This window comes from Tachyglossus aculeatus, chromosome 2 (assembly GCF_015852505.1).
Source record: "Tachyglossus aculeatus isolate mTacAcu1 chromosome 2, mTacAcu1.pri, whole genome shotgun sequence".
Classification (NCBI taxonomy): domain Eukaryota; kingdom Metazoa; phylum Chordata; class Mammalia; order Monotremata; family Tachyglossidae; genus Tachyglossus; species Tachyglossus aculeatus.
Genome location: NC_052067.1, coordinates 67601553 through 68178268, shown reverse-complemented (window position 1 = coordinate 68178268; position 576716 = coordinate 67601553). Strand labels below are relative to the sequence as shown.

General features: G+C 41.3%; 2 protein-coding genes and 1 non-coding gene across 3 annotated transcripts; 2 read left to right on the top strand and 1 right to left on the bottom strand.

The window, feature by feature from the left end:
* Window positions 1–38210: 38210 nt before the first annotated feature.
* On the bottom strand, window positions 38211–38348 carry LOC119924717. Its single transcript, XR_005449413.1, has one exon. It is a non-coding gene; the product is annotated as a small nucleolar RNA SNORA7 (small nucleolar RNA).
* A 55073-nt stretch (window positions 38349–93421) lies between these two features.
* On the top strand, window positions 93422–354967 carry PLEKHG1 (pleckstrin homology and RhoGEF domain containing G1). Its single transcript, XM_038766904.1, has 17 exons — window positions 93422–93518; window positions 147692–147790; window positions 250897–251432; window positions 285764–285864; window positions 298446–298515; window positions 307115–307161; window positions 312880–313030; window positions 320793–320924; window positions 322737–322919; window positions 323021–323116; window positions 323314–323400; window positions 328626–328659; window positions 330501–330596; window positions 334959–334997; window positions 335681–335703; window positions 338328–339999; window positions 349902–354967. Exons 3-17 carry the CDS (start codon window positions 251010–251012, stop codon window positions 351002–351004), a joined length of 4257 nt encoding a protein of 1418 aa, XP_038622832.1. The 5' UTR covers window positions 93422–93518; window positions 147692–147790; window positions 250897–251009; the 3' UTR covers window positions 351005–354967.
* Window positions 354968–376699: 21732 nt separating this feature from the next.
* Window positions 376700–564888, top strand: MTHFD1L (methylenetetrahydrofolate dehydrogenase (NADP+ dependent) 1 like). Its single transcript, XM_038766913.1, has 28 exons — window positions 376700–376832; window positions 389831–389915; window positions 391559–391609; window positions 391698–391751; window positions 394850–394974; window positions 399843–399943; window positions 400566–400702; window positions 415192–415303; window positions 425497–425588; window positions 426753–426850; window positions 431547–431720; window positions 442955–443091; window positions 444146–444192; window positions 445299–445406; window positions 446254–446328; window positions 447488–447590; window positions 452165–452241; window positions 460158–460298; window positions 466317–466385; window positions 469612–469723; window positions 494767–494906; window positions 497956–497997; window positions 499773–499873; window positions 500751–500928; window positions 521618–521725; window positions 527631–527783; window positions 560712–560832; window positions 564511–564888. The coding sequence occupies exons 1-27, from the start codon at window positions 376711–376713 to the stop codon at window positions 560799–560801; spliced, it is 2832 nt and encodes a 943-aa protein (XP_038622841.1). The 5' UTR covers window positions 376700–376710; the 3' UTR covers window positions 560802–560832; window positions 564511–564888.
* The last annotated feature ends 11828 nt before the right edge of the window (window positions 564889–576716 follow it).

Below are 576716 nucleotides of genomic sequence, written 5' to 3'. Positions count from 1 at the left end.
TTTTTTAATGAACTCTTCATATTAGAGATTTTTTGTAGTAACAAAATAAAGAATAGTTTTATGTGTAGCAGAAATAATTGTGTTGATAAGAATGTCACCAATTAGGACACAAGCAGCTAGAAAGTGTGAGCAGTCAGTATTAATAATGATGGTATGCATTAAGTGATTAATGTGCCAAGCACTGTACTAAGCACTACGATAGATAAAAGACAATCACATTGGACCTAGTCTGCATTCTACAAAATGTTTGCAGTCTAACGAGGATGGAGCATTGTGAAATTTCTCCTTTTTGGTAAGTCACAAGTCTTTATACTGGGCTTTATACTTTATACATCATTTATACTGATGCCCTCAAATTTCCATTTACAATTAAAAAATCAGCTTCTGTGCTCATTTGTATAAGTCCAAATAATGTAAATTGGGAACTATAAAAAATTATTAAAATCATCAAAAAATCATGATCTAGTGGAAAGAGGACAGGCCTGGGAATCAGAGGAGCTGGGTTCTAATCCCAGCTCAACCACTTACCTGATGAGTGAGTTGGAGCAATACACTTCCCTTCCCTGTGTCTCAGTTCCCTCATCTGCAAAATGGGGATTTAATACCTGTTCTCCCTTCTACTTACTCTGTGAGCCCCATGTGGGGCCTTATTATTCCGTATTTACCCCAGTGCTTAGTACAGTGCTTGGCATATAGAAAACCCTTAACAAAAATACCATTATTATTATTAGTAGTAGTAATAATGATAATAAAAAGGCCTAAGTAAAAACAAAGAACCCAAACTATTTTTTTAAGCATTGCCCATCTGATTAACTTTTATCTACCCCAGCACTTAGAACAGTGTTTGACAAATAATAAACACTTAAATACCATCATGATTATCTGTCCTTTCTTTTCCTGGCCTGGCAATGAGTCAGTGGGCCAAGAGGTGAAATCATAAGTCCTCAGGATGATTTGCCAAAACGCTGCTTTGTCCTTTCATGTTCTGCCTCTCTTCCAATTGTATTTCCCTCTGGCAAGTCATATCTGTCTAGGAACATTCCAGGGAATGGCCTCCAGGGCCTGATCCACTTTACCTCTCTGTTGTTCAATCCCCACAAGGCCATGCATAATAATAATTATGGTGTATTCTTTAAAACATTTAAAATGCAGGCAAGATACTTTCTTCTGACCTTCTTAACCTGAACAATTTCCAATTGGATCGATTATGTTTTATTTCAGAATTGTTGTATAAAAATAGGTGAAAACACAACAAAAAGTCACCCAGGCCCCACAACCCCTGTGTACATATGTTTATACTCTTCCACTGCTATCTGTAATTATGATTGTCTTCTCTTCTAGACTGTAACCTCCTTCAGAAATTAGGTCTTTCAACTCTACTATATTCTATTCTCCCAAGCACTTAGAGTGTTGATTGATTGCTCACCAAAGCCCTTTGGATAGATCACCTACTTTTTTCCTCTGCTCCTCAAGATGTTGGATTTCCCTACAGAAGCAGCATGGCATAGCGGATACAGCACGGGCCTGGGAGTTGGAAGTTCATGGATTCTAATCCCAAATCCACCACTTTTCTGCTCAGTGACCTTGGGCAAGCCACTTCACTTCTCTGTGCCTCAGTTACCTCAACTGTAAAATGGGGATTGAGACAGAATCCCACATGAGACAGGGGCTGTGTCCAGCCTGATTTGCTTGTATCCACCCCAACACTTAGTACAGTACATTACCTCAGCACCTAGAACAGTGCCTGGCACATAGTAAACACTTAAATATCATTTTTAAAAAAAGGAGTTTGTGATTCTGTAAGCTCATTGTGGACAACCAACTCTTTTGTATTGTACTTTCCCAAGTGCTTAAGACATTGCTCTGCTCACAGTAAAGAATCAAATTCAATTGATTTATTGATTTGTGTCAGAGACTAGATATGGGAAGTCTTCTTTCTGTAGCAGAACACCAAGCCAGTATTCTGGCACCTTGACAACTGGGGAAGATGAAACACATGGTAGTGCCTCAATAAAGGTTAACAGTCACCCTTTAGATTAGAATGAATAAATTCAGGGAGGTTTTCAGAAAGCCATCCTGAAAGTTTCCCAACCCAAATTCAGAGGTCTCCATCTCTGGGACCAACTTTATTGAGAAATCTTAAACTCCTGCCTCAGCCCAGAGACAACAATGCTTATGAATTTATCAGCCTCAGCTAAGGAAGTCAACACTTCTGGGGCCTTTCCTTGTGGGATTAAAGATCTGCTCTCTAGTCATACATTTTTGTTGTTCAAATGTTTTCTCTTAATCTCCCACTTGGCCTGGGTGGGTGGGGGGATAGGGAGGGGAGAAAGAAAGCTTGGAGGGAGACGTGGCCTTCTGTCCCTGCTCTACTCCACAACTGGCCTGTGCCAATCAATGACCTCCATGTAGAGCCCCAGCTGCAACCCATAAGGCAGATAAAAGGCAGTTGCTTTGAATCATGAGGTAGCACATGCAGCAAAAGAAGAAAGGAGGGATGCTGAAGCAGGCAGAGGGAAGCACCCAAGAGAGTAAAGAGTAACAAAAGCAGCAGCATTTGGAAGCTGAAAGAAGAAGCATTGGCAAGATGGGCTCCCTTGACCAGCAGACTGATATTGGACCTTGGTGGAGTGAGTGTGTATGAGTCACTCCCTTGCATGTTAATAAAATTAAGTTAAAATCTTTCCACAATAATTCTAGTGGTTGGTGGTGTGGTTTGACTCTACTAGGTGTCACTGAGGTTGCCCTGGTCCAGGCAGGTCCTGGTTTGTATAAGTGGGGGAAGCTTGCAACACTACTCATTTGTCATCTTTTTAATATCCTACTGGTTTTTTTTAAAAAAATTCTTATTCTTTTCCTTTTGAAGTCTACTACCTCTCATCATAATCTCAAGGAAAGGAGATTAAGCTTCCCATATTTTAATTAAAATTACCACACAAATCACCCCCCAAAACATCTCCATTCATTCAATCATATTTATTGAGTGCTTACTGTGTGCAGAACAATGTACTAAGCTCTTGGAAGGTACAATTCAGCAATAAAGAGACAATCCCTGCCTACACTGAACTTACGGTCTAGAGAGGAGGAGACAGACATCAAGTAAACAGGTACCAGTTTTATCATTTCCTGTGTTCTTAGTGGGAGAAGAATTTGATAAAGCCCTTTAATCATTTTGGTTTTATGTTCCTTAAGGCAATAAAAAATGATCTAATAAGTGACCCTCCCTGTCGGTAGTCAAAGTAGATAAAGTAGATCTAATTTATAGTCCAAATATTAAAGCAGAACTAAACTGCTTAAGACAGTTTCTATTGCCTAGGATTATTAGCATTAAATATTGCCCAAGGGATAGAACTTGGCTTTATTCTCCTCTTACCCTTTGGGGATCACTCCTTCCAACTATCACTTCTTTTTTGTTCTTCGTTTTCTTTCCTCCCCAAAAATTCCACCAAGTATTTTTAGTCTTGATTTCTTGACACTTGATTGCAGCGGTTCCCCTCCTACTGTCATCAGTACCGTATTCTCCCTCTCACCCTGCCCTTGGGTTTAAAGTACCATGTCTTTCCTCTTGCCCTCTGTACAATGTGGAGTCCACCATTCTGCTTATGTTTTTTTTTCATAGAGTCAGTAAGCAGTGCATTCAGCGAGGGCCTGAATGGACATTCTAAATATGACCTGTGGTCTGATTTCCAATCCACCCACCACTGGAATGATGGTCATATAGAGCTCTCAATTTCAACTGAGGGAATTCTGTTCTTCTGTCAGTATTGCTCTGGCTTCTCCTCACGAATTTTTTCTTTTCCCTAAGTTGCTTTGTATTGCTCCTTATTAAAGAAACAGTGTGGCTTATCCTGGGAAGAGCATGGGTCCAGAAGCCAAGGCACCTGAGATAGGAATTGGGTCTAACCTGATTTACCTTGTATTTACCCCAGCACTTAGTGCAGTGCTTGACATATAAAAATAATAATTATGGTATTAAGTGCTCACTATGTGCCAAGCACTGTTAATTGTGGTATTTGTTAAGCACTTACTATATATCAGGCACTGTACTCAGCACTGGGGTGGATACAAGCAAATGGATTTGGACACAGGGCCACGTGGGGCTCATGATCTCAATCCCCATTTTACAGATGAAGAAACTGAGGCACAGAGTTAAGTGACTTGCCCAGGGTCACACAGAAGAAAAGTGGCAGAGGTGGGATTAGAACCCATGTCCTTCTGAATCCCAGGCCCATGTTCTGTCCACTAGACCATGCTGCTTCTCACAGAAAGCACATTGGTTAAGTACATAGAAAGTGCTTAGCCATATTTCACATGCCTTTGTATGGTGTTGGACTTATTAATCTAAACACAAACTACTCAGTCTCCATTCTCTTTTCCCAGATTTTGATACCCTCCAAGGTGATACTGAAAGTTAATTGCCACCATAAGCAGAGAAGTTAAGTAAACTGCCCATTTGACTGGGCCTTTCTGAGGTCAGCATGTTGACAAACTGTGCAAAATAGTTTTTCCTTTGCAGGGGCAGTGGGTAGGGGGCAAGGGGCATTGATCAGTGAATACTTTACTTCAGGCACTTTTGGATCTTTTTCCCTTTATCTCTTTTCTGGACTGGCCTAGCTCAGACCGCCACCAAAGGTATTCTCCATCATCAGTTGAATGGCTGATTATGTCCCGCTATTGTTCCTGAGGAAAGAGCCCTGCTTTGATTATCAGGGGATGAGGGTCCTAGTCCCAGTTTCGGCTATCACGGATGAAATCGCGGCCCCCTACCCATCTACTCACTGATATAGTGTTGGTATTAAGTACTTACTGTGTGCAGAGCACTGTACTAAGCACTGGGCAAGAATATGCAGATGGTAGACATGGTCACTGTCTCTTGGAGGGCTCACAGTATAACTTGAGAGATTAGGGAAGGCTTCTTGGAGGAAATTTAACTTTGACGGGGCTTGGAGGATGGGGAGAGTGGTAGCCAATCAGATATGCAAGGGGAAGGAGTTCCAAGCAGTGGAGAGACGAGGTGGGAAGTGGGAGAGATAAAAACAAGACAGTGGGGAGGTCAGCTGGAGAACGATGAGCATATTATAATAATAATAATAATGGCATTTATTAAGTGCTTACTATGTGCAAAGCACTGTTCTAAGCACTGGGAAGGTTACAAGGTGATCAGGTTGTCCCACGTGGGGCTCAGTCTTAATCCCCATTTTACAGATGAGGTAACTGAGGCACAGAGAAGTTAAGTGACTTGCCCAAAGTCACACAGTAAACAAGTGGCAGAGCAGGGATTTGAACCCATGACCTGACTCCAAAGCCCCTGCTCTTTCCACTGACCCACACTGCTTCTCTATATGCTGGACATCTATCCTTGGGCAGGACACAGTGCTTTGGCCAAAGGTATGCTCTTAAAAAACCCTATTATCGCTATCATTCTCAACTCCCTGTCATGCAGACCAAGAGGTTCCACTAGTGGCTTGTGCAGTACTACTTGCACAATCTTGTTCCTACCAGTGCTTTCCCTCTGTAGTAAGTGCTTTGAAGAGTACAATACAACATTAAACAGTCGTATTCCCTGCCCACAGTGAGTTTACAGGTAGAAGATATGTCCTTTCATGTTCTTTGAAAGCTTCTCCTTGCTCTAAAGACCTTGAAAATTCAGATATGATATAAAGCTCCAGTTACTCTTCAGCCCCCATTCAAATAAAATAAAATATTCACTACATGGAGTTGCCAGATTTCTATCCTACCTATCTGTCTGTTTCTGTTTGCAAAGGGCCTAGCGCTAGAATCCGGACATATACTGTTATAAATCCCTTTGTCTGAGAAGAAGTCTATGGTTTACAGCCTTACAAAGGGATTTAAGGAATCCATACTACAGGAAGGACAACTACTGTTACTAGATGGGTGGGTGTTATCAGGTTCATCAACCTAAAATGGGTCATATTAATTTCTGACCTTTCCCTTCCAATCCCAGCATCCTCTGATTGCTTGGCCTCTTTTCCTCCAGTGCTGCAGACTACGGGGAGCTAGTGTTGATTTGGGTAGTTTTATAACAGGAGCTGAACTAAACAGTAGTATAGGCCATAACTGCTTTTGCTGAGGACACCAAACTAGTCCTGTGTGGGCCCAAAGATGAGTTTCTGAATTGGCACTGGTCAACAGTCCGAGGAGACAGAACAGGAAAAGAATTACGAAGGTGGAAGTTTAAACCCAAAGTGTTTTCAGATCTTGTGTTCCTGGAAATGGAGTATACTCACTGGGATCTTTAGAAAAACTCAGTGAATGTATTCCACACCCCAATTCATTATTTTTACCATCTTACTCCCTCAGATACTCAAACTCCAAAACTTAGTGCCATGGAGGGTGACCAGCTACAACACTTAAACATAGGCACTGAAGTTTCCATGCATTGCGTCAAGTAAAATGATGATGCTATAAGGCATCATTGTGCATAAGTATACCAAATACATGTGAATGTAGGTGTTTATTGGGGAGGACCCTAGCCATCCCTTTGGCTCCTGAGTCTTTGCATTCCTTCCCAGACTCATAGGAACACAGGTTCTTTTTCTGGTCACAGAATTTGGCAGAAGGAACAACTAACAGCAAAGATAACTTGGGCACTGAAAATAAGACTAACAGACATATGAGAAGCAGCTGTATGACCTAGTGGAAAGAACACAGTCCTGGGAGTCAGAGGACCTGGGTTCTAATCCTGGATCCACCACTTACCTGCTGTGTGACCTTAGGCAAGCCACTTAACTTTTGAGCCTCAATTCCCTCATCTGTAAACTGGGGATTCACTACCTGCTCCCAGTGAGCCCCATTGTGAGCCCTGTGTGGTACATGATTATCTTATTACTTTGTACAGTGTCTGGCACAAAACAAATGCTTAAATACTACAATTATTAAAAGAATCTAGTGCTGCATCTGCACTGGACACAGACAGACCAGCTAGAAATTAAACCATCTTATGGTCACTGAGTCAGATGCTTTGAAATTAGAAGCTCATGGTAAGGGAATAAGAGCTGCCCCTAGGTAAGTGCAGTAAGGAAATGATTCTGCTTTCAACAGCAGGAAGATTTAGTGAGTACAGGTCAAAGCTGAAATAATGGTGAAAAGGAGCATTTGTGAACCTGGAGAAATAGTTTCTATAGATATAGGAAGTATGTAACAAATACCATGATTATTAATATAATCATTTGCCTTGTAGCATTTTCAACTGTCAGATTAATCTGGTCTCTACATGTTTCAATAACTTGGCCACTAAGACATTACAATTGTGTTGAAAGCTTTCTGGACTTTTTTTGCAATATCTAGTTTCACCACATTTTGAACTGAGACCACAATATAACTTTGTAGTTCCTTTAAAATTTTTCACTAGTGTTCACAGAACCATTCAAGTCCGTGGTGGTTTGCCTCAGCTTGGCTGTACTTCAATCTCCGTATTCATTTCAACTCTTCTACTAGTCCATTGAACATATTTATCTTTTCTAAATGAGTTATTGAACCATTTCTCTTAAGAATAGCAGTATCAGTAGGCTCCCACTGTTTGTTTAACAAACAGAGAAATGTCTGGCCTTTCATGACTTTGCCCCATTACTCTGCTTCATTATAGAAATAATAAAGCTAGACTTTCAGTTTGTGAAAGTTAAGGATGTTATTGCTGATTGGCACTAAAATTGTCATCTCCAGTGTGCTGAAGGAAAACTATCTGTGGGGCAAGTGGCCCTTGAGAAAACTGAAGATGAAGTGAGAGCATGCAATACTTTCATCAATTATCTCAGGCATAAAATGGTTGCTAAATCACAAGTTAGTGAATAGTTTAATAGTATGTTATGAATCAGAACCCATGAATAATTTAGAACAGCTGCTGTAAATTGTACAGGAACAGAGTCACAGTAATCAACTGGCAAAGCCTGATCTTTGGACTCTTCCCCCTGCTGCTTGGTAAATTAAAAAAACAACAACTCAGCAGCCTTTCCTGATACAGCCATCAGTCCTCAAGGAAAATGTGTAAGTACCTGGCTCTGATAGGGAAGCTGAAACTAATGAGGAGACCAAAGCCCAGCAGACAAAGCCAGTTACCATTTTGGCAAAATAAAGGATTCCACAGCCACTAAGACCTTCAGTAAATGTGAATCCATTAACCACATGCTGGTCACAATTCAGATGGCAGTATTTCTGGAGATCAGTCATAAAATCTCTCATCCTATCCTGACTGGATTACTGCATCAGCCTCCTCTCTGATCTCCCATACTCCTGTCTCTCCCCACTTCAGTCTATCCGCTGCTGCCCAGATCATCTTTGTGCAGAAATGCTCTGGGCATGTTACTCCACTTCTCAAAAATCTCCAGTGGCTACCAGTCAACCTACACATCAGGCAAAAAACTCCTCAGTCTCGGCTTCAAGGCTCTCCATCACCTTGCCCCCCGCCACCTCACCTCCCTTCTTTCCTTCTGCAGCCCAGCCTGCACCCTCCACTCCTCTGCCACTAACCTCCTCACTGTGCCTTGTTCTCGCCTGTCCCACCATCGACCCCCCGGTCCACATCCTCCCCCTGGCCTGGAATGCCCTCCCTCGGCACATCCGCCAAGCTAGCTCTCTTCCTCCCTTCAAAGCCCTACTGAGAGGTCACCTCCTCCATGAGGCCTTCCCAGACTGAGCCCCCTCCTTCCTCTTCCCCTCCCCATCCCCCCGCCCTACCTCCTTCCCCTCCCCACAGCACCTGTATGCATGTTTGTACAGATTTATTGCTCTATTTATTTTACTTGTACAAATTTACTGTTCTATTTATTTTATTTTGTTAATGTGTTTTGTTGTGTTGTCCGTCTTCCCCTTCTAGACTATGAACCCATTGTTGGGTAGGGACTGTCTCTATATGTTGCCAATTTGTACTTCCCAAGTGCTTAGTACAGTGCTCTGCACACAGAACCTTGTAACATGCTTAAGGAACTCACAGTGGGTTAAGGTTTAGGAGCTGTGGATTCTAGACTAAGGTCTTCCATTGACTTGTTGGGTGCCTTTGAAAAGAGAGGTTGTGCATGTATGTATATTTATCTTTCCTATTCAAAAGGTGGTGCTGCTAACACTCATTTAATTATCCTTTCCAAAACAAAACACGATTGAATGAATGAAAATCAGTATTTTGGGAATCTCTACTATAGATTATAATATTTTGCTAATCCCTATTATGTTATATGAAGACTAAATTAAGCTGAAGAGACAGTAAGAGAATAACATTGAGTCCAACTCTCCTGTGTGAGGCTCTTGGGAGAGCAGTCGTGCATTCTTGGAGCTGTGGAGAGAGAGCAGTCTCCCTCCTAGTTCTCCACTTTGAAGCACTAAATCATGGGATTTAGTGCTCTGTACACCACACCCTGCTGCTTCTCAGCATGGACCTGGGAATCAGCAGATAAAGTTTCTAAGACCTAACTCTATCCCTGAACTATGTTGGGACCTAGGAAAATCTCTCTCTGGGCCTCAGTTTCTTCATCTTTAAAGTAGTAAGAAAACAAATTGTGAGTCCCTTGTGGGAGGAGATTTTGTCCACTCTGGTTACCTTGAATCTATTCCTGTAAAAAGCACATAGTAAGTGCTGAAGGTTATAGTAATAATATAAAATTAATGTAATAGTGATCTATTACTTTATGCTATTTGTTAAGTACTTACTATGTACCAGGCACTGAACTAAGCACTGGGGTGGATACAAGCTAATAAAAATAATAATTATGGTATTTGTTAAGCACTTACTATGTGCCAAGCACTGTAATAAGCTCTGAGATGGTTACCAGCAAATCAGGCTGGACACAGTTCCTGTCCCAACTGGGGGCTCAAAGTCTTGATCCCCATTTTACAGATCAGGTAACAGGCACAGAGAAGTTAAGTGACTTGCCCAAAGTCACACAGTAGACAAGTGGAAGAGACAGGATTAGAATCCATGACCTTCTGACTTCCTGGACCATGCTCTATCCATTATGCCATGCTGCTTCTCCTCTTCTCAAATTAGACACAGTTTCTGTCCACATAAGGCTCCCAATCTTAATCCCCATTTTACAGATGTGATAACCGAAGCACAGAGAAGTGACTTGCCCAAGATCACACAGCAGACACATGCCAGAGCCAGAATGAGAACTCAGGTCCTTCTGACTCTCAGGCTCATGCTCTACTAAGCCAAGCTGCTTTTCTAGTCAGCAAAGGGGTGTCTAGAGTTGGATATTAGAGACTTACATATCCATCAAAATGATTACACACTGGATCATAACCTGATGGGAACCTTGTAACAAGCTTAAGGAACTCAGAGTGGGTTAAGGTTGATGGGAACCTTGTAACATGCTTAAGGAACTCACAGTGGGTTAAGGTTTAGGAGCTGTGGATTCTAGGCATAGGTCTTCCATTGACTTGTTGGGTGCCTTTGAAAAGAGAGGTTGTGCATGTATGTATATTTATCTTTCCTATTCAAAAGGTGGTGCTGCCAACACCCATTTAATTATCCTTTCCAAAACAAAAATGTGGGGCAGCTTTCTTACATGTCTATTAAACTTTCCAGAACACTTAGTACAGCACAATATGCTATTCTTCACAAGTCTTCCAAGTCATCAAAAATCTTAAATAGTTACCCAATCAATTTCTCATCAAGTTGAAACTCCTATTAGCATAAAATAACTTCATCAACTATTTCTCTCTCTTCTACTCCTCTCCCTTTAAATCTGAGCTCATTCTTTGTTCCTTTTAAGCTAACCTACTCACTGTGCCTCACTCTGGTCTTTCCTGCCTCTGACCCCTTGCTCAAGTCCTTCCTCCTGCTGGGAGCGCCTTCCCTCTTCAAATCCCCTAGACCACAGCTCTCCCCACCTTCAAAACCCTCTGAATTTTTTTAATTTTTTTTTATGGCATTTATTAATTACTATGTGCAAAACCCTAAGTGCTGGGGAGGTTACAAGGTGATCAGGTTGTCCCATGGGGGGCTCACAATCTTAATCCCCATTTTACAGACAAGGTAACTGAGGCCCAGAGAAGTTAAGTGACTTGCCCAAAGTCTCACAGCTGACAATTGGTGGAGCTGAGATTTGAACCTATAACCTCTGACTCCAAAGCCCGTGCTCTTTCCACTGAGCCACCCTACTTCTCTATTTTCTCCCCCCTTCAGAAGACCTTCCGCACAAACTTAGTCCTCTCAGCTCCCACCTCAGCGCTTTTGTACTTTCTCCAAACTTATGCATCCATGACCATCTGTAGTACTTCTGACCATTATTTTTAAGCACTTTTCATATACATATGCATCTTTTCATTCTCTTCTCTCTACCTGAAATTAATTTTACTGTCTTTGCCTCTAGATTGTAAGCTCCTTGAAGGTAGGGAACATGTCATAACTCTATTGCACTCAAGTGCTTTGTACAGTGCTCTGCACAATTTGTGCTCTGTAAGCACTATTGGTGGCACTGCACTGTGGCCTAAATAATGCGATGGGAAACAGTGTGGCCTAGTGGAAAGAGCACAGGCCTGAAAGCCAGAGGACCTGGATTCTAATACCAGATCCACCACTTGCTTGCTGTTTGACCTTAGGCAAGTCACAACTTCTATGGGCATCTGTTTCCTCAGCTGTAAAATGGGGATTCAATACCTGCTCTGCCTCCTCCTTGACTATGAGCTCCATGTGGGACCCTGATTGTGTCACACCTGATAACTTGTAGTTACCCCAGTGTTTAAGCAAGTACCTAAATACCATAAAAAAAATTCTGTCATGACAGCTCTGTATGAGTGAGCACTCCTTCTCAGACTGGAAACTATTCTCAGCATCCTTAGTTTCCGAACAGCCTTAATAACTTATCTCAAAGTAGATCTTGTCAGAAAAAGGATAAAGATGCTTTGAAGTCTTGTTCAGAACAGTGCAGTAAAAAGATAACTTGCCCTACATAGTAAATAATACAAAGTCAAATCACAGTAGAGTAAATTTACCCTAAAATAATAGGGGAAACTAGTTTCACAATATAGTAGTCTCTTTAGAAATGGATTATGTATCCACGTCACATTACTTTCCTTTCCCATGCTTTTTGTTTCAAACCTAAGTAAACAGCCTTTTTTTAAAAAAAAAAAGTAAGTTTGTTTTATGAGTTTGGTTATTTAAGTTATGTTACATTTCTGGAAAAGGAAGTGGCAGTACAGCTTTCCAATGGAGCCTAAGCTTTTCAGGAAAATAAATTGCTTCCACTAATAATTGTCAGACAGGCATCCTCTCCACAACACCTTCACAGGCTGAGTGACCTCAGGAATGAATGTGCTGCTAGCCTTGTTTTCACACAAAACTAAAAAAAAAAAGCCACAGGTCAAAAAAATAATCAGGAAAGTAAAAAAAACTACACCTTATCCACAAAATTTATTTTTAGACATCTGCTTTTCCTGTACAGCTGCTTGGCTTTATCATAAGAAACAAAGCATCTCTCATTGCACCTTGCCAATTCTGTTATTTTCAATTTTGAAAGCAGCAACAGAGGAAAAGCTACAGTGTTTTATTTCCACTTGTCCCTCTAGAGCAACCAACATCTCCATTGTTTGTCAACCAAAGCATTCTTCTTAAAACTGTGTTCCCATAAATGATTTGACTGGCTTAAGCTGGATTTAAAACTGATTTTTAAGTAGTTTAGACATGACCTAAGGACATGTCTACACAGGTACTCTCTTCCCACTACAAGCTGAAAACCAAAAGATAATGTCTTTTTTAAAAAGCTTACTACAGTTTCTATCAGGCTGAAGCCTCAGGGAAACAGCACACTAAAACATGACCACAGCATTTGGTAAATTAGGGCAGGGCAAGGGTCCCTTTTTCATAATATTTTATCTGCAGTTAGAGGATTTTCCTGGAAACAGCTCAAACGCTTGCTTTGACTGTAAATTTAACACATTTCAGAATACACTTTTACTTTTTTGCCTTTCAAGAGTCAATCACACAATAGTTAGCTAAGACATTTTAGTACAAATATTTGACCCTGAATATACTTCATCTTAGAAGTTGCCAAAACTTATGCTTATTTTACTGAGAGTTTAGTGCAGAATAATGTGGTTCTATAGTCTCAAATTTATTTTCAGTAGTATTAGGAATTTGGGGATCGAGGGGATTCAGTGTCTGAAATGAAACACATCAAAAAGCAGAGGTTTTATGGATGTGAATAGAACCCTAAACAGAGTGATCAAGTGTTCTGTCTGCTAATCACACTGCTTTTGTAGTCGTGAGGATTATTTACTCTTTCATTCATTTCATTTAATCTAATCATATTTATTGAGCGCTTACTGTGGGCAGAGCAGTGTATTAAGTGCTTGGAAAGTACAATTCAGCAACAGATAGAAACAATCCCTACCCAGCTATGGGTTCTCAGTCTAGAAGCAGGGAGAAAGACAACAAAACAAGTAGACAGGCATCAATAACATCAAAACATAGAATTAGATATATACACATCATTAATATACACAATATACACATTAATATACATATACACAAGTGCTGTGGGGTGGGAAGGGGGGTAGAGCAGAGAGAAGCAGTAGGGGTGATGGGGAGGGGAGGAAGAGCAAGGAGAAGGGGGGCTCAGTCTGGGAAGGCATCCTGGAGGAGGTGAGCTTTCAGTAGGGGTTTGAATGGGGGAAGTGAGCTAGTTTGGTGGATGTGAGGAGGAAGGGCATTCCAGGCCAGAGGTAGGACTTGGGCCAGGGCTGGACAGGCAAGAAGGAGGTATAGTGAGGAGGTTAGCAGCAGAGTGTGTGGGCTGGGCTGTAGAAGGAGAGAAGGGAGGTGAGGTAAGAAGGGGCAAGGTGGTGGAGAGCTTTGACGCCAATAGTGAAGTTTTTGCTTCATAAGGTTGATAGGCAACGACTGGAGATTTTTGAGGAGGGGGTTGACATGCCCAGAGCATTTCTGTAGAAAGATAATCCAGGCAGCAGAGTGAAGTATAGACTGAAGTGGGGAGAGACAGGAGGTTGGAAGATCAGGAAGGATGCTGATGCAGCAATCCAGTCAGGATATTATGAGTGATTGTATTAACAAGGTAGCGGTTTGGATGGAGAGGAAAGGGCGGATCTTGGTGATGTTTTGAAGGTGAGACTGGCAGGTTTTGGTGACAGATTGGGTGTGCGGGGTGAATGAGAGAGCAGAGTCAAGGATGACACCAAGGAGTGCAGTGTCAAGGATGACACCAAGGTTACAGACTTCTGTCTCCTAGCCATTTCTATTGCAAGGTAAGATAGGTGATAGGGTTTGGTAGTAAAATACCTTATTGGTCTTAAACTATCCCAAACAAATACCTCCTAAAGAAGGAAAAAAAACCCCACCCTTTAAAATGAAAGAAGTAGTTTTTTCTTAGGTAAAAAGAGAAATGTAAGTGGCATCCTCAATCCTGATCCAGGCTCTAGTTTTCATAGTCAGCAGTGATAACTTTTAAACACAAAGGAACCAAACCCTTATGTAGTTTGAGAAAAATGAATAGTTAATCATGCCCCTACTTCAGCTTTATTCTGGGTTTCAAAAATCAAACATTTGGTTCAAGAGGGGCTCTTCTATTACTGTATCCACATGAGCAGGAATCCTACTTTCAGAAGATGGGCCTCCTTTTTAGTCATGTCAATTTTCTTTTAAACAGTTGCAGGTATCCTCCTTGTAAGCAAAATGGAACTTGTGCACTGGGCATATTTTACTTTAATCTTGAGAAGCCTAATAGAAAAGAAATTTGATCCACCTTAATCCTGCAACATTAATGACCATCATAGTATACACAGAACAGAATACTAAAATTCTTATCAGAGCCTCTTTTTAAAAAAATAAGGGATTGCCACTGTTTTTGGAAAGAGCACTACCACCTACCCCTTGGGAGGCTTCCAAACAGGTATCTTACTTCAACCCTTCATTAGACAAGTACTTTAGGTTTTGCTTTTATGATATTTAAGTGCTTACTATGTGTCATGCACTGTATTAAACAGGGGGTAGATGCAAGGGTGTCAGAGTACACACGGTCCCTGTTTCTCACGGGGCTCACACTCTTAATCTCCATTTTGCAGATGAGGTAACTAAGTCCCAGAGAAGTGGAAAGACTTCCGTCTCTAGACTGTGAATATAATCAACTAGCTTGCCCAAGATTATAAAGCAGACAAGTGGCAGAGCTGGGGTTAAAAGCCAGCTCCTTCTGATTCCCAGAGCTATGATGGATACACTAGGCTATGGTGCTTCACTACACTTTTACTTTCTTCAACACTCACCCACTGATTGTGCCTCCTTGTACTTGCTAGGCAAACACCTCACTCTCTCCAGTTCAAGTTAGATTCTCTGTTAAAATACATCACAGCCGGCCCTTTCTGCTGCTTCTTAGTGGCAGACATTCACAGCTGGTAGATTGGATCTTTGTCTAAATGAGCCCCAGCTGGGAGTTCTATGCATCTTTCTCTCAAAGGGGTAGTAAGCGGCACGGCCTAGAGGAAAGAGTGCAAGATGGGGCAGTTAGGAGACCTGGCTTCTAATCACCACTCTTCGGCCTGCTATATTAACATGGGCAAATTACTTAACTTTTTTGTGCCTCACTGTCCATATATTCATTCATTTATTCAATCGTATTTATTGAGTGCTGACTGTGTGCAGAGCACTGTACTAAGTGCTTGGGAAGTACAAGTTGGTAACATATAGAGACAGTCCCTACCCAACGGTGGGCTCACAGTCTAGAAGGGGGAGACAGAGAGCAAAACAAAACATATTAACAAAATAAAATAAGTAGAATAAAAATGTACAATAAATAGAGTAATAAATATGTACAAACATATATACAGGTGCTGTGGGGAAGGGAAGGAGGTAAGGTGGGGGGATGGAGAGGGGGAGGAGGGGGAGAGGAAGGAGGGGGCTCAGTTTGGGAAGGCCTCCGGGAGGAGGTGAGCTCTCAGTAGGGCCTTGAAGGGAGAAAGAGAGCTAGCTTGGGGGATGTGTGGAGGGAGCGCATTCCGGGCCAGGGGGAATGTGTAAAATGTGTGTATATGTAAAATGGGGATTTAAAAACCTATTCTCCTGAATCCCATATGGGACAGGGACTGTGCCTGAGCCTGATGTGATCATATTGTAGCTACCGAGTACTTAACACAGTGTTTGGCACATAGTAAATGTTTAGGAAATACCACAGTTGTATTATAGTGCCTGGCACATAGTAAGAACTTGACAAATACCATAGTTATTATTAATAATAATTATGGTATTTGTTAAGTACTTACTATGTGCCAAGCACTGTTCTAAGCACTAGGGTAAATACAAGGTAATCAGGTTGTCCCATGTAGGGCTCATGGTCTTAATCCCCATTTTACAGATGAGGTAACTGAGGCACAGAGAAGTGAAGTGGCTTGCGCAAGGTCACACAGCAGACAGTGGTGGAGCGGGAATTAGAACCCACATCCTCTGACTCCCAAGGCTGTGGTCTTTCCACTAAGCCATGCTGCTTCCCTGTTATTAGGGGTATGAGCAAACCTATTCAGCCACACTAAGAATTTGCTTGACTGACTAGGAAGAGCTTGGCATCTCAGCTTTGTATTATGGTTAATCAAGCGAAAAGACTGTGAATCCCATGTGGGACGGGGACTTTGTCCAACCTAATTGCCTTCTATCTGCCCCAACACTTAAAACAGTACTTGATGCATAGTTAAGTGCTTAATAAATACCATAAAAAAGAGCATGAATTCAATTTTTCTGTAAACTGTTGGAAACTTGAAGGAAAAAAATTTTTCTATTAAATTTATACAGGTGTGATTCCCATTGTATTAAGCTAGAAACACATTTAAAATATGTCTTTACTTTCTTTGTTAGGCCTAGTTTGAGGAGTCTTTTTTACCTCATGGTCTATTTCCCAACTCTATGATTTTATTTTCTGTTTTGATTTATTTGTTGTATCTTCTAAGTTCTCTATATATTCCTTCAATAGTGGTGCCTGTCTAACAGCCCCTAATGATAGCTCACACACTGACCCAGTTAACATTAGGACAACTTGATAGCACTTTTATTTTTCAATTCAAACTATTGGAGTTGTCTCTGATTTCATTGCACTATTCACATTGTTGATGTTTTGCCCAACATTAGATTTTCACCATGCATATTTAGCCCGGTAATGGATTTCTACAGAAAAAAGATTTCAAAATAATATGCCTGTCCCAGGCAGGCAGCCCATCAGCCAGACAACAAACATTTATTGTTCAAGCCTGTAATAAAGGCCTGATTAAAACTCTAGAATAGAGAGTTTCTATTAAGAAGTTGAAACTCAGGGATTGAGATGATTCCACCCTCAGAAATGAGAGCATGAATTCAATGGGTTCTAAGAAAAGTAGAGTGGCAGCCTCCTTTGAATGATAAAGAAAGATCTGTTGGATGGCATATAAAGCAAAATAATTAGATATCATGTTCTGAGATATTGTGGGTGAGCCTTGAACTGATGTCAGAAATTCTGGATCGTAGTCCCAACTACAGAATTAATTACTTATATAACTACCTTCCTTTTACTGAATTAAAATACCCAGTACCCCAAAATATGCTGAATAATAAATGGAAAAGATTGACACTCCAAGTAGCTATTAAAAAAGTATTGGCCAGCTCACCAAATACTTGTTTTTAACCTGCCTTTTCTTCAAGCAGTAGAAAATATATCCTAGTATGAATTTTTCAGGGGCAAGCAGGCACACAGTTAATGTGCCTATTAAGAAGACTAATATTCTTGTTAATAAAAGGGAAGGGAAAGGGCTGTTTAATATTCCATATAACCTAAGTATTTACTCTTTTCTGTCCTGTATAGGCTTTTCCAGGGAGGTGGTTCCATGTCACTGATTAAAAAATATTCTAGGTATCTATATTATTGCCTGCTAAAAAAAAAGCCTTATTATTTTACAGTCTTGGGCCTCTGCACAATTCCGCAGCACTTGACTTTTCTTATTTTATCCTATGAAGAACTAGATCTGCTCTGAGGGTCAAATAATATATAATCAGACAGGTTGGAAAGTGTCCAGTTTGAAATAAAATCAGACCAAGTTTCAGAAAAGGAGTGACAGACTAGAATACTGTATACACAAAGTGCTTGGAAAGTGCTGAGGCGTCTTTGACGTGGCTAATCTGAAAGGAATCTAAAGAAATGAAATACAGCTGCTCCTAGTTCCTCATTAAACTGAAAATCCTAGGATCAAATGCTATTTGCCTGAGCTGGGCTTCCTGTTAGGAAAGGAAACTTCTGAAGGCTAAATAAAGAAACATGAACACATGTGGGAGTTCCTGATGAATTTAAACTCCATTCAAAATATCATCCAATCTCCAAATAATATTTTAGCCAATGAGTTTAGTTGAAGTGCTCACCTAATATTCATGGCTAAAAGGTAAACCTTAAATAGGGCAAAGGGGAAATCATGACCCTTTGAATAAAATACATTTTTGTTGTCAAAGTACTTTTGTTAATGTATTAGACATTTCCTTGACCCACAGAAAAATTTCTGTGAACAGTTTGTTACACTAAACGCAATAGAGTGGTTTGACTTTCTAAATGCTCAGTTTTCAATTAAAAGTGTAACTTATTTTTAAAATAACAGAATAATGTCCCCTAAAGCAACGTGTTTGATTCAATTAAGTTTTAAACTCAGGATAAGGCTCAAGTAGGGATTATTTAACTAAGTAATTTTTTTTCCCAAATGCTATGGTACTTGGCTCAGTTGTGTTTTGAAAATGATTGCTCCTTGCACTATGAAAAATAGGAGACTAATGTCTGGGTCGAGGTTGCAAGGAAAACCATTCTGTTGCTTGACTCTTTTAGTGCAAATTGCTTCCTCCATTTTAATGTTTCATTTTCTTTTGTTAAATTTCTTCTTTAGATATTCCTCAGGGCCGGGCTTGTCATTCTCAAGACTTTTTACTGCAAAACCCCGGCACACATAGTAGGGGTAATTTTCAGTAGATGTGCCCAGGAGACAAAATATGAAATACTTTCTGGTGCAGCATCAGGTAATTATGTACACAACAGGAAAATTATAATTAATAATAATAATAATGTATTTAAGTGCTTACTATGTGCCAGGCACTGTACTAAACACCGGGGTATTTCCAAGGTAATTGGATACAGTCCCTCTCCCATGTTGGGCTCAGTCTTAATCCCCATTTTGCAGATGAGGTAACTGAGGCACAGAGAAATCAAGTGATTTGCCCTAGGTCACACAGTAGACTCTTGGCGGAGCCAGGATTAGAACCCAGGTCCTTCTGACTCCCAAGTCCATGCTCTAGCCACTAGACTTCACTGCAAACAGAAGACCTGGCTGTCTAGCTTGCCACACTATAGGCATCAACACATGCTAAAATGTCCTTTCATCCATAAGGATGGCTCAGTGCTTGGCTGATTTTTACCTCTGGACAGCAAACCTTCTAGACTGTGAGCCCGTGGTTGGGTAAGGACCGTCTCTATGTGTTGCCTACTTGTACTTCCCAAGGGCTTAATTAGTACAGTCTCTGCACACAGTAAGCACTCAATAAATGATTGAATGAATGGACCCCTCAAAATCCTCCAACTTATTGTACTAGTGGAAAGAAAAGCTATTTCAGTCACATCAATGTTAGCAAGGCCACAGGTGAGAAGTAGCATGGGCTAATAAGAGTACAGGATTGGGAGTCAAGAAACCTGGGTTCTTAATCCCAGCTCTGCCACTTGCCTGTTCTGTGACCTTGGACTAATCACTTAACTTCTCTGTATCTCAGCAGTTTCCTGTAAAAGGGGATTAAACACCTACTTTTCCTTGCTTTAAATGTTGAGCTCCATAGAGGAGAGGATCTGTGTCTGCTTTGGTTGTATTGGATCTCCCCAGGACTTAGAACAGTGGTTTGCACAGGGAAAGTGCTTAACAAATGCCTCAGTTGCTATTGTCATAGGTCTGACAAGAAGACCACAATCCCTCTCAGCAAGGCTCATTTGAAACATTTTGGGAGGGGAGTGGTTATTTGGCCAGTAATGGATAAAGGCCAGCCCTCTGGGGGTAGAGCCAAGTTCCCCTGTGGACAATGTGAAGGGAAGTGAGGTAATTGAAGTTGACAGTTACCTCTATTGCTGCTTTCAGCCCTTTGAGATCCAGCCTGAAGAAACCTTCAGGACGTATGGGATTTTGCTCCAAACAAGCTAGAATGGGTAAGTGTGGTCAATTACTTGATGGGTGGGTAATTTAGATTGTCTTATTTCCTGATTTTTCTCTAAACAAGACTCCCAAGGGCACACATGACATCCATTTGCCTTTTTGTTTAACCAAATCCTCAGCTAAGCATTGGCATCTTTAATGTCAATGGCTGTAAAAGTTATCTTGCAAACCTTGTCTTGAGTGTTCTTTGTGATCTCTTCCCATTTTGTGGTGCTAATTTAAATCCCAACTTATCTTGACTGGTTTAGGTGTTTGTTTCACTAATGGTCACTACACAGACCTCTTAATTGGATCCTGGATGGGGTTCTGAATTCCATAGCTGTAGCCTCACACTTTCTCCTGCCTTCAAGACATTTGTAGTTGCATGTCCTGCTAACACTTAACATGTCTAAAGCAGAACTCCTATGTTCCCACCCAAACCCTGTCCTTTCCCTGCTATTCCTATCACTGTAGACAGTAGCACCATCCTTCCTGCCTCATAAGCCTGTAACCTTGGCATTATCCTTGACTCCTCTCTCATTCAGTCCCTCACTAAATCCTGTCAGTTCAACCTTCACAACTTTGATAAAATCTACCCTTTCCATTCTATCCAAAGTACTTCCATGTTAATCCAAGCATTTATCCTATACCACAGTGATTACTTTTGACCTCCCTGCCTTCTGTCTCTCCCCAGCCCATTCCATACTTCACTCTGCTGTGCGAGACAGGGACGCTGTCCAAACTGATTTGCTTGTATCCACCACAGTCCTTAGGACAGTGCCTGGCATATAGTAAGTGCTTAACAAATACCATTATCATTATTGTTCTTCTTCTTCTTCTTCTTATTATTATTATTACAGTACTCTGTGCTCAATAGATGTGACTGACTAAATTTCCTTTAGTAGTTCTAAATACAGGATGACTGATTTGGATCTTCATTTATGGTTAAATAGTGAAGTGGCCCTGATTTCAATCCAGTGAAGGAGGATTAGACTCTCTAGAGTCTAATAATTAGTTATCCTGTATTTACAGTCTGTTTAGAATAAAATGTAGAACACAGAGAGATTTGTAGTATGGTCCCTATTTACAGCAAGCCATAGAAAGCCTAACCACTGTTGGTTTCAAATTCCAAAAGATGAAGATATCCTGTCAGTGAATTTTCTGTGGATCAATATGAAAGAATCAGAGTCAAAGTATGAAAACTAATTGGTTCTTTAGATAAAGCAATTTCTGGCCCTGATAAAACCTATGGTCAATGGTACTGTGTGCAGAGCACCATACTAAACACTTGGGAAAGTAAAGTACAATAGAATTGGTAGAAACAAAGGCCTTTCAGACTAGAGAAAGAGACAGATATTGAAACAAATTACAGATGGAGAGCAGCAGAGTGAAGATAGATATATTAGCGCTCTGGGGTATCAAATCTTTCATTCAGTTGTATTTATTGAGCACTTACTGTGTGCAGAGCACTGTACTAAGCATTTGGGAGAGTACAATATAACAATAAATGGATACATTCCCTGCCCACAACAAGCTTACAGTCTAGGGCTACATTCATTCATTCATTCAATCATATTTATTGAGCACTTACTGTGTGCAGAGCACTGTACTAAGGATTTGGGAGAGTACAATATAACAATAAATGGATACATTCCCTGCCCACAACAAGCTTACAGTCTAGGGCTACATTCATTAATTAATTCATTCAATCATATTTATTGAGCACTTACTGTGTGCAGAGCACTGTACTAAGCACTTGGGAAGTACAAGTTGGCAATATATAGAAACAGTCCCTACCCAACAATGGGCTCACATGCCCAAATAATTAAACAATGAAGAAGGGAGGGTGAATAGAGTGGTGATATGAAAGGTTAGTGATGGAAGGCTTCTTGTAGGAGATAACAATCAACTAATCAATGGTATTTGAGCACTTACTGGTATCAAGAGCATAGTACTAAGCACTTGGGAGAGTACAAAGAGTTGGTAGACACATTCCTTGCTCCCGACAAGCTTACAGTGTAGAAATGGTCTTACAGTCTATAGAGATATGACTTTAGAAAGGCTTTGAACATGGAGGGATTGGTGGTCAGCCAGGTTTGAAGGATGAAGGAGTTACAGATAGGAGTGGTCTATAATGAAAGAGACTAGATTGAGTACAGTGGCATTAGGGAAGCAGAGTGTGCAGTCTGGGTTGTAGTGGGTGATTAGGTTAATTAGGAAGGGGAAGAGCTCGAGTGCCTTAAAGCCAGTAGTAAGGACTTTCTGTTTAATACAGATGGGTAATCACAGAAGGTTTTGGAGGAATGGTGAGATGTGGACTGTATGTTTTATTTAAAAATAAATTTGGGCAACAGTGTGAAGTATGACCTGGGGAGGTGGGGAGACTTTTTCTTTTTCTATGTTCAAAGAGGAAGAAAACAGTATAGATAATAGCTAATTATCCATGGATACTTTTACTTCTGGACAGTGCAAATGCTGAGGAGATTCATTCATTCAATCATATTTATTGAGCACTTACTGTGTGCAGAGTACTGCACTAAGCACTTGGGAAGTACAAGTTGGCAACATATAGAGACAGTCCCTACTCAATGATGGGCTCCCAGTCTAGAAAGGGGAGACAGACAACAAAACAAAACATGTAGACTGGTGTCAAAATCGTCAGAACAAATAGAATTAAAGCTATATGCACATCATTAACAAAATAAATAGAATAGTAAATATGTACAAGTAAAATAAATAGAGTAATAAATCTGTACAAATATATACAAGTGCTGTGGGGAGGGGAAGGAGGTGGGATGGGGAGGTGGAGAGGAAAAACGGGGCTCAGTCTGGGAAGGCCTCCTGGAGGAGGTGAGCTCTCAGTAGAGCTTTGAAGGGAGGAAGAGAGCTAGCTTGGTGGATGTGTGGAGGGAGGGCATTCCAGGCCAGGGGAAGGACGTGGGCTGGGAGTCGGTGGTGGGACAGGCAAGAACGAGGCACAGTGAGGAGGTTAGCAGTGGAGGGTGCGGGCTGGGCTGTAGAAAGAGAGAAAGGAGGTGTGGTAGGAGGGGGTGGGGTGATGGAGAGCTTTGAAGCCAAGAGTGAGGAGTTTTTGCTTGATATGTAGGTTGACAGGAAGCCATTGGAGATTTTTGAGGAGGGAAGTAACATGCCCAGAGTGTTTCTGCACAAAGATAATCCAGGCAGCAGAGTGAAGTATAGACTGAATGTGGTCCAAACCCTTTATCGTAAAACACAAGATTTCTTTCCTGCTTCCCTTTCCCCTTGAACTGTGAGCCCTGTTTAGGGATAGGGACTGGGTCAAATCTGCTTATTTTGTATCCATCCCAGAGATCAGTGCAGTATTTTAGCCCATAGGAAATACCATAAATTAGGGATACTTAGAGGACCAGCATACTCGTGCCTTCTTAATTCTGCCTTTCTATTTGGTTCCACCCAGTTAAGAGCAAAGGGGTGAGGGAGAAGCAGGTGTGTGTGAAAGTGGGAGGGGAGAGATGAGAATACTTCACCTAATAATTATGGTATTTTCTACATGTCAAGCACAGTTCTAAGCACTGGGATCGAGTTAAGATAATCCGGTTTTAAGAAGTCCTTGTCCCACATGGGACTCACAGTCTAAGTAGGTGGGAAAACGGGTATTTCATCCCCACTTTATGTTTGAGGAGCTAGTATTAGAGCCTAGGTCCTCTGATTCCCAGGCATGTACTTCTTCTAATTAGGCCACTCTTCCTGGCAGAGAGCCGGCAATAACATGGAGGGGGAGGAATGAGGAGGAAAAAAAAGGAAGGAAGCCTGAAGGAACAGCTTCTCTGTGTGATTGTCAGCAGAGTTAAAAAATTATTAGCTATTTCTCTTTCCCACCAGCAAAGCAAACTATAATGGATTAGGCTCAATCAGAATGAGTGACATAGCAGGTTGGATATGATTAATTTAACTTCATATAATGTGAATAAATGGGAAGAGATTACCCATCTGGGTAAAAGGTAAATGATACTGACAGGCTCTTCACTGAGTCCGTATCTAAGAGTTGGAATCTGGCCCAGAAAAATAATCAAGAATGGCTGATGACACAAACTCTTAGACATATAGTAGGTGAAAATATTGTAACTCTTGAAACTGGAAGGGAAAAAGTAGGGCTGAGGATATCAAAACCCAAGGGTCAATATTGTAATGTCTCCCTACATCGATACAGAAAATGGGAAAATTCCATCTTTGCCTAAGGAAATGTTGCTTAAAGTTGCTTTAGAACAAGGAGATTCTAAAGCTGAAAGGTAACGACCAAGATATTGCAGTAGACAAATTAGTCAAGAGAAACAAAACATTCATTGAATTTCCTATTCCATCTTTCTACCCTCCCTAATTCAGTAAGTCATGTAGGGATTCCTGAACCTTCCTTCTCAGGAAAAAACACTGATGGAAAAACTGGAATAGATAGTCATTCATGGAAGCACTTGTGTCTAGCAGAATAAATTAAAATTTTCCATCCTTTTTTAGTAATCAAAAAGTACTCTGCCAAATTGAAACTCTCTAAGCCCACATTAAATTATGACCCTTGTCTTCAATGTTCAGAAAGAACTGGAAAAAGTCTTTGGATTAAAGTGCCTTGCTTGTATAGGTTTTTTTTTTTTAAATGATTTGGAAAAGCTGTTTACTAAAAAATTTACTTCACTCCCACTTAAAATCCCCAGTCTCTAATCTCTTCTCCAGTCAAGGCCTCAACTCATGCATTCATTCATTCATTCAATCGTATTTATTGAGGACTTACTGTGTGCAGAACACTGTACTAAATCGCTCCACTAAGCGATGCACATTTTACACAGTGAGTGCAGTGGCAGCAGCAAGTTTCTGTTCTATTCTCATTTGCGTCTGCTGCTCTCTGCCTCCCACTGGACTCTAGAAAATTTTCTCTTCTGGAAGGCATCAATAAATACCTTTTTTTTCCTTATGGTATTTAACTGTTTAATATATACTAAGCACTGTTCTAAACACAGGGATAGATACAAGCTGATTAGGTTGGACACAGCCTGTGTCCTACATTGGGCTCACAGTCTTAATCCCATTTTACAGATGAAGTAACTGAGGTCCAGAGAAGTTAAGTGATTTGCCCAAGGTCACATAGCAGGCAGGTGGCAGAGCCAGGATTAGAACCCAGGTCCTTCTGACTCCCAAGCCTGTATTCCATCCACTAGGCCATGCTGTCTCCAGTTCTAGACATGAGCTCATTGTGTAGCTCTGTTGTTATAGTGTACTCTCCCAAGTGCTTAATACAGTGCTCTGCACACAGTAAGTGCTCAGTAAATACAATTAATTGATTGAATTAAAGGCTCTGATCAGACCTCTTTGTGCTCTGATGTTGTTAGTGGGCAGGTGGCCAGCCAGCGCCTGACGAAGAAACCACACATGCAGTACAGGGCCTCATGGGGAATAAAATAATAATAATAATGATGATGATGGTATTTGTTAAGCGCTTACTATGTGCAGAGCACTGTTCTAAGCGCTGGGGGGAGGTACAAGGTGATCAAATTGTCCCACGTGGGGCTCACAGTCTTAATCCCCATTTTACAGATGAGGTAACTGAGGCTCAGAGAAGTTAAGTGACTTGCCCAAGGTCACACAGCAGACATGTGGCGGAGCTTGAATTCGAACCCATTCAAATAAAATGGGAGAGGTGGGATGTGGCCCAGCCCCACATGGGTGTCGGCGCTGCTCTTTAGGTTCTGGACCTTTTCCATCTACCGGAACTGAGTGCCAGCCAGATTTGGCTTATTTCCTGCACTGACTCAAATAGAATTTGCTCAGAAAGCTAGTAATTTTGCTGGAAAAGGTCAGCAGCCTGACCTAATGGAAAGAGTGCAGATCTGGGAGTTAGAACCTGGATTATAATCCTGGCTTTGCCACTTTCCTGCTGTGACCTTGGACAAATCAATTAACTTCCCTGTGCCTCAGTTTCCTCATCTTGTAAAATGGAAGAATAAATCCTACTCCCTCCTACTTAGACTGTGAACCCCATGTGGGGCATGGACTTTTTCCAACCTCATTACAGCAGTGCTTAGTACAGTGCTTGGCACATAGTAAATGCTTAGCAGATACCATAACTATAATTAAAGCTTATACTTAAGGATTCAATAGATGCTAAACATGCACTCTTCAATTTCCAGCAAAGCAAGGTCACAGAGATCCTAGCCCCAGCTAAATAAGGCCCTCAGGCCTGCTACAGGAACTGGGAGGGTCCAGTCCCAAACCTTGCCTACTCTCTTGGGCAAAGTCTAGTCCGCTTCTTTGGCCTAGCTCTCTTGATGGCAAACCCAAGACCTATAAAACCTGTTACCCTCTTCACTCCCCTTGCTTAAATCTGTAATTTACTTTAATGTCTGTCTCCCCTACTAGATTGTAAGCTCCTTGAGGACAGGGATCATGCCTATCAACTCTATTGTATTGTGCTTAGTACATTCTCTGCACATGGTAAGGACTCAATAAACACTGTTGTTGATGATAAATACCATTGATTAGTTTATGGACTTGTCCCTTTCCACTCTCCTAGATAAAGGGCCACCCCTTTTACTGGTCTAGTTTAAAAACTATTCCTTTCCAGCCCACTTTTATTAAGGGCTCTTTCTCTCCCTTCCACTTCCGCACCTTCCCATGGGCCCAGCTTAACACGCTTGTTCTGCAAGCTCCATGGTGTCATGATTCCTTTCCTTCCACTACCGCTTTTCCAACAGTCACTGACTTTAAAAAGTCACTAAAGCAGGCCAGCCAAGGTACTGATAATGTCACCTGAGGAAGAGTGAATTGTGGGAGCAATAGGGTGGCCATTGTCAACTTAGTACTAGTAGTAGAAATGATAGCATTTTTTTAAGTGCTGTATGAAAAGGTCTTTGCTGAGTACTGAGAATATATGGGTGAGCATTGGGCATGATCCCCAACTCTCAAGGGACTCACAGTCTAACAGTAAGGGAGCTAAAATCCACCCCTTTCCTCTCCATCCAAACTGCTACCATGTTGATCCAAGCACTTATCTTATCCCGCCTTGACTATTGCAACTGCCTCCTCACTGACCTCCCACCCTCCTGTCTCTCCCCATTCCAGTCTTTACTTTACACTGCTGCACAGATCATCTATCAACAGAAACGTTCAGTCCATGTCTCACCACTCCAAGAATCTCCGATGGCTGTCCATCCACCTCCTCATCAAACAGAAACTCCTTACCATTAACTTTAAAGCACTCAATCACTGGCCCCACCCTAACTCACCTCATTAATCTCCTATTACAGCCTAGCCCACACACTCTGCTCCTCTGGCACCAGTTTACTCACTGTGCCCTGTTCTTTTCTATCTCACTGAGGACCACTTTACCATGCCCTCCTTTTAACCTGGAACTTCCTCCCCCTCCATAAATGACGGACCACCACTCTCTGCACCTTCAAGGCAAAACTAAGTTCACATCTTCTCCATGAAGCCTTCCCTGATTAAGTCCCCTCCCTTCTGTATCCTCTCTGCACTTGGATCTGTTACCTTTGGACATTTGATATTCACCCCAAACCCTCAGCACTAAAGTATATATCTTTAAATTATTCATTATAAATTACTTATAGCCCACTGTTGGGTAGGGACCGTCTCTATATGTTGCCAATTTGTACTTCCCAAGCGCTTAGTACAGTGCTCTGCACATAGTAAGCGCTCAATAAATACGATTGATGATGATGATATGTATATATGTTTGTACATATTTATTACTCTATTTATTTTACTTGTACATATCTATTCTATTTATTTTATTTTGTTAGTATGTTTGGTTTTGTTCTCTGTCTCCCCCTTTTAGACTGTGAGCCCACTGTTGGGTAGGGACCGTCTCTAGATGTTGCCAATTTGTACTTCCCAAGCGCTTAGTACAGTGCTCTGCACATAGTAAGCGCTCAATAAATACGATTGATGATGATGATGATGATGTCTGTCTCCCCCTCTAGACTGTAAATTCATTGTGGTCAGGGAACATGTCTGTTTATTCTCTTGTAATGTATTCTCCCTAGCGCTTAGAACAGTGCTCTGCACATAGTAAGCACTCAATAAGTTCCACTGACTTAGAGAAAGAGGCTAGTGACAAATACATGGGAGAAAATAAAACAATTTAAACACAACATGAACATTTAAAAGACCAAGGCCAGGATAAATGAGTAAGTGAAGCAATAAGGTACAGTGATTGAAAGAGCAGACTTTCAGGCTCCTCGTGACTGTAACTTCAGTAGTCTTAGCCACACTGACCGCAAGACCGTGGCCTTTTTAGTGCTCTACATTAGGCAGAGGCGCCATGCTGTCGCTGCTTCTGTCCCTCCCCTGGGGAAGGAGCAAAGATGGTTGGGAAGGAGATCCTGGGATGGCAATTACGTTGTGCGAGGTTTCAGGTGAAGGGGCAGTTTGGGAGGCAGGGATGCTCCCAGTCCCAACACTGAGGGTCCTCTGCTTCTTCCCTCAGCCACGTGCTCACCACTTTAGTTCCGTGTTTACTGGCAGGTCCATATCAACCCAGGGGTGTTCCAGCTATTTGATTTTGTGGGGTGCCCCACGTTGACTCCATGTGGTGATGTTGTCAGGAGCCGGGAGGACTCCACTATGCTGAAGGAGAAGAGGGCAGGCTTAACTTGCTTTGTCCCCAGGACTGAGTGGTGTTTCTGGCCAGGTCCTGGTCAGCCCCAATGGTGGGAATTTTTAAATGGCCAGGAGCAACTAATAGCTCCTCAGAAAAAGGCAAAAGGAAAGGAGGCTGTCACCCACTTCTGACGGTGCTTGCACTGAGGTTGAATCTGAGATCCACAACAAGCCAACCCAATCAACACCTAGCTGATAGATATGTGCTAATAGAGGGAATCAGCACCTGGCAGAGCTTAATTTGACGACTGAACAGTTCAGTGACAGCGGATCAGTGAGTTCAGAGGCTCAAGCTGAACTTCAGTGGCTGAAGATTTATAGTGCTGTGGCTGCACTGCCTTGTCCTTAGCTGGGACTAGGTGTTTTGAGGCTGAAAGGAGGTGTGTGGAAGAGCAACAGTGGTGATGGGAAAGGATACTGGTTTAGATTTTTCAGAAACATTTACTCTGCCTCTCAGTCTCTGTGTCCCATTGTGATGTAATTGTGTCAGATGATTGGCAGGTCTTCCAATGAATCAGATTATGTCTGCAAGAATGGATCAGAGGACACATAGTTACTTTCCCTCGCCTTTGAAGTTTATTAAAGGCACACCTCCTCCAAGAGGCCTTCCCTGACTAAGCACTCCTTTCCTCTTCTCCCACTCCCTTCTACGTTGCCCTGACTTGCTGTCTTTATTCACCCCCTCATCCCAGAACACTTATGTACATATCTGTAATTTTGTTTCTTTATATTAACATCTGTCTCCCCCCCCCCAGACTGTAAACTCGTTTTGGGTAATTGTACTTTCCAAGCGCTTAGTACAGTGCCCTGCACAAAGTAAGCACTCAGTAAAGATGATTGAATAATAATAATGATAATGTTGGTATTTAAGTACTTACTATGTGCAAAGCACTGTTCTAAGCGCTGGGGAGGATACAAGGTGATCAGGTTGTCTCACGTGGGGCTCATAGTCTTAATCCCCATTTTACAGATTAGGTAACTGAGGCACAGAAAAGTGGCTTGCCCAAGGTCACACGGCTGACAAGTCATGGGACTCAAACCCATGACCTCTGACTCCCAAGCCCATGCTCTTTACACTGAGACACACTGAATGAATAATATATCTGTTATATTGCATAGTACTTTGCACAAAGTAAATACTCAATAAATATCATTTATTTCCAACCCTGTACTATCAGTCCCATTTACCTCTAAGGCAAATCTCCAATTACCCTTCTTAAACCTGCTTTCTCTGTATTGATCGTCGTAAGCCCAATGAATGATTCAGAAAGCATATAGCTTGTTTTTGTATTCTCAAATAATCTGAGACACATTTGTCATTTATAATTTGCTTTTGTTCCGTTTTTATAATACATTGGTAGTATATTTGTTTTTTGTTGTTTTTTTTTAAAGTCCCTTGTGTCTTGAGAGCTTTTTTCACTGTGCTTTTTTTTTTTCTGGGGCATAAACATAAATCAACTTTATTTTCTCCTTTTACTGTGTCATGACCTCTCTTCTTCTCACCCCTTCTCATGATCCACTCAGCCACCACTCTGCTCCTTTTCTGTCTTCCATTATCTTTTTTTTTCTGGATTAATCTTTTTTGTTCTTGACTGAATCACAGAATTTATTTTTCTTTAATATACACTTGAAAGTGCTCAGTAAATATTAATGAATTTGAAAAAAGGAAGCCTGAACCTCCAGTGTCAATCGCCTCTGACACTTCTGACCAGAAAAAGTGATAACTTTTCATTGGCAAATAATAATGATGGTGGCATTTGTTAGATGCTTTAGTATGGGACAAGCACTGTACAAAACTGTGGGGTAGAAATGATATAAGCAGGTCATAGTCCCTGTGCCACAGCATAAGAGGGAGGGAGAACAGGTATCTTGCCCCCAGTTTTACAGATAAGGAAACTGAGGTCACACAGCAAGCAAGGGGTAGAGCAGGAATTAGAACCTAGTTCTCCTAGTTCTCCTAGTTCTCGCAGGCTTGGGCTCCTTCTCCTAGGGTATGCTGCTTCTCAAACTCTGCATTTATTCCCCATGGTAGTGTCCTGGATTCCACTGCAAAACTTTCTGATGACTCCTGCAACGCCTACTGATGAAAGCAAAGATGATCTATTCCAAACTCCCTTGCTGACTTAACTCAGCCAGAAAAAACTGCTCATGATCCCAACAGATGTTGTTGCTTTTTCTGGCCAACAAAAGCCTTTCTGTCTCCTTTTCCTTCCATTAATGAGGATATTCTGTCCCTTACCACCAGGAACACTACTGATTTCATCAGCCAGGTCAGGATGTAGGTTTATGAGTGACCTACATACTTTGGTATAAGCAAGTATTAAAAACAAATTTTGTACACATTAGATAAGAACCTAAGTGTTGAAATTTAGGCAATTACATTGGCTAAATTTCAAATTGTTTGTATTTGCTTCTGATGAGCTGATGTGGGTGATTTTTGTAAAGGGAAATGTAAAGCAATATTCTCAAGGGTAATTACTGCTCCAGAAAATGTAATTAAAGTTCAACACCTGGGTGGGCACACTGTTTTGGGATTATCCACAAGAGCTGTAAATATCAACGTTTTACTACAAGGGATGGTTTATCTAGTGTGGGAAAAGTGGCTGTTCATTATAATAATAGATACAATCTCACCATCAGCAGCTTCTCCTGAAACTGAAAGATAACTTTCATCTTTATAGGAACAATTTTTCCCAGGTAAAGTGCTGAGAGTGGGCAAGGATTCAGAACTGCTTTATGTAGTCCCTTAGGAAAAACAGGAAGAAGCACAGGACTGAATCAGGAGTTGTGTGCTTTAATCCAAGCTTTGCTGCTGGCCTGCCATATGAACTTGGAAAAGTCACTGAACTTTTTTGTGCCTCAGTTTCCTCATCCGTAAAATGGGGAGTTAAATACTGTTCTCGCTTCCTATTAGGCTGTGAGTCCCAAGTGTGACAGACAGTATAGTTAAGACTCTAAGCTTGTCTCTAGACCGTAAGCTTGCTGTGGCAGAGAATATGTCTACCAACTCTGCTGTATTGTACTCTCCCAAGTGCTTAGTACAGTACGCTGTGCAAAGTAAGCACTCAAATACCATTGATTAACAGGGACTGTGTCCCATCTGATTATCTTGAATCTATTCCAGTGCTTGGTACATAAAAAGAGCTCAACAAATATTGTAGCAGCATGGCTTAGTGGAAAGAGCAAGGGTTTGGGAGTCAGAGGTTGTGGGTTCTAATCCCACCTTTGCCACTTGTCAGCTGTGTGATTTTGAGCAAGTCACTTAACTTCTCTGTGCTTCAGTTACCTCACCTGCAAAATGGGGATGAAGACTGTGAGCCCCACCTGGATCAACTTGATTATCTCATACCTTCCCAGTGCTTGGCACATAGTAAGCACTTAGCAAATACCATTATTATTATTATTATGACTATTATGATTGACTCCTGGTCCAGAAAGACCAAAATACAGCTGTTGAAGGTATGGAAATTAGCTGAATGGCTCACTCCCAACGGGGGTAATCCTGAGGTTTGAGTGCTAACAGAGGTGAGGGCAGTTTGGAAAAACATCTACAATTCCAAAACAAAGGTGTGCATTTGGTGTTTTGAAGTCTGCCTGTATGCCCTGGGAGCAATGGTAACAAAAGAGCTTCTTGGAAGGAGTTAAACTGCAGATAGTGAAGAAGTGGGTGTGGTAGCGTTAGAGCAACACACAGAGCAATAGACTTGGGAGTGAGGAAAAGTGCAATGTGGAGGAGGTTGTTAGAAACTGTTTCCTGTGGAAAGAGGTTTCAGGGAGGGGGAGATTTACAATAGAAGGTTAAAACGACAATTGTTCTAGTATTTCTAATCCCTTCATACCAAGGCAATAAGGTACAGTAAGAAAATAAGGGGCATCAGCTTGACAAGCAGCATGGTATAGTGGATAGAGCATGGGCCTGAGTCAGAAGGTCATGGGTTCTAATCCTGGCTATGCCACTTATCTGCTATGTGACCATGAGCAAGTCGCTTTGCTTCTCTGAGCCTCATTATCTCATCTGTAAAATGGAGATTGAGACTGTGTCCAATTGATTTGCCTGTATCCACACTAGTACAGTGCCTGGCACATAGTGCTTAACAAATACTATATTGTTATTATTATTATTGAGACTTTGTTGTTTTCATTGTCCAGAGGACCCAAAATGGGTAGGCAATTGTATTTTTGAATGAGGGTCTTGCTATCTGTGGAAAAACCCTAGGGGTTAATAGCATTCTGGCTTCCAGAAATGGCTCTGTTTTGGATGATAGTGGCACCTCTCCCCAGCCACGTTGGCAAGTAGCCCGAGGCCTGACATTACTCTCAGTTGGGAAAGGAAGAAACCCAAAATACATATTACTACTGCTTCAAGAGCAGTGCCTGTGCCATCTGATCCCACTCACCCTAATCAACAAAGAGGGCTATGCCCCCTCCACCCACACAACCCTCAGAAACAACCCGCTTCTGGTAGAGAGCCCACCTTGCATTACCCCCAGCCACCTCCAATTTCATTCAATTGTATTTATTGAGTGCTTAAAGTATGTAAAGCACTTTATTAAGACTTTGGGAAAGTACAATACAACAATAAATGGACACATTCCCTGCCCATAAAGAGCTTACAGTCTAGAGGGGGAGACAGACAATATAACTATAAATAAATTACAGCTATGTACACAAGTACTATGGGGCTGGAAGAGGGGATGAATAAAGGGTGATGTAGAAGGGAGTGGAAGAAGAGGAAACCTGTTGGATGGTGACTTCCAGAGGAAAAACTGATTCAAACTTTTCACTTTCCAGTGTCATCCCAGTGGGAGCACCTGAGAGAGAGATGGAGGCAATTTGAAGAGTAGATGCTCCTCTACTTTTGTCCACCATTCTTCTAACTCCGAGCTATAATGATAATAAATAATGATGGCATTTGTTGAGCGCTTACTTTGTGCAAAGCACTGTTCTAAGCGCTGGGGTGGATACAAGGTGATCAGGTTGTCCCATGTGGGGCTCACAGTCTTAATCCCCATTTTACAGATGAGGTAACCGAGGCTCAGAGAAGTTGTGACTTGCCCAAGAGCTATGCTTTTTGTCCTCTGAGCCAGGCATGAGCTCTGGCCAAACAGGATTTCCACACTGGCCTAGTGCATCCCTGACAGGCTCCTCTCCTCTTCTTGTTCTACCTGGCACTGGCCCACAACTGAATTAATTAGTGGAAGACCCTCTGAACATGGAGGTATGGGAGGGAGAAGAGGGTTGGAGGAAAGGCAATATGAGGGAAAGAGATGTGGTCTGAGAATAAGGGGAGGCCAGAAAAAGTATAACCCCAATAGTTGGTGCCAACAACAGGGACTGAAGCTGGGGATAATGAGAAAGATTGACTCTTACTGTTTTTCTTTCCTAGTTTTATTTTTTTTCCCCTCTTTCTCTTCCCTGTCCTCCCTGCCAGACTCCCTGAATCATTGACTTACTGCTTTGGAAGCCTCCAGGAAAGGTGGGTGGGAGGGGAGGAGAAAAGTGTCTCATTTAGACCTCTCAAACCTGCCTACTCCAATCCTGTTTCCTGAATAAACAAATTGCCAAATGATTTGGGGGAATAGTTGGGGGAATAATTCAGGATTGATTCATTGCATTGGATTCGATTCAGAAAAGCTTTGTGTACAGAGCTGAGTCAATCAGTGGTATTTGTGTGCTTACCATGTGCAGAGCACTCTACTATGCACTTGAGAGAGTACAACAGAATTAGACACATTCCCTGCCCATAATGAGCTTACAGTCTTATGTACTGACTCTAAGGCCTGGCTGTGAAAGTGAGCTTAATTTTTTTTAATGATATTAAGTGCTTACTCTGTCAAGTACTGGTTTAAGGGCTATGGTAGATACAAGTTAGGTTGGATATAGTCTGAATGATAGGAAAAGACTTCTCCCCTTTCTTGTTCTTCCTCCTTCTGCACCATGCCCGACAGCCTCAAATCAAGAAATCTGCAAATGAAATTGCCCTGAATCAAATATTTTTCAAAAGTGGCTAGGTGCTTATTGTCCCATCCAAATTTTTTTGTTGCCTTGGGGGATGGCCCCTTCTGCTAGAGAGACACAATCCTTCCTTAACGTCCCACCTCCCAGAAAACCCTTTTTCTGCTGTCACAAGTTCCATCCACATGGCCCTCTAGTTTACACCTTCCCCTGTCGATCTAAACACGCTCATGTTTCCATTCTTCAATGCAGTTTTTCTTTCACTAGATTGTAAATTCCTGATAACTGGTACAGTCTTTAATTTCCAACTTCATTTTTCTCTAATCCACCTACGCCTTGTGCCTTGTTCTAGTTTCTCCCTCCTCTGACCTATTGCTCCTGCCTGGCATTCTCTCCCCCTTCATATTCTGTTTTTTCCCCACTCTCAAAGCTGTTCTGAAATCCTATCTCCTCTAGGAGGCCTTTACTTATAAGTTTTTGGTTGGTTTTTTTTCATTTCCTAACCTTTTACCCCTCCACTTATCATTTAGCCCTTTTGCCCCACTTGGGTGATCACACCCCCTCCGCTGCACTTAAGAACGTATCTTTTACTCTACTATTTCTTCTTATCTGTAATTCATTTTAGTGTCTGCCTCCCCTGCCAGATTGTGAGATCCTTGAAAACAAGAATCATTTCTATTAATTCTACTGCACTGTTCAAAGCACTTAATACAGTACTTTGCCCATGGAAGCTGCCTGTTAAATATTGTTTGATATATTCCTCAAATGCTTAATGCAATGTTCTGCACAGAGTAAATACTGTTTTTATCTAAGCTGCATTTTCTCTCTACCTACTTCATTCCTAATTTGCATTTCATCCTCATCACCATTGATCTTGACCATGTTAAGCATACCTGCTCGCCTTTGTCAAATTTGGAAACCAAGCTTTCTTTCTTTTGGGAAAGTTGTGTGACCTTGGATAAGTCACTTCACTTCTCTGTGCCTCAGTTTCCTCATATGTAAAATGGGGATTCAAAACCTGTACTCCCTTCTACTTAAATTGCAAGCTCTGTGTGGGACCTAATTAATTTGTATCTACCCCAGCATTTAGAACAGTGCTTGGCACATAGTAAGCCCTTAACAAATGCCATAATAAAAATAATAACAATGAAATACTAAGTAGAGATCATTGTTCCTTATAGGATACTAATCTATTGCAGTCATACAATAACATGAGAGCAATAATGGCCAAACTCACAAGTCAGAGGATTTTGATTCTCCCCTCAACTGTAACTAATGAAGGAGAGTATAGGCAAGATCAGGGTTTCCTATTGACTGCACTACTATTACAGATAGATCTGTCATCAGGGCTAATAAGTTCTAAAAGCTAGGACCAGTACAACTTCCTGGGGTAAAACAATGTATGTTGTCACACTGTAACCTGTGCTTTTCATCGAGAAGTTTATTTGCAATTTAAATTCTGAATGCAGGTCTGTGTAAAAAAAAAAAAAAAAAAAAAAGGCAGAAAAATTGCACAATGCCAGGAGACCTTGGGCAGATGTCCCCTTTAATTGGTTTGTTCTGACCTAAGGAAAGCTGGTAAACCAGCTTGGTTTTGATCAGGAATGAGTGTGTCAATTTTGTGCTCCTCTGGTGCTAGTGAGCCCATTGTTGAGTAGGGACCATCTCTATATGTTGCCGACTTGTACTTCCCAAGCGCTTAGTACAGTGCTCTGCACACAGTAAGCGGTCAATAAATATCAATGAATGAATGAATGACCTCTATATGACTTCTCCAGGAGCAGAGACTGGTGGTGGGAAGAAAGTGAGGCATCCGGAGAGCCAAGACACAGAGCATTTTATGATCAGCTTGACTTTTATCTCTTCCCTTCCTCACAGAAGTGGGGATGGAAAAACAGACTCCAATCTCACAAGATGGCTCAATTCCTCAACTGCAAAATGGGGATTCAATACCGTTCTCCCTCCCCAGTCCAATGGAACTCTTCTTCTTGTGCTTCTTCTTCAAACTAAAAGACAACTATGTGTATTGTGTGTTTTATCATTGTTTAAGATTCTTATATTTTTTGTGGTCCATATTAGGAAAGCATTACTACCCTAAACATCTTTTTCTCTGAAACATTATGCTGCATTAAAAAGGCAACGTGACCCAGTGAAAAAAGTTCAGACCTAGGAGTCAGAGGATCTGGGTTCTAATCCTGGCTCTGACAGTTGTTGGTTATGTGACCTTGGGCAAATCATGTAACTTCTCTGTGCCTCAGTTTCCTCAGCTGTAGGATAGGGATTAAGTGTGTTCTCTGCTACTTAGACTTAGTAGCTCCATGAGAGATAGGGACTGGGTCCAGCCTGATTATATATTCTGTGCAGTGCTTGGCACAGAATAATCGCTTAGCCAGTACTTAGCACTGTTATTTAATGCTCTCATGCTAAACACTTAATTTTCTGAAACTGATTGAGTGCTAATTTGAATATGGCAACAGTTCTAAACTCTATTTTCTCTTTGTTTCCGTGTCTTAGATGATAAGCACTTCAAGGGCAGGAGCTATGTCTTAGTTCTGTTGTACTTGCTTAAGTATGTAGTTGAGTGCCCTGCATACTGTAGGCATTCACATACTGTTGATAACTCAATACTCTATATGTACTATTGCACTTGGTTTTGTACCCTTTATTCACCCCACCCTCAGCCCCACAGCATTTATGTACATATCTTGCTGTGTGACCTTGGGCAAGTCACTTAACTTCTCTGAGCCTCAGTTACCTCATCTGTAAAATGGGGATTAAGACTGTGAGCCCCACATGGGATAACGTGATCACCTTGTATTCTCCCCAGTGCTTAGAACAGTGCCTCGCACATAGTAAGTGCTTAACAAATGCCATCGTTACTATTATTATTATTACATCTGTAATTTATTTATATTAAGTGTTTGTCTCCCTTTCTACACTATAAGCCCCTTGTGGCCAGGGAATTTGTTAAACTCTTTTATATTGTATTATCCTAAATACTTTGTTCAGTGCTCTGCACACTTTTACTCACCCAAGTGCTTAGTACATTGTTTTGCACACAGGAAGTACTCCAAAAATACGATTGAATGAATGAAATGCAATTGATTGGTTAGTGTCTTGTCTTGATCAATGTCCATTCAGTCTTCCAAAGGAATAATACAATGCTTTGAACATTATTTAAGAGTTAGCAAATCATCATGATTAATTTTATACACATTTTTATATGGAAATTTATGTAGCATTTACCGTACATGTAGTGTGCTTCCAGTCTCTTATGCTGTCGAGTCGTCTCCGACCCATAGCGACGCCATGGACAAATCTCTCCCTGAATGCCCCACCTCCATCTGCAATCATTCCTGTATCATGTCCATAGAGTTTTCTGGGTAAAAATATGGAAATGGTTTACCATTCTGCGCAATAAACTTGAATCTCCGCCCTCGACTCTCTCCCACGCCGCTGCTACCCAGCACAAGTGAGTTTTGACTTGTAGCAGATTGCCTTCCACCCGCTAGCCACTGGCCAAGCTAGGAATGGAATGGGTAGGCCTCTGCTTGACTCTCCCTCCCATAGTCGAGACTGGTAGAGTACTGGAAATTCTCCAGGTGCGACCCTGAGAGGGGAGTAAATACTGCTGCCAGTCAGGTCGTGCTATATATGCCTTGCTTTACCTGCGAATCAGCATTTCAGATTACTTGGATCAAAAACTACCGAATGCCTGGAGAGAGCCTAGGGCTTGAAAACTTGACAACCAGGTATCGGTTTCAGCCCCAGAGGGTTCACACCTGAGCTCAAAAAGTATAACTGCCTTTGCCAGCAGCTGGGATCCAGACACAAGTGGAATTTGCCATAGGATTACAATGAATTGAAACCATCATGCTTAAACAGATCTAAGTTTCACTTCTGTTCTCCATATGTCCCTGAAGTTTGGGGTCATCTCCATGGAATGAGTGACTGGTGCAATGTGAGATTTCATTTAAAAACAGCTTGATCATTTGTATGGAATTCACTGGGAAACCAAAAGCAGTGAAAGAGGAAATGTTTTTAGGACAGGGTAAAACAAAGCTTCAGGCAATGCTTCATCCCAGCTAAAAACCGGGATGTCAAGTGCTGAGGAGAGACTGGCAGGTTTCACTTCTATTGAGGAAGGAGTGGCACTCTTTGAACCAAAAAACTTCATCAGGAGCAAGAGGCAAGGAGGCAAAAGAAAAAAAAAACATTAAGCATAACAACAAAACAAGGTGCAGCCTTGTTTCTGTCCTACACATACACTTAGATGTGAATTTCACCATCAAGTGGGTTCTCCTTTGAATATGAAGGATGACTTTATACATTCAAAAACAGGTAGAACTCCTGCTCCCAGCTGGATTTTTGGTGTTCCCTGGGTTTGGTATTCAGTGCTGCTCAGGGAGTGGTGAACTGCAGCCTGTTGGCCCTGGAAGTGACAAACAGGGAGCCAGACTGTCTCCTATACTAATAATAATGATGGCATTTATTAAGTGCTTACTATGTGCATAGCACTGTTCTAAGTGCTGGGGAGGTTACAAGGTGATCGAGTTGTCCAATGTGGGGCTCACAGTCTTCATCCCCATTTTACAGATGAGGTAAATGAGGCACAGAGAAGTTAAGTGACTTGCCCAAGGTCACACAGCTGACAATTGGTGGAGCTGAGATTTGAACCCATGACCTCTGACTACAAAGCCAGTGCTCTTTCCACTGAGCCACGCCCTTATACTACTGTACTATACTGCTATAGCTCCTATACTACTGATATAAACAGTATTCCCTCCTCTCCCTGACAAAATTTTGAAATAGATTCTTGGGGAAAGTTGCTTCTGAAGAATTCAGTCTGATTTCACTTTTTAAAATTTAGGAATTCATGCCTCTCCCCAAGTGCACCTGAGTAATGACATTTTGTTAGGGATCTGCATTGTGATAGTAAAGTGTTAGCACTGTTATATGGAAATTTACCAAACAGAATCTCTAGAGCACCCTGCCTCCAGCCCCCCTTCCCCAAATGTTGATTATTTTATGGGAAACAGCTCCACACAGCAGCATGGTTAACAGTAGTTAGATGTCAGCCCCTTCCCCTTTCTCTGTCAAGTTCTAATCAGTTGCCCTGGACAATTTGCTTGAACTCTCCCCTGGGAAGTTTTGTGCCTCAGTTACCTCATCTGTAAAATGGGAATTGAGATGGTGAGCTCCACTTCCCCTCCCCACAGCACTTGTATATATTTGTACAGATTTATTACTCTATTTATTTTACCTGTACATATTTACTATTCTATTCATTTTGTTAATGATGTGCATATAGCCATAATTCTACATGTTCTGATGATTTTGACACCTGTCTACATGTTTTGTTATCTGTCTCCCCCTTCTAGACTGTAAGCCCGTTGTTGGGTAGGGACCGTGTCTATATGTTGCCAACTTGTACTTCCCAAGCGCTTAGTACAGTGCTCTGCACAAAGTAAGTGCTCAATAAAATGCGATTGAATGAATGAATGTGGGACAAGGACAGTGTCCAACCTGATTAACTTGTACTTACCCCAGTGTATAGTATAGTGTCTCGCACGTAGTAGGATTTAACAAATTCAAATAAAAAAAAGTTTTAGTCAAAAGTTGCAATTTCAATTTTTTCCTTAAGATCCTCCTTTTACAGTTCCCTCTATAACCTGCGTCGGGGGTACCTTCCCTTCTTGCCCCCTGCTTCTGCTGTTGCCTGATGGTGAGCTATAATTAGCCAATTTCCAGGTGACCATTTGAATGGAACCAAATGTTATGGCTAACTTTAAAGTTGACATATTAAGCCAATTCAACATGTTAAGCACATAGTTAACTAAATCTGTTTTAGCAGTATTTCACTGCTCCCTCAAGATGTTTTCTTCAAAGTTAATGAAGTAATTCTGCTTTTTATCCTTGGCTGCTGCCTAAAAACATATGCAAAATGGTTCACCTAGCTTAATATTTGGTCTCCATCGTCGACAATAGGATGCTTGGAGAACGCATGTGATGGATGCACTCCTGGACATCTATCCTCATGCTTCTTGGTGGTTGTGCTTTATTGTTGTTCATAATTTGCTCTTATTGTTCTATGAATCTGTCTACTCCAACTGAAACTGAGTCCCTTGTGAGACAGGGAGTACTTATTCCAGGGCTTAAAGCACATAGTCATCGCTTGATAAATATAATAACAAACTCGCCTCCTTTAGTCACTATTTTCTGCCTTCTCTGGTCCCTATTTCCATGCAATCTTACCTCCTAAGTATTTCTCTCTAGCTGCATTATTGTGTGGAAATTGCTTTTATTGCTTCATCAAGTTATCATGCTCCTTGCAAATGACATTGCATTGTTAGTGTGCCGCCTTCACTGGAAAATGAGTGTGTGGGGGAAAAGGAGGGTCTTTCTTCCTCCACATTAGGGAGGGAATATGGCTGTTGTCCTCCCAAGCAAGCAGGAGAGAGTAGAGCTGAATGGTGAGTATAATGCTTACATTATAGCATGGATTGACTAGGGAAGTCCAACTCTAGAGCTGAATCAGTCTTCTGCGGTCTCAGAGCCAACCCTGGCATTTGGAAGGGAAAAGAAGTGTTTGCCAGTAGGAAATATGACAATACTGTACAGCCATGTATGTGGAACCTTTATTCTCCCAAGTTCCCTGAAATGTATCTTCCAGCCACTTCTTCTTTCAGGAAAGATGGAAAAAGAGTCAGCTCAAATTATTTCATTTGTCCATCTTGGGTCTGTGGAATGTGTACTTCTGTGGCAACCCTGAGATTGTGATTTACGGTTGAAGTTTGAAGTGAAGAGCTGAGCAGATTTTAGAAGGGCTAAGTGGCTCTTTCACTGTAAGCCCAGCCACAAAGCCACTCTCATAGGTGCAGGCTGAACTGGTGGGCTCTTGAAGCTAAAAAAACTACCATTTGGTCACCATCCCCATAAATATAACCATGGTAGGATTTTGGGAGGGCGGGGGGGGGAGGTTTATGGCATTTAAGGTCCTGCTATATGTCAGGCACAGTACTAAACACTGAGTTAGATACAAGATCATCAGAATAGATACAGTCCTTGTCCTACATGGGGCTCTCTGTCTCTATGCCACATGGGCAAAGAGGTTTTTAGCAACTTGCCCACGGTCACATGGTGTCTACATGTTTTGTCACCTGTCTACATGTTTTGTTGTCTGTCTGCCCCTTCTAGACTGTGAGCCCATTGTTGGGTACGGACCATCTCTATATGTTGCCAACTTGTACTTCCCAAATGCTTAGTACAGTGCTCTGCACACAATTATAATAATAATGATGATGGCATTTATTAAGCGCTTACTATGTGCGAAGCACTGTCTTAAGTGCCGGGGGGGGGGGGTGGGGGGTGTTACAAGGTGATCAGGTTGTCCCATGTGGAGCTCACAGTCTTAATCCCCATTTTACAGATGAGGTAACTGAGGCCCAGAGAAGTTAAGTGACTTGCCCAAAGTCACACAGCTGACAATGGGCAGAGCTGGGATTTGAACCCCTGACCCCTGACTCCAAAGCCCACGCTGTTTCCACTGAGCCATGCAGTAAGCGCTCAATAAATACCATTGAATGAATGAAGTGGAAGAGCTAGAATCCAGGTCCTCTGGTATGCCCTGTGCTCTTTCCACTAGGCCACACTACTTCTTAATTCAGAAATTCTTTGGCTTGTTATTGACAGGTAAACCTTCATGGACTAGGCAGCTGAAGGGGTAGGATTCTTCCTGCATAAGTATGGGTCAGACTCTTTTTTCTCTCTCCTTTCTCTCCTCTCTCTCTCTCTCTCTTTTCTCTCTCTCTCTCTCTCTCTCTCTCTCTCTCACACACACACACACACACACACACACACACACGCACGCACGCACGCACTGGCAGGTGCCTTTTGGAAAGCTGACCTGTAAGCCTTGCCACTGACCACAGGTGCATGGTGCCTCTTGCCACCCACCTGTCCACTAGAGAACTCTGCTCTGGCCCTCCCAGCATGTTACTCCTCAGAAGGCAAACCAGCCCACTGAGTCTGGAACCACTCACTGACTGGCCAGGTGCCAGACACAATGAAGGAGAATTCATGCCTAGCACCATTTTATGGGACAACCTCCCGTAATGTTCCAAGTCTAAAGGAGCAATCTCCTTGTTCCCCGCTGCCTTACCTCACTGCTTTCCTACTACAACCCAATCTGTGAACTTCACTCCTTTAATAATAATAATGGCATTTATTAAGCACTTACTATGTGCCAAACACTGTTCTAAGCACTGGGGAGGTACAGGGTGATCAGGTTGTCCCACGGAAGGCTCACAGTCTTAATCTCCATTTTACAGATGGGGTAACAGGCACAGAGAAGTTGTGACTTGCCCAAAGTCACACAGCTGACAATTGGCAGAGCCGGGATTTGAACCCATGACCTCCGACTCCAAAGCCCGGGCTGTTTCCATTGAGCCATGCTGCTTCACAACCTGCTTTAATTCCAACCTACTCACTATACCTCAGTCTCACCGCAGACCTATCACCCACATCCTGCCTCTGGCCTGGAATTCCCTCCTCATAGCTGTCAGATGATCACTCTCCCCACCTTTAAAGTCTTATTAAAAGCACATCTGATCTAAAAGGCTTTCCTTGAACAAGACCTCATTTCCTTTTATCCCATTCCCTTCTGCATCACCCTTGCACTTGGACTTGCATCCTTTATCCACCCTCAGCCCCACAGCACTTATTCATTCATTCATTCATTCAACTGTATTTATTGAGCAGTTACTGTGTGCACAGCACTGTACTAAGTGCTTGGGAGGTACAACAGTAAACAGATTCCTTGCCCACAACAAGTGTACAGTGTAGAGGAGACAGACATTAATATAAATGAATTACAGATATGTATGTAAATGTTGGGCTGGGAGGGAAGAAGAACAAAAGGAGCAAGTCAGGGTGAGGCAGAAGGGAGTGGGAGAAGAGGAAAGGGGTGGTGGATGGGGGAGCCCGCTGGAGGAGATGTGCCTTCAATAAGGCCTTGAAGTTGGGGAGAGTAATTGTCAGTAGGATTTGAGAAGGTAAGGCATGGGAGGCTGTTCCGCATAGCCATAATTTATTTGTATTATTCATTCATTCAGTAGTATTTATTGAGCGCTTACTGTGTGCAGAGCAGTGTACTAAGCGCTTGGGAAGTATAAGTTGGCAACATATAAAGATGGTCCCTACCCAACATGTCTGTCTCCCCTCTAGACTGTAAGCGTGGTGTGAACAGGGGACGAGTCTACCGACTCTATTATATTGTACTCTCCCAAGCACTTAACAGTGATCTGCACATATTAAGCATATAACAAGTATGATTGTTTAAGGTTTATGCAAAAGAGTGTTGGCTCCAATGATGGTAATGTGTGGCTGGTCTGTGGCCCCTAGATGCTGCCCACTGATCAAACAACTATTTTTATCCTTTGCCCAGCCATGCATCTACTCAGTGTTCACCCAGGATTAGCCTGGCAACCACAATTTCAGACTGTCAAGGCACTATGCAAACACATTGAGATTGGGGGAAATCTGGTTGCCACTTTATCTTCTAAACTTTTTATTTCCATCTCCTGCTCACACAGTTCTTCGAACAATCCAACCCCCATGTTCTCCAAGTAAGAGTAGCATTCATATCTCTTTTAGTAAAACAAATTGTCTTCTCAGATCAACAAGCTTAATTTAGATTGGTGATAATGGCTACTTCTTTCTTAGCTAAAATCATCACGTGGAAACGGATCAACAGTGTAGTTCAGCCAGGAAATGCAGCAGATTGAGTGTTAAATAATGCCAGACAAAACAAAAGAATGTTATGAAAGATCAGTGCTGGAGTTTAGACTCAAAGGCTTCTATTTAATTCAAACCGCATAACAAATGGTGATGATATCATTAAAATAAATATCCCACATGAGCCATCCCTTTCCCTTCCATATCAAAGCACTGACATCATTTCTGCATATTTTATCAATGGTATTTTCCATATTCTGCTAAAAGGTCACAACTGTGTCAGTAACGAAACTTAGCTTCTAAATAAGCTGTGTTTCAAAGCCTCATAGCAAGCCCTAATGGATTGAGGGAGAAAGTCTCAGAAAAGAGGGAATGCTGTGAAGCAAGTATTGCATCATTTGGACTCAGCCCCAGGATACATGTCCAGACTGAGTTGTTTCTCCATGGGGAGGAGGTGGGACATCTTCCCTAGTCCAGAGCAACTTGGAGAGATCTGGCTCTTTCCTGGGTGTGGATTGTCTTTAGGTCAGAGGACCCTGGAGGCCTGCCCGTTTCTGGAGTTGATTGAAGACTTCAGACCCACCACAAAATTGGCCCCGGGAGGCCCATACCGAACCGACCTCTCTGCCCTGGGTCAGATCTCTTGCAAACCTCCGGGCTGGTTATGAGCTGAGGGCTGGCCAAAGGCCACCGCTCCATCCCATCCTGGACCCTCGCCCCGGGCTGTGGCCAGAGCTGGCGCAGCTTCTGACGGACAGTGGTGAAGAGCCTGTTATCCGGACACTGACTTGGGCACCTTATTGAGCCACATATTTTTAAAATCCTCAGAACATAGTAACAGAAGGAAACATTGGCAGGGATCAGTTTGTGGTTTTAGGGCAATTTCCCTCACTCATTTTGAGGAAAGTTTTCTTTATTCTGTACAAAATTGTGGTACGGCTGCTGACTTCCCCTATTCAATCAATCAGTTGTAATTATTGAAAGCTTACTGTGTGCAGAGTACTGTATTGAGCACTTGGGAGAGTACGGTGTAATAGAGTTGGTAGACCCTTGCCTTCCTACAATGAGTTTTTCATAACTTGTATCCGCTCTTTCAACAGTATGAATTTAGATTTTTCTCCTGGTTCACCACCCGTGACCTAATCACCAATCAGTAAAAAAAAAATATTTATTGCCCAACTATGTGTGCAGAGGGCTGTACTAAGCACTTGGGAGAGTTCAATAGAATGAGCACACACGAGTTTTAACCTCGATGACCTTACAATATAAAGGGAGAGTCAGACACTACAGGTAAGCTATAGACACTAGACATTACAGGTAGGAGGAAGCACAGTACATAAATGCTGTGGGGAGATTTGAGTGCCCAAGTAATGTAAAAGTGTTGAAGTGGCAGCAGTGAGAAATATAGAAAAGCAGTGTGGCCTAGTGGATAGAGCAAAGGCCTGGGATTCAGAAGGACCTGCATTCTCATTTTGACTCTTCCACTTGTCTGCTGTGTGGCCTTGGACAAATCACTTAATTTCTCTGGGCCTCAGTTACCTCATCTGTAAAATGGGATTGACTATGAACCCCATGTGGGACATTAACTGTGTCCTACCTAATTAGTGTGCATCTACCCCAGCACTTAGTAAAGCGCCTGACACATTTTAAGTGCTTAAGAAATACCTTTACCTCAGTTTAAACTTCTTGCTACAGTCATAGAAAATGAGGTATATTTTGATTAAGGTGATGATCTGGGGAACTGCAAGCCCGCTCAAAGACTCTTGGCTGAGGGAAAGACAAAAGTAACTTGATTACCGTGCATAAGTGACTTCTTGGCTGGCACAGGCCAGAGATGACTTAGTACTGTAACATCCCCAAGATGAAGAATAACCAGAAGGATGGTCAGCCAGCACAATTGTTTTCCAGGTGGCTGAGCACTGAGATAAAGACCAGATCTTCAAGGAAGGATGCCAAAAATAGGAAGTGTTATTATACAGAGGAAAAGAGGAAACAAAATGCTGTTTTTTCCTGAAATGGATCCTCTGACATGGGCCACAAGGAGATAAGTGATCACTGGAATGATTACTTTTCCTGAGGAAAATAAAATGACGTTTGTAGACCACCTACAAGGATTCTATATTTCTGCAACATTCTGGAAGCCCAGACCCTATCAGAGATGGTCAAAATATAAAGCCTTTGTAAACCAACGTTTCACCTAAAGATTGTGACTCAAATAATATTTGGTATAAACTAAGTTGGCATTCTCAGTGATTGAGATTCCATAATACCATTCATCTTTGATTGTAAATGGGGAGGTGATTTAAAATCACATATTTAAGAAGCACAACATCGTGCTCATGTGCGCAGGGAATGTGTCTGTTTAGTGTAATATTGTACTCTTCCAAGTGATTAGTACAGCGCTTTGCACACAGTAAGCACTCAATAAATACAATTGAATGAATGAATGATCATCTTTTGCAGTTAAGGGCAGTGCCTTTAAGGGGTGGGACCAGAGATTCAAACCTAGTGGAGGAGAAAAAAGATAAGAAAGAGAGACAGAGATAGAAATGGGGGCATGACATTCAATTTAGAATCCTACTGAGATTTCTAGTTAGCCTGTTATATTGGTTGTTTTCAGGAATTGTTGCCTGATTTGAGAAGTGCTGATAATGAGAAGTTAGTTTGTAGTGGGTAAAAAAAATATTAGTATGAGCATGACTGGAAGGAATACTATCAGTCTATGAAATGGGATTATGTCAAAGCAGCATAACAGAGAATATGAAAAGCAACAGACTTAGGCAAGATTAGGGTTCCTTCATGCCTTTCTGTTTCAGTTCAGTGGGAAAAGAATATGTTTAAAGCATAAAGATTTCCTTATGTCACCCCACTTTATAGAGCCAAATTTGAACAATATAATGTTCCTCAAAATATATGAAACAAGAATTGATACCAATACTGTAAGATGAATGCCAAAAGAAATTGTCCAAAAAACTCATAATTTTATCATCTGGTTTAGGCCACAGCATCCAATTCAGATGCTTTTGAGTGGCAGGATTTGGGGAGGTAAATAATTCTGTGATAAACTCCATTTATGATTGTTTACAGGCTTTGACGTTTACATTGCTGCAGCTAAGTCAGTAAACAGGATATGTTGTAAGAGGAGATATACCACCATTTCCCTTCACCTTTGGAACTAAAATTATTATGTCTCTTCTGTGATGTATTATATTTCTGGTTTCTGCCTAGTCCAGTAGTATAGAATTAAGGTGCTAGCCTGAACTTGCCCAAAGAGAAGAATATGAAAGAATGCTGTGCTCATTTCAGGAAAAAAATACTAGATATGTCCTAGTCAATCTTTCCTTATGAGAAGTGCTTCAGGAGAGGTGTTCAAGTAGAAAAATACTGGCACAGTGATGAGTTGTATTTCTTTTGACGTGTTGTCTGATCCACGAATCTGTGATTGTATTTCTTTTGACATGCTGTCTGATCCAGGAATCTGTGACATGCTTTGGACTTTGCAAATGGAGGAAGCTGGTTTACAAAAATGAAGTACTTCATGCTTTTCTTGCTCCTTCTCCCTTTCCACCTCCCTTTTTCAGATGAGGGGTTTTCCTAAAACTTCCGTGTTTCTAAGATGTTTCAAAGATCATCTTGTACCATACAGTTTAGGTCTCTCAGGCATGGAAGAACAATACTCATTAAATCCTAGGTCCTTTGTCTTTTCTTGCATCTCTGCCTGCTTCCACTCATAGACAAATACAAGTCAGGTGAAGATCACCAGGGTGAGGAAGGGAGATTTACCCTCCTTACCTTTGCCAAATCATTTTTTTACAAGCTAGCTAACCAGCCAAGGGAAAAACTCAACTGGAGACTCCATCAGGCTTTTGGTGGTCTTTCTCATGCATCTGTGCCCTAGCAGGAAAGGTACTGGATTGTAACTTCTAACTCCTGGTTGCAGAGGGGTGAATTGTGTAAGAATGGAGAAAGAGCTGATGACATGGAGCCTGTAGTCTGTAGCCTGTTCTAAAGCATTTGATGGATTCTCCTCTTGGTTTTTGTATGTGTGACTTAGCCACTGATCAAGCTTTCTGATTTTTTATTTGCATGATGAAGAAAGTTGGCAGTAATAAATGCCTATGACACTATGAAAAATAAAAAGCATCTTGGTGGACGCTAATGAAACCATGGTTGGCTTTTCCTGCATATTTCCAGGGAGTTTTAAATAGCTGCCCAGCTTCACTAAGATTTAATTTCTATGATAACTGTATTAATTTCAGTTTCGTAATTCAGTCTGTCTCAACTTGTAACTCTTTAATTTGCGGTGCATCAAAAGTACTTGTTTAAGAACCAGGTTAACCCAGGAGCCTGGAAACATTCCAGCTCTTAGGTAATAATGGTCTGCCTGCCTAAGCATTCCACCTGCCATTTGAACCAGAGAAATAATTCTCAACTTCCCTTAAAAGGTATTAAGTGGTAGGGCTGATGCAAAATGGCACTGCTTCAGTAATGGGCTAGCATCTATATATGTTTTATATATATAGATAGTTGTATAGATATATACAACTCTGTGTGTGTGTGTGTGTGTGTGTGTGTGTGTGTGTGTCTTGTGTTCTTAAGGGATTCATAGCTCTTAGAAGTTGTGGGGAGACCTAAAACAAAAACAGAACTTGTAATGGGGGTGTTCTTTAAAACAAAGTATATTTAAAGAATTGGGGTATTCAAATAATAATGATGGTATTTGTTAAGTGCTTACTATGTGCAAAGCACTGTTCTCAGCACTGGGGGGAGGGATATAAGGTGATCAGGTTGTCCCACGTGGGGCTCACAGACTTAATTCCCATTTTACAGATGAAGTAACTGAGGCCCAGAGAAGTGAAGTGACTTGCCCAAAGTCATACAGCTGACAATTGGCGGAGCCAGGATTAAAACTTATGACTCCCAAGCCCGGGCTCTTTCCACTGAGCCATTCTTCTTCTCTTCAGTTCAACCTATCTTATGCTTTTGGTGGGTGGGCATACAGTCCTGGAAGCAGAAATGGAGACAGATTCAAAACCAGAATCATGAAAGAAAATGTAATTTACCTTTTGCTGCAGCTCCACTCAGCATTGGAGTCACCAAAACTTCTGAAATCATATGTCCTCCGGGAGGCTTTCCCTGATTAAGCTCTCATCTCCTCATTTTATAATCCACACTACTGCTACTTAATGTTTGGATATTCACACTCCTCTATTGCATTTACATCTTTACATTCTATTATTTTCTCCTATTTATTTTAGTAACTGTCACTCCCACTAGATGTTAAACTCCTTGAGGATAGGAATAATGTCTACAGATTCTATGGAATGCTCCCAAGCACTTAGTACAATGTTTTGAACGCAGTAAGTGCTCGATAAACACTACTGATTAATTGACTGATGGATCATCTCCCCAGAGACCCTGTTCTTGGGCGCTGTTCCAGGTCTTTTCCTGGGAGAAAGGAAACTAAGGCTGTAGTAGTGGTGGTGAGTGGGGAGGAGGTGGAGGCAAAGGAAGATGAGGGGTGGGAAAAATGAACTGTTAATGTCTTCCCAGGTATATGGCTATGACAAATGGGAGGTAGGGTGTTGGGGCACAAGGGATGAAGTGTACACCTTGTGTATCCCAACTCTTCCAACCACTTGTCACCTTGGACCAGCTCTGAGCCAATCAGAATACTCAGAGTTGGCAACCCATACAGCATTAATGACTGCATGCCAATTTATGCATGTGTAACATCTATCATCCAGAGAGTCTGTACACAAATACACTGAATATAAGGCATCTTGGAGTCCTTCAAGTTAACAAATGCTCTGAATTATGAGCAAACATTAGTTTAAATAGATTTTAGGCAGATGAATTTTAATTTTGTTCTTTTTCCATGTCTCAGTAACACTAACATCTGCCCTATGAGACAATTTTTACCCACTGGGCAAAAATATTTTGGCATCTCTTTCCAGTGATTTCCAATTTAAATTACTACATTGCTAAAACCTTAACAACTGCAAAATTTTGTCATTTTAAAATGAGCATTTCAGGAATATTTCTTTCTCTAGACTGCGAGCTCATTGTGGGCAGGGAACATGTCTACCCAATTCTGTTGTATTGAACTCTTCCAAGCATTTAGTACAGTGCTCTGCACCTAGTAAGTGCCCAATAAATACCATTGATTGATTGGGAAGGCTAATATCATCATCCTCCCTTTTCAGATTTCAGACTTTTTTAAGGTTCCTGTGTACCTTCTGCAAGTGCTGATATTATGTAGTTAAGTGTCCATGGTGTCACTATGGGTCAGAGATGACAACATAAGACAAGGAAACACCCTCTCATCTGCTCAGCCAGGGCAAGCAACAATTTATGGCAAGTAGAGGAAAAAAATTCTTATTTTTTTATTATTATTTTTATTACACCTCTGGGCAGAAAGAAGACTGGGGAAATTGTGTATGTACACCAACTTTCAAACTTGCTTATTAGGCTATGTTAAACTATTCTGTAGCTCTAATTCTGATATACTTTTCAGACTAAGCATTCTTATTAGAAAGTATTTGTATTTATGATAAAGCGATCTATTTCTAGGAATGTGAGTCAGAGGGGATTACATTCCTTTGCTTTGCAAATTAAAAACATGAATGCTGGCTTCTAAATTGCCGTACAAGTTTTAGAGGAAGCCATTTTGGTGTTTCCTCCAGGAAAGCTTTACACAAATTCAAGTTACCATGAGAATGCCAGAAGTATAATGAAATGTAGGCTGAGGAGTTTATATTGATAGTAAACCCCAAACACTTAATACAGTGCTCTGTGCACAGTAAGTTACCAGTAAAATGATTGATTAAACAAGAAGTGGGTAATGCTACAATAGCAATATTTAAAGGGGAAATATACTACTATTTCTTATGTTGAAGTGGTAGGTACTTATTTCTGTGGAGTCAGGGGAAACTGTAATGGACAAGGTTTTTTCAAAACTGTAGATCTAGCAAAATAGTGGACCTATTTGACTTCTATGCTGTGCAGTGCTGATAGTGTGGGTCTAACTTTTTGAGACTGCCACGCTTGACTACAGGACAGTATTTGACACATCGTAGTACCCGCAATAAAGACTTTTGTGACAATGATAATGGACTCTGAGCAGATGTCCTTTGGACTATTAATTTCTTTTTCCTCCCCTTCTCCAACAGAGTTTTATTTTAAGTAGTGACATTTATTTCTCTTCTGTTATTAACAATAGGGTGCCTTTTTTTAAGGATTTTTATTTGGCAACTGAAACGAGGGTGGAGATTGAAGTAAGGTTAAGGAAACCAGATGATTTTGTGTGCCCAGCAACTTTCAAACAAGTTATACTGAGAACCAAGGGGCCTACAAGGTGATTTCTTAAACCCCCATAGACCCCAAAACTTTGGGACCTGTCAGAGCTTTGGGGAGTCACTAAAGCCCTACTCCGTGGGTATCTATGCAAACCAGGGTAGCTCTGTTAGGTAGCAAGGTCATGGGCCTAGCCAAGGGTGCTTTGCACATAGTAAGTGCTTAACAAATACGCCCCCCCCCAAAAAAAAAAAACCCAAAAAACTGCCCATCTCCGCAGAACCATCTGGAGCATTCTGGGAGGAGATAGGCTCCTGGACTGATAACTGGAAAACCCCACACACCTTGAGGTGGAGCCAAGTTCCCCTGAGGGCAAAACAAAGGAAATAAAGGGAGTTCGAGCTTCCTGTTGGCTGTGAGCTGTTGTCTGCCAAGTCTCCTTGAGACCCAGCATGAAGAGAGCTTCGTATAGTAATTTACTTCTGTCTTCCTAAGCTTATACCTTAGTCTCTAAAGGAAGCTAGAGCAAGTTAATTTGGTCATTAACCCAATTTGGGGGTATTTTGAGCTAAACCTTTCTCCCTAATCTTTCCCCAAGCAAGGCTTAGTCAGGCTGCATGGCCACAATACATGGTGGCTATTAATCAAAACCTCAGGTTGGTCCTAGCTGTCTTGAACCTCAGTGGCTTTAAATATTACCTTGCAAACCTTGACATGAGTATTTTCTCTTGTGATCTTTCTCAATCTGTGGTACTACTTAAATCCTGATTTTGATCTGGCATTGTTTAGGATTCTGGTGGAGTCATGGTCTCTAAACTGCATCCTTATGGAAAATTTTAATTCCATATTTTTCTTGGTTAACACTGAATGTAGAGTGGTCGATACTTTCAGCCTTAGTTTGGTATTGTTCGGTTGAGTGGTCTGAACATCAATCACATGAGGAAAAAGCCTCATTGAAGTCAAAAATGATTCCAAGTTAGGTAAATCAGCCTCCAGCCCCACTGGAATCAACTGGGGCTCCCATGGGGTTTCCGTTTACTGAGATCTGGCTTAGATCCTACCTGTAGCAGGTTAACTGAGTTAATATCACCCTGTGATAGTCCTGGGGCATCCCAAGATGCCATAGAGTTACTGTAGACATTGCCCAGAGGCTGGCCAAGTCCAGGCCTACACTGACATAGAAGCCTGATGAATTGCTGGTTTCAGCATATTGTCACGCTGCCAAGAAAGGGGCTGACTGAAAAAGTAGCTGATAGAAGTGGAGGGCAAGTGGAGAAATCAACCCTGGAATCCAAACGCAGGGAAGCAAGAAGACCAGATTGAAATGAGAGAATTGAAAATGGCACCAAAGGAGGATGAGAATAAAATGGTGACCTAAAAGCAGGCTACAGGTCGGGAGAGTGGACAAATGAAAGATTTGGGTGTTCCCAAGACAGTAGGAATCATGCACGGAGGTGGGAGAAGATCCTCAGGAATAAACACCCCTGATTTTAGAAGAATTACCAACTGCAGACTCCGGTTTCAGGATCTCTAACCATTCATAGGAGTGCTTAAAAAAAGTGAGACTAAGCTCAAAGCAGACTTTTTGTGAAATCTGAGAAGCTTATATGATTTCATTGTAGATACACTCTAGCCCAGTTGGAACACAATGTTCACTGTGTAGCCAGCTTCCTCTTTTAGTTATCAAAGATTTAGACTAGTATTCCAAATCCTAGACTACTCGAGGTCCTCACAAGAGAGGAAATTTTGCACACAGACTTGTCACTGAATGTATTGCTTTCCCACAGGACCCAGGAAAGAGCCTGGCATGAGCTGCATGAAATCTCAACCTTCCCACGCTTCAATGTGAGAGACTAACCCTAGAAACGTGGTACAATATCCTTAAGACAAATCTGAATTTGACTTCCCTGACACCAGACTGGTTTGTTAACAATGACACTGACACAGTTCCATTGTCTCCAGCTTCTGTTCTCTAATATTAAGTTTGGTTTCACAGAAGCTGAGGTTGCAGTTCTGGTAACACTATGCACTTTACTGGATTCTCAGGCTCCACTGGAATGGGATTTCCACCTTCCTTTTTAAAAAACCCAGTCAGTTACAGGGGATGTCTGTTCAGAACACTCATTTAGTGTAGCTTCAGAAAGTACCCAAATGCACCATAACATCTGAAAGCAGAGCTATTTATTTCATACGATTAAATATGGGCCCAGACAGAATGCAGTCAAAATCAATTAATGATATTCATCGAGGGCTTACTGTGTGCAGAACCCTGTACTGAACGCTTGGGAGAGTACAATATAAAAGTGTGTGTAGATGCATTCCCTGCCAACAATGAACATTAATATAAATAAATAAGTTTTATGCATGAACATAAATGCTGTGAGACTGAGGGTGAGGTGATAATCAAGTGCTTAAAGGGTACAGAACCAAGTGCCTAGGTGATGCAGAAGGGAGAGGGAATTGGGGAAAAGAGGCCTTAATGGAAGAATGCCTCTTGGAGGAGATGTGACCTAAATAAGTTCCTGGAGGTGGAAAGAGTGGGGTTTGGCATATATGGAGGGGGAGTGAGTTCAAGGCCAGAGAAAGGATGTGGGAAAGGGGTTGGGGGCAAGATAGATGAGATTGAGCAAGCCGATGCTAGAGGAGCGAATTTTGTGGATTGGGATGTAGTGAGAGGATGAAGGAGGGGACAAGCTGATTGAGTGCTTTAAAGTTGATGGTATAGAGTTTCTGTTTAATGTGGAGGTGGATGGGCCACTGCTGGAGGTTTTGAGGAGTGGGGAAACATGGACTGAACTCTTTTTTTAGACAAGTGATCTGGGCAAGAGAGTGAAGTATGGACTGGAATGGGGAGAGACAGAAGGCAGGGAGGTCAATGAGGAGACAGATGCACTAATCCGGGGAGGATAGGATAAGTGCTTGAATTAGTTTGGTTGGAGAGGAGATGGCAGATTTTAGAGATGTAGTGAAGGTAGAAGTGACATGTTTTGGTGACGTATGGACTGGAGTGGGGAGAGACAGAAGGCAGGGAGGTCAATGAGGAGACAGATGCACTAATCCGGGGAGGATAGGATAAGTGCTTGAATTAGTTGGGATGGAGAGGAGAGGGCAGATTTTATTCATTCATTCATTCATTCGTATTTATTGAGTGCTTACTGTGTGCAGAGCACTGTGCTAAGCGCTTGGGAAGTACAAGTCGGCAACATATAGAGACGGTCCCTACCCGACAACGGGCTCACAGTCTAGAAGGAGGAGACAGACAACAAAACAAAACATGTAGACAGGTGTCAAAATCGTCAGAATAAATAGAATTACAGCTAGTTCCAAGGCTCTAAACTCATACATATTCATTCAATCGAATTTATTGAGCACTTACTGTGTGCAGAGACTGTACTAAGCGCTTGCAAAGTACATAAGATGCATGATGTACAACATATAAAAACGGGGAGAGGTGCAAAATGGTTATAACTTGTAAGTTATGATCAAAAGCAGCACTTACTAAACAGTTTGCCAAAGGATTCCCTTTTTGACTTTTCAGTTTCATATAAATGTTTTCCATCTTTGATTAAAGCACCAGCCCACTAGAACAACACAACACAGTTAGTGTGGGCCAGCAATTTATTGTTTCTCTGAAAAAAGAACATTTTAGAGATGTTGTGAAGGTAGAAGAGACATGTTTTGGTGACAGATTGAATATGTGGGTGGTACGAGAGAGATGAGTCAAGAGTAATGCCAAAGTTATGGGTTTGTTAGAGAGGAAGGATAGTGGTATTTTCTGTAGTGATGGGAAAAACAGAAGAAGGACAAGGTTTTAGTGGAAAGATAAGGACTTCTGTTTTGGACATGTTTAGTTTGAAGTGTTGATAGGACATCTAGTTAGAGATGTCCTGAAGGCAGGAAAAAAGGCAAGACTGTAGAGAAGGAGGGAAGACAGGGCTGGAGAAGTAAATTTGGGAGTCATGTAAGTAAAGATAGTAGTTGACGCTATGGGAGCAATAAGGGAGTGAGTGTAGATGGAGAATAGAAGACCCAAAACTGAGCATTGAGGGAAACTCACTGTCAGAGCGTGGGAGGCAGAGGAGCCTGCAAAAAAGACTAGGAAGTAGCAGCAGAAAGATAGGAGCAGAACCGGGAAAGGACAATGCCAGTGAAGCCAAGGTTGGATATTGTTTCATGGGGATGGGTGTAGTCTACAGTGTTGAAGACAGCCGAGACATCTAGGAGCGTTAGAATGGGGGTAAAAAAGCTGTTCATAGTTCAAAAAGAACTGAAATTCTGTGAGCTATTGATTATGCCAATATTTTGGTGGTTTTAGGCAGTGTAATGATAGGATTACAATGTTACCTGCTCCAATCAATCTGAAAACTTGTTCCTATTCAGCAGTTACAGAGCTGCTTCTCAAAATAAGCAGTGTGTTGTATGCACATGCATGGAAGTGCACAGCTGTATGTTTTGATGAAAATCCAAATCTCTTCTGATATCAGCTGATCAGAAATGTTCCCTAATGCACACAAGGTAGAAAAGATGTTTGGTTTGCAGGGTAGAGGTGACTGCAAAAACCAGTCACTTAGGAACTCAGGAAGCCTTTATTTCTGAGGGTTTTAATCCATTCTGTCAATCAATCCAAAGGATTTGTTAAGCTCCTCCTGTTGGGAAAGAAAGTCAAAAATATGAGATGGCTGGAATAGTTCAGTGGCAGTAGCTGGATTCAAGGTACTAATTTAATTTACTGACTCATGTAAATTACCAGTTCCTGTTGTTGCCATTTAAATGAGGAGAAGGCTGCTTATGTTCCATGAAAATTTTGGGTAAGTCAAATTCAAGGTTTGGTTTTAATCACTGTATATGTTTTCATCTCCTTGTTCTCTCTTCAAGCAACAGTTTTATTGCTTGATTGGAGTATTCATTCATTCATTCAATCACATTTATTGAGCGCTTACTGCGTTCAGAGCACTGAACTAAGCACTTGGGAAGTACAAATCGGCAACATACAGAGACGGTCCCTACCCAACAACTGGCTCACAGTCTAGAAGGGGGAGAAAGACAACAAAACAAAACATGTAGACAGGTGTCAATACCATCAGAATAAGAAGAATTATAGCTATATACACATCATTGTTAAACTAGAGTAATAAATATGAACAAATATACACAAGTGCTGTGGGGAGGGGAAGGGGGTAGGGCAGAGGGATGGCGGGGGGTCGATGGGGAGGAGGAAGAGAGGAAAGGGGCTCATTCTGGGAAGGCCTCCTGGAGGAGGTGAGCTCTCAGTAAGGCTTTGAAAGGAGGAAGAGAGCTAGTTTGGTGGATGTGTGGAGGGAGAGCATTCCATTATTATATTGAGAATCATAGGAAGCTGTTTAGGCTCATGACTTAAAAAAGACATTGATGAAATCATGGCTGACAGCTCATAAAGGGTAATTAGAGGGAAAACTAGGAGACATGTCCTTACCAATGACAACAAGGAGGGCAACTATCATACTCTCCCTCTAAATATTTTTGATACTCCCCTGCCAGAAGCCTAATGCTGTGTTGAATGGACTGTTTCCAACTAAGCAGCGTGGCTCAGTGGAAAGGGCCTGGGCTTTGGAGTCAGAGGTCATGGGTTCAAACCCCTGCTCCGCCAATTGTCAGCTGTGTGACTTTGGGCAAGTCACTTCACTTCTCTGTGCCTCAGTTACCTCATCTGTAAGATGGGGATGAAGACTGTGAGCCCCCATGTGACAACCTGATCACCTTGTAACCTCCCCAGCGCTTAGAACAGTGCTTTGCACATAGTAAGTGCTTAATAAATGCCATTATTATTATTATTATTAAACATTGTTCTTCTCCTGAATTTCCTATCACTGTACACAACATATCCCCATCCTCCCCACCTTACCTCCTTCCCCTCCCCACAGCACCTATATGCATGTATATATGTTTGTACATATTTATTACTCTATTTATTTTACATGTACATATTTATTCTATTTATTTTATTTTGTTAATATGTTTTGTTTTGTTGTCTGTCTCCCCCTTCTAGACTGTGAACCCGCTGTTGGGTAGGGACCGTCTCTATATGTTGCCAACTTGTACTTCCCAAGCGCTTAGTACAGTGCTCTGTACACAGTAAGTGCTCAATAAATACGACTGAATGAATGAATTCCAGGCCACAGGCAGGATGTGGGTCAGGGGTCGACGGCGGGACAGGCGAAAACGAGGCACAGTGAGGAGGTTAGCGGCAGAGGAGCGGAGGGTGCAGTCTGGGCTATTAGAAAATCATGGGAATATGTGCAGAGCACCCTTCTAAGTGGTTAGAAAAATGCAGTAGAATCAGAGAACGTGATCCACAAATAATCAGAGCTTAATAAAATGCTGTTACTTCCACTCATGTAGTTTACAATCTAGCTTTGCTGGGTGGAGGTAGAGAATGGATTACAAATCATAAACAGTATAATCATTGTTGTCCCAGACTTAGAAATTCCAAAATCTAGTTTTGCTCTTGGCTACTGCAACCACTCATTTGGTGGCCTTGGGTGAGAGAAGATGCGTGGTCAGGTGGATAAGACCATGGGCTTGCGAGTCAGAGGACCTGGGTTCTAATCCTGGCTCTGCCACATGTCTGCTATGTGACCTTGGGCAAGTCACTCAGCTTCTCTGTGCCTCTGTTACCTTAGCTGTAAAAGGGGATTAAGACTGATAGGTCCAACCTGATTTTCTTATATCCCCCCAGTGCTGAGGACAGTGCCAGGCACCTAGTAAGTGCTTAATACATACCACAATTATTATTATTAAACTGTTCTCTTGGGTTCCCTTGTCTCAGAAATAGTTGACTTGGAGGAACGTAAACCTAAGAGCTGAGTACCCTATCATCATCATCAATCGTATTTATTGAGCGCTTACTGTGTGCAGAGCACTGTACTAAGTGCTTGGGAAATACAAGTTGGCAACATATAGAGACAGTCCCTACCCAACAGTGGGCTCACAGTCTAGAAGGGGGAGACAGAGAACAAAACCAAACATATTAACAAAATAAAATAAATAGAATAGATATGTACAGGTAAAATAAATAAATAAATGGAGTAATAAATATGTACAAACATATATACATATATACAGGTGCTATGGGGAAGGGAAGGAGGTAAGATGGGGGAATGGAGAAGGGGAGGAGGGGGAGAGGAAGGAGGGGGCTCAGTCTGGGAAGGCCTATCAGATTTTTGACCCTCCTTCTATAATGTGAAGGGCTGTCCACATTAGCAGAGCCTTGGATTTGGGTCCCTCACTAAATTGAAAGCCCATTCCCACGCTTTTCAGTGTGTGTGTGCACTCATGCCTCCCTTTTTATGGACTGTTTGTGTCCTCACAGTTCCATTCCTCTGCAGAGTTCAAAGCTCATGCCTGGGGCCTTTACCAACTACGTTTTTGCTGTTTCTGCTGCTGCAGATAACTTCAAAGAGAAGAGTGACTGATGAATGTACTGTGTGTGAGGGATTTGTGCATAAGAGACAGAGTGGCTTGTCATTTAAATGACTTTTCCAGTCAGAATCATCACACTGGAGTTGCAGGTGAAGGGATGCGAGAGATGGGGCGGGGGATTTAATCTTAAAGTGAGGGTTTATTCCTAAGAGAAGCAGTGTGGCCTAGTGGAAACAGCATGGGCCCAGGGATCAGAGGACATGGGTTCTAATCCTGCCTCTGCCACTTGCTGTGACTTTGGACATGTCACTTAATTTATCTGTTAGCTTCCTCATCTGTAAAATGGGGAATCAATATTTGTTCCTGCTCCTACTTAGACTGGGAGCCCCCAGAACAGGGATTATGTCCAACCCGATTATCTTGTTTCTACCTCAGAGTTTAGTATAGAGCTTTCCACATAGTAGTTATTAGTAGTAGTAGTAATAATAGTCAAGCATTTACTATGTGCCAAACACTGTACTAATTGCTGGGGTAGATGCACATTTATCAGGTTGGACACAGCTCCTGCCCCAAAATGGGTTCACAGTCTGAGAGGGCAACAGGTATTTAGTCCCCATTTTACAGATGATGAAACTGAGGTACAAAGAAGTTAAAGTGACTTGCTCAAGGTAACACAGCAGGGAAATAACAGAACTGGGATTAGGAACCTGGTTCTTTAACTGCCAGGCCCGGGCTCTTTCCATTAAGACATACTACTACTAATTGACTGCCCAAAGCCATGCACTTCATCCTGCCTTATTCTTCCACCTGCTCCCACTATTCATACATAATGTCATTGATATTATTACCGTTATTGGATTCAGTAAGTGCTGTGTGCTCTTCACACAGTAAGTGCTCAATAAATGTGATTGATTGATTGAATGGTAGCAACTGTGACATGTAAGATGATTATGTCCAATACAAGCTTGCCAACTCGGAATCCTTCATCTCCTACTTTGGGAATGTACACTGCACCTACTGGTAGTTTGTTTAGAATGAATGTAGATGCATGTATATGATTAATTAACTTGGAACCTTTCGAAGGGTAGTTTCAAAACATAGTAATTGCAAATAAGCAATTACCATGTCATTACACTCAGCACTCTGCTGCTTCATTGAGCCAGAGAAACAGCATGGCTCAGTAGAAAGAGCACAGGCTTTGGAGTCAGAGGTTGTGGGTTCAAATCCTGGCTCTGCCAACTGTCAGCTGTGTGACTTTGGGCAAGTCACTTAACTTCTCTGTGCCTCAGTTACCTCATCTGTAAAATGGGGACTAAGACTGTAAGCCCCCTGTGGGACAACCTGATCACATTGTAACCTCCCCAGCGCTTAGAACAGTGCTTTGCACATAGTAAGTGCTTAATAAATGTCATTATTATTATTATTATTATTAATCCTATCTCTTGGTTAAGGAAGCATAAGAGCTATGCCAATGGTTTCAAGGTAGAGTTGTACCAAGAAGATTCATGAGTCAGTTGAAGACTAGAGGGTCTGGAAAACACAGGTTAGTTAAGATAGTGATAGATTAGATCAATGTGCATTGCCTTCATAGAATTAGTGTGACCTAGTGGATACAGCAGGGTCCTGGGAGTCAGAAGGACCCAGGTTCTAATCCCAGCTCCTCCACTTTTCTATTGTGTGACCAAGGGTAAGTCACTTCAATTCTCTTGGCCTCAGTTCCCTCATCTGTAAAATGGGGATTAAGACTGTGAACCCTGTTTGGGACAGAGACTGTGTCCAACCCAATTTGCTTGTATCCACCCCAGTGCTTAGTACAGTGCCTGGCACAGAGTAAGCACTTAACAAATACCACAATTATTATTATTATTATACTTAGGTAGTCCCTCCAAGCCATTATGGGAAGCCACCATAGCCATTCCACATGTGCACTTACCTCCACGTCTGTGCTCTTCTCCCTGGGTTTACTGAAAGCTATTTTTAGCTTATTAGGGGACAAAGAGAGCAAAGGGAGTGGGTTGTGTTTGACCCCTGGCAGGCTAAAGAAAATCCCAGTAGTATCAGGGAGGGAAGCACAATATAGAAATATAGAATGATAATATAGAAATAGATGCTTGTGCTAGGGAGGGAGTACCAGGAAAACTTTGGCCTGGGAGATTTCCCCTTGTTTTCCCATTACCGGATTCTGCACACCTTAATCTGATCCTGCCAGACAATTGCTGAAAACACCAGCGTGTGTCTCAGAATTGGAAAGAAGCGCAAACAAGGGTTCAGTACCAGAACATCTTGTCTGGCTTTTAATGGACTCTAATCTCTCCTTTGTAGTATTCGCTGAGGAATCGGAACTACAAAGCATATTACAAATTCTAATTATTTTATTTTGTTAATATGTTTTGTTCTCTGTCTCCCCCCTTCTAGACTGTGAGCCCACTGTTGGGTAGGGACCGTCTCTATATGTTGCCAACTTGTACTTCCCAAGCACTTAGTACAGTGCTCTGCACACAGTAAGCACTCAATAAATACGATTGCATGAATGAATGAATGAATGAAATGTTTCTTTTTTTATTTTAAAGCAAAACATATGGGAATTGAAGGTTGGGAAACAATAAGTAAAAATCAATCCATAGTATTTATATAACACCTGCTATATATAGAGCACTGTAAACTCCTTACAAGCAGGGAGCATGTCTGCTAATTCCACTGTATTGTACTCACTTGAGCAAATAGAAAGCACTCGATAAATACCATTGATTGATTGATTACTAATCACTTAGAAAAGTGCAGTAGTGTTGTAAGACACAGTCCTTGCCCTGAAGGAGTTTACAATCTAGCAGAGGAGACGGACACTAAAATCATAGAAAGATAAGAAAATGGAGTGAGTGTTCAAGTGAATTTTTTATGTGAATGCCTAAGTAAAAGGGCACCTTCAAAAGTGGACCTTGGGCAAGTCACTTCACTTTTCTGTGCCACACTCTCATCTGTAAAATGGGGATTCAATGCCTGTTCTTTCTTCTACTTAGAGTGTAAGTAGTTGTTAGAAAATAAGTGTTTGTTGGCTTTACATGCTAGAGTGCTGGTTGGGGAGGTAAAACCGAGGGAGATGAGAGTTTAATCGGGGAAGGCCTCATGGAGGAAGTGTGGTTTCAGAAGGGCTGGGAAGACAGGGAGAACTGTGGTCTGGTGGACATGAAGAGGGAGTGAGTTCCAGGCAGGAAGAAAAGCATGAACTAAGGGGTCAGAGGTGGGAGATACAAAAGTGATTGAACCTGCTTACACTGAAATCCTTCAGAATACATCCACAGTTGTCAGCACTTTTCATTGATTTTTAGTAACTGATAGTGTTTTCAGAAAACCGCATTCCCAGTTCACTGACCCTAACATGCCTGGGTCATGAGACTGGTTCCCTACAGCATCAGAGCTCAGTCTGATTTGAGAACCAAGTCAGCTCAGTTTGTCAGTAATGTCCATCAGCACGAGCAGTGACCCCAGTGGTCCGGGAGCAGCGATTTGATTTTCCTCTATTGCAAGGAGAACCAGGCCCTTTTGTCTTCTGTATGGTGTGGGCACGGGCACAATACGGTGAAAAATGGAACAAGAGAGATCTTGGCCGGGACTGTGTGTCCAACTACATTCCCCACTCTCTATTCAAAGGATCATTGGGGGCATTGCAGCAGTGCTGCTTTCCTGGTGAGGAGGTCAGACCAACTGAAGCAGAACTGAAACAATCTGACAGAGGATTCAGTGGAACTCCAGCTAGAATGACTGGAGAGGCCCTCCTCTCCCTCCACCCAGTGGATGTTTTGCCCTTATTTTGATCCTTCCTTTGCGCTCATCACCCTTCTCAATCTTATCTCCACTCCTTTCTTTTCCTCCCCTTGTCCTCTCATCTTTTTTGCTTCTTCCCAGCTCCCTTTCTCCATTCAGAGAAGTACTGTGGCCTAGTGGGAAGAGTTTGGGCCTGGGAGCCAGAGGACCTGAGTTCCAACTCAGACTCTGTCTCTTTTGTGATCTTGGGCAAGTCATTTAACTTTTCTGTGCCTCACTCTCATCTGTAAAATGGGGATTCAATACCTGTTCTTTCTTCTACTTAGAGTGTAAGCCCCATGTGGGACAGGGACTGTGTCCAACCTGATTATCTTGTAAAGTGTTTAATCCCATGCTTAGCACATAGTAAGTGCTCAACACACAATTCAAATATTATTTCTCACCTCTAGTCCTATCTGGCCTAAAGGTTATTAATTTATTTATTCATATTAATTTCTACCTCCCCCTCTAGACTGTAAGCTTGTTGTGGGCAGGGAATGTGTCTGTTTATTGCTATATATTACTCTTCCAAGTGCTTAGTACAGTGCACTCAATGAATACGATTGAATGAAGGTCAGGAGCCTGGCTAGTATAAGCCAGGCCCTGGTTGATGGGACTGAGCATCCCAGCTCTGCCACTTGTCTGCTGTGTGACCTTGGTCAAGTCACTTCACTTCTCTGTGCTTATTACCTCTTCTGTAAAATGGGGATGAGACTGTGAGTCCCACGTAGGACAAGGACAAGCCCCAACCCAATTTGCTTGGATCCTTCTCAGCACTTAGTACTTAACAAATACTTAACAATTATTATTCTTATTACTGCCAATTTTTCACATGTGCATGTTTGCCCCAGGGCATATTTGTCCTTAGGGGTGGACAGAGACATCTGCACATATGACACCATCTTCATCAATGGTATTTATTGAGCACTTACTACTTTCAGAACACTGAACCAAGTTCTCAGGAGAGTTGGCAGACCAGCTCCCTGCCCACAATGAGCTTACCATCTCGAGGGGGACACAAACAATAATATAAATATAAATTTATACATGGTGGAGCTAAGCAGAGTCCTAGCCACCACACCTGTCAGGGGACATTGGCCCTGGGCCATAGGAGGCCCCAAATGAGGAGTTAGGGAATGAGGGTCAGCTCTGCCTAAGCCTAGCCCAAAGTCCACACATCAGCCCCGGGGGTAGAGTTGTATTTTTTGCTCTTCCTCTTCCATCCTCCCATCTATTCAAATACAAATAAAATAGAGTTTGGGTTTGTGTGCCCATGGACCAACTCTGTGGGCCAATGAGAGCAATCATCCCTATGGGTTGTTAGCTGTGGGAACAGAGCTGTTGTGTTCACTCTCCCAGCATTTTAAGGTGTCTTCCCAGTCCTTGATCCTGAATCCTTTGAAGCGTCTCAGATATTCTCAAACCTCATTCCACTTGCTTCTCCCTTACCCTAAAAATCTCTAGTCCCCTGTAAAACTCTCACTTAAATTTCAAAGTTGGCACATTGTGGATATATGAAAAGCACGCCTAAAACAACCTGAATAAAATAAACAATCCTGAGATAGTTTACAGGATCTAAAAAATAAAATCCTTAACATAGGCTTTAAAACACTCAATTACCTTGCCACTCACTGCACACACCCCTTCCTTCCCTGATTTCCAACTACTACCCAGCCTGCCCTCTTCACTCTTCTAATGCCATCCTACTCATTGTACCTTTATCTCATTTATCTTACTGACAACCCCTTGCCCATATCCTGCCCCTGGCCTGGAATACCCTCCCTCTTCATATCCGATAATCACTCTCCCCACCTTCAAAAGCTTACTAAAAACACATCTCCTCCAAGAAGCCTTCCCCAACTAAGCCCTCATTTCCTCTTATCCCACTTTCTTCTGCATCACCCTGGCACTTGGATTTGCACCCTTTATTCACACCTCCCTCAGCCCCACAGCAGTTATGTACATATCCGTAATTTATTTATTTATAATGTCTGTCTCCCCTTCTAGACTGCAAGCTCATTGTGGGCAGGGAACATGTCTACCAGCTCCTGAGCACTTAATACAGTGCTCTACACACAGTAGACACTCAAGAAACATGATTGATTGATTGAGATCAAGAAATGTTTATTTAAAATCAGCCCATGGCATTAATACTACTGTCATTAATAATACTCTACTACCCTACTATCACATCTCTGGCAACATACTTTTCTGACTAACCTCTTATTTCCCCAACCTATTTACCCTCCTTTCTACATCCCCTATGCACTTGGGTTTGTACCTTTCAAGCACTTTAATACTCACCTTACCTCCAGCCCCAAAGCAATATCCTAATACTCTGCCATTTCCCCTAGCTGTAATTTATTTTAATGTCTGACTCCCCTACTAGGTTGTATGCTCCTTAATAAAGGCAAGGATCATGTCTACCAACTCTCTTAAATTGTACTCTCCGAAATATTTAGTACATTGTTCCACTAACAGTAAACACTCAATAACACCCATTGATTGATGGATTAATACTATGTTTCTTTAGGCTGTCAATGCTCATGTGCATTAGTTGCATTATTTCTGACAGTGGATGGGAGGATTGTTTAACATTTTGGTGGGCCTGAATATTTTGAGGACCTAAGCTGCAAATCATGACACTTGCCTTTTGGGTAAACACTTATCTGCCATTTATCTACTGTGTGACCTTGGGCAAGTCACTGAATGTGTCTGTGCCTCACTTACCTCATCCGTAAAATGGGTATTAGCACTGTGAGTCCGATGTGGAACAGGGAATATGTCCAAACTGATTAATGTGTATCTGCCCTGGCACTTAATACACTGCTTGGCAAAGCACTTAACAAATACCATTAAAAAAAGGCACTTATGTTGAGTATACCTCATCTATGCTAATCCACTGCAGAATAAGCAGGAGAGCTGACAGCTATTTAGTTTGTTTCCTATATAAAAGCAGCACAACCCTAAATTTCAAAACAAAATAAAATCAATCAATCGTATTTATTGAGCGCTTACTGTGTGCAGAGCACTGTACTAAGCGCTGTACATAAAATACAATAAAATAAAATCATTTAGGGTCTGAATTTTCTAGATTGGTTAGGAAAGGAGCAAATAAATCAGATAATTGGCAAATCTTTACTTCATTTTGTAGTTTATCTAGCTAGCACTTGTTTGGCTCTGCTCTTGGAGGCCATGGATCGATGAAGCCCAAAGATAATCCGTCAATTTTAAAACTATAGGTTCCAACCCCATTCCCTGAAATGCCTTTCCAAAGATTCACATACTCTCCAACTTTCATACTCACTAGCACTTACCTGTAGGAGTGGTAGTGGTCATCGTGATATTTACTGAGAATCTACTGAGTGTAAGGCACTGTACTAAGTGCTTGGGAAGCACAACAGAAATACATCACATTAACTGCCCACAATGATCTTACACTCATGAGGATATATAGGCATAGAAATATTTCTAAGCTTGGCATTAGAATGAATAAAAATGAATGTTCAATTGGATATGCATACACAACAGCCATAAGCGATTGGAGGATAAACATAAATACTAAATACAGAAGGCAGGTTGCTAAGATTTAGTTGATTCATTCATTCATTCAATCATATTTATTGAGCGCTTACTGTGTGCAGAGCACTGTACTAAGCGCTTGGGAAGTACAAGTTGGCAACATATAGAGATGGTCCCTACCCAACAATGAGCTCACAGTCTAGAAGGCAATGATCCTAACATCCCACTGTGGGATATGTGGATTCCTTGGCATATAAATGTACAGAAATATAATTTTACCACAGGCATGGAACTCCTCTCTCTTTTAGAAGTTTTTTCTCCCCTGCAATGATCCTAACATCCCACTGTGGGATATGTGGATTCCTTGGCATATAAATGTACAGAAATATAATTTTACCACAGGCATGGAACTCCTCTCTCTTTTACAAGTTTTTTCTCCCCTGCTATCCCCTTGCATGTCAAACTATTTGCCCTATTTCTGTTGGGCAGGCAGGGTACTGTAATGAATTTGGCAAAATTTGGTTACTTTAGTTATGTGAGAAACAGCTAGGCCTAGTGGAAAGAGCACGGGCTGGGAGTCAGAGAACCTGGGTTCTAATCACAGCTCTTCCACTTGTCTGCTTTGTGAGCTTGGGCAAATCACTTAACTTCCGTGTGCCTCAATTATCGCATCTGTAAAATGGTGATCAAATTCCTCTCAGTCTGATTTAAACTGTGAGCCCCATGTGGGACAGTGACTGTGTCCAACCTGATTATCTTATATCTCCCCAGTGTTTAGAACAGTGCTTGGAACATAGTATGCACTTAATACAATATGATTTACATGATTTCAGCATAAGTTTGACTCATCAAACCCTCTTAGCAATCTCCTTCACATATGGGGCTTTCTTGGTATCTTCTTGAGAATCTAGAGGATTCTTGTACTTCCCAAGCGCTTAGTACAGTGCTCTGCACACAGTAAGCGCTCAATAAATACAATTGAATGAATGAATGGAGGAAAATGAGAATTGGAATGCAGATTTATAATTTTAGTTGCCATATGATTATTCTGTGGCTACACTAAATAAAATCTCAAAACTGACCCTTTTAAACAATCCAGCAATCCTAGCGTAATGTGAAAATAATACAGCACTCCCTGCTTCAAAGTCAGCACAAGTAAGAGGATTTTCTGAAGAATTACTTTGATAGTTCTGAAAAATCTCTCTCCAGAGCCAGAGTTTCTTTATTTTCTTAATGGTATTTGTAAGTACTTACTATGTGCCAGACACTGCACTAAGCACTGGGGTAGATACAAGCTAAGCAGTTTTGACTCAGTTCATGTCCCACATAGGGCTCAGTCTAAATCTCCATTTTACAGATGAGATCACCAAGGCACAGAGAAGTTTAGTGACTTGTCCAAGATCACACAGCAGAGAAGTGGCGGAGCTGGGATTAGGATCCTGGCCTGTGCTCTATCCACTGTGTCAAACTGCTGTTGACTTTCTTTGGTTTCTGCCCCAGAGGCTACAGGTATTATCAGATTTTTTTTTTTACATTGTAATAGTGCTGAGTTTGGTTTGGGGAAGCAGGAAGGCCAGGGTGAAGATGATCGGCCTTCAGTTTTTTTCAGGCTTTAATATCTGCCCTTGATACTAGACATAGTGGAGCCCAAAACAATAGTTTGCTAAATAATCCCAGAAATAAACTCTGAGCCTGTCTCTCTACGTAGAGGAAGAGAGCATATTGTTATCAATTTGGGGGAAGACTATACAGAGATTGTTATGTATCCTAACTCTGTTTGACTGATACACAATTTTGGGGAGTTGTAAAAATAATACCATGTAGTACAGAAAAAGTATTCTGTAATCCCCAAATCTGTGAATTCAGCAGTCCTGAATAGCAGAGGGGAAGGGTAAAGATTTGTAGGTGAAACTGCTGAGATCTTTGCAATAAAGTGGAATGTGATAAAACAGTTTTGATTTGAGATTCGGTTCAATTGGCATATAAAAAGCAGTATTTGGCAAAACATTACGAATATAATTTATTATTATTGTTTTTGCTGTGGCTTTTTATTCATTCATTCATTCATTCACTCATTCATATTTATTGAGCGCTTACTGTGTGCAGAGCACTGTACTAAGCACTTGGGAAGTACAAGTTGGCAACATATAGAGATGTTCCCTACCCAACAGTGGGCTCATAGTCTAGAAGGGGGAGACAGAGAACAAAACAAAACATATTAACAGAATAAAATAAATAGAATAAATATGTACAAGTAAAATAAATAGAGTAATAAATACGTACAAACATATATACAGGTGCTGTGGGGAAGGGAAGGAGGTAAGGAGGGGGGGTGGAGAAGGGGAGGAGGGGGAGAGGAAGGAGGGGGCTCAGTCTGGGAAGGCCTCCTGGAGGAGGTGAGCTCTCAGTAGGGCCTTGAAGGGAGGAAGAGAGCTAGCTTGGCAGATGTGGGGAGGGAGGGCATTCCAGGCCAGGGGGATGACATGGGCCAGGGGTCGACGGCGGGACATTTATTTATTTATTTATTCTGTAGGAAAGCACCATGAAGGGGTTCCATTACCTAATTAATGGATAAGATACAAAAAGCAAAATAAAATATAGGCAGGATACATTATAAATGCTGAAATTAACTGTTAATGATAATTGGAGGGCGAGGGAGTTGACCTATCCCGACCACCACCAAAGACACTTGGAGACTAGAACGTTGAGGAATTGTAATTCCTCCTTCCAATATATCTCTTTTTCTCCTGGATTTTACAAATGGAGTCATGCTATCAGTTAACAATTCTGCAATTATTTTGCAGCCTAAATTCAGCTTCAAAGGACAGACCCCTATTAATGCAAAAATATTCAGTTGGCCAAAGTACCTTGCCAACTTTATTATTGGTGCATGTTCTCCCTGCATTAATGGGGGATAGGGGTAAGATTTCTTATAATTTATAACAATGATATCCGTTGTATTTGTTAGGCACTTACTATGTACTAAGCACTTGGGGAAGAGACAGTCAGATCAGAAACAGCTTCTCAGTAATTATCATAATCAGGAATATATATTGAGCTCTGATCTTAAAGTGCTTGGAAGAGTGCAAAAAAAAAAAAGCAAGATACTCTATCAAATTCCCAGTTCTGAATAACAAGGAACTGGCTGGAATATAGGTGAGCCAAAGATACTTTATTAGTTCAAGAAGCAGCGAGGCCTAGTGGATAGAGCATGGGCCTGGGAATCAGAAGACCTGGGCTCTAATCCTTGCTTACTACTTGTCTGCTATGTGAACTTGGGCATGTCACTCAATTTTTCTGAGACTCAGTTACCTCATCAGTAAAATGGGGATTAAGACTGTGGGATATGGGTTGTGTCCAACCCCATTAGCTTGTGCTTAGTACAGTGCCTATTTATTCTATTTATCTTATTTTGTTAATATGTTTTGTCTTGTTGTCTGCCTCCCCCTTCTAGACTGTGAGCCCACTGTTGGGTAGGGACCATCTCTATATGTTGCCAACTTGTACTTCCCAAGCGCTAAGTACAGTACTCTGCACACAGTAAGTGCTCAATAAATACAATTGAATGAAAGTGCCTGGTATATAGTAAATGCTTAACAAATACCATAAAAAAGTTCCTCATCTCTATTTCAGTGCTAGTGCAATATCTTTGTCTGAGGACCTAGGAATGATACTGATATAATATCAAGAGGAGCACTAAAAATGATGTGGTCTACGGGCCTTTCAATTATAGAGAATGGAGGAGAGGAAATGGGGAGTGATTGTGACACAACTGGTTGCAGCTGAGTTGGAGGCCACGTGAGTGGCAGGAAGGCAGAAAGGGAGACCTGACCCACGTTCGTCTCAGGAGGAGAAGCAGCGGAATCAGTGATCCCCACAGCACCTGTATATATGTATATATGTTTGTACATATTTATTACTCTATATATTTATTTATTTTACTTGTACATATCTATTCTATTTATTTTATTTTGTTAGTATGTTTGGTTTTGTTCTCTGTCTCCCCCTTTTAGGCTGTGAGCCCACTGTTGGATAGGGACTGTCTCTATATGTTTCCAATTTGTACTTCCCAAGCGCTTAGTACAGTGCTCTGCACATAGTAAGCACTCAATAAATACGATTGATGATGATGATGATAGAGTGAAGCCTGTTGTGGTGAGCAACCAGACCCTCTTGTCTGACTTTCCACCTGCTGGCTCTTCTCGGCCCTGTGACTGCTGTCTCCAAATCTTCTTGGACTATCAGTCAGTCAATCAATCAATCAATGGTATTTATTAAGCACTTAGAGTGTACAGAGCACTGTATTAAGCACTTGAGAGAGTACAGTATAGAGGAGCTGGTAAACACAATCCCTGCCCACAAAGAGCTTACTGTGCTTCTGTCTGTTATCAGGGGGAATACAGGGCAGATGTTGTTTGGTCAGAAGCTTGTCTTGCTTTTACCAGACTGTGACAATTAACCACCATGTCCTAGTGGATAGAGCGTGGGTCTGAGTGTCAGAAGGGTATGGGTTCTAGTTCTGGCTCTGCCACCTGTCTGAGGTGTGACTTTGGGCAGTCACTTAAGTTCTCTGTGCCTCAGTTACCTCATCTGTAAAATGAGGATTAAGATTGTTTTTGTTCTCTGTCTCCCCCTTTTAGACTGTGAGCCCACTGTTGGGTAGGGACTGTCTCTATATGTTGCTAATTTGTACTTCCCAAGCGCTTAGTACAGTGCTCTGCACACAGTAAGCGCTCAATAAATACGATTGATGATGATGATGATGATTGTGAGCCCTACATGGGACATGTGTCCAACCTGATTATTTTTTATCTACCCCAGCACATGGTACGGTGCCTGACAGTAAGCACTTAAATATCATAAAAAAAATCAATGCTCCATTAATAAAATAAACAAATGGTTTTAAGATTATATAAGATTGGGACTAGAATACAAACCATTTTGAATGTTACAAAGTGTTACTTTGTGTGATACAACTCAATAAAGCAGGATTTTTCTTCTGAGATGCAACATATAAGTGCATAGTTTTTATTAAAGATTTCTGTATTAGATTTAAATGACAAGGATGCTGATGTTCTCAAGATGTAATTAGAAGAAGGAATAATTATACCTACTGTTTCTCCTGATTACTTCAGCAGAAAAAAGGTTAAGAAAGCTGTTTGAGGTCACTATGCTAGTTATCTAAGAACAACCTGACATCAGTCAATCAACTGAACGTTTCCTCTGTGCAGAGCACTGTACTAAATACTTGGGAGAGCTGCTTGGAGAAGCAACATGGTCTAGTGCAAAGACCCCAGGTCTCTGCCACTTGTCTGCTGTGTGATTTTGGGCAAGTCACTCGACTTCTCTGTGCCTCAGTTCCCTCATGTCTCCTGTAAAGTTAAGATTAAATCCTAATCCTTCCTACTTGCGAGTCCCATGTGGGACAGGGATGTTTCCTGTAAAGTTAAGATTACATCCTAATCCTTCCTACTTGCCAGTCCCACGTGGGACAGGGACTGTGTCCAGCTTGATTATCTTCTTTTTACCCTAGGGTTTAACAGAGTGCTTGGCACATAGTAAATGCCTAACAAGTACCATTAAAAAAAAGGAGATTACAGTGTAGAGGGAGAGACACACAATATAAATACATTTTGGATAGGTTGAAGGAAGGTTAAGGTATCTGCGTGTTTCTCAACAGCCCTAATGACATAAAAACAAATGACAGACTAGTCAATCAACCAAAGGGGAATCTGCCATTAATACTTTTTTTCACAATTCAACCCAAAATGTTCATCTTGTCTACGTGGCACAATCCCTTTAGTCTTAGGCATAGACTTAAGTGAGACTTTCAGGGAAAAACATGAACTTGTCTTCCAAATAATTTCTAAAAGCATAAATGCCCAGTCTCTAACCTAAATCTACTGGGTCTTTTCCCCTCTATTCACTGTTACACTGCCTTTGACCATGTCACAGTGATTCAGTTTTCCACACACACCATCTCTGGGACTGATTTAGGAGAGAAAACGGGGATTTGAAGGAGAGTGTGTTAAATCCTCTGAGTGCAACTACAGTAGCCTATTCAACGAGTTGATCCTGGGATGACTCACAGGGCAGCTGTTCAGATTTATATGCAGTTGATGGATATAAGTGGCTGGTGGTTCTTTTGTTGAAATTCATGTTCATGAAGAGGGGCACTCTACTGAACATTTCAGCAACAGAGAAGGAATCAGTAAAGCATCGCAGCACAAGGAGTATTTGGATCTCATAGTGAAGAATTAGTGCAGAACTTGCTTTCATTAGTCACCTCTTGTAATTTTAAAGGCACCTCAGGCTTTGAGAAACTAGAATCGGCAATTTCATGGGACTCTTACACTAGTGTAGTATGTACTTGCGTAGTATGCCCGCACCCTCCACTCCTCTGCCGCTAACCTCCTCACTGTACCTCGTTCTCGCCTGTCCCGCCGTCGACCCCCAGCCCATGTCCTCCCCCTGGCCTGGAATGCTCTCCCTCCACACATCTGACAAGCTAGCTCTCTTCCTCCCTTCAAAGCCCTACTGAGAGCTCACCTCCTCCAAGAGGCCTTCCCAGACTGAGCCACCTTTCTCCTTTGCTGCTGCCCATTCCCCCTGCCCTACCTCATTCCCCTCCCCACAGCACCTGTATATATATTTGTACAGATTTATTACTCTATTTATTTTACCTTTTCATATTTACCATTCTATTTATTGTGTTAATGATGTGCATCTAGCTTTAGTTCTATTTGTTCTGACGACTTGACACCTGTCCACATGTTTTGTTTTGTTGTCTGTCTCTCCCTTCTAGACTGTGAGCCCGTTGTTGGGTAGGGACCATCTCTATATGTTGCCAACTTGTACTTCCCAAGTGCTTAGTACAGTGCTCTGCACACAGTAAGCGCTCAATAAATACGATTGAATGAATGAATGAATGTCAGTAAAAATCAGCTACCTTCACTGCCAAAATGTGGTATTCATTCATTCAATCACATTTATTGAGAGCTTACTGTGTGCATAGCACAGTACTAAGCGCTTGGGAAGTACAAGTCCTTTTGGATATAAACATAATCTCCCTGGGGATGAATTCTTGAAAGTTATTTTGTTAGGTGATCATCTTCTTTAAGTACACAGATGCTACACACATCAATTTACAGTTACTCTTAATTAGTATAATTTAGATTCCTAGACTTGCTAATGAGAGAATTTGAGGGAAAATTCGCACAGTCTCATTTTTTATAAAGAAGTTTTTCTGTTGTTAAGCCATTACGGACACACATTTAGCATTTGCGTAAGAAAAAGTGTTAAAAAAAAAGCAAGTTTTGTTTTACTATTATATAAAGCATTATATGAAAATTCTACATGCAATTCCAGTTTCCAGTCTTTGGAAGGATATAACAGAACAAAGAAGCATAACTGAAATAAGTAGAAATTTGAGTCGGTCTCAGATGTAGACCCAAAAGCTTTAAGGTTCTTCATATATGAAGGTTGAGAGAGATCATAATTAAAACTCACAAAATCAATGAAAGATGTGGACAAACAGAAAACCAAACTACTTTTTCCAAATCCCTATATTCCAGAACAAGGAGGTTTCCATTGAAGCTTGAAAGAAAAGGGTTCAAAACAAACAAAAAGGAATGCTTTTTTTCACTCAGCAAATGGTAAAAAAATATAATTCATTGCCTTGGGAAGTTGTGCAGATCAAAAGTATGAGTTCAGAAGACTTTGGGCAGTTTAATGCTTTAAAGGGCCATAGTGACAGGGAGGCTCTGAAATTAAAAGCTCCATCTCAATGCCTAGTTTAGGTTTTTTGCATACAATTGTGTCTCAAAAAATAAGTAGCTACTGACACACCAACACTTAAAAAAAAAGACCAACTGGAAACGTGCTCATTTCTGCCTGTGAGAGGAAGGCAAGGATCATGTCTAGCAGCTCTATTGCCTTCTCCCAAGTGCTTAGTATAGTAAGAACTCAAATGCCATTTATTAATAGGCTGAATGCATTTTCATGCCTGCAAACTCTCCCTGAATCTTCTTGCAGTTTTCCTCAGCCCACCAGTTGGAGAGGATATACCACTCAGCGCTTAGAACAGTGCTTTGCACATAGTAAGCGCTTAATAAATGCCATCATCATCATCACTCAGGGCTTTGAAGAAGATTAACCCGGTGGAGGTGGCAGAGCAGGCGGGAGTTGAGGCTGGAGCCCAAAAATGGCAGTGGGAGGGAATAATTTTCTTGAAGATGGGTCAGGAGGTTCTGAGGTGGAGAAGCTGGGGGAAAGGAAACATGCTATTTCCACCATAAGCACCTCAAAAGGGTTCAGACCAAGTGTGGTGGTGATGGTGGTTGTGGTGATGATGATGATGGGGGTTGTGGTGCATAAAGACCGAGGCCAATTCGGAGCCATCTCAGCCCCAACCTAGAGGAGAAGGGAGGGATTCCAGAGTGAAGTGAGATGAAGGGAGGAATGCCCACCACTGTTACCTCTGCACACACCCTTTTCCTTACTTATGGCCCCAGAGGGAGTTAGTTGGGTCCCTCAGGTAGGCAGACGCAGACCAGAACCTAGACTGTATGCTTGCTGTGGTCAGGGAATGTGTCTGTTATTATTTTGTACTCTACCAAGGGCTTAGTATGGTACTTTGTGCTTAGTAAGTGATCAATAGGTATGACTGGATGGATGGATGGATGAATGAATGAATGGGAGGGATGCTGGCTGTTGTTGCTGAGATTTGGCCCAGGACTTGGTCCACCATTCATTCATTCATTCAATCATATTTATTGAGCGCTTACTGTGTGCAGAGCACTGTACTAAGTGCTTGGGAAGTACAAGTTGGCAACATGTAGAGACGGTCCCTACCCAACAACGGGCTCACAGTCTAGAAGGGGGAGACAGAAAAGAAAACAAAACATGTGGACAGGTGTCAAGTCATCAGAACAAATAGAATTAAAGCTAAATGCACCAGCTGAAAAGAGAACAAAACATGTGGACAGGTGTCAAGTCATCAGAACAAATAGAATTAAAGCTAAATGCACCAGCTGAAGTTAATGACTTGAGGAAAACAGAATGCCCTGCCTGAAATCCACATGTCCACAGGAATACGAAATCCTTCTATGTGGAGGAAAATGTTAGGAGCCTTAGATACATGGATTATAGTCTGATTGGTGACTAGAAGGAAAAGTTAAGGATTTTAGATGGCTTATGTATAAGGATTAGACTGGTTGTGAAGAAGAGCAACCATCCCACTGTTCCTTCAATAACCAATCAATCAGTGGAATGTATTTAGAGCTGCCTGTGTGCAGAACACTGTACTAACCACTTAGGTGAGTGCAATACAACATTGTTGATAGACACACTCCCTGCCCACAAAGAGCTTCAAGCTTTTTTGTTCCCTCTGTCAGACATCAAAGTCTGGTATTTCTTCCATTGTTTCGATGGGTGAGGAAATGGGAACCTCCAAACATTCTGAAAATAGCAATGCATTCCTGAATACAAAATCTACTTGCTCTGTTAAATTGCATTATGAAGCACTGAACAAAAGAAAATTATTCAATTTTTAACATGGAGTAATGAAAGGAATGCTTTCATTCCATTGTAATGAATTACTTATGTCACAAGCTATAAATATCAATTTGAGATCGTACTGGAAAAACTAGCGTTCGTGCCTAGTTTAAATGTGCTGTGGAATAAGACAAATTTTATAGTCTTTGGGGATCTCCTCTGCCTAGTTATATTCTGGGAAATCAGTTGAATAATTGAGATTGAAATAATATGATATTTTTAATCTGCATATTTTAGGTAGAAGTTTTATTTTTGAAAATTTTGGAGGTGACACATTTCACAGGGAAAATCTACCTTCAATTAATATTTTTTTTACCAGTTTATTCCCTGTCAAAACCATGATTGCCAGAATAAATAGGGACTGCTAGTTGTCAGTAGTTAATTGAGCACCTAGAAGGGCAGAATTGCATAGTGGATAGAGCATGGGCATGGGAGTCAAACGGACCTGGGTTCTAATCCTGCCTCCACCACTCGTCACTGTGTGACCTCGGGCAAGTTACTTAACCTCTGTGCCTCAGTTACCACAACTGTAAGGTGGGGATTAAGACTGTTAGCCCCATGTGGGACATGGACTGTGTCCAACCTTATTAACTTATACATACTCTAGTGCTCAGTGCAGTACTTGGCACACAGTAAGCACTTAATAAATGCCATAAAAAAAAGGCACATTAAGATCTTCCCGGCCTGTTTCAGTTGAATACACTGGTTTTGGCTAGTACCTTCTTGGGTTGCACTGTACAGGCAAAGTTGCACTCCTGAGTATGAAACTAACCTGTGTACATGTTTCCATGTGCATTAAAATATAAGATTAAAGGATATGCCATAATTTTAGCACACACACTGTAGACATATTTCCATATTCAAGAATGCACTGCAACCCCCACATCATTATCTATATATCTTTAGTCCTGGTCTCTTCCCCTACTAGATTGTAAACCCCTTGAGGGCAGGGAATGTGCCTACTTGATTTACGGTACTCTCCCAAATGCTTGGTCCAATGTTCTGCACTGACTTAGTGTTCATTAAATACCAATAATTGGATTGATATTCTTGGGGTACATCTGGAATTTGCAGATGTTCCATGGCACACTGATTGGAACTGATTCTGTTAGGGAATGCTCTTTTGTACCATTATTAACTTGAAATAATCCAAGCATATTTAAACCCAAATAGGAGCCTCAATTATTTCCCATGTGCCAATGATATGGGAAACACATTGTAATGTAATATCAATCAATTGATCAATCATATTTATTGAGCACTTACTGTGTGCAGAGCACTGTACTAAGCACTTGGGAGAGTTCAATATAACAGAATGGACATATTCCCTGTTCACAATGAGCTTACAGACTAGAGCAAAGAAAAACATTAATATAAATACTAAATTATGGGTATGTACATAAGTGTTTTACGGATGAGGAAGGGGCAAATAAAGGGCACATATCCAAGTGCAAGGGAGATGCAGAGGGAATAAGAGAAGAGGAAATGTGGGCATAGTCGGGGAAGGCCTCTTGGAGATGTGCCTTCAATAAGTCTTTGAAGGTAAGAGATTGATCATCTGTCAGATATGAAGAGGGAGTGTGTTCCAGGTCAGAGGCAGGATGTGGGCGAGAGGTCGGTGGCGAGGTAAATGAGATCACGGTACAGTCAGTTGGTTGGCATTAGAGGAGCAAAGTGTGCGGGCTGGGTTGTAGTAGAAATATGAGTGCTGATTTCACTAACCCACCTTGAAAACAATGGAATTGTTTTATTAACTAATAATGTCACTACTGAATAGCACACAGATTTTTTTTTTTCCTGGCGCCAAAGTAATATGAAAGGATCCTTATAAGGAATTCTGACTGGAGGGCAAAAATCTCAAGAGAAACCATACTTATATGTTTTCAATTGGAAAGGGCTCTGGCAATGACTTTGGGTTTTTTTGGCTTAAAACTGTGTCTAGTGAATAATTATCTAGAGATCACCACTCTGATATGAGAAAAGGAGGCAGCAAGGGAAATTCCACAAATGTTCCCTAGTTCAAGTTATTTATCTTCAGCCCCAAAGCACTTATGTACATATCCACAATTTATTTTACTGTCTCCCTCTAGGCTGTAAGTACCTTATAGTCAGGCAATGTGTCTACCAACTCTGTTGTACTTTCCCAAGTGCTTAATACAGTGCTACACACAGTAAGCATTCAATAAATACCACTGATTGATCTTGTTTTTAAGGTTCTGTGTTACTAGCACACTCCTAGATATGAAGGGGGAGATTGAGCCCATCTGTTTTAAATGTGTGAATGGATGTAAGCTCTTGAGGAAGCATGACTTAAAAAATATTCTCCTGATTATTCAAATGTCTTCCAGAATATATAGGAGTCAGTTATGCACTAAGGAATTGGACATCATAAAAGCTAATATGTTGCATTCTGAGCTTCAGATTCAAGTCTTACAAAATCATAGTACATATAAGAGTACCAGATGATGAAAGACTCTGGCCTGGAACTCTTCTCTTCTCCATATCCAACATAAGATCACTTTTATTAAAAGCACATCTCCTCCAAGAGCTCTCATTTCCTCTTCTCCCACTCCCTCTGAGTCACTCTTGCACTTGCATCTTTTATTCATTCCTCCTTCAGCGCCCGCCCAGTACTTATGTACATGTCCATAATTTATTTGTTTATATTTATTACTCTATTTTATTTGTGCGTATTTATTCTATTTATTTTATTTTGTTAATTTGTTTTGTTGTCTGTCTCCCCCTTCTAGACAAGTCAGACATGAGTCCCACATGGGGCTCAAAATCTTAATCCCCATTTTACAGATGAAGTAACTGATGCACGGAGAAGCTAATAATAATAATGATGATGACATTTGTTAAGCGCTTACCATATGCAAAGCACTGTTCTAAGCCCCTTGGGGGGGGGGGGGGGGCGAATACAAGGTGATCAGGTTGTCCCACGTGGGGCTCACAATCTTAATCCCCATTTTACAGATGAGGTAACTGAGGCTCAGAGAAGTAAAGTGACTTGCCCAAGGTCACACAGCAGACATACGGCAGAGCTGGGATTAGAACCCATGACCTCTGGCTCCCAAGCCCGTGCTCTTTCCACTGAGCCACACTGCTTCTCTAAGTGGCTTGCCCAAGGTTACACAGCAGATAATAATAATAATGATAGCATTTATTAAGCGCTTACTATGTGCAAAGCACTGTTCTAAGCACTGAGGGAGATACAAGGTGATCAGATTGTCCCACGGGGGGCTCACAGTCTTAATCCCCATTTTATAGATGAGGGAACTGAGGTACAGAGAATAATAATAATATAATGGCATTTATTAAGCGCTTACTATAATAATAATAATAATAATAATAATGGCATTTGTTAAGTGCTTACTATGTGCAAAGCACTGTTCTAAGCGCTGGGGGGATACAAGGTCATAAATTTGTCCTACGTGGGGCTCACAGTCTTAATCCTCATTTTACAGATGGGGTAACTGAGGCTCAGAGAAGTGAAGTGACTTGCCCAAGGTCACACAGCAGACATGTGGTGGAGCTGGGATTTGAACCCATGACCTCTGACTCCAAAGCCCGGGCTCTTTCCACTGAGCCACGCTGCTTCTCTAACTATGTGCAAAGCACTGTTCTAAGCGCTGGGGAGGATACAGGGTGATCAGATTGTCCCACGGGGGGGCTCACAGTCTTAATCCCCATTTTACAGATGAGGGAACTGAGGCCCAGAGAAGTTAAGTGACTTGCCCAAAGTCACACAGCTGACAAGTGGCAGAGCTGGGATTTGAACCCACGGCCTCTGACTCCAAAGCCCAGACTTTTTCCACTGAGCCACGCTGCTTCTCTAGGTGACTTGCCCAAGGTTACACAGCAGATGAGTGGTGGAGCTGGGATTAGAACCCAGATCTTCTGACTCCCGGGCCAGTGTTTAATCTACTAGGCGGGGCTGCTTCTCTGCTATTGCTGTCTCTCCTGCCATTTTCCTGGCCTCACCCCAGTTTCTACCACTGACACTTCTCTCCATTCCCACTACCTACGATCATGGTTGTACATATTTATTACTCTATTTATTTATTTATTTATTTTACTTGTACATATCTATCCTATTTATTTTATTTTGTTAGTATGTTTGGTTTTGTTCTCTGTCTCCCCCTTTTAGACTGTGAGCCCACTGTTGGGTAGGGACTGTCTCTATATGTTGCCAATTTGTACTTCCCAAGCGCTTAGTACAGTGCTCTGCACACAGTAAGCACTCAATAAATGCGATTGATGATGACACTTCTCTCCATTCCCACTACCTACGATCACCAATCATTCATTCATTCATTCATTCATTCAATCCAATTTATTAAGTGCTTACTTTGTGCAGAGCAATGCACTAAGCGCTTACAAAAGAACAATAGAACAGTAAATGTGATAATACCTGCCCACAAGGAGCTCACAGTCTAGAGAGGGGGAGACAGACATCACTACAAATAAATAAAATTATAGCTATATACATAAGTGCTGTGCAGCTGGGATGAGGGGATGGAGAGCAAAGGGAGCAAGTCAGGGTGACGCAAAAGGGAGTGGGAGATGAGGAAACGTGAGGCTTAATCTGAGAAGGCCTCTTGGAGGAGACGTGCCTTAAGTAAGGCTTTGAAGTAGGGGAGAGTAATTGTCAGATTTGAGGAGGGAGGGCATTCTAGGCCAGAGGCAGGGTGTGGGCCAGGGGTTGGCAGCAAAACAGGAAAGATAGCAGCACAGTGAGAAGATTAGCATCGAAGGAGTGACGTATGTGGGCTGGGTTGTAGAAGAAGAGAAGCCAGGTGAGGTAAGAGAGGGCAAGGTGGAGTGCTTTAAAGCCAATGGTGAGGAGTTTTTGTTGATATGGAGGTGGATAGGCAACCACTGGAGATTTTTGAGGAGCGGAGGGGAGAGACATGTCCTGAATGTTTTTGTAGAAAGATGATCTGGACAGAGGCATGAAGTATGGACTGGAGTGGGGAAAGACAGGAGGTTGAGAGGTCAGCAAGGGGGCTGATGCAGTAATCTAGGCAGGATAGGATGAGTAATTGTATTAATGTGATAACTGGATGGAGAGGAAATGGTGGATTTTAGTGGTGTTTAGCGGTTATTTGGCAGAGACCTTCCACCATCCTTTAAGTCATACATGAACCATTTTAACCAACCAAACTTTAGGATGAAAGAACAATATATGGTTTTCTTGAGTGATATTTTAAGGGAGGTGGAATGCAGTCTCACTGTAAATGTTTTGTGCCACAGACATTTTTTGCTGTGAGGATTTTGCAAGTAATCAGTGAAGAGTAGAAATGAAGAAAAGACGGCAGACACAATGAATCCACAAAAGGACAAACAGAAAGGCAAAACCCATTGAAACAGACAGTCCACACAGCAGTTTTTCACTATAGTATTAAAGTTTCATATGGGGAAAATGTTAGCACTTATTATGGTCCTATGAGTAATATAATCTGGTTCTGAAACTTTCAAAGATTATCTATAAACTTGCTCAAACACAGAAATCCCAATATTACGAATGATTACTTCACTCATTTTGAAGAATCTCAAAATATAATCCTACTGTTTAATTTTAAGTATTTAATATTTGACTATTAAATTTTAATAAAACTACAATACCAGAGCAAAGGTAAAATGTTCTCTCACACTTTGGACTTTACAAATAGATTGTTTAAAATTATTTGGTGTAAAATGAAGGAGTTATACATTTTAATGTTTTTGCTGTATGTTTTCAAACTGTGAAACCTAAAATTGAAATTTAGTTCCTTAAAGTGAAAATCTAGCTTTCACCCACTTCCAACAACTGTATTTTGTATCTGTTCTTGGTAAAAATTCTGACATGGTCACACTGAATCCAAAGGGACACCACAAACCTAATGGAGTTAGAATTTCTCTCTTCTTTTGGAGTGTCAGATTGGAATGAGGCATTGTTCATTCTTGACATAGCCTGTCACAGTTTTTAACTGGCATTGAATATGGAATAGTATTCTATTGAATACACTTGGGTTTTTCAAAGCATCCAGCAGGCACCAGTTGAAGACCCTTATGATGACCTTGACAGTGGTTTCTATGATGATGCAGTGTCTGAGCTAGAAAGCAGTCTGCCAATTTATAAACTCAAAGACTTCTTAAAAAGATTTTTGAATAATTATAATTATTGGGCATTTGCCTCTTTCAGTTGATCACTGTATGTGTTTCAGTAATTTAGCTTAGTTGTATTTCTTTCTGAGGTTTTCTCATTCTTATCTTGAAATTTAACCTTCTATGGTCATTATAGAGGATGGACTAAAAGTCCAGATGGTTGTAGCAGAAAGTTGCAGAAAGAATAACACAATAGAAAATAGCAAGAATGGATCTGTGGCTAAAGGAGAGAAGATTTTATACAAAGATATTTTAAGGAAGAAGAGATACCATGTTGAGTGGGAAGGATGCACACATGAGGAAATTAATGAAATTTGTTAATTTAAAAAATTATGAACCTGGGAGGGAATTATAGAGAGAGTCCTTGACTTGCAATTTCTGGGAAACCGAGATCATAAAACTATTTAAGAATGCTAATAATTCTCACATTCTTATTCCCATTCTGACAGTTGCTTTTTGACCACTATGTTTCACCTGCTGCTTGCTCTCTCTACTTTGTTTCATTTTCCATTTGCCTTAATTTTTACCTGATTAACTCACCTGCACTACCTATATCCCGCCCAGCTTTTCTCAAGCTGGCTATTTGGGCTGTACTAGTACCACCACCATTTTCAGGGGTTATTATCTGGAAAGTACCACAGGTAAGCTTATGGTGCAAACTATAAAGCCAGGGGCAAAGAGGTCAATGCAAATTAGAGCCCGGACCTTGTCCCTAGAGGTTCAGATTTATCAAATCCATCTGATCTGTTTCCACCATTCTCCTGTTCACTCATAAGATAATGATATGTGGACGTTATCCTCCCATTGTCATGAGAAGTTTATGACTTTAGAATAATAAAAGAGTCTGTAAAAATATGTTGCTATTCAGTACAGCTGAGTTCAAGTTATGTCCAGGTAAGAATTACAGAATAAAATTTTGGCAAGGTTCAGAGTCACTGATGATTGTCTTAGAAAAAAAAGTGTGCTATTTGGAAAAATGCAGTCTTTTATCTCTCTTCTTGAAAAACCTATAAAAAGTGTTATAGCAGGAATTGGGTGCTTATTAGTAGAAAAAAATCCTTATACCATAAATCTGGAATGATGGAGATTTCCGCTGTAAATGACAGAGGGGCCTCAGTCTGGTCACGGAGGCTTCAGGACTGAAAACCTTTGTGAAGGAATTAATTTTAGTGGTAGCGGTTTGCTCAGCACTGTCTGCTCTCTCTCATCCCTGCCAGTCCTATCCTCCTGAGGTTAAGGGCGGCAGGGAATAGCAGAGAGATAACAGGATAGCAGATCCTTCAATCCGCCAGAATGACAAGAAGGAGAGCGACTGCGTGATGGTAGAGGGAAAGAAAAGACAAATGGATGAAGCGAGCAAGAGGTTGACAACAAAAATGACCTGTTTCTAGGACTGGAACAATTTCCCAGAGTATCGGAAGCATATTCTAACACCAGTATTCAGATTCCTTGTTGTCTCTGCTTAAAATAAGTCAAATACAACCAGATCATCAGTACCCAAGGGATTATCCTGGTTTCTAATCCCAGCCACTCACTTGCTTGCCATGTGACCTTGGACAAGTCACTTCACTTCTCAGTGCCTCAGTTTCCTCATGGGAATTAAATACCTGTCCTCCCTCCCCTCTAGACTGTGAGCCCCATGTGGGGCAGGAATCATGACCAGCAGGACTGTCTAGTGTCAATCCCTGGACTTGGCATATAGTAAACGCTTAAGAAATTCCACAATTATCATTATTATAATAGGGACAGTGAGAGGCTGGGAGGGATATGAGAGACTGGGAAGATAAAAAGTCCCATGATAGCTTTGTGGTTAGCATCTAATTATAAAACACTTTTCATACTTTTTGATAATTTATAAATTGAGCTGCATAGCTGGGTCATAATTATCCTCACTCTTCTCCCCAAGGAGAGGGGAGCACAGTTCCTCTGCTGGTCTGCCACCTCATAGTGCCAGCAGTTATCTTTGGTAAAACCCAGCATCTGGAAGTGACTTCAGGCTGACTTGATGAAATACAGTCCTACAGGGCTCATTTTACTGCTGCACCAATAAAAAATCTTGAATCCTAAGTTATAACTTCCAGGACAAGTTCAAACTTGCTGATGCTTTCAGCAGCTAAGACTTAGTGCTGTGTGAAAGTTTTGCAATTTCCCTTCGAGCCATCTGACATTTACATTTGAAAAATGGTTGAATTATAGGAATTAAGTGAGGGCAGGATGTCTGCTTTCTGCTCCACTTCTCTATCCTGGAAGTGGAAGAGATAAGTGGCTCCGTCCCTCACTAACCTCCCCTCCGCTGGACTCCACTAAGTTTCCATCTTCTCATTCTGCTGAAAGAAGTGAGCTAATAAGAGACCAGAAACATGACCCTTTGTCTTGTTTTTAATGGTATTTGTTAAGCACTTACTATGTCCTGGGCACTATATTCTATGTTGGGGTAGTTACAAAGCTAATCAGGTTAGAAACAGTCTAAGTCCCACATGGGGCCCACGGTCTTAATCACCATTTTACAGATGAGGTAAGTGAGGCTCAGAGAAATTAAGTGACTTGCCCAAGGTCACACAGCAGACACATGGCAGAGCCGGGATTTGAGTCCTCTCATCTCTCCTCCTCCCACAGCTCCTCTGCTTTTTAAGGATTTGCCCAACTTCCATTACAAGTTCCTGCAAATCAAGGGTCACATCAATCAGTGTGCATTTAAGGTGACGTTTATGCTAATAGGGATACGACATAGTGACTGCTGTAGTTATTTTAGCGGACTCCTGGAGTCTATTCTGTCAAGAGCAGAGCTAGCGCCAAAGTCTACTGAGCTCCTCTGTATGCAGAGAACTTTGATGGGGTGATCATAAAAATGAATAAGCACCTACTGTTGCTAAGAGCTTGGGTGGCCCTGACCAAAAACAAAGAGTTAGTGAAAAACTAAAAAGGACTAGTGTTAGAAGAATTTGGCTGAAAATGTACTTATGCTATAGCTAGATAAGATAGACACTTTACTAAATTGTGACGTGGCTAATATTTTACATTAAAGATGGAACGTACTATAGTTGAGGCTTCTGTTAAAGACCATAACTTTTTGATGTTGCGTTGGTCAGTCAGTACTATATATATATTATCAGGCAGAAACTCCTCACCCTTGGCTTCAAGGCTCTCCATCACCTTGCCCCCTTCTACCTCACCTCCTTTCTTTCCTTCTACAGCCCAGCCCACACCCTCCGCTCCTCTGCCGTTAATCTCCTCACCATGCCTTGTTCTCACCTGTCCCGCTGTCTGCCCCCGGCCCACCTCATCCCCCTGGCCTGGAATGCCCTCCCTCCACACATCTGCCAAGCTAGCTCTCTTCCTCCCTTCAAGGCCCTACCGAGAGCTCACCTCCTCCAGGAGGCCTTCCCAGACTGAGCCCCCTCCTTCCTCTCCGCCTCGTCCCACTCTCCATTCCCCGCCTTACCTCCTTCCCCTCCCCACAGCACCTGTATATATGTTTGTATGTAAGTATTACTCTATTTTATTTGTACATATTTATTCTATTTATTTTATTTTGTTAATAGGTTTTGTTTTATTCTCTGTCTCCCCCTTCTAGACTGTGAGCCCACTGTTGGGTAGGGACCGTCTCTATATGTTGCCAACTTGTACTTCCCAAGCGCTTAGTACAGTGCTCTACACACAGTAAGTGCTCAATAAATACGATTGAATGAATGAATGAATATATTGAGTGCTTACTGTGTGCAGAACACTGTACTAGGTATTTTTCAAGACTCAATTTCATCTCTTCAATCAGTCAGTCAAGTATTAATCAAGCATTTACTCTGTGCAGTGCACAGAGAAGCACCGTGGCTCAGTGGAAAGAGCATGGGCTTTGGAGTCAGAGGTCATGGGTTCAAATCCCAGCTCCACCAATTGTCAGCTGTGTGACTTTGGGCAAGTCACTTAACATCCCTGGGCCTCAGTTCCCTCATCTGTAAAATGGGGATGCTCCCTACCCAACAATCGGCTCACAAGTCTAGAAATTCATTCATTCATTCAATCATATTTATTGAGCGCTTACTGTGTGGAGAGCACTGTACTAAGCGCTTGGGAAGTACAAGTTGGAAACATATAGAGATGGTCCCTACCCAACAACGGGCTCACAGTCTAGAAATCTAGGACATCAGGAAGGGGCTTAGGCATGACAGCCAGGCGTGGCAGAGGGACAGTGCACTAGTAGTGTAAGACCTTTAACTTTTATCAGTCAATCAATCAATCGATCAATTGTATTTACTGAGAGTTCTTAGAATGTTGGGAACCCTGTGATTGTGGTAACACTCTCCCCAAGTGCTGCAGGACACCAGAAGCTCCATTCTCAAAAGGCAGGGGATAGATCGGGAATGACTGAGTCAGTCATATGTGGCTCCCCAGAGAAAGAGTATTTTTGACACTTTTAAAGTCCTGGGCAGGCTGAAGTGATTTGTAACTAAGGAATATTTGCCTGAGCCCTGGGGCAGTCTGAGGACTCTCATCTCCAAGATCCATTCTTTTACTTGTTTTGACAGTGTCATCTTGACTTGTTGACTTCATGTTTGTTGTTGTTACAAACAATTGTTTCCCTTGCCTTTCTCTGGCTATCTCCATCTAGATTGGGAGTCCCCTGTAGCACAAAGACTGTCTTTTGTTTATATTTACTTCTGGGCTTAGGAAAGTGTTTGGAACATAGTGAGTGTTTAATAAATGCCATAATAAAAGTAAAATAAGCCAAAGATAGAGTTACGGTGATTAGGTTGGTGTTAGAGGAGCAAAGTGTGTGGGCTGAAAAGATCCAAAATTTGACCTACTACAACCCAGTACTTTACTACTCTAAAAACCTACTCATTCCACTTCAGTCTTGCCTATCTCACCACCTTGCTCACATCCTCCCTCTAAGCCAGAACTTCCTCCCCTTTTATATCCAAAAGACCACCACCCTCCCCACATTCACAGCCCCCCTAAATAACATCTCCTCCAAGAGGTCTTCCTCGGCTAAGCCGTCATTTCCCCTCTTCTCCCTTCCTTCTGCATCACCTATGCACTTGGATTTGTACCCCCTAAGAACTTTCCCCTTGAGAACTTGATATTCACCCCATCCTCAGTCCCACAGCACTTATGTACATATCATAATGCTCTGCCATTTCCTCTGTCTGTAATTTATTTGAATGCCCATCTTCCCCTCTATATTGTAAGCTTCTGTGAACAGGGATCATTTCTACCAATCCTATCATAATTTACTCTCTCAAGTACTTTGTATAGCAGTACAGTAAATGCTATTGATTGATTGATTGATTTCAGCCTTGTTTGGAAACCTTTATGTTGGCCTTCTAAGGAAAGTGAAACCCAAAGAACAGTGGGAGCAAAAACATTGCCTTCACCACCTCAGCTGGAATCCCACTGATGGATATGTCAACCACTGCCCCAAGCAACTGTGTACATTTTGGATAAGACTGAACAGTGACTTCCACCATTACCCTCTTCTTTTCACAGTAGAACATATTTCTCAAAAAGAAAAATGGGTTCTAAAATTTCTGTCCAAAGGTAGTGTTTATTTTTTGATAGCATGTCCTAACTGGATTGCTCTAGCAAATAAAATTTTAGGGGATAAAAATGAGGGGAGGATGGGGTGCAGGAAATTGGCCCTCACTTTTTTCACATCTACACAGTAACTTCAAAATGACTGATGCTGTAAAATTTCAGATTTTCCACCAGCTCTTTTTCCTCACTATTAACTTTGCAATGAATCCAAATTATAGTAGGTCAGATATGTGTTCAATTTAAAATGAAATTTAGTTTCTGCTCAACTTTCAATTACCCTTATCAGTGAGCAGAAAAGCACATGGATAAAACATCCTGGCACTCTTCACTAAATGGATATGCAAATACAGGGGATGTAATTCCAGAATCTGTCCCAGTTCCAGGCAAGTGAAGCTTGGAGATTGTCACTGTTTTGGGGACCTGAGGGCTTGCAATAGAAATAATACTATAGCAACAAGTTGATATGAAACAAAAATTGACAATTATAGTATCAACTATCCGGTACTTGGAGAGGATAGCCCGTGCAATAGGCAACACAAACCATGAAACTTGATTTTCAGTGCCTGAGATAGTAACAGCTACTCAATTTTCTTGTCCATCATCATCAATCGTATTTATTGAGCACTTACTATGTGCAGAGCACTGTACTAAGCGCTTGGGAAGTACAAATTGGCAACATATAGAGACAGTCCCTACCCAACAGTGGGCTCACAGTCTAAAAGGACTGGACATCACTTGTCCAGTAACTAGGTTACTTAGAGATTCTGGAGAAAGGTCAGTGGGTTTTCTCCCTCTCTTTGTCTGGCTCTGTCTCTCTCTCAGTCATAGTTATATAGTATTTACTGTGTGCAGAACACTGTACTAAGCACTTAGGAGAGTACACAATGGCAGAGTTGGTAGACACAATCACTGTGCACACCTTCCCTGCCCTCAATGAGCTTGTAGTCTCTCTCTCCTTTTCTTTATCTTCTGTTTTTCTTTCTCCTTTTCTGCCTCTCTCTTGTCTCCTGCTATCCATTTTTCTGCCTCCCACCCCCACGCGCCACTGCATGCTGCATCCACACCCACTTCAGTAATTCATAGGCCAGTGGTAGACATATGGTGGGCAGATCACTTGGCCTTGTGGCCTTGCCTCTGGGTTGAGAATAGGACTGCTTTTGATTCTGTGTGTCTGTGTATGAGGTGGGCAGGAGTGGGGGTGGAGGTGAGGTTAGGAAAAGGCTGTAAGGATGGATGGGAGGACAGTAAGGAAAGTGGACCAGATGGGAACTGTTAAAGAGGAGGAACTGACCAGATTGAGTAGTACCTCTTTCTTCCAGGTATATTACACCTAATTGTTCCCCAGATTCCCTAGTTTGCCCACCCCAAACCAGGTCTATTCGTGCAACAAAGATAAAGTCCTCCATTGTAATTTTTCCTAACTTTCAGAATGAAGTAGAGCAAAAGCTTTCCATAATCCCCACAAATTAAAACTCAAGAAGTGTAAGCATTTTTTTAACCAATTAACATTGGTTTGATGAGTTCAGTCCAAGCAATCTTCCCCAGAAATACTTTGTGATTTTTATGAGGGCTAAAATGTCACATAAACTAAATGTCAGTTCTCTGTTATCATTGTAGAAAACAAGATAACTCCTAAAATGATGTGAGACTAATACAGTCTTTTAAATATTAAAACTTTGCCAGTTCTAACTCTCACATACTGTACTGAAACTGGCCCTTAAAGGTGGTCTTTATAGTCAGCAAATTAGAGACCCCAACTTTTTTAGAAAGGTAGAGGTACTTTGCTCAACAGCAGAACCCAGAAACTGCTTTTTTATAAAGCAAGAACAATAATGTAGTAGATCTAGGTTACTTACTATTATTACTATTGTTCTTCTTCTTATTATTATTACAAATGACATAATAATAATAATGGCATTTATTAAGCACTTACTATGTGCAAAGCACTGTTCTAAGCACTGGGGTGGTTACAAAGTGATCAGGTTGTCCCACGGGGGGCTCACAGTCTTAATCCCCATTTTATAGATGAGGGAACTGAGGCCCAGAGAAGTTAAATGACTTGCCCAAAGTCACACAGCTGACAATTGGCGGAGCTGGGATTTGAACTCATGACCTCTGACTCCAAAGCCTGTGCTCTTTCCACTGAGCCATGCTGCTTCTCATTACAACATTACAACATTTAAGGCAAAAATATCAGATTATGATACTCTTCCTTGTTCACAAATGAATGAATGAATCCATCAATCAATCAATGGTACTTATTAAGCACTTACTAAATTCAGAGCACTGTACTAAGTGCTTGGGAGAACATAATACAACAAAATTAACAGACACATCATTCCCTGTCCATTAAGAGTTTACAGTCTAGAGGGGGAGACAGACATTATATGAAAAAATCAGTAATTTATAATATGTAATTTAAAGACATGTACGTAGCGCTGTGGGGTTAGGGGAAGGGCAATTATCAAATGTCCAAAGTTCACAGATACAAGTGCATAGATGACGCAGAAGGGAGAGAGCCAGGGAAAAGAGGGCTTAACTGGGCAAGTTTTCTTAGAGGATATGTGACCTTAATAATGCTTAAAAGTGGGGAAGAGTGGTGGTCTGGAGTATATGGAGTGGGAGAGAGTTCCAGGCCAGAGGGAAGACATGGGAAAGGGGTCAATGGCAAGATAATGGAGATTGGGACACAGTGAGTAAACTGACATTACAGGAACGGAGTGTGCACACTGGGCTACAGCAGGAAATCAGTGAATAATAATACTAATTATGGTATTTGTTAAGCACTTACTATGTGCCAAACACTGTTCCAAATGCTGGGGTAGTTACAAGGTAATCAGGTTGTCCCATGTGGAGTCTTTATCCAGATTTTACAGATGAGGTAACTGAGGCACAGAGAAGTTAATGGCTTCCCCAAGGTCACACAGCAGACTAGTGGAGGACCCAGGATTAGAATCCATGTCCTCTAACCCCCAAGCCCGCGCTCTTGCCACTAAGCCACCATGCGTTGGCCAGGCTGAATGAGTGCTTTAAAGCTGATAAGGAGTTTCTGTCTGATGCAGATGTAGACAGGCAGCCTTTGGAGGTTCTTGAGGAGTGAGTAAAATGGGCTGGACGTTTTTATTGAAAAAGGATTTGGGCAGCAGAGTGAAGTGGAGTGGAGAGAGACAGGAGGCCAGGAGATCAGTGAGGTGGCAGATGCAGTAATCAAGGTTGGATAGGATAAGTGCTTGGATCCCAGTGGTAGCAGTTCAGGTAGGGAGGAAGGGGCAGATTTTAGCAATATTGTGAAGGTAGAACCGATGGGATTTGGTGACAGATTGAATGTGTGGGGAGAATGAGAAAGATGAGTCGAGGACAACGCCAGTGTTCTTAGAAAGCACACGCAGTCTAAACAGGTGAAGACAAGGCATATAAGAGAAGAATTCCATGTGAACCCAATGATACCAAGTTAAGATTAAACCATAAAAATATCAACTGCCATTAATAAATCAGCCAAACAGTATTTGGAGTAAAAAGTTTCCCTTTGCATGGATCTACCAAGTGTTTAAGTGCAACTGTCTGGCTACTGACCAGGAGTAATGCTTAGATAAATGGCATAATGTTGTAGCTATGGAATGAATAATTATTTTTTACCTGGCAAATTATATATCCTTTGAAACTTGTTCAGTGCCAATTTGGTTTTGAAACTCAAAGCCAATTTGGAGCTATACTAGTTGAACAAGTTCTTTAAACAAATTCTTAACTGATTTGAAGTGTGTTTTTGGCATGTTTGAGTAATCTAATAGAGACGTTTAGTTTCGAAAAGAATTGCTCTGACTCACTTTTATTTGCTTTAAAAAATAACTGTTCATTGTGTAGTGTTGAATATTAACATTTTTCCACTTGAGACTGGTAAGGTTTTATAGCATTTCCTGAAGAAAATAACTGAACGAGACTATTGTGGGATTGTCTTTTCAAGACTATAGGATAAATTCCAGATTACTGTAGAATTGGAGAAGGAAAATTACTCTTCACCTACCCTTATGATAAATGTTAATATTTACACTGCATATATGTTGGATGAGCATTAGGAGTAATCAAGGTACTTTGAAGTTGAAAACCCACCTCCCTGTTGTGTTATTCAGAGTCTGGAATTCCACTTTTTTAAGTAAGTAGTATGTATAGGAAGTGGCACCAAACTATGCCAATAGAAATGCTTTAGGATTCTAAATATGTACAGTGGAGTTAATTTTTAAACACACACATTGTATAATGACCCCTGATTAAAAAAAAAGAAAAGAATGGAAAAGTTTGGGAACTTGATTAGTGTTTTACCTTCTTGGGCACAGCTGCTTGCAACATTCACCAAAATAAAAGGAGACGAAAGACAGGAAACTATGTAAACAAATAAACAGTGAGCACACTTGTATATCGGAGCTCCTAATGAAGCACGTGGGATGCGTTAAGTAAATCTGTGACTATAGCCTAGACATTTTTGGTGTGCTTGTTGTAGGACTCCATATGCGAAGAAATAACTCCATGTTTAAATTCCTGTATTTCATCCATCCCTTTTGTTACCCTTGTCATATAATATTGCTAGATAGCCCTTGAGGTGTGCTGCATTTAGTTTACATGAGGCCTTCCCTGCCTGAGCCCCTTCCTTCCTCTACCCCTCGTCCCCCTCTCCATCCCCCACATCTTACCTCCTTCTCTTCCCCACAGCACCTGTATATATGTATACATGTTTGTACATACTTATTACTCTATTTATTTATTCATTTTACTTGTACATATCTATTCTATTTCCTTTATTTTGTTAGTATGTTTGGTTTTGTTCTGTCTCCCACTTTTAGACTGTGAGCCCACTGTTGGGTAGGGACTGTCTCTATATGTTGCCAACTTGGACTTCCCAAGCGCTTAATACAGTGCTCTGCACACAGTAAGCACTCAATAAATACAATTGATTGATTGATTTACTCATTGTTGAGTACTCCATTTCCTTCCCCGAATCTGACTAGTATAGTTTTGTCTACACTAAAGGGTATAAGCCAACAGTTTTTTTTTTTCCACTGACGTCCCAAAGTATAAACAGTCATTTTTCTGCTCTCCTACACTGCAGACTCAGCTTCCTCACGATCTAAAAACTTCCCTATGCTGCTGGACTCATATATACGACCACACACACACACACATACATATCTAGAGGGTATTTAGAAGTCTAATGAAAGCAGAAATCGAAGTTCCCAGAAAAATGAAAGAGTAGTGCTGTATGTGAGAAAACAGTAGCTCTGTTTTGTTTTTCCTTTTTTTTTTTCCAGGGACTGGTAATTTGACTGCTCTCTTTGGCAGCGTCCAAGAGCTTAATCTCTTCTCTCCCTTTTCTCTGTCCACATTTTCCCCTTGTTGCCCCTCCTCTGTCCCCTCTCCCCTTCCTCGCTCTGCCTTTTCCCTCCCCTTCTCCCCTCTGTCCCTTTCTGGGCTCCAACTCCCACCTTTTTTTCCCACCCACGGGGCGGGGAAAGGAGAGGAGGGGAGGGAAATGCACAATTAGTTGCAGCCGTGGGCTGAGCCCGTATCTCCCTTCCCTGGGGAGGGCCTGGGATGGGCTGGGACTGCTGGAGGAAGAGGGAAAAAGGAGGGAGGCGTTTTCCCAGTAGTAACCTGGAGGAGGAGGAGGAGGAGGGAAGGGAGAAAGTTTGGAGCAGGACCTGCCTGTGGATTTAGAGTCCTCCTTGTTCCAGCTGGGGCCAGTCACAGCCCCCGGAGGGTGAAGGATTTAGTGACAAGTGAAGGAACCCAGCCGGAGCCGCCTCCCCCTGGTAAGACCCCCCACCTTTGCTTTGTCTTTCCCTCTAGTCTGCTGTGTGACCTTGGGTAAGTCACTTCACTTCTCTGGGCCTCGGTTCCCTCATCTGTAAAGTGGGGATGAAGACTGGGAGCCCCCACATGGGACAACCTGATTACCTTGTATCTATCCCAGCGCTTAGAGCAGTGTTTGGCACATAGTAAACGCCTAACAAATGTTATTATTATTATTATTGTTATTATTATTATCGCGGGGGTCATTTGTCCGTGGGGGTGAGTGCTGGCTCTGCCGGAGTCCGACCCCCGGACACCCCCTTACTCCCAGGCTGGGTGGGAGGTCCATTCAATCATTTATTGAGCGCTTACTGTGTGCACAGCACTATACTAAGCGCTTGGAAAGTATAATTCATTCATTCAATCGTTGTGAGCGCTTACTGTGTGCACAGCACTGTACTAAGCGCTTCGAAAATGTAATTCATTCATTCAATCGTATTGAGCGCTTACTGTGTGCAGAGCACTGTACTAAGCGCTTGGAAAGTACTATTCATTCATTCCATCGTATTAAGTGCTTACTGTGTGCAGAGCACTGTACTAAGCGCTTGGAAAGTACTACTCACTCATTCCATCGTATTGAGCGCTTACTGTGTGCAGAGCACTGTACTAAGCGCTTGGAAAGTACTATTCACTCATTCCATCGTATTGAGCGCTTACTGTGTGCAGAGCACTGTGCTAAGCGCTTGGAAAGTACTATTCATTCATTACATCGCATTGAGCGCTTACTTAGAGAAGCAGCGTGGCTCAGTGGAAAGAGCCCGGGCTTTGGAGTCAAAGGTCATGGGTTCAAATCCCGAGACCGCCAATTGTCTGCTGTGTGACTTTGGGCAAGTCACTTCACATCCCTGTGCCTCAGTTACCTCATCTGTAAAATGGGGATGAAGACTGTGAGCCCCCCCCCCCCCCCCCCCCCCCCACCGCCATGGGACAAGCTGATCACCTTGTATCCTCCCCAGCGCTTAGAACAGTGCTTTGCACATAGTGCTTAATAAATGCCGTTATTATTATTATTATTATTACTGTGTGCAGAGCACTGTACTAAGCGCTTGGAGAGTACAATTCATTCATTCAATCGTACTGAGCGCTGACTGCAGAGCACTGTATTAAGCGCTTGGAAAGTGCCATTCATTCATTGTCGTATTGAGCGCGTACTATGTGCAGAGCACTGTACTAAGCTCTTGGAAAGTACAGTTAATTCATTCGTTCATTCAGTAGTATTTATTGAGCGCGTACTATATGCAGAGCACTGTACTAAGCTCTTGGAAAGTACACTTCATTCATTCCATCGTATTTATTGAGCGCTTACTGTGTGCAGAGCACTGCCCTAAGCGCTTGGGAAGTACAAATCGGTGACATATAGAGGTGGTCCCTACCCAACAACGGGCTCATAGTCTAGAAGGGGGGAAGCAGCCACCAAAACAAAACTAGTAGATGGGTATCAATAACATCAGTATAAATAAATGGAATTATAGATTTCTATACACATCATCAATCCACCCCCCCCCCCCCAGATCCCCCAAATCCGCAAGAGTGGAAGTTGGGCCCCCTCGCCCCCCAACTTTCTCCCTTCTGGGGTTGGGGGAGGTTGGTGGTCGTGGGGGGTGAATTGGGGGGACCAACCCTTTGGGGGGGTGCAATAAACGAGGAGGGTGAAATAAAGAGTCTAGAACAGTGCTTGGCACATAATAAGCGCTTAACAAATGCCATTAGTATTGTTATTAAAGGGGTCCACGGGCGGCCCATCTCTCCCCCCATCTTCCAGGGGCCCCAAAGGCGGAGGCCCCAGCCCCCTCCCCTTTGGGCCTAGCAGGAGAAACGCCTTTCCTTTCCTAAGAGAACTGTTATCTCCTTGAAGCCCGTAATCTTCAAAATAAACAAAATTCCCTAATCTCAACCTCCCAACATCCTTTCTCTGTCCTGCTCTCCTTCCTTCCCTTCCTGCCCCGGCTGCACCCCTGGCCCAGTTCGGGTCTCTCCGAGTCACAGAAACCTGGTTTGTCTGGAGGGGAGGAGTTTGCCCGCATCGTTGTATTCTGATTTAATAATAATAATAATAGAATAATAGTATTTAAGTGCTTACTATGTGCCAGGCACTGTGCCAAGCGCTGGGGTGGAGACTTTCTCCACGAATTGTCTGGAGGAGTGGAGTTTGCCCGCATCGTTGTATTCTGCTTTAATAATAATAATGGTATTTGTTAAGTGCTTACTGTGTGCCAGGCAGCCTTCTAAGCACAGGGGTGGATACTTTCTCCACTAATTGTCTGGAGGAGTGGAATTGGCCCGCATCGTTGTATTCTGCTTTAATAATAATAATGGTATTTGTTAAGTGCTTACTATGTGCCAGGCAGCCTTCTTAAGCGCAGGGGTGGATACTTTCTCCACCAATTGTCTGGAATTGTCCGCATCGTTGTATTCTGCTTTAATAATAATAATGGTATTTGTTAAGTGCTTACTATGTGCCAGGCAGTGTACTATGCGCTGGGGTGGATACTTTCTCCGCAAACCCCCAGAGTCCGGATTAGCAGAATTTTGAGGGCACCCTGATTGGCAAAACCGAGTCTTCTTGGCTCGACTGTTTCATTGGTAACTTACACTTTAGAAATGGACATTCGTTTTGACTGACCTTTGTTTAACTTTCTGACACTCGAGAAGGCATAGAAGGTAGTCACTTTGAAAAAGGAGTACTTATTTCAGATGATATACTTGAATCAATCAGTGGCGTTTATTGAGTGCTTGAAGGTACTTAGAGCACTGGACTAAGCTCTTGGGAGAGTACTTATAACGGAGCTGGCAGACATTCTCTACCCACAAGGAGCCTTTCTTTTTATTTCTTTGAAAAAAAGATTCCTGTTGAAAGACACCATGCCTACTGTCTGTTGGACCCTAAGCCAGTTGTGGGCAGGAAATGTTTATTGTTATTATGTTTATTGTGTCTTTTTATTGTTTTGTAGTGTACTCTCCTAATCCATTAGTACAGTACTTTGCACACAGTAAATGCTCAATAAATACAATTGAAATGAATTCAAATGAAATTAGATTTCCCCCATTATGGACTGTGAGCCCGTTGTTGGGTAGGGATTGTCTCTTTGTTGCCGAATTGAACTTTCCAAGCGCTTAGTACGGTGCCTTGCACACGGTAAGCACTCAATAAATACAATTGAATGAATTAGATTCATCTATTCTTAACTCTTGATTTAAAGAGAATGTGCTATCTTTGTTGTTTGGGTTGTAAAATCTTTATTTCCTTGAAAGCCTTTAGATGGCCATGACTTTTTTTAGTCTTTCACTTTCGGGATTAATAAATCTAGAAGTAAACTGTCTTTAAGGGCCTGCGGTCACCAACCTTTTAGATTCCACAAGGATAATATCTAACTTAGTCTTGGTGAGAACAATCTCAACATCAAGTTGAAAGGGAAAGTTATCTAGTGCTTGTGAAATCCTAAGAAGCTTCTGTTACCAGGCCAGTATGATAAAAAGAAATGTGCCTGAGGAGACTGAATTAAAGTTGAGACTTTACTTTTTTTCAGTGTTCTTAAGCAGGTGTCAATTTAGGACAAATTGGGGTGGAGGGATTTATTGGGGTGGAGGGATTTAGGTACTCAGATTTTAGAACAAACCAAAAAGCCTCTTGTCCACCAGAGTGTTTCATTCACTAATCAGTGGACAGTGCTGGCCTGGGAGTCAGAAGGACCTGGGTTCTAATTCTGACTCCACCACTTGTCTACTGTGTGACCTTGGGCCAGTCACTTAACTTCTCTGTGCCTCAGTGACCTCATCTGTACAATGGGGATTAAGATTATGAGCCCCATGTGGGACAGGGACTATGTCCAACCCAATTACCTTGTGTCTACCCCAGTGCCTAAACAGTGCCTGGCCAATATACCAACACATACCATTATTATTATTATTTATTTTTTGAGAGTTCCTCTCAATTCCTAGCTTCCCCATCTTTTGTCTAGATTTAACATAATAATAATAGCATTTGTTAAGCACTTACTATGTGCAAAGCACTGTTCTAAGCGCTGGGGAGGATACAAGGTGATCAGCTTGTCCCATGGGAGGGGGGGCTCACAGTCTTCATCCCCATTTTACAGATGAGGTAACTGAGGCGCAGAGAAGTGAAGTGACTTGCCCAAAGTCACAGGGCTGACAAGCGGTGGAGCCGGAATTTGAACCCATGAGCATAGCAGGATCCACAGCCCACCCACGTCACTCATTTCATCACCTAAATAGGTCACTATTGGGTAATGAATCACTTCACTTCCTTCTGGCCCAGCTGAGATAGGAAGGGATGTAGAAAAGAACTAACTGTCCATGACTATGGTAACAAAGGCAAATCGTGGAGGGAAGAGGTGAGCAATTGTTTACATTCTAATTCACCAGCATGGAGACATGTGACCTCTTTCCCCCCACCCCCCCAAAAAAAAGTCATCAATGTTTTTGTTTTGAAACCTACATGGACTGCAGCTTCCATTCTGCTTCTCTTGGTGTAGTGACACTTGTAAACATGAGAGTCCATTATAGAAATGGAAATAAATTTGCAAATATTTTTGTGTCTCATCCCTCCATTAGAGTCTAAGCTCCTCTTGGGTAGGAAACAGGTCTCTTAATTCTGTTTTACGTTCCCAAGCACTTGGTGCATTGTTGCATCAAACAGGTGCTCAAATACTGTGACTACTACTAATGCAACACTTCTCATGAAGACCAGATATAAAACTTGTGGGGTTTTTGTACTTTTATAGTAACCAACAACTTATTTTTTTCTTTGTGGAAATTTTCCCAAGGAAGTACACAAGAAAAAAAAATCATTTTAGGAAATCTATTTCCCTCTTAACCAAATGATTTTTGATGCTCAGAATCTTGTGATCCTAAACTATGTATGTGTGCTGCTCACAAATCTAAGTTGATTAGCGAATCATATCAATGGAATTAGGCAAAATTTCAATCTAATTTCTTGCAGAAATATTACAACTACAAACTGTTTAAAATGTGTTCCAAGATCTACTTTTCAAATTCTGAGAACTTTACACATCTTAAAAATCTTCATAACATTCCAGAAGTTCTCTGTAAAATATAGTCTGTTTTCATGTATTCATATGGGCATATTCTAATGTAAGAGAATTTATTTTCTAATATATAATCATTTATAATGATCAATTTCACTTTTTTGCCAGTAGTAGAGCTGAGAAATTTGCTTTAAGCCTAGATAAATAACAGAGGTGACTGCATATAGTAAACATCTTTGATAGTAGTATTTTATTGGTGCTTCCTTTATGCCTAGTCTTTAAAATTAAGAGCTGGATTAAGAACCATTCATGCATTCAGAGCCAGGGGAGCTTGGGCCAAGAAACACCCACTGACTGCAATTCCTTGTGACACTTTGAAAATCTTTTCAAGCACAGGTCCATCTCACTAGTGCGCCTTTTGTTCAGAAAAAGCTTTGTTTGAAGAAGAGACTTTAAAAATGCTACTTGAAAAGGTTCATTTTGGTTCCTTTCCAAGAAAGAAACTCTGAAATTGTTGCCCCTCCCCTCCCTGAAATTCTGTGTCTTACTAAAACTATGGTATTTAAAGGAAATTGAAGGTCATTTAATCAATCCTCCTACTGATAGCTTAAATCACAATCAGTACCATTTAGTGAGCACAAATTGGGTGCAGAGCACTGTAAGTGCTTCATTCATTCATTCAATCATTGAGCGCTTACTGTGTGCAGAGCTTGTGAGAGTACAGTATAGTTAGGAGACAAGACCCCTGGCCTTAAGTAGCGTATGATGTAATGGAGGAAAATGACACTGAAAAAACATATATAGGATAAAAAAGGTGAATATGTATGAGTTAGTGCTTAAATAGCAGGCTATGAATCTTATGTATCAACATGCTAAGGATGGTTGTGAATGACTGTGAGCCCCACATGGGACAACCTGATTTCCTTGTACCTACCCCAGCACTTAGAACAGTTCTTGGCACATAGTAAGCGCTTAACAAATACCATCATTATTATTACTATTATTACCCAAGTGCCTAGTTGGTGTGGAAGTGCTGAAGGAGTAACAGGGAGGATATAACCTGTGGGGAAGGCTTCCTGGGAAGGTATGATTTGAGAAGGAGTTTTGAAGATGGGGAACCTGTGGTCTGTCAGATTTGAAGTGGGAGGGTGTTCCAGGCTGGGGCATATTATGAAGGAGAGGTTAGAGCAATGAGAGATGAGAATGAGGCACATGAATACATAAGTTTGAGAGGAATGAGAAGTGCGAGGTGGGGTGTTGTAGGAGAAGAGATTGGATGGCTAGGAGAGAGTTGGTTGAGTAGCTCAAAGTGACTGCTTAGCATCTTCTCTGAGAAGGGGAATGAGTAGCAACTGTAGGTTTCTGAGACAAGGGAAAAGTTGTGTAGAATGACATTTTAGAAAGATGTTCTGGGCAGCAGGGGAAAATATGGACTGGAGAGAGGAGATTCTATTATACTTTTTTTAAAGTCCTGTCTGCCTCACTCTCTCCTCCACCATTCTATCAATGATATTTATTGAGCCCTTATCCTGTGCAGAGCACTGAACTAAGCGAGTGGGAGAGTGCAATAGAATTAGTAGACATAATCTTACCATCTAGCATGGGAGACAGATGCTAAAATAAATTACAGGTGGGGGAAACGGAGTTTTTAGATGTGGACATAAGGGCTATGAGAGGAGGGGTTGGGGTGAGTATCACACATAGAGATTTCTCAACCTCCTTTGATATTTTATTCCACTCCAACAAATTGTCACATCAACTGTGATACTTATTGTAAATCTCTTATGCTGCCAGTCCTTTCCATTTGGTCTGTTCTTTCTCAGTGAATATGAGAAACTGGAAATCCTTCTCTATGTAATAGCCAAGTACTACTAAGTCTTGTCTCAGCCTTTTCCTGGGAAATGGAGACATTTCTTATGCTGCAAGTCCTTTCCCTTTGGCCTGTTCTTTCTCAGTGAATATGAGAAACTGGAAATCCTTCTCTATGTAATAGCCAAGTACTACTAAGTCTTCTCTCAGCCTTTTCCTGGGAAATGGAGACAAATCTTGCCAGAGAAGAAACTATACGGAGACAAAAGCAAAAACATCAGAATGTGGTGTCAGAAGACTTGGGCAGGCTTTGGCCAAGGGACTTTGGGACTCAAAGCTGGGTGCCTTAATATATAAGGAAAGAGTTCATGGTGTTTTAAGCTTCTTGAGGGCAGGGATTATGGCTATTTATTCTATTGTACTCAGCCAAGCACTTTGTGCAGTGTTGCACATGGAAAGTGTTCCATAAATAACATTGATTGTTTTTCAAACTAAGAACCAGAGCTACAGGTAAAGCTTGCTCTGGGTAATACTATTTTTTGAAGAACAGGAATGGAGAATTGTGTAGAGCAGAGCCAAAGATGGTTAAGAAGTGAAGAGGGCAATGGTGAATTAGAAAAGAAGGCAGGAAAAATGAGGGGAGCATTTGTCTTTGTAAAAGTCTTTAATGCAGTTTTGTTTTTAGGAAGTGTTTTTTAGGATGGGATATTTAATATCAAAAGAAAACAAAACAAAAAACGTATCCAGGCTAATCCCTAACCTTTCCTCAGAGATTTAAATTTTTCCACCCTTTAATCAAATCAGAGTTATTTGACTTAGTTTACTGAGAATGATGTTCTAGTAAATATAGGACATGCCTGATACAATGGGTGGATTACCTTCCATCCCACTTATATGTGTTTTTTCCCAGTATTGTGATTAAAAAAAAAAATCACTTTACATTGCTTCACCACAGTCAGATTATTACCCACTGTGACCCCTAGTTCAGTCAGTCATTCAGTTGTATTTATTGAGCACTTGTGTGTGAGCACTGTACTAAGTGCTTTAGAAAGTACAATATAGCAGAGTTGGTAGAAATATTCCCTGCACAAAAAGACCTTGCAGTAAAAGGGATGATTCCGTATTAATATGATAAAGTACATATATGTACTTAAGTGCTGTGGGGCTGAGAGAGGGGTGAATAAAGGGTGCAAGTCCAAATGAAAGGATGAGCCCTTTGTAGAGTGTTCTGCACAGAGTAGCGCTCAATAAACACTACTGAATAAATGATGACACAAGGGAGTGGGAGAAGAGGAAATGAGGGCTTAGTCCAGTCAACCTCTTGGAGGAGATGTGCTTTAAACAAGCCTTTGCAGGTGGGGAGAGTGTTTAGTACTCATATGTTTGTCCTTGCAAAGATTGCTATCTTGACATAAGCAGTGTCATAACTGGGTCAGTTAAGTGACCCATCCCTTTCAATGTTCTGTCGCTCATAGTGGCAACAGGAAGCCTTGAGGAACACTCCAGTAACTATCTTCTAGACAACCTTTCTAGTTCTTTTTTTATATTTCTGCATTTCCTCTGGTAATCACTAACTGTCCTTTTAGTAGCAGTATGAACCTCATTGGCAAATGGGAACCCTTGAACTGTATGAGCAAAACTTTCCAGGTGTGTAATTAATAAAATGACAGAGAACACATTCTGACAACCATCAGTTTAGCGACTGAACTACTGAACCTGGAAATGCAATCAAATGTAGTTCAAGTTAGTGCCAGTGAATGCGAGTCCAGCTGGGATGGTTTAGTCACACCATGCAGCTGGCTCAGTGACTAAAACGTGCCTCCTATGGTGGATAAACATGCACACTGCTATGTGTTACCACTAGTTTAAACCTCACCATTTAAAGAAACTGATTAAAGGGGGAAGAAAATGTAGGTGCACAAGGTAGTGGAATTTTTGTTTTAGCAGCATGTTACTAGTAAATCCTGAACATTCTCCACAGATTCTCTGTTCACTGAATTTATCCAAACCCTTCTTTGACTTACTGATATTTTCAGTCTCCCAAGTTGTAGACACAGATTCCAAATGCTCTGTGAAGAAGTGTTCCAACTCTTTATTTTGAACATACTACCTTCAACCTTCCCATCCCATAGTCCAGATGCTGTGGGATTTGGACCTATTGCACATAACTCCTATTACATGTACATTTAAGATGTATAAGAGAAACAGCATTGCCTAGTGGATAGAGCACAGGCTTGGGAGTCAGAAGGACCCGGATTCTAATCCTGCCTCTGCCACTTGTCTGCTGTGTGATCTTGGGCAAGTCACTTAATTTCTCTGTGTCTGTTACCCTATCTGTAAAATGGGAATTAAGACTGTGAGCCCAATGTGGAACAGGGAGTGTGTCCAGCCTGATTCGTTTGTATCCACCCCAGTGCTTAGAACAGTGCTTGACTCATAGTAAGCACTTAACAAATACCATCATCATCATGTATCACAATAGTACATATAATGTAGTTATAAAATGTTCATGTTCTTATATACAGCTACGTGAATCCAAGATGGATGGTTTATCACTTTGTAAGTTTGGGAAATGAAGGACGGAAAGGGACATTCCCCCCTACTCCCACTCCTTGGTAAATGAGTAAATGAGATGGGTAGAATTAATGGTTTAGCCAACTGAAATTGAACTTGGTTTGTCTGTATGGTTTATTACCTGAAAGGATGTTATAGGTATGATCTCCCTATTTCTAAACCAGGCAGAGGGCATTGCCGTCATCCCATTTTAGGGGATTCCTGAAATGAGGCCTGTACAGTGTGATTGTATCTACATTATGAGATGCAGGCTGTGATTGGAAACGACAGGCCAACTTCGGTCCCGAGACAGCAGGAATTGACTGTAGTGGTTGTGATGTTTATAGTGGCACTCCCCCTCTCTCGTCCTTCCAGTCGTATTCCCCTTGGGTTGCAGAGGGAGTAGGCGGATGGCGATGCTACACTTTGTTGAAGGGTTTATGTGGATAGAGCACAGGCCTGGGAGTCCAAAGGTTATGGATCCTAATCTCAGCTATGCCACTTGTCTGCTGTGTGGCCTTGGGCAAGTGGCTTCACTTCCCTGTGCCCCAGTTCCTTCATCTGTAAAATGGGGATTAAGACTGTGAGCCCCATGTGGGACAGGGGTTATGTCCAACCTGATTTCCTTGTACCACACTAGCACTTAGTACAGTTCCTGGCACATAGCACTTAACAAATCCCATAATTACAATTATTATTAATTAAAATTAGTTTTCTGGAATTTTTTTGGTGGTTGTTTTATAAGCCTGGCCCATTTAAAGCCTGAGTGTAGCCCATTGTTGGGTAGGGACAGTCTCTATATGTTGCCGATTTGTACTTCACAAGTGCTTAGTACAGTGCTCTGCACACGGTAAGAGCTCAATAAATATGATTGAATGAATGAGTGTAGCATATTGCTAATGCTGGCCGTGGCCCCATGACGTGACAGGGTAGCAGCTGTTGTCTTGCCACTCATTTTTATCTGGTTCTCCTTCAGAATTCCAGTTAGGCTTGCCCAACTTGCAGCATGCTCTAGGTAGTTCTTCCTTGAGAAACCTTCACCACTGGCAGCGCTTAGTACAGTGCTCTGCCCATAGTAAGTGCTCAATAAATATGATTGAATGAATGAATGAATAACCCTAGGAAGCAAAACCTGAACTAGAACCCAGGTCTTCTGATTCTCAGAGCAGGGCTTTTATTGTAGATCTGTAGCAGGGCTGCATGCAGCAAGCACAGTAGCTGTCAAATGCCGAAAATAGGCGATTTTGGTCCCTTCAATACTCTCACCTGAATTATCTGGCTATTTCAAGCAGTCAAAGGGGCTTCTGAAGCTCACCAGAAAATTCAGAGGTAATTCAAACCAATGTGCTTTTTGACCTAAATGACCCATGTGCAGATATATGGAGTGATTAAGATTCTGTTGACTGATGAGAATGTAAACTAGTAGTTTTCCAAATCACATCTTCCATTACCTGAGTGAAAACTATCCCTCCAAATTCTGACTCACCGCATATGTACCTATGGGGTGATGTGTTAAAGTCTAGAAAGGATCCAGGTGCCGGCATTAGAAGCAATGGAATTAGTTCCAAAGCTCCAAAACAGTGATTATTCGCAGTAAGCCTTAAGTGAAAATTAACCTGTATTGATTGGCCAAGAATGATGTTATAGGAAAAAATGTCTAGCGTTTACCCTTGGTTCACATACATTCGTATCAAGAGGAAAATTTCTTCCACTCATAGGAAAACTACCATTATAATAATTCCATATTGGCAATTATCTGCAGAGATATGTGAATACTCAATGTATTTAAATGTTTGTGTAGGGCGGTACAGATATTAAAATAGAGTATACTTCCTCTTTTTTCATAACTTAATTGAACACACATGCTTTTTCTCACTCCTCCCTTACCCCAAGGGGCTCATCTCCCAACTAACCAAACATACCCTTTCTGACACTGAGAAAAAAGTCACTCCAGTCTGATCCAACCCTTTGGCCAGACCCCAAAATCTCCCAAGAGTCTAAATAGAGCAGGTTTCCAAATTCTCTCCAGCCCATCTCTTTTTTAATAAGGTAATATCCTCACCCTGGGCTTCAAGGCTGTCCATCACCTCGCCCCCTCCTACCTCACCTCCCTTCTCTCCTTCTACTGCCCAGCCCGCACCCTCCGCTCCTCCACCACTGATCTCCTCACTGTACCTCGCTCTCGCCTGTCCCGCCATCGACCCCCGGCCCAAGTCATCCCCCGGGCCTGGAATGCCCTCCCTCTGCCCATCCGCCAAGCTAGCTCTCTTCCTCCCTTCAAGGCCCTGCTGAGAGCTCACCTCCTCCAGGAGGCCTTCCCAGACTGAGCCCCTTCTTTCCTCTCCCCCTCGTCCCCCTCTCCATCCCCCCGTCTTACCTCCTTCCCTTCCCCACAGCACCTGTATATATGTATATATGGTTGTACATATTTATTACTCTATTTATTTATTTATTTATTTTACTTGTACATTTCTATTTTGTTGGTATGTTTGGTTCTGTTCTCTGTCTCCCCCTTTTAGACTGTGAGCCCACTGTTGGGTAGGGACTGTCTCTATGTGATGCCAATTTGTACTTCCCAAGCGCTTAGTACAGTGCTCTGCACATAGTAAGCGCTCAATAAATATGATTGATTGATTGATAATATAGATATAAGAAACTCCCCGTCCTATCCACCCATCATCTCCCACACCCTATTCTCCTGACCTTCCCCTATTTTAGAATACTAATCAAAGGCTTCATTTATTTCAGGTTTTCAGGCAGCCTTTCTTTCTTTCCCCTCCTTATCTCTCAGCCCCCCAGGGCAGGCTGAGCTATTAGAGACCTTGATTGAATGGTTAATCTTCCCAAAATGTTTCTCATTTAAGGTCTCTGCCTTAATAAAACCATAATGACAGTTTTTACTTGTGGCCTATTTATTTGAGGCTCCCCTCATTAAAGAGCAATATCTCTCTTTCCTTTGAAATTATTTCTTTTCACTCAATGTAGTTTCTTTTCTGACACTCTTCAAGTTTTCATACCAGCCCACCCTCCTGACTTTTGCTCATTTCAGCCTGAGCAAAGTCCTTTATTCTCCTTCTCACTTGGTTTATCCAAACGTTGAAATTCCTTTGGTGCTGTAACTGCCCTCCTTCTGACAATGGGCAAAGAGAAAAACTCACTTTTTCTTGCCTACCTGCCCCCTCCCTGTATTTTTATCTTTTGATCAGAGGCCCTGTTGTGTTGATCAGAGCTACTTGGAGCAAACTGTTCTGGTACCCGAATGGAGTTTTGGGGGCCTGCTGGTAGAACTGAAATTCATTTGAGGCAGCGGCTGGTGAAATGTTCACCCGTTTGCTGCTAAAAATGTGCTTTTGAAAGAAACCCACAACTGAATCAAAAGGTGGATCTAGGAAAGGAATTTAGGATAAGGCAGTGGTTGGGGAGGGACATCTACTACCAGGGGACCTTGATAAAGGAATAGGAAAGGATAGACTTTCCATGCAAGAAAGGTAGCATTTAGCATCTAGTAGGTACCTGATTTCAAGCACTAGATTGGCTTTTTGGCTCTGGTACTCCTACCTAGTCATAATCATCGACCCTTTCTTTTCTAAATTGTTTAAGCATTAATATTGCTAGAGAATTATCACTACCAGGAGTTATTATTTTGTGGATATGGAGATACTACTAATGGTGAAATTTCATTTGTATTGGTTTTTCAGTCATTCTCCATCAATATGCATTTGACAGTCCCTCACATATTATACATACATTTTTTTATGGTATGTTAAGCACTTACTATGTGTCAGCCACTGAACTTAGTGCTGGGGTAGATATAAGTTTATCAGGTTGAACACAGTCCCTGTCCAAAAAGGGGCTCACTCTCTTAATGCCCATTTTAAAGATGAGGTAACTGAGGAACAGAGAAGTTAAGTGACTTGCCCAAGGTCACACAGCACAGAAGTAATGGAGCTGGGATTAGAACCCAGGTCCTTCTGACTCCTAGGCCTGTGCTGTATCCACTAGGGCACACTGCTTCTCAGCTTATCTGCCTTTTCTGGGTTGTTGTGTCTGCTATTTTAACGCTACTGGTTATCGCTGTCTTTTCATAGCCACTAGACAAGTTTTGAACGTCTGAGACCAGTGATTGTGAAATTGATGGCTCTAAGCCATTATTCAGAATATGGACATTCGCTGCCCAAAAAAAAAAAAAAATCTTTTTACTTGAGTGGTCTTTTTTTAGGATTCATCGTTCTGGACGGCAGATGACTTGTTTCACTCCAAACTGTAATATCACTCTGTATCTCCCAACTCAGATGCCAACTGTGCCTTCCTAGGGACAGTATTGTTCTCTTGTATCATTTTGATATTTCATGAAACTAGAGTTATTTTCTCTGAACTGTTAATGATAATTTTTAACTTCAATTTAAAACACATCTGGTGCAGGCCCTCTGGGAAGCCTGATTTAAATGTAGCAGGTCAATTATTTAGATTTCCTTATCTAGCCTCTTCTCCACTTGGAGTGAGCAAGTTTAATCTCTAATAGATCATCCTCAGTAGCATTTACTGAGTGCTTACTATATGCAGAGCACTTTACTAAGTGCTTAGGAAAGCACAATGCAACCAAGTTGGCAGAAACGTAACCTGCCCACAACAAGCTTACAATCTAGACTCAACCTGCTGCTGCTTCAGTGTTAAAATGATCTTTTTTAGAAACTATTGTTTACTTCATAATTGTAAGACACCACTGGATATTATTTTCTACTCATGATGAGTCATACACACAACCAAAGCCATTCAATTCAATCACTGTGTTACCCCAGGAAACAATAGTGCACATTAAATGACTGCCTGGGCTAATAGTTGCTATCCGTGGCCATGAAGTATCTCTGTTTATGGTTCTGTTTATGATGTTGAATGTGGTTCTTCCAATGCACAAATCATTAGAATCTTCATTATTTTACTCATTAGCTGAAAGCTATCTGGAAGTTCCTAGTGAAGAAGGATACAGAATCTATTTGCAATGAGGCTCCCTTCAAGTGTAAAATGTAAGCGCTCAACAAAAATCATAAAAAAAGAATGGACTCCTGTATATTCATAAAGAAAACACCCTCTTCACTCCCACTCCACCCTAGCCTCTTTTCCAAATACCTTTGCAAGGGATGTATCAAATAGGATTGAAAGTATGATGGTAGTTACACAGGCATGTATTTTGTATTGTGTTCCATTGAAACTCTGAGGAATTTAAACGTACCTAAGGTGGAGTTGACAGCATGGCATGTTTTAGGAAGAGTTGAAAGTTTAGGTTGGTAGATTGGTGGATTATACCATTTTCTTCCACCAGTGGGAATGCTTTCAGATCTAATACATGGAGATTTTGGAATATAGTTATACTAAGACACAGGGGAAAGCAGTTTGGTGATCTTACTCATTTTCCTTGTTTGCCAGAGCAGTGAAATGCTATTTTTTCTTTCTCCCTTTAAATTCTTATGCACAGTTAAGGCCTCTAAGGTAGTACAGAACAGTATATATTATTATATTTGATCTTAAAACTAAACTACCATGAGAGAATGTAATAATAATAATAGTGGCATCTATTAAGTGCTTACTATGTGCAAAGCACTGTTCTAAGCATTGGGGAGATTACAAGGTGATCAGGTTGTCCCTCATGGGGCTCACAGTCTTAATCCCCATTTTAGAGATGAGGTAACTGAGGCACAGAGGAGTTAAGTGACTTGCCCAAAGTCACACAGCTGACAATTGGCAGAGCCGGAATTTGAACCCATGACCTCTGACTCCAAAGCCTGTGCTCTTTCCACTGAGCCACGCTGCTTCTCTACTGGATTGATTATTAATAATAATAATATAAAGTGTTTACTATATGCCAAGCACTGTACTAAGCACTAGGGTAGATTCCTGGTATTCAGGTTGGACACAGTTCCTGCCCCAAACTGGGCTCACATTCTAAGTATGAGGGAGAACAGGTATTTCGTCCCCCTTTTACAAATGAGGAAACTGGGGCACAGAGAAGTTATGTGAATTGTCCAAGGGTGCACAGCAGACGCACAAACAAGTGACAGTGTCAGGATTAGAACCTAGGTCCTCTGACTCTCAGGCTCACACTCTTTCCGCTAGGCCATGTTGCTGTAGCTGTATAGTGTTATTTGAAGATCGTTGTAGGCAGAGAATGTGTCTCCCAGCCCTGTTCTATTGTCCTCTCCCAAGGAATTAGTACAGAGCTTGGCACACATTAAGTGCTCGATAAATAGGATTAATTGATCTTAATGATGATTGTTGCCATCCATGGGTTGAGTGAATTTGATCGAACTGATGGTTTTGGCAGCTTTCATAATGTAGATGATTTCAAAGAGTAATCTTTGCTAATGTGAAGCACCTGTTTTCCCATTGGTAGGAAAGTGTTTTGATCATTCCTGCCCGGAGCATATCATTAGAAAGAAAATCGCTTCATTACATAATGATAAAATAATTAGTAATGATCTCTTAATGCCAAAATGGTTTAAAAATCAATTTTTCTCCCCAGATTCATTCAATCGTATTTATTGAGTGCTTACTGTGTGCAGATAAACCAAGAGTAAAGATATAGCAATGCCTGGGGAGAAAATGGTAGGCTGAATTGTAGTTTTGCCCTCTACATTTTTGGTTCAATAGAATGGAATAGTGCCTTCTCTTCCTTCCTCGTTTAGTTTTTCTGGTAAACATTCAGTTTATATGTTATATATGAAATAGACATTTAAATGGGAGTTAGAAGGGATAGTGGTGTCAATTTATTGTATTCACTGATGTCGGTGTAGAGTATGGCATCAAGTGAGTGGGGGAGTACAGTTAGTAGTAGCAGACTAGTGGCGGAGGCAGACAAGTAAATTAGAGATAGAGAGGAGTAATGGAGTAACAATATGTGCTCAAGTGCTATTAGGGCTGAGTACCCAAATGTGTCTTTTAATTGTATTGTACTCTCCCAAGTGCTTAGCATAGTGCTCTGCACACAGTAAGTGCTCAATAAATATGATTGAATGAATGAAGTGTGTAGGTGATTCTGAAATGGCAGGTGAAGAGGCTGTAGGGTGGGTAGATGAGATGTAATTGCAGAAGGTCTTCAAATAATAATAATAATGGCATTTGTTAAGTGCTTTCTGTGTACCAAGCACTGTTCTAAATACTGGGGTAGGTACAATCAGGTTGTACCACATGGGGCTTGCGGTCTTAATCCCCATTTTACAGATGAGGTAACTGAGGTGCAGAGAAGTGAAGCGACTTGCTTAAGGTCACACAGCAGACAAATGGCAGAGTCAGGATTAGAACCCACGTCCTCTGACTCCCAAGCCCGGGCTCTGTCCATTAAGCCACACTGTGTCCCTTAAAGAAATTTTTGGATATGAAGGGAGTTCCAGGTATGAGGAAAGGTGTGAGCAAGAGGACTATGAGAGATGGAAATGAGGTGCAGTGACAGGTTGACTTGAGAACAACAAAGTGGAAAAAGAGAGTGGATAAATAGGAGGGACAGAGCTTATTGAATGCTTTAAAGCTGATGGGAAGATGTTTCTGCTTGGTGTAGAGAAGATTGGAAAACCATTGGAGGTTTTAGAAGCATGGAGAGAAATGCATTAAGCAATGTTTTAGAAAAATGAACCAGGCAATAGAGTGAAGTTTGGACCAGAGGAGTGACAGGAAGTGGATACAGTTTGTCAATATATGACGTGTACCTGGAATACTGTGGTGGCAGTTTGGGTGGAGAAGAAGGTGGGGATTCTGGTGTGTGGAAAGGCAATAACCTTTCTAAAATATTAGAATAAAGAACATTTCTGAGGTATGTGAGTGCAATGGAACTTTGTAATATTTCTGCCAGGCTCCACTGACACTTGCATTGTAGTGTACAAAACGAAGTCAGAAATGTGCACTTGATTCTGGTTTATGTTTCTCCTTTTGAAGATTTTAATGAGTCTTCTGATGAATCTCGGACATACGATTTTAAAGAGTAGGTTTTTGTTGATGAATTGTACATATGTACTAGAAGCAGCATGGCTCAGTGGAAAGAGCACGGGCTTGGGAGTCAGAGGTCGTGGGTTCTAATCCCAGCTCCGCTGCTTGTCAGCTGTGTGACTTTGGGCAAGTCAGTTAACTTCTCTGTGCCTGTTACCTCATCTGTAAAATGGGGATTAAGACTGTGAGCCCCGAGTAGGACAACCTGATCACCTTGTATCCACCTCAGCGCTTAGAGTGCTTAACAAATGCCATTATTATTATTATTATTATCATCATTATTATTATAGTGTTCTAGAATCCCTTTGAAGAAAACCTCAAACCTCAGTGCGGCTTCCTGAAATCTAGGTGCAGTTCCTAATATTCCCTTCAACACCAGAGGTTATTTGCCACTGGCATTTTGCAACACATTATCTTTTCATAATATGTTTACCTAAAAATGTTTGTGGGCATCTAGTAGCCACTTTGATTAAGAGCACATCATTAAAAAGTGGTCCTGGTGTCACTGTGTGAATTGCATCCCAACTGGTCTGGTGTAGCCAAAGCACCTTGGAAGCTCAGCAAGGGGTCCATTTATTCTGCACAGAAACAACCAGGCAGTGCTTCCTGGGCCCAAGAACTAGTAGAAATGGCAAAAGGCATTTGAAGCATTCCCATCCAGCTGAATATGTGCTTTACCATACAAGAAATCAATTGCAGCTGACTGGGCAGTTTTTATGTAAGCACCTCTGCATATTCATTCATTCATTTGTATTTATTGAGCGCTAACTGTGTGCAGAGCACTGTACTAAGCACGTGGGAAGTACAAGTCGGCAACATATAGAGACGGTCCCTATCCAACAAGGGGCTCACGGTCTAGAAGGGGGAGGCAGACAACAAAACAAAACATGTAGACAGGTGTCAAAATCGTCAGAACAAATAGAATTAAAGCTATATGCACATCATTAACAAAATAAATAGGATAGTAAATATGTACAAGTAAAATAGAGTAATAAATCTGTACAAATAAATACAAGTGCTGTGGGGAGGGAAAGGAGGTAGGGCCGGGGGTGATGGGGAGGAGGAGAGGAAAAAGGGGGCTCAGTCTGGAAAGGCATCCTGGAGGAGGTGAGCTCTCAGTAGGGCTTTGAAGGGAGGAAGAGAGCTATGGTGTTTGGACAGAACACCGTTAGGGAATAAGGAAATATTCTTCCCAAAAAGGAATGTTGGCTAGATCAGTGTTGGAAGAAATGGCTCTGTGTGTGTGTGCGCGCGTGCGTGTTTGCATGTTATCAGTTAAGGCATGGGTAGTATTAATCAGATTTGTTGAGCATTAACTATGTGCAGAGCACTTAACTAAGTGCTTGGGAGGGTACATACAACTGAATTAGGCATGTTCCCTCCCCATACCAAGCATACAGCCTAGAAGGAGAGACAGACATTAATATGAATAAATAACTTATAAAAATTTATATTACTCTAGAGAAAAAATAACCCAGCATCCAGAGCCTTTTCAATGTCCTAAACGTTGTGAAGGTAGGAGGGTTCTCTTCCCACACATTTAGGGAAAGTTGGGGCTGACTCCACTGGTTGTCTAGGTGGTGGTTCCTCTGACTGGGGGTCGCAACGCTGAAGCCCAGATCCAGATAGACTGGGCTGGCAACCACAGGCCCCATGCATCTTCTGGTCATAAATAATAATGATAATAATAATTCAGTCATATTTATTGAGCACTTACTGTACTAAGCGCTTGGGAAGTACAAGTTGGCAACATATAGAGATGGTCCCTACCCAACAGCGGGCTCACAGTCGAATAATGATAATAGTAATAGTTAAGCACTTCCTATGTGCCCAACTGTTCTGAGCACTGGGGTAGATACAAGTTAATCAGGTTGGATACAACCCCTGTCCCACATTGGGCTCACAGTCTTAAGCCCCATTTTAAAGATGAGGTAACTGAGGCCCAGAGAGGTTAAATGACACCCAAAGTCACAGCAGATGTGGTGGAGCTGGGATTAGAACCCAGGTTCTTCTGACACATCCTTGAAATGATGCATTTAGGTTCTGGGGAAATTACTGAGACGAGTCAGGGTAAAGAATGTGTACCTAAGAGCCTTGTGCAACCATAAGTGTGCCCTGAGGTTTTGATTTCGTTGCATATTATGTGTGGAAATTCTATACCCTTTATCTTTCATTGGATTTGGAGACACAATGATTTTAGTCAAGCATTGTTTTTATGGTGATCCAGGAAGAATTAGACTTTCAATTTTAAAGTGTTTGCAAAGAGCAAAATTTAATCCTATGGACCCTGATCTTAGGTTAGGAAGTGGTTTGGCCTGCAGAAGAATTGCAAAATAAGGTTCGTGGTGTACATTCACATAATTGAAAAGCAAAAGCTTCACATTTAACTTAAATCAAGACCTGATTTAATAATGTAGACTATAACCTATTTAAAAGCACATATGAGGGGGAAAAAGTCATATAGATAACTAGTTAGGTAACTGTTCTGGAAAATATCCTATTTGTTATTAGCCTGAAGATTTGCCCTTCATGCTATTTACTGACACTTTGGGTTCTGTCTCTGCATGCTTCACGACTATTCATGTACACCTCTGAGATGCTATTTGTCTCTTTTTTAACTGTTCATGAAGTTTGACTGAAAATGATAATAAACAAGAATAAATCTGCCTTGGGCTCGTGCCTGAGTCTCTTAATCTTATTTCTTTAGCAGTCTAGTAAAGGAAAACCACTTTTAACCACATCTATGGATAAAAAGGCTTCTCTGCAGTTCTTTGGAGGTGTCTGACAGACAAACCTCTTGCCATTTGCTGGAGAATGTCAGTCAACACTGTTTTGGTGGAGTGCCTGTGGTGTGGGGATATGCTAAAACAGCCTAGAGAATCAGTCAATCAATCATATTTATTGAGTGCTTACTGTGTGCAGAGCATTGTACTAAGTGCGTGCTGAGGAGAGTATGACACAATGGACATAACAGACACGTTCCCTGCCCACAACAAGCTTACAGTCCAGAGAAGCCTTCCAATTGAGGGTGAGGTAAAGAGACAAAGTAGCAGAAAGGACAGAAAGGGCTGTTTCTTAAGGGTTTTTCTTTAATTTGTCCTAGAAACTGGGAAAGGGAACTTCTAATTGACAACCCCAGCAGAGAGATGTTTAAATAGAGTGTAACTCGGAGATTGATCATTAGGTGGTTTTTACGTATAATGTGGAGACACATTCCTTGGAAAAATGTTTGTTTTCCCCAATCATTACTAAACTTAAATACTGACCAGGCTAGATTTTGTAAGTGGAGTGCTGTCACCCCCAGCTGTCTCCTGAAATTTTGAACACTTTTTTATTTTGTATTTGTATGGAGAGCCCATTTGAAGGAGGAGTTGAGGGATCCCCCTGACCACTCCAGTCAACTACCCATCTCTGGCAAAATTGTGGTGCACTGAAAGATTGGTCTTTTCCCAGTAGGCCCCATAAAGAACCCAAGCCCTCATGGTGGAACATGTCTTTGTGTTTATTAAAATATGTCACCAGATCATCCAGCAGTATCAGGAATCATCATCATCATCATCAATCGTATTTATTGAGCGCATACTATGTGCAGAGCACTGTACTAAGCGCTTGGGAAGTACAAATTGGCAACATATAGAGACAGTCCCTACCCAACAGTGGGCTCACAGTCTAAAAGGGGGAGATAGAGAACAAAACCAAGCATACTAACAGAATAAAATAAATGGAATAGATATGTACAAGTAAAATAAATAAATAAATGAATAGAGTAATAAATATGTACAAACATACATATATACAGGTGCTGTGGGGAAGGGAAGGATGTAAGATGGGGGGATGGAGAGGGGGACGAGGGGGAGAGGAAGGAAGGGGCTCAGTCTGGGAAGGCCTCCTGGAGGAGGTGAGCTCTCAGTAGGGCCTTGAAGGGAGGAAGAGAGCTAGCTTGGCGGATGGGCAGAGGGAGGGCATTTCAGGCCCGGGGGATGACGTGGGCCGGGGGTCAATGGCGGGACAGGCGAGAACGAGGTACGGTGAGGAGATTAGCGGCAGAGGAGCGGAGGGTGCGGGCTGGGCTGTAGAAGGAGAGAAGGGAGGTGAGGTAGGAGGGGGCGAGGTGATGGACAGCCTTGAAGCCCCGGGTGAGGAGTTTCTGCCTGATGCGCAGATGGATTGGTAGCCACTGGAGATTTTTGAGGAGGGGAGTAATATGCCCAGAGCGTTTCTGGACAAAGATAATCCGGGCAGCAGCATGAAGTATGGATTGAAGTGGAGAGAGACACGAGGATGGGAGATCAGAGAGAAGGCTGATGCAGTAGTCCAGACGGGATAGGATGAGAGCTTGAATGAGCAGGGTAGCGGTATGGATGGATAGGAAAGGGCGGATCTTGGCAATGTTGCGGAGGATTGGGTTCATCTACTTGATGGTTTAATTACATCTGTAGTTTTTCAACTAACTTTGAGTTGTGTGGATTTCTGAATAGCTTTTAAAAGAAAACTTAAGGTTTATGAACATTTCATAACTTACCCTACTTTTTAAAATCAGTTTGTAGATTTTGTGGGCATGGAGGAAGATGTGAATAGATTCTAGCAATGGAAGTCAGTTTTGACATTTGGAGTAAATTATCTAGTAGAAAATGCATAGTAAAATAGTTGAACAAAAACTTTTTAAATCAGGCTGTATGTTAAAGTTCCATAAGTGATTTTTTTTTTTACATCTGTAGAAATGTGGTATCAAAAATATCCAGAGGTAGTTTGACTTATTTTCAACAGGGCAGTATTAAGTGCCTAGAAGTCTCATCATTTGAGTGATAGAATTATATTTTGTCCTTGAAAACAAAATACTCTTCATTTAAATAAATATATGGTATTTTAAAGTTTCAGCAATGACCACTCCTCACTCTTCGTTTGCTGGCTTCTCTTCTGTCTCTCATCTTTTTACCATGACCATTCCTTGAGCTAGGTCCTCTACTGTTTTTCTGTTTCTACCCACTCACATGGCTTTAGCAACTACCTCTATAATGATGACTCCCAAATGTCTCTCTCTAACCTAGCCTCTCATCATACCTGCCTAGTCTAGCCTCTTGTCATACCTGCAGTCCTACATGTCGTTGTCCCTCAAGGACAACTCCACTTGGATATTCTATCAGCACCTCAATGTCAATTATATTTACTGAGCACTGCTTACTGTGTGAGAGCACTATACTACGCACTTGGGAGAATACATTACAACAGAGTTGGTAGATACATTCCCTGCCCACAAGCTTACAGTCTAGGGATTTAGGCAGTCTGGTTGTCAAAACCAACTCATTATCTCCCTAAATCCACTCCCCTCATCCCCCCTTCTTTCCTATTTCAGATGACACCACCACCCTTCTTCCCTCCCAGAAGCCTGCAACTTTGGTGTCATCTTGGACTCTTGACTATCATTAAACTTCACGTCCAATTCTTCCTGCATAACATTTTCAGGATGCTACTACCCTGGCACAAGCTCTCATCTCAGTATGGCTAGAATACAGCAGTAGCCATCTCCAAATCTCCAGCCTCTTCCTTCTCCAATCTATGCTTACCTGCTGCTGCACAAATAATCTTCCTGGAGCATTGCTTGACCCATATCTCTCTTCTCTTCAAAACCTTCACTGGCTCATCATATCTCTTTGCATCAAACAAAAACTTGTTGGAAGCAGCTTCAAGACTCTACCATCTGGCCCTTCTTACAGTCTGTTTTCTTTTCCTGCTATTATCCAACTCATCATTTATTTTATTTTTCTCCAGGTCTTCTGACTGTACATTGCTCTTGATGCTCCTGTTTCCATCCCTTTCTCAAGCTGTCCACCTGGCTTGGAATTCCCTTTCTTCCCACAGATGACAGCCTAAATCTCTCCCCATAGCCAAATTCCTTCAGATCCCATTCCATCAACCTTTCTCTGATTAATTTGCCAGCATTCTGAGCCCTAACAACACTTTAGCCAACTCTAGTCTTTATGAATTTATTTAAATCATCCTTAGCACTCATTTATATAATAACTGTGGTTTTTGTGAAGTGCTCACTGTACTAAGCACTGGGGTAGGTGGTAATAATGATGGTATTTAAGTGCTTACTATGTGCCAAGCAAAGTTCTACAAGCAAATCAGGTTGGACACAGTCCATGTTCCACGTGGGGTTCACAGTCTTAATCCCCATTTTGCAGATGAGGGAACTGAGGCACAGAGAAGTTGTGACTTGACCACTTAGTGAAGTTAAGTGATTGCAGCCAAGTGGCAGATTAGGATTAGGATTAGAACCCAGGTCCTCTGACTCCCAGCCCCTTGTTTTTTTTCACTAGGCTAATTAACATTAATATAACAGACACATTCCCTGCCCACAATGAGCTTACAGTCTAAAGGGGGAGACAGACATTAATATAAATAAATACATAATGGATATGTGCATAAGTATTGTGGGGTTGGGGAGTGGATGGTAATAAAGGGAGCAAGGCAGGATGATGCAGAAGGGAATGGGAGAAGAGGAAACGAGGCATTAGTCAGGGAAGGCCTCTTGTAGATGTGCCTTCAATAAAACTTTGAAGATGGGAACGCTAATTGTCTGTTGGATATGAAAAGGGAGGACTTCCAGGCCAGAAGCAGGATGTGAGTGAGAGATGGGTGGCAAGATAAAGTGAGTAATTTAGCATTAGAGGAGGAGGAGTAGCAAGGTGAGGTAGGAGAGAGCAAGGCGATTTAGTTCTTTGAAGTCAATGGTAAGGAGTTTCTGTTTGATGTGGAGGTGGATGGGGTTGACACTGGAGGTTCTTGAGGAGTGGGAAAACTTGTTGGAAAATGATCTGGGCAGCAGAGGCAAGTATGGACTGGAGTGGGGAGAGACAAGAGGCAGGGAGATCAGCAAGGAGGCTGATACATTAATCAAGGTGGGATGGGATAAATACTTGGATTAATGTGATAGCAGTTTGGATGGAGAGAGGACAGATTTTAGCAATGTGAAGATTGACAGGATTGAATGATAGATTGAATATGTGGGTTGCATGAGAGAGGTGAATCAAGGATAACGCCAAAGTTACAGGCTTGTGAATCAGGAAGAATCAATCAATCAATCAATCGTATTTATTGAGCGCTTACTGTGTGCAGAGCACTGTACTAAGCGCTTGGGAAGTACAAGTTGGCAACATATAGAGACAGTCCCTACCCAACAGTGGGCTCACAGTCTAATAGGGGGAGACAGAGAACAAAACCAAACATACTAACAAAATAAAATAAATAGAATAGATATCTGCTGTGATGGAAAAGTCAAAGGGAGGACAGGAGGACAAAGCCGTGGTATAATGTCAATCATTCTGAGGGGGAATAGGAAGGCGAGGAAGGGAGGAATATCCTCAGTCTACATCCAAGTCCCTATATATGAACGAACACAACTTGCTCTTCCCTGATAGAGTGATAGAATTCACCTCAATTTTTGTCAGAATGTGCAGGGCAGTTCATTAATATTAAATATTCTTTATGGTACTTTATTAAAATAAATATTTGTAAAAATAATTAAATGATTAATTAAAAAGCCATTTTTTACTTTAAACATGAAATCAAACATTCTTTATGCTTTTTAGCAAAGAGAATTGAGCAACTGATTTTCTGGCTTTTCTATTGTTTGTTTACAGTTTTTCTTGTATCCAGTAGATGTGGATTTGTAACTCATGACCACTTTTTCATATGAAGGAAACAAGTGACCGAGCTTGATTATGCTGCATCTGTTGTTTTGTTTTAAGCATCCTGTATAGCAATGACACATTCTTTGGAAGGTTTTTTTTTTAAAAAATTTGTATTTTAGTAATATTTATCAGGAGAAATAGAGATTATGTACAATGACATTATTTCCTTAGACCTCTCAGGTGCAGGCAACATACCGGAAAACAAAAGTCAAGATGGGAAGTATGTATCCAAGTATATCTACTTGAGGAAAGTCCCATTTTTGTGGACTTAGAGGTTGTGTTTAAACATCACTTGGTTGGTCACATGTAGTGAGTCATATTCTATGGTTATGGACATTGTAAACATCACTTATTTGGTCACGTGTAGTGAGTCATTCTATGGCAGTGGATATTGTGTGATGGAATTATGAATCAAATTGAGTATGGATTATAAAGGAGAAAATATTTGTGTGTTAAATTCTATAGTGTTAGGATCATATTTTGACCATTTTTAATCATATTTAATCCACTTTTGATAGGGTAGGGTCAGGATTTTTTATTTTGTAAAAGTGGAAACCTGGGTGTTTGCTATAATACATTAAAAAAATTGTTCTGGAATGTCATCCAGAATATCATCTTTGTTCCTTGGTGGATTAACTGAAAAATATAATCTGGATATAGGTGTTTAGCAAGACATTAGTTTGTTATGGGTAGGGAACATGTCTCCTAGATGTTGTATTGAACTCTCTCAAGTGCTTAGTACAGTCCTGTGACTGTTACCTCTTCTGTAAAATGGGGCTCGAGATTGCGAGCCTCATGTGGGACAGACACCATGTCCAATCCTATTTGCTTGTATCCACCCCAGCTTTTAGTACAGTGCCTGACACATAACTGCTTAATAAATACCACTATTATTATTATTATTATTATCTGACCCTCCAGTGGGTCTTTTGTGGGCGGTGTGGGGAGGGCATTATTATTATTGTGTGTGTGTGTGCCCTGCTGGATTCTGGGCCAGGGACTTTTCTCCAACTGTAAGCTCGTTGTGGGCAGGGAAAGTGTCTGTTCATTGTTCCATTGTATTCTCCCAAGTGCTTAGAACAGTGCTCTGCACAAAGTAACCACTCAATAAAAGCAATTGACTGACTGACTTTTTTCTCTTCTATCAAATGGTGAGCAGCTGAGAGCTTTTAGAGCCTCCACTGAAGGCCAGGGATGGTTTATATCTTTGGAAATTATTCCTTTTGGGTACCACACTCCCTCTGAGTTCCACTGTCTCAGTGGAAGTCCATCCAGAGCTCAAAATGAAAGGTTGACATTCTTGAGCTGTTCAGTTAATTGCTTAATCAAAGGTTTTTACTGAGTGCTTACTGTGTGCAGAGCACTGTATTAAGTAATTAGGAGAGCATAATAGAGTTTTAATCAAGATCCTTGCCCAAAGGACTTACACTGTAACTGTGAAGACAAACATGAAAACCTTTAAAACTTGAGAGGTCAAAAACAAAGCAGACATATATACATGAGTGCTAAGGATGGTTTAAGTAAGTTCATAAGGGCTAGAGTTGTTTCAAGTGATTACATGGCTCAGAATATTGGGAAATTCATCAGGGAAAAGTGGTTGAAGTGGTATTGGAGGGAATTTGAATGTGGGGAGACACATATTAAAATATATTAGAGTTAGAGGAAGCAACAGAGTGAAAGGATATGCATGTTCAAAAGAAAACTCCTAATCTTCCTACCTAAATCCTGCCCTTCCTCTGACTTTCCCATCTCTGTAGACAGAAACACCAGCCTCCGTGTCTCATAAGCCCATTACCTTGGCATTATCTTCAACTCCTCTCTCTCACTCAACCCACATATTCAATCTGTCAACAATTCATGCTGGTTCTACCCTCACAACATTGTTAAAATCTGCCCTTTCTTCTTCCCCCAAAGGGCTACCATGTTAATAAATGGGTATTTATTGAGCACTTATTATGAGCATAGCACTGTACTAAGCACTTAGGGGAGTACAATACAACAAAGCTAATAGACACACTTCCTGACCACAATTAGCTTGAAGTCTAGATTTGATTCAAGCACTTTTCCTGCTTTGACTACAGCATCAGCCTCCTTGCTGAATTCCCTACCTCCTGTCTTTCCCCACTCCAGTCTATACTTCACTCTGCTGCCTGGATGATTTTTCTAAAAACATAATTCAGTCTGTTTTCCCACTCTTCAAGAACCTCCAGTGGTTGCCTATCAACAGCAAACAGAAATTCCTTCCCATTGGCATTAAAACACTGTCACCTTATCCTGTCCTAGCTTACTTTTCTGATTTCCTATTCCAATTCAGAATGCTCACTTTGCTCCTCAAAAACCAACCTACTCACTGTACCTTGATCTTGTCTATCTCACCATGTCACCCACGTCCTGCCTCAGGCCTGAAACTCCCTTGCCCTTCATATCTTACGGAACTTCACTCTCTCAACCTTCAGAGTCTTACTGCAATCACATCTCCTCCAAGAGGTCTTCCCTGGCACAGCCCTCATTTCTCCAAGTCCTTCTCCCTTCTGCATCACCCATGTACTTGGATTTGTACCCCTTGTTTGCCCCACAGCACTTTTATTCATATCCATAGTTTATTTAAATCAGTGTCTATCACCCCCCTCTAGATTGTAACCTCCTTATGGGCAGGGTATATTCCTCCCTGTTATATTGTACTCTCCCAAGTGCTTAGCATAGTGCTGTGCACATAGTAAGTGCTCAATAAATGTAAGTGCTGTGATGTGGCGTGAATATCAAAATAATTAGAGACCCAAATGCATATTGACGCAGAAGAGAGGGAAAAGAAAGTAGGAGATAAGTTAGTCAGGCTATGGGTAAGGAAGGCTTCTATCGTAATCCAAAGCATTTATTGAGCACTTATTGTAGATGGAGCTCTCCCCCTTTTAGACTGTGAGCCCACTGTTGGGTAGGGACCGTCTCTGTTGCCAACTTGTATTTCCCAAGTGCTTAGTACAGTGCTCTGCACACGGTAAGCGCTCAATAAATATGATTGAATGAATAGAGAATTTTTCAATCTAATGGGGGGAGCAACTAGAAACTTCTGATACTGAGATTAAGAGGTTGGACAGTGGGTTCTCCTCTCAGCCAGAAGAAGGGAATTCCATAAATAGTATAGAATTGTGTGAAAGTTTATATGTTAGATCCTAGCAGACCATTGCTTTTGACTGTCCTGATCCTGTCATATGCATCCCTTTCCCCTCCCACTCTTCCTACTTCACCAAATTACAACTCTCCCCTCCTTCAAATTCCTCCTATAAAGCAACCCCCTGCCCTAAAACATTCCTTGATTAATCCTCTCCCTCCTACTTAGACTGTTAGCCCCATGTGGGACAGGGACGGTGTCTGACCTAATTAATTTGTACCTGCCCCACTGCTTAGAACAGTGTTTGATACATGGTGAGCATTAACCAATACCATAAAAAACCCAACACTATAATAATAATAATAGCATTTATTCAGTGCTTACTATGTGCAAAGCACTGTTCTAAGTGCTGGGGAGGTTACAAGGTGATCAGGTTGTCCCACAGGGAGCTCACGGTCTTAATCCCCATTTTACAGATGAGGGAACTGAGGCACAAAGAAGTTAAGTGACTTGCCCAAAGTCATTCAGCTGGCAATTGGCAGAGCCTGGATTTAAACCCATGACCCTTGACTCCAAAGCCCGGGCTCTTTCCACTGAACCACGCTGCTTCTCACTACGTCAGTCATGCCATCAGCCTCCTTAACAACTCACATATTTATTCACTTGTGTCGGTTATTTTCACACTGTGTGGTAAAGCCATCAAATCAATAATATTAATCAAGCACTTACTGTGTGAAAAGCACTGTACCAGTCCCTTGAGAGAGTACAATAGAAGGCATGATCTCTGCCCTCATCTATCAGAGAATCAGATGCTATAATTATAGGTAGGAGAAAATACTAGAATATGTAAGAAGGTATGTATGTAAATACTGTAGTAGGATATGAGTACTTAAGTGCCTTGGTAGTGTGGAAGTGCTTAAGTGATTTGGGGGCAATTAGAAATTAATTTGAGATGGCCTTTTGGAGAGGAAATTATTTCAGAAGGGCTTTGGAGAGGTGAACTGTGGTCTGATGGATGTGAGGGGGAAAATATGAGTAAGAAAGAGGTCAGGGAGGGAAGATGAGAATAATAATTATGGTATTTAAGCACTTAGCATGTGCCAAGCACTGTTCTAAGTGCTGTTTGAAGCTTAATTAATAGATTAGCTTGAGGGGAATGAAGAGTGTGAGCTGTGGTGAAGCGGGAGAAGAGTGGATAAGTTGGAGGGACAGAGTTGGTTAAGTAAAGGACTGGGCAAACATTTGAGGTTTTGCAATTTTGAGCTTACCTTTCTAGTTCCCTGAATGCTGATGGTTCTGTTTCATTCTTAAGAATAAATACATAAATAGTGTCTTTTATGGTATTTCTTATGCAGTCTGCCGTGTGTCAGGCACTGTTCTAGGTGCCAGGGTATATATTTCATGTATCACATGGGGCTCACAATCTTAATCTCCATTTTACAGATGAGGTAACTGAAGCGCAGAGAAGCTAAGTGACTTGCCCAAGGTCACACAGCAGACAAGTGGCAGAGCTGGGATTAGAATCCAGGTCCTTCTGCCTCCCAGCCCCATGGGCTATCCTCTGAATTACACTGCTTCTTTTGAATGTAAGACAAGTTGTATAAGTTCTAATATTTGGATTTTTAAAAATCAGTTTCAAATCTAACAAATTTGTGATGGAAAGGTAATTCCCAATAGTGGTGGGGAATTTCTGGGAAAGGAAGGAGAAGAAGAGACAATGTCTAGACTTTGTGGTGTGTTGTGATCTCTTGTTATAGATCAAGAAAAATGATCTAAGAAACCCTCTTACTGCTGCTGTGAATCTAGAGTTTAAGGAAGTAAATGAAGTAGACATATTTGTTTATGCCATGTCAGCAATTCTTGCCAAAGCATTTGTTTGGAAAACATAAAATATTTACACTTTTTAAACATGTTTTTGAAGATATGAGAGATTAAAACAAAACAAAGGCCACATTTAAATATTTTTAGTCTCCCAATTGAGGAACTTGATTACGTTTCTTGTGTATGTTTTCAGTGTTTGGATAAGACATCCAACTGAAATAGGAATAGGAAAGAAATCCCTTTCATGTACGATATTGAATTTCAATAAAATTGTAATAAAACATAGCTCTTGATTTGACCTCATAGGCATTCAATTCCCTATAGTTTTAGGCAAATAAATGCTCCTATTAAAAGGCATTATCCACCAAACAGAAAGTGTTAGCAGACTGGGTATTTCCAAAATACTTTTGTAGTAGAACTCTCAAGGGATGAGGAGAAAGATACTTGAGCTTACTAATAACAGCAGTTGATCTTTTTATCAGTAGGGGTATCATTTTGACAGAAAATGTAAACATCTGGTTCCCTCAAATTATAATTTATTCTTTTGAATTTGTTTTTAAAAAGTTTTTATTGATCAACAATAAAGAAACCTGTGTACTACCTGAAAAATCTGGCATGGCCTCGTAAAGTGTAAGTGATTGCAAACTATACTTAAAGGGGAATATTTTTTGTTTCACGAATCTTTTCTAACATAGGACTCGACATAAAAAACAGTCCTTTCTGCAGTTATTTCCCAAAGGAGGAGAGGTTTTAAAAGTTGAGACAAGCTCAAAGCGATGTGTGCTGCAAGGAGCATTAGAAAATGTAATTCAAGACAGTTTATATAATAAACATCTCAAGATGTGCAGCTGCCTATTAAGAGACCCTAATCTTCTTTTGTTAAACTCCAAGCATATTTCTGTCTAAGTACACCCTACAAGTTTTATGGAAAATAGGTTTTCACCCCCAAGTTTTAAGAGAGCATGTAAGGCTGCTTTAACTTGTTCTCTTGATTTAAAAAAAAATCATTTTAATGTTGTTAAGTGTAAAATACTACTTCATGTGGGATCGGCAGTCATTGTTGAAACAGCAACAAAAATGTTTCCATACATATGGAGGACAGATTTAAAACAAAGTGTTTGAGTTTATAGGCTTGGTAGAGTTGAAATGATCATGAAAGTAAATGCTGTTGCCATAGTAAAGCGTAGCAGGAAGGGAACAGTTTAAACACTTGGACGCCAAATTTGAAAGCATTTGAAATGCAATGTGGTTCCTGGAAACTTTTTTCTTAGGATTTTAGTGTGTGTGTGTGTGTGTGTGTGTGTGTGTGTGTGTGTGTGTGTGTGTATGCTGAAAATTACTTCTGAGGTGTTTCTGCGTCGGTGGAAACTCTTTAGTCCTTTGGTAGTAATTTTCAAGCCAGACATTTTCCAAGTAGGAAATCCCTGATCTGTGAACAGAGCAAAAGGAAGAAACTTTTAAACTTGAGTCCTTGTTTCCCTTGAGAGACTTTTTCAAAAATGTTCTGAATAATGTTTACAAGAGAATATGTTTATGCTGGAATTTTTAAGGAAGTTTTACTGCTTATCTTTCTTCTTTAGTGCTCTGCCCCTCAGCAGTCCAGGTTGTGTGGGATACAGATCCAGTCTGGATATTGTGGTTAGTTTAGGGTAAAGGTGTGGACTGCTTCCATTTCTGCAGCATTATGACTTTTTCTGTGGATAGTGAAGTTAATAAAGGACTAATTTTGTCGATTGGTTTGGAAATCTTAGGAGACTTGGTTTCAGCTGGCTAAAGTGGCAAGCCTGACTTCTAACAGGAGTCTTGATGTTCAGACAGGGCTTCTCCTCTGCCTTCCTGGGAATCTCTCAAGGCTCAGTTCCATGTCCCTTTTTATTTTCTATCTACACCCACTCCCTTGGGGAACTCATTTGCTTCCATAGCTTCAACATCTTATCTATGTGATTGTCCCAAATTTCCAGCCCTGATCACCTTCTCCGTCTCTGTAGTCTTACATTTCTTCCTGGCTTCAGGACATTTCTACATGAATACGATGCCGACTCCTCATATTGCCACCCACACTCTGTCCTCCCACCGACTCTCCTAACACTGTAGACAGCACCACGATGCTCCTTGTCTCACAAGCCTGTAACCTTGGCGTTGTCCTTGACTTATCTCTCTCATTCAAACAGCATATTCAATCTGTCATCAAATTATATAAGTTCAACTTTCACAATTTAGCTAAAATCTGCTCTTTCCTCTCCATCCAAACTACCAGGTTAACCCAAGTACTTATCCTATTCTGCCTTGATTACTGCATCAGCCTCCTTGCTGACCTCCCTGCCTCCTGTCTCTCCCCACTCCAGTCTGCTCACCCTACTTCACTCTGCTGCCCACAATGTTATTCTGCAAAAACATTCAGCCCATGATTCCTCAGTCCTCAAGAATTTGCAGTAGTTGCCCGATCACCTCTACATCAAACAGAAAACTCCTTTCCTTTGGCTTTAAAGGACCCAGTCACCTTCTCCCTGCATCTTACTTCCATGACTTTCTATGACAACCCAGCCCGCAAACTTCGCTCCTCTAACACCAGCCTACTCACTATTCTTCAGTCTCATCTATCTCACTGCTAGCCCCTCACCCACATTCTGTCTATGGCCTGAAATGCACTCCTTCTTCATATCTGACAGATGAACACCCTCTCAACCTTCAGAGCCTTATTAAAATCGTATCTCCAAAAGTCTTTCCTCATTTCCGCTTATCCAACTTCTTCTGCATTACCCTGGCACTTGGATTTGCACCCTTTATTCACCCCTCCCTAAGCCCTATAGCAGTTTTATTTTTAAAATCATATTTGTTAGCACTAGCTACATGCTAGGCACAGTACAAGGTTCTGGGGTAGATACAAGATATTTAAGTTGGGCACAGTCCATGTCTCACATAGGGCTTACAGTTTTCATCCTCATTTTATTCATTCATTCTATCGTATTTATTGAGTGCTTACTGTGTGCAGAGCACTGTACTAAGTGCTTGGGAAGTACAAGTTGGCAACATATAGAGACGGTCCCTCTATATGGGCTCACAGTCTAGAAGGGGGATACAGACAACAAAACAAAACATGTGGACAGGTGTCGTCAGAATAATTAGAAGTAAAGCTAGATGCACATCATTAACAAAATAAATAGAATAGTAAATATGTACAAGTAAAATAGAGTAATAAATCCATACAAACATATATACAGGTGCTGTGGGGAGGGGAAGGAGGTAGGCCGGGGGATGGGGAGGGCGAGAGGAAAGAGGGGGCTCAGTCTGGGAAGGCCTCCTGGAGGAAGTGAGCTCTCAGTAGGGCTTTGAAGGGAGGAAGAGAGCTAGCTTGGCGGATGTGCAGAGGGAGGGCATTCCAGGCCAGGGGGAGGACATGGGCCAGGGGTCGATGGTGGGACAGGCGAGAATGAGGCACAGTGAGGAGGTTAGCGGCAGAGGAGCAGAGGGTGTGGGCTAGGCTGTAGAAGGAAAGAAGGGAGGTGAGGTAGGAGAGGGTGAGGTGATGATGAGCCTTGAAGCCAAGAGTGAGGTAAGTGAGGTACAGAGAAGTGCCCAAGATCACACAGCAGACAAGTGGTGAAGCAGGGATTAGAACCCAGGTCCTTCTGACTCCAGGTCCATGCTCTGTCCACTTATGTACATCTCTGGAATTTATATATGTATGCTGATACCTGTCTCCTCAGACCATAAGCATATTGTGGACAGGGAATGTCTACCAACTCCCAAGCACCAAGTATAGTACTCTGCACACAGTAAACACTCTATAAATATGATTGATAGAATTATCAGAACCCTAAATTCTGATCCTTATTCATATAACTTGGTTGTATTGTCCACAAATCAAATCTCGTGTTTGTTTTTCCTTTGGTAAATTGACAATCCTTCTATACACCAGGCTGTGAGGTTCATGTGATAGTGCATACATAATGCTGGGCATGCAGTGTGATTTGATATCATCACAGGTTCCATCAGAAGTAAATGGCCCTTGTAGGGTCATAGGGGATTTTTCCAGGGGGGATCCTGATTCCGCACTCCCTCCACCGCACTTGTTCCAGAGTCTTTACGTCCCGTCTCCCAGGTCATTGTAAAACCTGATGCAGTCTGAGCTATGGACAAAAGCTGTTGGGGAGGGAGGCTAAGCAAACAAAATAATAATATGCTTATAAAAAAAATTCACCCGGGGCTATACCAGAACTGGACAGAGGTCAAGCCAGCTGTAAATTGAGCCATCTAGGATAAAACCCAATGACTGCACTCTACACTCAGTTAGCACTCAGTAAATATGATTGATTCATTGATTGACTGTCCACCCAATTTGGGGATGACATTTCCTTGGTCACTCCTTTATAATCTAAGCTCCTCCCTCTAGACTGTAAACTCCTTGAGTTCAGAAATGTGCCTACCAATTCTGTTCTACTGTCCCCATGGACTTAGTACAGGATGTTGTACACAATAAGTGCTCAGTAAGTGTCGTTTGTTGTGAGGGAATGAGTTGTGAATGCTTAAAAGAACTTGGTGATCATAGGTTAGAAAACACAGTGTTCATCCAAAAAGAACTTGTGGTTTTTGATTATAGCTTGAATTTTGGAATTGAAGACAGAGGTGTTTATGGATTGCTAGGATATTTGATATTTTAGGGATGATTGTATAGTCCAAAGCACATCTGTTCACCTAAAATTTAAGTGGCTAATTTTGATAGTACAATAACTTATCATGTGGGGGGTTTTTGTTGGTTTTTATTTTCTGGTATTTGGTAAGCACTTACTATGTGCCAAGTTCTGTACTAAATGCTGGGCAGATACAAGCTTATCAGGTTGGACTCAATCCATATCTCACATAAGGCTCACAGTATTAGTCCCTATTTTACAGATGAGGTAACTGAGGCACAGGGAAGTTGTGAATTGCCCCAAGTCACACTTTAGAAAAGTGGAGAGTCAGGATTAGAACCCAGGTCCTTCTGACTGCTAGGCTTTATCCACTAGGCCATGCTGCTTCTCAGCAGCATGTTAGGGAGAATTAGCCTCATATTTGTTTTGGTACTGCTTAATGGTAAGTAGACAGGGTTACAGTTTTATTTTTTGGTTTTTTTTTCTTCTTTTGTGGCCATCTGTTGTGTACTTAGACATTTACCATATTTCAAGGGAAGTAAAGCTGTCAACTCAGTAAAAGCCAGTTTTGAACTTCCATATAAACAGTTGTCAATCCAGTGAATTGGTGAGAAACCCAAAGCAGAGGAAAAATTGATGGAGATTTTTGAGGTTGGTTATTTCAAGTAAACAGTAGCTTCCCCTCCTTCCCTTCCTCCACCCTTTAAATGAAGAATAGCCCTAACCCTATTCCTATTATTTGTTCTCACTTATTTTCAAGTGTTGAATTTCCAAAGTTAAAGAGGGGACTGTTAGTTTTAGTGCTCTCTTTTATTCATTCATTTATTCAATTGTATTTATTGAGCTCTTACTGTGTGCAGAGCACTGTACTAAGCAGTTGGGAAGTATAAATTGGCAATGTGTAGAGACGGTCCCTACCCAACAACGGGCTCACAGTCTAGAAGGGGGAGATAGACAACAAAACAAGTAGACAGGTGTCAATACCATCAGAATGAATAGAATTATAGCTATGTACACATCATTAATAAAATAGAATAATAAATATGTACAAATAAAATAAATGGAGTAATAAATATGTACAAATATATACAAGTGCTGTGGGGAGAGGACGGGTGTAGGGCAGAGGGGGGTAGGGAGGCAATGTGGAGGAGGAGGAGGAGAGGAAAAGTGGCAGATCAGTCTGGGAAGGCCTCCTGGAGGAGGTGAGCACTCAGTACGGCTTTGAAGGGAGGAAGAGAGCTAGTTTGGCGGATGTGTGGAGGGAGGGAATTCCAGGCCAGGGGAAGGACGTGGGCTGGGTGGTTGATGGTGGGACAGGCGAAAACGAGGTACAGTGAGGTGGTTAGTGGCAGAGGAGTGGAGTGTGTGGGCTGGGCTGTAGAAGGAGAGAAGGGAGGTGAGGTATCAGGGGGCGAGGTGATGGACAGCCTTGAAACCAAGAGTGAGGAGTTTTTGCTTGATTCGAAGGTTGATAAGCAACCACTGGAGATTTAGATTCATGAACAATACAGTTGGAATGTCTAGGTGGGCCTTCTCCATTCCCAAGAGATTGGGTCGTGATAGTGCTCTAAACTCTGTCTTAACGTGCCATAATTAGAACTTTTTGAACTTTTCCATCTAAACTATTATTTCCCAAAGGATGATTTTTTTTTAAGTGCAGGATTGCATTGCTCTCTCTATGTGTTTTATACCTTTGGCTGTGCATCAGTTGGAATGTTGAGTTCAAGGCCTTTTAAGTAAAATAAAGTGAATCAGTGAAAACTACTGCCATATTCAAAAATACTCAGTATTCATGGCATGACACATAAGAGAAAAACCAGATTTCTGAACCTATTTCATTCACATCCTGTAATAAAATAGAACACACACTGGGCAAAGAAAGCAGCGCACTATTTCCTTTGCACACTCTTTTTCCTCTTTTCTGTCTGTCTTCCCATAGATGTGACTAAAGGACAGTCACTGGACAAAGAGGTACAGTTGTGGTACTACAGTTGTGGTACACTGTAAATTCTCCTTTGGAATGGACCCTAAGAGCCCCCAAATTAAAAACCGCTTTGGGAGCTCAGACATTGGCTAAGACCAGAGGAATAAAAAGGGTCTTTGGACCCCTTCTCCTCCTAGGTCTAATGTTATCCATCTCCCAAGATCCCCTTAGATCGGAAATATTTCAGAGAAATTGGGAGCGGGTTGGAAATGCTTTTTTCTTGAAAAATAAAATATTCAGCCTTGGAATATAGTGAGAATTGTCTGACTCCAGGAAGGCTGCACAACAGTTGACTAACTTGGGGTCTCTGGATCTTTGCTGGTTTGCCTTCAGTGCCCTATTTGTTTCACAAAATGTTCAGTTTAACACTTCTGATGACTGTCCTCCTTCCTCTTTCTCTGATTTATAGTGAATCCTCTGAAGGACTGGCACCATTCCCACCTGTATATTCTTTCCCAGTGCTTAGTACAGGTGTTCTGCACAGAGTAAGCATTTAATGGACACTTTTCCTACTTTACAAAGAAAGTGGAGCTTAAACAGGGCATGGCCTCAAAATGGGCAAGGAGCAGAAGGGATCTGATAGAGAAAGAGAAGGGGAAAGGGAAGAGGTGGATAGGGAAGAATGGTACTCTCCCTCTGCTCCTGTGATGGGCAGGGAATGTGTCCTTTATATTGTTGTATTGTACTCACCCAAGTGCTTAGTACAGTGCTCTGCACAGAGTAAATAATCAGTATCATTGACTGATTTCCCAAGTGGCCATAGATAGAGTGGTCCAGCCTAGGTCAGCTAGCCAATATTTAATAAATGAAGAGGGTATCGAATGCCACAGAATGGAGGCACTCTAATCTTGAAGTGAATATATCTGAACCTTTTGAAAAGTGAGAGCAAGAAGAAAAAAATTAAAATTTGAAATGTACACTTTCCCAACAGGAGTCACCAGTTGATGGACCACCATGTGGCTGGATATAATTAATAGGTTTCCAAGCATATGTAGGAATATTTTACAAGGTTTTTTGGGTTTTTGTTTTTTTTTGGTTTGGGTTTTTTTTTTTTGTTTGGTCTTTACCCTTACATTGGTGTGAGAATTAAATTTAAAAGTGAGACAAACCATATGTTATCTCTGCATGGTAACTTTTTTTTGGAAAAATAATCTCTTTAACATTTGGTATTTAGGAAGTGTGTTGGGTCATGTAACCATTGGACAAATAAAGAGCTGTGTAGGCAAATTGCTGTATAGACATTGCCTGAATGTCAGAGCTGAATAAAAGTTCAAAGGTCCCTGATGTTAAATCCAGTACTTGATTAATTAGATCCTGCTCATATCTCTTACAAATAGACTAAGATTTTAAATCCTGTTCTCACTTCCTCGTAACCTTGAAGAGGGGAGGGTGGAGATAAGCATATTTTTATTGGAAAAAAAAAAGGAAATAGGCACTTTTGCATAAGTTACTTGACTGCTCCTACATTCCAAGCAACTGTTCTGAAAAACTGTAAACTCAGACTAATGGAAAATTTCTGTTTAAAAAATATTCAAAGATGCTAATAATGGAAAAACATTAAAATTAATGAATTTTTAAAAAGCAATAAATCTTTAGCTTGGAGAGAAAATATTAAGCAAACCTTATGAAGGCTTTGCTCACTACCATGGTTTTATAAACACACAATATCATTGCCTGAGAGTTGGAAGCCAGTTATGTAACTTTCTTCCATGTGGGGGTGGAATGGTATTTACAGGCTTTTATTTTTCCATGAAAAAGAGGCAATTTTTATGCAGAGCCAATGACAGCCCACCAAAAAGTATTTGATTTGAAGAACAGCAGATTCCCTAGGGGATACTTTAGTCAGTCAGCAAGCATTTGAATGCCTTTATTGATTATCCTCCCTCTTCTTGGCCCTGTTTTAGCAGTGGTAGATATTTACTGAGGCTGGCCTCAACAGGCTTGCAATTCAGAATAACTTTCTAGACAAGTTAGAGTGTTGGGCAATCAATTTTATAATCTTTTCAAACACTGGCATTCTACAGCTTCCAAGACTGAGTTGTTTCATAGAGTTCATGGTTTGAGCCAAGCTGTGACTGACAAGTTACTTTGCCGTTGAGTAGTAGCGTAATCCTTCCAAAGCAGTCCGTGCTTAAACAAAGCAGAAAGTTGAAAATTGTAGTGGGTATAATGGTTGCTCAGCCCACATTATAAATTTGGGTCCTGAGAAGCAGCACGGCCTAGTGACAAGAGCATGGGTTTGGGGGTCGGAGGTCGTGGGTTTTAATCCCAGCTCCACCACTTGTCTGCTTGTGACCTTGAGCAAGTCATTTAACTTCTCTGGCCCTCAGTTTACATCATCTGTAAAATGGTGATTGAGACTATGAGCCCCATGTGTGACAGGAACTGGGTCCAATATGATTACCGTGCATCTACCCCAGTGCTTAGAACAGTTCTTGGCACATAGTAAGCCCTTAACAAATAGCATTGTTATTATTATTATTGTTATTATTAATAATAAATAATATTTGTTCACAGTCTTCGAAAAACAAAAAAGTTCTGACAGTAAAGCAATTCTAAAGGGCAGGGATTTTAATATACAAATTAATAGTTTTAGATATTTTTCATTTTCAAACATCACTCTGCCTGTTCATCATGTAGCCATGCTATTACTTGTTAGGTGAAAAGCTGAAGTTTATTGGGAATGTGTCTACCAACATTGTATCATACCTTCCCCGAGTGCTGAGTATAATGTGCTGCCCACAGTAAGCACTCAATAAATGCCATTGATTGATTAATAGTGATTTAGCATAGTGGCAGTTCTTGGTTCCAGTAGAGGCCGGGCAGTAAAATATACGGTGGCCCCTTCCTCGTCTCATCTTCACTCTGTCACCAAATTTACAATCCAGTATGGAAACTGGAAAAAGGAGTGGTGCCCATGCAAGTCCCCAATTTTTCAAGGAATCTTGATCAAGAAGTTATACTGTTTTTTTCCTGTTTCACAAGACATTTCCAGGAGCCTGACAGGCAGCAGTGGATGTGCCAAGGAATAGGATAAGGAGGTGTGCTTCCATGACAGAAGGACTTTTTTATGGTATTTAAGTGCGTACTATGTTCCAGACACTGTACTGAGGTAGATACAAGTTAATCAGTTTGGACAGAATCCATGTCCCACATGGGGCTCACTCACAGTCTTAATCCACATTTTACAGTTGAGGTAACAGGCACAGAGAAGTGAAGTGACTTGTATTGTACTCTCCCAAGCACTTAGTATAGTGCTTACTCTGCACACAGTAAGCTCTTAACTAATATGATTGAATGAATGAATGAATACCTAAGGTTGCACAGCAAAGTAACGGAGCTGGGATTAGAACCAGGTCCTTTGATTTCCAGGTCTCTGCTCATCCCACTTTTTACCATGCCGCATGGGACACCTTCATTTTAGCACTTCGAGCAGTTGTTTCTGCTTTGTCTGTCCCTGGTGTCAGAACTGTTTCGCTATTTTTGTATGTGATTTGAGTGGAAAGCACACTGGAGCAGGTTTTTGACAGGGACTGTAAAAGAAATTTAAAAGTTGTCATAAGAAACAGGCTGAGGGAGATTAATACTGGTATGGTCAGAAGTGTTGAACCTTGGTTAGCATCAGTAAAACATTTTTGAGATTAAATAATAATAATAATAATGGCATTTGTTAAGCGCTTACTATGTGCAAAGCACTGTTCTAAGTGCTGGGGGGGATACAGTGTGATCAAGTTGTCCCACGTGGGGCTCACAGTCTTAATCCCCATTTTTACAGATGAGGGAACTGAGGCTCAGAGAAGTTAAGTGACTTGCCCAAGGTTACACAGCAGACTTGTGGCGGAGCCGGGATTCGAACCCATGATGTCTGACTCCAAAGCCCAGGCTCTTTCCACTGAGCCCCGCTGCTTCTCTAGAAGCAGAAATAGAAAGGACCATGGAAGCATCAAATGTCATCTTCAACTGTCACATCCTTCTGTCCTATTAAATATATGGACCTAGGTAATATTTAGGTTTTTGAAATCTTGAAGGGTCAAAAGAGCTTCTGGGGACTTTCTAGAAACTCAAGATTTGTTAGAGTATTTGAGGCCCGCTGCAGATTACTTCTGCAAATTTTAAAATTTTTTGGTCGTAGGCCAGATTTACATGAAACGTCTGCTGTTCCAAAGGAGAGGATGTTCCTATAAAATGAATAATTTAGGGTTATATAGCAGTATATTATTTTTACGAGATTGCTCCCTAGTGTTTTCGGAAAAAAATTAACTGGTGTTTCAGAAACAGGGATGGGTTTATATTAAGTTGGTAGAACTTTTTCTGCTCATTGGGGGTTGGGGGTGGTGGTGGTAGCATCTAAGTTATCGCAATACATCTGGTTGCTGAGGCAGAAGAAACTCTGTAATAACACCAAAGTGCATCTTCAATAAATATGGTGTAGCTGGGAAGAAACAATTCAGTGATAGCTGAAACCATCAGTGAAATAGTCATTTACATGAAAAGCTTAGGATCCCCATGTGGGACAGGGACTGTGTTGGACCTGATTTACCTTGTATCTATCCCAGTGGGAACAGGAAGGGGAGGGTGAAGTGGGTAAAGAAAAAACAAATATATGTTTTACCTTGGCAACAGATGGCAGTGCCAGTGTTCTTTTACATCATTCTTGCCAGGGTCGGAAACTGAAGACTTGCTTCTTTTGCTCACCCAAAGAAACAAGTTGATTGAGTTGGTGTGCAGTGGTCAAGGATAGTAGTCAAGCATTTGCCTTTTCAATCTTATACACATAGATTATAATTATGTACTAAAGAAAAGCAATATGATCAAAATCTTAACGTCATTTATGAAGCCACTTTCTCAGGCTCATAGATTTCTTAGGTAGAAAGCATGTCTTTTTTGGACTATTTAGGTGGAATATTTATGCAGCTTTTTGAATTTACGAAACCACCTACCAATATGTAAAGTTGATAATTGTATTCTTGGATGTTTGACAGTGTCACTCCCTAGAAAAACTTGAACAGGAAGAGTGCTTTGCACACAGTAAGTGCTCAAAAAATACAGTTGAATGATTGAGGTTTCTGTTTTTGAGCTGCTGAAGTTATTCAAAAAACTCTTGAATAGAAACCCCAAATCAAGGTTTTTTGTAGAATTAGGAGTAGAAGTATATTATTTGAAAAATTACTTGAATGCCACTGTAGTTTGACATTTGGAAAATGTGCTCTTTTATTGTTTTAAAATATTTTTTCACAGTTAAAGATATAAAATTACCAGTGCACCGTTTTCTTGAGTTCCATCCATTGATCAATTAGTTAATGTTGTGGATATTCCCTTTTCTAACACCATTTCCATTTCGGAAAACTTTATTTTCTGGGCTTTGCACTTTGTCTTTTTTTTTTTTTTAAAGGGATTCATTGTAAATAATAATGATGGTATATGTTAAGCGCTTACTATATGCAAAGCACTGTTCTAAGCGCTGGGGGGATACAAGGCGATCAGGTTGTCCCACGTGGAGCTCACAGTTTTAATCCCCATTTTACAGATGAGGGAACTAAAGCACAGAGAAGTTAAGTGACTTGCCCAAAGTCATACAGCTGACAGCGGAGCTGGGATTTGAACCCATGACCTCTGACTCCAAAGCCCGTGCTCTTTCCACTGAGCCATGCTGCTTCTCTGATGTATTGAGCTCAAGCCGATGAAACTCCCATTAATGCCATTGGGAATTGTTTGGCCAAAGTATAAAGTCAGTGTTTATTATTTCAAGAAAAGATTTTAATTTAGCCTCTAGACCAGAGGGCAAGAGTTGCAAGGGTCCACCTTATCTGGTTTGACTATTGTGGGGGAAAATAACAGATCCATCTTTGAAAAATTCCTTTGCATCCACTCTGTACTACAAGTTATTAAACATTACTCCTGCATTGTCACAGATAAGAAAAATGTGTACATTTAAAAACAATTTAATGCAAAAATGAAGATGGTGGAGGAAAGCCTAGTGCTTCTTTCAGTTAACTCATAATTGAGCTGAACCAGCAATAAACAAATGCATATGAAGAACAGAAGAATAAGTATGGAGCCACACAAAGAAAGCTCAAAAAATTACAAAATCATAATATGAGCTGAAAGCCAACACTCTTTTAGATAACCAAAAGAACTAAGAGTAGCATATGTACTCATGCTGCAATTTCCTTTAAAATGTGTGGTGGGCAGTTGACCAGCAGACTTGTGGTTTTGAGCATTGAAAATTTATTTTCACATAGCCTTCTAAATTTAGGCTTATTGAACTAGTGTTTCTCCAAAGATGTATAACACCTTACAATAAATAAGGTGCTAGCTCTACTGGCTCTGGAGGAATCTGAGTTGGGTAGAAAGAAAGATATTTTCTAATGCTTTTACTAGCTCCTGCTATGGCTAGAAGGTGTTTCTGGACCTGCTCACTTCAGTTCTACCAAAAAATAAAAAATCCAACTTTAATTTCCCATAATGTAGATGAAAATTGCAAAGCCTGGTATGTTTTATTCTGTCTAGCCTAGGGGAAGGAGCTTGGATGTAGGAGTCACAGGACTCTGCCACTTGGCTTTTGTTTGACCTTGGGTAAGTCACTTCTCTGAGCTTCAGGCTCCTTATCTGTAAAAAGGGGATTCAATACTTGTTCTCCCTCCTCCTTAGACCTTGAGGCCCATGCGGGACAGGGCCTGAATCTGACCTGATTATCTTGTATCTACCCCAGCACTTAAAACAGTAATTGGCAGAGAGTAAGTGCTTTAACAAATGCTATCATTATTATCGATCCATCAGTGGTAATTTTTGAGAACGTACTGCGTGCAGAGCACTGTGCCTAGCACTTGTAGAATACCATACAACAGAGGTGGTAGATACATTCCCTACCTGCAAGGAACTTACAGTCTAAAGGGGAAATGTTAATATAAATTTATGGCTGTGTACACAAGTGCTGTGGGAATTTTATTAAAACTTAATTGTGCTACCCCTATCAACTACAACAAAACATTTGCTAACACAGATTTTTCATTTACAAAATTTAAAGGATGTCCAACATAGTCTTCACAGACTCTGTCCTCTCCTGGTTCCGCTCTTATCTCTCTGGTCGTTCATTCTCAGTCTCTTTTGCAGGCTCCTTCTCCCCCTCCCATCCCCTTACTGTGGGGGTTCCCCAAGGTTCAGTGCTCGGTCCCCTTCTGTTCTCAATCTACACTCACTCCCTTGGTGACCTCATTCGCTCCCACTGCTTCAACTATCATCTCTACGCTGTTGACACCCCCAAATCTACATCTCTGCCCCTGCTCTCTCCCCCTCCCTTCAGGCTCGCATCTCCTCCTGCCTTCAGGACATCTCCATCTGGATGTCTGCCCGCCACCTAAAACTCAACATGTCCAAGACTGAACTCCTTGTCTTCCCTCCCAAACCGTGCCCTCCCCCTGACTTTCCCATCACTGTTGACGGCACTACCATCCTTCCCGTCTCATAAGCCCGCAACCTTGGTGTCATCCTCGACTCTGCTCTCTCATTCACCCCTCACATTCAAGCCATCACCAAAACCTGCCAGTCTCATCTCCGCAACATTGTCAAGATTCGCCCTTTCCTCTCCATCCAAACCGCTACCCTGCTTGTTCAAGCTCTCATCCTATCCCGTCTGGACTACTGTATCAGCCTCCTCTCCGATCTCCCATTCTCGTGTCTCTCCCCACTTCAATCCATACTTCATGCCACTGCCTGGATTGTCTTTGTCCAGAAATGCTCTGGGCATGTTACTCCCCTCCTCAAAAATCTCCAGTGGCTGCCAGTCAACTTACGCATCAAGCAAAAACTCCTCACCCTGGGCTTCAAGGCTGTCCATCACCTCGCCCCCTCCTACCTCACCTCCCTTCTCTCCTTCTACAGCCCAGCCCGCACCCTCCATTCCTCTGCCGCTAATCTCCTCACCATGCCTCGTTCTCGCTTGTCCCGCCGTCGACCCCCGGCCCACGTCATCCCCCGGCCTGGAATGCCCTCCCTCAGCACATCCACCAAGCTAGCTCTCTTCCTCCCTTCAAGGCCCTACTGAGAGCTCACCTCCTCCAGGAGGCCTTCCCAGACTGAGCCCCCCCCTTCCTCGCCCCCTCGTCCCACTCTCCATCCCCCCGTCTTACCTCCTTCCCTTCCCCACAGCACCTGTATATATGTTTATATATATTTATTACTCTATTTATTTATTTATTTTACTTGTACATATCTATTCTCTTTATTTTGTTAATATGTTTTATTTTGTTCTCTGTCTCCCCCTTCTAGACTGTGAGCCCACTGTTGGGTAGCGACTGTCTCTGTATGTTGCCAACTTGTACTTCCCAAGCACTTAATACAGTGCTCTGCACACAGTAAGCACTCAATAAATATGATTGATTGATATAGTTAGGGCTGGGAATTTTAAGGGTTCAGTTGACCTAGGGATTTCTGGTAGTGGTAACAAATATGCTATTGTGTTGCATTTTGTGGGGTACTTAGTACAGTGCTCTGCACACAGTAAGCCCTCAATAAATACGATTGACTGATTGACCAATTTTAATTTTGATTCAGAAGACTGTAAGCTCCTTGTGGGCAGGGAATCTGTCTGCCAACTCTGTTGTATTCTCCTAAGCACATGTGCAGTGCTGCACATGTATTAAGTGCTTAATAAACATTAATGATATATTTAAGAGGTTTCCCTTGAATGCACAAAGTCGTTTAAACTTATTTTTTTAGATCACACTTCCTAAGCTCCTGAAAGTTCAATGAAAACACTTGTCAAAATCAAGAATGAGTACAGCTCCAAGTTGTGAGGGATAATTTTAAACAATCTGCTCAAGCATGTTTTCATGACTGATGGGGAGAGGTGAAAAAAGGCATTCAGTGAAAAGGAAATTACCTTTCCAAATACAACATTTTAAAGTGATGTAACTGTTTTTCCATATGCTCCTTGAATAGAACTAGTGTTCACACAGAAGGCCAGTAAAAAAAAAAAAGGCATCTTACCACCTAAGACTACAGTATATAAGCCATAGATTCAAATTTCTTAAGCTAACCATCTGGATCTCAAGGTGGTAAATCAGTGATTAGTATGACCAAATAATTTTTTTTCTTTTACTTGCTCTCTTTTGGGAACTAGAAATATGACCATATTTTGCTGTAATTTTTTGTCCCCTTCCATCCCCCAATTTCTTTAAATCATTAAATCTGGGGTATTTTAATTTTTTCACATTTGGCAAATATAAATGGGCTTTCTGTAACACAATGATAACTAAGCTTTTGTGTGATTTGCCTAAATTTTTCAGCATAATTTACTGGAGCGATGCTGTATGTGCTGTATGTCTTGTGTTTCTGTCAGTCTGAAAGTACTGTCAGGGACCTATTTCAGACCATGACAATTGCTAGTTTCTAAAATATCTGGAAGCTGTTTCTGATTCATAGCCATGCCAATTTGAGTGTTCAGTGTTAAATTTGGTTTGAATCAACTCTGTACAGAACTTGGGCTTTAATGGTTTAAGGAAAAAAATCATTCCATCCTGTTGCTTACGTTTTTCCTCTTATCAATCAACGTTCTTTACTTAGGATTTACTGTGTGCAGAGGACTGTACCAAGAACTTGGGAGGGTTGTTAGGACAAAAATTGGTAGACATGATCCCTGCCTTAAGGACTCAGTCAGTCAGTTATATTTATTGAGCGCTTACTATGTGCAGTGCACTGTACTAAGCGCTTAGAGTACAACATAACAAAATACCAGACACATTATCTGCCCACAGTTTACGATCTAGTAGGGAGGGAGACATTAAAATAGATTACAGATAAGGGGAGCCCCAGATTATAAAGATATGGACATAAGTGCTGTGGGGTTGGGGATGAATGCCAAGGTACATATGGGGTACCAGTCCAGTGTACAGTCAAGGCAGAAGGGAGAGTAAATAGGTTGGGGAAAAGAGAGGTTATTCAGAGAAGGCTTCTTTAAGGAGCCGTGATTTTAGAAGGGCTTTGAAGATGGGGAAAGTGGTAATATGCCAAATATGAAGGCAGAAGGAGTGAAAGAACATCTCTACCCTCTCCTCTGCTCAGTAAAAATTCTTTTCTGCCCTTATTATTGCTCCCACACCAGCTATTTCAGGCCTTTAACTTTCTACTAAAACCCCTTAATCCCCTAACTAGCCCATCTCTTGCCCCTAATGTCAGCCAGTCAATCAGTTGTATTTATTGAGCACTTACTGCATGCAGAGCACTGTACTAAGCGCTTGAGAGAGTGCAATACAATAGAGTTGGTAGAGTTGTAAGGAGCTTACAGTCTAGAGGGGGAAACGGATATTAAATTAAATTACTGATATTCATTCATTCAATCGTATTTATTGAGCGCACTGTACTAAGCTCTTGGGAAGTACAAGTTGGCAACATATAGAGATGGTCCCTACCCAACAACAGGCTCACAGTCTAGAATGGGGAGAAAGACTGAGAGTGATGATAGTCATACAAGTAGCCATTGCTTTAAGCATAGAGATCCAAGTGCAAGGGCGATGCAGAAGGCAGAGCGTATAGAGGAAATGAGGGATTAGTTGGGGAAGGCGTCTTGAAGGAAATGTGATCTTAATAAGGCTTTGGGGGTGGGGAGATTGGTGGTCTGTCGAATATGAAGTGGGACCATCTATTTCATCCATGAACTTGACATCATCAGGCATTAGCTCCCGGAAATACCCCCTACACTTCTTCAGTCCCACCTTCCTCCTGCCCCCTCTTTGAGGGAAGGAAACATGGCTGCCAACTCTGCTGTATTGTACTCACCCAAGCGCTTAATACAGTGCTCTGAACCCAGTAAGTCAAATATCATTTACTGATTGATGTCATTGAAAGAGGGAAAACCCAGAATCTGAGACCCGGATTATATTAACCCATATTAAACTGCAGTACTCACTGTGCTTTGCAGCTTTGTAGATCAATTTCCTAAAGTAAATGGGACTTTGACAGAGAATAGCAGTCTCTGAACTCAGCTATTCATTTTGGAAAATCAGATTTTGATTTACACAATGTTCATTGTCTCAGTCTGTTTTTAAGTTCCCTTAAAAAAACACACACACAAACTATTTTAAATGGGAAATATGCTGCAGCCAGCATACCAATGGAATCAATACATCAAATTTGGGATGCAGCCAGCATTAGCAATTTAGTAACCAGAGTCTGTCTATGTTGTTAGGGCTTTAATACAGTAGCGTTTTACAATTCTGAGCCCAGTCCTATATGGCATTGATGTCTTCTAGACTGTGAGCCCATTGTTCGTTAGGGACCGTCTCTATATGTTGCCGATTTGTACTGCCCAAATACTTAGTACAGTGCGCTGCACACAGTAAGCGCTCAATAAATGCGATTGAATGAATGAATGAATGTGTGATCCTGTAAGGGCCCAGGAATTTGCACAAATGAATCATATCTTTATCAAAATGTATCAACAATCTCCATGAGGTGTATTTGAGCTGTTTATGGTGTAATTAGGAGGTCAGTACTACTGTGTCCCTGCTGACTCACCCATCCTCTTATAGCCTTTGCATCTGTACTCTGTTGTAAGGGTAAACGAGGTGGTTCTTTTTGATCTGGTCCTCTGTTTTGGTCCCACAGTTCTGCTGTATACCTCACCCCCAGCTCTCCCTGGAAATACTAGAAGTGCTAGGATGTTTATTCTGATAGTCCAGATGTTAAAGGAGCAAGAGCAGAGAAAACACATGTGGCATGCTCTATAGCCCTAAATGAGCCAAATCTTTTCACCCTGACCTGACTTCCTCCTTGCCCAGACCGGCTGGAACTGACCTACAAGAGTTCAGCTGTAATTGCGTCTGGCTTGGACCCAGGAGACTTGCAGGGGGTGAGACCTCAATTCTTGGGGAGGTGTGTTTGCTTTGTGTAGTTTTCCCAGTGGGTTGCTGATAATTTGTTTTAGGTCACGGGGAGTAGTGCAGAGACTGAAGACCTGCATAGCGTGCTTGGGGCATTTATGTATTAAGGGGGATAACTGCGGCAGTGTAAATGCACCTTCTGTACAAGCCTGCACCTCAGCCTCTGTGACACACCATGGTGGCCTGAAGCAGCTGCTGCTCTAACGGTAACCTTCTCACTGTGCCTCAATCTCACCTATCTTGCCACTGATCCCTAGCCCACATCCTGCTTCTGACCTGAAATGCCCTCCCTCCTCAAATCCAACAGAAAATTACTCTCTTCCCATTCAAAACCTTACTGAAGGCACATCTCCTCCTAGGGGCCTTCCTAGACTAAGCCCTACTGTTCCTCATTTCCCATTCCCTTCTGCGTCACCCTGACTCACTCCCTTTGCTCTTCCCCATCCCAGCCCCACAGCATTTATGTTATCAAGTGCCACCAAGTCATTTCTGATTCATAGCGACCCTATGGATATATTTTCTTGCTGAGATGAAGGCTTATTGGGGTGTAGGAGAGCAGAGATCCTAGGCCTTTGGAAGTCAAGATTGGTTGCCTTATTGGTTCAGACTAATGGTTCAACCTGTCCACTATTCGGTCTCCAGTGATAAAAGAACCGTAGTGGCTGCATATGCACACATAGCAAAATTTCACTTGAAGGTACAGTTCTAGATATGTAAAGTAAAATTTTCCATGTAATTCACAGGAGTCATGCTTTGGTGACAATAAAATATTTCAAGTACACAACGTGGAATCAATCTGCCCATTTTTCTTCTAAAAAAAATCCATTCTTATCGGAATTCTAATGGCTGACTGATAATGAGACTGACCTCATTAGATGTGTAACAATGTTTAACCAGCTGCCGCACCACCTAGGAACAAATAAGAAAATCATTTTTTTTTTACTAATCCAGCCCTAAAAGAAGGTGAAGACTCTCTGCATACTATGTCCTACTGACTACCGTAGGTTTAATTTACATCTACAGCCCAACTCAAGCTATAATTATCACTGTGCATGTTAAGGGTATAGGGTCTCCCCAAACAGCCATTACCTTATTATAAATTCATGCTAGTTTCCACCTAGTACTCTAGAGTTTTACTTAATGGGCAGTTATTATTTGGGAATATCTCATTCTTTCATTCTCTAATTACGTGTAACTAAAATTCTAAATAGCAGCTTCTGCCGTAAGCATAATGTGTGTTTAATAAACAAATGTGTTAGTTAAAAAGAGGGTGGACTTGGTGATGGGTAACTATTTCTTCACATCCTTAATTATTTAAAGCAGCCACTTCATTCCAGTGGATTTCAAAGAAGCAGCGTGGCTCAGTGCAAAGCAGCAGGGGCTTTGGAGTCAGAGGTTATGGGTTCAAATCCCGGCTCCGCCAATTGTCAGCTGTGTGACTTTGGGCAAGTCATTTAACTTCTCTGTGCCTCAGTTACCTCATCTGTAAAATGTTAAGACTGCGAGCACCCTGTGGGACAACCTGATCACCTTGTAACCACCCCCAGGACTTAGAACAGTGCTTTGCACATAGTAAGCACTTAATAAATGCCATTATTATTATTATTATTCAAAGAAAGGTAGGATGGAGGGGCAGGGGAGAAGGTTACAATTGTTCTCCGTTGCCCACTTGTGAGAGGAAGGCAGCCATGGTGACGTGGGTGTTACCGCCCCAGCACTTGGGGCCTGGCAGGCTTCTCAGAATTGAGCTAGTTGTGGGAGTGCCTGCAGAGACTCCCTCTTCCCAAAGTAATCTAACCCTTCCCTCAAGCCTTCACAGTGCCCCCTCTCCCCTCTTCCTCCTATCTGCTTTTCCCGAAGCAATAAGCCCTCCTACTTTTGGAATTCTGCCAACCAGCCAGCAGTTATGGGCTTATTGAGGGAAGACTCCCGGGGTTAGGGATGCTAGTCTCTTGGAGGTGCGGGTTGGATTAGGGTTATGTGGTACAAATATAACCATCAGAGCAAATGTCAAGGCACAGCCTTCAAACTGTTTCTCCTGTATGAGTGTCACCATCATAGACGGGATGGCAGGCATAAGGAGACTCAAATGTGCATGGGATAGGAGAAAATGCCATCCAGGTTCATGTACAAATGTGAAAGTAAAATTGGAGAGTGAAATCCTAGATGAGATCCTTAAAGTTTGGCTCTGTTCATTGGAAACCTCAGTAAACCAGAGGGGTTTTGTGGGGAGGAAGAAAACAAATTATGGTACTTAAGTGCTTGTTTTGATATCTGTCTCCCTCCTTCTAGACTGTGAGCCCATTCTGGGCAGGGATTGTCTCTCTCTGCTGCTGAATTGTACTTTCCAAGCACTTAGTACAGTGCTGTGCACACAGTAAGTGCTCAATAAGTGTGATTGAATGAATGAATGAATTGTTCTAAGCCCTGGGGTAGATACAAGTTAATCAGGTTGGACACAGTCCCTGTCCCGTATTGGGCTCACATTTTTAATCCCCATTTTGCTGATGAGGTCACTGAGGCCCAGAGAAGCCAAATGACTTGCCCAAGGTCACACAACAGGCATGCAGTAGAGTTGGGATTAAAACACAAGTCCTTCTGATTCCCAGGCCCGTGCTCTATCCACTAAGCCGCGAAAAGGATATTTTGGAATTAATTTCATAGAAACGTTTCTGTATCCAAATATCCCATGTTAAGGTAAGAGGTCAGTCAGAAACAAACACTTCTGACGTAATTATAAAGTATCTACTACCATAGTCAGATCATCCATTAAAAGAGTTGCTATCATGCTAGATTATATTCATACATTCTCTAAAGTGGTGTACTTACCATGAGTGTCAATGGAACCCTGCTGATTATATAGTAGAAAATCATATTTAATTACTCTTAAAATATTGTCTTAAAACAGGCAATAGCCTACCCCTTAGGTCACAATAGGACAACCCTGAGGTTGAAACTTGATTTTATTCAACATTTCCTAAATAGTCTCCCAGAAAGTGCTTTGATGTTTTCATTTCCTTTAGCTAAATTTGGGGGTTATGCTTAAAAAGCTAAAACCAACCATTCCCACAATAAAGAGTAAATAGCTCTTTCCAGAGAAGTCAAAAATATGGTGTGGAACAGCCTCATTGGAGAAGGCATTTTAAGCTTTTTGCTCTGGTGTTTGAAAGGAAAGATTCCCAGGAGTGTTTCATCAGCCACCACATCCCTCCTCACTATTGTCTTGGTTCTTAGATTCCGTAGGAAGTGTGTCTGTAGGAAACCAAGGGGAGGAAACATAAAAAAAAAAAGTAGTGGGGGAAGTGGATTTAGGATTTGTGCCTCCCTGTGCACAAATTTTCAAATTAAGTATTTTCAGAAAAATATGCTTTATGATTTCTCTGAAATGCAACGGTTTTAATTTCTCTTCCCCCTCTAGACTGTTATGGTCACAGAATGTGTCTGTTATGTGTCTGTTATGTGTCTCTCCCAAGTGCTTTGAACTGTACTCTACACACAGTAAGAGCTCAATAAAAATGATTGATGTAATTGGCAATCATTTGGAATCTCTGTGTAGCAGCTTTCTTCCTCCAACTCAATTCTCACTATCTAGGAAAAGGAAGAGCTATGTTTTTAAGTAGTCTCAAATTTAAACATATCTGTTGACTTCTGAATTTATAAGTTATGAAGTGTCATACAGATAAACTGAAGTACAATTTGAGAATCAATCAATCAATCGTATTTATTGAGCGCTTACTGTGTGCAGAGCACTGTACTAAGCGCTTGGGAAGTACAGGTTGGCAACATATAGAGACAGTCCCTACCCAACAGTGGGCTCACAGTCTAGAAGCGTAACTGGAAAAACCGATTTTAATTTCTTATTTTTTCTATGCGGTAAACCCACCAGAGCAAGAAAAGCAAAAGAGTAAAACCCTGCCCAATTGGCTCAGAAAGATTCCCTTGGAGTACAGAATTTTGCATCGTGCCCTGTCTACTGGCCTTCTCAGTGTACCTCCATCTTGTCCATTTCACCACCAACCCCTCGCTCACATCTTGCCTCTGGCCTGGAACGTCCTCCCTCCTCAAGTCCAACAGAAAATTACTCTCTGCCCCCCTTCCAAGTTGTATTGAAGGCACATCTGCTCCAGAAGGCCTTCCATGGCTAAGCCCTCCTTTCCTCTTCTCCCACTCCCTTGTGCATCACCCTGACTTGCTCCCTTTATTCATCCCCATGCCCAGCCCCACAGCACTTATGTACATATCTGTAATTTATTCATATTAATGTCTTTCTCCCCCTCTAGACTGTAAATTCGTTGTGGACAGGGAATATATCTGTTTATTGAACTCCCCAAAGTACTTAGTACAGTGCTCTGCAACAGTAAATACGATTGAATGAATGAATTAACTAATTGACCCAGTTTTCCACTCATCATAGGTGATGACTTTAAAACATCTTTGGGAACACTTGCTTGAAAAGTTAATCTAGCAGGTTGGCTTCCTGTGAACCAGTCTCATTCATCTGCTTAACAGTGACTTGTTGACTAAAAGCAAGATGATTGTCAGAAGATGAATGGAATCAATCAATCAATCGTATTTATTGAGCGCTTACTGTGTGCAGAGCACTGTACTAAGCGCTTGGGAAGTACAAGTTGGCAACATATAGAGACAGTCCCTACCCAACAGTGGGCTCACAGTCTAGAAGGGGGAGACGGAGAACAAAACCAAACATACTAACAAAATAAAATAAATAGAATAGATATGTACAAGTAAAATAGAGTAATAAATATGTACAAACATATATACATATATACAGGTGCTGTGGGGAAGGGAAGGAGGTAAGATGGGGGGATGGAGAGGGAGTTATTCTTGTTTCTTGAGGCAAATGATCAAGATGACAGGGATATGCAAAACTTGCATTGTAGTAATCTAGACTGTGAGTTTGTTTTGGGCAGGAAATGTCTCCAAATCTGTTATATTGTACTCAAGTGTTTAGTGCAGTACTCTGAATGCTGTAAACACTCAAATACTATTGATTTGATAGTACTCATGCAGTGTGTGACTCTGGGCATGTATTTAAAACCATTTTTTGTGTGGTATTTAAGTGTTTACTATGTGCTAGACACTGTACTAAGGCCTGGGGTAGAGACAAGATAATCAAGTTGGGCACAGTCCATATACCGCATGGGACTCACAACTTTAATCTCCATTTTATGGATGAGGTAACTGAGGCACAGAGAAGTTAAGTGACTTACCCAAGGTCACACAGAAGAGGTGATATTAGAACCCAGGTCCTCTGACGTCCAGGTCTAGGCTTTTTCCACTGTGCCACACTGCTTCTCATCTCTTCCACAATCACATCAAGCAAATGAGCAGTATATGAAGAATGTTAAAGTTCTCAACTTTCCTAATAGCAGTCCATCCAAAATTCAGATTTAAAACAAGGTTTATGGGAGAGATGAATATTGTGGGTTTATAAAAGAAGGTGTATAGACTTGTTAATTTGGGTTTATATGTGTGAACATTATGATTTCCATTATCCAGTTGCATAGCATATATCCTTCAGAATGTCTCTATTTCACTGCTTCAGATTTCATTGAGTACAATGGAAACAGTTGAATTTCACTGAGTGGACCCTTATAATAGAATTGAAAACAAACTGAGATTTCATATTCTCGGTGTTTTTGTTTTTACCAGCAAAAGGAATGGATGTAGTCCATAGTTGAGCACCTGAATAGAATCCAGTCAGACTGAAGTTTCTTTTCAACAGTCGCTGAGAAGGGGCTCTGTACTGAGGTAAGTAATGAATCAACTGCTTCTTTGACAACTGTAAAGAACGCCAAGAAAATAATGTACAGAAACTGGAAATCTAAGTACAGTAATGAAGATGTGCAAGAAACTCTATAGTAATATTTACAATAGCCTTTTTAGAACTAAAAATCCCATTTGTTCCAACATAAAGCCCTGTTCATCAATAATACACCATAAAACTTTTGTGCTTTCAATCAGTAAATGGTATTGAATGCTTACTTGCATGCAAAACACTGTACTAAGCACTTTGGAGAGTACAGTAGAATTAATTAGACATGATCTCTGCCTACAAGGAGCTTACAATGTAGAGTTATAGAAGTCTGTGTCATTCCAAGCAAATAAAACTAGGAAAAATGTCAAACAGCAAAAACTGGAACAAATAGAAGTTTGTATATATCGTTCACAAACGAAAGATTCTGCAAACCGTTAAAATATATGACCCAGTGCAGTCTATCATCATCACAGACAAGGAAAGGGACTCTGAAGAAATAGGCACACACCCACTTTTGAAGACGTAATACTAAAAAATGGTAGAGAACCTACTTATGTTTAAAGAAAATGCAACACTCACTTTAGCTACTAAAAGCAATAAAGCACCTAGCCATAACCAAGATCAGGGAAGCAGTGTGGCCTCATAGATAAAGCACAGACTTAGGAATCAGTGGACCTGAGTTCTAATACAGGCTTTTCCACTTGTCTGCTGTGTGACCTTGGGCAGGTCACTTAACTCTCGGTGCCTCAGTTACCTCATCTGAAAAATGGGGGTTATGGTTGTGCAAGTCGGCAACATGTGGAGACGGTCCCTGCCCAACAGTGGGCTCACAGTCTAGAAGGGGGAGACAGACGACAAAACAAAACATGTGGGCAGGTGTCAAGTCGTCAGAACAAATAAAATTAAAGCTAAATGCACATCATTAACAAAATAAATAGAAGAGTAAATATGTACAAGTAAAATAGAGTAATAAATCTGTACAAACATCTATACAGGTGCTGTGGGGAGGGAAAGGAGGTAGGGCGGGGTAATGGGGGGGAGGAGAGAAAAAAGGGGGCTCAGTGTGGGAAGGCCTCTTGGAGAAGGTGAGCTCTCAGTAGGGCTTTGAAGGAAAAATATGGAACGCTTCACAAATTTGCGTGTCAGTGCAGATGCGCTGTGTGGGTAAAAGGACTCAGCAGCATGGCCTACTGGACAGAACATGGGCTTGGAAGTCAGGGGGACCTGGGTTCTAATCCCGGCTCCACCATTTGGCTGCCGTGTGACCTTGGGCCCGGCACTTCACTTCTCTGGGCCTCAGTTCCCTCATCTGTAAAATTAGGCTAGGGACTGTGCCCAATCCAATTAGCTTGTATCTCCCCTAATGCTTAGAACAGTGCTTAGCACATAGTAAGCGCTTAACATACACCATCATCATCATCATCATCATGTGAAATTTAGCTACAGACCCTGGCTCTGGTGGGGTGGGTCTGTCAACAAACACAACAGGAAAACACACAGTCTCTTCTAGACTGTGAGCCCACTGTTGGGTAGGGACCGTCTCTATATGTTGCCAACTTGTACTTCCCAAGCACTTAGTACAGTGCTCTGCACACAGTAAGCGCTCAATAAATACGATTGAATGAATGAATGAAAGCTGAAATGATGCAGTACAGAAACAACACCCGCTATTGGGTAGGGACCATCACTATATGTTGCCAACTAGTACTTCCCAAGCGCTTAGTGAAGTGCTAAGTGCTCAGTAAATACGATTGAATGAATTAATGAACACGAAAGAAGTTCACTGTCCCACTGGTCTGGTGGTATTCTATTCTATTCATTTTATTTTGTTAGTATGTTTGGTTTTGTTCTCTGTCTCCCCCTTCTAGACGGTGAGCCCACTGTTGGGTAGGGACTGTCTCTCTATGTTGCCAACTTGTACTTCCCAAGTGCTTAGTACAGTGCTCTGCACAAAGTAAGTGCTCAATAAATACGATTGATTGATTGATTGAGCCCCAGGTGGGACCTGGACTGTGTCCAACTAATTAGCTTGTATCTACCCCAGCACTTAAGTGCCTGCCATTTAACAGTATTCACTTAACAAATTTCATAGAAAGAAAAAAAAAAGATTTGCCAGAACAAAGGGGATATACTGCTAAAGTACTTAAGAAAGAATTTCAAAATATGAAACATTAAAGAGATGCCATTAGGTCTTAAAAATATCACCAATCACCTCTTCAAGAAGAAAGGTGATAATTTGCTCAGTGTGTTATATTCCCTTATTTTCCATTACTGGCAAAATCCTATCCAGTGTTTTTCTGAATCAACTACTGAAAATATCATTAGCAAAATTGCAGTGTGCTATAATGCAGTCTAAACTTACATGATCTTTGTTACATGTCAGATTCAGGAAAAGTGCTAGGAGCAATACCATAACCTCCATATTATTTTTATAGACCTCATTAAATCAATATATCTGGGTGCTGGCAACTACTAAGTAAATGCGGCTGCTTTGAGAAGATCATTAAGATAGTAATAATAAAGTACAGTGCTCTGCACACAGTAAGCGCTCAATAAATACGATTGATTGATTAATAATAACTGTGGTATTTGTTAAGCCCTTACTATACGCTGAGCAGTGTTATAAGTGCTGGTTTAGATACAATACAATAATGTTGGACACAGCCCCTATCCCTCACGGACCTCACAGTCTAAGGAGGGAGAACAGGTACTGAATCCCCATTTTACAGATGAGGGAACTGAGACACAGAGAAATTAAGTCACTTGCACACCAAGTCACAGCAGATAAGACACGAAGCTGGGATTAGAAACCAGGTCCTGTCACTCCTAGGCTCATACTCTTTCCCCTAGGTCATGCTGCTTCTCATGTTATGCTGGAATAATTGGAATAGCCAATCATAATAATAATTGCGGTATTTGTTAAGCGCTTGCGATGTGTTAAGCGCTGTTCTGAGCACTGGGGTAAATACAGGCAATCATGTCAAGAGTAGAAGTGCCCTTTCTATCCCGGCTTCAAGCATTTGGCCTCCCTGAGGCCACTGTGTCCCATTCCATATGACATAATCAGATTATGATGAATGCATGGTGTTTATGATGCTGATGGTATGCAGGAGTCCATTCCATCATCCCCACCTAGAGAATTTTTTCCGGTGAATTCCCGGCTCACCTCCCTTGCTCCAGAGACATTGCAGTCCCTTCCTAGGGTCCCTGTTCAAGCAGGAGAAGCAGCTTGGCTTAGAGGGGCTTGGGAGTCAGAAGGACCTGGGTTCTAATGACGGCTCCACCACATGTCTGCTGCGTGACCTTGGGCAAGTCACTTCACTGCTTTGGGCCTCAGTTACCTCCTCTGTAAAATGGGGATTTTAGAGTGTGAGTCCCATGTGGGGCAGGGACTGTATCCAACCTGATTAACTTGTATTTACCCCAGCACTTAGAACAGGGTTTGGTACATAGTAAAGGCTTAACAAGTACCATTATTATTAGTATTATTATTATCATCATCATTAGATGTTTCTGACAGTCTGGTGCATTTAAATTTTTAACTGCCCCTCTGCCACCTCCTGATGGTACACCTTGAAACATTTGCTTGCTTTCTGAAATATGTCCATTCCCCATGGATGGAAGATGGATTAGATGGGGTTGCTTTATTCTCTGCACCATGCAGAGAGCAGAACATTGAACCCCCCTGCCTCCATTCTTGCTTTGCTAGAATGTGCTTTTGATGTGTTGATTCTTTTCCAGTGACTTCTACTCATTTTCAGCACAGGAAAGGACAGTCTTTGCACAGACACAGGGTTGGTTACACATAGGTTTTCTATGCCGTACCTTCAAACATGGATAGGAACTTGCCAAAAATAGTAGCATTTTAGAATACAAAATACATCAGTATGTAGGTATAAATGTGTATTTGCAGGTTTTTGGATGATGATGACTGGTGGGACTATGAATGTGCACATATCTCCACCTATTTTTATGATATTTGTTATTAATAATAATAATAATAGCATTTATTAAGCGCTTACTATGTGCCAAGCACTGGGGAGGTTACAAGGTGATCAGGTTGTCCCACGGGGGGCTCACATTAATCCCCATTTTACAGATGAAGGAACTGAGGCCCAGAGAAGTTAAGTTACTTGCCCAAAGTCACACAGCTGACAATTGGTGGAGTTGGGATTTGAACCCATGACCTCTGACTCCGAAGCCCGTGCTCTTTCCACTGAGCCACGCTGCTTTTCTAGTAAATTAAGCACTTACTACATGCCAAGCACTGGGATAGATACAAGATAATCAGGTTGGACACAGTTTCTGGCCCACATGGGGCTCCAAGTCTTTATCCTCGTTTTTCAGATGAGGGAACTGAGGCACAGAGAAGGAAAGTGAGTTTCCGAAGGCCCCACAGCAGACAAGTGGCAGAGCTGGGATTAGAACCTAGATCCTTCTGACCTTCAGGCCCATGCTCTGTCCAATAGGTCATGCTGCTTCTCAGTATAACTGATAGTCCTTTCCACATTGTGTATGTTAAAGATTATATCTTGCTGCAGCCTTGCATTGGTTATACACCTTCCCCGATGCTATATTCATTTCTTTTTTTTTATGGTATTTGTTAAATGCTTACTATGTGACAGGCCCTGTACTAAGAACTGGGTTGTCAGGTTGGGTAGTCCCTGTCCCTCATGGGGCTCACAGTCTCCATTCTACAGATGGGGTAACTCTAGCACAGAGAAGTTAAGTGACTTTCCAAAGGTCACACAGCTAGTAATAGTTACATCTGGAATTAGAACCCAGGTCCTTCTGATTCCAAGCCCATGCTCTATCCACTGTTTTCCTGAACTCTGTGTTCTAAAGTAGTCACCCAATTTCTTGTTGCCAAATGCCAGGCTGATCCATCTTCCATATTCAACAGTGTTTGAAATCTTACATCATTCTACCTGCTTTGTATAAAGAAATCAATCAGTGGTATTTATTGAGCACTTACTGTTTGTGGACCTCTGTATTAAGTACTTGGGAGATTAATAATAATTCTGGTATTTGTTAAGCGCTTACTATGTGACAAGGGAAGCAGCAAACCATATATGTTTGTATATATTTATTACTCTATTTATTTTACTTGTACCTATCTATTCTATTTATTTTGTTAGTATGTTTGGTTTTGTTCTCTGTCTCCCCCTTCTAGACTGTGAGCCCACTGTTGGGTAGGGACTGTCTCTATATGTTGCCAGCTTGTACGTCCCAAGCGCTTAGTACAGTGCTGTGCACACAGTAAGCGCTCAATAAATATGATTGATTGATTGATTGATAGACCTAATGGAAAGAGCTTGGGCCTGAGAATCAAATGATCTGGGTTCTAATCCCAGCTGTGTCTAGTGCTAGCTGTATGACCTTTGGCAAGTCACTTAACTTCTCTGTGCCTGTTTTCTCAATTGTAAAATGGGGATTCAATACCCGTTCTCCCTCCCACTGTAGATTGTGAGCCCCATGTGAGACCAGGACTGTGAGCCCATTGTTGGGTAGGGACTGTCTCTATTTGTTGCCAGCTTGTACTTCCCAAGTGCTTAGTACAGTGCTCTGCACACAGTAAGCGCTCAATAAATACGATTGACTGAATGAATGAATACGTACCCCAGCACTTTGACTAGTATATGGCAAGTACCATAACACAAAGAAGCACTGTTCGAAGTGCTAGGGTAGATATAAGATAATCAGGTTGGACACAGTCCTGAGTATAATACAGTAGAGTGGGTAGACAGAAGCAGCGTGGCTCAATGGAAAGAGCCCGGGCTTTGGAGTCAGAGGTCATGGGTTCAAATCCTGGCTCTGCCAATTGTCAGCTGTGTGACTTTGGGCAGGTCACTTAACTTCTCTGGGCCTCAGTTGCCTCATCTGTCAAATGGGGGTTAAGACTGTGAGCCCCTGGTGGGACAACCTGATCACCTTGTAACCTCCCCAGCGCTTAGAACAGTGCTTTGCACATAGTAAGCGCTTAATAAATGCCAGCATTATTAGACAGAATACATGCCCACAAAGAGCTTAGAGACTAGAAAGGGAGACAGGCATAAAAATAAATTACAGGTTGGTATGTATGTGAGTACTGTGGGGATGGGGTGAAAATCAAGGTGCTTAAGGGCTACAGATCCAAGTGAGTAGGCAATGCAGGGGAAGTGACAGAGAAGATAACTCATATAAACTCCAGTGGTTATACTCATATTATCCTCATTATTGTCCAGTGAATGAGCATTTGCTTCAATGCTAGTGGCCTGACTGTATTTCAGAACTTCACTGTTTGCTGTGTGTAAACTCATCATGGGCAGAGTATGTGCCTACTAACTCTTTTTTATTGTACTCTCCCGATTTGTGGTACATTGCTCTACACAGAGCAAGTACTCAGTAAGTACCGTTGACTGATGGTTGTCTTGCTAATTGATTTCAAGTATTCCATATAAATGACATTGGTGGAACCACTCTAGAAGTTGAATGGGATGTGGTAGACAGATCCAGGTCTTGAATCTGTGAGTGGTGTTGGACGCTATACTTGCTCGATATACTCAGTGTGCTCTGAATCCCTATGCAATGGTGGGCTTCATTTTGGTCTGTTTGATTCCCAAAGGATGGTCCGGTCTTCTTGTCATCTTTGTGTCATCGGACGGTGTGCTAAGTATCAGAATTCTTTGACAGTCTCTTGGTGGTTCTTTGCCACCAATGGGGATCGTTGGTTGCCTGGAAGGGTTTTCCAGACAGGCTGGCATGTAACCTTGAGGGTTGTTCTTCAGACTATTTGTCAAACAGAAACATTATGCCAATTTTAAGAAGTACCCTTTGATAGTCATCTTCCAGCCCTCCTGGGTGTGAACTTCAAGCACATACTTATCAGCATTTAGGAATGAATTTAGTTTCTGAAGACGCTTTGTTTTATTGATTCAAATGGTTTCAAAAGCATCTACGTCTTGCTGGTTGTGTTATGAACTGTGGCAGCGTAGAATAGTACATGGTCCTCTTTGACTCTGGTGTTGGAAAAAATGAACTGACAAGGCCCATCCAATTTTATATATACCATTCTAGAGTTATAGTAATAATAATAATAATAATAATAATAATAATAATAATGGTATTTGTTAAACACTTTGTGCCAGGCACTATACTAAGCACAGGAGTGGATACAAGTAAATCGAGTTGGACCCAATCCTTGTCCCACATGGGAGCTCACAGTCTTGATCCCCATTTTACACATGAGGTAACTGAGGCACAGAGAAGTGAAATGACTTTTCCATGGTCACACAGCAGACAAGTGGCAGAGGCAGGATTAGAACCCATGACCTTCTGACTCCCAAGCTCATGTTCTATCCATTACAGCAGTGTGGCGTAGTGGAAAGAGCATGGGTTTGGGAGTCAGAGGTCATGGGTTCTAATATTGCCTCTGCCACTTAGCTGTGTGGCTTTGGACAAGTCACTTAACTTCTCTGTGCCTCAGTTACCTCATCTGTAAAATGGGGATAAAGACTGTGAACCCCCGTGAGACAACCTGATTACCTTGTATCTACCCCAGCAACTTAGAACAGTGCTTGGCGCATTGTAAGTGCTTAACAAAAACCATTATTATGGGGAAGCAGCATGGCTCAGTGGAAAGAGCACGTGCTTGAGAGCCAGGGGTCATGGGTTCTAATCCCAGCTCTGCCACATGTTTGCTGTGTGACCTTGGGCAAGTCACTTAACTTCTCTGAGCCTCTGTTACCTCATCTGTAAAATGGGGATTAAGACTGTAAGCCCCACGTGGGACAACCTGATCACCGTGTATCCCCCCGAGCGCTTAGAACAGTGCTTTTTACATAGTAAGCACTTGTCAAATGCCATTATTATTATTATTATTATTATTAACCATGCTGCAGTTATCTTAGACTATAACCAAGTACACAGAATTAGGAACGACAGTAGCCCCAGGAAGTAGATATTCTTATAAGGGACCAGCAAGCACCTTTGCAGTGTCCTCAGTGATTTTGCAATTCCAGGGTGATCTGAAATAAGCAGAACTTGAATTGTACTATATGAAAGTAACTAGATTTTCAGAGTAGAATGTACTAACTAGAGAAGCAGCATGGCTCAGTGGAAAGAGCCCGGGCTTGGGAGTCAGAGGTCATGGGCTCTAATTCCGGCTCCACCACTTGTCTGCTGTGTGACTTTGGGCAAGTCACTTCACTTCTCTGGGCCTCAGTCACCTCATCTGTAAAATGAGGATTAAGAGTGTGACCTCCATGTGGGACCACCTGATTACCTTGTATCCCCCCCAGCTCCTAGAACAGTGCTTGGCACATAGTAAGCGCTTAACAAATACCATCATTATTATGAATCAATTTGATGTTTCAAAAATATTTTTCACATTTTCTAATTAGTTGATAGAGATGAATTGTACTCCCCAAAAGCTTAGTACAGTGCTCTGCACTCAGTAAGTGCTCAATAATTATGATTGAATGAATGAATGGTTTCTTGACTTGGAAACAGGACATAAAATAGAATTTGTATCTTTGACACTAGAATCAAGGAGACAGTGTTTCGTAGTCATAAGTATTGGGCTTAAGTCTTAAGTATCTCTTCTGTCAGTTTTCACTTTATAGTTGAGTTAGGAAAGAAATTTAAATCATTGCAATTAATTGTAAATAAGATATCAATTTATTTGTAGGTTAAATAATCTATCTCCAAGAGGAAAAAAAAAGATAAGGAGGATTAGCAGAAAGAATAAATCTAATTGGGTTGCCTGAATCAGGTATTTTTCTCCAATACAAATATTATTTTCTCAATTCAGACTGTTAAGAGGAATCCTGTATAAATTACTTATATCTCTGTTACAGTGCTCTGCACATAGTAAGCGCTCAATAAATACGATTGATGATGTTACTTTTCTCTTTTTTCCTAATATCTGCAAGTAGAATTTTTTAAATTTAATCTAATTCATTATAAGTAGAGAGAATAATTTTGTAACATATTGCTCTAGAGTCTCTCACAGAGCTTTGCACATAGTAAGCGCTTAACAAATACCATCATTATTACTACTACTTACTGGGAGTAGCTGTACTTTAAGAAGTGGCATAAATCCTCTCAGGCCACTAGGATAGGGCCCTATGCAGTATGGTAATTTTCCATTTCCAGAGGTGATTTTAAAGGGAATCCCATGTAGCGTACCAGCTTCAGTTCCTTGCTTGTCCATTGCCATTTCCACGCTAATAATAATAATAATGGTATTAAGTGCTTACTGTGTGCTAGGCATTTTACTAAGCACTGGAGTGGATGCGAGCAAATTGGGTTCTACACAGTCCTTATCCCACAAGGGGCTCACAGACTTAATCCCCATTTTGCGGATGAGGTAACTGAAGCCTAGAGAAATGAGGTGACTTGCCCAAAGTCACAGAGCAGAAAGGTGGTAGAGCCAGGGTTAGAAGCCATTACCTTTGGACTCCCTAGGCCCATGCTCTAAGTAATGGCTCTTGCCCCACAGCTTCTTGGACTGGACTCGCAGCTTGCTCAACATTTTCCTCGTTCTCCAATTTCATCTGTGCCATTTCCCCTAAAAGTTAAGTGACTTGCCCAAGATCACACAGCAGACAAGTGGCGCAGGCAGGATTAGAATACAGGTCCTCTCACTCCCACGTCTGTGCTCTTTCTGCTAGGCCACGCTGCTTCTCAGTGCTTGGCACATAATAACAGCTTAACAAATGCCATTGTTATCTGGAATGACATGTTCCTTATTTAAACTGATGCTTTTAATTCTGTCCTTCTGGGTGTGGAGGGAAGAATATTGGATATCTGCCTTGCCACCCCAATGTCCTGCTTTTTCTTTAGCTAGAGCTGAGGCTGCATGGCTACCTTGAAGTGAGTCACCTTTAAAGTGGGACCAAAAGTAGATGAGGTGGTATTTGTTGGTATTATCAGCGATATTTACTTAACAGCTGGGCCAGTAAAGAAGAAGGAAGATGCTCATTCCTGCCCTCTAGTAGTTTACAATCTAATTTAGAAAACAGACCGATTAAAAAGTCATTTACTAATAGTGGGAGAAGGAGCATTTACAAATCCATCAGGCCTCCTCTTTTAAAACAATTTCTTTAATGTTTTTTTCTACTTGCTTACTTTTTGCCAGGCAGTGTACTAAGAGCTGGGGTAGATACAGGCTAATCAGATTAGCAGAGAAGCAGCATGGCTCAGTGGAAAGAGCACGGGCTCTGAAGTCAGAGGTCATGGGTTCAAATCCCTGCTCTGCCAATTGTCAGCTGTGTGACTTTGGGCAAGTCACTTCACTTCTCTGAGCCTCAGGTACCTCATCTGTAAAATGGGAATTAAGACTGTGAGCCGCCCATGGGACAACCTGATCACCTTGTATCTACCCCAGCGCTTAGAAATGTGCTTTGCACATAGTAAGCGCTCAATAAATGTCATTATTAAAAAAAAAATCAGATTGTGCATTGTCCATATCCCACCTGGGATTCACAGTCTTAATCTGCACTTTTATAGGCGAGGTAACTGAGTCACAGAGAAGTGAAGTGACTGCACTTTTATAGGTGAGGTAACTGAGTCACAGAGAAGTGAAGTGACTTTACACAGCAGACAAGTGGTAGAAGGAAGTACAGGAGGTTTTTCTGTTGGTGATTGGTGGTAGCCCCCAGAAAGAGACCCCAATCCACAGAGGTTCCTCTTCCTAGAGGAGTCTACTGGAAAAATGCCTCTGAGATTTAGTGGTTCATCCAACTGGAATATTAATACTGTGGTTCTTTCCCAAGTGCATAGTGCAGTGCTCAGCATTCATTCATTCAGTCGTATTTATTGAGCGCTTACTGTGTGCAGGGCACTGTGCTAAGCACTTGGGAAGTATAAGTCGGCAACATATAGAGACAGTCCCTACCCAACAACGGGCTCACAGTCTAGAAGGGGGAGATAATAATGATGGCATTTGTTAAGTGCTTACTATGTGCAAAGCACTGTTCTTTGCAAAGCACTCAGCACAGAGTAAGCATTCATTAAACACTACTGGTTGACTGATTGATAGATGCCAATGACAAATCCTTTCCTTGTAGCTTCTTGTCACCTACAGCAGACTCTGCTGAGCTGCAGAATCTTTCCCTTAACCATTTGAGTGGGAACCAGCCTTCTGCAGCACCTGTTTCCGTCCATGCCTTTGTCATTCTTTCCATGGCTGAATCTTTCCAACATGTGGCAGTCCCAATCCCACCTTTATTTTCCAGACTGAGGAAGCCTGGAAAGGAAATTCTTCTGCAGGCTGGTAATCCATACATCCCAAAATGGAAGTTTTCAGGAGTTTGATTCATTTCTTTTATGTTAGAACAGAGTAGTAGTAGTAGTAATGATATTTAAGTGCCCACCTGGTGCAATGTACTGTTCCAAGCCCTTGGAAAACTTCAACAGAATGAAGGCTACTAAATTTATCTTTGGGAATAATGACTGTTTGGATGAAATGGTGATTTTAGGCCAAAGGTTTTTTTTGTTTGTTTCTTTAATGGTATTTGTTAAGTGCTTACTCTTATTATTAATAATAATAATAATGGTATTTGTTAAGTGCTTACTATGTGCAAAGCACTGTTCTAAGCACTGGGGGGAATACAAGGTAATCAAATTGTCCCACATGGGGCTCACAGTCTTAATGCCCATTTTACAGAGGAGGGAACTGAGGCACAGAGAAGTGAAGTGACTTGCCCAAGGTCACACAGCTGACAAGTGGTGGAGCTGGGATTAGAACCCATGACCTCTGACTCCCAATCCCGGGCTCTTTCCACTGAGCCACACTGCTTCTCTTCATCATCATCATCATCAATCGTATTTATTGAGCGCTTACTATGTGCAGAGCACTGTACTAAGCGCTTGGGAAGTACAAATTGGCAACATATAGAGACAGTCCCTACCCAACATTGGGCTCACAGTCTAAAAGGGGGAGACAGAGAACAAAACCAAACATACTAACAAAATAAAATAAATAGAATAGATATGTACAAGTAAAATAGAGTAATAAATATGTACAAACATATATACATATATACAGGTGCTGTGGGGAAGGGAAGGAGGTAAGATGGGGGGGATGGAGAGGGGGACGAGGGGAAGAGGAAGGAAGGGGCTCAGTCTGGGAAGGCCTCCTGGAGGAGGTGAGGCTGGACACAGTCCCTGTCCCACATGAGGCTCACAGTCATAATCCCCATTTTACAGATGAGGTAACTGAGGCATAGAGAAGGTAAGTAACTTGCCCAAGATCAAAAGCAGACAAGTGGTAGGTCTGGGATTAGAACACCGGTCCTTCTGGCTCCCAGGCCTATGCTCTATCCACTAAAAAAAACTTGGGGCAATGTCAATGATCACATTTACTATTATTGCATATTGTATATAACCAATTATGCAGTGTAAAACCAATGATATCCTTATCATCATCATCAATCGTATTTATTGAGCGCTTACTGTGTGCAGAGCACTGTACTAAGCGCTTGGGAAGTACAAATTGGCAACATATAGAGACAGTCCCTACCCAACAGTGGGCTCACAGTCTAAAAGGGGGAGACAAAACCAAACATACTAACAAAATAAAATAAATATATAGTTAGTGCTCAGCTCATAAGAATTAGCCTGGTTATTTGGGTTTAAATTAGCTAGAAAAGGTAAAACAGAAACGTCATTATATTAGGATGAGAGGCACAAAGCCCTCAGGGAAGGTGGACAGTTCAGAAATGTCTGAGAGAGATTTTTGGGCCCTTTGTTTCAGCTAGTTAACTTATTTGTTGGTAAGTGGGTGTAGAATGCATTCCTCAGGAAGAAACATTTTTCTTGCTTTCCAATTTTATCTTTGCTGTTTCCCCTAGATGTGGAAAACCCCATGCCATTTTATGGTTGTGCTTCTCAATAAGGCCACACTCACCAAGACCTCGTCATTACTCAAGGGGTGTAAGGGAAGAGAGGAAGGGGATGTGATCCTTTTTGATGCAGATAGCAATTTTACTTTAATATTATAAACCAAGGAACTATCATTTTTTGAACCACATTTTCTGGTCATGGATTTTTCTTTTAAAGAAACCCTTACTGTTTTAGAATTGTTCTAAAATGGTCGAGAGTTTTTAGTCTACATGATGAAAGTTCAGGTTTTCTTCATCATCGTTGGTCTTTACTGAGTATCTGTTGTGTGCAGAGCCTATTTCTAAGCACTTGGGAGAATACAACAAAGTTGGTAGACAAGTTCCCTGCCCACAACGAACTTACAGTCTTGAAGGGGAGATAGACATTAATATAAATTAATAATTTATGATGTATAAGTTATAGAAATGGTTCCAATACTAATATTGTAAAATAAATCAATAATAAAACTATTATTGAGAGAACATGAGTAAATAAAACTAGCCAATTGAATTCATACATTTTTATTGGTAAATGACAGAAATGAGAGTGCACAAATAAGGTGTCTTAAATATTTGATATTTATCATTCTTCCACTTTCAGCAATCTAAAGTTTCTGAAGCAAAAATGGAATTTTATAGAATAAAGCAATTTATATTCACCTTTATAAATAAATGCTACACTATTCATACTTTAATTTTTTCAGAATTTAGGACTCTAGAAATGAAGATATGATAGTATCTAAACTGAATTGTGATGTACCTTCAGGTACTAAATATGCATTTACTTTGGTGATGTTAGCATAGACACGCATTAGTTCTGAGAGTTCTTGAGAGAGAGCTAATTTCTTGTGACAGAAATTGAAAAGGAAACCTTTCCCTCTTTAGAAACAGGATCAATAAATGATGTGTTGGTTCTTGTGACTGGCATACAGGATCAAAACAGATTGGATTGCATGTTAAGAATTCTTTGGACACCTTAGGAGAAAAATGCAAAAAAAAATTTGAGCACTGTTATGTACATTCTCACAGTATAACACACATCTGAAGTATCCTCATTTTGCATATGATAAACTAAGGTTCAGAGAAGTTGTGGTAGTGAAATAGGGAATAGAGCCCAGCCTTCCCAAGTTCCAACATAGTGTATATGTTCAAGCAGAATATTGTCCCATGAAATCAAAGTCCAAAAAGCTTGTTTTTATTTCAGGAAGAATTATGAAAATTGCTAGTTAGAAATATAGGGTTATTGTCTCAGTTTTTGTGGTATTAAAAATAGCTCATTCCAGAGTATAGTTTTCCTTGTTTTGAAATATGATTGGGAAATTAAGGGAAGAAGGGAAAAACACTTGACTACCAGCATTCTTTTTCTGTTTTGGTTTCATTAATGGGGCATGTATTTCACCAACTAGAGCACTGCACAAGCTGAAAAATGTTAACTTGATCCAAGCCGACTTGTGGATCTGTGGTATCTGAGAATATACCAAATCCATTTTGTGAGTGGAAGTGGGTTTGGGCACCACCTCACTTCCAAGGGAGTGCTGCAATATTACTGTCTGTAGACTTTAAGCTCATCTCTAGACTGTAAGTTCGTTGTGGGCAGGGAATGTGTCTGTTTTGTTATATTGTACTCTCCCAAGTTCTGCACACAGTAAGCACTCAATAAATATGATTGAATGAACAAATGTTTATGTGTGAGACAACTGTCTCAGAAGACTGGTTGGACTTGATGGTACAATGACCCAGTGGAACCACTGGAAATGTGTGAGAGCACCATATTTGTAGGATGATGAAACCACTACACCACAGCTCTTCCAGACCTAGACAATCTTCTAGACAAGGAATAGGAGACCCAGTTGTGTGAGTCTAATAAGCCAGAATCAATTCAATCCCAGCCTTTGGTAAAGGGACCTGATGCCTTGTGGCCTGTGGGTTTACATTTCAGAATACAGAAACATAAAAATTCTGTAGATTGCTTTTTGATTTTTGTATGGAAACAATCCTCAGTTTTTCCTCCTGTCATAAAGCCACAAAAGATTTCAGTCAAGGCCCATGAATGTGTTTGTGGAGTTCCCTTCTAGCTTACCTGGTTTAATGAAAGGGGCATTTTAGATCTGCTTTAAATGGTACATTTATAAGTGCATCAGTTACAGATGGAAGACCCTTTGGAAGCAATTAATGTTAATTTCCATCATCTAAGATTATGCCTCCGGTGAACAAACAATTACTTTCACTAAACTTGTTCTGGAAAGTCAAATCATTCTTTGAACTTCCGCTCCCCAGGGCAGAGAGCTTTGGCATTTTGCACTCAATTCTGCCAGAATATGTTTGCTCACAATGGTTCTTCGCTAAAACAAGATGGAAGAATCATAGATTGTTCTTCCAACACCTTGAGCCCGTTTGGATGCAACATAGTGAAGTGTTGGGATAAACAGAGAGCCCATACATGCAGTGTGGGAAACAGGGTGAGAACTACAATAAGGAAACCGTGAAATGTGGGTTCTGTTGGAATGCCACCCCAATGTTATAGGAGAAACTCCATAGTCACAGACCCAGTGATGGAAATTGTTACATGCATACTATGCCCCAAGCATTGTTCTAAGCGCTGGAATAGATACAGCTATCAGGTTGGATGCAATCCCTGTCCCAGTGAGACTCATCTTTACAGATGAGGTAATTGGGGCACAGAGAAGTTAAGTGACTTACACAGCAGACAAGTGTCAGAGTAGAACCCAGGTCCTTCTGGCTCCCAAGCCTCTGCTGAAGCCACTACACCATCTGGGATCTACTGTGGCAGTTATTTTCGACATATTTTATTATGTCAATTGATTTAAATGAGTCCATTGCCTCAGGGTTTCTGGGCACATCTACAGAAATTAATACATCAATGGAAAATGATACATTCCAGCACTGAACAGCCATAAACTGTGTGGCAAGACTCTCTTCAACGGGACAAGCCAAACTTAAGATCTGCCTTGCATGCATGCCCCGAAGGTCAACAGGCACTAACCTGGCCAAGATGGAGGGGAAAGGAATGCCAGAGAGGAGGATTACAAAGAGGATGAATTAAACAAGATCATAATCTAGAGGCTGTTAGCAGATTCCCTCTCTGGTGTTAATTAGCATGAGGGCGCTTAGTGTTGATTGGCAAAGGACTGCCCAAATCACCACGGAAACAACCAGGACTAAAGGCACGTGACTAAGGATGCTGCATTTGTTTTTGCCTTCATTTGTCTCGAATTTCAGGCCAAGCAGAAAGATACAATAGTAATGATGGCATTTATTAAGCGCTTACTATGTGCAAAACACTGTTCTAAGCTCTAGGGAGGTTACAAGGTTATCAGGTTGTCCCACGGGGGGCTCACAGTCTTAATCCCCATTTTGCAAATGAGGTAACTGAGGCCCAGAGAAGTTAAGTGACTTGTCCAAAGTCACACAACTGACAATTGGTGGAGCTGGGATTTGAACCCATGACCTCTGACTCCAAAGCCTAGGCTCTTTCCACTGAGCCACACTGCTTCTTGCATTGTTACTGTGTTCTAAATGTCACAGTCCCTTGTTTTTTTTTAAGATGTTTGAAAATGTTGTAAGGAGCCATATTAGATTCTCAAGAAGAAAAGCTGTGGTGACTCACCTATGACTGTATGCTCAGAGTTGGTGTGTAAGGACACTGTCCTCTCCTGGTTCTCCTCCTGTCTCTCTGGCTGCTCAGATTCAGTCTCTTTTGCAGGCTCCTTCTCTGTCTCCCACCATCTAACTTTGGGAGTCCCTCAAGCCTCAGCTCTGAGTTTCCTTCTATTCTTCATCTACACCCACTCTCTTGGAGAACTCATTTGCTCCCATGGCTTCAACTACCATCTCTCTGCAGCTGATTCCTTAATCTAGATCTCCAGCCCTGATCTCTCTCTCCTCTACAATTCCACATTTCCACATGTTTCAAGACATCTCTACTTAGATGTCCTGCTGACACCTCAAACTTAACATGTCTAAAACAGAACTTCTCATCTTCCCACCCAAGCCTTGTCCTCCCTGTGACATTCCCATCACGTAGACAGCACCCCCATCCTCCCTAACATGCCCATAATCTTGGCATTACCTTCAACTCATCTCTATCATCAGATCCTTTTGGTTGTACCTTCACAACATCTCCCAAATCCACCCTTTCCTCTTCATCCAAACTGCTACCATACTGGTCCAAACACTTACCCTATCTTGCCTTGACTACTGCATCAGCCTCCATGCTGACCTCCCTGCCTCCTGTCTCTCCCCAATCCAGTCCATATTTCACTTTGCTGCCTGGATACAACTTCACATCAAACAGAAACTCATTCCCCCTATACTCTCTCCTTTCCGCATCACCCTTGCAGTTAGATTTGTACCCTTTATTCACCCCACTCTCAGCTTCACAGCACTTATGTACATATCCAAAATATATATTAATGTCGGTCTCTCCCTCTGGATTGTAAACTCCTTGTGGTCAGGGAACATGTCTATCAGATCTGTTATATTGTACTCTCCCAAGTGCTTAGTACAGTGCTCAGCATACAGTTAGCACTTAATAAATACGATCAATTCTTCCCCTTGTTGTCATGCTTGTTTTTTTAGCATCTGGCACTTTCACATTTCCCTCCTTAGCTCAAGGACAAAAGATGCTTAAGTTGGATCATGAATTAACCCTTTACACCTATGCATCCTAAGGTGAGCATTGGGCCACAATTGGAGGAAAGTGGAAAGCTGTATTCCTGGGAAACTTTCCTCCCCTCCCCATTTCCCCCCACCCCCACCAATCCCCAACTCTTCTCCCAAGATTTCTTCCGCAAAAGAGCTCCACCTTCCCCATCCCTTTCTTTCCCTTCCTTCGAAACCACTCGCTCCAGATTCTAGTAACAGTCACCTACCACCCCCAGGTCCCACCTCCAAATTCTTCGTTCATTTTGATCCGTTTTTCATTTTCCTTCTCTCTTTCTCCATGCCGACACTGATCCTTGGGGACTTCAATATTCATATAGATGTTAGTTATGACCCTTCTGCTGTCTGCTTTCTATTACTCCCTAACTCCACTGATGTCCTGCTCCGCCCACCTCACTCACTCACCAACTTGGATACACACTCCATCTCATCATCTCTAGCCACTGCACAATCCCTATCCTCACCAACTCTGAAATCCCTCTATCTGACCACAATCTCCTCACTTGCTTTCTCCCATACACCTGTGCTGTTCCCTCACAGAGATCTTCCATGTTTAGACCCCATCCAATTTTCTCAACTCATTTGAGAAGCAGCGTGGCTCAGTTGAAAGAGCACGGGCTTTGGAGTCAGAGGTCATGGGTTCAAATCCCAGCTCTGCCAATTGTTAGCTGTGTGACTTTGGGCAGGTCACTTAACTTCTCTGGGCCTCAGTTCCCTCATCTGTAAAATGGGGTTTAAGACTGTGAGCCCCCTGTGGGACAACCTGATCACCTTGCAACCTCCCGAGTGCTTAAAACAGTGCTTTGCACATAGTAAGTGCTTAATAAATGCCATTATTGTTATTATTATGTCCCACTTAGCTTCCATACCCAAACTGCCTTCCCTTGATAACAAAATTGACACTCTCAACACCACTCTCTCTACTGACCTCAATTCACTCGCTCCCCTATCCCTCTGTCTAGCTCAGATCACTAACCCACAGCCCTGGATTAACTGCCCAGTCCACCTTCTTTGCTGTTGTTCCGCCATGGTGTGCTGCTGGCGGAAATCTAAATAACAGGTCAACTTTGTCCACTTCAGGTTTATCCTTCCGTTCTTCCCTCTCCTCTGCCTGGAAAAATTATTTCTCCACCCTTACTGACACCCATGCACACCACCCTTGCCAGTTGTTTTGGACATTTAACTCCCTCTTCAAGTCCTCTGGTCCCCACCTCCCCCATTTCTTGCCCCCAGTGACCTTGCCACCTACTTTATAAAGAAAATTGACACTATCAGGTGTGATCTCCCTAAAATCTCCCTTGCCACTCCTCAGTCCCTCCCCATTCCTGCCCGCCCTTCAACTCGCCTATCTTTCGCAGAAGTATCTCTAGAGGAGATCTCCTGCCTTCTCTCAAAATCCATTTCCTCCACCTGCACATCTAACTCCATTCCTTTGCATCTTATCAAAACACTTGCTCCCTTCCTTCTTCCCCCCCAACAGCCATTTTCAACTGTTTACTCACCAATGGCTCTTTTCCACTGCTTTCAAAAATGCCCATATCTCCCCTATCCTACAAAAACCCTCCCTGGAGCCCATGGCTCCCTCCAGTTACCACCCTAGCTCCCTCCTAACATTCCTCTCCAATCTCCTAGAGCAAATTTTCTCTACTTGCTCTATTAAATTCCTCTCCTCCAATTGTCTCCTTAAGTCACTTCCAATCTGGTTTCCGTCCCCTTCACTCCACACAAACTGCACTCTCTATGGTCACATATGAAACTGTCTTGCCAAATCCAACACCCTTTATTCCATCCTAATCCTCCTCGACCTCTCAGCTGCCTTCGACGCTGTCGACCACCCTCTTCTCCTGGAGACATTATCCAACCTTGGCTTCACTGTCCTCTCCTGGTTTTCCTCTTAGCTCTCTGGCTGCTCACTCTCAGTCTCCTTAGTGGGCTCCTCCTCTGCCTCCCACTCCCTAAATATGAGGGTCCCTCAAGGTTCAGTTTTGGGTCCCCTTCTGTTCTCCATCTACACCCACTCCTGTGGAAAACTCATTTGCTCCTCTGGCTTCAACTTATGTACCTATCCCTAATTTGTTTATATTAATGTCTGTCTCACTCTAGACTATAAGCTTGTGGGCAGGGAATATCTGTTTGTTATATTGTACTCTCCCAAGCACTTGATACAGTGCTCAGCACACAGTAAGTGCTCAATAAATACCAATGAATGTATGAATGCTGTGAGGCTGCAAGGGGGGATGAATAAAGGGAGAAGGTTCGGGCTATTCAGAAGGTTGTGGGAGAAGAGAAAGGAAGAGCTTAGTCAGGGAAGGCCTCCTGGAGGAGATGTACCTTCAATAAGGCTTTGAAGGTGGAGAGAGTAATTGTCAGTTGGATATGAAGGGGGAGGGCATCCCAGGCCAGAGGCATGTCGGTGGTGAGACTTAAGAAGATACATGAAATATATCAGGAGAACCCAGTATCTGTAGGGCAGATACTTTAGCCAGAGATAATGCATGCAAGTTTAAAGAAACAACCCATTGACTACAATATTTTCCAGTAATTTCCAGTAGCGTTAGACCTATTAAAATCTAGATTTCAAAGTCTGGGCGCAACAGTGTTATTCAGAATAGCTTTGTGTATCAAGGCTTGTATTCATGCTCACTAACTGAAGGCCTGTGTATATTCCTTCTCTCTCATCCTTCTCTCTCATGCCACACCCCCGCCAGATTCTGACATTTGACATTTCACTTGAAATTCCTATTGTCAGATCTACTGAGAAATCTGTATATTTTATTCTAAATTTTCAGCCTTGTAATACTTCTCTAAATCCTATATAGTTATTCACTAAATGCATTTAACCTCACATGGGTTTCCGGAGGGGGTTCTCTCCAGTCCTTTTGTACCTAAAATAAGGGAGAATGTGTACTTAATAATTACGGTATTTTAGAAGTTACTATGTACAAGTACTGTTCCAAGTACTGGGATAGCTACTTGTTATATGTATTGGGTTATCTACTTGTTCTCTGTACTATATCTAAGCACTTGTATCTACAAGTTAGGTTGGACACAGTCCCTGCCCCACATGGGGCTCACAGTCTGAGAAAGGATTAGCACTGAATTCCTATTTTACAGATGAGGCAAACAGAAGTTAAATGACTTGCCCAAAGTCACACAGCTGGTCAGTGGCAGAGCCAGAATTAGAACCCATGACCTCTAACTCCCAAGCCTGTGCTCTTTCCACTAGTAGCCATGCTGCTACTCACCATAGCATCTTTTACATAACTTTTTATATTCCATTGCTTCCTCCTATCTGTAATTTATTTTAGTGTCTGTCATCCCCACTAAGGAAAGTGATCAAGTCTACTAACTCTTGCTTTACTCTCTCATTCATTCATTCATTCAATCGTATTTATTGAGCGCTTACTGTGTGCAGAGCACTGTACTAGGGGCTTGGGAAGTACAAGTCGGCAACATATAGAGACGGTCCCCACCCAACAGTGGGCTCACAGTGTAGAAGGGGGAGACAGAGAACAAAACAAAACATATTAACAAAATAGAATAAATATGTACAAATAAAATAAATAAATAGAGCAGAATTCAGTATCCAGCTGACGGATCTCCTATGTGGGATGTAGGGTTTTGCGAGTGTGGACTGGTACATAAACCTGAGCTCTGTCATTGTCAGGTATTAATTCTACCACACGTTACTCCGATGATGAAAGGTGAAACACTCTACCTTCTGGCTCTGATTTAAATGAGGTGACAGATTATAGAGTATAACCTAAATTAATGTTGTATGGCAGGCAGATGAGGCAGAAATCAAATGAAGACTTGGTGATTTCTTTTATGAATGAATAAGAATCCTTTCTTGAACACAGCTTGACTGCATGACCTTCATGGTTTCTTAATTCAAAATCATTTGTGTCCGAGACTCTTCAAGGGGAGGGAGAAAAAAAGGGAAGGAGAATGAGTACTTGGGCAGAGCCAGCCCAAACCTTAGTACAAACTCTCAAACTCTTAGTACAGTGTTCTCGAAGCATAAATAGTTCAATAAGTGCAATTGATTGATTGAGAGATATATGCATGGATGTGGAAATGTATGACCATTTTTGAATTATAGCAAGTATTTTTAGAATAATATTAGGCATCTTAGAAAGAATAGGTATTTAATTATCCATGTTTATTCTTTAGTCGTGGTGAACTGCAGATTTTAAATATATTTTAGCTTTTAAAGCACTACTGCATAAAGTCACTTTTCATTTTCAAGTGGAAATAAAATTTTAAACCTTGGTCAAGTTTTCGTAGAAAGATAACTTGATTCCAGTTGTACACAGGAGATATTTTTTTCTTTCATTTCCCTCTGACAAAGTTTGATTTGCAGGTAGAATTAGGGGAAGGGTGGTTGGTAGGGTAATGGCGGTAGAGAGAGAGCTGCCTAAACCATTCATTCATTCAGTCGTATTTATTGGGTGATTACTGTGTACAGAACACTGTACTAAGTCCTTGGGAAGTACAAGTCGGCAACAAATAGAGACGGTCCCTACCCAACAATGGGCTCACAGTCTAGAAGGGGGAGACAGACAACAAAACAAAACATGTAAACAATGGCAAGAGCCATAGAATAAACTGAAAATTGAGGTATTGTTAGGCTAGTCAATCAATAGTATTTATTGAGCCCTTGGAGTGCAGAGCACTGCACTAAGTGTTTGGGAGAGAGCAATACAACAGAGTCACAGTGAGCTTATAGTCTAGAGAGGAGACACATCAATATACATATAAAATAATCTGTACTATATAAATTGATAAAGTGGCTTCTTCATTTGAAAGACATTCAGCAGTCCAGGTGCCACAGAGGTCGATGGAATAATTGTTGAAACAAGTAAATTTCCAGACACTTAGCTATCTTATACATTTTCAGATAAACTTATAAAGAAAATATATGTTTATATATATGTTCATTTTAAAGTTTTGTCAATCTCTTGACATCTTTGTCATTGCTATTGCTGTGCTCTAGTGACAGCAAAATAATGCAAGTTATGTATCTTTAAAAAAACATCTTGATCCTAGGTAATTAAGGTTTTTACATTTTTGAAGCTAAACTGTGCTGTCCTGCAGAACAGCTTTTTTTTTTTTTTACCGTGAATAGCATTCCCCACTTTCAGGATTAAGTTGTGGGCGAAAGAGGGAGGACGTTGGGGGACAGAGTGAGTGGCTTGAAATTGGATCCTTCTCATATAAAAGGTGTCCTTCTAATGGAATGTGCTGGCTCTGCTTGAAAACACTTTCCTTTCTTTGTGCCCCTCAGGTTTCACTATGCTAGTCTCTGCAGAGATGCCAGATAAAACAGTAAAGAGAACAGAAGTCATACCCAGGCATGAAGATCAGTACTATCATTGTCTTGTGAAATCTCTGACAGAGTAAGAATTGCATAAAAGGAAACCACATATTTGAATTTTATCTGAGAGTTTTAGAATGTTCAAATTAAGAACAATTACATTTCCCATTCCACTTACCTCTTATCCGCCTCTCCATTCCCTCTCCCAATAGTCTCACATGTAGCTTTCCCTTGCACAAATTCTAGTTAAGACATGATGAGAAGCAGCATGGCTCAGTGGAAAGAGCATGGGCTTTGGAGTCAGAGGTCATGGGTTCAAATCCTGGCTCTGCCAATGATCAGCTGTGTGACTTTGGGCAAGTCACTTCTCTTCTCTGTGCCTCAGTTACCTCATCTGTAAGATGGGGATTGACTGTGAGCCCCCCATGGGATAACCTGATGACCTTGTAACCTCCCCAGCACATAGAACAGTGCTTTGCACATAGTAAGTGCTTAATAAATGCCATCATTATTATTATTATGAGTGAAAATAAATAAAATGAAGTCCACTTAATCTCTAGTGAGCAATAATTACTATTGTTAAAGCTCTGCAGAGGGAGGATTCATTGGTGCTCAAAGACATTAATCTTTGCATATAGAAGGAGCACAGAGGTTTCACCTGCACAGTAAGTGCCCATTAAATTCCATTGATTGGTTGATTTCATATTACTTTCCTTCATTCTGTAATTTTAGCCAGTGCCTTTCCCTTCTCAGTTTTGTAGGTACTAAAAAGATCCCAGTTTGGTTTAATCAAGCACACCTTGCTAGTCTGTTTTCACTTACTCTTAAAACATCTGTCATGAGAGTAAAGAGAGGTCCTACTTTAAAAATTTGTTGATTTTAGTTGGAATATACCAGCTTCTGGTGACATCACTCGTGCTGATTAGACAATCTCTCACTAAATTCATGAGGTGACGAGAAGGGTCTCATTGATTTACAGGAAGAGGAGAGAAATAGCTACCTTAAGCTTCCAGTTTTGAAACTGCTTATTCAAACTATAAAAGGTCCTGCTTCCTAACCTTAAACTGATTTATTTACTGTATGATTCAGTAGCAACTGCTAAAATTATGCTAATTGTGAGAATAGGACTTGCTGTGCCTTTTACTCATCAAGAATATTCCTCTAATTGCCACAAAAATACAAATTGTCAACTCTGTGGTGTTTCCAGTGACAATGTAGAGGTCTGAAAGCTGGACAGTGAAAAAGCAGTATAGGAAGAACATGGATTCTTTTGAAATGTGGTGTTGGAGAAGGCTTTTGTGAATACCATGGACTGCCCAAAAAGCCAACAAATGGATTTTGGAGCAAATTAAATCAAAGTGGTCTTTGGAAGGCCAAATGTCTCTACTTAGATTAGCATATTTTGGACACACCATCAGGAGGGCTAATTCTCTGGAGAAGACACTAATGCTAGGAAAAGTCCAGGGAAAATGTGGAAGAGGCAGACCAGCAGCTAGATGGATAGAGACTATAACAAGAATAACAGAAGAACCATTAGAAAGGTTGCAGATTATGGCAGAGGAGAAAGTATATTCATGGAGTCGTTATGAATCTGAAACGACTCGACAGCACTTCATAATAGTAATAAAAATAGATAAATCTCAGGAATGAGTTTTGTGCCCCAAGCCTAAGAATGGCATGTCCTGTGCAATAAACACATTTTAAGCTTAACTACCCCAAGAGATCATTTTGATGGTTTAGGATTTCCTAGTGACATAGAGCATGTCCTTGTTGTCATACAAGGCTTTATTTTGTAAAACAGGTTTAACAAGCCTCAAGTTCTGTGGTATGATCAGATTTTCTTTATGCTAAAAAAACCACTTGTGTTCTTTTGAATGAGTGAAATAGTTTCCATCTTCTTTGTGTAACTGGAAACAGTTGAATTACAAATTCACTTATGCCGGTATCAAAGCCAAAATTAAATATATTTTGAAAATCCCTATAATAGGATTTGGCTTTTTTTTTTAGCTTACCAGTTGGATGGATCTGTATCCCCTTGAGCTTGGAATCTCAAGACTCTTTTCATACATCTGGAAGTACGTGCCAGGACTCATTTTCTAGGGAAAGAAATTGATGCAGAGGTTTATGATTATTATTAATAAATGCCATCAAGTCATTTCCAATTCACATTGACTTTGTGGACATATTTTCTCCAGAACATCCTATCTTATGCCATAATCCATAACCTTGCTAACGGTTCTTCCTATACCATTGTTATGGCTTCTATCTATCTAGCTGCTGGTCTGCCTCTCTACGTTTTCCCTGGACTTTTCCTAGCATTAGTGTCTTCTCCAGAGAAGTAGTCCTCTAATGATGTATCCAAAATATGCTAATCTGAGTCATTTGGCCTCCCAAAGACTACAGTGACTTAATTTGCTTCAAAACCCATCTGTCTGTTTTTCATGCAGGGGCTTACTATCTAGCAAGTCAGGAATTCAGCCAGAAACATCAATTTCATGCCTGTTTCCTCTTTGCTGATCATTTGAAAAGGCACATTATTCTACCTTTCCCCTGGTTGTAGATTCTCTTCCCAGAGGTTCTTTTCAACTTTATCCTTTATCAACTAGATGAGCTAACTGACCACGTTTGTCTGCAACAAACCTAAGGTAGGCTGGGAAAAATTTCACGTAATTCATCTGGGTCTTACCAGTTAGTCAATCGTATTTACTGAGCGCTTGCAGTGTGCAGAGCACTGTACTAAGCGCTTGAGAGAGTAAAAAAAAATGACACATTCCTTTCCTACATTGAGCTTACAGTATAGAGGACTGAAGATAGTGGGATCATTAACCAGCTAATGATGAGGCATTTGCTACTAGTGCTTTATTACAATTCAGTACAGTACAGTTGAAAATATATAGGCTAGGAAGACTATAATTTTGCTGTGAGGCTATAATCTGGTTGGGATAGCCAGAGGTCCAGTATTATATTGGACTGCCTGGTTTTTAGCTGGCCTGGCCCCTGTTGGATTTTGATATGTTATGGATACTTTTTCGTCCTGTTTTTATTACTAGTATGCAGCACCCGACTTCACAGAAGGGAGCACACAGTCGTGGGAACAATTGATAGTAATAATAATTACTTGTTAAGTGCTTATTGTGTGCCAAGCACTATTCTGTGCATTGAGTATCTACAAGGTTATCAGTTTGGATACAGCCCCTGTCCCACATAGGGCTCACAGTCGAGGTAGGAAGGAGTAAGGTTTAATCCATGTTTCTACAGATGGGGAAACTGAGGCACAGAGAAATTAAGTGACTTGGCCAAGGTCACACAGCAGACACTAGGTCGCGCTGCTTCTTCCACTTCTCTAGTTGATAAATATAGAGGAGCTGGGATCAGTGATCTAGATTTGGTCCAAATTGAGTGGATTTCTTCAAAGTAGAGAACGTGTAATGTCAACACATCCCCTTACTTCCTGTGTAGCATATGTGACATCAAGTGCACTAGGATTTTTAATCGCCATCACCCTCTTCCTTATTTCTTGTGCAAGTCTCTTAATTAGCCTGTATCCCCCACCCCCAAAAGTAATTGTGTCTGTGGGATATGAAGTTCCTGCGTGTTAATTCTCAGCTCTTCACTCCCTTCCAAACTCCTTTAACCAGCCTGCCCGACCTGTGGGGATCACCATGAGGTGGCTGTGGGAGGAAAATAATTAAAATGCTATTTGGGGTTGGTCTCAGGGATCCAGCTGCTGGGTATTTTGGGCCAAAAATGGTGGTCTGGTTTGACTGGCAAGTCTCTCCAAGTCAGATGAGTAGAGTTTCCTGTGTCTCAAAACTGAACATCCTGAATGCACTTGGAAGCTGGAGCTGCATGCTCTGAGTGAGGTTGAACAGCAAGAAGGCTTTCCTTTATGTGTTCAGAACCCTCACAAAGTTGGAAGCAGTCAGAGAGCCTGCTCTGGCACAGAAGTAGGAAAGGAGATGAGTTAGTGAAATTATTCCAAGGTCACATGGGTAGCTTTTCATGTCTCTGAGGTCTTTGAGGGCAGAAGTCAGGTCTGCGAACTTTACTGTACACTCCCAAACACATGGTTCTCTGCCCTACACACAGTAAGTGTTCAATAAATATTATGAATTGATTCAGATCGCCACAGAAACCTTAATCTTCAAAAGTTCTGCCTTCGGATAGACTCTCAAAGAGTATAGAAAGGGATGGAAAACTTGTCCAGAAGGCATTTAAGCCAAAGACCAACCCGTGAATCAGGTTCCATTTACTTATCTGTGGGTATTTCAGCCTTTCAGTGTAAACCAGATTGACACTAATTTTATTTTTGACTTTGGGGACAGTAGCGAACAGTTCAGGGAGAGAGTATTCAATCTTGAGAAGTATTCTGAAACTCGGTAAGATGTATATGTGTCATTTAGCAGGTTATGAACAAGTTCCAACATAGTACTGGTTTAAAACCTCACACTATTTTTAGGCAATGATTAAAAATCCTGGAAATTAAACTGTCACTTTGATGGGGCAGTGGAATAGTTCACTAAAATGACAGCCATATAATTTTTATATTTCCCTATAAAGAGAGAGAGAAGCAGTGTGGCTCAGTGGAAAGAGCCCGGGCTTGGGAGTCAGAAGTCATGGGTTCTAATGGCAATTCTGCCACTTGTCAGCTGTGTGACTTTGGGCAAGTCACTTCACTTCTCTGTGCCTCAGTTACCTCATCTGTAAAATGGGGCATAAGACTGTGAGCCCCACATGGGACAACCTGATCACCTTTTATCCCCCCAGCACTTAGAACAGTGCTTTGCACATAGTAAGCACTTAACAAATACCATTATTATTATTTCTCTGCATCTTTGATTGTTGAAATGACTTGAGTTAAGCTGTGAATTGTAATTCACTGAGCTAGTCAATAGCAAAAGGGATCCCGGTTGAGTAATTTAATGCCTACATACCTCAGTTTTTCCACCTAATGGGTCCTCTGTCTCAGATACCTGAAAATGACCACAACCATATTACTTGGAAGTGTTTTGAACATTTAGAAGAAAAGGTACTGTACATAATCAAAGCACAGTCAGTACTCTCATAATTCATTTGCAATATTATTATGCATTTGGAAAGCTTAATTTCATGCTAGAATGGATGCGTCCTTCCTTGGGTATACTTCGTTCTCATAATTCAAGATTGTTTAATAGCTCTCTTCATACCAACATTTGGGTATTTCAGATGTCAGATGTCCTAAGCATCATGACAGGAGAGGTGCCACTGAAAATGTGAAAAGGAATATTCTTACCAAAATGTGGTTCTCATCAAGAAGCAATTCCAAAAATGAAATTTACCCATCAAATCACATTTCACATTTAGGAATTTCTCAGTCAATTTGGAAATTGAAATAGCTTCCTTCCACAGCTTCTGAATTTTTTTTAATTAAAAAAATTCAGATATAAAATGCTTGGGAAAGATGCCGATTTTTTCATCAGTTAAACTTTTTGTGTAAAGAAGACAACCGTGGGAAAAGTTCCTAATCTGAAAAACTAGACCCCTTTTGAAGGTGTCTTTGCTTTTTTTTTTTTCCTCAAGTGGGATAGCAGTTCTTATTGTGCTTGAGAGTTAAACTTGAATTACCAGTTTCAAAGGACCCCAGTTACAGTACTTGAATTTGCAGGCACATTAACATGAAACCTGTTCAATATAGAAGAGTTTTCCTCATTCATTCATTCATGCATTCAATCGTATTTATTGAGCGCTTACTGAGTGCAGAGCACTATACTAAGCACTTGGGAAGTACAAGTTGGCAACATAGAGACGGTCCCTACCCAACAACGGGCTCACAATAGAGAAGGGGGAGACAGACAACCAAACAAAACATGTAGACAGGTGTCAAAATCGTCAGAACAAATAGAATTAAAGCTATATTCACATCATTAACAAAATAAATAGAATAGTAAATATGTACAAGTAAAATAGAGTAATAAATCTGTACTAATATATGTACAGGTGCTGTGGGGAGGAGAAGGAGGTAGGGCGGGGGGGGTGGGGAGGAGGAGAAGAAAAAGGGGGTTAGTCTCTGGGAAGGCCTCCTGGAGGAGGTGAGCTCTCAGTAGGGCTTTGAATGGAGGAAGAGAGCTAGCTTGGCGGATGTGTGGAGGGAGGGCATTCCAGGCCAGGAGAAGTATGTGGGCCGGGGTCGATGGCTGGACAGGCAAGAACGAGGTACAGTGAGGAGGTTAGTGGCAGAGGAGCGGAGGGTGCGGGCTGGGCTGGAGAAGGAGAGAAGGGAGGTGAGGTAGGAGGGGGTGAGGTGATGGACAGCCTTTAAGCCGAGAGTGAGGAGTTTTTGCTTGATTTGTAGATTGACAGGCAGCCACTGGAGATTTTTGAGGAGGGGAGTAACATGTCCAGAGTGTTTCTGCACAAAGATAATCCGGGCAGCAGAGTGAAGGATAGATTGAAGTGGGGAGAGGCAGGAGGATGGGAGAGCAGAGAGGAGGCTGATGCAGTAATCCAGTCGGGATAGGATGAGAGATTGAATGAGCAAGGTAGCAGTGTGGATGGAGAAGAAAGGGCAGATCTTGGCGATGTTGCAGAGGTGAGGCTGGCAGGTTTTGGTGACGGATTGGATGTGAGGGGTGAATGAGAGAGTGGAGTCCAGGATGACACCAAGGTTGCGGGCTTGTGAGATGGGAAGGATGGTAGTGCCGTCTACAGTGATGGGAAAGTCAGGGAGAGGGCAGGGTTTGGGAGGGAAGATGAGTTCAGTCTTGTACATATTGAGTTTTAGATGGCGGGCAGACATCCAGATGGCGATGTCCTAGATGGTTAAAGTAGATCAGATAAAGAGATACATACCCACATCTCTAGATGATCCAATGACTTTTCTTCTGTTTTTAAGGAATATAAATGTCAGTGCTCCTAACTTTGGTGTAACGATCTTTTCGCTTCAAGAGGTTCCACAATTTGATGTCAAATTTACTTACTAGTAATCAAATTATGAAGGCATTTTAGGCACTGTTTGGCATTTATTTAACCTTTAGAATAAGCAAATTACTTGTCAAGATGTAACTTACAAATGTGTGATGCAGTGGTCTGCCCTGCTATGATGTGCATTTTCGCTACACATTTTGGACACAACTGAAGAATTAAAGAATAATCTTCTGAAGTCATGGGTCTGCTTGGATAGAATGTGATGCCAGAAGAAATGGTTGTCCACATGCACACAGCATTGGTCAAGGCATGAGTATTTTAATGCTCATTTTCTTTAACCTGAGTAAGTAGTAGTAGTAATAGTATCTTTTGAGAGAAGTCTGGGTTCGAGGCACCAAGCCCTTGGGAAATACAAAGCAGAGAAGTGACATGTTTCCTGCCCCAAAGGACTATATACTTTAGCAGGGGAAATTTCTGTAAAAATATTTACAAATCGAGTATTAGAATAAATAATTGACTGTTCATTGAATCTGGACTGGACATCAAAGCCAGCAACAGGAAAGTGGCCCTTAGAGGCCCTGACCGACTTCTGCTCTGCTTCTGGGTGAGTCGTCTTCTTAATCTTCCAGTCTTGGGGAACTCTGGGAACAAAGTCAGGCATGTGGTGACTGGGTGAGCAGAAGCAGTGTAGCGTAGTGGATAGAGCAAGGGCCTAGGAGCCAGAAGGACATGAGTTCTAATCCAGGTTCTGCCACTTGTCTGCCGTGTTATCTGGGGCAAGTCACTTCACTTCTCTGATCCTTTTACCTCTTCTGTAAAATGGGGATTAAGATTATGAGCCCCCTGTGGGACAGGGACTGTGTCCAACGTGATAATCTTGTATCTACCCCAGTGCTTAGAACATTGTAAGTGCTTAACAAATACCTTAAAAAAAAATGAGCAGGTCCCCGGGGAGGTGTCCTGTAGGCTGTTCAGATAGCAGCGTGGCTCAGTGGAAAGAGCTCGGGCTTTGGAGTCAGAGGTCATGGGTTCAAATCCCAGCTCCACCATTTGTCAGCTGTGTGACTTTGGGCAAGTCACTTCACTTCTCTGGGCCTCAGTTCCCTCATCTGGAAAATGGGGATTAAGTCTGTGAGTCCCATGTGGGACAACTTGATTACCTTGTATCTACCCCAGCGCTTAGAACAGTGCTTTGCACATAGTAAGCGCTTAATAAATGCCATTATTATTATTATTATTATTGTGTGTGTGTGTGTGTGTGTGTGTGTGTGCGCGTTTGCATTTTCAGAAAAAGCCGACTGCCCTTTGTCTCCTGGGGGTCCCTGTTTTATTCATGAGGTGACTGAACTTTCAGTCTTTTTGGAGGCGTTGCAAACCCCTTTGACCTTTCATTTCCCTTTTGTCACTTTCCCAATTTGCAGGACTGAAAAATGTGGGGTTGACAGGAAATGAATGGTAGAATGGTTGTGCTTTGCCCAGTGCCCAGAGCGTGGGCCTGAGAGCCAGAGGACCTGGGTTTTAATTCCAGCTCTGCTATGAGACCTTGGGCAAGTCACTTAAATTCTCTGTGCCTCAGTTTCCTCTTCCGTAAAATGGGGAATCAACACTTGTCTTCCCTTTTAGACTGAGAGCCCTATGTGGGACAGGGATTTAGTCTAGTGTGATTAACTTGTGTCTGCCCAGCACTTAATAATAATAATTATTATTATGGTATCTGAACGCTATGTGCCAAACACTGTTCTAAGCACTGGGGTAGATACAAGATAATTAGGTTGTCTGGGGGCTCACAGTCTTTGTCCCCATTTTATAGATGAGGTAACTGAGTCACAGAGAAGTAAAGCGTTTGCCCATGGTCACATAGCAGACAATTGGCGGAGCCAGGATTAGTGTTTGCCTCATCATCTTCAAATAAAGGAAGTGTCAAATATGTGATTTCTTGAAGACTTTCTAGGCAAACTTTATCTTCTCCATTTGCTCTGTGTAATACAGTATTAAAGCTATCCTAAGGACTTTAGAAACTGATTTTATTCTGAAGCTAATATTTGGGGCTTGACAGAGGGTAGAGCGAGACACTTACAAGCATCCCATCAGGGCTGCTCAAGCCTACGAGAGAAGCAGCATGGCTCAGTGGAAAGAGCGCGGGCTTGGGAGTCAGAGGTCATGGGTTCGAATCCCTGATCTACCACTTGTCAGCTGTGTGACTTTGGGCAAGCCACTTAACTTCTCTGTGCCTCAGTTACCTCAGCTGTAAAATGGGGATTAAGACTGTGAGCCCCACGTGGGACAACCTGATCACCTTGTATCCCCCCAATGCTTAGAACAGTGCTTTGCACATAGTAAGTACTTAACAAATACCATTATTATTATTATTACTGTTACTGAGAGGAACCTGGTGGGCCAATGCTTTGATGGACTCTAAGCCACATCTGGCTCCATGTGGGGTCTTTAGTTGCTAAACGCAGACAAAAAAGCAGCTCAGAAGCATTCAGAATCATTTATTCGGAATATTCTCACAAGAACACTAGAGAATTGTAGATGGAAATATAGGAGATGCTATTCCTCATACTCCATCCCATTCTAAAACTGTAAAGATTCCTGGGCCTTCCCAACCCTGCAATTGCCAATACCAGCCTTTAATAATAATAATAATAATGCATTTATTAAGCGCTTAGTATGTGCAAAGCACTGTTCTGTGCACTGGGGAGGTTACAAGGTGATAAGGTTGTCCCATGGGGGGCTCCCAGTCTTAATCCCCACTTTACAGATGAGGTAACTGAGGCCCAGAGAAGTGAAGTGACTTGCCCAAAGTCACACAGCTGACAATTAGTGGAGCCGGGATTTGAACCCATGACCTCTGACTCCAAAGCCCGTGCTCTTTCCACTGAGCCATGCTGCTTCCTTAGGGAAAAGAGGAGCCATGGGAACATGAGCTGTATTCCTATCTGCCTCCGATCCCCTTCTCCAAAATTATCCTGCTGGCCCACCTAGGCCACACTGCTTCTGTTTTTGTTCAATGCATTTGTCCAATCAAACATCAAATTAGATTGGCGTATTTGGTAACTTTTAGTAAATTTTGGTAAATTTTGAGAAGCAGCGTTGCCTAATGGATAGAGCACAGTCCTGGGAATCAGAAGGACCTGGATTCTAATCCCAGCTCTGCCACTTGTCTGGTGTGTGACCTTGGGCAAGTCACCTAACTTTTCTGTGCCTCGGTTTCCTCATATTTTAAATGGGGATTAAGACTGTGAGCCCCATATGAGACAGGGACTGTGTCCACCCTGATTAACTTGTATCTACCCCAGTGCTTAGTACAGTGCCTGGCACATAGTGCTTAATAAATACCATAAAATTTGCATTGTAAATTTCAGCAATGTTTAGCAATTTACAATAAATCTACAAGTAATACTCCTTAAAGGCTACTATAGCTTAAAGATCTTTTAGAATTCCACAAGGTCTATTAACTGTTACTATTTTTCCTGCCAGAACACAATGGTCCTGTTGACACTGATTTTTGCTGATGAATGACCAGTCAGCTTACTATTCCCCTTATGGTCAAATTTGGCCAGAACTATTTAGGGCCTAGTGGTTACTTTCTTCTATCCCAAAGTGTAAAAAACATTCCTATGTTTAAAAACACCAGAAAAAGAATGCATTAAGTGAAGCATTTCTTTTACAGTTTTACGTTTAAATAAGAAATACAATAAGAATGAACTAGTACTGAGCAATGGGCATCATGAATGGGCGATAAATCAAACATCCAGTGGAAAAGTATGCTAATACTAGTTTGCTGAGTTTTTTAAAGTCATTGTTGAATGAGATTTACGTGAGGCCTAAATTTATTCTTACATATTTTCCACTTTCCCCCTTCAAGTGTCAATATTTTAAATATAGACCTGCTTAAATCATGGTGAATTACTGAAGTATTTTCAGGTGCCTTTGGTATTCATGTCAGTGCTCATGCAGTTCTACTGGACTCTGCCCAATCTAATACTTTTCAATCAATAGTATTTATTGAATGTTTACTTTGTGCAGAACACTATATGAGCACTTAAGGAAGTTCAAAAGAGTTAGTAGACACTACCCTTGCCTTAATAAGCCTCTTGTAGAGTAAATCATAGCTATATTTGCTTCATCTTGTAAAACCTGGATAAGGATGACCCTTGACCCATCAGTGGACCTATTGTTCTTATTCTCTTGCATAGCTCAGGCTTAAACTCCTGTCTCATTTCAAATAAAACTATTCTTAGGATTTCATAAGAATTCTTCCACTCAAATTAAGAAAATGTTGATTTTTAAAAATTCCATTATTTCCCTGATGAGGGGATCATTTTTTTTCTTTTCAAGTCTTGTAGTTTCAAATAGAATAAAAGTATTGACCATATGTTAATTTTTAATGGCCTACTTTCAAGGAAATTAGTAACCTATAGAAATGTACGTGCCAAACAATTATTCTGTTATGTGGGTGTAAAAAGCAGGCTTCATCTAAGAAAGAAGGTTTCCTCTTAAAACTCACTGTCACATATCCCATTAGATTCAGAGGGAATTTACTTTAAGTAGATTTGTAATCTTTGGGGAAAGCTTAATTTGTAAGTAACACTATGAAAGCATCAGTTAATCTCAGTCCTAATGCATTTTCCCTTTTGGTAAAGCTATTCTTCTTGAATAGTGAATGGGAACTTAATGTCCATGAAGCTGGATGAATCCAGTGTGGTTTTTCATGATCCATCATTTTTTCTTAAAAGAATAATGCTACCTAATTTTTTTATCTTTCAAAATCCAAATGAGTGATTACTAGAATTTTGAATATTTGAAGTCATTGAACTTTGTGTAATTTTAATAGCACATTCTTTAATACTGAAAATAATGGGTCCCTTTTAGAAGTGTCAGAGGTGATTGTTAGATTTTGTGATCTGGTTTAATGTGCAGTTTTATTTCTTTAAAGAGTGAAGGTCCATAATAATTGGAAACTGGGTAGCAGGAGAGGCCACGAAGAAGAAAGCCATTATTCCCCAGCCCTTTCTGGGGCCTAGAATCTCCTTATCTCTTCCCCTAAACTTATGACAATTAAACTTTGGGACTACCACCTACCACTTTTTACACTCTGGGGCCAGTGTCACAAAGCTGGGAAAATGCTCCCTACTTCATCTGCTGGCATTGGCTAGCAGGAAAGAAAGCCCAAAGAGCTCTGAGGCATACGGTTGGAGAAGAGGCTTACTTGGTAGCAGGAGACCTGCTCAAATGCAATTGAATGCTTTTGAACCTCCAGCCCTGTGTTCTAACAAGATTTCACTACAATTTGAATCCTTAAAAAGAAAGGTACCATAAAATCCATAGGCTTTTATTGTATGTGTGTATGTGTTCATTCATTCAATCAAATTTATTAAGTGCTTACTGTTTGCAAAGCACTGTACTAAATGCTTGGGACAGTACAATACAACAACAAACTGACACATTCCCTGCCCACAGGAGCTTACAGTCTAGAGGGGGAGACAGACATTAGTATACCTAAATAAATATATACCTATGTGCTGTGGGACTGGGCTGGAGGATGGAGCAAGTCAGGATGACGCAGAAGGGAGTGGAAGAGGAGAGGAGGGCTTAGTCAGGGGATGACTTCTTGGAGGAGAGATGTGCCTTCAATAAGGTTTTAACATGGTGGAGAGCAATTATCTGTCTGGTATGAGGAGGGAGGGCATTCTAAGCAACAGACAGGATATGGGCAAGAGGTCAGTGGCAAGATAGGTGGGATCCAGGTGCACTGAGAAGGTTAGAGTTAGAGGAATGAAGTGTGCAGGCAGGATTGTAGTAGAAAGGAGAGTAACAGGGTGAGGTAGGAGGGGGCAAGGTGATTGCTTTAAAGCCAATGGTGAGTCAATCAATAGTATTAATTAGAACAGTACTTTGCACGTAGTAAACATTTAACAAATACCATTATTATTAATTGAGTGCTCACTGTGTGCAGAACACTGTACTAAGCACATGGGAGAGTACAATATAAGAGAATTGTAAGACTTGGTCTCTACCCACAACAAGCTTACAGTCCAAAGGGGGAGATATACATTAAAAAAATAAGCTATGGATATGTATGTAAGTGCTGTGGGACTGAAAAAGGGGTGAATAAAGGGTGCAAATCCAAGTGCACAGGTGATGCAGAAGGGAGTGAGGGAAAGGGAAATGAGACTTTGTCAGGGAAGACCTTTTGGAGGAGATGTGATTTTAATAAGGCCTTGAAGGTGGGGAGAATGTTCATCTGTCAGATATGAAAAGGGACGGTATTCCAGGCCAGAGGCAGGATTTGGGTGAGAAGTCAGGGGCAAGATAGACTTGATTAAGATACAGTGTGTAGGTTGGCATTAAAGGAGGAAAGTGTGCAGCCTGGTATGCACATATAGATGTGCATATGTAGGCATATATATAAAAAAGGACATTCCTAAACCTCAGGTTCATGGTTCCAATGAAAGATTTTGAATTACAATTTCAGATACTACTTACTTTTCAAGGTGTTATCTTTCATGGTCTATTCAGTGAAGAGGCATCTTGTGTCAACAGATTTTCCATTATCTATACTGACTAGATCTGCTATTAGCTAATGGCTTTAATCCCTCTATCAAGTCAGTCAAAATACTTCAAAGGGAAAGAAAATGCTTAGCAAAGGTAAACTTTGGGGCTTGATCTTCGCTAGAGCACCACAGGTAATGGTGGCTATAAAATTCAACAGCATTATCTCCAAAAAGTGATAAAAGAAAAATGTTGCAATGGGGATGGCTGTATTATCTAACTGGACATTTTTAGGAACTGAAAAACAGCATCGCCCAGTGGAAAGAGCATGGTCCTGGGAGTCAGAGGACCTGGATTCTAATCCCAGCTCTGCCTCTTGTCTGCTGTGTGAACTTGGGCAAGTCACATAACTTCTTCATGCCTCAATTACCTCATCTGTAAAATGGGGCTTAATACTGTGAGCCCCAGATGGGACATGGACAGTGTCCAAAGTGATTATCTCCTATCTACCCCAGTGCTTAGTACAGTGCCTGGCACATAGTAAAATGCTTAACAAATACCATTAAGAAGTACTAAATAGACTAGTTTAAAGCTAAATCCTGGATGATTCTTTGCAATAGCTCACCTAATTATGCCTAGAAATGCAATGAAGCAGAAGGTTCATGTTATGCCGCAATCTCCAGACCATTGATTTCAAAATGAAATCAAAGAAATGGGTTTAAATTAGAGCAGAGAACATTTGGCAAAACACTGACCTTTGTGTCCTCTGGAACAGACTCCCCGAGAATTTTTTTTGGAATCTCCATCCTTGGAGATCTTCTAAAAAGGAAAGAAAGAAAGAACAGACAGCCATCTGCCCTGAATGATTTAGCCATTCACCTGCTGGGAGGCTAGGGGTCAGTCAGATGACCCCTGACATCCCATTCACTTCTCTAATTCTATGAAAACATTGATGAGTGTAACAGCTGTTCCCCTGAGGAAGCAAGCTGCTGACTATTCCAAAACATTGAGTAGTTTGACAGATCTCTAACTTTAAAGTGTCTATTAATATTTTATTATTTGTAAAAATGTGATTATTGGCAGTCTTCCTGGAATATCAGCATCCCACTTCCTTATGTGGTCATATGCTTGAAAGAATGAAACCAGAATGGCCTTAATTTGGGAAATAGGAAGAGGGTGAAAGAACTTGTCTTATCTGCTTAGAAAAGAGAAAAGGAAAAAATAATTATGTGTTTTGGGTCTGAAACATTCTGTGTGTGTGAAGATTCCTTAGGACTGTTCCTCGCTAAGCACTGGTATAGTGCAGGGCACCCAGTGGGTGCTCAATAAATAACGATTACTACTGCAACTAATCAGGACAAACCTACAGAAATTGTTTGAGCCCTTGAAAATCCTTCAAGGGAAGACAATCTTTCATATACACAGTAAGCGCTTAACAAATACCACAATTATGATTATTATAAATGGGAGTAGGATGGCCTAGTGGAAAGAGCATGGGCTCTGGGAGTCAGAGGACCTGGGTTCTAATCCCAGCTCCATCACTGCTGGGTGACCTTGGGCAAGTCAGGTAACTTCTCTGTGCCTCAGTTCACTCATCTGCAAAATGTAGGCCCATATGGGACCTGATAATAATAATAATAATAATAATGATAATAATAATAATAATGGTATATAAGTGCTTACTATGATTCAAGCACCATTCTAAGCTCTGGGGTAGATAAAAATAAAGCCTTTTTTTATGGTATTTAAGTGCTTACTATGCACCAGGCACTGTACTAAGGACTGGGATAAATACAAGGTAATCAGGTTGGACAAAGTCTCTGTCCCACTGTGAGCCTGTTTGTTGGGTAGGGACTGTATATGTTGCTGAATTGTACTTTCCAAGCGCTTAGTACAGTGCTCTGCACACAGGAAGCACTCAATAGGATTGAATGAATATAGGACTCACAGTCTTAATCCCCAATTTACAGGTGAGGTAAAAGACACGAAGAATTTAAGTGACTTGCCCAAGTTCACAACAGACAAGTGGCAGAGGCAACATTAGAATCCAAGTCCTTCTGACTCCGGGATCCATGCTTTACCCACTAGGCAGTGTTGCTTCTCATGAAGCAGCATGCTTGGCACAGAAGTAAGCACTTCATAAATGCCACAATTATTATTTTATAGAAAAAAGTATTTTTCAACTAGTAAAAATAAATGGAAAAATGCACAATCTATAACTCATGATTTATGTAAAAAGAAATTTATAGTGGCTGACATGTTCTTTCCTCCTCCTTTTTCTTGGCTTCTGTCCCTTCCTTCTCTTCTTTCCTCTTCACTGCATGCCTCCCTGCCCTCCTTCGGATTCATTGTGCTGGTAAAGGACAGACTCTCAAACAGGTCAACCTATTAATTATCCATGGCTCATAAATCAAAGTAAATGATCAACTAATGCAGCTATACCCACCTGTTATACTTGATATTCATGGCTGGTGTTTGCTGAACCTGACAAGGAGTTCTGGAGAACATTAGTGAGATCAGGGGTAAGGCCCATGGACATGAGTGCGGAAGCAGCGTGGCTCAGTGGAAAGAGCCCGGGCTTTGGAGTCAGAGATCGTGGGTTCAAATCCCGGCTCCGCCACTTGTCAGCTGTGTGACTTGGGGCAAGTCACTTAACTTCTCTGGGCCTCAGTTCCCTCATCTATAACATGGGGATGAAGACTGTGAGCCCCCCGTGGGACAATGTGATCACCTTGTAACCTCCCCAGCACTTAGAATAGTGCTTTGCACATAGTAAGCACTTAATAAATGCCATCATTATTATCATCATCATTATTATTATTATTATTATTATTATGAGTGGATTTGTTTACTGTGAATGCTTTATTAGCATTGACATACTGAGGACCTGGGAGAGATTATACTTGCCTGCTCTGGGGTGGTGTTTGCTGATGATGACTTGAGGATGCACATCCAGACTCAAACCTCAATTTTGAAAAATGCTAGCCCACGCTCATTATCAGTTCTTCCTGTCTTGAAGTTTTAATTTAGAGTAATGTAGAATCCATTCAGTTTTGCCCTTAACCTGAAATTGTCATAATATCAACTCTAGTGCTAATCTGGGCCTTTCTATTTGTATTTGTGTAGTAGTTCAAGCCTAATTCACAAGGATATTGTGTGTGAAGCAATGTATTTTTATAGAGCTTCAAAGCACTGTGTAAATACAAGGCACTATGGCTTGTTTGTCTTGTTCCCTAGTATTGCTTTTTCAAATTACTAGGGAGAAGATGCATCTATGTATTTCCCCATATGGAGAACAAGAGCACACAAAAGATGAGAATGAATTTACATCGGCTTTAGAATTTGGAAAACCACATAACTAGTTGTCTACTGTGAATGTGTATCTATGATACTCTTTTGCATAAAGTACTTTGTATTAAATTAGAACAGGAAAACACCTTTGCCTTGTCTGCCACAGCTACTTCTAAAAATGCTCAAATCTCTCCTCATATTTTATTATTTGTCTAATGCCTTTGCCCTGTTTCTTTAGCTACTTATAGACACACATGTCTTTCCCCTTATAAGTGACAGCACTGAAGTGTGCATTAATAATGGTTTACTAGGAAATCTTGGATGGGATTTAAAAACACACAGCAAACCAAGAAACAAAGCCAGGAACAACCTGGAGTAGGACATTGAAGGGAAGGAAAGGGAAGCCAAGTTACATGTTTTTTTGTAGGTATCTGATTTCAGTTGCACCCAGATTTTTGAAAGGAAGGAAGAAAAGAAGTCTTGTGTCTACCTCCTGAGAGCAAAAGGAAACAAAAGAAGTAACTGGTCCAAATAAGAGTGAGATGGAAAGATTTAAGTGGAATTCTTGACTACCTATCTTTCTGAAACTTTCATTTTTCTTTCCCAGTGCAGGTATACCCAAACAGCATGAGAGCCTGCTTCTGTGTAGCAATAGATAAATAACCCAACATTTCCTGAACATAATAACTCTGCTTATTTTTTCCTCCCTCAAATTACATCTTCTGGCAAGGCTTCTCTCCTGTCACAGCATTTAATTATTGTGTTTGGCGGTCTTGAATTGTTGCATTGTATAAACAAATACCTACTTCAAACATTCAAACTGATTTTTTTCATAGTGTGCCAAAAATCAAAACTATTTGATGTTGCAGTTTGTATATTGTATACCGCATCTCTGATGATAAAATGTATGTCTGAAAATAAATATAGAAGTTTATCCCACCGTTCTTATAGTCTCAAAAAAAATGACCCATAGCAGATGCTCTGGTGATTGAAGTTAGGCCATGTAGCAATTGACTTGCCTCCAAAAAAAATTGAGTCACCATCATAAACATCTTGGTCTTTTATCTTTAGTTCAAGGACATCTTCTGCACTATTATCAATATGTATGGCGTTGAGCACAGCTGAGTAATGAATTCACCCCCTTGAACAAATCATTCCCTGCAGTAAGTTCCAGCTGGAGGACACTAAATGGTATTCTATTAGGGTAACTCATTCCAGCTAAATGCCTGATTTACATCTAACGAGTGACTTAAGATAATTTGCCCTTTAAGTTAAAGTTGTAATTGAAAGAAATTATCCAAGTGCTTATAGCTCCAGAGGCAAGTTTGCACTGGTGGCAAAAACTCCTGCCTTTTTGCCCAACAAGTTTTCCAGTTCCTTAGCTAGGCAGGGGATCCTTGGGCATATCTTCCAGCCTCCTGTCTGATGGGAGAATAGGGGAAGGGACAAGAAGGTAAGAGGTTTTATAGAGATCAAGGCTCTCCCTTTCTCTCCCTCTCTCTCCCTCCCTCTCTACCTCTCACTCCCACCCTCTCGATCTCTCACTCTGTCTCCCCCTCATAACTGGCCATCTCTGACACACCTCAGGTGTGTGTTCCTCCACCCTACTGTCAGGTCTAGGGATGCCGTGAATTGCCCATTTTCTCCCTATTTGTCCTCCTCTCTGGAGACGCAGCATGACATACTGGAAAGAGCAAGGGGCCTAGGAGTTGGAGGACCTGGATTCTAATCCCAGGTCCACCATTCGTCCTCTCTGTGACCATGGGCACTTCTCTGTGCCTCAGTTACCTCACCTGTAAAATGGGGATTAACACTGTGAGCCCCAGGTAGGACGTAGACTGTGTCTAATCTGCTAAGCTTGTATCTACCCCGGCGCTTAGTACAGTGCTTAACAAATACCATTAAAAACAAATGTGAGCTTATATGACTGAGAGAACCATGGTGTCCTTATTGGGATGGAATTTACTATGATGTTTGAAATTAAAATATAAAATTTAACCCCTACTCACCTAATGGTCACTAAAAATGGAATTGGGGCAGTACATCACTGAAGTAGTCATTTCAATTGTTTGTTTTCTTGACTTTTGCAAAAGTCCCACATGGGACATGGTTCAACCTGATTTCTTGTACTTCCCAAGCACTTACTACAGTGCTCTGCACACAGTAAGCGCTCAATAAATGATTGAATGAATGAATGAATCTACCTCAGCACTTAGTATAATGCCTGACACATAGTAAGTGCTTAACAAATGCCATAAAAATAAAGAAATCTTTGAGCCCTTACAGGGGAAAAGATGACTTTCGATGCATCGCCCCCAATCTCTTACCTTGTTCTCTCCAGTTCCAAATTTGTAATTTTTTCCCTACTCTTTAACCTTTATTTTGACCGTATCTCTTTCTAAAGCAGAGGATGGGTACCTCTTTTCATTTGTAAGTTTGTAGGTAATCTACGGAAGATTCTACAAATCCTTTTAGGATTTAAAACTCCTTTACAATACTTGACTATTGCTTCAGCCTGTAGGAGCTCTGCATAATTAAGCAGCTTGAAAAATAAAAACATTCTTGCCACTTAAAAAGACCATATGTTGAATGCAGGCGTTACATATTATAAATTATTAATTTATATTAAATAATATTAAGCTCATGGTGGGCAGGGAACATTGTGTCTACCAACCCTGTTGAATGTACTCTCCCAAGCCCTTAGTACAATGTTCTGCACAAAATAAGTGCTCAGTGAATAGCACTGATTTATTGATTAATTAAAAGTGGATTGCTCTTTTATTTTCCAATTCTGGAAGGAAAATATTGAAAGAAGGTGTGGGGGTAAGGTAAGGGAGCCCTTTAAAAAAATATCCATAATATACTCCATTCTCATCACTCCCAATTCTTTGGCTCTATCCCTGTTTCTTTCACCTGCTTCTGTTGTGTTTTCATAATTTTTCTCTGGCTATCTTCGCACTGAAGCATACTGAATGAGGGCAGAGGCCACGTCTTTTACTTTTATTGTACTCTACCAATACTTGACTAGTGCTTTTTGCATAGTCTTTACACAGTAAATTCTATTGATGATATTGTGATATACAGATGGGGACCATACTTGTCCTGAAGGGTTGTAAGTAACTGGGTAGCGTTAAGGTGAGCAGAGGACTTAGATTAAAAAAAAAAAAAAGGTAAAGTATTCCATCTTTGAAAATACGTATCAAAATAAGTGAATGACTTTGAGGGTAGAAAATGCTTGTTGTGCCACCCTTGTACTTGCACAAGTGCTTTGTTCATGTTTAGTTTTCAATTATTTCCATCGATTATGTAGTTTGTGTGTATACAAATTGCATTTCCACGTACCTCTGAACCACAAGTATACATATTTTTCCACCTAACCCAATTTTAGTTATTAAATTGAATCATGGATACGGCCCAATTTTTGTTGTGTTTTACAGGAAATCCTCTATTGATTGAACTTATTGAAAAAGGAAAATGATTCTTCTGGAGAAAATTTTAAAATACCACGATTTGTAAAATGTTAACCTCTTAAGCAGCTGTGCATGAGGGGGGATAGTGTAGCATTCCTGACACCAGCTGTGTTCAATCTGTCCTGAATCATGAAAATCGATTAAGGTCATCCCTCGTCATTTTCCTTCTAAAAGCTGCATCTGCCACTGCTACTCTTGAGAATTTATCATCTTAAAAAAGAATCTTACTGTAGTTGGGTTGCAAAGGGAAAGAGGAAGGGGAGAAAGATAATAGGGTAGGAGGAGATAAATACTATAGGGCACAACCTCAGGTCAAGTCTACATTCACTGACAGGAAAAAAAGTCTTTAATCATGAAATCTCAAATGGAAGGGTTTTTTTAGTGTGTCACTGCCCATTTGTCTTTACCTGGTAAAGCTTTTTAAGTTTTATTGTTATACATCTTCAAGCTGTTTTGTTTTCCTTACCTCGAATTTATTTCAATGTCTTTCTCCCCCAGTAGCTTGTAAGTTCCTCGAGGACAAAGATAATGTCTACTAACTCTGTTGTACTCTCCCAAGCAGTATGTAAAGTGCTCTTTACAAATTAAGTGCTCAGTACTATTGAGTTATTCAGTAATGGAGTATGATATGTGTGGATCAGACAAATTTTCTGTCCTTTCTTTACCCCCTAGGAGTTATGCTGAACTCTCAGATGTTGCTTTGCACGCGGTTAAGTGCTCAATAAATAATGAATTTCATTCATTCAGTTCAATCAGTCGTATTTGTTGAGCACTTACTGTGTGCAGAGTATTGTAATAAGTGCTTGGGAAGTACATTTCAGCAACAAATAGAGCCAATCCCTGCCCACAGCGGGTTCACAGTCTAGGAGGGGGTAGGCAGACATCGAAAAGTAAACAGGCATCAGTAGCATCATTATAAATAAATAGAATTATAGATATATACACATCATTAATGTTGCAAAGGGAATGAATTTGGAGTTGATACCTAGTAAGACTAGTGAGATTTTTACAAAAATCTTACTTTATTTGTTGTTTGCACTTGTCAAAAATATCTTTGAACTCTCCCAAACTTAGGGTAAAATGCCCAGAAACCTGAAACGCTGCTTGCACAGCATTGAGAATGTACAAGATTGCTACTGCTGCCCTCTCATTAATAGCTCCATTTCACTAAACAAAGGCATTTGTCCCATTAACAGGCCAATGTTAACTCCAGACTCTCTAGTAAACTGAAGGTTTTACATCAGATTCAACCTGAATTCCCCATTCTGTCTCCAAGCCTAATTAATGTAAATGGTAGGAATTATTTTGTGCAGATGAGGGATAAAGGCTAATCCAGGGCAATCAGTACCTTGTAATTTATCCACATTTAAAAAGAGCAACAACTCAGAAACCAAGAGCCCATCTTTTGGAGCACCTTCTGGTTGAAAGTCCCACAATGAACAAATGCAGAGTGCTACGACTCTGAGTAGAGTTCAGATTTCAGGATAAAATTACAAATAACAAAGGCTTTGCAGAAACAGCTGGTTATGTTCAACTGTGAATGTTGAGTTTTTGTCAGAAATATGTCCTGGCAGTCCCTGAGCAAACGAATTCATTATGCCTAAGTGCAAAAATAATAGTTCTAGTGCATTTTTCTAAGCAGCAAAGAAAATTAATGGCAGCAAAACATTTTTGCTTGTCAAATGGCTTTTCAGTTGCTACACAACTACAGCCCATGACCTTTGGACTGCTATTGTTCTTGTGATTTACAGACAAAAAAAAATCCAACACCATCAGTAATCAAATTTCTAGACGAAAAACATTCATTTCAAGTAATATTTTAAGTACAGCATAAATTGAGTAAAAATCTATGCTTGCAAAAAATAAATTTACAGATTATTCCAGTCTGGGAAATGTTTTATGGTGTGCATATTTTAAGAAAATTACATTAGAAAGTGGCCCAGCTTTACTTTCAGTAGCTTGATTGGTATTCATGATTTCATAGTAAATAACGTATCAATATAAGCATCATCATCAATTTAACACGTGTGGGGACTCAGAAAACGTGATGGGAGGCCGTAGTGAGTGGATGATGTTGGAGTTCTGGGAGCCCTGAAGCAGGAAGTGAACATGGGGAAGTCCAGATTCTAGTACATAATTTGTACTGGGAGTGGTGCCATGGTGCTGCAAACTGACATGGTGTCTCTCTCAGTGACGGAAATGTCTCTTTGAAGGATCAAGAGCAGGGACATTGGGTTACCTTCACAACATCTGTAGAATCCGCCCTTTCCTCTCCATCCAAACTGCTACCACACTGATCCAACACATGTTTCCTGCCTTGATTGCTCCATCAGCCTCCTCACTGACCTCCTTGCCTCTTCTCGCCCATCTCCAGTCCTTGCTTCACTCTGGTGCCTGGATCCTTTTTCTAAAAAAAACATTCATCCCATATCTTCCCACTCCTCAAAAACCTCCAATGGTTGCCCAGTCTACCTCTGCATTGAACAGAAATTCTGTACCACTGGCTTTAAGGAATTTAACAATCTCCTTCCTACTAACCTCGTTGAATTCCTGCTTCAGCCCATTCCACATACTTCACTCTGCTAACGTCTATCTTTCTGGACCTTGATCTCATCTATACCACCATGGTCCCATGGTTCATTCATTCCTTCAATCATATTTAGTGAGTGCTTACTGAGAGCACTGCACTAAGCACTGGGGAGAGTACAATATAACAATAACAGACATATTCCCTACCCACAATGAGCTTACAGTCTAGAGAGAGATCCTGGAACTCCTTCCCCCTTCATATATGACAAACCACTAATCGACCCACCTTCGAAGTCCTCCTAAAACCACATCTCCAAGAGGCCTTCCCAGACTAAGCCCTCATTTCTCCAACTCGCTCTCACTTCTGGATTGCCTGTGCTGAAGCAGCATGGCGAAGTAGATAGAGCATGAGTCTGGGAGTCAGAAGGTCATGGGATCTAATCCCAGCTCTGCCACTTGTCTGCTGTGTGACCTTGAGCAAGTCACTGTACTTCTCTGTGCCTCAGTTACCTCATCTGTAAAATGGGGATTGAGACTCAGCCCCACCTGGGACAGGGACTGCATCGATCCCAATTTGCCTGTATCCACCCAGCACTAGGTACAGTGCCTGGCGCATAGTAGGTGCTTAACAAATATCATAATTATTAATATCATTATTATTACTTGATGTTCACCCACCCTCAGCCCTATGGCACTTATGTAATATATCCTTACACTCTGGCATTTCCCCTATCAGTAAATTTTAATATCCATGTCCCCATCTAGATGAGCTTCTGGTCGGCAGGGATTGTGTCTACCAATTCTATTATATTGTACATTCCCAAGTGATTAGTCCAGTGCTCTGTGTTCATTAAAAGCCATTGATCGATTGAACTAGGCCTGTGGCAAGACAAAAGTAAGGAATCCTGCTGTAACTTTTTAGGCTATTTTTGTCAGGGTAGTATCTCACTGCAGACTAGGTCATCTCCCCATGGCATCTTCAGAACATGTTCCAGGTTCCAAATTTGATCCCAGAGCTCTCCCTGAGGATCTAGAATGGGGCTGAGCTTGGCACAGCTTACACGATGCTTGGTTTCTTCAGTAGGTTTATAGATTCGATGATGAAGGGCAAGTGAACACGTAGCCAAGTCTACTTCATCATGAGGACCATATTCTGCCTACCAAACTTCTGTTCTAAGTAGTTTTGTGGGCGGAGTGGGGGGAGGGGGGGTGTGTGTGTTGATATTGACTTTGCTCCAGCTTTCACAGAAATTAACACCCCAGAGAGATTTCTGAAGTATAATTAAAAAATGAAACTATATCTCTTGAAATTTTTTAAGGAGGAATGGGAGAAGCTTTTCAGATATGTGTTTTTAAGGGCTATTCCACAAGCCAGTCACATTTGTATGATTCTATTGTCATCACCTTCAGAAGGAAAGGCGAGAAAGTTGCCACACTCAGATATTTTGCTTTCTTTAATGATCCCTGCCATTTAGGCAACTGTGCAACATTGCAGTCCTGGAATTGCACTATGAGCAGTTAGTCGCCATTTGATAAAGCAAACCTGCCCAGAGTGGATTAGGAATGTGAAAAATGCAAGGAACATAAAGATTTATTTTTTTCTCCTATTTAATTTCTACATTCCAGTCTTGTTAAAGGAACAAAAAGCAACTCATACAAGATTGAATTTCTTTGGGCCAGCAAAGCCTGCTTTAATGATTCTGTTGTCAATTATTTAGCTATCTGGACAGTCATGTGGGACAAGGTCAGAGTAAAAATTCACAATGTCATTTCTTGCCCATTGCTGTCAGTCAAAGGATAGCAATTTATTGAGGATCTGCTGTTCACAGAGCATTGTACTAAGTGCTTGAGAGAGTACAATTTAACAGAGATTCTAGACACATTCCCTGCCTACAGTCTAGAACTTATAGTCTAGATGGGGAGGCTCTGGCTAAAAGGCTAGTCCACTTTCTGCCTATGTGAATGCCTCTGTTTGCCTCTCATGAACATATGGACATATTTGGGAAATGTCATTCCTGGTCAAAAGGAAACACCCTCCTTCCATGCCTACCACTATACAAAGACAATGCTAAAGAGGTATAAGCTGGAGACGATGAAAGACTTCCCCACCGGCTGCAATTCCTAGCACTTGAATTCAGAAGGTAGTTGTTGTCATAGATGGGGTTCAGTAAGGTTTATTTGGAATATAGGGGCCACTGTACTTCAGGGAGACACACTGACAAAGTGATTCCTTTGCAATAGGCAGCAGGCTCTCCATTTGGCAAATTCTAGGAAAAAGACTCCACACCAAAATGACCACCCAATTCCAATCAGTCGCTCTTCCATCAGCACCTTAAATCTTTGCATGTGGTAGATGGTTCTGGACCTTTTTCTTGTGGGCTGGGCCCTGATAAGCACCAGAACTCTGGTATTTATACCTTCCGTCTTCATGTTAGATCCTGTCTAATGTAAGGTTAAGGCCTTCACAGCCCTGTAACTCTACCCAGGGCATACGGGGATGGCCTCCTTTGAGCTCCCCCCGCCAGGTGTGAACAAGAACTTTTTAAGGTCCTTAACTGGTCAGAGTATATAGAATTCATCAATGGTCTGTTTTCTCCCAAGACTTGCATGTGTACGCACATAGGCACACAAGCTTACAATCAAATGGGGAAGGCAGAAGGCTATAAAATTTCAAATGCATTATAGATAAAAGAATAACAGCATAGATGCAATTGATCTAAATAAATCAATAGAAATGAATAGATATACACCCGAGTGTTATGGAGATTGATGGGTTATATAACCAGAAAGGAGAGGCATTAGTGTCTCTGAGAAGAGATGGCTTTGAAGGTGGCATGGGCTTGCTTTTGTTTGTTTGTTTTTATGAAATTTATTAAGCACTTACTGTGCATCAAGAAGTGTTCCAAATTCTAGGGTAGATACAAGTTCATCAGGACAGATATAGTCCCTGTCCCCCATGGGGCTCACAGTCAAAATAGGTGAGGGAACAGGTATTGAATCCCCATTTGGCAGTTGAGGAAACTGAAGCCTAGGGAAGTTAAGAGACTTACTCAGCGTCACATAGCAGGCAAGTGGCAGAGCTATTAGAACCCAAGTTCTCTGGCTCCCAGTTCTGTGCTTCATACATGAGGCCACGTTGCTTCCCAAATGTGGGTTTGTTGGATTTGATGGGGAGGGAGTTCATACAGGAGAAAGGAGTATGCATTACATTCCTGTCTCTGACAGGAAATTAATGAATGAAATACAATTAAGGAGTTTGGTGAGGAGAAGCAAATTGTGTGAAATGTGGAGGAGAGGATAGATGAGAGAAAGATAGCCTTGGAGGCAATAGGCTTTTTGTTTTGTTTTTTAAATGGGATTGTTGAAACCAGGGGAAAATAAGCCAAAAGGGGCACCATGATCATAGTGTAAAGAGCACAGGAATGGGAATCAGGAGACTTGGGTACTTGCACATTTTCTGCTGTGTGACCTTGAACAATTCACCAAACTTCTCTGGCCTTAATTTCCTCATCTGTAAAATGAGGATTCAATTCCTGTTCTCCCTCCCATTTAAGCTGTTAGTGAGCCTCATTTGGGACAGGGACTGTGTCTAATCTGAGTGCACTGTATCTACTCTAGAGTTTAATAATAATAATAATGGCACTTATTAAGCACCTCCTATGTGCAGAGCACTGTCCTAAGCACTGGGGAGGTTTCAAGGTGATCAGGTTGTCCCACGGGGGACTCACAGTCTTCATCCCCATTTTACAGATGAGGGAACTGATGCCCAGAGAAGTGAAGTGACTGGCCCAAAGTCACACAGCTGACAATTGGCAGAGCTGGAATTTGAACCCATGACCTCGGACTCCAAATCCCGTGCTTTTTCCACTGAGCCACACTGAGTGTTTGGCACATAGTAAGCACTTAAATATAATTATTGTTATTATTAATAGTAATAATTTAAGGGAACAGTGAAGCCAAGCCTTACATAATACAGTAACAAGAGTTCAAACAATGTACCTTACTGTTTATAATCCTGCCTTTCCATGTAATGCAAAGTGTGGCTTTAAGCTGTTTTCATTATAAAATAGGCCAAAGGGCCATATGATAACTTTATCAGGTCCAGAAGTCTTGTAATAATTGTGGTATTTGTGTCACGCACTGGAGTAGATACCAGATAAGCAGGTCCCAAATGGGGCTCACAGTCTGAGTAGGAGAACAGGTATCCAATACCCATTTTGCAGATGAGGGAACTGAAACACAGAGAAGTGAAGTGACTTGCCCAAAGTGATACAACAGACAAGTGACGGAGCTGAGTTTGGACCCAGGCCCATACTCTTTGTCAATCAATCATATTTATTGAGCACTTACTTTGTGCAGAGCACTGTACAAAGCACTTGGGAGAGTACAACAGAGTTGGTAGACACATTCTCTGCCCACAGTGAGCTTACAGGCCAGAGGGAGAAACAAACATTAATATAAATAATTTAAAATAAAATATATTTAATATAAATAATTTATTAAATATAAATTAAATAATATTAATATAAGAGTGAATCAAGGGTACAAATCCAAGTGCAAGGGTGACGCAGAAGGGCCACTAAGTCAAGCAGCTTCTCTAACCATAGAATTGTAAGCGACCTTTAACTACCATCTGTGGAGTCTAAGAACTTGGTAGAGAAAGACATGTATACATTTTGTGTAGGAAAAAGAGTGTGAGCATGAGGCCCACGTTTCTTTGCCTAGTAATGGAGACCTGTGTTACGAAGGAAGAAAAATGTAATTTGGTAAATGGAAACATGGTGGCTGGTCAGGAGAAGTAATGTAAGTTGGAGAGGAGTGAATGTGGGGACAGCAAGCAAAGTAGATGGACTGGATCCCGGAAATGGAGGAGAAAAGGCAGGTAAGTTGTTTGGCGTGGTCAGAGCTGTTGAGTTTAAAATGATTAGAAAGCTTTACTGAGGAGCTCAGTGGACTAATGTGTCATGCTTTAAAATCAGGCAGTTAATCCCTCCAGCTAATCCTTTTGACCTCTTAAGGTTGGCAAACACTCCTGAGATTAATATCTGGGCTACCTCAAGGTCCCAGACAGTCTTAATGCCTGAGACACTAATCCACTGTGGGCATGTGCCCAGCCAAGAGAACTCGAGGCAAAAAGTTCTTGTCAGGATAAAAATAGTTGTTTTATTTCCAAGGGATATTATTTGTAGCTTCTGTATTGGGAGTCTGAGAGTCCAAGTTTGGGATTATGTAGATGAAGGGACATAATCACTTATATGCAGAAGTAGAAAGAGTTGAACATTTCTGAGTGGATTGTAAGGCAACTGCACCAACCCAGATGCATATTATGCTGACCAAGCTGAGGAAGCATCCATAAAACTGTGAATTTCTTTTAGGTATTCAATTTAGTTTGAGGAATTAATAATAATAACAGTAATATTTATTAAGCACTTACTACGTGCCAGACACTGTACTAAAAGCTGGGGTAGTTAGAAGATAAACCAGTTGGTCACTGTCCCTGTCCCATGTAGGGCTCACAGTCTTAATCCTCATTTTACAGATGTGGTAGTCGATGCACAGAGAAGTTAAGTGTCATACAGCAGACAGGTGGAGGAGCTGGTATTAGAACTCAGGTCCTCTGGCTCCTAAGCCTGTGCTCTTTCCATTAGCCCTAAATTCCCCTGATCCCATTAAGCAAAAATAATACCTCTAATTCCAGCTTCATTCATTCATTCAATCGTATTTATTGAGCGCTTACTGTGTGCAGAGCACTGTACTAAGCGCTTGGGAAGTACAAATTGGCAACATGTAGAGATGGTCCCTACCTAACAGTGGGCTCACAGTCTAGAAGGAGGAGACGGACAACAAAACGAGTAGACAGGTGTCAATACTATCAGAATAAAGAGAATTATAGTTATCATTAATAATATAGAGTAATCGATATATACAGATATACACAAGTGCTATGGGGAGGGGAAGGGGATAAGGCAGAGGGAGGAAGGGGGCAATGGGGAGGGGAGAAGGAGGAGAGGGAAAGGGGGGGGCTCAGTCTGGGAAGGCCTCCTGGAGGAGGTGAGCTCTCAGTAGGGCTTTGAAGAGAGGTAGAGAACTAGTTTGGCGGATGTGTGGAGGGAGGGCATTCCAGGCCAGGGGTAGGACATGGGCCAGGGGTCATTCATTCATTCAGTCATATTTATTGAGCGCTTACTGTGTGCAGAGCACTGTACTAAGGGTCGATGGCGGGATAGGTGAAAACGAGGCACAGTGAGGAGTTAGCGGCAAAGTGGAGTGGAGTGGGCGGGCTGGGCTGTAGAAGGAGAGAAAGGAGGTGAGGTGATGGAGAGCTTTGAAGCCGAGAATGAGGAGTTTTTGCTTGAAAGCTCAGTTTCCTGGCCTGATAGACACTGAGCTACCCAAAGTAGACTGGCCATGCTGAGGAGCTTAAGTCCAGGAAACACAAGTGGTTTCATGTAAGGTGCATGCTCTGGCCTCCATGCCTGTCTCTCTTAATTCTAGTTATAAAAGCTGAATCCTTAGCCCATGGTTCCAAGTATCTTAAGATAATTCTTCATGAAGGATATCAGTATCCAGAATTCTAGTGACTTTAAATATCTCCTTCCTATTTATCCACCCTCTTTTCCCACTCTATCCCCAGCTAGATATCCCGAACAAGTGGCAGAGCTATGATTTGAACCTATGATGTCTGACTCCAAAGCCCGTGCTCTTTCCATTGAGGCACACTGCTTCTCTGCTTCTTCAGAGTCCTCCTGAAATCACATCTCTTCCAGGAGACCTTACTAGATAAGTTTCTAAAATCCCCAGGTTTTAGCCTCCAGGTATTACTTTTTCACTGTGCCTCGCTCTTGTCGTCTTCTGCTGCCTCTTGATCACATGTTAGCCTCTGCTTGTAATTTCCTCCACATTCTAACCTGATGGACAATCTTTTTTCTTTTTTTTTAATGGCATTTATTAAGCGCTTACTATGTGTAAAGCACTGTTCTAAGCGGTGGGGAGGTTACAAGGTGATCAGGTTGTCCCACGTGGGGCTCACAGTCTTAATCTCCATTTTACATATGAGGTAACTGAGGCGCAGAGAAGTTAAGGACTTGCCCAAAGTCACACAGCTGACAAGTGGTGGAGCTATGATTTGAACCTGTGATATCTGACTCCAAAGCCCGTGCTCTTTCCACTGAGCCACACTGCTTCTCTGCTTCTTCAGAGTCCTCCTGAAATCACATCTCTTCCAGGAGACCTTACTAGATACGTTTCTAATATCCCCAGGTTATAGCCTCCAGGTATTACTTTTGCACCGTCTGAACATTTGTGTACTCACAACTTCTGGTAGCAGTTAGGTACCTAGCTATCTACCCTATTACATAAACACAAACTCATATACATGACCCCTTTTTCCTTCTTCCTTTTATCTGTGTCTGGTGTCATCATATTAGGTTATAAACTCCTTCAAGGTAGAGATTATGTGTATTACATTATTGTAGTCTCCCAAGCGCTTAACACAGTGCTGTGCACCCCATAGGCTCTCAGCAAATACACTGATTGACTTATTTTTGCTAACCAGCTATTTTGCGGCTACTCTAGTTGCTCTTTGGAGCTGTTGGAACAGATGCCACAGGGTTGTGCTTGGCTAGTCCTTCTTTCATAGAGCATTGGCTAGAAGTTCCCTGACTCACTCTAAGTCTGATGAGCAATACTTTTCAGATGTGTTCCCTTCTACAGCTAGGAACAGGGCCAAGGTCAGTAGAGTGGATGTGACCCAACCCTTAAAGCAAGACCAGGGTTAGGGTCAGGATTGAAGCTGGGAGTGGAGCTTGAATAGAAAATAAGAAGAGCTAGGGTGGGGTAGATAGTTTCAAACAGGTCATTGAGATTTATTCAACTGTTCATGCTGAGCTTCTTCCTAATGCTCCGCAACAATAGCAATTAAGCATGTGGACATCCATAAAAGTTCAACATAAGTCTATTTCTAACATCTGTCATATCGTCTAGTTTCCATTTGGACTAAGTACCCAGGATGTAGTCTGTCTGTGCTATTTGAAAACAAAATGGACTTACAGTACTGGTACTCCTTATCTACAAAATGGTGTTCCAAATAGACACCTTATTTGTCAGTTTAAAAGCACAGCCTCTAGGTTAAAAACCTCTTTGAGTACAAGAATCATGTCTACTGATTCTGTTGTACTCTCCCAAGCATTTAGTACAGTGCTCTGTAAACAGACACTCAAATAATATTGATTTATTTGTGGTGTGGGTGTTTGTGTTTATGTGTTTTATTATGTTTTGTCTGGGTAATTACTTGCATTTCTTCTCTAAGATTCTAGTGTTTTCATAGAACATAAAACAATACAGGAGAAGCAGCCTCTTGGTAAGTGCTTGAAATCTTTCTAAATGATGCGGCCAGTAGCCATTTTATTTTGACTACTCTTGTTATTTTTTATTTCTGGGCTGCACCTGCTACTTTACATTTGTCTTACGTCATTACGGCTGGAGCCTGATCATGGCAGAGTAATAATCGGCTAAAAAACTAGAATGATGCTCAGCATCGCAGGTTAATCCCGCAACCAATGATTTTCTGAGTTTGAGGGTATGAAAATGGGAAGGACCAGCCTTTCCCCCCTCCTACTATTTCTTTGTTTACCAGAGAAAAATTGTATCAAGTACCAAAGTAAAACATTGGAGTTTACAAATACTTTAGACTGTTTCTTTTTCAGAGTAATCTGTGTAAAGAAAAGGAGTGGGTCTTGTGGTTTCCTTCTTTATCATCCTTATGAAAAAGTAGGAATAGCTGATTCTCAGTTTCTCGAGCTCTTTATCCCATTTTATATTCTATGGTTTCCCCAGTATACCCTTTTGGTATCCCAATAGCTGGAAGAATATTGGCAGCAAATCTTGGAAAGGCATAATTAGTAGCTAAAGAAAGAGGAAGTACATTAGTGTTCATTGGGATGGGCGGGCCTGGGCTTTGGAGTCAGAGGTCATGGGTTCAAATTCCGCCTCCGTCACTTGTCAGCTGTGTGACTTTGGGCAGGTCACTTAACTTCTCTGTGCCTCAGTTCCCTCATCTGTAAAATGGGGATTAAGACTGTGAGCCCCACGTGGGACAACCGGATCACCTTGTAAACTCCCCAGCGCTTAGAACAGTGCTTTGCACATAGTAAGCGCTTAATAAATGCCATTATTATTATTATTATTATTATTATGGGCGAGGCTGACCTATAAAATTGGTGCCACTTTTTTCTCTTTCTGACCATCCGTCTTACCTGACAGCCATTTCTCAACTTCCTGAATGGATGCACAAAAGCTTGGTAGCCATACTCTAAGGTCTGACTTTCCAGATACTGTATATAGCCATAACTAGAATAAGTGATTTTTTTTCCACAAGCACCAAGTTATGTAGGAAACATTTGGTAAAAATGATTTATTGGTATCTTCAGCACAGCTTCGTTAGCTATCGATTTTTAGAGAGGTCATGATGCAGTGTGATTGATGTCTTCAACCCCGACCTCTCTCCTTCCCTGCAATCTCACATTTCCTCCCGCCTTCAGGGACATCTTTACTTGGATGTTCCTCTGACACCTCAAATTTAACATGTCCAAAACAAAACACCTATCTTCCTACCCAAACCTTATCTTCCCCCATCTTTCCCATCAAGGTAGAGAATACCACTATCTTCCCTCTCACAAGCCCATGACTTTGGCGTTGTCCTTGATTCACCTCTTTCATTCCATCCACATATTCAGTCTGTCACCAAATCCTGTCGGTTCTACCCTCACAACATCGATAAAATCCACCCTTTCCTTTCCATCAAACAGTACCGGAAAGAGCATGGGCTTGGGAGTCAGAGGTCATGGGTTCAAATCCTGGCTCCGCCAATTGCCAGCTGTGTGACCTTGGGAAAGTCACTTAACTTCTCTGTGCTTCAGTTCCCTCATCTGTAAAATGGGGATTAAGACTGTGAGCCCCACGTGGGACAACCTGATCACCTTGTATCCTCCCCAGCGCTTAGAACAGTGCTTTGCACATAAGTGCTTAACAAATGCTATTATTATTATTATTATCACGCTGATCCAAGCAATTGTCCTATCCCGCTTTGACCACTGCATACTTGATGACCTCCCTGCCTTCTTTCTCTCTCCCTACTGCAGTCCTTACTTCACTCAGCTGTGCAAATTATTGTTCACCAAAATAGTTCAGTCTTTGTCTCACCACTTCTCAAGAGCCTCCGATCAGTTTGCTGCTCATCCATCGCCACATCAAATAGAAACTCATTACCATCAGCTTTAAAGCACTCAATCAACTCGCCCAATCCTATGTCACCTCACTGACCTCCTCCTAAAGCCCAGCCTGCACATTCCTGGTCCCCTAACTCATCATCATCATCATCATCAATCGTATTTATTGAGCGTTTACTGTGTGCAGAGCACTGTACTAAGCGCTTGGGAAGTACAAATTGGCAACATATAGAGACAGTCCCTACCCAACAGTGGGTTCACAGTCTCCTTTCCCATGTACTCCCTCTAGGCTGGAATTCCCTCCCCCTCCGCATACACCAGACCATCACTCTCTCTACCTTCAAAGCATTATTAAGGCCACATCCTTCCCCAGTTTATCTCTTTTTTTCCCCAGGTTGCTCTCCCTTCTGTCATCTATGCAGTTGTATCTGAGACAGTTGGACATTTGATATTCATCCCATCCACTACCCCACAACACTTATTTGCATATCTTTAAATTATATATTTTAACATATCAATGTCTGTCTCCCCCTCTAGTCTGTAAGCTCATTATGGGCAGGGAATGTCTCTGCTAATTGCGTTACATTGTACGCTCCTAAGTGCTCAGTACAGTGCTCAATAGTAAGTGTTCAGTAAATACCATTGGTTGGTTGATTGCTTTCCCTTTTTCTACTCATGCTGATCCTGTAAGGGTGTATTAAGACCAAATCTGGGAAGGTGGATTGTGTTGATCCTATCAGCACATTAAAGCCATGTGCACCACAATACACCTGCATGAGAGTGGGGAATAAGTAAGCAGGGAATGTCACTGTTTATTGCCGTACTGTACTATCCCAGGCGCTTAGTACAGTGCTCTTCACACAGTAAGTGCTTAATAAATACAATTGAGTGAATGAATGGATGAATGAATGAGGTGGCAGGGGAGCAGTTGTATTAGCTGTTGAATGGTGAGCTGGAGTGAGGCCAGTGTAAGGAGAGGACACAAAACAAAAGTGTTTTAAACCTCAGGTTTGCCCTCTAATGAGGGAAACAGGCATGGCATTATTTATAAATAGAGTAATCACGGTAAATGATGGAATGTACAGTTTGGTATATATTTATGCATGTGTGTTTGCATCTTTCAGTCAATAGTATTTTTTGAGTCCATTTGTAGAGCATTTAGTCTTTGAATCTGAAGAATAAATCTTTTTATACAAACAACATGCTAAGTGCAGCAAGCTACATATGTAGCATATGTGTGTATATAAATCTGTCCATTATCCACAGCAATTTCCTTGCAAGATAAAGGATGAGATATGATATAACTTTGCAGTCAGCTTCACATCCAGATTCTTCTACTTATCCTCTTTCTTAGATCTGTTTGCACAGTCTCTTTTCTCTGTTAAACACACCATCAGGCCAAGTGTTCATAAACATCTTACACATGGAATGCCTATGAACCTTCTTGTGACTAGATCTGGTGGCAAGTGACCCAAGGGAAAGTCCTCCAGTCTCATGCTCAGTTCTCCCATAATGCATGTTTTTGCTTATTTCATAATGTGTGTTTTCACTACATATTATGAAGAAAATACTTTTAGTGAATTAGAGAAGTGCTCTTTCAGCAGTGAGCGCATATATAAAAAGCCATGATGCTTTGTCAGAAGAATGGTCGTTTGCATGGTTGTGGTGTTGGCCAAGGTGTGTGTTCTAAAATGGAAGATGTCCTTACTGTGGGGTTCATCAGAAACTTAACTCTGGTGTTACAGAAGTATACTTGCTTGCATTTCCCAAATGAGTCCTTAGGCCATGACATTAGCTTGTAAGCATCCATTGAAAGTTTATAAGACTGCTTTTCAATTTAGATCCAGTTCATTCATCAGACTGTTTATTCGGAAGGTTTGAGAGACTTCATTAGATCTATGAGGTGAATACTCAGTGCTTAACTTTAATTTTGTAAGCCACAGAAATAAAATGTTCCTTTAGAAGAGGCAGCTGTTTATTTTCTGTATTTGGTAAGATAGTTGCATTGATATCAATCAATCGGGTATCGATTGAGCACTTACTACGCACAGAACACTGTAATAAGCACTTGGGAGAGTACAATACAACAGAATTAGCAGACACATACTCTACCCATAACGAGCTTCCCCAGACTGAGCCCCCCTTTTCCTCTGCTCCTCCTCCCCATTGCCCCTACTCCCTCCCTCTGCTCTACCCCCTTCCCCGCCCCACAGCATTTGTGTACATTTATATATATTATATTTATTAATGTATATAGCTATATCTGTAATTCTATTTATTTTGATGCTGTTGATGCCTGTGTATTTGTTTTGTTGTCTGTCTCCCCCTTCTAAACTGTGAGCCTGTTGTTGGGTAGAGATTGTCTCTATCTGTTGCCGAATTATACTTTCCAAGTGCTTAGTACAGTGCTCTGCACACTAAGTGCTCAATAAATATATTGAATGAATGAATGAGCTTACAGTCTAGATATCTGTCTCTCCCATTTGATTGTAAGCTCATGGAAGCCAAAGTTCATCTCTGTTAATTCTACTGTGCTCTTAAAAGCGCTTAGTACAGTGCCCTGCCCGCAGCCGGCACTCAGTAAATACTGCTGATTAATTGAGGGATGAAAGGATAAGAGGGCCACCTCAAGATCCTGACTACAAGTGGCAGCAGACAAATCAAATGAGGATTTGTACATAGGCAAATGCATTTTTGGTGTGTGAGTTTTATGACTAATTTTCAATTTTTGAATAAGAACCAATTTATTTAACTTAATGTTCCAATCCCAATTCCTAAGCATCGCCAAAGGAAAATCTTGTGGATTTCAGTTAAATCAATCTGGGTATTCTGTCAGTCACATTTATTGAGTCCTTACTGTGTGCAGAGCACTGTACTAAGTGCTTGGGAGAGTACAATATGACAGCATTGGTAGACACGTTCCCTGTCCACAAGGAGCTTACAGTCTAGGGGGGTAATGTAGTGTAACAGGAATTGATTTGTCATATTTTAATTATGTAATGAAAAAAGCACCCTTTGGAACTTTTTTGTTACCGTGAAATATTCAGGTTATAATATTATCATTTCTGTTGCATTGATCCCTGTCCCACAGCAGGCTCCCAGTCTTAGTCCCTGCTTTACAAATGAGGTAACTGAGGCATAGAGAGGTGAAGTGATTTGCCCAACGTCACCCAGCAGAGAAGTGGCAGAGCCGGGATTAGAACCCATGACCTTCAGACTCTCAGGCCTGTGTTCTATTCACTAGCCCATTTTGCTTTTTATTACAACTCCTATTAATACATTTTACAGAATGAAACTCTGCTCAGCCATTTTAAAGGAAGTGAGTTGTTTTTGCTGTCACCTCCATCTTTGCTATTTCTCTCCTCACTTCATTTATCCTTCGCTCATTCCCTCCCCACTATTTTTCACATTACTCACTGTCTACTGCTCCTTCTCTTATGTGGCCTTCCCAAACCACAGCGATGACACAGGAGAAGGATTTGAATGTGGGTGGAGGAGCCCAGTAAAGAGAACCTCACCAACCTGTCTTCCTGCATGAAGCACCACCCCGAGAGGAGGAAGTTCACCATTTCTGCCTGAAGTGTCTGTTCTTATACAGAGGCCCGTGGGAGGAAGGTAGTGTCATTGTCACCTATGGGGATGTCAGTGACTGTGGTTGAGACTCTGGTGAGGGGCTGGAGGAGGCGAGGTTCCTCCGGAAAGGCCAAGTGGAAAATTTCCAGTCCAGCTCCTGCTCCCCACCTGCAAAATGGGAATTGGACTTTGGGTATGTTCTGTGCCTCTAGATCCGAAGGTGATTTTATTAAGCTTTGGGAGGGCCAAGTGATAAACTCGAGGGTGTTTTCTCTCAAACTGAGTTGATAAATAGTTCTGAACTCTCTATTCCTAAACGTTTTAAAACTGATACCTGCTATGTTTGGTTGGTTTTTCCTTTAATTGTTGTAGATTGGCACCTTGCAATTAAAAGGAGCTGCAAAATGAGTATGGTAGCATCATCATCAATTGTATTTATTGAGCGCTTACTATGTGCAGAGCACTGTACTGTAATTCGGACCTGTAAAAGATCATTGGGTTATTAGCAACCTCTTTATTTTGAAAATCCTGAGTCTGCTATGACTATCCTTGGGGGAAGGGACTGTGTCTACCAACTCTGTTGTGTTGTACTCTCCCAATTGCTTAGCACAGTGCTCTACACACAGTAGGGGCTCACTAAATACCATTGTGGGGGAAGCAGCATGGCTCAGTGGAAAGAGCCCAGGCTTTGGAGTCAGAGGTCATGGGTTCAAATCCCAGCTCTGCCAATTGTCAGCTGTGTGACCATGGGCAAGTCACTTAACTTCTCTGTGCCTCAGTGACCTCATCTGTAAAATGGGGATTAAGACTGTGAGCCCCACAGGGGACAATCTGATCACCTTGTATCCTCCCCAGTGCTTAGAACAGTAAGCGCTTAACAAATGCCATCATTATTATTATTATTATTGTGTGATTTATTGATTGATTGAAACTATAGTGAACAGACGTTATATTGTAAGGTGGATCTTTGGCCTTACAGAATTATTTGTTTTTGACTCGAGCTCACTAGTCGTGATTAGGAAAAATATTTTGCTTGCATTAGTATGTTTTGATTAGATGATGAGACTTTACATATCCTGAGCACAAGAAGCTATTCATCCAGAAGTCAAAATTCTTCTGTATTTTAATTCAGATTACTTTTTCATTTTTGTCTGTATCCATTGTGCTTATTACCAAAATCATAGCGCTTCTGAAAATACACTGAACAACCTTTCTGAAAATAGTTTAGCCTTTTCTTCAGAATAAACATTCACTGGTTTACAAGGTCTAATAACTCATGATGCTAAGAGTAACTCTTTATCTTGGAAGCATTATACACTGACTAATCCCTTGTTTTTACGGAACTTTGGAATTTCCCTTGGATGCTCCCCTTCTAACCTTTTGGAATATAAATGAGTGGGTAAAAATGATGCTAGATAATTTAGACTGGCAGAGACTGTATAGTATGCATTATAATTTTTTATGTATAAAACACAAGTTGAAGGTATCATCTAAAACTCTGAATAGTATGAAACTCTTTAATCCTAATATTAGACTTTTAGTTGATGTCTTTATTGGGCAACCAGGGATTTTTTGTGTCTTTGATCTTTATTTTGCACCCTTCTATACCAAAGTGTTGCACTATAGCAAGTAAGAGAAACAAATGGGAAGTCAGTGTGTCTCAGTGGAAAGAGCATGGGATTTGGAGTCAAGAGTCTAGGGTTTTAATTCTGCTCCAGTACTTGCCAGCTGTGTGACCTTGAGCAAGTAACTTAACCTGACTGTGCTTCAGTTTCTTCTGTAAAATGGGGACAAAAAACCTGTTCTCCCTCCCCCTTGGATTGTGAGCACCATGTGGAACATCTTATATATTCACCATTGCTTGGCACATAAGTACTTAATTCCATCAGAGGAAAAAGGTAAATTAAGAGTGAAGAAAGGCAGCAATTTTTTTCAAAGGGAACATAAATATCTGTTGTAAGAATGCAAGAGAAATAATTAGCTTGGAGTTAAGCAGTTCATTTTGTCACTCTTGCCATGCATTCTATAAGGTTTTCTATCAATCAATCATATTTATTGAGCACTTAGTTTGTACAGAGCTCTGTATGGGTAGAATCCACCCTGGTTTTCACTGAGATCTGTGTTTTGGCTGTTTAAGGTTTTGCTTTTATTTGCGTTACCCAAAGTATGCATAAGAAAGAGGTGCTTGCAGATTTAACCCACCTAGAGCCTTCTCCAAAAGGAAAAGCTGGAAATTATAGTAATTACTGTCACCGGGGCCTGCATTCATTTGAGGATCTTTTGGTGATTCCTTGCACTTCATAAGCACCATGGAGGTGATGGGGTGGAGAGGCAGGGGCAAATGCTGTCTCCTCCTGTCCCTGTGACAGCTTCTCTTTGAGCTCCCCACCAAACAGGGATGATGGTGGGGTGGTGGAAAGGAGAGGGGAGGTTGTTGGAAATAATGATGATGATATTTGTTAAGAACTTACTATGTGCCAAGCACTGATCCTTCTAGACTGTGAGCCCACTGTTGGGTAGGGACTGTCTCTATATGTTGCCAACTTGTACTTCCCAAGCGCTTAGTACAGTGCTCTGCACACAGTAAGCGCTCAATAAATATGATTGATCTAAGCGCTGGGGTAGATACAAGGTAATCAGGTTGTCCCATGTAGGGCTCACAGTCTTAATCCCCATTTTTACAGATGAGGTAACTGAGGCACAGAGAAGTTAAGTGGCTTGCCCAAGGTGACAAAGCAGACAAGTGGCAGAGCCGGGATTAGAACCTTTGTCCTCCGACTCCCAAGCCCATGCTCTTTCCCCTAAGCCACGCTGCCATTCCATCTCTTCTCATGCACGGTAAATCTGACTATAACTGACATTTTTGCTAGACTTTCACCAAGCGCGTAGGTCAAGTGAAAGCTACACAGTAAAGCTCAAAAATTCCCACTAGGTAAAGGATAGGTATTTGGTCATGCCATTATTTACTGTCTTACTAAGTATACTGACTGGATCTGGCTTAAAGGACCACAAGCTCAGACCCGTGCCCAGGGAGATGAAGGGAGGGGAAGAAGGTCAAACTAGAAGAGGTCGGTGCTGGGGTTTCTTGTACACTTTCAGAATTTCTGGATTATGAAAGCAAATCAGTTGTTTTCTACACCGTACCCCTAGCAGTTTAAGGGGTGTTGAAGTTACCACTTCTCCTGTCCCTCTTCTGCATTTGAGGTTCTTATTTCCCATTTCTCCTTTCCCCCATTCTTTTCCTCCCACTTCTCCCTTCTTTCTCTCTTCCTCTTTTCTTTCTTCTCCAGCACCCACCATTCCCCCTTTAATAATAATAATTATTATTACTTTTCATTCAGTCGTATTTATTGAGTGCTTACTGTGTGCAGAGCACTGTACTAAGCGCTTGGGAAGTCCAAGTCAGTAATATATAGAGACGGTCCCTACCCCACAATGGGCTCACAGTCTAGAAGGGGGAGACAGACAACAAAACAAAAGGGCCACTGGGAGATGAGGGTTTAGTCAGGGAAGGCCTCTTAGAGGGAAATCTGATTTTAGGAGGGTTTGAAGGTGGGGAGAGTGGTGGGTATAAAGGGGGAAGGAGTTCTGGGCCAGTGGCAGGTCATGGGCAAGCAGTCGGTGGAGAGACTGATGAGCTCGAGGTACAGTTAGAAGGTTGGCATTAGAGGAGCCAAGTGTGCAGGTTGGGTTTAGTAGGAAACCAACGTGGTAAAGTAGGAGGAAGTGAACTGACTGAGGGCCTCAAAACTGTTGGAAAGGAATTTCTGTTAGACACAGAAGTGGATGGGCAATGACTGGAGGTGTATGAAGGGTGGGGCAATGTGTACTCTTTTTTGGTGGGTTTTTGTTTGTTTTTTTTTTAAAGGAAAATGATCCCGGCAATTGAGTGAAGTTATGACTGGAGAGGGGAGAGATAGGAGGCAGGGAGGACAGCGTGGAGGATGATATGGTAACCACTTAGATCGATGTGGTAGCAGTTTGGATGAAGAGGAAGGGGCTGATTCTACAGATGTTGTGAAGTCCCAATCTTAAACCAAAAATTATAAGTGAAATGCCCACTAAAAACATATTGCAATCAAATGGAAGGCAAAATCTGGACATAAAAATGAATTTTTAAAGAACTATCCCTTGCTTAAAATCTCAATGGCTCAAAAATTTTGCCCACCTACAACATCTTGGCTTTTCTGAACTTATATTGATGCACAAAACATATGACCCAGAGCACTGTACGGTATTTAAGTGCTTATTATGTGCCAGACATTGGGATGGATGCAAGCAAATCACATTGGACACAGCCCCTGTCCCGCTTGGGACTCACAGTCTCAATCCCCACTTTACAGATGAGGTAACTGAGGCCCAGAGAAATCAAGTCACTTGCCCAAGGTCACACAGCAGACAAGCAGCAGAGCCAGTATTGGAACCCATGACCTTCTAACTCCCGGGCCCATGCTGTCTTCACTGTGCCAAACACCCACCCTCCTCTCAGCCTCTACCAGGTAGTCAAGTACTTGGGAAAATTTGAATTTATCTTCAGTTACTGTGTCCTCTTATCATCAACTTCATGTTTCCTATTTTAATTAATTTTGACAGAACTGCCATATTTCTAAATTTTGGTTCAAATGTTTTCCCAATGCCCCCTAACTTTCTGTTTTAAGAAGAACCAATAAGACCTGCCTATGCCTTAAGGAAAGTGAATAAATTACGCCTATCCTGTTGCCTGCATTTTTTTAATTAATGTTTTTTCTTCCAAGTGAGCCTTGTTTTTTCAGAGGCTTCTCTGACTTTTACTCCATGGTGAGGTTCAACAACAAAGACTTGGTTCCAAAGAACAATATTTGTAATCCTTAAAAAATTGATTTAAATTCCTGCTGCAGGGCTATTTAGTTTTCTTTACAAATACGTTCATTAGTTTCTTACCCTTTTTCCTAGACCTGGAAAACCATTTTCATGAGTGTTTTTTTAAATTAATCTATGTTTAAGGTTCTCAGATTTGAGGGTGGGATTCTTAAACTTTAAATAGGTGATGAACCATTTTGGGTGACATTGATTTGAACTGGGAGAATGGGACCCGAAAGCCTCCTTGAATTGGGTGGCAGGCAGATTAGCTGAAGCACCAACAAGGAGATTGAAATCCCATAGGATTGAAGTGGGAGGAGAGAGTGAAGCAAGAAAGATATCAAAATCCATCAGAAATACAGAGGTGGGAGCAGAAAGGTAATAGGTAATGGCAACTAGTAGTTCTGAATCTCCTTGACATGCTCCCTTTATTCACCCACCTTCCCAGCCGCATAGCACTTACATACATATCTGCAATTTATTTATTTATATTGTCTGTCTCCCCCTCTAGTCTGTAAAGTCATTGTGGGCAGGGAATGTGTCTGTTTATTGTTCTATTGTACTCTCCCAAGTGCTTAATGAAGTGCTCTGCACTCAGTAAGCACTCAATAAATACTATTACATTAATGAATGAAGGTGCTAAAAACAGATGGCGTGGAATTCAAAGGAAAGACTGGGCAAGATACAGTGAAAGCAACATTGGGATGGGAGAGATTGGGGTAGACAGAGAGAGTGGGAGGAAAATAATTGTCTCCATCCCCACGGAAGGGAATCAGTCAACAGGTTTAGGGTGGGCGAGAGGAGGAGTAAATGTCCAAGGTCAAGGACAAAAAAGAGTTTGCCCACAGTGGAGTTAGGGTTACACAGACCCAAGTAGAATGGATTTGTGGGAGGGGAAGGAGAGGGAAGGGAAGGTGGCAGGAGAGAAGAACCGGTGGGGTGTGTGGGGGTATTCAAGGTAATAGGTGTGAGATGTGGAGGGTGTTTTGGGGCTGGGAGGGTTGAGGGGCAGTGGGAAGAAAAAGTGGAGCTGTAGAGGTTGAAGAGGAGGAAGGGAGAAGTCATGGTGAGTAGCCTTGTCCTGTACAAGATCCTCTACAGCCTCACCAAAGTCCTAAAATTTCTGAAGGCTTTCTACCTCCTCTGTTTCTTTAAGGGAGCGAAAGATGGGAGCTCTTTGTCTTGGTGATGGACAGGAGTAGCTAGCCCATAGAAAGTCACTCAGGAGCCCAAGTCTTCAGGCTTGTTGGGGTGTTGTCCGTGGGCAATAGCTCAGCTATTCACCTGTAATTGTTTCGGTAATTTTGGGTAATTTCAATAAAAAATAGGGCATCCAACTTTAGTTCAGAAGCCAATTCCCCATTTATAACATTTTTCCTATGGGAAAATTGGTTCTAAATTACAGCATTCAGACTTGATACACTCTCAGGACCCAAGTGTTTCATTAGTCAAAAGACTTCCTTCAGTTTGACAATCAGATTTATTTGGTGAGCATCAGACATTTTCAACTGTTTGCTAGGAAGCCCAGGAAATCAAAGATTTATAACATCTTATTTAATTTGGGAGAATTCCTAGGAACCACTAATGCCAGCTCTCTTTAAAACTTCCAATAGTGGCTGAAATTTTATTTCTCAACCAGCACTTTCAAATGTTTGTCTCCCCAGCCTATAAAATTTCCAGAATCCCTAAGCACGTACTGGGCTCTACTAGCTCATGACTCCTTCCCCTCTGTTACACAAATCTGTATGGGTTTCGGAGGAAGTGTGCAGTGAGTAGGTGTTCAAAACCACAGACAAATAGGCTAATATGGACTTTATTGGAATTTTAAAGTTCCTTGTTTTGTTATTGGCACCAGAATCAGGTCTCTGCCCAGAATCAATGAGACAAATTAAGATGCTGCAGAGCAGTAAGACTGGTGTTTTTTTTCCCTGAATGGTGACTCTCTTCTTAAAAAGCCCAGAACCACTTTGAGGCCTGCAGTGATGGCAGCCTGCCAGCCCTGGTATCAAAAGTGCAGCTTTTCCTTCAGAATCAGAAGATGGCTTTTAGCCACTTATTAATTTTGTTTTAAACAGTCCAAGATACTGGTTACATACCTCTTCTTGGAGGTTACAGCAAGGCTCATCTGCACGCGGTTTCCCTGATCCCTGCGCCTTTGCGGATCTATTCTGAGAGTAACTGCCTTTTAATGCAATGAAGGAGCCAGACAGAAGACAAGGCCAACTTTGAATCTGGAAAAAGAATAATTGATTTAGTGGAATAAATATAGTTGTGTTTGAACTTTTATGTCCAGTCTGTGAGAAACCAGTCTATCTGTGCCACAGAAGAAGCTTTCGGGGTAGGTTTTCTTTTTAAAATATCCTTTTTCCTCCATTTTCAGGAATGATAATACTCTTGCAACTTTTGTTTTGAAATTAAACTTGAGAGCAATTACAAATGCTAAGAACTGTTTATACTATTATTCTTGATGCAAATATTGACCATTTTACAATATACTTAGGTAGAAATTGTTTTTAAGGTATGCTTGAGTGAATTGATTTGCAAAATACAAAGCAGTTGAATTCTTATGGTCTAAGGGAATGACATTTAATCTGTTCCAATTCAGTATTTATTATGCTTCAGTGGATCTTTGTAATACTTTGTAAGTTACTCCAAGCTGAGTTGGGAATGCATTTACATGTGCAAGCTACAGTTTTTTTAAACACGTTTTCTGAAGGGCTTTTAGTAGTAAATAATCTGCTGACTGAAAAGAATTTGATCAAGTCCTTTCTTCTTAAAGTTCGTCATTTGTTAGCACAGTAGTTAAAATGAAGAATAGAATTGTTATGAAGTTATTCAAGGTATAACTGCATATAATCAGAAAATGATTTGAAATCAATACACAGTTGAATCAAAATTTTCAATTTTTTTTTTTTACTGTATTTGTTAAGCATTTACTTTGTGCCAGGCAGTGTTCTAAGCATTGGGGATAGATATTAGCTAATCAGGCTAATCAGCCGTAATCCCCATTTTACAGATGAGATCATTGAGACACAGAGAAGTTGTGACTTGCCCAAGGTCACACAGCAGACTAGTGGCAGAGCTGGGATTAGATCCCAGGTTCTTTTAACTCCCAGGCCTGTGCTCTATCCACTAGGCCAAGCTGCTTCTAGCTGTGCTTGTTGCTACTATTTTCCAGTCAAAAGTTAGTATCTGAACTACTCTATGTAGCACACTATACTATGTCCCTGGGAGCACACAATTAAAATAGGAAACATGGAGCATTGTGGTCCAGTGGAAGTGTGATCTTGGGCAAGTCACTTTATTTCTGTGTGCCTCAAAATGGGGATTCTATGTCCATTCTCCCTCCTACTTAGACTGTGAACCCCATGTGAGACCCGAATATCTTGTGTCTAGCCCAGCATTTAGTACTGTTGTGATCCTTACCTCTGAGGATTTTACAATCAAATGTCTTTGGCTTTATTCTCAAATCAATTTTCCATCAGCTCAATGCCCACTTTTCTACTATACACTGGAGATTAGTTAGGGACTTCTTACCCATGGGTGAATTATGCTGCCTCTCCGTCTTATGTATCTACAGGATGATCTATTTTAAAACTAGCCATATTAAGAGCAATTTTACTTTAATGAAATCAATTTTAAATGAACTGCTCTGCATAAGGTAGTGTCATCTGTTCTCTGCTTACAGTGGGAAGAGAGAAGGAAATGGTGCTAGAAGTGGGATCAATCAGTGGTAGTGATGGGGCACTTCTGTGTGCAGAACACTGTACTAAACACTTGGGAGAGCACAGAGCCACAAAATAGGCATTCCCCCTTCCCACACGGAGCGTATGGTCTAGAGGGTGAGGTAAACATTAAAATAAATTACAGATATGATGGTAAGGTTGTGGGGCTGAGGGTGAGGTGAATGTTAAGTACATAGGCGACTCAGAAGGGCGAGGAAGTAGAAAATGAGGACAGCCTCTTGAAGCAGCTTTGATTTTTTTAGGAAGCTTTTGAATGTGGGGTAGAGTGGAGGTCTTTTGTTTATGAAGGGTGAGAAAGATCTAGGCCAGAGTGGGTTCAGGCATAGTTTGCAATTTATCTCTACTTCAGAAATCATTTAAAAAATAAATATTTGTTTAGTGCTTATTATGTGCAAAGTACTGTAGTAAACACTGAGGCAGATGCAAGATAATCAGGTTTATCACTGTCCCACATGCGCTCACAGTCTTAGGAGCATGGGTATTGAATTCCCATTTTACAGATGAGGGAACTAAGGCACAGAAAGCTAAGTAGTTTGCACAATGTCACTCAGTAGGTAAGCGATAGAACTGGAATAAGAACCCAAGTTTTCTACCTCTCTTCTAGGCCACACTGTTTCTCTATTCTTTTAATACCTACAGTATCACGGGAATCAGTGTGGGCTAGTGGAAAGAGCATGGACCTGGGAATCAGAGGACCTGGGTTCTAATTTTCTCTCTGCCACTTGTCTGCTGTGTGACCTTAGGCAAGTCACTTAACTTCTCTGTGCCTCAGCTGCCTTATCTCTAAAATGGGGATTAAGACTGTGAGTTCAGTGTGAGACAGGAACTGTATCCAATCTGATCATCTTGTATCTATCCCAGTGCTTAGTACAGTGCCTGGCACATAGTAAGTTCTTAACACATACCATTAAAAATTAGTCCATTGCTTCTCAACTTTGGCACTTTTCATTTGAAAGAAGTTTTTTTTTTTTGTTGGGTTATTTTTTTGGTAAGTTTCCAGCATAGTTAAATTTTTATTCAGAAAAGTTTCTCAAATTTAGCATCTAGCGTACTATTATTGTTGTTATTATTATTGTCATTATCATCATCAGAAAAATAATAGTTTTCCTGTTTCTCAAAAGAATAAAATACTCTTTAAGAAACATTAGGTCATTTTCATTGATGGTTTTTCCTCCTTTAGTAAATAGTACCTCTGTAAAATATTCAGGATTACTTGTTGAACTATTGTTTGAGTTTGTTTGGCCCTTTCTATTGAATGAAATCATGTCACTCTTTGCCAAGAACTTGTATGGTTTTCAAGGCTGGTAGACTCTTGAGCCTTTTCATGTACATGTTAAGTTCATTTTAATTATCTCTCTTGTCCCTAAGTTGAAGGCATTTAGATTTTCCGCACTCCCCACCCAACTCATTCACTTCTTGTGGAATTAGGAAATGGCAATTTGGCACAGAATAGCTAGCTTTAGTCTGTGATGTGCAAAGTTTCTCTCACCACCCCACCCCTTGAAAGTTGCTCACCCAGTTAGGGTTACTGATTGATTCAGTAATCTGACCAACCAGGGGTTCCCAACTCATTTTCTCTTGTCTTATAATGGTTTGCAGTCATTTGCTGTTTTAGATTTAGTCCCTGAACTGAAATCCATGTGGGAAGAGCAGGAATTTTTGAGGCTTTGTTTTGGGAAATAAACTGGCTTTTGTGGAAATGCTGCCTTCACCAGGGAAAAAACAAAGGAGCCAAGACTATCTCAGCCTCACATGTTCCTCATCTTTCCCAGTCTGGGAATCCAGGATCAAAACTCCTTTCCAACCTCTCCCCGCCCCACACCCAACCCCACTAACAGACTGCCTCCAAGTAGTGATGAGTGTTTATTCTGTGCAGATCACTGGGCTTGGAAGAGTATAGTAGAGTTAGGGTACATTATTCCTGCCCTCAAGGATTTTATAATCTAGTCTATGGTCCAGTGACTGCTCTGAGGTCAACCAAGATGGAATAAGTGGACAAGAGGAATATTGGGGTGGAAATACCTAAAATGAGGTCTGTCAATCCGGCAGGCAGCATCTCCCTGGGTGGGCTTGTTGGAGGAAATAATCACTTTGGTTTTTTACTCCAAAAACACTGTCCTTATCTGCACAGGATGGTTCATGCTAACCACTGTGGAAAGCTAATAGTCAATTGGTTGGTCAACAGAAAAAATTTTACTTTGCCAAGAAGTTTTCAAAAGTACATAGCTGCCCCCAAGTCAAATCTACCTATGAAAACTACTTAATGCAAAACATTGTCTTTTAATCCTATGTGGGGGAAAGCCTGAGTGAAGAGAATTTAGAGAAGCAGCTTGGTCTACTGGAAAGAGCCCGGATCTTGGAGTCATAGGACATGGGTTCTAATTCCGCTCTGCCACTAGTCTGCTGTGTGACCTTGGACAAATCACTTAACTTCTCCCTGCCTCATTTACCTCATCTATAAATTGGGGATTCAGATTGTGAGCCCCATGTGGGAAATGGACTGTGTCCAACATGATTATTTTGTATCTATCCCAGTACTTATTACAGTGCCTGGCACATAAGTTCTTAACAAATACCATTAAAAAAAATCAGTCAGTGGTATTTTTTGAGAGCTTACTGCTTACAAAGCCCTGTACTAAAGGCTTGGGAGAGTACAGCATAACAGAGTGGGTAGACATGTTCCCTGCCCACAAGAAGATTACAGTCCTATTTGGGAAATAGTCCAACTATTCAAAAGGGAATATTTTACAGAAACTTTATACTGCATAGTCGTCGCTATTATTCTGTTAATGGTTAGTGGATTGCAGGCCCAAAATCACTCAACTAGCTTGATATCCTTCCCCTGAAACTGACCTATGATCATTACTGAATGTAGACATTATCGGTTTTAAATGAGACATTCTCTGATTGAACCCTCACCTTTCTGGTCCTACTGCCATTTTATCATTCTTGTGAATTTATATGCTTCTTTGTTATTGATTTCAGTCAATCAGTTGATAGTTATTAAGCACTTGATATGTGCAGGGTACTATACTAAGTACTTGGAAGACTACAATACAACAGAGTTGGTAGGCATGTTCTACATTCTAGAGGGGAGGCAGACATTTAAAAAATTATGGATATGGACAGAAGTGCTGTGTGACTGAGGGTAGGTTGAATATCAGGTACAGATCAAAATGCATAGGCAATACAGAAAGGAGAGGGAGTAGGGGAAATGAGCGCTTAGTCAGGATGACCGTTGTTTAAAGTGTAAGCAGTTTAAGGGCAAGGATCAAATCTTAGTAGCATAAGAGCTTACCATGCTCTGCACACAGAAGACAGTAAATAACCTCAAGATGAACCAGACATGGTTTCTCAAAATGCACCAGCAATAAGATCATAAACAATAAACCTCAAGCCACAGAGAAAATTTCTGAAGAGGCTGAGCCTTGAGTAAACAGCACATTTTATTTTCCAAAGAGACTACTGAACAGATGGACAGCTTCAGCAAAAATACTGATTATAGAAAGAGATTGAAACAATGAATTGGGTCAAAAAAATAACAAACTTCCTAAATCCCAGGTTTTTTGAAGTGCCATGTGGTTCGTTTAGGGAAGTAGTGTGGTCTAGTGGAAAGAGCACAGTCCTAGTAATCGGATGACCTGGATTTTTATCCCAGCTCTGCCACTTGCCTGCTGTGGGACTTTGGGAAAATTGCAACTTTGCTGTGCCTCAGTTTCCTCATCTGTAAAATGGGGATTAAGACTGTGAGCCCTATGTGGGATGGGGAATGTGTCCAACCTGATTATATTATATCTACCCCAGAACTTAGAACAGTGCCTAGCACACAGTAAGTGCTTAACAAATTCCAATTTAAAAAATGTTTGCCCAACAGCCTCTCCCACAAGGGCCTCAGGAAACCTTGATGGCTACTGTGGATGCTAGTAGATATAAAATGCTATATATAATCATTTTTTTGCAGACCATCCTTATACAGATATTGAATACAGATCACTTCAGGTACCTGGGCTTTGAACCCAGAGTGGAGAAAATGTGATCAATCAATGAGTGGCATTTATTGTGCACTTACTATATTTAGAATACACTGTACAAAAGTACTTGGGAGACTACAGGACAGCAGACTTAGCAGGCATGTTCTCTGTGTAATGAGCTTACAGTTTAGAGGGTCATGACCCATATTTTTCAGGGTGATGGCATCAGAACAGGCAGTCCGGGGAAACCCGAAACCTGTGTTGGCAGGTTGGGCACCTTCCAGCATTCTTTATAACAAGGCACATCTTTTGGTGTCGGGCACACTAGGAGAAGCTAACCTACTGCTGGTCTCTAATGATTCCCTGCCACTCTTGGACACCTCAAGGTCAAAAGATAGCCCAGGTTGCTGGCATGGAGATTCAGGTTCCTGGTCCTGCCACGTTGCCACTAACTCGGAAGTAAACTAGAAGCGGTGCCACAGAAATAGAAGCATCATGAGTCCCCCTTGCCACTTGCCAGATTAGTTGATGGATGGTGATGGCAGAAGAGTACTGGAGAAGTCTCTGCTGGCAACGAAGCAGTCCAAAACCCTGTACAGGTCAGGTCCAGGTTTTCTGCCAAGTCTGTAGACTTAACAGAGCTAAGGAAGCCTGGGAATTCATATTATCTCTCCTTGGGCCTTGTATTATGCTGCCCAGTCTCTCTGACCCATAGCGACTCCATGGACACATCTCTCCCAGAATGTCCCACCTCCATCTGCAAGCATTCTGGTAGTGTATCCATGAGTTTTCTTGGTAAAAATACAGAAATGGTTTACCATTGCCTCCTTCTGCGCAGTAAACTTGAGTGTCCGCCCTCGACCCTCTCTCATGCTGCTACTTCCCAGCACAGGGGGAGTTTTGACTTGTAGCAGATTGCCTTCTAATTGCTAGCCACTGCCCAAGCTTGGAGCGGAATGGGTATGCCTCTACTTGACTCTCCCTCCCATAGCCGAGACTGATAAGAGTACTGGAAACTTTCCAGGTGAGATCCTGAGAGAGGTTCCCTTGGGTAGGTCACCACTATAGATGGTAGAAGCATTGAAGGAAATGACGCTGTACCCAGGAAGTACCAGTGGCAATGTGCTATATTGGGCTCCCAATAAAAATAGTTTATGATACTCAGAGAGCTATAGTTTTAGCAATTGGAATTTTGTACCAAAAGCCCGGACCACTGTTGCTACTACTACTAAAAATAACTTTGGGTATTCTTAAGCACTATACTAAGTACTTGGGAGAGTACAATGTAGTAATAAACTGACACATTCCCAGCCCACAGCAATCATCTGTCTAGAAAGGGAGAAAGCATTAATATAAATGAACAAATTAAATATAGAAGATAATCAGTTCGGACAAAGTCAGCATCCTACATGAGATGCTCAGTCTAAGAAATCCCACCCTCATCGTGGCTGATTTATTTTTTTCTTCTAGACTGTGAGCCCGTTATTTGGTAGGGACCGTCTCTATATGTTGCCGACTTGGACTTCCCAAGCGCTTAGTACAGTGCTCTGCACACAGTAAGCGCTCAATAAATATGATTGAATGAATGAATGAAGAAAGAGGGAAAACTAAAATTTGAGCAGCAATTTCACTAGACAAGTTTATTCAGTAGCAGGCTTGTTCCTTGAAAATGTCAAGTTTTTGGCTATTTAATATCTTCAGATAATACTCTTTCCTCATTATAGTGAGGTTATGTTCCTGTAATAATAATAATAATGGTATTTAAGTGGTTACTATGTGCCAAGCACTGTTCTAAGAGCTGAAGTAAATACAAGGTCATCAGGTTGTCCCATGTAAGGCTCACAATTTACTTCCCATTTTACAGACAACTGAGGCACAGAGAAATTGTGACTTGCCCAAGGTCACACAGCAGACAGGTGGTGGAGCCAGAATTAGAACACATGTCCTCTTACTCCCAAGCCTGTGCTCTTGCCACGAAGCCATGCTGTTTCTTTAGAATATCACATGAAGGACAATCCACGCTGAACTGTGTAAGCCGTGTTGAGCCACATATACATGCTCATAACCATTTCTTCTGGCACTGCAACTAATTCTATCTGGAAAGACCAAGAAACAGTAACATGGCTGTTATTTATTCACATTCATGTCACTCTCTCCCTCTAGACTGTAAACTCATTATGGACAGGGAACGTGTCTGCTAATTCTGTTGTATTGCACTCTCCCAAACACTTAGTACGGTGCGATAGCACTCAATAAATAAGATTGATATATTGCCGCAAAAGTTTTATTTCTTGTGATTCTCCTCTTTCTCCGGTTACATCAGTCCCAGGAATGAAAGTTAAAAATTCCCCTAACCCGAACAACAAGCAGTCATGGTGGTTGGTAGCTTGCAGAGAGAGCAGACGTTCTTGGGGGAGTGATGGGGACTCATGGGGGGTGGCACAGCCGATAAGGCAGAAGCAGAGTGTCACACTGCAGCCCTCTGCCACTGCTGCAGCAGCAGAATCATCTTCATAAAGACATAGCCATTGGGCCTATTTTTGTGTCACCAGAACTGAGTTCTGACCTCCTGCATTTATTTTCACTTCTGATTGATCCACAAAGCATTGGCTACATAGCTTTTCATGGTGGGATGTAAGAAGCGAAGGAGAACTAACAGTGTCTGGCGCGTGGGCTGCACTTTGTTACCCCGAGATAGGCTGTTGTTAGAAAAATGGTCTCTAATTCCCTAAGAATGTTCTATCCAAAGTGGGTAGTATAAACATGTGTTGTGGAAAAATTGGGTGAAATTAAGGCTAAGTCCTTGGCTGGGGGAGAACAAAGGATTCAATAGGAGAAGTTGACTCAAGTACTTGGGTATAGAAAGCCTTCTTTCCTCCTTGAAAAATTCTAATAACTTAATTCACAGAGTTGTTTACTCTTTGTTGAGAAATCTGGATTGTTGTGGCTTTTTGCTGGAAGAAAAGATTATGATTAATTTCAAAAATATTTTGATCTTTTTGTAAAGACACTCACCATTGTTCAGTGCTTCAGAAGAAATATACTTCCTCATGGCACCACAGTTACTACAGAAAAAGATAAACCGCAGGCAACTCACCTAGCTCTCTTGATTCTTTTTCAAGCAGTTTTAATGTCCAAATTTGATTCTAAAGACTTCTGTATTTTTAGTTCTTGATTTATGACTTAAATTCTGAAAACACTTTGCAATGTAGTGGCAATTCACTTTTTCAACATAATTAAAATTTTGTTTTTAAATTGTGTAGACTTAAGGGCTTTTAGGCATCTCAGCCATATTGAAAATAGAATGAGTACTTTACTTGAGCTAGATAAGAACATCATTTTTCCCTTTATATACTTGCCTTACTGAGGGTTGCAGGAGTTTTGACAAGGCAGTGTCAGTTTGTAGTATCAGATTATTACACCTGTGCATTTACTGTTAGTTTAAAAGAATGACCCAAAAAATCAGTTTCTCTAGAATCTAATAGATGTTATCCGTACTGTATTTTCCAGGAAGAATAGTTAAACCTGGACTCCTTGTCCACACGTATTGATTATAACATTTTGGTGTTTAAAGTATTTTTAAAGTATTTTTTTCACTTAGCACTTGAGAGTGAGCCATTTGTTGAGCTGAATTAATTATTTGAAAATTAGTCTAAAGAAGTCTCGTGTTGCTGGGGCATAGCTTTTGAAATAGATAGTGCATGTTTGAAAAAGGAAGGAAGAAAATCCAGCTACTTTTCATTAACATGTGGTTCTTTGTACTGAACGAATGGCTGTCAGGGTTTCCAAAGAGATTGAGTTTTGAAAAGTGAGCATGTCAGCTAATAGCTGTGGAAACAGGCCACACTTGGTTAAATAATGCCAATATAGAAGTCTCCCAGCGACTCACTGTGCTGGGAGCTCCCAAGTGAATGTATAACATTGTTCCACATTGAAAGCTGTAAATAGGCCTGGGCAACAGAGAGCAGCTGATTTCAAAATGTGTAACCCCTTAAACGGGACTTCAAAATTAGTTAAGAATAAGGATGCTTCCATTTTTCAATCTCTAGTCCGGAGACAACTCGACAGCATAAGACAAGACAAGTCAGAAATAAATTGAGCTTGCTCATGTCATCCTCAAGGAGCTCCCAATCTAGGGGTAGGGATTGTAGATATCTAATTCCCATTTTTCAGATAAGGAAACTGAGACACAGAGAGGTTAAATGGCTTGCCTGAAGCCACACAGCACTCCAGGTCTAGATTGTGTCCTGATTCCTTATCCCATTCTCTTGCCATTAAGCCACAGTTTCTCATGACTGTATGTGTGTTTTTTTTTTCTTTTTCAACTCCCTTCCCCCATAAGGGAGTTTTTACCTACACCGCACACTACTACATCAGGGGAGAAGAAAGTGACTGCATTTCTCTCTCCCCACCAGTCGTATTCATGTTCCTGTGGGAAAAATATCACATAACAAGAAGTCTTCTCTTCAGAAAGCATGAATATCAGAAAATTATCCATGGATTGAGAAAGAACAAAGCATTGGCTTATTGCTTTATTCCTTTGTAGAAAGAACCCTGATGAAAAAGGAGCGTTTTTTGGTGTCTCTTCAAGTGAACGATTCCTAGAATTTTTAGATGCGCTTGCATTTGGGTGATAACTTTTTCCTTTTCCCTGCAGACACTTGCCTGCCCCATGTCTGTTTGTTTTGACATAGCTGATATTTCTATAGCAAGGATTTAGTTCCTTTTCTGACAGTGATGAGGGGCAACCAATGTTTCTGGAGTTGAGTGTAAGAAGCGGCATGGCTTAGTGTCAATAGCATGGTCTTGGGAGTCAGAGGACTTGGGTTCTAATCCCAGCTCTGCCTTTTGTCTGCTGTTGACCTTGGGCAAGCCACTTCACTTCTCTGTGCCTCACTTACCTCACAAGAGCTTAGTATAGTGCTCTGCACACAGTAAGCGCTCAATAAATATGATTGAATGAATGAATGAATCTGTAAAATAGGGATTAAGACCATGAGCCCCATGTGGGACAACCTGATTACCTTGTATCTACCTCAGCACATAGAACAAGGCACATAGTAAGTGCTTAAATACCATAATTATTAATTATTAGTATTATTTTATGCCATTAGAATTAGTAGTTAACTTGGATTTCCTTATAATGAACTAATTACAGTAGGAACCACACAAAATGAATCTTCAGTTCAATATCCTCACTCTGATGCAGTAGCTTAAATGGCAGGTGCTAACTGATGCTTAGTTGTTCAGCTACTTCAGCATCTCAACATCCCAGTATTGATGCTTTGAAAAGCTGCAGAATCAGTTTTCCGGATACGTGGATGGTATTAAATACCAATTCTCTTTGTTTTACTAACTCTTCAATAGAGCTCACAAGTACCTTCAGAATTAATGATTTAGAAGTTTTTAGGAGCAGTTAGAAAAAAAGGGAATATGTTCCATTAGTAAGGAAAGTTCACGCAGTTTGCTTTAACACTTTCATAAGTAACAGTAACGTCAATGACCTCGTGTATTTTTCTTAACTGTTTATTAGGAATATGATACAGTTGTGTGCACAGACTTAAGCACTTTATATTCACCCCCCCTTCATCCCCACAGCATAGGTACATATCCGTAATTTATTCTACAATCTGTCTCTACCACTAGGCTGTTAAGCTCCTTGTGGGCAGGGAGTGTGTCTCTCAACTCTCTTGTACTTTACTCTCCCAAGAGTTTAGTACAGTGCTCTGCACACAGTAAGAACTCAATAAATAACTTTGATAGACTAGTGAATGAACTCTTCTAATTGTTTAGTTTCTCCCTTTTTTCAATAAAATCAGTCTGCAGGAACAATCGAGACATTCTTTATAATTATACTAAACAGACATGTAGTGAGACCCCGAAAATATTTCAATGGATGTATTAATTCTCATTTTTCAATAAGATTATTTGAAGATATGAAGACTTGTTTTTTTACATGTGACGAAATGCATTCACTAAATTTCATAAGAAATATCAGAAGTTCCTGAGTTTATGCAAGAGCACAGTTCAAGTTAATCTAGGAATATTTGCTTCTTGGTAGATGATAATAATAATGGTATTTATTAAGTGCTTACTATGTGCAAAACACTACTCTAAGTGCTGGGGAGGTTACAAGGTGATCAGGTTGTCCCACGGGGGGCTCACAGCCTTAATCCCCATTTTCCAGATGAGGTGACTGAGGCACAGAGGAGTTAAGTGACTTGCCCAAAGTCACACAGCTGACAATTGGAGGAGCAGGGATTTGAACCCATGACCTCTGACTCCAAAGCCCGGGCTCTTTCCACTGAGCCACGCTGCTTCTCAAATACTGGAGATAAGACTCCAGTTGCCCTGTACTCTTTTCATTGATGGGTGAATCCTGGACAAGTTAAGGTCAAGGCATGATGTTGATGGTAGAAAACTTAATGGGTTCCGATAGCAGTGATTCTTTAAGATTATGTGTGCTTCTAGTTTGACGGGACTGTGCGTATGGAGAGAGAGTTTTGGAAGATTTTTGGTATTTATTTTTTATGTTTTATATATTTGGATCATTTGAGACAGAGCTGAAATCATAGCATTTCTGAAGTAGAAAAATCAAGGCCAACCTCTAATACTTTCAAACACTTTCAGAGCAGTGGTTACACTCATAGGTGCACATGCTGTGCTCAGAAACCCCTAGCTTTTTAGAGCTTTGTTTGGAATTTCTCAGGTTTTATTGGAGATCTGGATTAAGCGATACTTGGGGGCCCGACTACACAGTCAATTGTCAGGTGAGAACAATGGCTTTCCCTTGTTGGAAACCAGATGGAATCCAGTCCCTGTATTCCCTGTGGAATGGGCAGCAATGGATATTTTTGATTTTTTCATGTAACAAATTTCACGACATATATAAGACCTAATAATAGGACAGGGAAGTGTGGCTTAGTGGAAAGAGAATAGGAGTGGGAGGCCTGTTTTAGAGCCCAGCACTGCCACTGGTCTGCCTGCAACTGAAGGTAAGTCACTTGACTTCCCTGAGTCTCAGCTTTCTCATCTAAATAGTGGAGATTCGATCACTGCTGTCCCTAACTATGAGCCTATATAGGTAAAGGACTATGCCCCATCTATCTTATCTCTACCCAGAATTAATCAATTAATACCTGGTAAGCACTTAATACCATCATTATAGGGAGAGGACACCAGCGGAGTTAAGAAAAAGGTCAAATTTTGCCTTAATCTGCTATAATGGATTTCAATATGACCTGGACACATTGAGCTAATAAGTTGTAACTCTAGGGTTTTGAGACTGGTAGGACCTTTACTTTCTGGAGTACTTTACTAATTCTGAAGGAGTCAGATGTGATATTGGATGGAATGAAGATACCGTGCCTTCCAACTAACTTGGAATAATGGGATAACATCTTGGGGAAAATCTTGGCAGGACATCCCATTTGATATTTTAAAATACCCTCAGTATGCACAGTTAGGATTAAGATTGCATCATTATCTTCATTAAAGTAGGCTTAGTGACAATGTTTTTTTTTTCTTTGCAGTTCAGAAAGTAAAGATGTGTGTTGTACTTTTTAAAAGCTCAATAGAAAAGCAGCAAGATCTAGTGAAAAGAGTGGGCCTAGGAGTCAGAGAACCTGGGTTCTACTCCTGGCTCTGCCACTTTGCTGTGTGACATTGGGCAAGTCACTTAACTTCTCTGTGGCTCAGTTATAAATTGGGGAGCAAAACTGTGAGCCCCATGTGGGACATGGACTATGTCCAACCTGATTATCTTGTATCTACCCCAGGCTTAGTACACTGCCTGGCACGTAGTCAGAGCTTAACATATACCATTAAAAAAATCTAATTAAGATTAATGCAAGGATCAAAGTAGTGCTATTATTTTTCCTTTGTTCTATAAATGTAAACTTGTGACTTCACCCCCTTTTCAATTACCTTTGTGTTTGTTAGGAGTTAAGCAAGCATTTCTAACCAGAATAATACCTGAATCCTCCTTCCAGTTATAGCCAGTTAAAGTTGTGTTGGACACGTGGCCCAACTCTTTATACTCTCTAAAATTGTATATACAAAATATTTCTCTGCCAGAAAACAAACATAAATATTTTCTCTGCTGTCAAACAAGTATCTTTTACATGTCAGTATTTCCAAATGTATTATTCTTCAGTGAAGTTGCTATATCAAGACTGAAAAAGGATTGAAGGTCTTGGTGTTTATTACTCAAAACATTGATCAAGAATATTACTGATCATATATGTTGATTTTAAGTAATATTTCAATATCCTACAATATGACAGACCTAGTAAGCTTATATTTCCTATTACTGGATCAAATAGTCAGTGCACTTTTCTATTTAATATTTAGAAGTCCTTTGATTGTCATATTTCATTGACTGTCTCCATAGGAGTTGGTTGGGTGTAATTTCTAGAAAGTCACCATTCTCTATAAGTTACTGAAAGTATGAGAGGCTGTGTATGTGTGTGTGTGTGTGTGTGTGTACATATATATATATATATATATAGGCACTGTATTTAGTGCTGAGGTAGAAACAAGCTAATCAGGTTGGACACAGTCACTGTTCCACATGGGGCTCACAGTCTTAAGCCCCATTCTACAGATGAGGTAACTGAGGTACAGAGAAGTTAAATGACATGCCAAAGGTCACACAAATGACAAGTAGCTAGTTGTCTACTTCTAGACTATCTTAAATAGCCACCATTTGATTTCATCATTTTGAGAAAATGAAAATGTGTCAAGTGCTCTGCACACAGTAAGTGCTCAATAAATATGAATGAATGAATGAAGAAGCTCACCTTGTTCACTCCTCGGGGGCAGGGATCATGTCTACCAACTCTGTTGTTTTGTACTTTCCCAAGCGTATAGTACAGTGTAAGCACTCAAGAAATATCATTGATTGAAAAAATGGAAAAGAGCCTGAGGGCGTGTGAATCTTGGCACCATCCAAATGGGTTACTGTGGAATTTAACATCACTTGGCGGGGAGAAAAATTACAAGCAGATATGTTCCAATCCTGTTGCAGTTAGATTGTGTACATTTAGGTATTTCTAATTTTTGATAATATTCATATAATCATATTTATTGAGTGCTTACTGTGTGCAGAGCACTGTACTAAGCACTTGGGAGAGTACAGTATAGAGTATGAATCAAGCAAAAACTCCTCACTCTCGGCTTCAAGGCTGTCCATCACCTCGCCCCATGCTACCTCACCTCCCTTCTCTCCTTCTACAGCCCAGCCCACACCCTCCACTCCTCTGCTGCTAACATCCTCACTGTGCCTCGTTCTCGCCTGTCCCGCCATCGACCCACGTCCTTCCCCTGGTCTGGAATGCCCTCCCTCCACACATCCGCCAAGCAAGCTCTCCTCCTCCCTTCAAAGCCCTACTGAGAGCTCACCTCCTCCAAGAGGCCTTCCCAGACTGAGCTCCCTTTTTCCTCTCCTCCTCCCCATCCCCCCACCCTTCCTTCTTCCCCTCCCCACAGCACTTGTATATATTTTTACAGATTTATTACTCTATTTATTTTACGTATACATATTTACTATTCTATTTATTTTGTTAATGATGTGCATATAGCTTTAATTCTGTTTGTTCTGACGATTTTGACACCTGTCTACATGTTTTGTTTTGTTGTCTGTCTCCCCCTTCTAGACTGTGAGCCCGTTGTTGGTAGGGACCGTCTCTATAAGTTGCCGACTTGTACTTCCCAAGCGCTCAGTACAGTGCTCTGCACACAGTAAGTGCAGAAGAGAGATTGTCTGTGTCCACAACTGCCTGTGAATCACTAATTTATATTGACCATCTACAGTGTTTAGAGCACCTTCCTAAGCACCTGGGTGAGTACAGAAGAATTAGTACACATTCATTCATTCAATTGTATTTATTGAGCGCTTACAGTGTGCAGAGCACTGTACTAAGCGCTTAGCACTGTGCTAAACATGATCCCTGCCTTCAAGGGAAACATGAAGTATGGTGTATAAAGATATGTACCCAAGTGCCACCGAGGGTAAGTACTCAAGTGCTTAGGAGGTGTGGAAGTAGTAAAATGGCAGTAGGAAGATAGAAGATGGAGAAATTAGGAAGGAGGGAGAGCATGATCAGGAGTTCCTTAGTGAGAGAGGTGAGAATAAGGGCTAATAATAATGACTGTGGTATTTAAGCACTTACTATGTGCCCTGCACAGTTCTTTAAATGCTAGGGTAGATAGAAGATAATAGGGTTGGACGTAGTCCCAGTCCCACATAGGGCTCACAGTCGTAATCCCCATTTTACAGGTCAGGGAATTCATTCATTCATTCAATCATAATTGAGGCACTGAGAAGTGAAGTGACTTGCCCAAGGTCATACAGTAGAGAAGTGGCGGAGCTAGGATTAGACCCAGTCCTTCTGATTCCCGGGCCCGTGCTCTATCCACTAGGCAAAGCAGTTTCTTGGGTAGTGAGTAGGTTAGCTTGAGAGGAATGTGATGTGTGAGCTAGAACATAGGTGAGAGGAGTGAGGATAATTAGTAAGGAGAGAACTTGAAAAGGAGAGTTATCGACAACCAGTAGAGGTTTTTGAGGACTGAGGGAATATGGGCAGAATGATGTTTTGGAAAAGTGATCCAGGCAGCTAATTGAAATATGGATTGGAGAGGGGAGACTAGTCCTAAAGGTCAGCAAGGAGAGACTGATGCAGTAGTCAAGCTAGAATAAACATCCTAATCTGCTGATTACTTATTTTGATTTCATATTGATGTTCTTTGTGGGCGGTAGCTACTTAGTCTTCATTGTAAATTGTGGTATTTGTTAAATGCTTACTATGTGGCAAGCACTGTGCTAAGCGCGGGGGTGAATACAAGATAATCCGGTCCCACATGGGGCTTACATTCTAGGGAGGGAACACAGGTATTAAATCCCCATGTTGCAAATGAGGGACCTGAAGCACAGAGAAGTTAAGTAACTTGCCCAAGGTCATGCAGCAGGCACGTAGTGATGTTGGGATTAGAACCCAGTTCCTCTGGTCCCAGGCCTGGGCTTCACCACCACTTGCATGGCCAGGATTTAGCCTTTACAGAACTGCAGATTGTGTCATTATCCCTGTTTTTATTTCATTTCCTGCATGGAGCGTTAGGGGATGGAAATCAATCCAAATACCACTTATAAAGGCAGACTTTCCTTTTTGAAACAAACGCTTCCCTATGAAGGCAGCACGTGCCTTTGGTGGTTTTCTTTTTTGGTTAAGAAACTCTGCAGTACTGCATATAGATTGACTAAAACAACAGCTGCATTGCAGGGAGTTATTAATATATTGCACTGCTCTTTCAGGAAGAAATGTTGCGTGTCCTTCAGAAGGATTTGAATGTGATTGCACCCTTTTCTTACAATTCTTTGGAATAATTTTGAACCAGCTGTGTCCTTGATGTGTGTGCGATTTTTGTGATGACCCCCTTTTTTTTTTTAAGAAACACATATACACAATGATGGTTCCACGATTACAACAAGAAAGCCGAGCTTAAATGTTTCAGAATTCTTACGGTTGGACATTATAATTTTTATGATAGCTGTTTTTTTCTCTTTAATTTTGGAATTGTCTTTGCCAGAATGATGGCAATTTAAATTCCTCACAAGATGAAATTATCTCTTATTAACATGAAACATTTCAGTGCCGCATCATGCCTGGTGATATATTTAAATCTCTACTTAAGAGATACATTTGAATCGGAAAATCACAGGGGTAGTTAACCTCAGCTTCTTTTTTTACCTAATACAGTACAAGAGGGACAACCAAACTGTTACTTGGGAGTCATGCACGGATCTTTGGCGCTTTCTGTAAGGATCATATGCATGTGCTTCTTTCTTCGATCTTGCTGCCTCGGTGATGGTGGGTGGCAGTGTGTTGTGCTCCTGGAGTGGTGTGGTGCAGGAGTGGTGCCCCGCTCACATGGGTCAGAGCTTCGAAGGCATCTGATGTCTGACTCTGGTGCCTCCCTTGAATCGGTTGTGTGTAGCTCGCCATCCCTGACAGTAAACCAGTCAGTCAATTGTGTTTCTTGAGCACTTACTGTGTGCAGAGCACTGTACTAAGCCCTGAGGGAATACAATACAAAAATGAACAGACACATTCCGTGCCCACAATGAGTCTAGAGGGGGAGACAGACAGTAATATAAAGAAATTACACATCCGTACATAATAATAATAATAATAATAATGATGGCATTTGTTAAGCGCTTACTATGTGCAGAGCACTGTTCTAAGCGCTGGGGGTGGATACAAGGTGATTGAGTTGTCCCATCACAGTGTTAATCCCCATTTTACAGATGAGGTAACTGAGGCTCAGAGAAGTTAAGTGACTTGCCCAAGGTCACACAGCAGACATGTGGCAGAGCCGGGATTCGAACCCATGACCTCTGACTCCAAAGCCCGTGCTCTTCCCCACTGAGCCACGCTGCTCCTCTCTAATATTAATAATAATAATAATAATAATGGCATTTATTAAGCGCTTACTATGTGCAAAGCACTGTTCTAAGCGCTGGGGAGGTTACAAAGTGATCAGGTTGTCCCACAGGAGGCTCACAGTCTTAGTCCCCATTTTACAGATGAGGGAACTGAGGCCCGGAAAAGTTAAGTGACTTGCCCAAAGTCACACAGCTGACAATTGGCAGAGCTGGGATTTGAACCCGTGACCTTTGACTCCAAAGCCCGCGCTCTTTCCATTGAGCCACGCTGCTTCCCTAAGTGCTGTGGGGCTGAGAGGGGGGATGAATAAAGGGAGCAAGTCAGGCTGACGCAGAAGGGAATGGGAGAAGAGGACAGGAGGGTTTAGTCAGGAAAGGCCTCTTGGAGGAGATATTCCCCTCATCACTACTCCCAGCCCTCCTTGCTACCTGCTGAGGACACCTGCCCTCCACTTCTTGATCTTTTTGGTTGGCGGCTTTTTGGTTTCTGTTTGTATAACTGTTTATTTTAAAACACTTTAACTGCTTTATTAGTAAAAAGGTTATTACATAAATATCACATAGATTGTCCCCCCTCACTCTTGGAGATAAGACTCTGAGTGTGCCAGTGGTAGCCTTTGTAGCAAAGGAATCCTTTGTTAAGAAATTAGTCATTTTCTGGAAAGCAAATATTTGTGAAGCTTGCTTTTGAAAATATCCCTCTTTGAAAAGGATCATTTCTTCGGTTCACAGTAAACATGTAAACATTTCATTCCTGCTGAGAAAAATGAGTAATCTGTATGCAGTCCCTGGGCTTCAGCCGAACCAACAATGGCACTGACTGCCCTGTGACTGGTATTTATTTGTAACCACAGTGGACCCCACCTTAGTTTAAAAAAGTAGAGTTTAATCTGGACTGATTTCCTCCAAGGCTTCTGCTGTTTCTTTTTGAACATTTTACTAAATCCAAGTAAACTTAATTCCCTTACGTGGCTTTGCCACACCTTCCTTCTTATGCCTTCCTGTAGTTTGTCTTCCCTTGATAATTGCCCCATTGCTCCCTTTCTATGGCTTCCTTCCATCATTGGTGTCTTTGTTGCGACACCTTGGTCTCCAGGAGGCTTGGGGCATGAACAACACAGGTGATCTCTTACAAGTTTTTCATTATTCACCCATTCCCTGTGGCATTGGCCAAGACTTCTAGGCCACAGATACAGCTTGGCCTTTAGTTTGCTTCTTCCATCCATGGTTCTATCTTGATGCCTCCGAAATTGCTAAAATTTGCCTCATTTGCTCCCCTCATGCCAGAAAAATTCCCAAGAAACAACTTTATCCTTACAAAAAAAAAAAAAACCTATGGTAACCCACACCTCACTTATCCTTTCCCTCTTGCCCAGTATTAATGGAGGTTCAGCCTGCTGCTCCATAGATGATGATTGCCCTGTTCTTTACCGATGAAGCATCATCAGGTGACTTGATCACAGCATGGTCAGGGAAGCCAGGGAAGGTAAAAGGACTTCTGCTCATTTATTCTTCTCTTTCATTACTCCAAGACCAGGGTCATCACACCAGTGGACTCATGCACTGTGAGGTCCACTTAGACAACTTAGGTAACATCAATTCAGAAAGGCAGTATTGATGTAGTTTAATTTTTAACATTTAGTGTTTAATATTTTTTGGAAAACATTCAAATTATATTTCGAATAAACTTGCAGGTCGTAGGAGTAGCATCATATAAAGGTGACTAATGCTGATTTAAATAGATGCAGGTGGCGTAATTATCTTTTCAGATTCAGTTTCATAACCTGCCACTAAAAACATCCCTATAATGTTGAACTTTCAGAATTTAGCTCATCTCTTACCAAACATTAACTCATTTACCTTTATGTCCTCTTAAGGGGGAGGTGACAAAATGATTCCCTTCATAGGAAAATTGTTACCCAAGTTCTCTCAGAGGACTGGTTGATTTGTTGGTAGAACCTAAATATGTTCACTTCTAGTGCAACTAAACCAAAATGTGTTTGGCACAGTGCCAAAGGATTAAAAAAATCCTCAGAATTCTTTCAGAAATGAGTGTGAATAATTAGTTCTAACCAGGGTCTTAACGAATGGTATATTGCTATTTTGTCAACTTGACTTATGTGCCCATGTTCCCTCTTTGTTCAAAATTAGCAGGGTAGTGAAAAATGCATTAGGTGCATTGCTAAAAGAAGTTGGTGACCTATACTTTTAGTTTTCGGCTTATATTGCCCTCCAGGAGCTTTTTCAACCTCAAAATGTTGAGAATGTGCTCAGTTCATTGGAAACTAATTAACAGCAGGGCTCAAGAAAATGACTCCCCACCCTCCCTAAATTTTATTTCAAGACTGTGAACTTTACTTATTTGCCCAGCATTCTTCTGAGTGTTGCCTGTTGAATAAGGAGGGAGCAGTCTTAGAAACGTTAAGCAAGCAGGGGTTACATTTAACATTCAGCAGCCCGGTGCACAAAAGAATGGAAGTTGCAGGGTGTTGCTCAGTGAAGTGTGCATTTTCAAGTTACCCACAGTGGTGCCTATTGTCCTGTTCGTGAATTGAATGATGTCATGTTTCATTTAATGCTCTTAGTGATGCTGAAGGCTGTGGTCGGTACACTAGGGAAAAAGGCAGTGAGAAAGTTGCAAATCAGGTTTCTGCGAAGCCTTTGTGTCTTTGGTTTTGATAGCTAAAAGCTGACTCATGCAATATTTCCACTGAAGGAGCTGTACAGACTAGTAAAAGCTTCTCATTTTACCTGAGGGAGCACCCAGTGAAGTAATCTCCAACAGCTGAAGGCTGGAGTTGTGTTTATCCCTGGATTTACCTAGGTAAGTCATGAATCGGTGGAACAGAGTATAGTGGAGGTAGCAAGACAAACTTGCTCTCTTCACTATCCCTGGAGCTGGACACGTTCCTCGGTGGCGAGAGACCGTCGGAGAAGGATTTTCCTCATAACAACGTGTGGGGACTGAAACTTGCTTAGATAGAGCAGAGAACTATAAATTTGGCAAAGATGGATGATTACTGTGACAAGTGGATTCAAGTAATAGAGTTAATATAGGTGATGATTTTTGCTTTTTCTTCAGGGCTGCTGTGTCTTTTAAATGGGACTTTTGTCATTTCAAGTTTAATTGCAGTATCTGAATGATTGCTAAGGGAATGAATTGATAGGTCTACTTTCATGAGAATTTCTGAATTTGTACCTTGAGCATATTGGAATGGTGGCTCTACCTTTCTCATTGTATTATGGATGAATGTGCTTAGAAGCTCAAAATGCCTCTGAAGTTTATAAAGAAGCCTAGTTTGAAAGTTTACTGTTTATCAAAGCTGGCTAATTTATTCATCAACCAACTGGATTGAACATTGAATAACTTTGAAAAGAGAATATTTGCAAGCCAAGATGATTTTTGTTTTATGGTGGAGGGAGGGCTAGTGTGGGCTATTGTTTCAATAGTCTAATTGAATTAGTGTTTGTTTAGTCAGTTATATTTTGCTCAAAGTGTGTATGTGAGTCTAAACTATGAAAAACATCAAAAACATGGAAAACATTGTTGCAATGTACTCGGTATCCTTTTTAGTAAATAAATCTTAATTACAAATTTAAAAAAAAAATACGATTGCTGTTGTTTAGCTCTGTGATAACACGTGAGCTAGGATTTTGCTTCTGCATGTCGTAATTATATAGAATGTAAGAAGACTAACAGAGTTAAACAGGGAACGTAGTTATTTGGAATGAAATAATAAAAACTTTTTTGGTTTATTTTGTCAAATTCCAAAAAAAAAGAATATTGCCATCAACAAATATTGATACATTTCTTTCCAAAACTGAAGTCCTCATCTTCCCAACCAAACCTGCTCCTCCCCTTGACTTTCAGATCACTCTTGACAACACTGCCATCCTCTCTCTCGCAAACCCACAACCTTGACATTATGTTTGACTCATTTTTCTCCTTCAACCTGCATATTAAGTCTGTCACCAAATCCTAACCTGTCTTCACCGCATCTCTAGACTCTGCCCCTTCTGTCCCATCCAAACTGTTAACATGCTGGTCCAAGCACCTGTCATATCCCACATCGACTACTGAATCAGCCTCTTCACAGACCTACCTGCCTCCAGCTTCTAACCTCTCTAGTTCATACTTCATTCTGCTGCCTGGGTCATTTTTCAAAAATTTATTCTGCACCCACCTTTCTACTTCTCAAAAGTTCCAATGTTTTCCCATCCATCTCTGTATTAAACAAACTCCTCACCAACAGCTTTAAGGCACTCAAATAACTTTCCCCTTTCTACTCAACCTCACTCCTCTCCTACTACAACTCGGCCCCTACACTCTTGCACCAACCTGCATACTGTTCACACCCTCCCTTCAGCCTGAACTCTCTTCCCTGGATATCTGACACTCTCCCTATCTTCAAAACCTTCCTAAAATCATATCTCTTGCAGGAAGTGACCAAGGGCAAGTCACTTCACTTCTCTGGGCCTTGTTTCCTCATATTCAAAATGGAGATTCAATATCTGTTCTTCCTCCTACTTAGACTGTGAGCCCCATGTGGAAACTGATTACCTTGTATCTACCCCAGCACTTAGAACAGTGTTTGGAACATATTAAGTGCTTAACAAATACTACAATTATTATTATTATTAGGAACCCTTCCCTGAATAATCTCTCATCTCTCCACCATATTCTCCTTACCTTTTGTATCATCTACTACCCCCATCCCACACCCATAGTACTTATGTACATACCCTGTACTCTGTTGTTTCCCTTAACCTGTCATTTATTTTAACGCCTGTCTCTCCCATTGGATTGTAAATTCTTTTCAAGGCCAGGTATCATATTTACTCACTCTGTTATGTTCTTCCAACAGCTTAATCCAATGCTTTGCATACAGTAAATGCTTATGAAATGCTCTCTGAGAAGCAGCATGGCCTAGCGGATAGAACACAGTCCTGGGAGTCAGAAGTACCTGGGTTCTAATCCCAGCTCTGCCACTGTCTGCTGTGTGCCCTTGGGCAAGTCAGTTAATTTCTCTGTGCCTCAGTCCTCTCATCTGTAAAATGGGGATTAAGACTCTGAGCTCCATGTGGGACATGGACCGTGTCCAGTTTAATTAGCTTGTATCTGCCCCATCACTTAGTATAATCAATCAATCAATCGTATTTATTGAGTGCTTACTGTGTGCAGAGCACTGTACTAAGCGCTTGGGAAGTACAAGTCGGCAACATATAGATACAGTCCCTACCCAACAGCGGGCTCACAGTCTAGAAGGGGAAGACAGAGAACAAAACCAAGCATACTAACAAAATAAAATAAATAGAATTGATATGTACAAGTAAGATAAATAAATAGAGTAATAAATATGTACAAACATACATACATACAGGTGCTGTGGGGAAGGGAAGTAGGTAAGATGGGGAGGATGGAGAGGGGGACGAGGGGGAGAGGAAGGAAGGGACTCAGTCTGGGAAGGCCTCCTGGAGGAGGTGAGCTCTCAGTAGGGCCTTGAAGGGAGGAAGAGAGCTAGCTTGGCAGATGGGCAGAGGGAGGGCATTCCAGGCCCGGGGGATGACGTGGGCCGGGGGTCGATGGCGGGACAGGCGAGAACAAGTCACGGTGAGGAGATTAGCGGCAGAGGAGTGGAGGGTGCGGGCTGGGCTGTAGAAGGAGAGAAGGGAGGTGAGGTAGGAGGGGGCGAGGTGATGGACAGCCTTGAAGCCGAGGGTGAGGAGTTTCTGCCCGATGCGCAGATTGATTGGTAGCCACTGGAGATTTTTGAGGAAGGGAGTAACATGCCCAGAGCGGTTCTGGACAAAGACAATCCGGGCAGCAGCATGAAGTATGGATTGAAGTGGGGAGAGACACGAGGATGGGAGATCAGAGAGAAGGCTGATGCAATAGTCCAGACGGGATAGGATGAGAGCTTGAACGAGCAGGGTAGCGGTTGGGATGGAGAGGAAAGGGCGGATCTTGGCAATGTTGCGGAGCTGAGACCGGCAGGTTTTGGTGATGACTTGGATGTGAGGGGTGAATGAGAGAGCGGAGTCAAGGATGACACCAAGTTTGCGGGCTTTTGAGACGGGAAGGATGGTAGTGCTGTCAACAGATATGGGAAAGTCATGGAGAGGGCAAGGTTTGGGAGGGAAGACAAGGAGTTCAGTCTTGGACATGTTGAGTTTTAGGTGGCGGGCAGACATCCAGATGGAGATGTCCTGAAGGCAGGAGGAGATGCGAGCCTGGAGAGAGGGGGAGAGAGCAGGGGCAGAGATGTAGATCTGGGTGTCATCAGTGTAGAGATGATAGTTGAAGCCGTTGGGAGCGAAAAAAGGTCTGCTTGGCATATAATAAGCACTTAACAAATACTGTAAAAAAAATACCCTTGATTGATTCAACAATACCAAGCTTTAACAAAATTTTGGAGAAGTCGACTCTCCTGTGACCCTGGTTTATGCTGCCATGTTTAGAAAGTATATCTGGTTGCAGCAGCATCAACTAGTCAATTCTGTTGTGTGTATAAAATAGCTCTATGCTTCCCACCGTGGCAGAACTTTCCATGCCAACTGTGTCCTGAGAGAGAGAATCCACTGCTTCCCTGGGTGTTGCACATAGACCCATTTAAAAATGAAATGAGTTGTTATTCCATTGCACAAAAGGACCTTGCTTTCTAGATGCTCAGAAACCATAAAATCCATAAATCAGACATGCTCTTTTGACTCATAATAATAATAATAATGGGATTTGTTAAGCCCTTACTATGTTCCAAGCACTGTTCTAAGCACTGGGGAAGATACAAGGTAATCAGGTTGTCCCACGTGGGGCTCACAGTCTTAATCCCCATTTTACAGAAGAGGTAACTGAGGCACAGAGAAGTTAAGTGATTTGCCCAAAGTCACACAGCTGACAAGCTCACAGCTGACAAGTGGCGGAGATGGGATTAGAACCTGTGACTCTCAAACCTGGCTCTTTCCCCTGATCCACGCTGTTTCATGACGTATGAGGCAAGTAGGATAATGAAAGCTGAGGAACAAAGCCAAACACTCACAAATCAGAGGCCCAGCATCATGTCATAATTTAGTCCTAGTTGAAACTAATTCCCTCTGCTCATGATAATGTGATAGTTTGAAACTAGCTTTTTTAAAGCAGTGTACTTGGTGAAAATGTTGAGACCATCCCAGATTAACTCATTCCTTGGATAAATAATTTAATCTATATTTTTTTTGTCTATTTGTAAAATGGGAATCATATCCTCCCCTCCCCTTTCTCCCTTGGATGTTATGAAGGTGCACCAGTGTCTAGCTAGTTATTCTTGTTGTTTAGCTCTTTGCTTAGAAAATTTCATTTCTGGAAGCCAAGATTTCATTTCTGTGTAGCAGTATTTGATTGTAACAATAAGACTAACAATCATCTGCAAAGAAGCATAGTTATTTGAAGCAGGATATTTGGGAGGGGGATTTTTTTAGTGTGGACAAGAGGTGATGAAAGAGTGCTTACATAACTTTTTTCAAGTATATGAGTAAGAAACAGTGTGGTCTAGTGGATAGAACACGAGCCTGGAAGTCAGAAGGACTTGGGTTCTAATCCCGGATCTGCCATTTTGCTGTGTGACCTTGGGCAAGGCACTTAACTTTTCTGTGCCTGTTACCTCATCTGTAGATTGGGGATTAAGAACATGAGCCTTAGGACTTTTAGGAATGGATGCTGACTTTTACCATATCTGTTGAGGACTTAGAAAGAAGAAATGGGCCTATTATGGTAATACAAGAAAAATTTTGGCTCTACATAAAGAAGAAATTAATCATCAGGTGATAAAACAGCATGATGGATCCCTAGGGTGAGAAGTCTTCACTTAGGAAAGATAATAAGACTATCTGTAAACTCACTGTGGACAAGGAGCATGTCTACCAACACTATTGTATTCTCCCAAGTGCTTACCACAGTGCTCTACACCCAGTAAGTACTCAATAAATACCACTGATTGATATTTGCTGATTTTTTTTTTATCTTAGGCCAGGTGACCTCTTGAAATCTCTTCTAGATCACTTGGAAACTTGGTTTTCCATACCTGATTTGCAAACAATTTGGAGATATTGGGATTCCTGGTTCCAGTCTTTCTACTAGTATCTATGTGGCTATTAGTCCCATTTTATTCGGGAAAATCCAGTTTTCGGGTGATCTATCCCTGTGATATCAGATGCTTCTATGTCTAGCGTTTTTATTTTCAAGGTTCAGTTTCCTCTGCCTTGGCTTCTGCTGCTAAACCCCATGACTCGGAATTCCGAAGCAATGCCCATATTTACAGTCACTTGAGAGGGAAAGCAATGGTTCTGGAAAGAGAGGGTGAGACTCTGACACCCCCTTCCCAGTCTTCCCTCCCCCTACTATTGGTAGGCTCTTGGTTCTGCAAATTTCCATAAAAGGACCAGCATGGCATGATTATGTTATGTTTCACAGCCTGTGTAACACACAAAACGTGGCATTGGGTCTTGCTTCTGGATGGGCAAAAGCATGTCTAGGTTTCATGATGCTGCCGGTGGCCACCCTAGAAGTAAAACCAGTAAGTAGGCATACCATTATAATGCAAATTGAAAAGGACTACTCTGCTTGGGAGGGCATCACAAAACTCAAGCTTGCAGAGGCAAATTTAGGCTTCCACTCTACCACTGTTTTTTTACTGTTATTATTATTTATTATTGTTATTATTAATATCTATAGCACTGTCTTTTCAATTATGGTACAGAAGGTTGATACCCTAACTAGCCTATTAATTACCTACCCAATTCTTCTTCCCTCCCTTCCATGTTGCTGTATGTACTTGTGTTTATACCCTCTCCTGCCTTGATCCTCACCTGTCCCCCATTTCCAGAGCATTTATGTGCATAGCCCTCATTTCCCCTTCCCTCACTCCCTTCTGAGTCTCCCTGATTTGCTCCCCAGACCCACAGCACTTATGTACATATCCCTAATTTATTTATGTTATTGTCTGTCTCCCCCTCTCGAGTCTGTGTCTACCAACTCTGTTATAGTGCATATTCCCAAGCACTTACAGTGCTCTGCACATAGTAAACACGTAATAAATACAATTAATCGATTAATATCCATATACCCAGTTACTTCCTCTAGTTGTAATTTATTTTCTTGTCTCTTTTGCACAAGATTGTAAACTCCCTGTAGGCAGAAATTGTGTCTACTAGCTCTGTTGAATTATACTGTCTCATGGACTTAGTACAGCGCACAATAAGCACTCAATAAAAACCACTGATTGATATCCCAATATGGAATGTAAAGATCTATTCATAGGGGTGTGTACTTGTGTTATTCATTTTGACCTGCTTTAATCAGATACACACCACCTGCCACTTCAAGGCTTGGTTTTCAGATACTGACTTTTTTTAGCTGATAGTTCTAGCCTGCCCTCTGTTCTCTCTGTGGCGTATTCTTAGATTCACAAAATGGAGACTTTCCATTAAATGCACTGTAATAAAGGAAGTGCTTAGTATTGGTGACTCATTGGTATTGACAAACATAATACAATCCCTTACTTCCTCTCCCTCTGCCGCCAAGGCATTCAATGCCCAGAATAGCAATGAGCGGGGCTGAAAACCATTTGTCTGAGCTCTACTGGCAAGTGCATTTCCTACCTTGGTGAATAGGGCAGTGTCCGAGATGTGGTCTATGATGACGTCATCCCTTTTGCAGTGCAGGAAAAGGTGCTGTGATCCTTGGACACCTGAGGTCCTGGGAAGCTTTCAGTAGGGAACTAACCCCCGGTTAGAAAGTTGACTATCCCATCTTCCAGGCACACCAGACTAGGCTTACTGAGTGAGTTTCCTCTTCTGCCTCTGACCTTATATTGGAGTAGTCCAAGCTTCTCTTTCTGCTCAGTGAAACCATTCAGGGTAAGGCTCAGATTAAAGCTACTGAAGAGGGAGTGATATGCTCTCCCAAGCTCTTAGTACAGTGCTCTGCAAACATTAGGCGCTCAGTGAATGCGATTGACTGACTGGAGAGCTTGCCCCTGAATCCTTCCCCCGAACCCCCTCCCTTTCTGCCCTCACATAGTTGAGAAACTCCACTCCCTGAGGCTATGAGCTGCCCAGCTTCTCTCTGACTTCAAGGAGCCCTCACTTTCAGATCGTTTATACTTCAATTTCTTTTTGTTTTTTATGTTCTTTGATGGATAGGTTTTCTGTCCATATTAGAATGTGCATATCAAACTCTAATCAATGAATGGTATTTGTTGAGTGCTTACTGTGTGCAGAGCCCTGTATTAAGCACTCATAGCTTCAAAAGATTTACAAAATGGAAAAGGACAACATAAGAAATTCCATACTGATCAACTTTACAGTAATAGCAATAGCTCTAGTATTTAAATGCTTACTATGTGTCCAGCACTGTAATAAGCACTGGGCTAGATACAACCCACTCAGATCGGGCACAGTCTCTGCCCCATATGGAGCCACAGTTTGAGGGAGGGAGATCAGTAATTTAATCCCCATTTTACAGATAAGGAAACTAAGACATAATGATAATAGTAATTATTGTATTTGTTAAGCGCTTACTATGTGCCAAACACTGTTCTAAGCGCTGGGGTAAATACAAGGTAATCAGATTGTTCCACGTGGGGCTCACAGTCTCAATCCCCATTTTACAGATGAGGTCCCTGAGGCACAGAGAAGTGAAGTGACTTGCCCAAGGTCACACAGCAGACAAGTGGCGGGACCGGGTTTAGAACCCAGAACCTCTGACTCCCAAGCCCGTGCTCTTGCTGCCAGGCCATGCTAGGTGACTTGTCTGCTCTGTGTTCTCGGGCAATTGGCAACTATATGCAGAAATATTTTCCAGCACTGGAAGTTCACAATTCCTTTGACATTGAGAACAAAGCTGATCTGAATAACCTATGTTTTTCCTGTGGCCGATGGCTAGGCATGCATTGTTTATTAAACGCGTGGCTTCATCATCACCCTCCTCATTTACTGAGCATTTATTCAACTCTCCGTGGGAGAGCACTATAGTAGGATTTGGGAACATGCAACAAAAATAAGTCATGATCCTGCCTTCGAGGCACTTATGGGAATCAAGTGAACATACTTATTTCCTATTGTATATGTGAAAATTTAAGGGCATGGTTACAAATGATAGAAACAAGAGTAAACATTTAGTGATTTTAAAAAATGAAGCAACGTAGGAATGTAGAGTGGGAAAGTGGGGAGTTTGTCTGGGAAGGCCTATTGGGCGAGGTGGCTTTCTGGAACAACTTTGAAGATGGAGGGGAGCATGGTTTGGTGGGTTTGAAGGGGGAGGGAATTCCACGCTGAAGGAAAAGAATGAATATTACATCCAAGACAGGAAAATAGCAAACAAAGTACAGCTAAATTAGGAGGAGCAAAGATCTGAGCAGAAAAAAAGTTTATCTGGATAAGGGAACTAGTGTAAAGCCGCGAAGTGAATGATTAGCAGTTTTAGGTTTTTCAAAAAAGAATAAGCAGGGGTTGGAGGTTTTTGAGAAGGGGAGTGATGTGTTTCAAATGGCATTTTATGAAGTATGTGCACCTGTGTGTGGAGTAGCCTAAAAAGAGGAAGATTTTGAGGCAGGAAAATGAGGAAGGAGGCTCTTGAGTAATCCAGCTGAGGTGATAAGAGTTTCAACTAGGATGAAGAGAAAGGATAGCAGAACAGCTAGCAAAATTCAGTGACTGACTAAATGTAACATAGACTAGTTGGCCGAAAACTTGTGAGCCTTTTCAACCCCCCTCACCCACGTTGATTCCATTTTTCTCTCTAGAGCACCATCTTCACAGAATCAATTGTAATATTTATGGAAATACAGCTTGTGGGTGCCAGGTATTGTTTGTGCTAGTTAACATTTCCAAGTTTCACTGGTTTTATTTAGGATAATAATGGTAGTATTTTAAATGCTTAAGCACTGCTCTATCCACTATGCTAAGCACAGTATCTATCCACAATGATCTGATCAGACACTTTCCCTGCCCTCTGAGCACCAACCAAAAGAGAATAGCACTTGGCTGTTTAACCAGAGGTAGAACCAAGGGGATAGTATTTTGGGCATTTAGTATTCGCAGCACTTATGTAGATATCTATAATTTATTTATATTAATACCTATCACTCCCGTTATTCATTGTCAGTCGTATTTATTGAGTGCTTACTGTGTGCAGAGCACTTTACTAAGCATTTAGCACTGTATTAGTACCACTGTGCAGACAGTCATTGTGAAATCGGCCTGGGTATCCTGACAAAACATCAACTGATGTGGCAAGGAAAGGAGCAACCTAAAACAAAGGGTATACTGCAATCAGGAAGCCTGTCCGTGTAGGTCACTACATATGCACATACTCCTGTGTATACTGAATGATGCACTCAAGACTTGAAAGTTAATGCATTGCCCTAAGCACCTAATTCATTATCAAGTATAACCTGGGCAGGGTGGAGAGTTACCCTTCTCCCCTGGCAGCTTCAGAGAACACATCTCTCAGCCCATAATTGCCAGAAAACCATTTCACGCCCAGCCTGTAATTGAGGAAAAGAGCCTCACTCTACATCCTGTAGTCTCTGCTGGAGCAGTGCTTACAACCCATTCCAGCAGAGAATTGCTATGGGGGCTTTCAGCAAGATTGCAATCATCCCCTCAACATCTCTGTAATGTGCCCCAACATGACTCTTTACAGTTGTTTGGGAGCTGTCAGGGAAGCTGTGAAAGCAACAAGGTCAACCTTGAACAGTTGAATGCTTGCCATAAACTTGAACCCATGACCCTTCCCCTTAAGGTGTATAGACTTGAGTTGCATGGTGATGAAACACCATGTCACTAGGGCTGCACACCCATTGTAGGGGTGAGAAGAGTTCTTCCATGCCATGAGAAAGAAACTTTCTAGTGCAAGTAGAAAGCAAGTGTACCACAACCTCCTCTCCCTCTCTGCAACAGAACTAATGGAGCTCAATGATTGCTTATTTAAAGTTTTTAAAGTCTCCAAAGAAAAACTTTCAGAAAAGTATGTGATGTCAAGGGAGAATGCTAGTCAAATAGAAATCTAGACTGTAAGTTTGTTGTGGGCAGGGAATGTGCCTACCAACTCTGATGTAATTTACTCTCCCAAGTGCTTAGTGTAGTGCTCTGCACACAGTGCTCAATAATTTTGATTGATAGGCCCTCTTTCTTGGGACCCATTTCCTCATGAGTATGGGGAAAAGTGCAAATATCTCCTAGTTGCTAAGCTAACCCACAAAAATCTAATGAATTAGAATATGTGCTCCTAACTTGCCTCCTGGAATCTGTGTCATTTTAGGATGTAGGATTAAAATCAGAGTGTCAGAGTAGTTCTCTAGCTTGGTTGTTTCCCTTCTGGACAGTGTCTGTTTCTCATTATTTTTTGATATATCAACCAAAGAAGCATTGTGGAGCAGCTGGAAAAGTAAAAAGAGAATTAACCAGTTTAAAATATCAACAAACTCAGGTTCAAACTAACCAAGGGGAGCTTATTAACTGCTAACTAAAATCAGCGTTGTTGTTATTTTGGTGGCCACCATAAATAACTAAAAAGAGAGACCTGGACAGATCTCTCGTTGCCCAGGAATCTACTGAATCAGAATAGAGAAAAACACTCCAGATCATTTGTACATTTAGTAGGCAATGTATATGAAAGAGAAAGATTCCTTATAGTCCAACCACATCCAGTAAACATTTATATTGTTCATACAAAATGCAAATTAACTCACTGAATTCATTAGATAAATGAAGGAGGTCAGTGTGCCTATATTACTATAGAAACCTGAAATGTCTTTAATTTGACATTACCTTAATCTCTTCAGTTAAAGGCCTTCGAACAGAAGGAAGTTAAGGGTGAGTTTGTGTCAGTGATGGGGATTGAACTTAATAGCAGTCTCATTCCAGCTTGTTAAATTTGTCCTTTTGGGCTGTGCTTCTCACCTTTTGTTTTTACCATTTAAATGGCCTTAAAGGACTAATTCTACAGTCTGAACTTTGGAGATTTGTGTCTTTAAGTCTGTAGAATACTGTTTATTGTGGTGAAGCTAACTTTTTCCTCTGTCCCTGTCATTGAACTCTTTCTATTATTACCTATAAACTTTCCTAACAGCTTGGCATATTCTGTAAATTACCTTTTCTCAGGACCATTTCTATCCTGAAAAATGCAAATGAATAGAACTCCCCAGGCTGGAGGGACTATTGAGGAGAAGGCTAGCTGTAAAGAGAATTACTTCTTGAATGGAGAAATTTTTGATTCTGTGTTTTGCAAATAAAATGCCTTTAATAGACTATTTTGGAAAAGCACTGACCCTTTCCAGGCACACTTAGACTGTGCATCCCATGTGGGACAGGCACTGTGTCCAACCTGATTAACTTGTAGTTTCCCCAGTGCTTGGCATATAATTCATAACAATTACCATAATAATGACAATTCCTATGGAAAATACTGAGTTGGTCAGGCTGGCATAGCAGCCATACTTACACTTTTATTAATGAAGATAGGTTTTTATACCTTTAAAAATTGGCCCCGAAGACCTCATGTTCATAAATGTCAAGTCCATGGAGCCCATTTCCACCATGGATTTCTGGTTGAGGACAAAATAAATGACATTTGTTAAGCACTTACTATGTGTCAAGCACTGTTCTAAGCACTAGGTAGATACAGACTAATTAGGTTGAACATAGGCTCTGTCCCACATGGGGCTCACAGTCTTCAACCCCATTTTACAGACAAGATAACTGAGGCATAGTGCAGTGACTTGCCCAAGGTCACACAGCAGACAAGTGATGGAGCCGGGATTAGAACCTAGGTCCTTCTGACGTCCAGGCCCATGCTCTAACTAATGGTTTTTGCCCCACAGCTGCTTGGGCTGGATTCACAACTTGCTCATCCTAGATTTTGAACAGTGTTTAAATGCTTCCGAGCAGGGCTGAAAGAATCCCAAGTCTGGTCTCTCTTACCCATTAGTTCTTTGACCCCTGACTGCCATTTTGAATCCTCACACTCAAAATGAGTAATTGGCCCCAAGTTCAAGATTGACCCTCACTTCTGGCTTGCCTTAATGTTAGAGGTGGTCTTAATCCCTTCCGGAGAAATAGTACAATGTCAGGGAGAAACAGAGGAGTAGAAAAGATTGGAGTCTTGAAAGACCTGTTGTGATTTCTCAGACATCAGGTTGAGGTATTTTTGTCCAGGTTTCTGGGCAAGATTAGATGACTAATATTTGGTGCCTTCTTAATGTTTGTTTTGTCTATCTGGCTCAGGCATCCAGCTTGATTATTGCTTATCAACAGACTTGGCCTACAGGTAATTAGGTCATAAATGGAAATTTCTACTGAAAGCTTATCTCCCTAAAATTTGTTCACCTCATGAAAATATTGTGATTCCTGTATCAGTTAAGATTTCTAAACATCTTCAACAGTAAACTTCTGGATAACATCAGTGTTTCTAGGATGGATTACTTATACTGTTATCTAAGGGACACTCTGTGGTTCAATAATAATAATAATAATAATGGCATTTATTAAGCGCTTACTATGTGCAAAGCGCTGTTCTAAGCGCTGGGGAGGTTACAAGGTGATCAGGTTGTCCCACATGGGGCTCACAGTCTTCATCCCCATTTTACAGATGAGGTAACTGAGGCCCAGAGAAGTTAAGTGACTTGCCCAAAGTCACACACAGCTGACAATTGGCAGAGCTGGGATTTGAACCCATGACCTCTGACTCCAAAGCCCATGCTCTTTCCACTGAGCCATGCTGCTTCTATGATCTCACACTCTTTTTTTAATGATATTTGTTAAGCATTTACTATGTCCCAGGCACTGTACTAAGCACTGGGGTACATACAAGTTTGTTAGGTTGGACATAGTCCCTGTCCCGCAAAGGCCTCACAGTTTTAATCTCCATTTTATAGATGAGATAACTGAAGCACAGAGAAGTTAAGTGACTTGCCCAAGGTCACACAGCAAACGAGTGGCAGAGTTGGGATTAGAATCAGGGCCGTCTGACTCTAGGTCTGTGCTCTGTCAATTCTCACAATTCCTCCCACCCATGGCACCCTATGACATGTAACTCTGTCATCTGTTGAGGAAGAAACTGTTTATGTCTGGGCCAAGACTTTCTATTATTCCTTGCCAACTTTTTTTTTCTTTCCTTCCCAATCAACCCAACCCTATCTCTACCATTCTGCTTTTTCCTGACGTGTCCGATTAGTGCAAGTCTTAACCAGGATGACTTTTTACAAGGCAAACTGATGAAGCTGTCATTTTTAAGTCGAGTCCTTTAAGCGAAGTTTCACCCTGTACTGTCAAATCTGCAGTAGACAATTTTACTGGACAGATATGCAGGCAATTATGTCACCAGTTCCTGTGAACTCAAGACTGACTATGCTCTCTATTCCCTTTATGACTTCCATGGGACAACGTTGGATTGAACCACCCCAAAGTGATTGGCCTTTCACCCCAAGAGCTAATCTGGTTTTGGTTCTTGTCCTGGAATTGTCTTGTCCGGTGCCAGATCACTTCTAGCTCAAAAGGCTCAAAGAGATTAGCTTCGTCCCAGCCCTCTAGATTAGAAACCCACTGTGGACAGGGAACACATCTGGCAATTCTGTTGTGTTGTATTCTCCCAAACTCAGAGTACAGTGCTCTGCTCGGTAAGCCTAGATGATTATCCAAACTCCCACCTCTGGCTAGGAGGGCATTACCGTACTGAAGGATACCCAGCAGCTCTTTCACAATGCAGAACCACCAACATACGTCTTGTAACATAACATAATGATGTCGTAGACTCACAAAAATATCTCCAAGGGACCACTCCTTCCCCAGCCCCCTGCCTCTCTTCCTCCAGATACTTTGTGGAGGGCACTGTACTAAGCGCTTGGGAGAGTACAACACAACAATAGAACAGACACATTCCCTACCTGCAGCAAGCTTACATCTTCCCCACTGAGTTTCCTACAAACATGGGCACCTCTTACAAGTTGCAGAATTAGTTGGCAGGAGCCAAAGTGGAGGGAGGCTGGGTGTTTATTTAAAAAAAACTGGACATCATCATCATCAATCGTATTTATTGAGCGCTTACTATGTGCAGAGCACTGTACTAAGCGCTTGGGAAGTACAAATTGGCAACATATAGAGACAGTCCCTACCCAACACTGGGCTCACAGTCTAAAAGACATTAAGGTGAGTGGTGCTATATTAGTACCAGATGGTGACAGACCAGCCGAAAACCGGATAAATGGCCATCCTTCATCTGGGATGGGCTAAACAGTTTCTGGGAGTGGAAAAAAAAAAGGGATGGAAGGAAACTAGTCTTTTTCTCACTGCAGATTAGACAGGTGTGCCTCTGCAAGCATATTGAAATACATTGCTGGTCTTGAGGTCTTTGCCTAGGTCAGGTCCAAGCAAGCTTTTAAAGAACAAGTGCAATTTACACATACTAGCCAATCTGTGTTTTATAGGCCATAAAATCGTTACAAAAGAAAGCAGAGAGGAATTTGTAAAAGTTCAAAAAAGTGCATTAAACTCAGACCACATGGCTGTGATTAGGGGTTCATTTTCTTTTTTATATATAATTGCTTAATATATTTTTCTGTATAATTTATCTGACTATTCCTAGTGTTTCAGAGTACTGTTATTTATCGTATGTTGATGAATCCACAAGTGCTTATGAAACAAACTTGTTAAAGTATTCTAGTTATCTATAAATGAGATCATATATTGAGGTAAGTAGAACACTAGAAACTGTTATATTCTAAATGTGGGTGTGCTAATAAACCATATATTTTTTGTAATGTAGCAGAAATCAAATAGTTGAGTGGAAATTGGTGTACTTTTTATCATACTTCCCTTTTACAACTTTCTATTTCTAGCTAGCACAGAATGTGGATTATTATCATTCAAAATGTTAATATTGAAGCTATTCTATTTATTAAAAATGGCAGGGATGGGAGGAAATTGGCCCACTTAATACCTGTTTGAAGGTTGGAAGCACACATTTTGTGCAAAACTTAAAAAAAATTATAAAATTGTATCAATTAAGGAAACTTCAAAAAACTGCTTCATAAGGGAAGAGGTGTTGGAAGGTTTAAGACTATTTTAGCAGTACAGTTTATTCCAAGAAAATTCTGATCCCATCCTCAATTTCTTGCTCTGAAAACAAAATTGGACTGTGTTAAGTGTTCTTGGATGCGGTTTAGTACATAGTTCTGTACTTTTTCTTGCACCTCCTGCCACTATCTCTGCCATGGCCCCCTACCTCTGTTCCACCTTCTCATTAAACCAAATTTCACTATTCTATGATTTTTGGATTGTAACCGAGACAGTTGCTGCCCATGGAAGCAATCGCCTGATCTCCCTCCACCTGGGAAGAGCTGGAAAGAAAGAGGAGATGGTGGCTTTCATTGGTAGTTTTCAAGTGAAAGCTGTTTTTCGAGGATTTTTCCAATATATTTTCCTTAGGCCAGCAATTCTGTAGAAAAATACCCAAATGCAGTTTTCACCCTCCCCACAAAAATGGTTGGAAGCTTCAGTTCCTCTCCCCACTGATTCAGAGTGTGCCCCTGGCCAAGAATAGTAGAGAACAGTCCACTGTTTCTGTGTTCAGGTAGCCAAGGATTCCTGAAGGTTACATTGCATTTTGGTTTAGTCCTTTTTGAATGATCATTTGTGAGTTTCCATTCCACTCTTGCAAAATAATTGGGAATGTTTATTTATGACTTTTATTGTTGGTGTTTTCTGTGTTTAGATGAAGACCATTTGCTGCTCAAGGGCTCACCAGCTGTGAAAGAAGATCCTGGCTCCAAGACGGGATATTTGCACGGGGAAAATCGGCATTTCCGCTACCGAGGAGTGAAGACCATGGAACTGTCAGACAGCGACCGTCCTGTTAGCTTTAGCTCCACATCATCTTCTGCCTCTTCCAGGGATAGTCACTGTTCCTTTGGCAGCAGGATGACCTTAGCGTCGAACAGTCATCTGGGCCTCTTTAACCAGGATAAGGAAGCAGGGGCCATAAAACTAGAGCTGATTCCAGCTAGGCGGTTTTCCAACAATGAGCTACAGAGAAATAGCCCAGTGGAAAAACAGAACCTAGAGGAAAACGGTGAAAAGAGGCAGAGTGTTCCGAGGAAAACAGAGTCAAAAGGAGCAGGCAAAAGTGATGCTGTGTCCCTGGCCACAGAAGCCAGCAAAGCTCCAAAGCTCCTGTACGTGGACAGGGTTGTACAAGAAATCCTGGAAACCGAGAAGACCTATGTACAAGATTTAAAGAGCATTGTGCGGGTAAGAGACTTTTCTTTATACTCCCCATACTGTTCCTATCAGATGGATGTAATAATCAATCAATCAATCAATCAATCGTATTTATTGAGCGCTTACTATGTGCAGAGCACTGTACAACAAAATTAGACTGTGTTAAGTGTTCTTGGATGCTTGGATGTTCTTGGATGTTCTTGACATTAATAATGTCAAGCTTGCTAACTGGGCTTGGTCAAAGTAAAGAAGGTGAAAATGAGCTGTTTTCTGATTTAGTTTGCCCGTATTGTGACTCCAGAATCTCTGAGCAACTTTTCAGAAGGCCAAGATCTACCCCTAAATTATAATAGCCATATATGCTCAGAAATTGCTGCCTACGGGATATAAAATCCTGCAACGTGGCCTGGTAGAAAGAGAACAGGCTTGGGAGTCAGAGGTCCTGGGTTCTAGTCCCAGCTCCATGTCTTGTCCGCTGTGTCATCTTGGGTAAGTCACTTAACTTCTCTGGGTCTCAGTTTCCTCATCTGTAAAATGGGAATTAAATCATACTCCCTCCTACTCTGACTGTGAACTTTCTGTGGGACAGGGACTGTGTCCAACCTGAGTATCTTGAATCTACCCCAGTGCTTAATGTAGTGTTTGGCATATAGTAAGCACTTAACAAATGCTGGTGAAAAAAAGAGTTCACTACTTTACCTCCAGTTCAGAAATTTAGCTTATACGGTAGCTGGTTGGCAGGGGATGGGGAAAATGTGAATAAAGTCTGAGAGGATTGGCTCCTCTGGAATGTCTAGTCTGTACCTCAAGGAGTTTCCTGCGTATGTGTGAGGAATGAGCTGGTTGGCCTACTCTGCATGTCCAGTGCACTTACTGCCCCAGAGGGAATATGACTGGCAAGAAAAATAATAATTGTGATATTTGTCAAGCGCTTACTATGTGCCAGGCACTGTACTAAGTGCTGTGGTGGATACAAGCAAAGTGGGTTGGACAAAGTCCCTATTCCACATAGGTCTCACAGTCTCCAATCCCCATTTTACAGATGAGGTAACTGAAGCACAGAGAAGTGAAGTGACTTGCCCAAGATCACACAACAGACAAGTAGCAGAGCTGGGATTACAACCCCTCTAGACTGTAAGGTCGATGTGGGCAGGGAATGTGTCTGTTTATTGTTACATTGTACTCTCCCAAGTGCTTAGAAAAACAGCATGGCTCAGTGGAAAGAGCATGGGCTTTGGAGTCAGTGGTCCTGGGTTCGAATTCCAGCTCCGCCAATTGTCAGTTGTGAGACTTTGGGCAAGTCACTTCACTTCTCTGTGCCTCAGTTACCTCATCTGTAAAATGGGGATTGACTGTGAGCCCTCCATGGGACAACCTGATCACTCTGTAGCCTCCCCAGCACTTGGAACAGTGCTTTGCACATAGTAAGTGCTTAATAAATGCCATCAGTATTAGTAGTAGTAGTAGTACAGTGCTCTGCCTACAATAAGCACTAAATGAACTCTTCTAGACTGTGAGCCCGTTGTTGTGTGGGGACCGTCTCTATATGTTGCCAACTTGTACTTCCCAAGCGCTTAATACAGTGACACAGTAAGCACTCAATAAATACAATTGAATGAATGAATGAACATAATTGAATGAATAAATGAACGTAATAATAATAATAATGGCATTTGTTAGGTGCTTACTATGTGCAAAGCACTATTCTAAGCGCTGGGGAGATACAAGGTGATCAGGTTGTCCCACGTGGGGCTCACAGTCTTAATCCCCATTTTACAGATGAGGTAACTGAGGCTCAGAGAAGTGAAGTGACTTGCCCAAGGTCACACAGCAGACATGTGGCAGAGCTGGGATTCGAACCCATGACCTCTGACTCCCAAGCCCGTGCTCTGTGCATTACATGAAACTGGCACTTTGCAAACCACTAACACAACAATCAGTTCCTTCTTGCAGATTCTCAGTCCTTTAATCTTTGTGACTAAATCAAGGTTCATCTGTCAGCTACAATAATAATAATAATGGTAATGATTGTGGTACTTGTTAGGTGTTTCCTGTGTACCAAGCACTACAATGCAGTCAAATCAGAGACATAGTCCCTGAGACATGGGACTCAGAGTGTATGGAGGATGGAGAACAGGTAATCTCCATTTTACAGGCAAGGGCACAGAGAAGTTAAGTGACTTACCCAAAGTTACACAGCAGGCAAGTGGCAGAGCTGAAATAGGACCCAGGTCTTCTGACACCCAGGCCTGTGGTCTTTCCACTAGGCCATGCTGCTTCTCCATGATGGGAGACTCTATCCCAAAGGAATAAAAGGAAATTTTGAGGTTTTTTTTTTATATATAGTCCAGAGATTAACTTAACCCAACAGTTTGACACTATTCTATTCTAAAACTTTCAGTCAAAATTTGGAAAATGAGCAACCTTCATCGACTCTACTAGGCATATGGAAAACAATACCTAATTAACTTTAATGCCTTTTTTTCTCACCTTTTAAATACAGTAAAGGTGAGCATCTGTGGGTTATGCTTGGGTAGTCCTTTTTGTCATCTTTCTAATAATAGTACAAATGTACAAAAGAAAAACTTACAAGTTTTGGGTAGGGTAGATGAGTTTGGAGGCCAAATATTGCGTATATGAAAAGATAGGTTTGTCACTGACAAGCAGTTGGCAAGGTTTTGAGTGAAAGGAAAAACTTGGCATTGGGATTTTGATCATGTAAAAGCAAGATTAAGAGTTAATCATCCATAAACAAGTTTTATCTTGCAGAACTGTATTTGTTTTTCTGACTGCTGTGGTGTTACATCGAGTTCCGCTATGTACTGGTATCTGTTTCATGTTTTAGGCTTTTAATCTGTTAATGTGCTTTAGTTTCCAGTAAATACAAGCACTTTCTTTTAGTTTTAGAGAAATCCAATGGATGAGTGCGTGTTGTATATTACTTTAATTCCACAATGATAGAACCAGACATTGCGTGCTAAAAATAATCGTGCCATAAATCCTCTAGTAAAAATAGAAAAGCCAATAGATGCTCAACAGAAACAATTTAAGTACTACCAAATGTAGAGTAAATGAGGCAAATCATCTTGAAATTTCAAAAATACTTGTCATTTTACTTGTGGAAAAATATCTGTGAATCGACCAAAAGAGCTTTAAAATGCTAAAAGAACAAGGTTCCTCAAAGTTTTGCATCATTCAGTTTTAATTTTTAACGTAGCTGCCCCACTTAATCCAGAAATTTCCATAGTGAGGAAGGGAAATTTATGTTCTTGGCATAACACTTGCACTATTTTTCTTAGACCTTGGGTTATACAAGATAAAAGGATAAATCAGGTAAATCCTATATCTACTTTTTTTTCCCCTCTTAAGAAAGTTACATGACAAATGCTGGTAAGAAATCCGAATGCACTTGTCATTTATTTGTTGACCAATTTGCTCTTTATTTTTTATTATCTAAATAGGTTTGTCTGTGAAGATATATACATCACACCCTCATACACAGCAGAAGATAATATTGCTTTTGGTGAACTTTATATGGTTGTGTGTCTAGGGTTAAAGGCCACAGTGAGGCCTAGATCTATATCTAGTGTTAGGAATCCATTCAACTGAACTATTTCTTCCTAAAGTCTCTTCTTGAAGAGATCCATGTCTTTCTTGATTTTTACATGTAAGGCTGACCTGTCTGCCTCCATTACCTATCAACAGTTTACTTCTGTGCCACATGACTTGAGGTTGTGCTTCACTATCACTGTAAAATGTTAATTCTATCTCCCTGTTGGTGCATACTATGCTGCAGCTCAAAATGCAACAAATTTGGAGGAATTCTGCTGTCACCCATTCTCATAGGTTCAACCCAATAAAATTGTCCCATGCTGACCATTACTTTGGTGCTGGTAGAACTTACTGCGTTCTCACTTTTTGATGACAAGTGTTATTAATAATAATAATAATACATTTAAGTTCTTACTATGTGCCAAGTACTATACTAAGTGCTGTGTTAAATACAAGATAATTATCTCAGAAATAGTCCCTGTCCCACATGAGGTTCACAGTCTCAATAAAGTGAAGGGAGAACTGGTATTTAAACCCCGTTTTATTGATGAGGAAACTGAGGCACAGAGAAATTGAGTTGCCTAAGGTTACCTAGCAGGCTAGTGGCAGAGTCAGAATTAAAATTCGGGTCCTTGGATTTGCTGGCACAGGCTCTTCTAACTAGACCACATTGCTTCTAATGACCACTCAGCTCTGTTTTGCAGTTAGCCAAAGGTCATGTTGGCTCTTTGTATTCTATTTTCTATCCCTGTCTATGCATTTAAATTTGGACAGTTGCCTAAGGAGCTGAGTTTGGCAACCGCTTTAAGTGTTGCTGTTGAAAATCTTAGGCTCGTGCATAACTTTCATTTTTTTTCAGACTTATTGTTACCCATTCCGATCTGACAAGCATGGATTTTCTCTCGATATACAAAATACTGCCCCAGCTCTTTATGTGTAAATGTGATGTCCTGCCCTGGATACCCAAAGAGTCTCCCCATCAAACCTGGATAGAGGGATTGGCAGCAGGACTGGAGAGAACTTGAAACCTAAATACTCTAAGGCTCAACTTCCACTTCCCTCTCACTGGAAGCAGGGTTTTCTCTGCACTGTCAGAATAAGTACCCAGTGAAATCTCCGCTGATGGTCAGTAATGATTATGGTATTTGTTAAGCGCTTGCTATGTGCCAAGTACTGTTCTAAATGCTGGGGCTGTTACAAGGTAATCAAGTTGTCCCACGTGGGGTTCAGTCTTAATCCCCATTTTACAGATGAGGGAACTGAGGCACAGAGAAGTTAAGTGGCCTGCCCAAGGTCACACAGCAGACAAGCGGCAGAGCCGGGATTGGAACCCACATCCTTTGACTCCCAACCCCATGCTCTTTCCACTAAGTCACGGTATTTCTCTGTCAGTACGGACATAGTCAATGCTGACTATGTGGCTCACAGAGACAGGGAGCTTGTTATCCCTTCTCTGGAGTTATGCCTGGGCAAAGGGTGGCACAGAAGGTCTCTCTCCTGCCCGCTGCCAGGATCAGTGAACTTCGTGAATATGGGAGAATAATCCCCAATAGTAGCTGCTCACTCTACCCTCTCTGAAGGAATTTGAAGTAGAAACTCTGCCCTTACAGTATGCTGAAAAAAAAGAAGTGGGGAAAGACAATTCTAACCTTAAGCCAAGATTTTAACGGGTGCTGATGAAAATACTCTGTGTTTTCTGGAAAAGGGGCAGAAGGGGGGAGTATCCAAGGACATGAAGCAGGGATCATCTGCTCAAGACTTTTTTGTTTCTTCTCTCTTCTCGATCCCCCACTGTCATCCTCAAGTAATACTTGGAATCTGCTCAAACCGCAGCTTGATCCTGAAGTCCTGCCTTGACCTAGCACTCTGCTTTGCAGTCAACTTAAAGAAAAGCTGTTACATTTTCTTCCAGGCATGCTGTGGAGGTACTGCATTAGTGATTGTTAGTCATAACTATTAGTGCAGTTCAAGGCCATTAATCTTTTCTTCCTTACTGGTTAGAGAAAGCAGCTTATTATTGTCCTCTTGGATTTCGTACATATCCCAACCTCTTAAAATCATCTTTTTTTTGCACTGATCACCTACATGTCACCTTAGATCACCCTTTCTAACTCAGACTTAATCATTTTATTGCTTTTCTGTAGATTCCTTCAAATATCCCCATCCTAGAGCCCCAACTTCTCTAGAACATGCCTGTCAATTAATTCTGTTGTATGATTCTCTCTTGAGCACCTAGTACAGTTCTAGACATAAATTAAATGCTCAATAAAGAGAAGCAGTGTGGTCTAGTGGATAGAATATGGCCAGGAAGGCAGAAGGACTGAAGTTCTAATCCTGGATCAACACTGCTGTGTGACCTTGGTCAAGTCACTTAACTTTCTGTGCCATCTGTAAAATGGGAATTAAGGCTCTGAACCCCATGTGGAACGTGAACTATGTCCAACCTGATTAGCTTGTTTCTAACCCATTGCTTAGTACAATGCCCGGCACATGGCATGCAGTAAGGGCTTAACAACCATTAACATAAATAAATAAATGCCAGCGATTAACCACTTCTGTGTAACCTGAGGGAATATTGTATGTTGAACTCTTTTTAACGCATCTCAGGCAGAGAACTTGTACTCTCTCAAGTTCTTAGTACAGTGTTCTGCATAAAGGAAGTGCTCAATAAATGCCATTTATGATGATGATTCCAGTATCCTATTATGTATCGAAAAACAGGATCATATTACTGACTCTTATTCACCTTCAAGCTACCAACTGGGAGAAATATTTTTATAAAAGCTCACATATGTTTTACTATGTAAGAGACTAAATTTATTGGATCATGGTTTGTTTACAGATTGCATTCCTCAGAAAATTTTATTTGTAGTGTTAATTAACTAGTCAATCTCCATTTTGTGGTTTTGTGATTGTTCTCTCCCTAAGTGCATTATCCTGCACTTGGGCGTATTGAAGTTCATCATATAGATTATTAATGATTGCTATATTTCTTGGCAATGGTTCTTCAGATTTTCAAAGCACTTAAAAGCCACTCATTAAATATCAATCCAGTGATTGTCAATTACCCCTTTATTGAGAGAAAACAAAGACATGATAAAAATTAGTTTGTTTAGTTCCTTTTAACAGGTGGCTCAAAGCCCTGTTCAAATGAAATTTCTCCCTGCTGTGTCCCAGTGAAGAAAGCACTGTTACTCATCCAGTTTATTGAGCACTTACTATGTGTAGAGCTCTGTACTAAGTGTTTGGGAGAGTATAATACAACAATAAACAGACACATTCCCTGCCCACAACAAGCTTACAGCCTATGGAGAACCAAAGATCAGTGTCTCTCCTGACTCAACGTCCTCAAGGTTAAATAAGTTTGTAAGTCCCTTCAGAAGATCAATAACTGAATAAAGGTTAGACTGCTTACATTCTAGTCCAAAGCCTTGCGCTATGACTATTCTTCATCATCATCATCATCAGTATGATTTTGAACATCTGCTAAGGCTAGAAGTAAAACATAGTCTCTGCCCTAAAACATAGTCTCTGCCCTCAAGGTAGACACAGAGTTATTTACAAATAGAGAAAGCAATTAATCATATAGAGTGCTTACTGTGCATAGAGCACTGTACTAAGCATTTGGGAGAGTACAATATGCCAGAGTTGGCAGACTTGTTCCCTGCCCCCAAGGAGCTTACAGTCTGGAAGGGAGACAGATATTAAATAAACTACAGATATGGACATAAGTGCTGTGGGGCTGAGGGTGGGGTGAATATAGCGTATAAATCCAAGGGCAAGAGTAACACAGAAGAGAGAGTAGAGGAAATGAGGGCTTAGTTGGAGAAGGCCTCCTGGAGGAGATGTATTTTTAATGAGGTTTTAAAGATGGGGAGAGTGATGGTCTGTCAGATGTGAAGGGAAAGAGAGTTCCAGGCCAGAAGCAGGATGTGGGCAAGGCGCCAGCAGAGAGAGAAATGAGAAGTGAAAAGATGCAGATGTGAAAAGAGTGATAAATGAATAACTTAAATATGAATCACTGTTTACTGAGGGGAAACTGGAATGGTAAAATTTAATTGGGAAGTGCTTCATGAAGGAGGCAGGATTTCAGGAAGGCTTTGGCGATGGGGTGAACTGCAGCCTGGCAGATTTGAAAGGGGAGGGAGTTCCAGGTAAACCGAAATACAGAAAAAAGAGAGCAGAGTGGGAGAGTTGAGATGTCAGATAAGATTCATTCGTTTATCTTATTTGTGCTGCACCTGAATTTTCTTATGCTGCTCACTTGAAACTGCAGGAAGAATTTCACTTCATAGAATGTTGATCACCCAGTTTCCTGAAAGTGAAATAATTCATAGAAGAATAATGGTCTGTTCAGTCATTGTTATACTAAAAAATCATATAATTACCAGAATAAAATACACACATAAAATTGGGATTTTGAAATTAACATGTTTTTTAGTATTGAGCTTTGTACTTCCATGACAGATCTGGAGCAAGAGAGAACTTTTAATTGGTATGAATTTTGACATTCTGACTCAGTTTCTCCTTCCTTTAATGAGATAACCACAGGTAGAGGAAAATCATACAGCCTGGTGGTTGTATCCAAATATTTTAGCCTCAGAGCTCTGTTGGAGGCAAAATAACACCTGTAACATTGCAACTAAAAAGCAAAAGGTTCCCATTGATCTAAAAGAAACTCAATTCCTTTCATCTGGCTAAAATTTTAGTGTGAAAAAAATCCTAAAATAATTATAGTCCCTCTGCGTGTTTGTGCCTCTTCCCCTCCTCCTGGATGTATCTCCCTCTCTTGGTGTTATAGCATTTCAATAATCCAGGCAAATTTCCAGTATTAATAATAATAATGATATTTTTTAAGTGTTTATGTGAGGCACTGTACTAAGTGCTAAATAATTGTGGTATTTGTTAAGTACTTACTAGGTGTCAAGCACTGTTCTGAGCACTGGGGTAGATGCAACCTAATCAGGTTGGACCTAGCCTCTGTCCCACATGGGACTCACAGTCTTAATCCCCATTTTATGGATGAGGTAACTGAAACCCAGAGAAGTTAAGTGATTTGCCCAAGGTCACAGAGCAGCCCAGACCCATGCTCTATCCACTATATCCACTATACTGCTTCCCCTACACTCCACACTGCTTGCTCGCCATCCAAATAGTAATTATGGCATTTGTTAAAAGCTTACTATGTGCCGAGAACTGTTCTAAGCAATAGTGTAGATACAAGTTAATCAGGTCAGCCCCAGCCCCACATGAGGCTCACAGTTTTAGTAGGAGGAAGGACAGATATTAAATCCCCATTTTACAGGTGAGGAAACTGAGACACATAGAAGTCCTATAATGGGCAACTGGTAGAGCTAAGACTCTCAGGTCTGTACTCTTTCCTCTAGGCCACACTGCTCTCAAGAAGCACTACTAGATTGGTATACCCCTAGTCTAGAGCTATTTACTTGTGCCAGTCAATATTACCTCATCTGTAAAATGGGGATGAAGACTGTGAGCCCCATGTGGGACAACCTGATCACCCTGTATCCCCCAGCGCTTAGAACAGTGCTTTGCACAAAGTAAGCACTTAACAAATACCATTATTATTATTATTATCTATGCCCAACCTACACTCTGTGGCTGAATTTGTATGTTGCACCAATGGCAGCTGCCCTTTCAACTCCTTTAATGTTCAGAGCCTCCGAAAGAGCTGGAAAAAACCCAAAACAAACCCATTCTCCCTTATTGCTGGCCAAAGGTGGATGAGAGGGCAAAACGGTATTTTTTTTATTTTGGTATACAATTTCTCGACTGTAAGCTTTTTGTGGACATGGAATATATCTGCTAATTCTGTTGTCGTACTCTCCCAGTATAGTGCTCAATAAATACCCAGCAAATAAGGGAGTGTGTACAGGGAACATCAATCAATGGTATTTATTGAGTGTTTACTTTGTGCAGAGCACTTGCACTGTACTAAGCACTTTACACAACCCTATTCCATAGACTTCATGAGCCCAATCTAGCATATCCAGTTCTCGTAAAACACAGGGTTTGCGTTATTGCAGAACCTCACAGTATGGAAAAGTCAATCTGTAGGTTTCCTAATTCTGCCTTCACTTTCTAGCCAAAATGCTTAGTGAAACCCCACATTTTGGCAGACTGTGTCTAGTCTCAAAAGTAGGTAGCAGAATTCCACCAAATACTTCTGTGCTCAAGCAGTAAGACAGCAGGTAGGCTCTGCTCAAATCGTTTTCATTTTTTTCCAAATCCCAGGCTGTTTATCTGGGGTACAGGACAAGACCATGCTAAGTATTTTATTAGATCCTTTAAACAGATTTCATTGTGCCTCTTACTGATTTTAGCATTTTGACTGCTGGACTGAGGGATTTGGAAAGAGAAGGAGAAATTGGGTAAAGGTTGGGTACTTGAGTGAAAAATGTTTCTCGCTTTGATTTCCATTTCTAAAGGGGGATCGCGTGAAGGGGAAGGGAGGGGAAGGGGAAAAGAGCCCTGATTAAAGAATGTACTTTAGTCCTGGGAAGTCCAGTGCATCATTCCTTTTGCTTTGGAATTTTGCCCTGATCTAACCAAACAGACCTCTTCTACAAGGCATCTCTCCTATGATGACTTCTGCCTGCTCTTACAGCTCTCCAGCAAAGTTCGTCTACTGTAAGTACATGCACTGAATCCTTAAACTAGTCCTCTAATCTGGGAAATAATCATGTTGGGGAAGGGATGTGAAATTATAAATGACAGGAAAGGCCCCAGATTTTTTCAGTTCAGAGAAACCCATCCTTGTATACAAGCCTAAACTACTTCCACATGGACCTAATGTTAGAGAAAAATGAGAAGCTTCTCATTTCTTTCTTTCTTGGGCCCACTTCAGCTATTATCCATGTGTAAGAGTGGTAACAGGAGAATTTGGGGAATCAAGAAATCAATATTTATTAAATACGTTCTGTATGCAGAGCACTGTGCTTAGCGCACTATATATAGTGCACACTAAGCGCACTGTAACAGAGCTGGTAGACATTGCCAGCCCACAGCAAGCTTAAAGGAACATTACTTAACTCTGCTCCTTGCAAAAAAAAGAGCCAACACTCATTTGTGGATAAACAGGGTTGATTCTGGAACAGAAATGTATTCATTCAAACGTATTTATTGAACACTTACTATGTGCAAAGCACTGTACTAAGTGTTTGGGAGTGTACAATATAACAGCAAACAGACACATTCCTCTCCACAACGAACTCACAGTCTAGAGGGGGAGACAGATGCTAATTTAAATAAATAGATAAATAAATTACAGTAATACAGACTGTACCCTGGGAAATTGGTGAATTAGCAAGGTCTTGGGTAGTTTTACTTAGAGATTGTTTCAGATGCATAAATTTTGTGGCAAAGGCATAATGATGAAAAGGTAATAATTATAAACATGATGATTCTTTACATCGGTCTGTGAGGAATTCTGTATCTCACAGGACTAGGGAGACAGAGTTATTGTAGCCCCGACAGTTTGAGCTCTTTGTCCTGTAGATTAAACCAAAATGAGTCGTTAGGGAGAAGTATTATGGGGCCTGTGAGGGCTTTGAGGAGAGACTTTACTTTGTTCCAAGAGAATGTGAGCTTTGAAAAGATTGCCGACAGGGTTCATTTATTTGTCTCAAATCTCCAGCACAAAAGAGTATGAGAATGCAGGTGATAGGAATATGTGTGTTTCAAGAAGTTTACTTAATTTTCTCTGTGAGCAATGTGACACTTTAAAACAGGTTTCTCTTCTCCCTTTCAAGAGGCCAAAGAGAGAATTGAAATGCCGCTGCCCCTTATGGAGCAATATAATCTTCCATTTAGATTAGGAGCCAAATAATCTAAGTCATGGGAAATTTTAAAGCCACTTTAGCAAGATGAGCTCCAAGTTAAAGAGTCTTTTAAATGGATTTTAAAGCTGCCTTAGTTTTCATCTTTGTGCATAGTTGTCTTTCATACTGAAAGTTTGGCAAATAAAATTAGAGTGCATATAAAGATTTGAATAAACAAAACTTTAAATACCCAGAAAAGCAATTTGCTCTTGGTTCTTCAGAGTATATTCTTAGTATAGTCCAAAAACTTTCAGTAACCATGTCATTTGGTCCCCTTCTAATCTCCATTTATACCCACTCTCTTGGAAGACTCATTCACTCCCACAGCTTCAACTACAATTTCTTTGCGGATGATTCCCACATCTGCATCTCCAGCCCTAAGCTCTGTTCATCTCTGCAGGTTCACATTTCCTGTTGCCTTCAGGATGCCTGTACTTGGATGCCCCTCCTCCCACACCTAAAATTTAACATATCCAAAACAGAGCCCCTTATCATCCTACCCAAATCTTGTCCTCCTCCTGATTTTCCCATCATTGTGGACAGCCCCACCATCCTCCCTGGCATTATCATTGCCTCAGCTTTCTCATTCAACCCACATATTCAGTCTATCACAAACTCCTGTCAGTTCTACCTTCATTACATCCTCTCCATCCAAACTGCTACTGTGCTGATCCTATCCCGCCTTGACTACTGCAGTCCACTTGGTCTCCCAATCCATTCTTCACCCTTCTGCCGAATCATTTTCTTAGAAAAACTTTCAGCCCATATCTCTCAAATACTGAAGAATCTCCTGTGGTTGCCCATCCACCTCCACATCAAATAGAAACACCTTACCTTAGGCATTAAAGCACTCGGTCACCTTGTCCTCTCCTACTTAACAACCTTAGCCCACATGCTTTGCTCCTCCAATGCCAACCTACTCACGGTACCTTAATCTTGTCTATCTTACCGCCAATCTCTTACCCACGTCCAGTCTCTGGCCTGGAATTCCCTCCCTCTTCATATCCAACAGACGAGCACTCTCCCCTCCTCCAAGCTTTACTGAAAGCATTTACTCCAAGAAGCCTTCCCCAACTAAGTCCTCACTCTCTCACTCCCTTCAGTGTCACCTTTACAGTTGGATTTGCATCTTTTATTCATCCCTCCCTCAGCCCCACAGCACTTACCTATCTGTACCCCTATCTGTACCCCACAGCACTGTACCTATCCATAATTTATTTATTTGTATTAATGTATACCCTTCTAGACTAAACTCACTGTGGGAAGGGAACTTGTCTAGCAACTCTATTAGACTGCATTCTCCCAACGCTTAGTACAATGCGCTGCACACAGTAAGCTCTCAAAAAATATGAATGATTGATTTAGTATGACGTTCCTTCCTCATCTGATAAAGCCAAATGCTAATTGTGTATTTCTATCTCTAATGTAATAAACTTTCTCAGGATCTACACTCTCCAGTTCAGGGACTGATAGATATTAATTGCATTGAGAAGGATTGTTCATTCAATCATATTTATTGAGCACTTAGTGTGTGCAGAGCACTACTTTGAGACTGTGAGCCTGTCTTCTAGACTGTGAGCCCATTGTTTGGTAGGGATTGTCTCTATATGTTGCCGAATTTTACTTTCCAAGCTCTTGGTACAATGCTCTGCACACTGTAAGTGCTCAATAAATGATTGAATGAATGAATGCACTGAGGGCTTGGAAGAATCCAATAAAACAATAAACAGTCACATTCCGTGCCCACAATGAGTTTATAGTTTTGAGTGAGGGAGATAGAAAACAATACAAATAAATAAAAGTACAGATATGTACATAAGTTCTGTGGGGCTGGGAGGGAGGAAGAGCAAAGGGAGCAAGTCAGAGTGACACAGAAGGGAGTGGAAAATGAGGAAAAGTGGGGCTTAGTCTGGAAAAGCCTCTTGAAAGAGATGTGCCTTCAATAAGGCCTTAAACGGGGGAGAGTAATTGTCAGATTTTAGGAGGGAGAGCATTCCAGGCCAGAGGCAAGACATGAGCTAGGAGTTGGTGGCAAGACGGGCAAGATAGAGGCACAATGAGAAGGTTAGCACTAGAGCAGTGAATTGCGTGGGCTGGGTTGTAGAAGGAGAGAAGTGAGGTGAGGTAGGAGGGGGCAGGTTGGTGAAGAGCTTTAAAGCAAATGGTGAGGAGTTTTTGTTTTGATGTGGAGGTGGATATGCAACCTCTGGAGTTTTTTAAGGAGTTGGGTGACAGAGAAGCAGCATGGCATAGTGGATAGAGCATGGGCCTTTGAGTCAGAAGGTCATGGGTTCTAAACCGGGATCTGCCACTTGTCTGCTGTGTGACCTTGATCAAGTCACTTAACTTCTCTGTGCCTCAGTTCCCTCATCTGTAAAACGAGGATTGAAACTGTGAGCCCCACATGGGACGAGGGACTGTGTCCAACCCAATTTGCTACTACCCACCCCAGTGCTTACTACAGTGCATGGCACATAGTAAGCACTTAAATACCATTGTTATTATTATAATAATAATAATTATTATTTACTGAACTTTTTGTAGAAAAATGATCTGGGCAGCAGAGTGAAGTATGGACTGGAGCATGGAGAGACAGGAGGCTGGGAGGACCAAATTATTGGTACTACTTGAGCTTTTTTCAGCAAACGGTTCTTATAAACACAAAGTCAAACAGTATTCACCTTGTCGGGCAGTGGGCATATTCCTTGGATGCAGACCACTGGGTAGAGTTAGCAAATTGAGACTGCGGGGTTTGGTGAGGGATCCCTGACACATTGGTGCTAGGGAGTGCTGAACAGTATTCCTTTGTTCCTCAATAGTGGAGAATTCAAGGATGGGCCAGGAAAGTAAAGGGGTAGGGAGGTGGAATGGGAAGTAGGGGAAAAGAGGGTCTTGACCTTGTGGGTTTTTTAATAAAGTTAATAGTGGAGAATTTTCCCTTTGAAGCCATGGTTGGATTGACTCTATCATGCACGTTCAAGGAGAAAATCCAGTAAAGTTAATAAACCAAATTTTCCCATTGTTGTCTTCTATTTGACATTTTAAAAAACAATCTTGTGAGTCTTACCGAGAAGGTAGTTCAAAAACTAGAGTTAACTAATTTAGGTCATTTGGAGATGGTTTCTTTCATCCCATAAGGAATGGATAATATAATTCCTAGTGTCTTGTCTGCATTCGACCAATCAGTGGAAGAGTAATATAAAACAGGTGGTAGACATGTTTCTGGCCCACAGGGAGCTTTCAGCAAATTAATCCTTTAAATATGCATCAATAGCAAAAGTATTTTTTTTTAGTTCCGGGCTTTTGAGAAACATCCAAAAGGAATAAAAGACACAATCTTCTAATCAGTGAATAAATCAATAATAATAATAACTGTAGTATTTGTTAAGCGCTTACTATGTGCCAGGCCCTGTACCGAGCGCTGGGGTAGAAACGAGCAAATCTGGTTAGACAGGTACCTTGTCCCACGTGGGGCTCTCAGTCTTAATGCCCATTTTACAGATGAGGTAATTGAGGCACAGAGAAGTTAAGTGACTTGACCAAGGTCAAACAGCAGAATAGTGGCATAGCCTGAATTAGAACCCATGACGTTCTGATTCCCAGGCCCATGCTCTGTCCTCTACACCATGCTGCTGATATTTTTTGAGCACTTACTATGTGCTGAACATTCTACTAAGTGCTTGGGAGAGTACAATACAACAGAATTAGTGGACACATTCCCTGCCCTTAGCAAGCTTATAGTCTAGAGGGAGAGACAGACATTAATATAATATTCATTAATATAAATGAATTTATAATATATAATTTAAAGATATATACATAAGTTGTGGGTTTGGGGGTGGGGCGAATATCAAATGTCCAAAGGTCACAGATACAAATCATCAATCAATCAATCGTATTTATTGAGCGCTTACTGTGTGCAGAGCACTGTACTAAGCGCTTGGGAAGTACAAGTTGGCAACATATAGAGACGGTCCCCACCCAACAGTGGGCTCACAAATGCATTGACGATGCAGAAGGGAGAGTGAGCCAGGGAAAAAACGGCTTAATCAAATGCTAATCTAATGGCATATTACTTTCGGTATATTTTGGTTTCACAACTATTCTCAAAGTTAATTTCATGGCTAATGGTTGAGTCTTTTGGCTCTTTTTCATGGTTGCCAACCCACTGCTTCATCGTAGCTATCTGGCTGGCCTTAAGTGGTGTAAGGAGGTTCTGTGAGGAGGAGAGGGGAAGGAAAGGAGCATGGCCTAGTGGATGTCTCTATATGTTGCCAATTTGTACTTCCCAAGCGCTTAGTACAGTGCTCTGCACATAGTAAGCGCTCAATAAATACGATTGATGATGATGATAGATCTCAGGCCTGGGAATCAGAAGGTCATGGATTCTAATCACGGCTCTGCCACCTGTCTGCTGTGTGAGCTTAGGCAAGTCACTTCACTTCTCTGTGCCTTAGTTACCTCATCTGTGAAATGGGGATTAAGGCTGTGGGCCCAATGTGGGGCAGGGACTGTGGCCAACCCGATTTGCTTGTATTCCCCCTGGGAACATTTCCTTGTTCCCAGAGATCTCTCATGTGTTGGCAAATCTAACAATATCTATTGAGTTCATTATTCTAGGTGCAAAAGAAACGGACAGTGATAGGTTTTATACTATCAATAATAAGGGGTAATGTCATTTCTACTGGCCACCAAAATCACCAGAGCAACTCTTGAGAGACAGTGCTCAGGAAGAAGGCATTGTTCCAATTGTCTCATGAAAAAACAATTTGCGTGTACAAACCCCTGTGCAAAGATGGCTATTTCCTCTGACTCTGCAAATTCCTTATTAAAGAGGGTGACATTTTGGCCTGAATTTTGTTTGCTTAATGACATTAATTGTTATAAATGTAGTTAAATTCTAGAGTCTGTTTACATACTGGGGTATGTTACAACTGTGTCAAATGTGTCTTCAGTAATAGCAGGGGCCTAAATTTATCTGTTCATCTTTTGAAAGTTCTGAGAGGAAAATAAGGGACTTGGTTAGTGAGGTTGAAGCTACAACAAACTGTAAAATTCTTGAAAAGACTGCTGCTCTTCTCCTGTTTTCCATAAAGCAGTGGATGAATCACTTAATCCTGCTGTCTGTTTACAATCTAATAAATGTTTTTCTAAATGCAAATAAATGCAGATAAAAGGGTGATAGTCTACTTTGGAGCTGCATGACATTCTTTTCTTTTTGAAGAGAGGCAAGGGGAAGGGGTAGGAAAGTAGTTAGAAGTGAAATGTATCTTTTAGGAATTCTTGCTATTCTCAAGTGATGTGCTGCCCAAATGGCATGCCTATGACCCGGATGGATTAAATGTATGGTGGTGATACATTGAAAATTCATCTACTTTAACATCTAGTCACTCACTGGTAGAATCATCAAGCATGAAGATGACAATTGCTCTGCTAGAACCTTGTCCTTCAACTCTGATGAGCAAAACTTGCTCTTATTTACTGTACATCGTTCTGTCATGTACCATTCTACAACGTGAGGTTTCAGTACATGCAAAATCTGTGTTAAGGTAACCTACGCTGTAAATACTCACCCATTTTGATATTGTGCTGAGCGTAAGCAGGTTTTTTTGGTAACGTGTCACAATGGACTCAACACGCTCTCGTTTGGGTAGAACATTCCCTAATTCCTTCTAGTCACAACACAAATTGAAATGCTGTGTTATGACTGAACTGACTGTATATCGTGGGGAACGTTTCACAGCAGGCTTGTAAAGTAAGTCAAATAAGGTAAGGAATGTGAAGTGAATGACTGGAAGCCCTGAACCTATTTTGATAATGTCACCATAATTCTAATTAATCATATTTATTTATCAGTCATATATATTGAGTCCTTACTGTGTGTGGAGTCAGTCAGTAAGTCAGTCATATTTATTGAGAACTTACTGTGTGCAGAGCATTGTACTGAGCACTTGAGAGAGTACAATATAACGATAAACAGATACATTCCCTGGGAGAGTACAATATAACGATACTTCCCAAGCGCTTAGTACAGTGCTCTGCACACAGTATGCGCTCAATAAATACGATTGATGATGATGATGATGATAAACAGATACATTCCCTGATCACAAGGAGCTTATAGTCTAGGAGGGAGTTTACAGTCTAGAGGGTAGAGCACTGTGCTAAGCAATTGAATCTTGTGGGTTTTTTTTATTAATAAAAAATAATTTTATTTTTCATTCCCTTTGATTTACAATGTCAGTATCCATCTGATGTAGTCAATACCTCTCTCTTTGTTTAGAGTGGCACTTGTTTGGGGACCCAAATTTAAATTTAGCCCAGAAGTAGATGGATATTGGCACCTGCTACAATGAAAAAAATGTTAGAAAAACAGTTTTGGAATTAGGAGTACACTACAAGTGTGTGTTTTTCCAAACGAGTATTTTCAGTTTGTTTTTCAATATGTGCTGCGATTAGGAATCAGTGTGGCTTTAGTGGAAAGCCCCTTCCTTCCTCTCCCCCTCGTCCCCCTCTCTATCCCCACCATCTTACCTCCTTCCCTTCTCCACAGCACCTGTATATATGTATATATGTTTGTACATATTTATTACTCTATTTATTTATTTATCTTACTTGTACATATCTATTCTATTTATTTTATTTTGTTAATATGTTTGGTTTTGTTGTCTGTCTTCCCCTTCTAGACTGTGAGCCCGCTGTTGGGTAGGGACTGTCTCTATGTGTTGCCGACTTGTACTTCCCAAGTGCTTAGTACAGTGCTCTGCACACAGTAAGCGCTCAATAAATACAATTGATTGATTGATTGATTGGAAAGAGCATGGGCGTGGGATTCAGAGGACCTGGGCTCTAATCTCAACTGTGTTACTTGCCTGCTAGGGGATCTTTAACACCAAGATGTGATTAGGAAACAGCAGGGCCGAGTGGAAAGAGCAGGGAACTGAGAGTCAGATGACCTGAGTTCTAATCCCAGCTCCCCTGCCTTGCCTGCTGTGTGACCTTGGCTGGTGAGGTAGATGGTTTAGTCAGGAAGATGGGGAGATTAATCGGGGAATGCCTCCTGGAGAATGTGACTGTTTGGGAAGGGCTTTGATATTAAAGAATCATCTAGTGAAGAAGTCAAAGTAGTTAAGGCTTAATATGTAAATCATCATTGTTGCTTATGTTTTTTCAACTATTGACAGAGTAAATTAAAAGACTGCTGTAAGTAGCCACCATATCCCTATGAGATCTGGGCCATCATTTCAGTTGTCAGTCACCAGAGAGTAGATGACAAATGCAGTTAAGCGCATACTGTCAAGCACTGAATAAGGCACTGGAGTAGAAACAAGTTAATGTTCCAAGTTATCAAACTGGACAAATAGCTACTTTTATAGCTATCAACCAAGTACTTTAGTACGGTTGTACTTTTTACAAGATTACTCCTGGTTCTAATAATACATCATCTACTTCAAGGCTAACACAAGCTTATGATTAGAGTACAACCAATGGATTTTAATAACCCGGTATTGAGAAGGAACAGCTGAAAGCTGATAACTAATTTGACCCATATGTGAGTCTCTGAAAATATTTCAAATTTGGACATATTTGGATTCAAATCAAGGGAATAAAAATGCCTGATCGTCTAGGTTTGTCTAATTCTCCTGTATCGTAACTGAATCATGGCTTTTTCACAGCTACTGAGTTCTTCTCACTTAATATTTTACCTACCTAGGTTTGGCACCCCTTCAAAATGTTGCCTGCTGTAGTTTCGTAGATAAATAACAAAAAGGGAAGAGGACATGCTGTGAGAATATGAGGGGAGAGGGGGAAAGGATGTCCTCACAATTACTGCAGCAGGATATTACTATAAAATGCCAAGACTCATAAAAGTTTAACTTGGAATGGCACATTGTAAGTCTTCCATATTTATCTCTTGGTTACTTAGTGCTGCTGTAGTTAGGCCTACAAAGGGGTCAGCTCCAACAGAGATTACCTGTCTAAGAATGATCTACAGCTCCATCCCACTGCAATTTTCAAGAGGAGAAGCCTCACCGTGCATATAAAAGACCTTTCATTGTTAAATTTGTTGGCCCCTATAAACTTTAAGCTAGGCTAACCTACATGGTCTCCATGAAGAAATGTTTAACTCACGTACTTTTTAAAGTTCTAGAAAACTTATGTCTAACAGTACCCTGACAGGTAATTGAAAATTCTGGTTATGAAAATGTTTCTAAAATTTGTGTTTCAAAGGAGTAGTTTCACTAAAGTATTTGAATTATATTAGAGGAAAACATTTTGAGTTAAGTAAAAGTAATTTTTCCCCCCATTAAAGTTGATTGACCTATTTAACCCGACAGAAAGGTTGAAATTGGTTCACTGTCGTTTTAATTAAATGTGCCTTATAACTGCTTAATTTTTTAAGCATCATATTTCATTGCGTAGATTACAGTAAGAATGAGTGGATCCCAAGTGTTTTTAACCACAGTGCATAACACTGTTGCATAAACCTGGGGTGGTTTTTTTTCTTTTCCTTGCTACTTATTATATGGATGTCTGAGAAATACGGACTTCTTCATTTTCCCTCTTTTTTCCTTCTGAAAAAATTAGAAAAAAACAATGGTATTTGAGTGGTTTCTGTATGCAGAGCACTGTTCTAAGTACTTGGGAAAGTACAATTCTTTATGTCCTCAAGGAGCTTTCAGTGTAGTCAGGGAGACAGACATTAAAGTAAAATGAAGATAAGGAGAGCACCAGAGTGTAAGGGTAATAGTAAGTATAAGGATATGTACACATGTGCTGTGGGGCTGAGGTGAAGTACACATGGGTACGGGCAGGAGGGTCCAGGCTAGAGGGAGCATCAGGGGAAAGGATCTGTGGCAATCAATCAATCAATCAATCAATCATATTTATTGAGCACTTACTATGTGCAGAGCACTGTACTAAGTGCTTGGGAAGTACAAATTGGCAACATATAGAGACAGTCCCTACCCAACATTGGGCTCACAGTCTAAAAGGGGGAGACAGAGAAAAAAAAAACCAAACACTAACAAAATAAAATAAATAGAATAGATATGTACAAGTAAAATAAATAAATAAATAGAGTAATAAATATGTACAAACATATATACATATATACAGGTGCTGTGGGGAAGGGAAGGAGATAAGATTGGGGGGATGGAGAGGGGGACGAGGGGGAGAGGAAGGAAGGGGCTCAGTCTGGGAAGATAGAGGTAAAGAGAGTGGGGTTTTTTGGGGGGGGGGGTTGATGGCATTTATTAAGCGCTTACTATGTGCAAAGCACTGTTCTAAGCGCTGGTTGACAGAGGAATGTGAAGTGTGTGAACTGGGGTGTAGTAGGAGATCAGCAAGGTAAGGTAGGAAGGGGAGAGCTGATTGAGTGCCTTAAAGCCGATGGTAAGGAGCTTCTCGTTGATGCAGAGCTGGATGGGTAACCATTGGAGCTTTTTGAGGAGTGGGGAGATGCAGACTGTGTTTTGTTTTGTTGTCTGTCTCCCCCTTCTAGTCTGTGAGCCTGTTGTTGGGTAGGGACCGTCTCTATGTGTTGCCAACTTGTACTTCCCAAGCACTTAGTACAGTGCTCTGCACACAGTAAGTGCTCAATAAATACAATTGAATGAATTAATGAATAACAACTTTTTTTTAGAAAAATGATCTGGGCAGCATAGTGCAGCTGGAGTGGGGAGAGACAGGAGGCAGGGAGGTCAGTAAGAAGGTTGATGTAATAATCAAGGCAGGATATGAGAAGCAGCGTGGCTCAGTGGAAAGAGCACAGGCTTGGGAGTCAAAGGTCATGGGTTTGAATCCCAACTCCACCATTTAGCTGTGTGACCTTGGGCAAGCCACTTAACTTTTCTGTGCCTGTCACTTCACCTGTAAAATGGGGATTAAGACTGTGAGCCCCACGTGGGACAACCTGATCACCTTGTATCCCCCCAGCACTTAGAACAGTGCTTTGCACATAGTAAGCGCTTAACAAATACCGTTATTATTATTATTATAAGTGCCTGGACCAGCATGCTGGCCATTGGGATGGAAAGGATGGGGTAGATTCTGGAGATCTTGTGAAGGTAGAACCCATAGGATATGGTGATAAACTGAGTATACAGGCTCAAGTATTAGACCAAGGCCATGACTTGATTCTTCCCTCTTAGGGAAACAGTGTTCACACTGAGTTATTTGTGTATCTTCTTGGACCCGGTCAGCAGCAGGAGAATTGAGAACGAGGCACAGAGGCACAGTGAGTAAGTTAGTGTGAGATCAACAACAAAGAGTGTGAGCTGGGGTGTAGAAAGAAAGTAGATAAGTAGGAGGGAGAGAGTTGATTAAGCCAATAGAAGTTCCTGCTTGCTGCAGAGAACTGTGCAACTATTGGGTTTATTTACGAAATGGGTAGACTTGTGAAGAATGGTAGACAGGAGGGAAGGAATGTGTTTAGTAAATGGAATCTTACCTTTATGTATAGATTACTTACAGGAAGAGTTATTAGATTGAACATCAGTTTTCCATTCATTATTTTGCTGACAAGTTTAATTTGTGGCCAATATCAACACAGGGATATAATCTTGAAGATTATGCTCTATTTTAAGAGAAACTAGTACATTTTGAAGGAATTTCCACAGATATCATTGATGGAGAAGTGTCTCCCCCTTCTAGACTGTGAGCCTGCTGTTGGGTAGGGACTGTCTCTATGTGTTGCCGACTTGTACTTCCCAAGCGCTTAGTACAGTGCTCTGCGCACAGTAAGCACTCAAATATGATTGATTGATTGAGAAGTCTTTGTAAACTTTTTAAATTATGTTGTTTTTTGGGGGTGGGGTGGGGAGTCGGGGTCAAACTGGCATTTCTTGATGAATCTATGGGTGGTAACAAGGCTGCAACTGGAATCCTGCTCTAAGCCTTTTTTAATGATCTTATATTTTTGTCATGTTTTTCATAATGTATACTCATCAGCGGTTTCTTCTATTTAATTACCAAGTTTCAAAAGGCAGCACTGTAGTTATGATTGAGGTTATTCTGTTCCCAGTGTTTAGGTTCGTACAATGTTGCCAGAACATTACTGCCCTGCCCATTCAACTGGACGCCTCCCTTCCCCTCCTCTTTGTGGGTTATAGGTGTGGATTCGTTTCTGTCTCCTGCTCTTGGCATTTTAAGTCTGGAATTAGTGAGGTAAAATATGTCTTTTGTGAACAAAAGCTGTAAATCTGAATGAAATTATTCTATTTTCTCTTAACCATGGCAGCCATATTTTTGTTAATAAATCTGGCATAATTTGTCAGATAAAAAGGGGTAGTATAAAATAACTATTTTGAGAGACCCTACCAAATAGAAAAATCTCAGCATTCCTTTTCTAAATTACAGTGGCAAGTGGCAAATTGCAAACAAAAGGAAATTGAAAGTTAGATCACTGAATTTAGCAAACATCCAGAGTAAGCAAGAAATTACTGTTCTCACTGAGAGCACTGCAAAAATAGGTGAAAAGAGAACCTTATTCCCTTTGGCCTGGGATTCAGGGCATTTGGTAAATAAATAATGCCTGAGACTAATAACAATAATAATAGTGATAATGATGTACTTCCCAAGCGCTTAGTACAGTGCTCTGCACACAGTAAGCGCTCAATAAATATGATTGATTGGTGGAACTTAAGGGCTTACAATGTGCCAAGCACTGTTCTAAGCGGTGGGGTGGATACAAAGTAATCAGGTTGTCCACCGTAGGGCTCACAGTCAATCCCCATTTTACAGATGAGGTAACTGAGGCACAGAGAAGTTAAGTGGCTTGCCCAAGGTCACACAGCAGGTAAGTGGTGGAGCCGGGATTAGAACCCATGTCCTCTGACTCCCAAGTCCTGCTGCTTCCATGAGACATGAGACATAATGCTTTCCTTTTGGTTCGCTTTTACACTGCCTGGATTGGCAGATTAAGATTACTTCTAGAGATGTTTATTTTATTAGCACTTTCCTCTTGGGTTTTCCCAGATATTTATTTCTTCTTCTTACCTTGAAGTGTGACTCAAAAGTTTCACATAGGTAAAACCATCTAGGGGAAAATCATTTTTGGAATAGTTACATAGTTTGTCAAGACACATCAGTGTCCTGCCATTTCTGTCTTCGTTGGGAAGGAAATTGTGTGTGTGTGTGTGTGTGTGTGTGTGTGTGGCAATTTTTCTATCTTTTAAATTCCAATTTCGGAGAAATATGTAATGATATAATTGAATATTATTTTATGCTGGAAGAAAGTCAACTCCTAGCATTAGTTAGAATCACAAGGAAGGATTTTACAAGATTCATGCTTTTTGAAGGGCAAAGTAAAAATTTAATTATCTGGTGGCTGCTAATAATGTTAATTATACCTTCTGTGTATATAGAACTGCTCTCCAAGGAGCCCAAAGCCTTTTACAGACTCATTTATTTTTCATCTAATTAATCTCCACTATATCCCTCTGAAGTAGGTGGATGAAGCTGGTGAACTTAAAGGCAGATTGCAAAATTACTGTTTGTCATGAAAGTGTCCCAACAGAAACATTTACGTATCCTAAAAACTGTTTGACTTCTTCACACTATAATTGATTTGGCTCCCAAATATTTTCACTATCCCTTTTGACCTCTAACTAAATTTCACAGACAGTAGTGCTTCTACTAATGTGTCACAACTGCAAATCCATTTAGAGGTTACACCTATCACGAAGAAATCACCTCCTGTCCCTTGGATGGGATTTAGAAGGAATTTTTTTTCTAAAGAATTTCCAGCCCTTTCAATCAATCAATCAATCAATCGTATTTATTGAGCGCTTACTGTGTGCAGAGCACTGTACTAAGCGCTTGGGAAGTACAAATTGACAACATATAGAGACAGTCCCTACCCAACAGTGGGCTCACAGTCTAGAAGGGGGAGACAGAGAACAAAACCAAACATACTAACAAAATAAAATAAATAGAATAGATATGTACAAGTAAAATAAATAAATAAATAGAGTAATGAATATGTACAAACATATATACATATATACAGGTCCTTTGCATTTTGCCTCCATGTCTCTCAGTAACAATAATAGTAACGATGGCATTTAGTAAGTGCTTACTATGTGCAAAGCACTGTTCTAAGCGCTGGGGAGGTTACAAGGTGATCAGGTTGTCCCACAGGGGGGACTCACAGTCTTAATCCCCATTTTACAGATGAGGGAATTGAGGCCCAGAGAAGTTAAGTGACTTGCCCAAAGTCACACAGCTGACAATTGGCAGAGCTGGGATTTGAACCCATGACCTTGGACTCCAAAGCCCGTGCTCTTTCCACTGAGCCACGCTGCTTCTCAGTACCTTCCCCAGTCTTTGGCATCTCAAAGGCACTTAGCAAATGTCAGAAATAAACAAATATTCTACACACACTGCCAGGATTATACTCCATATCCCCTGCTGGTCACTTTATTAATTTATTTTATTTTGTGTAAATGCCATAATGTGGTGTGCCAAGCTGTTGTGGTGGCCACAGAGGCACCATTATCCACTTCCAAATCTATAAAGCCTCTTTTGTTTCAGCGCTGATGCTCTGGAGTCCCAGAATCATTTTCTTGGGTCTCCCCACTATTGTTTGCTCTCCACTTCCTTTCCACTTCTGCCGCCGTTTGACAGATAGAGGAAAAAGAAGAGGAGACAAAGATGATAATAATGATGGTGGTATTTGTTAAGCGTTTACTATGTCAGGCACTGTACTAAGCGCTGGGGTGGATACAAGCAAGTTGGGTTGGACATAGTCCCTGTCCCACGTGGGGCTCACAGTTTCAATCCTCATTTTACAGACAAGGTAACTGTGGAATACTGAAGTGACTTGCCCAAGGTCACACAGCAGACAAGTGGTGGAGTCAGGATTAGAACACATGACCTTTTTACTCCCAGGCCCATGCAGAATCCACTACATCATGCTGCTTCTTTTAGACTGTGAGCCCACTGTTGGGTAGGGACTGTCTCTATATGTTGCCAATTTGTACTTCCCAAGCGCTTAGTACAGTGCTCTGCACATAGTAAGTGCTCAATAAATACGATTGATGATGATGATGTGATGCTTTCTAAAGATGATAGTGGAGTGCCCTCGGACATTGGCATTAGAATAAAAGCCATTCGCTGCATTGGAAAATTCCGCAATCAGAAATGTCCGTTTGGAACCCCAATGTAAAGTTGTAATCATTCTTGTTCTGAATATAACTAAACTATGTGGGCAGGGAATGTGTCTGTTTATTGTTGTACTTTACTCTCCCAAGTGCTTAGTACAGTGCTCTACACACAGTAAGCACTCAATAAATATGATCGAATGAAATAATAGTGATGATGGCATTTATTACCTTACTATGTGCAAAGCGCGAGAAGCATCGTGGCTTTATGAGAAGCAGCATGGCTCAGTGGAAAGAGCCCGGGCTTTGGAGTCAAGAGTTCAGGGGTTCAGAGCCCGGCTCCGCCAACTGTCAGCTGTGTGACTTTGGGCAAGTCACTTAACTCCTCTGTGCCTCAGTGACCACATCTGTAAAATGGGGATTAAGATTGTGAGCCCCCCATGGGACAACCTGATCACCTTGTAACCTCCCCAGCATTTAGAACAGTGCATTGCACATAGTAAGTGCTTAATAAATGCCATCATTATCATCAAAGCACTGTTCTAAGTGCTGGGGAGGTTACAAGGTGACCAGGTTGTCCCACGGGGGGCTCACAGTCTTAATCCCCATTTTACAGGTGAGGTAACTGAGGCACAGAGAAGTTGTGACTTGCCCAAAGTCACAGAGCTGACAGTTGGCGCAGCCGGGATTTGAACCCATGGCCTCTGTCTCCAAAGCCCATGCTCTTTCCACTGAGCCATGCTGCTTCTCAATGATAGGTTTTATTAGGGAATCCATTCTAGGCAGTAAGCAAAATTCTATAATGAATAGAATTAAATTGATTTTGCATGTTTTCATCCAAGTACTGATTTTTCTTTTGCTCCAACAATGGCAGCAGCATAATATTTCTTTCTTGTTTTGTGCATGTATTCTACTTCATTACCATCTTTTAAGTGTATATATTTGATATTACATTGGCGTCACTCAACTACCTTATAGTCAACTACCCTCATCCAGGCCAAAAAACAGTGTTTTTAGTTCTCTTTTGTTGAGCTGCAATGGCCAAATGATATTTACAATTATATATTATGCACGGGACAATTAAAGTGAGGGAAAGATAGGCCATTTCTCAACCAGTCAAGGATATTTGAGTACTTACTGTGTGCAAGCACTTGTGAGAGTTCAGTAGAGTAGATAGATATGATGAGAAGCAGCATGGCTCAGTGGAAAGTGCAGGGGCTTTGGAGTCAGGGGTCATGGGTTCGAATCCTGACACTGCCAATGGTCAGCTGTGTGACTTTGGGGAAGTCACTTAACTTTTCTGTGCCTCAGTTCCCTCATCTGTAAAATGGGGATTAAGACTGTGAGCCCCCCATGGGACAACCTGATCTCCTTGTAACCTCCCCAACACTTAGAACAGTGCTTTGCACATAGTAAGCGCTTAATAAATGCCATCATTATTATCATTATTATTATTCCTGCCCACTAGGAGCTTACAGATCAGAGGAGAGACAGACATTAAAGTGAATTACAGGTGGATATGTGCATAACTACTATGGGGTGGGGTGAAAATCAAAGTGCTTAAGGGGTAGACTGTGAACTCGTTATGGTCAGGGAACGTGTTGGCTAATTCTGTTGTATTGTGCTCTCCCAAGTGTTTAGTACAGTGCTGTGCACATACTAAGTGCTCAATAAATACCATTGATTGATGGATTGATTGAGGTACAAACCTAAGTGTTTAGGCAAAGCAGAAGGAAAGAACTATAGGGGAAGTTCCCTGACTCCTGGCTCATGCTTTTTCCTCTAGGCCACACTACTTCCTTTGTGAAAGCAAGCTCTTTAAAGAGGTAGGTAATGATGATGACCAGATAAAATTGGGAAAGGTGAAATCAATCAATCAATCAGTCGTATTTATTGAGCGCTTACTGTGTGCAGAGCACTGTACTAAGCGCTTGGGAAGTACAAGTTGGCAACATATAGAGACAGTCCCTACCCAACAGTGGGCTCACAGTCTAAAAGGGGGCGATGGAGAACAAAACCAAACATACTAACAAAAGAAATAGAATAGATATGTACAAGTAAAATAAATAAATAAATAGAGTAATAAATATGTACAAACATATATACAGGTATATACATATATATACATATATACAGGTAAAAAGGTGAAAAGGTAGATGTGTGATAAATTTCCAGTAATATAGGAGCAACAGGAGGCTACTGGAGTTTATACTTCCCAGAGGAGATGAGGTCCAATGAGATTATCTTTTTTGTTAATGTAATTGATTTAGTGTGAATAAAAAGGAAAGAGAACAAGAAAGAAAGGAGATGATTTGGCAAGAGGAAGAGTTGTCAGTGAGTAGAAAAGAGCACTGAGAGAGAGGGTGTATGAAAACAACTGCATTATTGTTGTGGTAAATCATTTCATTTTCATACCTAAAAGCACTTCATGACTGCTAACTGTTGTATTATGCTCTCCTAAGCCCTAAGTACAGTGTTCTGCACTCAGTAAGTGCTCAGCAAATACCATTGATAATAATGATGATTTCCTGGATGATGGAGCAAGCAGGAGAAAGTCAGTACTAGCTTATGAAGCTTTTCTCTCAAAATTAAGTGCTGGGATAGACACAAAATAATCAATTCCACATGGATTTCACAGCCACATGGGAAGGGAGACTGGTATTTAAGTTCTGTCTAGCAGATTGGGATTGGAACCTAGATCTCCTGACTCTCAGGCGTGTATTTTTTTCTGCCAGGCCACACAGTTTTAATCCCTTAAGTAACAGAAATTTTATGATATGGATTCTGAGTCAGGTAGGGGAGAAGGAGACTGCATAGAAAAACCTGATCAAGAATTCATCTCAAGCCTCATCGCTGCTATGAGATCCCGGTTTGGGAATCCAATTGGGAAATGTGAAAACGGGAAGGCCATTTTATGGAAGGGATTACCTTGAATGCTGAGGAGAAGGGTATTTTTCATGAGGGAAAATTTTGCATTCCACCTGTAGGGGAACAATAAAAAAAACAGCAAAAGCAAAGATTTAAAATGAACCACTTACTGCTGACAGTGGAGAAGCCACAGGTGCTGACAATAAGCAAATAAAATTAATAAGCAGCAAGACCAGTTAATAAATTTCATTGGTTTCTGCATCATGTCATTATGTTTGCAGCCTGAAGTGTTATGAGGGAATTTCAAACCTTTCATTATGGTTTCATATGATTATGGCTGTTAATGCAGTGTGTAGGGCAGTAGTAGGCTTCAGTAACTGACTTAGAAGTAAAGTGTCATATTTTAAAGACTTAATTAAGATTGCTAGGTGAAAGCAAGTTGTGGCTTCACAACTCTAATCTGCTTTAATCAGCAGCCTATGGAAAATTGGACTCCCAGCACTTCATTTTCTGAGAATTCCAGATAGTCAGTGCCCTCTTAATAGTTTCTCTGAACCACGGATTCTAGTTTTCAAACTATCCATCCTCTATAGCTCATTTTCCGGTGTTCCCGCAACTTCAGTCCCTAATTTCCCTCAGCAAGGAACTTTGCCCCGAATCCTGGATTTTATAAATTCCACAAATTGCAGCTCTTGTCTTCTTCCAAAGCCTCTGCAGTTTTTTTAGGTACAACAAGATGCACAACAGGGCCAGAGCTAAACTTTTTCCCCTTCCTACATTGTGTTAGTGTCAGCACTTTTCTTGATTATTCTTGGTTATAGTTTTTGAAACCTTTTCTCATAAAGATATACATCTAAATACAAAAGTGATACCTATTTTAGATTATGCTCAGTATGTACTGTGTTCTGTGTGGCTCTTTAGGGTAGTGAAAGCCTAGACAAAGGCACAGCTTTGCAAGCGCCCAAATACACACATTGTAGTTGATCAGAAGCTGATTATGAGTCAGCAGTGAAATGCTATTAAAAAGCCAAAATGCTGCTTGGGATCTATCAACAACAGTGTGACTGTGAAGAGTTGGAACTGTATCCTCTCCCTAAACCCTGCCCTGTTCGAGGTTTTATAATGGAGCACTGTGTCCAGTTTTGGTCTTTTAAAAAGAAGTGGAGAAACTGATGCGACTCCAGAGGAAAGGAACCAGAAACATCAAAAAGTGGGAAAGGTTCAAGGAATTAAGGTTTTTTAGGCTAAAAAGGAGAACAAGGGTTGATCTGGATATAAGTAGGGAGAAGGGGAGAAACCATATCAGGTGTTCTGTACATCTAGAGCACTGAACAAGAGGAAATAAGCTTAAATTAAATTAGGAGAGATTTTTAGTTGGATAAGAAAGAACTTCTGTCGCAAAGAGCTACTAAGGATATTTGGAGTCTTCATTCCTGTAGTTATTTAAGGAAAAAATAAGCAGCTATCAGTCCTGAATGGCTTATTCATTCATCTCTCTGGAGCCAGGGGGCTAGGTCAGATGATCTCTCAAGTGCCTTTCCAACTCTAGGTAAAAGTGGTTTTGTTCAGTGCTCTGTCCCTGAGTGTAATTTCATGTAAATGTAAAGATGAATGCATTCAACTTTGTGCCAAGAACTGAACTACTGCATTTATTTAGGTTACATTAAAGCTAGATTAATTTCTTATTTCAGTCGTTCTACGTCTTGCACTGTCACTTCAGAGGTTGCAAAAATTCAGATTTTGCAGCTTCTGAGTTTCCAAAGTTTTAAAACCACAAATTTTAGTAAGTCTAATTTTACTCAGTATGACTCAAGTTGTTAAGAAAGAAAGGTTTATGCTGATCAGGCATATTCAAATAGTTTCATGAATGCAAAACTACTTTTGCATATCACTGACTTTCTTAATGTTCAAGGAACTGGATATTTTATTATGACAGTGTCCTTGGTACCAACTAGTCAAAATTTAGGGATCAACGCTTGTAAAACACACACACAGACATTTGTTTCCCAAACATTGAAAATAAATTAGATATTTTGTAAAGTTCTAATGCACATATGTTGATAGAGAGGCAGCGTGGCTCAGTGGAAAGAGCCCAGGCTGGGGAGCCAGAAGTTGTGGGTTCTAATCTTGGCTCTGCCACTTGTCAGCCGTGTGATCTTGGGCAAGTCACTTAACTTCTCTGGGCCTCTATTCCTTCATCTGTAAAATGGGGATGAAGACTGTGAACCCCACTTGGAATAATCTGATTACTTTGTATCTACCCGAGCGCTTAGAACAGTGCTTGGCACATAGTAAGCATTTAACAAATAGCAACATTATTAACATAATTATTATTATTATTTCTCATTTAAATGACATGTAATAGTCCTAGATATTGTTTAGGTAGGCACTTATACAATTTACACATACTGAATTGTATATGTACATCCAAATCTATGTGTATTATATTTATATCTGAAGTTAGATCTTCCCTTACTATGAAAGCATCTGTCTACTTCGCAGGTGGATAAGGGTACAGTTATTTCCTGCTATCACTCACAGAATCATAAATTCTAACTAAACTTAGGGGCAGTGCAACTTTACTCTTGGTTCCATGATTCTAGATTTAGTAACAATCACATTTTGTCACTGACTTATCAAGCTTGTTCAGCCTGACCATTGAGACTTATAGGGTTAGTCTTATGTTAATAAAGTCCTTTTCCAGGGTTAAGTTAGCTCCCAGGATGATGATCTAGTGCCAGTTGAAGAGCAGCGTGGCTTAGTGGAAAAAGCGCATGCCTGGGAGTCAGAAGACCTGGGTTCTAATCCCAAATCTTCCACTTGCCTGTTGTGTGTGACCTTGGGTAAGTCACTTAACTTCTGTGTGTCTGTTTCCTCATCTGTAAAATGGAGAGTCAGTGCTTGTTCTCCCAGCTTCTTGTACTAAATATATTTCCAACAGGGGCTGTGTCTAACCCGAGTAACTTGGGTCTGCCCCAGTGCTTAGAACAGTGCTTGACACACAGTAAGTGCTTAAGAAATACCACAACGATAATAATTATTACTATTATCGTTATGGTATTTGCTAAGCACTATTCTCTAATGTTGTTGTTGCTGTTGTTGTTGTTATCAGTATCACCAACATCATTGCAAATCTAGTTCAACTGGATAAATTTCAAGGTCTGAAGCTTCTTAGGGGATATAAATAGGGAAGCCTGTTTATCTCCCATTTTGGACTAGAAACCTCTCCCTTAATTTATCATTGTGGTCATGCTGATGCTCTCTTTTACATAATAATAATAATAATAATTGTATTGAAGTGCTTACTATGTGCCAAGCACTGTTCTAAGCACTGGGGTAAATACAAGGTAATGAGGTTGTCCCACATGGGGCTCACAGTAAATCCCCATTTTACAGATGAGCTAACTAGGCACAGAGAAGTTAAGTGACTTGCCCAAGGACACACAGCAGACAAGTGGCAGAACCGGAATGGAACCCACGACCTCTGACTCCCAAGCCCGTGCTCTTGCTACTAGGCCGTGCTGCTAAAACTATTTTCCCAGCATAGGATGTGTTTTCAACTTGTGATTTTGAAAAAAGGTTCTTTTGGTGGGGGAGGGTGGCGGTTTGCTGAAAAACTAGAGGAAGACTCCTATGGGGAGACCCATTAGAAAACATTTATGAGGATTACATATTTATTACTCTATTTATTTATTTATTTTACTTGTACATATCTATTCTATTTATTTTATTTTGTTAGTATGTTTGGTTTTGTTCTCTGTCTCCCCCTTTTAGACTGTGAGCCCACTGTTGGGTAGGACTGTCTCTATATGTTGCCAACTTGTACTTCCCAAGCGCTTAGTACAGTGCTCTGCACACAGTAAATGCTCAATAAATATGATTGATTGATTGATTACCAAGGAGTGTAAGGAATGAGTGTCCAAAAGATAGTGGTTTTAAAATTTCAGTTCTTACCCAGTGAATTTAAATATTAAATTTTCTATTAGACACTGGAATGCAGTTTTGGTGTAAAAGACTTTCATCGTCTAGTTGACATTTCACAGGGTTATTTCCTCTTAATATCATGGAATGCTTTGTTGCATTTGGTTGAATGCCATTAGTACATAGTTCAGTCCAGGGTAGGAGATCTTATTTATTTTTCATTTTACGTTATTTCAGCTGTTTTCATTTTTCCTTTATTGTTTTCCCGCCTCCTGCGGAGTTCCTTTTCAAACATTGAGTACACTTGCTTACTTGGTTTATGACTAGCATTTTGAGACACAGGTCTGGGGTCAGTTGTTCTTCCTTTTCCAGCTGGTCAGATAGCCTCTGCCTCCTGACAGTGATGCAGTTTAACACACTGTGAAATAGAATCTCTGGCCAACAAATTACAGGAATACAAGGAGCTACTGTGTTCTTCGGGGGATAAAAATAAAATTCAATTAACTTTTTCATGTTTCATTAACTAAATTTATCCTTTTAACAAAGTATAAACTTGAAGTACATCTTAGTGAATTACACACTGCAATCTTACTATAGTTTCTTTGAAAAAATGACAGCTATTGGATTTTTTTCTTCTCTAAACAAATTTTTCCCTAGTTGTCTGACTTTTTAATCTGGGGTCAATCAGTCAGTCAATTAGTGATATTTACTGAGTGCTTGCTGTGTGTAAGAACACTGTATTAAGCACCTGGGAAAGTATGATACAAAAGAGTTGGTAGACACTATCCTAGCCATTGATGTACATAGAATCTAGAGGGGGAGATAGACCTTAAAATAAGTTACAGGTAGGAGAAATGGCCGAGTGTAAGGATATGTACATAACTGTTGTGAGACTGATGGCGGGGTGAATATCAAGTGTTTAAGGGGTATGTATCCAAGTTCATAGACAACGCAGAGGGGAGCGTGGGGAGGAGAAATGAGGATTTAGTCAGAAAAAGTCCTCTTGGAGGAGTTCCTTCAGCAAAGGAAGGTAGGAGGAGGTGAGCTAAGAGTTTTAAAACTGATGGTAAGAAGTTTGATGCATTGGTGGATGGGCAACCATTGGAGGTTTTTGAGGAATGGTGAGATGTGGTCTGAACTTTTTTTAGAAAAATGATTTGGGAAAAAGAGTGAAGTAAGAACTGGAGTGGGGATAAACAGGGTGCAGGAAGATCAGAAAGAAGACTGATGACCGATGCAGACTGATGATGAAGACTGATGCAGTCAGGGTGGAATGTGATATGTTTGGATCAGCATAGTAGCAGTTTAGATGGAGAGGAAGGGGTGGATTTTAGTGATGTTGTGCAGGTAGGTGACGCTGAATATGTGGGTTGAATGAGAATGGTGAGTCGAGAATAATGCCAAGGTTGCTGACTTATGAGACAGAGTGGGTGGTGGTACTATATACAGTGATGGGAAAGACAGCGGGAAGACAGGGTTTAGGCAGGAAGATGAGGAATTCTGTTTTGAATGTGAGGTATGAGGTGCCAATGGGACATGCAAGTAGAGATGTCCTGAAGGCAGAAGGAAATACAAGTCTGCAGAGAAGGGAATCACCCACATAAGATGGAAGTTGAAGTTCTGGAAGCAAATGAGCTCTCCAAGGGAGTGGGGGTAGATGGAGAGTAGAAGGGAACCCAGAACTGAACCTTGAATGACCCTCATAGTTAAGAAACTGGGAATCATCCATTATTCAAGAAAAAAGTATCTTGTTATGGAAACAGTGTGGATATGCTTTCTTGAATAGTTAATAGCTGTTATATTGGTACTGAGTAAAATGTATCTTCTATTGGATAAACACACTGTGGTGTATTGTTTACCATTCAGTTTATTAGGGTTTTTACTGTCTCAGTGAACAGATAGGTATTGTACATTTTATAAAAGAATTCTTTTTACAGTAGAGGTGCTGTGTAGATTATTGTAATAATTTGAAATTGAGCTGAAGGAACAGTTTTTTTACATTTAAAGATAGCTCCATTCACTGCTACTGAAAAGGGATAACAGTGTTTAAGGAACTGTCTCATTTATTTTACAGGATTATCTTGATTGTATCACTGACCAGACCAGGCTTTCTTTGGGCATTGAAGAGCGATCAGCCCTATTTGGAAACATACAGGACATCTATCATTTCAACAGGTAAGTGAAGATTTAAGGATGGGCTCTGTGAAAAGAAACCAGCAAAATGTTGTGCTTCTCCCAGGGCAGTGTTACCTCTAGCATGATGAGTATGAAATAAGAAAGCTATTCTTCTGTAATCATTTTTGTTCAGTTTCACAATCTTGCTGTGGATGCCCTGAACAACCCTTGGCAGGCAGAGTCCTTATTGTACGATAAAGTCAATATTTTATCTCCGATAAACGTCTCTCCTTTCCTTCCAAACTGTTGCCCTGGAAATAGACATTACTGTTGTCTCCCTCGTCAATTTGGGATTTATAGTAGTGACCGCTCCTTTTAGTGCTATTTATTGAATGAGTTTTGACAGTATTTTTCTCTAAAGAGGCTTCAGGAGTGGATGAAAAACCATGAAAGATGGCGAACATTTCCTAAGCAAAGCTCTAAAGATAGTAAATAGAAGTGAAGTGAGTGAACAAAAAAGAGAAATCGGTGGAGAATTGAAGGAGAAAACCAGAAAATGGGTAAATTGAAAATTCGAGTGGGAATTAGGTAGAGTTGGAGTGCCTTTGTATTAACCAGAAGTGATTAAAAAATGAAAGTAGGCAGGTACACACATCTGTACTACTGGGATGTTGAGAGGATCTGGAAGGTGGGAATTAATTGGGAAATGTTTTTAGGAAAAGGTGACTTTAGAATGACTTTGAAGTTGAAGAGGAATGCGATTAGGCAGATTTGAGTGAGAGGGAGTTTCACAGATGGGGAAAAGTGTGAGTAACAGTCAGAGACGTGAGAATTGGTGGTGAGACAAAGGTTGGCTTGGGAGGACTGAAAGGTGTGAATTGGTGGAAAAGGGGGGTGGGCAAGGTAGGAGTATACAGTTCCTGGGGATCCAGTAGTTAGGAGTTTTTGTTTACTTCAAAAGGAAACACATAGCCATTAGAGGTTTTTTCTGCATTCTGAACGGCATTCTAAGACATTGATCCGATGTCTTGTCTAGTGTAGACTTAGGAGGGGAGAGGCTTAAGGCTGGGTATTGTGTCTCTTGTTATGGTTTTGTGAAGGTGACTAGAGGTATTTGTATGCATCTGTGTAGGATATCTTGTCTCTGACATTTATTGTTACTGTCATTGACACCCTATCCTTGTGCAGGCAATGTGTCTGTCAACTCTATTGTAGTGTTATCTCCCAAGCGTTTACTACAGTGCTCTGTGCACAGTAAGAGCTCAGTAAACACCACTGATTGACTGAACATGATAAAGCAAGAGCCTTTCTGTAGACTAAAATGTAGGGACAGGAAGCTTTGTTTCATCTTAAAAGAAAGTCTTTTTCGGTGTAAACAATAATGGAATAGAAAATTTGGGGCCCAGCACCAGAAGTTTTTTAACCAATTAAATTCTTTATTTTGTGTGGGGAGGGGTATGTTAACACTTACTATGTGCCAGGCACTAATCTAAGTGCTGAAGTAGTCAAGATAATCAGGTTGGACACAGTCTATGTCCCACATGGGGTTTACAGTCTTAATCCCCATTTTACACATTAATTGACAGATGTAGAGATGTGAGTTGACTTGCTGCTTCTCTAAATTCCTGAATTATTGTGCCTGAATTTGCCCAAGATTGCAAATTAGATCTCCCAACTGGATCTGAGTCCGGCTCCAAAAGAGGATCCGCAGGAGTCTACTTCATTAATCACTTAGCACCTTATTTGACTAGATCTTTCACCCCTCCTGAGCCAGAGACCAATCCAGAAAGAACCCTGAGAAATTCCATATTTTTTTTATGATCACCACCAGCAGAATGCTGGGCCCTGTACCACCCATTGTTCTTTTACTGTAATATTGTGAAGTTGTCAAAACCCAAATTTCCATGCAGTAAGCAAGGCTGAAGCAGAGACCCGAAGGTGTAGCAGCATCACAGCTGTTTCCTCCTACACCAAACCTACTTGCCCCAACTTGTCAACTGTATTTATTATACCAGATCAGGCTCATGCTGTATGAAGAATGTTCCCTAATTCTTCAGTTGTGTTCTATACAAACAGGTCATGCAAGCTATCTTGTAGCAGAAATGACTGTACAAGAAAACTCTAGAGTTTAATAATAAAATATAAGGGTCAGGGGGTCAAAGCAATAGTATTTCTGAAGCTGAAAGTTTTAATCTTGTTTCAGTGATAACTTGCTGTTAAGCCCTAAGCATGTTTCTTAGTGTTGACCTTGATTTATTCATCTGCCTAACTAATGACTAGATCTACCCTACCTCACTGGGAGTCTTAAGGAATAATTAGCAAACGATTTTGTGAAACACTTGGAAAACATGAAATAGGGGAATCTAAAAGATAAGTGCCTTCCCAACAAAGCTGTACATAAATGTAATTATAGAATGCATACTTTTTCCAGTGTGAATATTTTATTTCTGTAAATAGCAAGTACGCTGTAAATCACTAGAAAATAGTGTAACTTTTCTACTGGATAATAAGTAATGTAATACATTATATCTAATCATTTGTTTTTCTAAGCCAAATGATTCTAATTCTGTTAACTTTTCTACTAGCATATATTTTCCTTCCCCTTAAAAATTTTCTAAGAAGCCAAATGGCTTAGCAGAAAAAGCACAGTTCTGGGAATCAGAGGACCTGGGTTCTAATCACTTTTCTACCACTAGTCTGCTGTATGTTGGGCAAGTCACTTAATGTTTCTGTGCTCAGTTTCCTTATCTGTGAAATGGGGATTAACTATGAGCTCCACGTGGAACATGGGCTGTGTCCAACCTGATAATCTTGTATCTAACCCGGGGTTTAGTACAGTAACTGGCACATAGAGCTTAACAAATGCCTTAAAATACTACAATAAATAATTTTATTCTTTCCTGAATCATCTCCAGGTTTTCCTCATATTTTAAGGTGCAGTGGTGGAAACTGGAAACAATAGTTGAATAAAATCCTGATATGTAAAGCATGATCTTATGCTTGCTTTTTTTTTAATAACAACACTGTATTGCCAACAATTTTCAGCTTTAGATAACTCTGATTCCTAGGGTTTTTTTGTTGTATTTGTCTTGGCCATTTTTTCCCATATTGTATTTTTATTGTCTTGCTCTTAGTACCATGAACTTTTCTCCATTATTTTCATCCTGTTTTTGTGGGACTTATCCTAATTTTCAGGTGCAATTTGATTTTCATTTCTTGCCTTCCAACATGTTAAGCAACCTTAATCAATTTGATGTAGTACTAGCAGTAGTTTTTTATTCATTTCATTTGGAAAATTGATGAGCACACCCTCAATTGTCTCATTGCATCACTGCTAAAGATATTAACTAGAATTGATTTCTAGACCTATCACCATGTAATACTCTGGACATCAGGGTGCTCTGAGTCATTTTTGACTCACCCTTCCAAAAAGATCTTCGAGCCAACTATGCCAACACCTAAAACAAATATGTCAGTTTTCCTGTAACATGGGGGATTATATTCTTCCTTAACTTCAGGAACGAAAATTTGTGTTTTACTAGACATCGCGTATCCAATGCCATAAGCATATTCACAACCGTATCTTCTGACACCGCATCACTCTGCCTCCAGATGGATGCACATTGTCATAAGAACATTCCCTAATTCGACTTTTGTGTGCTATCCAGAACTCGTAATGAAAACAGGCTTCCAGGTAGAATCGACTGTATTGGCAAACCATACATAATATAATAATAATAATAATAATAATAATAATAACGGTATTTGTTAGCACTTACACTGTGCAAAGCACTGTCCTAAAATGGGGTAGATACAAGCTAATCATGTTGGACACAGTCCATGACCCACATCAGGGTCACAGTCTTAATCCCCCTGTTACAGATGAGGTAACTGAGGCACATATAATAATAATAATAATAATGGTATTTGTTAAGCATTTAGTATATGCCAAGCACTGTTCTAAGTGCAAGGGAAGATACAAGGTAATCAGGTTTTCCCACGTGGGGCTCACAGTCTTCACCCCCATTTTACAGCTGAGGTAACTGAGGCACAGAGAAGTTATGTGACTTGACCAAAGTCACACAGCTGACAAGTGGCAGAGCTGGGATTAGAACCCATGACCTCTGGCTCTCAAGCCCAGGCCCTTTCCACTAAGCCACGCTGTTTCTCAGCTTGTCCATGGAAATGCAGTATGGGGTGCACTCAAAGGCCTTACATTTCCATCTAAATATAAACTGGAAGTTGTAAATGCAATATTGATTGTGTATAAAGCTTGTCATTCCATTATTCAGTAAAATGTCATTGATTTGGAATAATTTTGTCCTAACAGAAATGTATTTACTTTCTATTACGTTGTATTTGATGGGTCAATAATTTCCAGGAATATTCTTTTTTCCTTTTTGGTTTTTAAGATAGGCATTTAACATCCTCCCTGTTTTATGAGTTCTCAAAATTAATGGCCTGAAGCTCTTCAGTGATATCTGGCAGTTCTTTATGGACCACTGGTTGTTCTCAAACAGCGTCTGTTCATTTTAAATGCACTCAGGTTTTTTTAAAAAAAGCAATGCTCTTTATTGCTTTCCTTGGTCTACATTGGTTTTCAGTATTCCGTTATATGGAGAACAATGTGTATTGAGTTATCTTCATAACACAAAAATATTTCCAGTTGCTTCTTATCTCAGGTTTGATTTTTCTGGTCTCCTCTAAAGGTGAAACGGAACATAGATGCAGAATTCAAGGAATTAAAAACACGATTTTTCCATCGGAAAAGTGTCCCTTACATATATTGATTTCATACATGTATAAATGCTTCATTAAGGCTTCTGCATGCTTGTCAATCCACTTTCTGAGGATGGAGTCTTTTGTTTTTAGAAAATGACACTTCCTTCCACATACTCTCAGTTCAGATGCAATTGGCACTCAGGGAGTTTTGAAATCTTGTTATTCTCTTTTTTTGGCCATCTGAAATTTCAGCCAGTGCAACTTGTTGAAATCTATCAGAAATGAACATTGGTTTAGGAGAAAACTTTTACACATGTCCCCCACTGATAATTTGTTGCTGTCATCCTTGCTGGCAGAGTGCATTCAGGCAGGAGTTAAGGGCATGAATAAGTTTTTAGTTGTGCCATATGAGTTAACTATCCCTCCCATTAAGTCTTAGACTAACCATACATATGGAGAAAACTTAAACAGCAAATGGAATAACTCCCTGTCTCATTTTTTTCTCTCAGGACTTCCAAAAGCACATTCAAATGTAATTCATAATGTAATGGTAATGTTCTGTGTTCTACGCTGATTGTGTGGTCAAAAATCATCATCATCAAAAAGTATTTTATCAATTGCTTACATATCCTATCTTTTGCTATCCTTGTCTTTGGCAGGAAGGGCCAGATCCTTAAGTGCCAAATTTCCATTATGAATAATAGGAGAAAAAGGAGCAAGGACTTGAGGAATGAGGACTGAGAGCTAAGAGCAAAGAAACCAGAAAGCCACCCTTTTGGTTATTTCCAGCTCTGATAGGATTTTTCAGAGACCAGGAGTGAGCGAGGCTGAGAGTGTGCAAGGGGTCCCTGGTGGGACTGGCACCCATAACTAGGTCCACGCTATTGCTGGAGCCTTCCAATTCATCGTTCAATTCCTCACCCAGTCACCCGGGACACTGGCTAGTGCTGGCATTCTTCTGTGAACTAGGTCATTCACAAACATAAAGATGGTTGACTGGAATTTAGGAGGATCAGTATAGCACCCAGACAAAATATCACAATCCCAATAACTTCCAAGCCTCTTCCAAGAATATAGAGCCATCTTGTGACTGCTGAGAGTCCACCCTGGTGCTAGCAGTATATGTCTTTATTCGATTGCCAGTCTCTGCAGTGGCAGAACATCTTCTTTGGATAGCACTGATTAGAGTTGCTCTTGGGTAGCACTGAACATGGGCAGACACACTCAAAAGCTGTAGCCAAAAAGCGATGGGGACTCCCACCTCCAGGGAGTCAGTCAGTCGTGTATATTGAGCACTTACCGTGTGCAGAGCACTGTACTAAGTGCTTGGGAAGGTACAGTATAACAATATGACAGATACATTCCCTGCCCACAACAAGCTTACAGTCTAGAGGGGGAGACAGATATTAATACAAATAAATCAAATTACGGGTATGTACATAAGTGCTGTGGAGCTGGGAGGGAGGATGAATAAAGAGCAATGCAGAAGGGAGTGGAAGAAAAGGAAAAGAGGGCTTAGGGAAGGCCTCTTTTAGGAGGTGTGCCTTCAATAAGGCTTTGAAGGTGGGGAGAGTAATTGTCAGATTAAAAAAGGGAGGGCGTTCCAGGTCAGAGGCAGGATATGGGTGAGACCTAGGCAGTGAGATAGATGAGACTGAGGTAAAGTGAGAAGGTTAGAATTAGATGAGTGAAGCGTGTGGGCTGGATTGTAGTACAAGAGTAGTGAAGTGAGGTAGTATGGGGCAAGGCGATTGAGTGTTTTAAAGCTGATGGTAAGGAGTTTTTGTTTGCAGTGGGAGGTGGGCAACCACTGGAGATTCATGAGAAGTGGGGAAACATGGCCTGACCATTTTTGTAGCAAAATGATCTGGGCCGAAGTATGAACTGCCTTAGGGAGAGACAGGAAGCAGAGAGGTCAGCAAGGAGGCTGATATGGTAATCAAGGAAGGATAGAATAAGTGCTTGGATTAATGTAGTAACAGTTTGGTTGGAAAGGAAATGGTGGATTTTAGCAATGTTGTGAAGGTCAAACTGACAGGATTTAGTGACGAATTTACTATGTGGGTTGAATGAGAGCAAGGAGTCAAGGATAATTCCAAGGCTACAGTCTTGTGAGACAGGAAGGATGGTAGTGCTTTTTACAGTGATAGGAAAGTCAGGGGAAGGATATGGTATGGGTGGGATGATAAAGAGTTCTGTTTTAGACATGTTAAGTTTGAGGTGATGGCGGGACATCTAAGTAGTGATGTCTTGAAGTCAGGAGGAAATGTGAGACTGAAGAGGTGGCAAGAGTTCAGGGCTGGAGTTGTAAATTTGGGAATCATCCACATAATGGTAATAGTTGAAGCCAAGGGAGTGATTGAGTTCTCCAGGGAAGCGGGTGGTAGAAGGAGAATATAAAGGGCCAAGAACTGAACTTTAAGGAACACCCACAGTTAGGGGGTGGGAGACAGAATAGGAGCCCACAAAAGGGACTGAGAATGAGTGGCCAGAGAGATAGGAAAAGCAGAAGAGGATAGTTTGTGTAACCGAGGTTGAGTAATGTTTTCAGGAGAAGGGGATTATCAACAGAATGATCAGAGATGATCAGGGGATGATCGGAGAAGCAGCGTGCCTCAGTGGGAAGATCACGGGCTTTGGAGTCAGAGGTCATGGGTTCAAATTCTACTCCGCCAATTGTCAGCTGTGTGACTTCTCTGTGCCTCAGTTACCTCATCTGTAAAATGGGGATGGAGACTGTGAGACCCCCATGGGACAACCTGATCACCTTGTAACCTCCCCAATGCTTTGCACATAGTAAGCGCTTAATAAATGCCATCATTATTATTATTATCAACAGTGTCCAAGGCAGCTGAGCGGTCAAGGAGGATTTGGATGGATTAGAGGCCATTGGATTTGGAAAGCAGGACACTATACTAAGTGCTTGGGAGAGTACAATACATCAAAGTTGGCAGTCACGATCCTTGCTTCCAGTACAGAGGAGTTTAGAGTCTAGTTTACTCGTCCTTCATCTCCTCATTAATTCCTCCCCTCTTCCTTCTCTTTCCTGTCCTTTCTCTCCTCCTCCTTCTGTCCTTTCTTTCCTCCTCCATCTCCTCTTCTTTCCTGTTCTTCTTTACCTTCTCCTCATGTTCTTCCTTTCCTCCATCATCTCCTTCCTGTTCTTCTCTCCTCCTCCGTTTTCTCTCTTTCTCCTCCTCCTTGCTGTCTTCTTTCCCCTCTCAGCCCTGCCCTTTTGATGCCCTATTCCCTACACCCTTTTCCAAGTTCCTCCTATGTTCAAATGAAAACTTGATACCCCTGCATCCATTTATATAATAGTGGCATTAACGATTTTCAAAGTCTCAATTTTTTATACCTTGCAATTTGCCTGTTGTCTGTTAACAATAAAAGTAATTCTTAATAATAATAATGATGGTATTTGTTAAGCGCTTACTCGGTGCCAGGCACTGTAGTAAGCGCTGGGTAGGATACAAGCAAATTGAATTGGACACAGTTCATGTCCGACTCAGTCTCAGTCCCCAATTTACAGATGAGGTAGCTGAGTTACAGAGAAGTGAAATGACTTGCACAAGGTCACCCAGCAGACAAGTGGCAGAGATGGGATTAGAACCCATGATCTTCTGACTCCTGGCCCTTGTTCAATCCGCTGTGCAGTTTCTAACAATTCTCAGCACTAAAGACAGTGAAAGCTAATGTTTTCTCCCAGCCTTCACAGTTCAGCCAGACTAGATCTTAAGCTGTATTTCCCAAAGTCTCACCCCAAAGAATTATTTTGTATCAAACAATAGTCTAAAGTTCCTCTTTTAAAAAAAATCTGTTTCTCTTCCCTTTGTGTAAGATTACTACCTGCCTGGAAACTGATGACCAGAATAACCCTGAAATTTCAGTAATGTGACCATAGCATTAAAAACTAAATAAACTGGTGGAGGATGAAAGACTGGGGAAGGGAATTCTCCAAAATTGGGAAACAAAGGAAAATAAATGTCATTTCTCTTGCACAACATCCCCTTTTGGACTAAGACATTTCCAAATAATTGTCTGAATCTGTCTCCAAGAATGAAAGTCTTGAACATTAGCAGTCATTGTCTAATTCTTTAGTCTCGCTTTAAAACACTTAATTTTTTGGCCCTTCAGAAGTTTTGAATTTCATTTCTTAAGGTTTCTTCTTTAACCTTTCTTCTAGGAAGGCCATAGCAAAATTTCTCCATTCTTTCATTTCCTTTTTTTTAAATACACACTGTTCCTCCAGAAAGAGAATTACAAGTTAATACTCACTACCCTAGTGTCCACAATTTTTGCTTTCTGAGAACAGCAGGATAATTCCATGGCCTGTCTCTTTTCCTTCCTTCCTGCACCTAGTACAGGTGGTAAGTTGAGAGAAAATAATTTATGTTTCTTCAGAGACTAAGTGGAGCACAGTGTTTCTGCCACATCTTTTGCACTCTCAGTTTCTTGGACTTAGGCCATGATGGAAGTAGTTTCCACTATCCCTCCTTAACAGGCAGTTTTTCAAGCCTATGGCAGTGTACACGAAAGATGAAGGGAAATTTTGTACAGTTCACAGCACTGCATTTTATTCTTGTTTGAGTATATCTTACTACAACTGTACAAAGCTAACTGCTGATTGACCTGGCCTAAGAGGGAAGGGAAGCATTGCAGGCAGTGGATTTCAAACTTAAAGAAGATTGGCTCCATTACTGCATCTCAGTTTACTCTGAAGCATCAAAGCCTTCAAGGTCATGTCACAATTCTTGTTTTCACATTCACAAGCAAAGTCAGCCTTGGTTTTGGTACAAATTAATGGGTAATATGTTACTGTGAAATGGAATAGTGTTTCCTGCCACTGAACACCCATACACATATAAATGCACACCTATGGAAATAAGAATTGATATTTTTCCCTTAGTTTTCTTTTGAAAAGAAGATACATTTGGGAAGATTGGTTAGGGGCAAAAAAAGGTACCTGTACATTTCTTTCTCTCTGTCTCTCTCTCTTTGTCTCTTTCTCCCTCACCCACACCCCATCTTGTTTTTCTTGCTCCCTGACCCCCATCCACCTCTGACATGGAATAAGATGACCACAATTAAATCAGACCTTTGAGAAGAAAATGAAGTAATAGGAAGCCCAGAAAAGCAGGAAGAAGGGAAGCAGAAGAGAAAGGAATTCAATAGAAAAAAGTATTGGTACCCAAGGACACTGAAGTGCTTGTCCAAGGACAATTTTATTTTCCGGGTGAATAAAAAAATATGAAATTTAAAAAAAATCTTAGGAAAAATATACCTCCTTTTAGTCTGAGTCTGTAACTAAATTAATTTACATTTTCCCTTCTCTTTTCCTCTCCTTGCATTCTCGCTTCCTCTCCTTGCATCCTCACTTCCCATCTCACAAAGCCACAATAACTGGAATGTTAGCAAAACCTAGGTGATTAGTGGAAGTCCTGTAAGTCTACATAAGTTGGGTTTCTAGGTATGTGTGTTCACAAAACACACCGCGGCACAGCAACTATCCCTTGATTTGAGGGCTTATAAGAACCTTAACTACTGACTAAAATCTAAGGCCCCATTCCTGCCAGCAATCCTGCACTGTTATCTGTCTTGCTACAAACATCAGAGTGTGCCATCTTAAAGGCACTAAATAATATTATTCAGTCTCAACAATACTGTTTCCCAGTGTCCCACTAACTTTATTATGTCATCAACAAGCATCGACAGTGGGAGTTTTCACAAACGATAACTTCTGTTTGTGTAGCGCCTTCATTTTTCCAAAGTGCTTTTACACCCGTTACTATCTCAGCATCCCTGTGAGATAAAGAGAAGTACTTTTATAATTTCCCAGACCTTAAGATTCAAAAGGGCCTTGATGTTCAGTTTACATATCTTAAGAACATAATCACTCATTCCATTCTGGGCCCCCCCGTCTCGTATTCTGTCTCTACCCTGGTCATCACACTACCCTAGAAGATCAGTGTTGCAGTCATCCTCGGTGTTTTAACTCATTGCTAGGGAAATGTCTTTAACAGTCCTAGCCTTTCCATAAAAGCTTCCTGGGGGACAAATGCTCCTGAAATCTATCTAAATTCCCTAGCCCATTTAAGTGCATATTTTGGGGAAATTACTGGTTAAAAGACTGTTTTTGATCCTTTAGCCTGCCTTGACTTGACGGTGACACAAATCTCTACAATGAAAGTAAAATTTAGAAAGTAGAAGGTAGAGGCAAAGATAATTTTCCATCTCTGCTGATGCGTCATTAGTATTGAAAGCTTCTTGTGCACAGGGATCGTATATATGTACCCTATTTTCCTCTCCTTAGGGCCCAGCACAGTGCTTTGCCCATGGCAAGAACTCAATAATTACCACTAAATGATTACTGTTGCGCTTAATTCTCCCATATTTTGGAGGGCTTAGAAGTTCGAAGACATGGTGGAACAAATTTATTGCAGAGCTAAATATATGTAGCAGCATGGCTCAGTGGAAAGAGCCCAGGCTTGGGAGTCAGAGGTCATGGGTTCTAATCCCATCTCCTCCACATGTCTGCTGTGTGACCTTGGGCAAGTCACTTAACTTCTCCGAACCTCAGTTACCTCATCTGTAAAATGGAGATGAAGACTGTGAGCCCCACATGGGACAACCCGGTGACCTTGTATTCCCCCCCAGCGCTTAGAACAGAGCTTCACACATAGTAAGCACTTAACAAATGCCATTGTTATTATTATATGTAGCCTACAAAATGGGAAAACATCAATCTTCAACCAGAATATTTTAAAACTTTGAGTGCCAAACATGCGCCAGGCAACATACAGAACACAGATAAACTAGAATCATTTTTCCCTAGTGAACATTCTTTTGTACTGTAATATTCAGGCTAAAGGGGAAAGTACCTATTCAGCATATATAGATGACACATGAATGGTGTTTGCTCCCTTCAGCCCCATTTTAAGTTTCCTTTTTATTTTTTACTTTCCTGTTCCTTGGCATTATGCCAAGGCTCCCCTATTCGGCCAATCCGTACCACCACAGTATCTGATGAGCACTAAGCAGAAAGGCCAAATGAGATCATCTCAGGTCTGTATCAACCACCCTTCAACACAGCTGCAGATTACTTCGGAGCCTCTCTGGTGAGATTCCCTTCTGGCCAGCTTCCCTCTCCCATTTGGATGGAACCTGGCCAGAGAGGCTCAGAGGTGGAAAGAGCTCTGATGAAGCTGCAGAGGAAGGGTGGCAACCGGGGGTCACCCTCCAGGGCAGCAGCTGAGGATGTAGGAGCAGTTCCGTTGGTCAGCCTACCGCGTCATAAGGACGAGGCCTCTAGGCCAATCGCATGATAAAGTTTAGGCCCAGAAGCATTTATTGCTCTTCATTTACTTCACACACACTCAGAGGAAGGGAGATTTTTCCGATTCCGCAAAGGTAGGTGACGTCCAGATCCGTGTTTTTTATAGGAAGGTTGCACCTTGTTCAGAATAGATGTCACAATCAAGGCCGTAAAGGAATCGCTCTCACTAACAGATACAAAGCTTTTTGGCTTCTCTGTTGGGAAAGTTCACGTACTCCTGGAGACCCAGCCTCTTTTGGCAGCTAGAGCTGCATCTGTTTCATACAAGCACAGCAACAGAACACAGCAGGTCAGGGCAGGAAGTAGAGAAGCCATTTCCTCTGCAATATATGCCACAGGAAAATCGTGTATAATTTTAATCATTAGTTGACGATCCTTCTGTAGGTGGAAAAGTGTGTGCGAACTTGCTTTGCCTGCCATCTGTGACTTTTGGAGTGCTGATCTGATTTCCTTTATTTAATTTAAGCTGGTTATTACATTATGAAATGAGGCAATAAAAAGCAGTTTGAATATATACAGTTGTGCAAAATGTGCCTTATTTGCAATTCTTAATAACATTTTCCCTTTTTTAAAAAAAATTTAGTGAACTTTTGCAAGAATTGGAAAACTGTGAAAATGATCCTGTGGCCATAGCAGAATGTTTTGTTTCTAAGGTAAGGCTTCATTTTAGGACTTAGAATAATGATTCGAGTGCTTTCATTTCAGCTAGGGTTAAGAAACATATAGCTTAATGTTTCAATCTGCCACCTGGTTATTAAACAAGGCAAAATTGCATCCAATCCAAAGGGGGTAAAGAAATTAAAGAATCATGATTCTATTGCTCCATAATGACATTTCTTATTCCCCAGGTGATAACTTGGAGGTTATTTTCTGAGATTGGGGTGTGGAAAGTCTGTTTGTATTTAGAAGTGCAGCAAAATGAAAAACCTAAGGGAAACTAACTTAATTAGTGTGTGCATGCAATAAGCAGTGCTGTTGTACAGGCACAGATGACCAAGTTGGAAAGAGTCTGGCTGGATCTGACTATTCCCTGATTGATTTGCTCCAGAAAGACAACCCAAACAGTTAAATTGGGCCCCCAGGTGGATTTCTTGGCCTGGTTTATCCATTTGAGTTCACTCTAACAAATCAAGCAAGTGATTGCTCTGTCGTCTACTTCACTTAGGCTTTTCAGACCCAGCCAATATGACAGGCTGTTGTTGACTGAAAATAAATACACCCAACCTCATGAACGCAATTTCACTGTAATCAGCATCAAATAAAAAAGGACAGCTATGTATTTATAGATATCCTGCATCTAAGTGGTATCCTAACGATTTTGATGACACATGACTATCAGAAAGAAAGATCGGACTGATAGAAGTTATTCAGTGAAAGGTTGCTTTTAGCTTTATTAAACAATAGAATACTGTGGTTTTCGTTACAATCATGTTTGGCACAGAATACAGATTTTTAGTAAAGATTGCCAACGGTGGCTTTGAACCTCTACTGGATTGGTATTTCACAAATCTCAAGTTCTGAATGGACACTATGAAGACCCTAAATCTTGTGTCTTCTTGACATACCCTTAATTCATTTCTAGTTGGATATGTAGTAATAACAGACAAAAGAAATCCCTAAAGCTGCCCCTATTTCCACTTCTAAAGGTTTGCAAAACCTAAGTGTGGTTTTGAATCTAATCATACCACTCATCGTTTACTGAGGCTATGTAAAGGCAGTTGATGGGGGTGGGCATTAAATCAAAGATAGCTGCAACATTTTTTTACCCTTGCCTCATTTGCCTACATATAATAATAATGATAATGTTCTGAAGGATGAGGACATTTAAAGAAAATAAAGAACATGGCAAAGAAGACACTGCCTGTATAGGAAATACTGACAGTAACCACAGTGCATAAAATACATAGAATTTTTCAGAAACATTTGGCTTTTGCTGGTGACTGTAATCAGAGGCTGATTAAAGGGGCTCCAGCATAAGCTTAGCTATGGTTTAATTATTCACATAAAAGTTTGTGTGTATGGTTCATTGCCAACTCCCAATCCTCCTTTTTCACTGTAATAAAGCCAAGTTTAATTAGAAGACTGACTTCAGCACTCCACACGTTTACATTTAAGGAAGAAGTTTTAAAGGAGTGTTTGATTTTGGCACTACACACACTTCACTCAGCGCCCTGAAATTTAGAAGATGCTAAGTTTTCTGAACATTACCAGCTTCTTAACCATGGGGAAGGAATAGAAAATTGCTTTTAATTGACCAAGCCATTAATGAGAGAAGTAGGGCAGGCAACTGGTTTCCACCTTAATCTGAACCACTGAGGTTTCTGCAGAGATTCACCTTTGACCTCTTATTTTTGAAGTATGTTTTTCATTGAGGCTTAAAGGAGACCCTGTTCATAGAATAGAATCACTTCCTATGCTAACTAGAATGAAGACCTGTTAACTTAAGAAGAAAAAGTCTTGACCTCTTTTGGGAATAGCTGTTCTGTATTCTAAAGAGCCCTGACTGTACTGCTGTTAAACAATTTCTGTGCTTTTGAATGTTTCGCATATTGGTGATGCTGGCAAGCCCAATTCCACACTCCCAATTTCAACCATTTATCTTGACAGGTATAATCTATGACATATGCTTTAGTTCCTTTGGTCTCTGGTAATAAAGTTCAGAATATTTCGGTTTTATTCCAAAGTGTTTACCATTCAAAGCACCGACTAACTTTAATAATACCTAACAAGCAATGAAGATTTTGGAATGTATGGATACAAATATTTCAAAGCTCAGTGGAATTGTAAACCATAAATCATAGATCCTTGAACCTAGGGTGCAGTTAGCCATTTGTTTGCCTCTGAGAACTCTACTGTGGACTTAGAATAGTATATGATATGGAACAGGGTGGCCCATTTTAATGCAACTTTATTTCCAAACTAATCTAAAAAGGCTATCCTGTAGTCAAAGTTAGGAAAAGGAGCCAGAATGCCCCAAAGTATGCTGGCACTCAGCTTTGTTGAGTTTCTTTGTTCCCCAAAAGAGGTCGTGTTAAAATCAGACTTTGAGAGAGCCCTGAATATAAATTTTTAGCCTTTTTTTCCTCTGTTGCAAAGCATACATTGGGCTTTGGTTAGGCAGTCAAAAAATGGCTTCCGATACATGACATTTTAGAAGCTCTAGGACACTAAAGCTCTTTGCAGAGTAAGATATAGCTGGTATGAGTGTAGGGATTTGAAAATTACATTTAGAAGGCCATCAGATTGTCTTTCACTTATCTTGCCAGGTAAACAAGGTATTATTTTCCTCAGTTCTTGTTTCTGGCTTCGTTTTCATACATTACTAGATCGATTTTTTTTTCATAACCTGCATTTTCTACTCAAATTTCTAAATCAGGTCTTTTTCATCATGTTTAATGAGTTGAGTGAAATAAACATGGTATTTAATGCAATCAAGCTGGTCTTTTCTAAAATTAACTTTTCTGGTATCCACAAACTATTTCCCCGTGTTAAGGATTTCTACGTTAGTGCTGTAAAATTGCATTATGCATTCTATTTATAAAATGGATTTTTTACTGTGCCCTCCAAAGCTAAAGTTAGAATTAAATTCCCAAATCAATTATTTGTATAAAGTGAGGGATAGAGAATTATTTATGATTACTTAAGTGTTTTGAGGGCAGAAATGGTTTTATATAAGGAGAAGCAGGAAATATTACCTAATTTTAGACAATAGAAGACCAACTATGGTGAAGTCATGTAAAGTTTTAATTTGTAATAAACCAACCCATATACCACCTTAATGTAGTTGAGTACATCTGGCTTTTCAGAAGTGATTAGTGCCATTAATGGTGCTATTAAAAAAAAAATTAAACAGAGCACTGCTTGTTGCCCATTTGGTGTGCTGCATTCCTAGGCTTTAACTGTCTTGGTAATAGGATGCGACACAATTGCTCTGACCTAGCCCAGAATCTGGACATATGCAAACCACCGTGAAAAATGGCAGTAACAACAAATTATTATTCTGAGCATGAGAGATTAAGATAATTATCTTAATTATAGGTCCAATACAGATTGAAGACATATTGAGAAACCTTTGCCAGAGCACAACTCATTATGCTGAAAATAGGACAGAGCTCTGAGGATTCTGAATGTTTATAAATCAGTGAATCATTGACATTTATTGACTGTATACTGTGTGGAGAACCCTGTACTAAGTGCTTGGGAGAGTACTGTACAACAGAGTTGGTAGACACGTTCTCTTATTCTAAATTGAGCAAGGCATAAAAAGAAGTTGGTAAAGTAGGAATGATTAAAATGCCTCATTAAAAAAAATTCCATTATATGGACTAGGCCGTGTACTAAATTGGCTCTATTGAGTGAACTGATGGAAAAGTGCAAGGGAGAAAGGGGACAGCCAAATGAGGCAAGTCTGGAAGGCACCAGAGACAACAACTGAAATCACCAGTCCATATGTTTTGTTTTGTTGTCTGTCTCCCCCTTCTAAACTTTGAGGCCGTTGTTGGGTAGGGACCGTCTCTATATGTTGCCAACTTGTACTTCCCAAGCGCTTAATACAGTGCTCTGCACACAGTAAGTGCTCAATAAATACATTTTTTTAAAAAATGAAACAATCAAGGCCAAATTGACCCTGGAACAGTCGCTCCCCAAAGTCCTCATACATTCCCAGGTGGGCCGAGTCAGAACCTGTCTGTAGAATAATAATACTAATAGTTGTGGTATTTGGTAAGCACTTACTATGTGCCAGACACCCCAGTACTGAGTGCTGGGGTGGATGCAAGCAAATTGGATTGGACACAGTCCCTATCCCATGTGGGGCTCACAGTCTTAGTTCTTATTGTACAGATGAGCTAACCGAGGCATAGAGAAGTTAACTGACTTACCCAAGGTTCAATGGCAGACAAGTGGTGAAATCAGGATTAGAACCCAGGGTCTTTTGACTTCCAGGCCGATGGTCTGTCCACTGGGCCATGCTGCTTTCTTTATATTTGCCATCATCATTCAATCAGTGGTGTTTATTGAGCACTTAGTGAGTATGGAGCACTGTACTTAAGCACTTGGGAAAGTATAATATAGCAGAGTTGATAGATATGGCACCTGTCCTCGAGGAGCTTACATTCTAAAGGGGGAGACAGGCATTCAAATAGATTAGAGTTAGGGCAAATACTACTAATAATGATGATAATAATGGCATTTATCCTCTCTGGATAAAAACCCTCTCTGGACCCCACCTCACCTTCTAGTTATCGTCCCATATCCCTCCTACCATTCCTTTCCAAACTCCTTGAACGAGTTGTCTACATGCGCTGCCTAGAATTCCTCAACAACAACTCTCTCCTCGACCCCCTCCAGTCTGGCTTCCGTCCCCTTCATTCCACGGAAACTGCGCTCTCAAAGGTCACCAATGACCTCCTGCTTGCCAAATCCAACGGCTCATACTCTGTCCTAATCCTCCTCGACCTCTCAGCTGCCTTTGACACTGTGGACCACCCCCTTCTCCTCAACACGTTATCTGACCTTGGCTTCACTGACTCCGTCCTCTCCTGGTTCTCCTCTTATCTCTCCGGTCGTTCTTTCTCAGTCTCTTTTGCAGGCTCCTCCTCCCCCTCCCATCCTCTTACTGTGGGGGTTCCCCAAGGTTCAGTGCTTGGTCCCCTTCTGTTCTCAATCTACACTCACTCCCTTGGTGACCTCATTCGCTCCCACGGCTTCAACTATCATCTCTACGCTGATGACACCCAGATCTACATCTCTGCCCCTGCTCTCTCCCCCTCCCTCCAGGCTCGCATCTCCTCCTGCCTTCAGGACATCTCCATCTGGATGTCCGCCCGCCACCTAAAGCTCAACATGTCGAAGACTGAGCTCCTTGTCTTCCCTCCCAAACCTTGTCCTCTCCCTAACTTTCCCATCTCTGTTGACGGCACTACCATCCTTCCCGTCTCACAAGCCCGCAACCTCGGTGTCATCCTCGACTCCGCTCTCTCATTCACCCCTCACATCCAAGCCGTCACCAAAACCTGCCGGTCTCAGCTCCGCAACATTGCCAAGATCCGCCCTTTCCTCTCCATCCAAACTGCTACCCTGCTCATTCAAGCTCTCATCCTATCCCGTCTGGACTACTGCACCAGCCTTCTCTCTGATCTCCCATCCTCGTGTCTCTCTCCACTTCAATCCATACTTCATGCTGCTGCCCGGATTATCTTTGTCCAGAAACGCTCTGGACATATTACTCCCCTCCTCAAAAACCTCCAATGGCTACCGATCAATCTGCGCATCAAGCAGAAACTCCTCACCCTGGGCTTCAAGGCTGTCCATCACCTCGCCCCCTCCTACCTCACCTCCCTTCTCTCCTTCTACTGCCCAGCCCGCACCCTCCGCTCCTCCACCACTAATCTCCTCACTGTACCTCGCTCTCGCCTGTCCCGCCATCGACCCCCAGCCCACGTCATCCCCCGGGCCTGGGATGCCCTCCCTCTGCCCATCCGCCAAGCTAGCTCTCTTCCTCCCTTCAAGGCCCTGCTGAGAGCTCACCTCCTCCAGGAGGCCTTCCCAGACTGAGCCCCTTCTTTCCTCTCCCCTCGTCCCCCTCTCCATCCCCCCGTCTTACCTCCTTCCCTTCCCCACAGCACCTGTATATATGTATATATGGTTGTACATATTTATTACTCTATTTATTTATTTATTTATTTATTTTACTTGTACATTTCTATCCTACTTATTTTATTTTGTTGGTATGTTTGGTTCTGTTCTCTGTCTCCCCCTTTTAGACTGTGAGCCCACTGTTGGGTAGGGACTGTCTCTATGTGATGCCAATTTGTACTTCCCAAGCGCTTAGTACAGTGCTCTGCACATAGTAAGCGCTCAATAAATACGATTGATTGATTGATTGATTGATTTATTAAGTGCTTACCATATGCAAAGCAATGTTCTAAGCGCTGGGGAGGTTACAGGGTGATCAGGTTGTCCCACAGGGGGTTCACAGTCTTAATCCCCATTTTACAGATGAGGTAACTGAGGCACAGAGAAATCACACAGCCGACAACTGGCGGAGCCAGGATTAGAAGCAGCGTGGCTCAGTGCAAAGAGCCCGGGCTTGGGAGTCAGAGGTCATGGGTTCTAATCCCGGCTCCGCCGCTTGTCAGCTGTGTGACTTTGGGCAAGTCACTTAACTTCTCTGAACCTCAGTTACCTCATCTGTAAAATGGGGATTAAGACTGTGAGCCCCACGTGGGACAACCTCATCACATTGTATCCACCCTACTGCTTAGAACAGTGCTTGGCACATAGTAAGCACTTAACAAGTGCCACCATTATTATTATTATTATTTGAACCCATGACCTCTGACTCCAAAGCCCGTGCTCTTTCCACTGATCCACGCTGCTTCTCATGCTGCTAGTGGAGTGGGAGAATATTTTCATAAGTATTGTGGGGCTGGGGTGAGTATCAGGGTGCTTGAGGAGTACACAGCCAACTTCCTAGTCAACCCAGAGGGGAGGATGGATAGGAGAAATAAAGAGCTTGGTCTGGGAAGGTCTCTTGGTGGAGATGCAGTTTTAGCAGGGTTTTGAAGGTGGGTAGAGTGGTGGACTGTCAGATATGAAGGGAAAGGAAGACCCAAGGGAGAACGAGGGCAAGATGTAGGTTGGTGTTAGAGGAGCTGAGTGTGTGGGTTTGGTTGTAGTGAGAAATCAGAGAGGATAGGTAAGAAAGAGAGAGAGCTAAGTGCCATAAAGCCGATGGTGATGCCATGCCTGTGTGAAAGATGCCTGAGCACACAGTCAATCAGAATCAACTAGCAAAGCAGAATATTCATTCAATTGTATTTATTAAGCACTTACTATGTGCACAGCAGTGTACTAAGTGCTTATAGTGAAAGAGGAGGCTCTACAGCAGGTGCTCTTAATAATAATAATACTAATAATAATGATGGCATTTATTAAGCGCTTACTATGTTAAAGCACTGTTCTAAGTGCTGGGGAGGTAACAGAGTGATCAGGTTGTCCCACGGGGGGCTCAGTCTTAATCTCCATTTCACAGATGAGGTAACTGAGGCACAGAGAACTTAAGTGACTTGCCCAAAGTCACACAGCTGACAATTGGCGGAGAGGGGATTTGAACCCGTGACCTCTTACTCCAAAGCCCGAGCTATTTCCACTGAGCCACGCTGCTTCTCTTCCTTTTCTAAAGTCAGAGACAGTCTGCTCCTCGCAAGAGTCCTCCAGAAATCCTCGCCATAACAGAATAGCCTTCAGTCAGGAGTAACGTGGCCTAGTGGAAAGAGCAGGGCCAAGGAGTTAGAGGACCTGAGCTGTAATCCCAACTCCATACTTGTCTGCTGTGTTACTTGGGCAAATCATTTAACTTGTCTGTGCCTCAGTTCCCACATCAGCAAAATAGGGATTCAATACCTATCCTCCCTCCTACTTAGACTGTGAGCCCCACGTAAAACCTGATTATCCTATATCTACCCCAGCACTTACTACAGTGCTTGTAAGCACTTAACAAATATCACAATTATTGTAATTATGATTATTCAATCATTTGACTGTCCTAAAGCAGGGAAAAAATTGTGACGCTCCCCAGTCCCATGCAATATCACTACATTACATCGGTAGTGTTCCACATACCTTAGGGAAGTACATTTAAACCCCAGAAGCCAAAGCATTTCTCAGGTTGGTGGACAGGACCTTATTGAACTGCCCCCTTGCTCTAGAGTGATTGTATCCTCTTGATCCCAAGTCCACGCTCAAAGAGATGCCACTTCTAATGGGCAAGTGCTTTCAAGTTCTTAACCATTGTCAATTTTCAATGGTGCACCCTAAAGTAATTGCTTTATTTGATTGTAATGTGGAGCCAGTCCCAGGCCATAAAAACAATCCTTGACCAGAGTGAACCTTTGGCTGTTTGAAATTATATTATCACTCTTTTCCTACACAAGGGTTTTTTGGCCCTTTCATCTCTAACCTTGCTCCTTCCCTTTCCCAATTCTTGCACCATTTTTTTTGACATGTATAACTCTTTACAAAGAGGCTTGAACTTAATGAGGCCAAAGCCAAGTTTTAAATTAAGTAATTGAGGACTGATTAGATCAAAGTAATAAGAAAGGACATTAAGAACCTGGGAGGAACACTGACATCCTGCTTTAGTAAATCTAATAAATGAAAGCAAGAGCTGGATATCTTTTTAAATGTTTTGAAGTTGCATGTTTGACCCTTTATAGAAAGACTTCTGAAATTCATTTTTTTTTCTTGCAGAGTGAAGATTTTCACATTTACACTCAGTACTGCACCAATTATCCAAGGTAGGATGCTTTCACATTGGTCTAAAAATACTTTTCTCTGGAAAAAATATGTACCTACTAAAGCATTAGTCTCATTCACAGGCTCCTTCTCTGCTGCCCATCTTCTAACAGTGGGAGTCCCTTGAGATTCAGATCTGGGACCCCTTCTGTTCCCATCTACACCCACTCCCTTGGAGAACTCATTCACTGCCAGAGTTTCAACTACATCTCTAGTTGGATGTCCCACTGACCGCTCAAACTTAATGTCTAAAATAGAACTCCTCATCTTCCAGTGCACACCCTGTCCTCCTGTTGTCTTTCCATCACTGTTGACAACGCCACCATCCTCCCAATCTCACAAGCCTTTCACCTTGGCGTTATCTTCAACTCATCTCTCATTCAATCCATATATATTCACTGTCACCAAATCCTGCCAGTTTTACCTTGACAACGTCATGAAAATCTGCCCTTTCCTCTCCATCCAAGCTGCTACTACGCTGATCTAAACACTTATCACTTCCTGCCTTGTCTATTGCATCAGTCTCTTCACTGACCTCCCTGCCTCTGTTCTCTCCCCACTCCTGTCCATACTTCATTCTGCTGCCCAGATAATTTTTCTAGAAAAAGTTCAGTTCAAGTCTCCCCATTCCTAATTAACCTCCGGTGATTGCCCATCCATCTCTGCATCAAACAGAAACTCCTTACCATCGGCTTTAAAGAACTCAATCGGGTAATCCCCTTCTATCTTACCTCACTGTCTTCCTACTTCAAAACAACCCTCTCACTTTGTTCCTCTAATGCTAACCTACTCACTGTACCTTGATCCTGTCTATCTAATAATAATAATAGTAATGATGGCATTTATTAAGTGCTTACTATGTGCCACCTTCAAAACCCTATTCAAATTACATCTCCTCCAACAGCTTTCCCCACCTAAGCTTTCCCCTGTGGCTTCTCCCTTCTGCATTGCCTATTCACTAGGATCTGTACCCTATAACACTTGATGGTCACCCCACCCTCAGCCCCACAATACTTATGTACATATCTGTAATTTATTTTAATATCCATCTGCCCCCTCTAGACTGTAAGCTCCTTGTGTCCAGGGAATGTGCCTACCAACTCTGTTGTACTCTCCCAAGCACTCAGTACAGTGCCCTGCACACAGTAAGCACTCAATAAATAGCATTTATTGATTGACTGTCCTGTGTGGCTCATACTTCCCAAGCTTTTGTACTTCCCAAGCACTTTTGTACTTCCCAAGCGCTTAGTACAGTGTTCTGCACACAGTAAGTGCTCAATAAATACGATTGATGATGATGATGTTGATGATGATGGAAAGAGCATGGGCTTTGGAGTCAGAGGTCAGAGGTTCAAATCCCGGCTCTGCCAATTGTCAGCTGTGTGACTTTGGGCAAGTCACTTAACTTCTTTGTGCCTCAGCTACCTCATCTGTAAAATGGGGATTAAGACTGTGAGCCCCCTGTGGGACAACCTGATCACCTTGTAACCTCCCCAGCGCTTAGAACAGTGCTTTGCACATAGTAAGCACTTAATAAATGCCATCATTATTATTATTATTATTACTTAACTTCTCTGTGCCTGTTACCTCATCTGTGAAATGGGGATTAAGACTGTGAGCCCCCTGTGGGACAACCTGATCACCTTGTAACCTCCCCCGCACATAGAACAGTGCTTTGCACATAGTAAATGCTTACTAAATGCCATCATTATTATTAGTAGTAGTAGTAGTAGTATTTGTTGGGTCCTTTCCCCCTACCCTCCTGCCTGCAGAAGCTGATTATGTGCCCACTTCATCCTTGATCCTCTTAATACATGCTTCCTAAAATACACAAACCTACTCCCAGATATGTTCCTACTGACTCTTTCGAACTCCCCTTTCTTCTCTTAGTTGTTCATCTTACATGGAAGAGGCTATAGGAAATGAAAGAAAGGGCAAAACGTTGCGGGCAAGGAATGTGTCTACCAACTCTATTGTGTTGTACTCTGCCAAGCTCTTAATACAGTGCTCTGCACACAGAAAGTGCTCAATAAATATAATTGATTGATTGAAAAGAAGGATGAAGATAGCTCTGGTTCACTAGCCCCAATCCCATCTTTCAGGCAGGATTGAGCACAAAGTGGTGGAATAGCATGTCACATGCCTGCTGTGTGATCTTGGGCAAGTCACTTAACTTCTCTGTGCCTCAGTTCCCTCATCAGTAAAATGCGGGTGAAGACTGTGAGCCCCACTGGGACAACCTGATTACCTTGTATCTACCCCAGCATTTAGAATGGTGCTTGGCGCATAGTAAGCGCTTAATAAATACCATTTTTATTATTATTATTATATTTACATCACCTGTTTTCTCACCTCAGCAGTGAGGTAGAGTGGGTCATCTTCTCTGGTAGCTCCAGTCTAAGTCTCACAGGCCTCAGAACCATTGATGGTGACTCTCCCACCAGGACTAGTGGGTAAGCCTCAGTCCTGATAATCAATGTGGAGAAATTGATTATAATGCTAGTGGCTTGTGCAGGCCCTCTTGCCCTGGTCCGTCAGATTTAGACTGTGAGCCCACTGTTGGGTAGGGACTGTCTCTATATGTTGCCAATTTGTACTTCCCAAGTGCTTAGTACAGTGCTCTGCACATAGTAAGCGCTCAATAAATACGATTGATTGATTGATTGATTTCTGCTTGGATACGGAGAGCAGCAAACGAGTAGGCCAGTAGGACTGTCGCACATCATGAAGTGCATGTGCATTATTTACTTGCATCAATCAATAAATTGTACTTATTAAGCGCTTACTGTGTGCAGGCACTGTACTAAGCACTTGGGAGAGTACAACACAACAGTATAACAGATACATTCCCTGCCCACAATGAGCTTACAGTCTAGAAAGATTAGGCAACTAAAGGCAGAAATGAGACAGAGAACAGGACTCCTGATTCCCAGATCAATGCTCTATCCACTATAATAGTAATAATATTTATTAAGTGCTTACTGGGTGCAGAGCACTGTACTAAAATACTGAAAATACTGACAGCTTATCCCTGTCCTTTTGGGGGGCTCACAATATAATAATAAAAAGTGGGAAAGGGAACTGTTGACAGACACATAGAGAGAAACAAAATAAAAACACTGACAACATAAAAACAAAAGCATCAATAGAGTACTGTGGCTAGAGGAACAGAATTTCAGACTCTTTGCAACTCAGAGTCCACAGTCTCAACCGCGGCCACAGTGATCGCTACAGAAGCAGCCACTACAGCCTTCCCATGATTTGAAGGAGTAGGAGACGCCAGATTGTGGCTGCTTTCTCTGTCCTGCTGGGGAAATGTAAGACCAGTTGGGATGGAGGTTCCTAGGTGATAATGGTATTTGTTATGCTCTCACTATGTGCCAGGCACTGTACTAAGCACTGGGGTGGATACAAGCAAATCAGATTGAACAGAGTCCCTGTCCCACATGGGGCTCACAGTCTTAATCCCCATTTTACAGATGAGAAACTGAGGCAGAGGGAATTTAAGTGATTTGCCCAGGGTCACACAGCAGACAAGTAGCGGAGTGGGATTAGAACCCAGGTCCTTCTGACCCGTAGACCTGTGCTCCATCCATTAGGCCATGCTGCTTTGGAGGAAATCCAGTGGAGGATTCCAGTGAAGCGGCGAGCTGGTCAGATAGAACCAGATTCTGGTGGAGAGAGAGGCGTAGCAAGCACCCGTCATTGTTGAAGTCTCTGTGGCTGGTCATGCACAGATCATTCATTCAGTCATATTTATTGAGTGCTTACTGTGTGCAAAGCACTGTGCTAAGTTCTTGATCATGCTGGGAGTAGCACCTTTGAGAGCCTCAGTGGAGATGCAGCAGGTCCCCAGAGGCGTTGCTGGCCTTTGATGGAGATAGAGGGTCAGCAACCACCCAGCAGTGGCTTAAATCCATTCAGCTGTTGGTCCATTGGACCATCATCATCATCATCATCATCAATCGTATTTATTGAGCACTTACTGTGTGCAGAGCACTGTACTAAGCGCTTGGGAAGTACAAGTTGGCAACCTAGAAGCAGTGTGGGCTAGTGGTTAAAGCAGAGGCCCGGGAGTCAGAAGGACCTGGGCTCTAATCCTGGATCTGCCACTTGTCTGCTGTGTGATGTTGGGCAAATCACTTAACTTCTCTGTGCCTCAGTTACCTCATCTGTAAAATGGGGATGAAGACCATGTGCCCTATGTGGGACATGGACTTGCATCTACCCCAGCACTTACAACAATGCCTTAACAAATACCATTTAAAAAAAACTTAAGGTACTAATTGATTAGAAGTTAAGGGATGGAACAAGTGAGGACACTTCTTCCAGGCTTTGAGAACATTGGAATTTTTCCCAATTATCTCCCTAGAAGAAGTAGTAATGCTATTATTAAGCATTTACAGAAAGCAGTGTACTGTACTAAGCACTTCGGAAGAATAACAGAAGCAGGAGTCATAATACCTTCCCAAAAGGACCTTACACTGAAATGTGTCCAACCTGATTCTACAAAGTAGCCAGCTCTAGGACAGGTATTCCACATCTGCACAGTCATCCTCCCATCACTTGCTCCCAGTTTTTAGGCACAGTGAATGGCATGCTTTTCCATGACCGTTAATCCCATTGAATGGGATTATGAGTTCATACTTTTTTTAACCATGCATTCATGGGTTCTTTTGGACATTCTTCGAAGCATTATTTAAATATTTCAAATTACAGAAGTTCAGGAAGTAAACTGCTTTTGCAGAGTAAGGGATAGAAGAAATTCTCATTACCTCGTATTTTATCATTTTATTTTGTATTTTTTAAAATTATTGTATTTTATAATAGTCACTTCCATCCATTCAGAGCCCACAGTTAGGCAAAATAATTGTAGCAAACTACTAAGGGTCTGAGAAATCAGACCTTTAGAGGTTGGTACCTTTGAAAGAATATGTTCCCATTGCCATTAAGCCATTGGTGAAATGAAGTCTTGTTCATGCGTATGTAAACCTTTAGACGGAAATATAGAGAAGGTTTAAGTCCCTTGTCATTTTCAGTTCCTTGAACTGAAGTTGATTTTATGTTTGCATAAATTTGTTTTTGTGGAAAAGTGTAATTTTATTCCTATGGCTTTAATAACGTCTCAAAAGATTAAAGTAGAATTCCATGGATATTCATTTTATCTACATATTTATTGGTTATTGGCACTCCTCCACCCTCTCTTGTTTTTGATTAGGGGTATATTAAAACTTGCCTACCTACTGTTGGACAGGTAATCAAGACTTCTTAGTCGTGATTCTGTTTTCTTCTCAAGTGAAACCTGTGGTGATAAAAAAAATTATGCTTAATTTTAAAAATAAGAAAAGAAGTTGGAATTACCATTCCAGGGCAAAACAATCATCCAACAGACCTTTCCTTTGATCACGTGTTTATTCTTTCAAGTTAGGGGAAAAAAATCAAAGTGCCCCTAACCAGTTGGGTAGTTTAATATGTCAGGAAAAGACTTCAAAATATGTCTTCCTGCTCCATCAGAAGTTTATTCACGTTCCAAAACTATGGCTTCCTCACTCATAACATAGCATATATGACTGTAGTTGTCTCCACTGTCATAAAACTGTTCCTTTTAACATAGTCAAAGTACTATCAAATAACAATATTGTTTATCCCAATTTTAATTGATTGGACAACGAACTTATTTATTGATGTACCTGCATCATAGAGGTCTGTTCTTCTTGCAGATCAGTTGCTGTGCTTACAGAATGCATGAGGAACAAAATGTTGGCCAAGTTCTTCAGAGATCGCCAGGAGGCTCTTCAGCACTCTTTGCCTCTGGGATCTTACCTCCTGAAGCCTGTTCAGCGAATTCTGAAATATCATCTGCTCTTGCATGTAAGCTCCTGTGTGGATTCTCTTCTGTTTGAGCAACTCATGTTTTGACTGCATGTTTTGTATAGAGAAAGAATTAGGGATTATTCTCCCGACATTGTGTATGCACTTGGGTGATGTAATGGCCAAAGAAATGGTTGTGAATAATTACATGGAGCACATCAAGATCACCTGAGGTAGTTCATGTTTTCTGTAATGTGGGATTTTTTCAGAAACTTATCTTCCTCAGTATAGAACTGCGTGCATTCAATCTATCTGTGCACCATTCGTAGGACAGGCGATTTTTAATATGAGGGTGTTTTTTATATTTTGAACATCCAAAGTCACAAAAGGTGAGCATATGGAGACACTTATCTCACTCATAATTTACAATCAACTAATGCGATTTGATTGAAGAGTTGCTATGGTAGAATCATTTTAGTCTTTTTGCATCCTTGAATGCAGTTGAAGAATCAGATTATTTTCTAGTTCTGTAATTTGGATGTTGCTTGGGAGTGCCTCACTGAGCAATAAACATTTGTATGGAGGATGTTATCATCAAAATGAAAAACAGTTGTTTTCCATATGCCTGTATTCTGTGGGTGGTAGGGAGGCTTCGAGAGATGATTATTTTTTACCGAGTTGAATGGAAAGAGGAAGACAGGGGGCAGGTAACTACCCCACAGTAATTTTTGAATTGGATTCAATAACGTCTTAGGAAATTTCTTCTCTCGCCAAGGTTTTTCTTCACACTTAAGGTGAGTTGTGGTGGGAAAAATCTTTACCAAAAAAAGAGGGGAAAATTAAAAGGGTAAAAAGGTGTGTCTTGATCTCACTGCCATTCCATAGATGCCTGGTCTGCTCGAGTTGCCCAACCTCAGTGTGGTGTGACAAGAGATCAGTCGTGAGACCATTGCTTCATCAGCAGTCTGGCAAAAGAATTAAAAATATGCTTGTTGAGTTTTCCAATGACACTAACTGGAATAAAATTTGAAGTGACTCGCTAGATGTAGATATGCCTGTAGGACACTGAAGCAAAAAGAAACAGCCCACAGGATGAAAAAGGGAACCTATGCTGAAGCAGAATGATAAAGACCTTAGGGTCATCATTGATTATAAGGAGGAGAATATAAATTATATTATTCTACTATTTTTCCAGTCCTCCTAATACTGGGGTGACTAGAGCCAATCATCCCATCATACTTTATCATCTCCCCCACCATCTCCCCCTTCTAGACTGTGAGCCCACTGCTGGGTAGGGCCCGTCTCTATATGTTGCCAACTTGTACTTCCCAAGTGCTTAGTACAGTGCTCTGCACACAGTAAGCGCTCAATAAATACGATTGAATGAATGAATGAACTTTACAATGGCCATTTTTGGTCTGAGCTTTAAGAAGGGTGTGAAAATAATGCTGAAAACCTGGAGAAAAAAGACCAAAAGGATTAAAGTGTTAGAAAATAGGTCCTATGAGGAAATAAAATGGAATTAGGGTTCGGAAGAGAAGGCTGAGATTAAATAGGCACTTTTATGGCAAGCTCCTGGATAGTTAGTTGTAACCAATATCTGTAGAAACTCAAACAAGAGGAAATGGGATTAAATTAAGGCAAGGGAGATTTTGGTTGGATAAAAGGAAGAAATATTTCACTGCCAGGACGATACTGGATTAGGCTTCAAAAGGAGATCTTTAAAATTAGAGACAGAGATATCTTTCCAGTAGTGTTTAATGATTCACCTCCCTAGAGGCAGGGGGCTGGACCAGATGACCTCCTAAATTCTTTCCAGCTCATCTCCTTTGATTCCATACAGATGTCTCAATTTGTACTGTCTGTGCTTGCCCGTCTCCTTCATTTTAATTTGACATTCAGTGCAGTCAGGCCTAAGTCTCTTAGACGGGGGAGCTTTAGGCAATGTTTTCAGAGATTAAAATTAAAAGCTTTTGCCAACAAGGATTTCAATTCTGTATACTACGTGAAAACCTTCATTTACGTTTCTAACTTTTGTCTGCTCACTTCTCCGAAGTCAAGCTTCCACGATGCACCAAAGAGCTACGTTTTTTGCATTCTTGACTTTTTTCTTAAGACTTCTCCCTTGCCTAGTGACTCCAGTTTGTGTGTAAAATCTTACACCAAACCGTACTGTTTTGTCTTTCAGAAATACCCCAGGAATTCTAAATTATAACTTCAAATTGGCTCAGTTATGTAGGACTAAACCAGGAAGTTATTAAAAACCCCCGTCATTCAAATTTCCCAGAAATTCCCTGCTCAGCTGCCAGATATCCCATGGTAACTTCTCTTACGAGAATACCTTGTCCCGCACGGCATTTCAGTAGTGCGATAGTTTCCTAATGGCCCCTGATGGGCAGTGAAAACTGGAACTTGTCTGACAGCAAAACTGCTGGTTTACCAAATTCAAAGGCTAAGTGAAGTGGGACAGCAGATGCCTCAGAACACAGATTTAGAGTCTCAGTCCTCGTGTGCTACTCCTGAAGGACCACATTGCTCTACTAGGAAGCAGTGTGATCTCAAATTATCCTTCATGAGCATGAACATTTAAAAAAAATATCCAGAACAGTGGTAGTAGCATTTCTTATTGGACTGTCCCTGAAGAAAGCAGGAAATGCAGCAGTTTTTAACGTGGCACAGACTGGTTCATGTTGGAAAATAATGTTGATCCATGAAATCATTTTCTTAGAAAACTGATTCAGTTGTTTGCCCCTTTTGACAATGCCCCCCTTAAAAATCTGTTTGAAGCCATTTATTTTTAAGCTGGTTCATTTTTGCTGAACTGGACACCAGGCCTAAGCATCAGCAGCGTGGAGAAGCAGTGTGACTCAGTGGAAAGAGCCCAGGCTTTGGAGTCAGAGGTCATGGGTTCAAATCCTGGCTCCGCCGATTGTCAGCTGTGTGACTTTGGGCAAGGCACTTAACTTCTTTGTGCCTGTTACCTCATCTGTAAAATGGGGATTAAGACTGTGAGCCCCTTGTAGGACAACCTGATCACCTTGTTACCTCCCCAGTGCTTAGAACAGTGCTTTATAGTAAGTGCTTAATAAATGTCATCATTATTATTATTAGCAGTTTCAGGGACCTAACACAGAATAGGCTCTAAAGGGGCTTCACTTCACCCATCTTATCTGACAGCATTCACTGATCCTTGGGTGGAGTGAGGCACTGGGATACCACTTAAAACACTAAAAGAAGTAATTTACTATATATCTTGGTCTTGTGGAAGATGTAATTCACTCCCTGGCAGTTTCTTCCCACAGAGTTATTTACTCACCACAGTCTCAGCATCTTAAGCAATCTTGTCCCTTAACTTCTGGGTAGAGCATTAACAGTAAAATGTCTAAAACACAATTCTGCTGTGAATGCTGACATTTTGACATGGTGCTGAAATATAAACCCAAGCAATAATAATCATAGGGCTCTGGGCCTGCAAAGGGCACTGAGGAGTTGTCTAGTTCATCCCTCAGCTTCAACCTGAATTGCACTTTCGCTGTCCCAGAAAGATAGACATCTGCCCTTTTCTTAAAAAAAATAGTAGCAACTTCTCTTAAAAAGGGAACCAGGTTTGCCTAGTGGAAAATCACAGGACTGGGAGTCAGGAGACCTGGATTCTGATTTTGGGTTGGACACTTGTTTACTGGGTGACCTTGGAAAGTCACTTAACTTCCTTTTTTTTTTGTTTTTTATTTAAATGATATTTAAGTGCTTACTATGTGCCAGGCACTGTACTAAGCACTGGGGTAGATACAAACTAATCATATTGGACATAGTCCTTTTCTAGACTGAGCAAGTTGTTGGGTAGGGATCATCTCTGTTGTTGAATTGTACTTTTCAAGCGCTTAGTACAGTGCTCTGCACACAGTAAGCACTCAGTAAATACAATTGAATGAATAACTGACATCAGGCCAGTAGTCTTAAGCCCTGCTTTTCAGATTAGGTAATTGAGGCACAGAGAAGATAGTGATTTGCCTAAAATCACACAGCAGACATTCATTCATTCAATCATATTTTTTGAGCGCTTACTGTGTACAGAGCACTGTACTAAGCGCTTGGGAAGTACAAGTTGACACGGCAGAGATGGCATTAGAATCCAGGTTCTCTGACTCCCAAGCCTGAGCTCATTCATTGATTCATTCCTGCCCACAATGAGCATACAGTCACCAGTAAGCCACACTGCTTCTCTGTGCCTCAGTTTCCTCATCTGCAAAAGGAGGGTTTTCTCCCTCCCAGTTAGACTGTGAAGCACCATGTGGAACAGGAAATCTGTCCAATATGGTTATCATCTATCTACTCAAGCCCTTAACACAGTGCTTGGCACAGAGTAAGCACTTAACAAATGATGTAATTATTTTTAAAAACCCCAGAAAGAAAATCAGCCTCCATTTTTAATAGAATCCAGACAAGAAGTTCTTAGTATGTCAGCTGTTTTTGCCCCATGTTACATACAAATATAAGCCTGCACCCTCATGACTGACCCTGAATCTCATCTGTTCTGCATATTCACTCAGAGTTCTAGTCCCCACTCCATTTGCCTGCTGTGTGCTCTTGGACAAGTCACTTAACTTCTCTGTGCCTCCGTTTTTTCAACTGCAGAGTTGGAATTCAATACCTGTTCTCTCTCAATTTGACTGAGAGCCCACTGTGGCACAGGGTCTGCATATCATCAATCATATTTATTGAGCGCTTACTATGTGCAGAGCACTGTACTAAGCGCATATGGCCTGACTAACTTGTATCTCCCCCATTGCTTAACACAGGGCTTGATGCATGGTAAGCACTTGAAAAATACCCATAAAAAGTATTCAAATATGAATTTACAGTGATTAAAACTGAATATGGTGGGAAGGTTACTCATAGTTTCCGTGTAGAGGTGTCACTCATTCTGTACAACTAAGGGCTTGCTTTAAGGAAAATCTAAAGTGTTGACACATTCAGTTTGTGGTTCACTGAAACCCTCAGGTTTTTTTCTGCCAGTTCTTATGGAGGCTATTGTCCTTTCCTAATGGAATATGCGTCACTTAATAAACTTTATCCTTTTTTTGGTTTGGTCAGTTCTCAAATTAACCTCTAGACTGTAAGCTAACTGTGGGCAGGGATTGTGTCTGCCAATTTTGTTATATTGCATTATGGTACTCTCCCAAGTGCTTAGTACAGTGCCCTGCCCACAGTAAGCACTCAGTAATTTGACAAATTTTGACCTCTGAGATCATCCAACAGAAATCGAACTCTGGAAGGAAGATTCAGAAGCACCCAACTGCTTGGAGGTTGGTTTGGTTCTTGGGCTGACTTTCAGGAGCCCAAATGGCCCTGGAAACGGTAGCTGAGACCCAATTCATCCCTGGTCCAAATGTCCCAAAGGAGGTAGACTTGGTTCCAGGGTCCTTTAGGGACTGAAATTCATTCTAAGCTGAAAGCATCGCTATATCTGATCTTAGATCCTCGACCTTTCTCCTAGAATCAGTTTAGACCTCAGTTGACTTGAAGCCATGAAAGTGGCATTCATCCAAGTAGTTACTTCTCACAGTTTCTTACTGGACTCAAGAAATTTTATATTTGTTCTCCATGGTGGTAGATAACTGACCCGAGTTTGGGGTACTAGCAAATTTAATGAACTTCCTTAGTCTTCGTTCCCAAAGGCATTCGTCCAGGACCAGCCCCTGCAGAATTCCACTAGGTTGTCTAACAAAAGTAACTCTGCACAATTAATTGTGGACCTTGTCAAATCTACTCTTACAGTCTTACTGTTGAGGTAATGGAAGAAGAACTGCTCTGAGGAAAGAGCACAGAGTCAGAAGACCTGGGTTCTAATCCCAATTCGGCCACTTGGCTGCTGGGTGAACTTGGATGACTCAAGTTCTCCAGGTCACAGTTTCCCCATCTGTAAAATGGGGATAAAATACCTTCTCTTTCCAGTTCATTCGTATTTAGTGAGCACTTACCGTGTGTGGAGCACTGTACTAAGCATTTGGGAGAGTTCAGTACAACAATAAACAGACAAATTCCCTGCCCACAATGAGCTGAGTCCCATGTGGGACAGGGACTCTTTCTGATATGCCTATATTGTATATGTCCCAACACTTAGTACAGTTCTCTGCACTCACACTCAATAAGCACTTAAAAATACCTTAATAGTACAGTGCTAAGTGCTTAGTACAGTCCTCTGCACACAGTAAGCGCTCAATAAATACGATTGATTGATTGATTGTTATTACCTGGGGACTGCCCTGGTTCTGCCTTTAACTGGCTAATATGGGATAAAACCACACATGCACATTCAGCAATATGCTGCACTCCTGCCCTACCTGCTCACTCATTGCATCCCCTGCCTCAAAAGGAACATGAATGGTAATTATAATAATGATGGCATTTGTTAAGCACTTACTATGTGCAAAGCACTGTTCTAAGCACTGGGGGGGATACAAGGTGATCAGGTTGTCCCACGTGGGGCTCACAGTCTTAATCCCCATTTTAGAAATATGAGAATGCAAATGGCACTGTGTAAGCTACCAGCTTGAGAATAAATTCCCCCAGATAAATTTCCAGTTCTGATAATAATAATGATGATGATGGTATTTGTTAAGCACTTACTATGTGCCAAGCACTGTTCTAATCACTGGAAAAGATACAAGATTATCGAGTTGTCCCACTTGGGGCTCACAGTCTTAATCCCCATTTTGCAGATGAGGTAACTGAGGCACAGAGAAATTAAGTGACTTGCCCAAAGTCACACAGCTGACAAGTGGCGGAGCCAGGATTAGAATCCACAACCTCTGACTCCCAAGTCCGTGGTCTTTCCACTAAGCCATGCTGCTTCTGATGTCACAGGACTGAGGCTCATCTGTTGTTCTTGACAGGATACTCCAAGTATGCTCCTGCAATCAGTAGCTCATTCAGCTAATAGAAGCAGGGACTTGCAATCACGTTGTCTCCCAATCTTTATGAGCATTCATTCATTCATTCAATCATATTTATTGAGCGCTTACTATGTGCAAAGCACTGTACTAAGCGCTTGGGAAGTACAAGTTGGCAACATATAGAGACAATCCCTACCCAACAGTGGGCTCACAGTCTAGAAGGGGGAGACAGAGAACAAAACAAAACATATTAACAAAATAAAATATGTACAAATAAAATAAATAAATAAATAGAGTAATAAATACGTGTATATATATATATACAGGTGCTGTGGGGAGGGGAAGGAGGTAAGGCGGTGGGGAGGGGAGGAGGGGGAGAGGAAGGAGGGGGCTCAGTCTGGGAAGGCCTCCTGGAGGAGGTGAGCTCTCAGTAGGGCCTTGAAGGGAGGAAGAGAACTAGCTTGGCGGATGTGGGGAGGGAGGACATTCCAGGCCAGGGGGATGACGTGGGCCAGGGGTCGATGGCGGGACGGGCGAGAACGAGGCACGGTGAGGAGATTAGCGGCAGAGGAGCGGAGGGTGCGGGCTGGGCTGGAGAAGGAGAGAAGGGAGGTGAGGTAGGAGGGGGCGAGGGGATGGACAGCCTTGAAGCCGAGGGTGAGGAGTTTTTGCCTGATGATTATTAATCAAATTAAATCAGGCTCAGTATGTCTCTATGTAGATATACTTGGCTAAAATGTTCCCCTCAGAATGTTATTGTTTAGAGTGCCAGAAAGAAACCAAGATTCTCAAATTTAGGGCTTGTTTTCTCAGCATTATTTATCCATTCCAGGGCTGATGTTTTTGATAAGCAGTTTGTGAATATTAGTTGTTATTGTAAGGAAAAAGGCTGGAAATAACCAATTTTTTATTTCCTTCTTCATTAGGAAATAGAAAACCACCTTGACAAGGACACCGAAGGTTATGATGTAGTGCTTGATGCCATAGACACAATGCAGAGGGTGGCTTGGCATATTAATGACATGAAGAGGAAACATGAGCATGCTATCAGATTACAGGTGAATTCAAAAGAAAATGTCATTGACTAGAATCTCTCTTTGCATATGTGTGTGTGTGTGTCTTTATATGTGTGTGTAAATGCACATATGTGTGTATATATATATATATATACATATATATATCACATTATATATGCATATCCCCCTTAAATTTCTAGTTATTCTCGGTCTGAATTCTGCAGCCCAAATATTAAGAGAACTGAAGAGGCAATATGGAAGAGTGGAAAGACCCCAAGATTTGGAGAAAGAGACCTGGATTCAAGTTCCAACTCTACACGCTACTGTGTTAGTTGGGCAGGACATTAACCTTGTGAAAGCTCAGTTTTCTCATCTGAAACACTCAGATGGAAAATACTGCCTTTTTTATGGTATTTGTTAAACACTTACTATGAATCAGAGAAGCAGCGTGGCTCAGTGGAAAGAGCACAGACTTCGGAGTCAGAAGTCATGGGTTCAAATCCAGATCCACCAATTGTCAGCTGTGTGACTTTGGGCAAGTCACTTAACTTTTCTGGGCCTCAGTTACCTCATCTGTAAAATGGAGATTGACTGTGAGCCCCCCATGGGACAACCTAATCACCTTGTAACCTCCCCAGTGCTTAGAACAGTGCTTTGCACATAGTAAGCACTTAATAAATGCCATCATTATTATTATTACCAAATACTGTTTTAAGAGCTGGGGTAGATACAAGTGAATTAGGTTAAACATAGTCCCTGTCCCACATGGGGCTCACAGTCTGAAGTGAAGGGAGAACAGGAGAATTGAGGTACAGAAAAGTTAAGTGATCTGCCCAAGGTCACACAGCAAGTATTTGGCAAAGCCGAGATTAGAACCCAGACCCTCTGACTCCGAGGCCCATGCTCTTTCCACTGGACCATGCTGCTTTCGATATAGTTTTTGTTCCCACCCTTTCTGTAATACACTCCACTTTTCTCTTTAAAAGATCTATATGTTGCCAATTTGTACTTCCCAAGCGCTTAGTACAGTGCTCTGCACACGGTAAGCACTCAATAAATACGATTGAATGAATGAATGAATGAATACTAAGAAAATATTCTAGTAACCAGGAGATCTTTGGTAGTGAAGGCCAGGCAGAAACATTTTGAACTCCACAGTGGAGTATTTTTATTTGTTTCACTTATAGTGCCTAAGGAAACTTTCTGTTTTCAGACAATTTTTCCTTTTTACGGTGTTTTCCATTTTCCTGTTATATTTATAGTTCTCCTATGTGCCGTTGAGTAGTCACTAGTGTGTTCTAAAACACACTTTAGTTCTAAGCTTTAGTGGCCTGGATTTTTGCAAGGATTTTTCCACACTAATGAAATTGGACTCTGGAGTAAGACATACAATTTTTTATAAAGTTCATGAAATAAGGATATGTTACTGATTTGTAGATAGCTATTTCAGTAATTGTTTGGGTTTTTTGATAATCAGTTTCTTGAATCAACTTATTTTTTGTGAATCTGGGAATTGTCTGGCTTAAGTAATTGACAAGTAATTGATTTTCAAGTTGTCAGGGCAGAAAACACTGATCATCAGATTTGGACAGAAGGGAATGTGGAGGGGAAGTGCCTCTTTACTTTGAAGGGCTATAACTATCTAGTGTTCTTGAAGAATTGAAACCTGAACACTAAAAACCAAAGACAATCATCAATTCTATTCAAATTCAGCACCTACCCATTTCAATCTCCTATATATTCCCCACCTTTCATAATACAACAGAAAGCTCTTTCACTTTGCAAAACTTGCCATATGAAATGCTTTGAATATCATCCTTCAGTTTAAACATTAATCTTTTTTTCTTCTTTCAGGAGATACAAAGTTTACTCACTAATTGGAAAGGACCAGACCTGACCAGTTATGGGGAGTTGGTATTAGAAGGAACCTTCCGTATCCAACGAGCCAAAAATGAGCGCACTTTGTTCCTCTTCGACAAACTGCTCCTTATCACAAAGAAAAGAGAAGAAATGTTTACGTACAAAGCTCATATACTGGTATGGCTGCATTCGAGTTATATGATCCAGATTTAAGCAATTTATGGTTCCTTGCTCCTTGCCAAGAGTGAATGATCTTGCTTTCATTCTGTCTATTACAGTGTGGCAACCTCATGCTTGTGGAAGTAATACCAAAAGAACCATTTAGCTTCAGTGTCTTCCATTATAAGAATCCCAAGCTACAACACACAGTGCAGGTAACAAAGACCCCTACTTAACTCCGGTACGATTCCTGTGGGTTAACAAGCTTCATTTTAAAGCCTCTGTTAAACCTTTGGCTGAAATTACCCTTCTGGAAAATGTTCCATTCACAAAGAGAATTTTAGCAGCGGTTTTATGTGTCTCTTGTGTGGCTCAGTTGTGTTATCTAACTGTTCAAATATGTTTGCAACAGGCTAAATCCCAACAAGATAAACGACTTTGGATTCTCCACCTGAAAAGACTTATTCTGGAAAATCACCCGGCTAAGATTCCAGCTAAGGTAAAAATGTCATAAAATTGTTAATAAACAGTTCCAGCTCTTTCAAAGCAGTGGAGCAGGAGGAACTCTTGATCCAGTTAAGCCCTTAAAACAGAGTTTTCTCATGGGTGCATGATCTGCAGATTCCCTAAGATATTATACAACTCCATCACCCACTGTCCCCTCCTCCCCCCGTCCCCCCATTCACTGGGCCCCTTCTTTAACCAAGACATTTTGTTCTTGGATTTTCAAGTGCTAATGTGAAGACACACCATTATATAATGACTGCATTTCTGTCTTGTGAAAATAATGTAGCATTCATTTTGTGGGTGTGTTCACAAGAGTATCCGTGGGAAGCAGCGTGGCTCAGTGGAAAGAGCCCGCGCTTTGGAGTCAGAGGTCAGGGGTTCAAATCCCGGCTCCGCCAACTGTCAGCTGTGTGACTTTGGGCAAGTCACTTAACTTCTCTGTGCCTCAGTTACCTCATCTGTAAAATGGGGATGAAGACTGTGAGCCCCCCATGGGACAACCTGATCACCTTGTAACCTCCCCAGCACGTAGAACAGTGCTTTGCACATAGTAAGTGCTTAATAAATGTCATCATTATTATTATCTGAAGCAGCTTTCTGCATTCAGCAAAAGTGTGTGTTGGGATGTGTTTTAGGCATAACTTCAGTTTCATCAGAGTAGATAGTTCATATAAGGGTGATAAGTGGTTAGTCATTTAATTTCTGGCTTAGAGCATAATATCTCACTGGATAGTAGCATAATATCTCAGTGGTTCCTTCCTATACTTCTCAGTTGGGAAATCAAAAGAAAATTAAAGACGATTATGTATTTATTTCTTGCAGAATATAGAACAAACAACACTCCTTATCTCCGTTCTATAACATTCATTGCATTTGAAACAATTCTTATGTTTATCGTGTAAATGGTATTTTTCAAACCAAATTCATTCATTCATTCATTCATCGTATTTATTAGGTGCTTACTGTGTGCAGAGCACTGTACTAAGCACTTGGGAAGTACAAGTCGGCAACATATAGAGACGGTCCCTACCCAACAACAGGCTCACAGTCTAGGAGGGGGAGACAGACAACAAAACAAAACAAGTAGACAGGTGTCAAGATCATCAGAACAAATAGAATTATAGCTATATGCACATCATTAACAAAATAAATAGAATAGGAACTATGTATAAGTAAAATAAATACAGTAATAAATCTGTACAAATATATACAAGTGCTGTGGGGAGGGGAAGGAGGTAGGGCTGGGGGGGTGGGGAGGAGGAGAGGAAAAAGGGGGCTCAGTCTGGGAAGGCCTCCTGGAGGAGGTGAGCTCTCAGTAGGGCTTTGAAGGGAGGAAGAGAGCTAGCTTGGCGGATGTGTGGAGGGAGGGCATTCCAGGCCAGGGGTCGGACATGGGCCAGGGGTCGATGGCGGGACAGGCGAGAATGAGGCACGGTGAGGAGGTTAGTGGCAGAGGAGCGGAGGGTGCGGGCTGGGCTGTAGAAGGAGAGAAGGGGGGTGAGGTAGGAGGGACAAAGTGATGGAGAGCCTTGAAGCCGAGAGTGAGGAGTTTTTACTTGATTCGTAGGTTGACAGGCAGCCACTGGAGATTTTTGAGGAGGGGAGTAACATGTACAAAGATAATCCGGGCAGCAGAGTGAAGTATAGACTGAAGTGATTTAGTGATAAACTGTAAATTCGTTATGGCCAGGGAACACGTCTGCTAATTCTGTTGTATTGCCCTCTCCTAAGTACTTAGTACAGTGCTCTGCACATAGTTTGTGCTCAATAAATACAACTGATAGATTGATTGGGTTGAATGAGAGAGAGAGGAGTCAAGGATAACACCAAGGTTGCAGGCTTGTGAGGCAGGAAGGATGGTAGTGCCATGTACGGTGATGGGAAAGTCAGCGGGAGGACAGGGTTTGGGTGGGAAGTTCTGTTTTAGACAAGTTGAGTTCAAGGTGATGGCAGGGCATCCAAGTAGCGATGTCTTGAAGGCAGGAGTGAATGTGAGACTGCAGAGACGGAGAGACGGATCAGGGCTGGAGACGGAGATTTGGGAATCATCAGCATAGAGGCGGTAGTTTAAGCCACGGGAGCGAATGAGTTCTCCAAAGGAGTGGCTGTAGATGGAGAATAGAAGAAGACCCTGAACTGAACCCTGAGGGATATCCACAGTTAGGGGAATCTTACTGTAAGAGTGTATACCCACATTTCTTATCACAATGTCCCCTTGGTGAACAGTATTTCATTTTAATACTTTATCCCTGTTTCCCTCTTTTATGCTGTAACCATAATGAGACTTGATCTTAAACCATCCTCTCCACCTTAATTAAATTATGGTTCAACTATAATTTGAAAACTGGGAAATTATTCCTTTTTCGACCTGGTGAAATCAGGCCTATCAGAATTATTCAAATGAAAAAGTGGACGTTACAAAATTGTAATGTGCATGGCTGTGAGAATGCCATTAGTGAGCTCTTTTAGCCTTTGGTTTACTAGTGATAGTTCATGAATGACATCTAGTGGAAAATAGATGTATAACTTTTTTTAAAAAAATGGTATTTCTGATTTAGAAAATGCATTCTAGTAGGAAAAAATGGGGTTTTTGATTTTGTTTAAAACAAAAATTTTGTCTTAAAGTATTTTATTGCTTGAAATACTGTGCAGCTCCTCAGCCCCTATGCTGTCGAAATCAAATACTTCATCAGTCAGTTAATCAGTAGTATTTATTGAGCGCTTACTGTGTGCAGAGCACTGTACTAACCACTTGGGAATGTTGGTAGACACAATCCCTACCTACAGAAAGCTTACAGACTGTGGGGGAACAGATATTAAAATAAATTATTGATAGGGAAAATTGGAGAATAGAAAGCTGTGTGGGTAAGTGATCTGGGGCTGAGGGAGGGAATGCCTATTAAGTATTTAAAGGGTACAGTATCAAGAACATAGGTGATGCAGAAGGGAGAGTATGTAGGGAAGTGAGGGCTTAGGGCAGACCTCTCGGAAGATAAGTGATTTTAGTGGGGCTGTGAGGGTGGGGAGAGTGGTGGTCTGTCATGTAGAAAGAGGGTGGGAGTTACAGGCCAGAGGGAGGACATGATAAGGGGTAGGTGGTGAGATAGATGAAATCAAGGTACAGTGAATAGGTTGGCATTAGAGGAGCAAGGTGTATTGACTGGGTTGTAGTAGAGCAGTGAGGTGAAAGGTAGGAGGGGGATGCTGATTAGTGCCTTAAATCCTTTCATAAGGAGTGTCTCTTTGATGCAGAGGTTAGACCATTAGAGGTTTTGGAGGAGTGGGAAGACATGGACTGAACAGTTATTTAGAAAAATGATCCATTCAGTAGGCTGAAGTTTGGACTGGAGTTGGGAAAGACGGGAAGAAGGAAGGTTAGCAAGGAGGCTGATGCAGTAGGCAAGATGGGGTGTAATAAGTGCTCAGATCAATATTGTAGTTTGGATGGAGAGGAAAAGTGGTTTCTAGAGATGTTATGAAGCTAGAACTGACAGGATTTGGTGACAGATTGAATATGAGGATAATGCTGAGGTTACAGGCTGGTGAGACAGGGAAGGTAGTGGTGATGTCTACAGTGATGGGGAAGTCTTGAGGAGGACAGGGTTTGGGTTGAAAGAAAAGGAGTTCCGTTCGGACATGTTAAATTTGAACTGTCGGCGGGACACCCAAGTAGAGATGTCCTAAAGGCAGGAAGAAATGAAAAACTGCAGATAAGGAGAAAGGAGAAGAAGATTTGGGAACCTTCCATGTAGAGATGGTACTTGAAGCCATAGGAGCAAACGAGTCCTTCAAGGGAGTGGGCATAAGTGGAGAACAGACTGTGAGCCCACTGTTGGGTAGGGACTGTCTCTATATGTTGCAAATTTGTACTTCCCAAGCACTTAGTACAGTGCTCTGCACATAGTAAGTGCTCAATAAATACGATTGATGATGATGACTCAGAACTGAGACTTCGGGGTCTTTCACAATTAGAGGGTGGGAGGCAGAAGAGGAGCCTGTGAAAAACAACGTGCTCTAATAGAAAGAGCAGCGGCCTGGAAGTCAGAGGACCTGGGTTCTAATTCCGGCTCCACCACTTGCCTGCTGTGTGCTCTTGGGCAAGTCACTTAACTTCTCTGTGTCTCAGTTACCTCATCTGTTAAATGGGGGTTAATTTCTCCTCCCTTACACTGTGAGTCCTATTTGGGATGGGGGCTGTGTCCAACTTGATTATCTTTTATCTACCCAGCACTTAGTACAGAAACTGGTACATAGTAATCTCTGGAAAGGGGAGGGGGAGAAGGAGGCCAGAAATATAGGAGAAGAGCATAACATCATGACTTGATAATGTTAAATTATATTACCCTCCTTAGCTGTGTATATATATGTATACACACACATAAACACGCGCAACCAAATATTAAAGAAGGGGTAATTAACAGGATTCTCAGGTGAATCCTGCTTCTGTAGGGGTTACAAAGAAATTTTCCTTTTTTCTTTCAAAATTTTATGGAGATACCTTTCTTGACTTTAAGGTGATTGATTATATAGTGTTGGACATAAGATTTCAAACTGATAGGCTTACATAAACACGTTTAATTGGATTGTGCATAATAGGTTACTGGACTGAAATTTAAAAAGTATTTTATGAATTGTGGGTTTAAAGTTTAGAGTATTTTTTAAATAGCTTTTTAAATATGGTCAAACAGCTGCAATAGTTATTACATGAATATACATTTTCCCCCTTTTTGACCTTCAGTAACAAAGCAACTTTCATTTGCTACTTTCTAGTTTCTTTATTTCTACTTCTCCCAACTTTATACTGAAACTCCATACTGAACTGTCCCTTCACCTGACTCTTTCCTAAAAACACAGAAATGCTAACAAAGAAAGCTAAAAGCATGTAATAATATTTAAGGGTGAAAAAAAGAGTATAAATAATGAGAAAAATATGTGGTGGCATGGGTTGTGGAGTTTTTTAAAATAATCCTAGCTATTGCACTTACCCTCGAGGAGGATCTTTCACTTTTTTGAAACTGTTTTGAGTGTAAACATCTTCAGTGGAGCTGTACGTAAAGAAGATCATTATTTGTTGAATAATCTACCTATGTGCGAGAAAGGAACTATAAATATTTTCTGGATCATAAGCTGTGATAAAAATTTTGGCTGGGAAGAATAAAAATTGAGAACTAAAGCAAAAATAACTATTTATAGTAATGGTACTAATTTCTCTTTCAGGCCAAGCAAGCAATTCTTGAAATGGATGCCATTCGTAAGTGTTTATCTTTGTTGAAATGAAACCCACTGCTTTTGAGGCTACTTGTGCCCACAGAGTTTTGTCTTGGTCTTCAAAATGGACTGAAATAGTAAATTAGCTTAGCTGTTCTCCATTAGCATTACATTTCTTTCTATTAAAAATGTGTCTATTGCGTCTGCCTTAGTTTCCCTTTTCCATTTATCTGAATTGATCTAATGTCCTGTCAACTATCTCTGTCAGGGAGGGTCGTAGAGCATGAAAAGACAAATCAGCTTGCTCTTTTTAAAGCAGGCATAGAGTGCTGCCTTCACAAAACCTCAGGAAGACTGGTGACCGCTGTAGTGGTTGCTGTGGAATGGGTGTATCTTTAAGACTTTAAGCCATAGGGAACCTAAAATTTTCCTTTAGCCAGAGCACCCTACTGATTTTTATGTGTGTTCAGGTGTATCTGTCCTTGTCTTTTATGTTGTTTTAGTGTTTATCACGCCTTGTGTCTCCAGTTCCCTCTCCTACCTTATGTTCTTAGATTATGAGCCCCTTGAAGGCCGAAAACCGTGTCTAATTCCCATCTAGATATTCCTTCCCAGTATTTAGTACACTGCTCTGCACCGAGAAGCAGCATGGTTTAGTGGATAGAGCATGGGCCTGAGGGTCAGAAGGACCTGGGTTCAAATCCCAGCTCTGTCACTTGTCTGCATGTGACCGTAGGCTAGTCACTTTACTTCTCCGTGCCTTAGTTTCCTCAACTGCAAAATGGGTGTTGAATACCTGTTCTCCCTCCTACTTAGACTGTGAACCGCATGTGGAGCAGGGACTGGCCTGATTAATGTGTACATATTCCAGTGCTTGGCACACAATAAAAAATATTAAGAATAATGTGGGAAATGTTTGACATTACCTACTTATGGGTAGGTCTTCCAAATGCTCTGATCCAAATCTAGTTTTCTGGGCAGTATTCCAATTACTGACAATCCTTAGATGAAATGAGAAATGAGAAGCAGCGTGGCTCAGTGGAAAGAGCATGGGCTTTGGAGTCAGAGGTCATGGGTTCGAATCCCAACTCCGCCACATGTCTGCTGTGTGACCTTGGGCAAGTCACTTAACTTCTCTGAGCCTCAGTTACCTCATCTGTAAAATGGGGATTAAGACTGTGAACCCCACATGGGACAACCTGATCACTTTGTGTCCCCCCCCAGCGCTTAGAACAGTGCTCTGCACATAGTAAGCGCTTAACAAATGCCAACATTATTATTATTATTATTATTAAATGAGGTTGTACCAGGAAAAAATGCCTTCACAGGAAAGGGTATCCAGCAACCTACTTGTAGTCAAACTTAAAAGCTCGCTGTAGTGCTCCAGTCCTAGAAACAACTATTTCAGACTAGGACAGCAACCTACATCTCTATGAAAGAGAAAAGAAGCGAAAAACCGACTCGTTCTCGTATAAAAAAAAAAAAGAGGGTTTTTTTGGCTGGGTTGAGAAATGCAAATGCACGCCATGTTATGGCACTGAAAAGTGGCTACTCCAAACGTTTTAATTAATTCAGGAAATGTTAGAGTAGATCCAAGTTTGTCACAGTTCTTCCTGCAGGAAAAAGGCTGGAGGAGTTGGTGGGGGGGATTCTGGTTGGAAACAGCTGGAATTTTTCTGCAGGGTTCGTGAAGGCATGCTGCCAATGCATGTAAATGCCCCATGAGACCTGGTAATTATGCACCCGTTTCATTTGGAGCTTTGTTTGGACAGCAGGAATCGAGACCATAGAGTTCTTTCCACAGCTAATTAACACACTGACAGTAACTTGATGTTGCACATAGCGGACACCTCATTCTAATTGATTCATGTGATTATTTTACAGATCATCCAGGATTCCATTATAGTCCTGAGGGAGAAATGAAAGCATTTTGCAGTCCTAAGGAAGGTTTCAGTTCACATCGAATGAGAAGAAAATCCGGTGAATAAGAACACATGTAATACTCCTGGGGGTTGCAGGGAGTGCTCTAAATGGAACAAGATTTCTAGTCGAGAGAAAGCATCCTACCCCTGGACATTAGTGGGGAAAGATCAGTACAGTCTGTGATTGATTTGGGAACTGAGTTAACAGGTTTTCAAAAATGAAAGAATGAGGTGCCTAAATTGCTTTTTGCTGCAAAGGTCTATGGGATAAAGTGCAGACCTGAGTTGTAATCCCAGTTCCACCACTTGTCTGCTGTGTGACCTTGGACAAGTCACTTAACTTCTTTGTGCCTCAGTTTCCTCATTTGTAAAATGGGAATTCACGGCCTTTTCTTCCTCCTACTTAGACTGTGAGCCCCCTGTATGATGGAGACTGTGTCTAACCTGATTAACCTGTCTACCCCAGTACTTAGAACAGTGGTTGACTGTGTTGAAAATATTTAACAAATGCCATAATAATTATTTTTGTCATCATTATTATTATGGATTTAAGTGCCTATTAAGTGTCAGGCACTGTGCTAGTATTATTGTTATGAAAATTATTATTATTACTATTTTTATGAATGAGACAAATCTAGTTCCAGTGCTTACATACCTGTAAGCTCATTGCGGGCAGGGAATGTGTTTTGTTTATTGTTGTACTGTGCCCTCCCAGCACTTGGTACAGTACAGCACACACAGTAAGCGCTCAATAAATACCATTGAATGAATAAATTAAAGGCAAAGGAGATCACAAATGCACCTCTCATTCAACAGACAAGGGCTCCCTTTACCTACCTGAGATAGGAACTTGTCCAGACAAGAGCCTCCTCTGTCTTTCTGTCTGCTCCAGAAACTTGACTCACCCACCTTGTATTGACACCTAAAGGATTACATTCAACAGTTGTTCATGCTGTGGAGGCTTATTGGAAAGGACTCTACGTCTGCCACTTAGAATATATCAATGTTGTGTGATTAACTCAAGTGAAGTCTTTAATGCCAGATAGTATCCTCTTTCTGGAACTAAAATATCCTTTTGTAATTCCCAAAATTCAGCAGCCAAGGAGTTAAAAGGATAGATGCTAAGTCCATTGATTAGTGACTTTCATGTTAAGATATATAACATATTAACGACTTCTTGCCAAACAATCTTTAGAGTGCTGTTAAGAATCAAGCATTCTTGAAATTTGAAAAAAAAAATATTCGGTAACTTGATTCCTCCTTGATTTCAGCTGGTAACTGACATCTTAGATCAGGGTTGGGGATCTCTCTATCTTAATTGGTAAGCCACAGATTGATCTAAGCTTCTGGCTAGCTGAGAAATAGTCCTGGAGGAAAACAGAAGAGGAAAAAGAAAGAGGAAGTACTCCTTTGGCACTCTTTCCTGATAATTGTGATTACAAGATAATGAGTGAGCAGCGTGACTCAGTGGAAAGAGCACGGCTTTGGAGTCAGAGGTCATGGGTTCAAATCCCGACTCCGCCACTTGTCAGCTGTGTGACTTTGGGCAAGTCACTTAACTTCTCTGTGCCTCAGTTACCTCATCTGGAAAATGGGGATTAAGACTGTGAGCCCCACATGGGACAACCTGATCACCTTGTAACCTCCCCAGCGCTTAGAACAGTGCTTTGCACATAGTAAGCACTTAATAAATGCCATTAAAAAAAAAAGAAGATAAGAATTTATTCCTGGAGTTTTCAATGATGGATTTTCAGGAAAGGGTGATTAGCCAGGTGGTTTTCTTTCTCTGTGTGGGGGGTTTTGTATGGTTACCCAGCGTTTAGAACAGTGCTTTGCACATAGTAAGCGCTTAACAAATGCCATTATTATTATTATTATTATCTACTACCTAGTTGAGGATATTTGTGAAACTGGAGTTTATGAATTTTGTAGTCCAGGGTCAAATTTGCCAGTTTAGTAGTTTGTAGTGGTAGAAGCAGTGTGCCCTAATAAAAAAAGCATGGGTTTGTGAGTCAGAGGATCTGGGTTCTAATCCCAGCTCTGCCACTTGCCTGTTGCATGGCCTTGGGCAAGTCACTTAACTTCTCTGTGCCTCGGTTTTCTTATTTGTAAAATAGGAAGATAATCCCCATGTGGCACAAGGACTCTTTCAGACCTGATTAATTTGTAACCACCCCAGCTCTTAGAACAGTGCTCAACACAGAGTAAGCACTTCATAAATATAATAACAATAATAAGTATGAGGAATGGGAGGGGAAAAGGGAAAGAAGAGAGAGAGATGGGGGTCAGAGGTTGGGGAGCACTAGAGGAAGTGGGAAGAAGCAGGGTCTTGAAGCTAGTGGCCATCTTTCCTTGTGTGTGTCAGGCACCAAACTCCCCCAGCCCTCTTATTTTTTAAATTTTGAACCCCACCCTCATCTTGCAGGCCAGGAATGATTTGTGAGCTATCATGTGAACCTCTTTCGAGTACTAGCACAGTACTCAGCAAAACACTAGTTGCTCAACAATAGCTTTAATTCTATTTGTTCTGACGATTTTGACATCTGTCAACATGTTTTGTTTTGTTGTCTGTCTCCCCCTTCTAGACTGTGAGCCTGTTGTTGGGTAGGGACCGTCTCTATATGTTGCCGACTTGTACTTCCCAAGCGCTTAGTACAGTGCTCTGCACACAGTAAGCGCTCAATAAATACGATTGAATGAATGAATGAACAATCACTATTGAATAAATTAATTAATGAATATGAAGGGCAGTGGGAGCCATGGAGACTGGGGTCCGGAGTCTTGCCTCTCCAACTACTGGCCATGGATACCTGAGAATTTACAAGATGGCCACAGAGATCGGAAGTAGGATGCTTTGATATCCTACGAGCCCAAATTCCAGTCTCAAGTGAGTGGCCATAAGTTAGCAATTTATTCTGCTCAAAATTATGCCTATAGTAGATGAGATGGCAGTGGCCTTTTGGGGTGTGGGAAAGGTGCATTTGTTTCCTCTCCCTGTCCTTTATCAAACTCTCATGATAGAATAAATTGAGTCTAGTAAAGTCATAATAGAATCTTTAACAAAGACTCATAATGGAAGAACTGTTGCTTAGTGGATAGACCTAGGGTGTGAATCAGAAGGACCTCTGTTCTAATCCTGACTCTGCCACTTGTTCATTGTGTGACCTTGGGCAATTCACTTCACTTCTTTGTTCCTCAGTTACCTCATTTGTAAAATGGGGATGAGTGTGAGTCCCATGTGGGACAGGGTCTGTGTCCAACCTGATTAACTTGTATCTACCCCAGAGTTTACAATAGTGTTTGGCATCAAGCGCTTAGTATAGTGCTCTGCACACAGTAAGTGCTCAATAAATACAATTGAATGAATGAATGAATTAATGTAATTATTAAAATGGAAACCCATCAAAAAGCCAATCAGGGAGTTTGGTGGCAAATGGTATGGCAGCTAACCCCAGTTGAGTTTTGGGTGGAGAACCTTTCTTCTGAACAACTGAGTATAGCCAGTTTCTTTGCCATTTCCAAAGCTTTGAAATAGTCCTTGAACAAGCTTGAGGATCTCCTTGAGATATCAATTTCCATTCTGATAATCTTGTCGGTATTTACTGTGTGCAGAACACCACACTGAGTGTTTGGGAGAGTATTGTGTTGACCACAAGGAGTTTACAATCTAATCAAAGGACATACATTAAAATAAATTACAAGAAGAGGAAGCAACTGAGTATAAGGACATGTACATAAATGCTGTAGGTGTGGGGAGTGCGATGAGTAACTAAGTGCTTCTGGAGTAGGGTTGTAAATGCATAGTTGGTGGAGTAGGGAGATGAGAGATTAGTTAGGGAAGACTTTCTGTAAACTTTGAAGATAGAGTGAGTAATAATCTGTCCGATATGAGGGGGAGCACATTCCAAGGAGGAAGGGTGCAAACAGTAAGGTGGTGGAAGAAAGAAATTCTAGAAATGGATACCGTTTTTAAGTGCCTAATTTGTTTAGAAAGACATCCAATGTCTTTGGGTGTTCTTGTGCCTTCCAAATTTTATCTTGAACTTCAAAATACCATGGAGACAGAAAACCTCTAAACAAACTGTGACAATAAATAAGCATGGCCTATTTATACTGTGATCCTATAAATTTTCAAAAGTAGATTATAATAGGTAGTTCTTAAGAAATGATAATGCCTCATCATCACAGTCTCAGTCACCACCGCCATGTCACAGATGGCTGTGGAAGCAGTTTGGGACCTTATGCTGGGCTCATTGCTTGTGATATCCACCAGTCCCTTGGTGCTGAATTGCGTTGGAGCTATTTTTAATGTAGTGGAGATTGTTATGTGCGTATTCAGAGAATATGTACTGTACATGAACTGTATTTAAAAGATTGTATTTGGCTTTAAAGGAGGCATTTTACTTATGCTCTGTTTCAGAACCATCTTCCAGAGCCCATAAAGTTTTGAAGCCCAGTCGTAAGTAAAAGCGTGTCATTTTTGTCTATATTCCCAGAAATAGTATTGCATTTGTGTAGCTGAACACAAACTAGCCTTTTTTTAAGGTTTTGGAAAGGGATTGCCCTTAGTGATGCAGGTTACAGCAAGAGACACAAAATTGGGACTTCTGAAAAGTATTTTCAGAAAATTATGTTCATAAGGCCCTGGGTCCCTTGGTAATTCTGTGTATGTTGGAGAGCCAAGTGGAGAGAGAGGATTAGGGAGAGCTGGGTGTGACTCTGTAATCCTACTTTCCTTTAGGGTCCCAGAGCCTTGAGTTTTGAAACAAGAGGCCCAACCTTGTGCTGTGAGCAGCCCTGTACTTAAATCATTTCAAAATACCTGAGCAAAGTGGAATTCATAGATAATTTGCAACCAGTTTGTTGAGCTTTCCCTCTGGCTTCTCAATATCTGTCCCGAACTTAGAATGATTTAAGAATAAGTTCTGGGAATTTCATTCCTTTGGGAAGGAAAAGGGCCTAGTGTCAGTTGAGCTCATTACCACTTCATTCTACTAGACACCCTAAGAAAAAGTTAAATTTTCCTCAAGGGTGAGGATTTTATACCATTTCTGCTCACTGACAGATTTTGGCAGTCAGAACTTCTATAACCTACAGTATTTCTGTGATCATTTATAAGTGTATGATTTTTTTTTTTTTCAGAAACAACTCAAGATCTGCAAAAGGTAAGCCCTTTAACATTTTCTCTCCCAGGCTACTTAACATCTATTCACGGCAATCTTACTTTAACATACTTTAAATATGGCATTAGTTCCTAAACTGAAGGCTGAGAACATGGCAATTATAGAGTTGTCTCAGGTGAGATCTTTCTACATTTCTTGCCTGATCCCAGGGCTACTTCTGCCGGACCAATTCACGTGAAAACTTGCCAGTCAGCGTTCCTGTCTCTCACGTCCCACCACAAAGCTCCTTTTGAGCACTCAATAAACATTGATGGCCTGAGTAGTGGTGATCTTACCTTGGGATTTAGAACCTACACAGTTGTGATGTGACTCACCGCCTATTTAATTTTAAATTGCTTTACCTCAAAGAAAGTTAAAGATAATAATACCTTGAATTTCTCTAGTGCTTTTATTTCCCAAACTACTTTCATATCAATTATCTCCTTTTACTCTCACAAAATCCCAGGGAGACAGAGAGAGGCAAGTATTATTGTTTCCATTTTTCAGATGAGCAAACTGAGTTAAATAACTTGCCAAAGAGAAAACAGCAGGCCTATGGCAGAGTTGAGCTGACTCTACTGACTCCTGGAATCATTATTTCTAATTGCGCTACCACACTCTTCTATTTGGTATCAATGAATAATCCTTGCATTGTGACTTAATCTCAGGGAAGCGGAACCACCTTTTTGGGGAATGCCTCCCCAATTCTGCCTTGGGATGGGGATTAGGTGGAAACCAAAAGAACAGTGGTGAATTGTATCTTGAGAAAAGGGGAGGAAATAATCATTTTGTGAAAAAGGTAAAGTGAGATTCACTGAGTTCCTAAACTCCTTTTTTCCCATGAGAAAAGATATTTCTCTCTATCCATCTGCACTTCTAGTGTGTTGATATACTGCTACTATATCCACAGTGAAATTGGTGTGGTGCCAATAAAGTTTTTCTTACAACTTGATTCAGTGTCTTGTAGAGGTCTTCTCCCATCTGCTTTCTGATTTCCCCAAAATTGTGATTGAAAGTTACTTTTGTTTTGCACTTAGAAGGTGATATAACCTGTTCTTTCATATTGCAATGAGTTTACAATTCTAAACACTTAGATTAAACCTTCACTTTTATAGCCAAGAAGTCATAAACCTCATCTGATCTAGTTGTCAAATGGTTTTGCTGCCCACTGATTGTTTTAGGAGGGTGAAATGCAGGAGGTGACAACACAGGAGGATGCCTGTAAAAATATTTTTAAGTTACACAGAAGAAATACCTAAATGTTCATGGATCTGTAAAATCTGGCATTCAGTGATTCCTCATCTGCTTCATTGTCTTAAAATGGATCAGTGTGGATGAACTGCCATTCTCCTAGACAGAGCTGGATGATTCAGTAGTGCCCATCTAATGCTTAGGGAGAAAGCTTCCTTGGATCAAAGTGCCCTAAAGAACTAATTCCAGGAGCCTTCTAAATCTGTCTACTGCATTGACCAGGGGAAGAGTCTTTAGTCTTAAAGGCTAAAGAACAGTTTGATGCCAATCTTGAAGTAATAGAATAAAAAGTGTACTGTCTTTTCTTATTGCTAAAGTATCACCTCCCCACCCTCACCTACTTAACATGCTGTTTAATGGCTATTTCATCACAGGGACTGCCCAGGCTAATCCATGATTCAGGAGTTCGTTATGACTAGGAATTTTCAGTAGTGCTAGTTTAGTTTTTCTTCCATTGAGGGTATGCAGCTAAATTGCCATCAGAAATCAAAAGGAGGTAGAAAAAGATTTAGTAGCCTTGCTGCTGAAAATGTTGAGAAAAGCAGAAGTGTTAATCTTGGCATGTGTAAATTTCAGGTATTAAAAGCCCCAGAAATCAGAAACCCCAGAAATTCTGATTGTTAATCATATTATAAGAAAAAATACATGATGACTTATTTGATTCAGCTTCTTGGCTTATGAAGCAACCTGCATAATATGACTGTATGCTATCACCTGTATTTCTCACCTATTATAAGCCCTAAACACCTCTGGGATGTTTGGCCAACCAATTCCTGATTCTAAAGAACATAGGAACTATAGATTGACGACACTGTGTAGGCATTACGTTTAGTTGTTAGAAATGTTTGGCAAAGTTCTGAATTGCCCTCTTGTTTTGTTAATCCCCACATTTGCAGCGTGTCTACATTTTACACTGGTAAGGCTGAGGCACGGATAGTTTGCACATTATTTAGAGATAGCGAAGATTAAAACTTTGACTGTAAACCAGATGTAAACTGATGCTTAAAGAGTCCTTCTTCCATAAGGAGAATAATTGATTGACAGATTGCTTGAGAAGCCAGTTCAAATCATCTGATCATTTGACTCTTCGCGGGTGTATATGAGGTTTCTGGGCAAATCTTACAGTGGGGCTGCAAGCGAACTGAGAAGACCAGTTTGTTGCTGCTTTGATATGTGAGGCTGGTGCTCCTAGAGTGCCCAGAAACCTTAAATGGCTACAAGCCGATCCTCATTATGAAGCAGCTGTCATCTATACTACTCATATGTTAGAAGTATCTGGAAGTGATAAATGTAGATACTTTCCATCCCAAATCATTTGGGGTGTATTTCTTTGCAAGGCCAATTTCATTCAGTGCACATATTGCAAATTTCCACAGATTTCCAAAGAGGACGAAGGGTCACCTCAGCTGAACACAGACACTCCATTTCCTACCTCAGCTGGACAGCCCCCAAGACAGCGAAGCACTCGGCAGAACAGTTCCGTCCTCATGAATATTCTGGGAGGTGGTGGGAATGCCGTGAGGAACATCTGGACTGACCATCAGGTCAGGCAAGCCCTGTTTCCCAGCAGACGGTCCCATCAGGAGAATGAAGAAGATGAAGACGATTATCAGATGTTCGTGCCATCATTATCATCCTCCGATTTGGACTCCGCCAGATTGTGTGAAGACAGCGGCACTGCAAGCCGCCCGTGTAGCTGGCACATGGGACTGATGCGCCCAGCTGAGACCTCCAGTCCTGCACACAGGATCGTTAGGCGGGCTAGCAGCGCTGGTGAAAGCAATGCTTGCCCGACTGGGGCGAGAAATAGAGACAGTGATCACATCCAGCATGGCTCCCACAGAGAAAGGAGAAGCAGTGCTAAAGCAGACGTGAGTGAAGCAAGTGCCCACTTAGCAGCAGAGTTAACCATTGATGATATAGATCACGTCTATGATAACATAAGCTATGAAGATTTGAAGCTGATGGGTCTTGCTAGAAGGGAAAGTTCCGAATATACTCCTCAGAAATTGGACAGAGGTTCTGTTTGTGGGGGCCCCTCCAAAAACAGTCCAAATGTAGCTTCCCCTAATAGGCAGGTTAACGACAAGGCCTCTGCTGCTAAAAAACGGGATGAAATCTTGATCAGTAGAGATGCATCTAATGGGGGGTCACATGAGCCCAGAGTCGATGAGGAGAACATCTATGATACCATAGGGCTCCCTGACCCACTGTTGCTTAATTTCAAGTGCAACCGCTTAAAGTGCGCTAAAAGGACCAGTTTTTTAGGTTTGGAAACAGATTTTGCTTGCTGTGACAATCTAAGACAGTTTGTTTCTGAAGAAAGCCTCCAGTTCAGTGAAGATGAGACTCCTTTCCATCATGTTCCCTTGGATAATGACTATTTGAGTTTGGTGGACAGCTCTTCTAACTCTGACTCACTATCCCACAAGTCTATAGCTGATAAGCTGTCAGAAGAAGTAGATGAAATCTGGAACGATCTGGAAAACTACATCAAAAAGAATGAAGAAAAGACCAGAGACCGTCTCCTTGCAGCATTTCCTGTCAGCCAAGATGATGTCCAAGAAAGATTACATATTGGGAGCACTCCTGAACTGAGCAAAGATGTGCAATACTCACTGTCCACCCTCTCACTGCCTGAGTGTCCTGCTTTCCCCAAGCCTGGGAAAAATCGAGCAGTGAGATTAAGCAGGGCGAACCTCCAATTTGAAGAGGATGTACTTTGTAAAGAAAGCTCGTTCATGAATCTTACCAGACTATCTCCAACCAGTGAGATACCTTTTATAGAAAGCCCTTCCGAATCCGCCAATAGCAGTCTATCCCAAGTAGATCTGGAGAACACTGATCCAGGTGTGGAAGCCGTGGATAAAACAAAGAATAGAGTCTTCCTTATGGCGAGGCAGTACAGTCAGAAGATTAAGAAGGCTAATCAACTTTTAAAAGTGAAAAGCCCCGAGCAAGAACAGCCAGTGAGCCAGCCACACAAATCAAGACACAAAGATCTGGCTGCCATATTAGAGGAGAAGAAACAAGGAGGTGCTGCCATTGGTATGTTGAAATATTTCCTTTTCTTCTTGAATGTAAGTGGCAGTAATTTTGAGTCTTTCAACAAAATTTTAAATAACAAAAGATATGGGACATGAGTGGCCACATTTGGCTACTTTGTCACCAAATTGAGTCCTCAGACAATGATGCACAACTCCCAGGGAAGCCATTTTGGTCTGGCATCTTCCCTCCCTTGCCTGCTCCAAAGTATTTGTTTAGAAGGACAAGATTTAGTCTTGTGGAATCCCATAGACTCTTTATTGTGTATCCAAGGTTTAAGATTTAGCTTGCAGCAAATATAAGTGGAAAAAAAAATAGATTTATATATGAACAGTTACCAATTTTTATTTTAAAGTATAGTGAATAGACATAGAAAATAGAAATCATAGATAGAAACAATTCATGTAGCCTATGTGATAGAAAATGAGATCTTTTGGAAACTTTTTTCCAAAGTGTTGTTATCTGAGGGGTTATATAAGGCGTTCAGTCAGCTCTTTGTTATATCAGAGTTTTGAAAAAGATGAAGGGGGAAACAAGAAAGGGTTGCTTTTGCTCCAGATTCCCAAACAATATCTTGTCATTCAAGCAAAGTCCAAATTAAGATTAGGCACCCTTCGTCATGTTTTCCCAGCTGCTCTGCTCAGAATTTACAGTAGTATCGAGCACTCTCATCTCCAGTTTTTTCACTAGTCTTGGATCAAGAGAGGCGATAGCTGTACTGACTTTCTCCTGTCCCACTTCATCAGTTCCCAGTCAACAAGAGAGGAATTCTTCAATTATTTTGGTTTGGGTCATTGAGCTGGGAGCAGTCCTGAACTAAGCAACTGAACTGATCATGATCTCTTTCATGATCCAGGTACTAGTAAGGCTCAGTGTCCAGAATTAAAGAACAACTCATGGTTGTCCCTTCTCTGCTATAACTAGAATAGAGGGATTTTTCAAGAATCTTAGAACATGTAACATAATAATAATAATGGTGGTATTGTTAAGCGCTTACTGTGTGCCAAGCACTGTTCTAAGCAAAGGGGTAAATACAAGGTTATTTTACAGATGAAACACAGAGAAGTTGTGACTTGCCCAAAGTCACACTCACCTGACAAGTGGTGGAGCTGGGATTAGAACCCATGATCTCTGACCCCCAAGTCCATGCTCTTTCCAGTAAGCAACACTGCTTCTCCACATGGCCCACTGATAGAGAAACTAATCATCTGGAGACAGAAACTTCTGAGGAACCCACAGGATTTGGGTTATTAAACCTTTGAGACTTCTGAGAGAGGATGCATCAGATTCAAATCAGTAAAATCTGTTTTTAAAGTAAATATTAATTCAAAGGGCTTGGGACCTATTTCCAACAGAGTCCCTTCTTAATGAATGGGTCATTTTGGCCGGCCAATGTTTCTAATATGGGCCTAATTGTTCTTTTTCTTTTCAGTTGTAAGGACAATCTAGAGGGAAAATAGACTATAAAGGGCCAATAATGTTCCAGGAAGATTAAAAAAAGATTGAGGGGTGGAGGTTGGATACTATCCAAAACCTCCATCTTTCACCTGGAAAAAGTTTCCTGAAGTTTCAAGTCTACTTAGATTGTAAGCCCCATGTTGGACGGGGACAGTTTTCAACTTCATTAGCTTGTATGTACCCCATGCTTAGAATAGTGCCTGACACAGTGTGTGTGTAACAATCACCATTTAACAAAAAAAGACTGTTTACCAACTCCAGTTATGCACTGCACTCTCCCAAGCGCTTAGTACAGTGCTCTACACACAATAAGCGCTCAGTAAATGCCATTAATAAGTCAGTCATGAAAGTGAGCATTATTCTAATTTGGAATGGACTACTGAAGAAGGTTGGAATCTGCTTCTTGGGAGGTCTTCAAAGTTACAACAGGTTCTTATCTTACTAGGATGGTTTAGTTGTCCTGTTGCAAGGCAGATGGATGGACACAAGGACCTCTCTAACTCCTTGATTTTATGGTTCTATAATTCTTTGTTCACCTGCTTGCAACCATATGACAAGACTATACTGGTTTCCCCCTTTTCAAGCAGGTGGTATTAGAAGGACAATCTCTGTGAAACCACTTGGTTTCATGATGAGAGTGATGACTAGCCAACAAGACTAGGTAAATCATTGATAAAAAAATAATGAAGTCATTCCAGAGATGATGAATTGCCTTTCCTTAGAAAATTGACAAAAATGACGTTTGTTAATGGAACCTGGATGAGTCAGAAAATGTAATGACTGGACTGAAAAGGTAGGGAATCCCCATCAAAATATAAGGCTTTGTTTTTACTAACAAAAACTCAGTTTTGAAGTATGGGCTGGAATAAGCGATAAAAAGTAAAATTTAGGGCTTCAGCTCTCGTTGAGTGGATTTTTTTCTACTTTCCTTTATTTGGACACGTCTTAAATCTCTTGTTTTATCACCTCTTAGCATTTTCTTGGGGATTCTTTGGGATCTTTTTTCCAGTCTTGTATCTGAGTATATTGACATGACGGGCTATCGTCAACATACTCCACAACCAAGAGGAAAAGACATGTCCAGTGCCTTCCTGAGAGCTGTGTGTCTGCTATTGTCTTCTGATATGGGCAAGTCCCTAGGCCCTGCCATCTTTTGCAGCGTGGCTCATTGGAAAAAGCACGGGCTTGGGAGTCAGAGGTCAATGGTTCTAATCCCGGCTCCGCCACTTGTCAGCTGTGTGACTTTGGGCAAGTCACTTAACTTCTCTGTGCCTCAGTTACCTCATCTGTAAAATGGGAATTAAGACTGTGAGCTCCACGTGGGACAAGTATCCCCCCCAGCGCTTAGAACTGTGCTCGGCACATAGTAAGCGCTTAACAAATACCATCATTATTATTATTATTATCTTTTGGACCTGCTGACTTAAATCCAAGCTTCCTCCATCCGGTTGGATCAAGACAGTGTCCTGTGCCCGCTAGGGTTTCAACAAGTTGACATGATGAATCCTTTTCTCTCTCTTGTTTATCTGGGCACAGGATCTCGTAATCGAGCGGACCGATTCTCCAGACTACTTCGTATGGGCCTTGCCACTTTGCCAGGAGCTTGCTCTCGGTGTTGTGCAGAAGGAGGAGCACCCTATTCCCCGGCTGAAACTCTCGAGCATCTTTAGTGAAATACCTAGCCTGGGTCTATAGGGCCTGGGTGAGGTTTTCTCCAATAAATCGCCCAAACAGGTCCAGTCACTCCCGTGTTTTTAGAACGTACTGCAGCATGCTGGTAGCCTCAGTGAGACAGCCTGTCGAGGTTCTTTGATGAAAACAAGGTGTCTCTGGGTTGTGACTCTTAGCTCAGATGGGTGAAAATCTTGTAGGAACCTATGGAATGTCTCTCATTCCAAAAACAGTAGGGAAGGCGAAACCATGTCCCACCTTTATTGGCTAAATCTAGTAATAATAGTATTTGTTAAGCGTTACTATGTGTCCAGCACTGTTCTAAGTGCTAGGATAGATTCAAGTTAATTAGGTGGGACACAGTCATTGTTCCACATGGGGCTCACAGTCCACGTAGAAAGGAGAACAGGTATTTGATCCCCGTTTTACAGGTGAGGTAACTGAGGCCCAGAGAAGTGAAGTGATTTGCCCAAAGTTACACCGCAGGTAAGTGGCAGAGCTGGGATTGTTACCCACGTCCTCTGACTCCTAGGCCCAAGCCTTTTCCATGATGATGATGGTATTTGTTAAGCGCTTACTATGTGCAAAGCACTGTTCTAAGCGCTGGGGATGTTACAAAGTGAACAGGTTGTCCCACGGGGGGCTCACAGTCTTCATCCCCATTTTACAGCTGAAGTAACTGAGGCCCAGAGAAGTTAAGTGACTTGCCCAACATCACCCAGCTGACAATTGGCGGAGCCGGGATTTGAACCCATGACCTCTGACTCCAAAGCCCGTGCTTTTTCCACTGAGCCACACTGCTCACTAGTCCATGCTGTTTCTCTCTAGGTCATACTACTTCTCAGCAGACTTCTAAAATCTGAATCTAGAAACCTGATTTATCAGGAATCGCCAATCCTGCTTCATAGAATGGAGTCTGAATTCTATACCCAAAGCCTTGACCTATCAAAGAACAAACAGTTACACAAGGCAAGGCCTAATTCCAGGCTTAACTACATAAATGCAAAGATAATCTACGTTTCTGTTGATCTTTTTTTTTCATATGACCCTTCCCATCTCCTATTAAAGCTGTGACAATCAGGTACCAAGATTAGAGGAAAGGAAAACGTTGATCTTATAGACAAGTGCCAAGAGATAGATCTGTGACAGCAGTGATCAAGAGAACTTGTCGTTTGGAAACTTCTTTCTGAGCCCTTTTCCTTCTAATGGATTGTCAAATGGCATTTCTAAAAATCTCCCTCTGTTTTTTGTTGGAAAACTAAAACCTGAGATTTCAATGCTGTATTGTATCCCTAGTAAAGCCCCTTTTTCCTCATTCAAAATAGGAATGCTTTCCAGCTCTATAAGAATACTTCAGCCTTGGAGAGGATTCTTCTGTAACTTTATTTTAACATGCCCTAATTTCTTGCCATTTTTGAAAGCAATCTTTTAGCTTTCCAAGCTATCTCCTTCAAGCAACAGGGTTTTCCTCCAGTATTTGGGAAGATAAGGGTATTTTCTTTCCTTTAGATTAGTATCACTTTTGGGAAACCTTGATGGGGCTCAGCCAGAACTCTTGATTCCTACATGAGTGCACAAATATCCCTTGGATTGGTTTATATAACTGAGTATCTTTCAGTGCTCATGAGATGGTAGGCCTTTTGGTATTCTTGTATTTTTTGAGTTTTTAGGAATACTTTTAAAATCATCTAATAGCATATATGTACCAAGAGACTTCTAATCAATCAGTCATATTTGTTGAGCATTTTCTGTGTGTAGAATGTTGTTCTAAGCGCTTGGATGAGTACACAGTATAATGGAGTTGGTAGATATGTTCCTTGCCCACAAGGTTCTTACAGTCTAGAGGGGGAGACAGACATTAAAATAAATTGTGGACATGTGCATAAGTGCCAAGGGACTGAGGGTGAGGTGAATACAAGGTGCAAATCCAAGTTCAAGGGCAATGCAGAAGGGAGAGGGAGTGGGGGAAATAGGGTCAGTGAAGGTCTCTTGGAGGAGATGTCATTTTAATAAGGCTTTGAATTTGGGAGAGTGGTGGTCTGTTAGATATGAAGTGGGGGAGGGTGTTCCAGGCCAGAAACAGAACATGGGCAGGGATTGGCGGCAAGATAGACAAGATCGAGGAACAGTGAGTAAGTTGGCATTAGAGGAGTGAAGTGTGCAAACTAAGTTGTAGTAGAAAATCAGTGAGGTAAGTTGGGAAGAGACAAGGCGACTGAGTGTTTTAAAGCCAATGATAAAGAGTTTGATGTGGAGGTGGATTCTTTTCAGACATTGAATACTCAATTTCATGATTTCTGATGTCCCAAGATATGGTATTTAATTAAGCTGTTGACATATGATTGGAAAATAAATCATGGGAGCAAAATCTGGCTTAGTTTGGAAAGATTTAAAAAGCCTTCAAAAGACCAACTTGTCCCTATCTTCACTAAGGACAGAAAAATAGGCAGTAGGTTTTGATTACAATATAAACCTTTAGGCTAAATATAGGGGAGAATTCCTTAATAATGGATTGTTAAAAATTGGAATAGGTTACTGAGAAAGCATGTGAAATCTTCTTCAGAGAAAGTTTGGGGACAGGAGAGAGAGTCCCTTATCTAAGAGAGTTTGGATTGCGATCCACTTTGAAGACGGGGGAATGGATTAGTAACTTTGGACAACCCTCTGATCATTTGAATCAGAAGTCTCTTATTGGGAGCAACACTCATAGATTCACGCAATTAATGCTGGCCCATCAGAATGTTTTTCTGTAAAAGGTTCTGAGTAAGCCGGACAGAAGTCAGTTCAAGAAGTGAATGACACTCATATCTCTACTTTAGCAAATTTGCTAAAGAAACAGCTGTGCCCCACTCTTCCTAGACCAGTCCTCCGCTTTCCTGCAGGCTGGCAACTGACATACAGTTTGGGGGATCTCCACCCTCCCTGGCAGTGTTAGCAGAGGAATGTTGAGAAAGGAGGATGCTGGATAGGAGCGTGGGTTTGCAGGAAAGCGGCCTCTCCGCTTACCCCATTTTTAGCAGCAACAACAGGAGATCAGAACTGGGGGAGCTTGGATGGAGAATCATTATGGTAGGTCATATATGGTCTTGAAAAGGTTTAGAGAGGAACTAGCTTTCCTTAGCTTGATGGGGGGTCAAATCCATAATATCAGAAGCTTCTAGAAGAGTGAAAGTTGTTCCTCTGACAAGCAGCTCTCTGAAACACATTCCCTTCCATTGTCACAGACCAGTAAACAGCTTGGGACTTATTAGTAAATAGTACTTATTATAATATTTATGATACTTAATAGTATATACTTATTAATATGTAATTTGTTGAGCACTTACCGTATGCCGAGCACTTTTTTTAATGGCATTTATTAACTGCTTACTATGTCCCTGGCACTGGAATAAACACTGGAGTTAGATACAAGCTAATCATGGGCTGGGCCCAGTATCCCACATGGGGCTCACAGTTGTAATCCCGATTTTTCAGGTGAGATTACCTAGATGCAGAGATGTTAAGTGACTTGCCCAGGGTCACAAAGCAGACAAGTGGAGGAGCTGGGATTAGAACCCAGGTCCTCTGACTCCCAGTCCTGTACTCTTTTCACAAGGCTCTTTCCTGAAGATACGATGTGATGTAGTTGTGTTCTTTTCTCCCTGGTCCTATCTTAGCTCTCCAGCATCACGTTAATTGTATCAGTCCTCTAGATTCAAAGGGGTCAGAGGGGCTCAAAACAGGGAAAACAGGACAGTAAGTAACCAGGGTCTGTTCTGCCTAGAAGTTGAATTGTTGTAGAGGGTAATTGCTTGCATAAACAATATCATCAGTTTTTCTAGATTTTCATTTTTCTGAAAGGGGGAAGTATGGAATCAACACATCTGATGTTCAGATGTTTTTATTTTTGAAACTAGTATTGTTTTTTATGTTTTGTCTCCACGATGAATTTGAATAATGAATTACTTGCATTCAGTTACTTATCTCTGAAATGTGTTTGGGATTTCTACTGCAGTTTATGTTCTACGGTTCTTCCTTGTCAAGGAAAACTTCCAACTCTGTTGACTGGCTGTTGCCTTAAAGGAATATCTCAGGTCTTAGGGTGCTGGGATGATAGTAATAATGATGATGGTATTTGAGCCTTGTGGCCCAGTGGATTGAGCATGGGCTTGAGAATCGGAAGGTCATGGGTTCTAATCTCAACTCCACCATTTGTCTGCTGTGTGACCTTGGGCAAGTCATTTAACTTCTCTAGGCCTCAGACACCTCATCTGAAAAATGGGGATTAAGACTGTGAGCCCTGCATGGGACAGGGATTGTGCCCAACCTAATTATCTTGTATCTGGCACATAATAATTTCCCATCTCTGTTGACGGCACTACCATCCTTCCCGCCTCACAAGCCCGCAACCTTGGTGTCATCCTCGACTCTGCTGTCTCATTCACCCCTCACATCCGAGCCGTCACCAAAACCTGCCGGTCTCAGCTCCGCAACATTGCCAAGATCCGCCCTTTCCTCTACATCCAAACTGCTACCCTGCTCATTCAAGCTCTCATCCTATCCCGTCTGGACTACTGCACCAGTCTTCTCTCTGATCTCCCATCCTCGTGTCTCTCTCCACTTCAATCCATAGTTCATGCTGCTGCCCGGATCATCTTTGTCCAGAAACGCTCTGGGCATATTACTCCCCTCCTCAAAAATCTCCAGTGGCTACCAATCAATCTGCGCATCAGGCAGAAACTCCTCACCCTGGGCTTCAAGGCTCTCCATCACCTCGCCCCCTCCTACCTCACCTCCCTTCTCTCCTTCTCCAGCCCAGCCCGCACCCTCCGCTCCTCCGCCGCTAATCTCCTCACCGTACCTCGTTCTCGCCTGTCCCACCATCGACCCCCGGCCCACGTCATCCCCCGGGCCTGGAATGCCCTCCCTCTGCCCATCCGCCAAGCTAGCTCTCTTCCTCCCTTCAAGGCCCTGCTGAGAGCTCACCTCCTCCAGGAGGCCTTCCCAGACTGAGCCCCTTCCTTCCTCTCCCCCTCATCCCCCTCTCCATCCCCCCATCTTACCTCCTTCCCTTCCCCACAGCACCTGTATATATGTATATATGCTTGTACATATTTATTACTCTATTTATTTATTTTACTTGTACATATCTATCCTATTTATTTTATTTTGTTAGTATGTTTGGTTTTGTTCTCTGTCTCCCCCTTTTAGACTGTGAGCCCACTGTTGGGTAGGGACTGTCTCTATATGTTGCCAATTTGTACTTCCCAAGCGCTTAGTACAGTGCTCTGCACATAGTAAGCGCTCAATAAATACAATTGATGATGATGATAATAATTGCTTAACAAATGACATTGTTGCTATTATTATTATTATTTTATTATCTGTTAAGTGCTTATTATGAGTCAAGCAGTGTTCTAAGTACTGGGGTAGGTACAATCTAATCAGATTGGACACAGTCCCTATCCCATATGGGGCTTACAGTCTTAATCCCCATTTTACAGATGAGGTAACTAAGGCACAGAGAAGTTGTGACTTGCCCAAGGTCACACAGCAGACAGGTGGTGGAGTCAGGATTAGAACCCAGGTCCTTCCGACTCCCAGGCCCATGCTCTAGCCACACTGCTCTGCAATGGGATGCCTGGAGGGATCCCTTCTCTTGACCTGAATTGGAAGTGATTCATTCTGGGGTTTTGTTGAAACAACAGAAAGCTTATAATTGATGGGAAATGGCCCCACAGAATTTCATTTTAATCACTAAAAACGTTCTCATAAGCAATTAGAGAGAGTTGTATTACAGCAATAAATTGCCCTGCACTTTGGAGCAGTAAATTATTCCTTAAATCAAGAAAGAGCAACATCTTATGGTGGAAGTCACTAACTTTAGCTCAGACTTAACAGTAGCCCAATTCAACCTGTCTTGGGTCATTGTGGTATTTCATTGCTTACTATGTGTATTGTGTACTTAGCATCAGGGAAGGTACAAGTTAGGCTGGGCACAGTCCCTGCCCCACACAGGGCTCCCAGGTTAAGGGAGAAGAAGAACAGGTATTTAATTTCCATTTTATAGCTGAGGAAATTGAGGCAAAGAAAATTTTAAGTAACTTGCCCAAAGCCACCCAGCAGGCGAGTGGTAGAGCCAGGGTTTGGAACCAACATCTTCTGGTTCCCGTGCCCTTGTTCTTTCCACTAAACCATGCTGCTTCTCAAATACTCATGAGAATAGAGGAACTCTTGGTTGGTTGAATATGAGTATTTGCTATCAGTCACTGGAGTGACTGAAAAGTGAAATTTTTATGGCCGTAGTGGTCACTGATATGCCAGGGAATCCTAAGAGGAATCTTGTCTGGGGACCAATAGAATCACCAGGTCAGAAGTGGTGTAATATTTATGTGAGTAATATATCAGTGGCTAAAGCCTCTAAAACTGACATTCTTGTCTTCTGTCATGTTGTTTGGTTTTGAGAGGTCTTCGGGAAACCAGAAATACTTACAGATGTGCTGCTGACATCTGTTGCTACAAAACTGCATGTTCACAATGGGTAGTTGTTCTTTCACTGGATATTTGAATATTTTATTTTTTTACTGGCTACTGTTAAAGTGTTTCCATATCCTCAGGCTTAATCCAAATAATCTGTTTGCTCTGTAAAACTTAAAAATGGCAGTGTATAAGAATGTTGTAACTAGTAAATGCTTTTTGTTTTAATCCTTGATATGCCTGTTATACCATTGTAGCTGCGTATGTGTATTTGCTACTGCTTTATTTTCCTAAACCGCTTAAATATTTGTATTTTCTAGGTGCTAGAATTGCTGAATATTCCCAACTCTATGACCAGATTGTTTTCAGAGAGACTCCCCATAAAAGACAGAAGGATGACTGGCTAAGCCCTCGGGAGTCATTAGCCCTACGATCTTCATCACCTCTGACTGCTTCTCCTTCCCAGTCTCAGTTTGGTAATGAATGCAGGCAAGCTGAAGACTGGCTTCTGAATTCCACCTACAGTAATGGGGAATTAGCAGATTTCTCTCCCTGGCGCAGCATTCCAAGCACTAAACCTAAATGCCTCCCTTCGGAGATCAATGCAAAAAGCACCCCAAGACACTTGACAACGGCGTGCTCCGTGCCTTCGCTTGAGCTCTCTACCCCTCTGCACGGCCCCACACAAAGATGGAGTGTTGTTATAAGCCAGCCTAACAAGGAAAACTTGAAACAGGATCACATTTATAGCTCTTTGAGGAAGAGCGCAGTGAGCAGCAAGCCACAGCCATACAGTCGGTCACAGTCGTCATCTTCAGTGGTGGTGAACAAGTCAGTGGAATCCGTAAATTACCCCAACGATCTTGGAAAGTACCAACTGGGTTTACGCAAAACCGTGAGGGGGGAGAGTCACCAAGACTTGTTGCCAGGTACTGATGGCACGGGACAGCAGATTCCTGAGGACTGCTCAGATATGATTCTGCAGGACTCACAGAAAGTTCTGGTGGTGAATAAAAATCAGCCAGTAAGTGCCCAGGTGGCTAAACAGAACTATTTTTCCAATTTCAAAGAAGCAGACGCAGATGAGGATGACGATGACTATGTAGAAATAAAGTCTGAAGGGGATGAGTCTGACCTGGAAGTCTCCCAGAACTGCACAAAGAAACCTCACCCAAAGATAATTATGGACTCTGACCTTTCTGATAACCCCTGTAGCCAAAACACATCTTATTCTTTAAGTAGTCCCTGTTCTCCATCCAAATCAGTGAACAAAAAACTTGGTCTTTCACCTTACGTGTCGGAGTTCAGTGATACAGACAAATTAAATGACTACCTGTGGCGAGTGCCATCTCCTAATCAGCAGAATATTGTCCAGTCCCTAAGGGAAAAATTCCAGTGTCTTAGCTCAAGCAGCTTTGCCTAAAATTCTCAACAGCTTTGGACTGTTCTGACCTTTTTAAACTTAACGAAAGTACTACAAATACTGGCTCGATGTATTTTATAGTGTTCCCATTTCAGGCATCGTTTCTCAGTGATATTGTAACTGCAGATGAGTATGTTCTCTACCACAGCATATGGAGAGGGCCAAAACTCCAGGAGCATGGCCTAGCAGAGGTAACCTTCAAGAGGTATATTTCTGTGATACCTATTGCTCTCTCATGAGAACCCTGCTCTCTTTGACACCTCCTTCCTCCTGCACTGTAAGATTGGCAGTAAGATGGTTGGTTGTACTTGATTCCACAGCCTGAGTTCAAAAATATCATTCAGTTGTCAAGAAACTGAGTAATTCTGCAGTAGCTACACACACAAGCCGTGGCACAAACTGCTTTACCACGACCGACAGAGCAGGTGACAGAAAGCAGATTTGATAGAGAGTGAAGCTAAAACGCAGAGCTGGTTAAAGAAGCCTGATGACGGGTTACCCTTACATCTGGCATTTTCGTTCCATCTACCAAAGAGATCCAGAAGTGACAAGAGGTTCTGCATATTTTTCAGTCTCACTCTGGCCCAAGAGTGGAAGTGTAGTCTTCCGAGTCGGTCTCTGCTGAGACAGATAAGCTGCCGGTACTGTACAGAAGCTACACAACCAATAGGAACTAGAAAGCAAGTGAAAATTCTCTGAAGTTTGTTAGATGTCTTCCTAGGCAACTATTGAATGTTTTTTAATCACTGAAAAAACATGGTGAATTTGGTGGATTTATAAACACGACTTCTGAGTTGTAGGCTCCTTCAAAGCTCAGCTCCTAGGAAAAACGCACACTGAGTAAAGCTGTATTAAAAATCAGGTACTGTCAGTGGACCACCTGCATATTTTGCAGTATGATAGTTGGGGGAAACGGATTCCCTAAATTTTATATGGCACAAGACACGTAGCACACTCTTGCATAAGATCAAGTATTTTAAAGTTACCAACAGATGTATCGTTTCCAAAGGAATTCTTGTGTACATCTTCATTAGTTTGAGGCCTAACCCACAGAAAACACTTTAACAGAGCTAAAGATGACCGCTAAAATGTCTAAATATATTTTTTCACAATGCATTTGCTGGGTTTTTTTTTTTTTTCTTTTGCAAGATATTTAGTAGCTCCTAATCGCTGATGCTCTAAGACCTAAACTTTTGTGGCCGTAATTTAATAGTAATGTGATGACACTCCCAACGTTATTGTCACTGCACGTGCAATAAATACGAGGCCATAAAATTGTTGTTCAGCAGAGACTTGCTCACAGTTATCCAGAAAGCTAATAAAACCCCCTCAGTAGCAGGGAGAAGAAAGATACAGTGGCAGACATTTCTGAATATCATCTTTTGTATGGAATAGTTCTAGTTTTAATCTAAAGTCTACGTGAATATCGCAGACTTCTGAAGGATCTAACTTCCTGCAAAATTGTTTCTAGAAATATGGATTCTAAGTTCTCATTTCTCATTGACTCTGCTTATCCATTAGTCTGTAATAGATAGATACAGTTAGTATAATTAGGAGAATCTAAACATTGCATATTGTAGAGGTAAGCAATATGTTTGGAAGGAGAAATAGGAAAGGAAGAGAACATCTTGCCTGTTATTTCCTCTTCTAAGTATGAATATCACACTAAAATATAAGCACTAAGTAATTCACCTTTTTCTACTTCTATCATTTGTAAGAGATAAATTACAAGCCAGCTCTTTTTGTGACCCACTCAGTCCTTTATCAAACTATTCCTATATTTCTTTTGCATCTCTTGTCCTTCAAAAAGAGGTTTTTTTAAAAAAAAATCATAGAACTAAGGATTTCATATAAGTATAGGAGCCCATTCATCTGAATGTTTGAAGTAATAAGACGAGCAAAACTGAAATGTGGCCATCTCTTAAAATCTATTTTTGCAAAGTCCATGAAATATAAGAATTTAGATTAATATCTGTGGCTCAAAAATGAAATATTTCCATTTTTTTCCCCTTTGAAATTTGGCATTTATTGGATTTTTGGAAAGTAGAGCCAGTCTTTATTACTCAGGTTTTATTATAAGTAACTATAGTTTTAGCTCATCATTCATGCTTCTTTGCTTTGTTGCATGTCTTTGCTTTCCATTATTTGGAAACATAGCCTACAAAATCTAAAGAGCCCAACTTCCTTTATTTTTCCTTCCCATTGTACATGAAATTAGCATATTGACCCTATTGATAACACAATGAAAGAGGCATTTCACTAAGTATTATCTTTACTTCCACTAATAATACTTACTGATACTTTCCTCTGCCCAGGTGTATTATTACAACTGTGGACTCTAGAAACAATAATTGGTGTATATACAATGTCCAAAGAAAATCTGTAGCATTGAACACATTCTGTGACTTCTGTTTGCCTAAGATGCAGATTTTGAAGTTCCTGGTGCAAATCTACCAAAAGCTTTGCTTAGAAGCATGTGTTTTTGGATTCTTTTTTTCACTTGCACTGGAGGTTCAGTTTAATAAACAAGTTTAGTTTAAATTCTGTAGGTGTATTAGCTATGAAAAATTGCAACTTGTAAATCACAGCTAAAGAGTATTGTACATATAATGAAAATTAGTTCTACCCATTATTTAATGAAATTTATCAAGTATAAAGTAAATCATAGTGTGAACACGTGTGTTATCGCTAACAAATCAAAATTTTTCCGAATTAGGACAGTTACATTTAAAGGACACGAGAGTAATTTCATTTTGTGCAGTGAGGGATTCAATATGGAGGAAGATCTGGACAATATGCAGCTTTTCAAGCGCCTTTTTAGACCTTTCTTTTCTATACATTCAGGGTACTTCAAAAGATTTGTTATTTTTACAAATCTCAGCTGAAATTGGCACACTCCATAAACTCTTGTTCTAGAAAAAGGAGATACTATTGATTTATTATTGAATTTTAGTCTTTACAAGACCCTAATAAATTTAATATGGCTGCAATTCTTAGTTTTACTTAATTTGCAAAATGTTTGCCAGGAACAGTTGTCAAGTCTCACTGACAACTGTTAATATAGTATATTGTTTCTGCACCACGTTTCTGTTCATTTCTATGTCCAAATACAAATCCTGTCAACTCAGATTAAATTTGGGCTGAATAAAGATTGAACAAGGGCTGAATCACCAGAGAGCATTTACCTGGTCAAAGAAAATTACATTTTCTAAAATAAAGAGGGTCAACTGTCATAAGAATTGAAACAACATAGTTCGTCTATCAAATATACCTGGGTGTCCTCACAGTAAGGAGAAAGTTGCCAAAAAAAAAAAGTATTTGCTTTACTGAAAACTAAACTTCAGTTAGACTTCTCTAAATGACAGAGCAAAAATGTGCCTACGATGGAAGTTGTGAATTAATTAAATCCTGAGGCTGGAAAGAAAATGTGAATAGATTAAAAACAGCAACAACTTTGAATATAGTGGTATGAACTTGGCATTTAGGTAGCACTTTTCTCTTCCTATTATTACTGAAATAAGAAATGAACTATTTGTCGCAATGAATTTGGACCTTGACTATATATACCTAAATTGTTAAGAGCAACTATTAATGTACTATTGCCTATTTTAAAGCTCTCAAACTTACTGCATTCTTTAAGCTTGTATCTGGTGGTGGTAGTTGCATACTACTACCAGACAGAATTCACAAATGAAGTCACCAATCCAAGAGTCTGTGCTAATTTGTATACTTCATTTCAGCATTAATGTAAAATCTTGTCCTATGGATAAGACATGGAACTTTTGTTGCACTTTTTTCATAGTTTGTTTTGTAAAGATGATGTAAAAATGTATGTACATGTAGGAAACCTTTTAAATCCAGCTTTTCACATTTGTGCTTTGCTTTAATGCTCAATTTAAAAGCTTGTGAGTCCCAGGAAAAATGTGTAATTTTATGCTGCATAGAAAAAGGTTAAGCAATACACAAAATGTTTGCAAAAATAAAAAAAGTATCAGTAGTTTGCTATACATCTTGTGATCTACTTTTACTTCCTATCTGTGGAACTTTCACACCACTTTGTGCAGAGATGCCTTTTTCTACTTTTACATGTGCAGCCTGGCTGCATCTGCGTTGAATGGCTTTAGTGTGACAGATTAATCACACTCCTTAACCTAATTTGTCAGATGTCTAACAAGTAAGTTGTTTAATTTCTGATTTGGCACTGTTGTAAGATGTCAATTTTAATCAAATGTCATATTTATTCAATGCCTCACTTTCTGGCACAATTTTTGCCATCCCCAAAGGGCTGTTACATGAGAAATTACATGTAGCAAAAAGGGAAACAAGAAAAGATGAAAAGAAAGGAATGGAGAAGAAAAAGGAAGGAAAGAGTGAGTTTGAGCCTGCAGTTTCTCACTTCAATTGATCTGGACCAAGTGCGGCATTCAATAGGTGCCACGCTGCTGTGTTGTCCCATTCTACCCTTCTGCAATTCCTACCCTGCTCGAGGCAGTCTTAATAATAATAATGGCATTTATTAAGCACTTATGTGCAAAGCACTGTTTTAAGCGCTGGGGAGGTTACAAGGTGATCAGGTTGTCCCACGGGGGGCTCACAGTCTTAATCCCCATTTTACAGATGAGGTAACTGAAGCCCAGAGAAGTGAAGTGACTTGCCCAGAGTCACCCAGCTGACAACTGGCAGAGCTGGGATTTGAACCCATGACCTCTGACTACAAAGCCTGTTCTTTTTCCACTGAGCTCTGCTGTTTCTCTATGAACTAACTCTGCCTGCTTTGTTCCAGGCTCAGCCTTCTGCTGCTATCCTGCCCCTTGGTTGCATTAATTAATTAAATACCTCCACCTGCTTAGTCCTAATCACACTCACCCTTCTGCTTCTAACCTGCCCTGTGGCACTGTTAATGAATTAAACTACATCCACCTGCTTTGTTGTGGTCTCACTTTTTGGCTCCTACCCACTTCCTGGCAGCCTTAATGAATTACCTTCACCTGCTTTGGCTTTCTCATCTTTTTGCTCCTCCACCACTCTTCCCCGACACCATCATTGCATACGATTATGTTGTAATAATAATAATGTTGGTATTTGTTAAGCACTTACTATGTGCCGAGCGCTGGGATAGATACAGGGTAATCAGCTTGTCCCATGTAGGGCTCCCAGTCTCAATTCCCATTTTACAGATGAGGTAGCCGAGGCACAGAGAAGTGAAGTGACTTGCCCAGAGGCACACAGCTGACAAGTGGCTGAGGTGGGATTAGAACCCACATCCTCCGACTCCTAAACCCGGGCTCCTTCCACTAAGCCACGCTGCTTCTCAAAAAATCATGTTTATTTCCTCCTCAGGAAGCAGGGTGGAGTGACTATGCAGGGTACGCAATTAAAATAATAATAATAATGGCATTTACTAAGTGCTTACTATGTGCAAAGCACTGTTCTAAGCGCTGGGGAGGTTACAAGTTGATCAGGTTGTCTCAGGGGGCTCACAGTCTTAATCCCCATTTTACAGATGAGGTAACTGAGGCAAAGAGAAGTTAAGTGACTTGCTCAAAGTCATACAGCTGACAATTGGCAGAGCTGGGGCGCTTACTATGTGCAAAGCACTGTTCTAAGCGCTGAGGAGGTTACAAGGTGATCAGATTGTCTCTCGGGGGGCTCACAGTCTTAATCCCCATTTTACAGATGAGGTAACTGAGGCACAGAGAAGTTAAGTGACTTGCCCAAAGTCACACAGCTGACAATTGGCGGAGCTGGGGTTTGAACCCATGACCTGTGACTCCAAAGCCTGTGCTCTTTCCACTGAGCCACGAATTATGTGAGTATATCTGGTAGTTGATGGGAACTTGAATTTGTGAAAAACAAATTTTAATTGTTGTGATCTGATACTTCCTGCTGCTATTCTGAACACCTCCATTTCAGGCTCCTTAGTGTTTCCCTTAGGCCACCCTTTCGATTCTGCGGGTGGCCAAGTCGCAGGTGATGTCACATATCATCATCATCATCATCAATCGTATTTATTGAGCGCTTACTATGTGCAGAGCACTGTACTAAGCGCTTAGGAAGTACAAATTGGCAACATCTAGAGACAGTCCCTACCCAACAGTGGGCTCACAGTCTAAAAGGGGGAGACAGAGAACAAAACCAAACATACTAACAAAATAAAATAAATAGAATAGATATGTACAAATAAAATAAATAAATAAATAAATAGAGTAAAAAATATGTACAAACATATATACATATATACAGGATTAAATCCTACTCCCTCCTACCTAAACTGTGAGCCCCATGTGGGACAGGGACAGTGTCCAACCTGATTATAATGTATGTACCCCAGCACCTAGTACAGTGCCTGACACAGTGTTTAACAAGCAATGTAATTATTATTATTTCCACATAGTCGAGCTGACAGAAAAATTTTTCTTGTTACATATAGTGACATATGTCACTACCAAGCAAGCAAGGATGACATCACATGTAATTTGCTGAATTACATCAATTCCTCTTGAACATAGAGCCCGCTGTTGGGTAGGAACCATCTCTATAATGGTGCCAACTTGAACTTCCCAAGCGCTTAGTACAGTGCTCTGCACACAGTCAGCACTCAATAAATATGAATGAATGAATGAATCCCCCCCGCCTTACCTCCTTTCCCCTCCCCATAGCCCCTGTATATATGTTTGTACAGATTTATTACTCTTATTTATTTTACTTGTACATATTTACCATTCTATTTATTTTATTTTGTTAGTATGTTTTGTTTTGTCATCTGTCTCCCCCTTCTAGACTGTGAGTCCGCTGTTGGGTAGGGACCGTCTCTATATGTTGCCAACTTGGACTTCCCAAGTGCTCAGTACGGTGCTCTGCACACAGTAAGTGCTCAATAAATATGTTTGAATGAATAGTACAGTGCTCTGCACATAGTAAGCGCTCAATAAATATGACTGAATGAATGAATGAATGAATCCCCCCACCTCACCTCCTTCCCCTCCCCACAGCCCCTGTATATATGTTTGTACAGATTTATTACTCTATTTATTTTACTTGTACATATTTACTATTCTATTTATTTTATTTTGTTAATATGTTTTGTTTTGTCATCTGTCTCCCCCTTCTAGACTGTGAGCCCGCTATTGGGTAGGGACCGTCTCTATATGTTGCCAACTTGGACTTCCCAAGTGCTTAGTACAGTGCTCTGCACACAGTAAGTGCTCGATAAATATGTTTGAATGAATAGTACAGTGCTCTGCACATAGTAAGCGCTCAATAAATACGAATGAATGAATGAATCCCCCCACCTCACCTCCTTCCCCTCCACACAGCCCCTGTATATATGTTTGTACAGATTTATTACTCTATTTTACTTGTACATATTTACTATTCTATTTATTTTATTTTGTTAATATGTTTTGTTTTGTCATCTGTCTCCCCCTTCTAGACTGTGAGCCCGCTGTTGGGTAGGGACCGTCTCTATATGTTGCCAACTTGGACTTCCCAAGCGCTTAGTACAGTGCTCTGCACACAGTAAGCGCTCAATAAATACGATTGAATGAATATGTCACTACCAAGCAAGCAAGGATGACATCACATGTAATTTGCTGAACTACATCGATTCCTGTTGAACATAGAGCCCACTGTTGGGTAGGGACTGCCTCTATATGGTGCCAACTTGTACTTCCCAAGCGCTTAGTACAGTGATCTGCACACAGTAAGCGCTCAATAAATACAATTGAATGAATGAACATAGAGTGTTTTTCCAGGGGACGTTTCCTGAGCATCCACTTGCCCCAGAGCCGGTTTGCCTCCCAGTTCCGGAAAAACCCTGGCGCTGAGTTGGACCCATGGAATTTGGCAGCAAGAGTCGCAGAAGGAGGGAGAGTGGGCTCTAAAAAGAGAAATGTAAAAGTGTCCAATTTTTGTATTGGTATTTGTCAGAGGCAGGGCAGCTGAAAGCCAAATAAATAGCCACTCCAGGTGGGCCCTCTCCAGCTTCACTGGTTTGGTTGAGGCATAGTGTGAGCTGGATGCGATGCATGGGTGTTCATTCATCATCATCATCATCAATCGTATTTATTGAGCGCTTACTATGTGCAGAGCACTGTACTAAGCGCTTGGGAAGTACAAATTGGCAACATATAGAGACAGTCCCTACCCAACAGTGGGCTCACAGTCTAAAAGGGGGAGACAGAGAACAGAACCAAACATACCAACAAAATAAAAAAAGTAGGATAGAAATGTACAAGTAAAATAAATAAATAAATAAATAAATAGAGCAATAAATATGTACTAAGCGCTTGGGAAGTACAAATTGGCAACATATAGAGACAGTCCCTACCCAACAGTGGGCTCACAGTCTAAAAGGGGGAGACAGAGAGCAAAACCAAACATACTAACAAAATAAAATATATAGAATAGATAGGTACAAGTAAAATAGAGTAATAAATATGTACAAACATATATACAGGTGCTGTGGGGAAGGGAAGGAGGTAAGATGGGGGGGATGGAGAGGGGGACGAGGGGGAGAGGAAGGAAGGGGCTCAGTCTGGGAAGGCCTCCTGGAGGAGGTGAGCTCTTAGTAGGGCCTTGAAGGGAGGAAGAGAGCTAGCTTGGCAATTCGTTCATTCAATTGTATTTATTGAGCGCTTACTGTGTGCAGAGCACTGTCCTAAGCTCTTGGTGCCGTTACGGTGATCCGGATTTAACCCACCCCAGTGCAGATTCGGAACTCCCCAGGGAACACCCACCAAACGAGGACCTGCCGCTCTATTTCTTCCCTGCCCGCCTCCTTTCAAAGCACCTGCCCCAGCTGACAGATACTCTTTTGACTGCAGAAGAAGAGAGTCGATCCTGTGCCTGGACTCCTGCAAAAGGCTGGTGATAAAGGGTTGGTCAGGGATGGCGTTCCCCAGGTTTCCATGGTGAGAAGAGCTATTCCGGTGCTCCGCTGTTGCTGCTGTCACCCTGGCATCAACAGGGTGAGGCTGTATCATCTCTGTGGTGGACGGCAGCCACGGCCTGTGGACTCTGGCCCTGAAGATGCACCTTGGAACAACTCCAGAATGGCCACCCTCACCCACCCGCCGAGTCCAACCCAGGTGAGGAGGGGGTGTTTGGACCTCTTATGCCGTAATAATAATAATTATAATGGTACTTGTTGAGTGCCAAGCACTCCTCTAAGCACTGGCATAGATACAAGTTAATCAGGTTGGAAACAGTCCCTGTTCCACGTGGGGCTCACACTCCGAACCCCATTTTACAGACGAGGTAACTGAGGCACAGAGAATTTAAGTGACTCGCCCAAAGTCACACAGCTGACGTGGTGGAGCTGGGATTAGAACCCAGGTCCTTTTGACTCCTGGCCGGTGCTCTATTCACTAAGCTAAACTGCTTTTCAGTGTGCTGTCCCTCCCCACCCGGCTCACTCATTGCCTTCAGAGCATGATTGGCAGGAATAATTCATTCATTCAATCGTATTTAAGAGGAATACTGTGAGAAGAAGAGAAAGAAAGTAGTCCTGCACAAACCACTGAGGCCTCAGCGATGAGATTTAACCATCTTTCCCGGTGGAAAGAGCCCGGGCTTGGGAGCCAGAGGTCATGGGTTCTAATCCTGGCTCCGCCACTTGTCTGCTGTGTGACTTTGGGCAAGTCACTTAACTTCTCTGGGCCTCATCTGTAAAATTGGGATTAAGACTGTGAGCCCCACGTGGGACAACTTGATAGCCTTGTATCCCCCCCAGTGCTTAGAACAGTGCTTCGCACATAGTAAGCGCTTAGAACAGTGGTTTGCACATGGTAAGAGCTTAACAAATGCCATCATTATGATCATCCGCAGCTCATTATTGTTATTGAAGTCCACACACACACACACACACACACACACACACACACACACACACACACACATATCCTAAGGCTCAGAGAAGTTAAGAGGCTTGCCCCAGGTCACACAGCAGACGTGGCAGAGCCGGCATTCGAACCCATGACCTCTGACTCCCAAGCCCGGGCTCTTTCCACTGAGCCATGCATAATTCTCTCCTCCTCCTCCTCTCCCCATCATCCTTCCCCTCCCCTCAGCACTTGTGTATATTTGTACATATTTATTACTCTATTTTATTACTGATGTGTATGTAGCTATCATTCTATTTATAATTCTCTCCTCCTCCCTTCCCCATCGCCCTTCCCCTCCCCACAGCACTTGTATATGTTTGTACATATTTATTATTCTATTTATTTTAGTACTTACGTGCATATAGAGCCATCATTCTATTTATAATTCTCTCCTCCCCTCCCCAGGGCCCAACCGCCCCCCCCAGCACTTGTGTGTATTTGTACATATTCATTACTCTATTTTATTACTGATGTGCATAAAGAGCCATCAGTCCCCGCCGATGAAACTGTGAGCCTGCTGTTGGGTAGGGACCGTCTCTATATGTTGCCAGCTTGTACCTCCCAAGCGCTCAGTACAGTGCTCTGCACACAGTAAGCGCTCAATAAATATGATTGAATGAATGAATGAATCCCCTTCCCTAACTTCCTTTATTTTTTTCTTTTGCACCTCATTCTTGGAGGGATTCATTGTAGGAAATATGGAAGCCTCACTCACTGACTTACTGGACTGTACTCTCTCAAGCAGTAAATACAGTGCTCTGCACACAGTAAGTGCTCAGTAAAAATGCCACTGAATGATTGATATTAGCAAGATGCACATTCCTTGTCCTGAAAGAGTTTACAATTTAATGCTGAACACAAAAATTATTTAAGGGTAGTGAAAGCATCATGAGCGCTTACTTTGTGCAGAGCACTGTACTAAGCGCTTGGGAAGTACAAGTTGGCAACATATAGAGACAGTCCCTACCCAACAGTGGGCTCACAGTCTAAAAGGGGGAGACAGAGAACAAAACCAAACATCCTAACAAAATAAAATAAATAGAATAGCTATGTAAAAGTAAAATAAATAAATAAATAGAGTAATAAATATGTACAAACATATATACATATATACAGGTGCTGTGGGGAAGGGAAGGAGGTAAGATGGGGGGATGGAGAGGGGGACGAGGGGGAGGAAGAGGCTCAGTGGAAAGAGTACGGGCTTTGGAGTCAGTGGTCACGGGTTCAAATCCCGGCTCCGCCACTTGTCAACTGTGTGACTTTGGGCAAGTCACTTCACTTCTCTGGGCCTCAGTTCCCTCATCTGTAAAATGGGGATTAAGATTGTGAGCCCCACGTGGGACAACCTGATCACCTTGTAACCTCCCCGGCGCTTAGAACAGTGCTTTGCACATAGTAAGCGCTTAATAAATGCCATCAAAAAAAAAAACTAGTAGAAAGAGCACAGGTATACAGGTAAGGGAGTCAGAGGACCTGGGTTTTAATCCCAGCTCTGCCACTTTGCGGTATGACCTTGGCAAATCACTTAACTTCTCTGTGCCTCAATTACCTCATCTGTGCAATGGGGATTAAAATGAGCCCCATATGGGACCGGGACTGAGTCCAACCTGATTAGCTTGTATCGACCTGGACTGAGTCCAACCTGATTAGCTTGTATCTAACCCAGTACTAAGTACAGTGTACTCTGGCAAATCGTAAGCAATGTAAATGCCATTTAAAATAAAACAAAACCTGAAGGTACAGGTAAATATATAAATGAAATTCATATGTATATGTTTGTTGATCTACCTAAGGTGTCTGCTCACCCCCATCTGTTTCCCACTAACTAAATTGGTCTGTTTGCCATGAAGAATTGCTGAATGATGCCATATGATGCCACAAATACCATCATTATTATTATATATATATTTTTAATGGCTTTTGTTAAGTACTTACTATGTCAAGCACTGTTCTACGTGCTGGGTAGACAGTGGAAGCAGTGTAGAGCAAGAGCTGGGGAGTCAGAAGGACCTGGGTTCTAGTTCTGTCTCCTCCACTTGTCCGCTGTATTACCTTGGGCAAGTCACTTCACTTCTCTGTGCCTCAGTTACCTCATCTGTAAAATGGGGATTAAGATTGTTGAGCTCCATGTGAGACAGGGACTGTGTCCAACCTGATTATCTTGTATGTTGGGTAGGGACCGTCTGTATATGTTGCCAACTTGTACTTCCCAAGCGCTTAGTACAGTGCTCTGCACACAGTAAGCGCTCAATAAATACGATTGAATTAATGAATGAATCTACCCCAGTGCTTTGAACAGTACCTGGCAATGCCATTAAAAAAAAAAAATCAGTCCAGACACAGTCCCTGGCTATATCGTATAGTTAATATCTGTAATTTATTACAGATATTCAATCGTATTTATTGAGCGCTTACTGTGTGCAGAGCACTGTACTAAGCGCTTGGGAAGTACAAGTTGGCAACATATAGAGTCCCCTACCCAACAGTGGGCTCACAGTCTAGAAGGGGGACTAGACAGACAACAAAACAAAACATATTAACAAAATAAAATAAGACAGACTAGACTAGACAGACAACAAAACAAACATATTAACAAAATAAAATAAATAGAATAAATATGTACAAATAAAATAGAGTAATAAATACGTACAAACATATATACATATATATGGGTGCTGTGGGGAGGGGAAGAAGGTAAGGTGGGGGGCTGGGGAGGAGGAGGAGAGGAAGGAGGGGGATCAGTCTGGGAAGGCCTCCCAGACTATATATATATATATATATATATATAAATACATATATAAATACTATATATAATATATAAATATATACTAATACAATATCTATAGATATATAATATATCTAATATAATATAGCATTGGGGTAGATAAAAGTTAATCAAGTTGAACACACATGGGGGCCAAAGCTTAATCCTTATTTTATAGATGGGGTAACTGAGGCCCAGAGAAGTGAAGTGACTTACCCAGGGCCACACAGCAGACAAGTCCTGGAGTTGGGATTGGAACCAATGACATTTTACAGCTGGGGGTAACTGAGGCCCAGAGAAGTGAGGTGACTTGCCCAAGGCCACACAGCAGACGAGTGGCCGAATGAGGTTTAGAGTTCATGACTTTCTGAGTCCCAGGCCCGTGCTCTGCCCAATAGGCCTCCGAAGCAGCATGGCATTCATTCATTCATTCAATCATATTTATTGAGCACTTACTGTGTGCAGAGCACTGTACTAAGCGCTTAGAGACGGTCCCGCTTGGGAGTAAATAGGGCTTGGGAGTCAGAAGATAATGAGTTCTAATCCCGTCTCTGCCACTTGTCTGCTGTGACCTTGGGCAAACCACTTCACTTCTCTGTGCCTCTGTTTCCTTCTAGACTGTGAGCCCACTGTTGGGTAGGGACCGTCTCTATATGTTGCCAACTTGTACTTCCCAAGCGCTTAGTACAGTGCTCTGCACACAGTAAGCGCTCAATAAATACGATTGATTGATTGTTCCCTCGTTTGTAAAATGGGTATGAAGGCTGTGAGCAAGCTGGAGAAGCAGCGTGGCTCAACGGAAAGAGCCCGGGCTTTGGAGTCTGAGGTCATGGGTTCAAATCCCGGCTCTGCCAACTGTCGGCTGTGTGACTTTGGGCAAGTCACTTCACTTCTCTGGGCCTCAGTTCTCTCATCTGTAAAATGGGGATTGAGACTGTGAGCCCCCCCCCCCCCCGCCCCCTCCGTGGGACAACCTGATCACCTTGTAACCTCCCCAGCGCTTAGAACAGTGCTTTGCACATAGCACTTAATAAATGCCATTAAAAAAAAAAAAGACCCTAAGACTGCATCCCACCCAATTATCTTGTATCTACCCAAGCACTTAGAGCAGTGCCTGGCACCTAATGAGCGCTTAACAAATACCATCATTATTAATCACTATTCTTAGGCAGCTTGGCTCAGTAGAAAGAGCCCGGGCTTGGGAGTTGGAGGACATGGGTTCTAATCCCGGCACTGCTACTTGTCTGCTGTATGACCTTGGGCGAGCCACTTGATTTCTCTGTGCCTCAGTTACCTCATCTGTAGAATGGGGGTTAAGACTGTGAACCCCACGTGGGACAATTTGATTATCTTAGGTTATCTCAGGGGTTATCTTAGGGGTTTTACATGGTTTTACCCCAATCATTGTTTAAAAATTAGAGTTAAAGTCTGAAAACATCTGGTGTCTGTTCATTGCATCCTAAGAGCTGGACTGATCATCATCATCAATCGTATTTATTGAGCGCTTACTATGTGCAGAGCACTGTACTAAGCGCTTGGGAAGTACAAATTGGCAACATATAGAGACAGTCCCTACCCAACAGTGGGCTCACAGTCTAAAAGGGGGAGAGAGAGGGGACTGATGAGTGGTCTTCATTATATCAGATGTGAAAATTTGAAAAATTCTCCATATAACAGTTTTATGTCTCATGTCCCATATGAGAATGAAAGCTTTCACAACCACACGTACCAATTTCCCCAGGCACTGCCAGACAAAACCAACATAGCTATTATATGAAAGTGCATCTATTTTCCCAATTTATTTGGGAAATAAGGATAAGGATAAGGAAATAATAAGGATTTCCTAGGATAACTGAGAGGGGTTCCGTATGGTACATGCTACACCCGAAAGACTTGCCAGTTGGGGCAAGACTAAACACTCCGTAATGTGGTAGCAGATGTGTTGAATCGAACCAGGAAACAGTTCATACATTTAGTGGGGAAAATGAAAGCACATTTATGATGGCTTGTGCAATCAATCAATCGTATTTATTGAGCGCTTACTGTGTGCAGAGCACTGTACTAAGCGCGCTTGGGAAGTACAAGTTGGCAACATATAGAGACAGTCCCTACCCAACAGTGGGCTCACAGTCTAGATGTGCAATGGACAAATGGTAAAAAAAACAACACAAAGAAACCTCTCAGTAAAGCCCATTATTGTCAGGAAAGTATGTGTTTTTCTCAAGTTGCTCATCTGTGAGATTTTTCAAGATGCTAAGTGACGTTGTAAGTTTAGACTACATTTTTAAGAGAGCCCGGGCCACTTCTGAGAGCTCGTGGGCATAGAGTTTGGATTCAACTTGGACTTCCCAAGCGCTTAGTACAGTGTGCTGCACACAGTAAGCGCTCAATAAATACGATTGAATGAATTACCTTATATATGCCCCAGTGCTCAGAACAGTGCCTGGCACCTAGTAAGTGCATAATAATAATAAAATAATAACAGTTTTTGTTAAACGCTTACTAGGTGCCAAGCATTGTCCTAAGCATTGTGGTAGATATAATTATATCAAATTACATAACAAATACCATCCTTATTAATAACGGTTTTCAATAATTTAATAAGTATTATTAATAATTAAATTAATATTTAAATTAAATAATAAAGAATATAATGTTACTATTCCTAGACTGCGGGCCCATTGTTCGGTAGGGACTGTTTCTATGTGTTGCCAATTTGTACTTCCTAAGCGCTTAGTCCAGTGCTCTGCACACACTAAGTGCTCAATAAATATGATTGAATGGATGAATGACATACGATTGAACAAATAAATGAAATATGATTCATTCATTCAATTGTATTTATTGAGCCCTTACTGTGTACAGAGCACTGCACTAAGCGATTGAAGGAATTAAAGAATGAAGTACAATTGAATGAATGAATGCAATATGACTGAATGAATGCAATATGATTGGATGAATGAATGAATTATGATTCACTGAATGAATGGAATATGCTTAAATGAATAATGAAATACAATTGACTGAATGAATGAATGGAATATGATCAAAGGAATGAATTAATGCAATATGATTGAATGAATTAATGCAATACGATTGAATGAATGAATGAATAAAATACGATTAAATGAATGCAATGTGATTGAATGAATGCAATATGAATGAATGAATGCAATATGATTGAATGAATGCAACATGATTGAATGAATGGAGCAGCATGGTTCAGTGGAAAGAGCACCGGCTTTGGAGTCAGAGGTCATGGGTTCAAATCTCAGCTCAGCCAATTGTCAGCTGTGTGACTTTGGGCAAGTCACTTCACTTCTCTGGGCCTCAGTGACCTCATCTGTAAAATGGGGATTAAGACTGGGAGCCCCCCGTGGGACAACCTGATCACCTTGTAACCTCCCCAGCGCTTAGAACAGTGCTTGGCACATAGTAAGTGCTTAATAAATGCCATCGTCATTATTATCATTATTATTATTACGATTGAATGAGTGCAATACGATTGAATGAATGAATGAAGGCAATACGATTGAATGAATGCATGCAATACGATTGAATGAATGCATGCAATACGATTGAATGAAGGCAATACGATTGAATGCAATACGATTGAATGAATGAATACATGCAATACGATTAAACGAATGAATGCATGCATGCAATACGACTGAATGAATGCAATATGATTAAACGAATGAATGCATGCAATACGATTGTACAAATGAATGAGTGCAATACGATTGAATGAATGAATGAATGAGTGCAATACGATTGAATGAATGAATGAATGCAATACGATTGAATGATGGCAATACGATCAAATGAATGAATGCATGCAATATGATTAAAAGAATGAATCAATGCATGCAATACGATTGAATGAATGAGTGCAATACGACTGAATAGGATTGAATGAATGAATGAATGCAATACGATTAAACGAATGAATGAATGAATGCAATACGATTAAACGAATGAATGAGTGCAATACGATTGAATGAATGAGTGAATGCAATATGATTGAATGAATGAAGGCAATATGAATGAATGAAGGCAATACGATTGAATGAAGGCAAAACGATCGAATGAAAGAATGAATGCATGCAGTACGATTAAACGAATGAATCAATGCATGCAATGCGGCTGATTGAATACGATTGAGTGAATGAATGAATGAGTGCATGCATGCATGCAATACTATTGAATGAATGAATGAGTGCAAATACGATTGCACTTTTAGACTGTGAGCCCACCTTTTAGACTGTGAGCCCACTGTTGGGTAGGGACCATCTCTATATGTTGCCAATTTGTACTTCCCAAGCGCTTAGTACAGTGCTCTGCACATACTAAGCACTCAATAAACACGATTGATGATGATGATGATGATTGAATGGATGAGTGCAATACGATTGAATGAACGAATGAATGCAATACGATTGAATGAAGGCAGTACGATTGAATGAAGGCGATAAGGTCGAATGAATGAATGCATGCAATACGATTAAACGAATGAATCAATGCATGCAATACGACTGGATGAATGAGTGCACTACCGTTGAATGAGTGAATGAATGCAATACGACTGAATGAATGAATGAATGCAATACGATTAAACGAATGAATCAATGCATGCAATACGACTGGATGAATGAGTGCACTACCGTTGAATGAGTGAATGAATGCAATGCGACTGAATGAATGAATGAATGCACTACGATTAAACGAATGAATCGATGCACGCAGTGCGATTGAATGAATGAGTGCACTACCGTTGAATGAGTGAATGAATGCAATGCGATTGAAAGAAGGAATGAATGCAATACGATTAAACGAATGAATTGATGCATGCAGTGCGATTGAATGAATGAGTGCACTACCGTTGAATGAGTGAATGAATGCAATGCGATTGAATGAATGAATGAATGCAATACGATTAAACGAATGAATCGATGCATGCAGTGCGATTGAATGAATGAGGGCACTACCGTTGAATGAGTGAATGAATGCAATGCGATTGAATGAATGAATGAATGCAATACGATTAAACGAATGAATCGATGCATGCAGTGCGATTGAATGAATGAGTGCACTACCGTTGAATGAGTGAATGAATGCAATGCGATTGAATGAATGAATGAATGCAATACGATTAAACGAATGAATCGATGCATGCAGTGCGATTGAATGAATGAGGGCACTACCGTTGAATGAGTGAATGAATGCAATGCGATTGAATGAATGAATGAATGCAATACGATTAAACGAATGAATCGATGCATGCAGTGCGATTGAATGAATGAGTGCACTACCGTTGAATGAGTGAATGAATGCAATGCGATTGAATGAATGAATGAATGCAATACGATTAAACGAATGAATCGATGCACGCAGTGCGATTGAATGAATGAGTGCACTACCGTTGAATGAGTGAATGAATGCAATGCGATTGAATGAATGAATGAATGCAATACGATTAAACGAATGAATCGATGCACGCAGTGCGATTGAATGAATGAGTGCACTACCGTTGAATGAGTGAATGAATGCAATGCGATTGAATGAATGAATGCAATACGATTAAACGAATGAATCGATGCACGCAGTGCGATTGAATGAATGAGTGCACTACCGTTGAATGAGTGAATGAATGCAATGCGATTGAATGAATGAATGAATGCAATACGATTAAACGAATGAATCGATGCACGCAGTGCGATTGAATGAATGAGGGCACTACCGTTGAATGAGTGAATGAATGCAATGCGATTGAATGAATGAATGAATGCAATACGATTAAACGAATGAATCGATGCATGCAGTGCGATTGAATGAATGAGTGCACTACCGTTGAATGAGTGAATGAATGCAATGCGATTGAATGAATGAATGAATGCAATACGATTAAACGAATGAATCGATGCATGCAGTGCGATTGAATGAATGAGGGCACTACCGTTGAATGAGTGAATGAATGCAATACGACTGAATGAATGAATGAATGCACTACGATTAAACGAATGAATCGATGCACGCAGTGCGATTGAATGAATGAGTGCACTACCGTTGAATGAGTGAATGAATGCAATGCGATTGAATGAATGAATGAATGCAATACGATTAAACGAATGAATCGATGCACGCAGTGCGATTGAATGAATGAGGGCACTACCGTTGAATGAGTGAATGAATGCAATGCGATTGAATGAATGAATGAATGCAATACGATTAAACGAATGAATCGATGCACGCAGTGCGATTGAATGAATGAGGGCACTACCGTTGAATGAGTGAATGAATGCAATGCGACTGAATGAATGAATGAATGAATGCAATACGATTAAACGAATGAATCGATGCATGCAGTGCGATTGAATGAATGAGTGCACTACCGTTGAATGAGTGAATGAATGCAATACGACTGAATGAATGAATGAATGCAATACGATTAAACGAATGAATCGATGCACGCAGTGCGATTGAATGAATGAGTGCACTACCGTTGAATGAGTGAATGAATGCAATGCGACTGAATGAATGAATGAATGCAATACGATTAAACGAATGAATCGATGCATGCAGTGCGATTGAATGAATGAGGGCACTACCGTTGAATGAGTGAATGAATGCAATGCGATTGAATGAATGAATGAATGCAATACGATTAAATGAATGAATCGATGCATGCAGTGCGATTGAATGAATGAGTGCACTACCGTTGAATGAGTGAATGAATGCAATATGACTGAATGAATGAATGAATGAATGCAATACGATTAAACGAATGAATCGATGCACGCAGTGCGATTGAATGAATGAGTGCACTACCGTTGAATGAGTGAATGAATGCAATGCGATTGAATGAATGAATGAATGCAATACGATTAAACGAATGAATCGATGCACGCAGTGCGATTGAATGAATGAGTGCACTACCGCTGAATGAGTGAATGAACGCAATGCGATTGAATGAATGAATGAATGCAATACGATTAAATGAATGAATCGATGCATGCAGTGCGATTGAATGAATGAGTGCACTACCGTTGAATGAGTGAATGAATGCAATACGACTGAATGAATGAATGAATGAATGCAATACGATTAAACGAATGAATCGATGCACGCAGTGCGATTGAATGAATGAGTGCACTACCGTTGAATGAGTGAATGAATGCAATGCGATTGAATGAATGAATGAATGCAATACGATTAAACGAATGAATCGATGCATGCAGTGCGATTGAATGAATGAGTGCACTACCGTTGAATGAGTGAATGAATGCAATGCGATTGAATGAATGAATGCAATACGATTAAACGAATGAATCGATGCATGCAGTGCGATTGAATGAATGAGGGCACTACCGTTGAATGAGTGAATGAATGCAATACGATTAAACGAATGAATCGATGCACGCAGTGCGACTGAATGAATGAGTGCACTACCGTTGAATGAGTGAATGAATGCAATGCGATTGAATGAATGAATGAATGCAATACGATTAAACGAATGAATCGATGCACGCAGTGCGATTGAATGAATGAGGGCACTACCGTTGAATGAGTGAATGAATGCAATACGACTGAATGAATGAATGAATGCAATACGATTAAACGAATGAATCGATGCATGCAGTGCGACTGAATGAATGAGTGCACTACCGTTGAATGAGTGAATGAATGCAATACGACTGAATGAATGAATGAATGCAATACGATTAAACGAATGAATCGATGCATGCAGTGCGATTGAATGAATGAGGGCACTACCGTTGAATGAGTGAATGAATGCAATGCGATTGAATGAATGAATGAATGCAATACGATTAAACGAATGAATCGATGCATGCAGTGCGATTGAATGAATGAGTGCACTACCGTTGAATGAGTGAATGAATGCAATGCGATTGAATGAATGAATGAATGCAATACGATTAAACGAATGAATCGATGCACGCAGTGCGATTGAATGAATGAGTGCACTACCGTTGAATGAGTGAATGAATGCAATGCGATTGAATGAATGAATGAATGCAATACGATTAAACGAATGAATCGATGCACGCAGTGCGATTGAATGAATGAGTGCACTACCGTTGAATGAGTGAATGAATGCAATGCGATTGAATGAATGAATGCAATACGATTAAACGAATGAATCGATGCACGCAGTGCGATTGAATGAATGAGTGCACTACCGTTGAATGAGTGAATGAATGCAATGCGATTGAATGAATGAATGAATGCAATACGATTAAACGAATGAATCGATGCACGCAGTGCGATTGAATGAATGAGGGCACTACCGTTGAATGAGTGAATGAATGCAATGCGATTGAATGAATGAATGAATGCAATACGATTAAACGAATGAATCGATGCATGCAGTGCGATTGAATGAATGAGTGCACTACCGTTGAATGAGTGAATGAATGCAATGCGATTGAATGAATGAATGAATGCAATACGATTAAATGAATGAATCGATGCATGCAGTGCGATTGAATGAATGAGTGCACTACCGTTGAATGAGTGAATGAATGCAATACGACTGAATGAATGAATGAATGAATGCAATACGATTAAACGAATGAATCGATGCACGCAGTGCGATTGAATGAATGAGTGCACTACCGTTGAATGAGTGAATGAATGCAATGCGATTGAATGAATGAATGAAGGCAATACGATTAAACGAACGAATCGATGCACGCAGTGCGATTGAATGAATGAGTGCACTACCGTTGAATGAGTGAATGAATGCAATGCGATTGAATGAATGAATGCAATACGATTAAACGAACGAATCGATGCACGCAGTGCGATTGAATGAATGAGTGCACTACCGTTGAATGAGTGAATGAATGCAATACGACTGAATGAATGAATGAATGAATGCAATACGATTAAACGAATGAATCGATGCATGCAGTGCGATTGAATGAATGAGTGCACTACCGCTGAATGAGTGAATGAACGCAATGCGATTGAATGAATGAATGAATGCAATACGATTAAATGAATGAATCGATGCATGCAGTGCGATTGAATGAATGAGGGCACTACCGTTGAATGAGTGAATGAATGCAATACGACTGAATGAATGAATGAATGAATGCAATACGATTAAACGAATGAATCGATGCATGCAGTGCGACTGAATGAATGAGTGCACTACCGTTGAATGAGTGAATGAATGCAATACGACTGAATGAATGAATGAATGCAATACGACTAAACGAATGAATCGATGCACGCAGTGCGATTGAATGAATGAGGGCACTACCGTTGAATGAGTGAATGAATGCAATACGACTGAATGAATGAATGAATGAATGCAATACGATTAAACGAATGAATCGATGCACGCAGTGCGATTGAATGAATGAGGGCACTACCGTTGAATGAGTGAATGAATGCAATGCGATTGAATGAATGAATGAATGCAATACGATTAAACGAATGAATCGATGCATGCAGTGCGATTGAATGAATGAGGGCACTACCGTTGAATGAGTGAATGAATGCAATACGATTAAACGAATGAATCGATGCACGCAGTGCGATTGAATGAATGAGTGCACTACCGTTGAATGAGTGAATGAATGCAATGCGATTGAATGAATGAATGAATGCAATACGATTAAACGAACGAATCGATGCACGCAGTGCGATTGAATGAATGAGTGCACTACCGTTGAATGAGTGAATGAATGCAATGCGATTGAATGAATGAATGCAATACGATTAAACGAACGAATCGATGCACGCAGTGCGATTGAATGAATGAGTGCACTACCGTTGAATGAGTGAATGAATGCAATACGACTGAATGAATGAATGAATGCAATACAATTAAACGAATGAATCGATGCACGCAGTGCGATTGAATGAATGAGTGCACTACCGTTGAATGAGTGAATGAATGCAATGCGATTGAATGAATGAATGAATGCAATACGATTAAACGAATGAATCGATGCATGCAGTGCGATTGAATGAATGAGGGCACTACCGTTGAATGAGTGAATGAATGCAATGCGATTGAATGAATGAATGAATGCAATACGATTAAACGAATGAATCGATGCATGCAGTGCGATTGAATGAATGAGGGCACTACCGTTGAATGAGTGAATGAATGCAATGCGATTGAATGAATGAATGAATGCAATACGATTAAACGAATGAATCAATGCATGCAGTGCGATTGAATGAATGAGTGCACTACCGTTGAATGAGTGAATGAATGTAATGCGATTGAATGAATGAATGAATGCAATACGATTAAACGAATGAATCGATGCACGCAGTGCGATTGAATGAATGAGGGCACTACCGTTGAATGAGTGAATGAATGCAATGCGATTGAATGAATGAATGAATGCAGTACGATTAAACGAATGAATCAATGCATGCAATGCGATTGAATGAATGAATGCAATACGATTGAATGAGTGAATGAATGCAATGCGATTGAATGAATGAATGCAATACGATTAAACGAATGAATCGATGCATGCAGTGCGATTGAATGAATGAGTGCACTACCGTTGAATGAGTGAATGAATGCAATACGACTGAATGAATGAATGAATGAATGCAATACGATTAAACGAATGAATCGATGCATGCAGTGCGATTGAATGAATGAGTGCACTACCGTTGAATGAGTGAATGAATGCAATACGACTGAATGAATGAATGAATGAATGCAATACGATTAAACGAATGAATCGATGCACGCAGTGCGATTGAATGAATGAGGGCACTACCGTTGAATGAGTGAATGAATGCAATGCGATTGAATGAATGAATGAATGCAAAACGATTAAACGAATGAATCGATGCATGCAGTGCGATTGAATGAATGAGGGCACTACCGTTGAATGAGTGAATGAATGCAATGCGATTGAATGAATGAATGAATGCAATACGATTAAATGAATGAATCGATGCATGCAGTGCGATTGAATGAATGAGTGCACTACCGTTGAATGAGTGAATGAATGCAATACGACTGAATGAATGAATGAATGAATGCAATACGATTAAACGAATGAATCGATGCACGCAGTGCGATTGAATGAATGAGTGCACTACCGTTGAATGAGTGAATGAATGCAATGCGATTGAATGAATGAATGAATGCAATACGATTAAACGAATGAATCGATGCACGCAGTGCGATTGAATGAATGAGTGCACTACCGCTGAATGAGTGAATGAACGCAATGCGATTGAATGAATGAATGAATGCAATACGATTAAATGAATGAATCGATGCATGCAGTGCGATTGAATGAATGAGTGCACTACCGTTGAATGAGTGAATGAATGCAATACGACTGAATGAATGAATGAATGAATGCAATACGATTAAACGAATGAATCGATGCACGCAGTGCGATTGAATGAATGAGTGCACTACCGTTGAATGAGTGAATGAATGCAATGCGATTGAATGAATGAATGAATGCAATACGATTAAACGAATGAATCGATGCACGCAGTGCGATTGAATGAATGAGGGCACTACCGTTGAATGAGTGAATGAATGCAATGCGATTGAATGAATGAATGAATGCAAAACGATTAAACGAATGAATCAATGCATGCAGTGCGATTGAATGAATGAGGGCACTACCGTTGAATGAGTGAATGAATGCAATGCGATTGAATGAATGAATGAATGCAATACGATTAAACGAATGAATCGATGCATGCAGTGCGATTGAATGAATGAGGGCACTACCGTTGAATGAGTGAATGAATGCAATGCGATTGAATGAATGAATGAATGCAATACGATTAAACGAATGAATCGATGCATGCAGTGCGATTGAATGAATGAGGGCACTACCGTTGAATGAGTGAATGAATGCAATACGATTAAACGAATGAATCGATGCACGCAGTGCGATTGAATGAATGAGTGCACTACCGTTGAATGAGTGAATGAATGCAATGCGATTGAATGAATGAATGAATGCAATACGATTAAACGAACGAATCGATGCACGCAGTGCGATTGAATGAATGAGTGCACTACCGTTGAATGAGTGAATGAATGCAATGCGATTGAATGAATGAATGCAATACGATTAAACGAACGAATCGATGCACGCAGTGCGATTGAATGAATGAGTGCACTACCGTTGAATGAGTGAATGAATGCAATGCGATTGAATGAATGAATGAATGCAATACGATTAAACGAATGAATCGATGCACGCAGTGCGATTGAATGAATGAGTGCACTACCGTTGAATGAGTGAATGAATGCAATGCGATTGAATGAATGAATGAATGAATGCAATACGATTAAACGAATGAATCGATGCACGCAGTGCGATTGAATGAATGAGTGCACTACCGTTGAATGAGTGAATGAATGCAATACGACTGAATGAATGAATGAATGAATGAATGCAATACGATTAAACGAATGAATCGATGCATGCAGTGCGATTGAATGAATGAGGGCACTACCGTTGAATGAGTGAATGAATGCAATGCGATTGAATGAATGAATGAATGCAAAACGACTAAACGAATGAATCGATGCATGCAATGCGATTGAACGAATGAATGCAATACGATTGAATGAGTGAATGAATGCAATGCGATTGAATGAATGAATGAATGCAAAACGACTAAACGAATGAATCGATGCATGCAATGCGATTGAACGAATGAATGCAATACGATTGAATGAATGAATGAATGAGCGCGATACGACTGAATGAATGAAGGCCATACGATTGGACGAACGACGCGGTCCTTCTCCGGGCAGGGCGGCCCCCCGCGCATGCGCAGCTCGGCGTCCGGGGGAGGGCGGGGCTGGCGCCTCCTGGAGGCCGGGTCGGGGGGCGGCAGTCCCGCCCCTCTCCCCTCCCCGTGTTCGGCCGCGTTCGGGTGAGTTCGGCTCCGCTCGGCTCCGCTCGGCTCCGCTCGGCTCCGCTCGGCTCCGCTCGGCCTCCTTCGGCCTCCTTCGGCCTCCTTCGGCCTCCCTCGTGCAGTCGGCGGCAGGCCCGAAGGGCGCATCCCGCAGCATGCGGCCGAGGCTGGCCCTGGGGGCCCTCCGCCTGGTCCGGGCCCTCGGCGGCAGCAGCAACAGGGGCAGCGGCCTGCTCGGCCGGACCCCCGCCACCCGCACCCACCCCGGGACCGTCAGGTGGGTCGACACCCCCAAACTTTACCCGCATTCATCATTACTTTATTTATTATTTATTTATTGACTTGACTTGTTCATAATAATACCAATAAGGGCATGTAGTAAGCGCTTACCATGTGCAAAGCACCGTTCTAAGCGCTGGGCAGGTCTGTTTATTTGGTTAGTATGTTTGGTTTCCTTCTCTGTCCCCCCCTTCTCATCATCAGCAATCGTATTGATTTATTTAGTTTACTTGTTCATGGTAATAATGATAAGGGCATGTAGTAAGCGCTTACCATGTGCAAAGCACTGTTCTAAGCGCTGGGCATGTCTGTTTATTTGGTTAGTATGTTTGGTTTCCTTCTCTGTCTCCCCCTTCTCATCATCAGCAATCGTATTTATTTATTATTTTACTTGTTCATAGTAATAATAATAAGGGCATGTAGTAAGCGCTTACCATGTGCAAAGCACCGTTCTAAGCGCTGGGCATGTCTATTCTATTTATTTGGTTAGTATGTTTGGTTTCCTTCTCTGTCTCCCCCTTCTCATCATCAGCAATCGTATTTATTTATTTAGTTTACTTGTTCATGGTAATAATGATAAGGGCATGTATTAAGCGCTTACCATGTGCAGAGCACTGTTCTAAGCGCTGGGCATGTCTATTCTATTTATTTAGTTAGTATGTTTGGTTTCCTTCTCTGTCCCCCCCTTCTCATCATCAGCAATCGTATTTATTTATTTATTTTACTTGTTCATAGTAATAATAATAAGGGCATGTATTAAGCGCTTACCATGTGCAAAGCACCGTTCTAAGCGCTGGGCATGTCTATTCTATTTATTTGGTTAGTATGTTTGGTTTCCTTCTCTGTCTCCCCCTTCTCATCATCATCAATCGTATTGATTTATTTATTTTACTTGTTCATGATAATACCAATAAGGGCATGTAGTAAGCGCTTACCATGTGCAAAGCACCGTTCTAAGCGCTGGGCATGTCTATTCTATTTATTTGGTTAGTATGTTTGGTTTCCTTCTCTGTCTCCCCCCTTCTCATCATCAGCAATCGTATTGATTTATTTATTTTACTTGTTCATGATAATACCAATAAGGGCATGTAGTAAGCGCTTACCATGTGCAAAGCACCGTTCTAAGCGCTGGGCATGTCTATTCTATTTATTTGGTTAGTATGTTTGGTTTCCTTCTCTGTCTCCCCCTTCTCATCATCAGCAATCGTATTTATTTATTTTACTTGTTCATAATAATAACAATAAGGGCATGTATTAAGCGCTTACCATGTGCAAAGCACTGTTCTAAGCGCTGGGCATGTCTATTCTGTTTATTTGACTTGGTTAGTATGTTTGGTTTCCTTCTCTGTCTCCCCCTTCTCATCATCATCAATCGTATTTATTGAGCGCTTACTGTGTGCAGAGCGCTGTATTAAGCGCCTCCCCTTATCATCATCATCATCAATCGTATTTATGGAGCGCTTACTGTGTGCAGAGCACTGCACTAAGCGCCTCCCCTTATCATCATCATCATCATCATCATCAATCGTATTTATTGAGCGCTTACTGTGTACAGAGCACTATACTAAGAGCCTCCCCTTCTCATCATCAATCGTATTTATTGAGCGCTTACTGTGTGCAGAGCACTGTACTAAGCGCCTCCCCCTTCTCATCATCATCATCATCATCAATCGTATTTATTGAGCGCTTACTGTGTGCAGAGCACTGTACTAAGCGCTTGGGAAGTACAAATTGGCAACATATAGAGACGGTCCCTACCCAACAGTGGGCTCACAGTCTAGAAGGGAGAGACAGACAACAAAACCAAATATACTAACAAAATAAAATAAATAGAATAGATATGTACAAGTAAGATAAATAAATAGAGTAATAAATATGTACAAACATATATACATATATACAGGTGCTGTGGGGAAGGGAAGGAGGTAAGATGGGGGGATGGAGAGGGGGACAGGAAGGAAGGGGCTCAGTCTGGGAAGGCCTCCTGGAGGAGGTGAGCTCTCAGCAGGGCCTTGAAGGGAGGAAGAGAGCTGGCTTGGCAGAGGGGCAGAGGGAGGGCATTACAGGCCCGGGGGAGGACGTGGGCCGGGGGGTCGATGGTGGGACAGGCGACTGTTGTAAGCGCTGGGGGGGACACAAGGTGATCAGGTTGTCCCACGTGGGGCTCACAGTCTTCATCCCCATTTTACAGATGAGGTCACTGAGGCCCAGAGAAGTTAGGTGACTTGGCCAAAGTCACACGGCTGACAATTGGCAGAGCTAGGATTTGAACCCACGACCTCTGACTCCGAAGCCTGGGCTCTTTTCCATTGAGCCACGCTGCTAAGCCCCTTTTCCTCTCCCCCTCCATCCCCACCGTCTTACCTCCTTCCCTTCCCCACAGCACTGTATATGTGTTTGTACATATTTATTACTCTATCTTTTTATTTATTTTACTTGTACATATCTATTCTATTTATTTCATTTTGTTAATATGTTTGGTTTTGTTCTGTCTCCCCCATCTAGACTGTGAACCCACTGTTGGGTAAGGACTGTCTCTATATGTTGCCAACTTGGACTTCCCAAGCGCTTAGTACAGTGCTCTGCACACAGTAAGTGCTCAATAAATACGATTGATTGATTGAAGGTGATCAGGTTGTCCCACGTGGGGCTCACAGTCTTCATCCCCATTTTACAGATGAGGTCACTGAGGCTCAGAGACTTTAGGTGACTTGCCCAAAGTCACACAGCTGACAACGGGCAGAGCCGGGGTTTAATAATAATAATGATAATAATGGCATTTATTAAGCACACACTACGTGCAAAGCACTGTTCTAAGCTCTGGGGAGGTTACAAGGTGATCAGGTTGTCCCACGTGGGGCTCACAGTCTTCTTTCCCATTTTACAGATGAGGTCACTGAGGCCCAGAGAAGTTAGGTGACTTGCCCAAAGTCACACAGCTGACAACTGGCAGAGCCGAGGCTTAATAATAATAAGAATAATGATGGCATTTGTTGAGCGCTTACTATGTGCAAAGCACTGTTCTAAGCGCTGCGGAGGTTACAAGGTGATCAGGTTGTCCCACGTGGGGCTCACAGTCTTAATCCCCATTTTACAGATGAGGTCACTGAGGCCCAGAGAAGTTAGGTGACTTGCCCAAAGTCACACAGCTGACAACTGGCAGAGCCGGAGTTTGAACCCATGACCTCTGACTCCAAAGCCCATACTGTTTTCCATTCAGCCACGCTGCTTCACGCTGTTAAGCCCTCTTTCCTCTCCCCCCTCCATCCCCCCATCAATCAATCAATTGTATTTATTGAGCGCTTACTGTGTGCAGAGCACTGTACTAAGCACTTGGGAAGTACAAGTTGGCGGCATATAGAAATGGTCCCTACTCCCGCCTTCCCTCCTTCCCTTCCCCACAGCACCTGTATATATGTATATATGTTTGTACGTATTTATTGCTCCATTTATTGATTTATTTTACTTGTACATATCTATTTATTTTATTCTGTTAATATGTTTTTTTTAGAGAAGCAGTGTGGCTCAGTGGAAAGAGCACGGGCTTTGGAGTCAGAGGTCATGGGTTTGAATTCTGGCTCCGCCACATGTCTACTGTGTGACCCTGGGCAAGTCACTTAACTTCTCTGAGCCTCAGTGACCTCATCTGTAAAATGGGGATTAAGACTGTGAGCCCCACGTGAGACAACCTGATCACCTTGTATCCCCCCAGCACTTAGAACGGTGCTTGGCACATAGTAAGCGCTTAAATAAATGCCATTATTATAATTATTATTATGGGGATTAAGACTGTGAGCCCCACGTGGGACAACCTGATCACCCTGTGTCACCCCCAGCGCTTAGAACAGTGCTTTGCACATAGTGAGTGCTTAATAAATGCCATTATTATTATTATTATTATTCCCCTCTCCATCCCCCCGTCTTACCTCCTTCCCCACAGCACCCATATATACGTATATATGTTTGTATGTATTTATTACTCTATTGATTTATTTTACTTGTACATATCTAGTCTATTTTATTTTGTTAACATGTTTTGTTTTGTTCTCCATCTCCCCCTTCTAGACTGTGAGCCTGCTGTTGGGTAGGGACCGTCTCTAGATGTTGCCAACTTGTACTTCCCAAGCGCTTAGTACAGTGCTGTGCACACAGTAAGCGCTCAATAAATATGATTGATTGATTGGGACGTCCAAATCGGCCACAGATAGCGACATTCCCCACTCCACCACGGGGTCAGTCTAGATGGGGGGGAGACAGGCGGCAAAACAAAGAAAATGGGTAAATAATAATAATAATAATAATGGCATTTATTAAGCTCTTACTATGTGCAAAGCACTGTTCTAAGCGCTGGGGGGATACAAGGTGATCAGGTTGTCCCACGTGGGGCTCACAGTCTTAATCAATCATATTTATTGAGCACTTACTGTGTGCAGAGCACTGTACTAAGCGCTTGGGAAGTACAAGTTGGCGACATATAGAGAGAGTCCCCTACCCAACAGTGGGCTCACAGTGTACGTTTTACAGATGAAGGCACTGAGGCTCAGAGAAGTTAAGTGACTTGCCCAAGGTCACACAGCAGACGTGGCGGAGCCGGGATTCGAACCCATGACCTCTGACTCCAAAGCCCGTGCTCTTTCCGCTGAGCCATGCAAATAGAATTATAGCCCTACTCATTCCATCGTATTGAGCGCTGACCACGTGCAGAGCACTGTGCTAAGCGCTTGGAAAGTACAGATCGGCCACAGATAGATGGAATTATATATCTAGTCATTCCATCGTATTTATTGAGCGCTGACCGTGTGCAGAGCACTGTGCTAAGCGCCTGGGAAGTCCAGATCGGCCACAGATAGACAATCCCTACCCCCACAACGGGCTCACAGGCTAGAAAGGGGAGACAGACGACAAAACAAGTAGATAAATCGAATTATAGATCTAGTGATTCCATCGTATTTATTGGGCGCCCAACCGTGTGCGGAGCACTGTGCTAAGCGCTTGGGAAGCCCAGATCGGCCACAGATAGCGACAATCCCCACCACAGTGTCAGTCTAGATGGGGGAGACAGGCGGCAAAACAAAGCGAATAAATAGAATTATAGATCTAGTCATTCCATCGTATTGAGCGCTGACCGTGTGCAGAGCACTGTGCTAAGCGCTTGGGAAGTACAGCTCGGCCACAGAGAAGCAGCGTGGCTCAGTGGAAAGAGTACGGGCTTTGGAGTCGGAGGTCATGGGTTTGAATCCTGACTCTGCCACATGTCCGCTGTGTGACCTTGGGCAAGTCACTTCAATCAATCAGTCGTATTTATTGAGCACTTACTGTGTGCAGAGCACTGTACTAAGCGCTTGGGAAGTACAAGTTGGCAACACAGAGACAGTCTAGAAGGGGGAGACAGAGAACAAAAGCAAACATACTAACAAAATAAAATTAATAGAATAGATAGGTACAAGATAAATAAATAAATAAATAGAGTAATAAATATGTACAAACATATATACATATATACTTCACTTCTCTGAGCCTCAGTGATCTCATCTGTAAAATAGGGATTACGACTGTGAGCCCCACATGGGACAACCTGATCACCTTGTATCCCCCCCAGCACTTAGCACAGTGCTCTGCACATAGTAAGCGCTTAAAAAATGCCATTATTATTATTATTAGATAGATAGAATTATAGATCTAGACATTCCATCATATTGAGTGCCGACCGTGTGCAGAGCACTGTGCTAAGCGCTTGAGAAGTACAGATCGGCCACTGATAGTCCCAAACCCACAGCGGGCTCACGGGCTAGAAGGGGGGGAGACAGACAACCAAACAAATAAATAGAATTATAGATCTAGTCATTCCGTCGTATTTATTGAGCGCTGTGTGCGGAGCACTGTGCTAAGCGCTGGGGAAGTACAAATCGGCAACAGGTAGGGACAATTCCTACCCCACCACGGGATCAGTCTAGATGGGGGGAGACAGGTGGCAAAACAAAGCAAATAGATAAATAGAATTACAGGCCTAGTCAGCTTAGTACAGTGCTCTGCACACAGTAAGCGCTTAATAAATACGATTGATTGATTCCATCGTATTTATTGAGTGCTGACCGTGTGCAGAGCACTGTGCTAAGCGCTTGGGAAGTACAGATTGGCCACTGATAGACAATCCCTACCCCACAACGGGCTCCCAGGCTAGAAAGGGGGGACAGACAACAAAACCAAACAAGTAGATAAATAGAATTATAGGCCTAGTCATTCCATCGTATTTATTGAGCAATGACCATGTGCAGAGCACTGTGCTAAGCGCTTGGGAAGTGCAGATCGGCCACAGATAGACAATCCGTACCCCACAACCGGCTCACAGACTAGATTGGACTTCCCAAGCGCTTAGTACAGTGCTCTGCACACAGTAAGCGCTCAATAAATACAATTGAATGAATGAATGAATGAAAGGGGAGACAGACAACAAAACAAAACAGCTCACCTCCTCCAGGAGGCCTTCCCAGACTGAGCCCCCTCCTTCCCCCCCCCCACAGTACCTGTATATATGTTTGTACATATTTATTACTCTGTTTTACTTGTACATATTTATTATACTTATTTTATTTTGTTAATATGTTTTGTTGTCTGTCTCCCCCTTCTAGACTGTGAGTCCGCTGCTGGGTAGGGACCGTCTCCAGATGTTGCCAACTTGTACTTCCCAAGCGCTTAGTACAGTGCTCCACACACAGTAAGCGCTCAATAAATACGACTGAATGAAGTAGATAAATAGAATTATAGACGTAGTCATTCCGTCATTTATTGAGCACTGTGTGTGGAGCACTGTGCTAAGCGCTTGGGAAGTAAAAATCGACAAAAGAGACAGTTCCTACCCATCAGCAGGCCCACAGAGTAGAAGGGGAGAGATGGCAAAACAAGTAGATAAATAGAATTATAGATCTATTCATTCCATCGTATTTATTGAGCGCTGATTGTGTGTGGAGCACTGTGCTAAGCGCTTGGAAGTACAAATCTACACAAGAGACAGTTCCTAGCCAACAGCAGGCTCACAGAGTAGAAGGAGGAGATGGCAAAACAAGTAGATAAATAGAATTATAGATCTATTCATTCCATCGTATTTATTCATTCATTCATTCAATCGTATTTATTGAGCGCTTACTGTGTGCAGAGCACTGTACTAAGCGCTTGGGAAGTACAAGCTGGCAACATATAGAGACGGTCCCTACCCAACAGTGGGCTCACAGTCTAGAAGGGGGAGACAGAGAACCAAACAAAACATATTAACAAAATAAAATAAGTAGAATAAATATGTACAAGTAAAATAAATAGAGTAATCAATACGTACAAACATATATACATATTTAAATTTAGCATATTTATTGTGTGCAGAGCACCGTACTAAGCGCTTGGGAAGTACAGATGGGCAACAGATAGACAATCCCGACCCCACAACGGGCTCACAGTGTAGAAGGGGGAGGCAGACAGCAAAACAAAGCAAATAAATAGAATTGTAGATCTATTTATTCAGTCGTATTTATTGAGCACTTACTATGTGCAGAGCACTGTATTAAACGCTTGGGAAGTGCGAATCGGCAACAGAGACGGTCCCAATCCAACAACAGGCTCACAGTGTAGAAGGGGCAGACAGCCAAACAAAACAAGTAGACAAATAGAATTATAGATCATTCATTCCATCGTATTTATTGAGCGCTGACTGTGCAGAGCACTGTACTAAGCGCTTGGTTGAGTATATAGGTTTGTACATATTTATTACTCTATTTTACTTGTACATATCTATTCTATTTTATTTTGGTAGTATGGTTTTGTTCTCTGTCTCCCCCTTTTCGACTGTGAGCCCACTGTTGGGTAGGGACTGTCTCTAGATGTTGCCAACTTGTACTTCCCAAGCGCTTAGTACAGTGCTCTGCACACAGTAAGCGCTCAATAAATACGATTGATTGATTGATTGAGTACAAATTGGCAACAGATGGAGACAATCCGTGCCCAACAACGGGCCCAAACAGGGGCAGCTTTTGGTGCCCGCGGGCAGGGGGGAGAAGGGCCGGGCGATGAGGAGGGAGAACAGTGTTTGGCACATAGTAAGCACCTAATCAATCAAGCAATCGTATTTATTGAGCGCTTACTGTGTGCAGAGCACTGTACTAAGCGCTTGGGAAGTACAAGTTGGCAACATCTAGAGACAGTCCCTACCCAACAGTGGGCTCACAGTCTAAAAGGGGGAAACAGAGAACAAAACCAAACATACTAACAAAATAAAATAAATAGAATAGATATGTGCAGGTAAAATAAATAGAGTAATAAATATGTACAGACATATATACATATATACAGGTGCTGTGGGGAAGGGAAGGAGGTAAGATGGGGGGATGGAGAGGGGGACGAGGGGGAGAGGAAGGAAGGGGCTCAGTCTGGGAAGGCCTCCTGGAGGAGGTGAGCTCTCAGTAGGGCCTAATAAATACCATTAATTAAAAAAAGTCACCACCACCGGTGTCCCGAACCCGCAGCTCCACGTGTGCGGACCGGGCTCCTGCAGCTGCTCCTGCAACTCCTGCAGCTGTTGCAACTGCTGCAGCTGTTGCAATTGCTGCAACTCCTGCAGCTGTTGCAACTGCTGCAACTGTTGCAATTGCTGCAGCTCCTGCAACTGCTGCAGCACCTGCTCCGAGGTTGTAACTCATTTGGGGCCAATGGCGGGCTACTGAAATTGAAGATTGGCTTCTTCCGGGAATGTGAGCCTGGCCCCACCCCGCCCCAGCGCTTCGCACAGTGCCCTATACACATTAAGCGCTCAGTAAATAGGATAGAGGGTCCTCCAACGTCGTGGTGCTGCCCTTGGGCGCAGGGGGGTGAATCATGGCCATGCGGGCTGCAAACGTGGCAGCATCCTAAATTCGAGCCAAGCCCCAGCTCACTATTTCATTCCAGTTGAATTGAGCGTTTATTGTGTGCAAATCAGTGTACTAAGCACTTGGGAGAGTACAATATAGCGCTTACTGTGTGCAAAGTACCGCCCTAAGCGCTTGAGTGGCTCCGATTGTTTGCAGTTAAATAGCCACTTCCCTCTTCGTCCAATATAGCGATTACTGTGTGCAAAGTCCCGCCCTAAGCGCTTGAGTGGTTGCACTTAAATAGCAACTTCCCTCTTTGAACTTTGTATTATTCTGATTGCCTTTCGTATGGGAGGAAGTCCCCGCAGTAACGTTCTTCCGATAAAAGATCTTTGAATGGACTTTGAAGCCTAATTACTTTTTGGTTTTTCCTACCCCTTTTTTATGGCATTTTGTTAAGCGCTTATCACGTGCCAGGCACAGATAGGAGGTAATCAGGTGGGACAGAGTCCATGTTCCACGTGGTGCTCAGTCTTAATCCTCATTTTACAGATCATCATCATCAATTGTATTTATTGAGCGCTTACTATGTGCAGAGCACTGTATTAAGCGCTTGGGAAGTACAGATTGGCAGCATATAGAGACAGTCCCTACCCAACAGTGGGCTCACAGTCTAAAAGGGGGAGACGGAGAACGAAACCAAACATACTAACAAAATAAAATAAATAGAATAGATATGTACAAGTAAAATAGAGTAATAAATATGTACAAACATATATACATATATACAGGTGCAGATGATGAAATGGAGGCACAGAGAAGTGAAGTGACTGGCCCAAGGGCATACAGCAGACAAGTGGCAGAGCTGGATTAGAACCCAGGTCCCTCTAAGTATCCCACAGAACCAAAGGTGTTCCATGTGTCACCCTTAGTTTGCATTATCCTTGTTCGAAGTAACACAGCACAGGATTTTAGCCTGCATTACTGCCTCTGCTGATTTGAAATTCAGTGCTTATTTTTCCTATTAATATTATGGTATTTATTGAGTGCCTTCTTCGAGCCAACTCCTAGAATGATCACTAATACACAGATCAGGCCCCTGTGGATCTTACAATTTACCCGAGGGAAGTAACTAAAAATAGTCAGAGCTTTTCCTCCTCAGTTAATTACGATATCAATCAGATTTATTGAACACTTACTCCTTGCAGAGCTATGTGCCAAACACTGTACTAAGCAGTGGGGTGGATGCAAGATAATCAGGTCCCACATGGAGCTCACAGTCTTAAGTGGGTGGGAGAACAGCAGTGAGAAGCAGCGTGGCTTAGTGGATAGAGCATGGGGCTGGGAGTCAGAAAGATCTGAGTTCTAATCCTGCCTCCACCACTTGTGTTTTGTGTGACTTTGGGCAAGTCACTTAACTTCTCTGTGCCTCAGTTACCTTATCTGTAAAATGGGGAATGAGACTGTGAGCCCTCTGTGGGACAGGGACTGTGTCCAATCTGATTAATTTATATCTACTCCAGCGCTTAGTGCGGTGCCTGGTACATAGTAAGTGCTTAACAAATCACCTGTCTACTTGTTTTGTTGTCTGTCTCCCCTGTATAGACCGTGAGCCTGTTGTTGGGTAGGGAATGTCTCTATATGTAGACGATTTGAGACTGTGAGCCCTCTGTGGGACAGGGACTGTGTCCAATTTGATTAATTTATATCTACTCCAGCGTTTAGTGCGGTGCCTGGCACATAGTAAGTGCCTAACAAATCACCTGTCTACTTGTTTTGTGGTCTGTCTCCCCCTTATAGACTGTGAGCCTGTTGTTGGGTAGGGAATGTCTCTATATGTAGCCGATTTGTACTTCCCAAGCACTTAGAACAGTGCTCTGCATACAGTAAGTGCTCAATAAATACAATTGAATGAATGAACATATACCATTTTAAAAAAAAGCAGGCATTGGATCCCCAATTTGCAGATGACAGAACTGAGGCACAGAGAAGTTACCTGACTTGCTCAAGGTTACATGGCACATAAGTGGTAGAGCCGGAATTAGAACCCACGTCCTCTGATTCCCAGGCCCGTCTTCTTTCCGCTAGGCCACATTTCTTCTCATTACTTCCTTCCATCAGCAGTTCCAGCAAGGAGAAGGGAATCCTCAGAACATGAACAGTAGGCAGCAGCCATCCCTGGGTCTCTTGGAAGCCCAGGTAGGATTTGGAGGAAGGAAGCTGGCCTCCTGTGTAATAGCAAGTGTTTGAAAGTGCAAGAGGCTGACTAGTAATGCTATAATTGATCATAATTATTACTAATTGAAGAATATTGTGTAAAGTAATTCATTGTTCACGTGCTGATGAATCCGATGCAGATATAAGCTATTTTAATGTACGTGTTTATGCACTTTAGTATTGCCCGTTGAGCATGCTTTGTCAACATGCCAGATTAATTTGATGTGGAGACTAACGTTTGCTTTGGTGGCCTTGATTCCTCCGTGTCCTTCACTGTGATCTGCTTGTGCAGAACCTGGCTCCTAAACTGCTTGGATCATTATTTTGCTTCATTGAGGAGCAAATGTTGACTTTACCGAAAGCTAATAGACCAAAAATGATGTTTGAACAAATTCATTTCAGCTGCCACTGGACTGGGAGGTGCAGTTCAGTAACTGGCAAAACCTTTCTGCTAGTGGTGGGCAAATCCTGGATTATAAACAATGTTCTAGTCTTAGACATTTTAAGGCAGTTACACCATTTCAAGCTTGCAATGTGTGCTTCAACAGTGTTGCCATAGGGAGTGTAAATAAATAATGATAATTATGGTATGGTACTCAAGTGTGCCAAGCACTGTTTTAAGCACTAAGGTAGATACAAGTTAATCAGGTTGACACAGTCCCTGTCCCCCAAGGGCTCACGCTCTTAATCCCCATTTTACAGATGAGGCAATGGAGGCCCAGAGAACTTAAATCACTTGCCTAAGGTCAGACAGCAGACATATGTTGGAGCTGGGACTAGAACCCACGCCCTTCTTCCATCTGACTTCCAGACTCGTGTTCTGTCCATTAAGCCATGTTGCTTCCTACAGGGTAGGGCTACTGCCAGGGAACCCCGCGCTATGCTGGGTGTGGATGGATGGGGCAGGATATGTGAAGTTTAGGAGCAGGAGACACATACTCCCTCCCTCCCTCCCTCCCTCCCTCTCTCCCTCCCTCCCTCCCTCCCTCTCTCCCTCCCTCTCTCTCTCCCTCCCTCTCTCTCCCTCCCTCTCTCCCGCCCTCCCTCCTTCCCTCCCTCCGTCCCTCCCTCTCTCCTTCCCTCCTCTCCCTCCCTCCTTCCCTCCCTCCCTCTCTCCTTCCCTCCCTCCCTCCCTCTCTCCTTCCCTCCCTCTCTCCTTCCCTCCCTCCCTCCCTCTCTCCTTCCCTCCCTCCCTCCCTCTCTCCTTCCCTCCTCCTCTCTCTCCCTCCCTCTCTCCTTCCATCCTTCCCTCCCTCCCTCCCTCTCTCCTTCCCTCCCTCCCTCCTTCCCTCCCTCCCTCTCTCTCTCCCTCCTTCCCTCCTTGCCTCCCTCCCTCCCTCCTTCCTTCCCTCCCTCCCTCCCTCCCTCCTTCCTTCCCTCCTTGCCTCCCTCCTTCCCTCCAAGCTCCTGCCTCTGGCCGAGCCCATGTTCCCCTTGACCTCCAGCTGCTGCCAGGCAAAGCTGAGAGTTGACCTTGGGGTGGGCAATGGGCTTTTCCCTATGGAGCTCACTCACTCCCTGCCTGGACTCAGCAATGGCCACACTTAAACCTGCACCATGGAGAAGCCGCGTGGCCCAGTGGAAAGAGCACAGTTCTGGAAGTCCAGAAACCTGAGTCCAAATCTCATCTCTGCCACCTGGCAGAGAGAACCAACTCCTTTTATTTCTCTTACATCTCTTGGGATGTTAATAATGGAGAGGCAAGGAGCCCAGAAACACAAGACCCAGGTGAAGCAAAGCGTATAATAATCTACAGATGAAGTAATTACTCCCTGAATGGTATTGAGATTTCCAACATGTGATTCTGTGCTTTTACCGTTGGAGGGCAAAACAGTGAATCTATTTCTACTGTGTGTTGCATGTAAGTGGCAAACTTGTTTTGACTATAATGAACTTACTAATTTCTGTAAAATGATCTCTTAATACCTTTTCATTTTCACTGCAGAGACGTTATCCAGAATTCAAAAGAAGTTCTAACTTCATTGCAGCAAGGAAATCCTACCTTTAAGCCAGTACTTGCTATTGTCCAGGTAAAGTAGAAATGGTCCTTTCAGGTTCATCACCTTTCATTTTAGAAACAAATTATCTGAGAACTAGCAACTCAATGTATTTTCTGAGAGGCTTCACTACACTAAATGAGTAGGGAAGACACCTTTTTTCTTGCAGAATACAAATCAGTAGTATTTGTTCATTTTTGTTTTTATTTTGCAATGTGTGTCCTTTTTTTTTTTTTTTTTTAAAAAGTGAGACTAAGATGACTCTACCTTAGGCAGTTAGGTTGGGCCCATGTAGCATATAGACTGTAAAGTCTACTGAATTTTTTGGTTTGTGAGTGAGTTTTTGTGACCTGTATCCATAGGTAAAAACAGTCCCACAGACTAGGTCTTCTTCATTTGCAGTGGCTAGGTGATTCAGGTGATGGTGGGAATTCTTTGTTCTTTTTTTTGTTTGTTTTTAAGGTGTTTATTAAACACTTGCTTTGTGCCAGGCACTTTGCTAAGCACTAGGTAAGTTACCCTAATCTTATTGGACACAGTCTGTGTCCCACATGGGGCTCACAGTCTTAATCCCCATTTTACAGATGAAGTAACTGAAGCACCGAAAAGCGAAGTGACTTGCTGAGGGTCACACAACAGACAAATGGCAGAACTGTGATTAGAACCCATGTCTTTCTGACTCCTAGTCCCCTGCTGTATCCACTAAGCCATGCTATTGCTTTGTTTTCCATAGAAGACCAAGATCAGTTAAGAGACTTGTGAAACAGATGTGACAGTTTAATAATCTCTGTAATCGTGACACCGGTTAGAAGTAGCTAGAAAGTCATTATCTCCAGTTTTGCAATCCATTTGAATCAGGTTTTGGCTGCTGCTAGATACCAGTGAACTGCAGTTGGCACAGATTTACATGTTCATCTACAGCAAGTGCAGGGAATTTTCTGTTAGTGTGTGGTAATACGCCGTTGGCTAGGGTCCTTGTTCTCCTGACAATATCAATACAGTTATCTTAGTTTAATGATAATCAGCAGGTTGTAGTTATAACCTGGCTCTTTATTTCTGCCTCAAACTGTTTCAGATAGTTTAGTGTATTTGAAGAAACACTAGATTGCCGTTGGCTAGGGTCTTTGTTCTCCTGACAGTATCAATATAGTTATTTTAGTTTAATGATAATGAGCAGGTTGTCGTTATAACCTGGCTTTCTATTTCTGCCTCATAAACTGTTTCAGATAGTTCAGTGTATTTGAAGAAACACTAGATTGGAAGGTGGACAAAGTAGTGCGCTGCTCCCAACAACTGAAGACCTGTGGCCTGGGCTCAGTTTTGGTTTTTTTTTTCAGCAAAAGCAATAGTTTTGTCAAGATAAATTTATTACTTCAATTCATTCATTCATTCAGTCGTATTTATTGAGCTCTTACTATGTGTAGAGCACTGTACTAAGCACTTGGAAAGTACAACTCGGCAGCAGAAACAATCCCTACCCAAAAACAGGATAGGTGAAATATATGGAGGGCTTTGAAATCCTTGGAAGAAAGGTGTAGTAAGCCTAGAGGGCTGTACGCTATCCTTTTACTGGTCATAAATTTTCTCTTTTCTCTTTGTGTGAAAGGTGTTATCTGAAATTTTATGTCCTTACTGATATTTTTATTTTTAACCCCTCCTTCCCACCTTCTTTTAAGGTAGGAGATGATCCCTTCATGCAGGAAATAAGCCAGAACATGGCACAGGAGGTGAGGTGCAGATATTTTTTGTTCATTATGATTGTTAGTTGCTGGTGTCTTGAAGTTGTTTAAAATGACATTATTTTCTTTTTTCCAGGCTGGTTTGACTATTACTCACATTTGCCTTCCTTCTGAGAGCAGTGAAGATGAGGTAATTATAACCTCAACTTGGATTTTTGTACTACTTTTCTTTTTGGATCAAGTGGATTTATAGGATGTGCCTTGTTGGAATAGATCCAGCGTTCTGTTGTGGCTGGATGCTTTTTTTAATCAATCAATCAATCAATCAATCAATCGTATTTATTGAGCGCTTACTATGTGCAGAGCACTGTACTAAGCGCTTGGGAAGTACAAATTGGCATCACATAGAGACAGTCCCTACCCGATAGTGGGCTCACAGTCTAAAAGGGGGAGACAGAGAACAGAACCAAACATACCAACAAAATAAAATAAGTAGGATAGAAATGTACAAGTAAAATAAATAAATAAATAAATAAACAGAGTAATAAATATGTACAACCATATATACATATATACAGGTGCTGTGGGGAGGGGAAGGCGGTAAGGCGGGGGGATGGAGAGGGGGACGAGGGGGAGAGGAAAGAAGGGGCTCAATCTGGGAAGGCCTCCTGGAGGAGGTGAGCTCGCAGCAGGGCCTTGAAGGGAGGAAGAGAGCTAGCTTGGCGGATGGGCAGAGGGAGGGCATTCCAGGCCCAGGGGATGACGTGGGCCGGGGGTCGATGGCGGGACAGGCGAGAGCGAGGTACAGTGAGGAGATTAGTGGTGGAGGAGCGGAGGGTGCGGGCTGGGCAGTAGAAGGAGAGAAGGGAGGTGAGGTAGGAGGGGGCGAGGTGATGGAGAGCCTTGAAGCCCAGGGTGAGGAGTTTCTGCCTGATGCGCAGATTGATCGGTAGCCATTGGAGGTTTTTGAGGAGGGGAGTGATATGTCCAGAGCGTTTCTGGACAAAGATAATCCGGGCAGCAGCATGAAGTATGGATTGAAGTGGAGAGAGACACGAGGATGGGAGATCAGAGAGAAGGCTAGTGCAGTAGTCCAGACGGGATAGGATGAGAGCTTGAATTAGCAGGGTAGCGGTTTGGATGGAGAGGAAAGGGCGGATCTTGGCAATGTTGCGGAGCTGAGACCGGCAGGTTTTGGTGACGGCTTGGATGTGAGGGGTGAATGAGAGAGCGGAGTCGAGGATGACACCAAGGTTGCGGGCTTGTGAGATGGGAAGGATGGTAGTGCCGTCAACAGAGATGGGAAAGTCAGGGAGAGGACAAGGTTTGGGAGGGAAGACAAGGAGCTCAGTCTTCGACATGTTGAGCTTTAGGTGGCGGGCGGACATCCAGATGGAGATGTCCTGAAGGCAGGAGGAGATGCGAGCCTGGAGGGAGGGGGAGAGAGCAGGGGCAGAGATGTAGAAGACTGTCTTCTGCCATTTAGTGTGAAAGACTTGTAATGCAATCAGCTCTCTCCCTCCTACCTTACCTCACTGATTTCCTTCTATAACCCAGCCTGCACTCTTGGCTCTTCTAAGGCCAATTTACTCACTGTACCTCAATCTTATCTATCTCCATGCCAACCCCTTGCCACATCCTCCCTCTGGTCGGGAACTCCCTCCTCTTTTCGTATGAGATCACCACTCTTCCCACCTTCAAAACCGTATTAAAATCCCATCTCCAAGAAACTTTGCCCTACTAATAAGCCCTCATTTTCCTTACTACTTGTCCCTTCTGTCTTGCCTAGACACTTGAATCTGCACCCTTTAAGTATTTGCTATTCACTCCTCGCTGGGCCCGACAGCAATTATGTACCATGTCAAGTTTTTCTTGCCCTCTAAGCTCTCTACCAACTGTATTGTTCTCTCCCAAGCCCTTAGTTCAGTGTTCTGCATACAATAAGCAACTCAATAAATATCATAGAATAAATCACAGTGACTTGATTTTCTTTGGTTTTGGCCCATAGCTTTATACTACAGGTCTTTTTTTGCCACTCTTGTCTAATGCTTGGTTTTTTTGGGGGAAGGGATTGCATTTTAGGGTGCTTAATTTAAGATAGATTAGATCCTGTTTTAAGAGTAAGCAAGCTTTTAGATCGAGAAAAATCAGGCTAAAGTTGTCCTCCACCCCCTTTATACCGAAGGACTTTTGTGTTTTTATTTTAGTCAATATCACCCACCCTTTATCTTTCCTTCTCTTGCTTACCAAACAGCCTCTATCCCCTCCCCTCTCCCCCACCAAAAAAAAAAAGCAGGGCTTGGGTATAGTTTTGCACTTGAAAAAACAAGAATTCAAAAGCAGACCTCCAGATCTCTCATTCCTCAAGATAACTCTGGCCAGAATTCTACCCTGTTCCAAACATGCAGTTAAAAAACAATAGTGTGGCTTCAGCCAATCTGCCATTTCATTTTAATTGGCTTTGTTGCTCGTTAGCCAAATGAAAAGCTTGGTTGTGAAAGAGCTATGTTTATGAGCAGTGCCTAATTTTTAATGAATGGTGCTGAGGCTCAAGCAATAATATAATTTTAGGTTTAAAATGTTTTATGTGCAGTAATTATTTCCAATGACAGTACTGCCAGGGCTGTAAACTGTTAAGCCCAGGGGTGCCAGGGCTTAGACATGGTAATTCCAGGACTAAAGATTGATTAGGAACAAGTTTTATTGAAATTAATATCTGAAGAAATAAGGTTCAAAATAAAAATGGAGGCACCCTTTCCACAATACTTGAGTGAATGAAAGTTCATTGCCTGAAGTAACCCAGCTCCAGAAATATTTAAAAACTCACAAATAGGGCTCCTGCTGCTTTGAAAATACTGGGCAGTAAGTTTGAATTCTTGAGTAGAATGAATAGTAATGTTTTAGAGTTGGGTTTTTGTTTTCATAATGAGGTCCAATTCATACCTGTTACCAGGAAATTCTCTTTTGCAGTTGTACTGAGACGGTATCCATAGGTTTTAGTGGTGGGTGTTCCATTGTTCCCCAAGCTGTAGAGTTATAGAAAAAGAAGACCGTCAGTAAAAGCCAGATCCCAGAATTCCAGTCATCAGTCTTTGAAATTGTGCATAATGGAAACAGAAAAATAGCTCTTAAGGCCTAATAGAGGATAGGAGTGAAATGAGTTCAGAAGATGACTAAACTGTTTTGGTTTTAGACCCATTTTTATCTCATGAATGAAAGCTACTCCTTATTGAGGGAAACTTAAATGTTTGTGAGTTGCTTTCTAACTCTTTGTGCTTTTAATTTCAGATTATTGATGAAATCTTGAAGTTCAATGGTGATGTCAAAGTTCATGGCCTGACTCTCCAACTCTCCAGTGGCTCATATAGCAATAAAATACTGAATGCTGTGACACCTGAGAAAGATGTGGATGGGTGAGACATGAATAGAGTGAATCACTTGGGAATCTTAAATCAGTTTTATTCAGTATAAAGTGATTTTCATAAAACTTGGTCCTTGGGATGAACTATATTACAGAAGATTAGTACAAAAAATTCAGACAGAGAATTGTTTCAGATAATTTGTACATTTGTGTCAGATAGTGGTGTTTATTGAGTGCTTGTTCATTCATTCATTCAATCGTATTGAGCGCTTACTGTGTGCAGAGCACTGTACTAAGTGCTTGGGAAGTACAAGTTGGCAACATATAGAGACGGTCCCTGTCCAACAACGGGCTCACAGTGTTTCTGTGGTTTGTTGTGTGCAGAGTACTGTTCTAAGTGCTTGGGAGAGTACAGTGCAGTAGAGTTGGTAGCCATGTTCCCTGCCCACAGGAAGCTTCCAATGTAGAGGGGGAGACAGGCATTAATATAAATAAATAAATTTATGGATGTATCCTTAAATGCTCTGGAACTTAGGATGAATATCAAGTTCTTAAAGGGTACAGATCCAAGTGCACAGGAGGGAGAGTGAGGGAAAAGTGGCTTAATTGGGGAAGGCTTCTTGGAGGAGATGTGATTTTAATAAGGCTTTGAAGGTGGGGTGTTTATGGAGAGGAGGAAGTTCCAGGTCAGAGGGAGGATAATGGGAAAGGGGTCAGTGGTGAGGTAGACAATGTTGGGACACAGTGAGCAAGCTGGAGCTAGAGGAGCGAAGTGTACGGGCCTGGGCTGGGGTAGGAAATCAGGATTGGAACTAAATTCATACAACCAATGGAATTGTAGGAGGGATGTACGATAGAGGATATAATAATAATAATAATAATGGCATTTATTAAGCGCTTACTATGTGCAAAGCACTGTTCTAAGCGCTGGGAAGGTTACAACGTGATCAGGTTGTCCCACAGGGGGCACGCAGTCTTAATCCCCATTTTACAGATGAGGTAACTGAGGCCCAGAGAAGTGAAGTGACTTGCCCAAAGTCACACAGCTGACAAGTGGCGGAGCCGGGATTTGAACCCACGACCTGACTCCAAAGCCCGCGCTCTTTCCATTGAGCCACGCTGCTTCTCGAGGATATCTGTATTTAGGGGGCAAAGGGGCTCTTGGGGTCCTCTATCAAGTGGCTGTATGTCTTTGGAGCACACAACTAATCGATGATGAGGGACTTTGATAGACCCCTTCAATTCTGTTCATTCAGTCGTGTTTATCGAGCGCTTACTGTGCAGAGCACTGTACTAAGCGCTTGGGAAGTACAAGTTGTCAACATATAGAGACGGTCCCTACCCAACAGCAGGCTCACAGTCTAGAAGGGGGAGACAGACAACAAAACATATTAACAAAATAAAATAAATAGAATAAATATGTACAAGTAAAACAGAGTAATAAATATGTACAAACATATATATACAGGTGCTGTGGGGAGGGGAAGGAGTAAGATGGGAGGGATGGAGAGGGGGAGTAGGGGGAGAGGAAGGAGGGGGCTCAGCCTGGGAAGGCCTCCTGGAGGAGGTGAGCTCTCAGTAGGGCTTTGAAGGGAGGAAGAGAGCTAGCTTGGCGGATATGTGGAGGGAGGGCATTCCAGGCCAGGGGGAGGATGAGGGCTGGGGGTCTGTTAGGACCCCCTGTTAGGGCACTGACATTTGGTGTGCAAAGAGGATCCTACTTATCCACTACAGTCAGGTCAATAATCCATCACCCTGGTAATAAATCAAGAGCTAAGTGAATGAATAATGACACATGTTTTCCCTCCCTCAAAAGTGCATGGGGTAGATTGATTATCTCCCAGGTGCTTAGCACAGTGCTCTGCACACAGTAAGCACTCAGAAAATAACATTGACTGATTATCGCTTTTTAGTGGTATTTGTTAAACTCAGGCTCAGTGGAAAGAGCATGGGCTTGGGAGTCAGAGGTCATGGGTTCTAATCCCGGCTCTGCCACTTGTTAGCTGTGTGACCTTGGGCAAGTTACTTAACTTCTCTGTGCTTCAGTGACCTCATCTGTAAAATGGGGATGAAGACTGGGAGCCCCACATGGGACAACGTGATGATCTTGTATCTACCCCAGCGCTTAGAACAGTGCTTGGCACATAGTAAGCGCTTAACAAATACCAACATTATTATTCTCTGTGCCTTAGTTACCTTATCTGTAAAATGGGGATTAAGATTGTGAGCCCCACGTGGGACAATCTGATCACCTTGTATCCCCCCAGCGCTTAGAACAGTGCTTTGCACATAGTAACTGCTTAACAAATACCATTATTATTATTATTGTTACTACTACTACTACAGTGTACCAGGCACTGTCCTAAGTGCTGGAGTTAATACAAGTCCTATGTGCAGTTCACAGTCTTAATTCCCATTTTACAGATGAGGTAACTGAGGTACAGAGAAGTTAAGTGACTTTCCTAAAGTCACACAGCAGACACATGATGGAGCTGGGGATTAGAACTCAGATCCTGTGGCTTTCAAGTCTGTTCTCTTTCCACTTGGCCATGCTGCTTTTCCATACCGAGAGCTTGTCTGAGGGATGTGTCTATTGTGCTCTCCCACCGGCTATGTATAGTGCTCTGCACAGAATCAGCACTCAATAAATGTCTCAATAAATAAGTGGAAAGATCAGGGACCTGTGTTGTTAGCTGGGCAAGTTACTTAAATTTTAAATGCCTCAATTATCTCCTTTGTAAAATGGGGATTAAGCCAGTGAGCCCCAGGTGGAAAGTGGGCTGTGTTCAACCAGTTTATCTTGTTTCTACCCCAGCACTGTTTTTAACAAATGCAATTTAAATAAATACCATTGACAGATTGTTTTTTTCTTGGCATTTTTACAGTAGGCAATCACAGACCTTTATCTATGCACCCCAGGGGATAGATTTATGCCTGTTATGGTCCATCAGTGTGTAAACTAACCAGTTTTTTTTATATATATGGCATTTGTTAAGCACTTACTATGTGCGAAGCAGTGTTGTAAGCGCTTGGGGGGGGGATCCAAGGTGATTAGGTTGTCCCACAAGGGGCTCACAGTCTCAATCCCCGTTTTACAGATGTGGCACAGAGAAGTTAACTGGCTTGCCCAAGGTCCTGCAGCTAAGTGGCAGAAGCAGGATTCGAACCCATGACCTCTGACTCCCAAGCTTGTGCCCTTTCCACTGAGCCACACTGCTTCCCGTTGACCAGTTGAGACTGAGAGAGCTTACTGTAATGCAAGCAGCCCTGCTAGGGCTGCCTGAACCCCCAGTCCAGGCCTGGGGCAGAGGATTTAGAAAGCTGGCTCACCTCTGAGCCTCACTGTCCAACCTAAGCAAGCAGAAATAGCTGCCAAGATTGCCTCTCCTAGTCCGCTTTAACTCTTGATTTTTCACAAAGTGCAGACATGGGCTTCTGCCACCCACTCCTTTCTCCCACTGCACCTCAGCTCACACTCCATACCTCTCTTGGCAACCAACTCATTATACTTGTTCCCATTTCTCCCACTGTCAATTTCTTGCTCACACTCTCCCCACTGCCTGGAATGCACAGCTATCCCCATCTTCTCCCCCTTCTAGACTGTGAGCCCACTGTGGGGTAGGGAGTGTCTCTATGTTGCCAACTTGGACTTCCCAAGTGCTTAGTACAGTGCTCTGTACACAGTAAGCACTCAATAAATACGTTGAATGAATGAATGAATCTTCAAAGCCCTTGCACCAGGAGGCCTTAATCTGATCAATCTCTCTCTCATTCATTCATTCGATTGTATTTACTGAGCACATACTGTGTACAGAGCACTGTACTAAGTGCTTGGAAAGCATTCATTCAATTGTACTTATTGAGCACTTACTGCGTGCAGAGCACTGTACTAAGTGCTTGGGAAGTATAAGTTGGCAACATATAGAAATGGTCCCTACCCTGCAATGGGCTCACAGTCTAGAAGGGGGGGACAGACAACAAAACATGTAGACAGGTGAAACATCAGCAATAAAGACAATCCCCGCCCCCAACGGGCTCACATCGTCCCACCGTATATTCATTCACTCAATCATTTTTATTGAGCTCTTGTTGTACGCAGACCGCTGTACTAAGCACTTGGAAAGTACAATTCGGTAACATATAGAGACAGTCCCTACCCAATAACGGGCTCACAGTCTAGAATTTATAGAATTATAGATATATACACACATCACTAATAAAATAGAGTAATAAGTGTGTACAAATATACACAAGTGCTGTGGGGAGAGGGAGGGAGTGGGGGCAATGGGGAGGGGAGGAGGAGCAGAGGATAAGCGGGGGAGATATTCTCATATACCACCCAAGCACCCAGTTTCTCACAACCCCTGCAGCACCCAAGTACCTCTTTTATATACTCTACTTTCCCTATTTATTTAGTGTCTGTTTCCCCTGTTAGATTGTAAACTCCTTGAGGGCAGGGATTGAATCTTCTAATTCTATTGTACCCTCCCTTAGATTGTGAACTCCTTGAGGGCAGGGATTGAATCTTCTAATTCTATTGTACCCTCCCTTAGATTGTGAACTCCTTGAGGGCAGGGATTGAATCTTCTAATTCTATTGTACCCTCCCTAGCTCTGTACAAGTGCTGTGCCCTAAGTAATTGCACTGTAAATTTTATTAATTGATTTCAATCAATTGTATTTATTGAGCGCTTACTGTGTGTAGAGCATTGGGGAGAGTACAGTATAACTGTCGGTAGACATGTTCCCTACCCACAGTGAGCTTAAAGTCTAGAGGGAGAGACAGACGTTAATATCAATAGATTGTAGCTATATACATAAATTTTGATTGATTGTATGTTGATTAAATTGATTTACGACCTTGTGCTTACTTACATTTCTACTTCCATCACTGACTACCTTTGCTATATTTTCCTTTTAGGGTGACAGATGTAAATCTGGGAAAATTGGTTCGTGGTGATGCTCATGAATGCTTTGTGTCACCTACTGCCAGAGCTGTCATTGAACTTCTTGAAAAATCAGGTGCGCTCGTTTTTGAGGTGGAAAGTTTTTCTGTGGTGTCACAGGTTTTGTTTTCTGGAGAGGTGCTTTTGACTGTCTTGATTGGAGTATGAAAATGAACTGTTTCCCTTCAATTTATGCTTTCAGTTTTTTCTGAATAATTTCAGATTAGTTAGGAATGTATCACCTTGTCATAATTTGGCACCCAAGCTGGTTACAGTAAGTAGTGAGGCAGTAAGAGTTAAAAGATTGATGTGTATTCCTAGTCCCGGATGTTTCTCTTAGATGTAATTTAGACAATCTACATTTAGGAATTATGCCTCCCACCTCAGTTACCACATGTTCGTTATTTTAAGTCATTAAAAGGTTGTAAATCCAGATCTGAAGCATAGAAGTAATGACACAATTCAACGAATAGAAAATTAGACCTTCAGAGATGAGTCGTGTTCCGAGATATTGCCACTAACTTGGTTTACTTTCTGAATTTTGATGACTACCTGGTTTCCTCTATTACCGTAAGAACTGCTTTTTTCCACATAACTGTTGCATTAGTCACTAAGCAGTATGGATTGAAATTTCTCTCTGCAGTAGTATCGACGAGTAGTTGTGATAATAATGAACTGTTTAACGCTTTGATTGTCAGATTTAGCTATAGATGGAAAGAAGGTGTTGGTCCTGGGGGCTCATGGATCGCTAGAAGCTGCCGTGCAGTGCCTGTTTCAGAGAAAGGGTGCCATGATGATGAGCTGCCAATGGAAAACACAGCAACTGCAGACGAAGGTAATATGCCCTGAATTGCAGCACTAATTCTCTTGTAGCCTCTCTTTCGCAGAATTTGAGTATTAGTCTTCAAGATTGGAAAGATTTCCTAGCTACCATTTTTTTTTTCAGGCTCAGTAGTGTCCCTCAGAGTCACGTCAGTCAGCCAATTAGTGGTGCTTATTGAACACTTTCTGTGTGCAGAGCAGTGTACTAAGTGCTTGGGAGAATACAGTAGAGTTCGTGGACACATTCCCTGCCCATGATGACCTTTCAGTCTAGAGTCAGCATCACCTTCTGGGAGGCAGAAAGACCTTGGTTCTATCCCGATTCCTCCAGCTGTCTGCTGTGTGACCTTGGGAAGTCACTTATTGTCTCTGTACCTCAGTTACTTCACCTGTAAAATGGGAATTAAGAATAAGAGCCCCATGTGGGACAGGGACTGTGTCCAGCCAGCTTAACTTGATCTACCCCAGCGCTTAGAACAGTGCTTGGCATACAGCAAGCACTTTACAAGCACTTAACGAATGCCATTATTATTATTATTATTATAAGTACATTATCATTCGCCTCCTCAGAAGTGAACCATCATGAGGGGTACAGGCACACCCACACACCCCCCTCACACACACACTCCCTCCCTACGTATATAAAATATGGTTGTGTGAGTAGAAGTTTTTTGTGGTATTTGTATGCTCTGCACACAGTAAATGCTTAATCATTACTATGGATCCATTCATTCATTATCATATTTATTGAGCGCTTACTGTGTGCAGTGCACTGTACTCAGCGCTTGGGAAGTACAAGTTGGCAACATATAGAGACGGTCTCTACCCAACAACGGGCTCACAGTCTAGAAGGGGGAGACAGACAACAAAACAAAACATGTGGACAGGTGTCAAGCCGTCAGAATAAATAGAAATAAAGCTAGATGCACATCGTTAACAGAATAAATAGAATAGTAGACATGTACAAGTAAAATAGAGTAATAAATCTGTATAAACATATATACAGGTGCTGTGGGGAGGGGAAGGAGGTAGGGCAGCGGGGACGAGGAGAGGAAAAGGGGGGCTTGATAACTCAGCGTACAGTAACGTGATGGAATGGTGGTGTCAGGACTACAGTAACATTTTTCCCACAAGGTAAAAATGACCATCAGTGGTGTCCTTTTCAAATCTGAAGGACAACTGAAAAATAATATAATTAAATTAGGTAGTTGAAATTATTTAAAGTATTTAATATTTAAATATTTTCAAATTACTAAATGAACTAAATTAGTCATTTGCTGTGATTTTAAGACGTCAGTACTCAGTATGAATTGAAACTCCACAGGAACCAAGCATGCTCAAGCCTGAGTGTGGGGGTCTAAACCACTGCAAAAGTGGAAAAAAAAGATAGGCTGCCAGGGTAGCCAGGATATCATAAATTCAAGAATCATGTATCTTTTTTAAAAAATGTACTGGGAAGCCTACAAAGAAATTAGATTAGTTCCTTCTAGTCTTGGCATTTGGTCTGCCAGCCTAGTTTTGATTGAAACACGGTCCAGTCTTCAGATTTTAATTGCAGTTGCTAGCTTGTTTCCACCGCCATAACCAAGACAGCACCAAAGCACAGAGAGTTCTGCCTGGAGTGGCATGACCGGGACATAGTTGCAGGGCTTAATGGAACTCCTTGAGGGCAGTTCTTTTGTTTACCAACTCTATTGGACTCTCCCAAGCGCATAGTACAGTGCTCTGCACACAGTAAGTGCTCAGTGAAGACCACGGATTGATTGAAAAAAGAGCATTCCATTCCTGATGCCACCATTGCCTTCTCCCAACTCTTTTTGTCCCTGAGAGGACAATTTGAAAACTATTCAGAGACTTGGACCACTAGGGAGCATGGCTTTCTCCTGTATACGTGACAGTTTTATTCAGTGGAGAATCCAAAAAGTACGTCTTAAATGGCATTTTAATCATTTATTGTTCCGAGTTGAACAGTGTTTCTTGAAGACTAATTGATTCTAGGCTTGAGGAATCTCCTAGCTTCCATTTCTTTCCTTCTGTCAGAGGGAAGCAGCATGGCCTAGTGGAAAGAACATGGGACTGGGAATCACAGACCCTGAATTCTAATTCCACCTCTGCCATGTGTCTGCTGTGTGACCTTGGGTAAGTCACTGAACTTCTCAGTGCCTCAGAAAACTCATGTGGGACAGGGATTGTATCCAATCTAGCTTGTATGTACAGCAGCACTTACTATACTAAGTGCTTAACAAATGCTATTTTTTTAAAAAAGGAAACTAATGTGTTGAAGATAATAGTAACAATAATAATAATAATAATCGTGGTACTTACTATGTACCAAGCACTGTTCTAAATGCTGGAGTAGATACAAGTCAGTCAGGTTGGACACAGTTCCTGTCCAACATGGGGTTCACACTGTTCTAACTTTGCACATAGTAAGCGCTTAATAAATGCCATTAAAAAAAAAAGTCAATCAGGTTGGACACAGTTCCTGTCCAACATGGAGTTCACACTTTTAATCCCCATTGACAAATGAGGTAACTCTAAGTAAAGTGATTTTCCCAAGTTTATACAGCAGACAATTCCCAGGCCTGAGCTGTATCCACTAAGCCACACCGAAGATAGGAGCTCACATCCTGCTCATAGCATGAGTGCCTTTTTCAGACCCATCTGCTTGCTGACTTTTGGTTCAAGACTGTGTACTTTGTTCTCTTCTCTTCTAGTTCTGCCAAGAGTTTGATTTAAAAGAAACGTGTGCCTCTTTCTTTTTCTTTCCCCGTATTTTTACGTCTTGACAAATATTTAAAAAGAACCACGTATTTCTGTATAAACGCCAACTAGTCACCCTGACTGGATGACAGTCTGTCCGAGAAAACACAGTGTAGGTGGAGGAGCAGAAAGGCAGATAGAGAAAGCTCGAAATAGCACATAAAGAGCCACATATTTCTGTATATACACCAAGTAGCCACACTGATGGGATGACAGTCTGTCAGAAAACAGTGTAGGTGAAGATAGAGGAAACTTGAAATAGCAAATAAAACCTGCATATGTTTCAAGTGTGAGCAGATGGAGGCAGAAGCAGTGTTTCCCTTTCCTATATCCACGGGAGGCTGTGAAGGAAGAGGCGAATGGAGCCCAGCTCTGAAGCGGCAGCTTTAGGCTGCCACTCTGGTCTTCCAGAGTATCATATTATTTCTTCTGGCCCTGGCACTGTTCTCCCACCTATGTGCTGCTGTGCCAGGCCCCGTGTTTGACCCTCCTACATCCACACAGGGTTCTAGCTCTCACTCGTAGGTGAAATTGGCGGGGTGAGTGGGTTGGGGCCGATGGAGTAATGATAGAACTGCAGAACAAGTGGCACCTTGTTACCTTGAGTGACTCGTGGGCCTCCACCCTCTGCCCTGTTTTGGGGTTATCAATCATTGAATTATACCGTTAGTGAATTATGCATTGTAGGTGACACTGTGTATGTGCATGCATGCGTGCCTGAGTGGCACAGAAAACTGAGCTCTGTAGAGAAGAATTAGGCATGGCATTCACCCTTCCCTTCTCAAGCAACCAAGACTGAATCCTGCCCAGAGGGAGCAAAAAACTCTTTTTTAAAAACAAGCAGTTGAAGTTTATTCTCTTAAATTTGTAGGGATGAATCAATTCTCATGTATTTTGGAATACTTACAGAATAAAATGTACTTAATGATTGTAGGCATAACTTTCTAGCCATTCTTGGTTTTCTTTTCTCCAGTATCCACCCTAATATAAACACCGAAGTGGAATTTTTTTATGGTATTTGTTAAGCAGGCCCTACTGAGAGCTCACCTCCTCCAGGAGGCCTTCCCAGACTGAGCCCCTTCCTTCCTCTCCCCCTCGTCCCCCTCTCTATCCCCCCATTTTACCTCCTTCCCTTCCCCACAGCACCTGTATATATGTTTGTACATATTTATTACTCTATTTATTTTACCTGTACATATCTATTCTATTTTGTTAGTATGTTTGGTTTTGTTCTCTGTCTCCCCCTTTTAGACTGTGAGCCCACTGTTGGGTAGGGACTGTCTCTATATGTTGCCAACTTGTACTTCCCAAGCGCTTAGTACAGTGCTCTGCACACAGTAAGCGCTCAATCAATACGATTGATTGATTGATGTACCAGGCACTGTACTAAGCTCCAGTTGTCAGGTTGGACACAGTCCTTGCGTGGGGCTCACAAGTCTTAATCCCCATTTTACAGTTGGGGTTTTTGAGGCACAGAAAACTTAACATGGTCACACAGCAGACGAGTGGGGCAGGAATTAGAGCCTGACTTCTTCCAACTCCCAGGCCTGAGCTGTATACACTAGGCGCGTGGCTTCTTTGTAGGTAGGGATCGTGTCTACCAATTGTGTTATATTGTACTCTCCCAAACTCTTAGTACAGTGCTCTTCACGCAGTAAGGACTCAGTACAAACCATTGATTGATTTTAATGAAAAATTTTGCTTTTAGAATAATGAGTTGATGGTTCTTAGAGATTTCCACAAGGTGGCAGCTAATTCAAGGAAATTATTTTCAGGAGCTAAGTAGAGCAAGAAACTATACCAAGCTGGACTGAACAGCTGTGTTGGAGAAAAAATACCTAAACTGGTAGTCTAATGTTTTCACAGCTGTTGATGTTTCCCTATATCAGTCTGATTTTTATTCTTGTGATGATGTACAACTTTTGAAAGTTGCTTTTACAATTTAAATGGAAGCCTTTTATCCCTTTTATAATTTTTCTCATTTGGTTTTTATGCCCTCTTCTTTATGCATATTAGTAATTGCCCAAATACCAGAAATTAAACATGATGTTCCACCTAAGAAGGATAAAAAAATTAACGAAGCACAAAAAAAAAAAAATCATCCACTCTAGCTCTGTGGTGATTGGGTTTGATGTGATAATGCCAGGTACAAATGTTTTTTCTTCTATACTCCTTTTGTCATGAATTTCTAACCAAGTCAGGAAAAGAAGTATCTCTGTTTCTTTGGATTGCCCTTTTGAGTTTATTTTGTCTCTGGCACTTGGAATGGTGTCAGGTGACATCCTCTTGATTCCACAGGCTCATCTGTTGCCAGAATTGAGAGGACCAGAACACCACTATCCATAACCAGCTGCTGTTCATACCCACTTGGTCTATATTTCAAACCTATTGCTGCTGCTTCTCTCCTCTGCTGTGTAAATTTTGCCCATTTTCTCTGTCATCAGCTCTGATAAAGGGTTTGGTATGCAAGTTGTCCTTGGTTAATAACGAAATAATAGTAATTGTGGTATTTGCTAAGAGCTTACTATGTCCCAAGCACCGTATTAAGTGCTGGGGTAGATACAACTTAATCAGGTCACACATGGGGCTCAAAGTCTTAGGAGGGAGAACAGATATTTAATCCCCATTTTACAGTTGAGAGAACTGAGTCATAGAAAGTTAATGATTTGCCCAAGGCCACACGGCAGATAAGCAGCAGAGCCAAGGTTGGAACCCAGGTCCCCTGAGTCCCAGGCCCATATTCTTTCCAGTAGACCATGCTTGATAATTAGCAATAGAAGCAGCATGACTCAGCCCAAAGAAGCTTGCTAAAACTAGCCTTTGGCTGGGACAATGGGAGGGGAGATTCTAGCCCAGTTTGTGTAGGAGAATATCCCAAACCTGTGCAGAGGCCAGAACGACCCACTATGACTTTTATTGACTACATGCCATGTTCAACACTCAAACAAGCAACAAGTCACTTTTCCTAGCTGCTGGGTCAAGCATTAACATGCAAGACACCAACCTCACTTCTAGCATTAAACATCTCTACTTCTGCAACTGGTGAAAATCTCATTTTTCTCAGCTGTGGCACATAGGGGACATAAGTTCATTTGGGAAGGCAAGCTTGAAGAGATTCATCAGCACTGCGTTCTGGGATTTTAGCTGCCCATAAGAATTGCGTGTCAGGTGGCCTTGGGTACCCAGTGGTTCTTTGATGTGGTCCTTCCAGTCAGACTTTGTCCTCAGCTTAACTGGCTTAAGCCACAGCACGTTGTCTCATTTAAATAACATGTAATGCACAACTGCCATCTTAGTGAAGAGTTTAAAGGATTGAGAAGCAGCGGGGCCTAGTGGGAAGAACACAGGCCTGGAGTCAGAGGACCTGAATTCTAATCCTGGCTCTGCCATTTGTCTGCTGTGAGACCGTGGGCAAGCCACTTAACCTCTCTGGGCCTCAGTTACCTCACCTGCAAAATGGAGATTAAGACTGTGAGTACCATGTGGTGCAGGAACTCTGTCCAGCCCGATTATCTTGTATCCACCCCAGCACATAGTAAGTGCCTTACAAATACCACTAACAAAAAGGTGACTATGGAGCACAACTGTCTTGATGAACATTCGGTCTGACAGCAATGAACCAGTAGCGATGCGGTTGTGCATCCCCATTCCTCCTTGGTTGGAGCAGCAGTGCAGGCAGGAGAGAAAGTGATTGGAACATAAAGAGTCACAACTAAGGCCACATCAGCACAAAGGATCCTTTCAGACTCCTGCATATCCTCTGCCTTGTGCTGGGAGTACGGGAGAGAAGCTCAGAGAAGTAGGTGTTTTTTTTTTTTTAATTTTAAGTAACCCATCTTATTATGAGGTCTATTTTTAAAAAAAAATTCAAAATACTGTGGCATAAGCCTACAGGAGGATAATAAGCAATTACTATTTTGTAGGGGGAACATGGAATTTTGACTCCTTCCATTGCTATAAAGGTGAAACAGTTTCCTTCCCTATAGTCCCTTCTTAAAATGACTAATAGAATCCTCTCAATTCCTATAAAATAGTTATGTTTCTGGTCATACTTATTGAACTTCTGGGAAAAAATGGGAGCAGTTTTTAGACAGGATTCTCTATAGTCTAATGCCTTTTGCTAGTGGTAATAGCTAAGAAACATCTCTTTACATTAAAATATCTAGTGTTGATAGAGTTTGGGCTTGGGAGTCAGAAGGACCTGAGTTCTAATCCTGACTCTGTCACTTGTCTGCAGTGTGATCTTAGGCAAATAAGTGTACCTTCAGTTACTTCATCTGAAAAATGGGAATTAATACTGTGAGCACTATGTGGGACATGAACTTTGTCCAACCTGATTAACTTGTATCTACCCCAGCACTTAGTGCCTGGCTCGTAGTAAGCGCTTAATTTAAGGTGGGGTCAGAGAGGAGACTGATGCAATAGAAGAGGAGGAGTGTGAAACTGGAGAGGTGCAGGGGATTTGGGGGGGGGGGCATTCCTTCCCAGCAACACATTTAAGGACCTTAAATATTCTGAAAGCCACATAAATGGCAAGGTAATTATAATATAAATCATCTGCATTTCTAACCTCATGCAAAATACTGATAACCAAGAGTTTGAATAGGACAAAGGAAATAGAGAAGTTTGAGTCTAATAATTATTTGTAACTGAGCGAAGGTTTGGTGGGAGAGGAGATTAAACTAGTGGCTAAATTGAGGTTTTTGCACCTTTTTTGAATTTCCTGATTGGTCCTCTTCCTGCATGGTTACAGCTATGTAAGTGATTATCTTGGGCCTGAGACCTATATAAGCAGTAGACTGATGTTTTGCAGCTTTAGCAATATAATAAGCATCCCGTTGCTCTGTTTTGCTAATTTGGTAAGCAAGTTTCATTTTTCTTACATTCACTCTTTTGTGAATTAGGGGACCATCTACAGTATCTAGAATGAAAAGCAAAAGGAGCCCGAGCATTGAAAATATAAAAGAGATAGGTGATCTGGCCGGACTCCAAGGGGAAATAAATCTTCCTGAGCCCTTTGAAGAGTTGTAAAACTCTGGCCTGACATATATCTGCTAACAAATCAGAACGAGTTGAAAGAACGTGGGTCTAAGAGTCAGAGAACCTAGGTTCTAATCCCCACCCTGCAACATGCCTGCTCTGTTTCCTTGGACAAGTCACTCTGCATCTCTGTGCCTCAGTTTCCTTATGTGTAAAATGGGGATTCAATACCCTTCTTCCCTCCTACTTAGACTGTAAGCTCCCATGGGACGAGGACTCTGCCCAACCTAATTAACTTGTATTTACCCCAGCACTTAGAACAGTACTAGGCTCATAGTGATTAAGAAATACTGTTATCATTACTCTTATTATTATTAATTGGAGATATAATTGAAAAGTATTCAAGTGGGTAAATGTAAATAGATTTAAAACCCCAAATTAAGATTTAAATCCAAAACCCGCAAAATAAGGCATTAACCCCCACTTCTCCAGCCTGCCTTCCCATCAGGCTAAGTAGGTGATTAAAAACACTTCTTACCATGTGGAGCCTCCCTTTAGAAGCTGAAGGACCACCACCAGAGCCTGGAGAAGAGTGAGAAAAAGTTTATCTCCCACCCTACCAAGGTGGGGCAGGGGGTGTTGACTCTAAGATCACCCCTTAATAAGAAAAAGAAGTGTCAGCCATACTGCTTCCTGGGAAATGTAGTTTCTCCATTCCTGCTCTGCATTCCTTCACCAATTTCCAACAGGACCTCTGCTGTTTTGAAAACACACTCCTCTCCCCAAAGACTGACTAATACAGCAAAATTTAGGAGTCAACAACTCCACTAGTCTGCCCCAAAATGCACCAATGGGTGTTCTTGCCTCTCTTTCGGCCTTCATGATAGCAGTGGGGAAAAAGGCAATAGCTAAATAAGCTATTTTAGCTATAAAGAATAGCTAAATTCTTCTGAAGGCAAAGGGTGTGAATTAATGGAAATGAAAGTGGGGTGGATTCCATTGGAATAGGGTGATTTATGCATCACAGGTGAATTCAGGTTCCATCTTTCTCATCCAATATGAATTCCTAAAAACTCAAAGGAAATAAAATGTTAAAACCTCTGGTAATGCAACAAGAGATTCAGGGTTGAAAAGCACAATTGTCAGGAAATCCAGAGCTCAGTTTCCCACAGCAACATTAATTCACATTAACTTTAACATGCTGTATGTATTAAAGTATGTGTTTACCATAGAGGTATAAATCAAAAGTCCTGTGTGCATGTGTGCAATGTGACTTAGGTAAGTGTTGTCTTGGGAGCTATCATTTTTGAATTTCCTGGATCTTGTGCTTTTTGGTCCTGAATGTTTATCATGTTGAAGCAGAAATATTTTTTTCATTCAATTTATTATTGGTAACAAATAACAAAAAGGAATGTTTCCTTCACTAGATGCCATTCTACATTTTCTTTTGTAAAAGTTGTAATTTGTCATCCATAGTATTTTCCATGTTTACTCCCATTGGGAATAATTATTTTCAGTCTAACCCAGAAGAACAATTCTGGGCTTGAGTGAATAGCTCAGAAATTTAGCTAATTCATAAAACTCTTGTATATACCACAAGTAAATGATAGACTTTGTTCCTTGAGCATTTTTGAGTTGATGGATTGAAGTTAGAGGTGAATTTGTAAGTGTTTAGATAAAGATAGGATCATTTATTATCCCTTGGGGAAAAAATTTGGTAGACGAATGTTGCAATCAGAATTTCAGCTGGGGACATTTGGCTTACAGTAGATCTGATTTATGTTCTAACCCTGTAGAAAGATTTCCTTTCATTTAAAAAAAACAAACAAAAAGCCCGAATAATCTGTTCTGCTTATCAGTAAAGCTTGGGAATAGGTATTCATTCAATTCTTGAGGGGAAAAAAAAGTCCCAAGGTTACATCAGTGATTGGGTGTGTGTCAAGTTGAGAAGTACCTCTGACTGAAATATTCATTTTCTCAGTTATGTACTCAGATTCCAAGCAGTATTTCAGTATCTGAAGTAAATGAAGACATAGTTATTTCCTCTTAAATTTTTTTGGCATTTTCATCCTCCAGCTTTGTATGAATGAAATTTTATGAAATTGTCTGTATTCACCTCCAAGAAACAATATTGATATAATTATGAGGACCAAAAATGTGCAAAGAAACTTGGGCAGAGCATACACTCTCCATGTTGTCAAGTAGCTTGCAGTCTTAGATTGCATTATATCTTATACATTATGCATAGCATTATATAGAACCTGTATATACATGTGTCTCCTAAATATTGATTTTTCTGCAAGATTGGTTTTTTATTTGGCTTTTGTTTTCTTAGTTTGCCCATTAGCATCAAAAAGCTGAAGTGGATACCTGGGGAAGATTAATAGCAATACAGGTTAATTGTTTATTAAAATGAGGAATGGCTAATTCTTATTTTAGAAATTCTATATTTTTAAACAGCCCACATTACCACCTCTCCCCCCCTTTTTTCCATATGTAGCTTTTAAATTCAGTTTAAATTTTGGAGGGACATTACCTCTCACTACCTCTGACCTCTGTCCTGTGTAATATTACATTTTCTCCAGAATGTCTCTTCATGGATGTTCCATCAATCAATCAATCAACCGTATTGATTGAGTGCTTACTGTGTGCAGAGCACTGTACTAAGCGCTTGGGAAGTACAAGTTGGCAACATATAGAGACAGTCCCTACCCACCAGTGGGCTCACAGTCTAGAAGGGGGATTTCACCTCAAGCTAAATATATCCAAAACTTCACTCTTTTTCCCTCTTAGATCATCTGTTCTAACTAACTTTCCCATCATAGTTTACAACCCTGCTATCCACCCCACCTCTGAACCTCACCAATGTTGGGGTTTTCTATGGTTGTTCCTTCTCTTTCGACCCTATTTTCAAGCTTTTCTACAAGTCCTGTCAGATTTCTTTCCGCAGTATCTCCAAGGATCTGACCCTTCCTCTCTATCCAAATGACCGTCACAGTGGTCGTGGCCGTGTTGTATTCAGTCTTGTAATAATACTAATTTTACTACTTAATAATTGCGGTATTTAAGCACTTACTTTGTGCCAAGCACTGGGTTAGATGCAAGGTAATCAGGTCTCACAGGTATTTATTGAGTGCTTACTATGTGCAGAGCAAGTGCTTGGGAGAGTACAGTACAACAGAATAACAGACATTTTCCCTGCCCATAACGAGTTTACTGTATAGAGGGGGAGATAGACATTAACAGAGATTAACACTTTCTGATATACAACTTAATGGTACATAAGTGCCATTTGCAAACTTAATTCCTGCATTAGCATCCTCACAGACCTCCCTGCTTCCAGTCTAATTCCCTTCCTATCTCATAATTCATTCTGCTGCCTGGATCATTTTTCTAAAACATCATTCTGTGCTCAATTCTCTCTTCAAAAACCTGTTACCTGTTATTCTCCCATCATTTAGAACTCCCGACCATTGGCCATAAGATACTCGATCAGTTCTTTCCTTTATATTTAACTACTCTCTTCTCCCAATGTACCCAAACTCATACTCTTTATTTCTTAACTCTCACCACACCTCGTTTTTGTCACTCCTTCCACTCATCATTTGCTTATGCCTTCCACATTGCCCAGGAACTCTGTTCCTTTCAAATTCCACACACCACTTCTATTTTCAAAGCCCTTCTTCAAAATCACATCTGTCCTCCAGTAAGCCTTCCTTGAAAAATTTCTAATTTCCCTTGCTTAGATCCCCATTACTGCTGCTCAGTCAGAGTTACCTAAGTGCTTAAGTACTCACAACCTTCTGTAGCAATTTGCTCGTGTCTTACATACCTTAGTACTTGGGTTCTAACTCATGTACACATTACCTTTCCTTTTTTCTTCCTATCTAATTAATTTTTGTGTCTGCCACCCACCCCTTCCCCACCTGGATTGTAAACTCGAAGGTAGGGTCCATGCCTGCTAGTTCTGTTGTACTCTCCCAGCGGTTTAGTACAGTGCCCTGCACACAGTAGGCACTCAATGAAATACCATAGATTGATTTTAGAAGAAACATTTTGATATTTGATTTTAAAATCTCTGCTCCTGTATTGAGTTTAAAGGACAGAATGATGCTATCCTTAGAGTAAAATCATTTTTGAACTCTTATATATTGTGTGATACCATGTCATTAACATTAAATGTTTGCATAGCTGCAGTTTTACTATTCTGACAGTCAGACCTTTGCCTTGGGAATGGGTGGTTCCCCATTTAAGTGGCCTCTCCTTAAGTTTCAGTGTAGAAAGTCATGTTTGGTTATGAGATAAGGTTTCAGATTGGTTTTTGTCACAGGAGTTTTGGGGAGGAAGAAGGGCTACTTCTGAGGTTATGATTCTCTTTTAATTTTATCTGGTTAAGATCTTTTCACAAGGAATTCATTTGTGTCTAACATAGTGTTTTTCTTGAAGAAATGATTACCCTCTATTTTGTAACCAAAGATTTTCCTAATTTATACTGCAAGTTCTGGCTTCACAGTAACATTGCTCATTTAAAGAGAATGCATTCTCTTGTAGGTTTAAGGATTTTGAGTGATTTATAGTCAAGAAAAAGAACAGGTTGTAGCTAAGACAGGTTTCTGTTGCCCTTGTAGGACTGGTGAGAACCTGCAAGTCTCTACTCTAAAATCTAAAATCTTTGTTATATTACCCTCTCTCCCACATATTTTCACGGGACTTTGCTGTTGAGATAACATCCAACTGGCAATCTTTCATAATAATAATCATTTTCAGATGCTCACAAGTCCTAAACATTGGAATTGCATTCTAGTTTTTGTGGCTCCATGTATGATGGTGGTATATCTTAGTGAAGGGATACAATATTTATGCATGATAAAAATCCTCCACCTCCTGGAAAACTGCTTCTAAATGTGATGCAACTCAGAAGCCCAGCTGCTTTTTAGATATATTTGCAGAAAGCTCATGCAGCATTGACTGTCTGAAATGCTGTTAACATTCGCTGGAGAAATATTGTGTTACACTTCTTCAGTTTTGCAGTGTTATGATTCTGTAGTTATAGAGACAAGAATGGATGCCTGGTAAAATGTTCATTTCTTCCTTTTTAACTTGATTAATTAATAAGCTACTTCATGGCGGTACCATTAAAATGTGTTCTGTTTTCCACTTCATCCATGCACTCTGTCAAACTGATCACATGCCTTTGTGTGATGACTTTTTAAGGTAGGATTAGTTGCACTAGGTATATATTTATGTCTGAATCTTAGCAACTCTTAGTCTTTGTTTAGCATGTGTAATTCTGGGTTGCCTTAAATCTTTATCTGTACAGATATGTTAGGACTGTATTTTATTTGTTAACTTATTGCTATAAATGAAGTTGCAATCATTATACTGCTTCCCATCTGTAATGACTTGAAAAGCCCTTTTAGCAGAAATATATCAAATGACAACTTTTCCTTTTCCTGTTCAAAAGTGGTGCCAGAATAGCACCAAATAAATCATTTTATCACTTTGGAACCCTTTTCAAAAATTAAGGCTTCAGTCTTGGGTTGCCTAGGAAGTCAGCTAGCTGCTGTTTTGCCACTTAATCTCAATTAAATTGTAAAGTCCAATTGTAGTTTACCCAAAAGCACCAATAAAGCAAACAAATTAGGAAGATGGCTGACAATTCAATCAAGCCCCTGTTTTTCTAGGCCTGAAGGACTTGATTGTGTGTCTTTATACCACCACTGGCTGAACCTACTCCTTCCTAGGTTCCCCATCAGAGAGGATTCTCTGCAAACGTACTCCCCCTTGCCCAGCTGAGTCTCCGTGAGTGGGAAACCAAAAAAAGAATGCGAGGCTTGGCTACCTTCCTTCCTTCTCCCTTCCTTCCATCTTGAGGAGCAACACTGCCTAGTGGAAAGAGCACGGGCCTGGGAGTAGGAGGACCTAGGTTATAATGCTGGCTCCGCCACTTGCCCACTGTATGACCTTGGACAAGTCACTTAACCCATTGTATTCTTCCAAGCTTTAGCCCAGGGCCCTGCACACAGCCCTCAAAAAATAAATTGATTCTAGACCTCAGTTTCCTCATCTGTAAAAATGGGGATTCAATACCTGACCTCCTTCCTACTTAGATTGTAAGCCCCGTGCAGGATAGGGGCTGTGTCTGAACTGATTAGCTTGTATCTACTCCAATGCTTAGAACAGTGTTGGCCATATCAAGTGCTTAACAAAGAACATCTTAATTGTTATTATGAGCTATGTAATTGCCCTTTCTGCCACCCAAAATAAAGAATGGTGGATCAGGATGTGAGGCTGAGGGGAATCTTGATGTCTTCCCCACTTCCCTTCCTCTAATCAATCACTGGTATCTGATGAGCTCTTGTTGTGTGCAGAGCACTGTACTAAGCACTTCTCCAGCAGCTACCTGTTTGTACAGCCACTTCAGGCTTTCAAGTGGAAAAGAGAATGGGAATCCCATGACCTAGGTTTTAGTCCCAGTTCTGCCACTAGTCTTCAAGTTGACCTTGGGTGAGCCATTTAGCTTCTCTTTACCTCAGTTTCCTCACTGTAAAATAAGGGTTCATGGCCTCTTTTCCATCCCAGTTAGATTGTGATCCCCATGTGGAACAGGGGCTATGTCCGATCTGGTAATCATATATCTACTCTGGTGCTCAGTACAGTAATTGGCAAATAGCAAGCCCTTAACAAGTACCATGGTTGCTATTATTATTATTATCTATTCTTCCAGTCGGTAAGGTAAATGGTCTTTATTCTTTTTAGCTACAGGAAGCTGATATTGTGGTCATTGGCTCTCCCAAGCCTGAGGAAATCCCCATCAGTTGGATCAGACCAGAAACTACTATTATCAATTGTTCCCGTGATTTTCTAACAGGTAAGTAACTATTTTCTGATAAAGATGCAGGAAAGATGTGCTAACCCTGCCTGACACTTTGTTCCTAAGCGTATATGTTTTATATGTAGTTGGCCTTGTGTTTGAATAAATCGCTTATGGTCCAATTCACTTCATATGGGAAGCTGAAAAGCTCCAATTTGGTATGCCAAGCCTGGCTGCACTGTACATCTAACAAACACTTGTCCCATGCTATACTTTCCTGGTGTTAGCAGTGCCGGGAACTGTTTTTGGCTGTGTTCCAAGAAGAGATTTCTGAAACACAGCTCTCCCGGTTCTCAGTCAAGAGCCTTCTGGGGAGCATGTCAGTCTGGTGTTATTTCATCAGGTGACCAGCCAGGGGTACTCAGCGGTTGAAAATTTGCCTCTGTTTCCACTGCAGTTCACCTCATTTACTTTCTTAACATTCCTTATATTTAATATTTGTTTAGATTCTGTAAATATTATGTAGCTCTATAGTACTGAAACCATTGTAATTTTGCAACATATCCCGAGCATACTGAAGCACTGTAACAGCAGAAAGCAATTAGGAGTCGTGGGGTTTTTATTGTTGTCTTAAATCCTGTTCAGGTGAAGGAGACAGTCCTTCTTAGGTAGGGAGACCCTTGATCCATTTGCCGGTGTGTTGTGTTACTCCATCAACTCTAGATTATTCAAAGTTGGTTACCTATTCATTCATTCAGTCAGTCATATTTTTTGAGGGCTTCCTGTTTGCAAAGCACTCTACTGAGTGCTTAGGAGAGTACAGTATAACAATAAACAGATACATTTCATGCCCACAACAAGCTTGCAGCCAGTCATTAATATAAATAAAAAAATAAATTACAGGTATGTGCATAAATGTATGTGGATTATCCAAATTCTCCTTTTAATCCTGTTTTCGGCTTCCACCTGCCTTTCATCACTTCCAGAAGGTGATGAAGGGTGAGGGAAGCTTCAAAGCAATCAGTTTTGCTACTCCTTAGCAAGTCTGACAAATGATTTGGTGATATTCTCTTTCTGTATGTTTTACCAAGCCCCTCTTCCTGCTAGCATAAATAATCAGGATTGGTTATATTTTCCATGGTATCACAAAACTTGTAATAACATCTGGAGCTAAGTTGGTCTATCTTTAAAATGCAAGCAATAATCCCCATGTCTCACTAAAATGTTGAAAGGAGAACATAAAATGAGAGACATGATACCGGGTGCTATTCTTATAAAGAAAGGTGCTAAATGAATCACAAATTCTACTATTATCATGATTTATTGTTTTAATTAGGCGAAGTAAAAACAATCCCACCTCATAAGCACTTCAGAGGTAAGGAGGGGGTTTCAATTTCCCACAGTGAGAGGAAGGGGTTCCCTGGTTGTGTCTCAGGTAGTTTGAAGAATAAGGGAGAAAATGGAATAATAATAACAATGGTGGTATTTGTTAAGCACTTACTGTGTGCAAAGCACTGTTCTAAGCGCTGGGGGGCATACAAGGTGATCAGGTTGTCCCACTTGGGGCTCACAGTCTTAATCCCCATTTTACAGATGAGGTAACTGAGGCACAGAGAAGTTAAGTGGCTTGCCCAAGGTCACACAGCTGACAAGTGTCGGAGTCGGGATTCGAACCCATGACCTCTGACTCCCAAGCCCGCGCTCTTTCCGCTGTGCCACGCTGCTTCCTATGCTACATTCAGCTCTCCCCAACTTTCACATTCTTAGATCTACCGCTAACCCACATAGCTTCTGGGCCTGTGAAAGACAAATTAGAGGAGAACAGAGTCAGAGGTCCTGGGTTTTAATCCTGATCCTCCACTTCCCTGTTGTGTGACCTTGGGGAAATCACTTGGCTTCTCTGTGCCTCAGTTACTTCAACTGTAAAATCGGGGTTAAGACCGTGTGCATCATGTGGGACATGGACTGTGTCCAACTGGATCATCTTATATCTATCCCAGTGCCTAGCACAGTACCTGGAACTTAATACAGTGCTATTTAAAAAAAATAGACAATTACATGGCATGGTGGGGAAAAAACAGAAAGTCCTGGAATACAGGAGACTTGGGTTTTAATCCCAGTTCTGCCATTAATTCCTGCACATAGTAAGCGCTCAATAAATACGATTGATTGATTAATTCCTGTGTGATCTTTCTGTGCCTTACTTCACTCAACAGTAAAATGGGGATTTACTACCTATTCTCCCATCACCTGTGAACCTCATGTGGGACAGGAGCTGTGTCTAGTCTGATTGCATTGGATCTACCCCAGCACTTCATGCAGTGCTTGGCACATAATAAGTCCTTTAAAAATATCACAGTTATGATGATGATGATGATGATGTTCAGAGCTTTTTCCAGTTGGTGGAAGAAGATCTCCTTTTCAAAAGGTTTATTCCAGTGAGCTACCAGGTTGGAGATCAACAAATATAGCACTTTTACAAGAAGGGTTGAAAATTAAATGTACATATTTGTGGTATTCATAATATATGAATCCATAATAAATCTTGTAGTAAATTGCTAGAGAAATTTCCATTTAGAGCATTTAATCAATGGTAGTTGAGTACTTACCATGTGCAGGGAACTGTATTAAGTGCTTAAGGTACGATGCAGTAGAGTTGATAGACATGATCAATCCCTGCCCTCAAGGAGCTTACAGACAATAAAATAAATTATAGATAAGGGATATGGTAGAGTATAAGGTTGTTAGCATAACTACCATGTGGCTGGAAGTGGAGGTTATAGCAAGACACTAAGGGAAACAAAGCCAATTGCCTAAGGTGATGCAGAGGGAAGAGTGAGTAGGGGAAATGATTTTGTAGTTGGGGAAGTTTTAGAGATTATCTGATTTCACCCAGGCTTTGGTGGTAGGACAAGTAACAGGCTGTTGGATATGAAGAAGAAAGGATTTCCAGGCCAGAGGGAGGACATGTAAAGGGATTGACGTCGCGATAGATGAGATTGAGGTACAATGAGTAGGTTGGCGTTGGAGAAGAGCGAAGCATGCAGGTTGGGTTTTATTAGGAGACCAGCAAGGTAGAGAAGCAGTGTGGCTCAGTGGAAAGAGCACGGGCTTGGGAGTCAGAGGTCATGAGTTCTAATCCCAGCTCCGCCACATGTCTGCTGTGTGACCTTGGACAAGTCACTTAACTTCTCTGAGCCTCACTTACCTTATCTGTAAAATGGGGATCAAGACAGCCCCACATGGGGCAACCTGATCACCTTGTATCCCCCCCAGTGCTTAGAACAGTGCTTTGCACATAGTAAGCACTTAACAAATGCCATCATCATCATTATTATTATTATAAGGTAGAAAGGGATAGTTGATTGAGTTTCTTAAATCATCTCTGTATATGAGAGGTGATTTCTAGACTGTGAGCCTGCTGTTGGGTAGGGACTGTCTCTATGTGTTGCTGACTTGTACTTCCCAAGCGCTTAGTACAGTGCTCGGCATACAGTAAATGCTCAATAAGTACGATTGATTGATTGAGAGGGATGAGCAATCATTGGAGGTTTTTGAGGAATGGTGAGATGTGGCCTAAATGTGTTTTTAGAAAAATGATACAGGCAGCAGCGCGAAGTATGGAGACTTAGAGAGGGGAGAGACAAGAGGCAGGAAGGTCAGCAAGGAGGTAGATGCTGTACTCATGTTGGAATATAAGTACTTGAATGAATATGTTAGCAGTTTGGAGAGGAAGGCCAAATTCCAGAGATGTTAAGGTAGAACTGACAGGATCTTGTGACCGACGGAATATGTGTTGAATGAAATAAAAAGTTAATGCCAAGGTTTTGGCTTTTTTTAAAAAATAATATTTGTTAAGTGCTTATTATGTGCCAGGTACTGTACTAAGTGCTGGGGAAGATAAAAGCAGTCCATGCCCCACAAAGGCTCATAATCTTATTCCCCATTTTACAGATGAGATAACTGAAGCACAGAGAAATGAAGTGAGTTGCCCAGAGCAGACAAGTGGCAGAGTGGGATTAGAACTCAGGTCCTTCTGATTCCCAGGCCTGTGCTCTTTCCATTAGGCCATGCTGCTTCACTGCTTACAAGATGGAAAATGGTGGGCTTACCTAAAGTGATGGGAAGTCTCAGGGAGGGCAGGTTTTGAGTGGGAAGTTGAGTTCTGTTTTAGACCTGTTGAGTGTGAGGTGTAAGTTGGGCATCTAAGTAGAGATGTCATGAGGGCAGGAGGAAATAGGAGACTGCAGACAAGGAGAGAGTTGACGGCTGGATAAGTAGATTTGGGAATCATTCATGTAGAGATGGTGCTTATAGTCATGGGAAATAATGAGTTCTCCAAGGAGAATAGAGGGAGTGTAGAATTGAACCTTGAGGAACTCCCACAGTTAAGTGGAGGGAGGCAGAGAAGGAGTTGGTAGAAGGGGAGACCAGAGAAACTACCAATTCTGTTACGGTGTTCTCTACCAAGTGGTTAGAACAGTGCTCACTACACACAGTAAGTGTTCAATAAACATGATTGATTGATTGCTAGGAGAAGAACTAGAGGACAGTGTTAGTGAAACCAAAGTTAGTGTTTCCACAGTGCCAGAGGTAGCTGAGAGGGAAAGGAGGACTAGGATGCAGTAAAGGACATTGGATTTGTCAAGAAAGATGTCACTGGTGACCTGGAGGTTTGGGAGCCATATTGCTGGGCGTCATGGAGAGAATTAGAAAGGAAGTAGAGGTAGCAAGTGTAAACAACTTACTTGAGTTAGAAAAGGAATGGTAGGAGGGAGATTAAAAAGATGACTTTTTCAGGACATCAAAATAAAAGCTAATAGGGGACATGATTGACGTCTAAAAAATCAAGAAAGGTATATTATGGGTGAATGTGGAATTGTACTAAATTCATCTGATCCCATGACATGAGAATTAGGAAACTACCAATAAATCTTCAAGGTAGTGGGTATAAGATAAACAGAAGCATTCATCTTCCATGCAGCAGGTAGGAAGTGTGTGGGATACATTATTGTGAATTGTGGAAGTGGAAAATAAATTTTAGGTGTGGGAAAGGTTTTATTTAGAAGGAAAATTTAGAGCTGTTTAGGAGTACATCCCTAGTCTCAGGAGGAGTATTGAGAATATCCCTCACAGTCTTCCAAGCCACTTTAAGTTCCCTAAAAAGGTCTGAGAAGGGCATGCTCAGGATGAGAACTGAATTGTTATCCATCAATCAGTCATTTGTTTTGAGCACTGACTGTGTCTAGAGCACTGTATTTAGGACTTATGCATCTCCAACAAACAACAGGAAAGGGGGCATTGTTATCTTTTGAAGGTGATAGGTTTAAAACAAATGTAAAGAATCCCTTTTTTTTCTTAAAGCAGTTAATAAAATGTGGACTTTACCTAGTAAGTAAGGCAGGCCGCAAATGTCAAAAGTCAAAGTCAAAACGTAGACAACTTAACTTCTCTGTGCCTGAGTTATCTCATCTGTAAAATGGGGATTAAAACTGTGAGCCCGATGTGGGGCAGGGACTGTGTCCAACCCAATTAGTTTGTATCTACCCCAGCAAGTAGTTAAGTGCCTGACCCAAAGTGAGTACTTAACAAATGTCATTAAAAAAAATTCATTATGTTTTTTTCGTCTTGATTTGATCTCTGATTTTGAAGATACTGTCACAGACCAATTCACTTTTAGAGACTAATGAGATTTTTCTAACCCTTTCTCTCCCACACTCCTACCTTCAGCCTCTATTTCTAAGAAATAAAAGATAAGTACTAAGAAATTACTAGGATATGATTTTACAATATAATTTTTATAGTGTATACCAAGAAAGTATATCTTGAGAACTCCAGCACAAAAATCACAAGATGGAATTTCCTTTGCTGCATATTTATTTTTATTCTTTGAGAATTGGAACATATGTTTGAACTGTTTCTGATTACCATTCTGTATTTTAAGAATTAAAGTGAAGAAAAATCCTATTTGAACTAATGCTTAGAATGTCTGACAATTTTTAATAGACTCTTCCTGATCATTTTCTAGAATATACTCTAAATTCTTTCATTATACAAAGAACTGAGAAATTTGTTTGAGGTTTCCGTATCCAGTATATATGTACAAAAATGCTATCTTTTTCCCGATAAAGAAGGCATATTTAGCCAAATCAAATAAAAGTTGAAATGTTTCTATAAAGCCCAGATGTCATGAGGACAGAATAATTTAACTTGGTCCTTCCCACTTCATTTATTTCTCTGGCAGAATTCCCAGAGTGGTCTGAAAACAACCCTAGTCGATTTATGACTTGGGCAGACTGTTATGATTTCCAGGAAAACCCCAGCAGTGCTTTAACTTTCAATAGAAGATCTCTAAAATATTTGGTTAATCTAAGAAAAATTACAAATGAAGGCTCATCTTGAGGAGGAAGTAGGATGGAGTAGGTATGGAGCACTGGACAGAGAGGAAGAGGAGCTAGACTTTCTGGCTTCTCAGGTTCATGCTGTTCTCAACTGAGGAAAGCAGGGAATATATGGCCAGTGAATTTCGTAGGTCACCCGGCTAGTTTCTGTCCAGACAAATGGTCACAAGTTCAAGAAGCAGGATCGAGCGCTTATTTCTTCTCCACTCCCACGCTTGGGAAAGCAGCCTGCCAAGCCTCAGTCAACATCCATGCAAAAGCTTTCTTTATTCCCCTGGCTACTAAAGCCAGCCTCGTTTTCCACTTCCAGTTTAACTGTCCAGTGGAAGCTTCTTGTTCTCCACTTCCCACTCATTGCCCAAAGAGGAACCTCTTGCTCTCTGCCATATCCTCATTAGCCTTAAAAGAGATGTCTTTCCCTACTTCCTCCTGCTGCTCCTTGTCCTAGAGGAGATGTTTCCTTTCCCACCTTTGCTCCAGCCGTGCATTGAGGTCCCTCTTGCTGGGTGAAGCCGATCCCTCTGCTCTAGGTTGAGGTGCAGAGGGGATGTTGGGAGCTCCCTCTCTTTGCACATACAGGGATCTGCTGAATCAGGAACTCAAAAAGCCTCTTGATCTGGAGCCTGAGCTCCATAGTATCTACAGTTCCAAGGTTCAGCTCACACCACTATGGCTAGATCTGGATCCTTGATGTCCCAACAGCACCAGTTCTTTATATGGCGGCATCGACATCACCTTATCCGTCCAGCTGCCCACCACCTCCAGGGGACTTCCTACCAGCTAGTTCATACCAGCTCTTTTGAGGGGGTACTACCCCCAGTTCTGTGGGTGTCGAAGGCTCCTAGACCCCCCTGTAGCCATCTCTTATGGATCACTGGGGATGACCCCAGTCCCACCCCATTGCCTGGTAATTTTCTGCATGGCAGCAACTATGGCTCCTGCTCCTGGGGTTGATCTGAGGTTCCCTTTCAAGAACGGGGAAGTTGAGATCCTCGTGTTCAGAGGCTTCCGGACCCCACAGATCCCCACCTCCATTAGGGCCCCCAAAATCTCCAGTAATATCAACTCAAAGTACATCCATCCAATATGGAGGTTTTTCCAGCCTGTAGCGATTCCTTTAATGGATTTGTGATATGAACTAAACCCTTTGAGCCTTCATATCCCCATTCTTAAAGTGGGTGTGGGGTTGCTTGCCCACAGGGGATTTTGTGAGAGTTGGCATTTTCTTAAAAACTCTTAATGTCTGGTTATTCCTTTTCCATAGTTAAATTGTTACATAACTGTGCAATAAAAATAATGATTGTATTAAGCACTTACTATGTGCCATGCATTGTTCTTAGCATTAAGGTAGATATAAACTAATCAGGTTGATCACAGTCCCTATCCCACATGGGGCTCAAAGTCATAATCCCCATTTTACAAATGAGGTGACTGAGGCACAGAGAAGTGAAGTGACTTGTTCAACACACTGCGGACAAGTGGAGGAGCCGGGAACAGAATCCAGGTCCTTCTGACCCCCAGGCTTGTGCTCTATCCACTAGACTATACTGCTGTTCACTTACTCTTATTTGCTTAGGTCATTGTTGGAGGTTTCATGGAGAAATGCTGTTAAAATCACAGACTGGAGTTGTATATTGTATATATGGGGATTATGAAGTCCTTTTCTAGCAAAGGACCACGGTCTCAGTTATTTCTGGGAGTCTGCCATATGAAATTCCTTGATTGGGTATTGCTTTTGGTCCCATCCTCTGAACAGAGGAGGACCAGAATAAAAGGAGCAAATTTCTTTTGTGGCTGCATCAAGTCTTAAGTCCAAATCTCCAGAGGTGGGGAAAAATAACCAACTCTCTAAAGTCCTGGCCTTGCCTAAGGATGATTTATGAAAGCAAAATGCCATTAGTCATAACACAATATATGAGGGGAATAATTTTTTAACACCCTTAAAAACGTGATAGAAACATACTATGAAACATGCACTTCATGTATTGTGCCAAGTCTTCCAAGGTGCTGTCAGTAGAATAGATAATTCAGGAGCATAAATTATCTGAAAAGGAGGGTAATGTAACCTTATTCATGAATAGGAAATATGGAAAATTGCTGGAGGAGATCTTTGTGAAAGAGGAGTCAAAGAGGGGGAAGCAGAAGACCCTTGTGTGTTTTTTTTAGGGATGGATTTGAGATTATTCAAATTTACAAGTGTTTTCTTTAGAGGAACAATTAGCTGCCTGAATTACAAAGCAGAACCTAGTAAGACATATAATATCCTAGAAATTAATCTTGAAGCTTTTGAAAGAAGTAGAGAGAATTTTGTTCAATGATGATGGTTGAAATTACCATAGCATGTGTGTTTCTCAATCGCAGGGCACAAGGGCCTTGGAATTTGGGTTTTTTTGTTTTTTTTTTTTGTTTTAGTTTCTTTGCTTTTTTCTGGCCTCATTATGTAAGTGGTAAGTCCTCGGGTAATTTGTGTTTGGAAGTAAAGGTAAAGCAAAGAAGCTTCCAAACCATTGAAATTCCAGTACATCAAAAGTCAGGATGGTGGTGATTCCTACAAGACTATGAGATTCCTAGGAGGGAGACAGCATGATATGTAACCCGTTACCTTTTATTTTACTCCAATGTGACTTTTTAATTAATAATAATTGTTAAGCACTTACTATGTGCTAGGCATTGTACTAAGTGCTAATCAGGTTGGACATACAGCTCACAGTCTTAATCTCCACTTTACAGACAAGGTATCTGAAGTAGAGAGAATTGAAGTAATTTGCCCAAAGTCACAGAGCAGATAAGTGGCAGAGCTGGAAATAGAACACAGACCCGTGCCTTATTCACTAGGCGACTCTGCTTTTTTCTTGTCCAGCCCCTTTCTTCAAGTAGACTTTTTATCAGAATGAATTTATTTCTAACAAAATTAATTTGGAAATTGTGTTATAATACTTGGACAATATGTGTTTGAGTGAGTGACTGGTTTCATACCGGGCTGTCTGTTTTTTCAGCTGCTCTGCACCCTGCCCAGTTCTACCATGGCTCTGGGTGTCTGAATATTAGGTATTTGTATTTTTAAGCCCCCAGCCTGCCTCTGCTGTTGGGCTCCCGCCATCGAGTCTCGTGGCTCAGAACTGGTTCCCGTGTTTAAGCACCTTGGATGGAAGTGCCGAACAGCTCTGGAGCGGTGGAGAAGGCCTGGGATCCCTTCTGAGGATCCGTGTGGCTGAAAAGAACAGGAGTCATGCCTCCTGTCTTCTAGTCAGAGGTGATGATCCTGGACCAAGTTGAACACTTGCCTCAGTATTGCTTTAGCTTCTTCTGCTGTACTCCTTGGTTAGCCCAAACTACAGCGCAGGGAGGAAGAACACATTAATTGTCAAAGCCACTGGGCATTCTCCCCGAAAGGCTTCACTCTCCCCTCCTCAGGCTCCACACAAATGACAGACATCACAGGCGCCCATCTGCAACTCAGTTGACAGAGCAGATATGCACCGCATTTATTTTTGGTTTTGTAATCATTATTGCTGTAATTTTTGCATTCACTATTTTTCCTGAGTGGTAGATTGAGGTATTAGCACTTTAAAATAGACATATTTAAATTTAAAAAAATTTAATTTAAATTTTAAAAGTGTTAGAGTGGTATTGTTGGCAAAGGGATGTCTTGGATTTTGAAGGGCCTGACTAGGTTGTTATTAGAGAAAAGGCAGCTCCGTCAAGTGAGTTGTGGATACCTGCTTAAACATAATCTGATACAAAATTCCTATTTGAGAACTGCTCGTAAACTGCCATTTGTAGCAGCCCTAATGTAGAGAGCTTATTTGGAGAAATGTGTGTTTGAATTTATTCCCAATATTTTTGCAGAGAAACATGAATTCAGCCACTCAAATTCTCAGTACGGTGATTTGGTCGTTGAAGAGGACATTAGCAAACTTGCAGCAGCTCTGCGGATTCAGGTTTGTTGGAATCTGTTGGAATCGTGTGTGGTAATGGACCAAACTTAGTAATTCATTTTTAGCCCATTTATCAATCAGTCGTATTTACTGAGCAGTTACTGTGTCCTGAGCGCTTGAAGAGTACAATACATTTACTCCAGTAGAGTATATTTATTTAGATGAAGAGAAGCTCTGTAAACAAAAATACAATAATACTGAAAACTAAGGCTATAGAAAGCCAGCAATACTTTTAATTGAAGAATACATTTTGTTCTACGTTTCAGTGAAAGCCAGAGCAGAGGGACACTTTTCTCTTTGCCTATTACCCTGAAGAGTATGCTTTCTCTTCCTGGTTGGGCTAGTCATGGAAAATGACTTCCCAGGGAAAGATAATGTGCATATGTGAAAAACATATTAGTGTTATGACCTTCATATTGAAGCAAAAAATAGAAACACTAACTCACCCCATTTAATATTGTAAAACAGAACTTCAGCAAGTTCTTACATCAGGTAGCTTGTGTGTGGGATTTCTGAAAATTTAGCAAGCAGGAAGGTGACCTGAGGGAGACTTGTTGCTTGTCACTCTTTTAAAATTAATTTTACCACTTTTTCTGAACCATCTCCAGTTTCTCAGCACTTGGTAGAGACCAAAACTGTATGTGAGAGCCGGGCCAGTGCATATTCTAAGTACTTTTCATACTAAGCAGAACACAAAGCTGGTTTCTGCCCTGAAGTAGATGATATTCATCTCCATTCATTGTTGAAATGCATCTTCCTGTAATCTCTTTTTGACTTTAATGTGTTCCATAATTTTTTCTTTGAGTTTTGGAATCCACTGAGGAGAGATTTTTTTTTTTCTTAGTGTATTCTGGTGTAGGTGAATAATAATTTTTGAGATGAATGTTATCTTCATACCTTTCATACCTACCAGAACTATTTTATGCCTATGGTACACTAATGCCTATATTGGCTTCAAGCCACTTAAAGCTTTTGGAGAAGTAGATTTATTAATGCTAGTACTTTAAAATATAATTTAGGAAATTAGTGGATAAATCTCGTGTCTTTGTGCTAACTTGTTCACATTTTAGTGGTGTTTTTGATACTGAGGATAGTCATTTTAACTTTCTGGAAATTTGTTAAACTGCTGTTTTTAACAACTAAGTTTTCTTTTCTCTTCCTGTAAAGAATGTTGTAAATAGTGGTAGAAGATGGCTTCGTGAACAGCAGTATAGAAGGTGGAAACTCCATTGTTTGAAACTACAGCCTCTGTCACCAGTACCCAGGTAACAATAGGCATGAGTTGTGTCATTATATTCTGAAGACCAAATCTACCAGTGTGGAACTATCAAAATAATTATTTTGTGGTTTGGGTAGATAAAAGTTACTTATCTCTAAATTATTTACACAAGTGTAATGGACTTTTTCCCCCCAAAATTAAGTCTAACAGTTTTTAGTAAGCACACCAATTTTCTTACCCTGAGAGATTTCTGCTCTTCAGGTTTAGTAGCATTGGAAACCTCATCTCAGACTATATCTTGGAAAAGATTTGCATTCTCCAGAACTGATTGTATGCCTTGCCACTTTAGTATAATATGTGTTGGTCAATTCAAAATATTTTTTTTTAATTGTGTAAATTGCCAAAATAAATTGTGCCGCTTCAAAACTGCTAGTCACTGAAGATTTTGCCCCAGGTTCAGGGTATTGTTGAAAAAATGGTCTTTAGAGAAACCATTCTGGAAAAGCATATTAACTGAGTTATGATCCCCAAGCCAGAATTTTCTTTTTACAAAATAAAAAGCTGCCTGCTGAAATCCAGATAATACAAAATGAACATAGTTCTCTTTTCAGCAGGTGAAGCAGTATCCTGGATGGGCTTCTGAGTTGAAATTTTTCAGTGGTGCCCAATTATTTTCTTGACTTGATTATCATATAATACGATATTAAATGTAAGGCCTCATCACTTTCACAGTCAGAAGGCAAATCATTAGACAATTGTATGAATTCCTTCTGAGGCTCAGAAGTCCCCTACAGGGGTCAAACTTAGGATTTTCTTTTAAAGTTATTTTGTCAGCTCTTGCACCTAACTTGATTTCTGACTCTCTTCTCAAAACCCAAAGCATCTCAAATTATTGAATAGAACCGCAGATGAGGTCATATCTCCATGCAGGAAGTATCAAGGTCCCCTTGCCTTCTGGGTGGAGTTTTCTGATTACTTTGATCGCATCAAGTTCTTTTGTGCCCTAATGGGGTCAATGACCCTCTGATTTCTTGTTTAGGTGATGAAGAGGGATGTGAGGGAAAGTTACTTCAAGTAATTCTTCCTACTGTCACAATATCAGTAGGATGACATCTGCTCAGTCTGGTGAATCACCTTGAGCTGTAGTAGTATAATCCTTCATTTTACTTTTGAGTCATCATCCACAGCTTCTATATAGATCCACCCTAGGCACTTTTCTGAAAGCCATAATTATAAATTATCTCCTTCCAAGTGGATATTTTCTATATAGAAAAACATCACAGTTCAGTTAGTGTTATCAGATCTGAGTTAGCATGCCTTTATACACAGACTCAATGCTACAAAAGTCTCTTGTTATTACTTGCTAGATAATTTGGTATGAAATTAAAGTTAATTTTCCACTCCTTACAATGGGAAAGTGCCCAACCCCTGTTTATGGAGAGTAGAAAGGTCTCACCCCCTCCCTGATTTTCCCAAAATGTCCTGACGAAATGAAAATCAACCAACCATCCTCTGGGAGCTACATTCCTGCTTTGAAACTCCAATAAGATGTGTCCGATCATTTAGGAAGCAGAAGCAGAGGTATGCGACACCTACCACAGCACATGGAGAATCTTTAGAGAAGCAGTGTGGCTCAGTGAAAAAAGCATAGACTTTGGAGTCAGGTCGTGGGTTCAAATACTGATTCTGCCAATTGTCTGCTATGTGACTTTGGGCAAGTCACTTAACTTCTCTGGGCCTCAGTTCCCTCATCTTGTAAAATGGGGATGAAGACTGTGAGCCCCACATGGGACAACCTGATCACCTTGTAACCTCCCCAGCGCTTAGAATAGTGCTTTGCACATAGTAAGTGCTTAATAAATGCCATTATTATTATTATTATACATGTTGTGATGGCAGACTTTACCCCTGCTGCTTTGTGCCCTTTCCTTTCACATACCTTGTAAGAATTTGCAGCAGATCTACCCATAGACAGAAAGCAGCAGTAGTAGTAGTAGTAGTAATAGTGTTTATTAAGCACTTATTCTTGCCAAACACTATACTAAATGCTTGTATTCCTTGTACTCTGTCTTCTGACCCTGTCATTCTATGGTAACAACCCTCTGTAAGGTCATCAGTTACCTCCTTCTTGCCAAATTCAGTGGCCTCTATTCCATCCTAATGCTCAACCTCTCAACTACCTTCTACGCGGTGGACTAATCCTTTCTCCTGAAAGTATTGTCTAATCTTGGCTTCACTGAACTCCTGGTTTTCCTCCTATCTCTAGCCACCCTTTCTCAGTCTCTTTCACCAGCTCCTCCTTTGTCTCTACCCTCTAACAGTGGGGGTTCTTGAAGGCTCAGTTCTGGGCCCCTTCTAATTCTCCATCTGTATCCACTCCCTTGGAGGACCTAATTCTCTCATGGCTTCAACTGCAATTTCTATGTGGATGATACTCAAACCTACTTATCCAGTCCCTAACTTCTTCTTCTCTGCAGTCTTAAATTTCCTCCTACTTTCAGGACATCTCTGCCTGGATGACCTGTTGCCACCCCGAATTTAACATGTCCAAAACAAGAGCTCCTCATCTTCTCACCCAAACCCTTTCCCGTCCTCCCCACACCCTCCGTCTCTTCCATCATTGGAGACAACTTCATCATCGTCTCCCTGTCATAAGCTTATAACTGTGGTGTTATTCTTGACTCATCTCTCTCATTCAGTCTGTCACCAAATCATGTCATTACCTTCACAACATCCCTAAAACTGCCCTTTCTTCTCCAACCAGACTGCTACTATTCTGATGAAAGTTATTTATCCTATCACACTACTACTGATTCAACCTCTTTGCTTGCCTCCTGTCTTTCCCCACTCCAGTCCATTCTTCACATTTCTGCCAGATCATTTTTTTTTTTTTAAATGTTGCAGCCTGTGCCTCTCCAGTATTCAGGAACCTCCAATGGTTACTCATCCACCTCCGCATCAAACAGAAATTCCTCACCATTGATTTTGACACTCTGCCAGCTCTCCCCCTTCTATTATACCCCACTGATCTTCTACAATCCGGCCTATATACCTTGTTTTTATAATGTCAACCTACTCACGGTATCTCGATGTAGCCTTTCTCACCGCTGACCCCTTGCCCATGTCCTCTCTAGAACAGAATTCTCTCATCTTACATTCCCTCACTTTTCATCTATGGCAGACCACCTTTCTCCCCACCTTCAAAGCCATCCTAAAATCACATCTCTTCCAAGAGGCCCTCTCTGAATAAACTCCCATTTCCCTTCCCTTTTGCATCTTCAAAGACCTTGGATGTGTATTTTTTTAAGCTCTTGATATTCATTCCACCCTCAGCCCCACAGCAGTACTATACATATCCTCATACCCTACTATGTCCCCTATGTGTAATTTATTTCAATGTCTGTCTCTGTCTTTAGATTGTAAGCTCCTTGTGGGCAGGGATCATTTCTACCAACTCTATTGTATTTTCCTTTCTCAAGTGCTTAGTTCATTGCTTTCCTAGCAGTAAGTGTTGAATAAATAGCATTGATTGAATTCAAAGATAGAAAGCAGACACAGTCCCAATCCTTCAGGGGGCTTTCAGTGTAAGAAAAAAAATGAGAGAAAGCGACTGGAGACAGATACATCAAATGTGATGAAACAGTAAAACACAAAGACAAATAAAAACAAAATCATCAAGATCCTGTGGTTAGAAGAGCAGAATTTCAGGCACCTAGTGGCTTGGAGTCAAGGCATACGATAGCCACAAGACTGCTTTCTACAGCAGCTGCCAGTCTTATTTCTGGGGTTTTGTGGAGGCTTTGTGCTGTGAATGCTTTTCTCTTGTCCCCTGGAGTGGTGGAAAGCAGGATTTGATGCTGTCTCCTGATGGCATGGAGAACAGATGGTGATGCTTCCGAGAGAAGCAATATGGCTAGGTATCCGAGAGAGACAGCTTTTATCCTTGGCCAGGGCACGGTGACACTTGGTTTTTGGGATGCAGGTGGCAGATACCGATTTCTGTGCTCAGCCACAGTGGAAAGTATTATGTGGGAAATTGCATGACCTCTTCACTTCTATTTCTGAAAGTTTGACTCTCCCATTTAGGTTTTGCCATTGTAGTTCTCTGACATCTCATTCCTACCTTCTTAAAGGGGCCCATGAATCCGGAACAGTGTTTTTCCCAATTGTCTAATTGGTTGTGCCATTGCACCCACATTTCCCAAATGAAAGTATTTTATTCATGACATGACCCAAGATGTGTAAATAGTTGTCATAACTCAAAAGTACTTGAAGCTCAAACTGACTGGAGAACACTTGGGCACACTGCCTATGGTTATGCATGTGTGTGATTAGGAAAATATTCTGAAATATACTTTGGGATTTGAAAAGTGAGAGAGAAAAGAAGCATAGATACAAACCAAAAGGGACATTCCAGTTTCACATTCTTGAATAGCTGGCGCATATGACTAGCCATTATAAAATCATTGTGTAATATTGTGGGCCCAATTAATGGTTAAAGAACAGTTTGCTGCAGCATATTCCTGTTATTGAAAATATGAGGTGTTTGTGGTTTTTTAAAGAGGCAAAAATACAACATCATGTTCTAGCACTTAATTTAGGTGCCAGTAATGTACAATAATTAATTGGAAGTTTCATAATGCCTGTAATAATTTTGTCATATAATTTTTAGTTATTTGAGCACTAGTGTCGACCACCTAAGCTTAGAGGTCTCCTCCTATTTGTTTTTTGATTCTTTACAGCGATATTGAGATTTCCAGAGGACAGAGTCCAAAAGCTGTTGATGTGCTTGCCAAGGAGATAGGATTGCTTGCAGATGAAATCGAAATCTATGGTCAGAGCAAAGCCAAAGTACGTTTGTCCCTGTTAGAAAGGTTAAAGGATCAAGCAGATGGAAAATACGTTTTGGTTGCTGGGTAAGAAACTACATTTAACTCTATTTTTTAAACCATAAATGTATCCCAAACACTGTCACAGCTTTTCACTTGTGGGGACTTTGTGTTTGTTCTCTTTCAAGTTTGGAAGCACTGTGAGCATTTCTTTCTTCTCTTTGATTCTTCTTCCACAAATATAACACTGCTACAGAAAATCAGGCTTCATGTTGATCAAAAGTCATGTGATTTTTGTTTTGTTTTACCTATTCCCAAATTACTCAGAAAATCAGGAAAGCTATTTGCCTGCTTGTGGACTCATGGATTCTGAATGTAAATTGCTTTACAATTTACAAAGAGTAAATTAAATAGGCAAAATGATACCTATGTTCTTCTTTTAAAGGAAACCTGGATGCTGGGAAGTCTGTTATGTTCTGAGAAATAATTTTCCTATAATAGTTGGGGTTATACATCTCCCTACCTTTGCACAATTTCAGTAATATATCAACAGATACATGTGCTTAGTACAGTGCTCTGAACATAGTGGGCACTCAATAATTACAATTGATTGATCATCCATAGCATTTAATAAATGCCTTAGTATTGAACACTGTACTAAGCTGTTGGGAGAGTACAATAGAGTTCAGAGATAGGATCCATGTCCTCAAGGACCTTACCATCTAGTGGGGTAGAAAGACACAAGTAAGGTGGGTTATAGAGTATAGAAGATGTAACTTATATATAGCTTTAATTCTATTTGTTCTGATGATTTTGACACCTGTCTACATGTTTTGTTTTGTTGTCTGCCTCCCCCTTCTAGACTGTAAGCCTGTTGTTGGGTAGGGACCATCTCTATATGTTGCCAACTTGTATTTCCCAAGCGCTTAGTACAGTGCTCTGCACACAGTAAGCGCTCAATAAATACGATTGAATGAGTGAATGAATGAACTTAAGTGATAGAGGAGCTCTGATAATTTAAGGCCTTCACTAGACACAGCTGAAGTGGCTGTTGGGGGTTACAAGTTGGAGGATACAAGTTGGGAAGATTAGAGTTTAGTCAGGAAAGGCCTTCTAAGGGGAGATAGAAGGATTTTGAGTGAAGAGAAGGATGTGGTTTGGTGAAGTGGAAGTGAAACTGCAGTTTCAGGCAGGGGATTGACATGAGTCAATCTCCTCAATGAGTCAGTGAGCTCGAAGAACCGAGATGGGTGAGCCATTAGATGTACTTAGAATGACTGCAGAGGGCAGAATAAGGCAGTGAGTTATGAGACAGCCAATTGCTAGAGTGCCTTGAAATTATTGGCTTTTTTTTTTTTGATGTGGAGGCTGTGGGAAGCCATTGGAAGTTTTTGAGTAGTGGAGTGTTATGCTTTCATCAGCATTTTAGAATGATTTGTACAGCTGCATATAAAACAGAACCTTATAGTCAGTCTATTAATCTGAGTACAAGTGGTTGTACAGGTTAAGGATGGGTCAGACCTGTCTCGAGGTTGATACTTGAAATTATGAAATACTATGATTTTAGAGGAAAAGTTCCAAAAGTGTTTGCACTTAAATATTTGAACAGCAAGTATAACCATTCATGTGGGGGTGGTGGGGGTGCTCGCCTGAGAGCCTGCTTGTCTGTCTGGTTGCTTCTTTTAACAAAAGGCTTGATTGTTTGAAGATCCCAGCTGGCATAGAGTATCATATTAATATGTAGTGTAGGTTCTCTTTTTTTAGACCTCCAGAGGTTTTCCCACCAAAGTAATTTCTCGTATAAATTGAATGCAAAGCAGGAAGGCAAAGCATAAATGTATTTACATGATTTTTTTTAAGACTGTGTTGTGGAAATTATTTTCTTCTTGCTAGGAAACTGGTGACCCTGCAGTTCAAGGGAAATTGAAGAATATAAAGAAAAACTATGTATCAGCTCTGTTATTTTTACTACAGCATTTTAAAAGAAAGTTTGGAGAAGACTTATATTGACCCTCTAAGGGCCAGTGAGATATGAGTCTTGAAATTCATTCTTTCTAGAAGGTCGAAAGTTGATGGAGGTCATAAAGGTTATAGAAAAGGCTTATAATCTCATTCCATCCATACTTAAAATAGACCACTGGAGCTAAAGTTAGACATTTTTAAACATTGTTAAAATTTAAACATTAGAATCAAGCAAATCAGTAGTGGAAATCATGGAAATGCAGATTAAATTTTACAGAGGTTTCAACAAAAATATCTGAGCCAACAGAAAAATTTTAAAGTGTTTGCTTTACTTTAACGGTTACCATCACTCATCTGACAGAATGTCTTAATGATAAATATTAACTGATCTTCAGAGCAAAAGGTATTTACTTTCCCCAAACAGCTCATCGAAGTGTGAGACCATTGGGCAGACAGTTGTTGGTTCTTCCAGGAAGATAATTCACACTAAATGTATCATGTTTGTGTTTTCAAAAATGAAAGTAGGGAACAGATTTTTGAGGGATTTTACCACTGGTATTTCCAAAGTGTAGGCACACTACATTGAACAATTGATATTATAAATAAATTGTATGCTATCGATTATTTAATTACAGTAATGCCTGTCTCTCCCTCTAGACTGTAAGCTCGTTGTGGGTAGGGAATATGTTTACCATCTTTGCTGTATTGTACTCTTGGGAGCTCTTAGTATGATGCTCTGCACACAGTAAGTATTTAATAAATACCATTGATGATAATGTGTGCAATATTTAAAGTTCCCATCTGTCAGAATTATCTATCCTAATAGTTAATTTGTTGTGTTTCTGACCCCACTATTTTGGAAGTATAAACCTTACTGAGAAACCTATGAAGTATTTTAATATTTAATGGCATTTATTGAGTGTTTACTATATACAGAACATTTCTCTAAATGTCTGGGGACTATAATGCAATAGAATTGATGGACACAATCTCTGCTGACCAAGAATTTTACAGTCTATAGGGGAAGACAGATATTAAAATAAATTACCAAAAGGATAAATAAAAGTATAAGGGTATATACTTTAAATACTGGGGATGGGGTGGATATCAAGTGCTAGAGTTATAGATCCAAGTTGAATATATAGTCATTCAAGTGTGATATTAGTGTGATATTTCATGTTGGATAAATAATCTAGTTTGTAGATCATTTTTGACACAAAGTAAGTGAATTATGATACTACCTCAGTAGAGTTCTTTGTTTTTAGTCTTGGTTTTTGTCTTTTATTTCTGGAATCCAAAGGATTTGTCTAGTAATTTAAAGGAGAGACATTCATGTCATCTAGTGGTTCATCTACAAGATGTCATGCTGACTGGGACAGTGACCCCAGAGGGATGTCAAGTAATTATAACCAGTAATGTTTATGTGAGGCAATAACATTTGGAGTGTGACATATACTAATCCTTACTTAATATGTGTATTTGAAGATCAACAGCTGCTATAAAGTGTGTGTGTATGTCTGTCTTAAGACCAATAGTCATATATGTTTCCCTCAGCAGAAAAATTTTCCATATTTCTCTGACTTTAAATAACAGTCGCTTTAGAAATTATGCTGCTCAAATACAGTGAAAGATGTATTTACATCTAAGAGTTTCTGAGGCATTTCGCTATCTACAGAAAGAACTTAGTACAGTGCCTGGCACCTAGAACGTGCTTCACAAATGCCATTTTTTTAAAACCCTAAAATATTAAGGAAAAAACAACATTGCTGGTGGAGAGAGAAATTTCCCAAAATAATCTATGTGGTATTTATTTTAAGTAAAAAAGCTAATAGAGTGCCTGGTCTTTAAATAATTGGATTCTTGAAATATTTCCTCTGAATCGTCTCAGAACACAGGTATGACAATTTCTGAAGACGTCTAACCCGCGTGGAAATTTGACATGGGTGAGCCATTAGACTTGACTTGAATAAACAACCTGTTATATCATTTATTGAACCACTACTAGATATTTACATTTGTTTTGCTGCTGCACCTAGGGTTTTTTGACAAAGAAATAATTCAGTGCAACAGCAATTTAAGCATTCTCTAATTGCAGAAATAAACTTTTGCTTAAAATTTTATTTATTGGACAAAACAACATAATAGTGTAATTTCAAAAAAAGCTTATTTTGAATGAGCTGGGGCTAACTTAGTGTTTGATAATCCTACACACCAGTTGAGTCATCTGTATTTCATCAGCTACACATTTTATGGCATTTACACCTACACATTATTCTGTGTGCTCTGTCTGACAGAATGAAAAGAACTGGGAATTGTGTAGGGAAATTTGCCAGCAGAATCTAAAGGACTCTAGAATTATACATATTTTCCCAATTATTCTTGAGAAAAAGAATTTGGCTTGAGGAATGGGTGTAATAGTGTAGCTAAAGCATGTTTTCTGTAACCAATTGCATTGTGTATTCCCGTAACTATAAAAGAGTGCCTGTAACTTTGCGTTTTTGTTTCCTGTAGCCTATTTAAACAGATTCATTTGAATTTTTATTTTTATTTTTTGGTTTGGTAGAAGTTCCCCATTAGAGAGAACTCCAACTTGAAATGATTTTGCAAAGTTTTTGAGGTACTGAGTTATCTATTTTATCTCCATTGTATCACATGGTCACATGGGTTAAAACCACAACGGTTGAACTTGGAAAGTACCAGAGCCATTGAACTTTTAAGGCTTCGGGCTTAAATTGAACCCCAAGGTTGAGTAATGGAAATTCAAACTCAAAGGCCACCAGGTCTTCAGGACATTATGAGTTCAGTTGATATTCTTGGGAATATCTCAAACTCATGAAGCCTTCTGAGACTGAATGTATTTAGCTCCTCCCTAAAAAAAGTTTTATGTGAATGGTTAGGTAGAAAAAAAATATTGTTAAATTGAGAAACCAGTGGTAAAGATTTTCATGAGTGATTTTGGCCTGAATTTTATCTTTAAAGTCATTGATGTATTATTGTTTAAGTACACAGCAGTTTTAATTTGTTCTCCTATCCCCACCACTTCACTTATTTCAACAGGAAGGAAAGCAATTTCACTTCCAACTTAATTATTGTTTATAGTTCACAGACAAAAATTAATCTATTTCAGAGCCTGACCAGGAAGTATTATTACTTGAAAGGTGTTACCTGATATTTGCTCCCCCAAATAGTAAAACTTTGGAAGACCACAGTTCTATTAGAGGTAGATGGACATTTGATTAATGGTTCCCACCTTTTCCTCTGTTATGTCAGTTTATTAGGTTGATTTCCTACAGATATCTACCTTCTTTCCCCTGACCTTTCAATAGCCTTCTCCCACAATACTCTCCCTCACACTTGGGTTTTCTTTGCTGCTCTGTTTTGGTTTTGAATCAAAACTACATTTGATCAGTCGGTGGTATTTATTCAGCACTTACTGTGTGCAGAACACTGAACCAAATGCTTGAAAGAGTATTCATTCAATTGTATTTATTGAGCACTTTGTGCAGAGCACTGTACTAAGTGCTTGGGAAGTACAAATTGACAACATATAGAGACGGTCCCTACCCAGCAACGGGCTCACAGTCTAGAAGGGGAAGACAGACAACAAAACAAGTAGACAGGTGTCAATACAAGTACAGTATAACATTTGGTTGACATGTTACAGATATGTATATGTGCTGTGCAGTTGAAGGCTACAAATCCAAGTGCAAGGGTGACACAGGAGAGAGAGGAAATAAGGGAAATCAAGGCATAGGGAAAGATTCTTGGAATAAATGTTACTTTAATAAGGTTTTGAAGGTGGGGAGAGTTGTTCTCCATTGGAAATAAAGAAGGAGGGAGTTCTAAACCAGAGGCAGGACATGGGCAAGGGCTCAGCCGTGAGAGAGCTGAGATTGAGGTACAGTGAGCAGATTGAGGTTTGAGGAATGAAATGAATGTGCTAGCTTGTAGAAGATAGGAGGGGACAAATTAATTGATTGCTTTAAAGCCAATAATGAGGAGTTTCTATTTTAGAGGTGAAAGGACAAGCATTAGAGGTTCTTGAAGAGTAGGGAAACATGGATTGAAGCATATTTTTTTAGAAAAAGATTCGTGCAGCAGAATGAAGAATGGACTGGAGTGGGGAAAGGGAGGAGGCAAAGAAGTTCTTGCCATAGTAAGGCAGATTAGTATAAGTGCTTGGATCAGCATAATAGCAGTTGGGATGGAGAGGAAAGCATAGTTTTTAGTGACAATATGAAGGTACAATCGACAGGATTTGGTGAAATTGAATATTGGGTTGAATGAGAGGTGAGTTGATCTAACAAGATTACAGTCTTGTTAGACAGGGAGGATGGTCGTGCCATGTACAGTGATGGGAAAGTCACAAGGGACAGCGCTTGGTTGTGAAGGTGAGGAGTTCTGTTTTGGACATGTTTAAGTTTGAGGTATTGGCAGGACATTCATTCATTCATTCAGTCGTATTTATTGAGGGCTTACTGCGTGCAGAGCACTGTACTAAGCGCTGGGGAAGTACAAGTTGGCAACATATAGAGACGGTCCCTACCCAACAGTGGGCTCACAGTCTAGAAGGGGGAGACAGGCAACAAAACAAAACATTAACAAAATAAAATAGTAAATATGTACAAGTAAAATAAATAGAGTAATAAATCTGTGCATTTAAACAGGTGCTGTGGGGAGGGGAAGGAGGTAGGGCGGGGGGGATGGGGAGTGGGAGAGGAAGGAGGGGGCTCAGTCTGGGAAGGAGGGGTAGAGATGTCCTGAGGGCAGGAGAAAATGCAAGATTCCGGAGAAGGAGAGAGGTCAGGGCTGGAGATGTATATTTGGGAGTCATCCACATAGAAATGACAGTTAAAGCCATGGGAGCAAATGATTTCTCCAAGGGAGTGAGTGGAGGTGAAGAATAAAAGGAGACCCAGAACTGAGCCTAAAGGGACACCCACATTTAGAGGGTAGATGGCAGAGGAGGAGCCCACAAAGGAGACTGAAAGTATGGACGAGAGAGGTAGTAGGAGACCTGGAGAGAACAGTTTCAGTGAAACCAAGGTTTGATAATGTTTCCAGGAAAAGGAGGTGGTCAACAGTGTTGAAGGCATCTAAGAGGTCGAGGAGCATTAGGATGGAGTAGAGGCTGTTGGATTTGGCAAAAAGGAGATCATTGGTGATCTTTGAGAGAACAGTTTCTGTGGAGTTAAAGAGGGTGGAAGCCAGATTGGGTGAGGATCAAGGATAGAGATGGAGGAGAGGAAGTGGAGGCAATGGATGTCGACAACTTGTTCAAGGAAGTTGGAGAGGAATGGTAGGAGGGAGATGGGAAAATAACTGGAAGGAGTCGTGGGGTCAAGGGAAGTTTTTTTTAGGATTGACGAACACGAGCATGTTCGAAAGCAGTGAGGAATAAGCCATTGATGAGTGCACTGCTGAATATGGCTGTCATAGGGAAGAAGGGAGGGGACAGGCATTTTGATAAGGTGCAGAGGGGTGATGGGGGTCGGAGGTGCAGATGGAGGGGGTGGATTTTGAAAGGAGGCAGGGGATCTCTTGAGATACTGCTGGCAAAGATGGGAAAGTTGAAGAAGGGGCAGGTGGATGAAGGGAGATTTAGAGTAGTAGGGAACATTTTAGGGATTCCATGCCTGATAGTTTAAATTTTAACAATAAAGTATGTAGCCAGGTCAGTAGATTGGGGAGCAGGTGGTTAGGGATTTTGGGGAGGGAGTTTAGCATCAGAAACAACTGGTGAGATCAGTGGCCATGGGAGTCAGTAAAGGATGGCGAAATAATGTTGCTATGGGGGGGTGGGGGGAAGGGAAGAGTTAAAACAGGCAAGTATGGATTTGTGATTCATTCATTCATTCAGTCGTATTTATTGAGCGCTTACTGCGTGCAGAGCACTGTACTAAGCGCTTGGGAAGTACAAGTTGGCAAAATATAGAGACAGTCCCTACCCAACAGCGGGCTCATGGTCAGCCTGATATCTGCATTTCCCACCAGCAGTGATCTGCAGCTCATGCACAGAGCGAAGCAAGTGTACTGTGAAGGTGATTAGTGCCGGTCAAAAGATCCGGGGTCCCTGTGGGGGAACAGAGCATGTTTGCAGGGGTGGGAGTGTGTGGGAGAGAAGACAGGTGAGGAGGTTATAGTCAGAAGAATTTCAGAGCTGGTGAAGCTAGAGATTGAACCCTAACTAGAGATGATGAGATCAAATGGGTGAGTTGGTGGGTGTTTGGATACTAAATGCAATTAGCTAAGTTAGTTGAGGAACCTGCCTGAGATCTGGGCCCCATGAAGCTTAGCTTTAGAATTGTGTTGTGGCGTTCCATATTCTGTTCAACCTGAAGTTTGAAAATCTTTCTCACATATTTTTAATGCATGTACTTTTTATAGGGTTTTTTTAAGAATTCATAAATATAAGAACGGAGTGATTACTGGAGATCATGTAAAACACATTGAATTTCTGTTATTCATTTAGTTCGGTTCTTTATTTATGAAGAAAAATGGCATTTTTGTGCATTTAATCCTTTCAGAATTGTATTGAATTGTAATAACTTGCAAAACTTCCAAGAGCCAGAGAGAGTAAGATGTTTCTAATTAAGAGTTGGCTATTTAACCAAAGTATAGAAAGAGGTCACTATCTAGGCGTATCCTGTCTTGGCTGTCTTTGGCACGAGTGTTAGCAGTTCCTTGGGAATGAAAATGTAATCCTTAATGTCACATAGCTTAAGTAAACCTCTTATTTCACTGCAAACAGTGAAGACCCCACAAATTTACATTGTTAGGGATTTAAACTGCTATGGCTTTGGCATGACTTTCTTCACGGAGCTGGTCCGGTCACATTGGGAACACGCATGGACTCTGACCATTTGTATTCAGGCTGTGTATAAATAAGCAGTTTAATCAAAGAAGAGCAGAGGGATCCTTGTCTAAATTCACATTATTTTCTACTGTAGCACTTTTCCATGCAAAAGATATGATCCCAAATGTTAGGCAACTGTTTCTTATACATTTAGAACCTTTCTTCCTTTCCTTCCTACTTCCTACCTTAAAGGATTTAAATAGAGTCCAAGGAGAAGTTACCACTCTCACAAATCTTATCTTTGGTTATCAGTTCAATTGGTCACTAATATTAACTGAGAACCTATTGTGTGCTGATAATTAGTAGAAGTGATCTAGTCAGGGAAGCAGGCACTTTTTTTTAAAATGGCATTTGTTAAGCACTTCCTATGTTCTGGGGTAGATACAAACTAGTCAGATTAGACGCAGTACATGTCCCACATGGGGTTCACATTCTCAATCCCCATCCCCATCCACTAGGCCGTGTTGCTTCTCTCACCTAAATAAACAATAGGAGGAAGAAAGAAAAAGGGATGTGTGAATGAAATAGTGCTTAAGTAGCAGTAGTTTATGAGTAGTTGAGTGCTATGTGATGCATAAATTCTAGATTGGCAGTATGGATAGTAGTAACAGGGTAGATTAAAATAGGGAAAGGCCTAATGGAGTATATGGGATTTTAGAAAGGCTTTAGAAATGGGAGGAGCTGTGATCTATTGAACTGAAAGAAGTGGGAGTTCCTGGCAGTTAGAGAACTGTGATCAAGAGGCCAGTGGCAGGAGGTTATTTTGAGAGGAATGAAGAGTGTGAGCTGGGGTGTAGTGGGAGAACAGGGTAAATATATAGAAGGGAGACAGCTGGTGGAGTGCCATAAAGCCAATGGTCAAAAGTTTCTACTCGATATTGTGAAGATTGGGTAATAATTTGAATAAGGAGATGTGTGCAGAACAACATTTTGAAGTACCTGAGCAGCAGAATGAAGACCAAGAGGGTAGAGGCAGAGTGATCAGCAAATATGTAGATGTGGATGTCAAGTTGGAATATAATAATGATGGTATTTGTTAAGCGCTTACTATGTGCCAAGCACTATTCTAAGCACTGATATGACATGGTGGTCATTTGGTGAGAAAGGGCCTGATGAATCTTGGAAATATAAAGTATCACAGGAGGGAAAAGAAACAGGATTTGGGAACAGACTGAATATGGGGTTTGAAAAAGAGGAAAGAGTTATGAATGATAGAGTTATGGATTGAGAGAGGAAGGGTGATGGGAGTGTCAACTGTGATGAGAAAATTATGTGAAGAAGAGGAGGAGGATGGAGGTTTGGGGATAGTGTGGTATAAAAGACTGGGGATGTGGCAAGTATGGGGTGGGGTTAGGAGGGTGGTCGCGAAGCCCCGAATCCTCAAGGAGGGCAGTTTCCAATTGCTATTCTGGGGCGACCGCAGCTTCCCAATGACCTATGAAGGTTTGGGCTGCTGTGAGAGACTGAAGAGCAGCAGGCTGTGAATGGAAGCCTAGGTTACCAAGATCACGCGAGAAAGGTTCCCCAACATCGGTATTCAGCCTACACTTTCTGCAGTGTGACAAAGTTTCCACATTGCCATGCTAAGTAGGTCCGTCTCTGTTTAGCAAACATTGTATGAATCAGCAGTTGTATCATTTGAATGTATAAATCTCCTGTTTGTAAATGTGTAGCAATCTCTGTTTAATGATTTCACGGTCATCATCAACATTTTCTGGGTCTTTGTAAAATACCTAGTTTAGAGTCTAGAGTCTGTCTTAAAGTCAGTTTAGAGTGTGATATAGATGATTTGCAAAAGGTGAACAAAATAAGGTTTTTGGAAAAAGCTAATTAGCCTGTCAAATATGGCTGAGATGCTTTGGACAGAATCGGGCAAGAAGGAATGCCATTTAAATTGCCACGGAAGGGATTTGGGTTCAATGTTGGGAAAAATGTCTCAAGGCAAGTCAGGCAGTTATCTTTTCGTGATAGTGTAAATGCTGCATTGCCTTAAGCCAGTGGAATGGATTAGTTGACCTCTGGGGGATCGCTTTAACTTATGGATGATTGTTATGCTGAATTGCTTCCTAAAGATTCAGTACTGTCCCATTTTGAGACACTCCTTCAAGTCAACCAGTCATTGTATTTATTGTGCCAAGCACTGTATTAAGCTCTTGATAGCGTATAGTATAACGGAGTTGCCAACATGTTTCCTGCCCACAGGAATTTACAGTCTAGATAGATATTAATATAAATAAATAAATTACAGATAGGTCCATAAGTGCTGAGGGGGTGAGGTGGGTTGAATAAATGGTGGGAACTCCAACCGCAAGGGTAACGCAGAAGGGAGTGGTAGAAGCAGTTTTTAATAAGAGGCATGGCCTGCTCTGTACATAGAGGGTGACTCTAAAATACCATGGATTACTTTAATACTTTATTCTTGAAGATCGTGCTGCTTTGTTACTCTTATTTGGAATCACCCTGTATTTTGGGAATGTTAACATTTTGTTTTATGGCTTTTAAGGATTACTCCCACGCCCCTTGGAGAAGGGAAAAGCACTGTCACAATTGGACTGGTCCAAGCACTGACAGCACACCTGAATGTTAATTCCTTTGCTTGTCTGAGGCAACCTTCGCAAGGACCCACCTTTGGAGTTAAAGGTATTTTACTTGATTAATGAATGAATTGGCCACCACTCCACTACAGGAAGGTAGCTGCAGCTAGAGCGATATTTTACATAAACAAATTCCTTTTTCTTTGTGGAATTTGTATATCTAAACATGACTGATTATTTCAGTTTGAGGCCAGCAAAGTTGACCCTGGCAAACGTTTCATGGAGTTCCAGATTCTCAGTTTGCTAATTTGCTGCTCCTTCCTCCACATCTCTTTTACTAGCCATATATTAAAAAAAAAAAAACCGAACAGAAAAACTGGGTAACTTACAAACTATTTCATCTCTGGTAGAGTGATGTGGTAGGTTTCCCACTGCACTGTTTTTCCTTTGCCCATTTTTTAGACTTTTTGATCTCTTGAAATCAGGTTTTCAGCCGAAATAAATTAGCATCTTGTTTACTTTAAATATCAAATCACTTTTTGACAAATTTTGATCTGATACCCTTTGTGGTTGAAGTACATTTGAATTTTCAATAATTAAATGAAATGGTCATGGTTATTTTTATTTATTACATGTTTAGGATTACATCACTGTTATTGATTGCCAATTTAAGGCAATATTTTTGAGACCCTTTAATGAATAAGTACATGTTTAAAGATTTACATTCTAGTGACATGAAGATATGCAGATTCTACTTCCCTGGGGCCTTGATGATATCTGAATATTGAACTGATTCCTCCATTGTGGGTCTTGTATTTGTAGTTCCTTTTAGTACTTTGAGAAGAAACAACCCACCCACAAATGTAATAGTAACATTGTTACATAATAGCTTGAATTTAACTAGCATTCTTACTCAAAAGGTAGTTATATAGCTGTTTCTTTACCCTTTGTTTTTGTTTTTGCTGTGCATGTTTTGGTAATGAGCTTGTTAATATGTCTTAGTATATAAGTCTGTTTATCTTGCTTTGTGAAACCCCATATTACAGACCTCTAATGAATATTGTTCTGTTGTAGTCAATATATGAATTATATTTGTCATGTCCAATGAAGAAATGTTTCAGAATCAATATGAAATTATGATAATTGGTGTTATTGCTTAGGTGGTGCTGCAGGAGGTGGCTATGCTCAAGTTATCCCAATGGAGGAGGTGAGCAAAACAAACTGATAGTAATAATTGTGGTATTTTAGTGCTTAGTACATATCATTCATTCATTCAGTCATATTTATTGAGCACTTATTGTGTGCAGAGCACTGTACTAAGCGCTTGGGAAGTACAAGTTGGCAACATATAGAGATGGTCCCTACCCAACAACGGGCTTACAGTCTAGAAGGGGAGACAGAGAACAAAACAAAACATATTAACATATCAGACACTATATTAAGTCCTGGGGTAGATACAAAATAATCAGGTCAGGCACAGTCCCTTCCCCCATAGACTGTGAGCCCGTTGTTGGGTGGGGACCATCTCTATATGTTGCCGACTTGTACTTCCCAAGCACTTAGTACAATGCTCTGCACACAGTAAGTGCTCAATAAATATGATTGAATGAATTAATTGAATGAATGAACAGGTTTGAGTTGCTGTTTTACAGATGAGGAAACTGAGGCCCAGAAAAGTTAAAGACTTGCCTAAGATCACACAGTAGGCAAGTGGCAGAGCCATGAATAGTACCCGTCTCCTAACTCCCAGGCTTGTGCTCTTTCTGCTAGGCTACGTGGCATCTTGAAAAAATTCTGCTATCTTTTGGCATCCCTATTCATCTTCCTAACTCATTCTTCTGGGCGATGAGGAGGGGGTAAGATGGTAAAACCTTCATGAGAAATGTAGAATACTCACCAAAGACAACATGTTGAAAGCATGAGAGAAAATAAAACAGAATTCTCCAGTTTGCCTTTCGCGACTTGAGGCATCATTTTTGCCACTTGGAAAATAGAAAGTTCTGTAAAGGAAATAATTGCTGTTATGAGTTTGTTTCCCCACGTGCCTAAAACTGAATAAGGACAGAGAGTTCTGCTATTCTCAGAGCTGGACCTTGGGAGATGCAAATCTGGGGTGGGCATGACCACTGGATGTTATTGCAGGGCTTCATGGAAAGACAAGACTAAGCCTTTGGGCAGAGATTGATTGTATCTACCAGCTGTATTGTATTCTATTCTCCCAAGCATTTAGTATAGTGCACTGCACATAGAAAGCATTCAATACATGCCAGTGATTGATTTGAGTACAACTTTATTTTTTTTTTTCTTTTGTAGTTCAATCTTCACTTGACTGGAGACATTCACGCCATTACTGCTGCAAATAATTTGCTGGCCGCTGCTATTGACACCAGGATTTTGCATGAAAGCACTCAGTCAGATAAAGTGAGAATGAATCTGTCTCCTTTACTTTTTGTCTATTAGCATCAGTATCTTGAGAACTAAGGGTTTTTTGGGGGGGGCGGGGGTAGATTAACATTTTATTGCATAATTCAGCTGACCTCGCCTGGCTATGATAATGTGTTAGGGCCATCCTTCAAACTTGGCTTTATAGAGAATTTCAATAAACTTTGCCTCGTGGGCCAAAGATTCTGTCATTTTTTTACAGCACCATTATAAACACATCTCTAGAATAGTGATATAAATGACATAGATTATATTGTTTATTTGATGGATGTTTATTTTGTCCTATAATTTCTAATGCCTCTAGATATGTGCCTCATTAGAACATAAAACACTGACTTTATTTTTCCAGTATTTTTCCACTAATCTCCAAAATCTGTTTGTGTAGCACCTGCTAGCCTTTGGCATTATGAAGGATGATATTCAAAGCTAATTAAGCAGACTAGGAGTCTTTGCTCTCTAGTTTAGCATCTGAGGCTTATTGAGGTGGATAAAGAAAATGTTAATTCTTCATTTAAACAGAGTTGAGAAAACACTGATACTGATTGGCATTTTGTTCTATCTGCAATTATTACCCCTATTTCTTTAGTGTTTTGGCCCATTTGCTTCCTCAAGGATTTTTTCTGGAAACATGTTTAAATAAAGTCGTTGCAGTATGCATATTTGAGATACAGTTGAATTTGTAAAAATGAATTTATTTAAGTTTAGATTGTTTATGCTAAACTAGAGTTTAATAGAATCTGAAATCTAAACAATTTGAATCTGAGTAAAAGGATTTTACCTTATTGGTGGGAATGATCCAAGTTTATAATATTCTTCTTCTTTTTAGGCCCTATATAATCGGTTGGTTCCATTAGTGAATGGTGTGAGGGAATTTTCAGAAATTCAGCTTGCTCGACTGAAAGTAAGTTTCTGGTTCATAGTCAAGTGGAAGAAGAAAACTGTAGGAACATATGTTCCAAAAAGATGTAAAATAATGTAGATATTAACCCATCTAAACTATGTTTAATGTTTCAGGTATTCAGAAGCTACTGCTTTACAGACAATGTTGATTTAGTGATTTTTAATATATTATATATATATACATATATATATTTTATTCTCCCAAGAACTTAGTATATGTATATATATGACTCTTATTCTTTAAGTTCAGGCAAATGACAGATTAGCACATACAGCCTTATTTCTCTTTATGAAAACTAGGTTTTCATGGAGTGGTGGTGGCTGTAGTTTATCAGTTAATAAAATGGTCGTCTTACAAGATTTTGTTTTCAAGATTAAACCCATTCAGTGAAATGGAGAAAAGAGGTTGGTATACTGACCATCCTCTGCAAGTAGAACTGTATATAATTTATACTGGTTGACTTTAACGTCAAAGCAATGGTGAGACACTTGGTATTTGCTGTTTTTCATGCAACTCTACAAAATGGCATTCCCTGACTACCTATGTGTTTGTATTCTAGATAGGTACCCTTTTGAAAAATTTTAACTATTTTCTTATTGGTTTATAAAAGGATTGCCCTGGTAAAAATAAATTTAGTTTCTACTTGGACCTGTAGTTTTAAAGGACAGCCTTAGAGATGAAATGAGGGGCTGATGAAATCAAGCATTAGTTACACTGACAGAAGTGTATATCTCCATTGCAAATAGTGGTCGTGTAACGCACCACATGAAGGTTTGTAGGGGAAAAAAAATCTCATGCCCAGCCAAACAGTTATCTGGCATCAATTTGTTAATAATCCGTTTCAAACGATTAGCCATGCCACATTTGCAAGTTTGTCATTTTGCGGCTTTTGCAAATCTGTCTGTTATCTGCCATTGATATTCTTGTGCCTTATAGGTGAAAAACCATTCTGAGGAAAGCATTTATTTTGTAAGGTTATCCTGTCTTCAGTTTAGTGGTATTTTAATAATGTGGTAGCTTTTGAAAGCATAAAAGATAAAAAGTTTGCAGATATTTTGGGGGTTGGTGGTGGAGCATAGGGGGAGGGGGTGTTGACATGGCATGTGTGCATGGTTTTCTAAAATATGTATAAGTATATGTTTTTCTTTTCCTTGTTTAGAGGCTGGGCATTAACAAGATGGATCCAGGCTCACTCACCGATGATGAGATGAGTAAATTTGCTCGTCTTGACATTGACCCATCCACCATAACTTGGCAAAGAGGTAGAGAAATGACCAGACACTGCTACATATACTATTCGACTGTTAAGAGCAATCCATTTGCAAGCCAAAACCATAATAGAGCTCTAATGTAAATACTTGGGATGATTCTATAAGCAAATTCTGTTCTTTGCCCTCTCCCTCTTCTCAGCCCAGCCTGTGCTTACCAATCTTCCACTTCATTACTTTTTAAATTTTTTAATTCAGTCAATTTTATTTATTGAGCACCTAGTATGTGCAGAGCACTGTACTAAGTGCTTGGGAGAGTAAAATATAGCAATAAACAGACATGTTCCCTGCCCACAACCAGCTTACAATTTAAAGGGGGAGACAGACATACATTGCAGATATGTAATTTTAAAGTACATTTTTAATTAGATCATTTCATCAGTGGAAAGACTTTTGAACCATTTCATTTGGAGCAATAGACGTTTTACCAGCTGTCCTTTGAAAATGTTGAGATAAGTACCAATTTCCAGGGCCCAGATTATGAGAAGCAGCATGGCTTAATGGAACGAGCCCAGGCTTGGCAGTCAGAGGTCATGGGTTCTCATCCCGGCTCCACCACTTGTCAGCTGTGTGACCTTGGGCAAGTCACTTAACTTCTCTGTGCCTCAGTTACCTCATCTGTAAAATGGGTATTAAGACTGTGAGCCCCACGGGGGACAACCTGATTACCTTGTATCTTCCCCAGCGCTTAGAACAGTGCTTGATAGTAAGCACTTAACAAATACCATCATTATTATTATTATTTAGGAGTTCCATTTTTTGGTTTGTGAAATAATTTTAAACTCTCTTGTCTCTCAAGAGTTTTAATATTTGCCTGTGAGAGAAAACTAATGGAGGTTGAAGTCACTGTGTGCTAATAGAGTAACTTATGCAGTTTGGAATGCTTGTGCATTCAGAGTGGTCCCAGTTCACAGTTAGGATTCAGAGGTACGACAGCGAGCTCAGTTCCTGGATCCCGAAAATGAAAGGCTAATGCCAAATACCGAGCTGCAGATTGATTTCTTTCGGAGAAGGTAGTGTGGGTTGAAGTGTTCTGTGGCCTTGGATCAGTTTTAGAGGATGTGACAAGTTTCAAAAGTTATTCAAAACAAACACCAGAGTCATATTACTGTTCAAGAATGGAAAGTTGTAGCTCTAACTGAAACTTACTTTGTTTGCCTAGAGAGTTGTGTTTAATAGGAAACGGATTCTGGACTCTGAGCCTAGAATATTTTTATTTGTGCGATATATTTGCTGAAGTGGTATTATAGTTATCAGACAGCTTACCAGGGACCAAGTGGGTTGGTATCTCCAACCCAGAAGCTCTTGGTGTTTATGTAGGAGTATCAGAGAGCCTTAAGGGCAAAAGCCATCCCTTTCATTCATTCATTCAGTCGTATTTATTGAGCGCTTACTGTGTGCAGAGCACTGGACTAAGCGCTTGGGAAGTACAAGTTGGCAACATATAGAGACGGTCCCTACCCAACAGCGGGCTCACAGTCTAGAAGGGGGAGACAGATAACAAAACAAAACATACTAACAAAATAAAATAAATAGAATAAATATGTACAAATAAATGGAGTAATAAATACTTACAAACATATATACAGGTGCTGTGGGGAAGGGAAGGAGGTAAGGCTGGGGGGTGGAGAGAAAGATAGCCTTCTTTCTGAATAAAGAAGCCGTGAGTCTTTGGCAGCACTTAGAACAGTTCTCAGCAATCAGTCAGTCCATCAGTCGTACTTACTATGTGTGAACTGTGTTCAGGGCAGTGTACTAAGCACTTGAGAGAATATGACAACAATATAACAGACATATTTCCTGCCCACAATGAGCTTACAGTCTAGAGGGGGAGACAGGCACTAATATAAACAAATAAATTATGGATATGTACAACCTAAGTGCTTTGGGGCTGGGCAGGGCATAGGAGTGGGAAAAGAGGAAATGAGGGCTTAGTCAAGGAAGGCCTCTTGGAGAAGACACACCTTCAATAAGGCTTTGATGGTAGGAAGAGTAGTTGTCTGTCGGATTTGTAAAAGAGGGCATTTTATGCCAGAGTCGGGATGTGGGCAGGAGATCAGCAGCGAGATAGACGAAATTGAAGAAAAATGAGTAGGTTGGCAATACAGGAGCAAAGTGTGCAGGCTGGGTTATAGTAAGAGAGTAGCCAGATAAGGTAGGAGGGGACAAGGTGATTGAGTGCTTTAAAGCTGATGGTAAGTTTCTGTCTGATGAAGAGGTTGATGAGCAACCACTGGAGATTCTGAGCAGTGGGGAACATGGCCTGAATGTTTTTATAGAAAAATGGTCTGGGAAACAGATTGAAGTGTGCTCTGGAGTGGGGAAAGACAGGAGACAGGAAGGTCAGCAAGGAGAGTGATACAGTAATCAAGGTGGGTTAGGATAAATGCTTGTGTTAACGTGAAAGCAATTTGGATGGAGAGGAAAGGACAGGTTTTAGTGATGTGAAGGTTGAACCGACAGGATAAGCGCTCAGTAAATACTATTGATGATGAAAGAAATGACAGGCTGTTGTAGTTACAAGAAAGAGCATAAAAAGAAAGATTGTAAGTGACTGAACCTGCAAAGGAAAACCCACTAGTCTTCAAGGTTCATATTTTTTCCATCTTCTCCGTTCTTGACCTTCAGCTTGTACTAAGAAGTGGCAGCTGATTAAGTTTCCAGTTGTACCTTGAAGATCCTTCAGACAGAGGAGGGGTTAAGTGGAGAGTTAGTGGTTTGATGTTTTCCAATAAGGAAGTGAGGGCAACTTTTCACATAGTGTTCACTCTCTGAAGAGTAAAGTCCAAATTAAGACTAAAGGTAAAGATGCTCAATAAGTCAAATTTTTCCACTACCTAAAGTGTATTAACTCTTTAAGCCCACATGGTGCTACTCAGCACCATGGCAGAGAACCAGAACTGTAGCTCTACCTTCTGTTGTTTGGATGTTGCATCATCAGAACAGTATGCCTCGATCTCTTGGAGTCATCCTGCACTCCTCCTCAGGAAGTCAGAAACTGAAAGAACAAAGTTAACCTTCAGATCCTCTCCAGGAATGAATGAGTTGAAAAGGAAAAACCAAAACTAAAATGGATTGGATCAATATCTGCCTAAGTGGGGTTTGTTAAACTTAAAGCTTATTGGTGCATCACATGTGATTATTACACTCCTTTCAACTGATCTCTTTTTTAAGACAGAGACTGTCCACATATGTGGTTTTCTCTGTGGCTAGCACATTGTAGGTTCAGAAAAGAAACCACAACATAACTCCAAAAACAACCACCTACCCACCTCCACAATGGACTCAACTGTATTTAAGCATTTCATCTTCTGGGACAAAAGACTTTACATCAATAATTTAAAATGCTGCTATTTGGAATTATATTCTACTCTTTGTCATCTTTGGATGTCTGGGAAAGGATATCACTGTCTTTTATATCATTCTTTTTTTCCACGTTTCTTTTTCTCTCTGAAATAAAAACAATCAAGCGTTGTGAGATCCTATCCAGTACTGACAGCATGTTGAAGATGCAGGTGGGCTTTTGATGCCACCGACTCTAAAAAAAAAAAAGTCTTCCCAGCTGGTCTTTTGGGTTTTTGCTTTTCTGAAATGAAAACCAGATGAACTTAGGTTGTTGGCTTTTATTTTTTCCTTGAAATCTGATAGAAAGAAAACTTCACTTATGTGCCAAGACCCTATATACTAGAGTTCAGGAAGAACTATTTTCTTTACAACTGAAATGTAGGTTCTTGACACTGACACTATCCAATACAACCTTTCTTGGGGCGCAAATGATGGCAGCCAGTAAAAATGTGTGTTTGTGAATTCTAATAGTATCTGGCAGTAAGCTGAAGGCCTTCCCAGACTAGGAGGCCTTCCCAGACTGAGCCCCTTCTTTCCTCTCCCCTCGTCCCCCTCTCCATCCCCCCGTCTTACCTCCTTCCCTTCCCCACAGCACCTGTATATATGTATATATGGTTGTACATATTTATTACTCTATTTATTTATTTATTTATTTATTTTACTTGTACATTTCTATCCTACTTATTTTATTTTGTTGGTATGTTTGGTTCTGTTCTCTGTCTCCCCCTTTTAGACTGTGAGCCCACTGTTGGGTAGGGACTGTCTCTATGTGATGCCAATTTGTACTTCCCAAGCGCTTAGTACAGTGCTCTGCACATAGTAAGCGCTCAATAAATACGATTGATTGATTGATTGATTGTTGAAATGGGAGGGACAGTTTGAGCATGTTAGAGGTGCTACAGAGGTGTGAATTAAGGTCTGGATTTAATCCTCTCAACTAGGCAGTGTTTCTTCACCCACCCTGTGATGATGATTTTTGTTTTTAATTTTATAAATGAGGATTACAGAGGCAGTGGATGCAATTTGCCTGGCAAACTTTATGCCGTGGAAATTGGGCAGGTTATTTCACTACAGCTTTATTCCCTGTATTATAATTTTGGTTTATTTTAAAGAACGTGGCATAACACATACATTTATGAAGACATCCAGATGGATTCTTGATGCATGCATTTTTAACTTAAATTAAGCTTAACTAACTTTATCCTTATCCCTTTGTTTTTCAGTGCTGGACACAAATGACCGATTTTTGAGAAAAATAACAATTGGGCAGGCAAATACAGAGAAGGGATTCTTTCGTCAGGTAGGTAAAGTTTTAATTGAGGAAGGAGCTAATTTAATCTGATGTTTTTTAGGTGAATAGTTTATTTCTTTCCCAGGCAAAGAGTCTCTAAGACCTGACTCCTGTCATTGTGGTCCATCAGTCGATGATTTCTATTGGCTGCTATTAATAATAATAATTTCTCTAGGATTCCCTGGGGATCTGTGTGACCTTGCCCAAGGAGGGTCATTAAATGTGGAAGTGGCGATTTCCAGCCATCTTTTCTTTGAGTAGACATGTGAAATATTGGGACACTTCAAAGCCGTGAAAAATACTGGGATATTTTCTTTGGGCTGGGTGTGGAGAGGAAGAGAAGATGGCAGTTTTGAGGGAAAAAGGAAATAGATGCTATAATTTATCTATTAGATCTAAAAGTATTTTATGGCTTTAGAGGCATAAAAGATGCTTTCTATGCACTCAGTTTTGCCACAATGTGTATTATCACTGCACATTTTGGTTAAATCATTGTTTGGACAATAGGGGAATGTTCATCTGACACTGTGAGCCAGTTTGGGCGTGGTCTCAAGAAACAACCGTATGGGTGGGCATCGTTTTGGGATGGGCGACAACTACAGAGTAAGTAGTTCTTAGTGCAGGGTTTTGCAATGTGATCCTTTCATTAAGGAGGAAGAGGCATGTTGAATTGTTCAACCATTAGTAATGTAATTAGTACATAAATTGTAAATTGCAGAACCTGTTAAAATATAAATTCAGAATTAAATGCAAGTATTCAGTTCTTTAGCACAAGGTACCCTATAGTCTTCCGATGCCTATAGGTGTCTCTGAGGGTAGCTGAGCTTTCTGCTGACACTTCTTCAAGTGATTGATACCAGCTCTGTGAGTCAGCAATGGCCCAACCAGAGTCCTTGAGCAATATGGCAACTTGGGGACCTGGAACCCTGCCGGAGGTCTGCACTGCACTGCAGGCATTAGGGCCAATTTAAGGAGAAAAGAGGGGTAATTTGAGAAGCGGCTTGGGATAATAACCCTAATATAGGCCTGGGAGTTACAGCACCTGGGTTCTAGTCCCGACTTCACCACTTGTCTGCTGTATGATCTTGAACAAGTCACTTAACTTCTCTGTGCCTCTGTTACCTCATCTGCAAAATGGGAATTAAGACTGTGCGCCCCATGTAGAACATGGACTGTGACCAAACTGATTATCTTGTATCTACCCCACTACCTCGCACATAGTAAATTCACACAAACACACGTTTTTACTGGCTGCCATCATTTGCACCCCAAGGAAGGTTATACTGGATAGTGCCAGTGTCAAGAAACCTACCTTTTAATTGTAAAGAAAATAGTTCTCCCTGAACTCTAGTACATAAAGTCTTGGGGATAAGGGTGAGGTGAATTTCAAATGCCCAGAGGTCACAAATCCAAGTGCATAGGTGATGCAGAAGGGAGACGAAGCCAAGTAAAAGAGGGCTTAATTGGGAAAGGCCTCTTGGAGGAGATGTGACCCTGATAATGTGTCGAAGGTGGGGAGAGTGGTGGTCTGGCATATATAGAAGGGGAAGACTTGGAAAAGAGGTCATAGCGAGTTAGATGAGATTGGAGCAAGTGAGTAAACTGGCACTAGAGGATGAGATCTGACCATAATGTTAAGATTTACACATCTGTACCAGTTGGGCAGCAGTAGCCAGTGCCTTAGATTATTATAAATTGAGAACTATTATTATAAACTGTGCTGAGAAATGGCTAAGCAACAGTTAAAAGAAATATTATATTTTTATTTTCATGGTCGAATATTCCAGTCCCGTGCTCTGTCAGCAGTGCCTGCATCAAGACCATACAAAGAAACATCCATTCTCACTGTAATATGTAAAATCCCATAGTCTATTAATGTAAACCCTACTTGAGCCTTCTAACCACCTAATTTTCCCCCTGTGATCCTTTATGTTGCCCTAATACCCTGTTTTGGACCTCTTCTCTGTGATTTTATCCAAACTCCTGTTGTACATAATGCTATTTTCAGCCTGCACAACTTACCTGTAGTACAAATTCTATATGCTTCCCTCTTTCTTTGTGGAAAACTTTTTTCTTTTGTTGACCTTTTGTCACCTCATCGGTGACCCCAAATTCTGGGATTTGGTGAACCACAATTCCATGTTTGCCCTGCCCATACTCTGGATGATTTTATAAAATCCAGAGTAGACAAGGGAGTTTTTCATTCCTCTTGCATAAATTTAGCAAATGGATTTTGTAAAGAAGAAACTACTATTTTGGGATAACACGCTTCAGGGAAAGAATATCCAAAAACCTGGTCTGACTGGGAAAATATTTCCTAATATTTTTTTAGGGGGCTGGGGGAGAGGCGAGAGGTGTGGAAGATGTTTTCTTTGACCCCCTCTTACTGTCTGTGGAGGGGCCACTAGGGTGGAGCTCCGTTAGGAATCATGGCCAGGTGTCTGTGTCCAGAGAAGTTGAATTCAAGAACAAACATTTGTAATCATTCCATTAGCATTTACAGTTGATTCGGAGATTCACGTAAATTACAGCAATTGTATAGTTAGGGCCTGGATTCTACTAATCCAGGCTCTGCCTCTTACCTGCTGTGTAGCTTCGAGCAAGTTGTGTAATTTTTCTCCACTTCAGTTTCCTAATCTGTAAAATGGGAGTGAAACACCTAGCCTCCTCCTTTGACTGTGAGCCATGTGTGGATCTGGGGCTTAGTATGGTGCTGAGCATATCATCATCATCATCATCAATCGTATTTATTGAGCGCTTACTATGTGCAGAGCACTGTACTAAGCACTTGGGAAGTACAAATTGGCAACATATAGAGACAGTCCCTACCCAACAGTGGGCTCACAGTCTAAAAGGGGGAGACAGAGAACAAAACCAAACATACTAACAAAATAAAATAAATAGGATAGATAAGCATAGATTTCTTAAGGATAGATATTAAGGATATAATAGGATAGATTTGTTAAGCATATATTCATTGCTTAACAAATATCACAGTACAACTAGGAAAAAAAGTCTTTTCTTAGTTTAGCACATTTCTTTTTTTAGCTGGCTTTAGTTTTGTCCGAATCAGATGATGGTTGTGATTATAATTGGTTTTAGTTGAGCATTTAGTATTTGTCAAGCACTGTGCTAAATGCTGTGGTAGAAAAAAGATAATGAGATATAATATAGTTCTTGTCCCACCTACAGATTTCTTACTCTATTTATTTTACTGGTACATATTTACTATTCTATTTATTTTGTTAATGATGTGCATATAGCTATAATTCTATTTGTTCTGACGATTTTGACACCTGCCTACATGTTTTGTTTTGTTGTCTGTTTCCCCCTTCTAGACTGTGAGCCCGTTGTTGGGTAGGGACCGTCTCTATATGTTGCCGACTTGTACTTCCCAAGCGCTTAGTACAGTAAGCGCTCAATAAATACGATTGAATGAATGAATAATAGGAAAGCAGTGTGGCCTATTTGAAAGTTCACAGACCTGTGACTGAGGCACAGAGAAGTGAAGTGACTTGCCCAAGGTCACACAGCAGACAAGTGACCAATCAGGGAGCAGATCAGGGATTATTCATTCAATTGTATTTCAAACCCAGGACCTTCTGACTCCCCTCACAGGCCCATGCTGTGTCCATAATCTCAATCCTCATTTTATGTATGAGGTAATTGAGTTACAGAGAAGTTAAGTGATTTGCCCAAGGTCACCTAGCAGGCAAGTGGTGGATCCAGGATTAGAACCCGTGACCTTCTGACTCCCAAACCAAGGTCCTTCTGACTCCAGGCCCATGCTCTATCCACTAGACCACACTGTCTGCTCTGTGACCTTGGGCAAATCACTAGCTTCTCTGCCTCAGTAGCATCGTCTGTAAAATGGGGATTAAATTCTAGTCCCTTTTACTTAGACTGTGAGCCCCATGTGGGTTAGGGAGTTCATTCATTCAATCGTATTTATTGAGCGCTTACTGTGTGCAGAGCACTGTACTGCGCGCTTGGAAAGTACAATTTGGCAACAGATAGAGACAGTCCGTACCCAACAACGGGCTCACAGTCTAGAAGGGGGAGACAGACAAAACAAGTAGACACTGTCAATACCATCAAAGTAGATAGAGTTATAGATATATACACGTCATTAATAAAATAGTGTAATAAATATGTACAAATATACACAAGTGCTGTGGGGAGGGGAAGGAAGGGCAGAGGGAGTGGTGGCAGTTGGGAGGGGAGGAGGAGCAGAGGAAAAAGGGGGGGCTCAGTCTGGGAAGGCCTCCTGGAGGAGGTGAGCTGTCAGTAGGGCTTTGAAGGGAGGAAGAGAGGTTGTTTGGTGGATCTGTGGAGGGAGGGCATTCCAGTCCAGAGGTAGGATGTGGGCAAGGGGTCAATAGCGGCACAGGTGAGAACAAGGCACAGTGATGAGGTTAGCGGCAGAGGAGCAGAAGGTGCGGGCTGGGCTGTAGAAGGAGAGAAGGGAGGTGAGGTAGGAGGGGACAAAGTGATGGAGAGTTTTGAAGCCTATAGTGAGGAGTTTTTGCTTCAAGTGAAGGTTGATAGGCAAGCACTGGACATGCCCAGAGCGTTTCTGTAGAAAGATAATCCGGGCAACAGAGTGAAGTGTATACTGAAGTGGGGAGAGACGGGAGAATGGGATATCAGAAAGGAGGCCGATGCAGTAATCCAGTTGGGATAGGCTGAGAGATTGAACCAGGTGGCGGTTTGGATGGAGAGGAATGGGCGGATCTTGGCGATGTTGGACCCTGACCAACCTAATTATTTTGTATCTACCCCATTACTTCAGTGCTTGAAACAAAGTAAGCAGTTTAACAAGCACCATTGGAGAAAAAAATGCTCTGCATTTACAGATAATGAAACTGAGGGTCAGGGAAGTTAGGTGAGTTGCACAAATTCACACCCTAGGCAAATGGTGCAGCCAGGATTAGACGCCAGATCTGCTAACTCTGTCCTGTTCTCTTTCTGCTAAAGCAGCGTGGCTCAGTGGAAAGAGCAAGGGCTTTGGAGTCAGAGGCCGTGGGTTCAAATCCCAGCTCCGCCCATTGTCAGCTATGTGACTTTGGGCAAGTCACTTAACTTCTCTGTGCCTCAGTTACCTCATCTGTAAAATGGGGATTAAGAGTGTAAGCCCCCGCCGTGGGACAACCTGATCACCTTCTAACCTCCCCAGCGATTAGAACAGTGCTTTGCACATAGCGCTTAACAAATGCCATTATTATTATATTATGAGCATCAAGTCTTGGGCAAGATTACCAAGCACTGTTGCTTACCCTGTAGATGCTCAGTATTCTATGCCTGCGATATTTTACGTGTTGCTCAATTTCTTGGGGTTGCTATAACTTTTGAGTATTTACAGGCTTTGCCTAGTGTTTTTGAAATCCCTGACACTGTGTAGTGAAAGAACAGCTGCTGGGAAAGTTATTTGTTTAATAAATGAAAAGTGTTCTAGCAGTACAGCAGTTTATAGGGGTAGGAAGAGATATCCAATTAATAGCATAGATGTAGCATTTTCATAGATACTTTTCAGTTCTTTGTCAGCTTTTGTAGGGAAACAAGCAGGGCGTTAGCTCTTTTAAGCAATGCCTTTTTTCTTGAAAAAGTCTTCTGAGGTGCAGAGTTTCAAATTAGTATTGAAACCCTTTAAATCATTTTTAAACTAGCTTTACCCAACAAGTCCCAAATATTTCAGACAGAATACAAGATTCACTACTGACTTTCCGAGTCACCTCTGTGGTATAATAGCTATAATGAAATTAAATGAATTAGAGGCACATTCTATCTGGGCCCAGTGGAACACATAATTCATTTTAAACTTCTACTAATTTAAACAAAACCGAGGCTTAGTACTGTTTTAGTATAGGTTGAAGAATGTAACTTTATCTGCGAATGCACTTAAATGGACTAGAAGTTCTTAGTGAATAAAATCCCCATAAAGCAAGCTTGACGATAACTAGTTGCAACGTGAATGATAAATTAGAGTCTCACTCAGTTTTGAACTGGAATTTAGATACTGCTTTTCATTAGAGTGGAAATAAAAAATCCCTGCCAGAGTCAGGCTTTTTAGTGTAAACAGTCCCAGATTAAATGGATCTCTAGCAAGATAGTAGTTTATAGGGCTACAAAGAGGGACCCGATTAATAGTGTTGTAACTACTGATGGCAAAGATGATTTGGGATTTAGGTTGTTAGTGCCAGTTTCAGTTTTGATAGCACTAAGCAATGCCATCTTCACTTACTCTTCTCTGGGCTCAAGAAGGCACTGTGTCCTCCTGGCCTTCAGAAGGGAGCTATTCCTATCCCCCCCTCTCTCCACCCATCCCTAAAATCCTCTAAAAATCACTGCCCATATAAAGGGATGCTTGGGGAAGCAGAATGAAAGGAAGCTGCATTTCGTTGGAGCAGCCAAGCAGAGTGTTGTGTTGCAACCTTGCAGACAGATGTGATGACCCAATGGGGCCAGTGGTATTTATTTAGTTCTATGTGCCATGCAGTATGCTAATCACCAGGGTAGATACAAGATAATTTGATCGGACACAGTCCCTGTACCACATGGGGCCCACTGTCCAATAAAAAGGGAGAAGAGACATTGAATCCCTGTTTTGCAGAGGAGGAAACGGAGTCACTGAGAAGGAGCATTGCCTAGTGGAAAGAGCACGGGCCTAGGTTCTAACCCCAGCTCTGCCGCTTGTCTGTTTTGTGACCATGGACAAGTCACTTAACTTCTCTGAGCCTCAGTTCCCTCATCTGCAATTTGGAAATTCAATATCTGTTCTCCCTCCTACTTAGACTTTGAGCCCCTCATGGAACCTGATTATCTTGTATGTACCTCAGCGTTTAGTCCAGTGCTTGGCATATCCACCAAGCTAGCTCTCTTCCTCCCTTCAAGGCCCTGCTGAGAACTCACCTCCTCCAGGAGGCCTTCCCAGACTGAGCCCCTTCCTTCCTCTCCCCCTCGTCCCCCTCCATCCCCACCATCTTACCTCCTTCCCTTCCCCACTGCACCTGTATATATGTATATATGTTTGTACATATTTATTACTCTATTTATTTTACTTGTACATATCTATTCTATTTATTTTATTTTGTTAGTATGTTTGGTTTTGTTCTCTGTCTCCCCCTTTTAGACTGTGAGCCCACTGTTGGGTAGGGACTGTCTCTATATGTTGCCAATTTGTACTTCACCAGCGCTTAGTACAGTGCTCTGCACATAGTAAGCGCTCAATAAATACGATTGATGATTATGATGATGATATAGTAAGTGTTTAATAAATACCACAATTGTTGTTATTATCAGTTTCATTATTATTATTATTTGAATGCCTGGGATCAAACAGCAGGAAAGTAGAGGATCCAGATTACAAACCGGCTTTCTCAGTCCAACTCTCTTTCTATTAGGCTACACGATCTTCCCAGTGGGAAAATCTGATGCCTATGACATCATTCCATTTCCTTCATTCAGCTTCCACACCATCCCCCCTGCTCCTCCCTATTGTTCCCTCCCCCACTTTACAGGGGCAGGAAAAACAAGGGAAAGGGAATGAGCCCAGTATCTCCCACCAAAAATGTAGATATTTTAAATCAGTGAAGAGACTTTGGAAAAAAAAAAGTTACCCTTCAGGACCAACCCTGAATGATAGCTGAGATTGAATATTAAAAGTATCCCAGTAGATAATTTGAAATGAAGAAAATGTTGGAAAAGCAAATATGTCTCTTCGTTTGAAGTGCTTCATTGTTAATTGCTTTCATGGCGGAATCACATCGTTCTTAATGTGTTCAAATATATTTTGGTCATTTTTTTTTATTTTTATGGCACTCAAAACAGTCTAGCTGAGAAATGTGGAGAATAAGACAAACTCCGTTTGATCACCTGAATAATTCTGTCATTTTGGTTTTTAAATGCTGCTGCTCTTTCTGTTTCAGGCCCAGTTTGACATTGCTGTGGCAAGTGAGATCATGGCCGTGTTGGCATTGACCAACAGCCTCGCAGATATGAAGGAGCGACTTGGAAGAATGGTGGTGGCTAGTGATAAAAGTGGACAACCTGTAACCGCGGAAGATTTAGTGAGTGTGACTAAATGAAGGCAGGGGTTGTATTTTTAGGGGTGGAATTGTTTCATTAGCATCTTTTAATCAGCATATTGAAGCTCTTGAATATTGAAATGTAGGACAAGGCATAGAGAATATATGCAAAGACACACTGTGGGAGAGGCAAAACATTCGAAAAAATGCAAATAGCTGTCTAGTTTGGGTTACTGGCAGCATATCCTCCTGCCCTGAGTTTTTCTCCCTAGGCCACTCCCCTTCAGGGTATACCCAGGCCTAAAGAAGGTGGTGGTCCTGTCTAGTTGAATGCCACCCAGTTCCTTCAGGAAATACAGCACTATTTTAGTCATGTGAGCCCCAGAAATCTGGTGTTAGTAGGTATTTGTCTAGGATGATTGCTCATATTGAGGCAAATTGGTATATGTTGAAAATTAATATTCAACGAATTTAAAGTTTTTGATCTACATTCATTCATTCATTCAACCGATGCCCTATCTATTCGGTCCCTAGGATTAGTGTAATCTAATGAAAAGCAGTCCTCTAAATTCCACACATTACTTTAAATAATAAACTATTACAATAATGAAGTCTAAAATTCCACATTGCTTGGAAACCAAGAAAAGCTGTGGGTCTGTTTTTAGCAACCAAAATGTTACTTTTCCCTGTTTTAAATCATGATTGTCAATCTATGCCAAGTGCCCTCTGCTGCTGCCCCGCCCTACTTGCAGCTCTTAGGAAGCACTGTCACAAAACGTTTTTTGCTTCCTGAACCGCCTGTCTCAAAAAACTGCTAGAGGCGCTGGGGAAGAGGAGAGAGATTGGCTACTTTCATTCAATCATATTTCTTGAGCACTTACTGTGTGCAGAGCACTGTACTAACTTGGGAAGTACAAGTTGGCAACATATAGAGATGGTCCTTACCCAACAACGGGCTAACAGTCTAGAAGGGGGAGACAGACAACAAAACAAAATGTATTAGCAAAATAAAACAAATAGAATAGTAAATATGTACAAGTAAAACAATAGAGTAATAAACCTGTACAAACATATATACAGGTGCTGTGGGGAGGGGAAGGAGGTAGGGCGGGGGGGATGGGGAGGGGGAGAGGAAGGAGGGGGCTCAGTCTGGGAAGGCCTCCTGGAGGAGGTGAGCTCTCTGTAGGGCTTTGAAGGGAGGAAAAGAGCTAGCTTGGCGGATGTGCAGAGGGAGGGCATTCCAGGCCAGGGGGAGGACGTGGGCCGGGGGTCGACGGTGGGACAGGTGAGAACGAGGCATAGTGAGGAGGTTAGCGGCAGAGGAGCGGAGGGTGCAGGCTGGGCTGTAGAAGGAAAGAAGGGAGGTGAAGTAGGAGGGGGCGAGGTGATGGAAAGCCTTGAAGCCGAAAGTGAGGAGTTTTTGCCTGATGTGTAGGTTGACTGGTAGCCACTGCAGATTTTTGAGGAGACCAAAGGGTACGAGACCAAAGCAGGTGAGGCTCAGTGACATGTGTACTGCCCTCAAAATTCCTAGTGGCCCAGGAAGGGGCCAAGAATGGTACAGTTTCCCATATTTATGAGAAATGTAGTACCACCTAAGTGAGGACTCAAATGCCATTACTAACATTCGAAGTAAAGGCATTTATTGGGTGTCTGAGCCCAGTGTGCTGTGGTCTCTTCAAGAGATGACTTCATCTCTGGTTAATTTCCTTTTCCTGTCCCTTCCTGCTGCTTTGACTTTTTTAACCTTCATTCTGTCTTTAGCTTCCTCCATCTCCAATTCCACTCCAGCTTTTTTCAGCCAATACGTAAAAATCTGCACTATCTTGGCCAAACCCCTTTTCAGATCCAGACTGCAGGAACATGTGGAATTAACTTAGCTGGAAGCATCTCTTCAGCGTATTTATAAATTCCAAGAATAAATCACAAGATAGTGATAAAGTAATGAAGAAAATGTCAAAGCCTCAGAAAAGTAGTAGTGTCAGGCAACTGTCTTGACTCTTGCCTCGGTCACCAAGGTCAGTGGCTTAGTCACAGGTGATGAGTGACAAGTGGATGCTGAAGAAGGGAACGGTGAATGAAGGGATGAATTATATTTCCATTCGGAAGCATCTGATTTTAGGGGTTATTGCATTAAATCTGGGGTCATCTTGGTTTCAGTGTAATATGGTGTCTACTGACAAATGAAAATCCGGTGCAGAGCAGATGGAAGAAAGATGGATTAACATTTCATAAACTGTAAGGACTGCAGTGGGTAAAATAACTAGCCCCTATAATGGAGTGTATTTGAATTATTTGCCAAAGAGTGTTCATCTTTCAATAATCATAAAGCTTGGAATTGTTTGGACTGCTTTAGTCTGAGTAGGACTTAATGAGCGTTCGGGAATATCTTTGTCAGTTAAATTGCAGGTCCTATCCAGCAGTCTAGGGAATATTAAGCAGATGCTGTATGTAGCCATTTATTTAGTAAAGCTCAGTTTGCTAGAAGACTACTTGTGTTCTGCAGTTTTTCCGGCCAGTGCCTCATAAGTATTTTATAAATAAATTGTATCCCAAGGTTTTTCCTTAATCCTAGCCATGGATATTTCATAAGATCCATCCCCAAATACAATTCCACCAATTTGTTTCACTTAGGATGAAAAAACTGGAATTTAGATCAAATTCCAAAATTTTTCCTTTCTGTGAGTGATTGCTTATACTTTTTACCTTTAAAAATATAAGTATTTTAATTATCCTTTCTCCTTCCATATCGTCCCCTAAAAAGAAAAGTGCTGTTTCTGGTAAGCTGGTAGAATGTAAGCTCATTGTGGGTGGGGAATGTGTCCACTATATTGTACTTTCCCAATCGCTTAGTACAGTGCTCCACACACAATAAGTACTAAGTAAATACAATTGACTGACTGACTGGTAGTGCAAATCCTTTGTTGCCGTACTTGCTACTGTAACTAAGAAAAAGATCCCTTTGTTGACCCTTGGAAAGTGCTTCCTCTTGGAGTTGGGAAATGAAATTTTAGATGCCCCCATTAGATACCATGGAGAACCTCCTCACTTTGTTGGATTGAAGCACCAACCAACCAACAAGAAGTTTGCAGGCACCCGCTTTGGGATCCTCAGGCCGATTCCCTTTCAACCTCTTTCCTTTTTTCTCTCTTCTTGGCTAGCAATTCCCAGTACCTAGATGGGTAACTCTTCTATCTGACCTCTTTCAAAGAAAAAAAAATACCACTTGGGTCATGAGTCCATTAAATGTTGCTTTTCAAATAGCTATAAAATTATGCTTTACTGCATCTAATGTTAACTAGGAAGAGGTTGCCCTTTCCATAGTAAACACTGTATTGCATTCTAGTTTGAAATTGTTAAGTGAGGGAGCCAAATGTCAAAATGCTCATAGTTAAGAATTCTGGCCCTGAAACGGAATGCTCTTGATGGAGCAAAGATCAGTGTTTAATTTGCCCTAGAGGAGGCATCTGGTAGAATGAGAAGAAAAAGAACTTCTTTTGGCCACTTATATTTTCTGAGTTCAGTGATTAGACATCTGGAATGAATATTATAAAAATGAGACTCGAGCCAGTGGTTTAAATTGCACGTTGGGCAGGGTCATTTATATCAGTTTCAGTTTGGGGGTGAAAGCAGGATGGGGGTGATTCTGTAGCATTCTGGTGCTCCCTTTCTGCTGTAAAGTGGCACAGGTATTATTCAGGTTAATGCTTACCCAGTGGCTGCCACTGGACCAAGAGTTAGGCCCTTGGAGGGTTCCTTCAAAGTTGGAGTTGGTAATGCAGCCAGCTAGCCTGTTAGTGGACTCGATTGTATCCTTTAAGGGGAGCCCCTTAGGAGTTTTGCTTTCCTCAGACCTAAAGTTCTGCACAAATCAAATCAGTCTTACTCTGCTTCAACTTCTTCCTCACCACCATCCACCCCATGCATATACTCCCTTTGTGATTGCTGATTTTGGGTTTAGGTAGACCTCTACAAAGGCATACCCATTTTTAGATTTTTAACCCCAGAGACCTGTGCAGGTGCCGTGGTAGTAGGAGGCAGAGCAGTGTAGGAAATCAAAAGGAACTGAGCAAGGCAGGAACAGCAGGGAAAATGATGAAAGGAAGAACATGACCTGTTTAGTTCCGAAATTCTTAGGGCCTAGCAAAACACATTTAGGTTGAAACGAAACTACTAGAGTATATTGAGTTGGAATTTAATGACAGTTTCCCCTAGCATAATTCATTCATAATAGCTTTTCATTTGTTTTGGCGCTGGACAAGTTGTTCATGGTAAACTCTGGCTGCATATTCCAACTAGAATACATATGCAAAGGAGGTGGATATTTGTTTTATATTGTAAATCAATCACAGTATCTGCAGTGAGGAATTCCAGTGATCTGGTCACAGGTTAGATCTCAGATGCAGTTGGAAAATAATTTGATAACAGATTAATAATAATGGCATTTATTAAGCGCTTACTATGTGCAAAGCACTGATGTGTATGCATCTTTAATTCTATTTATTTATTTTGATACTATTGATACCTGTCTACTTGTTTTATTGTTTCTCCCCCCTTCTAGACTGTGAGCCCATTGTTGGATAGGGATTGTCTCCATCTGTTGCCGAATTGTACTTTCTAAGCGCTTAGTGTGGTGCTCTGCACACAGTAAGGGCTCAATAAATATCAATAAATATTAATTAATTAATTAATTAATTAAGTGCTTACTGTGCGCCAAACATGGCTCAGTGGAAAGAGCACGGGCTTTGGAGTCAGAGGTCATGGGTTCAAATCCCGGCTTTGCCACTTGTCAGCTGTGACTTTGGGCAAGTCACTTCACTTCTGAGCCTCAGTTACCTCATCTGTAAAATGGGGATTAAGACTTTGCGCCCCCTTGGGACAACCTGATCGCCTTGTAGCCTCCCCAGCGCTTAGAACAGTGCTTTGCACATAGTAAGTGCTTAATAAATGCCATTATTATTATTATTATTCTAAGCGCTGGGGAGGTTACAAGGTGATCAGGTTGTCCCACATGGGGCTCACAGTCTTAATCCCCATTTTACAGATGAGGGAACTGAGGCCCAGAGAAGTTGTGACTTGCCCAAAGTCACACAGCTGACAATTGGCAGAGCCGGGATTCGAACCCATGATCTCTGACTCCAGAGCCCGGGCTCTTTCCACTGAGCTATGCTGCTTCTCTGTGAGCAACTCCTTAAAATCACTTCAGTGCTCACTTATTTGTAAATATAATGATAGTTAATCTGTGGAATATGGTTTCTAGGCCTCATTTTCCATTTGTAAGATTAATAAAATATGTTCCCAACATTTCCCTTCATGCCTTTTGATACTTGATTAATGTCAAATATTGAAGTTCTTTGTCATTCCACACCTAATCTATTTTAGTTTTTCAGCAGCATGGTGTAGTAAGTGTGCTTCTGCATTTTTTTCATTTGATCTTTTGTCATCAGACTGTTGTAGAATACATCCAATTGAAGTGTTTCATTTCTCCTAGGAAAGTCACGTTGTTGTGAGTTGACTTGGTGCACTCTTAAAAAATAATTTAATATGAGAGGTAAACCCTGACCATCAAGAGTAAATTTGACTTAAAAAGGCCATGACTAAGTTTCTTTCTCCCTGGGCTTTTTAAGTCGTGCCTTATTTATTGAAATGTTTCATCTAACAAAAAGGAGTTAAGTCATTTTAGTTTTTTGGGTTTTTTTAAATGGTATTTGTTAAGCATTTACTCTTTTCCAGGTACTGTACTAAGCTCTGGGGTTCATACAAACTAATTAGGTTGGACACAGTCCATGTCCCTCGTGAGGCTCATATTCAATTTCCATTTTACAGATGAGGTAACTGAGTCACAGAGAAATTAAGTGACTTGCCCAAGCTCACACGGCAGGTTGTAAGAGATCCCCAAACTTTAATTGAGCTTATCCGAATGCTTGAAAGGTTGCTTGTTAAATGTTCATTCTCAAGTTAGGAGTCATATATTTCAGCCAGGTGATTGAAGCAAACCATGTTTGTAAATATGTTGCAGTGACCTAAAAATTTATTTGCCTACCATTTATTTTGTTTCAGGGAGTAACTGGAGCTTTGGCAGTTTTGATGAAAGATGCAATTAAACCAACTCTTATGCAGACATTAGAGGTGAGTTATGTCATGTATAAAGCACTTTCAATTAATAATTAGTCTGGAGGCATATACATTCATTTTACAACACTGAAAAAGCCTTATTTTCCTCCCTGTAAGGTGTGCTAATTGCACTGTAGTTATGTAGCCTGTTACTTGAGAAGCACCAGAAACTGCCTTTCCAGTTAGTAGTCTGTAAACTCTTTGAGTACAAGAATCGTGTACAAATTCTGTTGCATTGCACTCTCCCAATCATGTAGTAAAATGCTCTGCACAGAGTAAGCTCTCACTAGATATCACTGATTGATTAATATTTTATTCTGATCTGAAGAAGAGGTTGTTGAGTTCTAGGTCAAAATCCACCAAATACACAATAAAATTCTACATCAGCAGTTGGGTAGACAGCAAAATCAAGCCCATGGGGTCAGTCAGTAGTATTTATTGAGCACCTACTGTGTGCAGAGCATTTTTTAGGCAAATGAGAGAGTATAATAAAGATCTTTGCTCTCAAGAAGCTTATAGTCTAGCAAGGAAACAAGACACAAGGATAAAGTACAGATAAGAGGAAGTAATAGAGTGTATAATACATGCTCCTAAGTGATTGGCGATTGTGTGAAATTGCTGATACTGGAGTAGGGGATTAGAAGATGGGGTGACTAGAAGTTAATCAGAGAAGTCCTATAGGAGAGATGTGATTTCATAAGGGCTTTGAAGATAGAGTTGTGGATATAAAGGTGGAAGGAGTTCCAGACAAGGGCAGGTTGTGAGCCAGAGATCCATGGTGTCAGGGACAAGAATGAGGCACGAGTAAGTTAGCATGAGTGGAATTCGTTCATTCAATCATATTTATTGAGCGCTTACTCTGCAGAGCACTATACTAAGCGCTTGAAAAGTACAATTCAGCAATAGAGACAATCCCTGCCCACAACGGGCTTACAGTCTGAAGGCGGGGAGACGGACATCAAAACAAGTAAGGCATCAATATAAATACATTGAATTATAGATATATGCACATCAAAGCAAGTAAACAGGCATTAATATAAATAAATAGAATTATAGATATGTACATATAAACACAAGTGCCGTGGGGCGGGGGTTAGAGCAAAGGGAGCGAGTTGGGGCAATGGGGAGGGAAGGGGGAGCTGAGGAAAGGGGGGGCTTAGTCTGGGAAGGCCTCTTGGAGGAGGTGAGACTTCAGTAGGGCTTTGAAGGGGGGAAATGGAGTGAAGAGGGCTAGCTGGCTCAGCAGTTCTGACCCTTGTTAGATATTTTGCTTGATGTGGAGGGGAATGGGCAAACATTGGATGTTTTTAAAGAGTGAGGATACATGTGCAGAACATCACTTTAGAAAAACTATCCAGACAGCAATGAAATAAAAGAGGGGATAGGCAAGGAGGCTGATTCTTTAATGTATATTGGAATTTCAATTCCTGTTAGATGTGAATGTCTCATAGTGCTATATCATCATGAATAATATTTTCTGAGCCCCTACTCTCTGCAGAGCACTTTACTAACATATAATTACCAGGCATGTTGCCTTCCCTTACGGTCACAGTGTATTTATTCTAGTTAGCATTCATAATTAGTACCATGAAATAAAGGGTTATTTGAAAGACCCCTAAACAAAGTTTCCCATAAAAGTAATAAGTTCCTGAATACATTCCCAAGATTCATATACTGAAAAGGAAATAAAAATAAATTAAATAGTGGTAAAAAAAAACAAACAAAATTATAGGTAAATGCCCAAGTAATAATTTTGGTATGAAGTACTTACTGTATGTCAAACACTGTACTAAGTGTTAGGGTTGATTCAAGATCATCTGATTGGATGCAGTTTAAAATGAGGAAGAGCAAGTGTACCCCCATTTTACAGACAAGGAAAATGAGGCACAGAGAAGTTAAGTGACTTGCCCAAGATCAGACAATAGACAGGTGGCAGAGCTGAGCCCAGAGCTTAGGTCTCTTGACTACCATATCTGTGGTCTTCCTATTAAATTTTTTTGTTTGTGTTTGTATGAGTAGCAATTTGATTTTAAATTGTTCCCTTTCAGATCCTATTGAGAATAAACTCTTCAGTGCTATTTTTTTTCTATTATCTATGCTAAATTGAATGGGTTGCAAGACCTATCAAATCATTCATACTTCAAAGGGAGGTGAAAGGATAGGCTTAAGCCAAGATAAACTTTACATTGTTATGTGTATACAGGCATTAAAATTCAGTAGTGTTATTGCAAAAAGAGTGTAAAAGCGATTTATACCGGGGATAAACTGTATTTCATTGGCTCTGTTTAGAAATTCTTTTTCTAGAAGTGTGAATTGGGGATGGGAGAGAGTGGGGAAGCTTTTTGGGTATAGATTCCCCAATATCAAATATCCCAGTTAATTAAAACTTCCCAAATATGACCACTCACACTACTACTTTGATTAATTAATCCTTTTTTACTGGAGAAATGAATAAGAAAACCTGAAACCCAGGTTGGGGTAGATGTTTTGTTGGGTAAGGGAGGAGGGAGGAATAAATAACTAATACTTTCCTAATACAAGCGAAAATGTTGCTGAAATTTGAAAACTCTCCTTCTCGCTACCTCATACTTTTTCCCCCAGGGGACTTTAGTGGAAAATAAATACCATGCTTAGAGGGCTCTGGTCCAGTGATGCCGATAATCTATATCATTTGCCTCACGGGCAGAGATGATTTTTGTTTCGTTTCCTTTCTTCCTGCTTTTGTTCTGTTGTTTCATCTTTGAAGCATGTTCAGCAGAGGGCCTGTTATGGTTCGTGGGAAATTTCCATCTTACACAGCCCCTGGCCCCTTTCTCTAACCTGTTTTCCCCATTGTGTTAATGAAAGGACAGCCCGTGTTTTCACAGATGGAACCTGAAGTTTCATATATGCAGGCCAGGGATAGCATTAGGTCAGCCTTATTTAGTATGGTTTGGAGGGCTCATTTCAGCTAAATTAGTCTAGCTCAATGTGAAAAGAATGACAGTGAAACAGCTAAGTATTTTAAGAGGATTGAAATTTATTCCTTTTGACAATTCTCTTAAGGGTTTTAGGAATCTTAGTAGTTAGTTGCCAGACCCTTCTACTACTGAGAACCTGGTCATGATTGTCAGTTTCTCTGAAGTGCTCTGAAGTTTTTATACGTACATCAAAATAATGGAAGCATACAACCTACACCATTTTTTCCCTAATCACCCTAATTTTGCTTTTGGGTTTTTGTTGTGTTTCTTCAACCATGTAGGGGACACCAGTCTTTGTGCATGCAGGACCCTTTGCTAACATTGCACATGGCAGTTCTTCTGTGCTGGCAGACAAGATTGCCCTGAAATTGGTTGGAGAGGAAGGTTTTGTGGGTAAGTCATTTACTGTGTTTACACTGTACAAAAAGGGATAAGAAATCCTTGATGAAAGTATTAAACTAGGGAAAAAAACAAACAGAAAATAACAATATTGTAGGTGATGTGTTTCCTCCCTTCCCCGTTCCCTCCCCCGCAATAAGTGAAGAACAGAAAGCTAGTTAATATTATGAACATCTAATTAGATGTGTTTTGAAGGGTCCTGAAATGTCAGTTTCTTTAGTATATGATTGTGAGACACCCCGCAGATACCACGTTCACATTCTAGGATAATTTCAGTAACTGCAACTATGAATGGTACTTAACATCAAATGGCAAAACAGGTGGTCATTGTCAGGATCTGGTGTTAGCCTATCTGCATTACAACAGTGCTTGGTGATTCTCACTCAGGCTGGAGGAGACGTGTGAGAAAAATGGATGATGGCAGAATAACCTAAATAGCCACTCGTATGGAGAGCTTATGGAAAGCTGGAGTGGGAAAACTGTGAAACAGGAGACAAATAAATTTTTCAAAGATGTATTGCAGGAATTATCATTATTAGGAAAACTGCAGATAACTCACAGCCTTGCGTAGTTGGGAGACAGCAGGAGCAGACTGGTCTGGTGTAGAGTAGGTAGCAATGGGGTTATGTTGGTGTCAAAAGAGAAGGAAAAATGTTGCAAGGCACCATTTATAAGAAATGCTAGGTGGTCAGGAGACATGTTCCTCTACATACACGTGAAGTGGAAGGATTCGTCAGTTTTGGACTGCCTTATTTGCACATTTGCACACTGCATTTTAAATATCAAGATCACTAAACCCATAGTTAAACACTCACATAACGTTCATTTAGAGAAGCAGTGTGGCGTCGTCAAAAGTGCTCAAGTCTGGGAGCCAGGGGAACTGGGTTTCAATTATGGTTTCTGTGGTCTTGTGTAAGTCTTTTAACATCTGTGCCTCAATTTCCTCATCTGTGAAATAGGGGTTTAAATTTCTGTTAGGCTGTGAGCTCCTTGTTGGGTCAGGACCTGTGTCCAACCTGATTGCCTGTGTCTACCCCAGGGCTTATTACAGTGCTTGGCCTATAAGTGAGTGCTTAACAGGTATCACAATCATTATTATTATTATTCAATTTTTCTGTAGTGTGCATTTTTAATGCACATTTTGGGTACAGTGCTGGTAGGAAATTAGAAAATGCTCTAACATGCGTTTATATAGTTGAATGACCCTCGAAGAAACTGTACTTGTGCACATGGTATAGGCCAAGGTGCATGTACTTACTGTAGCTTGTTTCCTTAATGGGGAGTGGGGTTTGTCTTGTGTTTCCCTTCATCCCAACTTTATGGCAGAGATAGGCTTATATATTTTCATGAAAGAGTATTAATGCAACTCATTTGGAGGTTAGTTAGTTCTTGCCAATGTCCAGTTCTCCAGTCCTCTTCAGCCAGTTAAAGACATTTTAAGTACACTAAATTTGGGGCATCAGAAGTTGACACTTTGATGTTCAGGATTTTTTTTGGTGAACCTTAATATCCATCTCAGTAGCTATTTATACATAGTATTTTACACAGTTGATAAGGGAGCAAGTTCATAAAGACTATGACTTGAGTGGCCCAGGGTTAAACCTGCTTTTACAATTTAATGCGGCAGTGTTGTCTCAGAAGGTGAGCATTGGGGTGCCTGGTTATTTGCGTTACTAATTACAGAGTGAATTCGAGGCTTTTCTGGGAATGATTTTCAGAGTTTCTCTTAGAAATAAAGTCAGAATCAAATAATCTATGGCTCTCCAGTCTTCTGTAATCCTCACTTTTCTAAAACATTACTCGTATAGCTAATTCACTTGTCTCAATCCTAGTAAGAGAGATGTCTAATGCAACTTCTGATGGAGTCATAATAGTACAGACGGCCAGGTGTCCGTCAGGCTTTAAAAAGTGGGATGACACAGAGTGGCGGTACTGTTACTTCAGCTCCTCAGATTTATAAAAAGAAGCTTACAAAAAGAAGGTACACTGACCATTTCATACTAACAGGAAACTAAATACCTAGTTTTGACCTTTCTAAATGTAGGCAGTTTCGTATGATCAGTATTCTTATCCTCAGTTCTTTCCTTCCTGCCATTTCTTCTTTATTAACATTTGTCAGGGAGCACTTACATCCCTTCAATTGACACTGTCTTTTAAATATATAATGCTGTACATACTTATCCTGAATATGTTAGTATAAAGTATAAATAAGTCATTCTCCAGGTTGCAGTTTTCCTCATTGAAATGTGGATAAACCAAGTTTAAATGTCGAGGCATATGAAGGATTCACAGGTTTTTTTTATTTAGAATAAGGAAAAATTTTGTAAAATTTTCCCAACTGGCTAAAGTCTAGTTTCATTATTTGGGTTTAATTGTCTGAGCTCATACTACCCCAAATCCTCCCAGTCAAGAGTGGAGCTATAGCAGGGAAGGACCACAGAGGTGATGGCCTCCTCCAGACATCCTCTGCCCCCTTGGAGCTGGCCCAGGCCCAGAAGTTTAAAGACTGGCCTAATATTAGGAATTCCCAGTCCTTCCACCCTGCCTGCCTTCATGAAAGCCATTTGCTTATATGCTCCCCCAAAAGTGCTGTACGGGCACCTATTCTTTTACTAATATAGTAATTATAAAATGTGGATGTATGATTTTATTTTTTAGGGCTTGAGAGTTAACATCAGTGGCACCACACAGATTACACAATGCAGACACTGGCCACAGCACAAATCTCATTAGCTGAAACTCATTCTGCCTCTCTTCCTGCTTTTGAATTTTTCCCCCATAAATTTGTAAGGAATGAGGGAGGAGGCTTACCCTCAGCTCTCATGCAAGCTCCGAATCTTACTTCTCCAAGGACTGATATAATTGACTGACTGAATATTTGATTGATGAAACCTCTTAACCCAATAAAGTCAACTCTTAGCATCCTGTTTGCAGATTATGCTTTCCCTTTCTACTCCCTTGCCAGGCTTGAGGATAATTGACAGGGAAAGTCCCCAGTTCATTTTTCTCTCAAATAGCTACTTTTAAAGCTTGTTTGAGGTACTGCTTAAAACCAAAGCAAAATAAAGTTTGGTGGTTACTTTTGTCCACGTTTATTTACGGTCTATTATCATACATAGTTGAGAAATGCATATTTTTCCCTCTTTTTGCATAAAAATTTTTTCTGTATTCCAGAAAATTAAATATTCTGATCATAATTGTAGAAGTAGAAATAAAGAAGGTCTTCCCTATGAAAATCTAGGTGAGAGGTTGGTTAAGCATTCTTCAGAGAAGTTGACATGCACATTAGTAAAATGCTGTGCTCACAGTAAGCACTCGATAAATAACATTGATTAATACACTCCTACCTTACAAGAGGAGTAGCTTTCATTTTGTAGAAACAGACCAGTTAACTCTTCCTTGCTTTTTCTGGATCGGCAAATTCTCACTGTAAACATCTTGCCGCACGTTGTTTTTGGATGTGCATTAGGGCTCTACAGCTTTAAAACATAATCAATTCTTAACAAATACAAATAAAACCTGGGTCCATTTTATAAACATATGGTCATGGTAGTTTTTTAGGTTTCTAATTCACTACTTTTTTCTGAAATTCTTAGCTGTGAAGGCCTTGTGGAAAACCGAAACGATTAAACATTTAGTATTTCTGCATCCTTTATCCCCTTATCGTTTCTCTCCTTCCCCTTTTCTCGCCACCACTTCAGAAAAATTAAAAGCTTGAATGTTATTTTAGCCTTTTTAAAAGCAATTTGGAAATGCATTTTTCAGGGTCATCAAGAGCTTGTTTAGAGCTGCTTACAATAACACTTTTATATAGTTACTTTTATTGGATTATCGCCCCATCTCCCTCCTTCCATTCCTCGCCAGACACCTTGAGGGAGTTGTCTACAATTTCTATCTCCAGTTCCTCTCCTCCAATTCTCTCCTTGACTCCCTCCAATCTGATTTCCACTCCTGTCACTCCACAGAAACTGCCCTGTCAAAGATCACTAGTGATCTCCTTGCCAAATCCAACAACCTCTATTCCAACCTAATCCACCTTGTCTCTCGGCTACCTTCGACGGTCTCGACCACGCCCATCTCCTGGAAATATTATTCACCCTTAGCTTCAATGACACTATCCTCTTCTGGTTCTCCTCTATCTCTCTTACTGCTCATTCTCAGTCTCTTTCTCTGGCTCCACCTCTGCTTCCCTCCCCCCCCCCGCCTTACTCTGGGAGTCCCCCGTAGTTCAGTTTTGGGTCCCCTACTCTCCAATCTCCATCTACACCCACTCCGTTGGAGACCTCATTCTCTCACATGGCTTCAGCTACCACCTGTATGCACGTGATTCCCAAATCTACATCTCCAAGACCTGATTTCCCTCCCTCTCCTGCCTTCAAGACAACTCTCCTTGGATGTCCTGCCATCACCTCAAACTTAACATGTCCAAAACAGAACTCCTTATCTTCTAACCCAGACCTTATCCTCCCCATGACTTTCTTATCACTGTAGAGCCCGCCACCTTCCTGCCTCAGAAGCCTGTATAACCTTGGTGTTATCCTTGATTCCTTGGCATTATTCTTGACTCCTCTCTCTCTCAACCCTCTGGTTAGAAAGGCTAGAGAACATCATGCAAGGGAACTAGTTTATTTTTAAGTATATTTTAAACAATGTTAAGTGACTTATGCATACCATCGCAATGACTTGCAGGAAATGAAATGCTCTTTGGGCCAAAAAAACCTCAGGAGACCATAAGTGGTCCAGTGAAAATGTATGGACATTGGCATAGATGTTCACTTCATTTTTAGCTTTGTTGATTTATGCCAAGGAAGTTATTTGCCCCACGTGACCCTTAAGGATGCATACTGAGTTGCAATATTTGTCATCTCTGCATTAATTAGTCCCAAGTTTTGGAAGCAATATTATATTTAGATCTAAAGACAGCAGATATCTGCTTAAAAGTTAAGTGACTTCCGCAGGCTAAAGCAGTTATATTATTGAGCTGTCATTCCTTTTTTTTCCCCAAGGTCTAGTCTACAGTCCATTCAGTTTCATTTCATTATATTGTTATGTAAACATAGGAGACCACAGACATTTCCTTGACATCTTTAGTGTAAGGTCAGCCATGAGTGTTTATTGGCTATTTTTATGTTCCCTCACCTTGATGATTAGTTCCTTTTAGTTCCTATCATTTATTGTCCGCATACCACAGAAGTTGGTGACAGTGTGACCCCAGTAAGGCATCTTTTCTATTACTTTATACTACTTTATATTTCAGAATTATTCTATGTAATGTCATTGTCATTTTTACATTCAAAGTATAGGTATGTTTTATCTCATATTTTAGTTTTCTCCTTCGCTTACTTGAACTGTGTGTTGGCCTAGTGGCAAGAGCATGGGTTTGGGAGTCAAGATGTGGGTTCTGATCCCAGCTGGGATTAGAAGAGCTAGGACTTCCACTTATCTTCTGTATGACCTTGAGCAAGTCACTTAACTTCTGTGCCTCAGTTACCTCATCTGTAAAATGGGGATTAAGACTGTGAGCCCCACGCGGGACAACCTGATTATGTTGTATCTATCCCAGTGCTTAGCACATAGTAAGAGCTGAACAAATAGTCTTATTATTTTGTTATTAATTGCTTTAGTTTCAAGAGGAGAATATACAATTAATGAGTCCCCTTGCACCATGACAGACTTCTGATGGGACATACCCAACTTCTCGACTTCTGTTTCTGTTTACCCAGTTCTTGAGTATTAAAACAGTATGAAAATCCATAGTGACAGTAGTGTTAAGTGCTTACTGTGTGCAGAGCACTGGAAAAGAGTACACAAATGAGAATGAAACATGACCTTTTCCACATGTTCCCAGTAGTGGAAAAAATTCAAATTAAATATCCCTCTAATTTCATCCACCTTGAAGTATCTGACATTAACTGAACCTTGGGCTTTTTTTCTTTTGCAAGTGCTCCCTTACCGCTTCACCCAATATTTTAAGAGAGTACAACTCTGACTGGCCTCCTTGCTCCATTTCTGTGCAGTGGCCATTCTGAATTGTTTCCTTGGTGATCAAATTAATAATTGAATCAGGAACACAACTGATGAGCTGTGCTAAGAGTCTGATGATTGCGAGCTCCAGTTCTGGAAACCAAGCTAATTTAATTGCTCATTATATGTTGTGTTTTGTTTTTTCCACCCTATTCTCAGAAAAAGCTCTTGGAAGACCAAAGTTAAGACTCAGAGGATCATTTTGGGTTTTTTCTTATGTGCACCAGTTCTGTTTACTCTCGATGTAAGGTCGTACGCTGCCTTATTGTGGTTTCTGTGTACTCCCCATTATGTTTAGATTTTCCTGGCCACTTGTGCTTGTTTTCCTCACTGTTCCGTGTGTAGGATAACCTGCTTCTCTTTCTTAGAGACAGACGTGAGAATGCACTTACCAACTCTCAAATAGCTATGAGCCAGCCCCAGGCCACATTTAGTTACATGCTGATTAACTGAAGACCTTTGGTTTCTTGATCCTTTGAAACACAGGAGCTTTTGGCAGAAGGCCCAGGGGATTGTTTTTGGCCTGGCGCCACATGAAAATCAGCAGTCCTTTTCAGTACTGGTTTTCAGGTAGCAACTAGAGATATAGAAAAGATTTGGGTGACTCAAATCCTTCTTCCCATAATAATAATAATGGCATTTATTAGGCGCTTACTATGTGCAAAGCACTGGTCTAAGCGCTGGGGAGGTTACAAGGTGATCAGGTTGTCCCACGGGGGGCTCACAGTCTTAATCCCCATTTTACAGATGAGGTTAACTGAGGCACAGAGAAGTTAAGTGACTCGCCCAAAGTCACACAGCTGACAATTAGCAGAGCCGGGATTTGAACCCATGACCTCTGATTCCAAAACCCTTGCTCTTTCCACTGAGCCACGCTGCATCTCTGCTTCTCCCATCTGCTTCTTGGTCCCACCGGACGAGGCTCCATTAGCTCTAGGAAGATTGGTTTCATCCTGATATCCCTTGTCCTTCCATTCCCTAAGACAGTTCTAAGTGTAGATACAGGACCCCTCCCCATAGACCTTTCCGTCTCCAAGAGCTGCCGTACCCAGGAACAGGGCTGGGAGGCATTACTTGGATTAATCCGTCTCTATTTTGTCAATACATGGAATCATCGAGATTCGAACAGAAACTTGGAAGGAGACCACCTCTCCTACTAGACATAGATCAGTGCAGTATGCTGGGCTACAACCATATAGTGTAAGTCTCGGATTCATCAGCCCTTCACGTGACAGCTGTGAGGGTGGTATAGATCAATCAGTGGTATTTGAGTGCTTAATATGTGCAGGGCAATGTACTGTATGCATAGCACTGTACTAAGCACTTGGGAGAGTACAACACAAAAGAATTAGCAGACGTGTTCCCTGCCCACAACGCGCTTACAGTCTAGAGGGGGAGACAGACCCTAATATACAGAAGTAATTTATAATATCCTTAAACTGCCACCTTCTGCTACTGCCCCTAGGACCAAATTCATGAACTTTTGGGCCCAAGGCTGTCAGTCTCTGCCAGACCTAGTGAGTCTGCTATTCGTGCAGTGAGAAGGGGCTCTTTAAAGCTTGAGACCAGAGGCAGTTGCCCAAATGTGCCTTACCCTCAAGATGGCCCCAACCGTGTAATAAATACAGTGTTTGTTTTGCCATAACGAAGACATCTGAAAGAGATTGTGCAGGCTTCTCCTGGCAGAGTCCAGAATGTCCCCCAGGGAATGGAAGAGACAGGGAGGCAGTTTCTCAGCTGTCTCATTACGATGACTCACCACTGGATAATGAAGGCTGCTTCCTAGAATTGCTATTTAAAAGAAAATGCAGAAAATACTGTAAAGTACAAAACATAACTGGAAATCATTTTTACCGTATCTTTTTTTTTTCCTGATAATGTAGTCATTCTATAGACAACTGTTTAGTTGTGTGTGATGATTGAGCTAATATTGTTTCTACTCTAGTCGGTTTGGTACTTTGAAATGTGCTTTGGGATTGCTCATAGCAAATGGCTGTTCAAGCATGAGGCAATATGCTGTAAGGTATGTTATCAAGTAAAATCACATTTGGAAGATTACTGATTTTCATATCCAGTGCCTGACTTGGAAAAGGTTTGCTAGGTATTTTGGCCCTTACTACAGGATGCTCTTAGTATAATCAGGGAGATTTGGTGACAAATTGGATAATTCAAGTAGAAGAAATAATGTATGGACAGCCTGGATGACAGAGTTTTAATAATCTGTCTAAATGAGCGTAATTTCCTGTTGATTGGAGCTCTTGTCACAATAAAGTTTGTGTGGCTCGTTGCATAGGAAGCAGCTACCTTTGAATCGGACGGAGCACTGGAAGCTTGCTTTTTCAAAGGCTAAATCAGGTTCTAGATACCACAGTTTTATGTGCCACTTCACACAAGTGGTGGGTGGGTAGCATGTAGCAAATGACTTGTCTCCCCCAGATTTTTCTGAAGAGCTTTGAGGATTTTTTTTTTTAAATCTCCTTAGTAGCAATTTTTCCAAATATGGAGCTAAAACCCAGTTGTTATTGTTTCTTCTGGCATCAGTGCCATCTTTAATATATTGAAATTGTTAGGTTAAAGGACGTTTGTTGTGGTATTTTTTGGTTAACGTCATTGCCAAGATTCTGTGCATTGTTTTCCTAGAATTCTAAATTCTTTTTTTCTTTGTTGAACTGAATAATAATAACAATAATGATAATTGTGGTAGATACAAGATAAATTGGTGAGAGAAAGGCCTTGGCTACATGAAGTTCACAGTCTAAGTAGGAGTGAGAAGATAAATTTAACTCCCATTTCACAGATGAGAAAACTGAAACAGAGAGAAGTTATGACTTGCCCAAAGTTACATAGCAAACGCTCGGCCTATTGTATTAATCATAACCTCCTAGCTCCATCCAGTGCTTAGAACAGTGCTTGACATATAGTAAGCCTCTTCATAGATATAATGATAATAATTCAAGTAATTATAAGTGACAGGTTTAGGATTAGAATCAGGTACTCTGACTCCCGGCCCCGTGCCCTTTCTTCTAGGCCACACTGCTTTTTAAGGGATGTTGGGCCAGAAGATTATTGTTTGTCTCAAGAATCCATTTTTGAATTTCATTTTTGGAATTAAATTGTAGGAATAGCATTTATTGAGCACTCATTGGGTGCAATACCGTGTACTTAGATGTTGGAAAAGACAAAACAGCAAGGTGACATGTTTTCTGCTCCGAGGGAGTTTATACCTTAAAGCTGGAAGACAGAAACACATTTACTAATAGAGTAGTATAATGAATAGTAATTTTTTATAAAGTGCTGAGAATTGATATAACTAAATATGTAAATGTTAGTGATGGGTGATGGATTGGAGCAGTTTAGGATACTGGTACTTAATCGAGGAAGGCTAGTTGGAGGAGGAGAGATTTCTGGTGGTCTTTAAATATGGGGATGTCTTTGGTCTGACAAATTTGGGAATGGAGGAAATTCAAAGCTGGAGAAATCATGTGAACAAAGAGAGGGATACTGGTGAGTTTAAATGGGTACAGTTAGAGATGACTTTGGGAAGAATAAAGAGTGAGCTGAGAAGGAGCAGGTGAAGAAATTTGCAGGGTGAGTTGATTTGGAGAACCTAGAAATTGATGCTGATGTATATTTGCTTGCTGTAGAGGGATTCAGGAAACCTTTGAAGGGTTTTTACAGGTGGAGAGATATATGTTGATCCACACTTCAAAACGATGATTCATGCAACAATTTGTAGCATAGATTGGAGGGGACAGAGCCTGGAGGCAGGGAGATCAGCATGGAGGCTGGTAGAATAACCTAGTCACCATATGACCAGCACTTGTACCATGTTGCTAATTGTTTGTATGGAGAAGAATGGGCAGATGGGGAAATATTGTGTAGAGAGATAAGGCAGGATTTGGCAGTAAATGGAGTATGAGGGTTGAAAGACAGTGAGGAGTCTGTTGACACTGAGGTTCCACGCCCTGGGCCAGGGAGGATAGTAGTATTATCAGGTGAAATTGAAAAGTTTGAGGGAGAAGTGGATTTAGGGAAGAATATGTATGTTGTTCAGTTTTAGGCCCTTTGAAATTGAGGTGCCAGTGGGACTTCCAGGCAATGTCCAAGGATAATTTATGATAGTCCCAAATTTTGCTACTAGTTTTCTCTTACAACACCATTTGTCAGAAGGTTACTAACATGGATGAAATTGCATCGCCATTTTCCAGACCTCTGATTGTTTTCACATACTTTCTTAGTTTTTTATTTCTCCCTGGGGAAGCCAGTTTCAAATATCTTGTTTGTTGAAATGGCTGTCTGCTTAAGGGAATGTTGAGACCACTCCACTGCTTAATTTTCAAATATTAAAGGACAACATTTGGCAGGATCTGATACCATAAGTTGCTTCTTATCCAGCTGTATCACTTTCCTAGCCAAGAATTGGATTCTTTCTTGAGGATAATGCAATCAACTTTAATGATGTAATGGCATGTGGAATCAACATTTTTGAGGACAGGGGTTCCACTTGGGGTACTTTGTGGGATTTTAGAAGTGGAAATGCCTCTCCACCCACCTCAGAATGTCTGTATTTGGGTTTATGGCCTTAGGGAGAGAAATAAACCCAGAAGTCAGTCGGTCATATTTACTGAGCGCTTACTGTGTGCAGAGACCTGTACTATGCAATTGGTACAAGCTTACAGTCTAAAGAAGGGGACGGACATTAAAGTATCATGGGATAGAGCAAGGGCCTGGGAGTTAGGAGAGCCTGGGTTCCAATACCGGCTCCACTGCTTGTCTGCTCTGTGACCTTGGCTCAGTCAATTTCTCTGTGCCTCAGTTACCTGATCTGTAAAATAGACTGTGAGCCCCATGGGGGACCTGGATTGTGTCCATCCTGACACAGTACTTAGAAGAGTGCCTGGCACAGAGTAAGCACCTAACAAATACCATAAAAAAAAAAAACAGTACTGGCCCCTGACACTGTGAGATGGAGGGAATCCATATGTGGCCCCTGGAATCCACCAAGGGGAAAAGAAATTCATCCCCACGGCTTCCACGGGCATCAGGCCAGAGCAAATCAGATGGATCATTTATCCAGGTTGCCTGGCTGGCTTGGGGAGACAAAGGTGATCTGGATTCATAGGTGGGACAGGTTTAGGTTCTAAATTGGGCAGGAGAGAGGGAAACTCAGTCAGTCATTTCATCAATCAGTGCTATTTGTTGAGTGCTTACTTTGTACTGAGCACTTAACTAAGATGAGGAGGTCAAACACTAAAATACAGACAGGAACAAATTACAATAAATACCACTGATTGATTCAACAGTCTCATATACATACGCATATTTTTCCCTTGCATGTTCAATTTTTTGTTTTCCTGTTTTTGCTAATTCATCCTAGCACATTCGTTCTATCACCTTTGTTTCCTTGCCCTTCATCCTGATCTTGTTATTTGTTAACAATTTAGTTCTTTTAACTTCTCTGTTATTTCTAAAATTGATTCTGGGTGGGAAACCTTTGTCTTGCTTCTGTTCTCCTTTCCTAAGCACCTCATACAGTGCTCAATAAATGCCAGTTGATTAATTCATTGATTGATCCCTCATCAGAATAACCCATCTGTCAATAACAGCTATTCACCATTTCTTTAAAAAAAATTTTATGACTATAAAGGAAATGTAATTTGAAAGGAAAATGTTAGTAAGGGAAAAGTTTGAACTCAAATGTCACATTACCTCCCTGCATAATTACTGACTATTCTCATCCTCAGTTCATGGTCCTTATATAGTACAGTCTGTGTTTAAAATCAATTTAATGATTGGCATAGTTCCAGAGCAGTCATATTTGTAACTTATAATCAAAACAAGATTATAAGATTATCATTTTCCTCTAGGTAGAGTTTAAATAAAATGAAATAAATTACCATTGGTGTTACAATATTACCATAGTGTAGCCAGCCTTCTTCGGGGTAATAGATGTTATCCCTGTTATAAATTTAAGGGTTTTAAATACTCAAAACCTGGGAATTTTGGAAATGTGAGTGGTTCTTTTTTCAAATTCATTATCTTGTGGTCCTGTTTTGTTACCTATCTCTAAGGAAAATGGCTATATATCTATTTTTCTATCAAGTAATATTTAGTGGCAGCTAGCTAGAACCTGCGTTTAAGTTTGCTCTGTAGTTGAATTTTAGATTAGTTTACAAGTGCTGTGACTTTGGTGGGGAAGGATTTGGATTTACTTTATTTTGCCTTGGAGTCCTTTTTTATATTTCTAGATACAGGTTATAAAATTTAAATGAACCATAGCTATTAAATGTTTCTACTAGAAAATAGATATTTCATTGGTATAAGAAGATATTTCTTCAGAGATTAAAAAGTTACTTCAGATATTTTCAGAGGAAATTCTCTGGTCTATGGATGGGAAAAGAATTCTTGATTGCCAGAAGTATTTACTAGCTGTATTCAGAGAAGAATTTGGGAGTTTCAGTTGTATCTCCCTACTAGGAGGTAGTGTGGTATTCCTCCATTGAAAGTTAATGAAAATTCCAGAAGCAGCCAGGAAGAAATGAGCAAAAAGTAGAGCAAATGAGAGGATCACATATATAGTTATCCTATGAATAAACAATTTATTTTAAATGTATCATACTAAATTCCTTCTCAATGGAGACACACAAAAGTTACTTTCCCTAACAGCTTAGATTTGGATGCTAGTCACATCTCAACTCTGGAACTTTAGTTCATCAGCTCTCACAGCATATTTGGCCTATGTATCCGTAACTGCAGTCATGGGAAAACAAGGAACATGCATTCATTCATTCATTCATTCAACGGTATTTATTGAGCGCTTACTGTGTGCAGAGCACTGTACTAAGCGCTTGGGAAGTACAAGTTGGCAACATATAGAGACGGCCCCTACCCAAAGGCGGGCTCACAGTCTAGAAGGGGGAGACAGACAACAAAACAAAACATATTAACAAAATAAAATAAATAGTAAATATGTACAACACCTGACGCGTTTCTGCACATACCACGACTACGACTATAAATACGACGACAATAAATACGACTTGACTGTCTGATATCTGTGTTTCTGTAAAAGACATTCACAAAGACTAGTAGCACTCAAGCATCCAAATAAAGACATCATCAATCAATAATAATAATAATCAAATGATGGTTTTTGTTAAGTGCTCACTATGAGTCGAGCGCTGTTCCAAGCGATGGGGTAGATACAAGCTAATCAGGTTGGACACAGTCCTTGTCCCTCATGAGGCTCACAGTCTTAATCCACATTTATTGATTGAATGTATACTGTGTGCAGAACGTGACAGCAAGCCCTGGGGTCAGTCAGTAGTCATGATCCCCTGCCCACAAGAAGCTTACACGCTAAAGGGGAACACAGGCATTAAAATAAATTATAGATAGGGATACTAGTAGAGTATTGGGATATGTACATAAGTGCTGTGGAGCTGGGGTGAGGGTCAAGGTGCTAAAGGAAGTACACAGCCAAATGCATAGTCAACACAGAGGGGAAAGTGGGTAGGGGAAATAAGGACGTAGCGGAGGCGTTTTGGAGGAGCTGTAATTCGAGGAGCCTTTTGAAGGTGGAGAGAGTGTCAGATATTAAGGGATAAGGAGTTCCAGGTCAGAGTCACAGTCTCTGGTATTTATTGAGTGCTTATTATGGGGAGAGCGCTGTACTAACCACCAGGGAGGGTACAGTACGACTGAGGTGGTAGACACACTCCTTGACCTCAAGGACCTTACAGTTTACAGAGAGAATATGGACAAGGGGTAGGTGGCAAGAGAAAGAATAACATACAACAGCTTTGGTTTTAGATTCCCCACTAAGAGCAGGTTATGCTATCATTAAATCAGGAATTCTTATTTGAAACCACAGATTCCCACCCCCAAAAGAAGAAATAGTTAATACTAAGCTAAGGTAATTTGATTTTTTTAGTTGAGTTGTTTTTATGTCTCATTTTATCTTTTATTTAGCTGTGGATTGATTGAAAATATTGCATAGTGTTACCTGCAATAAATTGCTTGAAAGTGGCCATTAGCCTCTCGAATTCAAGTGAATGTTTCTTCTCTAGGCTGTAATTCAACTTTCTGACATTTTATAAGATAAATATTATGTCCTGTAATCTCATTGAAATTGACAACTCTGGCATTATTACTCCCCATTAAAATATAAGGCACCGCTCCTCCTAAAGTCCAAATAACATATGCTCAGTGGAATGAACCGGAGCTTTGTGATAGAGCACAGCCTTTACTTAAAGACTGGGGGTTGGGGAAGGGGGAGGGAGAGGAGACTTCATGACTCCAGGGCTAGACTACTTGAACGCTGTGAGATTTTTCCACTGTTTCTGCCTTGTGTCACAGAGAACACTAATTGCATGCCTGCTATTTGTGCCTTATATGCCCATCTTCTGGGTTTCTTCTGGCTCATAGGGTACATCACAGTTCAGTTATTTAAAAGAGGAGAGGTTAAATACATAGAAGACCAGCTGCTTAACAGTTGATTCAGTGAGTTTGGGGTTGATGCTCGGCCTTTAGGCACGTCTGCAGCGTGGAGATGTTCCATTTTACAAACACTTTTTAAAGAAACGATGGATGTGGTGTGCTGAAGGTACACAGCTGGCAGCAGAATACCAGGGACTGGTCTACTGTTCAGTCCCAGGCCAGGCAAGCATCAAGTGTCTTTACAATTGCATCAGTCTGTAAAGTAAAGGAGAATAATTCCTTGACCACCTCTGTGAATAACATGGTTAATCATTATGGGAAGCAGCATGGCCTAGTGTATAGGGGCCTGGGAGTTTAAAGGTCCTGAGTTGTAATTCTGGCTCCTCCATTTCTCTGCTGATTGATCTTGGGCAAGTCACTTAACTTCTCATCTGTAAAATGGGGGTGAAGACTGTGAGCCCCATGTGGGACTATGTCCAACCTGATTAACTTGTATCTACCCCAGCACTTACAGGAGTGCTTGACACAAAGTAAGCGCTTAGCAAATGCCGTCATTATTATTCCCTACTCCCCTTTTTCCCAACTGAAAGAAAAGAGTTAATGCAGTAAATTTTCCTGTAATGCGACCATTGAGTTTAGTAGAGCCCCACTGTTAGGAAAACTTGGGTTTTTAGCACGTTCATTCACTACCATTTTTTTCACACCAGTGTAATGTTCTGTCTAAACAGACAGACCGAAGAACCTGCCGAAATTCCGCCTTTGTGGTATTTCCAAAAGTCGTCGTAAAAGCACATTCTCTGGCAGAACTGACTGTACTGTGATGTAGCATTGCCATAAGAATCTTTGGAGTTCGAGAAATATGTGAAAGGTCAATTTCCATGATTTAAATAAACACAGTTCAGCACCGTGTCAAGAGTTACTGTATGTAACGTCTTCAAGTTTATTCGTACTGGAGAAGACCACCCAGTCAGAATTAGAGGAGCAGAGTGACCTAGTGGAAAGAGTAGAGAACTGGGAGTTAGAGGACCTGGGCTCTAATCCCGGCTCTGCCAATTGCCTGCTGTGTGTGACCATGGACACGCCATTTAACTTTTTGGGCCTCAGTTACCTCGTCTGTAAAATGTGGATTCAATACCTGTTCTAGCTCTTTAGGTTGTGAGCCCCATGTGGGACAGAGACTGTATCTGGTCTGATCTTGTATCTACCCCAGTGTGTACAACAGTGCTTGACATATAATAATCTCTTACCAAATACCACAGTTATTATTATTAATTATAAGCAGGTGGTGGGGTGGGGTAAAGGCATTGATAATGACATAATACAATGTAACAAGATGTTGCTGGTATTATGAATTTGCTTCCTGAGTGATGTGGGGATGGTGGAGGACGGGAAAGGGCAAATGCTTCCAAGTTGGAGCTGGAGGATTTTTATTCAAAGGGAAGTGAAATTACAGTCTGTGTTGTCTGATCTCGGCATATGCTAGAGTGAATGTGTGTGTATGTATGCACGTGCATGCATGGACAAGCATACCTGTCTTCATATTAAAAGCTTATAGACATCTCGTCAGTGGTTGTGTTGGAAAGGCCAAAGTGTTCCAGTAATCCCCTACTAGAGTAGGAATACCCAAAGACTAATATCTTTATTGTTTATTATTACAATAATAGTATTGTTATATCCTGTTTTTATTATAATAAATCTTATTTAGTGCTTATTATGTCCCAGGCACTATTCTGTGCTCTGGAGCTCGTAGAAGATAATCAGATTGTACACTGCCCTTGACCCACATTGGGCTCAGAATATTGAGAGAGAGCAAGCAGGTATGTTTTTTAATCCCTGTTTTACAGGGTCAGAGGAAACTGGCATTCAGAGATGCTGTCATTTGCCCTCAGTGAAACAGCAAGAAAATGGGAGAGCTGGGACTGGACATGGGGCTCCTTACTCTCAGTCCACAATTTAGCATTCAGTGTGGTTGTCGGGCTTTTCTGTCAAACTCACGATCCCCCTATAGCTTTTGCCTTCACACCTTTCTCATTTCAGCCTACCAAGTGGCCTGTTTGCTGTAGCTCTCTATTTTGGGAGACAGCCAAACCGTATTTTTAGTTTGTAGTGTAGCTGAACTTTGGAGTGATTAAACTTCAACTGTGAGCCCACTGTTGGGTAGGGACTGTCTCTATATGTTGCCAACTTGTACTTCCCAAGCGCTTGGTACAGTGCTCTGCACACAGTAAGCGCTCAATAAATACGATTGATTGATTGATTGATTAATCTTGCCATGGATTACTGCATGACAGCTATTGATTGCAGTGAAACAACCCATCACTGTATAATCAACTGCTTAACACTCAAGGAAGATGAAATGCAGTTATTTTCAAATTGATGCAATTCAGGTACAAAGTCAGAAGTGACTTTATAGTTAGTTTCAATAGCCCTCTAGCAAGAAATGACCTGGCTTTGGCACATAAAAAAAATGAAAGCCCTCCTTAGGTCTGGATTTTTACGCACCAATGTCTCAGCAGCTAGATTGGGTTCTTCTTGGCACCAACGAATAATAATAATAAATAATTATGAGGTTTAAATGCTTATGCACTGTACCTGATCCTAGAGTAGATACAAGATATCCAGGTTGGACCTAATCCCCCTCCCTGTCTCACACAGAAGTGATTTACCCAACATTATCCAGCAGGTAGCCCAGTCCTGTACTGTTTCCAGTACTCCACACTGATTCTTCAGCTTTAAAGTCTAGATTGTTTTTGTTTTATTACCAGTTACACATCTGTGAAACTTCTAGATCAAATATATTTATTTTTTGCAATTTGTCTTCTCTCAATTGACACTAAATTGATTAGTGGGAGTTGATTAACTTGAAATTGTTAAGCTCATGTACAATAAAAAATCTTCCCAAGTCCATCTGCAGTACACTGCTACTGCAATAGAGAAGATGTGTCTATTTGTGAGCCTCAAAATTCTTAGAACTGTAAAGTGTTTTGAGTTAATATTTCCCAACTTACTGTAGGGTGTAAACATGTAAATATGTAGTGTAAGCATAAACAGCCTTCTAAAACTAGCAACTGGTAACTGTTATTAGTATTTTTTGAACACTCACTAGCAGCATGGCCTATTGGACAGAGCATGGCCCTGGGAGTCAGAAGGACCTGGGTTCTTATCCTGGCTCCACCACTTGTCTGCCGTGTGACCTTGGGCAAGTACTACACTTCTTTGTGCCTCAGTTACCTCATCTGTAAAATGGGGATTAAGACTATGAGTCCCATGTGGAACATGTACTGTGTCCAACCTCATTATCCTGTATCTACATCTGCATTTAGTACAGTGCCAGGGTACATAGCGCAGAAGCAGCATGACCTAGTATATAGAACACGGACGTGGGAATCAGAAGAACCTGGGTTCTAATCCTGGCTCCACCACTTGTCTGCTGTGTGATCTTGGGCAAGTCACTTAACTACTGTGCCTCAGTTACCTCATCTGTAAAATGGGGATTAAGACTGTGACTAGGGATTGACTTGGTCCAACCTGATTAGCTTGTCTCTAACCCCAGCACTTAGAACAGTGCTTGACACATAGTAAGTGCTTAACAAATATCATCATCGTTTTTATTATCAATTAGCATTATGATTCTTATGAACAAATACCAATAAAAATGTTCTGTACAAAATGTTTGGGAACGGCAAAAAAAAGCAAATGACATTTGCTGCCCAAAAGCTACTTTCACTCTAATGGGAGAGAAAGACATAAAGCTGTATATAGAGTAATCAAAAAAGGTAACTGAAGTTCAATTTCTACCTTCACAACATCCCTGGGCTAATAGGCTCATTTCTCTGCATCCAAAGTTTGACCATGCTGATTCAAACATTTATCATTTCCCACCTTGATTACTGCATTAGCCTTCTTGCTGGTCATCCTGCTTTCTGGCTCTCCTCTCTCCAGTCCACACTTCATTCTGCTGCGTAGATCATTTTTCTAAAAAACAGTTCAGTTCATTTCTCTCCTCTCCTCAAAAACCTCCAATGGTTTTTCATCCACCCCACAACAAACAGAAACTCTCATCCATCATGCTTAAGGTACTCAGTCATCCTTCTTCCCTCCTGCCTTACGTTGCTGACCTACTATAACACAGTCCGCTCCTCAAACGCCAAGCTATTCTCTCTTCCTCAGTCTCATTTATCCCAGTCTCGACCCCTTAACCACATATTCCTTCAAATTTGGAAGTCCATCCCCTGTCACAACCAATCTCCCCCTCTTCAAAGCCCTCCAAAAACCCATCTCCAAGAGGTCTTCCCTGACTTAAGCCCTCATTTCCTCTATTCTTCCTTCCCTTGGCATCGAGTTCATTCAGCTTTGTACTTCATGGGCACTTTGATACTCATCCCAGCCTTAGAGAACTTAATATTCTACTATTTCCCCTATCTGTAGTGTATTTTAATGTTTGTCTCCTCCTATAGACGGTTAGCTCATTGTGGGTGGGAATCGTGTCTACCAAGTCTATCATATTGTACTTTTCCAAGTCCTTAGTACAGTGCCCAGAACATAGTAAGTGCTCAATAAAGTGTCGATTGATTTATTGATAAGGACTAAGGTTGTGCAAAAACATGAACATAAGAGCTAGAGCTGACCGATGTGTTGAGGTGACATGGGTTGCTGGAAATTAAATCAGGAAGGCATGTTGGAGGAGGTGGACCTTCAGGAAGGTTTTGATGAATGAATTTAAAGCAGTAGACTTTATAAAAGAAGCTAAGGCCTGTATGTAATTTCATTTCCATGTAATCTCATTTCCCAGAATGGAACTGTCCTTGGGTCAGAGACATTTTTCAAAAGGAAATGATTAGGAGTGATAATGTCCTGCTAATGCAGGAAGCAGGAATTTCCGGATTCTAATTGTTTGTGCACCTATGATCTGCCCGAATGATGGGTAGCACCTGCTCCCATTGCTAATGGATATGTAAATTTGGTTGGATGCTATTCCGGGCCTAATATTCCAAGGGCCATAAGTGACAAGCTATTGTTTTCAGGATTGACTAAACAATACGTTTTTTGTGCGTAAAAAGGAGTTGGGTTTTTTGTGGTATCTCAGATAGGTAATCACTGAGTAAGTGCCATTGGTCTATTGATCTCTCCACTATGGGAGAGGCAGTGTGGCTTAATGGAAAGAGCGCGGGCTTGGGAGTCAGAGGTTGTGGGTTCTAATCCTGGCTCCACCACTTGTCAGCAGTGTGAGTTTAAGCAAATCACTTTACTTCTCTGTGCCTCAGTTACCTCATCTGTAAAATGGGGATTAAGACTGAGCCCCACCTGGGACAGCCTGATAACTTTGTATCTATCCCAATGCTTAGAATAGTGTTTGGCACATAGGAAGCACTTAACAAATACCATCGTCGTCATTATTATTGGGGTTTTGTTTCCTGGAAAAAGATTTGATTTTTTTTCTTCTCAAAACAAACCAGTGGATCAATCAGTCATTCAGTAAATAGTACCTATTGAGAGCTTATTGCCAAACATCTTGCAAAGCAGGCTGTCAGCTACGTGAGAATCAGGTGAGAGATTGGATGGCTCAACATGAGCCTTCTCCATCAGTGGCAAATTAGGCCTATTGATCAATCAACTTCAACCAGTGGTATTTATTGAGCACGTACTTTGTTCAGAGCACGGAACAAAACTCTTACAAAAGCACAATACAACAAAGTCGGTAGACAAGATCCTTGCCCTCAAGGAGCTTACAGTCTATGCTTTTCTTCCCCCTGACCTCCAATAAAGCCAGGGCCTGTTCAACACTTTCTGGCACCCTAGAAAAATGAGGGACATAGAATTCAGCTGAAATACGAGGTACGATGTGGATCTGGAAAAAGAAAAGAGGTTCCAAATAGCGCACAGGACAAGTGCCTTCTTTTTCCTGTATGGCTTAGGTGCCTATACTGTAAATGTATTGTGAGCAGGAAATATGTCTACCCACTCTGTTTTATTGTTTTATTCTACTGTCCCAAGCACTTAATACAATGCTTTGAACACCATATGAGCTCAATAAATATAATTGATGGATTGATTGATTGAATTGGATCTAATCTAACGTGCTTGGGAAGTGGGCAATTCCCATGCCGCTGTCTCAACCATAGAGATAGCAAGGTTTCTGTCAAGAGTCTTCTATCAAAACAGCTTACTAAACGCTACATAGTGCACTTACCCTGATGGGATATGAACTAGAAAATGTTCCCTGTTAGATTTGAAGGCAAATACTGAATATGAGACTAACCTTCAGCAACCCTCCATAGGATTGTGGAACCCACTATCTGCAGTGTTATCTTTGAACTTGAAGGACCTGTGTGCCTATGTAAAGATAGGGGTAGTACAAATCTAAAAGTGTGAAATAAAGCTCTGTGGTTTGGGGAATGGCATCGTCTGCATTGGGTGGGAAAAGACAGTATTTTCCTGAGTTTCCTGCCTCTTGATTTCAGAGCCCATGGATGTGCATACCTTTTGTGTAACAGATCACTTAAGTCAAACTGAGCCTGTGGGTTCCAAGGAAAATCCAGAAAAAGTGGGAGACTTTATTTTTTGAAGCTTAAAAAAATTAACTTTATAGACCCAAATTTAAATTTAGTTGGCTTGGATCGCTTAAGTCAAAATGGTCAGACATCTGGTTTGTTCCTTTTCCCGAGCATACTCATAACACTGAACTATCCTGATTTACTTTGGCTGCCATCTGCCTCCATCTGAGGCTTCAGTCCTGGATTCCTATGCCACCTTGCACTCCAAGTTCATAGTTAGTGTGCCTCTGGGACATTGAATTCTTCTTTTCCAGAGTCTACTACTGACAGCTGTACCAGAACTAAGCAGCTTACAACAAGAGATATAGCAGTTCAAAGTTTCCGTTTCCTTTCACATTATTTGAAGGTTGAGAATTGCAGATTTTCATAGTGACATTTTTCTCCGTGTATTTCTCTTTCGAGTTGCTTCTCTACTACAAACACCTCATTTGGATTTGTTCATTTGTTGTGAAAAAGCAACAAAAATCAAATAAAAGTTATAGTTTCATTCCCACCTGATTACAAGAAATTCTGTTTATTACTAAGTGAACCAGCTTGTTCTTTGCAGACAGATTCCTTATCTCAACTCTGTTGCAAATGTAGCTGGATATGTGTTGGTTCTCTAGCAGTCCATAAATTCAAGCTCATGTCTAGCAGTAATATGGAAGTTGTTAGGTTACCCATTGTTTTAGCTTGATAAATGTACTCTTTCTGGGAGAAAATGTACTACTCTGGAAAAGTGGTAATGAAATTTGATTAGTCATTCTGAGTGTTAACACCATTTTTTCCTGAGCCTTTGGGATTTAGGGTAAATATGGAACTGGATCTTGGTGAGCCATGAAAAGTCAATAATTTCATTGTATATTTATGATAACACTGGTGTGTGCCATTCCAAGTAACACATTCATCCTGACCTAAAAGAGAAAAGTACTTCGGCTTATCCGGTTTATCTATATCATCCATCCTAATTGATAAACTTAAGAAGAATCAGCTTCCTAGTTTTCTTTTTATCTTCTTGGTATATTGTCTTTCTCATGAACATTTTTTAGTACATCCCTTTCCATATCTGTGGACTGTAGTTATAGTTTGTCTCATTTTCCTGTTCACAGTTGTTTCTACAAGATTATTTTAATTTAATGTGATATTTGCATTGACTAGGCCATTTAAAAAAAAATCACTATAGGTAATGGCCAGTGTGGATAGATACCAGTGGCTGAGATGTGTACTTTATTTTTGTAAAACAAATGTTCAGTACTGGGGAAAAAAGCAGGAGGATGCGTTCTTTTTCTGGATATAATAATAATAATTATGGCATTTATTAAGCGCTTACTATGTGCAAAGCACTGTTCTAAGCACTGGGGAGGTTACAAGGTGATCAGGTTGTCCCACGGGGGGCTCACAGTCTTCATCCCCATTTTACAGATGAGGTAACTGAGGCCCAAAGAAGTTAAGTGACTTGCCCAGAGTCACACAGCTGACAATTGGTAGAGCCAAGATTTGAACCCATCACCTCTGACTCCAAAACCCGTGTTCTTTCCACTGAGCCACACTACTACTCTGTGTTGAATTCTATGAATTCTCTATGTTGGATATGTTGAAACACCCAATTTTTAGGTAACTTTGGAGCTGGTGTTGAGCAAAGTTGGCACAAGGCATATTAGGATAAGTGCTTGGATCAGCATAAGAACAATTTGGATGGCAAGAAAAGGGTGGGTTTTACCTGTGTTACGAGGGTAGAACCGAAAGGATTTGGTGAAGGAATGAATTAAGTGTGTTTGTATGAGAGAACAGACTTGTGAGATAGGGTGGTGGTACTGTCTACTGTGATGGAAAAGACAGTGAGGATGGGCAAGTGAGAAGATGAGGAGTTCTGTTTTGGACCTGTTTAGTTTGAGTAGTAATTCTTTTAGATTGCAGTTTGCACCCTAATAACTATCTGCAAATTGCAGCGCAGATGGTGAACAGAGATTCACTGGTAGTCCACAGTGGCTCAGAAGGGAGTTTGCCATGAGAGTGAGGCATTTGAGAGAGTGTACAACAATATGCTTAGTGCTATAGAGCCACCGTGGCAATTCCTCCTTGCCTGCCCTCTCTGCAGTTCTCCCCATAAGCAGTACTTCATCATCATCATCATCAATCGTATTTATTGAGCGCTTACTATGTGCAGAGCACTATACTAAGCGCTTGGGAAGTACAGATTGGCAACATTTAGAGACAGTCCCTACCCAACAGTGGGCTCACAGTCTAAAAGGGGGAGACAGAGAACAAAACCAAACATACGTACAAAATAAAATAAATAGAATAGATATGTACAAATAAAATAAATAGAGTAATAAATATGTACAAACATATATACATATATACAGGTGCTGTGTACTTCCCTGCACTAGCTAGTCAGCGGCATCTTAGGCCCTTCTGCTTTCTCACTTCAAGACTTAAATGCTTCTAAAAACAGTGGCTATTTGCTTTCCTAACTATAAGAATGGGACTGCCTGCTACCAACCCTATAAGAATTACCATGCCTGAAATCTTAAAAAAATGCAGGCCTTAACTCCCTCCTATGACAGGCACATAACCTTCATGGATCCATCCATCCCCCGACTCGTGCACAGCCCACCAACAGAAGGGTTTTTTGATATTCCAAGTACTGATTGGCTCTGAGGAAGAGAAAGGATTTGAGAGAGGTTTTGTCCGTGATTGATAAAGAGGGATCAGGAAAGGTCCTTTTATCCAGACTATGAGCAGCCTAAATTCCAGTATGTGGGCATTATAAACACCATCAGTATGCACAAATTGTCACTAAAATCAGGGGTACCAGTGACCAAAGCTTAGATATCAAGAAGTCTACACATCATCACTCTGATACCCATGGTATTGTCTATGCCAGGAATATCCAAAGAAAATATCCAGTTGGCCAGAGCCCTTTTTAACCCCACCCCAAGACAGCTTCCTCTTGAGCAAATTGTAGGCTTTGTAGTGATTCAGGCTCTGCTTTAAAACCAGTATCTAGTAAGTGCTCTGCTAAGTAATAACGGAATATCTATTTCCTCTTTTTATCCATGTGGAAAATTGAGTAGAGTTCTGTAAGGAAATCTTTGCTAAGTGTATTATATCTTTAATTGTACAGCTTTCAGAGTTCCGTAGAGAGCAATTAAAATTAAGATAATACACACTTCTTGATCACACCTTAGTAAAGAGCTATTTATTATATTGATTCTTACGGTAAATTCGTACAATAAGATTCCTTCCTTGCCTACATCATTTCTGGTTTGTTTTTAAGACAGTGGATTTGGGAATGCCATTAATGCAAATTTGCTTTCTTTGCAGGAAGGTATTCACTGCCAGACCAGTAGTACCATAGTAAATTACATCTTCAGTTTGTAGATTGGGTTCCGATAACATGGAGGAGTTAATGATCTACCATAGTGAACTGTTAGCTCCTTTTTCCCCTCTCGAGTAAAATAAATCATGGCACTTATTAAAAAAAAAAAACCGTTAGTGATGCATTCTCTAGGTTAATAGTTTTTCATTATAGTTTATTTAACCAACCCTTAATCTCTTCTTATTAAGCTTTGACCAAGTTGAACCTTCCTAATTCTCCGTGGTCCAGTGGTGTTTTCCTTGGCAGGCTCTCATTTGAAAGGAGAAAATAATCTAAAAGTGATTATATGGAGTATTTGAGCACAAACAGGTTACTGAGTACAAGAGTTTGGCACTTTCTCCTGTTATCTTTATTATTCTCCACTCCATTTCCTTTGCATTTGGTAGCCTTCAGCCTAGCAGCTCTCATACTGCATCCTGTTTCCTTCCTCAAAAAGAAGTTGATCTCTGCTGCTACTAACTTTGTGTTTATTCGACTTGTCATGAACTCTGAAGCTAATTCTTATCTTTGTCGGGTATCTGCCCCCTTTACAAAATACCCAAATTTGGAAATTCAAAGGTAAAGTGGAAATCTGTGGGAAAATGAGAGCAAAGAATCACTGCTTCAGTAATGCTTTTAAAGAGTAATAGATTTCCGTCCTCCCCCTTTAATCGCAACAGTAACTGAAGCTGGTTTTGGTGCTGATATTGGGATGGAGAAATTCTTCAACATCAAGTGCAGAACTTCTGGACTCATTCCCAATGTGGTTGTGCTGGTTGCAACAGTGCGGGCTTTGAAGATGCATGGAGGCGGGCCAAATGTAAGTCTTTGTATCTACTCTACAAAAAAAAAAGAAGGTAAACGTCTTAAAAGTGAAATGAAACAGCACTTAGTACTTGAAATGTGAATAACCTTTCATGTAATGTTGTTAAATAACTTTAGTGCAATCACTTTACCAGAAATCCTTTTTCTTAGTCTCCTTATGGCAATCCTCATTCTTGTCTTTGTAGTGTGGAAGATTCAAAGTAACACAAAGTTATTTTACTATATTGAACATTAGGGAAGACTTGTAATCACCTGAAAATGTATTTTAAAAGATCTGAATATTTGTAAACCTCTGTCTGTGGCATAACCCAACTTAGTCACTCATATCCACATGATAATGGAATGATTGAAATTCTTGGAACTGGATTAAGAACATGACTGTGTGATGGTTTCAGTGGAATTTGATGGTTTCAGTGGAATTTAGAATTCTTCTATACATAAGTAGCGTCATGTACCTTGAGACCATGCTTGTGGTTAAACATCACCTGAAATTCATGCTTTCTTTCCATATTGCTAATTATGATTTATATCTTTAATTCTTAAAGAGCACATGCTTTAGAATTTCATTTACAGAAGAGACCACAAAACATGCACACAGTTGAGTTTCAGAGTTCTTTTTTTTTTTTTGATGGCATTTATTAAACGCTTCCTATGTGCAGAGCACTGTTCTAAGCGCTGGGGAGGTTACAAGGTCATCAGGTTGCCCCACATGGGGCTCACGGTCTTAATCCCCATTTTTTTTTTACAGATGAGGTAACTGAGGCCCAGAGAAGTTAAGTGACTTGCCCAAAGTCACACAGCTGACAGTTGGCGGAGCCGGGATTTGAACCCATGATCTCTGACTCCAAAGCCCATGCTTTTTCCACTGAGCCACACTGCTTCTTTGATTTTACCAACTATACTCAGTGTTTGCCATAACATAATAACTATGGAATTTGTTAAGCACTTACTATGTGCCAGGCACTGTACTAGATGCTGGGATAGATACAAGCAAATCAAATCGGATAGAGTCCCTGTCACACATGGGATTCACAGACACAATCCCCGTTTTACAGATTAGGTAACTGAAGCACAGAGAAGTGAAGTGACTTGCCCAAGATCACACAGTAGACAAGAGGCAGAACTGGGATTAGAACTCACGACCTTCTGACTACCAAGGCCCCTGCCCTGTTCACTAGGCCATGCCCATTTCCACTCATTCTGTTCTCCACAAAGAGAACAGTTGGTCACACTGCTGTGTAATAATCCTCCACATATAATCTTAGATTTTTAACTTTTCCTTTTATATCCTTTTTACCAATCTTTATGTCCTTGACATAACTCTTCTGACTTCTTTCTAAATCCGTTTTATCCCACTTAAATTATGGAAACCCACTCCAGGAATGTGTCTTTATTACAACTCTGATCAGGTCTCTGGCTCCACTAGGTATTGCAGATGATGTATCCCAGGCTGTACCTCTAAGTACTATGCTTTATTATCTCTACATTGTTCACTCTTATTCAGGTTCTGGTGCACTGTAATTTCAACTACATTTGGGACTGTCTCCCTTGAGTCCTGTTCTTCTCTTAACCATATTAAACCTATTTATTTCTGCCCCCATTTTTCGGAGGGTGAGCCTGAGCTCACATCGATTTAAATACAATCCTCATCATTAATACTTGTTTAAAAGTACTGGGCCTATTAGGCCACATGGAATGTTACTTTTTATGTGCCTCAGGTTTTCACTGAAATACTGATATCTTTGAATAAGATGTTCTGGCCAGTTTTGTGATCTACAGCAGGTTTAACTACAAGGTTACCTAAATGTCAAGATGGGCAAAATTTCAAGTTTTGGTAGAGTTAAGGTTAATTCTATTGTTTCTCACACCATTCTCTTCCCTTTCATGGAAGGACGTGTCTCTACGGATTCTATCGCCCCTCAGCTCTCATAGTCTAGGCGCTAATCATCCTGCAGTTCCCGAATCCTTCCAGCCCTTAATCCCAGTCCAGTAAAAACCCAGCTGCAGTTAGGCTCGGATTGTATTCCTAACTCTTCTCTTCTATAATGGAATTCAAATTTCTCTTGGCTGAAAACTGGTTTCTTTAAAAAACAAAACAAAAAAAACCCCAGAAACGTGACTTGCCATGCAGTGTAAAACACACGGTTCCATACCATAATTTCAGTTCATCTGAGACTACCTACCCCAGAGTGCATTGTACTTGTTGACCTTTAATAAGGCTTCCAGTAATCTGCCCCAAATTACCTTAAAGAAAACAGGCGCTTCTTGTCTAAAATAAGGCAGATTTTGGGGGTGGCATTCAGACTGTAATAGGCAGCTTCTGCCTAATGAAAAGTTAAAAGGATTGCAACCATCTTAAATTTGTTGGACCTCTCTCAGGCTATTTTAAAAGAAGGGCCAGATCCCAAACTTTTTAAGAGTTCACCAGGCTAGGAGTGGACTGTGAAATTTAAACCCATGCAGACCTCTTGAAATAGTGTGCATCAGACCAGAATCGGAAACTCCTGCAGAATTCTGCAGGAGGACATGGTTCCTTAATTTTTAGGGTCAATTGGGCCAGGAGTGGACTATGAAATTTAAACCCATGCAGAACTCTTCAGTTAGGGAGGCACTGGTACAATGAATGGCTCCTCCTTGTAGAAGGTCTGGAAATGACTAAACTTTAGCTGAAGATGGCCAGCCTGGACCTGAGACTCTGGATCTGCTCTGATCCGTCCCCACACCACAGATCTGCTTTGGTGTGACAACTCCAAATGTACCAAAAGTTGACCCAGATTCCAGGAATGCAGATGTCTAAAGGTTTGGTCTCCAACACCCCAGCACCTAAGAGAATGGCGGATGGAAGGCCAACATACTGACCCTTGTAGAAAAGCATAAAAAAAACTTTCTCAAACCAATGTTGGTCTTTACACAGTTCTCTTAGGCACTGTGAATTGGTAAGAGCATTTTTAGCGCTTAGTACAGTGCTCTGCACACAGTAAGCGCTCAATAAATACGATTGATTGATTGACTTATGTAGTTAATTTTCTTTCTTACAATTTCAGGTCACTGCTGGTGTCCCGCTTAAGAAAGAATACACAGAGGAGGTAATGTACAAACCTTGCTGAATTTTTATATCAGCTTGTGGGGAGATACTGGAGCATGTGGTATCTTGCACATTGTGGGTTTCTGGAATTACGTCCTTACTACTGTGCTGTTTCCCCATATGCAGTGACCATTAGTTTTCAAAACTACTTCTTTATTTCCCAGACTTTACCAATCCTCCACTAAAAAAAAGAGTGCATCTCCTGTTTGGCACTTGCTGGCCTGATCTGGCTGCTGTGGTGGTCTCTGCTGCTCTCTCACTTTGTTCACCATTAAGATATGGAGATAAAATAGAGCATTGAACTGTTAGATTTAAAGATGAATGATGCTGGAGGGCAGGTGAACACTACTTGATGCTGATTGAAAAAGGACAAAAAGAAAGATATTTTAAAAGAGGGACCTTTTAAGTAGACACAAACTTGTCCACATTCACTCAAATAAAATCTTAAGTTCACATGCAGCTCATTTGCAAAATGATATATTCTATTATGTTTTCATTTTATTCCTTTAGGTGGAACCAGGGATATTAGCAGGGATGCAACTGGTAAATTCATTCATTCATTCAGTTGTATTTATTGAGCGCTTACTGTGTGCAGAGCACTGTACTAAGCGCTTGGGAAGTACAAGTTGGCGACATATAGAGATGGTCCCTACCCAACAACGGGCTCACAGTCTAGAAGGGGGAGACAAACAACAAAACAAAACATGTGGACAGGTGTCAAGTCGTCAGAATAAATAGACTTAAAGCTAAATGCACATCATTAACAAAATAACATTACTTTAAACATTAAAACATATAAACATTAACTTTAGCTTGTAACACAATAGAAAGTCACCAGTCATTGATACCTTAAGCCAAAAAACCCATGAGCACTTTTGGCCTGTGAATTATGTTTTATTTATTCATTCAGTCTTATTTATTAAGCGCTTATTGTGTGCAGAGCACTGTACTAAGCGCTTGGAAAGAACAATTTGGCAACAGATAGAGACAATTCCTAACCAACAACGGGCTCACAGTCAAGAAGGGAGAGACAGACAACAAAACAAACAAGTAGACAGGCATCAATAGCATCAAAATAGATAAATAGAATTATAGATATATGCACATCATTAATAAAATAAATAGAGTAATAAATATGTACAAATATGCACAAGTGCTGGGTGGGGAAGGGGGTAGAGCGGTGGGAGGGAGTGGGGGCGATGGGCAGGAGGAGCTAAGGAAGAGGGGTATCAGTGTGGGAAGGCCTCCTGGTGGAGGTGAGCTCTCAGTAGGGCTTTGAAAGGGGGAAGAGAGCTAGTTTAGCGGGGGTGAGGAGGGAGGGCATTCCAGGCCAGAGGTAGGACGTTGGCCAGGGGTCAACCGTGGGACAGTTTGTACTTCCCAAGCGCTTAGTACAGTGCTCTGCACATAGTAAGTGCTCAATAAATACGATTGATGATGACAGGTGAGAACGAGGCACAGTGAGGAGGGTAGCGGCAGAGGAGCGGAGTGTGCGGGCTGGGCTGTAGAAGGAGAGAAGGGAGGTGAGGTAGGAGGGGGCAAGGTGATGGAAAGCTAATCCCCAAAAGTAGTGGGCTGAAAAATTACTTTAAGGATTTTTACAAAAGGCTTCTGTTTTTGAAAGTGATATTAGTATCAGGCACTGTTGTACTGTCTTCCTTTTTAAAAAAATGAAAAGGCAACCAAGCAAAAATCAATGCTGCTTTGCTTGACTGCATTTCTAGATTTGTTTGGATAGATGAGAATCGATGGATCATATGCTGTTGTTTTTCACAGAATCTACAGCTGGTAGCTGATGGTTGCTGTAATCTACAGAAGCAAATTCAGATTGCTCAGCTGTTTGGAGTTCCAGTTGTGGTTGCCCTAAATGCCTTCAAGTAAGTTATGTCCCAGGTTTTAACCTAAAGATATTGCTTAGTTACCTTAGGCAACAGAAGAGCCTTTGTTTCTCTCCTTGCAAGGTTCTGTGTGGTCAGAAGGTCACCTTCTTGATAAAATCTGTTGGTAGAACACATTTTAATCTTGAAATATGTGATAACAGTTGATGGTTATATTTCCAGTAAGTGTGATAATTGGATTAACTGAAGTTCAAACGTGGGTTGATGTGGTTACATTTTCAGTGGTTTTTTTTTTTTTTTAACTCCAACCAATGTAAAAAAGTTACATTTCTGCAAGGCAAGTTAGTGATTGTTGTGAAAATTCACACGAAGCAGCATGAGCTAGCGGACAGAGTATGGGCCTGGATGTCAGAAGGTCCTGGGTTCTAATTTCGGCTCTGCCACTTGTCTGCTGCCTGACCTTGGGCAAGTCGCAACTTCTCTGTGCCGCAGTTTCCTCATTTGTAAAATGGGGATTAAGACTGTGAGCCTCATGTGGGACAGACACTGTATCCAACCTGACTAGCTTGTAACCACCCCTGTGCTTAGAACAGTACCTGGAACATAGTCAGTGTGAAGCACAGAGAAATTAAGTGACTTGTCCAAAGTCACACAGACTTTGGGCAAGTCACTTAACTTCTCTGTGCTTTCAGTTACCTCATCTGTGAAATGGGGATTAAGACTGTGAGCCCCACGTGGGACAACCTGATCACCTTGTATCCTCTCCAGCTCTTAGAACAGTGCTTTGCACATAGTAAGTGCTTAACAAATACCATTATTATTATTAATAACAAATACCATTTAAAAAGTTCATAAACACCAGTGCCAAGTGGGAAATTAGGAAAACTTTAAAGTTATGAAATATCTTTGTTCCCAGGACCGACACACGTGCTGAGATTGATTTGGTGTGTGAGCTTGCAAAACGGTTTGGAGCTTCCGATGCAGTGCCCTGCCATCACTGGTCAATGGGAGGTAAAGGGGCAGTGAACTTGGCTCACGCTGTGAGAGAAGCCGCCAATAAGAATAACCGCTTCAGATTCCTGTATGATTTGGAGGTAAGGTAACAAAGAAGAAAAAAGCTTCCCTAAATAGTTAGCCCTAATTGCTGGTTAAAGAAATTCCCGGATTCGCACTGCTTTCCAGTACTGCTTAGGAATACGTTTTCTCTTAACCTAATGAGGCCATTAAGTGAACTTATCTTATGAGAAGCAGCGTGGCTCAGTGGGAAGAGCATGGGCTTGGGAGTCGGAGGTCATGGGTTCTAATCCCGGCTCCGCCACCTACCTGTCTGCTGTGTGACCTTTGGCAAGTCACTTAACTTCTGAACCTGAGTTACTTCACTGGGAAATGGGGATTAAGACTGTGAGCCCCACGTGGGACAACCTAATCACCTTGTATCCTCCCAGCGCTTAGAACAGTGCTTTGCACATAGTAAGCGCTTAACAGATGCCATCATTATTATTATTACTTCTCTGCCTTCTTTGTCTTCATTGTGTTTTTTAGAGGTTTGTGTAATTCAGGTTCGAATTGTGAAGCATAAGTAAGTTTCCTGAAAAAAAACATTCAGTAGTCTCCTGATCATGCCATTTAAAAATCTCCGTTTCAAAATGTCCTTATTATTGGTTGCCCTTCCTTTGACCAGATTGCCCAAATATATCTATCTAATGGGTTTCTACTCTCTCAGCATTCCATGTATATCCCTTGGCTACTATTTTACTAAAACATGTTTTAAGGCATTTTGAAGTGTTTCCATAGTACCTTGACAGTTTACCGCTAAAGTTTGCCTTTGAATTCCTCCAGACCATTTGCTTTGATTGCTTTTTTGTTTTATTTTAACGCTAGTGCTAATAGAGGCTACTCCTTTATTTTAGGACTCTTTTGTGTGCTTTTTCTTGAGGTTTGTTTTTTTCAGTTGTGAAAGTGTGCATTGTTTAAAACATACCTTTATGTAATACTGCTTAGTAATATCATCCTCACTTAGGGCCTTTGATTGTTGTTGAGAAGCAGTGGGGCGTAGCGGAAGGAGTATGGGCATGGGAATCAGCAACTTATGTTCCAATCCTAGCTCAGCCCTTTGCCTGCTTTACAACCTTAGGCAAGTTACTTAAATAATCTGTGCCTCAGTTTCCTCATCAGTGCATGGGGATTCAATACTTGCCCTCCCTCCTACTTAGACTGTGAGCCCCATGTGGGACAAGGACTGTGTCCAAACTGATTATCTTTTATCTATCCCAGCACTTAGGACAGTGTTTGGCACATAGTAAGTGCTTAACAAGTACCACAGTTATTATTATCACCGTTACTCTTTTTCCTCCTTGTCCCACCACAATCGCAACTCTGTTCTCCATTAAGAAAAAATTGAGGCCATTTGTTTGCTTAATCTGTAATCATTTCATTTTTTTCAAGCTGTTGCCACCTCCTTTTGTAATTCCCATGTTCCATCCATCTTTCTGACACTGCTTCTCACTTGCACCAGTCTCCCTTCCTCCTGCTACTGCCATCTGATCCTCAGTGATCCCTATCCTAGTGGAAGTTGGGATGAAGAAAAAGGAGAAGTAGCAGTGGAAGAGGGACTTGTAAGAGTAAAGAAAGAAAAACTGGCAGGCTTGAGCCACATTCAGTTTTGGTGGTGGCAGGAACTCTTTCTGGATGTTCCCAAGCCTCTAGTTTAGTGTTCTACACATAAAGCCTGTCTTACCCTCTATACTGAAAGCTCATTATGGGCAGGGAAAGTTTCTGTTAATTCCCGAACACTTAATACAGTGTTCTGCACATAGTAAGCACTCAATAAATATGACTGATTGATTGATGGGTGTTCAGGTAATCCCAGTGATGAAGAAGCAGCATGGCCTAGTGGATAGAGTGTGGACTTCGTCATCATCAATCGTATTTATTGAGCGCTTACTATGTGCATAGCACTGTACTAAGCGCTTGGGAAGTACAAATTGGCAACACATAGAGACAGTCCCTACCCAACAGTGGGCTCACAGTCTAAAAGTCTGACTTGGGAGTCAGAAGGTCATGGGATCCTTCATGGGTGACCTTCCCAGGGCCAGTCATCCTCCAACTTCCAGGCCCATGCCCTTTCCACTAGGCATGCATTAGATAATAATAATAATAATGGCATTTATTAAGCGCTTACTATGTGCAAAGCACTGTTCTAAGCACTGGGGAGGTTACAAGGTGATCAGCTTGTCCCACGGGGGGGGGGGCTCACAGTCTTAATCCCCATTTTACAGATAAGGTAACTGAGACCCAGAGAAGTTAAGTGACTTGCCCAAAGTCACACAGCTGACAAGTGGCGGAGCCGGGATTTGAACCCATGACCTCTTGACTCCAAAGCCCTCAATTAGATGGTGGAGTGCCCTCACTGGGGTGCCGTATGGAGGAGGATAGCCTTCGTTGTGTGAGACAATGCTCCCACACGACTTACCTCCTCCGTCACTGATGACTTACCTCCTCCCTCTCCTCTCATTGCGGGCCTTTGTGCTAACAATCACTTTACACTCCAGTTGTCTGGGTGGCTACGCCAAGGACAACCTGCTTCTCTTCTTACAGCTGGCTCACCGTGACCATCACAGCTGTAGGATTTCTGCATCCTACTCCCGCCATGCAGCATTTTTATGGGCTGAGTGTTATAAGCATAGTGGCCCAGGATTAAAAGCGAGACATTTGCTTATGAAATGTACAATACAGTTGGTATTCTGTCTTGTTTCCCAATTGAATTTTCTTGAAATTGAATAATGTTTTACGGTACTGTACCTGCATGCAATATTGGTAGGGGGATGCTATTTTTTAACAAAATGAAAAATTTGCGATATGAATCCCTTAGGATTTCTTGGGCTATAAATGTAGCATATTGCAATTTGGTGACTCTTGTATTTCATCCTTAGTGTTGTAGTGCCCTATTTATGTTTAAATTAATGTTCTTAAGCCGCCATTTGAGGAAAATAATGAATAAGGAGAAACAATTGCTAATCGATTTCCTGAATAGGAAGTATATGGTTTCTATTTTAGTGACCCAGTCACCAATAGGTTCTACTTATTGCTGTATTTCATGCCAGTGGTTCTTAAGTGTTTGAGAACAAAGTCTTTACTTCATTAGGACTTTCTCAGTGTTAACTGGTAAAAAATGTTGGGGTTATCCTGAAGTCTGGCTTGAGGCCCGTGAACAGAGCATTGGGCTGCTGTCAAACCTATTTTTTCTGTAGCTCCATCACTGACTGTATTTGAAACTCTCAAAATTACTTTACCTGGTCTATGCTTTCCTTTTCCCCATCTACTGATAGGAAAGTAATACAGTTTCCCATATATCTTGCGCAGCTTATTAAACCCTATTGAAGCCCTCCGTTGGCCTCCGTGGTCCTCCTCACCACATTGCTGCATCCTCAGTGCTGCTCTATTTCACAAAATCTAAGCCAAACAATAACCTCGTCATTCCTATAGCACAGCCATTTTTTGTTTTGGCAGAAGAGTATATTAGGCTAATGCTTTAAAAAATAACTTTGACTTTGACAAGAATATGGAACAATGTGAAACAGGCTTCCATATGATAAGCAGGGTGGTCTAGTGGATAGGGCATGGGAGTCAGAAGGACCTGGGTTGTAATCTCAGCTCTTCCACTTGTCTGCTGTGTGACCTTGGACAAGTCACTTAATTTCTGTGCCTCAACGACCTTTTCTTTAAAATAGGGATCAAATCTGTAAACCCTATGTGGGACATGGTCTGTGTCCAACCTGACTAGCTTGTACCTACCCTAGTTCGAGGTACAGTGCCTGACACATAGTAAGTGATTAACAAATACCATGAAAAGAATGTGTAAATGGGAGCAGTGCATCTGCTTTCTTGCTGATGATGAAGTGCTTGTGTAAGTATCAATCCCACATTCATTCTCCTTCCTAGAGTAGCCCATCACTTAAGCTTTGAACTCGTTTTTACTTGCAGATATCATTCTACTTATAAAGCCAGAGTGGTGGGGGGGAGGGGGGCGTATTTTAATCAATCAATCAATCGTATTTATTGAGCGCTTACTGTGTGCAGAGCACTGTACTAAGCGCTTAACACTGTACTAAGTTTTAATGGAACTGATCACCTCTAGGTTTTCCTTGTCTGTGTAGAAACATTGTGTTGTGAACTTCCCTCATGGCTCCTTAATTTTATTATTTCTGATCCTTGGAATTCTTCGTGTCATCTAAAGAAGTTAGAAGTTGACAGTGATCTACAACTGCCCCTTCCTTCCCTCCCCAGTACTACATAGTTGTCTGAGTATTTCATTTATCTTTTTTTTTTCTATTTTAACTTTTCTAACAGGGAGTGAGGAAGAAAAAAATTATTGGCTAAAAGTTCTGTTTTACTGGACTGAATTCTTGTATCTCATCCAAAACCAAATTTTATGCAAGGGCCTGGACGCATTAGTCCAAGAGAAAAATCCACTGTTAGGGGTGGGCTCATAGCCATGGGAGAGGTAGTTTTCCCTCACCTCTTCCTGTCGCCCCACAACTTCTACCATTTAGATTATCTGTGTCACACATGCAGATGATGAGGAAACAAAGATAACAAACATGAATTAAGAAAAGCTATTAAGGAGGTTACCTCCTTCAGGAACTACACAAACGTACACATTTTTTTAACTGTACACACCCTCCTTTTAGCTGGAACAGTAACATCAGCGTTCTCCCTTTGTTTGACATAGCTTGTGATGCACTCGGCATGGTTATAAACAAGAAGGAGAAAGGAGCAACTTCACACACACCCCAGTCAAAGTTCCAGGAAATCTTCAATTTTACTACACCCCGCTCACTTTAAATAGTTAAACAGGCTTTGTGGTTACAGATACTGCAGTGAGCCAGTGGCCTTCATAAAGTGCATTCTGGCTCCTTTCAAGGCAATCATCACATGTGAAAACAAGGTTAATAGCTGCAGAAATGGAGTCTGATTATGCAGTCTCAAAACTACAGTAACCTTGGGATGAACCCATTTTTTTTCTCTTCTGGCATTTTAATGAAAGAGGGTGTATTTCCTCCAGTCTCCTCTCCATGGAGAATATACAATTCATTATTGTGGGGTCCTTGAAAAGTGGGAGACTAAAGTCACCCCAGATCATATATAATCTAGAAGGGAGCCCAGAAATTCTGACTACTTCTACATTGCACTTTTGGCATGGTCAAATCTTCAGGGAATCCCACTCAAAAACTATATGTTGATATATATATCAATGACGGTAGTGATAATCACATAAATGTAGAAAATCAATCCTAATTTACTTGGCATGCTAAAATTGAGTCATAAATTGACTTAAAGTTTTCTTAAATTTTTCATTGCCAAAATGAACAAATTTTTTTCTTAATCACACTTTATTTTTATTTTGGTTCAAAACAATGAATTATGGAATTAGGAATATGGTTAAACCAGATAAAAATTTTAAAATCCCAGTACCCTTCATTAAGCTCCTTTTAAACATAGGTATTCCCAAGCTTCCCTATTGTAAATACTAACATTATATGAATCTTTTCCATAAATACAGGTTTTATTCCATCTTTCCAAAACTGTTTTGATAGGCATTTTAATTCCACTTCCTTTATAGTTGTATCAACAGAAATAGTTTTGTAACTTCACACACATCTTTATATTTGCCAGTTACATTAGCACAAAATTATTTGCTAGCATCAGCTCTGAAAAAACATGTTAATTTTGCATGAAACTGCTAAAATGAAGGTACTCGTTCATACTCAAACGTTTTAAAACCAGAACAAGGAGAAAGTGTCAATGTGAAGGGAAAACAATAAAGCAAAATTTACAAACAGTATACTCTTAGGACTTTCTCTAAGGAAATACTCTGAAGATCTAGGTTCTAATCCCAGAACCACCACTTGTTTGCTGTGTGACCTTGGGCAAGTCACTTAAATCTGTGCCTCAGTTACTTCATCTATAATAATAATAATGGCATTTGTTAAGTGTGCAAAGCACTGCTCTAATCACTGGGGAGGATACAAGGTGATCGGGTTGTCCCACGTGGGGCTCACAGTCTTAATCCCCATTTTACAGATGAGGTAACTGAGGCCCAGAGAAGTGAAGTGACTTGCACAAAGTCACACAGCTGACAAGTGGTGGTGAAGGGATTTGAACCCATGACCTCTGACTCCTAAATCATGCTCTTTCCACTGATCCACTCTGCTTCCAACCTGGGGATTAAATCTGTGAACCCCAGGTAGAACACAGACTGGGCCCACCGTGATTATCTTGTATCTGGCACATAGTAAACATTTAACAAATATCATTTTAAAAAATTCCATTCAAATAGTACCTAAATCCTGCCTAGTTCACCAACACCTGCTCCTTATTCCCCATGTATACCTTCTGGAGCCCTGTGTGGGTTTAGAGAAGGAGCAGATTTTCATTTCTTGGACAGCTTGGCTCCTTATTGCTGCTCTTTCTTGAAAAGGAAGGGGAGGTAAAGGGAGAAGGCTGGGAATTGTGGACTGATACAATATCACATAATTGGGTAACTCAGGAGAGGTGCCAGCTTTCTCCAAATTCCATATTGCTGCTCTACTGCCAAGAGCAGTGTGGCTTTGTGGATAGAGTATAGAGTCAGAATGATCTGGGTTCTAACCCTGGCTCTGCTAATTGTCTGCTGCTATGTGACCATGGGCAAGTCACTTCACTTCTCTATGCCTCAGTTACCTCATCTGAAACATGGGAATTAAAACTGGAAGCACTCTGCGGGACATAGACTGTGTCCAACCTGGTTAGCTTGTATCTCCCAGAACCTAGGATAGTAGTACGCACTTAACAAATACCATACAAAAAAGAGCAAGGGTCAACCATCTACTCTTCCAATTAGGAAAACCATAAGAACCATGAAGAGACCCCCCTCTCTTCCTTTTTTTGGATACTCAAGAATTAGGCAAAAAATAAATTTGCATGACATCAGATTGCACTAGGAAACTCCAGTTTCAAGAAGGGAAATCCTCCCAGCTTGGTCAGCTGTCTGCTGTGTGACCTTGGGCAAGTCACTTAACTTCTCTGTGCCTCAGTTACCTCATTTGTACAATGGGGATCAATCAATCGTATTTATTGAGCGCTTACTGTGTGCAGAGCACTGTACTAAGCGCTTGGGAAGTACAAGTTGGCAACACATAGAGACAGTCCCTACCCAACAGTGGGCTCACAGTCTAAAAAAAGACTGAACTCCTTGTGGGACATGGACTGTGTCTGACTTGATTGTCTTTTATCTACCCAAGTGCCCTGCACATTGTAAGCACTAAACAAATGCCATTTTTTAAAAAATGAAGTGTTTCTTTAAAGTTCATCTCATGTGTATATAATTTGTTTGGCTGCACAAAAAGTTTCAGGCCCTTATTAGAGGGAAATATATATATATATCCCTAATTTGTTCCCAACCCTTAGCTGAAGTGGGAAAGTGTGATTGCTAAAGAGCTTTCTCCACAAACAGGATAGTGTTGAATAGAGAAGCAGTGTGGCTCAGTGGAAAGAGCAAGGACTTTGGAATCAGAGGTCATGGGTTCAAATCCAGGCTCCGCCAATTGTCAGCTGTGTGGCTTTGGGCAAGTTACTTAACTTCTCTGTGCCTCAGTTACCTCATCTGTAAAAATGGTGATTAAGACTGTGAGCCCCCTGTGGGACAACCTGATCACCTTGTAACCTCCCCAACGCTTAGAACAGTGCTTTGCACATAGTAAGCGCTTAATAAATGTAATTATTATTATTGTTATTATTATTATGCAAGCATTCTGCTGTCTCTTTGTTATATTGTGATATTGTGGTCATTAGCGGTGCTTTTCCCTTGAATCAGGGGGATGGCCTTCAAGTTGAAATTCTTTCCAGTTTTTCATCTTCACTTGGTATTCCCAATTACCAGCAAATTTAAGTGCCAGCCAAGTCTGTTCTCTGTGTATTAATAGGTAGTGCCAACAGTCCTCTCAAGAAACAGGATTTGAATATTTTTGCTGAATCAAGAACTACTTGGTTGTAAATTATCTTTGTATTCTCCCTCTGACTCTAGAAATATGGTGAGGTGTAACCTTGACAGCATGGCAGTATTGAGTTTGTTTTTATTAAAATGTCTTTCCTGCGCTTTGTATGAAGCTATTCTCTTGAACACAGCTGGGGTTGAATGAAGGGGGATCAAAATAAATCTATTAAATCTAAGTCTCAGGCCACAGGCAGAGATGTTGATCCATGAACTATTGAACTTTAGGTTCCCATGTGTTGTTTTTTTTGGGGGGTGGAGGGGGGGGTGGGAACACGTTTAATTATCCAGAATTGATCAGATGCCAAGTAGTGATCAGTATTTGAAACTTGGATCATCCAGAGCCAAAACTTCGTAATGAAAAAACTATGCATTAAGGGGGTTATTTTGAAATAGGCAACAGAAAGTTTCAGTTCCAATAATTAACCACTTTACTACCAATATTCATCACTCCAGAGGGAGAATCCCCGCCTGGTTCCCTTCCCTCTGTTTTCAAACAGATGCAGAGTTCATCAGTCTCAAAAACCCTTTGGGGTCTGCTCTTAGAGTTCTGCCTTCCTTTCTTTTGGAGACACAATATTATGCTCATGGTTTTGATTATCATCCTCCACACTTACAGCAGATGACAACTGAATCTCTATCCTCTTTTCCTTTGTTGAATTCGGACTCACTTCTCCTCCTCCCCAGACCCCCAATCCCCTATTCAAAATCTTTCCTACTGCTTTGTAAATTTTTGTAAAACTATCCTTTCCTTACCCCCTCAGGCCTGGATGATTTTCCCTTTAACTCCCTAATTGCCACGTTTACTCATTTCTACTCACAATTCCGAGGGCTTTAAAAAAAAACAAAAACAACTTTTTAAGATTTTAGATCCAACTGTCCTTCCCTGTCCCCTAATCTCCCCTATCCCATTGCCAACCATGGGGAAATAATGGGTGTTTTCCCTGTCAATATCTTTGTCAGTAGAAGCATTTGTTGAGTGCCTGTTTGGGGCAGAACACTTTACTAAGCCCTTGGAGGGTGCAACAGAAGAGAAATAAAGGTCCCTGCCCCCAAGGAGTTTACAGTCTAATGGAAGAGACTGTCTCCCCCTTTTAGACTGTGAGCCCACTGTTGGGTAGGGACTGTCTCTATGTGTTGCCAATTTGTACTTCCCAAGCGCTTAGTACAGTGCTCTGCACATAGTAAGCGCTCAATAAATACAATTGATTGATTGAAGAGACGTGTATTTGTCATGTTAACTAGAATTAAAAACTCCTAAGGGCAGGAGCTAAAACTGTGGAATATTCTGGTGTCTCTGCAGGGTCCAGTACATTCCTGGGCACTCAGTACCTATTTTTATAACGTAAGGATAATGACTTACTGGCCAGAAACCACTTTCTGAACACCTGATTGTGTTTCATTCTTAAAATTAATATTATTCGAGAAATGAGTAGAAGTGCTCCAGCTTTGAAAAAGTGGCAAACATGAACGGAATAGAAAACAGAAAGGACGCAATGGGTGATGGATGGGCACGTCCATATGTTTCTCTCAGTTGGGGCTCACAGGTCACACACGTAGATTCCACACCATTGCTTTTTAGATAAAAATTGGAGAGTAACTGCTCAGTGGTTTAAGTTTGCTGCAGTAGTCAGGCAGATGGCATTATTCTGCAAAAAGTGGTTGTCACAAATGTAGTAAGGAGATGTGTGGTGTCTTTGGAAGCCTGGGGCTTAACCTGTTGCTCATTCTTGGGAATTTGATACTTGAGATTGTTTCTGAATTTGACGAGTTACATGGAAAGAAGCACATACACCATAGGCAGTTCTGGGTGTGCCTGTTTTGGATCAAATGCATAGGTCAAACCTGTAGGAATCAGGGGTTTTAGGAATCGTAACAGCACTGCTTCAGCACCTGAAGGTGTGTTGGTAGTGTCACCTCTTGCCACAGTCAGTATAAATATTGCTTGACATTCAACACTTTATAACTCCATTTCATCATACATAAATTCAGTATTCTTTAAGACTGTCAGTCAACTTGCGATATTCTCGGATAGTCTGAGAAACATGCGAGCATTTCATATAATCGAACATTTGTTTGTCCCTATAAAACCTCCCTGCCTCTTATTTCGACTGTTTCAAAGGAGTTTGTTAAAATTTTGTTCCTGTCACTTCACTCTTGACACTTGATCGTTTAATAGGAATACTGCAGGGATGACTATTGTAAAATTTCCTCACAAGCCTTACACGCCAAAAGTAAATACTTAAAGACTGCATTTTGGGCCCTTACCTCCCTCTACTCTTCTTTTTTTGTTTATTTAAAAGGCAAATGGTTAATATAGACTGGGGGCATCCCAGGCAGAACAGTGAGGGTTTATGACTGTTGTCCAGGAGGGGCCAAGATTCGTGAACCAAAGAACTGCAAACTAAAAACATAATGTGGCCCTTGAGTCACTGATCAAAAAAATTTACTTGAACTGTAACACTAAGCAGGTGTTCAAGAGGGCAGACAAGAAACAGCAGGGGTGGGATCAGTGTAGGATGGCTCAGGGGATGTGGGGGTGATACAAGTTCTGCCACATGTCTGCTGTGTGACCTTGGGCAAGTCACTTAACTTCTCTGAGCCTCAGTTACTCATCTGTAATATGGGGATTAAGACTGTGAGCTCCACGTGGGACAACCTGATCACCTTGTATGCCCCCCCCAGCGCTTAGAACAGTGCTTTGCACATAGTACGTGCTTAACAAATGCCATAATTATTATTATTATTATTAACAAATGCCATCATTATTATTACAAGGGCTGGAGCAGCAGAATTCTGCAGCCTGTTACTAGATAATAAATGGTAAAGCATTATGTATATGAGCCGCCTAGCAAGTGAAGAGCCGCCCATAACTCACCAGCTGCAGTTTGGCCACCTCTCTTTAGTCTGATTTAGTTGTATACCTACCCTTGGGCAAGCAGTGCAACTTTTCTGAGGTTTGGTTTCAACCCCTCCAAAATGTTCAGTCATATATATTAATGATAGATGTATTCAGTTGATCAGCAATAATCCCTTGGCTGGAGTCTTGCTCTGAGGGCCTCCCTGCTGTAAGCGGAGCACTGTGCCTTGTCCGATTATTTTGTTAATGATGTGCACCTGGCTTTACTTCTATTTATTCTGATGACTTGACACCTGCCCACATGTTTTGTTGTCTGTCTCCCCCTTCTAGACTGTAAGCCCGTTGTTGGGTAGGGACCGTCTCTGTATGTTGCCAACTTGTACTTCCCAAGCGCTTAGTACAGTGCTCTGCACACAGTAAGCGCTCAATCAATAAATGCGATTGAATGAATGAATGTCACACAACAGGAATAAAAACAATTATTTTATTAATGTCTGTCTCCCCCTCTAGACTGTGAGTTCATTGTGGGAAGGAATGTGTCTGTTGTTATATTGTACATTCCCAAATACTTAGTACAGTACACTTAGTACAGTGCTTTACACACGGTAAGTGCTCAATAAATGATTGAATAAGCTATGCAAATGGTTGTGCATATGACTGGGAACCACTCTGCAGAGTCATTACAGTGCCTTGTGGTCTGAAAATCAGCCTTAGGATATCTGAAATTATTCATCTCCCCCTTCTTCTATCTAACTTCTTCTTTCTAACTTCTACCTGAAGTTAGAAATCGCTCCCTTCTAGACTGTGAGCCCATTGTTGGGAAGAGACCGTCTCTATATGTTGCCGACTTGTTATTCCCAAGCGCTTAGTACAGTGCTCTGCACACAGTAAGCGCTCAATAAATGTGATTAAATGAATTTACCAGCTAGGAAATCCTACCCTTTTTTTTTCTTTTTTACTGTATTTATTAACCACTTACTATGTGCCAGACACTCTTTTAAACACTGAGGTAGATACAAGCTAATCAGCTTGGACACCGTCCGTATCCCCCGTGGGGCTCCCAGTCTTAATCCCCATTTTACAGATGGGGTAACAGAGGCACAGCAAAAGCGAAATGACTTGCCCAAGGTCACACAACAGACAAGAGGCGGAGCTGGGATTAGAACCCAGGTCCTCTGACTCCCAGGACTGCGGTCCTTCCACTAGGCCATGCTGCTTCACACTCCATCAAAGATTTTCATCAGCAATGCATAATCTAAAGCAGTGATGTAATTCTAACTAGGCAGAGCACTGTGCAATGCTGCATGGATACATAGAGATAGAAAACAGATCTCCACCCCTCTAGACTGTAAACTAATTGAGGGCAGGGAATGTGTCTATTGTTACATTGTACTCTTCCAAGCACTTAGTACAGTGCTCTGCACACAGTAAGCGCTCAATAAATACGACTGATTGACAGTATAATAAAAAAATTCCTTTGTGGCTTTTAGAAGACTGCCGAAAAAGGTATGGCAGCGATGGATAGCAAGCTCTTTGTCAAGTTGAAGGTCTACAGGGCTGTTGAGAGTGCTCAGCCTTTCTATTTTTTATTATTATTGTCATTATCATCATTATGGTATTTCAGCGCTTACTCGGTGACAAACCACATGCTGAGTTCTGGAGGGGATGTAAGTTAATCAGGTCAGACACAGTCCCTGTCCCACAGTCTAGAACAGGTGTTGAATCCCCATTGTACAGATGAAGAAACTGAGCCCTGAGAATTTAAGTGACTTACCCAAGATCACACAGCAGGCAACTGGCAGAGCTGGGTTTAGGGGAAGCTGGGTTTGGGAAAGCAGCATGGCTCAGTGGAAAGAGCACGGGCTTGGGAGTCAGAGGTCATGGGTTCAAATGCCGGCTTTGCCAATTGTCAGCTGTGTGACCTTGGGCAAGCCACTTAACTTCTCTGGGCCTGTTACCTCATCTTTAAAATGGGAATTAAGAATGTGAGCCCCAAGTGAGGCAACCTGATCACCTTGTATCCCCCCCCCAGAGCTTAGAACAGTGCTTTGCACATAGTAAGCTCTTAACAAATACCACTATTATTATTATTATTATTAACAACCCACCTCCTCTGACTCCCAGTCTTTTGTTCTTTCCATTAGGCCTATACCTGGGAGGCCTGGACCTACCTAAGGTGATTTATTCTGCTCCTGGAGCAGATCCATCAGTTGGTCACTCAGTAGCATTATTGAGCATTTACTGGGGGCAGAGCACCTACCAAATACCATTTGAAAAGAAAAAGAACCAGATGGGGTCCCTGGTGAATACAGAACAGAGCAGGAAATTTTCAGGAGACACCTGCAATAGAGAGAAGCTGGGAGAGCGTTTCTGCTTCTAGACCAAAGATCTTGTGAAAATTGGTCTGAGAGGAGACAGAGTTGAAAAGAGGGGCACATCCAGTGTGGGACAAAACCATCAGGGCAACAGGGATCTAACCTTTCTTATAAAAAATGGGTGCATCAGTCTTTTCAGGTACTCTTACTTGCTTGGAAAGGATCTTGCTGTCAATAGTGTCATCTGTGCAACCGAAAGACAGATGTGCTTGAAATAAAAGCATCTCATATTGAGAGACACATCCTTCCCGTAGACAAATTAATTTTACTGTACCTATACATCATACTAAAAAAATTACTTGAAGGATGGCGAACGATGTAATGACTGCTCCAGGACATACAGTAATACAAGTTACTAGAATGGATGGATCTCGGTTTCCTACAACCCACTGAAATGTAGATGAAAGTGACCATTAATCTCTACAAGAAAATAGTCAAGTTTAATCCTTTTTAATTGTCAGATATTAACAAGTACTGGTGATACAAGCTTATTTGAAATCATAAGCTAATTTGGTTTACCATATTGCACAGAAAGTCTTTAACGTCTTAAGACACCTTCATGTTGTTAGTACTGCATTGCCCATACAATCACTCTTCTGAACTGTTTTACCCAACCATGAAAAAGCGGACTACAGTTAGCAGATTGCGTCTTAGTCGAACTATGGAAGCTTTTTGGGGTGTTTTTGTAAAATCTCTTTGTTGGATTCAGTGCATTTGCCATTTGCTTTGTGATTTCCACTTAGAAAAGAAGTCAAGAATTACAATATCTCAGTGGTGTGAAGTGGTTTAAAAATGTCAATACAATAGGAATAGCTACATGTCATAGTTCACATACCTTAAAAATACTGCTGTGTAGTCTGCACCAAGGATTTTCCATTGATAGGAAAGAGGACTTAAGCAGCAGTGTTCTTCTCTTTACTGTAAACTCTTTACGGGGAACGTGTCTGCTAATTCTGTTGTATTGTACTCTCCCAAGCACTTAGTACTGTGCTCTGCACATAGTAAGTGCTCAATAAATGCCATTGATTGATTCATTTTTGTTGTTGCTCTAATCAAAGGTATTTTTTGAGCCCTCACTATACTAAATATTTGGGAGAATAGAATAGACACACACAGTTCATTCTCTGCATGTGATTGTTGTTACTTCCCCTAGCAGGTCTGCGCAGTTATCTAGCATGTGAATTAACAAAATAAGTATGCACTGCAACAAAGGCAGTAGACATTTTACTGTATAGCAAAGTGGCCACATTTTTTTTGGTTTCCTAGTTGGTCGTGCATGATTTTCAAAATCTAATGGTACATCCCCTCCTCAAAAATCTCCAGTGGTTGCCTGTCAACCTAAGAATCAAGTAAAAACTCCTCACTCTCGGCTTCAAGGCTCTGCATCACCTCGACCCCTCCTACCTCACCTCCCTTCCCTCCTTCTCCAGCCCAGCCCACACCCTCCGCTCCTCTGCCGCTAACCTCCTCACTGTGCCTCGTTCTCTCCTGTCCCGCCGTCGACCCCCGGCCCATGTCCTTCCCCTGGCCTGGAATGCCCTCCCTCCACACAACTGCCAAACTAGCTCTCCTCCTCCCTTCAAAGCCCTACTGAGAGCTCACCTCCTCCAGGAGGCCTTCCCAGACTGAGCCCCCTTTTTCCTTTCCTCCTCCCCGTCCCCCCCGGCCCTACATCCTTCCCCTCCCGACAGCACTTGCATATATTTGTACAGATTTATTACTCTATTTTACTTGTACATATTTGCTATTCTATTTATTTTGTTAATGATGTGCATATAGCTGTAATTCTGTTTGTTCTGACGATTTTGACACCTGTCTATATGTTTTGTTTTGTTGTCTTTCTCCCCCTTCTAGACTGTGAGCCTGTTGTTGGGAAGGGACCGTCTCTATATATGTTGCTGATTTGTACTTCCCAAGTGCTTAGTACAGTGCTCTGCACTCAATAAATACGATTGAATGAATCATCATCATCATCAATCATATTTATTGAGCGCTTACTGTGTGCAGAGCACTGTACTAAGCGCTTGGGAAGTACAAGTTGGCAACATATAGAGACAGTCCCTACCCAACAGTGGGCTCATGAATGAATCTCTGCATTATAACAAACAACTTTTAGCACCTACCTGTTTTTGGAGTTCTGGGTGAATCACAGTCTTTGTGATTGCCTCTTTCTCAAATCAAAGAGTTGTAACCAAGGCCACCAGAGAGATTAATGGAACGTGCATAACAACTCTTTTATTATACTCTGCCAAGCACGTAGTGCAGTGCTCTGCACACAATAAGCATTCATAATGATCAATTGATTAGAGCCTTTTACTGGAGTAGGAAAGGTGGATGTCTTTTGGTTCTCATTCATCACAATTATCACCTATTTTCCTCAGTCTCCACTCATGGAAGATTTCTTTAACTGCTTTGTAATCCAGTGGGACCAACGAGCCTTCAAGAGAAGTCAGAGAAGGGCCAAAATCAGAACTCTTGACTTTCTGAAATCCCGGCCACAAACTTAGCTGTGCATCGTCAAGCCCAGAAATGGGTGCCGGGGAGTTGGGCACAGGTCCCAGAGGGCCCATGCAAGTTGATTTTCAAAGTCATTCTGGCACCGGCTATAAGCGAATACTGAAAATACCAGCTGTGCACCTCATCCAGTCACCTCTCAGTGCTGGGTCCTCATTGGGTAAAATTAACCTTGACACCTGGCATTTTGCTAACTTTGTCTGTCTGGGGCAGAATAGACTGCAGCACACACCTGTGTGTGGCATTCATGCTAGTGGACTGTTTTCTGACTTTGGTTGTGTATTTCACTTACTGATGACATGTGTTTAAAAAAGTTTATAAAGGAGTTGAGAGTGAATATGAATACTGATTCATTTTAATGTTTCTAATCTTTTTCATTTTGGGTTTCAATTTTTAATCACCCAAAAACATTCTGTCAGAAGTGAGACTTTTCATGAAATCTATCAATCAGTGGTCTTTTTTGATCACTTCCTGTGTGTAGAGCACTGTACTAAAGTGCTTGGGAGAGTACCGTATGGCAGACCTGGTAATAATAATAATTGGGAGGATACGAGCAAATCAGGTTGGGCACAGACTTTGTCCCACATGGTGCTCCCAGTCTTAATCCCCATTTTACAAATGCGGTCACTAAGGCACAGAGAAGTGAAGTGACTTGGACAAAGCCACACAGCAGACAAGCAGATCCAGGATGAGAATCCATGAGTCCCAGGGCCTCGCCTGTCCTTTATGAAGGGAGACTAATCCATCCATCGCATGTTTACTCACTGGTAGAAATGTTCCTTGTCCACAAAGAGACAGGCATTAAAATAAATTACAGATGTGTACATAAGTGCTATGGAGCCAAGAGCGAAATGAATGAAGTGTACAAATCCAAATGCAAGGGTGATGCAAAAGGGAGAGGGAGCAGGGAAATGAGAGCTTGGTTGGGAAAGTCCTTTTCGTGCTGATTAGTGATTGAACTGATTGGTGATATTTTTAGAAAATGAAAATGGTATTACCAGGAGTTCAAGAAAAACCTAAACCCTCTTTCACTGTGATAGATGAAATGACCCAATCTTTACCTTTTATCAGAACTGTTCAGTCACAAGAATTCATCTGAAGTACTTTGACCTCTCTGCCTCCTCCCCAAACCTTCCATGTCTAGTGTCTTTCCTTCCTCATCACCACAAAAAGTCACGACAGCAGAATCATCCTTGTTGGCAGGGGCAGAGTGCAGCCATTGCCAGAGCCAGTGATAATGAGAAAACCTTTTTAAACTGTGACCCCTCTGCGGGATAGGGATTGTGTCCAACCTAATTAACTTGTACCTTCCCCAATGCTTAGAAGAGTGTTTGACACACAGGGCTTAGCAAATACCATAAAAAAGACTGTGTCTACTCATCTTCTCTTTGTTGCTATTGCAGTTTCTCCTAGGACTCCTGTGCCTCAGTGAAGACACGTTTGGGTTCAAATCCGAAAATTAGTATTAACCCATTTGAAATATGGACTTTCTTGCAGTAATCTTGCATTTTCTAATAGTAATAGTAATTACAGTAATAATAGTATTTGTTAAGCACCTACTATGGGCCACCTGTTGCACTAAATGCTGGGGTAGATACAAGATAATCAAGGTCGCACACAGTACCTATTCCACGCGGTGGTCACGATCTTAAGTAGAAGGTAGTGGGATTTCGACCCCGTTTTATAAATGAGGAAACTGAGGCACAGAGAAGTTAAATGACTTGTCCAAGGTCATACCGCAGACAAGTGGCAGAGCCAGGATTAAAACCCAGGTCCCCAGGCTCCCAGGCCAATACTCTTTCCACTAGGCCTCACTGCTTCCTACCAAGAAGTGTTGCTGAGTTGCCTTGAGAGTGTAAAGTTTTAGGCTTGCTGTGTTGTAAGTCTTGAATTTTCAAGATGAACTGAAGAGCATCTTCATTTCCGGAATGCATACATTGCTCTCAAAACTAAGAGAAAATGGCAGCAGAAGTCACTTAGCTTGTGAGAAAGTGTGTTATAAGTGGTAGACCATGACAAATCCTATTATTAATGTAATTTTTTATTTGAGTACCCCAACAAAGACCATCTGGGCCATTCTGTGTTTTTTAAAAAACTTAGAAGTGTGCATGACATGGTCGAATTACAGTTAAGGTCTTGGGGGCCCAAGATGACTATCTGTGTAAACTGATGAATTCCATTCAGTTCACTGTAGCTAACAATTGCATCCAGGTTATTCATGGAGCATTATCTCAGGTTTTCCTAGATTGTGTGTTATACCTGTTGAAACCTGCCAAGAATGCAACACCACAGGTACTTTTTATCCATTTTGGTACTAGTAGATAGGATCAAGTATGGGAAATGCAGGATGAATGATAAAACTAGCCTTTCAAACACAGGCTAATTGGGCACAGATGGTATGGTAGAGAGGTAGAATTTGCCCATCTCTCTGCCAGCTCTCAATACTTGCTCTCCACAAGCTATTGATGTGGGCAATACAGAGTAGACTTATAGTAGTTTTCTAGTGTAAATAAAGCCACAGAAGAAGTCAACCAGACACAAAAATGTTTGGAGTTCAAAGAACCATCTCAAATAAACATTTTGGAAGCAACCCAGTCTGGTTATGCAAACAAACATGTCTTAAAATGAAAATATTTTTGTTGAAAATACAAAGAGCGATATTATAAGCGAAATTCAGATGCTCTCCTAACAAGACCATCTGTGCCTGTCTTTCACAGAGCATCTGCCAAAAATTGCTTGTCTCCATAAGATGAGAAAATGTTGGCTGGCATTGCTGCCGAACGTGATGGCTTCAAAAGCACCTAGGCTTTCCATATCTAAAACTTTACATGGGCATTTGATAGGGTGTGTGCTCTTTGAGGTCAGTTGGCCTTCGTCTATTGAGCGGAGATTGTGTGCTCGAAAAAGCTTTGTGCTACCATCGCCAGGGAACAGGGAAGCTTAGGGAGATGCCTTCAAGGCAGGTAGAGACCCTGCTGTCTACTGCAGGCCCCAGTGGAGATAGAAATGTGTAATTAATTGGGGTGGGGTGACACTGCTACATGCTCCAAGCTACTCTGTTCAGATACCACCACGGCATCTTCAATCCTCCTTACAATGATTCACATCAAGCCTTCTTGAGAGCTGGATCCTAGAGAACAAACGGTTCTCCCCAAAAACCAGAAAAGAGTATGGAGGTGATACTGATTTGGGGGATGGGGTGTATTTATTAAGCGTTTCCTATGTGCCAGGCATTTGAGCGCCCCATGAACACGAGACTCAGCAAGAGTTATAACTGTCGTGTTTCTTAAGCGCTATGTGCCAGGCACCGTACTAAATACTTTACAAGCAAATTGGGTCGACACACTGCCTGTTCCACGTGGGGCTCACAGTCTCAATTCCCATTTTACAGATGAGGTAACTGAGGAGAAGAGATGTGACTTGCCCAAGGTCACAGAGCAGACAAGCGGCAGAGCTGGGATTAGAACCCATGCCCTTCCGATTCCCAGGCCCGTGCTCTAGCCACTGTACCGTACTACATAGGAAGTGTTTTCCCTTTTGGGGTTCTGGAACTATGGCGGAAGAATAAGATTTAATAAGTCATTTGGTCTGTTACACTTAGGGTGACCCTTATTTTTCTACTTTCATATGCTCCACAAAGTGGTAGTCAGGCTATTGGATGACTGATTCCATGTGGGTTATCAGAAAATGGGTGAGATACTGAAACTTCTTTTTCACCAATTTGTGTGACCTAAAATTCAGTCAAGCCCATTTGCTTTGATGCTTTCCAGATCCTCAGGGGACTTAAATTCAATTGGAGTCCTTACTGTAGTTCAAAATTGTTCCACACTTAAACCATTCTTTGTCATCAGAAACCTCCCAGTTATTTTCCACTTCCCTCCCCAACTGTTGACTCGATGTTGATGGTATTTGTTAAGCACTTACTAGGTGCCAAGCACTGTTTTAAGCACTGAGGTTGATACGAGGTAATCGGGTTGTCCCACGTGGGGCTCCGGTCTTAATCCCCATTTTACAGATGAGGGAACTGAGGCACAGAGAAGTTATTGACTTGCCCAAAGTCACACAGCTGATAAGTGGCGGAGGCAGGATTAGAACCCATGACCTCTGACTCCCAAGCCCGTGCTCTTTCCACTAAGCCATTGCTGAATAGCGTCATCCCACTACTGTCCCCAACTATTCATGGAATGAGCTTCCTGTCATGACAATTACTGGTCATCCAACACTACTCTTTTCTTGTCACATAGGCAGCTTTAATACAGGTTTGAGAGGTGTTTATTGGGTACAAGTCACTTATCAGCCACCTCTTTATTGAAAGTTTTGAAAACTTAAGTATATATCCATTCTGCGTTGTATGGGAAGGGGGCAGGGGTGAGGCAGGGGAGTAAATAATAATGATGGCATTTGTTAAGCACTTACTGTGTGCAAAGTACTGTTCTAAGCGCTGGGGGGGGATACAAGGTGATCAGGTTGTCCCACATGGGGCTCACAGTCTTAATCCCCATTGTACAGATGAGGGAACTAAGGCACAGAGAAGTGAAGTGACTCACCCAAGGTCACACAGCTGACCTTGAAGCGGCAGAGCCGGGATTAGAACCCAGGACCTCTGACTCCCAAGCCTGGGCTCTATCCACTGAGCAATGCTGCTTCCCGAGTAAAGAAATGGGGGACTTAGTGAAAAGGATGTTTCCTATAATCCATTTTACAATTTGTACTATCTAGATCCACAAATCCTTTTTTTTGTCCAATATTTCAGACTACTACCAAGTGGTCTGCAACTTGAAAAAGTTTTAATGCTCCATTGATCTTAAAATTCGGTCATGATGGAGGGATTATGGGAGGAAAGGAGACTGTTGTAAAAGGATTCCTTGGTACTTACTACTGCCATTATTGAAGAAATGTAAGCTTTTGGGAAACTTGGAACATTTTGAGTTTATGTCAGGAGGACAGTCTGCTCTTTAATAATGTCACAGTTAACCGTTTTGTCTTCTTTTGTGTCTTTCTAGCTCCCCGTTGTTGATAAAATAAGGACTATTGCCCAGGCCGTCTATGGAGCCCAGGATATAGAACTATCTCCTGAAGCAAAAGCAAAAATAGACCGGTACACCCAACAGGTAAAAGCAGTATAAATATAAAATCAATTTGAAAGACCTTTTTCTTGGGGTCAAAATATGTTCTTAATTCTGGTGACTAAAGAAATGTGGGGCTGCTTGTAAGGCTTCACTAACTGACTACTCTTTAATTTTTAATTTTTTAAACATAAACATGAAGCATGAAGGGCCTCCCTTCAAGGCCCTACTGAGAGCTCACCTCCTCCAGGAGGCTTTCCCAGACTGAGCCCCCTCTTCCTCTCCCCCTCCTCCCCCTCCCCATCCGCCCGCCTTACCTCCTTCCCCTCCCCACAGCACGTGTATGTATGTATATATGTTTGTATGTATTTATTACTCTATTTGTACATATTTATTTTGTGTTAATATGTTTTGTTTTGTTCTCTGTCTCCCCCTTCTAGACTGTGAGCCCACTGGTGGGTAGGGACCGTCTCTATATGTTGCCAGCTTGTACTTCCCAAGCGCTTAGTACAGTGCTCTGCACACAGTAAGCGCTCAATAAATACGATTGAATGAATGAAAAATGAATGAATGAATGAAGCGCTGGAATATCTTCCCATGAAACTGGTGAGACGGGATCTGAATACATCCATGGTATTATCAAGGCCTGCTTCAGTACCTTGAGCACCCCATGACCACATGACTCAGCCTGAGTTGTAATAATTGTGGTATTTAAGTGCTTACTATGTGCCAGACACTCTACTAATCAATCAATCATATTTATTGAGCGCTTACTGTGTGCAAAGCACTGTACTAAGCGCTTGGGAAGTACAAGCTGGCAACATATAGAGACAGACCCTACCCAACAGTGGGCTACAGGCAAATCGGGTTGGACACAGTCCCTGTCCCATGTGAGACTCACAGTCTCAGTCCCCATTTTACAGATGAGTTAGCTGAGTCCCAGAGGAAGTGAAACGACTTGCCCAAGGTGACACAGCAAACAAGTGGCAGAACCAGGATTAGAACCCATATCCTTCTCTCTTCCAGGCCCGTGCTCTGTGCACTACGCCATGCTGCTTCTGTTATAATATCATTATAACATTATAACTTCACGGCAGAGTCCACCCAAGCCTAGTGCGTTCTTTGTGGTATTTAAGTGCTTATTATGTGTCAAACACTGTTCTTAGGGCTGGGGTAGGTACAGGTTAATTAGGTTGGACCACAGACCCTGTCCCACTTAGACCTCACAGGCTAAGTAGGAGGGAGAACAGGTATTTAATCCCCATTTTACAATTGAGGAAGTTGAGTCACATTGATTTACCCAGTATCACACAGCAAGCAATTGGCAGAATGGGATTAGAACCCAGATCTTCTGATTCCCAGGCCTTTGCTCTTTCCACTAGGCCACACTGCTTTTCCATTTCTCTGGGGAGACCACCACCACCACCAGTTGTCCTTCAATTGTTTCAGAGTTAATCTATGACCATCCTTTAGGTGCCTTTTAGCACAGGCTCTAAGGGGACTGAGTAGTTTCCAGTTTTCAACCTCTGCCAGCCCCTGAATGGAATCTTCTGAGGAAGATTTTATTTTATTCCTCTTTTATTGTCTGAAATTGGCCCTGAATATCAGGATTATGTGAAGTGAAGCTTGGAATCAAAAGGTGATTAAATAGTATTGTTCTTCATGTGAATGAGTGTGGCTGAAGAAACTGATGTGTGAAGCCTGTAGTCACACGTTGGTGACTGAGTCAGTGATGATCAAGTGAAGACTTGGAGAATAACCAGTTCTGTATTGCTTTATTTACCGCATGGCCTACAAGATGCCTTAAAAACACTTGGAGTAAATGCTAAAATGAACACCTGGGAGCAGAGTGTGAGCAATATATGTTCCACTCATCTTTCTTCATTTTAATGTGACATCATCCTATCATATTCAGGTCTGGAACATGCCTTAAGGGTGTTTAAAACTTGGATAGGATTCAGAGGATATCCAAGAAGATGAATAAATGACTTGGGTATAAAAGCAGTGGGGATTATTTCTCCAAAAGAAGGATAGGCTTGAAAGGTGACTTAAGGCTCATCTTCTAGTAAGTGAAGATTATTACGAAAGGGTGGGGACCAGCTGTTCTCTATCACTGCAGATGTCAATTCAGGGGATATAAATTTAAGTGAAAGCATGAGGAATTTAGGTGAACAGTAAGGAATAATCTTCTTCTGGCAAGAGTTTTGAAACATTGGAATGGGTGACCAGAGAAAGCTAGTCACTTCTGAGTCTTTAACATTGGAATTGGTTTTCCTTTTGTCTGGGATAGTTTGCCTTTGCCTAACCATCAGGGCATAGTCTTTTCAGTGTCCACAGTTCCATTCTTTGTATTTTATGGAACTACTTTGGATGAGAAGTGTTTTGAAAGATTGAAGTCAAACCAACTTAGTCAGGACCCGCACTAGTTAACTTGCGGGTCACAGGCGGAGTTGAAAGACGAGATGGCTACTGGAAGAAGTACAGGACTGGGAGTAAGGAAACATGACTTCTAGTCCCGGTTCTGAAACTTGCCTGCCTTGTGACCTTGGACAAGTCATTTGACTTCTCACCTCCCCAGTGTTCTCACCTGTAAAATAGGGGTACCATAGCTATTCTCCCCAAATCCCCCTTAGACTGTGAGCCCTGTAAGGGACAACTGTTTGATTATCTTGTATCTACCGCAGTGCTTGAACCCTAGAAAGCAATTAATAAATACCATCATCATTATTAGAAACAGGATTATTTAGCGGAATAAAGAAATAATCTCTAAGGTTTTTACAAGGGATGCTGAGACAATTTTGATTTCTCCCTCCTGCACTGTCATTGTTTACAGACCAGTTATATAACATGATTTGCATATTTATGTGCTACCTATATATTACATAGATTTATTCACACCAGTTCTTGCCATTGAAGATGCCAGAGCTAGTGGTAAGATTTAATCCCAAAATAGCCCAGGGCCATGAAAGTCTCTTCTGCACTTTCACAAGTAAAGAGAGTAGGCAGTTCTTTCTGGTCCTTCATACAAAGTGGATGTCTGTTGTTTGTAAATAATGCTTCCCACTTGCTTTTTACCACAGGTGCTGCTAAAAGAGGCTACTTTTAGGGAGGGTGGAAGGCAAGGAAGCAGTTGGCATGACATATAGTTGATCAATTTGGTGACCCACCAATTACATTATATGTACCCCAATGCTTAGTACAGTGCCTGGCACTTAACAAATATAAGTATTACTGTTATGATGAGCCTTTTTTAATGACTGTTTATTTATTGTGTTTATTTTGATCAAAACTTACACTCTGGATATTGAGGCGAATGTGAACCAAAGTTCAAAAATGAGAGATCAGGAAATATTATGTACCTACTCTGTACACAAAGCATTGAGCTGGATGCTCGGTACTGTACGGTAGGAGTGGAAGGTACACTTCTGAGGAGTTTACAATGTTTTTATAGTATTGGTCTCTGCTGGTCCCTCCATCGAGCCCAGTGAAATAAACGTCACAATAATCCTTGAGTGTTTTTTGCCTTCTGCTACCCCTGTTTTTATCATTATCTGTCATTTGACTAAGGGCAAGGAAAAGTGCCAGATGTTGTATGAAATACGGATCGAGCTCTGGTTTTGCCCAGTGGGCTTTCTAAGCCTCTACAAGGTGACAGCAGGTCAAACATACGGCGATGATACTCCTGCCTGACATGATGTGTATTTTCTCGTGACTGTGGGTGATTAATTGTGATTGAGGCTTGGTTTGTAGAAAATGGTATTGATAGAAAGCATAGTGAAAGATTTTTTTTTAATTTGTTACATGCAAACTAGGGGTTGCTAAGAATTAGTAAAGGACAGGAGACTGCACCTCAATTTCTAGGGTGTACGTCTGGACCAAAAAATCAAATGGCAATAAACCAACACAATGGGAACCTCTGGTTACTGACAATTTCAGAATGAATAAATATGAATGATTAACCAACTCTCAATAAAGGATGGTTTACCAGACTATCATTCTGGGTCTAGAATATTAGCAGATCATCAGTATCAGTCAATCAGTGGTATTTATTGAGCCCTTACTGTGCAAAGCACTCTAAGTGCTTGGGTGAGTACAATGCAACAGAATTAGCAGACACATTTCCTGCCTATAATGAGATTACAGACAAAAGGGAGTGAAAGACATTAATGTGAATAAGTAATTTATGATAGTTAATAATGGCATTTATTAAGTGCTTACTATATGCAAAGCACTGTTCGAAGCGCTGGGGAGGTTACAAGGTGATCAGGTTGTCCCACGGGGGGGCTCAAAGTCTTAATCCCCATTTTACAGATGAGGTAACTGAGGCACAGAGAAGTTAAGTGACTTGCCCAAAGTCACAGAGCTGACAATTGGCGGAGCCGGGATATGAACCTGTGACCTCTGACTCCAAAGCCCATGCCTTTTCCACTGAGCCATGCTGCTTCTCCAATGAGCCATGAGAATTCTCCACTTAATATAAAGATATGTTCATAAGTGCTGTGGTGTTAGCAATTTGCAGATGTCCAAGGTCACAATACTCAGTAATATTTATTGAATTACTAAAGTATGCTGAGCACCATTCTAAGCACTTGGGAGAGAAAAAGCAAACGACTCAGTCCTTGCCCTCACAAGGAGCATACAGTCTAGCAAGCGTTAACCTTGGAACCGCTGACTCTCTGAGACCTCGTTGTATTCCTGATATTTGGGGAGCAAAGGATTCCCAAGGGAAAGGTTTCTAAATTGAGATTCTGGTTTTCAGAATTTGGGTCTCTCTTCCCTGAACGTTGAGGCTGCAGAGCTGGAGATCCTTTCTCTGAGACTTGAGTTTGGATGCCCTTAAATTCCATTCCAGGAAAGAGTCACATGCGGGGCGTAAACTAATGCTATTTCTCCATTCATCAGGGATTTCTTACTTTTTCTCCAACCATGGATGAACTCTGGGCAGGAAGCCCATTCATGCAATTGTGATCCATCTTCTAATGCCATGTAAAGTGGCTGACCCACTTTCCAACACCATATATATGTCGGCTGATGCAGTAGGCCCGTTAAGTGATTAGTAGTAAAAAGGTTAATTCAAGAAAAATTCCCAGTTAATTTTCCAGTTGCTCGTTAATGTGCAAGATGATAGAAAGGTTCCCAAACTCAAATTTATATTTTGTATGACTAAATAGTTCAGAAACTCTGGACCAAATTGAGAAATCAGAGGAAATAAATTCCCGAGACAAAAATCATCCATCCAAGGTTCCTGAGGAAACTTGGAAGGGAAGTCATAGAACTGCTAGCAAGGTTTTGCAGCCAATCATTATAAATGATCATGGAACCAGAGAACTGGTGGGTGGCCAATATAGTTACCATCACTATGAGGGCTCTGTAAACAACCTTAGGAGAAATAAACTGGTGAGATTCATTCCTACAATTCACTTAGTAGTAGTAGAAGTGGAACCTATAATTTAGTTTATTAAATCAGCCAATCCCATAAACAAATAGAACCTTTATCTTGAAGGTGGTAGAGGTTCAGAACGAACAAAACATCTTTACTTGGCTCATGATAAGTATCTGAAATTCCTCATCACAGGAAGTTGTAGGAGGTAGAAAATATCCCCAGAGGGTAGAAAAGGTTGGATAAATTCAGGGAAAGTCCATAATAGGTTACTGAAAAGACATGTTGAGGAGACTAAAGGGTCACAGGCTTTAGATAGATCCATGGGCAGTAATTGAGAAATAATTTAATATTAGAGGGGAAATTTTTGGATATTTGATGATACATCATTAACCATGAGGAGATGGGTAAGGAGGGCAAGTATCATTTTGCGCTACTGTTGGGAAGAAAAGACTGTCGATGTGGCATTGCCAGTGCTCTTACGATGACCGTTTGATTATCAGCAGTTGATTATGATAATGTGCATGCTAGTTTTAAGAAATAAGTTGAAGAAAATGATTTCTTTTTCAGGGCTTTGGACACTTGCCAATCTGTATGGCAAAAACCCACCTGTCTCTCTCCCACCAACCTGAGAGGAAAGGAGTACCCACAGGCTTCATTCTACCAATTAACGATGTCCGCGCCAGCATTGGGGCAGGATTCATTTACCCTCTGGTGGGAACGGTGAGTAAAACACATTGGAATCCTCCCCCATCCCTCGTTTCGTGATGTTAAAACTAACCTGACGTTCGTTCTTTTGGAAGGGTTCAGGAAAGGCCAGGGATTCTGTTCCATTTTCAGGTAGAAAAATAGTTGGCAATTTCCCTGCCATTTTGAGAAATCCAGGTCATTAAAATGATGACAAAGAACAAATACGTGGCCTGGCCCTTTGGTTTTCCCCGTTAGTCCTTTATCTCAGGCCTTTGAACAATAGTCAGGCAGCTTCTGACGTCACACTGAGTTATGACTAGTTATGAAGTGAATGTGTGGAATGGGTCTAGAGCAGGCTGCATACCTCACGGAATTTCCTGGAGAGAGCCTTCTATGACCGTTATCTCATCTTCTCAGGACACAGCCTGATTTCCTCCCTGCGCAATGCACGGGGGGAAAGGTTGTGACTGCGTGGGTTGTCGTTGTAAAAGCTTTCTCGAACAGTCAAGTGTGGGGATTGAGGAAGGAAATCGTTCCTGACCAAAGGAGTTCCAGGACTCCGGGAAACTGTCATGTGGACTTTGTAAGCGGTATGCTTTCTATGGACATGACTGAGCAGCATGAATAGCTGAACAAGTGCATGGAGGGCCAGCTAGCTTTTCCTATCAGGAGCAAGGTATTTTGCAATTTAACCCAATTCTTGGCACCATGGCAATACAGTGATGGTGTGTCAATTAAATGAGCCCAGCAACTAGTGCTGCTTTCATTGAAAGCACAAAAGGGAGTTTATTCAATGATAATTTCCTGCTTTATGGATGTGTTGTCTTGTAGTTCCTGTACATTGAGAAGATTGTAGCTGCCTAATTGACAGTAATACATACATGCAGATTCACAACCACCACCACACAAAAAAAAAAAATCTATAAATTGTCAGATTTGGATCCTTTCACAAGGGACCTAAGGCATTTGTGGCTGTACCATATTCTTACATACCATATGTACCATACATATGGTACATACATACATACATATGTACATACCATATGTACCATACATATGGCTGTACCATATGTACCATATGGCTGTACTTTATTCTTTATTTTGTTAATATGTTTTGTTTTGTTCTCTGTCTCCCCTTTCTAGACTGTGAGCCCGCTGTTGGGTTTCTTTAATGTTTGGGGGATTGCTATCTAGGGTTGTCTTAAACAGTCGTGTTGCCTGGGAGTCAGGCTACCTGCCAACCTGGTTCTAATCCCAGGTCCACCACTTCTCTGCTGTGTGTCCTTGGGCAGGGTTGCTTAACTTCTCTGTGCCTCAGTTAACTCATCTGTAAAGTGGGGATTAAAACTGTGAGCCCCAGGTGGGTCAGCCCCTACCTCAGGACTCGGGTACAGTGCTTGGCACATAGAGTAGCGGCCTGGTCTAGTGGATAAAGCACGGTCCTGGGAGTCAGAAGGACCTGGGTTCTAATGCTGGCTCTGCCACTTGTCTGCTGTGTGACCTTGGGCGAGTCACTTCAGTGATCTTTGCCTCAGTTACCTCATCTGTGAAATGGGGATTATGATTATGAGCCCTATTTTGAGCATGGACTGTGCCCAACCTGATTAGCTTGTATCCATCTCAGTGCTTAGTACAGTGCTTTGCACGTAGTAAGCGCTTAATAAATGTCATTATTATTATTATTATTATTATTATTAACAAATACCATTTTAAAAAAAAGATTCAGGACTCTCTGAGTCAGTTGTGACCAAAAGCAGCATCACTGTTACTACAGCTGTGTCTGACAGTGCTCTGCACACATTAAGCGCTCAGTAAATATGATTGAATGAATGAATGACACTGCACACTAGGCTCCGTCTCTCGTGCTACCCTACAGCAGTGCTTTCCCAGCCTTTCCTTTGCCTCCATTCTATTGGCCCCCATCTCCTGTCCCCACATAGCCTGTATTCTTTCTTTTGTTAATATGTTTTGTTTTGTTCTCTGTCTCCCCCTTCTAGACTGTGAGCCCGCTGTTGGGTAGGGACCATCTCTGTATGTTGCCAACTTGGACTTCCCAAGTGCTTAGTACAGTGCTCTGCACACAGTAAGCGCTCAATAAATACAATTGATTGATTGATTGCCTGGGCTAATAATGAGAATAATAATAATGGCATTTGTTGGGCGCTTGCTGTGTGCAGAGCACTGTTCTAGGTGCTGGGGAGGTTGCAGGGTGATCGGGTTGTCCCACGTGGGGCTCACGGTCTTGATCCCCATTTTGCAGATGAGGTAGCTGAGGCCCAGAGAAGTTGGGTGACTTGCCCAAAGTCTCACAGCTGACAACTGGCAGAGCCGGAGTTTGAACCCACAACCTCTGATTCCAAAGCCCGGGCTCTTTTCCATTCAGCCACACTGCTTCACGCTGCTATAAGCCCTCTTTCCTCTCCCCCTCCTCCCCCTTTCCATCCCCCCCTGCCTTCCCTCCTTCCCTTCCCCACAGCACCTGTATATATGTATATATGTTTGTACGTATTTATTACTCTGTTGATTTATTTTACTTGTACATATCTATTCTATTTATTTTATTTTGTCAATATGTTTTATTTAGAGAAGCAGCGTGGCTCAGTGGAAAGAGCACGGGCTTTGGAGTCGGAGGTCATAGGTTTGAATCCTGGCTCCGCCACACGTGTGCTGTGTGACCCTGGGCAAGTCACTTAACTTCTCTGAGCCTTAGTGACCTCATCTGTAAAATGGGGATTAAGACTGTGAGCCCCACGTGGGACAACCTGATCACCTTGTATCCCCCCCAGCGCTTAGAACAGTGCTTTGCACTTCTAGACTGTGAGCCCACTGTTGGGTAGGGACTGTCTCTATATGTTGCCAAATTGTCCTTCCCAAGTGCTTAGTACAGTGCTCTGCTCTGCACACAGTAAGCGCTCAGTAAATATGATTGATTGATAGTAAGCGCTTAATAAATGCCGTTATTATTATTATTCTGTTCCTGCAACTACCCTCTCAGGATTGGTTTTCTTGTATCTCCCCTTGTGCTGGTCACTGTTTTGAGGACGTAGTAAATGCTAAGTATTACAATTAGAATAGTATTGTTCCCCAATGAACTGATTTTTAAAACCAGGGAAAGGCAGCAGAGTTAAATTATTGTTTTTCAACTGAAAAAGTTTCTAGGTGGGTAACCAGTCGTGGCTCAGCAAAAATCTCACTCTGTTAACTTCTTGGGCAGGGATCACGTCTACCAACTCTGTTGAATTGTACTTTCCCAAGTGCTTAGTACAATGCTCCGTACACAGCAAGCACTCAGTCAATCAAACAGTAGTATCCCCCCCCCCCCCCCTTTTAAGACTGTGAGCCCACTGTTGGGTAGGGACTGTCTCTCTGTGATGCCAATTTGTACTTCCCAAGCGCTTAGTACAGTGCTCTGCACATAGTAAGCGCTCAATAAATACGATTGATTGATTGATTGATAGTATTCGTTGAGCACTTAGAGTATTGAGAGCACTGTACTTTGTGCTTTGGAAGGTAAATACCATTAATTGATTAAGGCCCCACCCACGTTCTGCATCAGGAAACTTCTAGACTGTGAGCCCACTGTTGGGTAGGGACCGTCTCTAGATGTTGCCAACTTGTACTTCCCAAGCGCTTAGTACAGTGCTCTGCACACAGTAAGCGCTCAATAAATATGATTGAATGAATGAGTGAATGAAACATTTCTCATTGGGAGAGTGTAAGCTCCTCGTAGGCTGGGAATGTGTCACTTCTTTATTCTATATTTCCCAAGCATCTAGTTCACTCAATAAATTCTGCTACTACTTGGAGGGTTAAAAAGTATAAGGTATATGCTGCCCTAGCAGTTGTTAATTTCCAATCCTGAAACTTGGGACAAGACCACACTGGGCCCTGATAATACTGAAGGAGGTAATAAATGCGTCATTGTGCTCTGTCAGTGCTCTGACTGGAGTTGAGCATCTCTTATATTTTATTCACAGGCCTGCGTGGCTTCACTGCTGTAATGGCCAGAGCCCAGGGGTATTTTTCGGGGAGGTAAAATAAGGGAGGATGAATGTTTAAAAAAAGGAGTCCATCATCTCAATCTCTAGCATCCCTCAGTGGTAGGGACTGTGATGTCTGCTCCTTGCCGTGGTCAGGGAATCTGTCCGTTTACTGTTATATTGCACTCTCCCAAGTGCTTAGTACAGTGCTCTGCGCTCAATAAATACTACTGATTGACTGACTGACTCTTATTGTACTTTACCAAGTGACTGGTCGGATTACTGTCCACACTGACATTGCTCAATAAGTGTTGATATCTGACAGAGGCCACACTAAACTCCTGTGCCTGGATCTTAGAATCAGTCAATCATATTTACTGAGTGCTTCCTGTGTGTGGAGCATTGTACTAAGAGCTTGGAAGAGTACAATATAATAGAGTTTGTAGACATGTCCCCTGCCCACAAGGAGCTTACAGTCTAGAGGGGGAAACAGACATTAATATAAATGAATCAATTGCGGACATGTTCTTAAGTGCTTTGTGGCTGAGGGTGGGGTGAATAAACGGTCCAGATCCAAGCAAGGACGATGCAGAAGGGAGTGGAAGAGGAAATGAGGGCTTAGCCAGGGGAAGGCTCTTGGAGATACGATTTTAATAAGGCTTTGATGGTGGGGAGAATGACCGTCTGTCAAGTATGTAAGGAGAGAGAGTTTCAGGCCAGAGGCAGGACGTGGGTGAAAGGTCGATGGAAGATACATGAGGCTGAGGTACAGTGAGTAGGCTGGCGTTAGAGGAGAGATTTGCGTGGGCTGGGTTGGAGTAGGAAATCAGAGAGGTAAAATAGGAGAGGGCAAGGTGATTGATTGAGTGTGCAAGGACTTTAATCCCCAAACTGGAAAGCTGCAGGACCAATGATCTAAATCCTTTACTCCCGAAGCTTAATTTTTCAAATTGTCAGTCATTTTTATGTGCCTTTGTGCCCCATTCTTTATTGGTTTTTCTCAAAACTGTGCACTATTACTGCACTGTAAACCATTCTACTTTGGTTTTATTGATCAAAAAGACTTACGGCCCTCGTGCTGCTTAGCCTTACCGTGGAAATCCAGGAGCCACTCCAACTCTTGGTCCTTCAGATTCACCCTCCCGTACTCTAATTCTGCCTTTGCTTTTGCCCAACAACACTATTCTCCCTCCCTCATCTTCTCCTGTACCCACAGCCCCCACCAAATGATTCTTCCCAGTTCAACCACTGGCTCTCAAAATTTACCCCCCTTACGTGTGCCTTGGACCCCGTTGTCTCTTGTCTCTTAAAACACCTTAACTTCCACTCTTCATTCTTCATCTTGTCTCTTAAAACACCTTAACTTCCACTCTTCATTCTTCATCTTCCTCCTTCAAAATAGAGCACGGGCCTCGGTGTCAGAAGGACTGGGGTTCTAATCCTGGATCTGCCACTTTTCTGCTGTGTGACTTTGGGCAAGTCACTTAACTTCTCTGTGCCTCAGTTACCTCATCTCTAAAATAGGGATGTATTAATCCCTGTGAGCTTCACTTGGGATGTGGACTGTGTCCCAACTGTTAGGCTTGCATCTACCCCAACGCTGAGTACAGTGCCTAGCGTAGAGTAAGCACTTAACAAATGCCATTTTAAAAACCTGAAAAAAACCCTTTCTTATGGCTCCTTTGCTCTTGCCTTCAAACATACTCAAGTCTGGGAGCCAGAGGGCCTGAGTTCTAATCCCACCTCTGTCTCTTAGCTGCTGTGTGACCTTAGCTAAGCGACTTTTCTGTGTAAAATGAGGATTAAATACCTGTTGCCACCTGCTTTAGACTGTGAGTCCCATGTGGAAGAAGGACTGTGTCTGACCTGATTATCTTGTATCTAACTTGGTACTTAATACAGTGCTTGGCACATAGTAAACACTTGACAAATACCACAGTTATCATTATGGTTTTCATTATTACACGTGCTGTGCACAGAGCAACAGAGAAGCAGCGTGGCTCAGTGGAAAGAGCACAGGCTTTGGAGTCAGAGGTCATGGGTTCAAATCCCGGCTCCACCACTTGTCAGCTGGGTGACTTTGGGCAAGTCACTTAACTTCCCTGTGCCTCAGTTACCCCATCTGTAAAATGGGGATTGAGACGGTGAGCCCCCCGTGGGACAACCTGATCACCTTGTAACCTCCCCAGTGCTTAGAACTTGTCCCCCTCTCCATCCCCCTCATCTTACCTCCTTCCCTTCCCCACAGCACCTGTATATATGTATATATGTTTGTACATATGTATTACTCTATTTTACTTGTACATATCTATTCTATTTATTTTATTTTGTTAGTATGTTTGGTTTTGTTCTCTGTCTCCCCCTTTTAGACTGTGAGCCCACTGTTGGGTAGGGACTGTCTCTATATGTTGCCAACTTGTACTTCCCAAGCGCTTAGTACAGTGCTCTGCACACAGTAAGCGCTCAATAAATACGACTGATTGATTGATTAGAACAGTGCATTGCTTGTAGTAAGCGCTTAATAAATGCCATCATTATTATTACTACGATGGCATCATTTTACCACCTGCTTACATGAGAGCAGCAGCTGCTGGTACCAGGAGGGAAATTAAGGGGAGAGGAGCAGAAGAGAGGAGAGGGGAGATGGGTTGGGGCTAGCAGAGGATTGTATTTTCCCCCTCCCCTCCTCAGCTCCTCCTTTCTGGTCACTTCACGACCCACAGCCACCGAGAGATGACGGGTGAGACCTGTTCTTCCCAGTTTGAAGTCTGTCCTTTTCCGTCCTGTGGCCAGAAACAGGTTTAGGCTGTGCTGCTGAGGAGTGGAGACTGGGGAGGACGCCCTGGGGCTGTGTGCTGGGTGGCTTAGTCCTGCCTCCACTCCTGCCCTCAACTTATGCTCCCCTCAACCCTCGCTTGCCTCTGTCCCTCCCTTCTCTGTCGAACGGCCATGGCGGCCTCCAGGATGAGCCGGAATTGCCTTCCACAGAGCGCAGGAATGGCAGGACGAGGAATCCTTTGTTCCTTTGTGCAGAGCAGTGCAGGGTGAGCATGGGCACGGCTCCAGGTGGGCTGCTGGTTGCCAACTGCTGCCACTTCCAGCAGCGATGGGTGGGCTGGACGGAGCCCAGCGGCCCTGCCCCATTTGTTCTCCCTTCTCATTCATTCAATCGTATTTATTGAGCACTTACAGTGTGCTGAGCACTGTACTAAGCGCTTGGGAAGTACAAGTTGGAACATAGAGGGACGGGCCCTACCCAACAATGGGCTCACAGTCTAGAAGGGGGCCCTGACTTGCTCCGTTGGTTTATTCATTGAGAAGCAGTGTGGCTCGGTGGAAAGAGCACAGGCTTTGGAGTCAGAGGTCATGGGTTCAGATTATTTATTCATATTATCATCTGTCTCCCCTTCTAGACTCTAAGATTGTTGTGGGCGGAGAATGTGTCTGTTTATTGTTATATTGTACTGTCCCAAGCACTTAGCACTTAGTATAGTGCTCTAAGTGCTCAATAAATGTTTGAATGAATGAATACATTTTAGCAAGGTTGTGACAGTGGAGCCTGAGGCCCTGGGTGGTAGTTTTAAGTGTCCCAACTTTGTGTCCGACCTGATTAATGTGCATCTAATCCCAGTTCTTAGAGCAGTGCTTGATGATGATGATGATGACAATAGTAATAATGATAATAGTGTTTGCCAAGTGCTTATTATGTGCCAGGCACTGTTCTAAACGTTGGAGTAGATACGGGATAATCGTGTTGGTCATAGTCCCTGTCCCACATAAGGCTCACAGTCTTAATCCCCATTTTAGGGAACAGAGAAGTGAAGTGACTTTCCCAAGGTCACACAGTAGACAAGTAGTGGAGCGGGATTAGAACCAAGGTCCTTCTGACTCCCTGCCCCCTGCTCTATCCACTAGGCCAAGCTGCTTTGTAGAATAATAACTGTGGTAATTGTTAAGCACTTATTACGTGCCAGTCACTGTTTTAAACCCTGGGGTAGATAACAAGCTAATCAGGTTGGAAACAGTCCAATAAGGATTATAATGATGTAAGGAAGTGCCTGACTCTTCTTCCCCTCCCCAACCCCCTATCCAGCCACCAGTTTGAGAGTAGCAGTGGTTTCAAGAAGGAATAAATATGGCTCCTGAGCCATGGTTACAAACCCTTGGTCTAGCCTCTGGTTTTCCTCCTCTTCACTAAGGTGAACTTCAGCCATTTGAGTCACCCTCGCCTTCTATAATTCTGCTCTACATCACCACTATAGCACCCTCATCAATTTCCATCCTGCACTACCCCCGCCACCACCAACTTTACCAAACCCTCGACTACCTCCTGAATCCTCCAATGTCCCCATTAACTCCTCCTCTAGGGATCATTAGGCATAGGTTTTCCTAATGCTATCATCACCTCCTCACCATTTTACTGACCTTCTTTCTCTCCCTTCCTATCTGTCACTCCGGAGTTTTCTGCCTCCTTTCAAAATCTACCCCACTCTACCTGTGGCTCACACCATCCCCGTCGTCTCCAAAAAAAATTTTTGCCCACATCTGCCTCCCCTCCCTAACGGCCTTCTTAAGCCTCTCTTTTTCCAATACTTCCTTCTCCTTGTTTTCATCAAATTTTCATTTGATGGCTCTTCTTTTTGCTGCTCATCCCCTAATTTGGGGGACTTCTGTTCTTTTTTGCCTATTCTTCATTTTGAGCTTACCCTTTTGGGGGACTCATCCATTATTTTGGCTACCACCATCCATTAACTTGGGCTACCACTGTTTAAGTGTACCAAGCACTTGGGTAGTTACAAGCTAATCAAATGGAACACAATCCATGTCCCACATGGAACTCACAGTCTTAATCCCCATTTTACACCTGAGGTAACTGAGGCAGTGAGAAGTGAAGTGAATGCCAAAGGTCTCATTTCAGACAGTGAAGGAGCGGGATTAGAACCCAGGTCCTTTGACTCTCAGGCCTGTGCTTTATCTAGTAGACAGTGTTGCTTCTCCAAGTTGTGAGGTCATCTGGGTCATAAAAATATGCATATTAAACAAACGTGATGTGATCAAATGCTCGGGAGTTCAGTGATGAAGAGGGTCTTAAAGGAAAATACTTCTTTGACTGTTTTCTTCATTCTTTTATGAATCTGTAAGACCAAGAATTTAGCTGTCGACCACTCTAACACTACAGGAGACGAGAGGTTAGCATGTAATCATGCAGTTAAATTATTGAAGAGGAAACTATGAATACTTTAAAATGTTAAGTAGGTACTACTTGGACAGTTTAAGTTTGAGGGGAAGAGGAACATACTGTTTTCAGTTAAAATTTTAATGTGGGCTGACAAAAACGCCATGTTTCTTTCCATTATCCCTGATGGTCTTGTAATTTGTGCAAAGCTTTTCAGAAAAATTGCTCTGAAGTGATCACCAGTAAAACTCAATTTTCACTTAATTAACGCTGAAATGGCTTTTATCTCAGTTATCTTTGACCTTGGCCCCAGTGCTCACACAGGTGCACATGACATCATCACTTGGCTTTACCCTGGGGAAGCAGGAAAGCTGTTGGAGGATGTGCAGGAAATCAGTGAGTTCATCTGTTAGTAATGACTGGGTGGAGAGGTATAGGGGGAGGGAGGGTGTGTGTGTATGTTTGTAAAAAGCTGGAAATGTGGACCTGCCCACGAAATTATTGCCATTTTGTACTTTCTCACGTTTCTGTTATGCCTGTAATGTTTTCTGTTCTGCTCCCTGAACTGTACAAGTATGTCCTGAATGTTTATTTTACTGCTGAATCTGGTTCAGATCAGAGATGATCTGATTTTCAAACTGAACAGGAGTATTTTTCTCCATCCACCTCCCTTTCTCTGCGTCAGAAGGTTATAAACTTTTTACATAGATAGTTGTTGCAGGGCATATATCAAAATTTGTGGGCTTTATCAATCCCTTTGTGACTTCTATTTCAATAATTCATAACCAGTATGTCAGGGGAGCATACAAGCGTTTGCATTTCAAGCCATAGTTTCAGTGTTAAAATATTGAAGCCAGGGTGGGGGCGGGGAGCAAGAGGCTCCTTGGTCCTGCAAGTTTATCTGTGCAGGATTCTGAAGCAGGCATATGGACATCCAAATATCTACCATCTCTCTTCCCGCAAAAGATAGTAGTTAGAAGCTTTAGAATTTTACAGAAATACAGCGTCCTAAGCTTCCTGCCTCTAGGCTCAATTAGTCCTGATTTTTGTTTAGCAATTTGAGAGGTGTTCTGTTTGTTAAGGTTCAAAATGCAGAGATTGGTGTCACTGCGGTCAGGAAACAGACAATAATTGACCTATTATCTGTCAAGCGGAACTCCTCCTTTCTGGCCTTTTTTCTCTCTCTTGGTTTTTTTTTTGTTTTGTTTTGTTCTGTTTTTTACTTACCTCTCTGAACTCTGCACTCTGCATATTCCAAAGGCTGTTACCAATATCCTTCCCCTTTTGCCACTTAAGATCACACCACTGTACATATATCATTCTTCTCTTGATTTCCCTTCTTGAACTCAGCTAAATAGCTGTGCATTTCCATTATTTTGCACTGCCAAATATCTGTTTTCCTTCTTGTCCTCTCGTCATTACATCCCCGGACGCTCAGTTAATTTTCTCTTTGTTTTCTTCTTCATTTCTTTTTTTGTGAAGTCTCTTATCAACTATTTATTGAGCACTTTCTCTATGCAGAGCACCGTACTAAGTACTTGGGAGAGAACAACAGAGCAGGGAGCTAGTGGAGGAAAGAGACACTATAATAGTCTACAGACAGGGGAAACAACTGTGTGTAAAGATATGTAGATAAATAAGCATTGGAGCATGGAGGGGATGGACACCGAACGGCCTTGTTGATGACGATTCACATGTATAGATGATGCAAAAGTGCTGACAGACAGTAGGGAGGTAAATCATTTTGGGAGTGGATGTAGACAGATTAGAATGGGTTCATTTATTTATAAACAAGTTTTCTTAATGAATAAATAAGAGCAAGAGTGTTGAGCTATGTAATTTTGCCATGCAAACTTGTGGATAAATTACTTTAATGTTGCATAAATAAACGGTCCTATTCATCATGGTTCAACATGAAAAGTTAGAGCTGTTTCTTATGGAAAGCCTTTGTTGGCGAGCCCCCTGAACTGTGGGACTCTGCATTTCTCTGCATTTTGCGTTTGATCCCAAATTGAAAATTGTTTAAGACAACCACTTGGTTTCAAGCACAGTTCCATCCATACAGAACTAACATACTTTTATTTTCCAAGGAGATATTTTGGGGGCAGTTGTAGTTACAAGAGGCTAGAGGTCCTGCCTGTGGTGATCCAGCACCCCCCAGAAAATTGGGATTGGTGTCCAGGAGGGAGTTCCCGCATGTCTTGCTGTGTTGTGCTGATTGTGACACACGACATTCCTATAGCCCCTGCTCAGGGATTACTAGGAAGGAACTATCGGATGCTTCAACCAGCTGGCAATAGTGTGGACTAATCGTGTTCTTTTACAGCTTGAATGTCATCATAGTTCAAATTACTTGGTCGTTTTCCACTTCCTTCTCAAGAGGTGAAAGTCCAGTTTCAGAAATCATTGTAATTGCAGTAATAATAATAATAATAATAATAATGGTATTTACTATGTGCAAAGCACTGTTCTAAGCGCTGGGGGGGATACAAGGTGATCAGGTTGTCCCACGTGGGGCTCATAGTCATAATCCCCATTTTACAGATGAGGTAACTGAGGCACAGAGAAGTAGCTTGCCCAGGGTCACACAGCTGACAAGTGGCAGAGCTGGGATTCGAACCTGTGACCTCTGACTCCCAAGCCTGCACTCTTTCCACTGAGCCATGCTGAATGATTCATTCATTCATTCATTTAGTCATATTTATTGAGTGCTTACCATGTGTAGAGCACTGTACTAAGCACTTGGGAGGGTACAATATAAAAATAAACAGACACATTCCCTGCCTACAATGATCTTGAAGGAGCAGCGTGGCTCAGTGGAAAGAGCACGGGCTTTGGACTCAGGTCATGGGTTCAAATCCAGGCTCCACCAATTGTCAACTGTATGACTTTGGGCAAGTCACTTAACTTCTCTGTGCCTCAGTTACCTCATCTGTAAAATGGGGATTAAGACTGTGAGCCCCCCGTGGGACAACCAGATCACCTTGTAACCTCCCCAGCGCTTAGAACACTGCCTTGCACATAGTAAGCGCTTAATAAATGCCATTATTATTATTATTATCTTACAGTCTAGAGGACGAATGATCCATACTCATGGGCACTAACGTGCTTCAGGTTCAGGTCCAACAGATCCATAAAGGGGAAGCGGCATGGCATAGTGGATAGAGCATGGGCCTGGGATCAGAAGGTCATGAGTTCTAATCCCAGTTCTTCCCCTTGTCTGCTTTGTAGCCTTGGGCAAGTCACTTCACTTTTCTGGGCCTCAGTTGCCCCGTTTGTAAAATGGGGATTAAGACTGTGAGCCTCAAGAGGGACAGGGACTGTGTCCAACCCGATTTGCTTCTATCCACCCCAAACGCTTCGTATAATGCTTGGCATTTAGTAAGCACTTTACAAATGCCACAATTATTATTGTGAAGTTTTAAAAATTGCCTACCATCTGCCAACATTTGGGGAGAGAAAAAAACAAAGGCTTCTGGGTAGTTTAAAAAAATGTAATTATGTTGGCTGGTGTTGCTACCATTTGACCCATATTTTATTTTCCTGTAAAACTTGCTGCGGAGCAGTATGTCATTGCAGTGAGAAAGGGTTAAACAGTCAGCAGAGCAGAAAATCATAGTATAGGTTGAAGCCTTAGTGTATATGAAAAATTCCCTCTCATTACCCAAAGTATCAGAGGAACGTAAATCTTGTCCAAAATCCCACTGGTAAAAAGCAATTTTTGGTTAGGTTGAATACACTTGCATTTATGTTATGTTTCACCAGAGCTTGTTTACAAAGGGTCATTTGTCCAGGCTGAGACAGGCCGGTAATATTTCCAGATCCATGTTGTTATTCGAGTATCCCTCCCAGGTTAATAGCTAATGAATTCAGAGTATAGGCGTCTTAATTACTCAGTTGGTGTATATTATGCCATTTTTTGAACATTTCAGTAAATATGCTTTTCTCAGGGGTGAAACATAGCTGCAGAGACAGTAAAAGGTTCTTTAATTTGTAATAGCAAAAATCTGCAACAGTGATATTTTCTTGCAGCTATTTGGACAGCTGGAGGTAGTTATTTTAATTTTGATAAGTTTGATATAAAGAATGGAATGTATTCTTGGAAATTAAAATGGGTGGGAAAAGAGACCACCGACCATCAAAGTAATGGGAATCTAAAAGATTAAAGAGAAAAAAAATTCCATTCAACTGTTTCCAAGTACATTTAATTTTCACTTTGGAGGAAAATGCTTTAACCTTTTCTCGCAGAAGGAAGGATTATAGCCTAAAGCAAATAATTAATGCAAACCTCAAACAAAAATGTCAACTATTAGAAAACCATTTAAAAATCTCAACATCCAGTTGGTAGCAAAACATATAGAAGAGCACACCGTAACCTTTATCCAGATCTCTTAAAAAGAGTTTGAAAGCTTTTTAGTTTATGTATTCATAAAATTCGCCAAAACCGTCTTTGTGGTCAGAAATTGACAGAGCACATTGATGGATTGTTCAGCGGTTGCACAATCCATAAAATCAAATATCTAGATAATCCTCTCAGGCTCTAGTTCTGATGTCCATGACCCCAGCACCAGTTTCCTACAGGACTGATGCAAAAAATGGGAATCACGTCCCTCCTTTTCCCTTTCCTTTCCCTACTTGCTCTTAAAAGCTTTTAGCTTGATTGTAAAGCGTGTCATAGATTGCCGCTATCAATCAAAGCATGGAGAATGGCAAAAGCTAAGCAAAACCTGGCATGGATTTCTGTAGCAGCTGAAGCAGAACCATGTCTTAGCTATATTCCTCATTAGCGTCAGACTCAGCCGAATATATTGCGTCCCTACACTGTGCAAATGTAGTGTTCTGGAATGTGTCTGTTACACTGTTATATTGTACTCTCCCAAGCGCTTAGTGCAGTGCTCTGCACACAGTAAGCACTCAATAAATATAATTGACTGATTGACTGAATGCTTGGGGAACATACCAAAGAAGAAAAATCCATAATCCCTATCTTCAAGAAGTTCACAATTTAATAGGAGATACCACCAACAAATTTACTAGTGGCACCTTTGCTAACAGAGAGTTATGAGTAGAACAGATCAATAAATAAAGGAATAAGTAACTTTGTTCTGGGTTTTCTTTTGGGCAAAACAGGCAGTTTTTAGGGGCACTTATTCTAGCGCATTCTTCTAAGCAGAGCTACCAAACTGTAATATTGCTGCTGCTTCAGAGACCAGACAGCCAATATTCTGACTGAGCCTCCTACTTTCTTAGAACTTGCTAACATCCTTCTGTCAATAAAGCATACAACTGGGAAAATTTGACCAAAAGGAAAGCAGTATTATTTTCATGGAGATTCCCAATCTGTCTCTCCAGCCCCGAGCTTTTTCCTTCTCTGCAGTCTCCCATTTCCTCTTCCCTTTGGGATATTTCTACCTGCATGTCCTGCCAACACCACAAACTTCATCATCCCACCCAAACCCTGTCCTCCCACTGTAGACAAGTCTCCCTATCTCACAGGCCCATCTCCTTGGTATCATCTTCACCTCATCCCTTTCATTCAAGCCATATATTCAGTCTTCCACCAGATCCCGTCTGTTCTACCTCCACAACATCGCTAAAATCCACTCTTCTCCATCCAGACTGCTACTATGCTGATCAAAGCACTTATCCTATCCCACCATAACTGCTGCTTCGGCCTTCTCACTGACCTCCCTCCATCCCTGCCCCCTGTCTCTCCCCACTCTAGTCCATACTTCACTCTGCTGCCCAGGTTATTTTTCTTAAAAAAATATTCAGTCCATGTCTCCCCTCTCTCCTTAAGAAACTCCAGTGGTTGCCAATCCACCTCCACATCAAACAAAAACTCCTTACCTTCGACTTTAAAACACTGTCAGCTCATCCCCTTCTGTCTTGCCTCACTGATTTCCTACTAAAACTCAGTACCTCGGTGACATCTATCTCCCCGCTGACCCCTTGCCCATATCCTCATGCAGCTCCCTCCCCCTTCATATACTTCACACTGCCACCCTCCCCACTTTCAAAGCCTTATTAAAACATCTCTTCCAAAAGGCCTTCTCCGATTAAGCCCTTTTCCCCCTTCCCTTCACCCTTCTGTGTCACCTATGCACTTAATATTCACCCCACCCTCAAGCCCACAGACTATGTACATATCTGGAAATATAATTATTTTAATGTATGTCTTCCCCTCTAGACTCAAAGTTCCCTGTGGGCAGGGAACGTGTCTTCCAATTCTGTTGTACTGTGCTCTCTCCCAAGTGCTTAGTACAATGTTCTGCATGCAGTAAGCTCTCAAATGCCGTTAATTGATAGCGAATAACAGAAAGGCAGAAAAGTCTTGATATGTTTGATTAGAAGAGAGGAGAAGTGTAGGAGGATGATTGGCAGTTTCTTTTTCTAAAGGAAACTGATAGTATTTCACATATTCCCCAATTTCAGTACTGATGTGGTAGAAACTATCAAGCATTATAAGAACTTAAATATTCCCAAACGACAGAGCACCTGCCCTCCACACCCATTTATTGTTGCTTATTTGAAAGCCAAAGAAATGCATTTGGGGATCTCTGCTATTCTTCGAGCTAATTTGAAACATCACTTTTCCATCCCTTCCCTCTCAGATCTCCTGTTATTTCATCCTTCCAATTACTCACCCAGCTGTGTCCTGGAACTGCCTGTAGACACCACACACCTCACACTCCTTAGGCAGGGTCTGAGAGGATGATCAGGTTCTGATGATCAGGAGGGATGTGAATTTTCCATATTCTGCTCTATTCCATTTGCAAGGATTCTAAATGGTGTGTTACTGTGGAAATTACGCAGAAAAAAGTTCAAGAAGAATATCTGTCTGCATTTAAAGCCTATAATGGCGTGTTTTCTCTGAACAAGTAGAATGTGATTCAAAGCCGTTTTACTTAAAATGCATTAGAGAGCTTGCTAGTGTCATGAGCCCTGTTTGATTAATGTAAAATAGCTTCAAAACAACTCACTTGAATAAGAACCTTATAATTGCAGTTTTGCATTTTTACTATGAAGAGCACAGCTGTGCCGTAAGTAAAACTGCTCATGCTTGGGCACTGAGGGAAGATGAGTCTGGCTTAATTTTGGAAATGACAATGCAGTTTGACCTAGATTTTTCTGTTGCTTTTAAAATATCGTACTGGAAGGATTTTTGGAAGCCGCGAGGAGTTCCATGTGAATGTAGAGGAAGCCCAGCCGCCCACTCTAGTAAACTACAAACTCGTACCAGTTGAACCAAAATATGAGCGTGTTGTCCCTCATGTACAAAAACGTGCCTGAAGAGAGTGATGTGCCTGTTTGAAAAAGACTGCTCTTTTCACGTCCAACCCTTGTTGATCCATGCCTGACATAGTGGATAGAGCACAGGCCTTAGAGTCAGGAGGTCATGGGTTCTAATCTCAGCTCCACCACTTGTCTTCTCTGTGACCTTAGGCAAGTCACTTCACTTGTCAGTGCCTTATTACCTCATTGTAAAATAGGGATTGAGACTGTGAGCCCCACGTGGGACAGGGACTGTGTCTAAGCCAACTTGCTGGTACCCACCCCGGTGTTATTATTATTGACTGTTCTTTGGCTTGTGGTTAATGGTGTTCTGTTTGAGACTGATGCTGTTTGAGACTCTTCCTCACAAGCCTTTTGCTCAGACAGGCAGACAGACGCCCTCCTGATTGCTGGACTCCTTTTGATGGTCTGTAACTGTGCCCTTGGGCACATCATCCACCCGCCCTACTCAAGATCACTATAAAACCAGCGCTTGACTCTCTCAGTGTCTTTCAGCCTCCTCAGGGATCCTGTCCAGCAGGACTGAATTGGGACGAGCATCATTAATTTAGCAGTGGACTGACTTGGCTGCTGTTTATAATTTTGCGATTTAGTGTTAAGAATTGCTCATTAAGACCAAAATGCTAGATCTGGGATGGGCTATGGTGTTCCTGCCATGAACAAACCTGAACAGTACAGCAGTGCAGGATAGCTGTTTGTGGGACTATTAGCAATCAATTAATCAATGGTATTTGCAGTGCATTGACTGTGTGCAGAGCACTGTAGTAAGCAGTTGGGAACATACAGTACAATAGAATTGATAGACAGGGAGCTTACAGTTTACAGGAGGAGAAAACATTAAAATAAATTACAGATATGGGAAATTAGAGTGTAAGGATACAAACATAAGTGCTGTATTGAGGTTTGGTTAGGTTTTTTTTTTTTTTTTAAAGTGTTTTGTTTTGGGGTGTTTTTTTTTAAGCATTTATTGTGTACCAGACAGTATACTAAGCACTGGGGTAGATACAGGTTAATCAGGTTAGACACAATCTCCGTCCCACTTAGGGCTCGAAGTCTTAATCCCCATTTTACAGATGAGGTAGTTGAGGACCAGAGAAGTTAACTGATTTGCCCAAGGTCACACAGCAGACAAGTTGTGGAGCATGGATTAGCCAGGTGGATCAGCCAGGTGCATAGTTAAAGCAGGGGGTAGGGTGGGTAGGGGAAATGACAACTTAATTCTCCCATATCGTCTCATATTTTGGAAAGAATACTCCTGGTAAAGGTGCCGAGGCACTCACTCCTTTGTTTAACACTTGGATTTCTTAATTGTTCAAAATCGGGAGGATTCCATCTTATGCCCTGCAACCAAGAACGGAGTGACTTGCCCAGGGTCACACAACAGACCAATGTCAGAGAACCCAGGTCCTTCTGACTTCCAGCCCCCCAAACAAGTATCAGTATATATATACTCTGTGGATGATAATACTGTAGTCTTTAATGCCACCAAATTAGCATTGGTGAAGGAGGATCAATCAATTGTACTTATTCGTCAGTGGTATTGAACACTAACTGTATTAAGTAGTTGGGAGAGTACAATATAATAGAGTTGGTAGACACGTTCCCTGCCCACAAGGAGCTTACAGTCTAGAGGAGCTTATTGAAAGTTTGGTTTTCAATGATGGAATCTTCCCCCAGCCCACAGTTTATTACTCAAACCACTTAAGCTTTAATCGACTCCCTATGATATAGAAATCTGGTGTTCCCAACTGGACCATAGGCGTTCCTAATTGTGCACTACTGATGTAACTTCAGGAATGATTTTTTTCATGTAGAATGAAATGACAGTGATTTGAAAAAAGTACACAGACCTGCTAAAACCTGTGAATAGTTTGCAGTGTGGCCTAGTGAGTAAAACATGGGCCTGGGGGGTCAAAAGGATCTGGGTTCTAATCTCAGTTCTGATGTGTGACCTTTGGCAGGTCTCTTAATAGCTCTGTGCCTCAGTTACCTCATTTGTAAAATGGGGATTAAGACTGTAAACCCCACATGGGACATGGACCGTGTCCAACCTGATTAGCTTGTATCTACCCCAGTGTTTACTACAGTGCCTGGCACACAGTAAGCACTTAACAAGTATTATCACTATTGTTGTATTTATTATTAGCATCTTTGTTATTATTAAATTGCTGAAGATAGAGCCAGAAAAAGACCATAAAAATTCCCAAGTCAATGGAAATCTAGTATTCCCTCCCCCAAGTCAATATCTATTGCTTCTTATTTCTCCAAAGAGTTTGGGACTTTTTTATATATATATTTTTAATGGTACTTAAGAGCTTACTATGTGATTGCACTGTTCTAAGCACTGGGGTAGATACAAAATCATCAGGTTGGACATGGTCCCTGTTCCATATGGGGCTAAATTGGAAGGAAAGGGATTTACTCCTCATTTTGCAGATGAGGTAACTGAGGCTCAGAGCAGTTAATCAACTTGCCCAAATTCACACAGAGGAGCCGGGATTAGAACCCAGCTCCTCTGACTCCCAAACACATGCTGTTTACAATAGGCGATGCTGCTTTCCTCACAGGGGTTGGTTTTAGGCCTAATTTCTGCCTGCAGAGATAAAAACTTTCGTGTGCTCCCCTGAAACTCTAAGAGGTTGACTTCGGACTGCCAGTCATCTCTTCGGTTCAGTGATTAAAATAGCCCTGGTAGGAAGGATCATGAGAGATAAATTCAGTAAGCTTCTTCCCAATCTCTGAATAGTGAAGCCATGTGCTTTGGGTGGCTTCTCTCTTTTGTTTCTTGAAACTGGTTTTAGCGTCTCTGCATTATATGAAGGAAGGGGTGTTTTTCACTCCTAATTTCCTGGGTTTGGTTGCTAGAGGTGATGAATATAAAGATGCCAACTTACCATTGTGCGTGTGGAAGGGAATGTACATGTCTTTATATATTATTTATGTTAATATTTGTCTCCCCTGTAGACTTTAAGCTCATTGTGAGTAGGGAACATGTCCGCTAACTCAGTTGTAGTCTCTCAAGTGCTTAGTACAGGGCTCTGCACATGGTAAGTGCTTAATAAATACCACTGATTGGTTGGTTGCATGGGTATTGGGAGGGGGCAGGCTTCAAGGAGTTAACAGGGCAGAAACCATCATTTGAGGTCCTTTCAACTCTGATTGGAAACTCTCAGGTCTTATCAGGCTTGGGATCAAATTCAGAAAGCATCACCTGCCTCCGAATTGAAATTGGAATGAGCTATTGGTGGCTCTTTTCAAGTTATATTCTCTTGTTTTCTCCAGATTACATTTTTCACAATTCCCCTAATTGGTTGATGTATGGTTTCCTCTGGTCAGTATAGAAAATTTCTGGGGGTTCTTCCAAACTCCAGAAAATGGCCCACTAACATGTATCATCATCCAAATTAACTCTGACATTAGGAGTTTGTTAGGGTTCTTGCCACTGATATCCAGGGTAACCTGGGTAAAAGATGACAATCCACAAATATAGGATGATCCCTTCATCTTCAGTTTTTAATTGTAATTACAATAATAATGGTGGTATTTGTTAAGGTGCTTACCGGGGCCAAGCATTGTACTGAGTTCTGGATTAGATATGTGAAAATCAGGTTGGACCCAGTCCCTGTCCCAAAAGGGGTTCACAAGCCTAAGAGGAGTTTTTGAATTATAGTATAGAATTTCCTGATCTCTGACCCAGGCATTTCAACATGGCTACACATCTCAATGGCAGAATAAGTATGGTGATGCTTTCTTGAATGTTGAATAACCTGCAGAGAAGCTAGAAAGATTTATATCTGCTCTTGCCAGATACTGTTAAAGAGGTAACAGCTTCTTTGATTGGGGTGCCCAGAGGATCATGGAATGGTGAAACACATTACTTAAAGCTGTTTAAGAACATCTTTTGTGGAAGAAGTGTTTTCATTTATTACAGAAACCTGTTTTGCTAAACTATATTTGGGGTTGCTCTGCTTCTAGGGTCCGATGTAAATCATTTGACCAAAATAGTCTATGTGTGAAAAGCTGATTGACATTGTTGGACAAATTCTACTACCAGAGACATATCCGTAGTCAAGATTCTCAAATCTCGCTTGCTCTGTTATTTAAATGGGAGCTATGATTTCAGATAGCACAAAATCTTTAGTGGTAGTAAAGACACTACTGTTAACTTTGGGTTTTTGTTAGCCACGTTAGAAAAGTCTTTGTGTATATAACCTAGTTTTATCATTAAACGTACTTGATTGACACTCTCTTTAAATCAATCAATGCGTGGTATTTATTGAGCTTCTTTCGGGTGCTAAGCACTACACCAGGCTCTTGGAAGAAAACAGTACAGTAGAGTTGGTAGGCACGTTCCCTTCCCACAAGGAGTTCCCAGGCTAGAGCCGGGGTACATACATTAAAGTAAATTACTGAGGGAGTATAGGGTGATGTACTTACATGCTGAGGGGCTGGGGTGAATTGTGGAAAATTACTTGGTGAAAATTATCCCTAAATTCAGAGTATACTAATAGTGAATTGTTAAAAATTTGTTCTTTGACTAGAAATAGCAAGCAGCCACTTTCAAGAATGGAGATATTGCTTATGTGACTTTTCAGACTAGAAATGAATATAGATAATAAGCACATCACTGCGGGATTAGAGCATCTCAAAGAGGTTCCAAAGGGCACAAGATATTGCACTGTAAACTCTGACCTGTAAATTGACTATGATATATGTATGGATGAAGTTTCTGCACCCTGAGTTGGGGGAGGAAGGTCTGATGCAAGGAAATGGCATTTAGAGAATCGTTCATTTTACCCTGTCTTCAGCCAGTTGGCATTTGAAATGTGTTTTAGGAGGGGATAAATCTTGACTAAATTCCTCCTTGGCATCGAATATAGATTATTACCAATACTTGGTTTTCCAGCTTCAGGGGCTGGTCGTCTCATCTGTGAATTATCCAGACTATTTACTTTGTTTCCTTTTTCTTTTATAATGTCTGCTCACTGGTCATTAATATACTCATTAGCACTGTCACGAAAACTGGTCTGAATATAAAAAGAACACTGGAGTAGCTCTGTGAAAATGCTTAAAGGGAGAGGTACAAACAACTAGTGAACTAGAGAAGCAGCGTGGCTCAGTGGAAGAAGCACAGGCTTTGGAGTCAGTGGTCATGGGTTCAAATCCTGGCTCCGCCAATTGTCAGCAGTGTGACTTTGGGAAAGTCACTTAAATTCTCCGTGCCTCAGTTACCTCATCTGTAAAATGGGGATTAATCAATCATTTATTGAGCACTTACTGTATGCAGAGCACTGTACTAAGTGCTGATTAAGACTGTGAGCCCCCCGTGGGACAACCTCATCACCTTGTAACTGTCCCAGCGCTTAGAACAGTGCTTTGCACATAGTAAGTGCATAATAAATGCCATCATTATTATTATTATTATTATTATTAGTGATTTAGCCCCAAAATAACAAGTTTTTGGTGGATTAATTTATGAATTGCTGCCCGAGCCTAGGTCTTGCTTCAAAGGCATCTATTCCTTTCCACCAGTGTGACATTTGTGAGTGGGGGCACAGCATCCATACAATGTGATTGGATATGTTTCTGCACAATTAATGGGATTTTTTTCCTCAGATGCTATTGTGGCCTACTAGAGATTAGGAAGATGTTATTTTATGACTCCCCTGAGAAGAGCAGAAGATTAAAGTCCTCTGTTGTTTTAATCTTCCTCAGGCATTGTGTCTGTGCATGTCTCCTGGGAATTCTTTAGTGACCCTGTGAGCAATCTAGTGGAGGATCACATAGTGTTAATTAATGATGGTGGAGGTGGTGAAATCTGTCCTATCTCTTGAGAAGACATCTTGTTTTCCTACAGTCCAGAAAAGTAAATGTGCACATAAATGTATAATTGTGACTCACCTTAGACCAGCTTCATTTCCAAGAGTGGTTTAAAAAATATCTCACAAGCAAGGAACTGAGTATCAGGTGCCTTTTCCCAGCCACTGACTCATCTCAAGCTACTTTGTGAAATGTGTGCACATTCATAAATTGGCTTACCAGGAGAGGTAGATTTTAGGAAAATCTCAGCACATAAAGCTGCCAAGCATTTTCTCATTTTGAATTTTCATTTCGAACCCTAGCTTCTGCTGTAGCCCAGTTGGTCAGCTAAAAAGTCTTTGTTCTTTAGGATTTCAAGACATGATTAACTGGTACTCAGGGCAGCATGGGAAGAAAATAGAATGATTTTTTAACTGAGTAATATGCAGTCCCATCTTTGCTTTCTTTTATGCTCCCCCAAGTGCATCTTACCACTCACACATGTAAAAGTGATTTATGGTGCTTGTTTCTGTTTTCTTACTGATGTCCTTTAGCTCATCATCTTTCTTCCCATTATGGAGGCCAAAAATAATGTTGACAGCTTTGTGTCTCCATCTGACACAATTGCAAAGTTATGCTAATGTGTTTTGATGTTTAAGTGACTAGAATAATTAAGCGCTCAAATGTCAAGAAAGGGGAGGGAAGGAAAATAGCATTACTCTGCGGAACGTATGATCTGACTTCAAATAGAGTCAGAGTTAAAAGGGGGATGGGTGAAAATGTCTTCTCAGCAGCCACGCCACAAAGTTTGGTTTTCCTCCCTCTAGGCTGTAAGCCTGTTGTGGGCTGAGGATGTTTCTACCAAGTCTGTTATGTTGTACTCCCCCAGGCGCTTAGTACAATGCTCTGCACAGAATAAGCATTTTATATATATATATATATATATATATATATATATATATATATATATATATATATATATATATAATTGAGTCAGAGAGACTGAAACTGTAGCTGGCTGTAATGATGTGTAGTCTGGACTCGGCAAGAGCAAACAAAATCATCTTGTGAGATGTGCCACTTTTGGCTTAGCTGATTCTTGGTTTTTTTGTGTGTGATATCCATTGTTTTTGTTCCAATATTGCTTTTCTGTAGTATTTTACTAAGTGCCCAAAGGATTTCAATTAGGCAGTCTCCCTTTTTCCACTCAGGACTGATTATTTGATGAGCTTATCTGCATGGGTTTCGAGAAAATTGGAAATTAAAATTTAGTGAGAAAAGGATGTGATACGGACTTATTCTGTACATCTCTTGGGTAAAGAAGATCTTGTCTAGTGTTAAATGCTTTTCATATTGGTAGAGCAAAGCCAAGCCAAAACTGCATTCCTCCCCTTTTAGCAACTCCTTATTATATTTGATTGATAGAAATAGTTTTAGCATTGACAGTTGTTTTGCAGGAAATGAACCCCATGGTGAGCATTAAAATATAAAACTCGTGAACAGAAAAAGCATGTTAGCTCATCACGTTTATCCTTTTAATTTTTAGGGTTAGTTTCCCAAGCCTTAGAAATTAATAGTCCGCGTTATAATTTTACCAGAGCACTTGGTAGCAAACTGATGGAGTAGCAAAAGCATACACATACTGTGGTTAATTTACATTGTTGAAGACATTGTTAAAGTCTTGAAGACATTGTTGAAGAATGAAGCTCAACTAGTCAAAATGTCAGCCTAACGGGTGTCCTTTCCTAACGGGTGCATATCTGCTTCTGGTTAGTAGCTATTTTAATACCTCTTTGCCTCATCTCACTGTCATGCTGTAATTGAAGAAAAGCCATCGCACACTTTCATTGCTGCAGGAATGGTGGAAATCAACTTTCCAGCAGTCCACGGCCCCAGTGCGTGCTGGGCTTGACTTAATCAGTGATGCTTGGCTTCCTTAAGTGTTTCCAGGACTAGCAGGGATATCAGCTGAGTTGATGAGGTGAAGCATTCTGTCTTTTTAGAGAATCCTTGGTCTGAGGCTATTCTAGCCCACTGGTAGAACCTTATGTCATGTGTATCAGAGGAGAAACCCGGTCCCAGATAAAGCTTTAACATTTAGTAAAGTACAATTGACACCTAGATTTAGGAGCCTAACCAGTTCCTGCTTTGTTTTCAGTATCCATCAATTTAGAGTCACCTTTCCTCTGTAGTTGATACAACCTCATGATATTAGCAAAGAAGGCTGCGATTTTTCATCTGTTTCTGTGGTCGTTTGGGAACTTGACATCGTGATATCTAATTCAAGACCTTAAACCTGCTTCACGGCAATTTCACCCTTTGTAAAACATAATTGTTTGGGGAAATAATATCCTAGTGGGTCCAGAAACTGAATTATCCTAGGTGATCTCATTGGTATTTAAAGAAAGTAAAACCACTAGATGTAAAACCAAAGGATTAAAATTTTAAGTGAACAAAGCCCACTCTGGATCTGGAATAAGTGAGGCTACTGGTGGAAACTTTGGTTGTGAATTTGTACATGCTGTGTGATTTTCTTGTATGTATTTAAAGAAAATAGGAACATTCTTGGCATGGCTTCTGTGGGAAAATTGCTAATAGGCTGATCGTATCACTGAACTTCAGCATGTTGTAGATTTATTCCACTGCTGAAGCTCCATATTTATTTGCCATTATGGGAAGCTTTCATTCATGGAGGTCACTCTGAGGGCAGCAAAAGGGAGGCAGTTGAACTAAAAAGTTGAACAGGGCTCCTTTTTTGCTGGTGTCTGTCTCCCTGTTGTGTATAACAAGTCAGGGAAGGTGAAGATAGTTGATCTGCCAAGAAAGGGCAGTTCTAATTTAAACTGCCTTTTTTGAATTAAGGTGGAGTCTCATATTGCAACAAAAAATCCTGTTCTTATGTTAACTAGTCTACACATTTTTCTAGCAATGTCCATATGTATTGTAGTTAATTGCAAGGTAATGACTGTTAGGAGTTTGAGTTTTATTCTAAATGACAGTAATGCATACAGAACTTTCCATGCTTGTTGGGAGCATGGAAAGAAATGGACCATGAAAAAAAGAGAGAGAGGAAGAGAAGCTTTGTTCCTTTGAAGTGAACTTAAATAGTATGCCAATCCCCAAGAAAGGTTATGATTTGGTCATTACCTCATTTTCTTACTATATCAATAGGCCATAAACACCAGTATTAGTTTATTATCCTACTGTTACCTTTTCCCATAAAAGTACTGGAAGCATACTTGAGCCTTTATCAAAGACGTATCTGTAGCTCTTTAAAGAGTGCTTCATTCATTCATTCAGTTGTATTTATTGAGTGCTTACTGTGTGCAAAGCACTGGGGAGAGTACAATTTAACAATAAGCAGACACATTCCCTGCCCCCATGAGCTTACAGTCTAGGGGGGAGACAGACATTAATATGAATAAGTAAATAATTACAAAGATATACATAAGCGCTGTGGGTCTGGGAAGGGGGGTGAATGAAGGGAGCAAGTCAGGGTGAAACAAAAGGGAATGGGAGAAGAGGAAAGAAAGGCTTAGGGAAGGCCTCATGGAGGAGATATGCCTTCAATAAAGCTTTGAAGTGGGAGAGAATAATTGTCTTTTGCGGACTGCGGGGCTCTTCATCTTGGTAACCATTATGTAGCTCACCCAGTTCGGGCCAAACTTCGTTGCGGCATTTCTTGGGGAAATAGGGAAACTCAACAAGACATACACGTCCTCCTAGCTGAGCTTCTGGCAAGACTTTCTCTCGTCTGCTCTGTTTCCCTTGGAGCATCAAGCAAGAGATATTATGCAGCAATGATGCAGAAATGTAGGGGAAGTTTAAGAACTCAGCCTTTTCTCCTCTTTAGCCACAGGCCTGCACCATCTTTGTTTTCTATCTCTGTTCAATTTTTTCCCCACTAGTTGTCAGTCTGTCTTGCCTCTGGCCAAGCTTCCCTCTTTCACCGCCTCCACTCTTGGCCTTCCCAAGCCCCTTTCGTCCCTAGCCCCTCTTCACCATCATCCTGGCTCCTGACATGGCCAGTACTCACCTCCTCTCCCCACCGTCTTCTGCATGCTGTGCCCCTGAGTCCCTTGAATTAATTCTGATTTACTTCTTTGCCATTTCCTGCTGTAAAGAAAGTAAAAGGTTGAAATTTCATTTCAATCAATGGAATTCATTGAATGCTTACTGCTTGTAAAGCACTGTACGTTAAAGCACTGTAAAGGAGCTTGCGGACTAAATTTTTTGTGGCACCATAATAATGTGCCTTGAGCTATATACATTCCTTGACGCAAAAAGGCAGTGGGACATATGTCTAGTTGTCAAATGATAAGGGTGGTATGATTTCCAGTAGGTTCTTGAGGTGAAAATACTCCAGTTGTCTTGGGAGAGGGTGGGAAGAGAGAGAGAGAAAGAAAGAGAGAGAGAGAGAGAGAGAGAGAGAGAGAGAGAGAGAGAGAGAGAGAGAGAGAAAGAAAGGAAGGAAGGAAGGAAAGAAGGAAGGAAAGAAGGAAAGAAAGAAAGAGAGGAAGGAAGAAAGAAAGAGAGGAAGGAAGGAAGGAAGAAAGAAAAGTTTCAGAACACTGGGCCCAGAGACCAGGGTATCACCAGCAACTGTATCTAACTGTATCTTCCCATGGAGCAGGTGCAGCTGCTAAAGAAATTTTGGAGGTGCTGTACAATAACTCAAGCTTTGCTGTTAAAGAGCAGTGGGGGAAGAAGGCAGGACTTTAATAGCATCATAGTTCAATTTATCTGGGAACCCGGTTACCCAGAAAAGAAAGCTGAAACTTGTTTCAGAACTGGGGGCAGTGGGCATTAGCTGTGTAAGTGGGACTGGATCAGAAGTCTCAGTTTTCCATCACTTTTTTTTCTATGGTATTTGTTAAGCACTTACTATGTTCCAGGCACTGTACTAAGCACTGGGTTAGGTCAAAGGTAATCAGGTCGGAAACAGTCCCTGTCCCACATAGGGCTCCCAGTCTTAATCCCCATTTTACAGATGAGGTAAGTGAGTCACAGGGAAGTTAAGTGAGTTGCCCAAGGTCACCCAGCAAATGAGTGACAGAGCAGGGATTAGAACCCAGGCCCCCTGACTCCTAGGGCCTGGAGCTCTTTCCACTCTTTCCTTGGGCCTAGCTCTTTCCACTAGGCCACGCTGCTTCAGTCTCCTGCCCACTTGCCACCGTTTCTTCTGTTCCCATTCCCTTCCTCTCCAGTTGATGCTCATGTGGTTGTTTAGTTCTGAGTGGGTAATGTCCCACTTAGAACTAAATAATCCATATCCCTGTAGGCCCACGTCTCCCGGTGATTAGCTAAAACTCAGGGTCTTCTAGCTAAAGGGTTTCTAGAGTTCGTACCTTAAGCCAACAAGACTCCTTTTTGTGCATGTTAGAACCTCTGGCCAATTCTCCAATCAGAAGATTGTTTTTGGAACCGTTTGTTTCTCATCATGGATGTTGTTCTGCAGCCACAAGAGTATTATTTTAGTTACCTCAAACTGCTTTGGTATTTAAAAAAAACTTCCAAAAGCAGAGAAACAAGACCTCATTTCAGGCTTAATTTGGAAAGATATCATCTGGGATATGAAGCAGATTTTATGAAAGAACAACTAGCATTCAAATGGAATTAGGATGAAGACTGGATTCCCACACTGTGAAGGTGGGCATTTAAAACAGAGTCTGATTAGTCCTAGAAATCTGAAATAGCTACCCAGGGCTGAACAGCTGCTTTGGTCCTACTTTTATCAGGAAGGTACCCTCCAAATGTGATCTTCTAGACTGTGAGCCCGCTGTTGGGTAGGGACCGTCTCTATATGTTGCCAACTTTTACTTCCCAAATGCTTAGTACAGTGCTCTGCACACAGTAAGCGCTCAATAAATACGATTGAATGAATGAATGAATGATCCAGGCCAGACCTCAAAAATAATCAGCATTTCATCATTCAAGCTTATAAATATTTAACATGGCAGTGTTGCAAAATATTGCAGCATGAGGCAGTCCTGCCAACTGCCCTACCAATAGAGGGGGAGTGTACAGGGTAATATGACTGAACTAGTGGTCTGGACCCTAGGTTCTGAAGGAATATACATACATACTCACGCAGCATGGCCTAGTGGATAAAGCATGGGCCTGGCAGTTAGGAGGACGTGGGTTCTAATACTGGCTTATGCTGTGTGACCTTGCGTAAGTCACTTAACTTCTCTGTACCTCAGTTACCTCACCTACGAAATGGGAATTAAGAATGTGAGCTCTGTGTGGGACAGGGACTCTGTCCAACCCGATAATCTTCTATCTACCCCAGTGTTTAGAACAGTGCCTGACACATAGTAAGCACTTAACAAATACCGCAATTATAATAATAATTATCATCATCATCGGTATTCATTGAGCACCCCACTGGGTGTAGTGCACCCAAGCTAAGGATATGGTACAAGCTAAAGTGGCGGTACTGACCATGAGATCTTACCCACGTCTGTAGCTGTGGTGGCAAAGACAAAGGTACCATGACAGTCGAGTTCAGACTGCAAGCAGAATAGAACATTGCCTTTTGGTAAGTGTACCATTTTAATGTACCATTTTGCACCATTGTGGGTTTTCAGAACCACTTAGTATCCAGATCATCCCAAAGCCTTACCTCAGGATAGCAACTTGTCTCCCGGTGTTCTGTCTTGGACTGATGCCTTCTAGGAGTTCATCGCTGCACAGCAGTATTTCACACTCTTCTTCAGTGGGTCTTGAGTCAGTCTGGATCTGTTTAGGGATGTGGAGGGGATAAGCTAATTTGTGGTGGGGTTTTGGCAGAGGCCGCCAGTACTGAGCTGTCAGAGTTCGTTGACCCCATCCACAGCAGTGTGGACTTCTGGAGAACTGAGCCAAAGCTGCCAAATAGGAATACGTTGAGGAGCCCAGTTGTCTATTTTGTGAATCTAAATCCACCAAAACCTTGATCTAGTGTGACTGATTAATGGATAGTCCTGTGCCTTCATTCAGGGTACTCTCAATGTCTTAGAGTTCCTTATAGTGAAGTTACTGTCTGCAAAATACTATGTCAGACCGATTAGTGCATAGGCTATAGGTAGAGTCTGTTAAATTCAAATAACATGTTTTAGTATTGTATCTGTGGTTTGGTCTCCAACTTGGAAACAGATGCATTGCCTGAATGTTAGAAATCCGCCTTAAGCCACAGCGCCAGTAATCAGTTGGTCAGTCATAAAGGCAAGAAAAGAGAAATTGTAAGATAATTTGGCTCAAGAATATGGAGTATCAGGGAGGGAGTCTGGCTCCCCTGCGGTGGTTGCCAAAAGATGTGATGTTAAATTCAATACTTCCCTATCACCGGCCAGGATCGATTAAGATGAGGACTTCTCAGGAAGCATCCAGCTCTGAATTCTGGCTCTACTTAGTATACTCTTTGCAAGATTAAGTTTCAGGAATTGGAGGAATCCTTCATAGTAGAACTCCACCCCTACACATTGGCCTCCAGAAAAGATGTAACTGCCTGGGTGGCATCCAGTGGCCCAGAGCAAAGGGACACAGCTACCAAGCTTTGATATGTCACAGTCATCAGATTGTTTCGGTTCCACATTCATTGTTGAAGGGCAAGACGGGATCACCACAGGAGCCAGGATAACTGTTGTTTGTACATATTTATTTTATTTTGTTAATATGTTTTGTTCTCTGTCTCCCCCTTCTAGACTGTGAGCCCACTGTTGGGTAGGGACCGTCTCTATATGTTGCCAACTTGTACTTCCCAAGCGCTTAGTACAGTGCTCTGCACACAGTAAGCGCTCAATAAATACGATTGAATGAATGAATGAATGAACCAGGGAGTGAACACCATTTGAGCACTCAGGTTGGTGCAGGCATGTCTGTCCGTGGTTAAAGGAGGGCAAGTCTTCTCTATGCTAATGTGGGTTAAAATAACTCTTGTAATGGCATTTTATTAAGCACTTAAGTGTTCAGCTTTGGCTATAAGACATTGTGAGCTAAAGGGGGCTCACAGTCTCTCTTTTTCCCCATTTTACAAATGAGGAAGCTGAAGCCCAAGAAGTTTAAGTGGTTTGCCCAAGGTGACACAGCAGGCCATAGGTAGAGTTGAGTCTCATATCAGGGTCTCCTGACTTCTGTTCTTTGTACTGGGGCCATGCTGCTATTCACCCATTCCAAATGGTATCTAGGACTGAATCATTCAGTCTCTCGGAAGAAATCCTTCACTGATTATCTCACAACAGGAAGAAGAAACATGGCATCCTAATTATTGAGTCTGTGAGCCCCACATGAAACGGGGACTGTGTCCAACCCGATTTGCTCGTAGCCGCCCCAGCAGTTAATACAGTTCCTGGCTCATAGTAAGCGCTTAACAAATACTACAATTATTATTGTCCGTACTATTGTTAATTGAGCGCATTTCATACTCACAAAGATCTCCTAACCCAAATAGAAATGAGATGAAAGGAAATACATTTCAGTCATTTCCTCTCATGAGTTACTGGGTAATAACCTTTCGCTTTTTTTGTCTCCAACATCAACATATATATTGAGTGCTACTTATTGCAGTGCCCTTTAATGGAGAGCGAATGAATTTTCATAGGTGCTAGCAGAATGCAAATACATATGAAAAACTAGTTTGTAGATCATGTGAAATTATGCATAGGGAGTTTTATTTTATGGTATCTTTCATGGGCATTCTTTGTTCTGAATTTAACTCCCGTAGGTCATATAGGTCTATAGTCCTACATTATTCTCAGATTAGGCTCTAGATTTTATTTAGTATCTGTAAATTCCTTGTGTAGATTGGTTCTTGCATAGATCTAGGCTAGACAAAAAGCCTATTTACTAATGGCCATGGCTGTCTTCTTCCATGGAGTTAATTTAGGTGGGAAACAGTATGCTGCCTTCTCATATTGTGAATGAGATTGTTTCACTGTTTTCTCATAAAACAGAAGGAAGATCAAATCCTTTCTCTTTCCCTTGTTCTTATAAACAGCCTGGGTAAGTTGTAGCCAGGTGTCTCTGGGGAGGGAAAAAGTAACTCTAGCCAAAGACCTTTACATTTATTTAGCCATCCACAGCTAACACAGCAAACATATGGCTTTCTTTCTGGAGACTCATCAGCTAAGTGCAGCTGTTGTTTTGGACAGAGAATCTACTAGAAAATTAGGACAGGGTGGCCCTTGACATACAGACCCTAAAAATAGACAATTTGGGATGGTTTGTTGTGAATAATCAGGTTTAGGGTTATTCATTTCAGTGAAATGTATATTTTTTTCCCCTGATCAAGCATGGGGGAGAATTCAGTTCGTAAAAGCAGCCTGGACCGTGTTTCGATAGGAGATCTCTCAACTTGCTTCTGACAAGTCTCGTGCCGTAGAGGCTAAGAAAATTAGAGTGCCAAGTGAGTGCTTATTAGGTGGTACTCCTTTGAATAAGAGCAACATGGGATATAATTTCAGTGTTTTCTTCACAGTGGTAGTGCTGAGAATTGATTCGTGACTCCATAAAGTGCATTTGATTGTATAGAATTATGCATAATATCATTCTGCCATATCCTGGCGAGGTAGAGTCCCGCATGGAGTGATTTTGCTGTTTATTTCCCTGGGGTTTGAGTAGTGTGGGGTTTTTTTCCTTCTTTACTCTAGTTTATTCCACAGTTTAGAAAATGTTTTGAAATAGCAGATTGTCTCGTCATTAAATGGAGTTACCTGTGCAGAAAGTCCTGAATAATAATAATTGTAATTATGGTATTTGTTAAGCTCTTGCTCCGTGCTCGGCACTGTTATAAGCTCTGGGGTAGATACAAGATAATCGGGTTGGACGCAGTCCCTGTCCTACATAAGGGCTCACAGTCTTAATCCCCATTTTACAGATGAGGGAACTGAGGCCCAGAGAAGTTCAGTATAATTATGGTATTTGTTAAGTTCTTGGTCTGTGCTCAGCACTGTTCTAAACTCTGGGGTAGGTACAAGATAATCGGGTTGGACACAGTCCCTGTCCTACATAAGGGCTCACAGTCTTCATCCCCATTTTACAGATGAGGGAACTGAGGCCCATCATCATCATCATCATCAATCGTATTTATTGAGCGCTTACTAAGCGCTTGGGAAGTACAAATTGGCAACATATAGAGACAGTCCCTACCCAACATTGGGCTCACAGTCTAAAAGGGGGAGACAGAGAACAAAACCAAACATACTAACAAAATAAAATAAATAGAATAGATATGTACAAGTAAAATAAATAAATAGAGTAATAAATATGTACAAACATATATACATATATACAGATGTTCAGTGACCAGAGAAGTTCAGTGACTTGCCCAAGGTCACACAGCAGACAAGTAGTGGGGTTGGGATTAGAACCCATGACCTTCTGATTCCCAGGTCTGTGCTTTGTCCACTAGGACATGCTGCTTTCAGGCCTTGCTGCCTGAAAAGTATGTCGTGTATGTCCAAGTATGTCCAATGTCAAAAACTTACAACAGAATGTAAACTAGGGTCATCAAGAACATTGTTCATCATAAATCTTTCCTGAACAGCTCTCTAGACTGTAGACTGTAAGATCATTGAGGGCAGAGAACGTACCTGCTAATGCTGTTATATTGTACTCTCCCAAGCGCTTAGTACAGTGTTCTGCACAAAGTGCTCAATAAATGCAATTGATCTGCTGCTTCTAAGATGTGATAGGTGCCATGATTAACGTAGAATTTTACTGTTCTTCTAGATGAGCACCATGCCAGGACTGCCTACGCGCCCCTGCTTCTACGATATAGACCTGGACACGGACACGGAGCAAATTAAAGGCTTGTTCTGAAAAACGGAATTTGCCGAGGACCCAGATTCAGGTAAACTGTCTTTTTTCCTCCCACAAATCAAAAAGAGAGTAATTCTGTGCAGAGAGGGACTGATGATTTTTTCCTTGCGCAGATTGATGGCTCATTCTTTCAAGGTAGGTTTAAGGGAGACGTGATGTCCGTTGGAATGCTAAATGCCGTGGGTCTGTATCATAGGAAAACAACAATCACCATTAATTAGCTAACCGTTAAAGGCATTTCCCAGTCATAAACATTGTGAGGATGCAAGCAAAATTATTTTTTTATCCCTGGTGATTTTAAAAGGGCTGTCTTTCCACCACCTCTCAAGTCTGCCCAGTTCTGGACCAGCCTAAGAGGTCTGCCCCGGCTGAGTAGGAGGAATCGGGTGGCACTCGAGAGCAGCCGTGAATCCCTAGTTATTCAAAGAGGTCTGGGTACCCTCCTCTAGACCGTAAGTTCATTATGGGCAGGGAACGTGTCCACTAATTCTCTTGTATTGTAATAATAACAATAATAATAATAATAATTGGTATTAAGCGCTTACTATGTGCAAATCACTATTCTAAGCACTGGGGAGGATACAACGTGATCAAGTTGTCCCATCTGGGGCTCACAATCTTAATCCCCATGTTACAGAAGAGGTAACTGAGGCCCAGAGAAGTCCAAAGTCACACAGCTGACAAGCGGCAGAGCTGGGATTTGAACCCATGACCTCTGACTCTTTCCACTGAGCCACCAAGCGCTCAGTACAGTGCCCTACTCATAGGAAGCACTCCATAAATACCGTTGATTGCCTCAGACCTGCGGCCGCGGTCCATTGCTAGGACAAGGAGCTGTTCTGTCGCAGCTCGTGCAACATGCTAGGCTGCCCCGTATCCAGCATCCTTGAGTCATAGGCCACTTCTGCCCACGTTTGCAGAGACAACTGTGAGGAAATTGTGTTGTTTCCCTAACAACATTGGTGAGAGTTTCTCTGAGGCTCTGCATATAAAGGTTTTCCTTTCGTCTATACAGATTTTCAATCAATCAATATCATTTAATGAGCACTTACTATGTGCAGAGCACACTGTATTAAGTGCCTGGGAGGGAACAATGCAACAGAATTAGTGGACACGCTCCCTGCCTATAACGAGCTTACAGTCGAGAGGGGCATCAAAGATGATATGGTTTTGATATCAAATCCAGTGGCTCGCTGATGGGACCGTAGCCCTGCCATACCAATTTGGAGACTTGGGTTCTAGTCCCAGTAACGCCTACAACTGGGTAATGTCGGTGAGGACCACGTGTGTATGTCGCAGTGTGCTGCACTCCTTCCTGCCTACTCCGTGGTTGTACTCTCTGCCGACTCTCTGGTTCCCCAGCAGAAGCCTGAAGCTTGAGGACCAAGGCTAATCCGTCATTCCTAACAGAAGACTCCCATCATCAATGTGATAAATGGCATTCCTTCTCTCAATCCTCATCCTCCCCGTGAATTAATGGTGCTATTCTCCTGGAATTTTAAAGTTTTTTTTAAGATTTTCTCCACTACTGTGTTTTGCCCCAAAGCTCAAGGAAATTGTTTATTTTTAGGGTGGGGGGCGGTTATTGTAGCTTTGTCAAGCGCTTACTATGTGCCAGTCACTGTACTGAGCATGAGGTGATCAGGTTGGAAACAGATCATGTCCCACATGGGACTCAGTCTTAATCCCCATTTTACAGCAGAGGTATCTAAGACACACAAAAGTGAAATGACTTGCCCAGAGCCACCCAGCAGACAAATGACGGAGCTGGGATTAGTACCCGGGTCCTTCTGACTGCCCAGCCTATGCTCTATCCACTAGGCCATGCTGCTTCTCTCTGAAATGAAATTCAAACAGCTGCCTGCTTTATTTGACCAGCCCCAATTGTTTTGAGTAGCTTGTAACAACCACGTTTTAGGAACTTTTTGTTGGTGCAAATTCATAATCTTTTTTTTTTTCCCTCGGGTTAGAAAATGCCTCTCTGGCTACCTTCTCTCGCTTCTTCTTTGCAGGAATTCATTGCCATTTCTCTCCACGGTAAATACACTCTCAGATCTCCAAACCTTCTGTCCTTTGTTATTTCCTCTCTGGGACCTGGACAGTGGACCTCTTGAAAAAACTGGTATCCCCAAAAATTAGTTTCTATCCTCCCATTGAGAGCAAAAGGATAATATGAACTCTTTAGCTGATCAGCAGTTGAAAGCTTCCCCTATTCGAGTTCTGAGTAGAAGAATTTCTACAAGTGAGGATTGGGTCCTCTCTTTTAAAGGTGGTGATGAAGGTAATTGATCACAGGGCTCTGTGGTGGCATCACAAACTGCCTCAATTAATTCAGATGGATAATTGACATTTGTGATGAAAAGGGTCAATCTACCCTTTAATGGGTGTGATTTAGCCTATAAACTAACTTCCCAATGTGTGGCTAGCTCTTCTGTTTTGCTTATTTAGCACTCTTCATTAAGGGTCTATTTCCTGTTTATGAAGTACTGCGTACTATTTAAAGTTTGGGTAATATAGTTCAGGATGCATCACTTGACCCAGCTCAAACACGCAAAATACATTTGGTATCCAAAGATAAGATCCATACGCAAAACCCAAATTCTCTCCTTCTGCAATTCCTCAGTTTAATGGCAGCATATTTACTACCCAGTCATCAGAGTTCACTGTCCTCTAGGGAAACAGAGCTGCCTCCTCTTTCTTGCTTCCCTTATCTGCTGCCTGTCAACTGATAACCAAGCAAACTGGAACACTTCCGAAGGTGGAAAACTTTACACAAATATCAGAATTTAGGTTTTTAATCTGCTTGGGCAAATTATTGAAAAGGAAAGGGACTGTTTGAAGTGCCAGAGTTGGATTTGGACCATTGAGAATTTTATGTGCCCAGCTTTTCCAAAGAGGGTTAAGATTCCTGAGAGATGGCATCCACCACAAGGACAAGATGGCATGAAGCAAAAGGGCTTAGTCTCAGTTTTTTCTTGAAACAAAAGAAAAAGAGGATACAAAATAGGAGTTGCCAGAATCTGATCATGCCATGGACTAGCACTTCTTTACCAGGCTCTCCCTGCTGTTCTTTCTCCCTTTAATAACATGATTCAGCTTTTCATAGTTCAGTAAATAGAATGAATTAAATAAAGCATGTTGTTTGTGCAGGGGAAACTGATCCTGCGTCAGACTTGGCTTTCCTGTGCTGTTTTTCTTTGCCTCATTCTGAGACTTTATCTGCCTTCTGGTCCTTGGCAAAGTGGTGGTGCGCATTTAAGTCATGCTTATTTGAACTGAGAATCGAGACTACAGGCCCTCCTTACTGCTCTAGGGATCGTTTGGGGTTTGTTTGGTTCGAACTTTTGACTGACACAATTTTAAAGGTTGTTGAATAAGCAGCAGTTGAGCCAATCATCTAAGTGAGTTTCATAAAAACAGGCCACCATCACTCGGCCCTTAAGCCATAGTTATTTATGAAATTCTGCGTAACAGGATAAAATCGAAGCCTCTGTTCGAAGGGCCGTGGTGAAATCTTGTAACAGGGCTGACATTCTCAATAATTTTTCCTGGTCAAGCTGTTGCACAAATACCCCCAAGGCTCAGGTGGTTCTGCAGTTGGCAATAACAGTGCTTCACAGTCAGAGATTGAGTTCTGACTTATATCTTTCCTGCCCAATCTTTGGTCATGCTATCCTTTTTAAAGCATTCAATATTTCCTCTTTTTCAGACTTCAGAAAATCCCAGTGGCTCCAACCCCGTTCCCGTCAGGTGGAGCGAAGTTTGCATTATTGGCTGCTCTGGAACTCTATGGCATTGAATAAGCCAAAGATCTCTTAGTTGTTTGATTACTTTTAATACGTTGTAGTAAAAGCTAAAATCTTGTTTTTAGGGGGTTTAATGTGGGGGTTTTTAATCTTTTTTTTTTTTGCTTAGCTAATTTGTTTCCATTTCTGCAATGTTTACAATATTGCCCTTTGCCTATACATTAGAAACTTTGTTTTTTGAAGACTGGGGGATTGAAAAGTATGAACTAAAGGTAAAATTTTCCATCCTGTTTTCTATCATATCTTTGATTTGCAAATAAAATATGTAATCAAAAAAAAAAGCAACAGACTGGTGCCTTATAAAAGTTTTCTGGGATTGTCAAGAGTCAAGCAGGTGCTGCTGTGGGCTCAGACGAGGTAATTTAAAGCAATGTACGAAAAGGCCGAACTAGACACATACTTCCCAAGCGCTTAGTACAGTGCTCTGCACACAGTAAGCGCTCAATAAATACGATTGATGATGAGTTAAACCTTGAGGTTTCCTGTAGCTGACTTTGCAGACAGTAGAGATATTAATGAATGGTGTTTGAGTACTTTCTGTGGGTAGAGCACTGTTTTAAGTGCTTGGGAGAGTAAATAATAATAATTATGGTATTTGTTAAGTGCTTACTATGTGCCAGACACTGTACTAAGCACTGGGGTGGATACAAGCAAATCAAGTCGGACACAGCCTCTGTCCCACGTGGGGCTCACAATCTCCATCCCCATTTGACAGATGGGATAACTGAGGCACAGAGAAGTGAAGTGACTTGCCCAAAGAGAAGCAGCGTGGTTTAGTGGAAAGAGCCCAGGCTTGGGAGTCAGAGGTTGTGGGTTCTAATCCCAGCTCCGCCACTCACCAGCTGTGTGACTTCGGGCAAGTCACTTCACTTCTCTGTGCCTCAGTTACCTCCTCTGGAAAGTGGGGATGAAGACTGTGAGCCCCACATGGGACAATCTCATTACCTTGTATCTACCTTGGAACAGTGCTTGGCACATAGTAAGCGCTTAACAAATACCATCATTACTATTATTAAAGTCACACAGCAGATGAGTGGCAGAGCTGGGGATTAGAACCCATGACCTTCCAACTCCCAGACCTGTGCTCTATCACCATCAATCGTATTTATTGAGCGCTTACTGTGTGCAGAGCACTGTACTAAGCGCTCTATCCACTATACCATGAGAGGTGATAGATATGTTTCCTGCCTACAACAAGCTTAGAGCCTAGAAATATATGGGGCCTTCTCTGCCAAAGTTATCTATGGGGGCCAGAAAAGTAAGTAATGGGCACTGTGCTAATCTGTTCCATTTGTGGAGAAGTGCAAATAAGTTTGTTTACCTCCCATCTGTAGGCCTTAAAGGTCAGGTGTTGGACCAAAGTAGAGCTCTCCTCCACCCTTGCTTGGAGAGACAACTCAGTGCCTTTGTCCCCTCCATTTATTGGCCTTTATTTCTCACAATTACCTCAAGAAAAGCATCACTGCACATCCAGGAAAACACAATAAATCATTGTCCTCCAAGCAATATCAGTAAAAGAGTGACCGTCAATAGCTGAATTTCTCCCCTAGGCACATCCTCAGCAAGTACTTCCACTCAGATCTTTCTTTCATCGAGTTGGGCCGCAACCTTTTTAGAGCCAGTATTCATTCTTTCCATAACCTATGAGTGTGTCTTTGTGTGGATTGTTCCAAAACACTATCTGATAAAGAAAAACGTTCTCTTTACAAATTCAACTCAGACCAAGATTGGCTCACTGCTCCTGGGGTGTATGAAACATCCGTTCCCTGTTCCTGGCCCTTTTTCAAAGGTGGCTGGCTCCAAGTTCGGTATCAGCAGATTTTTCTAAGTGCGTCGTAAGATTCTGAGCAGTGTGATACAACTTAGCCTTCTTTGCTTTTTATTAATTCTATAGCAGTTCCTCCTGCTATAGGGAGTCTGTTTAGTTATTACTCTATGTATTTATTTTACTTGTACATATCTATTCTATTTATTTTATTTTGTTAGTATGTTTGGTTTTGTTCTCTGTCTCCCCCTTTTAGACTGTGAGCCCACTGTTGGTTAGGGACGGTATCTATATGTTGCCAACTTGTACTTCCCAAGCGCTTAGTACAGTGCTCTGCACACAGTAAGGGCTCAAATACGATTGATTGCTTGATTGATTGGTTGATGGCTGAATATCACTTGATTTTACTTCTTGGGGAAATCTTTGTTTCTATTATTTGAACCCACTGCTCCCTTGCCCCAGGGCAATTGAATCAGGTGCCAAAATGATTTATCAGCCGGTTTATTTGTTTTTCCCCCTATACCTGTCTGCTCTGAAAAGTGCTATCATATTTTTCTCTTCCAAGGACTCTGGTAACTTTATCTTAGGGTGACTCGAGCTGCCTTATTCTTGGGCATTGGCACTAATAGTCTGAGGACGGTCATCAATTTGTCTTGATTTTTCGTAAAGGCCAGAATCAGAGGAATGAGATGGGTTTAACCTGCAGGGGAGGTTAGCCTCAGGGCAAAAAAATCTCCAGCAGCTGCCAGTCAACCTACGCAGCAAGCAAAAACTCCTCATTCTCAGCTTCAAGGCTGTCCATCACCTCGCCCCCTCCTACCTCACCTCCCTCCTCTCCTTCTACAGCCCAGCCCGCACCCTCCGCTGCTCTGCTGCTAATCTCCTCACTGTACCCTGTCCTGCCATCGACCCCCGGCCCACGTCCTCCCCCTGGCTTGGAATGCCCTCCCTCCCCACATCCGCCAAGCTAGGTCTCTTCCTTCAAAGCCCTACTTAGAGCTCACTTCCTCCAGGAGGACTTCCCAGATTGAGCCCCCTTTTTCCTCTCCTCCCCTCCCCACAGCACCTGTATATATGTTTGTATAGATTTATTACTCTATTTTACTCATACATATTTACTATTCTATTTATTTTGTTAATGATGTGCATCTAGCTTAATTTCTATTTATTCTGATGACTTGACACCTGTCCACTTGTTTTGTTGTCAGTCTCCCCCTTCTAGACCGTGAGCCCATTGCTGGGTAGGGATTGTCTCTATATGTTGCCGACTTGTACTTCCCAAGTGCTTAGTACAGTGCTCTGCACCCAGTAAGCGCTCAATAAATATGATTGAATGAATGAAAGGTAGAGAGACTTTGCTGAATCACCGCAACGTGCAGGGCGTTGGGAATAGGCAGCCCAGCCAGAGCCCTCCACAGGATGGGTCAGGAGGATTCCAGCTTCAAGACAGCCACAGACCCTTTTCCCATGAGATTCTGGGTCTGATTAGGTGGCTGTTGGTGGATCCAAAGTGGGGAATCTTCACCCCATCCTGGCCAGGGAAGGGTTTTCCTGCCCCTCCGTGGAAGGGAATCCTTACCCCAACTGAGTGCCGAGCACTGAATAACACATTTGGAAGAGTACAGTAGTTGGCATGATCTTCATCATCATCATCAATCGTATTTATTGAGCGCTTACTATGTGCAGAGCACTGTACTAAGCGCTTGGGAAGTACAAATTGGCAACATATAGAGACAGTCCCTACCCAACAGTGGGCTCACAGTCTAAAAGGGGGAGACAGAGAACAAAACCAAACATACTAACAAAATAAAATAAATAGGATAGATATGTACAAGTAAAATAGAGTAATAAATATGTACAACCATATATACATATATACAGGTGCTGTGGGGAAGGGAAGGAGGTAAGATGGGGATGGAGAGGGGGATGAGGGGGAGAGGAAGGAAGGGGCTCAGTCTGGGAAGGCCTCCTGGAAGAGGTGAGCTCTCCTCCCTGCCCTGCATGATCCCTGCCCTTAGGAAGTTTGCTATCTAGCGGGTGAGACAGACACTTAAAAAAATGTACATAAAAGAGGGAGAAGAATATGTTGCTGAGTGTCTTGTATCCACGCACACTTAGCACAGGGTTAGGCACAAAGTAAAAGCTTAGCAAATACCATTATTATTGTTGTTTGGTACAGTTAGACCGAAACAGGAATTGGGACATGTATGTAGCAGGATCTGGACCAGGCATCCACAACCCTCCACACATAGCCCAAGGGCACAAGTCCTGCCAGATTAACAGGGCATTCAGAGGTTCGTCCCTGTCCCTCAGCTCCAGGGTCTAGAGATGCTCCAGGGGCACTGGAGCTGCGGGCCAGGAGGAAGGAAAGTGTTAGAAATACCCAGTGGAGAATATACAGTTTCCATGGGTCAGGCAATGATTGGAAGCTCCCTGTGGGCTGGGAACGTGTCTCTGTTATAGTTATTCTCCCAACAGCTTAGTACAGTACAGTACTCTGCTTAGTACAGTACTCAATAAATATGACTGACTGAGCCCACTGGTGGGTAGGGACTGTCTCTATATGTTGCCAACTTGTACTTCCCAAGCGCTTAGTACAGTGCTCTGCACACAGTAAGCATTCAATAAATACGATTGATGATGATGATGATTTCAGCTCCAGAGCTAGCCACCACCTTATTTCACCTTAATGGGAAATTAGCTACCAGGAGCAGTTGTGGAACCACCAACCTCAGTGGCTGGACATTCATATCCAGGGAAGAGAAGCAGAGTGGGGCCTAGTGGATGGAGCATGGTCCTGGGAGTCCGAAGGACCTGGGTTCTAATACCCACTCTGACAATTGTCTGCTGTGTGACCTTGGGCAAGTCACTTCTGTGTGCCTCAGTTACCTCGTATAAAATGGGGATTAAGACTGTGAGCCCCATATGGGACACGGACTGTGTTAAACCTGATTACCCTCTATCTCCTACAGCTCTTAGAATAATTCCTGGCACTTAGTAAGAGTTTAACAAATACCATTTAAAAAAAAAAAAGGTAGCTGACATCTCACATCCCCAGAAAAAAAGAATCACTTGAGTTCAGGAACCCAATTTCTATCCCAAGCGGAGCGCTAACACATCCCACCCACTTCCCCTTAGCCCTTCCCAGGCACCACAGTAGCATAAAGAATTGCAGGCACAACTATTATAGTATGAATGGAAAGACTTCCTTGTCACTGCTCATTCCAGCTAAAAGCCAAGCCTCATGGCCATGTGTGATTTGGAATTCATTCTAATTTTGGAAGGTATTTGCAAATTGGGCAGTGGCAGTAGGTTTTTCAAGAATACAGTTGCCCACAGAGATCAACCCAGGAAGTTTTCCTAGCTGGGGAAGGATAACAGTTAGAATGTTTTTCCTTCCTCCTTTCTCAGGCTAAAAATGTGATCCCCCAGAAATAGCCCACCAGTTTCTTCAAGAGTCATTTGTTTCACTTAGAAACTTCAGTTCCTGAAACTTAATATTGCATGTATAAAACTATAACATCTTCCTAGGTACTAGGAAGAATTCTGAACTTCCATATTTTTCATGAGACAGAGATGTAGTCATACCAAGTTACAGATGGGGATATCTTTCTCAGGAACATAGTGGACATAATGAAAAGTCACATTACAGTAAGAAATAATTGGCACATAATAATAATGGCATTTATTAAGCACTTACTATGTGCACTGTTCTAAGCGCTGACATAATGATAATAAGCTTTCACTAAAGCCATGGTGGTTGTTTTACTCTGGGACCTCAAAACTCTGATAAGAGAACATTTGGCCTGAGGAAAACTGACTGAAGGCTAGTAAGAGGCTCTCAAAGAACCTTGCCCATTCCCATGTTTGTTTTAGTTCAGTTTGTTGGTTCAGAGATGTGTTTATATTCTGGGTCTTTATGGCTAGACTGCTTGGAAACTCTTGTTTAAGGCTGTCAGCTGGGTTTGGTTGCTTGACCCATTATTGGGTGGAATCTGCTGTCTCCATCAATAAAGGTGAAAGTGCAAACAGCAGAAAGTATGGTCATCTGTCATTATTCACTCAAGTTAGGTTTGAAGAAAGCAGCCAAGATCCTGGCAGAAATCATCCCATCTTCCCAACCTGCAGTTCCAGGAGTAAGGGAAATTAAGCGTTCCTTTCAGTTTTGGGATGGAGTAGCAGGGCCTAAAGACCTGGGTTCTAATCCTGGCTTTGCCACTTGCCTGCTGGATGACTGTGGCAAGTCCCTTAGTTTCCTCATCTGTAAAATGGGGTTAAATACCTGTTCTCCCTCCCACTAAGACAGAGAGCTCCATGAGGAACAGGAGCCTTCGCCAACTTAATTTTACTGAATCCAACCTGTAGTAAAATGCTTGGCACGTAATTGCTTAATACCACAATTATTATTCCTACCCCACCACCTGACACTTCTAATAGGAAAGCCAGCTGTCAGTGACCAATGCATGATATTAGAGAAATTTAGGCATGCCTAGCAAAATTTGTTAAGTGTTTACTATGTGCCAAGCACTGTACTAAGCAGTGGGGTCCCACATGGGGCTCACAGCCTAAGAAGGAAGGACAAAAGGTATTGAATCCCCTCTTTTCTCAAATGAGGGAACGGAACTGAGGCACAGAGATGTTAAGGGACTTGCCATGGTCACCCAGCAGGCAAGTGGCAGAGCCCGGATTAAAACCCAGGTCCCCTGATGTCCAGGTTTGTGCTCTTTCTACTCAGACGGGCTGCCTCTCTAATGGACTTTAATAATAATAATAATGATGGCATTTATTAAGCGCTTACTATGTGCAAAGCACTGTTCTAAGCACTGGGGAGATTACAAGGTGATCAGGTTGTCCCACGTCGGGCTCACAGTCTTAATCCCCATTTTACAGATGAGGTAACTGAGGCACAGAGAAGTTAAATGACTTGCCCAAAGTCACACAGCTGACAACGGGCAGCGCCGGGATTTGAACCCATGACCTCTGACTCCAAAGCCCGGGCTCTTTCCACTGAGCCAACTGGGTTGGACACAGTTCCTGTCCCACATAAGGCTCCCGGTCTTAATCTTCAGTTTACAGCTGAGGTAACCGAGGCACAGAGAAGTTGTGAGTTGCCCAAGGCAGACAAGGGGTGAAGTTGGAATTAGAACCCAGGTCCCCTGACTCCTAAGCCTGTTCTCTTTCTGCTAGGCCATGCTGCTTCTTGACATGCAAATTACCGTAAATCTTTTCACCAGCCAGGTATTACAGACTGATGGTAATTCGAAAGGAAATTTAGGTGAGCGGTCAGGTTGCACCAGGAGAGCCAAACTTACAACCAAAAATTTGTCAACTAAACCCCGTCACCGAATCCCGTTTCCTAGACAACCCAATGACCAACAATACCATCACAAGCAAGGAAGCAGAATAACAAATCAAGACTTTCAGCACATTTTTACGAAGAAGGTCTCTGACTGTGATGACAGGATGGTAAAAGGTCCCAGACCAAATTAAAGGTCTGCAGAGCTACAGTGTTTTGCAACCTCTATGGTTATAAGCTCTGGACCCCCCCTTAAGTACTTACATCAATGTCACGTATGGGCTGTATGTAGCATCAAAATGGCAATCAATCAATTGTATTTATTGAGCGCTTACTGTGTGCAGAGCACTGTACTAAGCGCTTGGGAAGTACAAGTTGGCAACGCTGTCAAAAGAATGAAGTTGGGCATATAGTCAGTCTCCCAGCCTCAAAACTATGCTCCTTTCAAAAGAGCTGTACTGGGAGGGACTTGCAATGCTAGTGATTAAAAGCAGGTTTGGGGCAAGCAACAAGGCTTGGGAGCCAAGAAGACCTGGATTCTAGTCCCAGATCCACCACTTCTGCTGTGTAACCTTGGTCAAGTCACTTGGGCTCCCTGCCTCAGTTTCCCCAACTGTAAATTGGGGATTCAATACCAGCTTTCCCTCCTCCTTGGACTGTGAGCCCCCATGGGGGACAGGGACTGTGTCTAACCTCAATGACGTGTACCTACCCCAGTGTATAGAACAATGCTTGACACATAGTAATTGTCAGCTGTGTGACTTTGGGCAAGTCACTTAGCTTCTCTGTGCCCCAGTTACCTCATCTGTAAAATGGGGATTAAGACTGTGAACCCCCCCCCCGTGGGACAGCCTGATTACCTTGTTACCTCCCCAGCGCTTAGAACAGTGCTTTGCACATAGTAAGCGCTTAACAAATACCATTATTATTATTATTGTACTTGGAGGGCTTCCCAGACTGAGCCCCTTCCTTCCTCTCCCCCTCGTCCCCCTCTCCATCCCCCCATCTTACCTCCTTCCCTTCCCCACAGCACCTGTATATATGTATATATGTTTGTACAGATTTATTACTCTATTTATTTATTTTGCTTGTACATAGCTATTCTATTTATTTTATTTTGTTAGTATGTTTGGTTTTGTTCTCTGTCTCCCCTTTTTAGACTGTGAGCCCACTGTTGGGTAGGGACTATATGTTGCCAATTTGTACTTCCCAAGCACTCAATAAATACGATTGATGATGATGATGATTATTACATAGTAAAGTGCTCAACAAATACCATTTTTTTAAAAAGGATACCCAAACAGCTGTTGTACAGAGAATTTATATTAGGAAACCAAAAGCAAGAAGAACAGAGGAAACATTTTTACGACTAGGTAAAGCAAAGGGTTCAGACAGTGCTAGATCCCGGCTGAAAACTGGAAGTCGATTGCCACAGATAAGACCAGCGTGGAGTTCTATTTTCAAGAAGGTCCTTTTGACCTTTTTTGAGCAAATGCTTTTTAAGAAAGGAAAGAAGGGAGACAAAAGAGAAAACAGAACGTAGTGGCAGACCTAAAGCCTGAATAGAAAGCCAGATTTTGGAAAAGTGGGGTTCTTCAGGAACACAATCCCCACTTTATCCTCTATTCTGTATGACTTGATCTTTCCACTCGGGCACATTGCTTCTCATATTCTCTTAGGAGAAGCAGCTTGGCTCAGTGGAAAGAGCCTGGGCTTTGGAGTCAGAGGTCATGGGTTCAAATCCCAGCTCCGCCAGTTGTCAGCTGTGTGACTTTGGGCAAGTCACTTAACTTCTCTGGGCCTCAGTTCCCTCATCTGTAAAATGGGGATTAAAACTGTGAGTCCCCCCGGGACAACCTGATCATCTTGTAACCTCCCCAGCGCTTAGAACAGTGCTTTGCACATAGTAAGCGCTTAATAAATGCCATCATTATTATTATTGTTATACTTTCTCAATATAGGTAGTGTGAGAATACTGGGTAAGATTGGTTAAGCATTTATGTTGCCAATTTGCACTTCCCAAGCGCTTAGTACAGTGCTCTGCACATAGTAAGCGCTCAATAAATACGATTGATGATGATGATGATTTAAGCATTGTAAGCATTTAAGCAGCATGGCTCAATGGAAAGAGCACAGGCTTGGGAGTCAGAGTTCATGGGTTCAAATCCCAGCTCTGCCAATTGTCAGCTTTGTGACTTTGGGCAACTCACTTAACTTCTCAGTGCCTCAGTTCCCTCATCTGTAAAATGGGGATTAAGACCGTGAGCCCCACGTGGGACATCCTGATCACCTTGTATCCTCCCCAGTGCTTAGCACATAGTAAGTGCTTAACAAATGCCATCATTATTATCATTATTATTATTATTGTTGCTACCTATGTAACTGGCTTACAAGACTGATGCATGGTCAGTAATAATATGTGCTTTTCCCCAAGCACATTGCACCCAAAATGTAGATAGGTTGCCCCAAACACTACCAGCCTTCCCATATGTTTTACCAGCTTCTCTCTACATTTCTCTTAGCCCCAAACTCCCTATTATAGTCTGAGCTAAACTCTTTATAATATGCTTTCTTCTCACACATGTATTTTGCAGTGCCACTCCCAGCACTCAACAAAACCAAGTGCCTTCTAAGATATCGAAATGCCGTCAACGCTTCATCTTCCAGCCTTCCTAACTCCTGCGGTACTCAGACCATCTCATGAGTGGATGGGTGGCTATTTGGTCCAGGCCTGGACAAGACAGAATGACATCCAAAGAGTCGAAGGCCCTGGGTTCTAATCCTGACCCCTCCTCTTGTTGGCTGGGTGACCTTGGAGAGGTCACTTAACTTCTCTGAGCCTCAGTTTCCTCAGCTGTAATATGGGGATTAAATATCCATTAATCCCTTAATTGGATTAAATATCCATTAATCAAACCTTTAGACAGTGAGGTCCATGTGGGACAGGAACTGTGCCTGATCTGCTTGTATTGTATCCAACTCGGCATTTATGTACTTGCCACATAGTAATTGCTTAAGAAATACCACAATTATTATTATTATCACTACCCCTACATTATTATCCCTCTCTTCAATTGTATTTACTGTGTGCAAAGCACTGTACTAAACTCTTGGGAGAGTACAGTATAACAACAGATACATTCCCTGCCCACAACTAGCTCACAGTCTAGAGATAACAAGTTCATTATTCAATCAATCAATCAATCAATCAATCGTATTTATTGAGCGCTTACTATGTGCAGAGCACTGTACTAAGCGCTTGGGAAGTACAAATTGGCATCACATAGAGACAGTCCCTACCCAACAGTGGGCTCACAGTCTAAAAGGGGGAGACAGAGAACAAAACCAAACATACTAACAAAATATTCTCATATTATTATGAGAGGAAGTCTGCCCTAGTGGAAAAAGCCCAGGCCTGGTACTCAGGGGACTTGGGTTCTAATCCAGCCTGCCACTTGCTTGCTGTGTGACCTCGGGCAAGTCACTTCTCTGTGCCTCAGTTTCCTCATCTGCAAAATGGAGATTCAATACCTGTTCTCCCTCCTAAGGTAAGGTCATTATGGACAGGAAATGTGTCGGCTAATTCTGTTGTATTGTACTCTCCCAAGTGAGCCCACTGTTGGGTAGGGACTGTCTCTGTGTGTTGCCAACTTGTACTTCCCAAGCGCTTAGTACAGTGCTCTGCACACAGTAAGCGCTCAATACGATTGATTGAGTGATTGCTTAGTATAGTGTTCTGCACATAGTAAGCTCTCAATAAATCCTCTGATTGTTAGACTCTGAGCTCCTTGTGTGATGTGATTATCTTGTATCTACCCCAGCACTTAGTACTGGGCTGGGTACATAAGAAGTGTTTAATAAATACCACAATATTTTTAATACCACACTTATTATTATTACCAGTAATAATAATTATATATAATGTAATTATATATATATATATAATTATTGCCAGTAATAATAATAATTGTGGTATTTGTTAAGCACTTAGTATGTGCGATGCACTAGCGGTATCCACTAGAGATAGTGGATAATAGGCCACTCTCTTCTTCTTGAAATTTTATCCAGCCTTGGCTTCACTGACACTGTCCTCTCTTTGTTCTCCTATGTCTCTGACCATTCCTACTCAGTTTCTTTTGCTGGCTCCTCCTCTGCCTCCCCCCTTTTGACAGCGGGGGTCCCACAAGACTCAGTTGTAGGTCGCCTTTTATTCTCCATCCATACACACGCTTTTGGAGCGCTCATTACCTCCCATGGTTACAATTGCCATCTCTTTGCAGAAGATTCCCAATTCTACATCTCCAGCCCTGACCTCTCTCCTTCCCTACAGTAATCTAGAATTTCCTCCTGCCTGCGGAAGGATTAGAATCACATTGCTCAATAAATATGATTAACTGACTTTACCTGGATGTCCTGCCGATACCTCAAACTAAACAAGTCCAAAACCGAAGTCCTTATCTTCCCACCAAACCCTGTCCTCCCCCTGCCTTTCCCATCATTCGTAGACAATAGCGCTATCCTTCCTATCTCACAAGTCGAGGCGTCCTGGACTCATCTCTCTCATTCCAGCGCTTAGAACAGTGCTTTGCACATAGTAAATGCTTAACAAATGCCATCATTATTATTCCACCCACATATTCAATTTGTCACCAAATTCTGTTGGTTCTACCTTCGCAACGTTGCTAAAATCCACCCTTTTCTCTCCAAACTGCTACCCCGCTAATCTAAGCATTTATCCTCTCCCATCTTGACTACCTCATCTGCCTATTCACTGACCTCCTGGCCTCTTGTCTCTCTCCACTCCAGTCCATATTTCACTCTGCTGCGTGGATCATTTTTCTCCAAAAACATTCAGTCCATGTCTCCCCACTCCGCAAGAATTTCCACCAGCTCCCCACCAACCTCCTTTTAGACTGTGAGCCCACTGTTGGGCAGGGACTGTCTCTATATGTTGCCAATTTGTACTTCCCAAGCGCTTAGTACAGTGCTCTGCACACAGTAAGCGCTCAATAAATACGATTGATGATGATGATATCAAACAGAAACTC

Excerpts from the sequence above, each read along its gene's own strand:
- PLEKHG1 (XM_038766904.1), top strand. The coding sequence starts at position 251,010 with ATGGAACTGTCAGACAGCGACCGTCCTGTTAGCTTTAGCTCCACATCA. Across the intron at positions 323,401-328,625 it reads CGGCTAAGATTCCAGCTAAG|GCCAAGCAAGCAATTCTTGA; the intron begins GTAAAAATGTCA and ends TTTCTCTTTCAG. Across the intron at positions 335,704-338,327 it reads CAACTCAAGATCTGCAAAAG|ATTTCCAAAGAGGACGAAGG; the intron begins GTAAGCCCTTTA and ends AAATTTCCACAG.
- MTHFD1L (XM_038766913.1), top strand. The coding sequence starts at position 376,711 with ATGCGGCCGAGGCTGGCCCTGGGGGCCCTCCGCCTGGTCCGGGCCCTC. Across the intron at positions 466,386-469,611 it reads CTCTTATGCAGACATTAGAG|GGGACACCAGTCTTTGTGCA; the intron begins GTGAGTTATGTC and ends TCAACCATGTAG. Across the intron at positions 497,998-499,772 it reads AGAAAGAATACACAGAGGAG|AATCTACAGCTGGTAGCTGA; the intron begins GTAATGTACAAA and ends TGTTTTTCACAG.